The sequence below is a fragment of the Lissotriton helveticus genome, chromosome 4_2 (genome assembly GCF_964261635.1).
Source record: "Lissotriton helveticus chromosome 4_2, aLisHel1.1, whole genome shotgun sequence".
Lineage (NCBI taxonomy): Eukaryota > Metazoa > Chordata > Amphibia > Caudata > Salamandridae > Lissotriton > Lissotriton helveticus.
This window is the reverse complement of record NC_136064.1, coordinates 135,102,475-135,650,090: the sequence shown is the minus strand read 5'-3', so window position 1 is coordinate 135,650,090 and position 547,616 is coordinate 135,102,475. Positions and strand designations below refer to the sequence as shown.

Here is a 547,616-nt window from a genome sequence, read left to right as displayed (position 1 = left end):
AGTCATAAAGTAGGAAACAGGGACAGGTGTGTGCAAGATTAGGCATGGTTCGTGCGCGATGAAAGGTTTATGGCATGTTGTGCCTTGATACTATCTCGTTCGGCCACTGGGAGAGGAACTGACTGAACAGGTTTGGCCTTGGGCAGTGGAGTCAGCTTGCCCAGGTCGCAGAGAAGTCAGCAAAGGTGTACGTGTCCTTCAGAATCATGTTTGGCCTTAATCATTGGCCTATGTGAGGGCAACTCACAAAATGGCTGCCGTACATAAAATGGAACCCGAGGGTTCAGGACGAAAACTGCGATTTCAAGGTGAAATCGTCACTCGAATATGATGAAAATGCTTGTGCATTCTCGGTCTTCTGGTATCAAAATCGTCATGATGCGATGGTGTTTATAACATGGGTCCAGAGTTTCAAGTACTACAGACCCTCCTTTTGCCCTTACATAGGCAATAACCTATACTCATGCTAATCTGAGTCCAGGTCTATATTCGTAAAGTCATTGAGATGTTGCTGTAGCATCATCCTATTACTTAGCTCGTCCCTTGATACAGGCTTCCTTACACACGATGTAGCACAGAGGCCACATATAGCAGGAGCACACTGTACGCACAGACAGAACAGGAACAGGACGGCTAAGACCATCCCAATGACCATCAGAATTTTCCATCCCCAGCCGGATACCAGTTCCCAGAACCATCCCTTTAACGACCAATCTCCTTGGTCTACGTGAATAGATTCGGAAATCTTATGCAGTTTGGAGATGACTTGGTACACTGTTGGAGCGTTTTCTGGAATGAAAACACAGCAACTCGATTGGATCACCCTACATACCCCACCTCGGTCTGCAAGTATGACATCTAATGCGACCCTGTTCTGAAGGGTCATAAGACGATCTGACTGGAGCTCAGCAGTCAAGTTACTAAGGGCACCGGCAGTTTCAACCACGGTGGATTCAACCACCTTGTCAATTGCCTTATGTTCCTGCTGTTAACCATGGGTCCCCAGAACGGCAGAAAACCCCTCACGAAGTCTCCAAATTCTTGTTCTGCAGTGTCCTCTTCACTGAAGACACCTCTAACTATCCTTGTCTTATGGTAATCTGCCGCCGCTGTGTAGGTGGGAGGCAACAGGAACGAAATAAAGCATGTGCCCGAAAAGTCAGGGGGCTGTGGAAAAGTAAATTTTACCATGTTCTGTGTCCCTACGCGTCATCCATCATATGTTATCTGTGCATGATTAATATGCATATGTATTCCCCATGTTCGATTAATGACGCACTTACAGTTGTGTCCACCTCTAGTATGTCAGTTTCCAGTTCTCGTGAATACTACGAATATCAGGCCTATGTAAAGTTACGTTGCCACGTTTCTCAGTGTGCACGTTATTCCATTGTAAAGTCCCCGTTTCTAGGCCTCAAAAGGGCCCGGACACCAGATTCAGCTCCTGTCTCCTGAAGCCTCGCTGAGGAGCGATACAGCCCCCACCTGTATCCCTGACCCTTCACTTACTTCCTGACTCGCAGTGCCCGGCTCAGCCTGGCTCTGCCTCTGAGTCTGCCAAGAGTATGTTATGATTCCAGTTATCAGTTCAGTCCTCCTTCTCTGCATTCCTAAAGCTACTGAACTGCATCAATAGTTTCCGTCATTGTCTAGCCTCTACGTCTCCATGTTAGAGAAATACTGCATTTAATGCTCATTTAATATTCTTCATCACGCACTACATGTAGAATAATGCATGCTCCAGTCTTAGAGTCTGTTCGCCTTTACCCCGATAACTTTTGGATTCTATCAACATGTTCTCTAAACATCAGATACTAGATACTGCTTAGGTACATGTCGCCCTGACTCTCCAGACTTCAGTCTCTGCTCCTAGCACAGAGTTCGTAGCCCCCAGCTTCTCCTAGTAACACGTCATTGCCAGTTTGCGCGCACCATTAGGTCAGAGGTCCCGGCTCCTTAGGTAGCCCCCTCCATGTTTCCGCCCCATTCATGACATATTCTGTTACGTTTGCATCACATGTCTATGTATACGCCTCTGTTACACCTACTTTCACCCTTATCTTTCGCGACTGCTACACGTCACACCCTTTGCTCCACCCACTGCTCCGCCTATCGATGTATAGGCTCTATCATGGCAGATGAAATAGGTACCCTTAGCTGCTAAGAACGGAGGGGAAGTCTGAGACGCAAAAACATATGTCTCAGTGCAGATACTCTTCCCTAACTGAGCTCTGGGATTCTTGCCAATACCTTGCAGACATAAGTGACCCTGATGGGGTACAATCCAAATCGGGGAAGATCTCTTAGCTTGCTGTTTCTCACTCAGAGTAACTCCATATCCGGTCACGTTCCATCCTATATATACTAGTGTCTCATCTCTCGGGATAGTCTCATAGGAGATATCTTCCTTAATCATATCTACTATACCCTTAACTAGAGCACTATTCTTAGGATTGTCCTGTTCAGAACGTAGGAGGTAGACTTCATGCGCATAGATGAACATTGTTCTGTATGCCCACACAGAACCATTGTGGCTGAATGGCAGGACCAGATAAGGGATACCTCTATCCGTTGTGTGAGGCATAAGACCGCACACCCAACAGTTAGTCGTGTTCATTACTAGTTGGTGTTGGTGCAAAAGCTGAACGAAGGAGTTATTAATAAACTCTTATCTCCTAGCGGATTCATGTTCAGGAAGAGGTTGAAAAGAATGTGAGGAAAAAGTAGTAGGAGGAGGTATGGGCGATGAAGTGGGTGCAAATGTCACTCGAAAAGAGAATAAAACATATCCTATGAAAAACATTGTTACACTGAACAACATAAAAATACATAATATCAAAAAACGTTTCTTGGTCATCGTTCTGCAAATTGTAGTCTTAAAGTTCATTTGTTTGGCAGGTCTCTCCATCTCGAAAAACTCCATCCTCTCTAAAATGCTGCTCGCGATGGTAGGGTGTTCTATGCTAAGGGATGCTTCTGTCAGTCCAGGGCAACTCCCTTAGACCAACCATAACCGTCGACCTAACGTCTTCGGCTGCACCCCAAAGACTTGGGCAACCGCGACCCTACAGCTGAACCCGGATGGTGGTTCGAAAAACAAAATTAAAAAAGTTTCTCAGATGAGAGAGCTGCACTTTCAAAATTTAGCAAAGAAAAGGAAAGTTTTATTTGTCCATAGTTCTCGGCCTCAGATTATAGCGTTGCTTCCCAGATACTGTCTGGTCTAGAAACAGGAGTTCAGGCTCTGTAGTGTCAAATCGATTTGATGGTGGCACAGCTTCTTGCAAGAGATTGTCACTTTCTTTTTCAGAAATCGTTCCTTTCACACGTGCATCACTGAAAGGCAGAAATCGAGGCACAGTTTCAGTCTCTGAGTCAGCGAACGGTAGAGGCAAAGGTACCCTCTTGCAGTGTACGCCGTGGATCCAGTTCTTTTTGCCTTCCACTTGCACGGCGGATCTCGTTGACAGCAGGACTAGGTGGGGGCCGGTCCAGCGGGGCTGATCGTTTTTCGTCCGCTGGAAATTTTTCACCAGAATCCACGAACCAGGATTGATGGTGTGGCCTGGATCTTCAGATACCTGAGGCAGAGAATCGTGAACCTGTTGGTGTAAAACACGCAATTTAGCCGTCAATTCGTACAAATAGTCAAGCAGTACAGGGTATTCGATCTCACTGAATTTTCTCGGCCTTGGCACTCCCCATATGTTGGCCGGACGGCCGAACACGATTTCATAGGGACTAAGTCCCACTCGCGAATGCACAGTCATTCTTGTTGATAGGAGTGCCAAAGGCAGAGCGTCAGGCCATTTAAGCCCAGAACTCGCTTGAATCTTGGCCAATTTTAGTTTTAATGTGCCATTGTAGCACTCTACTAGTCCAGCTGATTGGGGGTGATTTGCAGCGTGGAATCTCTGTTGGATGCCTAGCCCTTCACATACTTTCTTCATCACTCAACCCACAAATTTACTCCCATTGTCACTCCAGACCATTCTCGGCATTCCAAATCTAGGGAAGAACTCTTTGATAAGGGCTTTAGCTGTGGACAAGGCAGTGTTGTCCTTTAAGGGATACGCTTCTACCCATCCTGAAAAGGCACAAACAACAACGAGTACGTATTTCAGATTGTTGCACCTTTCCATGTGGATGAAATCTAGCTGCAAAACCTCGAACGGATACGTAGGAGGCGCAAAATGACCAGCTGGAGTTGGGGTTCCCCTACCAGGATTGTATTTCAGACACACCATTCAATTTTTGACCACGTTCTATGCACACTTGGGAATTCCAGTGTTTTGCCATACTGGAGCCAACAACTTACAAATCCCTTTCACACTGATGTGAGCCATTCCATGAGCCATCGTAACAACTGCAGGCACATACGCATCGGGTAACAACCATCTCTGATGCTCTGACAATTCAACCCAACAACCATTCACATCCAATTTCCCCTTACTCTCTTTCCATGTACTCAACTCTTTCTCTGTAGCTTCAGCTTGAATAGACTTTACACTCTCTATCGTGTCTTCACACATTCCAACGTCACCAATCCATCTTGCAGGGCCTGCAACATACATTCGACTCATCACATCCCTCGCTGTTTCTTTTGCGACTTCGTCAGCAAATGCATTTCCACGACCAACATCATCAGTCACTTTCTTGTGTGCACTGCATTTCACAATCGTGACTTGCAACGGCAAAGTAGGTGACACGAGGAGCTCATTCACCAATTGACCATGCTGAATCTTAGTTCCATGCGAAGTCAGGAACCCACGTTCTTTCCACAATCGTCCAAAACTGTGAGCCACACCAAAGGCATACTGGCTGTCAGTATATATGGTCACTTTCATTCCTTTCGACAACACACACGCTCGTGTAAGTGCAATCAATTCTGCTGCTTGAGCTGAATTATGTGGGATACGTGCAGCTTCAACAATCGTATGCAAAGTCGTAACAGCATATGCCGCAGTCGTATCTCCATTCGGAAGCTTGAAGCATGAACCATCCACCCATAAGGTACCATCACACTTTGCAAGAGGAGTGTCACTAAGAACTATTCTCCCTTTCGTTTCTTCTTCTGTTCTGAGAAAACAATCATGCTGTTCAGAATTATCTAACTCTGTTTCAATCGGCAACAACGTAGCTGGGTTAAGCGTGTTGCATCTTTTTATATGCACATGACTCGCTAACAGTGTCAACTCATAACCTGACAACCGAGCACTAGTTAAATGCTGTGTCTTGGTTCTGTTTAACAACGTGTCCACTGCATGTGGAACCATCACAATCAATGTATTCATAACTAAGCCAGCAGACTGCCGAATAGAAACAGCTGCTGCCGCTGTCGCTCTCAAGCAACTCGGCAATGCTTTAGCTACCGGGTCTAAAGTCGATGAAAAATACGCACATGGACGCTGCCTGTTTCCGAACAACTGTGTCAACACAGATAATGCACATCCTTCTTTCTCATGGACATACAATGTAAAAGGCTTACTGTAGTCGGGGTACCCAACACAGGAGCCGAACATAATGCATTGCGCAATTCGGGAAAACTTTTCTGACACTCTTCAGACCATGGAAGGGGATTCGGTGTATATTTACAAATTAATGCCACCAAAGGTTTGGCCAACAAAGAAAAAATCGGTATCCATTGTCTGCAATACGATGTAATACCCAAGAAAGCACGCACTTCTCTCTGTGTCCTAGGCACACTCAATTTCGCAATTGCCTGAATTCTTTCTGGGGTCAGTTTCCTTCCCTCCTTCGATAAGAGATGACCTAAGTAGGTCACTTCTTGTCGACAATATTGCAACTTTGAAAGGGACACTTTGTGATGCAAATCAGACAAATGATGCAACAATGACAATGTTGCTTCTTTACATATTTCCTCAGTATCTGCAGCGACGAGCAGATCATCAACGTACTGAATAAGGGTAGCGCCATCAGGTAAAACAATTGTGTCAAGCTGTGCTTTTAAAGCTTGACTATATATCGATGGACTTTCACAGTAGCCCTGGGGAGCGCGCTTGAAGCGGAAACTTCGACCTCCTAAACTGAAGCCGAAAATATCCCTACTCTCCTCGGCAATCGGGATGCTGAAGAACGCATTCTTCAAGTCAATCACCGAGAACCAGGTCGCGGAAGCTGGAATCATAGTTAATAGGGCAGTGATATCAGGAACAACTGGAAATTGTGGCACAACGATTTTATTCACCTCTCTAAGATCAATCACGAACCTGTAAACAGGTGGCTGAGAAGGATCAGTATGTTTCAAAACAGGCAGAACAGGACTATTGCAAACGTTGCCTCTTGTCTCTTCAATTACATCTTTTTCAATCAAGTCATAAATGATTGCTAGCAACGCTTTTTCACCTTCACTAGAGATTTTGTATTGGGGAATACGTGGCATTTTAACATTGGCTTTCAATGTCAAAACAAATGGCGGTATTTCCAAAAGACCCACATCATTAGGACCAGTGGCCCAAAGAACATCAGGGAGAGACGACAATTCTGTCGGAAGTCTATCCTTCGACAAGTACATTGGGGAGACCACTTTCTTACCCAGTGTAAGTTGTACTCCTGAAGGAGACCAATACAAAGTCGCATACAATCGTTTCAATAGATCCAATCCCAACAAGTTTTCACCACAACCTGTGGTTAGAATAAGGGGTGCTTCGAATTCACAAGGTCCAACAGAAAGGGACATAGGACTAGAAATTGAGTTCCTAACCGGGGCGTCAGAAAAACCTACTGAAACATTCATTTCGCCAGACAAAGGTGCGCCAGGGAGTTTAGAGTGCATAATAGAAATCTTTGTAGCACCAGTATCCAACAGAAAAGGTTCTGACACACCTGATGTAATCACCTCAACGTAAGATCCACTCTGATCTACTGGAACTGAAACAACTCCCTCTCTTTGTCTATGGCTGTCCTAGCAATCATTACCTTCCATATTCTCATCTTCTGCATAGTAGTCATCAGCGTAGTACTGAGCTGTCCTACTAGACGCGTTATTCTGCTGATCAAACCTATTCATTGACTTTTGAGGCGGAAGGGAACGCACATTCTGGGGGAAATTTCCACGTCCTCTACCTCTAGGTGCTTGTGAAATATCTCGACCTCTTGCGCTAGAAACACCATTCATACGCTGTAATAAAGCAGGACAGCTACTTTTAAAATGGCCCTCTTCTTTACAATATGCACACTGATTAGGGCCTACAGGAAAACGTTGTTGAGGATATTCGGTCCTTTGTGTGTTTCTCTGAAACTGCTGAGGCTGCTGATAGTTACTCTGACCATCACAAGGCGGGTACGCCTGCTGTAAAAGAACCTTTGTTTTTAACTCTTTCATTTTCTTGTCTGCTCTATCTTTCTCATCTTTATCTCTATTTTCGTAATACTGTGAAGTAGCCAATATCTGTGCTGAAGAGGAAACGGCCCAAGAACTTTCTGAATCTTTCAATTTCTTACACAATTCGGGAAGCAAATTGTGTACAAACTTGTCAACAAACAACCGTTGACCACCTTCTGTACTCATATCTTGACCGCTGTGGTCGATAAACGTTTCTTCAAACCTGGTGAAGAAATCAGACACTGTTTCATCTTTCTTCTGCTTACACGCAGAAACTTTGTCCCAATTCACTCGCATCACAGGCATTAAAGTCTTCATGTAATTAATGATCCTACCAGGGAGATCTGCTACTAAAGGCTCGGGTTTAGCACCACCAACTTGTCGGTCATTTGCAGCACTAATATTAGCCCATGAGTCACCTAACTCCTGATCATGATCCGCATGACGAATCTTTCCCCATAAAGGCTGTGGAACAACATTTCCAAACAACATGTCTATATCCGCTAAATTCATAATGCAAGAGCCTGCAGTCTGTGACAATTCCTTGTAATATACTGCAGGATTTTTACGGGGATCAGGCAATGTCTGTTTAAGGGCCAAAACTTCAGTTCGCTTCCAAGGAACATGTACCCAGACACGTTGAAAATGTGCTGGTACAGCATCAATATTACAACCCGCATCAGCCTGCACTGCTTCCTTCCATACCGGAGGAACTTCTCTCATTGGATACTGTCTCACCTTCCTTTTAACAGAGGAATCAGACTCAAACAATGACCGAGAAACACCTTCACTCCTAAAGGACAACAATGTCGCAACTGCTTTCTTAACATCTGAACCCACAATTACGCCTTTCCCACACTCGAACCGTATATGACATAACTCAAGTGGATTGGGCTCCAAATCATTCTCCTCTAAATCCTCACTCAGAAAAGTACAAATGTTCTCAAAAACGTATCTCTGTTTTGGTGCTTCCCACTGATGGAAGACATCCATAACAGACTCTAGCTCATATCTCGTCGGTTCTGAAACCCATTTATGTGCCAAAAAATTCAATGTTTCCTTCTCCCTAGAATCAGGCAGTTGGCTACGTAACTGTTTACGCTCTGAGACAGGAGTTGCACTTGTTGCTCCAAAGAGAGGATATAGAAGGCTAGCAACAGTACTAGTCATTCTCTGGCGAACAGAGGGGGAGGTCTGTGGAAAAGTAAATTCTGCCATGTTCTGTGTCCCTACGCGTCCTCCATCATATGTTATGTGTGCATGATTAATATGCATATGTATTCCCCATGTTCGATTAAAGACGCAATTACAGTTGTGTCCATCTCTAGTATGCCAGTTTCCAGTCCTCGTGAATACTACGAATATCAGGCCTATGTAAAGCTACGTTGCCACGTTTCTCAGTGTGCACGTTATTTCATTATAAAGTCCCCGTTTCTAGGCCTCAAAAGGGCCTGGACACCAGATTCAGCTTCTGTCTCCTGAGCCCTCGCTGAGGAGCGATACAGCCCCCACCTGTGTTCCTGACCCTTCACTTACTTCCTGCCTCACAGTGCCCGGTTCAGCCTGGCTCTGCCTCTGAGTCTGCCAAGAGTATGTTATGATTCTAGTTATCAGTCCAGCCCTCCTTCTCTGCATTCCTAAGCTACTGAACCGCATCAATAGTTTCCGTCATTGTCTAGCCTCTACGTCTCCATGTAAGAGAAATACTGTATTTATGGTCATTTAATATTCTTCATCACGCACTACATGTAGAATAATGCATGCACCAGTCTTAGAGTCTGTTAGCCTTTACCCCGATAACTTTTGGATTCTATCAACATGTTCTCTAAAACATCAGATACTAGATACTGTTTAGGTACATGTCGCCCTGACTCTCCAGACTTCAGTCTCTGCTCCTAGCACAGAGTTCGTAGCCCCCAGCTTCTCCTAGTAACACGTCATTGCCAGTTTGCACGCACCATCAGGTTAGAGGTCCCGGCTCCTTAGGTAGCCCCCTCCATGTTTCCGCCCCATTTATGACATATTCTGTTACGTTTACATCACATGTCTATGTATACGCCTCTTGTTACACCTACTTTCACCCTTATCTTTCGCGACTGCTATTGACCACACCCACTGCTCCGCCTATCGTATGTATTGTAATACAACTGTTTTTAGTATATATGTTCGTGTATTGTTATTAAATGTTAGCGCGCTCATCCCAGATCCAGCCCCGGCAGCTGCCGGGCCCTGCCATCCTATTCCCGTGCAGGTTGTCCTGTTCCTGTCCTTTATGCTGTAATAAACCTGCAAACTCCTACTACCTCGAATCTTGACTCTTATTTATTGAGCTATCTGTTATTGCTATGCCTAGTCAAACCTAGATCCGGTATTATTTATTTATATACCACAGGTCGATGAAAGGACAGGCGGAAAAACAGAGTGAGGCAAGGCGGATGCGGAGGCAGTGTCAAGAGGAATGCCAGGAGTGGTAGTCGATATAGTGGTCAAAGTTGTAGGAAGTAAAGGCAGAGCAGATGTCAAAGCCGGTGGCCCTTGAGGAGGCTGCACCGGAAGAGTAGGAGCCAACTGAAGAGCAGCTGGTGGCTGTGGAAGAACTTGAGGCACAACAATCGGGGGTTGCACGACTAGAGGTTGCGGAGGTGCTGTAGCACTCTGCGCATAAGAGGTTGGCTAACTCAATAAATGCGACATTAGGGGATCTTTTTCAAGTTCTTTTGCTGCATCTTGCTGAAGAGGCGGCAAAACTGGGTAACATTTATCGATTACCATTTTACGCTGTCTGTGCAACTGCTCGCTCATCTGTTCTTCTTCGTTATCTTTAAACTGCATAGCAGCTTGCATTACCGAGATACCCTTTTCTCTTTTATTTTTCTTCTCTAATTTAATTTCCTTCTGTTTGGCTTCTTTTGGCCGGGCTTTCTTCGTAAAACGTTTCACCTCGAGATTATCTAAAACCTCCGTGTCAAAGCTACCATATTGGGGCCATTTTAAAACACCATCCTTTCTGGTGTATCGGATCCATACTTCATTATATGTGATAGGGCCTACTCCATGCTTTACGTAGAGCTCATAGGTTGGAGTTCCAATTGGAGGAACCGGACACGAGTCCTCCAATCGGGAATCCCTATTACAACCAAGACAAAACAAATTTCCAAGTCTGTTAAGACCAGGCATCTTTGCTCTCTAGTATAGCTTCAAACTTCAAAGGATTATCGAATACGATATTCTCGTGAATACACGAGTCCCTCGGCTTTGGTACTTGCAAGTTCCAAATCAAAGATCCCAAGGGGATACCCAAACTAAGGACTGGGAGACGCTCCACTTATACTTAACTGAGGTATCGATGATGTCACCAGAAGACTCGTCTATCGTTTCGCTCTATCAATCATCAAGGGTCCAAAACAGGGCGATAGTCAGGGCAGCAGTCCTTCGTAGCCGTCCGGAAGCGGTGAACCTCGCAGCAAAGACTTTCGGACCACGTCGACATGCAGGGGTCGATGAAGTGGCGGCCTTCCTCCAGAATTTTCACACGAAGCTCCTCATGAACCTCTGGTACCGCTGATATCGCCCAACGTTGGGCGCCAACTGAAGTACTGGGTTTTTCAGAACCGGTACTGAACCGGTAACCCAGCGGTGCCAGGGACAACACCCTAAGACTTCGGGTCCTTCCTGTTTCAGACAACAGAAACACAGAGTATTCTAGGTGAAGTCAAAGATCGAGTTTATTGGCTGCAACCAAGTAACAGGCGTCCTAGAAGTACAACACGGTGTATATTCTCAGGAGACTGCTCCAACTTACAAAGCCAGCCTTCTCTTTTTATAAAAATGTTTACGCCTTAGGCAAACATTCTTTGTTTTACAGTTGATCATTCACATATTTTCACTACAAAGAAAAAGCAGAGTCATGATGACAAGCCCATATTTCAATTTGTTCAGCCCACAATCAATTATCCGGCAAGGCCCAGTATTTTCATCAGATATCGACGGACCCCCAATAAAAACGGGCACCTCCTCCTTGTAAAGCAAGTCATAAAGTAGGAAACAGGTACAGGTGTGTGCAAGATTAGGCATGGTTCGTGCGCGATGAAAGGTTTATGGCATGTTGTACCTTGATACTATCTCGTTCAGCCACTGGGAGAGGAACTGACCGAACAGGTTTGGCCTTGGACAGTGGAGTCAGCTTGCCCAGGTCGCAGAGAAGTCAGCAAAGGTGTACGTGTCCTTCAGAATCATGTTTGGCCTTAATCATTGGCCTATGTGAGGGCAACTCACAAAATGGCTGCCGTACACAGTATGGAACCCGAGGGTTCAGGACGAAAACTGCGATTTCAAGGTGAAATCGTCACTCGAATATGACAAAAATGCTTGTGCATAGTGTACTAGCCATTCTCGGTCTTCTGATATCAAAATCGTCATGATAGGATGGTGTTTATAACATGGGTCCAGAATTTCAAGTACTACAAGAAATACAGAAAGAGGCAATAGAAGTACAGGAAGAGGCAAGAGAAGTACAGAAAGAGGAAGAAAGGTACAGAAAGAAGGAAAAGAGCACCATTGTATTATGTTACACTTAGAAGGGAGAAGGCGCTGGGTAGGACGAAAGAAAGGAAATGGAGAAAGTCCAAATCTGAACAAGATAAAAGGAGCTACCGAGAGGCCCATAGAACTTACCTGAACAGTTTTAATGTAGCTAGTAGAACCTATTTAGGATCTCGCATTATCGGGGCTAATTACTCCTCACGTGAGCTTTTTGCCATCTTGAAGGAATTCACTAATCCAAGGGCAAATAACCCATTCCTGCCAATCGATGCAGGAATTATGCAATAACCTAGCAACACACTTTACTAATAAAATTGACACAATTTATTATTCTTTTGGGCCTGACGAGAATGAGGGAGTCCCCCTCCAGGAAAACCCCTGTTCCCCGACTTTAGAATGCTTCCCTATCATCACCAGCGAACAAGTAGGCGCCCTTCTAGCTCAGGCGAAGTTGGAGTCTGTTTTAGACCCGGTGCCACCTGCGATCATGTCGGAATTATCCTCGGTCGTAACGGGCTCACTTGCAGAGATATGTAATATCTCAGTAGCGACCGCGACTTTCCCACGTAAATGGAAGAACGCACATCTTAAGCCTCTCCTTAAAAAGGCCTCAGCAGACCATATGGACCTCCAGAATTATAGGCCAATATCTCTCCTTCCATGCTGTTCTAAGATCTTGGAGACAATAATTAACCAACATCTTTCCAGTTATTTAGAACACAATAAAATACTAGACCCATCTCATTCTGTCTTCCGTGCCTTTTACAGCACCAAGGCCGCCCTTCTGTTAAACCTTTATGTTGCTCCCTTGGCCTCTATCATAAGAAATCATCGGTTTGAACCATCTCCTATGCTGATGATATGCAGTTGATAGTACACTATGAGAAAAATCGCGCAGACACCACGGCTAAGTTTATCACGCGTATGATGAAAATTGCCAGCTGGATGAGAAAGAAGTTTTTGCAACTTAACTCCTCTAAAATAGGAGATTTTATTGTTCGGCAACGCAGAAGAACTGTGGAGAGCAGATTAGTGGCCAACAGAATTAGGAGAAGCCCTTGCCCCCTGGCGCTGGGCCAAGAACTTAGGGGTCAAAATAGATAATAATCGTTCAATGAATATCAGGTAAAAACTCACACAGGTACCTTCTATGGGACCATACAGTTGCTCTGAAAGATCTTTCCCTGGATCCCATTGAACGCTCGAAAGACCTTTATCCAGTCGCTCCTCATGAGCTGCCTCGATTATGGCAATTCCTTTTTGGTGGGAATTAGGGAAGACCTGCTATCTAAGCTGCAGGTGGTGCAGAATACCACAGCCTGTCTGGCTCTTAACAAATCAACACAAACTCCCTCCTTCTCATGGGCCTTCTACACTGGCTTCCCGTAAGAAAGTGTGCCATCTTCAATTTACTCTGCATGGTCTATAAGTCTCTGCAAGGGCTGGGCCCGGCCTATTTGACAAACAAAATCGAACGCTACCAACCTGGGTGACAACTGAGATCCAGTAATCGCAGCCTGCTCTGTGGCAGAAGAATAAGGAAAGTTAAAATGGGGGGTTGTGCATTCTCTTATCTGGCCCCCAAACATTGGAATGAGCTCCCCAAACCTCTTTGTGTCTGCCCAAACTTTGCATAATTTAAAAAGTTGCTCAAGACCTGGCTCTTCTAAAGAGTGAACATTCCACTCCTCTTCCATCTGCCTCCTTCCTTGGGCGCCGAGAGATCCCCTTGGGGATGATTTGTGCGCCTTAAAAATGTGTTAATAATAAAATCAATTAATTATGTTCAATTTCCAGCACCTACCCCAATTTATTATAGACTGGAGTGGGAATAGTAAATTAATTATGTTTAGTGTCCAGCACCTACCCCAATTTATTATAGACTGGAGTGGAAATAGTAAATTAATTTGTTTTGTGTCCAGCACCTACCCTAATTTATTATAGACTGGAGTGGGAATAGTAAATTAATTATGTTTAGTGTCTTGCACCTACCCTAATTTATTGGAGACTGGAGTGGGAATAGTACATTAATTATGTTTAGTGTCCAACACCTACCCCAATTTCTTATCGACTGGGCGGGGAATAGTAAATTAATTATTTTTAGTGTCCAGCACCTACCCCAATTTATTATAGACTGGAGTGGGAATAGTAAATGAATGATGTTTAGTGTCCAGCATTTGCTCAAATTAATTTATATTGGAGTGGGAATAGTCAATAAAATGTTTTAGTGCACAACAACTGTATTTAATTATTATATCATGTATTTGCAATAGGTAATTCATTAGGTATAGTGTAGGATTATAAATAATATGAAAGTTTTAATATAATATCTTTATTAATATAGTAAAATGTATTAATATAAAAAATGTATAAGATAGTTTGAATTTTGAGTGTTTCTACTGGTTAATTTGTATTTTTTTTAATGTTTTGGTAGTTAGTTTCCAAATAAGGAAAACGCTAATTAGTAGGAAGTTGTGTATAATTTTGTATATATATTTAAATTGATTTTGTAATATATTATAATATAGAATTTAATTATAATAGTACAATTTAACATTATTAATGTTTAATGTAGTAATGTTGTTAATAATGTTTTCATATTTGTTTGTTGTTTTAATCGATTTTTTATTGTAATAAAACTGTTATTTGTAATACATTTTGTAATGTGTTTTTAGTAATTTATATTTATGTCATTTTAATTTTATATTTATTATAATTTTAATAGTCGATATATTTAAAACTACGATATTAGTGTTATCGATATTATTGTATACAATTTTTTTAAGTAGTGAATGTATTTTAATGAAGGTCGATATTTTTGAATTTCGATAAGAATGTTAGCGATATTTGTAATGTTGATATTTATGTACTTCGATATTGTATCTTCGATATTTTGGTACGTTTTTAAATAAGTATATGATGCTGATATTAATGTTATTGGTAATTTTTTATCAATATAATTGTAGCTTGATCTGTCGATTTTCTGTCATTGATTTGCAGAAAGAAGCACAGAAGATGGAGAAAGAAGCAAGAGAGGTGCAGAAAGTAGCAAGAGAGGTACAGAAATATGCAAGTGAACTGAAGAACAAGGAAAAAGAGGTGCATAAAGAGGCAAGAGAGGTGCACACAGAGGGAAGAAGGGTACAGAAAGAGGCAAGAAGGCTGTCGAACGAAGCAAGAGAGGTGCAGAAAGAGGCAAGAGGGATGCAGAAAAAAGCAAGCGAGGTGAAGAAAGAAGCAAGAGAGGTTTCAGAAAGAGGCAGGAGAGGTGCAGGAAGAAGCACAAGAGCTACAGAAAGAAGCAAGAGAGGCACAGAAAGAAGCAAGAGAGGTGCAGAAAGAAGCAAGAAATATATGGAAAGAATAGAGTGGGGTAGAGGAAGAAGCAATTAAGGTACAGCAAGAGGCTTGAGATGTGCAAAAATGAGCAATAGAAGTGCGTAAATATTGCAGGAAAAAGTAAGAGAAGTACAGAAAGTGGCAATAAAAGTTCAGTAAGAGGCAAGAGAAGTACAGAAAGAGGAAGAAAGGTACAGAAAGAAGGAATAGAGGTGCATAAAGAAGCAAGAGAAGTTATGAAACAGGCAAGAGAGGTGCAGAGAGATGCAAGAGAGGTACAGCAAGAGAAAATAGAATTGCAGAAAAAGGGAAAAGAGGTGCAGAAAGAGGCAAGGGAGGTGCACAAAGAGGAAGAAAGGTACAGGAAGAAGGAAGACAAGTGCAGAAAGAGGAAATAGTAGTGTGAAAAAGGAAAGAGAAGTGCAGAAAGAGGAAAGATGAGTGCACAAAGAGGAAAGAGAAGTACAGAAAGAAGAAGAAAGGTACAGAAAGAAGCAAGAGCGGTAGAGAAAGAAGCAAGAGAAGCAATGCAAGAGGCAAGAGAGGTATATAAAGAAGCACAAGAGGTATAGAAAGAAGTAAGTGAGGTGCAGAAAGATACAGGAGAACTACAGAAAGAAGAAGAAAGGTACAGAAATAAGCAAGAGAGGTGCAGGAAGAAGCAAGAGAAGTAAGTGATGAGATAGGCAAGAGAGTTTTAGAAAGAAGCAGCAGGGGTACAGCAAGAGGCAAGAATTGTACAGAAAGCGACAAGAGTGGTGCAGAATGAGTCAAGAGAGGAACAGAATAAAGCACAAGAGGTATAGAAAGAAGCAATAAGTGGTGCAGAAAGAGGCAAGAGAGGTTCAGAAAGAAGCAAGAGATGTGCAGAAAGAGGAAAGAGAAGTGATGAAAGAGGCAAGGAAGGTTGAAAAATAGGAAAGAGAGGTTGGGAAAGAAGCAAAAGAGGGCAGAAAGAAGCAAGAGGGGTGCAGAAAGAGGAAGAAAGGTACAGTAAGGGGAAGAGAGGTACAGAAAGAAGCAAGAGAGGTACAGAAAGAAGCAAGAGAGATGCAGAAAAGAGCAAGAGAGGTGCAAAAAAAGGCAAGAAAACTGCAGTAAAATGAAAAAGCGGACCAGAAAGAGGCAAGAGAGGTGCACGAAGAGAGAAGAAGGGGCAGAGAGAGGCAAAGGAGGTACAGAAAGAAGCAAGAGAGGTGCAAAAAGATCAAGAGAAGTGATAAAAGAGGCAAGAGAGATTGAGAAAGAAGAAAGAGAGTGGTACAAATAAGCAAGAGAGGTGCAGAAAGAATCAACAGAGGGGCAGAAAAAAGCAAGAGGGGTGCAGAAAGAGGAAGAAAGGTACAAAAAAGAAAGAGAGGTACAAAAAAGGAAGAGAGGTACAGAAAGAAGCAAGAGAGATGCATAAAGAAGCAAGAGAGGTACAGAAAGTAGCAATAGAAGTGCAGACAGAAGCAAGAATATATGACATTACAACACATACATTTACAATGCAGTTTTCACATCGCAACATCCACTACAACGCATTCCATTACATCGCATGACATTACATCGCATTTTAAAAACCTACCTTTACAACGCATTCCATTGCATCACATACTACCTTTACAACGCATATCATTACAACGCATACCATTACATTGCCTTTAAGGTGGTATTGGATAGTAAGGGGTAGAAATTACTATTCTAACTCCATGTAGTGCAATAGTAGGGTAAGTGTTGGATAGTGTAGGGGTACAAATTACTATTCTAACTCCAGGGGGTACAACAATAGGGTAAATGTTGGATAGTGTAAGGGTTAAAAATTACTATTCTAACTCCAATGGTATGCGTTGTAATGGTATGCGTTGTAATGCCTGCGTTGTAGTGACATGCGATGTAGTGTCATGCGCTGTCATGGTATGCATTGTAATGCCTGCGTTGTAGTATCATGCATTGTAAAGGATGTTGCGATGTAATGCCTACGTTGTAAGTGTAGTGCGATGTAATTGTTGCGTTGTAAAGGTTGTTTCCTAAGAAGCAAGAGAGGAACAGAAAGAGGCAAGAAAACTGCAGAAAAAGGAAAAAGGAAAAAGAGTTGCAGAAAGGGGCAAGAGAGGATCACAAAGAGAGAAGAAGGGTGAAAAAGATGCAAGAAGGGTGCATGTAGAGGCAAGAGAGGTGAAGAAAGAGGCAAGAGGGGTGCAGTTAAAAGAAAGAGAGGTGAACAAAGAAGCAATAGAAGTATAGAAAGAAACAAGAGAGGTTCACAATGAAGCAAGAGGGGTGCAGGAAGAGGAAGAAAGTTACAGGAAGAGAGGTGTAGAAAGAAGCAAGAGAGGTGCAGAAAGAAGCAAGGAATGTGCAGACAGAAGCAAGAGAGGTGTAGAAAGAAGCAACAGAAGTGCAGAAAGAAGCAAAAGAGGAGCAGAACGAAGCAAGAGAGGTACAGAAATAGGCAAAAGAACTGCAAAAAAAGAAAAAGAGGTACAGAAAGAGGCAAGAAAGGTGCACATAAAGGGAGAATGTTGCAGGAAGAAGGAAGAGAAGTGCAGAAAGAAGTAAAATAAATGCGTAGGAGGCAAGAGCAGTGCAAATCGAAGCAAGAGAAGGGCAGAAAGACAAAAGGAAATTACAGAAAGAGGAAGAAAGGTGCAAAAACGCAAGAGAGGTGCAGAAAGAAGCAAGAGAAGTGATGTAAGATGCAAGAGAGGATCAGCAAGAGGCAAGAGACATGTAGAAATAAGCAAGAGAGGTATGTAAAGAAGCACATGAGATGCAGAAAGAGGGAAGAGAAGTATAGAACGAGGAAGAAAGGTACAGAAAGAAGCAAGAGAGGTGCAGAATCAAGCAAGAAAGGTACGTAAAGTGGAAGTGAGGTACAGAAAGAAGCAAGAGAGGCACAGAAAGAGGCAGCAGAGGTGCAGAAAGAAGCAAGAAATATACATAAAGAATAGAGTGGGGTACAGGAAGAAGCAATTAAGGTACAGCAAGTCTTGAGGTTTACAGAAAGGAGCAAGAGAAGTAAATAAATAAGAAGCATGTTACAGGAAAAAGAAAGAGAAGTACAGAAAGTGGCAATAGAAGTACAGAAAGAAGAAGATAGTTACAGAAAGAAGCAAGAGAGATGCAGAAAGAAGCAAGAGAAGTGATGAAACAGGCAAGAGAGGTGCAGAAAGATGCAAGAGAGGTACAGAAAGAGGAAATAGAAATCCAGAAAAAGGAAAAAGAGGTGCAGCAAGAGGCAAGAAACGTGCACAAAGAGGAAGAATGGTGCAGGAAGAAGGAAGACAAGTGCAGAAAGAGGAAAAAGAAGTGTGAAGGAGGAAAGAGAAGTGAAGAAAGAAGAAAGAGAAGTACAGAAAGACGAAAGGGAAGTACAGGAAGAAGAAGAAAGGTACAGAAAGAAGCAAGAGAGGTACAGAAAGAAGCAAGAGAAGCAATGAAAGAGGCAAGAGAGGTACAGAAAGAAGCATGAGAGGTGTAGAAAGAAGCAAGTGAGGTGCAGAAAGAGGCAAGAGAAGTACAGAAAGAGGAAGATAGTTACTGAAAGAAGCAAGACAGATGCAGAAAGAAGCAGGAGAAGTGATGAAATAGGCAAGAGAGTTCCAGAAAGAAGCAGCAGGTGTACAGCAAGAGGCAAACATTGTGCAGAAAGAGGCAAGAGAGGAGCAGAATGAAGCACAAGGGGTACAGAAAGAAGCAATAGAGGTCCAGAAAGAAGCACGTGAGTTTCAGAAAGAAGCAAGAGATGTGCAGAAAGAAGAAAGAGAAGTGAGGAAAGAGGCAAGAGAGGCTGACAAATAGGAAAGATGGGTTGAAAAAGAAGCAAGAAAGGTACAGAAAGAAGCAAGAGAGGTACAGAAAGAAGCACGAGAGATGCAGAAAAGAGCAAGAGAGGTGCAGAAAAAGGCAAGAAAACTGCAGGAACATGAAAAAGAGGTACAGAAAGAGGCAAGAGAGGTGCACGAAGAGGGAAGAAGGGTGCAGAGAGAGGCAATGGAGGTGCAGGAGGAAGTAAGAGAGGTGCAGAAAGATCAAGAGAAGTGATAAAAGAGGCAAGAGAGATTGAGAAAGAAGCAAGAGAGGTGCAGAAAGAAACAAGAGCGATGCAAAAAGAAACAAGGGATGTGCAGACAGAAGGAAGAGAGGTGTAAGAAAAAGCAATTGAAGTGCAGAAAAAAGCAAGAGGGGTACAGAAAGTAGCCAAACTGATACGTAAAGAGGCAAGAGAGGTGCATAAAGAAGAACAAGAGGTACTGAAAGGAGCAAAAGAGGCACAGAAAGAGGTATGAAAGGTGCATAAAGAAGAAAGAGAACTGCATAAAGAGGAATAAAGGTTCAGAAACAAGAAGGGAGGTGCAGAAAGAAGCAAGAGAGGTACAGAAAGAAGAGAATGAGGTACAGAAAGAAGTAATTGAGGTGCAGCAATAGGCTTGAGGGGTGCAGGGAGGAGCAAGAGAAGTGCATAGTGAAGAAGAATATTGCAGTAAGAAGAAAGTGAAGTACAGAAAGAGTCAATAGAAGTACACTAAGTAGCAGGACACGTACAGAAAGAGGAAGAAAGGTACAGAAAGAAGGAATAGAGGTGCAGAAAGAAGCAAAATAAGCGATGAAACAAGCAAGAGAGGTTCATAAAGAAGCAAGAGAGGTGCAGAAAGAAGCACAAGAGATGCAGTAAGAAGCAGGAGAGGTGCAGAAGGTGGCCACAGAAGTGCATAAACATGCAAGAGATGTACAGAAAGAGGAAATAGAAATGCAGAAAAAACATAAAAAGAGGTGCAGAAAGAGGCAAGAGAGGTGTACAAAGAGGAATCATGATGGAGCCAACAGAAGTGTGAAAGAGGAAAGAGAAGTGCAGAAGGAGGAAAGAGAAGTAGAGACAGAGGAATACATGTATATAAAGAAGCAAGAGAGGTCTAGAAAGAAGCAAGAGAAGAGATGAAAGAGGTAAGCAAGGGTCAGACAGAGGCAAGATAGTTGCAGAAAGAAGCAAGAGAGGTGTAGAAAAAAGCAAGTGAGGTGCAGAAAGAGGCAAGAGAAATACAGAAAGAGGAAAAAAAGGTACAGAAAGAAGCAAAATAGGTGCAGAAAGAAGCTAGAGAAGTGAGGAAACAGGCAAGAGAGGTTCAGAAAGAAGCAAGAGAGGTACAGAAAGAGGCAAGAGTGTTGGTGAAAGAGGTAAGAGAGGTGCAGAAAGAAGCACAAGAGGTACTTGAAGAGGCAAAAGAGGTTCAGAAAGAAGCAAGAGAGGAGCAGAAAGAAGCAAGAAAAGTCATGAAAGAGGCAAGAGAGGTTGAGAAAGAGGCAATAGAGTTTGAGAAAGAAGCAAGAGAGAGGCAGAAAGTAGCAAGAGGGGTGCAGAAAGATGAAGAAAGGTACAATAAGGGGAAGAGATGTACAGAAATAAGCATGTGGGGTACAGAAAGAAGCAAGAGAGATGTGGAAAGAAACAAGAGAGGTGTAGAAAGAAGCAAGAGAACTACATAAAGAGGAATAAAGGTGCAGAAAGAGGCAAAGAGGTGCAGAAAGAAGCAAGAAAGGTACAGAAAGAAGAGAGTGAGGTACAGGAACAACCAATTGAGGTGTAGCAAGAGGCTTTAGGGGTGCAGAAAGGAGCAAGAGAAGTACATAAAAAAGAAGAATGTTGCAGGAAGAGGAAAGAGAAGTACAGAAATAGGCAATAGAAGTAATCTAAGAGGCAATAGAAGTATGGAAAGAAGAACAAAGGTACAGAAAGAAGGAATAGAGGTGCAGAAATAAGCAAGAGAAGTGATGAAACAGGCTAGAGATTTTCAGAAAGACACAAGAGAGGTGCAGAAAAAAGCACATGAGATGCAGAAAGAAGCAAGAGATGTGCAGAAAGTAGCAACAGAAGTGCATAAACATGCAAGAGAGGTACAGAAAGAGGATATAGAAGTGCAGAAAAAAGGAAAAAGAGGTGCAGAAAGAGGAAGAATGGTGCAGGAAGAGAAGTCCAGAAAGAGGCAATAGAAGTGCGGAAGAGGAAAGAAAAGTGCTGGAAGAGGAAAGAGAAATGTAGAAAGAGGAAAGAGAAGTAGAGACAGAGGAAGAAAGGTACATAAAGAAGCAAGAGAGGTGCGGAAAGAAGCAAGAGAAGAGATGAAAGTGGTAAGAGAGGGTCAGACAGCGGCAAGAGAGTTGCAGAAAGAAGCAAGTGAGGTGCAGAAAGGGGCAAGAGAAGTACAGAAAGAGGAAGAAAGGTACAGAAGGAAGCAAGATAGGTATAGAAAGAAGCAGGAGAAGTGATGAAACAGGCAAGAGAGGTTCAGAAAGAAGCAAGAGAGGTACAGAAAGAGGCAAGAGTGTTGCAGAAACAGGTAAGAGAGGAGCAGAAAGAAGCACAATAGGTACATAAAGAGGCAAGAGAGGTGCAGAAAGAAGCAAGAAAAGTCATGAAAGAAGCAATAGAGGTTGAGAAAGAGGCAAGAAAGGTTGAGAATGAAACAAGAGAGGGGCAGAAAGTAGCAGGAGGGGTGCAGAAAGATAAAGACAGATACAGAAAGAAGAAGAGAGGTACAGAAATAAGCAAGAGAGGTACAGAAAGATGCAAAAGTGATGCAGAAAGATGCAAAAGAGATGCAGAAAGAGGAAGAGAGGTGCAGAAAGAAGCAAGAGAGGTACAGAAAGAAGAGAGTGAGGTACATGAAGAAGCAATTGAGGTATAGCAAGAGGCTTGAGGGGTGCAGAAAGGAACAATAGAAGTACATAAAGAAAAAGTATGTTGCAGGAAGAGAAAAGAAAAGTACAGACATGGGCAAAAGAAGTAATCTAAGAGGCAAGAGAAGTACAGAAAGAGGAAGAAACCACAGTAAATGCAATATTTTAAAGATAGCACATGGGTGATTGAATGAGTACATGGGTAGTGCTTGAGCGACTGGATGTGTACTAAGGTAGTGCCTGGGTCATTGCATAAGTGCATGGGTTGTTCTAGAGACTCATACGAAGTAGACTAATCCCTAATCCCTATGCCAACATGTCTTAAACCTCACTTTTATCTTGCAGCTTCACCATTCACCGACTTCTTCGAATGTTGGGCCTAGCCACATATTAAACATCAACCCTTCCCATGTCACTGTTATAAGTCTCACCATGTTTCTGAAGGCTTCAAAGCGTTTGTCTATGCCTTTTCCTAGTGACATGATACATGAAAAAAGAAAACTAGAAATAGTAGAATAAATGTGTTTCAGACTATTTCTGTACAAGATGGTGTATGTATTCCTTTCTGCTCATAGTACAGTGCACATGGGTATTCAAGAGTCTATTTGAGGGGTTCTGTGACAGCTACATAGGTAAGACATGTCTCATTCTGCGACCGACTGATGGAGTGGAACTGAGAAGATTAGTGCACCTGTGTGAGAAGCTACCAGTTTTTCTATCTAGGATCTTCAGACAGTATGTGTCAGAATACATGTACAAGTAGACACATACTTGAGTCACGAGAGCGTGCAGACCTTTAAACTTGACAGAGTGCACTTCCCATTGCAAGCAAACACCTAGGTTTATAGGGCCTACTTCAAATGTACCTTTCCAGAGACTCATACAAAGTAGCCTAATCCCTCTGCACACATGTCTTAAACCTCACTTTCTCTGGCAGCTTTACTATTCACCGACTGGTCAGAATTTTGGGCATAGCCAAATATAAAACAGCAACCCTTCCCATGTCACTGTTATAAGTCTGACCATGTTTCCGAAGATGTTCCCACTCACACCACTGTAGAAGCTTTTATACACCTAGACTCTTACCCATACAGTCAATCATGCAGCTACTTACTCACCCAAACAGTTACATACCCAATCAATCAATCAATCAATCAAATGATTTGTAAAGCGCACTACTTACCCGCAAGGGTTTCAAGGCGCTGAGGGTGATTGCTGTTGCTACTGGTCAAACAGCCAGGTCTTGAGTCATCTCCTGAACGTTAGAAGGTCTTTGGTTTTTCATAGGTTGAGGGGGAGGGTGTTCCAGGTATTGGCGGCGCTGTGGGAGAAGGATCTTTCTCTGGCTGTGGTTCTACGGATGCATGGGACGGTGGCCAGGGAGAGGTCTGCAGAGCGGAGATTCCTGTAGGGTACGTAGAAGGAGAGTCGACTGTTGAGATAAGCTGGGATAGGTGCGGTCTTGTGGAGTGCCTTGTGTGCATGGATCAGGAGCTTGAAGGAGATTCTTTTGTCGAAGGGGAGCCAGTGCAGGTTCCTCAGGTGGGGGAGATGTGGTCGCGGCGCGGGACTTCGAGGAGCAGGCGTGCAGAGGCATTCTGCATTCTTTGCAGTTTGTTGATGAGCTTGGTCGAGTCTCTGGCGTTGAGGGAGTTTCCATAGTCGAGTCTGCTGCTGACTACGGCCTGGGTGACTGTTTTCCTTGTGTCTGTCGGGATCCATCTGTAGATCTTGCGGAGCATACAGAGGGTGTTGAAGCAGGTGGAGGAGACAGCGTTGACTTGTTTGGTCATGGTGAGTTTCTAGTCGAGGATGACTCCCAGGCTGTGTGCGTGGTTGGTAGGTGCGGGGGTGTCCCCAGCGATGTGGGCTACCAGGAGTCGTCCCATGCTGAGGGGTTGGGCATGAGGATGAGGATCTCTATCTTGTCTTTGTTCAGCTTAAGGCGGCTATCCTCCATCCAGTCGGCGTGAGGGGGTCCTTGGTGAGGAAGAGCATCAGTGTGTCATCAGCGTAGGAGATTATGTTGAGGTTGTGATGTTGGTCGATGCGTGCGAGAGGCACCATGTAGATGTTGAACAGCGTCGGGCTGAGGGAGGATCCTTGTGGGATGCCGCAGATGATCTCGGAGGCTTCAGATCAGAACGGGGGAGGCGGACTCTCTGGTTCCTGCCAGAGAGGAAGGAGGAGGTCCAGTCCAGGGCCTTGCCCCGGATCTCTGCGTCGTGGAGTTGTGTGGGTAGTGTGCGGTGGCAGAAGGTGTCGAAGGCAGCGGAGAGGTCCAGAAGGATGAGGGCCATCTCGCCGTTGTCCAGTAGGATCCTGATTTTGTCTGTGGCGGCGATGAGGGTGGTCTCAGTGCTGTGGTTACTGTGGAATCCTGACTGAGAGGGGTTCAGTATGCAGTCGTCTTCGAGGTAGCGGGTGAGCTGGATGTTGACTATCTTCTCAATGACCTTAGCTGGGAACGGAAGCAGGGAGATGGGCCGTAGGTTTTTGAGTTTGCTCGGGTCCACCTTGGGTTTCTTCAGTAGGGCCCACCCACGTACTTACTGATCAAAATAGGAACACATTCACTCAGCTATACAGTTACTGACAGAAACATGCACTCATCTATATAGCCATTCTCACATGTATTCACTCACTCATAGTCAGTCATATATCCCGTCACTCATGTATTATGCCTTCCACATACTGAGGTACTCACCCATACTGACAAATGCACTCAATCACTGTCACAGCCATTCAGACACTGACTCATACAACATTTCACTCTTATATGAGTACCCCATGCAGCCACTCACTCACTCACTGATCCATACAGGCAGTCACACACCTCCTCACCCACAGACACCCAGACAACCATAGTGTTAGACCTGACACCCTTGGCGTGGTTTTCCACCATCTTTTTGCCTCTGTCTCCTGTATTTTTGATGCTGTGCTGGATTTCGTTTTTGCTGGTTTAGATGCTTTGGACACTCTGCCACTGCTGATCAGTGCCAGAGTGTAAGTGCTCCCTATGTAAATTGTCATACTGATTGGGTATACCTGTTTGGCATATTTGTATCACCATGAAGTCCCTAGTAAAGTGCACGGTGTGTGCCAGGGCTGGTGATGACCGATGCTACTAGTGGGCCTGCAGCGCAGATTGCGCCACCCACATGAGTAGCCCTAAAATGGTGTCTCAGGCCTGCCAGCGCAGTGCCTGTGTGCAGTCAGTGGACTGCCATGTCCGCCAGGCCAGTGTCCCCACTGGCCAGGCCTAACCCTTCCCTGTCTGTGCACATCAGTCACGCCCTATGGAAGGCTCAAGGTACCCCCCTGGGCAGGGTGCAGTGTATGGGTAAGGTAGAGCATGTACTAGTGCAGGTCACATGCTCTGGTAGTGAGCGGCAGCAATTTTGTGTGCTCACTGCTGCAAGGTTATCTTGCTCCATAGACTAACATGGGGAGACTGGTCCCAATGGATACCAGCCTATCTTCCCATAGGAACAAGATGGGACATAAGTGATTGATATCCCTGAACTCAGAATTTGATAACACATATTTTAGTAAAGGTTGTTTTTAAATTCTGTGTTTGAGAATAGTACTTTTAGAAAGTGGTTGTTCTCTAGTCTAACCTTTCTGTGTGCATGGGCCTGCTTGTGGATTGACTGTCTGGTTTGAGGGTGACAGGGGCTGCAGAGCCCCCAGGAGGTTGTTTGAGTCAGCCCGTGGATGAAAGGATGCATCTGCTGCCAGGGAAGTGGGAGGAGATAGCACCTGGGAGTGAATAGGGCTGTGCCTGCCTAACCACAATGCTGGCTCCACCTCCCGCTGGGCGACTGTCACCTCTGTCCCTGATACTGAAAGAAAGAAGGAAGCCAGGAAAGCCCCAGTGCTCCAGCAACACCCAGAACTGGTTTAGACCAGGCTCAGGGCCCACTTGCACAAAGACTTCAAAGACTTTTAGGGGTATAAGAGAAGGACCCCTGACAACAGACAATTAGATTCTACAATCAAGAGGAACCTCTGCTGGAAGAAGGACTGCTGAAGAACTAAAGGAAGATTGCCTTGCTGTGTGCTCTAAGGGCTGACCTGTTCTGCTGTTCAACTAAAAGCTGAGAAGAAGAAGGGGACTTTGCTGTGTGCTGTGACCCTGCCTGCTTGAACTAAAAAGACTTTGCTGTGTGCTGTGTCTTCAACTTGAATCTCCAAGCTCCTGAGAATAGCTGGCCTCCTGTCTTGGAACCCAGGGTCAAAAGGTTCCACTGTAACTAAACTGTGTCAAGGAGATTGTGCTTTAACTTCTGTTGAGAGCATGAGTTGCAACTGTGGCCGTGGAGGAAGATCGCCGTGCTCATCGGCACATTTTTGCAGAGGAGCGGAGGTTGGTTGTGCTTCCCTCCGTAATCTACTCCCCAGCAAGAGTGGTGGCTTCCCGAGCGCTCTGCCCGCCTCTGGCACCGTAAAAATCACTGGCCGCCTGTTCACCACCGCTGCCCAGGCTTGGAATCCCCCAAAGCGACATCCTCAGCGACACAGAGCCGCGGCCGAGAAATCGAAGGGGCCGCGCACCGATTGGTTGCCAGCGAGAAGCTTTCCCGAGGCGCCGCACTGCCATTGGCAGGCCCCGGGAGGCTTGTCTACAAAGCCGCGACGTGATTGGGCCATCTGCGTGAAGCCGCGACGTCACGAGGGGGCTTGCCTGCAAGGCCGCGACGTGATTGGGCATCCCAAGTATCAGCTGCCGAGAGCCGTGTTTCAAGTGCCGAAGGCGGGGAAGATTGATTGGGGAACTTGGTGGGACCGCCAAGGCCCCCGTGGCCCCTATCGGCTCCCCGCCTCTTGCAGAAGCAGTATTGCTTTTGGGTATAGGAGCTGCTAATATACACCTCCCTCAGCTCAAAAGAAATTCTGCTTTGCTTCATTTAAGCGAGAACATTTTCAATGTTTCACTTCACTGAAGTGCAGCAGTGTTTGCTATGGCGTGGTGGGAGCACTGGGGAGGTGGCGGTCCACAGGGCTGTGGGGTGCCCACTTAGCCCCCCTGCATTTTATGAACAAAGCCCTGGGGAGGTGGGTGGCACCGGGGCTGCGTGGGCCCACTCAGGCCCTCGCATCTATTTACATCATTGGCAACAGGACCTGACCCACCTGGGGGCTTAAAGAAGCAAGACATGCTTCATTTTTTTTTTGAAAGATTCTGCCAGATTCACTCACCCAGCGCAAATCCCTGTGGGAACCCCTGAGCAGTCCTAAGGGGTCAGGGTGTTTCTACCTTGCCCCCTTTTCCTGTATTCTTATGTTGTATTACCTTTTTTCTTGTGACTCGGTTTAACTGAGTCACAAGACGGCTGCCAACACTTCCTGGTTGGAATGGCTGACAGAGAGTCAGATCTCATGCTCAAGATCGGGAGGGTTCATGGAGCCTCTGCGCCAATATATAGATATCTGTAAATATTTACATTTCTCAGGAACAACTGAACAGATTACACCTTTTTACAAGAAGAGTGCTTTCTGAACCAAAAACGATCTTTTTGCCAAAGTTAGTGTAATTCCGTTCAGCAGTTCGGGCTGTAGCCATGTCTAAAGTTTTGTATGGATATTGACATGGAGAAAACGCGTTTTGGTACCTCCCCTTTTTTCTCAGACCCCACTCGACAAATCACGACAAAAGCTGACCTGACCACCTGAAAAGAAGAGGATGATACGAGTAAGTAGTGGAGCTCTTCTTTATTGATCCCAATAGATCACAGTCTCGGCAGCAACTGCCGTCCAAGCCCCCATACAGTCCACACGTGGAATCCTGTACCACGCGCACGCTAACACTCGCGTGGTACCATGACATATCATAAGTAAACATCCTAACACATCTTCCTCCCTTCATTTCAAACATAGAAATACAACTTCCCCCTTCCAAAAGAAATAAAATGAAAGCACAAAAGAGAAAAGAAGAAGAAGAAGAAGAAGAAGAAAAAAAAAACAAGAAACCAATACCAGTATCTGACAATTTTCAAGATGTAACAAAATCACGATATTTGGCAGGAACAGATTTGATCCTTGAAGACCTACGCAGAGGAATAGAATTATTATTAGTAATACTCAAATTCGGATTCATAATGACAGCAGAAGAAACCTGGGAACCCAAACCAAATTTGCTTTTCACAAAATAAACTTTGGATTTGGGTACAATAGAAATGTAAGATTTGTTCCAAATTTTCCCATTATCAAGCCCCACAACATGGTCTTCTACCTCTTTAACCCGCACAGGAAGAGAAAATTTAGCATGTCCCTTGCGCACAAGCACAGGTTTCTTGATCCTCACCCAATCACCTTCACATACAGGAGATGTTCTGGTGCTATTATGAGCATATTTTGCATGAGCCGCACCCGGACATCTGCTACTCGTCCAATTTTACCCACATGAACTTCCTTCCTTAACATCCAATCCTTATTAAGCTTAGAACCAGCTACTCCTAAGTAAAGTGAAAGGTGATACACCCGTACTAGCATAAGGGGTAACTCTCATAGCCCACAACATGTCCGAAATCACCTGCTTCTAATGTAACCCATTTATAGAAGCCAATTGTAATTGATCCTTAATCACACAATTCAGGCGCTCAACTAAACCATTGCTACATGGATGATATAAAGAGGTAAGCACATGTTTAATACCGTGTGTCTTAAAGTAAACTTCCATCTCAGCGGAAACCAACTGAGTACCATTGTCAGATACTAATTCCTCTGGGAGCCCCTCTCTCAGAAAGACATCCGTAAAAAAGTTAATCACCGTGGCAGAATTAATACCCTCAACAAATTTAATCTCCGGCTATTTTGACATGTAGTTAATTAAAACCAACGCATACTTGGGAGAACTACCCAAATCAGAAAATGGACCAGCCACATCAAACGCTAACTTGCACCATGGTACCTCTTTAACAGAGATAGGATTCACAGCAGAAGGACAAGTAACTTGGGTCTTGTCGCTCAAAACACAAGCTCCACAATCACGCACACAGTGTTCAATAGCTCGATCGACACCAGGCCAGCAAAAATCTTCACGCACTCTACGTTTCATAGCGCGGATGCCCAAATGACCAACATGAGCTAGCTCCAGAACTGTTTTACAAAGCGACTTAGGCACAACCAATAAACCACCCCTGCGTAAAATACCATCCACCAAAGACAACTGATCACTAACTCTACTGAATGGTACCAACTCCACAGGTAAAAACTTGTCACAAGGTCAACCATTAGTTACAAAGACAATCACTTTACATAAGTCAACATCCTCAGAAATTACACATCTCCAATCAACTTCAGACAAAGAAGCGTCTGTCTCAGACACAGAACTAACAGCACACACCATCTCCAACTGGTCACATTCCAGCTCCAAATTATCGTGAGAAAGGGGTAACCTCGACAAACAATCAGCAACACTGTTCTTTACTCCCGGAACATACTCTAAATGATAATTGAACTCAGCCAGTCTGTATTGCCACTTCGCTATACGAGGTGTGGCTCTACCACCACCCTTGGTTGTGAATAGAACCACCAAAGGTTTGTGGTCAGTTGTGAGTATTATATAATTACCCCACAAAAAATTTCTAAAATATTGTACACCCCACCATAAGGCCAAAGCTTCTTTTTCAATAGTCAAATAGGTACTTTCAGCACCACGAAGAGTTCTGGAAGCAAAAGCTATTACTTCCTCTCTATTATCAGATCTCCTTTGCATTAAAACCGCACCCAGGCCAACATTACTGGCATCAGTAACAACGATGCACTGATCATTGAGATCAAATAATTTGAGAGGACGTGCCTGCACAATCACCTCTTTCAAAGAGTTGAAATCAATAGCACACTGCTCGGACCATTCATACCTTGCATTTTTCTTCAGCAAATTACGTAAACACACAGTTCTGTCAGAAAAATTGGGAACAAATTTTGCGTAATATTCAACTAGTCCTAAAAAAGAACGTAATTGGTCTTTGTTCTGCGGTTCAGGTGCATTGCGAATGGCATCCAATAGTTTCATTTTAGGTTCCACACCTTTAGCCGAAATATGGTGACCTAAATAATCAACGCCGTCCCTGAGAAAGCTGTACTTATCCTTCCTTAAAGTCAAACCATAAGACTTTACAATGTCCAAAACAGTATCCGAAAGAGAGGCATAATAGTGCCTTGCCTCACCCCTAGATAAAACCATACTAGGATGATTAGGGTCCAAAATGATCTTAAGCTCTCCTTGTTCATGCCAACCTAATAAATTAGCGCCATCCTCAACCACATATTATTTATGGATTTTATAAAGCGCACGGCTACCCCCAACGGGGGTGTCCCGGCGCTGAAATTATCTGCTAGAAGAGAAGAGCAATCTAGATAGAAGCGAACAGCCAAGTTTTCAGGCCTCTTCGAAACAGAGCTTCAGATGGGGCGAATCTCAGGTTGATTGGCAAGCTGTTCCAATGTTTAGCAGCTAAGACAGCGAATGCTCTGCCACCCGTTCTTGAGCGACGGAATCTAGGCACAAGCATGAGACGCAGATTGTTAGAACGAAGGTCTCTGACTGAGTGAGACAATCTCAATCTCTTTCTTAAGTATTCTGGGCCAGAGCCGTTCAGAGCTCGATAGGCCAGAACAAGCGTTTTGAATTTGATACGGTAGGCTATAGGAAGCCAATGGAGTTCTTTGCGGAACGCAGAGATAGAGTGTCTATATGGGATGTTACCAATCAGTCTTGCCGCAGCATTCTGTACCACCTGCAGGCGTTCAATTTGATATAGAGGGGCCCCAGCATACAGACTGTTGGCATAATCCAGATGGGCAGTGATTAATGCCTGAGTAACGGTTCTGCGAGCCTCCATTGGCAGAAAAGGAAAGATCTTTCTCATCATTTTTAATTTGCCAAAGCAGGTCGCAGTAACCTTATTGATTTGAGGGCTACAGGAGAGGGTGTCATCAAATGTGAACCCCAGATTGCGGGCAGAATGGACCGGGATTGGAGGGGGGTTAAGTACCGTAGGCCACCAAAGTGGGGGTGGAATGGTCATTTTTTGATTAAAAAACAGGACCTCAGTCTTGTCAGTGTTAAGCCGTAGATGATTCGAGGACATCCACGCACAGATTTCGCCCAGACAATGGCGGAAGCTGGAGAGGCTGGAGTCAGAGTGATCTCTAAATGAGAATATCAACTGTGTGTCATCCGCATACGAGATCACTCTGACTCCACATGACTCTACCACCCTGGCTAGCGGGGCCAGGTAAACATTGAAAAACAGAGGACTTAGCGCTGAGCCCTGTGGGACTCCGCGTTCTAGAGGTTTGCATCCAGATTTAAAAGGTCTGAGAAGAACCCTCTGTGAGCGTTCCAGAAGAAAAGAACAGACCCATGCTAAAGCAGTGCCGCTCAGTCCAATCTGCTCCAGTCGGCCTAGAAGAATTTGGTGGGACACTGTATCGAAAGCGGCGGATAGGTCGAGGAGAACCAACATGGCCTCCTCGCCCTTATCCACACATTCTCGTACAGTCTCCGAAACCTCTAGTAGTGCGGTCTCCGTACTGAAACCAGCACGAAAGCCGGACTGGGAATCATGTAGCAGAGAGTAGGTCTCTAAATACTCTGCCAGTTGTAGTTGGACTGCCTTCTCCAAAACTTTCGCGGGTTTCGGGAGAAGGGAAATGGGCCGGTAATTACTGAATTGCATAGGGTCAGCATCTGATTTCTTTAGGATGGGCACAAGAAGAGCCTCCTTCCACGCAGAGGGAAATTGGCCTAATCGAAGGGAGGCATTCCAGATGGTGGTGAGTGGCTCCAGCAGTAAGGTAGACAGTTCACTCATGATTTTTGGGGGGACCGGGTCTAACGGGGAACCCGATTTGCACTGTAAAAATAATTTAAGTGCAAGGTCCGGAGTAAGATCCTTAAAGGAGTCTAGGGTAGGAACGATATCCTGGGTGGTAGAGGCCAAGGGGAGGGGAATGACAGGTGGAGGAAAGGAGGCTGCAATTTTTTCAATTTTTTCTTGAAAAAAATCAGATAGTCCGCTGCAAAGAGACTGGTTGGCTAGGTTGTTGGGAGTCATAGCAGGGGGTTTTACAAAGTCTTTAACAATTTTAAACAGTGTCTTTGCTGAGTTGTCAGCGGCTTTTATTTGGGTGGCAAAGAACTCTGTCATGGCAGATTTTTTTAATTTGATGAATTTCTTAAGGGCCGTTCTGTAGATAGTTTTAGCCTCAGCATCATATGTCCGTCTCCAGCAGCGTTCTAATTTTTTACAGTGACTTTTCTCTTTACGTAGGGCGGCTGAGAACCAGGGAGCAGAGGGGCGGACTCTTGCGGATGATACCGGTAGGAGTGGGGCAATTTCGTCCACTGCAGCCGATAAGGTCGTATTAAATGTGTTGACGCAGTCATTGATATTTACCACTTGAGGCTCCAGAGGGCAGCTAAATAACGGCTCTAAGGCAGAACAGGTGATCTTATGCCATTTTCTCCTGTAATCTGTTCCCAATACCACCGGAGTCGGTGCCTGAGGGAGGGGAATGTCTACTCTAAGTAAAAAATGATCAGACCAAGTGAGGGGGAGGGAAGGATAAGTGATGGCCCCTGGAAGATTGGAGAAAATAAGATCCAGTGTGTGGCCAGCAACATGCGTTGGACCTTGGATTAGTTGCATCAGGCTCAAGCTATGAAGGGCGTCAAGAAAACGCCTTGCTTGAATGCAGGCGGGATCATCTACATGGAGGTTGAAATCTCCTAGAACAATAAAGTGCGGGTGCTTGAGGGATAGATCCGTGATAATGCCTATCAACTGAGATAATGCGGAAGGAGAAGCTTTAGGGGGATTGTAGACTAAGATGCCGGTTAGGTAAACTGCAGCTAGGTCAGCAATAGAAAAATACATAGCCTCAATCAGTCCAATGTTCGTAATTTTTTTAATAGTAATATTGAGGTGGGATTTGTACAGAATGGCGAGCCCACCTCCCGTTTTTCCCTCTCGGTTAATACCCAGAAAGCGATACTCCGGGGGGGTGGCTAGATGGATATCCGGGTTAGAGGTATCTTTCGTCCAAGATTCTGTAAGGAATAGAATGTCCCAACTGTGAGTGGTCAAAATCGACCAAATTTGGCGTGGCGAGGAAGGGATCTACAATTGATCAATGCTAGTTTTAAAATGCGAGCACCCGGGGCGAGAGAGGAAGGTAAGGTACGTTCACTCCAAGGGGGGAGAAATAGGTTACACTGAGGACAGTTAAAAGCCTGTCCATCCAAGTTATTAGGGGGGCAGCGGGCCGGTGGGGCACAGGAGCCCACTCCTATTTGTAATAGCTGTGCCCTAGACCAACTTACACGTGACTTGGTGGTTGCCTGAGCAGGGGAACTGGCCCTAGGCCCGAGCCAGGCGCGGACGGGCGCAGACGGGCTTGCCTTGTACATAAATCATACATAAAGTGCACTCTACCTTAAAATCAAGCTTTGCTTTGAATTTACCGAAAACCTCTACTCTTTTACCCCCATAAGCAAACATCTTGATAGATGATGGTGCTAAAGAAATTTCACCCAGAACCACAAAGTCTCCAACATTAATTAAAGTGAAAGGAAACCCTGAATCAGCAAGAAATTTAGTAGACCTATAATTAAGATTGATAGCACACATAGGAGATTTTCTCCTTTGGGATTCATCCAGAGATGCAATTTCCACTATACCTACGGCCTCCATGGAAGAAGATGATAACATCAACAACTCATACCAAATGTCATCATCATAACATTCCACATTATGTTCCTGTATATTTTTAACGGTATGTGCAGATCCTCTTTGTACAACAGAAACCTTGCACATACACGCCAGATGACCTCTTTTCCCACATTTGAAACAAGATTGATTAACAGCAAAACAAAATTTAAAATTCCCCAGATGTGACCTACTGCCAAACCGATAACATGACAAACTTTGAAGATCATTCTTTGGTTTAGAAACAGACGGTCGGGAAACACTCGTGTTCGTAAACTTGGAAGACTTTGAAGACTTGGGAGCGAGCACATTGATCTCAGTTACAGTAGAAGATGTAGAAGGAGTAGCAGGTGCACTCATCTCTTTTATGCAGAACTGTGAATGTTCAACGGATTTAGCCAGAGTCAAAGCAGTCTCTAAATAAGGATCATCAGACGACAAAAGCTTCTCACGCACTTTTTTGTCACATGTTCGTTCAATTAACTGATCACGAATGATCTCATCTTTGAACTCTCTGTAGTTGCAATTCACAGCTAAAATCCTCAAAGCTGCGACAAAATCATCAATTGACTCTCCTGAAATTTGTGCATGTTGCAAAAATGTATGACGTTCCAAAACAATGTTGCGTTTGGGATTAAACCTCTTATCAAGTATTCTTATCAATGAAGCGTATTCATCAATGAACAGCGAATCACCATCCTACCGTGAATTGTTGAGAATTCTTACTTCCTCCAGAGGCAGCGTTTCTAGGATGGATCTGCCTTCAACTCCGAGATTGTACACAAGAAGTGCTTTCTTTTTTTTTAAGTGAATATGTCTCCATCAATCCCATCAATGTAAGCCTCAAAAGTGGCTATCCATTGCTTCCAAATCATGGGAGGAGGACCAGGAGATTGCAAAAAGGGAGGTGGTGACGCTACTTTCTCCATTTGCGTGGGTGAGTTGCTGCCCCAAGCAAATAAAATGAAAAAAAATGACTTTATGTGAACACAACACTATAAAAATAGCTAAATAGCTTATGTGCCAACTTTCTATAAAGATGTTTACATGTTTTTTTTAAAAAGATTAAAATGTCTATGTTTCTTAATCTAGAACTTCCGTAAAACATGTTTTCAGCGCATCTAAATGGTAATGCTAAAAGCATCAGAGGGTAAATAGTTGTAGCCTTTATTCACTGAAAGTCAAATCCATAAAACAGCTCTTCAGCGTGTGAATGAAATCACAAACGCGCAAGGAAGAGGAAAGAATGAGAAAATGTTTAGCAGTGTTGAAATCAGGGTTCCATGGCAACACGCAGTGACGTGAAACAAACGCTGACAAAGCGCACGCACTGTGACAGGTACGCGCTGGAGCACGCGCTGGAGCTCCCGCTGAGAGCTCGCGGTGAGAGGTTGCCCAGGAAGCGATGATTAAAAAGAACAAGGTGAAAAGGCACAGTTAGATCAAAATAAATCTCCAGCAAAGGAACTCACTGCACAAAAACGCTGAAGCTACAGGGAAAGTCAAAAAACGCGTCCGTTGGCAAAATCGGAGAAATTTTCAGCCAAGACGTCACAGTTGCCTCGCCGTGAAGAGAAGATTACAGGGCGTCCAGCAACACTAGTGATAAGGGACCACTGGGAGTCTTCAATCCTCGTCGCCAATGAAAAGAAGAGGATGATACAAGTAAGTAGTGGAGCTCTTCTTTACTGATCCCAGTAGATCACAGTCTCGGCAGCAACTGCCGTCCAAGCCCCCATACATTCCACACATGGAATCCTGTACCACACGCACGCTAACACTCGCGTGGTACCATGACATATCTTAAGTAAACATCCTAACACCACCCCATCAGTTTTAAAAATGTTGTGAAGATTCGTCAAACAACGCCAGAGATATTGGCAAATCAAAAAGCGCTTTTCCTATGGAAACTTTGGTCCTAACTATAACTACCTACTGAGATATAATTTTACTTGGGAGTCTGAGGGGAATGTTGAATGGTGGGATATTTGTTCTGGCACAGTGATCCCAGGCAGAAATGTGTGGAAAATATGACTTTTTAGCTATATTGAAGGTTGCAGAGGATTCTGGATAGGAAAACATTGCGGGATCCATGCAAGCCACACCTCCCTGCAATATAAGTTTTACCAACATTAAGGAATCCTAATAAGGATTGCAATTTCTTAAAATGTATGGAGTCTGCAATTGTGCCAATGTGTCCAGAAAAAAGTGAGGGCATAAGTAGGTTCATATATCAAGAAAAGGACTCCTAGAAATTCTATATTAGATTACTTAAAGTTGAATTTGTAGCCAATTTCAGTCAATCCCAATATTATGCAATGTAATCAGGCAGATATCGTACAAAAGGGATGGAGAGATCCCTTAAGCTTGCCAGGATCACCTTCTTGACATCATAAAACCCCTTGTCAGAATAATCAACATGACATAGCTGTCCCATGTCAAGGAGATCCCATTGGATGTTGCGCTTCTCCCGGGTTGAAGACAGAGAGCATTAATCCTTAATGCCAACACAAGCATTAATGCCAAATGGCATAGGTTTATTTTAATGGAGATAAATCCTAAATTGTGTGACCTTGCCACTAAAGAGACTTTTATGAACCTCAAGGGCCTTCTTTTTGGGAACGGCATGATTAATTCTTTATGGAAAAATGTTGCTACTTTTACAGCCCTAGACAAAGCCTAAACTAATATGAATAAAGTCTTTAACCATGTTTTTTTTGGACGGGCAAGAAGGGTCCTTTCTGCCTGCTGAGCTTCCTACAGGCCATATTACAGACGAAAAAATCTCTGGTGGGGCTTTCAATCGGGAACATCACCATTCTACTATCCCCAGTGCGGACAAGGTTCTCAAACAAGAGGCTTCTGGGCCCATGGACAAATTACAAACAACTTTCTGAGTGAGTACTGAGGTTAATCCTTTTTCCTTTTCCTAAAGAAAAGTGGGGGGGGGGGTGCCTCTGCTTCTTTTTCCAGACCTTGCAGTCAATTACTCGGGATCCTCAAATTCTTGGAGCTGCCACATAGGCTTATTCCCAGGGAGAACTACATCTATCTTTAGACCAACAGAAGGTGGGTTAAGAAGAGGTGTCTTCCAGGTTAAACAAGCATTTACAATGTAATAGGTCTCACATTTGCAAGAGTTAAGCTATTGGCACTGTAAATGTCAAAGGGCCAGATGTAGGTAAAGCATCTGAGGAACCAACCTATCCTGTGCATCCATCCCACCCCACTACCAGGAAGTGGCCACACCCATGCAGGTGCAGACAATCAGAACATTCTGGAGAGCTGTGAGCAACTGAGCTACTGGCTGTACTGAGCTGAGCAGAACTGCAGGATGGCATCCCAGGAGTCACAGAGGGAAGGAGCAGACAGAAAAAGAAAGTTGAAGTTCAGCACAAGGTGAGCTTCAGGTGCTCGTGGAGGAGGTGGTCAAAAACTACACCCAGCTTTTTGGGAAACAGTCCCTGCAGATAGCAGAGGCTATGAAATGGAAGACCTGGCTGGAAATCCAGGCAAAGGTGAACGCCATAGGGGTGAGCCCACGCGAAATAGATGATTTAGAGAAACGCTGGTATGATCTCAGAATCATTATGAAAAAGAAGCTGCCAGCACAGAAGAAAGAGGCCAGTGCCACTGGGGGAGGAAGGAGCAGAGCATCTGCCCTCACAGACCTGGTGCAGCTGGTGGAGTCCACCCTGGAGCTTGAGAGTGTGTTTGGGATCAGGGATGCTGACAGCTCAGCCAGAGCTGCAACAAAACAAGGTAAGGAGCATGCCCAGCAATCCTCCCCCAATCCCCAATGTGGCTGTGTGACTCACACTCCAGTCCAGGTTTTGGGATACACCAGCAATGCATCATGGGAGAGGTAGTCATTGAAACACCCATCATATCAGTCATCACACAACACAACAAGGCATGCCACACACATAATCCAGAAGCAGTTGAGGACATTCAGATAGTGTGACAGGATTGTGATTTAATAGTGAAATACAGCTTTGCAGAACCACTGAGCTATTGTCCATATTTGTCCACAGGAGAGTCATCGTGCAGGACAGCACAGGATTAGGTGGGAAGGGCACCCCATAAGGGAAGGAGTCAGGATGCCCGCATGAGTCTAGGCCCCAGCACTGAACAACCAAATGCGCCAACACCACAGGCAGCTTCACCACCAGAGCAAGCTACAACAGCACAGCCAGCATCGCCACTGCTGAATGAATCTCCACAACAGGATTCCCAAGCACAGTCAGCCTCACCAGCCTCAGATTCATCAGTGTTGGTAAGGCCCAGGATGCATTCTGTACCCCCTCTCCATGTCATGGAGACGTCCACTTATGAAGAAAGGGAGCGTGACACCACAACTGTTCCACTGGAGTCAACCAATGCTGGGCTGGAGTCCACCTCCGAGGGTGTGCACACAGGTGCAAGACGCCGTAGGGTCCGGGAGAGCAGCACAAGTCGGCAGAGTGAGAGGGTCTTCTGCGGGCTGGAGGCCACCATGGTCAAAGTGCAGCACCTGCAGGGAAAGGCCATACTATCAGTGCAAAGACAGATGCCTATCAAGGTAACGAAATTGCTGAATAGCGCCTCGCGCCTCGCGCTATTTACATCGCGCCTACTTTTAAAACTACCTTTTTGTTATTTGTTTTTGCTGTTATCATTTCGTTTTCCCCTGTTTTTAACGCGGGACTCTCCTTCTCCCCTTACCTGCACTATAATTGGTGTCCACCGCTATTGTTGCGGGTCCGGGTTCTGGGGTGGGAAAAGCATCGGGCGCCATCTTGGAGTGGTGTCTGCTGAGAGGGGGGCGTCGCCTACGAGCGGACTAGCGCTACAGGTGATTCGAGGCACGCCTACATAAGGTGACCGGGCCAGGGTTCTCCCCTATCAAGGTAACAAAATTGCTGCATAGCGCCTCGCGCCTCGCGCTATTTACATCGCGCCTACTTTTAAAACTACCTTTTTGTTATTTGTTTTTGCTGTTATCATTTCGTTTTCCCCTGTTTTTAATGCGGGACTCTCCTTCTCCCCTTACCTGCACTATAATTGGTGTCCACCGCTATTGTTGCGGGTCCGGGTTCTGGGGTGAGAAAAGCATCGGGCGCCATCTTGGAGTGGTGTCTGCTGAGAGGGGGGTGTCGCCTACAAGCGGACTAGCGCTACAGGTGATTAGAGGCACGCCTACATATAGCTCCCTTGCAAGCGCAGCAGAATCGCACAGCGGGTGCGCCTTTGCAGCGCCGGAGTCACGCCAGAGTCCAGCCCGTCTGCGCCCGTCAGCGTCCCGGAGGCGACTAGGGCGACGGGCTGGGCAGGCTTTTTTTGGGCCTCTCTAGTCCTTTCTATCATTATGCTCCAGTATTCGGCGCTGGAGCAACGGTCCCTACAGAGGATGGGGGGTTCCTGTCGTAAGGTGTTTCCAGCTCGCTATAAGGGAAAAAATTGGTGTCCTGACTGTGGCTGGCTGCCTCAGAAAAGGTGCGCCCATGTGCCAGCTAGGGAGGCACATAGTGTCAAGCATCTGTGTATGCTCCTAAATACTAGGTCCCTCAGCCGGCATGCCCTGGAGATTTATGATCTCCTGGCAACAGAAAAGCCGCTGTGCTTGATGCTGACTGAGACGTGGTTAGGAGAACTTTCTAACCCCGATATTGCGGCAGCCACCCCCTCTGATTACAATATTTTTAGGCAAGATAGGCTGAAAGGGCGAGGGAGGGGTGTAGCTCTTTTGGTTAACAAACGAGCCACCTGTACCATTATCCCTATGGATGGCATCAAGGGATGTGAATCCCTCGCTTTCTCCATTGCGTTATCACCGCATCAATCCTTCAAAGGGCTTCTTGTCTATAGGCCCCCCGGGCCGACGGGCACCTTTTTCGAAGAGCTGCAGACGATAATTTCATCACTGGTGCTCCGATCTGAGCACTGCATATTGGCTGGAGATTTTAATATTCATATGGACGATGAAATGGGCGCAGATACGATCAAAATGATGGACGTGACGGCCCCTCTTGGCCTCGCTCCATATTTTTGGTGGCCAACGCATGAAAAGGGCCACATATTGGATCTGGTCTTTTCGACGATCTCTATTGAGATGTCAGAACCGCTACATGTTCTATGGTCGGACCACAGGCTACTCAAGTACTGTGTGTCGGAATTAAGCAAGCCATCTAGTGCGCCTGCTCGGCAGCCCTGCAAAGGATCGAGGGCTTTTTATCGGGTAACGCCGGAACTGCTGGCGCAGGCATGTCTGGCTCACCCCTGCCTTTTGACAGGGGACTTGCATAGGGACCTTGGGCTGTTGCAAGTATGGCTCACGGAGAGGCTGGATGATCTGGCTCCGGTGAAGCCCCCTCGCGACACTGTAAAACGGGTGTCTGCACCCTGGTTTACGGAAGCGCTGCTGGTATCACGAAGGCAGTGCAAGGTCGCTGAAAGAGCGTGGCGCCTGCAACACGATCCGGCGGCAAAACTTGCCTACAGAGCCTCTGTTAAAATTTACCATTGTGATATTCTCACTGAGAAAAGAGGCTATTTTTCCAGGAGAATTGAAACTGCTTCCAATTCTTGCAAGGTGGTATTTGCCATCGTAAGGGAATTTATGGCTCCCCGAGCCTCTGCGACCCAGACACCCCCTACGGAGGCGTGGATAAGCGCCCTTGCTAACTTTTTCACCTCCAAGATCAAGCTGATCCAGGACTCGTTCCCTCCGAAGGGACCGGAGGTATCTGGTTAGGATGCTTCTGCCATTCTTGCCAGCGTAGGGCCGGTTCTGGCTGATTTTCCATCACTTTCCGCAACTTTATCGCTGGAATTGATGGCCGGCCTGAAGTCAGGATCACCTCTCGACGTATGCCCGGCCAAATTTCTGGCTAAAATGGCTGTAGTCATCAATCCCATCGTGAATCCTATCTTGAATCACTCTCTTGGAGAAGGGGTGGTTCCTGAGGTCTGGAAGCAGGCGATGATCATCCCTTTACTTAAAAAGCCTGGACTGGACCCGGAGGTGCTGGCTAATTACAGGCCTTTATCGCTTTTGCCCGCCTTTGCCAAGATCCTTGAGAAGCACGTGCACAGGGTGCTCTCTGATTATCTGGAATCTCATGATCTGTTGCACCCCTCTCAATCTGGCTTCCGCGCTAATCTAAGCACCGAAACAGCTCTTCTGGAAGTCTCGGAGGCTGTTAAGGAGGTGCTGGACTCAGGTGGCAAAGCGATGCTCGTGATGCTAGATCTGTCGGCGGCTTTCGACACCGTCCCCCACGAGGGTCCCCTCGCCAGACTTTTTGAGATCGGTCTGAGGGGGATGGTGTTCGGCTGGTTTCAATCTTTTTTGGCCGGCCGGCGACAAACGGTCTGGGCCTCCACTAGCTCCGCCGTGATGCCGTCATTAGGGGTCGGAGTCCCTCAGGGCTCAGTGTTGAGCCCGACTCTCTTTAACATCTTTATGACCCCTCTGGCGGCTCTGGCGGAGTCCTTCGGGGCCCAGATCGTTTCCTATGCCGATGACACCCAGCTCCTCTTCACCTGCCAGAAGGGAGCGGATTTCGATGGAGAGAGTATCCAGGGTTGCCTTGGGGCTGTTTTTAATTGGTTCCATCTCAACAGCCTTAAGTGCAACTCGGATAAATCAGAGGTACTCTTTTTTGGCTGTAAAACAGATCCAGACTGGCAAAAATGGTGGCCTGCGAATATGTTCCCTCCTGCAGCCTCTTCCTGGATAGCCAAGAACCTTGGAATTAAGATAGATGATGGTCTAACTCTGCGTCCCCAGATTCTAGGGCTCGCTGGCACATGTTTCGGGCTTCTTCCGATGCTCCGTAAGTTCCTTCCTATACTATCGGAGGAGCATAGGAAAATAACGGTCCAGGCCATAATTGGTTCGAGAATGGATTACTCAAACATTCTCTATCTTGGCCTGCCAGAGTATCTGCTTCAAAGACTGCAGGTGGTCCAGAACTCGGCTGCACGGGCCATCTATGGATTATCTGGCCGTGCCAGGGTTTCTGGCCTACTGCAGTCACTTCATTGGCTCCCGATCCGGAAGCGGATAATTTTCAAGGCTTTGACCTTGGCTCACAAGGCTTTACATGCTTCTGGAGCCAAATATCTTCAGAGAAGGCTAGCCTTTTATCATCCTGCAAGGTCTCTGAGGTCCGGATCTCTGTGTCTTGCTGTGGTCCCTCGTATAAAAAGGGCACGCATTGGAGGACGGTCTTTTAGTCTGCTGGCTCTGCTGTTGTGGAACACCTTGCCAGTGGCACTGCGCAGTACCTCCAATTTGTTGGCGTTCAGGAAGGGCCTTAAAACTTGGCTCTTTACCCTGTAGGTAGCAGTTTTCTTTTAGTTAGATTTTTTTGTTTTTCCTTTCTGTTTTGTTTTTGCTTGTTATGTTGTGATTTAGAGTTACAATAAAGCGCCGGGACACTCTTTGAGTAGCCGTGCGCTATACAAGTTTCAAATAACATAACATAACATAACAGATGCGGCACTTGAATCATAACATGGGCAATATAGACCGGGGCATCAGCTCTATGGTGGAGAGCATGAGGGAAATGGCAGAGGGAATGCGGGACATCTCCCAGCCCATGATGGCACTCTGCAACAAACTTGATGAGGATCGGGCAAGAAGGCATAGGGAGAGGCAGTACATGCAGCAGCACACCAAGGCGGTGAACCGTCTAGCAACGGCCACTTCCCTGCTATGCAGGCGCTCTGTGTCAATGCAGGAGGGCCTCATGGACTGCTGCACTGATGTCACCTGGGGGATGAGGAAGGTGACATCTGCAATGGAACTGCTGCTGACCACCGAATCAGCAAACACTGTTGCTCTAGGTGTGGGGAGAGCGAAGAGAATACTAGCAGGAGCAGTAATAGTACACCTGTACCTGAACCCCGGAGGAGCAGCAGGCACCATTCTGCGGCCCCAGAATCACAAGCCATTGTGGAAAGCCAGCTGCAGACATCAAGTAGTGTAGTGCGTGGGCGCAGACATTAATGCTGCCCACACCTTCGTTAACATTATTTGGGTGAAGTAACCCGTGACTGACAATTGAGGTTGAAGCAAATTTGACTGGCATGGTGTGCCATTTGCAGAGTGACGTAGTGCGCAGTTATTAAACTACGTCATGCACATGCAACGCCTGGCTGTGTCTCCTTACTTACTTAAAAATAGTTGCGTGTGATCTCTGCCCGTCTCAGTCTCCCATCTGTTGCTGGCGCTGCTCCTGCTGCGTAGGGCTCTGGCTGTTCAAGGCCATCATCAATGTCCTCATGATGAGTTATTTCAACTTCTGTACCTCTTTTTGTGGCAAGGTTGTGCAGCATAGCACAGGTTGCAAAGATTTTACAGCAGATGATGGGTGTGTACTGCCGTGCACCTCCGCTTTTGTGGAGGCAGCGGAACCTGCTTTTCAAGAGTCCAAAAGTGCGCTCCACAACGTTGCGTGTTGATCGGTGTGCCACGTTGTAACGTCTCTCACTCCGGGTAGATGGATTCAGGTAGGGGGTGAGGACAAAGTACCTCACAGCATAAGCGCTATTGCCTAGGTGGAAAAGAGAGTGCCATTAGTTACATACTGAAAATACATTCAGCTGCAGTATCTATCAGGGTATGTCACAGTGATTTACCTAGCAGGTATCCTTCCCCAAATTCTCCAGCAGCAAGGCGTGTGTAGATCCCACTGTTCTGGAATATGTAGGAGTTGTGGGTGCTCCCAGGGAATTTGGCCACAATGTCAGTAATTATGTTGCCAGCGTTGCATATCACCTGCACATTTATTGAGTGGGTGAACTTTCTGTTCCTGTAGATGTATTCTGTGGCTGCAGATTGGAATGTGTGTCTCATCAATACAGCCATGACATGAGAGAACTGTGCCAGTTGATAGAAGTCAGTCTTGGTCTTTAACAGTTACGCATGTGTGTCAGGGAAGCTGATATAATGATGAATTTTCTGCATCATGGCCTCCAGGTACTTCCCGAAGAAACAGGATAGGCAGCTCTGGGACACCCCACCTACCGCAGCTATCACCCCCTGGTAACTCCCAGATGCAAGCAGGTGTAGGCTACAGAGCACCTGCACATGGGGTGGGATGGCATGCGCCCTTGGTGTTGGGTGCTCCAGGAGTGGGTGCAGGTCCACTTAATCTCCCCGTGCCTAAAATGAATGCGTGTCCTCATGTAACGTAACTGGTGCTATGTAAAGCGCTCTGATACCTGATTCAGTTCGGGTCTAGTTCGCGCTATATAAAACTCTGCAAAAAAAAAGGTCCCTAATCAAGTCCAGGATGGTGTGGGGGTATAGCCTGTACCTTTGCAAGATCTCTGCCTCAGTAAGTTGAAAGAACGTGACCCGCTGTCTGTAGACTTGCTCCTCCCGCCTTCATATCCTCTCTCTTGCTGCCTATAGCCGTAGCCGCCTTGCTATCACGTAGAATGCCGCCATTTTGGTCACACTGTTGCATTTTGGGGCCTTTTTTATAGCCTGTACCTGGTTACCACCTGCTTTCACTCCTTGGTAATTACCGACTCTTAATTACCGAATTTCATGAAATTCTGTATTTTAGGAGTTTCCTACATCTCGATTCACATTTTTTACCATTTCTAATTTTCCGATTCTGTAAATATGAATTCGGTATTTTCCGAATTGGTAAATACCGATTCGGGAAATTCCGATTCGGAATTTACCGATTCATATTTACCGAATCGTTCTTTTTTGGGCTCCTACATCTCAATTTCACAATACAGGTCGGTAACGGCCAAAAATACCAAATTTCAGACGTTACCGACCGGTATTGGGCTCCCTACATCTGGCCCAAAGACTTTGATTTATCTGTTTTGCTAATTAACACATACATAAATTGCATTGTCATCTATAATACCAATAGCTCAAACCCTTGTAAATCAGAGCCATTGTCCCAGCTGTCCGGAAAATGAAAGCAGACATGGGGCTGAATGTGGCAGGAAAGCATGTCATGCTTGCAGTAGGAGAAATTCATTAAAGAAAATGGTGCTTACAGACTAAATAAGAAATACCATGTGACAACAGAAGTGAAAGGACCAGTCCTCATGGGAGGTTACAAATGAAGATAAGGCGGTACTAAGGAGGGACTAACAAACCTATTAACAAATCAGAAGCCAGGAGGAAAATGATACAAGCCAATGACAAATATGGGTGAGGCTTTTATTTCATACTCCAATACAGCATGGATCACAGGTCAGCGCATACACTGCCCAGGCTTGACCTAAAAACAAATAGGAGTAGAGGGAAATGAAATGGGCAGTAGCATTGCCTGGCTTATGAAGTCAGGGGGCAACACCAGGCAGCGGCCGACACAATGGGTCCTTGCTATACTGTGAACTGGCCTATAAACCAACACAGCAAGTTTTGCGTTTTTGCATATAAATATCTCGGACATAAATAAACGTTATGCCTTTGCACCCCTTAACACAGCAGGGTTAGAAAAAGGTCCTCTGTGGGCATAGAAGGAGATTACTTGTAGGCACAGTGAGGTTGGTTCCATAGGGTCGGTGCAAGAGGGTTGCTTTAAAGTGTGGTATGTTTAGCATTAGCAAGGCAAAGCATGTGCGTACAGACACCTGTTGATGGCACAGTGGATATTCAAGTGCCATTCAGAAGTGATGGATGGGTACAGGGAGGTTAAATGCCCACGGGTAACAGGTGGGGTTTAGGAATGTCTGGGAAACAAATTTAGATGGGGCAAGTAATGGTCAGTACTTCATATGGCAAGGGGGTGCAGAAAGGCTTGTGGTCAGGGGTAGCCCTCATGAAGGAGGACGGTGTCTCAGGTTGCTATATGCTCAGTTTAGGAGTTGAAAGTTAGTCAAGGGTGCCCGCTAGACAACAGTAGGCCCTACGTGCAGAGCTGCTGACTTGGAAGTTGCTCAACAGCCTGTGATCCTAGGCAGATGATTTACTCTCTTCGGAGTACCGCAAACAGGGTATTTGGCCTGGGGTGATGCTCGGAGAACCAGGTAGAATACTTTGATGCGGAGTTGGGTTAGGATAAAGAAATTGGGTTGTAGGGCAGATAGAGCGAGCACGAGTGGGAGAAGCTATGGGGGAATGCTGGAAGCCTAGTTTAGGAGTGGTTTATTTAGTATTCAATCAATCAATCAATCAATCACATTTGTGAAGCGTGCTACTCACCCGCTAGGGTCCCAAGGCGCTGGGGGGGGGGGGGGTGCTGCTACTGCTTGAAGAGCCAGGTCTTGAGTTGGCTTCCTGAAGGAGAGATGGTCCTGGGTCAGCCGTAGGTGGGTGGGGAGGGAGTTCCATGTCTTGGCCGCCAGGTAGGAGAAAGATCTTCCTCCGGTGGTGGTTCTGCGAATATGTGGGACGGTGGCGAGGGCGAGGCTGGCAGAGCGGAGCCGGCGGGTGGGCGTGTAGAACGTGAGGCGGTTGTTGAGGTATTTGGGGCCCATGTCGTGAAGACCCTTGTGTGCGTGGCTGAGGAGCCTGAACGTGATCGTCTTGCTGACGGGGAGCCAGTGCAGGTCTTTCAGGTGGGTGGAGATGTGGCTGTGACGGGGGATGTCTAGGATGAATCGTGCCGAAGCATTCTGTATGCGTTGGAGTCTTTTTTGTAGTTTGGCTGTGGTTCCAGCGTAGAGAGCGTTCCCGTAGTCCTGTCGGCTGGTGACGAGGGCCTGGGTGACCGCCTTTCTGGTGTCGGTGGGGATCCACAGGAAGATCTTTCGGAGCATGCGCAGGGTGTTGATGACAAGATGGCGTTGACTTGCTTGGTCATCGTGAGGGCGGAGTCCAGGATGAATCCCAGGTTGCATGCGTGGTCTGTGGGAATGGGCGCGGTGCCCAGTGCAGGGGGCCACCAGGAGTTGTCCCAGGCGGAGGGGAATGGACTGAGGATGAGGACTTCTGTCTTGTCCGAGTTCAGCTTCAGACGGCTGACCTTCATCCATTCTGCGAATCTCTCATACCGTCCTGGAGGCTGGCTCTGGCTGTGGTGGGGTCGTGGTTGAGGGAGAGGATCAGCTGGGTGTCGCCAGCGTAGGAGATGATGTTTAGGTTGTGTTGGCGTGTGATGGCTGCGAGGGGGCTCATGTAGACGTTGAAGAGGGTGAGGCTGAGCGAGGAGCCGTGGGAAACGCCGCAGATGATCTTATATGCCGGGTCTGGTGGCTCAGTGGACTAATGCGTCTACTGTAGGGGCCTGTGTTCGACCTCATGGTCACAGGTTCAAATCCCGGCTGGTCCAATCAGCCTTTCATCCATTTGGGGTCAATAAAATGAGTACCATTGAGTTGGGTAACAACAAACATCTGTTATTTCAGCGCCAAGATGCCCGTAGTGGTGAACGTGCGCTTTACAAATACTCATGTTATGTTATGTTATGTTGGTGGCCGCTGTGCGGAAAGGAGGGAGGCGGACTCTCTGAGTCCTGCCGGAGAGGAAGGAGGTGATCAACTCCAGAGCTTTTCCTTGGATCCCGGCGTGGTGGAGGCGGGTTGTTAGGGTGCGATGGCAGACTGTGTCGAATGCGTCCGATAGGTCAAGGAGGATGAGGGCAGCTGTTTCCCCTTTGTCGAGCAGTGACCTGATGTCGTCGGTGGCTGCGATGAGGGCGGTCTATGTGCTGTGGTTGGCTCGGAAGCCGTACTGCGATGGGTCGAGGGAGCCGTTTGTCTCGAGGAAGGCGGTCAGCTGTTTCTTGACGGTCTTCTTGATGACCTTAGCGGGGAAAGGGAGGAGCCAGATGGGGCGGAAGTTCTTGAGGTCCGTGGGGTCCGCGGTGGGTTTCTTCAGGAGGGCACTGATCTCTGCATGCTTCCAGCTCTCTGGAAAGGTGGCAGATGCGAAGGAGTTGTTAATGATGTTCTGGAGTTGGGGGGCGATGATGGAGTCAGCTTTGTTGAAGATGTGGTGGGGACAGGGGTCGGCTGGGGAGCCAGAATGGATGGTGTTCATTACGTGGGTGGTGTCTTCCGTGCTGATAGGGTTCCAGGCGTAGACGATGGTGCTGGAGGGCATTGGTTCGGTGGTTGGGTGCGTGGTCTGGGTGCCAAAGCTGTTGTATATGTCGGCGATCTTGTGGTGGAAGAACTAGGCGAGTGAATCGCAGAGGTCTTGCGAGGGCGTGATGTCGTTGTTGCTGGCGCTGGGGTTGAAGAGCTCTTTGACGATGCAGAAGAGTTCCTTGATGTTGTGGGTGTTGTTGTCCAGTCGTTCTCTGAATGCTGTCCTTTTGGTGGTGCGGATCAGCTGGTGGTGTTTGCGGATGGCGTTCTTGAGGGCTATCATGTTTTCTGTTGATTGGTCGTGGCGCCAGGCTTTCTTGAGGGTGCGGCAGGATTTCTTGGAGTCCTTGAGGTTGTTGGTGAACCACGAGGCTTTCCTGCTGCTGGGTCTGCTGAGAGGGTTCTTCAGTGGTGCAAGGGCATCGGCACAGTTGGTGAGCCACTGTGTGAGGTTGCGGGCTGCTTTGTTGGAGTCCGTGGTGGGGGTGGGAGGGTTCTGGCTCAGTGAGGTGGTGAGCTGGTCGGTGGTGATCTGGCTCCAGCATCTGAGGGGAGCCTGTTGCGAGTGGTGGTGGGTCGTGGTTTTTCTGAAGTTGAAGTAGACGCAGCTGTGATCTGTCCAGTGTAGTTCAGTAGAGTGGCTGAAGGAGATGTGGTTGCTGGAGGAGAAGACTGGGTCAAGCGTGTGGCTGGCGTAGTGGGTGGGGGTGTGTACCAGTTTTTTGAGTCCGCGGTTGGCGAGGTTGTCCAGCAGGGTGGTAGTGTTGTTTTCCAGGTGGAAGTTGAGATCCCCTAGGAGGATGTAGTCTGAGGAGGTGAGGGCAAGCGGGCTGATGAAGTCTGCAATGGCTTTGCTGAATTGTGTGCGTGGTCCCGGGGGTGGGTCTGTAGATGAGGGTCCCTCTGAGGGTGGTCTTGGGGTCGGTGTGTATCTGGAAGTGAAGGCGCTCCGCGGTTGTGAGGATGTCGTTGGAGTTGGTCGTGATGCGGATAGTGTTTCTGTGGACGATGGCGATGCCTCCTCCGGTTTGGTTGGCGCGGTCCTTCCGGGTGATCTTGTAGCCATCCAGGATGGCTATGGCGATGTCGGGGGCTGAGGAGGCGTTCATCCAGGACTCCATGAGGAAGGCGAGGTCCGGCGCTGTTGTGTCGAGGAGGTCCCAGAGTTCCACGGCGTGCCTGTGAATGGAGCGAGTGTTGAGCAGGATGCACTTGAGGTGGTTGTTGCTGGTGCCTGGTCTGGCAGGTGCGGTGCAGGTCCGGAGGCAGGTGAATTTGCAGGCTCGGCAGGTGAAGGGTCCGTGGGTGCATTTCGGGTTGGCTCGGTGGCAGGCGGGGGTCCGGCCGGTGTTGAGTGCGTGGAGGGTGGCGGTGTCGTAGCTCCGTCGGATTGGTTGGCTGCGACGGGGCCAGAGGTCCTGGCGCTGGGCGGGGTCCAGGTGCGGACGGGTACAGACAGGCTTGCCTTAGGCGGCACGCCCGCTGCGCAGGTCCGCTGTGCGGCCATGCGATGGCCTCCATCAGTGGGAGGGGGAGGAGGGGTCAGCTGGGAGGCGGGAGGGCAGGACAGCCAAGGGGCACGGGAGGGCAGGGCCGCATGGGAGTCAGCAGCGGGAAAACGGGGGAACAGCGGAGCGAGGGTGAGAAGGGAACCAGGGTCGACAAGCACATGGGGGTACAGAAAAAAATGGGGAGCAGGCACAGGCACACGAGGGTACAGAAGCGGAGAGGTGGCAGCAGTCACGCAGGGAGGGTCTCCCAGGAGGGGACTCGGGCGGAGCAAGGCGGGTGGTCGGTGCAGGTCAGCCGGGGCAGCAGCAGGCGGCTGGCAGGAAGGAGGAGGTCACAGGCAAGGCTCAGGTGGCGCTGCAGCAGTGGGGAAGCGACCTACCCGGAGGGTCAAGGGTCGCTTGGGTGTAGGAGCGCAAGGTTGTTATGCACAACAGTCGTAGAAAATGGGGCGTATAAGGAATGATGCAAGGGGGCTCTGGGCTCAGAGCTTCTGACTTAGGAGCAGAGGAGTGAAGTGTGAATCTCGGCATGGCTCAACACCCTGTGATCCTGGGAAGAGTACCACAAATAAGGAATTTGTTCTAGGGTGACACAACAGGGGGGGCATAAAAAACACTTCAATGTAAGAGGCGGGTTAGAGGGAGACAATGCACATAAGTGGGAGCAGCGAGAGAGGAGGGGCATTGGTGCCCTCATTTCAGCAGCCCTTTTAAAAAATCTGTGCCACCTATGGTGTCCACTAAGATTGGATTAATTTGTGAGCAGACTCTCCTTTTATCTGAAGAGAATGCCTTCCCACAACCCTGAAAAAGGAACAAACGCTTATGCTGTCCCTCCTTTAACAATGATTCAGGGAGTTCTTCAGAAAGTAAGGCAGGAAGTAGGCCCTATCTTTTTGATAATTCCCTTTTGACCATCTCGGGCATGATTTCCAATGACTTTGGAACTTGCCTACAACATTCTCTTTCTTCTGCCAGCAGAGGAAGGTCTTTTAAGAGACGTGGATGAAAGGGAGCTCCTTCTGGTTTTGACAGGGACTTTGAACCTTCTTGCCTGGAAGGTATCCGGAGATCTATGTAAATGCCAGGACATTCGGGAAGAACTGAGGAGCTCCTTGAAGAGTCCTGGTCTCCAGGTACCCACAGTAGACACAACAAAATATGGAAGACATATGTGGGTGGCAGGACATTAGTTTTGGCCTCATCGTGAACCCCGCTTTTGCGCTACTGCCACCAATTTGATTGCCTGCATTTTAACTGTTTAAATTGAGTTCTGACCGTTTTATTTGTATTTAGTTTTTAACATTATCGCGCTGATGCACTGATCTGACTTCTTGCACCACAAATGATAATTTTAAAATTTGATTACCTGCACTGCTTTTCTTGGAAATCTTACATCCATTAAAATCCTCTCAGTAAACCTTGACCAGCTCGGCGCTCGGCACTCGCTGTACCCGGATGTTAGATGGGACCGTACTGCCCAGGGGTTAATGCTCTAGTTTTCCTCTACCCTCCACCACTATATGTAGCATGGTGGAGTGGCCGCAGAGCGGGTGTGCCGCTGGCACACCAATGGCACGCCGAAGGTGCGCCAAAGGCAAGCCCATCTTGTCAGCGCCCGTCAGTGCCCGTCAGCTCCCGTCAGCACCCAGAGCGCGACCAGCACCAGAACCCCTGGCCGAACTGGGACCCATATTTATGGTAGGCAAAAATTGCTCAAACTGCGAGGAAACACATTTGCATTTCACAACTTACTCCCTCAGTGTCTGGGTGGGACTGTGGCTCGCAGCTCAACCTGCTCCTTTCGCACTAATCCTGATTGTTCCCCGATCCCTACATTAACAAATACGCTAGGGAAAGTGCGGGACTCTAATGAGTCTGCAATTCAAAGAAACAGAGAGAATGGCTGCAGGGATAAGATCATGAACAGGACCATCAAGGACTCTAAGGCAACATCTATGACATTCGCCAAGTATCTTCTGCTAAATACCCTGTCACGGGGTCCAATCCTGCCCCGTAACGGACTCTACGTCTCGCTTGCAGGACTGGTCCGGGCCCTTTAAGGACGACCGGGATTCCTACGAGGAGAACTTCCCCCCGTGACGTGGACGCCGTCGAGCCAATCGGAGTGCGGCTCGGGATGAGAAAAGGCAGACCAGGAAGACCCCGAAGTGTGGATGGTGCGGAGCGCTTTGGAACCGAGGTCCTGTAGAGAAACCAACCACAGAGGAGAAAGGACGGACGCAGGAGCGAGCGGAGGCCGTGAAGAACCGAAGCAGGAAGACGACGGAGAAGCCAACGATTGACTTCCTGACCAAGGGGACGGACCAGAAGCAGGGACGCAGGAGAAGCCTGGAGGCAACCGTTCCCATGTATCGCCCAGCCACGCTCAGGAAGACGCATGGCTACCCCAGGTACGTGAACGCTTGCGTACCCTATTGACCTTTAAGCGAGCAGGGAAAGGGTAACAACGGGAGGAGGGAGGTTGGACAGGGCACAGGTCCGCTTGAGCACTTCACATTCACCCTTCCGGGTCGGCTCTTCTTGGTGTCGGTATCCGTTGCTTTCCTCACGCGTGTTGCCCTCACTCCCCTCCCTGACGCTGTATAGAATAATGCTGTGAACTAACAGCCACCTGTCTATCCTTTGTTTTGGGGCATGTGAGCGAGAGAGACCCAGGAAGAAGAACGCGCCAGTCTGTGGGAGAGACGCCCCGCCACTTCAAGCCGGTCCTCATGACGCCACAGCTCCAAGTTGTACTTTGACTATTCTGGGACATTGTTTTTGGTTTAATAAACTTCATCAAAGCTTCACTGCAGTCTGGGCTCCTTCCCTCCTTGTACACCCTTAAGGTGACATACCCGTTCCGTAGTTAAGCATAAACACGAGTTGGAAGATCTATTCCAACTCACTACACCAGACTTAGTCTTCGTGACTGAAACCTGGACTGATGCCACATCAGCACCAGATTGGAATGTCGCTCTACCATGGGCTATACTTTCCTCTCACAGGACAGGGAGATAGGCAAAGGGGGGGACATAGCGATTATTTACTGCAATCATTTAAATGTACGCGTGGAGGCGATCTCTGCTCTGCCTGCAGAAGCATTGCATTTTTGCATAAAGCTAAATAAACTCTCGTCTTTCCAGGGGGTACTAATTTACCGTCTGCCTGGTACAAGAGCGGTGTTTTCCCAAGTACTCTTGATGCTTCTGGAGTCATATACTAACCCCTACTTCCTCACAATTCTTGGGGATTTTAACTACCACCTAGAATCCAAAAATAACTCTGACACCTTCAGACAACTGGATAATCTAGAGGCCTTTAGCCTAAACCAACTTATAACTGAACAAACCCACCGGGCAGGACATATATTAGACAGGATGTTTACAAGTAATCCTGATATTATTCTGACTAACCTGTTAACCCTGCCATGGACAGACCACAAGGCTATTTATTTTAACATCAGAGTTACGCAGCCACATCTCTGTACACAGGCCAAATCATCTAAGGTACACATCAGGTGCTGGAACAAAGTCAAGGGTAGTGACTTTGAGGCAGCCCTTAACCATTTTCATGCTAAGTCAGAAACAGATAACAACGCAGCAGCCCTGCAGTTCAATGGCTGGTTACTGTCAGCAGCCGATCAGGTTGCCCCCAAAAAACTAGTGACAGTAAAGAGAGTCAAGACATGATCACCCTGGTATACCCAGAGCTGAAACGCCTAAAAATTTACTGCAGAAGAGCTAAGCACCTCTGGAGACAAGACTACAACACCTCAATGTTCAAGTTCAAGTTCAAAAATTTGTATAGCGAACTACTCATCCAGTGGGTCTCAAGGCGCTTATGGGAGGGGGTGCATTATTTATCGAATAGCCAGGTTTTAAATTCCTTTCTGAAGGAAATGTGGGGGCATATTATCAAGGGGTTTTATCTCCGCTTTTTTGGCTTTAAAAGCCAAGAAAGCGGAGATAAAATTATCTCCCTGTTACCAAGCTGTCGCTAACACCAGTTAGCGACAGCTAATAGGAGATAGCGACCATCATGGGCCCCACTTTGCATGTCAGTGATATTTATCACTAATGACATGCAAAGTGGGCGTGCCAAGATTTTAGCGACTGGAAACAGTCGCTAACATCGCTATCTCCTATTACCAACTTTTGGAGATATTCGCGCTAAGCGCGAATATCTCCAAAAGCTAACACCTGCCCTGAGCAGTTCTTAGCCATGTTATCCAATCGGAGGTGGATAACATGGCTAAGAGCATTTGCTCAATAATGCATGAATATCGCTGACTTTTCAGCGATATTCATGCATTGCGGCCGTTTTTTATCGCATTTGCGATAAACCTTGCTAATAGCAAGGTTTATCTGCGATAAAAATCGCCGATTTGCAGCGATAATTTTTGTCTCTTAACAAGTTAGAGACAAAAATTATCGCTAGTTGTTGGTAATATGCCCCGTGGTTCTGTGTGAGGCGGAGGTGAGTGGGGAGAGAGTTCCAGGTCTTGGCCGCCAGGTAGGAGAAGGATCTTCCTCCCATGGTGGATCTGTGGATGCGCGGGATTGCGGCAAGCGCTTGGTTGGAGGATCTTAGTTGGCGGGTGGGTGTGTAGAAGGACAGTCGTGTGTTGAGGCATTCTGGTCCTAGTTTGTAGAGGGACTTGTGAGCGTGGGTGAGGAGACGGAACGTTATTCTCTTGTTGACGGGAAGCCAGTGGAGGACTTTCAGGTGTCCGGTAATGTGAGCTTGGCGAGGGATGTCCAATATGAGCCTGGCAGATGCGTTTTGGATGCGTTGGAGTTTTTTCTGTAATTTGGCTGTGGTTCCGGCGTAGAGGGTGTTTCCATAGTCCAGTCGGCTAGTGACCAATGTGTGGGTGATCGTCTTTCTTGTTTCGGTGGGGATCCAACTGAAGATTTTTTTGAGCATGCGGAGTACGTTGAAGCAAGAGGATGAGACGGCGTTAACTTGTCTGGTCATCGAGAGGGAGGAGTCTAGGATGAAGCCCAGGTTGCGTGAGTGGTCTGTGGGTATGGGTGCTGTGCCCAGGGCCGATGGCCACCAAGAGTCGTCCCAGGCAGAGGGTGAAGATCCTAGGATGAGAACTTCCGTTTTGTCTGAGTTAAGTTTTAGGCAGCTGTTTTTCATCCATTCGGCTACTTCTTTCATGCCTTCATGAAGATTGGTTTTGGCGGTGTTAGGGTCTTTGGTGAGGGAAAGGATCAGCTGGGTGTCGTAAGCGTAGGAGATGATGTTAAGGTTGTGTTGTCGTGCGATGGAAGCGAGGGGGCTCATGTAAACGTTGAAGAGGGTGGGACTGAGTGATGATCCTTGTGGTACTCCGCAGATGACTTCGGTGGACTCAGATTTGAATGGGGGAGTCGGACTCTCTGGGTTCTCCCGGCGAGGAACGAGATGATCCAGTCTAAGGCTTTTCCTTGTATTCCAACGTTGCTGAGGCGTTGTATGAGGGTGCTATGACAGACTGTGTCGAAGGCGGCGGAGAGGTCGAGTAGGATGAGGGCAACTGTTTCTCCGTTGTCCAGTAGCGTTCGGATGTCATCTGTCGCTGCAATGAGGGCGGTTTCGGTGCTGTGTTGGCTCTAAAGCCGGACTGTGAGGGGTCGAGGGAGTTGTTGGATTCAAGGAAGGCAGCGAGCTGGCTATTGACGGCTTTCTCAATGACTTTGGCAGGGAATGGGAGGAGGGAAATGGGGCGGTAGTTCTTAAGTTCAGAGGGGTCAGCTGTGGGTTTCTTCAGGAGGACACTGAGTTCGGCGTGTTTCCAGCTTTCTGGGAAGGTAGCGGAGTTGAAGGAGCAGTTGATGACATCACGGAGATGGGGTGCGATGATGGAGTCTGCTTTGTTGAAGATGTGGTGAGGATAGGGGTCGGTTGGCGAACCTGAATGGATGGAGTTCATTAGTCGGATGGTGTCTTCAGTGGTGATTGGGTTCCAGGCACTAAGGTTGTTAGAGAGCGGTTCGGGTTTGGAAGTGGGTGGGGTGGGCTGTTCTTTCGAAATGTTCTTAAAGCTGTTATGTATGTCGGCGATTTTGTTGTAGAAGAAAGAGGATAACGAGTCGCAGAGGTCTTGGGAGGGAGTAATGTCGTTTGAGGCTGCGGTAGGGTTGGTAAATTCTTTGACGATGTTGAATAGTTCCTTGCTGTTGTGGGCGTTGTTGTCGAGTCGATCCTTGAATGCTGATTTCTTGGTGGATCGGATCAATTGGTGGTGTTTGCGGGTGGCTGCCTTGAAGGTGGTCAGGTTGTCAGTGGTTGGGTTTTTTCTCCATGTTTTTTCGAGAGTTCGGCATAATTTCTTGGAGTTCTTAAGGTCATCGTTGAACCAGGGGGCCTTTTTGCTACCTTGTTTGATCTGGTGTTTTTTTAGGGGTGCTAATTCGTCAGCGCTGTGAGTGATCCATTGTTTGAGTTTGGTGGCAGCTTCGTTTGGGTCCGATGAGAGGGCTGGAGGGTTTTGGTTGAGCAATGTGAGGAGTTGGTCAGTGGTGATTTTGTTCCAGAGTCTTCGAGGAACAGGTTGTGGGGGAATGTGAGTCGTGGTAGTATTGTAGCTGAAGTGAACACAGCTGTGGTCCGTCCAATGGAGAGCTGTGGTATGATTGAAGGAGATGTGCTTGCAGGAGGTGAAGATAGGGTCCAGCGTGTGTCCGGCTAAGTGAGTGGGGGTGTCAACAAGTTGTTTGAGTCCGAGATTGGCCAGGTTGTCCAGAAGGGTGGTGGTGTTGCAGTCGTTTTTATTTTCTAGGTGGAAGTTGAAGTCTCCCAGTAGAATGTAGTTCTCGGAGGGGAGGGCATGTGGGCTGATGAAGTCAGTGATGTCTTCGCTGAATTGTTTACGGGTTCCTGGTGGTCTGTAGATGAGGGTGCCTCAAAGTGTGGTCCTGGGGTCGGTGTGGATCTGGAAGTGGAGGTGTTCGGCGGTTGCAAGGTAGTCGTCGAAGCTGGTCGTGATTCTGATGGTATTCTTATGGACGATGGCGATGCCGCCTCCTGTTTGGTTGGTACGGTCTTTTCGGATGATCTTGTAAACGTCCGGGATGGCTATGGCGATGTCGGGTGCTGATGATGCGTTCATCCAGGTTTCTGTAAGGAAGGCGATGTCCGGTGACGCAGTGTCACGTAGGTCCCAGAGTTCTGTGGCGTGTTTGTGGATCGAGCGGGTGTTTAGCAGGATGCATTTCAGTTGGTTAGAGTCAGAGCTGTGTTTGGAGATCGTGGATTTGGTGTGGGTCTTGATGCAGGCGACCTTGCCGGAGTGGCAGGCGAAGGGACCGTGGGTACGTCTTGGAGCAGCTTCGTAGCAATGTGGTGTGCGTCCGGGGTTAAGGGCTAAGAGGGTGGCAGCGTCAAACGTTATGCGGGAGGAGTGCGGTTTGAGGGGGCCAGAGTGTCTGGCGCTGGGCGCGGTCCAGGCGCGGACGGGCGAAGACGGGCTTACCTTCGGCGCGCATGGGGCCCGACCGCGGCGCGTGAATGCTGTGCGCAAAAGCATCTGTCATGTGCGTTGATGGAGGGAGGGAAGGGGCGAGGGAGGGTCAGCTGGGAGGCGGGGCGATGAAATCCACATATAAATTAGCTATTCTACAATATAAGGAGGCAATTACTGCCGCAAAAAAAGGCTGGCAATTCCACAAAGAAACTGTTTAAATCTGTTAACATGCTAGCCAAACCGCAACAGGACAATGCCTTCAAGCCAGATCAAACTTTGTGCAATAAACTCATCGGGTACTTTCACAACAAGGTGCAAGGAATCTACAATGATTTCCTACCTGCCCCAGGACCTCAGGACATAAAAGCACCAATGGGACCCACCCACTGTAGACTAGCCCCCTTCCAGCCAATAACCAACGAGGAAGCGCAAAAACTCCTGCTTTCCATAAAAAACGGTTCACCTATCGACCCCTGCCCTCCCTTTATCATGCATCAGGTTGCTCACAAGATTTGCGACAATCTCATCCCCCTCCTAAACCAAGTCTACTATACAGAAACCTAGAAAACAGTATCGATCACACCCCTTCTGAAGAAATCCAATCTGGACCCCAATGAACCAAAAAACTACTGTCCCAGTGCTGGCCTACCAATTGCGGCCAAAGTCCTGGAAAAACAACTGAATATATTGCTGACCGACTATTCGGCTGTTAATAACTTGGTGGACACCTCCCAGCATGGCTTCCATTCATGCCATTCCACCAAATCTGCCTTAATTCTTGCTACCAAAGAGATTTGTAGGGTGGCAATAGAGCAGAGGCTGTTCTGGGATGGCCTGAAGTCAGACAGTTTCTATCTGCCATACGGTGTTCCACTGGGGTCCTCCCTTTCCCTGACAATGTTCAACCTCTATGTCACCCCAATGGCTAAACTTATCAGGAGCATGGTAATGGTTTTTTCCTAGTCTCTTACGCTGATGACTCACAACTAGTCATCTCTGTCATCAATCAGCCTGAGACCACAGCAGCCAGGTTCCATGTTTGTCTCACTGAGATTATGACCTGGATGAGCCATAGTTTCCTGAAAATAAATACAGAAAAGACAGAGGTGATTGAATTCAGTCCGGGCCAGCCCCTGTGGAACAGTCCTGGTGGCCAACTGAGGCCGCAGAATGCCCCAGCCCAGTGAACAAGGCCAGGAACTTAGGAATCATCTTTGACGATAAACTGAACTTTGGCACCCAGGTAAACAGCTGACTTCATCCTGCTTTCTCCTATTAAAAACTCTGAGTAAAATGTTCCCATACATCTCTCAAGAGCTGTAAAAGACGGTGATGGGAGCACTTTTTCTATCCAATCTGGACTATTGTAATGTCCTATTTCTGGGCACTGACAAATTCCAACTGAGAACACTGCAGTCTCTCCAAAATGCAGCAGCAAGACTACTCTTGGGCATACCCAGAGGACAGTCAACCTCTGCCGGAATTAAATCACTCCACTGGCTTCCGATCAAACAGCGTGTAGAATTCAAGTCCCTCAGCCTTGTGCACAAGACAATATATGGTGGTGGTGTTGAGGACATTCAAAAACTGTTCCCACCATACATCCCTCCACGCGCTCCTAGATCTGCAGCCTGGGCCTCATTAAGATCGCAAAGACCCGACGCGCTAGATGGGGGGCATGGCAATATCACAATGTGCGGCAAAGCTCTGGAACAAATTGCCACTATCTATGAAGCTTCAACACAACCTACAGCTCTTCAGGAAGAGCCTGAAAACCTTGCTGTGTGCATCTGCATAGGCCTCCATCAACCATACTGCACCATTCCTGTCCATACAGCCAGCACTAAGACGCCACGGCATTTGAGCACTATATAGGCATATAAACAAAAACATAAGACATTGGTATGTTGGTGCTTGGAGAGAGATTTGGATCTTGTGGAGGCACCTATGGTTGAAATGGCTTAGCTATAGAACGCTTAATTGCTATAGGCTTGCCGTCTAAGCTGGCGATACTTTGGTAAATGGAAGGAGTATTGGAAAAAATATCATGGCGCATACAATTCTTAAGAGGAGACCCGCTAGACCTAAATAAGAGACTCTTTAGGATGTGAATCTGCTACGGAACATATTTAATTTTTGGACAAGTAATATATTTCTGAGTAAGAAAATGCTTTCTATGAAGAAAGCTTCTTTACTTGTCTGGTTTCCTGTTGACATCTTTCGAATGTTAAAGATTTTTAGGTAAGCAACAGAGTTTATGATGCCTTTGGAGTGAAGTTTGAGATCATTAGAAAGACTAAAACAATGTCTGGTACCATTTTTTATCCCGACTCGTACAGGAGATTGTGTGTGACTGATTGTATGAAGGAGTATGATGCCAGAATGAGTGTACATCGCCCAGATTGTTTTAATCAACTTCTCATTTCTGTTATTAAATACTTTAAAGTGCGCACCTGTGCGACGATCGTAAGATGGGTTAAATGGACTATGCAGAATCACCCAAAAATGTATTTACAAAAAATATATAGTGCTTAGAGTTCACGGTGCTATACCTTCAATCCCTTTGTTTTTGGCCTTTCCCAGTTGCAGGCCTTTGGCCGGCCCAAACAAGTGAGGTATAATTTTCCTCGGGAGACTGAGGCAAACACTGAGTGGTAGGACATTTGTGCTGGTGCAGTGATTTCAGCCAGAAATGTACGGAAAATGCTATTTTTTGTGATAAATTTAAGGATTTCTGGGTATGAAAACATTGGGTTATCCACGCAAGCTTGACCCCCCTTGGACACCTCCGGCTGTCTAGTTCAGAAATTTCTGGGTTTGGTAGGTTTTCCTAGACGACCACTGAGCCTGGGACCAAAAACACAGGCGCCCCCTTGCAAAACCAGGTCATTTTGTGATAGATGATTCTGATGTCTCCATAATACATTGTGGGCCCCTCCCTGTCGCAGGTACTTGACCCACCCACACAAGTGAGGTAGAATGTTTTGGGGGAACTTTGGGGGATGCTGGTGGGGTGGAAGTTTGTGGCTCCCTGCAGATTCCAGAAGTTTCCATCACAGAAATGTGAGGACATTTTTTTGTATTTACAAAGTTGAGGTTTCCAATAGATTCCAATAGATTCTGGTTATCAGAACTTGGCGAGAGCCACACAAGTCATCTCATCATGGATTCCCCTTATGCGAGTTTTAAAAAGTTTATAGATTTGCTGGGTTTCCTTAGGTGCCGGCAGAGCTAGGGTCCATAATTCACAGATAGGCTCATTGAGAATAAAGGGTCAGTTTTCACTGGAAAAATACGATGTGTCCACGTTGCATTTTGGGCGTTTCCTGTCACAGGTGAGGTGCCATTTTTATCTGAGAATTTGGAGAATGCTAGGTGGCATGAATTTTGTGGCTCCCCACAGATTCCAGAGCTTGCCATCGCTGAAATGTGAGGAAAATGTATTTTATTTTTTACAAAGTTTGAGGTTTGCAAAGGATTCTGGGCAACAGAACCTGCTGGGAGCCACTAGCGTCACCCCATTATGGATTTCTGTGGGTATCTAGTTTTTTTAAAAATGTGTAGGTTTGCTAGGCTTCCCTAGATGCTGGCTACAATTCCTATATATACCCACAACCATAAGGGGCCAGATAGATATATGGATATAATTGCATATTGCTTTTAAAAAACTGTCATACTTAGAAGAAGTTGCAAGTGAAAATGTTAGCTCGAGTGGTAGTTTTTTCAACTCAATTTCAATATTTTTTATTTTCAACTGTGAGTTTCTATAAAAAAACCTCGAAGGACCTTCACAAATTACCCCTTTCTGAATTTAGAATTTTGTCTACTTTCCATAAATGTATAGTTTTCCAGGATCCATTATTGCTTTTGCGCCAATTTCTACTACTAACTGAAAGAAGGTTGAAAGCACAAACAAAAAACAAAAATAGGCTGTCCCAGTCAAATGACAAAACTGTGTAGAAAATGTTGTTTTTGTGACAAAAGTCTATCTGTCCCTGAAATCTGGGACAAGGGTGATTTCAGCACCACAGATCCTTTGAAGTTACCATTTGGAGGGAAAAAACAGATGCTTTCTTCTGCAGCATTTCGTTCCCATTTGAAAAAAAAAACAATTGGCTGTGTTGTGGCTAATTTCTGGGTCCTCTCCAAGGGAATATACAAACACTGGGTACATTTAGAATCCTCAAGATGTTAGAAAACAAATGGCGCAAATTTGGCATGGATACCGTGTGTGGACAAAAAGGTACTGGGGCCTAAGCGCAAACTACCCGAAATAGCAAAAAAAGGCTAAGTACGGGGGGAAAGGTCTAGTAGTGAAGTTTTTAATACATTTCAAGACCATTCTATGAGAGGTCATATGGCGAGTCAGTCCTTCTGGAGGGGTAGCAAATTATAGGACTTCCTTATGGCTGCTGATTGGTTAAACTCTGTTACCATTGCAAAACAGTATTGTAAACCGATTGAGCACATGTCAGATGTGGTTTTGCAAAGCTACCAACATGCATAAGGGTTCATGTGCTATTAGCTTTTGGGCATGTAATACAATTGACTTTAGCGGATGCACTAACATTCCTCTTTTATTTCAGATAATACCTTGGTGATCGACTCTACAAGGATTTCCACCACCTGGATGATTCTGCGAGCTGAGTGTTTTTCTCTCCATGGTCTGCAATGCAGCTTCTTTGTTATTTGACGAGTTTTTGCATTTTCCTGTTGTGCCTATACCATTCTGGTTCTTTGTGACGTATGATGAAGGAATTTGTACTGCATTTTAAAGAAGCAGATTGTACTGTGAGAAGCCCTATTATGGCCATCAGTATTCCGTCCTAGAACAGTTTTCTTTATGATGTAATACTGCAAAGTGGCTAGGTGGTGTTTGCCTTAAAGGAATAGTGCATATTGTTAGCCTTTGTCTCTTTTATGAAATTCAGATTTTCTGTGTAATAATTAGGAGAATCGCTATTCCGTACAATATAGATTTGTTGTGGGTGTCATTTACAATGTGTATTTCTAGTAGATTTCATTTACAATGTAGATTTCTTGTAGATTTCATTTACAATTTAGATTTCTTGAGGACGTCATTTACAATGTAGATGTCTTGTATATATTCTTTACAATGCAGATTTCTTGTAGATATTGTGTGAACACAGACAACGAGCACTGAAAGCAGGAAAGCAACACAATTGAGAACATGGCCTCTAGCGTGAGTCTGAAGGAAATGTACACAGAGTTATTTGATCCACAAAAGTTTCTCCAGCCTTATTTAGAACAAGACGGTGACTATGTGAAAGATTCCATTAATCAAATGTTTCCTGCTTACCTGAAGATCTTATCATCATGTGAGTACTATCGGTGTTACTCCTCACAACATAATGTGTGGTTCATTTGTTACATTTAGTCAGCTGTACTTCAACTCACCTACACTTAATAGACAAGATTTTGATCCATTTACAAGAACAGTAGTGATGAAAAGAATTATCATACACATGTGCATACTCCAGTGATTGGGAAAAGTGTTTTGATCTGAAAAGCTTTCACGAAGGATTTACCAACACATTTCTGTGCTGAATTTGTGTTGTACCCACAACAAAGGGACAGTTAAGGCTTCCCTGCCAGTATGATGATGTAAATAAAATAGCAAGGTAAGTGACGTGTTCTGGTCTGGACCTTTGGGTCACAAGTGGGGTCTGAGATTGGAATCCATATAAATTCATGTCCTTCCCCTTCTCTTTGCGTTTATTCCCCTGCACTCAAACACTGAAGGAGGGTGCATTTCCAGCATATGTAATTTACACACCTGCTGTCATGAAGCAGTCAACCCGCCCTCCTCTCTGCAGTGCAGACATCTAAGTACAGTTTATTAGAATGTTTCTCTATATGACACGGTATCAAAAAGACATTTTTAATCAACAAGTTTATTGAATATTTTATTTATGTTAAAACAACGTGTGCTGTGTGTCTAGAATTGCCTGGATCCTGTCTGGTGTTAGTTTCCTCCCTTCCTTTGATAAAAGGTGACCTAAATAGGTCACTTGTGATTTGCAGAACTGTAATTTCTTTCGGGAGACTTTGTGACCATTCTCAGCAAGAAAATGGAGTAGTTTGATGGTGGCTGTGACAGCTATGGGCGTGGTGTCTGCTGCTAGAAGGATATTGTCTACATATTGTATTAGCGCTAATCCATCTGGCAATTGTATGGCGTCCAAATGTCTTTTGAGCGCCTGGCTATAGATGCTCGGGCTCTCTGTGTACCCCTGGGGTTCTCTACAAAATCTATACGAGTGAGAATTTAGGGTAAATCTGAAAAGATAGCGGCTGTCCTTGTGAATAGGTATGGAGAAGAATGCGTTTTTGAGATCGATTACGGTAAAGGTGGTGGCAGTGGAGGGAATTAAGGTCGAAATGGTGGTGATGTCGGAAACTACTGGGGTACTGTGGTACTACGATTTTGTTTATTTCCCGTATGTCAATGATGAAGCGGTAGGCTTTTCCGTCTCCCTCTCCCTTTCTCTTTACAATCGGTAGTATGGGACTGTTACAGAGGTTGCTCACTACTTCCTCTACTACTCCTGCCTCTACCAAAGAGTGTATGTTCTCTGTCAGTGCCTTTTCACCCTCTGGCGATATTTTGTACTGCGGTACTTTTGGTAGGGTTGCGTCTTGTCATATTGTTATGTATACTGGGTCGATCATCATTCGTCCTACGTCTGAATCCGCCCTATCCCATAAGTGTGATGGCAAAGTGTCCAGTAGGGATGCGTCAGTCTCAGAGATGGGATACATGTGCTGGGAAGGGTTACTTCTATGGTGTTGGCGATTGTCATATAGGATGACACGCACTCCGTCTGGCGAGCATCTGATGGTCGCATGGAAGTGTTTCAACAGGTCGAGACCCATAATGGCGCCTGGGGTGTTGGAAGAGAGGAGAAATGTCGTTTTGACGATATTGTTGTCAAGGTTGAAAGGGATTGGTCTGGACAAAGGGTTGGTGGAGGGCCTACCATCAAATCCTATTGAGGTCACATGTGAGCCAGACAAGGGTGCCCTTGGAATCAGTCATTTGGATAGTGCACTACGTGTTGCTCCCGTGTCTACCAAAAATGGCGACTTTGTGCCCAGGACCTTTGTGGTGACATAAGGGTCTTGCTGATCAACATAGAGCTCGACTGGATTCCTCCCTTGCCCCTGGATGTCCTATGCAAAGTCATAAGTGTTGTCGTAATCTGTCTGTTGGTACTGATTCTGTCTGGGATGGTCAAATGCGTTCACTCTTCCTGGCCTTTCCTCGGTGCAAAATCCACCCATGCTTAATACACATTTCCTTAGGTGGAAGTACAGTCACGAGTGCAGCAAAACAGGTAACATTTAATCATAACCATCTGCAATATTACTCCCAAGTAAGTAATCAACCTTTCATTGGGGGTCGGCCATAAAGCCTTTCCTGTAACTCGCAGGCTCCTGTATCAGTACTGGCCCAGTTCAGGGCCTAACGGGCCTGCAGTCACTGTCCCCTCCCTCCCTTTAGGTGAGGGGAGGGTTGCTCCGAGTTGCACAGGGCCAACAGGGCCCAACTACAACTTTCCCCGGGGGAGGGGTGGACACGGGGCTCCCTTACTGCTCTCAAGGGGGGTCCCGCTCTTCCTCCGTGCCGTCTGCCCGCCTCCCCAGGGGGTTACCTCTCTCTTTGGCTTCTCGGGGAGCCCTTGCAGCAGTTTCTGGCGAGTGGGAAGGGCTCTGCTCTCCTCAGAGCCCTCCGGGAGTGCTGGGTTCGGTACCCGGGCCTGCGGTGATGTCTGCGGCCGGGAACCAATTGCAGCAGGCCTCAGCAAGGGTGTGCCCACAGCCGCCAATGGCAGTGCGGCCTGGGGGGGGGCACGGATTCCAAGCCCAATGGTTGTGGGGCGCTGGCAGGGGGGAATCTGGGATGCGCCCCGTCACTTGATGGCGGGTCCCGGCTTCAGGGACTAGCGTGGCCTGGTGACGAGATGCGGTGGCCCTCTCCTTGCTCTGAGGGCCGCCGAGGGGGTGAAGATGGCGGCGCCAAGGCTGAGACGGTGTCCTACGGCCACAGGTGCGCTTCGCGGCAGCGATCAGTGGTCTGGTGCCGCGACAGGACGGGTGAGGGCCGCTGCAGTGAGTTACTTGGCCAGCATTCCTCTCTCCCACAGCACTTCGAAGGGGGGCACACACGTGGGGACAAGCGGCGCTTCGTGCCCCTCAGTCTCTGGTGCCCAGCGCTTTGGAGAAAGACAGCACGTAGGGCACAGGGGGCAGTTCAGTGGCCCAGCAGTCTCGAACATTCTAGCGCTGGGGGGAAGATCACAGCGCTTTCAAGGGCACCGCAGTTCTGGGGATGACAGTGCTTCTCCAGGGGCCCAGCAGGAGAACGCTTGGGGGGCAATTTAGGCAGGTCAGTCAGGACAGGCCACACAACAGTGGCAGGATATCACAGGGGCACAGGTTAAGCCAAGGGGCGCAGAACTGACACAGCGCCAGTACCTGGTTGATCCCCAGTAGTCCTTGTTAGCCCAGGTAGGTGTTCTTCTCGGCGCTAGATGGTTCCTGCACCCTGGTGAGGCAGTTTCTTGGGGGGGTTGAGTTGGTGGCTGAAGGCAAGTGGGTTCCTGCAGGTCACTGCAGGTGGTCCCTGGGCTCCCCTCCCGCCGGGCCAGATCAGTGGGCTAGGTCAGAGTCCCTTACACAGCTTGGTGGGCAGCGCCTAAGCCCTACCACATAAGACTCCTGCGTATTACTCCAGAGGAGAACACGTCAACTCAGACACCGGGAAATCTCAGGGAGGTGTTCTATCTGCGTCTCCGTGGCTCGGCCTTTTATACAGATTTTAAGACACATTGCATCAGTTTATTGCATGGTTATACATCCTTGGAATCCCCGCCCTAGGCAAGTTCCCACACAAACCCAGCAGTAACTATTCCCCACCCAGATCTAACAGACAATCATTATCTCACAGCTGGACATTTCGACAGGATCTAAAACACATGGGATCAGCCAGATCTAAGGGTCCATGCTATTGATTAAATCAGGTCCGTTTGTTCAGCAAAACAAGTCTTGCTGTTTGTAGGTAATCAATCATGTCCGCAAGGGTCAGTTAGTGCCTGGGACCAGATTGAGTAGACAGGTGTGGTGAGGGGAAGATTATCAGAAAGACTTGTCTGTGCACGGAGATGAAAGGACAAACAAGTTTTGGGGCGGGAAGTAGCACCGGGGTTTTGTCATGATGACAAGGTTTTACAGCCCCCAGCACACTATTCAGGTTTGCTCAGAGCATTGGGGGGGTTGCTAGCGAGGACAGGGTGAAACAAGGGTGACCAGCAGAGTACGAAATGGCCTCGATGTCTAAAATGGCTGCAGCTTACGCGCACGCAGAGGCTCCCGCTAAGCAAGATGGCGCAGGCAATGTTCATGTTTGTCGTTTTACTTTTAACAACCCTAGATGCCGGCTGAGCTAGGGTCCAAATTCCACAACTAGGCACATTTCAAAAAAGGGGCATTTTTTACAGGAAAAATGTGGTGTGTTCATGTTGCAATTTGGGCTTTCCTGTAGCAGGCACTAGGCCCACCCACACAAGTGAGGTAGCATTTATATTGGAAGACTCGACCTCTCATCAGCCTTTGACACCGTCAAACATGAGAACTTACTCGAGTTGTTGAATATCAGACTGGGTCTATCAGGGACTGTACTCAATTGCTTTACCTCCTTTCTGCATAACTGGACTCAGAAATTCAAGATCAACAACACAATGTCCTCTCCTGTTCCTGAACACTAGGTGTCCCACACGGATCCTCCTTTTCCCCAACATTGTTCAATCTAGTCATGGAGCCACTCACCACACTGCTGCAAGCTTCTAATGTACAATTTCACATGTACGCAGACGACACCCAACTCTACCTCAAAAAACAATCCCCTGAAGACATCAAACTACTCAACACAACGCTCAGGAACACACAGACATGGCTGTCCGAGAATCATCTCAAACTTAACTCTCTAAAAACGGAATTCCTTCTAATAGCACCTCCCGCTAAAATGCCCATCACTCAGGCTTGGCTTAAACACCTAACTGCTCTCAACGTCCAATTTACCATCGTGGACTCAGCAAAATCTTTAGGCGTAAACCTTGACGCCAATCTCAATATGCAAAATCATATCAGCAAGGCAATTAAGGGAGCTAATTTCCAAATCAATAGTTTGAGGAAGCTTAAACCCTTCCTCCCAGCCAAGGACTTCCAAACCGCAGTACAAGCCCTAGTTATTCCTCGGATAGACTATGGAAGTGTCGCCCTCTGTGGTCTCCCCATATCAACAACTGCACCACTAAGAGCCTCAATGAACGCCTCAGCAAGACTTATCACTGGATCAAAAAAGCGCTTGTACATTTCTCCTGACTTAAAATCCCTGAACTGGCTGCCTTACGAAGCTAGAATCCATCTGAAAATCGCTTGCATGACACACAAGGCTATACAAGTAATCAAAAGGGACGGATCACTTGTCCTGCGTGAACCAGGGTATGCAGGAGATCGAACAACGGTGTCTCCAAATTAAACCCTAGCATTCAAAAATGATTAACGGGCCATTTTAAATCATTTTTGAATGCTAGTGCGTCCTGAGAACTTAATATTTTCAATAGAGCGCACACCACTAGAGCATTCCCCTAATGGGATCCACCCGAACCCAGACCTAATAAAATTCCGATAACTGGGTCTCCGGGGGATTTTTATTGTCCCACACTCCCTCCACATCACTGGGTCACTACTGTTTTTACCGAGGGTAAGATCCTCCTGGTGGAGGCTGCATACCGAAAACAAACCCGATGATTATGCACACACGTGTCTGAAGAGCGGAGAATCAAGATATACCGCTTACCACGCTACCCTACACGTGCATGAGGGTTTAATTTGGAGACACCGTTGTTCGATCTCCTGCATACCCTGGTTCACGCAGGACAAGTGATCCCTCCCTTTTGATTACTTGTAATTACCTAAGGAAACTGAGGGATCAGTACTTTCCTTCTCCCCCATCCATTTGATTAGCATACACAAGGCTATACACCACAACTCGCCCAGCTCCCTCACTCAGAAATTGACAATTTCAGGTGGTTCAAGAGCCACAAGAAGCACACAAAATCTTCTTCTGAAACCACAAATATTCCACAAGGAAAAAACTTATAAACGCTCCTTCTCAGGGATGGCACCCAGGATCTGGAATGCCCTCCCCCAGAAACCAGACTTATCTCCTCCACTGCATCTTAAAAAAAAGAAGTAAAATCGATCCTCATGGCTAAATTCACCTGAACATATGCTATGGAACTCTCGAGACTCTCCATCTTTCCTTTTACTACATGCCTGGACTGATCTACTATGTACCTTGTTACCTTACCTTACTTTGCTCTCCACTGATAATCTTCTGCTCCTCTTTGCACAAAACCTTTGTTAATCACTCTCTTGTTTTTCTGATCCCATATATGTGTAAAGCGCTCTGTTATCTGCAAGGATCTTGTTTGTGCTATATAAAACTTTCAAAATAAATAAATAAATAGATAAATGTTATTACTAATTTACTTTCTTTGAATTTCTGCCTTCCAAATGCAAGACAATTTGTAAAAAAGAAGGTATTTTGAAAAATGACCGCCAATTTACATGCTTGTATGGGTACCCACAATTTTTGGAGATGTGCAAATAACTACTATTCTAAAATCTTAATTTTGTTCCCATTTTGGAACTATATAGGTTTATTTGGAACCTAGTTTTCACTCTTTAAATTTTACCAGATCATTTGCGATTTACTCAGTACACAATGAGAAACCACTGCAAGATACAGGTCAGTTATTGGGTCTGGGTTCCTTGGGTTCTTGGTGAAACTACAATTCCTATATATACCCACAACCATAAGGGCCCAGTAGATATAACGGTATATTGCTTTAAAAAAACTGTCATACTTAGAAGAAGTTGCAGGGGAAAACGTTAGCTCGAGTGGTAGTTTTTTCAACTCAATTTCAAGATTTTTTTTTATCAACTGTTAGTTTCTATAAAAAGAACATGAAAGACCTACACATATGGCCCCTTTCTGAATTCAGCATTTTGTCTACTTTCCATAAATGTATAGCTTTCCAGGATCCATTATTGTTTTCACAGCAATTTCTACCACTAACTGAAAGAAGGTTGAAAGCACAAACAAATAACAAAAATAGGCTGTCCCAGTCAAATGACAAAACTGTGTAGGAAATGTTGGTTTTGTGACAAAAGTCTATCTGTCCCTGAAATCTGGGAAGAGGGTGATTTCAGCAACACAAATCCTTTGAAGATACCATTTGGAGGGAAACAACAGATGCTTTCTTCTGCAGCATTTCTTTCCCATTTAAAAATAAAACCAATTAGATGTGTTTTGGCTAATGTCTGGGTCCCCTCCGGGGAATCCACAAACGCTGGGTACCTTTAGAATCCTCAAGATGTTAGAAAAAAATGGCGCAAATTTGGCATCGATACCGTATGTGAACAAAAAGGTACCAGGGCCTAAGCGTACCCCAAATAGCAAAAAACAAAAGGCTCAGTACGGGGGGAAAGGCTTAGCAGCAAAGGGTTTAATACATTTCAAGACCACTCTATGAGAGGGCATATGGTGAGCCAGTCCTTCTGAAGGGGTGGCAAACTAGAGGACATCCTTATGGCTGCTGATTGGCTAAACTCTGTTACCATTGCAAAACATTATTGTAAACCGATTGAGCACATGTCAGATGTGGTTATGCGAAGCTACCAAAATGCAGAAGGGTAACTTCTGATCTTGTAATGAAAGAGCGGTTCTCCTAATTACTATTCCAAGAGAATCTGAATTTTAATAAAGACATGGAGGCTAACATTTTCTCAAACTCCCATCCCTGGAGTTGGATGAAATGTTTGGATAAGGACATTAAAACAAAAATAAGGTTAATAAAATGTTAAGTATTAATAATTTAACAATTAATATTATGTTCATTGAATATGTTCATGTGCTATTAGCTTTTGGGCATGTAATACAATTGACTTTATAGAATGCACTAACATTCCTCTTTTATTTCAGATAATACCTTGGTGATCGACTCTACATGGATTTCCACCACCTGGAAGATTCTGCGAGCTGAGTGTTTTTCTCTCCATGGTCTGCAATGCAGAATCTTCGTTATTTGAGGAGTTTTTGCATTTTCCTGTTGCCCCTATACCATTCTGGTTCTTTGTGACGTATGATGAAGGAATTTGGACTGCATTTTAAAGAAGCAGAGTGTACTGTGAGAAGCCCTATTTTGGACCAGCAGTATTCTGTCCTAAAACAGTTTTCTTCATGATGTAATACTGCAAAGTGGCTAGGTGGCGTTCACCTTAAAGGAATAATGCATATTGTTAGCCTCTGTGTCTTTAATGAAATCCAGATTCTCTTTGCGTAATAATTAGGAGAATCGCTATTCCGTACAATATAGATTTGTTGTGGGTGTCATTTACAATGTGTATTGCTAGTAGATATTATTTACGATGTAGATTTCCTGTAGACATCATTTACAATGCAGATTTCTTGTAGATCTCATTTACAACGCAGATTTGTTGTAGACATAATTTACAATGCAGATTTCTTGTAGATCTCATTTACAATGCAGATTTGTTGTAGGTCTCATTTTCAATGCAGATTTCTTGTAGATCTCATTTATAATGCAGATTTCTTGTAGACATAATTTACAATGCAGATTTCTTGTAGGTCTCATTTACAATGCAGATTTCTTTAAGATCTCATTTAAAATGTAGATTTCTTGTATATATTCTTTACAATGTAGACATTCTGTGAGCGCAGACAAGGAGCACTGAAAGCCGGATAGCAGCACATGGGAGAACATGGCCTCTAGCATGAGTCTTAAGGAAATGTATGAGAAGCTATTTGATCCACGAATGTTTCTCCAGACGTACTTTGTACAAGACTGTGACTATGTGGAAGATACTATTAATGAGCTGCTTCCAGGTTACTTGAGGATCTTATCATCAAGTGAGTACTATTGGTGTTACTCCTCACCACATAATGTGTGGTTCATTTTTTACATTTAGTCAGCTATGCTTCAACTCACCCATAGTTACCAGAAAAGATTTTGAGCCATTTACAAGAACAGTATTGATAAAAATAATTGTTATTGTTTGAATTGAGTAATATTGTTTTATATTTCAGATTACTTCATTCTGCTATCGAACATAGGAAATCTTCTTTCAGATCTTGTTTTTTTTCATGCTGAGGGCATTAAAGCCTTCTTTGAGACACATATGATTAGAATAATACACGTTTTAATGAATTCATTATGTGCTGCAACATGCAAGTATGTAATTATCATGCAATACCCCAAACTCAGTCATTGGGAAAAGTGTTTGATCAGAAAAGCTTTCAAGAAGGATTTACCAACATGTTTCTGTGCTGAATTTGTGTTGTACCCACAACAAAGGGACAGTTAAGGCTTCCCTGCCAGTATGATGATGTATCTAAAATAGCAAGGTAAGTGATGTGTTCTGGTCTGGACCTTTCGGTCACAAGTGGGGTCTGAGATTGGAATCCATATAAATTCATGTCCTTCCTGCTTCTCTTTGAATTTATTCACCTGCGCTCAAGCACTGAAAGAGGGTGCATCTCCAGAATATGTAGTTTACACACCTGCTGTCATGAAACAGTCAACCCATGCTCCTCTCTGCAGACATCGAAGTACAGTTTATTAGAATGCTTCTCTAGATGACAAGGTATCAAAAATACACTGTCAATCAACAGGTTTATTGAATGTTTTATTTCTGGCAAAACAATGTGTCCTGCGTATCAAAGCTGATGCAAATTACGACACGTGCAAGTTACATTTATGCATGAGTATAATTTACACCTGCCTCACCAATTCATAACTCTTCATCCCTTATGTCTGGGTGTACACGTTAGAGGTCACTCATGATGTCCACTAGTGAACATGTTTCCTATCCTGGCCTTAGCATGTGTACTTTGTACATCCATACCTGCATGCATGAGTATGGTCAGGAAAGTTCTGGAATTTTGCTTTTTGTTTGGATTAGATTTTTAATTTTGCAAACAGATTATTTTCTTTTCTGTCTCCTCTCCTGAACACTCTGTGATTTCCACATAGTTTGAAGCAGTTTGTTTCACTGATTGCAGCACTAAGCTCTTAATCATGCAGGAATATCTTTCACATGAAATTTACCCAACAGCCCTTGTGCACATTCCTGGGATCATTCATGTTTAAATTAAGTTCAGAACTACATCCACATAGACCACATAGGAGTGAGTAGTTTGCAATTACATATCAGGTGTTTGCACCTATTTGACTCTTTTTCAATTTGAAGTACTTCATGCTACTCTAGAGGCATAAGTCAGAAAACAGTCCTTCGTAACCCAGACCCTTTGTTCATGTGAGGCAGCGGTTGTCCGGAAATATTTTCTAAAACCATGTCACCTTTCCCTGAAGTACAAAATCATATATTTACTCGACAGTGGGGCCCATAACACCGCAAGTCACTCATAAACACTTACATCCTACTCCATGGATCGGTGAAATTCAAAGGAGAGCTGCTGGAGAGCTGCTGTATCATAGTGGAGTGTCTAAAACTAAAACCCGATATTTATACTATTTACACCTGCAGTTTGAAAGAGATTTACCATGGTTTTCATTAGCAAAACTTTTATTTAGACATGCCACCTTTAAGGTTGACCGATCTGCTAGTAAAAAATTAGGTGTAGGAAAACTCAAGACTAGCTTAATTCTCCATGTATCTAATTTTTATTAAAAGCAAATGTAGCATGTCTAAAATGTATTCACTTTATTTACTTCTTTATTCAAAAATCAAAATTTTAAAAAGGAAAGTAAAGATTTAATTTCACTAGCTCTATCTATCGAAAAGTGTAACTTTCTACATAAATTTGAGTTCTGATTGGACAGTTTTGGGGTGGATGAGCATCACCTCATCATTACATTATTCAGTCAGCTTCCGTCAGCTAGATTTTAAATGGGTCATTGTTTTGGGCCTCGTTACATAAACATAAAAGTCCCTAGCATCCATTGTCCTGACATACTCAGACAATGACCTTGAAAATGTGTTCTTGGTAAAGTCACTAATAGAACTATCCTGATGTATTTCTGGCCTATATACATGCTGCTTGTTAGACTTTGATTCCACATTTTGTTCACTTAAACTCACAATATGTTTTGATTTCACTAAGTTATCCTGGAAAGGAATGACACAAGCCAAAATTATCCATATCAATATTAGTAATCCAGTACAAATTAGACATGATCTACACTATTTTCTAAAAATAGAACATTTCGATTTATGATCATTAGTAGACATTTTTTTTTACACAGCAAATTTTCCTAACAGGTTTTCTTCGACCTTGTGTCACCTACAAACTTTTAGTTTTCTAACAAATTTTCTTCGACCTTGTGTCACCTACTTTACTTTCACCTACAATGCCTTCTCTTCTAGACAGGATTTCAGGTTTTACCTTTACCTTATCTTTTTAATCAATTACCACTTTTCTCTTTGTTCCAATTCTTTACTCACTTTTCTCATGTGTCTTTGGGCAGTTAAGATTTTCTTGACTACTGTTTACCTCTTCAATTGGAGGCAGGATTATATAAGTCCATTCAGGTGATTGGTACTTCTGGTTTGGTCTTCTCACTCTTTTTGGCCTTTGGACAACTTCTATTCTTTTTCCCAATTTCTCTCTCTGACTGGTTATTTCGTTAACTTGGTCTTCTGGCTTTCTTTCTTTGTTAACCAGTTTAAATCTCAGTCCATCATTTCCTTCAGGCCAATTTTCTCCTTTGCAAAATCTTTTTGTCTTAGGCTCCGTGGTGTTATGTTTCACTCTCCAAGCCCTTTTTCTTGGACTCTTTGTCAATGAAGTTTCATCTGCACTGTGGTCAGTTTCTTCGACAGCTTCATTTACAATAAACTTTACAATATCCTTCTCTTTTTCAGAGTCAGTTTTCTCTTTTGACAGTTCTTTCACTCTGTTAGGAACATCTCCATAACTGGTACTTGGAATCTCATCTTTATCGTGAGTTTCTTCCTCTTTTCCAGTGTCTGGATTTTCGTCCCTGCTTTCAGAGCTTTCAGACTGTTTTTCAGTATTTTCTTGATCACCAGTATTATCTTTGCTTTGCTCAGTGTCATTACTGGTGTTATTCTCTACAAATTCTCGATCCTCAGATTGATCTTCAGAATTCGGTACTTCAACAATTTCTCCTTCTCCTTCAGACACAGAGATAGCATCTGATACTTCCAGATATCGACGTTCCTGTTGATCTTCAGTATCTGGACCTTTCTCTGGTTCACCTTCAGAGTCAGAATCGGTTGTGCTTTCACCTTCCTCGTTCGGATTCTCAGGTACAGGCACACGGATAGTATGACTTGCATGTACTCATCTCTTCACTTCGGCACACTTAACTGCAGTGGTGCTAACTAATATGACCTGTCTCGGTCGCTGCCAACGAGGCACCAAACAGTTTCTTCTGCGGTGTACCTTTATTCTCACCCGGTCTCCTGGAACTAGGTCATGAGCTGGACTTTTCTCTTTCGTGTTTGATTCAGTTCCCACCTGACGGAACACAGAAGTCATCATGTCAGATAGGTTTTTGCAATAATCCAGTATGATGTCATCATTTATTGCCAACAACTTATTAGCTGGTACAAATGCCTGTCTCATCACCCTGCCCATCAGTATTCCATGTGGACTTAATCCAGTTTTTCTGTCAGGTATGCTTCTTAGGGTCATCAAAATGAGTGGCAAAGCATCTGGCCACTTTAGTCCTGTTGCCAAACACATTTTAGCAATCCTGTTTTTAATAGTTCCATTTACCTGCTCGACTACTCCTGAAGCCTCAGGTCCGTAAGCACAATGCAAATTTTTGATGAATATCCAGTGCTTCACGTATCATTTGCATGAGTTCATTCTGAAAATGGGGGCCACGATCAGTCTCGATCGTTACTGGGAACCCGAACCTAGGGATGATTTCCCGTAGAAGTAACTTTGCAACAGTTCCTCCTCGTGAGGAAGACCTCTACCAATCGGAAGAACAAACAGATGATCACCAAAACAGTACCTAAGTCTGTTACATGGCGGAAGCTTGATGAAATCCAACTGCGTTCGCGTAAATGGACCTCCCTCCCGTCCTATGGTTCCCAAACTTACAATTGTTCTCCTGTTTGGATTAAACTGTTGGCATACAAGGCATCTCTGGCATAAGCTCTCTGCAATCATCCTGAATTTAGGATTATACCACGTCTGTCTAAATAGGCGAAGCATGGCATCCATTCCAATATGAGCTTGACCATGGTACATTCGGGCCATAATTGAGATCATGCTATCAGGCATTACTGGTCTTTTATCTTTGTAAACCCAGATTTCATCTTCCTCTTTGTCTGCATCCTGCTTGTAACCAAACATTTTTCTCTTCCTCATCAGCCTCTTCCTGCATTTGTCTCACCTCCTGCCAAGTCTCAACTACAGTTGTTAGAATTAAAGGACTTGAAACATGCTCCTTTTCTCTGTCCCTGTTAATTGAAGCCAAATTTTTGGCACAGTAATTTGCAATTGAGTCTACATACCTGTTACCTCGGGTGATGTAGTCATCCCCCTTTTTATGTGCTGCACACTTCACAACAGCTATTTTGTCAGGTAGCTGAATCGCGTCTATCAACATTCTCACAACCTCTGCATTACGTCTGGGGGATCCTGCAGAAGTCAAATACCCTCTTTGGGACCACAATTGTCCGTAGTCATGGGCAACCCCAAAACCATACTGACTATCGGTCACTATGGTTACCTTGATTTCTTTTCCCAACTCACATGCTCGAATCAAAGCAATCCATTGTGCTATTTGAGCAGAACGAATTCCTTTCAGACAAGAAGCTTCCAATACATCTGCCACTGTGCAGACAGCATATGCTGCACTCAAAGCACCCTCATCTGTTCTCAGACATGAACCATCCACAAACATCGCATAGTCAGATTCAGGCAATGGCTCATCTCTGATGTCTGGTCTTAGTTTGGTACAGTATTCAAGAACATCTAGGCATTTGTGATCAACCTCATTTCTCACTTCGGTTTCCATAGCATAAGGCAATAATGTGGAAGGATTTACATTTACACATCAAGAGATTGTCACATTTTCTGCTTGGTCATCCTATTGTTAGTCAAATACTGTGTTTTCGTTCTAGTGAGGAGAATCTCCACAGAGTGAGGTACGTACACTCTCACAGGAAATCCCATCACTATTCCTTCACTTTGTTCCAAAGTGACACTTGTAGCTGCTACTGCTTTCAGACAACCTGGCAATGCCTTTGCAACAGGGTCAAGAACAGCTGAGAAATATGCAATAGGCTTTCTCAGTTTTCCATGCCTTTGAATCAGTACTGACAATGCACATCCTTCTCGTTCACTGCAGTACAGTTCAAACTCTTTTTCATAGTCAGGCATCCCTAATGCTGGTGCTTCACATAAACTTGTTTTTAACTGATCAAATGCTTCCATTTCAGTTTTGGTCAGTACTATAGGGTCTCTGATATCTGCTCTGGTTAATCTCTGCAATGGCTTTGCAATCAATGAGAATCCACTAATCCACTGTCTACAGTAACCTACCATTCACAGAAACATCCTCACTTATCTTTGAGTTTATGGTGGTTGCATTCCTTGTATCATTTTGATTCTTTCTGCAGTGACTTGTCTGATTCCTTTGGCAATCTTATGACCTAAGTATTGCACTTCTGGTCTACAAAATAGTAATTTGGATGGAGACACTTTATGTCCCTCTTCTGCCAAATGATTCAGCAATGCAATAGTATCTATTACACATGCATCTTTTGTCTTTGATGCCACTAGGAGATCATCAATATATCGAACCAATACAGACTCTCCAGGCATGCTCAAACTTTCTAATGATTTCTTTAGCAACTGATTAAAGAACAATGGATTTTCAGTATACCCTTGAGGGATTCGGCACCATGCCAAGATACGATCTCCGAATCTGAACGCAAAAATTGGCTGGCTTTCTGGGTGCAATGGAAATGTTAAGAACGCATTACACAAATCAATCACAGTGTAGCATTCTGCATCATGGTGAATTTGATATAAAATCACTGCTGAATTCGGTACAATCGGACAACATGGGACAACAATGTTATTAACCTTTCTCAAATCCTGTACAATTCTAAATGTTCCATTTGGCTTTTTCAATCCCATTATCGGTGAATTACAAGGACTACTCTCTATCTCTCTCAGTATGCCTTGTTCAATCATTTTGTTTATCACTGGGGTTATTCCTTCAATTATTTCTGCAGTCATTTTGTACTGGGGAATGTTCGGGTAAATTGCACCTTCTTTTACAGAGACTTTTACAGGGTTTACATCTTTCATCAACCCAATATCTGCTCCTGTGAAATCCCACACTTTCTCTTTCACTACTTCTTTTAATTCATTAGGTATCTTTTCTCGATCAAACACAGGGACCCACTTGTTATGTTCTGCCTCAATCATGAGCATGGTCAACACCACTTGTGATATACGACGATACCACGGCAGTATACGACGATACTACCTTTTGAAACAGACTATGCGATGTGTGACTTCATTGCCACACTTCCTCTGCCTGCAGACAGAGTAACCAGCTTCACGCAATACTCGGAAGCCTTTTCAGAACTATACATAACGTAATACGAACTCAACAGATGTTAGTCATAATTCTGTACATCACAACCCTAATATAACGCTTTATACCTAATCCTAGCTAATTCTATAGCAACCAATGCTCTGCTACCAAGCTAATTACTGATGCAGAGGTTGTCCGGAAATAATTTCTAAAACCATGTCACCTTTCCCTGAAGTACAAAATCATACATTTACTCGACAGTGGGACCCATAACACCGCGAATCACTCATAAACACTTACATCCTACTCTATGGATCGGTGAAAGGAGAGCTGCCGTATCATAGTGGAGTGTCTTAAACTAAAACCCGATATTTATACTATTTACACCTGCAGTTTAAAAGAGATTTACCATGGTTTTTTGATTAGCAAAACATTTATTAAGACACGCCACCTTTAAGGTTGACGGATCTGCTAGTAAAAAATTAGGCGCAGGAAAACTCAAGACCAGCTTAATTCTCCATTTATCTAATTTTTATTAAAAGAAAATTTAGCAAGTCTAAAATTAATTCACTTTATTTCTTTATTCAAAAATCGACATTTTAAAAAGGGAAGTAAAGATTTTATTTCAAGCAGTTAATTCCATTTATTTAGGAAAATTCAGAAATAGACATTTTATTCAGATTTCAAAAGTGCAAGTATTAGCAAAAGACAGATAGTTCCCAAAATTCATTCTTTCTCCCTATTTCCCTAACTAATAACCTCATCTAAAGTTCAAATCTCACTCAGAAGAAATAGAAAATTATTAAAAGTCTTACATCTCAGGAAAATCCGCATACGGACAGCATCTCGGGAGGAAATCGAAAAGGAGTTTTTTCCTCACTAAAATCAGCACTTTTTATACCGTTTTCACTAGCTCTATCTATCTTAAAGTGTAACTTTCAACATAAATTTGAGTTCTGTTGGGACAGTTTTGGGGTGGATGAGCATCACCTCATCATTACATAATTCAGTCCGCTTCCGTCAGCTAGATTTGAAATGGGTGATTGTTTTAGGCCTCGTCCGACCTAATCCTGTTCTCACTTGGCAACTTTGCCTAACTTTCTCACGTTCAGAACCATTGTGCTCATCTTTTGGCCATCACCTAGACTTCCAGGCCACGCCGTCCTTGAACCTCATTCACTCCAAGCACAAGCAGCTCACATTCGAACTCGGAGTCGGGCGTGGGCATGCCCAGTTCAATTTCTTTTCGCAGTTTAACAGGACAACCTTTTCTTGGTAGGCCTCACGGGTCAAAATGGGAACTATCATAGAAACAAACACAAACGGACGTTAATTTTTGAAATTTAGCCCTTATGTTTACCTCCCCCATTACTAAGGTTTTCCCTGTTAGCAGTTACCTAGCGAAATAAGCAACATTTATGAGTAATATACTCACCTATCCTTCGGTTTTTGCCACAAATACATAAATAAAAGCACATTTATGCTGCATTCCATTATTTTAAAAGCTGCTTATTAGTTTAGGACACAACATAATCACATAGTTAGTTAATTATGATTGCAACATAAGCAAAATTAATTCCCACGTGTATTCGTGTAGGTGCATCTCTTGTTCTAAGTTGATTAATTCCACACATCATTCCATTAGTTCATGTTATAGTTATGGAAGTGTGACTTTACAAGGGGTACACACAATTTAGTTTCTCCACCTTGCTCCATCACATGGACAGTATTCCCTTCATGAAAGAGAGACATGTTTACAAGATGTTATCAAATACAGACCTGCAGAAAGAACTGCTGCTTCTGGGGAGGCTCTAGATTTGATAATATTGGGACAGGAGTCTGGCACTGAACCCAATTTATGTATTAATTTTTTCATTATTTGAAGCCTTTAAGATTTACAAAGATGGACATGTCATACAAACCTCTAAGCCTTTTCTGTGAGCCCTTGAGCAGTCAGTGGTTACAAAGCTGTATAATGTGTGTGTCCTGGTACAGTCAGTGCTTTCTGGGCAGTTTCCTGGGTGGCACCTGTAAGAAAGTGGGTTTCTGTTGCAGTAACCTCCCTTGGTGTGCCCTGGGTCCCTGCCAATCAGGTTCACAGGGCCTGTGTTCTTTCCCCAAAAATAAACCCAATTGGCATCTTTGGCCACAGTTCAGTCCCTGGTAAATGTCCAGTATTTGTAAAGCACAAACAATTACCCGAAGGTGTCCTGGTGCTGGGGGCCGCCAGGAAGATTAAGCAAGCTATTACCTAGAGTTAAATGGTGCTGGACTGATCTGCCGCCGGTGATCGAACAGTGACCCCCGGGTTCTGGAGTCAGTCGCCCTGGCCGCTGCGCAACACCTCAGCCACAAAAATGGTAAATGGTACCACAGGTACCCAGGGCACTGTGACCAGAGAAGGCCTCTAAGGGATGCAGCACTTATTGTGCCACCCTTAGAGGCCCTGTACCTTTACACACACACTGCCTTTGAAGGCTGTGTGTTTTGGTACAGAGCAAAATGAAGACTCGACATGGCGCACATCTCTGTGTACCATGCCTACAATCCAGTGACCTGGCATAGATCAGTTACCTCTCTAGCTGGGTGCACTATACCAGTGCTGAGGGTACAGGTGCATGAGCCCTGTACCCCTAGAGTGTCTAAGTCCATTCTTAGACATTGTAAGGGCAGTGCTGGCATTAAGGATATATGGTGCTGGGAAATTGTCATTGTGAACTCAACAACACCATAATGGCTACACTGGAAACTGAGAAGTTTGGTATAAAACTTCTTAGCACATTAAACCCACACTGATGCCAGTGTGGGATTTAATGAAATGCACACAGAGGGCATCTCAGAGATGCCCCCTAAAAACTAACCCAACTCTAGTGTCCCGACTGAGTGTCTTCTTAGGCTGCTATAAACAAACATGTTTCAGGACCCCTGGGTCAAGAGCCTGCTGCTCGTGGGAGCCTGAAACAATGCAAATCATGGGACGAGTTGCCAAGTCTCTTCCCCCAGGATGGGGAGTGTTCATGAAGGGGACGCTTCAAAGGCAAGCCGCCTTTGTGAGTTTCCCCAGACCACTTGCTGTTTTCAGTAACTGGTCCTCGATGGTTGTACCCCACACTTTGAGTAGGGAAACCGGCGGGAAAAACAAGTGTGGAAGAGAGGTGTGCCGAACTGTGACAACTCCACCCCTCAGGTGGGGGAGGCGAGGTAAAGCACTACTCTGTGTCCCTACCATCTTGAGGATGGGGGAGCCCAACCAACAAGGGACAGGCTCCTGCCCCCCTCCCAGTGGAGGGTGGCACAATAGAGAGTGTACCCACCCCAGGGAAGTAACCCATTGGTCCCTGCCCTCTGTCTACCTGTAAAGCCCCTAATTGTAGTATTTAGGGGCACCCTGAACCTTGCTTCCCCAGATCCAGAAACAACAAGAAGAAAAGAAGAAGAAGGGCAGTGCAGCCAGCTAACAAGAGGAAGACACCGACTGATTTGGCCCCAGCCCTACAGGCCTATCTCCCCACAAACCTGCTCCTGCGAAATCCCGGTGTGTCCTGCAACCAGCAACCTCGAAAACCCTGGAGGACCTGCCTGCTTCACTTCCAAAGACTGCTACTCCTGTGAACAACGGATTTGTTCAACTGCAAACTCTGGCAGCAACCATAGACTGTGAATTCAACCCACTCTGCACCCGACGAACCCGGCTCAAGGTCGAGTGGAAAAACACCACGAGAATGTCACACCGTCGATCCTGACGTGAGACCCAGTGACCCCTGACCTGCCTCAAGCCTCCAGCCGACACCTGCAGTCTAAGTCCATAAGACCCCCCTAAACCGCAACCAGGAGCAGGTAAGAAAATCGACCCCAAAATGCACCCCTGCTCCCGATGCCCCATGGCCTTGTGTGCCCAAACCAACGGTGCCTAACCAACCCTTAACTTCCCAACTTACCTCTCAAAGTGGTGGTCGCACCCAGAAGTCCTTCGTCTCCCTGCCTGCAGTGCTTTTGCAAACCGGAGGTTCTCCATCAAAAACAACAGGGCGCCCAACGTCAAAACAGCACTCTACACCCAGCCGCCTCAGTGCAGCTGAGGGTGCACCTTTTGTGCTACTTTGTTTCCCCATTTGCCCTGACCTAAACCGTAGGAGCTTTGCTCCTACAACCCAGTGGCCTGTTTGTCAGCAGCCACCAACCGGAGGCCCCCTATTCCCCATTGGATGACATTGGGCCTCAACACTCTGCACCCGGCCGCCCTAGTGCCACTGAGGGTGTAACAAGAGTGCATCACTGTCCCTGGGGGACCCCTGAGTCTAACCCCAGAACCTTAACTCTCACAGTCTTACCTGTGAACTGATAACCTGTTTTTCCTCCATAGGATAACATTGACAATTTTCTTTGAAAGTTTTGAAATCTATAAATAATCTTTAAAAAACACACAAATAACCAACACATATTTACTCACCTGTTTGCAGGAAATGTCCCAGTGCTTAATCTAGGTTGCCAACTCTGAGTTATAAAAGTAATGTAAAATGTAACCTACCTGTAATTTACTGAAAAAGCATATTCATTTCAATGTACTGTATTTTCTGTATTGCAACCTACTGCATCCCCTGTAAATCAAACAAAGTACAATTTCTATTGCACTTTCAAACTATTTTACAATCAGCAACGTATTACTGTAAAGTATTTAATGCTTACCTGTGCCAGGCTTGCTCAAAAAACAAAACAACAGTATATTTTTTTATACAAAAACAATTGGTCTAGAGTTTAGTCCTTGACTGTGTGAATTCATTTGCTGACTGAGTGTGAACATCAAATGATTAACACTGTCCTCTGATTATGCCTTCCTGCTCGACCACTCTATGTTACTGAGGTGGAAGGGAGTTCTGAGGTTTGGTGGTGGCCACAGAGATAACTCTGCCTCCTAATCTGGGTATCTGCTGAGAGGGGTGAACAGAAGGGATTGACTCTCGGAGCCCTAGCACTTGAATCTGTCAGCCAGGTGTTTGACGAGATGATCCTATGAACTAGGATTGGACGAGGAAAACAGTTTATTGACATTGGTAAAAATCTTGTGGGATATAAAGACCACTTTCTTCACTCTTGGGAGTGAGAGCTGTGCTCTAACCTAGGATATTTTAAAAAGTACCTATACAAATAGTGCATTTAATTTTAAAATAGTTTGGTAACGTTGTGAAAAATTGATAGGTTTCAATACCAATTGATACTTGTGTTTTAGGACACTTTGCAATTTTGCATAAAACCCAGTTACCACACTTCTCAAGTTTCCCTCAAGCTTCAATTGTTCACACTCAGAACACTAAGCTTTCACAGTGGCCTTGCTATACAGAATCTGTTAAGTCCATAATGGAACTAAAGGGAAATCCACTGGCAGAATCCACCATTTCTGAATTCCAAACTAAGAAGTAAACTACCTTCCTCCTCACGGGTCATGGGCAGAGCTGTCAGGGACAGTCTGACTCTGTGAGCTGCATGAAGTTAACTTTGAATTATGGGAAACAGACCCTGCTGCAGAATTCAGGATGAAATGCGACTCTACAGTATCCTTAATTTGTACTAGATATTAATATGAAATTGTTCCCCAATGTCCGCCGGTGTCGCACAGAAGCAAAAGTTTTTCTTGAAGAACTCGTGGAGAAGCGTGGCTCAGTGGTTAGAGGCGGCAGACCCGGAAGCTGAGATCGGCCGTGGACCAGGGTTCGATTCCCCGCCTCGGCGGGTCTCGGGCTCAAAAATTCCACAGACTCGACAATTCTCGCTCCGGTGCCTACTCGACTCATTGGGTCACACTCTGCGACTCTGGGCAATAGCTTGCTTAATCTCCACTACGGCCCCTCGCGGCGGGATGCCTGGCTTTCACCTTGTGGATACCCTGCCGGGGTATCTCACAGGGGAATACCAGGACGGGTTCCCTAAGCAAGCGCCTTGATACCTTCGGGTGATACGTGCGCTATATAAGACGCAATACATACATACATACAACTAAGGCATACCATTTTTAAAGATGATGTGTGAGTTCTGCCTAGCAGGCCTCAGCATACAACAGGGGGCGCAAAATATACAATAGGCAAGGGAAACAATCAATACATCTGGTGTTTCCCATTGTTTGAGTTAACAGTTGTCATTGGTCTCCCTCAAATGCGTGGCATTATTTGGCAATTAATGCCCCCTAATATATCTTTCTATTATATAGAAAATTATCAAATGCCAAAATAGGGATAGTGCCCTGAAGGTGTAACAGCATGTATACCCCCTTTGTCTATGCCCGGGCACCATGGTACTACAGAAGTGGCCACAGACACTTGTGCGGTTCTTCCTGTCACACTGATAGCATTGGTGCAAATGTAGTGCCAGTACTATCTTTAGAGGGTATTCCCTTATTTGAATTGAGGCGTGGCTCAATGCAAATGAGGGAATCATTACGTCTCTGCGCCCCAACCCTATTATGGAAGTGTTAGTGTAGCAAACAAATATACCCTTAAGAGGAGCAGGGGAATATCTGTTCCCACTTTAATGTGCGAGTGTGTTGACACCACTCTGTATTTCACTGAATGTGTTGCCCTCAGAACAGCAGCCGCCTTATTTGTAAATGCACCTGCATAAAGGTGTGCAATAATGCAAACAGAAACCGTGCGCCATGTCTTTGAAACCGGTCGGATGTCATTTCACATTGTTGAAGATTCTACTGTCAGTTCATATTCCAATCTTTTACAACACCATCAAAGCGCACACTTTCCAATTCCATAATGTACCAATTGCCATACTTTGCCCCAGTTCTTTCTAGTTTGGCCAGCCAACCACTGCATAAGCCATTGTAATCGCTTGGCAGGCATAACAATACTCTGGGGCACCTACACTGCCTTCCTTCAGGGGAGCACATAATTTACTAAGAGACACTTGTTTCCTTCTGTTATACCATATTAAGGCAATTAAAAATGCCCTTAAGTCCTGAAAACATTTCTGAGGAATTAGAATGTGGAGAGCAGCAAAAAAATATAGCAATCTGGAAAGCAGCAGCATCTTTGGCATAGCTAATCCACCCACAGGGGAAAGCAGCAGCCCAGTTCAGAATGGTAAAGAGGACCTGGCGCTGGTCACTGCCTTTATGGAGTCGCCTGACCATGGGAGTGGAGTAACCGGGAGTGCCCTCCGTTGATCAGGGGGCAGTAAGTATCCCAATTCCCTTTCAAGACTGATCCAGCAAGAACATAAGATCAAGGGTGTGCACCTGTCTCGGATACCCAGTCCATTACCATAAAGAGCCTATGTAGGTTCAGGAAGGTGTTCTTGCCAGGTACAACCCCATTTTCGTCATGTTACACCACAGTTTGTACTGCGGCTACCAGTCAGTTGGCTAGTACATTCCCAAGTATCTTATAATGTGAATTCGGAAGATACAGGGGTCAATAGGTCCCTAGGAGTAAGGGGTCCTTGTCTGGCTTGAGCAAGACTACCAACACCGCTTCCTTGAGAGAAGAGGGCAATTCTCCTTTTGCATAAGCCTCTGTATAAATTTTGAGCAGGTGTGAGATCACGTGTGCTCTATAAGTGGAATAAAACTCCAGAGGCCAGCCGTCTGCTTCCGGGGTCCTACCCTGTCCCATCTGCTTTCTTACATCCGAAATCTCAGTTTCATTTAATGAGGAGTCCAATTCCACCAGTTGCATGGGTTGAATTCAGGGGAGAGTCACTTCATCTAGAAAGGACTTTACTGCAGCTAGGTCCTCCCCTTGTGGAGCTTTATACCCCATACCATCTCTAATAGCCATGATTGGAATCCTGGGTGAATCTGCATGAAGCAGGCATGCCAATAGCCAACCAGCCTTGTCACCTTCAGCATGTCTTCTAGCCAAGTGTGCCTTGTAATCTAGGGTTCCCAGCTTTTCTGGAGTGGTTGAATATGCTAGGTCAACTGCAGTTGTAAAAGGCAATTATCTGAGCAAGTGCGTCCAAGTTATTCGCCCACGCCACCCTGTGAAGGGCATCCAGCGAGCAAGAAATTATATCAATTCTAGTGTGTAAACCCCAAATAATATGAGAATTCCCCATTCTCCAGGTGCAGACTGTGCAAAGTATTCTTCACCTGAGTGTTAGTAGTCCATCTCTATAAATGTTATGAGAAAGATATCGATTGTGCTCCTGACATTCGGGGGCTGGAGAGGTATTTGTTTAGGTCTGAGGTACAGTTGAAGTTCAGTCAATGCTAATGCGTTACGCAGCAGCGTTAGGGCCAAGGATTGCAGAAAGGTAGCTTGATTGGCATTAGGTTCATAAGCGATATTAGTGAATGTGGGAGACCATACAGTAAGCCTTTTAGCATGACTTAACAGCCCACTGGGTCAATTCGAGTGTGCAAAACTTCTAGGGCCACCCCAGAAACCACCCAAATCAGTGTTCCTCTGGCATAACTGGAGTATGTGGTTCCTTTCAACATCCTTCTCCAACCTGCACATAGATACCAGTGTTGATGACGTTAGGGGTGTCTCCTGCCCTCCTGCACATGCAGCATGTCAAATCTTCTACTAGTATATAAGAAAGATCCACACTGTGAATAAAATAAAAATAATAACAAAAATGCACTACTCCCATTCCAAGGCCAGGATAACAATGGGCGGCCAACAATATTGACAACAGTCTTTACCAGAGGTACTTTATAAATGTTTGCCCACGTCTTCCACCACACAAGCCCTTTCCTTGGCTGCTTCCTCCTTAATGGGGCCCCATGGGAGATATATGTTACGTGGCTTGCATTGTCACTGTGTTTGTCATGAGGGAGGTCTGTTTTACCCCCAGATGAGAGTGCAAGACCCCTGCATTCTAGCCAGGAACTGGCCTCCTTTGTTGTTGCACAAAAAGAAGTGGTAGCTTCATGTAATATCTGAAGAGTAATAGGGAACTGCAAGGCATATTTGATGTTGTGATCAGAGAGGGATTTCTTTACTTTCATGAAAGAAGATATGCATCACTGAACTTCCAAGGATAAATGTGCACTTGAATGTACTCAATATTCCAGGGACACTTGGCTCTCATCACCTGTAGAATATTGTCCCTGTCTCTTCAAAAGACAGGCGACCAATGGGTTCGAAGGGGGACCCAGATGGGGAGATCTCTCAGGGACTCTGTGGGTCCTTTTGACGGAAAAAGCAGATTGCTTGCCATGAAGGATCGTGTTCATGAACCAGTCCTCAAGTTAAAGCTCCATAACTGGGCCTGCTGCCTGTTCCGGGCGACCTATGGTCCACACATTATTCCTTCTTGATCTACCCTCTCGGTCCTCAAAGCTACCACATAGATACTCTATCTCATCCTGCAAAGCTCGGAGAAGTTTATCAAAATCTATCACCATGGGTCGCAGGGCAGCCAATGAAAATTCTGTGTTCTCGACTCGTTATTTCAATTTCTTTCAGTCCTTATGCAGGAGGCCCCTGTCGATACATAAAGAGTCCAACTTAGGTTCAAGGGTAGATATAATGTCTAATACAGCAGTTAGTTAATTGAATCTGCTAAAGTGGTCCGATAACATGGATGCCAGTTTTGTGTCCATGGGTTTGTTAGCATTAGTGCATTTCTCAGTCCCATCGCTGCCGCCAGTTGCCATAAGGGCCTTATCTGGCTTAGTTTTTACCATGCTGGGAGTGGTATGGTGTCTGGTTTCGCCTCATCTCAGTCCGATTGGTGGCATCAGCAGTGGTAAGACTCTAGATTCTCCTTAGAATCAAGTTGCAGTGGACTGGGAGAAGGAAGAGGTGTAGCGCAGCGGCCAGGGCGACTGACGCTTGATGCTGGGGATCACGGTTTGACCCCCGCCTCCGGCGGCAGGGGTCTGCCCAGCACCATGTGACTCTGGGCAATAGTTTGCTTAATCTTCCCATTGCCCCCCAGCGCCGGGATGCCTACGGGTAGCTGTGCGCTTTACAAATACTGGATTTACATTTTAAGACCCACAAGTGTGATGCTTACAAATCCATGTCTCATCAGGAAGGGCCCCAGCTATTGCAATCTAGGTCCTAACTCGAGTTTCACCACCACAGTAAGATTGATGGCAGGGGTGTACTTATCCACAGATTTATGATGGTGATAACTGGGATCTGAAGCAGTGTCTATGTGGGCATTTTCATTAAGGCCAGTTACTGCAGGTATATTGGACAAGGTATAATGACTCCTGGATTCCAAGGGGTTGCTATATGGCAAGAAACTCCCAGTCAATAAAAGTAATTGGTGCAAGTCCTCCCAGAGGTCCTTTTTTCATCCGGTGTCTTGTTGTATGCCACACAAAGGTCAGTGTGCCACACCCCTCCCAAACTGAAGACTCACTAGTAGCCAGAAAGTCCCCTAGAGCATATGTGGAAGAACAGTTGGCATAATTGAGGACCCATATATCCAGGGCTTGCTGTGGTACAAGTATCAATACCAGGGGCCCGGGCATGCCAACACCCCTTCAGCTCCACTGCTCCACTGCCTGGGGCCAGCTGTCAGCATGTAGATGTCAGCAGGAGAACCACAGGGAGCCTCATCATGATCGCGGCCCAGTCAAAGCCAAAGCACTCACTTATGTGAAGTTTGACTCACTTCTATGTAGGGAGGGCTCAATCTGATAGGCGCAGAACTCTACACAATTGCTGGAGTGTTGAGGCAGAAGGTGCATCTCTCATAAAGTATATCATGCACCGTACTCTGTATCAGTCTGATCCCCTAGATCCCAACACAGGAATCATCAGCAAACAGGGCACCAACCTCCATCGTCCCGGCTTCAGTAGCTTCAAGCTCACTGTAAGGCACACTACAGAGCCCAGACACGAGGGCTCCCAACAATCAATCAATCAGACATTTATAAAGCGCACTAATCACCCTTGAGGGTCTCAAGGTGCGGGGGGTGCAGCTACTGCTCAAACAGCCAGGTTTTACGATGTCTCCTGAAGGTCAGCAGGTCCTGGGTCTGTTTCAGATGGGTGAAGAGGGTGTTCCATGTCTTAGCGGCGAGGTCGGAAAAAGATCTGCCGCCGGGGGTCATCCAGTGGATGCGTGGAATGGTGGCAAGAGCATGGTCAGCAGAGCGAAGCTGGCTGTTCGGGGTGTAGAAGATGAGTCGTTTGTTGAGGTATGCTGGACCAGCATTGTGGAGAGCTTTGTAAGTGTGGGTGAGGAGCTTGAAGGTGATTCCCTTGTTGACTGGGAGCCAGTGCAGATCTCTCAGGTGGGCTGTGATGTGGGTGTGGCGGGGTATGTTGAGGATTAGGCGTGGAGAGGCGTTCTGTATGCATTGTAGTATTTTCTGGAGTTTGGCCGCGGTTCCTGCGTAGAGGGTATTGCCGTAGTCTAGTCTGCTGCTGATGAGGGCCTGGGTGACTGTACTTCTGGTTCTAGTGGGGATCCATCTGCAGATCTTGCGAAGCATGTGGAAGGTGTTGAAGCAGGAGGAGGAGATGGTGTTGACTTGCTGGGTCATTGAGAGCAAGAAGTCCAGGATGAACCCCAGGTTACATGCATGGTTGGTGGGTGTCGGTGTGGCTCCCAGAGCAGCCAGCCACCAAGAGTCGTCCCAGGTGGAGGGGATGGGGCCAAGGATGAGGGCTTCCGTCTTGTCGGAGTTTAGCTTCAGTCAACTGTTCCTCATCCAGTCGGCGATGGCCTTCATTCCTTCAAGGAGGTGGTGGGCTCCTTGGTGAGTGAAAGGATCTGCTAGGTGTCGTCAGCATAGGAGACAGTTTTAATGTTGTGCAATCGGACGATGTTGGCAAGTGGTGCCATGTAGACATTGAAAAGGGTCGGGCTAAAGGATGATCCTTGGAGCACGCTCCAGGTGATCTTGGTGGTGTCAGATCGGTAGGGATGGAGGCAAACCCTCTGGGTTCTGTCGGTGAGGAAGGACATGATCCAGTCTAGGGCTTTGTCGCAGATCCCTGTGCTGTGGAGGCATGCACATAGGGTGTGGTGGCAGACGGTGTTGAAGGCGGCCGAAAGGTTCAGGAGGGTGGGACCACTGTTTGGCCATTGCCAGCACGGTCCTGATGTCGTCGATGGCAGCGATGAGGGCTGTTTTGGTACTGTGATTGCTGCAGAATCCGGATTGGGGTTGGGTCCAGGATGTTTTTCTCATTGAGGAAGTGAGTCAGTTGTCTGTTGACGATGTTCTTGATGACTTTTGCCAGGAACGAGAACAGGGAGATGGGCCAGAAATTCTTGAGGTCCTGTGGGTCTGCTCTGGGTTTTTTGAGTAGGACGTTGATCTCAGCGTGCTTCCAGGTTTCCAGGAAGGTGGCGGTCTTGAAGGAGCTGTTGATGATCTTGCGGAGCTGGGGTGTGATGATGCGTTTGCTTTGTTAAAGATGTGATGAGGGCAAGGGTCGGAGGGTGAGCCAGACAGGATGGTGTTCATGGTTTTCATGGTGTCACCGTTGTTGACATGGGTCCAGGAAACCAGGAGGTTGGTGAGGCTGGGGGATGGTGAGTCTGCGGTGTCTGTGGCTATTGGGAAGGTCTGGGTGTTGTAGCTGTCATGGATGTCTTCAATCTTGCGGTGAAAGAAGGTGGCTAAGGAGTTGCACAGGTCTTGCGATGGTGGGATGTTGTTGGAGCTGGAGCTGGGTTTGGAGAATTCCTTCACAATAGTGAGAAACTCTTTGCTGTTGTGTGCATTGTTGGTGATGCGTTCCTTGAAGGAGGTCCTTTTGGTGACTCGAATGAGTTGGTGGTGTTTGCGGAAGGTGTTCTTGAGGGCTGCGAGGTTATCCAATGTCTGTTCGTGGCGTCACTTTTTCTTGAGTCTTTAGCAAGTGCACTTGGATTCCTGGAAGTCGGTGGTGAACCAGCTCGCCTTTCTGTTGATGCACCTGTTGGAGGGTGTTTTGATCATGGCGAGGGTGTTGGCGCAGACGTCGATCCACTGTCTGAAGTTGCGGGCTGCTGTGTCGGAGTCAGTGGTGTCGGTTGGTGGGTCTCGGGCGAGGTGGGTGATAAGCTGGTCTTCGGTGAGCAATCGAGGCCTCTGGCCAAATACGGCCTGCTAGTGAGCAAACCCAAACCAAGAGTGTTTCCACCAATTCCCTCCAACACTTCATCCCCTAGAAGCAACTTGTTTCAGTAGGAAGTGCGCAACAGGTTAGCACATATAATTCTGGCTCAGCTGTCACTTCTTCTGCTGGGGTGAACTTTGACCTCACCACACTCCTGCTGAAAGTGCTTATCCAGCAAAATCTTCTTGCAGCCACTGTCCGTAGCGAGACCTAAAAAGACATGCTCATAGATTTGGTTTTGTTCATTAGGTCTTCAAACTCTAAATTGTTGTGACATGGAAGGGCATAGTTGCAACTGGTTATTGGGTTATCGAATATGCAAAAAGTGGATCCCAACTAGCTATGGAACTAGCTATGGAAAAGGTAACACTGCCTGCAGCTGGTCAGAGGGCAAGCTATTGTTAGAGGCAGGAGATACGTATGACCCTCATCCCCATGTGTTATATCCCTTAGGAGTTACACAAACAGAATGGGAACACTCAGGTTCAGGGTCTTTGAACCCTATGACAGCTGAAATATCATGGGTACCGGCATCCCGTGTCCACTCCTTGTACCAATCTGCTGCCACATCTGACTTGTGCATGCAGATGTCATCGGGCTCTTGACAACATTTGGGAGGATTTACTGATGTATGTGAGGCACTGCTATGTTACTATGGACCTTTAACCTGGAATTAGTGTTAGAGTGCAACTGCCTTGTGCTGATAACCCTATGCTGCACTTGTAAAGTTTAACATTTAAGAATTCATTTAATAACAAGCATTGGCACAGCCGATCATTTTGGCCTTTCAGATAGCTACAGTACTTCAAGTAATTGCTAGATGTCCTTTTTGAGTCAGAGGCAATAGTTTGAAGTAATTAACAAGGCAGCAGCCATTCAGAACTTTACTTAATGTCCCTCTCAAGTTAGAAGCAACTGATTAACAGTTCTATTGCAAAGCTGGAATAACTCAAGTTGTTACTGGATGTCAATCTCGAGTCAGAAGCAATCGCTTCAGGGCCCTTCCCAAAGTTGAGAGGGTGTGGCTTCATTAACAAATATTCATATCCACTTTTGATACTCTAATGAACTGTGATTGTTTTCTATAGGATTCGTAAATATTCTAATGCTGATATATCCTGATGAATCAAACTTTCCACTTTAAATAAATGTATTGTAGACTATGGTACCCTTGAAAAGAGAACTCATTTTGTATAGGTACTAATAATCACTGGTGAAGTCAATGTGCATTGTACAGTATTTTTAACAAATCATTTTTTGAGTGGCACCATCTTTGTGCGCCAGTAAAATGGCAACTGCCTTATGCAGTGGACTGTTAGTAAGAAGCAGGATGCAAATCAAAAGATAAAGATATTTGGTGAAAGGTCACCTGCGGAGGGTTGGCTACAGGCTAAAGGTTGTGCGCAGTGGGCTTTGGCCACCCAAGAGGGGATGTGTGCAGATCCGGGATGCAGGCCATGCCCTACAGCCATTGATAGCTTTGCCTTACATTGAAGTGTGAATCTCTTTCTGAGCAGGTGCTGTGAAAGGGGGCTCTCTGATTCAAGTTTCGATGGCCCCCCTCATCCATTACACCATCCCAGCCTGTGAGTATTTCACTGAGATCACCTTCGCCTGCTTGAATGACAAGTCCATGGAGGAGCTGCAGAAATGGCTGAAGAATGAACCTGATACACTGGATTGTAGTCATGTGATAAAGTTGCTTTGTGAACTCCAGGGCAGCAGGTAAGGATCCTACTGTGTGAGACCCAGGTTGGTTTTGATTCAGTCTAATTGGCTTGAAAGTAGCACAGTGTATGTAAGTCACCTTCTACCAATCAGTGGTACAGGGTAATCCTTGTGTTATGTACTGTTTTCTGTATGGTGAAAGTTCCTCGCACTCTAGGACTGGGCCACACCGCTTCTTTTTCCAACATGTCTGATGGACTTGGGATGATTCTTGTAACGAAACCTCATGGCTGACACTCTGGAAGAAATCACTCAAGTCAACTGGTGAAGAGAGTCATCCAAAGTAGTACTCCTTTCAACATGGGTGACTGCTATCCGGTGTGACACTGCTAATGTATGTTGGCATCTGATGTATGATATTCATGGGATACAGACCAAGTTATCTGCACCCCAAGTTGGAAAGGGCTGCTTACTGGCCCCTTCTACAGCTATGTTGTTTGTCATCACTGGAACCAATTACTTCCTATTGAATGTGCAGGAGTGTGCAAAACATTGTGTGGTGTATATGTTACAGCTAGCTGTGGGCCACAAGCATGTTTCTAGTCCTAAGATGTTTGGTTATGGTTGGTTCCTTTTAGACATTGTTAATCTCTTTAGTTAGCTGTCAGTCCTGTAAATACCTGTTTTTATATTTCACCTCACCGATCCCTACACAGCCAGTCTGAATCGCCTAAAAAAAAAGATATTTATAACAATGGGGATATCTATTTGCTCCACTTATTGTCTCCATGGAGTTTTGACAGATCATGAGCCATTCCTTCAACAAAAGACTGTGGCCAGGGCATAATCAGTGGTATCTTCTGGTCAAAAGAGATGTACCCACCTAAGACCTGTTGCCAAGCTCTAGTTGAGGAGATCTGAAGCAAGATTGACAGAGGAAAGAAACACACTGAGTGTGACAATGGTGGGATGTTTACCATCTCCATGGGATCCGAGATATTGACAATATGTTGTGATGGTTAGTGCAGTGTGCTGTGCAGCACCTGAAGAAAGGGCATTTGAACAGCATCCACATGCTGCACCTGTTCTCAGTGGTTGATTGTTTTCCTGCACCTGCCACTGTCTGTGAATATGCACTGTCACTGTGAGCCAGCCGCTGAAGTCCACCTGCAGTGGGTTACTTCTTCGCTGCACTGTGAGTCAGTTGCTGAATTTCACTCTCAGTGGGTCCCGTCATTGCTGGCACTAAAAGCCATCTGCTGATGTCCGCCTGCAGTGGGTTCCATCTTCACTGCCACTGTGAACCAGCTGTTGAAGTCCACCTGCAGTGAATTATGTCCTTAGCTTGCTTTGTTTTGAGGTGTGTAGTCAGTTGAGATCTAGGCTTTTACCTGACGATGCCCCTTGCCTTGGCGCTCCACATACCACCTCTGCTGGTGCACCTGTCACAGAGTGACCTCACTGTAGGCAGTACCTGCCAGTGTTACACACTCATTGCTTGTCTTGTATTTGGGGCTCTAGACCCAGGACACGCCATCATTATTTATTTTTATTATTGTAGTTCATCACAAGATTGCTTTATTATAATAATTCTATTATATTTATCTGAAGTTTGCTTTTCCAATTTTAATTCTATTTTTTTAATTTCCTCAGTAGGTGCTTCTTCTGCATAGTTTGCTAGTCTGATCTTACATTCGTTTTAGCTATTCCTCTTTCTATTTCTACGCCAAGACCGATTGATGGTGTAAAATATGTAAGATTATAGGGGGCTTTCTGCCACCTCTCTTTATCCTTCGGTCTATTGTGAAATTCCCTTCTCCTGCCAATGCTGTTATAAATACCTTTTGCAGTGTTTTGGTTTTCTGACAGCTGCTATTTGACAACATACCACATTGTGACTATTTGAATCTGTTATTAATTTTTCTGTACTAACCTCTTCCATGCTCATGACGGCTCCCGGCCTTCATGAGTCAGGGTGGGCGTGTGCTCTTCACAGCCGGGAGCCGTCATGATCACACTCGTGATCGGAATGTCAAGCACTGCGGTGGAATTTGCTCCACAGTGAAGACGTTAAGTTAACTTCTTTGTACTTGTTCGTTTGTTTGTTTCTTTTTTCCTTTCTTCATCTTTTCTTTCTTGCGTCCTTTTTACCTCCCTTCTCTCTTCCTCTCTTTCTTTTCTTTGTATGTTTGTTTCTTTGTTTCCTTCTGTTTTCTTTCTTCCATTCCTCCCTACCTCCCTCCTTTCCTTGTTTCTTTTCTCCCTTCTGTCTTTCTTCCTTTCTTCCTTTCTCTCTTCTTTCATTCTCTTTTCATCTTTTCTCTTTTGTTCCTTCTTTCTTTCTTTCTTTCTTTCTTTCTTTCTTTCTTTCTTTCTTTCTTTCATTCTATCTTTCTTTCTTTCATTCTATCTTTCTTTCTTTCTTTCTTTCTTTCTTTCTTTCTTTCTTTCTTTCTTTCTTTCTTTCTTTCTTTCTTCCTTCCTTCCTTCCTTCCTCCCTCCCTTCCTTCCTTTCTTTCTTTCTTTCTTTACTAGTTACCTATAGGGGTTTCAGCCAGGCTTCATCTATTAGTCTGTGGTTGGTGTCATTCACATTTTTCTTCCACTAACTCCAGTATGTATTGAGTGGTAGTGTATAACCCACTTCAGCCATTGGCTGACTTCACTAAGGGTTACGGTATGACGCCCTTTCACCAGGGACATATCCTCACACAAAATAGTTCCATTTAGTGCCAGGGAGAAATATGGTAATGTGTGTTTATTTTTAGACCCAAAAACGACAACAGATCAAAGTAAGAATTGCCAGAAGGCTAGCGGAGAACCCCAGACCAATTAGCTTTGACAATGCTTGTTTTTTGAGTTGGTCTTCAGTCAGAGAAGGCATGCACTTTTCAATAAAGTCACTCACCTCAGCACTTCATTTAATGCTATTGTCAGCGCTCAGCTGGCATGGCGGTAGCACAGTAAATACCATCCCTTCGATGACTATTCAGGTGCAGGCTAGGTGTCGGCCAACCAATGTGAGCAGTGCCGAGATGGTGCCAAGCACAGTTACAACCTAACAATGAACAGAGACAACCCTTGATAATGCACAATGATTCCATATACTGTCACCCTCTAACAAAGCAGTGAGGAAGTGTGCCCCTACACTCTGATAATGCACAGTGATGCATTCTGTTACTACTGCTGCTTCCGCTACGCATAGCCCGCATTTGACAGTTTGTGCAGAATCCATCTTCTGCTTTCAGAAATCAAGGTTACAACTTGGCATCTATAGAAGTGTGAGATATTTAAAGTGTACAGCAGACGCCTCTTGAAACATTCTTTAACTCCTTGGGGCACATTTACATGAAAATGGCGCAGTGCCACAAGTAGTTGTGCTACACTGAGCTGCGTCATTTTCAAACTACAGGGGTGCACCGTATTAGCAAGCATATGGCACATCCCTGTGCTCGCATCTCCTTTGGCACTAGACAAGCTGACTAGCGCCAATTCACCACAGAGCAAGGACACGTTCTGCACAAAAACAATCATTAAAGGCGTTTTGATCCTTCTGCAGATAAAACAAGCAAAAAAGGAGAAGTAATAGTGTTTCGCCTTGTTCCTCCACATTAACGCCTCCTACTGAAAGGCATTTGTTTTTGCCACTGCCTCAGATTTAAAGACCCTTGTAATTCTGGAGCAGGATCAAAACCCCATGGGTGTTGCTGGGAATGCCCACAGCAACACCCATTGCACTCTTTTTTGCATAAGGTAACTGCATTGCAGAGGGTCACATCTGCAAGGCGGTGTTAAGCCATGCAAAGTGGCTTAGCACAGCCGTGTAAATATGGCATAGCATAGAGCATACTGGAACATTGGAAAAAGTGATGCTACAGTGGCACTAGGGGCTTGTAAATATGCCCCCTTGTTAGTACTGAATAACAACCACGATCCTACAAAAACGATTTTTGTCAATAACTAAATACATGTTAATCATGTTATATGTTTGTTTTTAGTGAAACATGGCTTGAGAAGCAGAAGATGGTACAACGAAAAATCATAAACGTTTGCAAATATGACATCGACAGAAGTGACCCATTGTCTCCAACTGTCCTGCCCCAGGCTGACTGTCTGCTCCTGGTGCACTCTGTGGATTTCTTAGCCAAAGATAAGGAGACCTTCTACGATGGTTTGAAAAATCTGTCACCACTGTTGAAATCCGGAGGAAATCTAATAATAATTGCACCCCTCAAGTCAACGTTTCACATGGTGGGCGATGTGAAGTTCCCTCATTTCCCCATCGATGAGGAGTTTCTGAGGAACGCCCTCACGGGTGCTGGTTACGTCATAGTGGATCATCACATGTATAATCGGAAAACGCAATGTTTGTATGATCTCATGGATTACACTGGTGTTATCATTATTAAAGCATGCAAGGAAAGAGATATTTAGTCTTCAGGTAGAAGAAGGGGGAATCGTGGGGAATGCTGATGAAGAGATCACATGTTACCTGCATCAAATTTCTTCAGTTGCTTTTTTCAATTTTCTTTAAAAATGTTATAAAATACTGGCAATGGATAAGCATGTTCTATAAGCAGGACAGACAATGTTAAGTTACAATAAAGTATACAAACAGCACTCAGGTGTCTGGAGATACATCCACTCATTAACCCCTGATATGCTTCTATCTCGTGCTCCACGTTCTTTCCTAAGAACGTGGAGCGCATGGGTGTATGATTATCTGTATGGATGATTTAGTGGGTGTGTGAGTGGCAGTATAAGTGAGTGATTAAACATGTTTTAGTGAATTTATGAATGAGTGACTAATCTGTGTGAATGTGTGTATCAGTCTGTTAGTTGGTGTGTAAGTGGCTGCATGGGTTGGCAAGTAGGTATATGAATATCAATATGAGTTATTGATTAGTTGTCTGAGTACCTCTATGGGTGCCTGAGTGTCTGTGTGGGTTAGTGAGGGTGTATGTGACACCCAGCATGGATGTATGAGTGGGTGAATCCCTGGGTGTATGGATCCATGAGTGCATCTGTGAGGGACTGTATGGCGAGTGAGTGTGTTTATGGCTGTTTCAGAGAGGGAATGAATGTCTCAGTGGTATATATGTGAGTAACTGATTATGTGAAAGGCAGTATATGTGAGTATTGACGTATATAAGTATCTGCATGTGTGAGTGAGTTATTGTGAGTGTGGCTTTATAGGTGAGTGTGTGCTTTTGTCAGCGACTGTAAGGAGAGTAAGTATTTGTTAGTATATATGACTAGTGAGTGTGTGTGTTTCTGTATGTGTGAGTAAGTGTCTGTATGATTGAGTGTTTGGGTGATTGAGTAGTTGTGTGAATAGCTCTATGGGTGACTGACTAGATATGTATGTAGACCTATGAAGCAGTGAGTGGATATGTGCGTACTGGTATAGGTGTGTCAATGGTTTCAAGAATGGTATTATGAAAATTTAAATGGGTGTATGAAAGGTTATATTGGGATGTGAGTAGGTGCATCAGAGATTTTGTGGATGACGTCATCAGTGATGCCATTTGAGAAGTCATCAGTGATATCATGATTGATGTCACTGACCATGTCATGAGTGATATAATATGTGATGTCATCAGCAGTGCTTTGCTCAGCCATAAGTTACAGTTAGCTCAGCTAACTATAATGACTGAATTTCTCTGGTTTTGTACGAGTGAAATGTCAGCCTAACAATAACATTCCTGTAACGTGTTTTTCAGTGAATTTCTAAGGTTTTTTTAAATGCTGATTACTAAGTATAACGTCACTGAAACCTTTGGTTTTTTCAGTGAATTTGAATGGTTTTACAATGCTAATTGCTAACTATAAAATTCTCAAAGCCAGTTTTTTAGTGCACTTATATACTTTTAAGTTTTATGTAATTTATATACATATGCAGTAAATTGTTTTTTTATTATAAAAATGGGCTTGAAGATGCTATTAGTTCATGGGTAGTGGCTGAGTTATTGGATGAGTGCATGGAATGTGCCTGGGTGACTGGATAAGTATGTGGGTAGTACCTGAGAGAAAGCAAAAGTATATGCATAGCACTTGAGTGAATTGCTGAGTGAAAGGATTATACATGAGTGAATGGATGAGTGAATGGGTAGTACCTAAGTAAACGATTGAGTGCAAGAATAGTGACTGAGTGATTTGATGAGTGCTTAGATACTGTCGGAGTGATTGGATGAGTATATCAGTAATGCCTGGGTGATTAGATGAGTGCCAAGTCAGTGCCTGGCTCATTGGATGAGTGCATTGGTACTGTCTGGTTGATTGGATGACTGCATGGATAGGTAGTACCTAGGTGAATGTTAGAATCGGAGGTCTCTGGTTGGCACAGGTATGCACTTGTGACAAGCAGGGACCTTCTCCTCTAGTCAGGGTAAGGGACCTACTCCATAAGGATAACCCCTGCTCACTCTTTAGGTTGCATGGCGCAAGCAGACAAGGCTAATCCTCAGGGCGATAGTTAGGTAAGCATTTATGATCACATACAGTAAACCCACTGACCCACCACAGACGGACACCAGTCGTAAGGTTGGATTAAAAAATACGTAGACTTTATGTAAAAGATATACTTCATATGCAGGTTTATCACAAGACCATATAACATTTAGCGATTGAGGCCACCAGATTTAAATAGGCAATAGTTCTTAAGTGTTCTTGGTCAGCAAGGTACGCTGATGGTCGATGCGCGCTTCGCGCTGGAGAAGCGACCCGTGGATGAATGACGGACGACACGGAAAACACGTTGCGGACCCTGGATCAGATGTGAACTCGGGATCGAGTTCAAGTGTACCTTGCGTTGAGTGTCCGATGGGGTTTCAGGCGCGGCCACTGGTGAGGGCGGACCCGGGACGAGGCCGACGGTTCTCCGAAGGGTCTATCCGTCTTGAAGCCCCCTCGAGTTGCGAGGCGGGTGAGCGGGATGGTGTGGAGGGTTGCGGCGATCAGGGATCTGGTGCAGCTCACGGGGCGAGGTGCAGTTCAGGCCTGCAGGGCGTACTACTTCTTAGCACGCTAGGTCATACCTGTGGATCTGTGGAGACCGTTGCGTTCTCTGGCAGATGGGTACAGCACCGGGCCTCCGGTACCAACATATGGAAGGCCTTTCTTGAGGTGCGGCAAGAGCCTTGGTATGCAGGAGGGCAAGCGAGACAGTCGGGTACGTATCGACATACAGACCGTCCGAGGCTATCAGATGCGCTCCGTGCAGATTCCGGCGGGAGAAGATGAGAGCCACACAATGCGCTCCATAGTAGGTGAGGTGACAGGAGATTGGACGGCCCAGCACTGAAGCAGAGAGCGACTCAAGCTTGAGGGGGGCTCTCTGCGGCGGGTCGACCAGGCTCCGAGCTGTCACGACCTTAGGAGGGGCGAAGGCATCCGAGTCACAACTCCGGCGAGGGAAAAGAACTTAAGGCCCAACAGCTGACGGGCACAGGCAGAATTGAACCCACTGGTCCTGGGGTTCAGTTCATTGGGCAAGCTCGAGATCAAGCCCTTGGAGATAATTTCAGGCACAAGTCTTCAAAGTCCTCTCTGGTCTTTTCCTCTCTGTTCTCAGCAAGGCACCACTGAAGGCCAGTCCCTCAGGTCAGGGACAGGTTTCCTTCCTTCAGCTTCTCTTAGTCCTTCTAGTCAGGCAAAGATTCGTCGTGGTCAAAACAGGATCTGATTTGCTAGGAGCAGGGCTCCTACTTTTATATACAGTTTCTTTTGTCTTTGCAGGCCAGGGGGCCTGAGCCTGTTCAACCCGGTTTCGGAGCACTCTGTTGACAGGAAGCTGCCGTCTTCTTTCAGGGTGCAGGGCACGGACATCAGACGCTCCGCAGGAGGTGGAGCTAGCATTGTGGTGGTGGAGCACAACCCTATTCAGAGTCATGGACTACTCCGCCCACCCATCCTGGTGTAAGCACTCTATTCACCACCTGGTAGCCCAGACTGTCCCTGGGAATTTCCCAGCCCTGTCACTCACACAAACCCAGACAGCAGATACACATCCTGGCAGAGGCGGGCTGAAATAGTTAGGCGAGCAAATGCTAACTTTCTAAAAGTAGCATTTGCAAACACAGGATAATAAAATAAACCTTACTGAAGGAAGTATTTTATTATCCTGAGTTCAGGCATACTAAACTTGTTCCCTGAGCCTGCCGGGACTATAGCGTGTAATAATTCCGGCAGCTCATCCTCGCCTATGAGAACAGGTAGCCCTTCAATAGTGAAGAACAAAAAGGGCGGTAATTCACTATTAGGACATGCCACACACCAGGCTTGTCCTACCTTATGCTTACAATGCACCCTGCCCGTAGGCCTACCCTAGGGGTGACAGATATGAAGTTTAAGGGAAGGTTTAGGGACTGGCAAGTGGGTGTACTTGCGCAGTTAGCATGACAGTACCGGACTGCACGTAGGTTCTGCAATGGCAGACTCTAGACACATTTTAAAAGGCTGCTTCTGTGGGTGGCACAACCAGCGCTGCAGGCCCACTAGCAGTATTTGTATTTACAAGCCCTGGCACTCCTAAAGCACGTTACTGGGGACTGACAGTAAACCAAATAAGCCAATCATGGAAATCGATTATGGATATACTTTACATTGGGAGAGCATATGCACTTTGGCACTGGTCAGCAGTGGTAAAGTGCCCTGAGTCAATAAACCAACAAAAACAGGTCAGAGAAAATATTGGAGGAAGGCAAAAAGTTCAGGGATGACCCTGCCGAGAGGACCAGGTCCAACAGTTATTGAATGAGTGCAAGGCTGGTGCCTGAGTGAATGGATCTGTGCATGGGTAGTGCCTGAGTAAATGGATGAGTGCATGGGTAGTACCTGGGTGATTTTATTGGAAGAGAAGTTCAGAAATAGGAAGAAAGGTACAGAAGGAAGCAAGAGAAATGCAGAAAGAGGCAAGAGAAGTGCAAAAACAGGAGATAAGGTGCAGAAAGAAGCAAAGGGAAGTACAGAAAAAGCTAAAAAGGTGCTTAAAGAAGCAAGAGAAGTAATGAAAGAGGCAAGAGATGTATTGAAATAAGGCACGCGAGACGCAGAAAGAAGCTAGAGAGATGCAGAAAGACGCAAAAGACGTGCAGAAAAAGGAAAGACAGGTGCAGAAAGAGGCAAGAGAAGTGCAGGAAAGAGCAAAAGGGGTGCAGAAAGAGGCAAAATAGGTGTAGGAAGAAGCAAGAGAGGTGCAGATTGAAGCACAAAAGGTACAGAAAGAGTCACGCGACATGAAGAAGCAAAAGAAGTGCAGAAAGATGAAGAAAGATGCGAAAGAGGAAGAAAGGCACAGAAAGAGGAATAAAGGCATAGTAAGAAGAAAGAGAGATACTGAAATTAGCAAGAGAGGTACAGAAAGAAGGGAGTGAGGTACAGAAAGAAGCAAGGGAGGTTCAGAAAGAAGCAATTGAGATGAAGAAAGTGGCTTGAGGGGTGCAGGAAGAAGAAAGAGAAGTACAGAAAGAGGCAATATAAGTACAGTAAGAGGCAAGAGAAGTTTAGTAAGAGGCAAGAAAAATGCAGAAAGAGGCAAGAAAAGTCCAGAAACAGGGCAAACAGTACAAAAAGAAGCAATAGAGGTGCAGAAAGAAGCAAGAAGGGTACAGAAAGTGGAAGAAAGAGAGGTGCAAGTAGCAAGAGATGTGCAGAAAGAATCAAGATATGTGCATACAGAAGCAACAAAGGTACAGAAAGAAGGAACAAAATTGCACGAAGAAGCAAGAGAGGCACAGAAAGAGGCAAGAGAGGTGGAAAAAAGCACAGGTGGTATAGAAAGAAGCAAGAGAACTCCAGAAAGAAGAATAAAGGGGTAGAAAGAGGATCTAAGGAGCAGAAAGAACCAAGTTAAGTGCAGAAAGAAGCAAGAGGTGCAGAAACAAGAAAGAGAGGTACAGAAAGAAGAGAGTGAGGTGCAGTAAGAGGCAACAGAGGTACAGAAAGAGGCAAGAGAGTTGTAGTAAGAGGCAAGAGAAGTACAGAAAGAGAAAGAAGTACAGAAAGAGGACAAAAGGTACAGAAAGAAGCAAGCGAGGTTCAGAAAGATGCAAGAGAGGTACAGAAAGAGGCAAGCGAGGTGCAGAAAGAGGCAATAGGTTTGTAGAAAGAAGCAGAAGAGGTACAGAAGAAAGAAAAGAGGTGCAGAAAGAAGCAAGAAAGGTACAGAAAGAAGCAAGAGAAGTGATGAAAGAGGCAAGAGAGGTTGAGAAAGAAGCAAGAGAGGGGCAGAAATAAGCAAGAGAGGTGCATAAAGACCTAAGAGAGGTGCATAAATAAGCCAGATGGGTGCAGAAAGGGAAAGAAAGGTTCAAAAAGAGGAAGTGAGAAACAGAAAGAAGCAAGAGAGGTACAGAAATGAGCAAAAGAGATGCAGAAAGAAGCAATAGAGATGCAGAAAGTTGCAACAGAAGTACAGAAAGAATCAATAGAGGTACGGAAAGAGATATGAGAACTGCAGAAAATAAAAAAGAGGTACAGAAAGAGGTAAGAACGGTGGAAAAAGAGAGAATAAGGGTGCAGAAAGAGGCAAGAGTTGTGCATGAAGAGGCAAGAGAGGTGTAGAAAGCGGGATGAGGGGTGCAGAAAAAAGCAAGAGTGGTGAACAAAGAAGCAAGAGAGGTGCAGAGAGAAGCAAGAGAGGTACACAACAAAGCAAGAGGGATGCAGAAATAGGAATAATGGTACAGAAAGAGAGGTGCAGAAAGACGCAAGAGACGTGCAGAAAGAAGCAAGGGATGTGCAGACAGAAGCAAGAGCACTGCGTAAAGAAGAATAAAGGGGTAAAAAGAGGCTCAACGGCGCAGAAAGAAGCAAGTGAAGTGCAGAAAGAAGCAAGAGGTGTAGAAACAAACAAGAGAGCTACAGAAAGAAGAGAGTGAGGTGCAGAAATAGGCAACAGAGTTGCAGACAGAAGAGATTGAGGTGCAGGAAGAAGCAATTGAGGTACCGAAAGAGGCTTGAGGGGTGCAGAACGGAGCAAGAGAAGTACATAAAAGGGAAGAATGTTACAGGAAGAAGGAAGAGAGGTACAGAAAGAAGCAAGAGAGGTACAGAAAGAGACAATAGAGGTGAATAAAGAAGCAAGATAATTGCATAAAGAGGAATAAAGGTGCAGAAAGATACAGAAAGAGGAAGAAAGACTCAGGAAAAAGAAAAAAAGGTGAAGCAAGAAGCAAGAGAGGGGCAGAACGAAGCAAGAAAGGTACAGAAAGAAGCAAGAGAAGTGATGAAAGAGGCAAGAGAGGTTGAGAAAGAAGCAAGAGAGGGGCAGAAATAAGCAAGAGAGGTACATAAAGACCTAAGAGAGGTGCATAAATAAGCCAGATGGGTGCAGAAAGGGGAAGAAAGGTACAAAAAGAGGAAGTGAGAAACAGAAAGAAGCAAGAGAGGTACAGAAATGAGCAAAAGAGAAGCAGAAAGAAGCAATAGAGATGCAGAAAGTAGCAACAGAAGTACAGAAAGAATAAATAGAGGTACGGAAAGAGGTATGAGAACTGCAGAAAATAAGAACGAGGTACAGAAAGAGGTAAGAACGGTGGAAAAAGAGAGAATAAGGGTGCAGAAAGAGGCAAGAGGTGTGCATGAAGAGGCAAGAGAGGTGTAGAAAGCAGGAAGAGGGGTGCAGAAAAAAGCAAGAGTGGTGAACAAAGAAGCAATAGAGGTGCAGAGAGAAGCAAGAGAGGTACACAACAAAGCAAGAGGGATGCAGAAATAGGAATAATGGTACAGAAAGAGAGGTGCAGAAAGACGCAAGAGACGTGCAGAAAGAAGCAAGGGATGTGCAGACAGAAGTAAAGAAGAATAAAGGGGTAGAAAGAGGATCAACGGCGCAGAAAGAAGCAAGTGAAGTGCAGAAAGAAGCAAGAGGTGTAGAAACAAGCAAGAGAGCTATAGAAAGAAGAGAGTGAGGTGCAGAAAGAGGCAACAGAGTTGCAGACAGAAGAGATTGAGGTGCAGGAAGAAGCAATTGAGGTACCGGAAGAGGCTTGAGGGGTGCAGAACGGAGCAAGAGAAGTACATAAAAGGGAAGAATGTTACAGGAAGAAGGAAGAGAGGTACAGAAAGAAGCAAGAGAGGTACATAAAGAGACAATAGAGGTGAATAAAGAAGCAAGATAATTGCATAAAGAGGAATAAAGGTGCAGAAAGATACAGAAAGAGGAAGAAAGACTCAGGAAAAAGAAAAAAAGGTGAAGCAAGAAGCAAGAGAGGTGCAGAATGAAGCAAGAGAAGTGCAGAAAGAGGGAAGTGAGGTGCAGGAAGAAGCAACTGAGATGCAGAACTTGAGGGGTGCAGGAAGAGAAGTACAGAAAGAGGCAAGAGAAATGCAGAAAGAGGCAAGAAATGTACAGGAAGAGGACAAAAGGTACAAATAGAAGCAAAAGAGGTGCAGAAAGAAGCATGAGATGTGGTAAAAAAGGCATGTGAGGTTCGGAAAAAAGCAAGAGAGGTACATAAAGTAGCAAGAGAAGTACAGAAAGAGGAAGAAAGGTACAGAAAAAAGCAAGAGAGATTCAGAAAGAGGCAAGATAGGTGCAGGAAGAAGCCATTGAGGTAAAGAAAGAGGCAAGAAAGGTGCAGAAAGAGGCAAAATGTGTGTAGAAAGTAGCACAAGAGGTACAGAAGAAACAAAAGAGGTGCAGAAAGAAGCAAGAAAGGTACAGAAACAAGCAAGAGAAGTGATGAAAGAGGCAAGAGAGGTTGAGAAAGAAGCAAGAGAGGGGTAGAAATAAGCAAGAGAGGAGCAGAAAGACCAAAGAGAGGAGCATAAATAAGCCAGAGGGGTGCAGAAAGAGGAAGAAAGGTACAAAAAGAAGAAGGGAGGTACAGAAAGAAGCAAGAGAGGTACAGAAATTAGCAAGAGAGATGCAGAAAGAATGAATAGAGATACAGAAAGTAGTAACAGAAGTACAGAAACAAGCAAGAGATGTACAGAAAGAGGCAAGAGAACTGCAGGAAATGAAAAAGACGTGCAGAAAGAAGGAAGAGAGGTGGACAAAGGGAGAATAAGGGTGCAAAGGTGTGCATAAAGAGGAATAAAGGCACAGAAAGAGGAAGAAAGGTACAGAAAGAAGGAGAAAGACTAAGGAAAAAGAAAGAGGCAGGAGAGGTACAGAAAGCAGCAAGAGAGGTACAGAAAGAAGAGAGTGAGGTAGAGGAAGAAGCAATTGAGGTGCAGCAAGAGGCTTGAGGGATGCAGAAAGGAGCAAACGAAGTGCATCAAGAAGAATGTTGCAGGAAGTCGAAAGAGAACTACAGAAAGAGGCAATAGAAGCACAGTAAGAGGAAAGAGTAGTACAGAAATAGAAAGAAAGTTACAGAACAAAGGAATAGAGTTGAAAAAGTAGAAAGAGAAGTAAGGAAACAGGTAAGAGAGGTTCAGAAAGAAGCAAGAGAACTTCATAAAGAGGAATAAAGGCGTAGAAAGAGGAAGACAGTTGCAGAAACAGGAAGCACGACTCAGAAAGAAGAAAGAGAAGTGCGGAATGAAAGCAAGAGAGGTGTAGAAAGAAGTAAGAAATGTACAAAAAGAAGAGAGTGAGGAACAGGAAGAAGCAATTAAGGTGCAGCAAGAGGTGTGCAAAAAGGAGCAAGAGAAGTGCATAAAGATGCAAAAAAGGTACAGAAATGGGCAAGAGGGGTTAAGAAAGAAGCAAGAGAGGTTCAAAAAGAAGCAAGAGAAGTGATAAAAGAGGAAAGATAGGTTGAGAAAGAGTAGAGAGAGGTTGAGAAAGCATCAAATGAAGGGCAGAAAGAAGCAAGAGGGGTGCAGAGCAGAAAGATGATGAAAGGTACACAAAGGGGAAGAGAGGTACAGAAAGAAACAAGAGATGTACAGAAAAAGGCAAAGGGGCTGCAGAAAAATCTAAAAGGAGGTGCAGAAAGATGCAAGACAGGTGCACAAAGAGGGAAGAAAGGCACAGAAAGAGGCAAGAGGGGTGCAGAAAGAAGCACAAGAGGTGTAGAAGGAGGCACTAAAGGCACTGAAAGAAGCACAAGAGGTGCTGAAAGTGGTAAGAGAGGTGCACAAAGAAGCAAGAGTGATACAGAAAAAATCAAGAAAAGTGAAGAAAGAGGCAAGAGAGGTTGAGAAAGAAGCAGAAGAGGGGCAGAAAAAAGCACGAGAGGTGCAGTAGGAAGCAAAAGAAGTGATGATGCATGCAAGAGAGTCTCAGAAAGAAGCGAGAGAGGTACATAAAGAGGCAAAAGAGCTGCAGTAAGAGGCAAGAGAGAGGCAGAAAGAAACACATGAGGCAATGAAAGAAGCAAGAGTGGTGCAGGAAGAGTCAAGAGAGGTGCAAATAGAAGCAGGAGAGGTTCAGAAAGAAGTAACAGGTGTGCGGAAAAAATCAAGAGAGGTGTAGATAAAAGCAAGAAAAGTGCAGATAGAAGGAAGAGAGGTACAGAAAGATAGGTGCAGAAAGACACAAGAGCGGTGCAGAAAGAAGCAAGGGATGTGCAGACAGAAGGAAGAGAGGTGCAGGAAGAAGCAACAGAAGTGCAGGAAGAATCAACATAAGTGCAGAATGAAGCAAGAGAGGTACAAAAAGATCCAAGAGAGGTGCAAAAAGATGCACAAGACGTACAGAAAGAAGCAAGAGAGGCACAGAAAGAGGCAAGAGAAGCAAAGTAAGAGGCACAAGAGGTGCATAAAGATGGAAGAGAACTGCATAAAGAGGAAGAAAGGCACAGAAAGAGGAAGAAAGGTACAGAAAGAGGGAGAATGACTCAGAAAAAAGAAAGAGAAGTACTGAAAGAACCAAGAGAGGTACTGAAACCAGCAAGAGGGGTACAGAAAGAAGAGAGTGGGGTACAGGAAGAAGCATTTGAGGTGCAGCAAGAGGCTTGAGGGGTGCACAAAGGAGCAAAAGAAGTGCATCAAGAAGAAGAATGTTGCAGGAAGTCGAAAGAGAACTACAGAAAGAGGCAATAGTTGTACAGTAAAAGGAAAGCTTAGGACAGAAATAGAAAGAAATGTACAGAAAGAAGGAATAGAGTTGCAGAAATTAGAAAGAGAAGTAAGGAAACAGGCAAGAGAGGTTCAGAAAGAAGCAAGAGAAATGCATAAAGAGGAATAAAGGCACAAAAAGAGGAAGAAAGTTGCAGAAACAGGAAGAAAGACTAAGAAAGAAGAAAGAGAAGTGCAGAACGAAAGCAAGAGAGGTGCAGAAAGTAGCAAGAAATATACAGAAAGAAGAGAGTGAGGTACAGGAAGACACAATTAAGGTGCAGCAAGAGGCATGCAACAAGGAGCAAGAGAAGTGCATAAAGATGCAACCATAAAGATGCAACAAAGGTACAGAAATAGGCAAGATAGGTTCAGACAGAAGCAAGAGAGGTGCAGAAAGAAGCAATAGAAGTGATGAAAGAGGCAAGAGAGGTTGAGAAAGAGTAAAGAGAGGTTGAGAAAGCATCAAGTGAAGGGCAGAAAGAAGCAAGAGGGGCACAGAGCAGAAAGATCAAGAAAGGTACACAAAATGGAAGAGAGGTACAGAAAGAAGCAAGAGATGTACAGAAAGAAGCAAGAGCGATGCAGAAAGAAACAAGAGAGGTGCAGAAAAAGCAAAGGAACTGCAGAAAAATAAAAAAAGGTGCAGAAAGATGCAAGAGTTGTGGTAAAAAAGGCATGTGAGGTTCGGAAAAGAGCAAGAGAGGTACAGAAAGTAGCAAGAGAAGTGCAGAAAGAGGAAGAAAGGTATAGAAAGAAGCAGGATATATTCAGAAAGAGACAAGATAGGTGCAGGAAGAAGCCATTGGGGTACAGAAAGAGGCAAGAGAGGTGCAGAAAGAGGCAAGATGTGTGTAGAAAGAAGCACAAGAGGTACAGAAGAAACAAAAGAGGTGCAGAAAGAAGCAAAAGAGGTACAGAAATAAGCAAGAGAAGTGATGAAAGAGGCAAGTGAGGTTGAGAAAGAAGCAAGAGAGGGGTAGAAATAAGCAATAGAGGAGCAGAAAGACCAAAGAGAGGAGCATAAATAAGCCAGAGGGGTGCAGAAAGAGGAAGAAAGGTACAAAAAGAAGAAGGGAGGTACAAAAAGAAGCAAGAGAGGTACAGAAATTAGCCAGAGAGATGCAGAAAGAAACAAGAGAGGTACAGAAAGCAGCAAGAGAGGTGCAGAAAGAGGCAAGATGTGTGTAGAAAGAAGCACAAGAGGTACAGAAGAAACAAAAGAGGTACAGAAATTAGCAAGAGAGATGCAGAAAGGAGGAATAGAGATACAGAAAGTAACAACAGAAGTACAGAAACAAGCAAGAGATGTACAGAAAGAGGCAAGAGAACTGCAGGAAATGAAAAAGATGTGCAGAAAGAGGGAAGAGTGGTCGACAAAGGGAGAATAAGGGTGCAAAGGTGTGCATAAAGAGGAATAAAGGCACAGAAAGAGGAAGAAAGGTTCATAAAGAGAGAGTAAGACTAAGAAAAAAGAAAGAGAAGTACAGAAAGAAGCAGGAGAGGTACAAAAAGCAGCAAGTGAGGTACAGAAAGAAGCGAGTGAGGTAGAGGAAGACGCAATTGAGGTGCAGCAAGAGGCTTGAGGGGTGCACAAAGGAGCAAAAGAAGTGCATCAAGAAGAAGAATGTTGCAGGAAGTCGAAAGAGAACTACAGAAAGAGGCAATAGTTGTACAGTAAAAGGAAAGCTTAGGACAGAAATAGAAAAAAAGGTACAGAAAGAAGGAATAGAGTTGCAGAAAGTAGAAAGAGAAGTAAGGAAACAGGCACGAGAGCTTCAGAAAGAAGCAAGAGAAATTCATAAAGAGGAATAAAGGCACAAAAAGAGGAAGAAAGTTGCAGAAATAGGAAGAAAGACTAAGAAAGAAGAAAGAGAAGTGCAGAACGAAAGCAAGAGAGGTGCAGAAAGTAGCAAGAAATATACAGAAAGAAGAGAGTGAGGTACAGGAAGACACAATTAAGGTGCAGCAAGAGGCATGCAACAAGGAGCAAGAGAAGTGCATAAAGATGCAACCATAAAGATGCAACAAAGGTACAGAAATAGGCAAGATAGGTTCAGACAGAAGCAAGAGAGGTGCAGAAAGAAGCAATAGAAGAGATGAAAGAGGCAAGAGAGGTTGAGAAAGAGTAAAGAGAGGTTGAAAAAGCATCAAGTGAAGGGCAGAAAGAAGCAAGAGGGGCACAGAGCAGAAAGATCAAGAAAGGTACACAAAATGGAAGAGAGGTACAGAAAGAAGCAAGAGATGTACAGAAAGAAGCAAGAGCGATGCAGAAAGAAACAAGAGAGGTGCAGAAAAAGCAAAGGAACTGCAGAAAAATAAAAAAAGGTGCAGAAAGATGCAAGAGTTGTGGTAAAAAAGGCATGTGAGGTTCGGAAAAGAGCAAGAGAGGTACAGAAGTAGCAAGAGAAGTACAGAAAGAGGAAGAAAGGTATAGAAAGAAGCAGGATATATTCAGAAAGAGACAAGATAGGTGCAGGAAGAAGCCATTGGGGTACAGAAAGAGGCAAGAGAGGTGCAGAAAGAGGCAAGATGTGTGTAGAAAGAAGCACAAGAGGTACAGAAGAAACAAAAGAGGTACAGAAATTAGCAAGAGAGATGCAGAAAGGAGGAATAGAGATACAGAAAGTAACAACAGAAGTACAGAAACAAGCAAGAGATGTACAGAAAGAGGCAAGAGAACTGCAGGAAATGAAAAAGATGTGCAGAAAGAGGGAAGAGTGGTCGACAAAGGGAGAATAAGGGTGCAAAGGTGTGCATAAAGAGGAATAAAGGCACAGAAAGAGGAAGAAAGGTTCATAAAGAGAGAGTAAGACTAAGAAAAAAGAAAGAGAAGTACAGAAAGAAGCAGGAGAGGTACAAAAAGCAGCAAGTGAGGTACAGAAAGAAGCGAGTGAGGTAGAGGAAGACGCAATTGAGGTGCAGCAAGAGGCTTGAGGGGTGCACAAAGGAGCAAAAGAAGTGCATCAAGAAGAAGAATGTTGCAGGAAGTCGAAAGAGAACTACAGAAAGAGGCAATAGTTGTACAGTAAAAGGAAAGCTTAGGACAGAAATAGAAAAAAAGGTACAGAAAGAAGGAATAGAGTTGCAGAAAGTAGAAAGAGAAGTAAGGAAACAGGCACGAGAGCTTCAGAAAGAAGCAAGAGAAATTCATAAAGAGGAATAAAGGCACAAAAAGAGGAAGAAAGTTGCAGAAATAGGAAGAAAGACTAAGAAAGAAGAAAGAGAAGTGCAGAACGAAAGCAAGAGAGGTGCAGAAAGTAGCAAGAAATATACAGAAAGAAGAGAGTGAGGTACAGGAAGACACAATTAAGGTGCAGCAAGAGGCATGCAACAAGGAGCAAGAGAAGTGCATAAAGATGCAACCATAAAGATGCAACAAAGGTACAGAAATAGGCAAGATAGGTTCAGACAGAAGCAAGAGAGGTGCAGAAAGAAGCAATAGAAGAGATGAAAGAGGCAAGAGAGGTTGAGAAAGAGTAAAGAGAGGTTGAAAAAGCATCAAGTGAAGGGCAGAAAGAAGCAAGAGGGGCACAGAGCAGAAAGATCAAGAAAGGTACACAAAATGGAAGAGAGGTACAGAAAGAAGCAAGAGATGTACAGAAAGAAGCAAGAGCGATGCAGAAAGAAACAAGAGAGGTGCAGAAAAAGCAAAGGAACTGCAGAAAAATAAAAAAAGGTGCAGAAAGATGCAAGAGTTGTGGTAAAAAAGGCATGTGAGGTTCGGAAAAGAGCAAGAGAGGTACAGAAGTAGCAAGAGAAGTACAGAAAGAGGAAGAAAGGTATAGAAAGAAGCAGGATATATTCAGAAAGAGACAAGATAGGTGCAGGAAGAAGCCATTGGGGTACAGAAAGAGGCAAGAGAGGTGCAGAAAGAGGCAAGATGTGTGTAGAAAGAAGCACAAGAGGTACAGAAGAAACAAAAGAGGTGCAGAAAGAAGCACAAGAGGTACAGAAATAAGCAAGAGAAGTGATGAAAGAGGCAAGTGAGGTTGAGAAAGAAGCAAGAGAGGGGTAGAAATAAGCAATAGAGGAGCAGAAAGACCAAAGAGAGGAGCATAAATAAGCCAGAGGGGTGCAGAAAGAGGAAGAAAGGTACAAAAAGAAGAAGGGAGGTATAAAAAGAAGCAAGAGAGGTACAGAAATTAGCCAGAGAGATGCAGAAAGAAACAAGAGAGGTACAGAAAGCAGCAAGAGAGGTGCAGAAAGAGGCAAGATGTGTGTAGAAAGAAGCACAAGAGGTACAGAAGAAACAAAAGAGGTGCAGAAATTAGCAAGAGAGATGCAGAAAGGAGGAATAGAGATACAGAAAGTAACAACAGAAGTACAGAAACAAGCAAGAGATGTACAGAAAGAGGCAAGAGAACTGCAGGAAATGAAAAAGACGTGCAGAAAGAGGGAAGAGTGGTCTGTCATGTATTCCTATAGGTTCTGAATCGATCCCCCTATTCCTGACCCTATTCTGGTTAAACTAACTATCAAGTTAACTAACAGTCAGCCCATGAGGCAAGAACAGCCCCCATGATGCAGATACCGTTATCTGACGCAGTCACACTACGGCACAGGAACGTGTTATCTGATTAGGTCATAACGCTTGAGATCTAATTAGACAAGCGACATTCCTCCAGCCCCTGATAAGGCATACGACGTTCTCATAACAAATCAAACCTATGACAACCTGGAAAATCCGTGCGGCCATTGTTTTGATTTCACAGAGAACTTTAGTAAAGAATGTGCTAACGAGCAAGTCGTATGACATCTTTATTGACGTATCTATGTCCATCCTTACGTCAATCTCGGCACCTTTAAGGTATAAATATTGCCGATCTTGCCCTATGCAAACACACGCGTGGTGACGAGACGGAGCAGCCATACTTGCCGAAGCCCAGAAGCAGAGCAGACCCCGCTGGCAGCAGCCCCGCCTTCCTGATGCGCTGAGAGACGCGCTGCTATCTCTTGCCGAGAGACCCAGCACCGGCGCTTTCAGGCAGCCCTCGCAGGCGGCCTGGAATATCGAGAGCAGAGAAAGAGATACCATTCCTCATTCATCCTAACTTCCAGGTACAGAACTGAATAACCCCTCACAGAGAATTCTTTAGTTATTCACTTGGCAAAAACATACTTAACTTAAACTGTAACTTTCTATTCCCGCCCATGCATTAGACTTAGGTCAGGTACACGGGGTAGGCGTATTTAGAAACACCAGTTGAGTACGTTTAGTCAAATGTATATGTGTATGTAAATATATTTTAATCATTTTAAACATCATATGGCTCAGAAACCATATCAATGTTTTTACAGTATTATTTTATACTATTGCTTTTAATGTATGCACTTTACTTAACTATAAGTATCGCAATAATATCGATCCATTTCTCTTGTACGAGAAAAGAGACTGATCAATAAATAACACCTTTTTATTGAACACGCCCGTCTCTTCCTTTTCTCTACAATCTGATGAGACTAAGAATGCACGTACTGACTGAGTAAAATAATTGCCTTGTGCTCACACGACTCTCGAGATTGACTCTTGATTAGGGGAGAGCAAAGTTGTCATGTTCTATGGTTGTCAGAAACTAAATCCCTTCTTGTCTAATCAGGGAAGTTAATTCCTCCTTGAACATTCGAGAAAGTTTCTAGCGAACTCTGAGCTACGCTGGCAAACCCAAAACTTAAGTCTAGTATCGACAGTAGTAGACCTAGTTAACGTCTGGCCTAGGCCTTTACTGCTGTAGGTATTATTCCAATGCGCAGAGCCTATTGGGAAGATAGGAGCTACACTACAGGTCGACAAAGGGAGAATAAGGGTGCAAAGGTGTGCATAAAGAGGAATAAAGGCACAGAAAGAGGAAGAAAGGTTCATAAAGAGAGAGTAAGACTAAGAAAAAAGAAAGAGAAGTACAGAAAGAAGCAGGAGAGGTACAAAAAGCAGCAAGTGAGGTACAGAAAGAAGCGAGTGAGGTAGAGGAAGACGCAATTGAGGTGCAGCAAGAGGCTTGAGGGGTGCAGAAAGGAGCAAAGGAAGTGCATCAAGAAGAATGTTGCAGGAAGTCGAAAGAGAATACAAAAAGAGGCAATAGAAATACAGTAAGAGGAAAGAGTAGTACAGAAATAGAAAGAAAGGTACAGAACAAAGGAATAGAGTTGCAGAAAGTAGAAAGAGAAGTAAGGAAACAGACAAGAGAGGTGCAGAAAGAAGCAAGAGAACTGCATAAAGTGGAATAAAGGCGTAGAAAGAGGAAGACAGTTGCAGAAACAGGAAGCACGAATCAGAAAGAAGAAAGAGAAGTGCAGAACGAAAGCAAGAGAGGTGCAGAAAGAAGCAAGAAATATTCAGAAAGAAGAGAGTGAGGTACAGTAAGACACAATTAAGGTGCAGCAAGTGGTATGCAACAAGGAGCAGGAGAAGTGCATAAAGATGCAACCATAAAGATGCAACAAAGGTACAGAAATAGGCAAGAGAGGTTCAGACAGAAGCAAGAGTGGTGCAGAAAGAAGCAATAGAAGTGATGAAAGAGGCAAGAGAGGTTGCGAAAGAGTAAAGAGAGGTTGAGAAAGCAGCAAGTAAGGGGCAGAAAGAAGCAGGAGGGGTGCAGAGCAGAACGATGAAGGTACAAAAGGGGAAGAGAGGTACAGAATAATCAAGAGAAATGCAGAAAGAAACAAGAGAGGTGCAGAAAAAGGCAAAGGAACTGCAGAAAAATCAAAAAAGAGGTGCAGAAAGACACAAGAGAGGTGCACAAAGAGGGAAGAAGGGCACAGAAAGAGGCAAGAGGGGTGCATAAAGAAGCACAAGAGGTACAGAAAGAGGCACAAGACTCACCAAAAGAAGCAGAAGAGGTGCTGAAAGAGGCAAGAGAGGTGCAAAAAGAAGCAAGAGCGGTAGAGAAAATATCAACACAAGTGAAGAAAGAGGCAAAAGAGGTTGAAAAAGTAGCAGGAGAGGGGCAGAAAAATGCAAGAGAGGTGAACAAAGAAGCAAGAGAAGTACAGAATGAAGCATGAAAGGTGCTGAAAGAAGCAAGAGAGGTACAGAAATAGGCAAGGGAGGTACAGAAAGAAGCACAAGAGGTACAGAAATAAGCAGGAGAGGAACAGAAAAAGGCAAGAGAGGTGCATAAAGAAGCAAGAGAACGGCATAAAGAGGAATACAGGCAAAGATAGAGGAATAAAGTTGCAGAAACAGGAAGAAATACTCAGAAAGAAGAAAGAGAAGTGCAGAACGAAAACAAGAGAGGTGCAGAAAGTAGCAAGAAATGTACAGAAAGAAGAGAGTGAGGTACAGGAAGAAGCAATTAAGAAGCAGCAAGAGGTTTGAGGTGTGCAAACGGGAGCAAGAGAAGTGCATAAAGAAGAAGAATCTTGTAGGAAGAGGAAAGAGAAGTACAGAAAGAGGCAACAGAAGTACAGTAAGAGGCAAGAGAAGTACAGAAAGAGGAAGAGGTACAGAAAGAAGGAAAAGAGGTGCAGAAAGAAGCAAGATGGGTGAAGAAAGAAGCACGAGAAGTGCAGAAAGAAGCACAAGAGATGCAGAATGAAGCAAGTAATAGAAGTGCAGACAGAGGCGATAGAAGTGTGAAAGAGGAAAGAGAAGTGCAGAAGGAGGAAAGAGAAGTACAGAAAGAAGGAGAAAGGTACAGAAAGAAAAAAGACAGGTACAGAAGGAAGCAGGAGAAGCAATGAAAGAGGCAATAGAGGGTCAGACAGATGAAAGAGTGGTGCAGAAAGTAGCATGAGAGGTGTAGTAAGAAGCAAGTGAGGTGCAGAAACAGGCAAGAGAAGTAAAGAAAAAGGAAGAAAGATACAGAAAGAAGCAAGAGAGGTGCAGAAAGAAGCAAGAGAATGATGGAACAGGCAAGAGACGTTCAGAAAGAAGCAAGAGAGGTACTGAAAGAGGCAAGAGAGGTGCAGAAAGAAGCACAAGAGGTGCAGAAGGAAGCACAAGAGGTACAGAAAGAAGCAAGAGAGGTGCAGAAAGAGGCAAGAGAGGTTCAGAAAGAAGCAAGAAAGAAAGAAGCAAGAACAGTGATAAAAGAGGCAAGAGAGATTGAGAAAGAGGAAAGAGAGGTTGACAAAGCAGCAAGATAGGGGCAGAACGAAGCAAGTAGGGTGCAGAGCAGAAAGATGAAAAATGGTACGGAAAGGGGAAGAGGGGTACAGAAAGAAGCGAGAGAGGTACAGAAAAAAACAAGAGAAATGCAGAAAGATGCAAGAGAGGTGCAGAAAGAGGCACAGAAAGAAGCACGAGAGGTGCTAAAAGAGGCAAGAGAGGTGCCGAAAGAAGCAAGAGAGGTGTAGAAAATATCACGAAAAGTGATATAAGAGGCAATAGAGGTCGAGAAAGAAGCAAGAGAAGGGCAGAAAAAAGCAAAAGAGATATAGAAAGAATCAAGAGAGGTGTAGAAAGAAGGAAGATGGTTGCAGAAAGTAGCAACTGAACTGTAGAAAGATGCAAGAGAGGTGCAGAAATAGTAAATAGAACTGCAGAGAAAGGAAAAAGAGTACACGAAGAGGCAAGAGAGGTGCACAAAGAGGAAGAATGATGCAGGAAGAAGAAAGAGAAGTGCAGAAAGAGGCGATAGAAGTGGGAAAAAGAAGTGCAGAAAAAGGAAAGAGAAGTAGAGAAAGAGGAAAGAGAAGTACAGAAAGAAGAAGAAAGGTACAGAAGGAAGCAAGACAGGTACAGAAGGAAGCAAGAGAAGCAATGAAAAAGGCAAGAGAGGGTCAGACAGATGGAAGAGAGGTGCAGAAAGTAGGAAGAGAGGTATAGAAATAAGCTAGTGAGGTGCAGAAAGAGGCAAGGGAAGTACAGAAAGACATAGAAAGTTACAGAAAGAGACAAGAGAGTTTTATCAAGAAGCAAGAGTGAAACAGAAAGAAGCAAGAGTGGTGCATAAAGACGCATAAGAAGTGCAGAAAGGAGCACACTAGGTACAGAAAGCTGCAACAAAGGTGTAGAAATAGGCAAGAGAGGTTCAGAAAGAGGCAAGAGAGGTGCATAAAGAAGCAAGAGAAGTGATAAAAGATGCAAGAGAGGTTGAGAAACAGTAAAGAGAGGTTTAGAAAGCATCAAGAAAGGGGCAGAAAGAAGCAAGAGAGGTGTAGAGCAGAAAGATGAAGAAAGGTACAAAAAAGGGAAGAGAGGTACATAAAGAAGCAAGAAATATACAGAATGAAGCAAAAGAGATGCAGAAAGAAACAAGATCGGTACAGAAAGAGGCAAAGGAACTGCAGAAAAATCATAAAAGAGGTGCAGAAAGATGCAGGAGAGGTGCACAAAGAGGGAAGAAGGGCACAGAAAGAGGCAAGAGGGGTGCAGAAAGAAACACAAGAGTTACAAAAAGAAGCACAAGAGGTGTTGAAAGAGGCAAGAGAGGTGTAGAAATAAGCACGACAGGTGCAGACAATATCAAGAAAAGTGATGAAAGAGGCATTAGATGTTGAGAAAGAAGGAAGAGAGGGGCAGAAAAAAGCAAGAGAGGTTCAGAAGGAATCAAGAGAGGTGCAGAAAGAAGCGAGAGGGGTGCAGAAAGTAACAAAAGAACTCCAGAAAGATGCAGGTGGGGTACAGTAATAGGAAAGTGAACTGCAGAAGAAGGAAAAAGAGGTACAGAGAGAGGCAAGAGAGGTGCAGAAAGAGGCAAGAGGGGTGTGGAAAAAAGCAATAGAGGTGAAGATAAAAGCAAGAGAGGTACAGAAAGAAGGAAGAGAGGTATAGAAACATAGGTGCAGAAAGACACAAGAGTGGTGCAGAAAGAAGCAAGGCATGTGCAGACAGAAGGAAGAGAGGTACAGGAAGAAGCAACAGAAGTGCAGGAAGAAGCAAGAGAGGTACGGAAAGAGCCAAGAGAGGTGCATAAAGAAGCACAAGAGGTACAGAAAGAAGCAAGCTAGGCACAGAAAGAGCCAAGATAGGTGCATAAATATGCAAGATAAATGCATAAAGAGGAATAATGGCACAGAAAGAGGATGAAATGTGCAGAAAGAGGAAGAAAGACTCAGAAAAAAAGAAAGAGAAGTACAGAAAGTAGCAAGAGAGGTGCAGAAAGAAGCAAGAGAAGTAATGAAACAGGCAAGAGAGATTCAGAACCAAGAGAGGTACAGAAAGAGGCACGAGTGGTGTAGAAAGACGCATAAGAGGTACAGAAAGAAACACAAGAGGTACAGAAAGATGCAACAATGGTACATAAATAGGCAGGAGATGTTCAGAAAGCAGCAAGAGAGGTGCAGAAAGAAGCAAGAGAAGTGATAAAAGAGGCAAGAGAGGTTGAGAAAGAGTAAAGAGAGGTTGAGAAAGCATCAAGTGAGGGGCAGAAAGAAACAAGAGGGGTGCAGAGCAGACCGATGAAGAAAGGAACAAAAAGGGGAAGAGAGGTACAGAAAAAAGTAAGAGATGTACAGAAAGAACCAAGAGAGATACAGAAATAAACAAGAGAGGTACAGAAAGAGGTAAAGGAACTGCAGAAAAATAAAAAAAGAGGTGCAGAAAGACGCAAGAGAGGTGCACAAAGAGGGAAGAAGGGCACAGAAAGAGGCAAGAGGGGTGCAGAAAGAAGCAGAAGAGGTACAGAAAGAGGCACAAGACTCACCAAAAGAAGCAGAAGAGGTGTTGAGAGAGGCGAGAGAGGAGCAAAAAGAAGCAAGAGTGGTTCAGAAAATATCAAGAAAAGTGATGAAAGAGTCAAGAGAGGTTGAGAAAGAAGCATGAGAGGGGCAGAAAAAAACAAGAAAGGTGCAGAAAGAATCAAGAAAGGTACAGAAAGAAGCACAAGAGGTACATAAATAGGCAAGAGAACTGTAGAAAGAGGAAAAAGGTACAAAAAGAGGCAAAAGAGGTGCATAAATAGAGAAGAAGAGTGTAGAAAGTGGCAAGAGGAGTGCATGAAAAGGCAAGAGAGGTGAAGAAAGAGGCATGAGGGTTGTGGTAAAAAGCAAGAGAGGTGAACAAAGAAGCAAGAAAAGTACAGAAAAAAGGTATGAGAGGTTCTGAGAGAAGCAAGAGATGTACAGAAATAGGCAAGGGAACTGCAGAAAAAGGAAAGAGAGGTGCAGAAAGAGGCAAGAGAGTTGCACAAAGAGGGAAGAAGGGTGCAACAAAAGTGAGAGGTGAAGATAAAAGCAAGAGAGGTGCAGAAAGAAGGACGAGAAGTACAAAAAGATAGGTGCGGAAAGAAACAAGAGCAGTGCAGAAAGAAGTAAGGGATATGCAAACAGAAGGAGAGGAGGTGCAGGAAGAAGCAGCAGAAGTGCAGGAAGAAGTAAGAGAAGTGCAGAAAGAGGCAATAGAAGTGCCAAAGAGGAAATAGAAGTGCAGAAAGAGGAAAGAGAAGTACAGAAAGAGGAAAGAGAAGTACAGAAAGAAGAAGAAAGGTAAAGAAAGAAGCAAGACAGGTACAGTAAGAAGCAAGAGAAGTGATTAAAGAAGGAAGAGAGGGTCAGACAGGTGCAAGAGCGGTGCAGAAAGAAGGAAGAGAGGTGTAGAAAGAAGCAAGTGAGGTGCAGAAAATGGCAAGAGAAGTGAAGAAAGATACAGAAAGAAGCAGGAGAGGTGCAGCATGAAGCAAGAGAAGTGATGGAAAAGGCAAGAGAGGTTCAGAAAGAAGCAAGAGAGGTACTGAATGAGGCAAGAGTGGTGCAGAAAGAGGCAAGAGAGGCGCAGAAAGAAGCACACGAGGTGCAGAAGGATGCACAAGAGGTACAGAAAGAGGCAAGAGAGGTGCAGAAAGAGGCAAGAGAGGTTCAGAAAGAAACAAGATAGGTGCAGAAAGAAGCAAGAGCAGTGATAAATGAGGCAAGAGAGGTTGAGAAAGAGGAAAGAGAGGTTGACAAAGGAGTAAGAGAGGGGCATAAAGAAGCAAGAAGGGTGCAGAGCAGAAAGATGAAGAAAGGTACAGAAAGGGGACGAGAGGTACAGAAAGAAGGAAGAGCGGTACAGAAAGAAGCAAGAGAGATGCACAATGAGGGAAGAAGGGCACAGAAAGAGGCAAGAGGGGTGCAGCAAGAAGCACAAGAGGTGCAGAAAAAGGCCCATGTGGCACAGAATGAAGCACAAGAGGTGCTGAAAGAGGCAAGAGAGGTGCAGAAAGAAGTAAGAGTGGTGCAGGAAATATCAAGAAAAGTGGTGAAAGAGGCAAGAGAGGTGCAGAAAGAAGCAAGAGGGGCAGAACAAGGAAGAAAGGTACACAACAAGGAAGAGAGGTACAGAAAGAAGCAAGAGAGATGCAAAAAGAAGAAAGAGGGGTACAGAAATTAGCAACAAAAGAGCAGAAAGAAGCAAGACGGGAACAGAAAGAGGCAAGAGAACTGCAGAAAGAGGAAATAGAGGTGCAGAAAGATGCAAGAGAGGTTTATAAAGAGAGAAGAAGAGTGCAGAAAGAGGCAAGAGGGGTGCATGAAAAGGAAAGAGAGGTGAGGAAAGAGGCGTGGTAAAAAGCAGGATAGGTGTACAAAAAAGCAAGAGAAATACAGAAAGAGAGGTACACAATGAAGCAAGAGGGGTTCAGAAAGAGGAAGGCAGTTACAGAAAGAGAGGTGCAGAAAGAAGCAAGAGAGGTGCAAGGAATGTACAGAAAGAAGAGAGTGAGGTACAGGAAGAAGCAATTGAGGTGCAGCAAGGGGCTTGAGGCTTGAGAAGTGCATACAGAGGAAGAATTTTGGATGAAGAAGGAAGAGAAGTACAGAAAGAGACAATAGAAGTACAGTAGGCAAGATGCAGGAGAAGTACAGAAAGAGGAAGAAAGGTACATAAAGAAGGAAAAGAGGTGCACAAAGAAGCAAGAGAAGTGATGAAACAGGCAAGAAAGTTTCAGAAAGAAGCAATAGAGGTGCAGAAAGGGTGAGCAGTCAAAATATCAAAATATTAATATCGACATACTAAAATTTTAAATGTAGAATATCGATCGTACAAAATATCGATGTTTTGTATATCAATGTTAAAAATCACAAAAATGGTATGTGTAGTAAAATATCAAAGTACAAAATATTGAAAGTTAAAATATCATAGTGTGAAAATTTCAATAAAGTGTAGTACTGTGTGATTTGTATTATATTTTGGATTTTTTTGTATATAAGTGTTTTAAAATGTCCTTTTTAATGTATTAAAAAGTTTTTTTGTATATATTAAATCATGATTTTTGTTTATTTCATATATAATTTTAGGAGCGGGTTGTTGGGTTTATAGGGGATATGGGTAGGGAGTGTTTTAAAATAAATATTTTCATTTTAATATTATAAAAAATTTGAAACATTTAGAATTCACTGATGAACACAAAATTAAAATTTGAAATTTAAATTTGAAATGTTATTTTAGGAGCAGGATATTGGGTTTATAGGGGATAAGGGTGGGGAGTGTTTTAAAAATATACATTTTAAATTAAATATTATTTACAAATTAGAAACATTTAGAATTTATTGATACATAAAACAATTAATTTTGAAATTTCAATTTGAACATTAATTTTAGGGGTGGGATGTTGGGTTTATAGGGGATAAGGATGGATAGGTGGGTGAGGTAATTGATAATATTTAGTGATCAGTACATAGCTTAATTTATTTTATATAGGAGTGGGAAAAGTAAATTAATTATGTTTAGTGTCCAGCACCTACCCCAATTTATTATAGATTGAGTGGGAAAAGTAAATTAATTTTGTTTAATGTCCAGCATCCACCCCTTTTAATTTAGACTGGAGTGGGAATAGTAAATGAATTATGTTTATTGTCCAGCATGTACCTCAATTTATTGTAGACTCGAGTGGGAATAGTACATTAATTATGTTTAGTGTCCAGCAACTACCCTACTTAATTTAGACTGGAGCAAACTGACAAGTTCCTACTTGTAGGTGATTTTAATCATCACCTGGAGGCACATGCTCATGCGGACTCTGCCTGTTTGCTTACAGCTATGAAATCTCTTGAGCTCTCCTCAAGAGTAGACAGACCAACGCATTTGGCAGGCCATGTATTGAACACCATGTTTTTTAATATCTCAGAACTATCAGTTGACCCTCCACAAAGGGTCAGCTGGACAGAACATGCGATGGTGAGCTTTTCCTGAGCGCTCTCAAAACTTAGTGGAATTTTTCAACCACGTAAAGAGCTTCATAGAGGCTGGAAAAAGGTGACAGCCCTGGACTTTAGCAGGGTCTTTACCCCTCCTATTGTCAGGAACTGCAATAACAGTGACTTAGCCTTAGAAACATTTGAGGCCTCTGTCACAGAGGCTCTTGACTCTGTCTCACCGCTGAAGTTGGTTTAGATACAGACCACGGCAGCCCCGGCGCCATGGTATTCTGTTACACTTAGAAGGGAGAAGGCCCTGTGTAGGATAAAAATAAGGAAATGGAGGAAGTCCAAATATGAACAAAATGAAAGGAGCTACCGAGAGGCCCATAGAACTTACCTAAACAGTTTTAATGTAGCTAGGAGAACCCATTTAGGCTCTCGCATTATAGGGGCTAATTACTCCTGGCATGAGCTTTTTGCCATCTTGAAGGAATTTACTAATCCAAGGGCAAATAACACACTCCTGCCATTGATGCAGGAATTATGCAATAACCTAGTGACAGACTTTACTAATAAAACTGACAAATCCCTGTTCCCCGACTTTGGAATGCTTCCCTATCATCACCAGCGAACAAGTAGGCGCCCTTCTAGCTTAGGCAAAATCAGGGTCTGTTCTAGATCCAGTACCACCTGCGGTCAATTCAGAATTATCCTCGGTCGTAGCGGACTCACTTGCAGAGATATGTAATATCTCAGTAGTGATGGTGACTTTCCCATGTACATGGAAGAATGCACGTCTTAAGCCTCTCCTTAAAAATGCCTCAGTAGACCCTATGGACCTCCAGAACTATAGGCCAATATCGCTCCTTCTGTGCTGTTCTAAGATCTTGGGGACAATAGTTAACCAACTTCTTTCAGGTTATTTATAACACAATAAAATACTAGACCCATTTCAGTCTGGTTTCCATGCCTCCTAAAGCACCGAGGCTGCCCTTCTAGAGGTCACGGATACGCTCAGGATGTCATTGGAGAGACACTCCCCAGTCATATTGGTTCTGCTTGACTATCACACCCTCTCTCATCGTATCCTGTTGAACAGTCTTAGAGAGATTGGTGCCAGCATTTGACTGGGTTCAGAGTTACTTGTCAGACAGATCACAATGTGTTCAGCTGGACTCATTTGTGTCACCTACAACTGCAGTGGACAAGGGGGTCCCACAGGGCTCTTATTGAACCTCACGCTGTTCAACCTTTACGTTGTTCCCTTGGCCTCTATCATCAGAAATTATGGGTTTGAACCATCTCCTACGCTGATGATACGCAGTTGATAGTACACATTGAGAAAAGTCCTGCAGACTATTGGAGGTAACCCCGGGGGGGATGATGCAGACATGGCTAACACCCATTTCTGTAAGCGCATCAATGAAGCGCTAGATTGTACTGCTCCTCTGGTAAAAGCCAAACCTGGCGGCCGCGTTCACAAAACCCCTCCATGGTTCAATGATGAACTACGCGACACGAAAATCGCATTGAAGAAAGCCGAGAGACTATGGCGCAGGGCTCTCTCCAAAGATACTAGAGATGCCTACCTAACTGAGAGACGACTTTACCATGGCTTAATCAGGAAGTCTAAAGCTGCATATTACGCCACCAGAATTAGTGAAGCTGGTAACTCGAAGATAGAGCTATTTTTGCTCTATAAAACTCTTGCAAACGGAAAATCAGCCACCATCCCTGATGATTGTTCGCCCGAGTCCTGCGACAGGATCGCAGACTTTTTTGCGGAAAAGATATCAAAAATCTATTCCGCATTTCCGATTCAACCTACTACTGGGGCAGAATTTGTGGAAAGCCCAAGGGAATGGGGGGACAAACCTAGATTGGCCAACTTTGTCACCAAGCCCACAGAAGATCTCTTAAAAATCTGTAGATCTGTAAAATCGGGATGTCCACGGGACCCTACTACACCTAAACGCCTAGCAGACATCCTAGTGGTTCTGGAATCCTACATCAGGCATCTACTGGACGTGTCTTTCAACACAATGACCGTGCCTAAAGATTGGAAAAAGGCGGTGGTCCTACCCCTTAGGAAGAAACCCACTATCAGTTTTGATAAACTTGAAAATCTGCGGCCTATCTCCCTCCTACCCTATATGGCCAAAGTGGCCGAAAAAACGGTTAATGTGCAATTAATGGACTTTGTGGACAAAGCTGCCTTATTGCACGACACCCAATTTGGCTTCCGTCCTCGCCATTCAACGGAATCGGCGCTCCTGATGGCGGTGGAGACCCTACTATGGCCCTCATCCAATTGGACCTGAGTGCGGCATTCGACACTGTAGCTCATTCCACCTTGCTACAGTGTCTGAATAGCGGAGGAATAACTGGAGCCGCACTCCAATGGATCCAATCCTTCCTGACTGGAAGAAGCTTCCAAGTCCACCAAGGTGACCACTATTCCAGAGACATAGGATTGGGTCAGGGCGTTCCTCAAGGATCGTCCCTGAGCCCAACCCTCTTCAATCTTTATGTCTCCCCAGTGGCTCCGATTGCTGTTGGTCATGGATTGCAAATCGTATCCTACGCCGACGACACTCAGCTGGCTGTCTCCCTCTCGCGTGCACCCGGCCTTGCCATGGACAGTTTCAGGGCCTGCATGCAAGATCTTGCAACCTGGATGTCCACCAATTGCCTGAAATTAAATGGCAACAAGACCGAGGTGCTCGTGGTGGGGGGGAACCCATCTGTCTGGTCGTCGGCGTGGTGGCCCCCATGCCTAGGTGAGGCCCCAATACCCCGACATGAAGTAAGAAATCTTGGGGTCTGGCTCGATGCAGACCTGTCTTTCGGGCCCCAGATAGACAGGGTGACGGGCATCTGTTTTAGTGTATTAAAAAGGCTATGGAAGGTCCTAGCTCTCCTGCCCATGACCGCCCGCAGAACCCTGGTGCATGCCCTTGTCACAGCACGTATGGACTTTGGTAATCTGCTGTATGGGGAGCAACCTGTAAGGCAATCAATCGCCTGCAGGTGCTTCAGAATGCTGCAGCTCACCTTATACTAAAGCTTCCAATAAGATCGAGTTCCAAAGCTGCCCTTCAGACCCTCCACTGGCTGCCGGTAAGGAGCAGAGTTGACTTTAAATCCCTATGTACTTGTCACCGCATTCTTGCTAAGAGGGCGTCTGCACCTCTCCAGAACCTAGTCACCAGGTATGCTCCATCTTGCGCTTTGCGCTCCTCACATGGAGGCCTATTAAAGGTCCCTAGAGTGAGAAGGGCCCGAATGGGAGGAAGATCTTTTTGCTACCTGGTGGCGAAGAGCTGGAATTCTCTACCCCTCGATCTCCATCTGGACCCATCGGAAACTAAAAACACACCTCTTTTCAAGATAGTCGGGTCCATTCCTTACTTCTGTTTGAGTCTGTATTCTTTCAGTTAGCGCGGAGACACGCTTCTTAGCGTACCAGGCGCTTTATAAATTTCCCTTTATTATTATTATAGACACTAGGGCTAAGTTTATCACGCGTATGATGAACATTGCCTGCTGGATGAGGAAGAAGTTTTTGCAACTTAACTCCTCTAAAATGGAGATTTTGTTGTTCGGCAAGGCAGAAGAACTGTGGAGCGCAGATTGGTGGCCAACAGAATTAGCAGAAGCCCTTGACCCCAGGGGCTGGGTCAAGAACTTTATGGGTCAAAATAGATAATGAAAGTTCAATGAAGATCAGGTAAAAAACCTCACAGGTACCTGCTATGGGAAACATGTGGTTACTCAGAAAGATCGTTCCCTGGATCTCATTGAACGCTCGAAAGACCCTTATCCAATCGCTCCTTATGAGCTTCCTCGATTATGGCAATTCCTTTTTGGTGGGAATTAGGGAAGACCTGCTATCTAAGCTGCAGGTGGTGCAGAATACCACAGCCTGTCTGGCTCTTAACAAATCAACACAAACTCCCTCCCTCTCTTGGGCCTTCTACACTGGCTTCCCGTAAGAAAGTGTGCCATCTTCAATTTACTCTGCATGGTCTATAAGTCTCTGCACGGGCTGGGCCCGGCCTATACAAAATCGAACGCTACCAACCTGGGTGACAAGTGAGATCCAGTAATCGCAGCCTGCTCTGTGGAAGAAGATTAAGGAAAGTTAAAATGGGGGGTTGTGCATTCTCTTATCTGGCCCCCAAACATTGGAATGAGCTCCCCAAACCTCTTTGTGTCTGCCCAAACTTTGCATAATTTAAAAAGTTGCTCAAGACCTGGCTCTTCTAAAGAGTGAACATCCCACTCCTCTTCCATCTGCCTCCTTCCTTGGGCGCCGAGAGATCCCCTTGGGGATGATTTGTGCACCTTATAAATGAGTTAATAATAAAATCAATTAATTATGTTAAGTTTCCAGCACCTACCCCAATTTATTATAGACTGGAGTGGGAATAGTACATTAATTTTGTTTTGTGTCCAGCACCTACCCTAATGTATTATAGACTGGAGTGGGACTAGTAAATTAATTATGTTTAGTGGCCAGCACCTACCCAATCATTTATACTGGAGTGGAAATAGTAAAATAATTATGTTTAGTGTCCAGCACCTAGCCCAATTTATTATAGACTGGAGTGGGAATAGTACATTATTGTTGTTTTGTGTCCAGTACCTACCCTTATTTATTATAGACTGGATTGGGAATAGTAAATTAATTATGTTTAGTGTTCAACAGCTACCCAATTAATTTAGACTGGGAATAGTAAATTAATTATGTTTAGTGTCCAGCAGCTACTCTAATTAATTTAGACTAGAGTGGGAATAGTACATTATTTCTGTTTAGAGTCCTGCACCTACCCCAATTTATTATAGACTGGAGTGAGAATAGTAAATTAATTATGTTTAGTGTCCAGCACCAACCCTAATTAATTTAGACTGTAGTGGGAATAGTAAATTAATTAATTATTAAGTCCAGCATTTGCTCAAATTAATTTATATTGGAGTGGGAATTGTCAATAAAAATGTTTAGTGTACAACAACTCTATTTCATTATTATAATGGACTTGTAATAGGTAAATAATTAAGTATAGTGTAGGATAATGAATAATATGAACGTTTTAATATAATAGGTTTTAATATAGTAAAATGTATTAAAAGAAAAAATATATAAGATAGTTTTGGATTTTAAAAATGGTTAATAGTAGTTAATACATTGAAAATATTAATTTATTATAAAGTTTGTGAACAATAAATTGTATTTTCTCTATGTAAAATATAGAAAATATAATTAAAACAAAAATAAATTAGAAAAACACTTCACTTTTATTGTAGAAGTCATACCTTTTGATTATTTATTAATTTGAGTAGGGTAATGCAGGAAAATATTTTATTACATTATAATTCAATAGTAACATATTAGTACATATATTTCAGAAAATATGTTATGTACATTTACAATATCTTGAAATTTTTTAGTACATAATAATCAAAAAAGAATAATTTTGTGTTTCAAAATATATTTAATACAGTAATAGGTATTGGATATATTTATACAAAGAAAGGGCAAGCATTTTTATACAATATAAATGTTTAACATTTTTATAATTTTGGTACATACATATTACAATTTTTAATTAATATTAATGTGTTTTTTTAACGTTTATTTATAACATTTTCTCATACATATTTAATGGGCAATCAGCAAGGCAATGCAGTGTTACAGTATACAATCGCTCAATCAAGAGAGTAGGGTAGCGAATGAAGGGACTATCCCATCCATACAGAGTCATGCAATGGCGTGACATTTTCCCAGTGCGTTAATCAGCCATCGGCAATAACACCAGCATTTGTTCAACAGAGTAGTCATTAAATGTTATCACGAAACTCAGGGCCCAACACGGTGAAACATTATTCGACCCCCATATACTCAAGTGAACATGATAATCAATACCAACATTCAAGATGGTTACACTCCTTCCCCTCCCCTATGGCCCTCCGGGGTTCCAGCATCCAGTTGGCACCTACTTCCCTCACCGTCTATCTCGTGTTGTGATGTGTAGGATTGTAGTGGTCCCCAGATATCTGCTGGTCTGGATTTTATTGGTTGTGTTTCAACATATAAACTGTATTGGTTCTGACTGTGCAACATGTTTAGAGCCATTCCTTGAATTTCAGGGCTCTACCCCTCCCCCATCGACACGTCAATCTCCGTTTAGCCAATAGAAAAGCAGTATCAATAAATTTCCTGTGTGTTCTGGGTATGTGTGGTGTATGTCCCAATAAAAAGAGCAGTGGATCCCTGGTCAGTTTGATAGATAACATACTCTCCAAAGCACCGTGTATCTGTTCCCAATAGACCGCAACCTGTGGGCAAAGCCAGGCTAGGTGGAAGAAATCGGCCCCTGGTTGCCCACACCTCTCACATCGGTCAGAGTCTGCCAAGCGAAACCGATATTTCCGCGCAGGGGTATAGTAGATGCGATGTAGAAATTTATAGTGGATAATTTTAAATCTGCAACTAGACGTTATGCGACCTGTCAATTCGCCACAATACTCCCAGGTCTCATCAGGGATAGCCTTTCCTATGTCTTGTTCCCAGTAGCTGCGCGCCTTCCCACCAACCTCTAAGGTGTGTGCATGTATACTTCCATATAAACCAGAGACCAGGTGCGCGCCTTCGGTACTGTTAAGTAGTATGGCCAACGGAGGGACGACCTCAGGTTCATTAGGATATTCAGATAAAAGATGTTTCATCCCTTCTCGAAGCCGCACGTAATAAAACACTTCCAGGGGAGTGGGGTCAGTGTCACCAAAGAACTGCTCCCTAGTGCAGAATATTCCATTGTGAAATACGTCTCCCCACGTGGACTTCTGCAGTCGTCTGCACATGAGTTTGAAGCCAGTCTCCTGCAACACTGCCTACTGTGGGTGATACGTCATAGGCATTTGTGGTGCATACAGCAAAGGGAGTTGTAATCTGCGGATTATTCTATGCCACGCATCTATCATACAGGAAACTGTCGTAGGGTGCATGTCCAAGATGCCAGCCGGCCCATGAACAATGCCAGTTAGAGGTAGCGGGCGCGCTATCCAGTCCTCTGCCGCTAGTTGTGGCATATAGTTAGTGGGTCGCAGCCAGTGGTACAGAAAATGTGTCTAGGAGTAGTCTAGGCACGGAACCTGCAGGGTAACTACCACGAGGCAGTGGTCAGAATACGTGTGAGCTAAGTGTTTCGCACCTGACACGGTGCCCGCCAAGTTATATGTTAGTAGACAATAGTCCAACCGCGCCCAGGTCCCTGTATGAGAGGTGAAGTGTGTGCCCTCAAGCGTTTGGGGATGTAAGTGTCTCCAGCTGTCTACCAGCATACCTTCCGTCATTATGCCCTGTAGCACCTCTCTTGATTTAGGGTGATAGTGTGCTAGTCCATCCGCCCTGTCCAGTGTCGGGACCAATGCCACATTAAAATCCCCCCCAAATTACATGTGCAGATCCTATGTCTAGTATTTTACCCCACAAAAGTACAAAGAATTCAGGTGTATCTATATTGGGAGCATAACAATTCACTACCGTGACCGTGGACTCTCCCAGTCTACCCCAGACTATCACATATCTTCCTGCAGCATCAATCATCTTACCCTGTAGCAGGAATGGGACGTTACATTTAATCAGTATTGCAACTCCTCGGAGATACAACTGTTCTGGATTGGTACTATGCACCTCGCTATCGTCGGCCCACCACCAACTGTCCTTCCAAGGCTCCGTTATCGGTCCCCATGCAGTCGCAGCAAGCCTCCAGGAGGCGCTTCACTACCACAGCAGCAGCCCCAGTGGCCTAGAGCGTAGAGCTAGGCAGCCGCCTTATGTCCTCAGCGTACATCAACAGCCACAACAGGCTACTCGTGCACAGTGTTCTCAGGTCCTCATGCGACACACTCCGGCCAATGCAGGGCCGTTCAAAACTCGCCAGTAGCCCTCGCAGTAGTCTGCCTCACACGTCGTGTATCACAAGGGGCTTACGTTGTTTGTAGTCTGAATGCATGCATTGTTTTAGTCCGGGAGCCCCAGCGCCTATATCTTTACTGCCCAGCACTGTGAGGCTGGAACGGCGCAGCCATCAATTCGCCACTCTGGGGAAGTCTCACCACAGATGCATCTCGTGAAATCCCGGCGCCCAGCCGCACTCTTATTTTCCGTTGGTCATCAAAATTCCATTTCTTCCATGGGACTTGAACTCCTCACTGCTTCCGAAGCGGGGCTCGGGGGTTTAATATATGCCTTTGCACGGTGTGGCGCTGGGAGGTCCAGGCGCCCTCGGCCGCCTCCAGGCCCACGTTTCCCTGCAGCAGCCCTTCCGCTTCCCCATGGCCTACCGCACTCGTGGCGTGCCGCGGTCTTTCCAGCTCGTGGTTGCTGGTCAGCGTCACCTCCTGGGCTCCAGTCCTGCAGTCGGGCAACACTTCAGGGCCTCCGACAGCCGTCCCAGAGCGTCGAAACTCTCCGAAACTTTCACCGAGCGTTGTTCACAGTGTCAGCAACATTTGCGGCGTGAAGTAGCTTGTTTTCGTCCCAGTTTAGGAGGATAAATTAAGGATGTTTGGTCCGGGGAGTAGGAGCCTCACTAAATGGCAGCCATTCCACTCGTGCGCCCTCTAGTGCCCCCAATTAATATTATTATTAATTGTTTTTACAAATTTATTTTGATAGTGCATGAAAAACATTTTAAACTATTTTGATTTTGTTTTTGTTATATTGATTTTTTTCTGTAATTATAATAATACATATTATATTTATTATAATATTTCTTAATTATAATTTTACAAATTAGGTATATTATTTAACAATTTTTAATGAACCCCTTCAGTGCTAATGACAAGGGTAACTCGTCATGGAGTTTCCATTGATTTCAATGGAAATTACATGGAGATGTTGGGCATGACTTTGCATCCAAGTGGTTAAATCAAAAACAATTCTACAATTTTATTTAAATAGTTGTACAATTTTTCAATGTCAAATAACATTTAGCTGCATTAAATGAGTTACATTTTCTATGGTAATATTTTTATATTTGTTTTTGGGCCTTCTATTTTGTAACCGGTTAATGTCGTTTTGTGTCATTTTGGGTGATGAGAAGTTCGCGGTTGGGAGACACTTCACGTCGCTAAAGGTAAGGTTTATTATCTTTGTTTAAAATACGTTTTAAGTAAATTTTGAACCAATAGTGTTTAATGTACGAATTGTTAACGTTGTGGAGGCCTGTTTATAGAGTTAGACATATGGGGGCCCATTATAATAACGGGCGTATCGCCACCACCCGTATGGCAGTGGCGATCCGCCTGCTAAAACCACTGCCCGCTCCCAAATTCCCCCCACTAGATTACCATGGCGGGGGGGACCCCGGCGGACGTAAAGCCCGTCCACCGGTTTTCCATCAGGTCGCAGAGTCAACCGGGCGGAAAAGCAGCTAACATGGTGGCGGTGTCTGGGAGACAACGCCATCGATATTAACATGTGTGCGGGGATGTGCCTTTCCATGGTGGAAATGCTGCCATGGAAAGGCAGGCGTTTCTGCCATTGGGGGACTGTTGCAGGCCCCCCAGGGACTCTCGGGGGTGGGGGGTACACATGGGGGTACCTATGGTACCCCCAAGCAGCTCCATGCACAACATGGCAGGCACCACGTGGTGTCTGCCATGTTCTGCTTAGAAGTGCACAACATACCTTCCTGGCATTGTGGATGGCGGGTTTGAGTGCACCACCCACCACAATGTCAGGAATGCAGGCCAGCGCATTCTAATGGCCCCCACGGCACCCCGCCCTTATGGTGGGCGGTCCCATTTCATGACAGGATGGGGGGCGGACAAAATGTATGTGCTTTTGCTTTGATACTTTTGATTTTCAGAAGTTTTTCTTGTCGTGAAGGAGTCATTTTTTATTTTAAAGAAGTGTTTGTTAGTTTTATTGACTAATATATTTCTTACACTTCTTTAAATTTTTTGGCTTTCCTGGAGCGCTTTTTACTATTTTATACATTTTCGTTTTTTTTGTGGTTTTCCTATGGACCTTTGCTCCATGGAATATTTATTGTTGCTACAGTTGTATTTTTCAAATTTTTTTTTTTATTCGGATTGTGCCAGTAGAAACAAGATTTTACAGCATTTGGAATAAACTTGGTAAGTTTATTTATTATTATTTATTGTGGGGGGAAAATGTTTATTTTTATTATTGTTGAATTTTATTTTATTCAGAGTCTGGATTTCTGTCTGAGTCGTACACGGGTCCGGATGTCAAAGTACGATGTGAACAAGCGTGAAATCTCTGTCCGAAACATTTCCGGGTCCAAACCGCTCCGTATGACTCGATCACAAGCAAACAGCAGCGCGCAATGGAGACGTTTCACGACCGAGCTAATACGATGCTCAATTCGGACAGCCGGATTGAGTCGGAGCATCTTGCTCGCAATAGCTCCCGGAATTGAACTTTTGTACTCGTACTCACTGTAGGGGGCCCACCTGTCCGCGACGTACCCATTCAATCAATGGGAGCCCATATACGCATCGTACGACCGGCTCCAATTGACTTCTAAGGAGAGTCGGCCACTATACATTAATATTTTTTATATAAATATAAAATTAAACAATGTAACATGTATGTAACAAAAATGTAAAAATGTTAAACATTTATATTATATAAAAACTGTTTACACTTTCTTTATATAAATATATCCAGTACCTTTTACTGTATTTAATATATTTTGAAACACAAAATGATACTGTTTTGTTAAAAATTAATATGTAGTAAAAAATTTACAAAATATTGTAAATGTACATAACATTTTTTCTGAAATATATGCACTAATATGTTTCTATTGAATTATCTCTATATATAAAAACGAATGTATGTCTGTCTGTCTGTCTGCTTGTCCTTTATGCATTACTACACCAGTCATCCGATCACCATGAAACTTTGGGAAGTTGTTGAGTACACTCCCGCAAAGGTTTCTGGGATACATGTTTTTTAAATATCACTCCCCCAAGGGCCCTGATAATCTTTTGAATACTGATGTACGCACCAGAAGGAAAAACAACAAATCGTGTAACCACAAGCACTCAAATAAATAAATAGAATTAAAACACCATTCATCCGATCGCCATGAAACTTTGGCAAGTTGTTGAGTACACTCCCGCAAAGGTTTCTGGCATAAAAATGTTTTAAATATTGGCACCCCCGGGCCCTCATATTCTTCTGAATGCTGATGTACGCACAAGATGGAAAAACAACAAATCGTGTATCCACAAGCACTCAAATAAATAAATAGAATTAAAACAGCATTCATCTGATCACCAGGACAGTTTGTTAAGTTGTTGAGTACACTCCCGCGAAGGTTTCAGCATAATTTTTTTTTAAATATCGGCCCCCCAGGGCCCTCATAATCTTTCTACTACTGATGTACGCACCAGAAGGAAAAACAAAAAAAGTGTATCCACAAGCACTCGAATAAATAAATAGAATTAAAACAACACTTTGAAATGTTTTCCATAATAAATTGAATAAGTTTCAATAAAAAGTGACACAATGTAAATTGAATGTTATCATAACGAGTTTTCTTGAATTTCCTTTCTTCGGAGATCGCAGCAACGCGTGACGGGTAAGCTAGTAATGTTATAAAGTTTATATCTGCATTATCCTATTCAAATTAATAAACAATCAAAAAATATAACTTCTATAATACAAATGAAGTGGTTCTCTAATTCTTTTTGTTTTATTTATATTACCTATATTTTACATCTAGAAAATACAATTTATTGCTCACAAACATTATAATAAATACATATTTTCAATGTAATAACTACTAATAACCATTTTTAAAACCCCAAACTATCTTTTATATGTTTTCTATTAATACATGTTACTATATTAATAAACATATTATAGTAATACGTTAATATTATATATTATCCTACACTATACTGAATTAATAAACTATTACAACTCCAATATATAATAATTAAATACAGTTGTACACAAAACATTTTTTGTTGACTATTTCCAATCCAATATAAATTAATTTGAGCAAATGTTGGACACCAAACATAATTTTTTACTATTCCCACTCCAGTCTATAATACATTGAGGTAGGTGCTGGACACTAAACATAATTAATTTACTATTCCCACTTGTTGCAAAACCTTTGCATGTCAAAATGCACACAGTGCAACACTGATGAATAACATTGTTAGTCCGGGGTTATGTTCAGCCAGAGTAAGAGAGTTACTACAAACGTATGATGATGAGGCATTATCTTATGTTGATGACATCTATCTAACAGACGACAATTTGGACAGGCACTTGAACAGAGTGAATACCATTATACTTGGATTTGCTTCTGAAGGGTACAAATTCAACATTAAGAAATCAAGAATTGCCCACCTCAACGTCCTTTTTCTGCGATATGAGTTATCAAGTGAAGGCAAAAGCCTGCAGCCAACTTTTTAGAAAAGTGTGTGCTGCTCCAACCTCCAAAAACGCTGACAAACTAAGAAGTCAATTCTAGGTTTCCTGAATTTCAGAAGAACTTACATTCTATACTACGCAGAAAGGGTTAAACCTCTCTACGAATTAATTAGGGTAGGTGCTGGACACTAAACATAATTTATGTACTACTCCCACTCCAGTCTAAATTAATTAGGGTAGGTACTGTAAACTATCAATAATTAATTTACTATTCCCACTCCAGTCTAAATTAATTGGGTAGATGCTAGATACTAAAACAATTACTTTAATATTCTCACTCAAGTCTATAATGAATTGGGGTAGATGCTGGACACTAAAAATAATTAATTTACCATTCCCACTCGAGTCTTTAAAAAACTAGGGTAGTTGCTGGACACTAAACAAAATCAATGTACTATTCCCACCCCAGTCTTAATTAATTGGGTAGATGCTAGATACTAAAACAATTACTTTAATATTCTCACTCAAGTCTATAATGAATTGGGGTAGATGCTGGACACTAAAAATAATTAATTTACTATTCCCACTCGAGTCTTTAATAAACTAGGGTAGGTGCTGGACACTAAACATAATTAATTTACTATTCCCACTCCAATCAATTATAAATTAGGGTAGGTGCTGGACATGAAACATAATTAATTTACTATTCCCACTCCAGTCTATAATAAATTAAGGTAGGTGCTAGACATTAAAAATCATTAATTTATTATTCCCACTCCAGTCTATAATAAATTGGAGTAAGTGCTGGACCCTAAACATAATTAATTTACTATTCCCACTCCAGTCTAATTTAAGTAAGGTAGGTGCTGGAAACTATACATCATTATTGTATTATTCCTACTCCAGTGTAAATTAATTTGGGTAGGTGATTGACACTAAACATAATTACTTTAATATTCCCACTCCATCTATAATAAATTAGGGTAGGTGCTGAACACTAAACATAATTAATTTACTATTGCAACTCCAATCTATAATTAATTGGAGTAGGTGCTGGACACTAAACATAATTACTTTACTATTCCCACTCCAGTCTATAATAAATTGGGGTAGGTGCTGGACACTAAACATAATTAATTTACATTTCCAACTCCAGTATAAATTAATTTGAGTAGGTGCTGGACACTAAACATAATTAATTTACTATTCCCACTCCATCTATAATAAATTGGGGTAGGTGCTAGGCACTAAACATAATTCATTTACTATTCCCACTCCAATATAAAATAAATTAAGCTATGTACTGATCATTAAACATTATCAATTAACTCACCCGTTTTTGCTAAACACTACCCACCCTTATACCCTATAAACCAAACATCACACACCTAAAATAAAAAAATGTAAATTAAATTTCAAAAATAAATGTATTAATCAATAAATTCTAAATGTTTCTAATTTTTAAATAATATTTAATTTAAAAAATATATATATATTAAAACACTCCCCACCCTTATCCCCTACAAAGCAAATATCCAGCTCTTAAAATTAAATTCCAAATTTAAATTTAAAATTGTACTTTTTTTATGTATACATACATTCTAAATTGTTCTAGTTTTTAAATAATATTTAATATAAATATATATTTTTAAAACACTCCCCGCACTTATTCCCTATAAACCCAACATGACGCTCCTAAAATTAAATTTCAAATTTAAATGTACATTTTTTTATTCATTATTAAATTCTAAATGTTAAAAAATTTTTAATAATCTTTAAATGAAAATATATATTTTGAAAACACTCTCCACCCTTATCCCCTATAAACCCAACATCCCGCACGTAAAAATAATTTTCAAATATAAATTTCAAAATTAAATATTTTATTTTAAATAAATTCTACAGTTTTCATATTAGTAAATAATATTTAATTTAAAATATATATTTTTAAAGCACTCCCCATTCTTATCCCCTATAAACCCAATATCCCGCTCCTAAAATTATATATGACATTTAAAAAAATCATGATTTAATATATAAAAAAAACTTTTTCATACAATAAAAATAACATTTTAATACACTTATATACAAAAAATTCCAAAATATCATAAAAATCACACAATACTACACATTAGCGATATTTTCAAACTATGATATTTTAATATTCAATATATCGTAATTCGATATTTTACTACACATACCATTTTCGAGATTTTTAACATCAATATACAAAACATCAATATTTTGGACCATCGACATTCTACATTCGATATTTTATTATGTCAATATTAATATTTCGATATTTTGACTTCTCACCAAATTCTGCTCTTTCAGTCATTTTGATGTAGGTAAATCTATGATAAATATATATTATAGTTATTACATATGTTGTTCTATGCATTGAAGTTTAAACAAACAACCACTTTTTTACAATATAATTACAAAGTTGGTCTCTATGTATTTAAGTTTGATGATGTTTGATGATGGAAAGATAGATTCCTACATTAACATTGTAAAAAGAACTTTCTTTATTTGGTAAGCTAAATTTCCATCATCAATCAATACTCTTAAATTTAAATGTATGAGCCCACCCTACGTTTTTTAGATAATGAATCCTAAAGGCCCCAATTGTTCATTTTTCATCTTCCAAATAGCCATTCTTTATTTAATGTGGATCTGTAACGAAATGAAGGTAGCAGAATCATTACAATGAGATAACAAAGGTTCACTCTCTGACAAATGTTTTCATTTGTATAATGATAATCTCATAGGAAATGTGTTTTTTAGAAACTGTTTTACTTAAAAATATATTTAAAAAAGGAATGTGGAAAAATGTTTAAAAACTCCACTTTTCCTTCTTATTAAAGAGTGTATGGATATGAATGAAATAATTTGTGTTTTTAAATTTGTAAAATAGTGCACATATTGTATATATAATAATTGATTGTATATATATGTATTATTTGTAGCCCAGAAGAAGTCCGTGGAGGACGAAACGCGTTGGCTACAGTGCGTTATGAAGATTAAATAAAGATTGAACTTCAAAAATAACATCGTTGATTCTGCTACTGAATGCTTCACTACTTTGATTTGATAAATTATGGTTACCATGTCTATATTTTATATAGAAAAGAACTTTGTGTGCTGAATCAATATTGATACAAATTGATGATGTTTAGGTGCTCATTAGTAGGGCGGGCGGACTTTGTCCGCCTGCCATAGCCAAGGGAAATGGGACTGCCTGCAATGCATGTGACGGTCCTTCACATAACATTAGGATGCGCCCGCCAATCTGTCGAGAGCATCCTGCATTCTTGGCATTGCGGCGGGAGGTGCTCTCAGCACCGCCCACAGAAATGCCAAAAAGGCTTGTCGTGCCTTTCCTTGCACAACGTGGCAGGCACCATGCCGTGCTTGCTATGTTGAACATACAATTGCAGAGGGTCACCATAGGTACCCCTCCATGTGCACCCCTAACCCACACAAACACCCTGGGGGCCTGCAATGGGCCCCCAAAGACAAAACCTCATGCCTTTCCATGGAGTAGTTTCCGCCATGGAAAGGCATTCCACTGCCATGATGCTAATATGGATGGTGTTGATTGCAAGGCACCGTCACCATATTCCTGGTCTTTTCCGCCCTGTAGGCAATCGGGTGGATTGCCTACCGGCGGAAAAACAGCAGACGTTCATCGATTCCACCGGGGTCCCCCCGCCAACGTAATGTGGTGGGGGAAAAGTCATATGGGTTATGGATTTTGGTGGGCGGATTGTCACCGCCATACAGGCGGTGGTGATCTGCCCGCTATATTAATGACCCCATTACTCTTTAGTTCTGGAATGTTCTTTCTGTATTTTCTTTATCTGAAAAATAAAAGTACATTTATTTTAAATATTTGTTTCTATTCTTTTTATAAGGGGTGGGTAGGGGATTTGGGATTGGTTTTGAGTTTGCGTGGTTTTTTAATCTATTTGTTTAAGATAGTTTGGTAAATACTTACTTTGTTAGTTATATCTTTTTTGGTGTTTTCTGTAGTTTGTTAGTTTTCTTTAGAGTTTCCTGAAATGGAAATATAAAAATACATTGATTCTTTTTTAGCTTATGTCTATCATTGTTTAAAGATTTTTACTTTTAGTATTGAGTTTTAGTTAGTTTACTTACATTTGATAGAATTAATTATATGTTGATCTTCTTATGAATTCCTGCAGAGTTTCTCCTTCTTTAGTTTCCTTTTTTTTGGGTGTGGAATAGGAATGAAGTTTAACTGTTGATATAGTGTTTTGGATGTTATCTCGATTTTATTGGTTGGTTTGAATTTTGAGTGTTTCTATTGGTTAATTAGTATTTTTTTTTAAATGTTTTGATAGCTAGTTTCCAAATAAGGAAAACGTTAATTAGTAGCAAGTTGTGTATAATTTTGTATATATATTTAAATTGCTTTTGTAATATATTATATTATAGAATTTAATTATAATAGTACTATTTAACATTATTAATGTTTAATGTACTAATGTTGTTAATAATGTTTTCATATTTGTTTGTTGTTTTAATACATTTTTTATTGTAATAAAACAGTTATTTGTAATTATTAATTTTGCAATGTGTTTTTAGTAATTTATATTTATGTCGTTTCAATTTTATATTTGTTATACTTTTAAATAGTCAATATATTTAAAACTGCGATATTAGTGTTGTTGATATTATTGTGTACACATTTTTTACCTAGTGAATATATTTTAATGAAGATCGATATTTTTGAATTTCGATAAGAATGTTAGCGATATTTGTAATGTCGATATTTATGTACTTCAATATTGTATCTTCGATATTTTGGTAAGTTTTTAAATAAGTATATGATGTTGATATTAATGTTACTGATAATTTTGTATCAATATAATTGTAGCTCGATGATGTATCTGTCGATTTTTTGTCAGTGATTCACAGAAAGAAGCATAAAAGATGGAGAAAGAAGCAAGAGAGGTGCAGAAAGAATCAAGAGAGGTACAAAAAAAGGGAAGTGAACTGAAGAAAAAGGAAAAAGAGGCACATAAAGAGGCAAGAGAGGTGCACAAAGAGGGAAGAAGGGTACAGAAAGAGGCAAGAGTGGTGCAGAAAGAAGCAAGAGAGGTGCAGAAAGAGGCAAGAGGGATGCAGAAAAAGCAAGCGAGGTGAAAAGAAAAGCAAGAAAGGTGCAGAAAGAGAGATACAGAAAGAGGCAAGAGAGGTGCAGAAAGAAGCACAGGAGCTACAGAAAGAAGCAAGAGAGGCACAGAAAGAGGCAAGAGAGGTGCAGAAAGAAGCAAGAAATATACAGAAAGAATAGAGTGGGGTTCAGGAAGAAGCTATTAAGGTAAAGCAAGAGGCTTGAGATGTGCAGAAAGTAGCAATAGAAGTGCATAAATAAGAAAAATGTTGCAGGAAAAAGAAAGAAGTACAGAAAGTAGCAATAGAAGTAGTTCAGTAAGAGGCAAGAGAAGTACAGAAAGAGGAAGAACGGTACAGAAAGAAGGAATAGAGGTGCAGAAAGAAGCAAGAGAAGTGATGAAACAGGCAAGAGAGGTGCAGAGAGATGCAAGAGAGGTACAGAAAGACGAAATAGAATTGCAGAAAAAGGAAAAAGAGGTGCAGAAAGAGGCAAGAGAGGTGCACAAAGAGAAAAAATGGTGCATAGAAGAGCGAAAGAGGAAAGAGAAGTTCAGAAAGAGGAAAGAGAAGCGCAGTAGAAGCAAGAGCGGTAGAGACAGAAGCAAGAGAAGCAATGCAAGAGGCAAGAGAGGTATAGAAAGAAGCACAAGAGATGTAGAAAGAAGCAAGTGAGGTGCAGAAAGAGGCAAGAGAAGTACAGAAAGAGGAAGAAAGGTATAGAAAGAAGCAAGAGAGGTGCAGAAAGAAGCAAGATAAGTGATGAGGGATGGGCGGAATTTGCGTAATCGCGTTACACAAATCTCTGCGAAACTGTAAAAAATCTCCGCGAACACGCAGAAATTCTGCGAACATGTTCACAATGCTTTTTTACTGTTCGCAGTCACTGTTTGTGTGCTGGCGGGAAGTATCTTGTGAACACGCATTTGAGAATGCAAACAAGCCAAACATTTTGCGAAGTCGCGGAATGCAGAATTTTGGGCATTTTCGCGTTCTCCGTGGAACGCGAAATTACCCAAATTCCGCAAATTCAGCTATCGGAACTGAATTTACCTCCCAGGCCTAGAAATAGACAAGAGAGTTTCAGAAAGAAGCAACAGGGGTACAGAAAAAGGCAAGAGTGATGCAGAATGAGGCAAGAGAGGTGCAGAATGAAGCACAAGAGGTACAGAAAGAAGCAATACGGGTGCAGAAAGAGGCAAGAGAGGTTCAGAAAGAAGCAAGAGATGTACAGAAAGAAGAAAGAGAAGTGATGAAAGAGGCAAGAGAGGTTGAAAAATAGAAAAGAGAGGTTGAGAAAGAAGCAAGAGGGGTGCAGAAAGAGGAAGAAAGGTACAGAAAAGGGAGGAGAGGTACAGTAAGAAGCAAGAGAGGTATGGAAAGAAGCTAAAGAGATACAGAAAAGAGCAAGAGAGGTGCAGAAAAAGGAAAGAAAACTGCAGAAAATTGAAAAAGCGGAACAGAAAGAGGCAAGAGAAGTGCACGAAGAGAGAAGAAGGGTGCAGAGAGAGGCAAGGGGGGTACCGAAAGAAGCATGAGTGGTGCAGACAGATCAAGAGAAGTAATAAAAGAGGCAAAGAAATTGAGAAAGAAGCAAGAGAGGGGCAGAAATAAGCAAGAGAGGTACTGAAAGAATCAACAGAGGTGCAAAAAGTAGCAATAGGGGTGCAGAAAGAGGATGAAAGGTACAAAAAAGAAAGAGAGGTACAGAAAGAAGCAAGATAGATGCATAAAGAAGCAATAGAGGTACAGAAAGTAGCAACAAAAGTGAAGACAGAAGCAAAAATGTATGACGTTACAACAAATACATTTACAACGCATGCACTTACAACGCAGTTTTCACATCGCAACATCCACTACAATGCATTCCAAAACATCGAATGAAACTACATCGCATTTTTAAAAACTACCTTTATAACGCATTCCATTACATCGCATACTACCTGTACAACGCATACCATTACAATGCATACCATTACATTGCATTTTAGGTGAGTATTGGATAGTATAGGGGTAGGAATTACTATTCTAACTCCAGGGGGTGCAATAGTAGGGTAAGTGTTGGATAGTGTAAGGGTTAAAAATTACTATTCTAACTCCAATGGTATGCGTAAGGCAAAGGATTCCAATTTAAAAAGTATGTGGTCTCGTTTGGTCTGCACTCACTAGTAGTGTACACCAATCACTGTATATGAAACACAAATGCAAAGTCCAAATCCTCACCGCTGACCACCAATGTTAGATCTGGGGGTCTCTAGTTGGCAATGGTTATCACCTTTGTCCAAATAGGGACCCTTACATCTAAGTTAGGATAAGGGGATTACACTCTTTAATAACCTCTGCTCACCCACCTTGGTAGCTTGGCATGAGCAGACAGGCTTATCTCAGAGGCAGTGTGTTACGCATTTGTGAATATACACAGTAATACAGTGATAACACTACAGATGGACACAAAACAGGTTTTATAAAAATAAGTATTCTTTATATAGACTTAAACACAAGACCACAAGTGACAAAAATCCACAATACTACACATAAAATTACTTAAAAGATGATTAAAGTCTCTTAATTCAAGTTGTTGGTAAATGCAACAAAGTTCTCAACAAAGTACCTGGATGCATAACGCAAAGTAAAACAAAAGGCTCGCAAAAGTGGAGGTGCGTCGGTTCTGTGATCCGGGGGAACGGTTGCGTCCTTCCTCAATCCTTGCGCAGAGTAGGGGACTCGTCGTGAGCCTTACCAGAGTGAAGGTGATGCATTGATTCTCGGCTTGCGGGCCCGTTGCGGTGCGCAAGATGGTGCCCTGATGCGATGCGATGATCCAGTTGAGATGCGAGAATATGGCACCCTTGATGCAGCGATGCAATGATGCCCTGGCAGTCTTGCGGCGACTCTGTACTTTGAAGCTGCGACAGGCCCTGTGACACGCTTCTCCGGTGATGCGATGGTGACTCTCTCGATGTTGTCACGCTTCTCCGGTGATGCGACAGCAGGCAGCTTCAATGAACACACGCTTCCAGGGAGATGCGGCGAAGGCTCACTTTTCCGGCGTTGTGATTATTTCAGCTGCGCCGGCGACACGCTTCTTCTCGATGCATCGCGCTTTAAGCTTCCTGCGGCACGCAAGTGACAGGAGTCAGAATTCCAAGCAAGGAAATTCAGGAGGGAGCTGGAGGTGAAGTCTTTTGGCCCTGAGACTTCAGCAGGAGGCAAGCACAGTTCAAGCCCTTGGAGAATATTCTCTAGATGAAAGTCCTTGCAAAGTTCCTTCTCCTTTCTCTTGGCAATGAAGCAACCACTGCAGGCCAACCCAGCAAACAGCACACTGGCAGAGGGGCAGTACAACTCCTGCAGCTTCCTTGGTTCTTCTCCTTGGCAGAAAGGTTTCTTATTCCAGAAGTGATCTAATTTCTTGGGAGCATGGTCCCAATATGTATACCCCAAAATCCTTTGTTCTCTGAAGGTAGAGAGGCCTCAGCCTAGACCAAACCAGTTCCTGAGCACTTTGTTTACATGACTCTCTTCTTCCTTTCACTGTGCCGGGCAGAGACAACAGCTGTTCCACAGGAGGTGGAGCCAGCACAGGGGAGGGAAGATACAGCTCTGGAGCACTCTGTTGACATGATTCCTCCTCTCCTTTCACAGTGCAGGGCAGAGACATCATTGTAGAAGGAAGGCCTAGCCCTATTCAGGTACCAGGTGCACTCCTCCCTCCCATCTGGATGTAGATCTCCCTATTCACCACAGGGCTGTCCCAGCCTGTCTCCTGGATTTCCCCAGCCCTGTCATTCACAAACCCAGACACGGAATACACAACTCAGCAGAGGCAGCCTCAAATGGTTAGGCAAGCAAATACCTACTTTCTGGCCTATGAGAACAGGTAGCCTTCAATAGTGAAAAATGAAAAAGGCTGTAATTCACTATTAGAACATGCTACACACATCAGAGCATGTCCTACCTTGTACATACAATGCACCCTGCCCTTGGGCAAAAGGAAAGTTTAGGGACTGGCAAGTGGATGCACTTGGCCAAGTTGACATGGCAGTGCTAGACTGCACACAGGCCTTGCAATGGCAGGCTTGAGACACACTTTACAAGCTGCTTCAGTGGGTGGTACAACCAGTGCTGCAAGCCCACCAGCAGCATTTGATTTACATCCCTGGGCACACATGGTGCACTGTACTAGGGGCTGACAGGTAAATCAAATAACCCAATCATGGAATACCCGATCAGTACATTAATTTAACATAGGGAGCACTTGCACTGTGGCACTGATTAGCAGTGGCACAGTGCCCAAAGCATAAATCCAGCAAAAAATATAAAACACAGAGGAAGCAATCCGTCAAAATGGAAGGGAGACTCACGCCAATGATGCCAGGTCTAACAGCCATTGAAGAGAGTTTTGTGAACCCCAAGGGCCTCCTTTTTGGGGAAGGCATGATTAATTCTTTAGGGAACAATGTTGCTACTTTTACAGCCCTATACAAAGCCTAAACAAATATGAATAAAGTCTTTAACAATGTTTTTGTTGGACGGGCAGGAAGGAGGGTCCTTACTGCCTGCCAAGTTTCGTACAGGCCATATTACATGCACAGAGGCTCTGGTGGGGCTTTCAACCGGGAACTCACCATTCTTCTATCCCCAGTGTGGACAAGGTTCTCAGACAAGAGGCTTCTGGGCCCATGGACAAATTACAAACAACTTTCCGAGTGAGTCCTGAGGTTAATCATTTTTCCTTTTCCTAAAGAAAAGTTGGGGGTGGGGCCTCTGGTACTTTTTCCAGACCTTTGAGTCAATTACCCGGGATCCTCAAATTCTCGGAACTGCCACATAAGGTTTATTCCCAGGGAGAACTAAATCTATCTTTAGACCAGCAGAAGGTGTTTTAAGAAGAGGTGTCTTTCAGGTTAAACAGCAGGGCTGCATTTGCAAATATTATTATTTCTTTAACATTTTAGTCTTCTTTACTCCGTATTTCCTCTACTCTTTCGCTGTAAATCATTCAAATCCACATGCAAGGAAATGCTCTTGCCTGGGTTTTCTCATGTTTAAGTGGGCCATCCGAACATCTTCTTCAAAAACACGTACTGAAGCGAAATTCATCTGAAGCAGTTTATTATTGCCCAATGCATTTCGGACCTCTGGGGCCCTTCGTCAGGGGTAACTGAAATTAACAATAGGACATATTTTAAACAACTACTGTATATGTACACTCAATCTCATTACGTTATGCTAGTGGTACAAATTACACAGTTTCTTCACTAGCTGACATCTTAAACCTTCAGTAATGTTACCTACGATGTGTCAATCCAACTAATTTTTTTCTCTCCATTTTATGCAAAACACCCATTCACTCGGTCAAGATAACTTCATCATTCTCATCCTAAAGGCAAGCCCATCTGCCCCCGTCGTCGCCCGGAGCACGTCCAGAGCTAGAACCCCTGGCCAAACTGGGTCCCATATATACGGTTGGCAAAAACTGCTTGACCTGCGAGGAAACACATTTACATTTCACAACTTACTCCTTCAGAGCTTGGGTGGGGCCCTGACTCACTGCACTAACTGCTCATTTCACACTAATCCTGATTGTTCCCTGATCCCTTCGTCCACAAATATGCTAGGGAAAGAGTGGGATGCTAACGAGTCTGCAATTAAAAAAACTGAGAGAATGGCTGCAAGGATAAGATCACATACAGGACCATCAAGGACTCTAAGGCAACATCTATGGTGTTCGCAAAGTGTCTTCTGCTAAATGCCCATTCAGTAGTTAAGCATAAACAGGAGTTGAAAGATCTAATCCAACTCCCTATACCAGACTTAGTCTTTGTGACTGAAACCTGGACTGATACCACATCAGCGTCAGATTGGAATATCGCTCTACCAGTAGAGTATACTTTCCTCTCACAGGACAGGGAGATAAGCAAAGGGGGGGGGCATAGCGAATTTTTACCGCGATCATTTAAGTGCACGCGTGGAGGGGATATCTGCTCTGCCTGCAGAAGCATTGCATTTCTGAATAAAGCTATATAACCTCTCGTCATTCCAGGGGGTACTAATTTACTGTCCGCCTCGTACTAAAGCAGCTTTGTGGTATCGGGTAATTCGTCAGGTCTACATACTCTGCAAAAACTCTCAAACACCATAAAAATAGAAGTTGGCACGGAAACTGGAAAATGCAAAAGACAAGTTTATTAAGACCCCATGGGGTGGTGGTACATTCCTACAGCACCCTTCGGCAATGCAAGAAGTATCACCCCGAACATCGGTGCGTGACCTCTTTATACAAATTTAACAGCAATAAAAAGGTAGGCGGTATCCATTTAAACATTTCAGGTACATATAAGGGCATTTTTGGAACACAGCCAGCATGTGGGAGGAGTTTGATGCCACCGGTCAGTTTGGGGAACATTCCTAAGAAGTGACCACTCGTTAATCTAAATGTTCGAATACGCATGCGCGAGCGTGACCACTACTAAAAATAGCCTGTTGCTGGGCAAGGTAAATGGTCACTCTCATGGAGGAAGGACGAAAGAACACGCTGACCACGAGGCCTCATGTTCATAGAAGATGGAAGCCAAAGAATACAAAATGGCCCCCGCACATTTGGTCAAGTTAACAGGGAAAGTTTGTGTAGCTGAGCTAAATGCTAATTCAGTTGCTGCCAAATTACGACAGACGGCCCTTTTAGCATTTAGCTGAAGCTACCTCATAACGGAAGTAATCAGGATATTCATCATCGATGTCGATCATCATTATTTTCATCACTTCAACATTACTCAGATGTTCATTTTTAGCAATAACTCGTTTAGATGGGATACAGGCTGTAATACATACGGAGCATAAAGTAGGGCCACATTGGATACATAAACAAAAGAAGAAGAGTATCCCAATAATCACACATAAAATTGTTAACAGCTTCCAACCCCAAGTACTGAGCAAAGTCCAAAACCAACTAGAAAATGTCCATGTTCCATTTTCGGGGTGTATTTCAGCAGCAATCCTATGCAATTTGGAAATAGCATCATACACGTAAGGCGAATTATCGGGGACATAAACACAACAAATACTTCCGATAATGCGGCATGCACCCCCACGATCAGCCAATACTACGTCCAGAACCATTCGGTTCTGAAGCGTAACAATTCTCGTAATCTGGAGTTCCTCAGTAATGTTCCCTAAAGCAGAGGCAGTTTCATTAGCAACAGCTTCCACAACACGTGTTAGCTGTCTTATTTTCCTGCTATTTAAAGCAGCACCAACAAAGGAAAACAGGCCTAAATTGAAATCTGCATATTGCTGTAGTGAGGTGTCAGTTTGGTCAACATTGCCAAGTTCTAATGTTCTCTTAACCCTATTTAATATAAAATTGTGATACAATACAAAATCATTATGGTACATAGGCGGAGCAATAAACACAGGGGGTAGTACAAAAGATATATAGCAGGTTCCTAACCATTCAAGAGGAAGACAATGATATCCTTTATTACCACAGATAAAATAAGTATTTCGTGAGGCTACAAAAGTAATACCATTTGGTGTATCAAATGTGAGAGTAGTATTGCATTCACATCTCCCTACCGGAATTGTTCCTTTATTTCTAATGCAAAGATCAGCTTTTGTGTCAATAACCGTGATCACATGTAAACTAGACATATTTATAAGTCTTTGATTGGTGAAAATACGAGGTGTAGATACATTGTCCGGTCGATATTCTTCCCACTCAAATTTAGTTCCTTCTGCTTGTGGATACCCGTCTCTGTCGTTGTAACAGACTTTATTTAATCGAAAGAGTAGTCCACCTTTTGTTGGCCATCTTAGGGTAAAAAGAAGAGTGTACCAAGCATTACAAGAACCATTATGTGAGAACGGAAGAGGAATAAGCGGAGTTCCTCCTCTCTTCTGATGTCCAGGCAACATTCCACATACCCAACAATTGGAGGTGTTCGTCATATTGTGTGTATGATGTAGAATTTGAATAAAGCTATTATTCAAGTAAGTCTGTCGATGTCTCTCTTCATGATGGGGCAAAGTAAAATGGAAATGTTCAGATGGAATTGGAGTGGTAGGCAGTAAATATTCTCGTGCAGGAAACAGTCGTTCTATAGTCCAAGCTATTACTGCTATTACCATTATAGTTGTAGAAAAAAGAACTGCACCCAAAATTCTTCTGTTTTTCAGTGTCATAGGTGCCATAGTACAAAGAACAAAGTTCCAAAAACCAAACTAAAAAATAAAAATTTTAGTGCTGAGAACCGAGCCTGCCGCTGGTTTCTTCTCCGAGATTCAAGACAGGTGTCGCTACACTGGCCAGAACTGATCCCCCCCCCTTGATATTCCCGGCTTCCGTTTTCACAATTCTCAGAACGGTTACTAACCAGTCTCGAAAAGTATAGAACAAAATATTATTTTCTTGACCGTAGGTTATACTTCGTTCCACCAGAAACAGTGTGGCCCGGGAAGGCTCCCTCCGACTCGTGAGGCGTAACAGCGGGGCTCTTTTCTGCATCCAAGATGTCTCGATAATCAGACAGCACCGAAGGGTTCACCAGGTCCGGAGAAACACGACGGCAGTGAGTTGAATGTATCCACCGCTTCCTATTCGTGACACGCACAGACGTCTGCGTCGGCAGCAACACTTGTTCAGGGCCACGCCACCTCGGCTCCAAACTGCTTGCTCTCTCAAACGCACGGACCATCACGTGGTCTCCGGGACGAAGATCATGAGCCTCTCCAATAGAATTGTCGGGGAGCGCTTCTCGAACCTGTTGATGAATAGAAAGTAAATCATTTGTTAATCGTGCCAAATAATCGTTCATCATTATACAAGGCACATCATGTATCAAACGAGGCTTTGGAACTCCCCAAATATTCATAGGCCTTCCGAACAGCACTTCATAGGGTGTGAGGCCAGATCGGGAATGTGGCACTGATCTAATAGACAGTAATGCCAAGGGCAAAGCGTCCGGCCATTTCAAAGACGTGGATGCCACGATCTTTGCTAGCTTCAGCTTCAAAGTTGCATTATACCTTTCTACTAGACCTGCTGACTGCGGGTGGAATACAGCATGAAATTTTTGCTTAATCCCCAATGCTTTCAGGACATACTCCACTACTTTCCCAACGAAATGAGGACCATTATCATTCCACAAAAATGTACAAACACCATAACGTGGGAAGTACTCTTTGAGTAACACCTTAGCTGTTGTCCATGCTGTATTATCCTTCGTGGGGTAGGCCTCAATCCATTTACTGAAGGCACACACCACCACTAGGACATATTTGAGGTTATTACAGCGCTCAAGCTGGATGTAATCCATTTTCAGTACTTCAAATGGTGCAGTAGGTGGAACGAACCCTCCTCTAGGAGTATAGTTCCCTTTGGCAGGATTGTAATGTAGGCATATCAGACAGGTCTGTACTACTCTCTTGGCCGTGTTGGAAATCTCAGGATGCTCCCAAACTCGAGTAAGCAATTTAGTGATTGCAAGAGCTCCACCATGTGCCAACCCATGTGTCATTTGAACCATTGCTTGCAAGTAAGCAGCTGGCAATTTCCATCTCTCCATATCTTTGCTTCTCCAACAACCCTCATCATCCAGCACTCCCTCTGTTGCCCAGGTTGCGAGTTCTGCTTCAGATGCTGATTTCTGTATGTCTAAAATTTCTTCTCTAGCATCATGCCATCGCTCAGCTTGTGATCTCACCACATACATAGGAGAGACATTTTGTAACATGGCAGTCTCTCTCGCTATGCAGTCTGCAAAAGCATTTCCTTGCCCTATTTTCTCTGTCACCTTCTTGTGTGCACTACATTTAATTATCGCTACCTTCTTTGGACATAATAGTGCATTCAGGAGATCACGTACCAACTCTCCGTGCGTGATGTGTGCTCCCTGTGAGGTCAGAAACCCTTGTTCCTTCCAGAGTAGGCCAAAATCGTGCACTACTCCAAAAGCATAACGGCTATCAGTATAGATATTCACACATAAACCAGCACTTAACTCACATGCTTTCGTTAAGGCTATCAATTCAGCTGCTTGGGCCGATTTTTGCAGTATTCGTGCTGTTTCTACCACTGTTTCAAGTGTCGTGATCGCATAGGCTGCGGAAGTCGTGCCATCTGGCAGTTTCACACACGATCCATCAACCCACAGTTCCCCATCTACATCTGCAAGTGGCGTATCCTGTAAATCGATACAACCCTTTGTTTGTTTTTCAGTCAGAAAAACACAATCATGTTGTTCTTCCTTCTGGGTCTCGGTAACAGGATATGGCAATAAAGTAGCAGGGTTCAGTGTGGCGCACCTCTTCAGTGTGATATGTGGCGCCAACAGTGTTAACTCGTATCCTGTTAAACGGGCACTGGTTAGATACTGCGTTTTCGTTTGGTTCAATAAAGCATCTACCGCATGGGGAACTAATACCAACAATTTGTGTGACAAAACTATTCCCTCACTCTGTCGTATAGCTACTGCTGTTGCTGCAACTGCTCGAAAACATCCAGGCAATCCTCGAGCCACAGGGTCGAGTACTGCTGAGAAGTACGCACAAGGTCTCTTGAGGAAAATTGAATTTTGCCTTGTCATGTGTCCCTACGTCTTCCCCATTATATGTTATATGTGCATGATCGATATGCATATGTTCCCCCTTGACCGAATAAAGACGCAATTATAGTTGTGTCCAATGTTAGTATGCCAGTTATCCAGTCCTCGTGAAAGCAACGAGTATTAGGCCTATGTTGCCAACGTTTTACATTGTGCACGTTAATTCATTGAGTTGTCCCCGTTTCTAGGCCTCATAGGGCCCGGACACCAGATTCAAGCTCAAGTCTCCTGAAACCACTCCGAGGAGCGATACAGCCCCTCCCGCATCCCTGACCTTTCACTTACTTCCTGCCAAGCAGCGCGGTGCCCGGCCTGGCCTGCCTGCCTGCCTGTCTGCCAAGAATATGTTATGCCTCTAGTTATCAGTTCAGCTCCCCGGCTTCACATTCCTAAGCTAACGAACCGCATAAACATCTTCAGCTATAGTCTAGTCTTCCTGTCTCCATGCAAGAGAATTACTGAATTAGTATTCATAGAAGATTCATAGCACACGCAATACATGTAGAATATATGCATGCACCAGCCTTAGTGTCAAGTAGCCTTTGCCCTGATAACTTTTAGATTCAAGCAACATGTACTCCAAACACAAGATACCAGATATGCTATAGGTACATGTCGTCCTGACATCCCAGACTTTAGTCTCCTCTTCTAGTGCAGAAGTCAGAGCCCCCAGCTCTCCCTAGTTACACGTCATGGCCCGTTTGCGCGCACCAGTAGGTTAAAGGTTCCAGCTGCCCAGGTAGCCCCCTCCATGTATCCACCCATTCATGACACTTCTGTGACGTTTTCATCACATGTCTCCGTGCACGCCCTGTGCACGCCTTCTTTGTACGCCCATATGTTCTTATCTTTTGTTTGTCACTTGTTACGCCTACTGTATGCAATGCAATTATACTGTTTTACTATATATACTGTATGATGTTAATGAGACGTTGCAGCTGCCATTTCATGCCATTCCATTTCTTCCCCCTTGTGTCTGTCCCTTCCTGAGCCTTTGCAGGTGATGGAACCCGATGGTCCATTGGCTCGAGCCATCTGATTAAAGCCCATTCTGACTCAGATATCACGGATCCTGCCTCTTATTTATTGAGCTATCTGTTTTCAGTTAATGCATAGAAAAATAGTACCGGTAATTAATTATTTATTTACCACATAAATGGCGCCCGAATAGGGACGAGCCCCTTCCCCACGCGCCGGCGATGTAACGCAGGCCCCCTGACCCTTCTACAGCCGTGACGGACCTCTACTGCGCACCTGCAGATATTTCTGCTCAAGTCTCCCTCAGGCCCACGGAGGAGACGGAGACTGCGGTCCGGCATCCAGACGAGGCGGTGAGGAAGGCGGGTCGTTCCGACCAGAGCCCAAGCCGAGAGAGCAAGGTCCGAGGTATCCGGAGGCCCACCTGTAACCGAAGCCCGAAGCCCGAGGCGCATGCGTAGTGCGTAGCAGTAACCAGACGTCGTAGCAGTCTAGTCCAGTCCGAGGCCTTCCGTTTTGCTTCCCGGTGAGTACCGTTGCTGGGGGTATCTAGACGGGTGTTCATTAATTTGTGCCCGGTCCGACGGGTTTGGGTACACAGATCCGGTCCGACGTGTTCACCTAGGTGGATACGGTATGACGTGTCTCTTTAGGAGACCGGTATGTTCTGTAGTGTTTTAGCAGTGCATCCAGTAATTCTAGTAAGTCCGTTCTCGAGAAATTCAAGTATTATGTTTTCAATATATCAGGTAGTATTCTGTTCGAACTGTTATTAATGTGTTCTTGATGTCGTGGTATGAATGAGTGTTTTGCTAGTCATTACTGTGTTCATTGTGTATTGTGTTCAAGTTCAAGTACGGTTCAAATATGCCGCTGTTTTCGAAACTACGTCAGATAAAAACCAGAAAAGGGTTACTCGAAGAATCAGTTCCTGTCCCTCCCAGGGACAGTCCTGGACATTTCCTGTACCATAAGCATGGCTTAGATGCCATACTGTATCTAGATTTATGGGTTGACTACACCAAACATCTTGAAGAGAAATATAGATGGCCTGTATCAGGAACATGGGATGCCGAGTGCATCATGAGAGTAGAAGAAACATTATGGAAAAAGAAAGCCAGACAGTCCCAGAAAGATGCCATAGAGTTATGGCGTAAAGAATCCCATAAAAGAACCGAGAAAGAATTCAGAAAAGCAGAATTAAGTAGAGAATCCTCAGAAAAAGCCCAAGAAAGGGAATTAATCGAAGAAGGTGAACGAGTTAGAGCAGAACAGTCAGACAGACAGAGAAATGCCCTTATTAAAGGTATGTATCCTCTCCTCGCCGAGGGTTTGCCGAAGGCGACCCCGGAAATATCTTGTAATTTACCGCCACCCTTGGTCCCGACTAAGCTGCGTCATAAACCGACTGCAGCCGAAATTTTTCTTTCTTCCTATTTAGACGACACTGTTCCCGAATATTCTAATACAGATCCCACCCCGCCAGTCCAAGTTCAAGTCCAGCCCCCTGTTAATAATGTAATTCCTGTGCCTCCAGTTGTTGGTCCCGGGAATCCTGTCCATGCGCCAGTTCCCCAGGATCAACCCACATTACGTACCCCTACTGTGCCAGTCACGTTACCAGCAGCCGCACATTCAGTATTAGTTGACGATTCCAGTCCAGGAGGAGCAGGGGAAGGTACTCCTATCACCCCGCCTCAAACAAGGCGACGGACGCTGAGAGATGTAGCGTTACAGCGTACGCCAAAACTGGCTACGTATGACGCCCTCAGAAAGTATCTTACAGAGTGCGGACCTGATTGTAGATATGATCCAGTACCAGGCGAAGATAGCATGTTAATATATTCTATACGTTTACGTCGAGTTGCAAGCTTCTTGGTTACCATATCAAATATGGAACAACATCTAGACAGAATATATCACTTTATTCAAACAGGGGAGAATCCAGAAAGTATTCACGAAGCTATGGCACACAGGAAAGTCGAGATTCAAGGCATGATTCTGCAATTTCTGATAAATTGTTTAATAAGAGAACAAGATTATCCTGATAAAAACAAGGAAGATATGAAAGTCCTGACAAGATGGAGTGACAATATAACAGAAGGAAAACACAGAACACAAAATTGTATAGAAACCATGTACAAAAAGATTCGAAAGGAAATTATAAGTATGCACCAAAAGGAGGAAGAAAAGAGAGTAGCCGAGAAAGAGAATGACTCTTCAGACGAAGAGGTAGACAGCGAGAATCCCACCAGAATAGCGTATGTAGGCAGAACTAGACTTTCTGATAGACATACACGCCTAGATTACAAGAAAGTTTTTCCTCCTCCCGTACCAGAACAGTGTTCTCTTGAACAAGTATTCCAGGCTACCGATAAAATTCTGAAATTACGAATAGGTTACAGTGAGCTTAGTACCATGCATGAACAAGAACTAGCCCGATGAGCAGTCCGATGGACTAGTGATTCTACCACGTTTTCAGACGAAGTAGTGGCCCAAATGTTTCTGAAACTGCCCCCAGCCGAGCAGCGACTGGTGGGTATGTACATGATCCAGCACCTCATCACACTGTATGAGGATCAGCATTCTGATCCAGGTCCCTTATATAATGTATTGAACGAATTACTCCTAAACAGATGGAAAGGTCTAGGTACCGATTTAATTAGCGTCATTTTAGAACAGCGCCACAAATACAGAACATTCCTGACTCCGCATTTTGTTCCTGTTTCACCCCCGTTCTACATAGACAGACAGAATCCGTTGCGAGAAGTGCATCCTGTTAAGGGAGTGGGGGGTAATCTCGAACGAGTATTTGTTTATACCCCTATCACGAAAATAGAACTACTAGAGATGAAAAAGTTAATACCCTGTCACGATAAGGATCCAGCAGGGTTCCACCGTGAATTAAAAGACATGCTCCGTATGGGAGAATACACGTATCCTGATATCATCAAAATGTTAAAGGTCCTGTTGCCTGCGGGTATATATGAAAAACTGAAAGAAAAAGAATGGGAGGTGGGAGAGAAAAAGATAGACTGGACCGCGTTAGAGAACGAAGATAATGCACGGGTCCCAGGTACTGGTCTTGGAGATAGAGCCAAAGAGTTGCCCGAACTGTTAATACAAGTCTTGCCAAGATTGCTAGCCACGAAAAAGGAAGATTGGGATGCCATCTCAGCCTGTAAACAGTAACAAGACGAAGACACTAGTGATTTTTATTCCAGATTTGAGAAATGTTTCATTATTAATAGCGGTCTGAAAACAAGCAGTGAGTCGTATCCACATCTTTTCGTTACCAAACTAGTTGAGAATTCTTTACCGCAAGTTAAAAATCGAGTATTGAAAGTCGAGAGTACTTGGCAAGCTAATACCCCGTCCCAAATGCTACAGATGTTACAGTATCACCAGAACAGAATTAGGGAAGAGCAAGAACACGAAAGGAGACGTATGAAAGACACGAAAATGAAAGTACTAGTTGCACAGTCTGTTCAACCAGATAGTCAGAAGAGGGGTCCGAATCAGACTAGTCATTCTACAGCTCCTGGTAAAGGGACATGCAATTACTGTAAACAGCCAGGTCATTATATAAACGAATGTGCAGTTCTGAAACACAACATAGCTACAGGTAAGACGAAAGAGAGACCACGTCCTCCTAGACAAGAACATGTTCCGCAGAATTCCCAGCCACCGCAGAACGCACAACAGACAGTTACAGTACCGCAGCCTATAGCTGCCACACAACACGTTACACAACAGATGTACCAGTACGCACAGTCAGATTATCCAGAATATCAGCAGTATTCATGAAACAGCCTAGAGAGGGAGGTTGGCTTGCCTCTCATCGAGATTCCTGTAGATCAAGAAGGTCCCTATGTACACAGTCAGGTATTAGGGAAAGACAGAAAGTTTCTGATTGATACAGGGGCAAATAGGACTACCATCAGTCATGACGAGGTTCCAGGGGCTCCACTCTCAGGCTCAAGAAACGTTTCCCTGGGATTTTCAGGAAAGCCTATTGTTAATGAAATATCGAAACCAGTTTCCCTAGAAGTTGGTCCATTGTCCCGAACTACAGACTTGTTACTTACGAAATCATGTCCTGAAAATTTACTTGGTATTAAAACATTGAAAGAATTAGGAGCGGTTATATGCTGTTCCCCAGAAGGAGTGAGATTGTTTTTACGTGATTTTAAAGGTCATTATGTGTTACGAGATTTTGATCCAAGATTACTGAATGTACCACAGCATTTATGGGTGCAAGGTCCAACTGATGTAGGTTGTATGCACATTACACCATATCGTGTCACTCTGAAACAAGGTGTTGTATTACCACGAATCCGACAGTACAAATTGCCACCTGAGGCTGTAGCAGCCTTATCGAAAATTATTGACGAGCTCATTGCTCAAGGAGTGGTTGTAGAAACTGACTCCAATGTATGTAATTCTCCTATCATTCCGATTCTTAAACGTACTGATCCAAATGCACCCCCAGTTTATCGATTAGTGATTGACCTTCGAGAACTTAATAAATGTATCATACCCCAGTACCCTGTGGTTCCAGATATCTCTTCCCTATTGACTGCCATTGATTCTGAAGCTACGTTCTTTACTGTTATTGATCTCAAGAACGCATTCTTTAGTGTCCCCATTCATCCAGACAGCCAGTTTCTTTTCGGATTCTGTTTAAATGGAAGAAGCTATAAATTCACACGAGCTCCTCAAGGTTTCACAGAAAGTCCTAGTATTTACAGTCAAGCACTTAAGAGACAACTAGACAGTATTCACATGCCAACTGACACTGCCCTGCTCCAGTATGTCGATGATCTATTGATCACAGCCCGTACAGAACGTGACTGCGAACGTGCGTCACTGACAGTCCTGTATTTTCTGGCCGAGATGGGGCACAAGGTGTCCCCTTCGAAACTGCAATTCTGTGTCCAGCAAGTGGTATACCTTGGACACTTACTGTCCAAGAGGGGTAGACAGTTGACACCTGACCGTATCCAGTTAATAGCACATCTTCCACAGCCCAAGACACAGAAGGAGGTACGAGCTTTTATCGGCCTCACTTCTTATTGCAGACAATGGATTCCTCAGTATGCATATCTAGCCAAACCACTGATACAGTTAACGACACAGGAGGCAGCCACATCGACTGTCCTCCCTTGGACCCAGGAACATACACTTGTTTTTAATGAGTTAAAGAAAGCTTTATGTAATGCACCTGTATTAGCGACACCGAACTACAGTAAGCCTTTTACACTTTTTGTTACTGAACGTGAGGGTACAGCATTGTTTGTTCTCACACAAGATCAAGCAGGACAACACAAGCCTTGTGCTTATTTTTCTAGCACATTAGATCCAGTAGCCCAGGCTCTGCCTGCGTGCCTCAAGTCAGTTGCAGCCACAGCTTTAGCTATCAGACAAAGTGATTCCATAGTGTTAGGACACTCCCTGACAGTACAAGTTCCACACTCCGTGGAAGTTCTTTTAAACCGAACACAGACTCAGCACTTGACAATTGCACGTTTAACAGGATATGAACTGACACTGTTTCAGCCACACATAGAAATCAGACGCTGCAACATTTTAAATCCTGCTACACTGTTACCCTCGATTACATCGAATCCTGCCACACATGACTGCGTGGAAGTTATTAACACCACGACGAAGCCAAGTCAAGACTTGACAGACATTGCATTACCTGATCCCGACCTGACACTTTATGTGGATGGTTCATGTATGAGAACAAGTACAGGAGAACTAGTAGCCGCGTATGCAGTGACCACTGAAATCGAAGTTATAGAAACACATCGTATTGACACCCTGTCTGCTCAAGCAGCAGAGCTCATTGCTCTGACCCAAGCCTGCATACGAGCTAAGAACCTGAAAGTAAACATATATACAGATTCACTTTATGCATTCGGAGTCGTACACGACTTTGGAGTACTCTGGCAAGAAAGAGGTTTCATGACCTCTCATGGAGCCAAGATTCAGCATGGCCCCCTCATTCAAGCTCTGTTAGAAGCAATACATTTACCGAAAACCATTGCCATTATGAAGTGCAAAGCACATACGAAAGCTATTGACACCATTTCTCAAGGTAACGATCTAGCAGATCGAACAGCCAAGCTTACAGCTCAGACTCCAGACATTCCAGTTAACACGACAAAGACAGATATTCTAGATCAGACTACTTGTATGACAGTTAAGGACCCTACACGAGATGTACTAGACATACAGACACATGCTACCCCAGACGAAATCAAGAAATGGTCTGAACAAGGAGGGGTCCAGACAGATCAAGGATGGTTGACGAAGGGAAAAGCCACATGGTTTCTCCCCGACTCTATGGTTCAAGTCATTATTAACACCGCACATAGTCCAGCACATTTAGGAGAAAAAGCCATGTTATACAGCATCCAGAATATTTGGTTTAACAAGCATTTATGAGCAGCAGCCAAACAGAAAGTACGTACCTGCATGATATGTTGTCAATTCAATCCAGGTAAAGGTGTTCCGGTGGAACAAGGTGGATTCCATCCTCCTGACCACCCTTTTGAAGTCCTCCAAATAGATTATATTCAGATGGATCGATGCCGAGGTTTCAAGTATGTCCTCGTAGTAGTATGCGCTTTGTCCAGATGGACAGAAGCATATCCAGTCCCAGATTACACTGCCGCGACCACTGCCAGGCAGCTGGTTCGTGAGTATTTCCCGCGCTATGGTTTGCCCAGGGTCGTGTATTCAGACAACGGCCAGCCATTCTCATCCGAACTCATGAAACAAGTATCTCTTCTGTTAGGGTACCAGTGGAAGTTCCATTGCGTACGACATCCTGAGGCAGCTGGCCTCGTTGAGAGACATAATCAGACTCTGAAAATCCGCATTGCAAAGGTTTGCGCAGAAAAAGGCGTAGATTGGATGGTAGCACTGCCAGTCGCCCTTTTTTACATGAGAATGGTCGCTCACTCCCGTTCAGGTCTGTCACCTTTTGAGGTTGTTTTCGGTCGTCCCCCGAACATGTGGGGTACACCTATGCCACGTAAAATTACCGATGTAGACAGTAATATGCTGACAGATTACCTAGCTTCCTTGATGTCTGCACTACTCTCTTGTCGTTCACAGGTTGCGGCTGCCTTTCCAGACAACACTCAAGTGAAACCGCACAAGGTCATACCAGGCGACCTCATACTCGTAAGGAACTTTGATCGTTCAAGTCCGCTGGAGCCCCGCTGGAAAGAGCCGAAACTAGTTCTGATGACCACAAGGACCGCCGTAAAAGTGGAGGGCCGCAAGGGATGGCTCCACTCCAGCCACATCAAGCGTTTTCATGGACTTCGTCCAAAGACTTTTTTCAAGGACTGCCCAGATACTGACTCTAAACTCCCCCTGTTAGAGAAAACTCCGCAGCAGGAGAATAAACTTAAGCTCAGGTCTAGCAAGTCAGACAGTTTAATTGTTTAAGTCCCTCTCGGGTGAAGCGGTTAGACAGGTTCCTGACATGTATGAGATAGACCCCCATAGTGAGAGAGTTAGACGAAACTCCAAGAAAATACGTTACTGTAAAAATCTGCGCAGCAGATGTATCGCTACTTTATTGTTTATGTTATTTCTGAGTCTTACGGTTACATGCATAAGTTATGTTTTACATGTATATTTTCCTCCTATTGATTCACATGTACATCTTTCTTCTAATGATACAGTAGAGCACACTTTTAGTGAACTACCTCCACACGAGTTATCCTACAGACTTGCCATGCGCAACAATACTTTTATCCGAATGTTACACTATTCACAACAGACTAGCAATGCCACTAATTGTTGGGTGTGTGGTCGACTCCCCCCTTTCCAGACACCGAAGGTAGTTCTGCCACTCTTTTCCTATCCGTTTTCACACAATGGTTTGTGTGGAGCATGGTTTACGATAACATCATCCTCAGACGATAAGTCCCTTCTGAATAGAACATGTTTCCCAGACAAGGAAGGTCTTTCCCATAGAACAGGGTTAGATCTAGAAAATGAAGTATATGATCTAGGTAATTATTCCTCGAATTTCATGGTTTTGAATGTTCAGTCCGAGACTACTCCAGATTTGCCTGCTATTACAGTCCTACCAGTGAAAGGCGAATTATGTGTCAGAAAGAATGGTTCAGTAAATCTAGGACATAGTGATTGTACTACTGTGATCGAGTATAGTGACAGTGGGAAGTCTACTTTCAAAGCCTCACGTCATTCGTATTTTGTATGTGGTCAGACCGCATATGTACGTCTGCCCCTAGATTGGGATGGAACATGTTACATTGCCTTCCTACTGCCACCACTTTTCCTAGCCCCATCCGATTATCACAGAAACACACATCTAGTACACGTTAGACATAGAAGGGAGATCGAGTCCCCAATTGTCGATCAAACTGAAACTGCATTAGAACAGTATACAGACTTCAATAAAGGTTTCTTTTTCTTCATAGGTCCTGTCCAGAATAGTAAGCTAATACGTAGGCTAACCAGAACCCTTGAAGCAGTAGTGAATGAGACTACTTCCGCTCTAGGTAACTTAACCGAAGAACAATCTGCTATGAGATTTGTTGTCCTTCAAAACCGCCTTGTTCTTGACGTCATACTGGCCGATAGGGGCGGAGCTTGTAGAGTCATCGGATCTAGTTGTTGCATTTTCATTCCTAATAACGCACCGTCTGTTTATTCAGCTATAACCAGACTTCATAAAATAGCCCATCAGTTACACCAGAATCCAGGCACCTGGACATGGTCCGGTTGGCTCTGGAGTATAATATCTGCATGGGGATGGAAAGTATTGTCATTCCTAGGAATAGTAGTCATGATCATATTCAGTTGTTGTCTATGTTTACAATGTGGCCCTGCGATTTGCGGCTTGTGCGCTACCTCTTGTATTCCAAGTCCTAAGTCCCGTTCCAAGAAGATTCGAGACGAGCAAATGATGCTCTATGAACAGATAGATGGTATCATGAATATTGATGTTTCCTGAAGGAAACGTAGAGAACAAGGAGGGAATGAGGAAAATTGAATTTTGCCTTGTCATGTGTCCCTACGTGTTCCCCATTATATGTTATATGTGCATGATCGATATGCATATGTTCCCCCTTGACCGAATAAAGATGCAATTATAGTTGTGTCCAACGTTAGTATGCCAGTTATCCAGTCCTCGTGAAAGCAACGAGTATTAGGCCTATGTTGCCAACGTTTTACATTGTGCACGTTAATTCATTGAGTTGTCCCCGTTTCTAGGCCTCATAGGGCCTGGACACCAGATTCAAGCTCAAGTCTCCTGAAACCACTCCGAGGAGCGATACAGCCCCTCCCGCATCCCTGACCTTTCACTTACTTCCTGCCAAGCAGCGCGGTGCCCGGCCTGGCCTGCCTGCCTGTCTGCCAAGAATATGTTATGCCTCTAGTTATCAGTTCGGCTCCCCGGCTTCACATTCCTAAGCTAACGAACCGCATAAACATCTTCAGCTATAGTCTAGTCTTCCTGTCTCCATGCAAGAGAATTACTGAATTAGTATTCATAGAAGATTCATAGCACACGCAATACATGTAGAATATATGCATGCACCAGCCTTAGTGTCAAGTAGCCTTTGCCCTGATAACTTTTAGATTCAAGCAACATGTACTCCAAACACAAGATACCAGATATGCTATAGGTACATGTCGTCCTGACATCCCAGACTTTAGTCTCCTCTTCTAGTGCAGAAGTCAGAGCCCCCAGCTCTCCCTAGTTACACGTCATGGCCCGTTTGCGCGCACCAGTAGGTTAAAGGTTCCAGCTGCCCAGGTAGCCCCCTCCATGTATCCACCCATTCATGACACTTCTGTGACGTTTTCATCACATGTCTCCGTGCACGCCCTGTGCACGCCTTCTTTGTACGCCCATATGTTCTTATCTTTCGTTTGTCACTTGTTACGCCTACTGTATGCAATGCAATTATACTGTTTTACTATATATACTGTATGATGTTAATGAGACGTTGCAGCTGCCATTTCATGCCATTCCATTTCTTCCCCCTTGGTCCATTGGCTCGAGCCATCTGATTAAAGCCCATTCTGACTCAGATATCACGGATCCTGCCTCTTATTTATTGAGCTATCTGTTTTCAGTTAATGCATAGAAAAATAGTACCGGTAATTAATTATTTATTTACCACACTCTGTTTGTCTCCGTGTGTCTGCACTAAGACTGACAATGCGCACCCATCCTTCTCGTGTACATATAGTGTAAAGATCTTTGTATATCTTTGTGTATCTGATGTACCTAACACTGGTGCAGAACAAAGAGCTTGCCTCAATTTTTCAAAGGCATTCTGACATTAATCTGTCCATTCAAGGGGAACCGGTGTGGTTTTAGACAACAACGCTAACAAGGGTTTTACAATGTGCGAAAATCCTAGTATCCATTGCCTACAAAAGGACGACAAACCTATGAAGGCACGAACATCCTTCTGAGTGCAAGGGACTGGCGTGTCTAAAATTGCTTGAATTCGATCTGATGTCAATGCACGCCCCTCCTTAGACAAAAGATGACTGAGGTAGGTCACCTTTGGTCTACAATATTGCAACTTCTTTCGTGAAACCTTGTGATGATTTCGAGCAAGAAAAGAAAGTAAGGAGAGATTACTCTCCTCACATTGCTCCTGTGTATCTGCTGCAAGTAAAATATCGTCAACATACTGAATAAGAACCACCCCAGATCGTAAGTTAAAAGAATCAAGCTGTCTCTTTAAAGCTTGCCTGTAAATACTAGGACTCTCTGTGTAGCCTTGAGGAACTCGATAAAATCTATAGGATTTATTATTTAACATGAAGCCGAATAAATATCGACTATCCGGATGAATGGGAATCGAAAAGAAAGCTTTTTTCAATTCAATTACTGTAAAGGTAGTGGCTGTGGGTGGAATCAAGGTGAGTAAGGTAGTAATGTCAGAAACTACCGGATACTGGGGTACAACTATCTTATTGATTTCCCTTAAAGCAATAATGAAACGATAGATCTTAGTATCTGTGTCTTTCTTTAGGATCGGAAGAATTGGACTGTTACAAACATTATAGGGAACTTCCTCCACCACCCGTGCCACTTTCAAATCATTCACAATGTGTGTCAAAGCTATTTCGCCCTCTCTAGAGATCTTATACTGTGGGACACGAGGCAAAGATGCTCCCTCCTTTACAGTGATACGCACAGGGGGAATAATCATTTGCCCCACATCAGTATCAGAAGTGGCCCATAAAGTACTTGGAAGAGACGTTAACGCATCGGCCTCCAGGTAATTCTCATTCAAAATAACCCGCACCCCTTCAGGGGCGCAACGTATTGTTGCACGAAAATGTTTAAGCATGTCAAGTCCCACAACGTTATCTGGTGTATTTGGGAATAACAAAAACGGGCATGGGGCAGTGCATTTGTCGATGTGAAATATGAGGGGTTGGGACAATTGGCTAAGAGAAGGTGTTCCATCGAACCCTATTGAAGTAATCGTTTCGCCAGACAGGGGAGCCCTTGGAACCAAGTGTTTGGACAGAGCGCTACGAGTAGCTCCTGTATCAAACAGAAACTGATCAGTAGAACCCAAAACATGTGCTAATATATATGGACCCCTTTGATCGACTGGTACTTCAACCGATTCCACACCCCATCCTACGCAATCCTACGCATAACGATTATCCTGTGACTCACTATTCTCTCCTTCATCTATCTGATACTGATTCCGTCGATCAAAAGTATTGTGATCAGCCGGACCACGACCTCTCGCTTCTGACCTACCGCGATCATTCGCTCCACCTCTCGGTCCCGCATAACTATTCTGTGACCTTCCACTCCCTCGTCCACGCTGAGCACGCTATTCACGAAGCACCGGACAATCCGAAACCCAATGTCCAAACTGTTTACAGTATGCACATTGATCCTCGGATATATCAGAACGGGGGGGAGACATAACATACGATCCTCGTTTACCCCTATCATTCCCTCTCGACTGCATAGCATAAACCTGAGCCAACATCACCTTCGTCTTCAAGTCCTTCGCTTTCTTATCACTACTTTCTTTAGCCTCCAATTCCTGTTGTTCGTAATACTGAGCCATAGTTAATAAAGAAGCAGGGGTGCAGTGGTCCATGAACTTTCACTCGTTTTTAAACGTTTTGCAATCTCCGGTAAGAGATTAGCCACATACTTATCAACGAACAAATGTCTGCCTGTATCTTCTGTTAATGATTGCCCGCTGTAATCATGGAATGCTTCCTCAAAACGTGTAAAGAAATCAGAGACCGATTCATCCGGCATTTGTTTGCAAGAAGCCAGCATCGTCCAGTCAATTTTTTTAGGAGGAACAAGCGTCTTTAATTTATTCAAAATAGCCACTGGAAGATCTAAAATCAATTGACATGGCTTACATGCAGGTTCCCTATCCAAATCAGCTCGAGCTATTTCTTTCCACTCTGCACCTAAAATCGCTCGATCATCAAACTTACGAATCGCCCTCCACATATCAGGAGGCAATATTAACCCAAAGAAAAGATCAATATCAACTAATGTCATGACGCACGAAGAAATAGCACCTTCCACGCCTTCATAGAATGCTGCTGGATTTTTACGGGGATCAGGCAAAGCATTTTTAAGCGCCATAACATCCGTTCTATTCCATGGCGTATAGACCCAATTATACACAAAATAGCCCTTTGCATCTTTAGACCTCTTATCGTCATCTGTGCCTTGCCCTTTAGGAGGGACATACAAAGGCGCAGCTTCTTGCATAGGCATAACATTAACTGCAGCGCTCTTATCTGTTCCAAAGATAGGGCATTCTTTGGATACTTCCGTTGACCCAGTTGTAGACGAGCTTGATGCCTTTTTCGCCGCTCGCAGCCGTGTCGCCTCATCCCGTAGCTGAACCAAACGCTGGTAAAACTCTTCCGCATCTGCAAGAACAAAAAGACCTTTACGGAAATTCTCACGACCAACTGATATAACTTTAGGTTCCAGCTCAGGAGAATGCTTCCTGAATCAGTCAACAACTTCGTCTGCAAAATGTTCTAAAAAATACAATCGCTCCTTTTCAGACCACCTACTCATAAGATCATCAATCTCTGAAACAGTAATAGAATTTGAGTTAAGTTTACAAGCAACCGAACGCAATTCCGTCATTCGCTCGGTAGTTAACCTAGTACGCTGTTTATCCTGATTATCCTCGTCCGATTCCTCATCCGGAGCCGTAGGCGGAACATACGGAGGCGGGCAACGATCTAACAATGAAAAATCATCTGACTCATTAGTAAGGACAGGATAAAGAGGACGTCGAATAGGAAACTGACCATTAACCTGTAAATTACGTTCTCGAATCTCCTTCTCTTTCTGTTCCTGCGATTCCTTTTCCTGCAACTGTAAAGCTTTATCACGAGCAGCCTTTCGTTGCTCCTTGTGCGCCAAGGCTTGTTCACGCTTCATTCATTCACGCACCGCTTTCTCCCACATACGCACACAATCAAACATATCCTGTCTAGACCTGCGCTGAAACAAGCATTGTTCCACGTATTGAACTTTTCGTAAGTCAAACGACCCATGTAGTGGCCATTGTAATTCACGATCAGTTTTGGCATATTTATGCCATAATGTACTATACATAATGGGAGGAAGGCCAAATTGTATGTACATTTCGTGATTAGGAGTTCCCTCTGGGGAGCCGGCTGAGATTCATTTAATCGATAATTGGTACCATTTCCAAAACAGCACATTCCTCGAAGTGTGCTTAGAACAGGCATGTCAAAATATCACGAAAACGCGATATTACATAAAATGGCATTTAAATGTGCTTCACACACGGTGTGCCGTTCAAACAAATTCAAAGTCAGAGAAATATCTCTACATGCCTATCTATGTGAGGTGCACTCCACATATAACTCAAATCATAGGTCCAAACGTTAGCTAACTCAAACAAATTCAAAGAGCCACAGTAAGCATCAATAGACTGCCTTACCAATCACAGGCTTACCAAATATTTCCAAACGTCCAGGTTCCAACTGCCAAGTTCCGTAATCGAATCAGCCAAACGGGCACTGTACGACAACCCAACCGATCAGGATCTCAGTCGAGGACCGGCGCCACCTGGAAGGTCGAGTCAGAAGGAAAGGAAGAAACACCGTGGATGCCAAGACTCGGGTCACTCAGTGGCAGCGTACGCGTCCATGGCGAGTTTCCAATCCTTCGTCGCGACCTCTCCTTCGGGCATCCGCGTCGCCGATGAGTCCCTTCGTGGTCGCCAATTGTGGTATCGGGTAATTCGTCAGGTCTACATACTCTGCAAAAACTCTCAAACACCATAAAAATAGAAGTTGGCACGGAAACTGGAAAATGCAAAAGACAAGTTTATTAAGACCCCAAGTTCAAGTTAAGTTAAGGTATTTATAAAGCGCACTACTCACCCAGAGGGTCTCAAGGCGCTAGAGGGAGGGGTTCATTGTTTATCGAATAGCCAAGTTTTCAATTCTTTTCTGAAGGAGATGTGATTCTGAGTAAGGCGGAGGTGGGTGGGGAGTGAGTTCCAGGTCTTGGCAGCCAGGAAGGAGAAGGATCTGCCGCCCATGGTGGTTTTTCGGATGCGCGGGACTGCGGCGAGGGCTTGAATGGATGATCTTAGTTGGCGGGTGGGATAGTAGAAGGACAGTCGGGAGTTGAGGCATTCTGGTCCTAGATTATAAAGGGCCTTGTGTGCGTGGGTAAGAAGGCGGAAAGTAATTCTTTTGTTGACGGGAAGCCAGTGGAGGTTTTTTAAGTGACCGGTGATGTGCTCTTGGCGCGGGATGTCTAATATGAGTCTCGCTGATGCGTTTTGGATGCGCTGGAGATTTTTCTGCAATTTTGTTGTAATTCCGGCGTAGAGAGTGTTGCCATAGTCCAGTCGACTCGTGACCAGTGCATGGGTGACATTCTTTCTTGTTTCGAGGGGGATCCAGCGGAAGATCTTTTTGAGAATGCGAAGGACGTTGAAGCAGGAGGACGATACGGCGTTGACTTGTCTGGACATTGAGAGAGAGGAGTCTAGAATGAAGCCAAGGTTACGTGCATGGTCAGTGGGTGTCACCCCATGGGGTGGTGGTACATTCCTACAGCACCCTTCGCAATGCAAGAAGTATCACCCCGAACATCGGTGCGTGACCTCTTTATACAAATTTAACAGCAATAAAAAGGTAGGCGGTATACATTTAAACAGTTTCAGGTACATATAAGGGCGTTTTTGGAACACAGCCAGCATGTGGGAGGAGTTTGATGCCACTGGTCAGTTTGGGGAACATTCCTAAGAAGTGACCACTCGTTAATCTAAATGTTCGAATACGCATGCGCGAGCGTGACCAGTACTAAAAATAGCCTGTTGCTGGGCAAGGTAAATGGTCACTCTCATGGAGGAAGGACGAAAGAACACGCTGACCACGAGGCCGCATGTTCATAGAAGATGGAAGCCAAAGAATACAAAATGGCCCTCGCACATTTGGTCAAGTTAACGGGGAAAGTTTGTGTAGCTGAGCTAAATGCTAATTCAGTTGCTGCCAAATTACAACAGCTTTTCCCCAAGCCCTCTTGATGCTTCTGACCCCCACTTCCTCACAATTCTTGGGGATTTTAACTATCACTTAGAATCCAAAAATAACTCTGACACCATCAGACTACTGGATAAGCTAGAGGCCTTTAGCCTAAACCAACTTATAACTGTACCCACCCACCAGGCAGGACATATATTAGACAGGATTTTTACAAGTAATCCTGATATTATTCTGACTAACCTGTTAGCCCTGCCATGGACAGACCACAAGGCTATTTATTTTAACATCAGAGTTACCCAGCCACATCTCTGTGCACAGGACAAATCATCTAAGGTACACAACAGGCGCTGGAACAAAGTCATGGGTAGTGACTTTGAGTCAGCCCTTGACCATTTTCCTGCTACGCCAGAAACAGATAAAAAAAGCTGCAGCCCTGCAGTTCAATGGCTGGTTACTGTCAGCAGATGATCAGGTTGCACCCAAAAAACTAGTGACAGTAAAGAGAGTCAAGACATCATCGCCCTGGTGTACCCCAGAGCTCAAATGCCTAAAAATCAACTGCGGATGAGCTGAGCGCCTCTGGAGACTACAACACCTCAATGAAATCCACATAAAATGTAGCTATTCTACAAAATAAGGAGGCAATCACTGCCGCAAAAAAACTTTTTTTTACAGCCAGAATAAAGGAAGCTGGCAATTCCGCAAAGGAACTGTTTAAATCTGTTAACATACTAGCCAAACCGCAACAGGACAATGCCTTCAAGCCCGATCAAACTTTGTGCAATAAACTTGCCGGGTACTTTCAAGACAAGGTGCAAGGAATCTACAATGACTTCCTACCTGCCCCAGGACCTCAGGACATAAAAGCACCAATGGGACCTACCCACTGTAGACTATCCTGCTTCCAGCCAATAACCAACAATGAAGCACAAAAACTCCTGCTTACCATAAAAAACGGTTTACCTATCGACCCCTGCCCTCCCTTTATCATGCATCAGGTTGCTCACAAGATGTGCGACAATCTCACCCCCTCCTCTACCAAGTCCTGGAATCTGGCTACTACCCAGAAACCTGGAAGAAAGTATCGATCACACCCCTTCTGAAGAAATCCAATCTGTACCCCAATGAACCAAAAAACTACCGTCCCATTGCTGGCCTACCAATTGCAGCCAAAGTCCTGGAAAAACATCTGAATATAGTGCTGACTGACTATTTGGATGTTAATAACTTGCTGGACACCTCCCAGCATGCCTTCCGTTCATTCCATTTCACCGAATCTGCCTTAATCCTTGCTTCCGAAGAGATTCTTAGTGTGGTGGACAAGGGGGGAGGGCAGTCCTCGTGGTCCAGGACCTATCAGCCGCGTTTGGCACCGTGAACCATACACTTCTGGTGGAGTGGCTGAGGGACATATGGGTAGAGGGGATCACCTTGGCCCTCCTGTCCTCCTTCTTGGAGGCAAAATAGCAGAGGATGTTCTGGGATGGCCTTAAGTCAGACAGTTTCTATCTTCCATGCAGTGTTCTACAGGGGTCCGCCCTTTTCTCCGACAATGTTCAACCTCTATGTTACCGGACTGGCTAAACTTATCAGGAGGCATGATTTCATCCTAGTCTCTTACGCTGATGACTCACAACTAGCCATCTTTGTCACCAATCAGTCTGAGACCACAGCAGCCAGGTTCCATGTCTGTCTCACTGAGATTATGATCTGGATGAACCATAGTTTCCTGAAAATAAATAAAGACCACACAGAGGTGATAGAATTCAGTCCAGACCAGCCCCTGTGGAACAGGTTCTGGTGGTCAACTGAGGCCAGAGAATGCCCAAACCTGGTGAACAAGGCCAGGAACTTAGGGATCATCTTTGATGATAAACTGACTTTGGCAACCAGGTAAACAGCCTCACTTCATCCTGCTTTCTCCTATTAAAAACTCTGAGAACATTTTTTCCATACATCTCTCAAGAGCTGCAAAAGACTGTGATGGCAGCACTTTTTCTATCCAAGCTGGACTATTGTAATGCCCTATTTTTAGGCATCGACAAATTCCAACTGAGAACATTTCAGTCCTTACAAAACGCCACAGCAAGACTATCCTTGGGCATACCCAGAGGACAGTCAATCTCTGCCGGAAATAAATCACTCAACTGGCTTCCGATCAAACAGCGTGTAGAATTCAAGTCCCTCAGCCTTGTACACAAGGCAATATATGGTGGTGGTGTTGAGGACATTCAAAAATTATTCCCACCATACATCCCTCCACGTGCTCTTAGATCTGCCAGCCTCATTAAGATCGCAAAGACCCGACGTGGAAGATGGGGGGCAGGGCAATATCACAATGTGTGGCAAAGCTCTGGAACAAATTGCCACTATCTACGAAGCTTCAACCCTACCTACATCTTTTCAGGAAGAGCCTGAAAACCTTGCTGTTTACATCTGCATAGGCCTCCGTCAACCATAGTGCACCATTCATGTCCACACACCCCGCGCCAAGATGCCACGGCATTCGAGCGCTATATAAATATAAACATAAGACATGGGCATGTTGGTGCTTTCTAGAGAGATTTGGATCTTGTTGAGGCACCTATGGTTGAAGTGACTTAGCTATAGAACGCTTAATTGCTATAGGTCTGCAGTCTCAGGTGGCCATGCTTTGGTAAATGGAAGGAGTGTTGGAAAACATTTCATGGTAGTGTAGACTTCTTAAGATTATCAGATGAAGGAGACCCCCTAATCCTAAATAAGAGACATTTTAGGATGTGAATCTGGGTTGGAACGTATTTACTTCTTGGACTAGTAATATATTTCTGAGTAAGAAAATGCTTTAGATGAAGATAGCTTCTTGCTTGTCTGATTTCTTGTTGACGTGTTTCGAATGTTAAAGATTTTGAGATAAGCAACAGAGTTTATGATGCCTTTGGAGTGAAGTTTGAGATCATTAGAAAGACTAAAACAATGTCTGATACCATTTTTTATCCTGACTTGTACAGGAGATTGTATGTGATTGATTCTATGAAGTATGATGCCAGAATGAGTGTACATCACCCAGATGGTTTTAATCAACTTCTCTTTTCTGTTATAAAACACTTTAGAGTGGGCACCTGTGCGATGATCATAAGGTGGGTTAAATAGACTATGCAGAATCATCTAAAAATGTATTTAAAAAAAATATAGTGCTTAGCGTTTGCGGTGCTATGCCTTCAATCCCTTTGTTTTTGGCCTTTCCCAGTTGCAGGTCTTTGGCCGGCCCAAACCAGAGAGGTATAATTGTCCTCCGGAGACTGAGGGGAGTGATAGGACATTTGTGCTGGTGCAGTGATTTCAGCCAGAAATGTGCGGAAAATTCAATTTTTTGTGCTAAATTTGAGGTTTACTGGGGATTCTGGGTAGGAAAACATTGGGTTATCCACGCAAACCATAACCCCCTGAACTCCTCCGGGTGTCTAGTTCAGAAATGTCTAGGTTTGGTAGGTTTTCCTAGAGGACCACTGAGCCCGGGACCAAAAACACAGGTGCCCACTAGCAAAACCAGGTCATTTTGTGATAGATGATTCTGATGTCTCCATAATACATTGTGGGCCCGTCCCTGCTGCAGGTACTTGACCCACCCACACAAGTGAGGTAGAATGTTTTGGGGGAATTTTGGGGAATGCTGGTGGGGTGGTGGCTCCCTGCAGATTCCAGAAGTTTTCATCATAGAAATGTGAGGATTTTTTTTTTTTACAAAGTTGAGGTTTCCAATAGATTCCAATAGATTCTGGGTAACAGAACTTGGCGGGAGATACACAAGTCATCTCATCATGGATTCCCCTTGGTCGAGTTTTAAAAAGTTTATAGATTTGCTGGGGTGCCGGCAGAGCTAGTGTCCATAATCCACAGCTAGGCTCATCGAGAATAAAGGGTCAGTTTTCACTGGAAAAATATGATGTGTCCACGTTGCATTTTGGGCGTTTCCTATCACAGGTTGAAGGCCTATCCACACAAGTTAGGTGACATTTTTATCTGAGACTTTGGGGAATGCTAGGTGGCATGAATTGTGTGGCTCCCCGCAGAGTCCAGAACTTGCCATCACAGAAATGTGAGGAAAATGTATTTTATTTTTACAAAGTTTCAGATTTGCAAAGGATTCTGGGCAACAGAACCTGATGGGAGCCACTAGAGTCACCCCATTATGGATTTCTGTGAGTATCTAGTTTTTAAAAAAATGTGTAGGTTTGCTAGGCTTCCCTAAATGCTGGCTGAGCTAGGGTCCAAATTTCATAAAAAGACACATTTCAAAAAAAGGGGCGTTTTTTACAGGAAAAATGTGTCCATGTTGCAATTTGGGCCATTTCCTGTAGCAGGCACTAGGCCTACCCACACAAGTGAGGTAGCATTTATATTGGAAGACTTAGGGGAACAAAGACTAGCAGAACAAGTGTTATTACTAAATGACTTTCTTTGAATTTCTGCCTTCCAAATGCAAGACAATTTGTAAAAAATAAGTTATTTTGAAACATGACCTCCAATTTACATGCTTGTATGGGTACCCACAACTTTTGGAAACGTGCAAATAACAACTATTCTAAAATCGTTATTTTGTTCCCATTTTGGAACTATATAGCTTTCCTTGGAACCTATATTTCACTCTTTAAATTTTAGTAGATCATTTGCTATTTACTCAGTACACAATGAAAAACCACTGCAAGATACAGCTCAGTTATTGGGTCTGGGTTCCTCGGGTTCTTGGTGAAACTACAATTACTATATATACCCACAGTTTTTTCAACTCAAATTCAATATTTATTTTTTACAACTGTTAGTTTTTATAAAAAAACCTTGAAGGACCTACACAAATTACCCCTTTCTGAATTCAGCATTGTGTCTACTTTCCATAAATGTATAGCTTTCCAGGATCCATTATTGCTTTTGCACCAATTTCTACCACTAACTGAAAGAAGGTTGAAAGTACAAACAAATAACAAAAATAGGCTGTCCCAGTCAAATGACAAAACTGTGTAGAAAATGTTGGTTTTGTGACAAAAGTCTATCTGTCCCTGAAATCTGGGACGAGGGTGATTTCAGCACCACAAATCCTTTGAAGTTACCATTTGGAGGGAAAAAATAGATGCTTTCTTCTGCAGCATTTCGTTCCCATTTGAAAAAAAAATAATTGGCTGTGTTTTGGCTAATTTCTGGGACCCCTCCAGGGGAATCCACAAACCCTGGGTACATTTAGAATCCTCAAGATGTTAGAAAACAAATGGCGCAAATTTGGCATGGATACCGTATGTGGACAAAAAGGTACTGGGGCCTAAGCGCAAACTACCCGAAATAGCAAAAAAAGGATTAGTACGGGGGGAAAGGTCTAGTAGTGAAGTTTTTAATACATTTCAAGACCACTCTATGAGAGGTCATTAGGCGAGTCAGTCCTTCTGGAAGGGTAGCAAACTAGAGGACATCCCTATGGCTGCTGATTGGCTAAACTCTGTTACCATTGCAAAACAGTATTGTACACCAATTGAGCACATGTCAGATTTGGTTTTGCGAAGCTACCAACATGCATAAGGGTAACATCTGATCTTGTAATGAAAGAGCGGTTCTCCTAATTATTATTCCAAGAGAATCTTAATTTTAATATAGATATGGAGGCTAACATTTTCTCAAACTCCCAAACCTGGAGTTAGATGAAATGTTTGGATAAGGACATAACAACTAAAAGAAGGTAAACAAAATGTAAAGTATTAATAATTTAACAATTTATATTATGTTCATTGAATATGTTCATGTGCTATTAGCTTTTGGGCATGTAATACAATTGACTTTAGCGGATGCACTAACATTCCTCTTTTATTTCAGATAATACCTTGGTGATCGACTCTACAAGGATTTCCACCACCTGGAAGATTCTGCGAGGTGAGTGTTTTTCTCTCCATGGTCTGCAATGCAGCTTCTTTGTTATTTGAGGAGTTTTTGCATTTTCCTGTTGCCCCTATACCATTCTGGTTCTTTGTGACGTATGATGAAGGAATTTGGACTGCATTTTAAAGAAGCAGAGTGTACTGTGAGAAGCCCTATTTTGGACCTGCAGTATTCCATCCTAGAACAGTTTTCTTTATGATGTAATACTGCAAAGTGGCTAGGTGGTGTTTGCCTTAAAGGAATATTGCATATTGTTAGCCTCTGTAACTTTTATGAAATTCAGATTCTCTTTGCGTAATAATTAGGAGAATCGCTATTCCGTACAATATAGATTTGTTGTGGGTGTCATTTACAATGTGTATTGCTAGTAGATATAATTCACAATGTAGTTTTCTTGTACTTACTCTTTACAATTTAGATTTCTTGTAGACATCATTTACAATTTAGATTTCTTGTAGACATCATTTACAATTTAGATTTCTTGTAGACATCATTTACAATTTAGATTTCTTGTAGACATCATTTACAATTTAGATTTCTTGAGGACGTCATTTACAATGTAGATTTCGTGTATATATTCTTTACAATGCAGATTTCTTGTAGACATTGTGTGGGCGCAGACAACGAGCACTGAAAGCAGGAAAGCAACACAATTGAGAACATGGCCTCTAGCGTGAGTCTGAAGGAAATGTACACAGAGTTATTTGACCCACGAAAGTTTCTCCAAACCTATTTAGAACAAGACGCTGACTATGTGGAAGATTCTATTAATCAAATGTTTCCTGCTTACCTGAAGATCTTATCATCATGTGAGTACTATCAGTGTTACTCCTCACCACATAATGTGTGGTTCATTTGTTACATTAAGTCAGCTATGCTTCAACTCACCCATAGTTAATGGACAACATTTTGATCCATGTACAAGAACAGTAGTGATGAAAAGAATTATTATTGTTTGAATTGAGTAATTCTGTTTGATATTTCAGATTATTTCATTCTGCTATCAAACTTAAGAAACCTTGTTTCAGATCTTGGCTTTGTTCAAGCTTAGGGCATTGAAGCGTTCTTTGAGACACATATGATTAGAATAATACTCTTTTTAATCAATTCATTATGTGCTGTAATATGCAAGTAATATGCAAGTAAGTATGTAATTTTCATACACATGCCCATACTTCATTCATTTTGGAAAAGTGTTTTCATCCGAAAAGCTTTCACGAAGGATTTACCAACACATTTCTGTGCTGAATTTGTGTTGTACCCACAACAAAGGGACAGTTAAGGCTTCCCTCCCAGAATGATGATGTAACTAAAATAGCAAGGTAAGTGATGTGTTCTGGTCTGGACCTTTGGCTCACAAGTGGGGTCTGAGATTGGAGTCCATGTAAATTCATGTCCTTCCCCTTCTCTTTGCATTTATTCACCTGCGCTCAAGCACTGAAGGAGGGTGCATCTCCAGCATATGTAGTTTACACACCTGCTGTCATGAAACAGCCAACCCATGCTCCTCTCTGCAGACATCGAAGTACAGTTTATTAGAATGCTTCTCTAGATGACAAGGTATCAAAAATACACTGTCAATCAACAGGTTTATTGAATGTTTAATTTCTGTCAAAACAATGTGTCCTGTGTATCAAAGCTGATGCAAATTACAGCACATGCAAGAAACGTTTATGCATGAGTATAATTTACACCTGCCTCACCATTCATAACTCTTCATACCTTATGTATGGGTGTACACGTTAGAGGTCACTCATGATGTCCACTAGTAAACATGTTTCCTATCCTGACCTTAGCATGTGTACTTTGTAAATCCATACCTGCATGCATTAGTATGGTCAGGAAAGTTCTAGAATTTGGCTTTTTGTTTGGATTAGATTTTTCAGTTTGCAAACAGATTATTTTCTTTTCTGTCTCTTCTCCTGAACACTCTGTGATTTTCACATAGTTTGATGCTGTTTGTCTCACTGATTGCAGCACTAAGCTCTTAATCATGCAGGAATATCTTTCACATGAGGTTTACCCAACAGCCCTTTTGCACACTTCTGGGATCATTCATGTCTAAATTAAGTGCAGAACTACATCCACATAGACCACATAGGAGTGAGTAGTTTGCAATGACATATATTGCAAGTGTTAGCACCTGTTTGACTCTTTTTCAATTTGAAGTACTTCATGCTACTTCAGAGGCATAAGACAGAAAACAATCATTTGTAACCCATTACCCTTGTGGATGGACAGTATTCCCTTGACGTAAAGAGAGACATGTTTACAAGGGGCTATCAATTACAGACCTGCAGAAAGAACTGCTGCTCTAGGGAGCCTCTAGATTTAGTAATATTGGGACAGGAGTCTGGCACTGAACCCAATTTATTTATTCATTTTTTCATTTTTTCAAGCATTTACGATTTTCAAAGAGGGACATGTCATGCACACTTTGAAGCCTTTTCTGTGAGTCCTGGAGCAGTCTGTGGTTACATGGCAGTATAATGTGTGTGTCCTGGTACAGACAGTGCTTGCAGGGCAGTTTCTATGTCTGTATCCCGGAGCAGTCAGTTTCTTGTGAGGGCAGGCAGTCGTTACAGGGCAGTATCCTGTGTGCCCCAGGGACAATCAGTGGTTATTGGGCAGTTTCCTGTAGGTTCCTAGGGCACATGGTGGTTAAAGGGAAGTAACATGTGTGCATCTTGGGACAGGCAGTGGTTACTCATCTGTTTCATGTGTGGGTTCTGGAGCAGACAGTGGCTACAATGTTGTAACCTGTCCATATCCTGGGGCAGTCAGTATTTACAGTGCAGTATCCAGTATGGGCCCTGGGGCAGGCCGTGGTTACTGAGCAGTACCTTGTGGACTCCTTCGGCAGTCAGTGTGTGCAGGGCACTATCATATGTGGGTCCTGGGACAGTCAGAGGCAGTGGTGTCCCAGGACCATTACACTGGTGCACTGCACTTGAATAGCCTGGCCACTCCCTTTAGGCGCTTGTCCCTCCAGGTGTCCGGGGAAGGGGCCCAAAGTCATACTCCTGAGGGTTAAGAGCTTTAGAAGCTTAGAGTACAGTAGGACAAGATATTTCTCAACAAACCTACTGTCTGTTTAAAAAAAACTTAATATTTTAAGTGACAAGACAAGAATAAGAGGGCATTCTCCAAACTTGTCAGCACTAATCAATCCAAAGATGCGTGGTATTTAGGCTAGGGATTTCGGCGCATCTTGGTGGAATCGCACAAAATATGGTATTTGAGAAGTATGTTAACGGTGCTCAAAGGTGTGAAGAATCACTAAACTCCACAATCACAAAGCCTGAGCTTTATAAAAAATATACTCCACTCCCAAGCACACGTTACGTGTTATAAATGGTATTCCCAATTAAATAAAGAAACATTGATTTTTAAAAAAACAAAGTGTAAACAGTTTCTTTTTGTTCTTTCTTTTCAAGCTTTTATTCTCTTTTTTTCCTACCCACAGCCGACACGTGTTTCGTCGCTAAAGTGCGTGATCCCACGACTTCATCAAGGCTGTATCTTTCAAAGTGTTGAGATTTGAAATGTGGTGATATTTCCAACCCACATTGGGGCTCCAAATTGTGTTGCGTTTCTCCAGAGATAAGTCAAGATCCAATTATCCTTTTCTATCCGAGTAGGATTCTTGAAATGCGGAGTACAGCACCCGAATAAGTACTGTCAGCTACCGAGTGCGATAGGAAGCTGACAGGACTAAATAATCATTCATGAGAGATGCTCAGACAGATGGACATGGGGGTGGACAGACACACAAACTAAAGAGTCATGTCTTCAGTTTTATTTTTTAAATTCACTAGATGTGATACCTTACGTAACTGAAGTCAGAGGGAGTTTTCCAAAAATGCAGTAGTTTGGACTCCTTATGTTTCTGAAGTGGAAGGGAGTGCTGAAGTTTGGCGGTGGCCACAGGGATCACTCTGCCTCCTAATCTGGGCATCTGCTGAGGAGGGGTGAACAGAAGGGATTGACTCTCTGAGCCCCAGCACTTGAATCTGTCAGCCAGAAAAGATGGGGTGTTTGACAAGATGATCCTATGAACTAGGAGGAGTGGACGAGGAAAATAGTTTATTGACATTGATAAAAATCTTGTAGGATATGAAGACCTTTTTCTACGGTGCGAGGAGTGAGAGCTGCGCTCTAACCTAGGATGTTTTGGAAAATACCAAATAGTGAAATTTATTTTAAAATAATTTGGTTACTTGGTGAAAAATTGATAGGTTTCAAGAACAATTTACACTGGTGTTTTAGGATACTTTGCCGTTTCTCATAAACCCAGTTACCGCACTTCTCACGTTTCCAAGAGGCACAATTGTTCACACTCAGCACACCAAGCTTTCAGAGTGGCCTTGCTATACAGACTCTGTTAAGTCCACAATGGAACTAAACGGAAATCCTCTGGCAGAATCAATCATTTCAGAGTTCCAGACTAAACAGTAAACTGCCTTCCTCCTCACGGGTCATGGGCAGAGCTGTCAGGGACAGTCTGACCCTGTGAGCTGCATGAAGTTGACTTTGAATTATGGAAAACAGACCCTGCTCCAGAATTTAGGAATAAATCCACTTCTCCTGTATCCTTAAAGTGAACTAGATATTAATATGAAATTATTCCCCAATGTCTGCCTGAAGTCGCACAGTAGCAAATGTTGCACTAGGAGAACCAAGGCACTCCATTTTTGAAGAGGACATGTGAGTTCTGCCTCAGCATACAACGCAAAATATACAATAGGCTTGGGGAAACAATCAATACATCTGCTGTTTCCCATTGTTTCAGTTAACAGTTGTCATTCACCTCCCTCAAGTGCATGGCAGTATTTGCCAATGGCCCCTAGTATATTTTGCTATTATATAAACAGTTATCAAAGGCTGTATAACCATGGTACTACAGAAGTGGCCTCAGACACTTGTGCAGTTCCTCCTGTCACACTGATAGCTCTGGTGCGCATGTAGTGCCAGTCCTATCTTGAGAGGGCATTCCCTCATTTGCATTAAGGCGTGGTTCAATGCAAATGAGGGAATCAGTACGTCTCTGCGCCCCTAACCCTATTACGGAAGCGAGAGTGTAGCAAACAAATATACCCTAAGGAGGAGCACTGACAGGGCTCCGCATAGAGGTGGGGCACTATCAGTGTGCCCCCTTTCCAGAGGGCAGCACTCTGAAGGGGGAAAAGGATCCGGTATCCCACATACACCCCCCTGTTGGTGAGTGCACTCACTGACTGCTCCCGCCTGCAGGGGAATATCTGTTCCCAATTTAATGTGCAGGTGTGTTGACGCCACTCGTATTTCACTGAATGTGCTGCCCTCAGAACAGCAGCGCCTTACTTGTAATTACATTCAAAGCACCTGCTAAAAGATGTACAGAAATGCAAACAGAAACAGTGCTCCAAGTCTTTGATAACAGTCAGATGTCATTTCACATTGTTGTATAATTCTGCTGTCAGTTCACAATATAATGTTTTACAACACCATCAAAACGCGCTTTTTGCCAATTCCATTATGTCCCAGTTGTCATACTTTGCCCCAGTTCTTTATAATTTGACCAGCCAACCACTGCATGGGCCATTGTAATTGCTTGGCGGCATAACAATACTTCTGTCAGGGGAGCATATCATTTATTAGGAGACACTTATTTTCTTCTGTTACACCATAGTAAGGCAGTTAAAAATGCCCTTAAGTCCTGAAAACATCTCTGAGTAATTAGAGTGTGGAGAGCAGCAGAAAAATATAGCAATCTGGGAAGCAACAGGATCTTTGAAATAGCTAATCCACCCACAGGGGAAAGCAGCAGCCCAGTTCACAATGGTAACAAGGACTTGGCGCTGGTCACTGCCTTTCTTGAGTCACATGACCATGGAAGTGGAGTAACCAGGAGTGCCCTTCATTGATCAGGAGGCAGTAACGTCATTAAGAATATTTTAAATTCATCCCAATTCACTTTCAAGACTGATCCAGCAGGAACATAAGATCAAGGGTGTGCACCTGCCTCGCAAGCCCAGTCTATTAACATAAAGAGCCTATGTAGGTTCAGGAAGGTGTTCTTGCCAGGTACAACCCCATTTGGTCATGTTTGTACTGCCAATATGAGTCAGTTGGCTAGTACATTCCCAAGTATCTTATAATATGAATTCAGAAGATACAGGGGTCAATAGGTCCCTACGAGTAAAGGGTTCCTGTCTGGCTTGGGCAAGACTACCAACACCACTTCTTTGAGAGAAGAGGGTAACTCTCCTTTTGCATAAGCCTCTGTATAAGTTTTGAGCAGGTGTCGGATCAGTTGGGCTCTATAAGTGGAATAAAACTCCAGAGTCTGCTTCCTGGGTCCTACCCTGTCCCATCTGCTTTCTTGCATCAGAAATCTCAGTTTCAGTTAATGAGGATTCCAATTCCACCAGTTGTGTGGGTTGAATGCAGGGGAGAGTCACTTCATCTAGAAAGGACTGTACTACAGGTAGATCCTCCCCTTGTAGAGCTTTATACAAGGAGGCCTAATACGAGTAAAAAGTGGTGTTGATGTCATCTGGGGCATTGATAATATGTCCTGTACCATCTCTAATAGCCATGATTGGATTCCTGGGTGAATCGGAACAAAGCAGCCATGCCAGTAGCCTACCAGCCTTGTTGCCCTCGGCATTTCTTCCAGCCAAGTGTGCTCTGTAATCTAGGGCTCCCCGCTTTTCTAGAGTGGTTTTATATGCTAGTCTGGCCTGAGCTAGTGGAGCCCTCGTTTTCCTGAAAATAAGAGGTTAAAATATCTGAGAGAGTAGACCACAGTGGCGTGTCACAGAGTACCTCCAAAGGTAGACACCATGTTGGCATTTTGGGCTTGCTTCTCCCTAGGTCAACTGCAGTTATAAAAGGCAATTATGTGAGCAAGTACGTCCAATGTATTCACCCACGCCACCCTGCGAAGGGCATCCTGTGAGAAAGAAAGTATATCAATCCTAGTGTGTAAATCATGTAGCCGCAAGTGTTATGAGAATTCCCCAGTCTCCAATTGCAGACTGTGCCAAGCATTCTTGACCTGAGTATTAGTAGTCCATCTCTATAACTGTTGTGAGAGAGATATCGATTGTGCTCCTGACATTCGGGGCCAGGAGAGGTTGTTGTTTAGGTCTGGGGTACAGTTAAAGTTCCCTCCCAAATAAGTGAATGCTGCTGCGTTACACATCAGCGTTAGGGCCAAAGATTGCAGAAAGGGAGCTTGATTAGCATTAGGTGCATAAAGCGATATTAGTGAATGTGGGAGACTATACAGTAAGTCTTTCAGCATTACTTAACAGCCCTCTGGGTCAAATTGAATATGCTAAACTTCTAGGGTCAACCCAGAGCCACCCACATCAATGCTCCCTTGGTATAACTGGAGTATGTGGTTTCTATCAACATCCCCCTCCAACCTGCATATAGATACCAGAGTTGATGACATAGGTGTGTCACCTGAAGGACTGCCCTCCTGCACATGCAGCACATCTAATCTTCCACTAATATATAAGAAACATTCACACTGTGAATACAATAGAAATAACAGCAAAAATGCTCAAATCCCATTCCAATGCCAGTACAACTACGGGTGGCCAACAGTTGGCACTATAATGCAATACTAACAACCTCAGGTTTCAGGTTCCAGGTTCAGGTTTTAAAGTCTTTATTTCGATATCAAAATCATAAAAGACAATATTTAAAACACATTTCATTGTAATTACATTATTCCTTTAAAAAACACTAACGCCATTGTTTTAAAAGGTTATTAAACATACAGAAATACAAGACAAACCTGACCATAGCATATTAAAATTTATAGAACAGACGAAAAATACAGGAGACATACCTCGGACTATATACAATTTTACAAAATTAGTTAGGGTTGATGTAATTGATCCTTTACATAAGAATTAGGAGGCCCTGTTAGTTTGTCTGCTTCTTGCCCTAATAAACCAAGCCCACCCTAGGAACTTGGCAACACTCACCACAAACTTCTCTGAGGTATTTGTTTTTAAAACCTGAATAGCCTCAGAGGACCTTCTACAAGGGAGATGCTGGAACAGAGGTTTTAGCCATTTTGTACGGGGCACAGAATAGAGCGAGCAAGCAAACAGGAAATGACCCTCAGTTTCTTTGTAGCTTGTACAGCAACTACAAAATTCAGTTGTTCCATTAGCCCATTTTTTAGTAAAAGAGTTCAATGGCAATGATCCTACCCGAAACTGATGATAAAGCTTCTTGTCCAGCTGTTTGGTGATAATATCCCAATAGATCTCACGGGAGGGATCCAGCTTATGAGTCAAGAACCTCCCCGTGAGACCCGCGGAGCTGGAGGCAGTAATTAATGATGAACGGGCCGAGGCCCAGTACAGTGCCTTGAAATCCTGTTTGGATGGGAAAGCATTAGTGCTCGGGGAAATCCACAGATGTTCTAAACCCATTTCACTCAAGATGGTTCTTACACTTTTTAGCCAGGGGATCCTCCCCGATCCCCCAATTGACCTGATTTCGGCCAGTTCCCTAGCAAAAAGGGTAAGGTCAGGGGATGTCCATATGCGCCTCCAAAAGGCCACCAATCTAAATCTAGCCATCTCATTGATAGGGTTACATCCCATATCCAAACATAAGGGTATAGAAGGTGAAGATTGGGGTAACCCAATCAAGCCCCTTAGGAACATACACTGGGTTCTGAATAGGCTGGAGAGATCAGTATAACCCCAGAGGTCAGCACCATATAAAATTGCGGTGTTGATCTTAGTGTCATTTGTGCTTGTTTTTATCTTTCTTAGTCTTTGCCCGTGTTAAGCGTTTTTGACTGTAATTTGTGCTTGTTTTCTTAGTTTCTGGCCGTCCTCCGTCCTGTTTCCCGCCTCCCTCGCCGCCCCCCGCTTCCCGCCACCACCGCCGACCCCGCCCCTTTTTTCCTTCTGTTCCCTCCCCGCTCCCGCCTCCCAGCTGCCCCGCCCACCCGCGCACTTGGCCTTAAATGGCGACCGTGCGACACAGGTGAGTGTGACCCACTTGTGGGACACCCCCGCGCCGCACGGCCACCAGCTGCTGCGTGTGCCCCTTTGCTGTGCCCTCTGCCTCGCTGCCTGCCTCGCTGCCGGCTGACCCTGCTGTCGTTTGCTCTGTTCTGTTTTGCCATTCATTTGTGCTTGTTTTTATTGTTCTTAGTTTCTGCCCGTGTAAAGCGCTTTTTGAGTGTCATTTGTGCTTGTTTTTATCTTTCTTAGTCTTTGCCCGTGTTAAGCGTTTTTGACTGTAATTTGTGCTTGTTTTCTTAGTTTCTGGCCGTCCTCCGTCCTGTTTCCCGCCTCCCTCGCCGCCCCCTGCTTCCCGCCACCACCGCCGACCCCGCCCCTTTTTTCTTTCTGTTCCCTCCCCGCTCCCGCCTCCCAGCTGCCCCGCCCACCCGCGCACTTCGCCTTAAATGGCGACCGTGCGAACGTGCAGCGTTGACGCGCAGCGGGCGCGCCGATTGTGCGCCGAAGGCGCGCCAAAGGTAAGCCCGTCTGCGCCCGTCCGCGACCGGATCGCGACCAGCGCCAGGACCCCTGGCCCCCACCGACGGAAGCCGACCCGACGAACCTACACCGCCGCCGATCTCATCGCACTCAACACCGGCCGCATCCCAGGATGTCATCGAGCCGCCCCGAAGCACACCCACGGACCCTTCAGCTGCCACGCCTGCAAGTTCACCTGCATCCGGACCTTCCCTGCACCCACCAAGCCGAACACCAGCAGCAACCACCTCAAGTGCATCCTGCTCAACACCCGCTCCGTCCACAGACACGCCGTAGAACTCTGGAACCTCCTCGACACCACCGCCCCTGACGTTGCCTTCCTCACCGAGACCTGGATGAACGCCTCCTCAGCCCCCGACATCGCCATCGCCATCCCAGAGGGCTACAAGATCATCCGGAGGGAGCGCACCGCCAACCAGACGGGAGGAGGCATCGCCATCATCCACAGAGACACCATCCGCATCACAACCAACACCGATGACACCCTAACCACCGCTGAACACCTGCACTTCCAGATCCACACCAACCCGAACACCACCCTCAGAGGCACCCTGATCTACCGACCCCCGGGGCCACGCACACGATTCAGCGAGGACATCGCCAACTTCGTCAGCCCGCATGCCCTCCCCTCCGCCCACTACATCCTCCTGGGGGACCTCAACTTCCACCTGGAGAACAACAGCGACCGCAACACCATCAGCCTGCTCGACAACCTCGCCAACCTCGGACTCAAGCAGCTGGTGTCCACCCCCACCCACCTCGCCGGACACACACTCGACGCCGTCTTCTCATCCAGCAAAGACGTCACCTTCAGCCACGCAACAGTACTCCACTGGACGGACCACAGCTGCGTCCACTTCACCTTCAGAAGAACGACGATCCACCACCACCAGCAACAGGTTGCCCGAAGAAGCTGGAACAAGATCACAGCCGACCAGCTCACCGCTTCCCTGAGCCAGCACCCTCCCGCCAGCTCAGCGAACCCCAGCCAGGCCGCTGACAACCTCACGAAGTGGATCAACAACTGCGCGGACGAACTCGCCCCTCTGCGAACCCCACCCAGCAGACCCTGCAGCAGAAAAACACCATGGTTCACCGATGAACTCAAGAGCTCCAAGAAGAACTGTCGAGCCCTCGAGAAAGTCTGGAGAAGGGAACCAACTACGGACAACATGACCACCCTCAAGCTCGCCACCCGGAAACACCACCAACTGAACCGCGCCACCAAGAAAAATACATACAAGGACCGACTGGACAACAACGCACACAACTGCAAGGAACTCTTCAACATCGTGAAAGAGCTCTCCAACCCCAACGCCGGAAACAATGACATCACCCCGTCGCAAGACCTCTGCAACTCCCTCGCGTCCTACTTCCACAACAAGATCACGGACATACACAACAGCTTCAGCAACCAACCAACGCAAGCCACAACCGCAACAACGCCACCCACCACCACCCTCCGCACCTGGGCTCCGATCAGCACCGAAGACACCATCCGCACAATGAACTCCATCCATTCCGGATCTCCGACTGACCCCTGCCCTCACCACGTCTTCAACAAGGCCGACGCTGTCATCGCACCCCACCTGCGGGACATCATCAACACCTCCTTCGACACCGCCACCTTCCCTGAGAGCTGGAAGCACGCCGAACTCAGCGCTCTTCTCAAGAAACCCACAGCAGACCCCACCGACCTCAAGAACTACCGTCCCATCTCGCTCCTCCCGTTCCCGGCCAAAGTCTTCGAGAAGACCGTCAACAAACAGCTGGCCGCCTTCCTCGAGACGAATGGATCCCTCGACCCCTCACAGTCGGGCTTCCGAGCGAACCACAGCACCGAGACCGCCCTCATCGCTGCCACCGACGACATTCGAACTCTGATGGACAACGGAGAAACAGCGGCCCTCATCCTCCTGGACCTCTCCGCGGCTTTCGACACTGTCTGCCACCGCACCCTAGTACAGCGCCTCGGCAACATCGGAATCCAGGACAAGGCACTGGAATGGATCACCTCCTTCCTCGACGGAAGAACACAGAGAGTCCGCCTACCACCGTACAAGTCAGAGGCCACCAAAGTCATCTGCGGCGTCCCTCAAGGATCCTCACTGAGCCCCACCCTCTTCAACGTCTACATGAGCCCCCTCGCGGCCATCGCACGCCAACACAACCTCAACATAATCTCCTACGCCGACGACACCCAGCTGATCCTCTCCCTGACCAACGACCCCGCCACCGCCAGAGCCAACCTGCACGAAGGGATGAGAGATGTAGCCGAATGGATGACGACCAGCTGCCTGAAACTGAACTCGGACAAGACGGAGGTCCTTATCCTGGGCTCCTCGCCCTCCGCCTGGGACGACTCCTGGTGGCCCCCCGCCCTGGGCACCGCACCCAAACCGACGGACCACGCACGCAACCTGGGCTTCATCCTGGACTCCTCCCTCTCCATGACCAGACAAGTAAACGCCGTCTCCTCGTCCTGCTTCAACATCCTGCGCATGCTACGTAAGATCTTCTGGTGGATCCCCACCGAGACGAGGCAGACGGTCACCCAGGCCCTCGTCACCAGCCGACTGGACTACGGCAACGCCCTCTACGCCGGAACCACCGCCAAGCTCCAGAAGAGACTCCAGCGGATCCAGAACGCCTCGGCCAGACTCATCCTCGACATCCCCCGACGCAGCCACATCTCCGGACACCTGAGAGATCTGCACTGGCTCCCGATCAACAAGAGAATCACCTTCCGTCTCCTCACCCACGCGCACAAAGCCCTACACGACCAAGGCCCGAGCTACCTCAACAACCGGATCAACTTCTACACTCCCAAGCGCCTCCTCAGATCAACCAACCACGCCCTCGCCGCCGTCCCCCGCATCCGAAGAGCGAGAACAGGAGGAAGGTCCTTCTCCTACCTGGCCGCCAAGACCTGGAACTCACTCCCGACCGACCTGCGCCTGACCCAAGACCACCTCTCCTTCAGGAAGAAGCTCAAGACCTGGCTGTTCGAGCAGTAACGGCACCCCCCTCCCACCCAGCGCCTTGAGACCCTACGGGTGAGTAGTGCGCTCTATAAATGACCTGATTGATTGATTGAGTGTCATAGATTTTTAACGCTGGGGAGACCCGTTTGGTGATTGATCTCCTTTGCTCACTCAGAAGACAACCAGTGAGTCGAGCAAACTTAAGCTGTTGAGCGTCAACCTGATCTTTCCAACCCAGGCGGCGGTCCAGGGTGACCCCCAGATACGTCATGGTTTCGACTTGTTCCAGATTAACTCCACTCAGACTTACGGAGCTCCGGACAAAATGCCTCCTGCTGAGGACCATAAACTTAGTTTTACCAACGTTTACCTTAAGGTCATTAATGACACAGAACTCCTCAAAGCGGTCCAGCGCCCGCTGGAGTCCGCTACGTGTTTTCGGGAGGAGCAGAGTGTCATCAGCAAAGATAAGCATTGGAAACTTCAACCCTGCCAACGAAGGGGCGTCTGTTGGGGTGTCTGCAAAGAACTTGACCACTTGATCAATGAACAGCAGGAAGAGTGTTGGGGCCAGGACGCAGCCCTGGCGGACACCACGGGTCACGGGAAAAGGTTTAGATACTTGTCCCTGGCCTCCCCATTTCACCCTAGCATAATTGTCCTCATGCATTTTAACTATCAGTTCAAGAAGTTCCCTTGGTAGGCCCAAGTCCCTCAGGACGCACCACAGTTTAACCCTCGGCACAAGATCGAAAGCAGACTTCAGATCAATAAAAGCGGCGAAGATGGTACCACCGCCGAGCAGAACCACCTTCCAGTATATCAGACAAAATCTGAACACCTGATCAATGGTGCTTGTTCCAGATCTGAAGCCTGCTTGCATGGGAGAGAGGATGTCCTCTAGTTCAATCCAACCTTGCACCCTGCTTAGAACCACGCGTGCAATAATTTTTTGGAAGGAGTCGATAAGGCTAATCGGGCGATAATTGCCCGGATTAGACCTATCGCCTTTTTTGTGGATAGGGAGTATCTCCGCGCCCTTCCACGACCTAGGGATTCTTGCCCCATTAGCTATGGCATTGGCGATCTTTGTTATGAAGGGCACCCAAAGAGTGGGGTTGGCTTTGAACAGGTCTACAGGGATTAAGTCCATACCGGGTGCTTTTCCCCGCTGGGACAAACCAAGTGCTAACTCTACCTCGGTTTCTGTGAATATAAGTCTCTCTCCGCGAATGGGTGGCAATAGTACCTCATTCAAATTAAAAGGAGATTCGGATGTTTCCGCACAGAATTGGGCCGAATAGTGTCTCACCCAGGCTTCTGGGGAGACATGGTTCATGGGGGTACGCGAGTCGGAATCCCTACCCCATTTCACTAAATTCCAGAACTTAAGCTGGTTATTTGAGGTAGAGGCATCCAGGAGATCAGACCAATACATATCCTCCCACTCACGTTTGGCTTCCCACTGGGCTTTCCTGTATTGCACCCTTGCTGCCTTAACCGCACAAATATTACGGGACTTAACCTCTTTAACAAGATGTTTATGGGCCTCCCTGCACTTTTTGTTATACCATTTCTGGCGAGTGGCATTCTGTTTAACAATACCCCTCTGACCTGGTAGGGAAAGAAGGAATTTGAGCTCGTGAAAACAGCGCTCATAGAGGTCGATAACAGTATTTGCAGATCCGCCCCCCTGCAAGTCCTCGCGCATAATGTCGCCTAATGAGTTAGAAACCACAATCTCAACACACTCCTGAAGGGTCTCATCCCCCGCTAGCCTAGACCATTTTAACCTTCTGCGGTCATTGGTCAAGAAAACGTCCCCTGTCCGGGTTGTCTCGGGTTCTTTTAATCTCTGCATCCCTGGAAACATTAATTTAAGTGAAAGGGGGTTATGGTCGCTTTCTGGACGAGGTACAACTTCCATATCCACCAGCTGCGGCCAAAATTCCAATTTCAGCAGGAAATAATCAATCCTGCTTTTCCTCAAACCATTATCAAAGGTGTAGTTAGCACCCAGATCGGATTTTGACCGACCATTTATAGCCCTGAACCCCCAGGTAAGGCACAGAGCCATCCAATTCAACGCGGCCTCAGTAGCTTTAACAGATTTGTTTGCCAATAGATCTGGGATATTCCAGGCTGCGTCTTCTGCAGAGCCCCAGCTGTCACCGGCTACATATAGCAGCTCAAAGGTGCAGTTAAAATCTCCTGCCAGGAGGACAAAATCTTCTCTAGCCTGTCCTGCGAGAAGGTGGTCCAATATGTCCAACACAGCAGGGCAACGGCCCCCTGGAAGCCCACGTGCGTATACATTAATAATATTCATGTCCCGGTGGCCCTCTTTGCTCAATTTAATTACCAGGAGGTCCGGATTATTTACAGATATTTCAGATGGATGATATCCAGATGACTGTTTCACCCAGATCAACAGACCCCCAGAAGCACGCCCTTTGGCACCCTTTATGGCTGGTTTGAAAAAATTTACAAAACCTACTCTATGTACTGGATCAGGTGCCCAGGTTTCCTGCAGCAGAATGATATCAAAACTGTCCACAAAGTCCAACCAATCTTCTGATTTCAGGCTGCCCCTAACCCCTGCAACATTCCAAGACAGTATATTAAGTGTATCCAATGGGAGGACTATTGAAGAAATCAATCGTACTGGCACAACGGGGGACAGTACTATACCTCCCCTTGGCCCAGCTGTGTTGCATGAGACCACCCCTGGAGGACTCACCAAAGCTCTAGTTGGTATCACCTCCGATGAACCTGCCTCTTCGGCTCTGAACTCAATAGAGCTGAGTACAGGTTTCAGAACGTGTAGTGGGCCCTCCAAGGGTGTATCAGCAACAGCGTGAGTTGTATGTAAATTAATAATGGGAAGCTTGGTTACATGTCTTGAAACATGGCCTGTTAGTTCAGAAGGGACAACATTTTCTACACAAACTTCTAATGAGGTAGGGGCAGAGAACACAGGCAAACGGGTTGATTCGGGATAATTAGCTGGCGCATTGTCCCTCCGAAGTCAATCGACCTCGTCGAGGCAACCAAATCTATTTGAGGTGGGAACCCCTTCCCACCAACCATTTTGACCTTGCCAACCTTCCCTTTGTCCACCCCATGTAGTATTGTGGACTGTAGACCAATTCCCTCCTGGGTTTATATGTGGTCGTGGGGGGTAAAAGAAGGTGAGTGGCTTAACAGTAATACCAGAGTTATCGCCCCGTACTTTCCAAGAACATAGATGATGGGCTGTCTTTGGATCTGCAAAGGAAATAACAATGCAGTCACCCGGGATAGACTTGAATGACGGGCCTACCCAGGGAACCCTATGAACCATTAAGATGTTTACTTCTAAGATTGTTCGGTAGTTGTCTATTTACGTTAAGCCAATGAATAGCCTTGTTCTTTAACGAACAATGATCCTCTTGAGACCAAGGCTCCAAAGCAGGCACGCCTGCCAACACAACTACATAAGACCTGGCATCAGGGGGTAAATCAATATAGCCTCCTCGAAAATTAAATCTATTACCATCTCTAAATCCATTGGAGTAGGTGCGTGGGTTTACGCTCTTATTTGTATGCTGGGCACCAGCCTGGTGGCTCATTTTAATGGGTGCTTTGTTTTGTAGGGGGCCGGGGGTTGGGGCGATAGAGTGGGGGTTAGTGACCGATGGGTTGCGGACCTTTGTGTGGGGTTTTGGTATGGGTTTAGGGTTGGGCGGGGGTAAGGCCGATGTAAGTTCCGCTGGGGCCTGTGGGATACTCTCAACACCCAATAGGGTAGTTGCCTCCATCTGCTTTAAGCCAAGACTAGCTAGAGTTACAATGGTCTTGTCCATTTCTAATAGATTATTCTCAATTCGTGAGAGTCGGAGTTCCAGGGGGGAAAGAAGCCTTTTCAAAGTATCCCATACAATTTTAAGGAACTCTTCATCACCCCCCTGTAGCTTACCAGACTCGCCTAGCACTTCCTCAGGGGCTCCTTCTACTAAGATCGGGAGTGATTCCCCCATTGTTGTGTCTGGGTCTGTGCTATCTATACTGGTACCAGTGACCGCACCAGTAGGGCAAGCTTTAGCCAGCGGGGCACTAGTACCTGCTCTATTTAAGGCCAAGAGGCGGCGATTATTAAAGAAATGTGCCCTCGCAATTTTGGCCTTTTTACGAGCATAAACTGATCTGGCAAGACGTTTTCTTATAAGTGCAGCATCCTTTTTGTTAACACTAGCTTGCTGCTTTGACGTATCTAATTGTTTGGAAATTCCTAGGTTTAAACATTGGGTTTTTAACATCAAAGTCTGCGGGGGCTTAGGAGATGTCGGCAATGGAATTGGTTGGGGGTCAGGTGGAGGGATTGATGGTGGGGGATGAATAGCTGCCTGTACTATCAAGGGCCGTGGGCCAGACAAGCGTTCAGGGGTTTTGGCCGAGGCAATATTGCCTAAGGATGATTTTTTGGTAAATGCCATGTCCTGGGATAGTCTTCGCGCTGCCTCGAGCTCGAGTGACACTCTATGCTGCATTTTAGTGATTTCGTTGTCAATGGCTATATTGGTCTTGACGATGAAATCATCGAGTGTCCCGTTTGGTTTTAGCCCACCCATTGCAGTTTTGCAACGGGTACCCCGTGAACACATGTTAGAATATATATAAGATAAAAGTGATTAACACCAGTACATGTGCTCACAGTTTGGTCCAGAGGGGTGGCCCAGTCCAGTCTCTCAAGTCCTCGAACGGCCTCAAACGGCCCGCTCTTTGCCCGGTCTTCGCCCCGAGCTGCGTCCCGCGCTGCGGGAGTGTGAGCCCTGGATATAGGTGGCGTCAGAGCGGTGGGCGTGCCAGCAGGGAGAGCGGACCGGAAGATGTCAGGAGGTCACGCAGGGACTCCTGGTCAGTGGAGTCCCCGCTACGCTCGCAGCCCCGCTGGTACTCACAGCCCTGACCGCAGGTACTCCCGCTGCCTCCTCTGCCGCGGTCTGGTGTCAAGCGCCTCTCACTTGCAGGCGATGCGGCACCCGCGAAGCGGGTGCGGCGAGGTGCAGGTCCAGGAACAAAGAGAACAAGAGACAAGTGCTTCAAAGTGCTTCCGTGCTTTCACTGCGTGCACAATCCCGACAAGAGCTGTGGAGAAGGGTTTTTGAGGATCCGCAGGTGAGCGGTGGGCGTGCCAGCAGGGAGAGCGGACCGGAAGATGTCAGGAGGTCACGCAGGGACTCCTGGTCAGTGGAGTCCCCGCTACGCTCGCAGCCCCGCTGGTACTCACAGCCCTGACCGCAGGTACTCCCGCTGCCTCCTCTGCCGCGGTCTGGTGTCAAGCGCCTCTCACTTGCAGGCGCTGCGGCACCCGCGAAGCGGGTGCGGCGAGGTGCAGGTCCAGGAACAAAGAGAACAAGAGGCAAGTGCTTCAAAGTGCTTCCGTGCTTTCACTGCGTGCAAAATCCCGACAAGAGCTGTGGAGAAGGGTTTTTGAGGATCCGCAGGTGAGTGGTGGGCGTGCCAGCAGGGAGAGCGGACCGGAAGATGTCAGGAGGTCACGCAGGGACTCCTGGTCAGTGGAGTCCCCGCTACGCTCACAGCCCCGCTGGTACTCACAGCCCTGACCGCAGGTACTCCCGCTGCCTCCTCTGCCGCGGTCTGGTGTCAAGCGCCTCTCACTTGCAGGCGCTGCGGCACCCACGAAGCGGGTGCGGCGAGGTGCAGGTCCAGGAACAAAGAGAACAAGAGGCAAGTGCTTCAAAGTGCTTCCGTGCTTTCACTGCGTGCACAATCACGACAAGAGCTGTGGAGAAGGGTTTTTGAGGATTCCCAGGTGAGCGGTGGGTGTGCCAGCAGGGAGAGCGGACCGGAAGATGTCAGGAGGTCACGCAGGGACTCCTGGTCAGTGGAGTCCCCGCTACGCTCGCAGCCCCGCGGGTACTCACAGGCCTGACCGCAGGTACTCCCGCTGCCTCCTCTGCCGCGGTCTGGTGTCAAGCGCCTCTCACTTGCAGGCGCTGCGGCACCCGCGAAGCGGGTGCAGCGAGGTGCAGGTCCAGGAACAAAGAGAACAAGAGGCAAGTGCTTCAAAGTGCTTCCGTGCTTTCACTGCATGCAAAATCCCGACAAGAGCTGTGGAGAAGGGTTTTTGAGGATCTGCAGGTGAGCGGTGGGCGTGCCAGCAGGGAGAGCGGACCGGAAGATGTCAGGAGGTCAAGCAGGGACTCCTGGTCAGTGGAGTCCCCGCTACGCTCGCAGCCCCGCTGGTACTCACAGCCCTGACCGCAGGTACTCCCGCTGCCTCCTCTGCCGCGGTCTGGTGTCAAGCGCCTCTCACTTGCAGGCACTGCGGCACCCGCGAAGCGGGTGCGGTGAGGTGCAGGTCCAGGAACAAAGAGAACAAGAGGCAAGTGCTTCAAAGTGCTTCCGTGCTTTCACTGCGTGCACAATCCCTACCTAACAACCTAAATAACAGTCTTTACCAGAGGTACTTTATAAATGTTTCTCCATGTCCTCCACCACACAAGCCGTTTCCTTGGCTGCCTCCTCTTTAATGGGGACCCATGGTAGATATATGTTACGTGGTTTGCATTGTCACTTTGTTTGCCATGAAGTAGGGAGGTCTGTTTCATCCTCAGATGAGAATGCAAGACCCTTGCATTCTTGCCAGGAACAGGCATCCTCTGGTGTTGCACAAAAAGAAGTGGTACCTTCATGTAATATCGGAAGAGTAAGAGGGAATTGCAAAGGATATTTGATGCTGTGATCACAGAGGCATTTCCTTACTTTCATGAAAGAAGATCTGCATCGCTCAGCTTCCAAGGTAAAGCCAAGATAAATGTGCACTTGAATGTACTCGATATGCCAGGGACTCTTGGCTCTCACCACCTGTAGAATATGGTCTCCATCCCTTCAAAAGGCAGGCGGCCAACAGGTTCGAAGGGGCACCCAGACGGGGAGGTCTCTCAGGGACTCTGTGGGTCCTTTTGAAAGAAAGAAAGTGGATTGCTTGCCATGAAGGATCGTCTTCATGAACCTAGACCTCAAGATAAAGCTCCATATTTGGGCCCTCTGCCTGTTCGGGGAGACCCATGATCCATACATTATTACTTCTTGATCTATCCCTTTGGTCCTCAAATCTACCACATAGATACTCTATCTCATCCTGCAAGTCTCTGAGACGTTTATCAGAATCTGTCACCATGGGTCTTCTGCCCTAGAGGACAGAGGTCATCCAGTCTGGGTTTTTGGCTCCCGGCATCGTGGAGGCGTGTTCATAGTGTTTGGTGGCAGACTGTTTCGAAGGCGGCTGATAGGTATAGAAGGATGAGGGCAGCTGCTTCTCAGTTGTCTAGCAGGGTCCTGATGTCATCTGTGGCGGCGATGAGGGCAGTTTTGGTGCTATGGTTGCTGCAGAACCCGGCCTGGGAGGGGTCCAGGATGCAGTTCTCCTCATGGTAGTGGGTCAGTTGTTTGTTGACGGTCTTCTTGATGACCTTTGCCGGGAACGGGAGCAGGGAGATGGGCTGGAAGTTCTTGAGATCCTTGGGGTCTGCCTTGGGTTTCTTGAGTAAGGCGTTAATCTCGGCGTGCTTCCAGCTCCCTGGGAAGGTTGCTGTCTCGAAGTGGATGTTGATGACTTTCCAGAGATGGGGTGCGATGGCTGTGCTGGCTTTGTTGAAGATGTGGTGTGGGCATGGGTCTGACGGAGATCTGGAGTGTATGGTGTTCATGATCTTGATGGTGTTGTCGTCGGTGATGTTGGTCCAGGCGAGCAGGAGGCCTGTGCGGATGGTGGTCATGGGGGCGGGAGTCTCAGTGGTTGACGGGACGGTCATGGCATTGGATCTGTCATGAATGTCAGCTATCTTGCGATGGAAGAAGGTGGCCAGCGAGTCGTCACACCATGAGGGTGAGCACATTTAAAAAATAGCCACTTTATTATTCTTGAGACCATTTCTCTCAAACCTCACTAGTGGGTGAGGAAACTACTCAAACCTCCAAGAAGCTGCTCTTGACTGAAAGCTTCCCTTTCTCTTATGACTGCAGCGGTTACTCTAGCTCTTCTGACTGTAGGCATCCCGCCATCCTTTTCTGATTAAAGACCCTACTTTAGGGTGTTGTGAACCATTTTTAGAATCAAGCGTAATTTACCGATTCATGCCGTTTTATAGCTATAATTCATATTGCCCTTATATAGGCATATAAATCATACCCATATTTAGACATAACCCATCCAGTCCAAATACAGGCATGGCTACTTCCACTAGTTCCAAAAAGCCAATTTCTTGAAAAAACTCGGCTTCAGCAGTCAGGGACATCCCCTTACTTGAATATTGATTTGTCCTAGAAATCATGGCGTTTTCAAAGAACTACCATTCCCTTGGGGTTCTTTGCTGACGTTTTTATGTCCGACTTTACATCAAACAAGGCACCTTCAAGGTATAAATATGCCTACACTTGCCCTAGCAAACACACGGTGGTTCAGAGCAGCTCGACTATCTACTTGCCCAACGCAGCTTGCTACAGCAAGTTCCAAAGGAAGTCGACCCTCCAGCTGACGCACTGACAGAGAAGCTGTCCTTTCCCTCGCTGAGAATCCAGCTCCAGTGTTTCCAAGCTCCCCTATTTATGTATGTATTTATCTATGGTCTAGGAACTATACAATGGTTTTACTGTATTATTTTATAATACTCTTCTTACTGTACGCATTATACTTCGTAACCAGTATTACGATTGTAGCACTTTACTTTACTTGCATGAGAAAGAAGACTGTTCAATAAACCCTTTTATTGAAAACGCCCGTTTCTCTATTTCTCTGCACCTCTGATGAAACGAAGCATGCACGATTGACTGAGTAAAATATCTATCTATTGTTTCCACGACTCTGAAGATCAGTTTTATTCTTGGGGAAGCAAAGTTGTCATGTTTATGCGGTTGTCAGAAACTAATCCCTTCTTGTGAATTCGAGAAAGTTTCTAGTGACCTCTGAGCTAGCTGGCACTCACAATTAAGTCTAATATATTCGATTGAGACCTAGTCGACCTAAGTCCTACGTCAAATCTATAGGATATATTATTCCAATGCGCAGAGCCTAGTGGGAATATAGGAACTACACTACATTGTGGTAGCAAGCCTCAGCCAGTCCTACTAGTGCAAGGGATTCGCCCTTCTCTGCTTAGAATCATTAGACCAATAATAGGAAGTTGGCACAGAAACTGGAATAGAAAAGGCAGAGTTTATTAAACCTCATGAGGTGGAACTACATTCACACAACACCCTTCGGTAGAGTATGGGGTAGCACACTGACTGGAAGGAGCTTGGTCCTTTTATAACCACACAGGGGCTGAAATGAAGGCGGTACAAGGCGTGTTGGTTTCAAATTCATATAAGGTCATACAGAGAGTGTGCGCTAGCCAACAAGTGGGAAGGGCTGACAGTTAGCTAATTCTGGTGGACACATCTTGACAGTTACAAGTTGGAGACAGCTGCATGCTCAACTGAGCATGTGTAAAGCAGAAGAGGATAAATATATCTTGTCTCTAGGCAGATTTCAAGAGCAGTTAACAGGAAGGTAGGACAGAGCACATGGCAAACAAAATGGCCAGCAGAAATACAAAATGGAATCGTAAAACGGACAAGATAGTCTCTAAATACAAGATGTCTTCTGCTAATGCTTAACCTAATCATTGCTAAATTATCACAACATGGCGCCCAACGTTTGGTGAGGCACCAATTTAACGCTAGATACTAGAGTAACTCAGTCGTGTTTTTCACAGAGACCATTTTTTTCTGTAAAATACTTCAATAGACTTCTAGAGTGGGTAAAAGCATAAAATATCCGCCATAACTGAGTAGGACAAAAATCCTATGTATTAGTTTTTGGTTTGATTCAACGTTGACGAATACAGTGTTCCAAAATATTGTGCACCTTATCTTTGTTTCCTTGAAACTTGCTCTGCAAACTTTCGGTCAATAAAATGAGTGACCCCAAGAACTGTGCAGCTGCAGCTGTAGCCCGACCGGGTTTAGACGTTGCAGGTTTCCAACTAAATGACCCAGATGCTATAATCATCCCGGAAAACCTAAGGAAAACCATCACTATACAGCATATAACAAATGGCCTATCATCAAGAGGTGGTAGGGTAATTTTTGTCAAAGAGGCACACGAATATCGGCAGACAGAGGTATTCTATTCATGGATAGTCTTCCCTGAAGCAAATGCTGTATCGCATGTGTTTCACTTCTACAAAGTAGAGTATAATCCAATGGAATACGTTCCTTTTGAGGAAATTGAAATTCCACTAATTTACCAAGAGCATCAGCTCTGGTTTAAAGGCGCCTATACACCACATCCTGACATTGAAGAAATGTCAGGTGCGGAATTATTAGTTCAACTAAAACATCTAATAAAAATAGATGGACAATTGGTTCAATATGTCATGCAGACTTTAACAGTCCAACCTCCTAAAAAGGATTCCACAACAAACGCCTCACCAGGGGAACACAAATAAAATCATACCACAATTAGTCATTGGTAAATTGCCCGCAAAAAGGGAACAAATTTCATTCTGGATAGCTCAAAAAATTACTCAAATTGAGGCAGTATTTCCTGACAGTACAACTCATGAGAAACACAGAACTTTAACAATCTGTTTACCAATGGGGATCACACCACACCTGGAGGACTGAGACACTTGGAGTACAGTCTTTGCTGCAATCTGCACAAAAAACATGGAGATTTACTAGGCTGGGGCAGCACTAAAAACTAAGGCCAGGTAATACCTGGGCTTAGAATGGAGATAGGTGGAGAACATTTTAAATTCCCCTTGTTTTTTGTTCTTTCTATGTGTGCTGCATTCTACAGCACATATAAAAAGAGCAAATCACCATTATTGCTTGTTTACATGCAGAGAGGTGTCCCTTTGGGCAACTAAACAATCGCCCCTGCAGTGCAGGCACTGTTCTAAAATGGTGCAAGAGGGCCTGGCAGCTTGTTTAGCTGTGCTTTAGAAATGTCGAAGCTCTGCGTTATCAAATTTATTTTAACACTGTGCTCTAGCATTTTTTTGTAAATATGCCTTGAGTGTCTCTGAGTAGGGATAGTGTGAGTGGGGATAGTGTGTATGTGATAGGAATGATTGCCACTCAGTGGGCACAGAGTGAGTGGGGATAGTGTGTGTGTATATGAAAAGATTAAGTAGCACTATGTGGGGATAGTGTGAGAGAGGATAACGTAAGTGGGAATAGTGGGGCTGTTATAAGATTTAGTAGCTCTGCATGAGGATATTATGAGAGTGAATAGTGTGCCTACAATGAGGCTGAGTAGCTCTGCATGAGCATAGTGTGAGTAGGAATAGTGTGCATGTGATAAGACTGCACATCTCTGAGTGGGAATAGTAGATCGTTTGTGTGTTATAAAATTAAGTACCTCTGAGTGGGGATAGTATGTGTGTGATAGGAATGAGCAACTCTGAATAGGAATAGTGTAATTGTGTGCGTGTAATAGGAATAACCGTCTCTAAGTAGGGATAGTTTGAGTGTGATTGGAATGAGCAGCTTTGCATGGGAAAATTACCAGGCCTAAACCTTCATTTTTAATACATGAAAGTCGCTCCTAGGGTAGGCTCTAAACAGACTGTGAGCCCGGGAGTGTTATATTTTAAAAGTTGGGCATGCACTTTTAGGTTTTACATGTTATTGTAGAGAAAAAACACACATTTGTTTTAACACTACCCTTCCCATAGTACAACCTTGGGTTACTTTCTTACATTTATTAATTAATAACTTTCAATTGGGAGCAGGTAGGAATGTTAAGCTTGGTGTGTAAAGAATTATTATTTAAAACCCTCTTTAATGGTAAAGCCAGAATTTGAGTCCCAATTCTGTAAATGCCACTTTTAGAAAGTTGGGCCCAGAATATCTGGAATCCCGGGCAAGGAATTACAAAAACCTCATTAAGGGTAGAACTCAAGAAGCTTCATCAACTTCAAAGCGTGCACCAGCTATAAGTCACACAGACAGAAGGGGGACACTCAGGTTGAGGGTCTGTGATGCTGCCACATCTGACCTTGTGCATGCGGATATCAGGGGGCTCTCAACAATATTTGTGATAATTAACATACGTGTGTAAGGCACTGCTATGTTACTATGGACCTTTAACCTGGAATTACGGTTAAGTGCAACTGCCTTGTGCTAATAACCCTATGCTGCACTTGTAAAATTTAAAGTTTATGAATACATTTAACAACCCACTTTGGCACAGCCAATCGTTCTGGCCTTTCAGATATGTACAGTACTTCAAGTAATTGCTAGATGTCCTTTTTGAGTCAGAGGCAATAGTTTGAAGTCTTTAACAAGCAGCAGCTATTCAGAACTTTACTGGATGTCCATCCCGAGTCAGAAGCAACTGATTAACAAGTCTGTCACGACGCTTGAATAACTCAAGTTGTTACTGGATATCAATCTTGCGTCAGAAGCAATCATTTCAAGGGTCCCTCACAAAGTTTAGGGTGTGTGACTCCATCAAAAAAATGTCATGTCCACTTGTGCTACTCTAATGAACGGTGCTCGTATTCTATAGGATTCATGCATATGGCATTGCTGATGAATAAAACTGAAATAAATGTATTGTATACTGTGGAACAATTGTAAAGAGAACCCATTATGTAAAGGTACATTGCACAGTGTTTTTAACAAATTGTTTTTTGAGTGTCGCTATCTTTGTGTGCCAGTAAAATGCCAACTGCCTTATGCTATGGACTGTTAGTAAGAAGCAGGATGCAAATCAATAGATGGAGATATTTGGTGAAAGGTCCTTTTATTCATAAATATTTATGAATCTATCACAGTGCATGGCGATGGGTTGCTCGCCTGCAGAGGGTTGGCTGCAGGCTAAAGGTTGTGCGCAGTGGGGTTTGGACAACCAAGAGGGGATGTGTGCAGATCCTGGATGAACACTAAACCCTACATCCATTGATAGCTTTGCAGTACATTCAAGTGTGGATCTTTCTCTGAGCAGGTGCGGTGGAAGGGGGCTCTCTGATTCAAGCTTCGATTGGCCCCCTCATCCATTACACCATCCCAGCCTGTGAGTATTTCACTGAGATCACCTTCGCCTGCTTGAATGACAAGTCCATGGAGGAGCTACAGAAATGGCTGAAGAATGAACCTGATGCAGTGGATTGTAGTAATGCGATAAAGTATTTTTGTGAACTCCAGGGCAGCAGGTAACGATCCTACACTGTGCGAACCACGTTGGTGTTGATGGTGTTAAATAGTCAGTGTAATAGACTTGAAAGTACCACAGTGTATGTAAGTCACCGTCTACCGGTCAGAGGTACTCAGTAATCCTTGTGTCATGTACTGCTTTCTGTATGGCATATGTTCATCGTACACTAGGACTGGGCCACACCGTTTCATTTTTCAACATGTCTGATGGACCTGGGATGATTCTTGCACCGAAACCTCATGGCTGACACTCTGGATGTTTTTGTGAAATATGTTGCTCCACAAGAAAGCACTCGAGTCAACTGGTGAGGAGGGTCATCCAAAGTAGTACTCCTTTCGACATGGGTGACTGCTATTTGGTGTGATACGGCTAATGTATGTTGACATCTGATCGATGATGTTCATGGGATACAGACCAAGTTATCTGCACCCCAAGTTGGAAAGGGCTGCTTACTGGTCCCTTATACAGCTATGTAGTCTGTCATCACTGGAACCCATTGCTTCCTCTTGAGTGTGGAATGTATGTGCAAAACATGGTGTTGTGTACATTATACAACTGGCTGTGAGCTATCGGTTTGTAAGTAGTTCTAAGATGTTTGGTTTCCTTTAGACAATAATAATCTCTTTAGTTAGCTGTCCCTCCTGTAAGGACCTGTTTTTCTATTTTACCTCACCGATCCCTACACAGCCAGTTGAATCCGAGTTGTGGTGTGTCTAGATTGCCTAAAATAAGAAAGATAATTAGATCAATAGGGATATCTTTTTGCTTCACTTTTTGCCTCAAACAAGTTTGGAGAGATCAGACTGTGCATTAATTGAGCCATTACCCCAACAAAGACTGTGGACAGGGCATATTCAGTGCTATCATCTGGTCAAAAGAGATGTACGCACCCAAGGCCTGTGGCCAGCTCTAGCAGAGGAGATCTGAATCCCAGAATCAGCCCCTGGTTTGCCGAAAAGATTTGCAGAGAAAAGTACACACTGAGTGTGACAATGGTGGGATGTTTACCATCTCCATGGGATCCGAGATATTGACAATATGTTGTGATGGTTAGTGCAGTGTGCAGTGCAGCACCTGAAGAAAGGGCATTTGAACAGCATTAACATGCTGCACCTTTTCTAAGTGGATGATTGTTTTCCTGCACCTGCCACTGTCTGTGAATATGCACTGTCACTGTGAGCCAGAAGCTGACGTCCACCTACAGTGGGTTCCATCATCGCCAGAACTGCATCCAAACTGTAGAATTCCACCCGCAGTGGGTTCCATCTTTTCTGGCACTGTGGGCCAGCAACTAAAGTCCACCTCCAGTGGGTACTATCTTTACTTGCACTGCATGCCAGCTGTTGAAGTTCAACTGTAGTGAGCCCTGTCTAACCTGGCACTGCGATCCAGCTGCTGAAGTCCACCTGCAGTGGGTTCCGTCCTTGGCTTGCTTGGCTTTGAGGTGTGCAGTCAGTTGAGGTCCATGCTTTTACCTGATGATGCTCCTTGCCTTGGTGTTCCACATGTATTTGTTATTTATTCAAGAGTTTTATATAGCGCTGGCTAGACCCAGAGCACTTTACATGAGGTTCCACAAAAATTACAATTACAAGATTACATCAGTTCCAATTTACATCAGTTGCTAGACAAACAATTGCAAGAGACATAGAAGACGAGATAATTGAAGTGTAGAGGGGAAGGGGGGAAGGGTAAAGGGATAGGAGGGAGATACGGCAGAGAGACGAAAGGAAAGTCTGTCCAAAGTCCCGCTGGGTAGGTGACGGTCGAGGGGAAGTCCCAAAACCCATCTCCTCTATAACTATCAGGTAGCTCCACTGGGCATTGGCCAAATAGCTTGGTTTCAATGGGAAAAGCAATTAAAGGAATATGGAGGGCAAAATAAATGGAGCGTATAGGGGAGGGGGCATGGAAGGAGAGAAAGGGGGTATAGGGGAAGAGACAACGGGAGAGACGAAATGAGGTCTGTCTAACGGCCGACTGGGTAGATGACGACCAAGGAGGGAGTCCATGGTCCATCTCCTCTATAGCTAAACCAGGTAGCTCCATCAGGCATTCGACAAAATAGTTTAGTCTCAATACATTGGGAGAGGAGAGAAGGAGAGACAAAAATAAAGGGAGGATGCGGGAAGAGACGACAGGAGAGACGAAAGGAAGTTTGGCTGAAGACCGACTGGGTAGGTGACCTCCGAGGAGGGAATCCCCAACCTGTTTTCCCTATAGCTAAACTAGGTAGCTCCATCGGGCATCAGACAAAGTAGCTAGATCTCAAATGACGAGGGAAAAATTCACAGACATATAGGGTGGGGACTAAGGGCCAGGACAGGTGAAGGCAGAGGTCAGCAACAGGAAAGTGGAGAGGAGTAGAGCGAGGCGATAAACAGGGTGGAGATTAGGGCCAGGACAGGTGAAGGCAGAAAGGTAGTTCGGCAGGATGTTCCCATGCATCTAGTGGGCTATAGATTGCGGTCCTGGTGTTGCGTCACAAGGTCAAGGACCCTGGTGCCCACCGAATCCACATCTTGCTGCAGGGACGGCACAGCTCCGACCAGGCTGAACGTAGATGATCCATTGAGGATTTGATGTCGCGACTGCTGTTACTGCGTGGTTCGGCTTTGTAGTCCTTGAGAATGTTCAGGCGATCCGCTTTTTGAGGTTTATTGTTGCTGCGCCTGTGTCTCATCGAAGTGTAGATCGTTTCTCAGAATTCGGTAAGAAGTCCAAGACCTTGTTTAAAGACTAGCCCGTCGCCTACTTAGGTGGCATATGGATCAGCCCCCAGAGCGTTTGGGGCTGTTAAGGTAGATTAGAACTAAATTCAAGGCTGCAGACCGTTGCGGCACATGAATATGGAAGGCCTCGCATCAGGGTCAGACGGCTGGTGCTCGATATTGAACGTTGTCAACACCTGCGTACCCAAAGGCAAAGTTACTGTGGCGGTCTCTCCAGAGGGCAGAGGTGGAATATGCAGTGCATGCAAGGAGAGGACAATATGTGATCCCCAGATGTTGATGCTCACCGAAGGGCCTTGGGAGTACAGGATCACATTGTCAGTAAAGCCTCGGAAGTAGGGGAGGTGTGTTATGACTCCAGCACCCGAGTAGCTGAAAGATCCCGCACCCCAGAGGTTCAGAAGACACCCTCACCCTAGCCATCCATGCGGTGTTCCCCTCGGGCAGCCATCTTAAGGTCAGGCGCGCGAGGCTAACGAGGCACAGTTCAATATTAAAGCCTCGCAGCAGCCAAAATCAACCCCGCATCGCCGCTCACCTTGATTCCACCTCTGCTCTGCTTATTCGGGGGCCCGCAGCAAGCCATCCGAGGGGGCGTCTGCAAGAGCTCTCTCCGCATCGGAGCTTACGCCGCCATTTTCGCCTCTGATGCACCTGTTCACAGAGTGACCTCATGTAGGCAGTACCTGCCAGTGTTACCCACCCGTTGCTTGTCTTGTATTTGGGGCTCTGGACCCAGGACACGCCATCATTATTTATTTTTATTTTTGTAGATTATCACAAGAATATTTTGCTATATTAGTATTTTTTAGCTTTATCAGAGGTTTGCTTCTCCTATTTTAATTCTATTGGTTTTAATTTCCTCATTAGGTATGTCTACTGCATAGTTTGCTAATCTGATTTTACATTAATTTAAGCTAGTCCTCTTACTAATTCTCTTTTAGGTCTAGTGTATGCCAAGACCTTTTGATGGTACTAAAATATGTATAATTCACTTTGAGATAGTGAGCTTTCTGCCACATCTCTTTATCCTTCGGTCTGTTGAGTCATTCATATTCTGATTCTGCACACTCAGCTTACTGCTTGGAGCATTGGGTCAACAACTGGATAACTTCACTTTGAGTGACTGCATTTTGCTTTCTTACAGTGAGCACATAATGATGTAGTTCCCTTTAGTGCCAGTGTTTTTGTTTACTTTATGATTACTTTAGTGATGTCTTCTACTGCACATTCTATCTTTGTCAGATCCAATCTCCTAACAATGCTGTTGTAAATTCCTTTTGGAGAGTTTTGCTTTTCTGACTACTGCTTTTTGACAACAAACCAGATTGTGACCATTCGAAACTGTTCTGTATTTAGATATCATCTTTTTACTTCTTTCTTTTGTCTTTCTTTTATTTATCCTACCTTTCTTTTTTCTTCTATTCTTTCTTTCTTTCTTTCTTTCTTTCTTTCTTTCTTCTTTCCATCCTTTTTTCTTTCTTTGATTGTTTCCTCCGTTCCTTCCCACCTCTTTCTTTCTTTCATTCTCTTCCTTTTTTCTGTTCCCTTTTTCTTTCTTTGGTTCTTTGTTTATTTGTTTCTCTCCATTTCCTTCTTTCTTCCTTTCATTCTTTTTTCTTTCTTTCTTTCTTTCCATCTTTTCTCCTCCATCTTTCTTTCTTTTTCTTTTTTTCGTACTTTATTTCTTCCTCTTTCTTTCTTCTTTCCTTCCTTTTCTTTTACATTCTTGCTTTCTTTTGAAATTTTGATCTTTCTTTCTTTCTTTCTTTCTTTCTTACTTTCTTTCTTTCTTTCTTTCTTTTTTCTCTTTCCTCCTTTCTTTCTTCTATTCCTTTTTTCTGTCTTTGTTTTTTTCCCTTTCATTTTTTCTTTCTTTCTTTCTTTCTTTCTTTCTTTCTTTCTTTCTTTCTTTCTTTCTTTCTTTCTTTCTTTCTTTCTTTCTTTCTTTCTTTCTTTCTTTCTTTCTTTCTTCCTCAAAGGCAAAAGGTTTGCATCCAATGCCAGACTGATTGACATTTTAGGCCACTAGTTATTAATAGAGGTTTAAACCAGGCTTCATCCATTAGCCTATGGTCGGTGTCCGTTTTGATGAATTCACTTGCCTCAGCTCTACATTTAATGCTGCTGCTGTCAGCGCTCAGCTGGCATGCCAGTAGCACACTAAATGCAATCCCTTCTATTACCATTCAGGTGCAGGCTAGGTGTTGGCCAACAAATGTGAGCAGTGCCAAGATGATGCCAAGTGCAGTTACAACCTAACAATGAACAGTGACATCCCTTGATAATACACAGTGATTCAGTTTACTGTTAACCTCTAATAATGCAATAAAAAAGTGTGCCCTTACACTCTTATAATGAACAGTGATGCATTCTGTTGCTACTGCTGCTACAGCTACGCATAGCCCACATGTGACAGTTTCTGAATCTTTCTTCAAGACATCGATCCTGCTTTTAGAAATCAAGGTTACAACTTGGCGTCTCGTTCATAAATAGGAGATTAGTCCAGAGAAGTGTGTGATATATAAAGTGTACAGCAGATACCTCTTGAAACATTCAGTAATTTCTTGTTGCATATTTACATGAAAATGGCGGAGTGCCACAAGTAATTGTGCTGCACTGAGCTGCGTCATTTTCAAAATGCAGTGGTGCACCATATTAGCAAGCTGACACGCTGCAGACATGCGCAGCGCCAGCCACTCTGCTGATTTTGGAAAAGACCCCCCTGCTGCTCCAACAGGTACTCAAGAACTCTTCTACGGGCAATAGGTGAGCAGGGTGGTGTTGGGGGGAACCTCAACCAGTGGCTATGGCAGGGACTGTAACTAACATCATTAGAAGGGACGCCTTAAGGTGTGGTCTGCTCAACGTTAGGTCCCTCTGTTAACATTATCTGGAGACACAGCTGTTGCTAGAGTCTCATGACTTAGATGCCCTGGTGGTGACTAAGACTTGGACTCACCCCAGCTCTGATTTGGAGCTGGGTCTGGCGTGTCCTTAGGGCTATTAAGCCTTTCACAAGCCATGTTATAGCGGTAGAGGTGGCGGGGTTGGGATTTTATTTAAGGAGGTGTGGTACTTTTCCCCTGTGGATATTGACGTTGTTAGAAATGGGGATTTCTGGTTGGCTAAGGCTTGCGCCAAAGCCAGGCAGAAACCACCACTCTAGTCAGGGCAAGGAAGTCACCCGCCAAGATAACCTCTGCTCACCCCCTTGGTAGCTTAGTACGAGCAGTCAGGCTTATCCCGGAGGCAATATGTAAAGCATTTGCGCACACACCCACCAGCAACAACATCCCAGGCCCCCCACAAAAGGAACTCCACACAAGGTTATATATAAAAATAGCCTTTGTATTATACCAAACACATTAGATAATAAACACACAATTTACACTGTGCCACTGGCACGGGCGGATTTTACAGAGGATTATATACATGGGACTGGGTCACATGGACCACTGTCAGGAATAGCACTTGGTAGAAATTAGCACTTAGAACATAGGATATTTGTAGCATAAAATAGCACTTGTAGAACACAACCAGCAACTATTGATAAAAAGGTAAGTACACCCTAAGCAATCCTAAACACCTTAGGCATATATCACGCAGGGAACCATGAACTCACTAGCATAACCTATACTAGGAAACACAACCTCCTAAGCATAAAAATACATTTAGAGGTATCAAGACATACTACACACAGTACATTTCCTAACATCCAAAAAGTAGTACATAAATCATCTTAAGGACCAGGTTGCGCACTGCACCAAACCTAAACATAGTAGCTGCCCAAAACTTGCTGGGCAGCTGAGGACAAGAACAGGGCCTAAAGGCTGCAGCTGGCACTAAGTGCTGAGCAGCTTTGGAAGGCCAAAGTAGGGGCGAAGGAGTGCGACTCACTCCTGAGTCCAGAGATATGTCCCTAGAAAGAAAACCTAAACTTAGCAGCTGCCCACTACTTGCTGGGCAGCTGGGAACTCACAACTGTGACAGGGGCCCTCACTGGCCCTTAGGAGCAAAACTGCACCAACTGCTGGAGCCCTCTGGCTCTGGAAATACATAATGTGCCATGTGGAGACCTCTAGGCTCTGAACATCATTAGCCCCGCGGTGGAGCCCTCTAGGCTCTAGATAAAACATGCCCAAACGCTGGAGCCATCTGGCTCTTAAAAGTGTGAATCACAACTATAGGGAAGAACAAGGGCCTTTAAAAGGATATGTAGCCCCCGCGGGAGCCATCTGGTTCGAAACTCATGGGGGCGGGGGAGCCACATAGGCTCCATAAACAACATGCCCCAAACGTAGGAGCGGCCCGCTGCAAGATGCGGCCGCTCTTGACTGCTACGGGGCCCTCTAAAGCCCATCTTGCCACGTTGGGGCGGCCCACTGTGCAACCGGGGCCGCCCTGACTCGGTGCCCCATACGGGACTACATCTTTTGCCTTCCCCCCTGGCCCTACTCACTGGCTCTGTCGGGGGGAGTCTCTCTCTCCAGAAGCGGCGGGGGAGGGCACCAGCAGTGTGCCTCTTGCCCCCTCCGCAGCAATAGGTGGCGGGGCTCTCTCCTCCATATGAGAGCCCCGCCTGCACTAGGCGCATGGCTTCGCCCGGTCCCCATCTCAGGACCGGGACTTGGGAGGTGGAGCCCTCAAGGCTCCGGGCTCCTCTTCTTCTGGGGCTCCCTCCTGTACATGGGAGCCCCGCAACACTTGGGCTCCTTTCTGTCGGCGGCCCCGGGGCTCTCCCCACTTCACTGGAGCCTCGGGCCGCGGGAGGACGTCCCTTCTTATCGCAGGGGCTCGAGGAGGCGGGGTGGGCTCCCGACCTCCTCTCTCTCTAAAAACAACTTCCGGGCACACTCGAGACTTCCGTCCGGCGGCCCCGCCCACAGTCAGGCGGGCCGCGTACGGCGATCTCCGGAAAAAGGAGGGGTAGCCTCCCTCTTGGCGAAAGTTATAAAATGGGGTGGGCACCCGTAATTAGAAAGATAACTGTGGGCATAATGCAGGGTGAGCTCCTGCAAATAAAAAGATCAAAATAAGAGGCAAGAAAACGCCGTCGCGGCTCACAGGCTGTCGATCAGGGCCCAAGCCTCCCCCAGTCTCTTCACGGTCACGAACAGGGGAGAGCAGACAGCTGGTGCCAATTAACCCTACGCTTCCTGCAGACACCAGTGGGGGAAATTAAAAGAAAGGCAGCACAGCGCTTCCATGCTGCTAAAGGTTTGCAAAAGTCCTGTGGGCAAGGGAGATACAGCCCAAGGATCCCAGAAGTATTTCCAGGCATAGAGGGAAAGGCAGAAGGATCCCAAAGAAATCCTCCAACATCCAGGGCATACAGGGGCTGGGCAGGGCATAGGGAGGCAAGCCTTCCCCTGGGCCCCAGCAGCAGCACGCCCCTGGTAGATTCAACTCAGGAAACAAGAACATTTAACATGAGGTCACAGCCTCTTTTTATACACCAAATCCCTTTGTCTCTAGGGTGCAGGGTTAAGGGAAAACCAGACGCAGCTGGTTTTGGAGCACTCGGTTGTGCTCAGCCCCCTTCCCATTCAGAGGACAGGCTAGGGTCATCAGTCCCACCACAGGGGGCAGAGCCAGCATTGTGTTGGGAAAGCCCTGCCCTATTCAGGTCCCAGGTGCACTCCTCCCCCCATCTGGCTGTCAATCTCTCTATTCACCACCGGGACAGACCCATCCTGACTCCTGGAGCCAGGCACACCAGCCAGCTCCAACCAATCACAAGGCAGACAGTCAAATCACATTAACTGCACACACATGCCAACTTCTAGAAGTGGCACTTCCACACTAGACACAGTAAATCCGCACACATCATTGCGCAGCATTTACTCTCACGAGTGTGCACATACCAAACTTGACCCTGCACTCCCCACACATCAGGAACTACCTTGGACACACATATCCCCCATGAATTCCTATGGGAGGGCAGGCCAATCCCACACACGCACTCAGAGAGCACACGCACTTTACACTGCGCCACAGTGCTAAATTGCGCAAAGACCAGAAATCACAATACTTATCTCAGAGTACAATGCAAAAAGTTCAGGGGTGAACCTGCCAGCAGGGCCAAGTCCAACAGACGTGGTCCAAGGGGTCGAGCTTTTAGGCTTCGCTCTAAAAGACCATGGGCACCAGGTGCTGACGGGTATTATTTGCTTCAGGCCTCCTGGGGTGGCCAGCCTTCATCAACAGAAAAACCTGATCCATGTGTTTAGTAATATGGCTCTATCACATGCCAGACTCCTCATATTAGTGGATTTTAACTTATGGGTTAACAGGAGTATGGGCCCAGGGTACAATAATCTCCTACAATTGTGTATGGAACTGTCTCTTTCATAATTGGTGGTAGAACCTACACATACGGGGGGCATATTTTGAACCTGATTTTTTCTAGGGAAGTGGTGAATGTTATACCAGTTGGCTGGTTCGATAACCTTCTGATTAAATTTTGATACTTTTAACATCAACCAGAATGACCCTGCTACGAAGGAAACAAGATTCTTTCTTAGCAGGGACTGGAAAGGTCTCCTGAGAAAAGCCAGTGCTTCCCCAGTATTCCACCTTGAAGGTTCTTTTGACCCTGGGAAACAGGTGGAGGATAACTATCCCACCTTCTGCTCATACATTACTGACCAATTTCAATCAATCAATCAATCAGGGAATTTGTAAAGCGCACTGCTTACCCGCTAGGGTCTCAAGGCGCTGGGGGTGAGCTGCAGCTAGTGGTCAAAGAGCCAGGTCTTGAGCAGTCTTCTGAATGCCGGGAGGTCTGTGGTCTGTTGTAGGAGGAGGGGGAGGGCGTTCCAGGACTTGGCGGCACAGTGGGAGAAGGATATGCCCCCGGAAGTGGTTCTGTGCATGCGCAGTACGGCGGCCAGGGATAGGTCGGCGGAGCGGAGTTTCCTGTTGGGTATGTAGAAGGAGAGTCTGTCATTGAGGTAGGCTGGGCCGGTGTTGTAGAGTGCCTTGTGTGCGTGGATCATGAGTTTGAATGTGATTCTTTTGTCGACGTGGATCCAGTGCAGGTCTCTCAGGTGCGGGGTGATGTGGTCTCGGCGCGGGACGTTGAGGATCAGGCGTGCGGAGGCGTTCTGGATTCTTTGGAGTCTGTTGATGAGTTTGTTTGGGGCTCCCGCCTTAGATGGCGTTTCAGTAGTCGAGTCGGCTGCTGACGAGGGCGTGGGTGACGGTTTTCCATGTGTCCATCGGGATCCATCTGTAGATCTTGCGGAGCATGCGGATAGTGTGGAAGCAGGAGGAGGAGACTGCGTTGACTTGGTTGGTCATGCTGAGCTTGGAGTCGAGGATGATCCCTATGTTGCGTACATGGTTGGTTGGTGCTGGGGGGGTTCCCAGTGATGCTGGCCACCAGGAGTCGTCCCACGCTGAGGGATTGGGCCCGAAGATGAGGACCTCCGTCTTGTCCGTGTTCAGTTTGAGTAGGCTTGCCTCCATCCGTTCGGCGACGGCCTTCATGCCTTGGTGAAGGTTGGATTTGGCGGTGAGGGGGTCTTTGGTGAGGGAGAGGATCAGCTGGGTGTCATCGGCGTAGGAGATTATGTTGAGGTCGTGTAGTCTGGCGATGCGAGCGAAGGGGGCCATGTAGACGTTGAACAGAGTCGGGCTGAGTGAGGATCCCTGGGGGACGCCGCAGATGGGAGTGGTGGATCCGGAGTGGAACGGGGGGAGGCGGACTTTCTGGGTTCTGTCGGTGAGAAAGGAGGTGGTCCATTCCAGAGCCTTGTCTCGGATCCCTGCATCGTAGAGGTGTGTGCACAGTGTGTGGTGGCAGACGCTGTCGAAGGCGGCAGAGAGGTACAGGATGATGAGGGCTGCTGTCTCGCCGCTGTCGAGTAGGATTCTGATGTCATCAGTGGCGGCGATGAAGGCGGTATCGGGCTGTAGTTGCTGCAGAAGCCTGAATGGGAGGGGTCCAGGATGCTGTTGTCTTCTAGGTAGAGGGTGAGCTGGGTGTTGACAATCTTTTCCATGACTTACCAAACTGCTACAACCTTTTCCCTCCTGAGGCGGAAGCCGGGAGGTCTCCCTTCTATTCCTTGCACGTTTTAGCTGTGTATTTTAACTTGCTTGTTTATTCATTTCAACCTGTGCAATTTAGGCGTGTGCTTCGCGCTTGATTTAAGAAGCGTTTTGCTGCCTGTAAAAGACTTCCCAGCGCTCCTAGGCGCCTCGTTTGCTCCCCTCACCTTGCCTGGGTATTCAGACCGCCCTCGGCCGAGTATTGACGCCGAGGGCTGGGATCTGATTTTGGCCGCCATCTTGGGGGTAGGACTCGCCGCCCTCGCGCTCTAGTAGCGCTATAAAATGCTCACCTCTTCCTCCACGTATGCGGACGCGTACTGCGGATGCACCTGACCTGCGCCTGAGTCGCGCCAGAGTCTGCCGTCTGCGCCCGTCAGCATCCCGGAGGCGTACGGCGTGGCAGGCTCTTCTAGTCCCGACTCTCCCCCTACACATATCATCATGTTATCTTATACATCCCAGGAGCTCCACTCTATCAACAAAGCGGCGGAGTCCTGTCACTCAGTCTTTCCCGGACGTTATAGGGGTAAGCATAAATGCCCAGGGTGTAACTGGCAGCTTACTAGCGCACGTCCGCCTACATCTCATATGAAGGAGTGTAATACTAAACACCTCTGCCTACTCCTCAACACTAGGTCTATGCACAGACACGCTCAGGAGATCTTTGATCTCCTGACTATTGACAAACCTGCCTGTCTGATGCTTACTGAGACATGGCTCAATGAGTCCTCTCATCCTGACATTGCTGCAGCTATACCCCCTGAGTACAACATTCTTAGACAAGACAGAGATAAGGGTAGAGGGGGAGGAGTGGCCCTCGTTGTGAAAAAAACTATCGCGTGTTCGGCCATTCACACGGAATCTATCACGGGCACCGAATCCCTTGCCTTCTCCTTATCCCTGTCTCCTCAACAATCTGTTAAGGGGCTCCTAGTATATAGACCTCCGGGGCCTGTGGGGTCCTTTTTTGAGGAACTCCAACAAGTCATGTCTATTTTAGTGCTGAGAACGGAGAGGTGCGTGCTTGCCGGGGACTTTAACTTCCATATGGAAGATAGTCATGATCCGGATACTATTAGGATGCTAGATATCACATCCTCCTTGGGCCTGTTCCCCTATCTTTCTGGCCCGACCCACGACAAGGGTCATACCTTAGACCAGGTCTTTTCTACCTTTCCGGTTGAGGTGACTGCAGTGCTGCCGGTTCTATGGTCCGACCATCGACTAGCTCATTTCCAAATACTTGGCACTGAGAAATCATCAGTCACCGCTCTGAGACAACAGGGTTCTGCCTTTAGAGCATACCATCGGTTGACTCCTGACCTGCTTGCCCAGGCTCTTGTGAACCATCCCGTGTCTTATACTGGTGATCTGGATAAGGATCTTGAAACCCTGCAGACCTGGCTTTTAGCCAGACTGAATGAGCTTGCTCCTGCACAGCCCCCACGTACCGCCATCAAACGGGTCTCGGCACCATGGTTTACTGCGGAACTGGCTCATTCCCGTAGGCTATGTAAAGCTGCCGAACGGACATGGAGAGCTCAGTACGAGACCGAGGCAAAACTGACCTATAGATCCATGATTAAAACCTACCATAGATTAGTCCTCCAGGAAAAGAAAGGATACTTCGCTAAAAGAATCGAGGAAGCAGCCAATTCCTGTAAGGAGATTTTCGCGGTTGTCAGAGAATTCACTACCCAACGATCTAACTTAGCACAGGAAGCCCCTGCTGACACCTGGGCTGACACCATAGCCAATTTCTTCACCACCAAAATCAGGCAGATACAGGACTCCTTTCCCCCGAGGCCAACAACTGTCATCCCGCCCTCATTGGAAGAGTCAGTTTATTTGCCTACTCCCGGCCCTGTGCTAGCGGTTTTCCCACCTCTTACGGAATCTTCTTCACTAGCACTTATGATGAGTTTGAAATCTGGATCACCACGTGACCCTTGCCCTGCCAAATTTCTAGCCAGAATGGCAGAAGTTGTTAACCCTCTGGCTAACCCCATTTTAAACCTTTCTTTAAGTCAGGGGGCCCTTCCACACCTGTGGAAACAGGCCATGGTCATCCCTCTTCTTAAAAAGCCTAGCCTTGCCCCAGACACCCCTGCCAACTATAGGCCTATCTCGCTCCTCCTGGCTCTCACGAAAATCTTGGAGAAACATGTTCATGGCGTACTCTCCAATTTTTTGGAATCCAACAAGCTTCTGCACGCGTCTCAATCAGGTTTTCGACCTAACCTAAGTACAGAAACCGCACCCCTGGAGGTTTCAGAGATTGTTAAGGAGGCGTTGGATGCCGGAGGCAGGGTGATGTTGGTTATGTTAGATCTGTCGGCGGCTTTCGACACCGTCCCCCATGAGGATCTCATCATAAAACTACATGCCATCGGTCTGAGGGGGTCGGTGCTCAGTTGGTTGTGTTCCTTTCTGACCAACCGCCGACAAACGGTCTGGGCCTCCCCTGGATCTGCCGAAATGTCGCCTTTGGGAGTCGGAGTTCCTCAGGGCTCAGTATTGAGCCCAACTCTTTTTAACATCTTCATGACCCCTTTGGCGGCTTTGGTGGAATCCTTTGGGGCCCAGATCGTTTCCTATGCTGACGACACCCAGCTTCTCTTCACCTGCCGGAAGGGCGAAGATTTCGAGGGCGATAGTATCCGTGAGTGCCTTGGGGCTGTTTTTAACTGGTTCCAACTGAACAGCCTCAAGTGCAACTCGGATAAATCCGAGATAATTTTCTTCGGATGCCCCTCGGAACCGGACTGGCAGGGGTGGTGGCCGGCTGACATGTTCCCTCCAGTTAACTCCTCCGAGTCAGCCAAGAACTTGGGAATTAAAATAGACAATGGGCTTACTCTCAAATCCCAGGTGCTGACCCTTACTGGAACATGTTTCGGTATCCTCAGGACGTTGCGGAAGTTTTTTCCGCTGCTCTCGGAGGACCATAGGAGAATAATTGTTCAGGCCCTCATCGGGTCCAGACTCGACTACGCTAATATCCTGTATCTGGGCCTGCCGGAATACCTCTTACAGCGCATGCAGGTGGCCCAGAATGCTGCCGCACGTGCCATCTTCGGCTTGCATCGACGAGTGAGGGCGTCAAACCTACTGCGAACTTTACATTGGCTCCCCATCCGGAAGCGGTTAATGTTCAAGGCTATGACATTGGCTCATAAAGCCTTGCATGGCACGGGGGCCCAATACTTACAAAAGAGGATGGCTTTCTACTTGCCGGCACGATCTTTAAGATCAGAGTCATTGGCATTAGCAGTAGTCCCCCGCATAAAGAAAGCCCGTATCGGAGGGCGATCCTTTAGGCTGTTGGCCCCTCAGCTGTGGAACTCCCTACCTCTGTCCTTGCGTTCCATGTCCAACTTATCTGCTTTTAGGAAGAGCTTAAAGACCTGGCTCTTTACTGGCTAGAGTCTCACATTTCCCTGTTCTGACCCTGCTGTTCTGTTCTTTTATTGTTATGTGGTGTATGTTTCTTTTCACTTTCTTGGTCTGGAGCATAAAGCGCCGGGACACTCCTTTGGAGTAGCCGCGCGCTATAGAAGACCTATATTAACATAACATAACATAACATAACTTTCGCAGGGAACGGAAGCAGTGAGATGGGCCGGAAGTTCTTGAGGTCGCCTCGGGTTAGCCTTGGGTTTCTTCAGGATGGCGTTGATCTCAGCTTGTTTCCAGCTCTTCGGGAAGGTAGCGCTCTCGAAGGAGAGGTTGATAATGTTACGTAGGTGGGGTGCGATGATGCTGACGGCTTTGTTGGTGATGTGGTCGGGGAGCGGGTCAGACGGGGAGCCTGAATGGATGATGCTCATGGTCCTGGTTATGTCTTCGGTGCTCACGCTGGTACAAATGGTCAGGGGGTCGTGGTCGGTGGGGCTCGGGGTGTTCGTGGCGGGGTCCATGGGGTGCGTCCGGGGGGTGAAGCTGTTGTGGATGTCAGTGATCTTGGGGTGGAAGAAGGCAGCGAGGGTGTCGCACGGGGTTTGTGATGGTGGAATGTCGTTGGTGCAGCAGCTGGGACAGGAGAGCTCTTTCACGATGTTGAATATCTCTTTGCTGTTGTGTGCATTTTTGTCGAGGTGGTCTTTGAATGAGGCTTTTTTGTTGGTCCTGATGAGGTGGTGATGGTTGCGGATGGCGTCTTTGTGGGCTTTGTGGTTGGCGGGTGTTCTGTCATTGAGCCAGATGCTCTCCAGTTTCCAGCATGTGCGCTCTGAGGCTAGGAGCTCCGGGGTGAATCTTACGGCATAGGCCTGGTAAACTACGCCGATGATACTTCCATGTCTGCATGCATAATGTGGTTCACTGGCTGAGAAACAATTCTCTGCAATTTAATGCAGATAAAACAGAGATCATCTGCATTAAGGGTGGGAGAGTGCCCTACCCCCTCCCAGTCGACTTCTGGCCTATTCTTGCTGATCCCCCATTGGTACCATAAAAGTCGAGTCGCAATCTGGGAATCTGTCTTAATGAGAAGCTGACCTTGGACACTCAAGTTAATATGACCGTGGGGAGTTTCTTCTCCCTTATCTGGTCCCTTAGGAAAGTCTCCCCCCTGCTCCCTGCACATACACACTCTTTTGTAGTAAGGAGTGTGGTTATGACCAGGCTGGACTATTGCAACTCTGCTGGAGTCTCCTGAGTGTTTAATTGGGAGACTACAGAGAATGCAGAATACGGCAGCCAAGTTGTCTTTGATGCACCCTCACCAATTACCCTCCTCTCAGGCCCTCGTGGAGCTGCATTGGCTCCCTATTTTGCAGAGGAGTCCCTTCAAATCCCTCTGTGTCGTGTTCAAGGCACTGCACGGTCTGGGGCCTATACCATTGCAGAACAAATTTAGCGGGTATGTCCCCACTCGTTGCCTTCGGTCTTTCTCAGCTAATTGAGTCAAAGTACCTTTGGTCAGAAGAGCTACATTGGGGGGCACAAGCTTTCAGTGTTGCTGACTCTGGAATAAGCTGCCCACGGAGCTGCGGCAGATGAAAGATCTTTTGCCGTTTTGAAAGAAAATAAAAACCTGGCTCTATCCCAGAGTTTAATGCCCACTTGTCTCTGTTATAGGTTTCTTTTCCATCTCTTAAGTGCCAGGATACTCAAAGGGTTGCAGTGCGGTTTATAAGTACACATTACATTACATATGGCACATCCCTGTGCTCGCCTCTCTTTTGGCACTGGTTTTGGTGCTGCCTCGGATTTACAGATCCTTGACATTAAAACCCCATGGGTGTTGCTGGGAATGCCCACAGCAAAACCCATTGCATGCTATTTTGCATAAGGAAACTGCATGGCAGAGGGCCATATCTGCAAAGCTGTGTTAAGCCATACAAAGTGGCTTAGCACAGCCTTGTAAATATGGCCAAGCATGGAGCACCACCGGAGCTTTGGAACAAATGACTCTTCAGTGGTACTAGGGACTTGTAAATATGCCGCCTTGTTAGTACTGAATAACAACCACGATCCTACAAAAAAGATGTTTGTCAATAACTAAATACATGTTAATCATGTTATATGTTTGTGTTTAGTGAAACATGGATCGAGAAGCAGAAGATGGTACAGCAAAAAATCAAACACGTATGCAAATGTGATTTCGACAGAAGGGACCCATTGTTTCCAACTGTCCTGCCCCAGTCTGACTGTCTTCTTCTGGTGCACTCTTTGGAGCTCCTCACCAAAGACAAGAAGACCTTCTGCGATTGTTTGAAAAATCTGTCATCACTTCTGAAATGCGGAGGACACCTAATAATGATTACAAGTCTTGAGGCAACGTTTTACATGGTTGGCAAAGTGAAGTTTCCTTATCTCTTCATGGATGAGGGGTTTCTGAGGAACGCCTTCACGGATGCTGGTTACGTCACAGAGGAGCATCACATTAGTAATCGGAAAGTGCAATGTTTGTATGATGTCATTGATTACAGTGCTATTTGCATTGTAAAAGCACGCAAAGAAAGAGATATTTAGTTGTCAGGTACATAAAGGAGGCATCAGGGGCACTGGTAACAGAGAGGTGAACTGTTTCCTGCATCAACATTCCTCTGTTGCCTTTTTACAATTTTCTTTAAAGCAGTTATAAAATACTGGCAAAGGCTAAAAATGTTTTATAAGCAGGACACATAATGTTAAGTTACAATAAATTATATAAACAGCACTCAGATGTCGCGACTTAAATCCACTCATTAACCCCTGATATGCTTCTATCTCGTGCTCCACGTTCTATCCTAAAACACTCTTCACAAGTTGTGTGATCTTTGCAAGTATCAAAGAAAAGATCTGACTTCTTGCTCGATCACCAGAGAGCTGTGAGCACAGGTTACCCGCTTTACAGAGAATGATGTCTTCCTTCTTATTAAAACTGATAGGGTGAACATTACATAGTTGGAGATGTGCATCTGCAGTCAGAGGTGTGGGCCTGCTTTGCGACAGCTGGTGATCTTTGGCAGAGGTTGGGCATAAATATCTACCACAAACTTTACTGTGTGAATAAAGTTCCTCCATTAGTTTTTGCAACATGGCTCTCTCTTGAGTATTTTCTGACAACATTGGGCCAAATAGTACAAGTTAAAGCACAATTGTCATTTAAATTTTGTACAATGTCATAGGTTGTTAAGGTGGACCCGTGAAAGAGCCCAGCACTTCCATGCGTGATGCTGCCAGAAATTTATAGGGTTCTCCCACTGCAGAAATGCTAGACATAATGGTTTCAAATATGCCTTTTGTCCATAAAATTTGCCTCATAAAAGATGTAGGACGTTAAAAATATACAGCTTCTCATGGCTTATCATTTTTTTAGTATCTTTAATAACTTCTACATTTTACTTTCATAATTTGTTTGAAGTATGGCAATAGCAAAAACTTTTTGACTTTATAAAAATTATGTTCATAATATACTTACTGAAAGGGGCATTTAGCCATCTTTCTTCATCCACTGGTCTGTTGTTGTGTCATTCATTTGTTTCTACCCACTACAACATACAACATCAGCCCACTTCAGCGACTGCTTAACTTCACTTTGAATTAATAAATTTTGGTGTTTCACAATGAGCACATCCACACACAAGGTAGTTCCCTTCAGTGTGTTTGCTGTTACTTTATTATAATCACCTTGGTGCTGCCTTTGTTTGAAGAGCCTCTTGTGATAGCAGGATGAATGAAGGGAGGCAAGAAGGTGGCTAGCAGACTGTACCACCAGAATTATGTGGGGTGTTACTGTGCAGGACTGTAAAGAGACATCTATAGCCATGCCCTTCCCATCTGATAAGAGGCACCTTTATTTGTTAAGTTTTAAAATAATAATATGAATTTTGACCTCCCACATGGGCACTCGAGGTCTTTCAACAACACAGTTGTGCGGCCAGACCGGAAAACGTAACCAGGTGGGCCAAGCTTAATCCCAACTGCTCAAAGGGATATTTCCGCTCGTTGATCACTTGCCCGTTGTATCAGATGGCCATTACCCCTTTTCAAAATGGCTGTCGCTGGTGCCTCTGGGTTGTCTTACATTTTTGGGCTGGTTACCATCAAGTTTCCAAATATGTTTAATAGCGCAAACCTGGCCACAGACAACTTTACAATGGAACCATTCAACGTTATACATCTTTTCAGGTACAAGGAGGGGGTGTGGTGTTTTGAGATGAGCTGTAGTCTAGGCGCAAGAGCTGTCTACTTGTGAATGAGAAAAGCAGGTTTGAGACTCGCCTTTATCTCACCCATCATGTCGGTCTAAGGAAATAGCTTCATCATGTGGAATCCGCTTTTATAATTTGATACAAATATCTACCTTTAGGCCTATACCTGTTGTCACAAAAAAATTGGATATCTGTTTCTCCGATTGCTGAAATTAAGCTGCTCTCGTAACGCCCGCTTGGTCATGAACCACATTCAGTACATGAAGGTAGCTTACCCACAAGCGCTTGGGCACACCATATTTGAAAGTGGTGCATTCTACGTGCCCTTCACTAGAACACATGTTGCAAATCACATCTGTAGAAGTCACAATTGCTGGAACATTACATTACATTAGCTTGGGCAGTTCTAAAATGTCAAGAGCAGAGAATATGTGGGTGGCAACACTCAAATCTATTCAGACCATGCAGGGATCATGCAGTGTTTGCCTCTTATGATTGGTCTAGTGTTCTCTACTTGTATACGATGCTGAGGCTACTGATGGGCAGTAGCTGCCCCTTTTGCTTAGCTTCTTATGAAATGTCATAATTCTGTACTTTTACTGAGCATATATTGCCCAAATAATTAAATGTTTCCTTTGCGCATTGCACCAATAAAAGGCTTTGAAAGACACTTCTTTCCATGATATTCAGTCACTTTGCTGTCTGTCTCTGTGCTGCATGTACTATTGATTTGTATCTTGTCATGTAATACATTTTCTCTTTTATCAAATGTGCCGACAGACTGATATTTATTTATTAGGATTCTACAATCACTCTTGAATCAAAATGCGGTGAAATAAATGGAACCCAGTGCCAGCCCAGAGTCTGTGGAATCGTACGGAAGTAAAAAACAGTAGTTCCAACAATTGCAATAAAATGGCTGCTGTGTATATCTAGCAGTACTTGGTTTCTACACTCAAGATGGGATAAAGTCAGGCAGAGGCATGATGCATGAATGCCATGGACCAATCGGGTAAAGGAATAATAGAGAGATGTATAAGTTTACGCTCCACAGGATCCAGCTGCAGCAGAAAAAGGTCCACCTCCTGATATCACCAACAAACCTTTAGGTATACAGGGTGTTCGAGGGATCAGGTGAGGGAAAGGAAGAGGGAAGGGACAGCAGGGGAATAGAACCTGCAAAAACAAAGGACACAGATGTAAACAGGGTTTAAATAACATCTATCACATATAGTCTTGCTAAAGAAATATATATATATATATCTGGTCTACATTTATCCTAGGGAGTCCTCACAACATCATTAGATAAAGAGTAGACCTGCAACAGAAAACTAATAATTATTAAGACATGCCGTTCCACGTATGCTATCCAATACATATGAGAGGCCACACTCCTCGTACATACGCCAGGTTCTAACACAACAGCAGGAAAATGTAGGTTGAAATCAAATAAAGAAATGTTTCCCAAATATTTTATCATCCAATATAGTAGTGAGAGGAAGCTCACACACGGTAATATGCGGTTTCTCCACCGATATATTCCAATATGTGAATCTAAATGAAAAACAATAACAAAAGCACACAAAGTTCCCCCAAGTACGCCAATAAGCGGGTGCCTATGCAGCCTCTTTAGTATCCAAATTCAAAGACAAGACGCGAATATGCATACACAGAAGTACGCGGTTACCTCACCGCTGTACTCCCCTATGCTTCCTCTGAGATCCACTTTCAATCCAGGTAAATACCCAACACCATACACGGTAATATGCAGCAGCCGCTCGCAGTATTCCGCTATGGCTGCATAAACAGCCGTCTATGCAAATATGCGAACAGCCTCCCAGTACAGCCGTAACAATATACTCAGACTACTCACGATCAGGTCAAATACCCATTGAAGTCCAGAAACATGCGTTCAAAATGGGAAGCCGGTAACCATGGCTTCTGCCATCAGCCGTCTCTACCTCAACCGAAGAAGACCCGGAGCCAGTACAGAAGTACGCGCGTTCGCCTGCATGCGTATGGCGTCTTTACCCCCTCCCATTAGAGCATCATGGGAGTTGTAGTTTTCAGGGACTCGTGAATGTAGGCGCCGCTACACCCGATCCATGACAGTAGGTCCCCCTCTCCTAGCGCCTCCTAGGGCCAGGCTTCATTCGAAACGGCCTGTGGAAAGTGCGGACAGCCTTCGGAGCATGCGCATTATGGCAGGGTTATCAGGAGTCATCCTCCGCCACATATCCTTTCTAAGACACCAGGTACCACGGCACACCCCTTTTCTTCCAGGAATCCGTAACACACTTGACCTCATTCTCCAATCCCTCATCACACATCACAGGCGGAGAAGCACGCCTACGCGCTCCCAAAGCAGGTTTCAGGAGTTTGCAGTAAAACACAGGGTGTATGCGTAACAAACCAGGTAGTTTTAATTTGTACATATCAGGAAGGATTTGTCTGACAATGGCATAGGGTCAGATGAAGGATGGAATATACTCCACAGCTTGAATCAAATGTTCTTTTTGGACAACCATACCTTGTCCCCCACCTAATACTGAGGTCCATCACTCCGAAGCCGGCCCTCCCGTTTCTTATAGGTCAGTTTAGCCTGTACCAGATAGGCCTTAACCTCACTGCCTGTAATTTCCTCACCTGAGACAATACAGAGGGCTGATTTACCATATCCTCAGGAAAGATGACAGGCAAAATTTGAGCGTCATAACCAAAGTTAGCACAGAAAGGAGAAACCCCGATAGAACAGTGCAACACATTGTTGTAGGCCAGTTCTGCCATCCATAACAGCTCAGGCCAAGGGTATTGTGCTTCCTTCACATAACACCTGAGGTACTTCTTCAGGGTTTGGTTCAGCCTTTCTGTCTGTCTGACGGTCTGCGGGTGAAATCTTGTGGATAATGCAGAGTCTATGTGCAAAGCCTTGCACTATATCTTCCTAAACCTAGCAATGAATTGGGTTCCCCGATCAGACACAATTACTTCAGGTATTCCATGTAATCTGATGATGTTACTCAGCAGTAACTGTGCTGTTTGACTGGCCGTTGGAAGGTTTACACAAGGAACAAAATGCCCCATCTTCGTGAGTCCATCCACAACGATCAATATAGCGAATTCCCTTTCTCCAATGGAAACCCTGTGACAAAGTCAAGGCTGATACTTTGCCATGGACTATCTTGTGTGGGCATGGTTATGAGCTTCCCCTTCCTCCGGATATTCTCTGTCTTTGCTCTGTCACAGCCATCACACATTGCCACCCACGACGTGACATCCCTGCTTAAAGAGCTCCACCAAAAATGGCGTTGTGTCAGCTGTATGGTCTTTCAAGTTCCTGGATGACCTGTCAGAGGGGACACATGACACCACATGAAAGCCTTCTTTTGGAGTTCAATAATGGGAAGGTACAATCTATTCTTTAAGAAAGGATATCCGTGTTTCACTGTGCGCTCCGTCTCCTTCTGAGCACATGCTTCCCATACTGCATTGGATACATGATTTAATACTTTTTCCAGAAAGTTTTCCACCCAGATAGCACAAAGCACCTTGGACGGTTCAATGATGGATTCTAGATCCTTGTGTTGTACGAGTTTATCCATTGTTTCCTGTCGAGACAAAGAATCAGCTTTGCGGTTCTCCACCCCAGGTCTAAATGTAACAACAAAGTTCCGCAAAACCAACATCCATGTCATCTGTCGCTGAGACAAATGACTTGCAGATTTCAAGTATTGCAGATTCCTATGGTCTGAGTATACTGTGATAGGTCGACTAGCCCCCACAGATACTGCCATTCTTGAAAGGTCTTTTTTATCACCAGTAGCTGCTTTTTGGCTATTGTGTAATTTCTTTCGGCGTGGTTCAATTTCCTGGACAAATAGGCCACAGGGTGTAGCTGTCCTGTATTCTGATTTTGTGACAGCATAGCTTATAGCCTCATCTGAGGCATCCGACTCTACTACGAAAGGATGCTCTGGCCTCGGATGTGCAAGTACAGGGGCCGTGGTAAAGGCTCTCTTCAGAAAAGTGAATGCTTCTTCAGCTTCGCTTGACCAGTGAAATGACACTCCCTTCCTGAGGAGCTGTGACATGGGAACTGCGATTTGACAGAAATGAAGGATGAACCTTTGGTAATAGGTCGCAAAACCCAGGAAGCATTGCACATTACGTACATTCTTTGGAGTTGGCCATTCTTGCACTGCCTTAATCTTTCTCTCTGCCATGTGCAAATCTTCAGGGCCTAACATAACTCCCCAAAACTCCACTTGTTCCACACCAAACTCGCATTTGTTCAACTCACAAAACTATCTATGTGCATGCAACTGGGACAACTCTCTACAAACGTGACTTGTATTTTTTTCAACCGTATTGGAATAGATGAGGATGTTGTCAATATAAACGACAACGAACAGGTCTACAAATTCCAGAAAATACTGAAATGCCGCCGGGGTGTTGCAAAGGTCGAACGGCATGACAGTATATTCAAATAATCCATAACGAGTCTTGAAAGCTGACTTCCACTCATCGCCTTTCCTGACATGCACCAAATGGTACGTGCCTCTCAAATCCAACCTAGTGTAGATCTTAGCCTCCCTCACTTGATCAAGCAACACAGAAATGAGGGGTAAAGGATATCTATTCCTCAAAGTGTTTTTATTCAATTGACGATAATCCACACAAGCTCTCAAATCACCATTGGCTTTAGATATAAAAAATAGTGGAGAGGCAGCAGGTGACCTTGAAGGTTTGATAAAGCCTATCTCCAGATAATGATCCAGGTATTCTCAAAAGTGTTTGGTCTCTGGCACAGACAACGCGTACACCCTACACGCCGGAATCGTAGCTCCCTCCACCAAGTCTATTCTGCAATCATACGCTCTGTGAGGGGGCAGTTGTTCAGCCTGAGTTTAGCAAACCACATCCTTAAAGTGGGAATATTCTAAGGGTAACATGGTTTCCTTCTCTTCAGTGGTGGCAACTACGGATGGATGTATCAAAGCCGCCGCCTGTTGTATGGCGTTTTAGGATCAGAGTGAATTTTCCAGATTCATGCCCATATATAGGTACAATTCACATTGCCCTAATATAGGCATAGAAATCATTCCCTTATTAAGACATAGCCCATGCAGTCCAAATGCAGGCATGGCTACTTCGACCCTTACCAAAACATCACAATGATTTCTTGAAAAATCGGCTTAAGCAGTCAGGGACCTCCCCTTGCTTGAAAATTGATTTGTCCAAGAACTCATGTACTTTACAGAGAACTACTATTCCCTTGGGGTTCTTTACTGATGTTATTATGCTCGACTTTACGTCAAACTAGGCACCTTCAAGGTATAAATATGCCTTCACTTGCTCTGGCAAGACACGGTGGTTGGGAGCAGTTCGACTATCTACTTGACCGATGCAGCTTGCAACAGCAAGTGCCGCAGGAATGCCGACCCTCCAGCTGACGCACTGATCGAGAAGCTGTCCTTTCTCTCACTGAGAATCCAGCTACAGTGTTTCCAGCTCCCGTCACAGGGTGTTGGGAAATTGAGTCCAGAGACAGAAATACTAGACCTCCTTCATTCTAAACTAAGGTATGGTGTTGCAGGGATTCTGCTCAGACATAGAGACTCAGGACCTCAGTGAATTAGGGTGCGCCAAAAACTCACCTCAGTACCCAAAATCCCCTACCAGACTAGCATCAGTGTCTCATTAGCTCTTCATCCTAAAGTTACCAATGAATGGACAACCCAGAACATGCCACTTGGGATACCTCAGGTAAGGTGGGAAACATGAGCGTTCTTTCGTTATACTCTCAAACCAGTCCAGTCAGGAAGTAAAGGGAGACAAAAGCAAGTTTAAAATATTTATTTTAACGCCGTGGCAGAAACCGGTCCCCGGAAGCTTGTTTCCTTCCCAGTGTAAGAATTGGCTTTTGTAGTCTGGTCTGCCCTGTTCCCATGATGCACTGGGCCAGGGACAGACTAATTTGCATACAGCCAGGTTCTGAAACTGGGATGGTGCAATGAGCTAAAAAACGGTGTTGGATCTAGCCCTGATCTCTTGACTGGGTGAGAGTACTCTGCTTAATTCAGAGACTCTGTCCATCACCACCCCTTGTTGTAAATAATTTTGTCCACCCTAAGCGTGGAAGGGTATACTCAGATGTGAGTCCCTTGCTCATTGCACCATCAGGATTCAAGCAAGCCGGGCCGAAGACGCCTGAAATGGCAGAAACCGGTCCCCGGAAGCTTGTTTCCTTCCCAGTGTAAGAATTGGCTTTTGTAGTCTGGTCTGCCCTGTTCCCATGATGCACTGGGCCAGGGACAGACTAATTTGCATACAGCCAGGTTCTGAAACTGGGATGGTGCAATGAGCTAAAAAACGGTGTTGGATCTAGCACTGATCTCTTGACTGGGTGAGAGTACTCTGCTTAATTCAGAGACTCTGTCCATCACCACCCCTTGTTGTAAATAATTTTGTCCACCCTAAGCGTGGAAGGGTATACTCAGATGTGAGTCCCTTGCTCATTGCACCATCAGGATTCAAGCAAGCCGGGCCGAAGACGCCTGAAATGGCAGAAACCGGTCCCCGGAAGCTTGTTTCCTTCCCAGTGTAAGAATTGGCTTTTGTAGTCTGGTCTGCCCTGTTCCCATGATGCACTGGGCCAGGGACAGACTAATTTGCATACAGCCAGGTTCTGAAACTGGGATGGTGCAATGAGCTAAAAAACGGTGTTGGATCTAGCCCTGATCTCTTGACTGGGTGAGAGTACTCTGCTTAATTCAGAGACTCTGTCCATCACCACCCCTTGTTGTAAATAATTTTGTCCACCCTAAGCGTGGAAGGGTATACTCAGATGTGAGTCCCTTGCTTATTGCACCATCAGGATTCAAGCAAGCCGGGCCGAAGACGCCTGAAATGGCAGAAACCGGTCCCCGGAAGCTTGTTTCCTTCCCAGTGTAAGAATTGGCTTTTGTAGTCTGGTCTGCCCTGTTCCCATGATGCACTGGGCCAGGGACAGACTAATTTGCATACAGCCAGGTTCTGAAACTGGGATGGTGCAATGAGCTAAAAAACGGTGTTGGATCTAGCACTGATCTCTTGACTGGGTGAGAGTACTCTGCTTAATTCAGAGACTCTGTCCATCACCACCCCTTGTTGTAAATAATTTTGTCCACCCTAAGCGTGGAAGGGTATACTCAGATGTGAGTCCCTTGCTCATTGCACCATCAGGATTCAAGCAAGCCGGGCCGAAGACGCCTGAAATGGCAGAAACCGGTCCCCGGAAGCTTGTTTCCTTCCCAGTGTAAGAATTGGCTTTTGTAGTCTGGTCTGCCCTGTTCCCATGATGCACTGGGCCAGGGACAGACTAATTTGCATACAGCCAGGTTCTGAAACTGGGATGGTGCAATGAGCTAAAAAACGGTGTTGGATCTAGCCCTGATCTCTTGACTGGGTGAGAGTACTCTGCTTAATTCAGAGACTCTGTCCATCACCACCCCTTGTTGTAAATAATTTTGTCCACCCTAAGCGTGGAAGGGTATACTCAGATGTGAGTCCCTTGCTCATTGCACCATCAGGATTCAAGCAAGCCGGGCCGAAGACGCCTGAAATGGCAGAAACCGGTCCCCGGAAGCTTGTTTCCTTCCCAGTGTAAGAATTGGCTTTTGTAGTCTGGTCTGCCCTGTTCCCATGATGCACTGGGCCAGGGACAGACTAATTTGCATACAGCCAGGTTCTGAAACTGGGATGGTGCAATGAGCTAAAAAACGGTGTTGGATCTAGCCCTGATCTCTTGACTGGGTGAGAGTACTCTGCTTAATTCAGAGACTCTGTCCATCACCACCCCTTGTTGTAAATAATTTTGTCCACCCTAAGCGTGGAAGGGTATACTCAGATGTGAGTCCCTTGCTCATTGCACCATCAGGATTCACGCAAGCCGGGCCGAAGACGCCTGAAATGGCAGAAACCGGTCCCCGGAAGCTTGTTTCCTTCCCAGTATAAGAATTGGCTTTTGTAGTCTGGTCTGCCCTGTTCCCATGATGCACTGGGCCAGGGACAGACTAATTGCATACAGCCAGGTTCTGAAACTGGGATGGTGCAATGAGCTAAAAAACGGTGTTGGATCTAGCCCTGATCTCTTGACTGGGTGAGAGTACACTGCTTAATTCAGAGACTCTGTCCATCACCACCCCTTGTTGTAAATAATTTTGTCCACCCTAAGCGTGGAAGGGTATACTCAGATGTGAGTCCCTTGCTCATTGCACCATCAGGATTCAAGCAAGCCGGGCCGAAGACGCCTGAAATGGCAGAAACCGGTCCCCGGAAGCTTGTTTCCTTCCCAGTGTAAGAATTGGCTTTTGTAGTCTGGTCTGCCCTGTTCCCATGATGCACTGGGCCAGGGACAGACTAATTTGCATACAGCCAGGTTCTGAAACTGGGATGGTGCAATGAGCTAAAAAACGGTGTTGGATCTAGCCCTGATCTCTTGACTGGGTGAGAGTACTCTGCTTAATTCAGAGACTCTGTCCATCACCACCCCTTGTTGTAAATAATTTTGTCCACCCTAAGCGTGGAAGGGTATACTCAGATGTGAGTCCCTTGCTCATTGCACCATCAGGATTCAAGCAAGCCGGGCCGAAGACGCCTGAAATGGCAGAAACCGGTCCCCGGAAGCTTGTTTCCTTCCCAGTGTAAGAATTGGCTTTTGTAGTCTGGTCTGCCCTGTTCCCATGATGCACTGGGCCAGGGACAGACTAATTTGCATACAGCCAGGTTCTGAAACTGGGATGGTGCAATGAGCTAAAAAACGGTGTTGGATCTAGCCCTGATCTCTTGACTGGGTGAGAGTACTCTGCTTAATTCAGAGACTCTGTCCATCACCACCCCTTGTTGTAAATAATTTTGTCCACCCTAAGCGTGGAAGGGTATACTCAGATGTGAGTCCCTTGCTCATTGCACCATCAGGATTCAAGCAAGCCGGGCCGAAGATGCCTGAAATGGCAGAAACCGGTCCCCGGAAGCTTGTTTCCTTCCCAGTGTAAGAATTGGCTTTTTTAGTCTGGTCTGCCCTGTTCCCATGATGCACTGGGCCAGGGACAGACTAATTTGCATACAGCCAGGTTCTGAAACTGGGATGGTGCAATGAGCTAAAAAACGGTGTTGGATCTAGCCCTGATCTCTTGACTGGGTGAGAGTACTCTGCTTAATTCAGAGACTCTGTCCATCACCACCCCTTGTTGTAAATAATTTTGTCCACCCTAAGCGTGGAAGGGTATACTCAGATGTGAGTCCCTTGCTCATTGCACCATCAGGATTCAAGCAAGCCGGGCCGAAGACGCCTGAAATGGCAGAAACCGGTCCCCGGAAGCTTGTTTCCTTCCCGGTGTAAGAATTGGCTTTTGTAGTCTGGTCTGCCCTGTTCCCATGATGCACTGGGCCAGGGACAGACAAATTTGCATACAGCCAGGTTCTGAAACTGGGATGGTGCAATGAGCTAAAAAACGGTGTTGGATCTAGCCCTGATCTCTTGACTGGGTGAGAGTACTCTGCTTAATTCAGAGACTCTGTCCATCACCACCCCTTGTTGTAAATAATTTTGTCCACCCTAAGCGTGGAAGGGTATACTCAGATGTGAGTCCCTTGCTCATTGCACCATCAGGATTCAAGCAAGCCGGGCCGAAGACGCCTGAAATGGCAAAAACCGGTCCGCGGAAGCTTGTTTCCTTCCCAGTGTAAGAATTGGCTTTTGTAGTCTGGTCTGCCCTGTTCCCATGATGCACTGGGCCAGGGACAGACTAATTTGCATACAGCCAGGTTCTGAAACTGGGATGGTGCAATGAGCTAAAAAACGGTGTTGGATCTAGCCCTGATCTCTTGACTGGGTGAGAGTACTCTGCTTAATTCAGAGACTCTGTCCATCACCACCCCTTGTTGTAAATAATTTTGTCCACCCTAAGCGTGGAAGGGTATACTCAGATGTGAGTCCCTTGCTCATTGCACCATCAGGATTCAAGCAAGCCGGGCCGAAGACGCCTGAAATGGCAGAAACCGGTCCCCGGAAGCTTGTTTCCTTCCCAGTGTAAGAATTGGCTTTTGTAGTCTGTGTCTGCCCTGTTCCCATGATGCACTGGGCCAGGGACAGACTAATTTGCATACAGCCAGGTTCTGAAACTGGGATGGTGCAATGAGCTAAAAAACGGTGTTGGATCTAGCCCTGATCTCTTGACTGGGTGAGAGTACTCTGCTTAATTCAGAGACTCTGTCCATCACCACCCCTTGTTGTAAATAATTTTGTGCACCCTAAGCGTGGAAGGGTATACTCAGATGTGAGTCCCTTGCTCATTGCACCATCAGGATTCAAGCAAGCCGGGCCGAAGACGCCTGAAATGGCAGAAACCGGTCCCCGGAAGCTTGTTTCCTTCCCAGTGTAAGAATTGGCTTTTGTAGTCTGGTCTGCCCTGTTCCCATGATGCACTGGGCCAGGGACAGACTAATTTGCATACAGCCAGGTTCTGAAACTGGGATGGTGCAATGAGCTAAAAAACGGTGTTGGATCTAGCCCTGATCTCTTGACTGGGTGAGAGTACTCTGCTTAATTCAGAGACTCTGTCCATCACCACCCCTTGTTGTAAATAATTTTGTCCACCCTAAGCGTGGAAGGGTATACTCAGATGTGAGTCCCTTGCTCATTGCACCATCAGGATTCAAGCAAGCCGGGCCGAAGACGCCTGAAATGGCAGAAACCGGTCCCCGGAAGCTTGTTTCCTTCCCAGTGTAAGAATTGGCTTTTGTAGTCTGCCCTGTTCCCATGATGCACTGGGCCAGGGACAGACTAATTTGCATACAGCCAGGTTCTGAAACTGGGATGGTGCAATGAGCTAAAAAACGGTGTTGGATCTAGCCCTGATCTCTTGACTGGGTGAGAGTACTCTGCTTAATTCAGAGACTCTGTCCATCACCACCCCTTGTTGTAAATAATTTTGTCCACCCTAAACGTGGAAGGGTATACTCAGATGTGAGTCCCTTGCTCATTGCACCATCAGGATTCAAGCAAGCCGGGCCGAAGACGCCTGAAATGGCAGAAACCGGTCCCCGGAAGCTTGTTTCCTTCCCAGTGTAAGAATTGGCTTTTGTAGTCTGGTCTGCCCTGTTCCCATGATGCACTGGGCCAGGGACAGACTAATTTGCATACAGCCAGGTTCTGAAACTAGGATGGTGCAATGAGCTAAAAAACGGTGTTGGATCTAGCCCTGATCTCTTGACTGGGTGAGAGTACTCTGCTTAATTCAGAGACTCTGTCCATCACCACCCCTTGTTGTAAATAATTTTGTCCACCCTAAGCGTGGAAGGGTATACTCAGATGTGAGTCCCTTGCTCATTGCACCATCAGGATTCAAGCAAGCCGGGCCGAAGACGCCTGAAATGGCAGAAACCGGTCCCCGGAAGCTTGTTTCCTTCCCAGTGTAAGAATTGGCTTTTGTAGTCTGGTCTGCCCTGTTCCCATGATGCACTGGGCCAGGGACAGACTAATTTGCATACAGCCAGGTTCTGAAACTGGGATGGTGCAATGAGCTAAAAAACGGTGTTGGATCTAGCCCTGATCTCTTGACTGGGTGAGAGTACTCTGCTTAATTCAGAGACTCTGTCCATCACCACCCCTTGTTGTAAATAATTTTGTCCACCCTAAGCGTGGAAGGGTATACTCAGATGTGAGTCCCTTGCTCATTGCACCATCAGGATTCAAGCAAGCCGGGCCGAAGACGCCTGAAATGGCAGAAACCGGTCCCCGGAAGCTTGTTTCCTTCCCAGTGTAAGAATTGGCTTTTGTAGTCTGGTCTGCCCTGTTCCCATGATGCACTGGGCCAGGGACAGACTAATTTGCATACAGCCAGGTTCTGAAACTGGGATGGTGCAATGAGCTAAAAAACGGTGTTGGATCTAGCCCTGATCTCTTGACTGGGTGAGAGTACTCTGCTTAATTCAGAGACTCTGTCCATCACCACCCCTTGTTGTAAATAATTTTGTCCACCCTAAGCGTGGAAGGGTATACTCAGATGTGAGTCCCTTGCTCATTGCACCATCAGGATTCAAGCAAGCCGGGCCGAAGACGCCTGAAATGGCAGAAACCGGTCCCCGGAAGCTTGTTTCCTTCCCAGTGTAAGAATTGGCTTTTGTAGTCTGGTCTGCCCTGTTCCCATGATGCACTGGGCCAGGGACAGACTAATTTGCATACAGCCAGGTTCTGAAACTGGGATGGTGCAATGAGCTAAAAAACGGTGTTGGATCTAGCCCTGATCTCTTGACTGGGTGAGAGTACTCTGCTTAATTCAGAGACTCTGTCCATCACCACCCCTTGTTGTAAATAATTTTGTCCACCCTAAGCGTGGAAGGGTATACTCAGATGTGAGTCCCTTGCTCATTGCACCATCAGGATTCAAGCAAGCCGGGCCGAAGACGCCTGAAATGGCAGAAACCGGTCCCCGGAAGCTTGTTTCCTTCCCAGTGTAAGAATTGGCTTTTGTAGTCTGGTCTGCCCTGTTCCCATGATGCACTGGGCCAGGGACAGACTAATTTGCATACAGCCAGGTTCTGAAACTGGGATGGTGCAATGAGCTAAAAAACGGTGTTGGATCTAGCCCTGATCTCTTGACTGGGTGAGAGTACTCTGCTTAATTCAGAGACTCTGTCCATCACCACCCCTTGTTGTAAATAATTTTGTCCACCCTAAACGTGGAAGGGTATACTCAGATGTGAGTCCCTTGCTCATTGCACCATCAGGATTCAAGCAAGCCGGGCCGAAGACGCCTGAAATGGCAGAAACCGGTCCCCGGAAGCTTGTTTCCTTCCCAGTGTAAGAATTGGCTTTTGTAGTCTGGTCTGCCCTGTTCCCATGATGCACTGGGCCAGGGACAGACTAATTTGCATACAGCCAGGTTCTGAAACTGGGATGGTGCAATGAGCTAAAAAACGGTGTTGGATCTAGCCCTGATCTCTTGACTGGGTGAGAGTACTCTGCTTAATTCAGAGACTCTGTCCATCACCACCCCTTGTTGTAAATAATTTTGTCCACCCTAAGCGTGGAAGGGTATACTCAGATGTGAGTCCCTTGCTCATTGCACCATCAGGATTCAAGCAAGCCGGGCCGAAGACGCCTGAAATGGCAGAAACCGGTCCCCGGAAGCTTGTTTCCTTCCCAGTGTAAGAATTGGCTTTTGTAGTCTGGTCTGCCCTGTTCCCATGATGCACTGGGCCAGGGACAGACTAATTTGCATACAGCCAGGTTCTGAAACTGGGATGGTGCAATGAGCTAAAAAACGGTGTTGGATCTAGCCCTGATCTCTAGACTGGGTGAGAGTACTCTGCTTAATTCAGAGACTCTGTCCATCACCACCCCTTGTTGTAAATAATTTTGTCCACCCTAAGCGTGGAAGGGTATACTCAGATGTGAGTCCCTTGCTCATTGCACCATCAGGATTCAAGCAAGCCGGGCCGAAGACGCCTGAAATGGCAGAAACCGGTCCCCGGAAGCTTGTTTCCTTCCCAGTGTAAGAATTGGCTTTTGTAGTCTGGTCTGCCCTGTTCCCATGATGCACTGGGCCAGGGACAGATTAATTTGCATACAGCCAGGTTCTGAAACTGGGATGGTGCAATGAGCTAAAAAACGGTGTTGGATCTAGCCCTGATCTCTTGACTGGGTGAGAGTACTCTGCTTAATTCAGAGACTCTGTCCATCACCACCCCTTGTTGTAAATAATTTTGTCCACCCTAAGCGTGGAAGGGTATACTCAGATGTGAGTCCCTTGCTCATTGCACCATCAGGATTCAAGCAAGCCGGGCCGAAGACGCCTGAAATGGCAGAAACCGGTCCCCGGAAGCTTGTTTCCTTCCCAGTGTAAGAATTGGCTTTTGTAGTCTGGTCTGCTCTGTTCCCATGATGCACTGGGCCAGGGACAGACTAATTTGCATACAGCCAGGTTCTGAAACTGGGATGGTGCAATGAGCTAAAAAACGGTGTTGGATCTAGCCCTGATCTCTTGACTGGGTGAGAGTACTCTGCTTAATTCAGAGACTCTGTCCATCACCACCCCTTGTTGTAAATAATTTTGTCCACCCTAAGCGTGGAAGGGTATACTCAGATGTGAGTCCCTTGCTCATTGCACCATCAGGATTCAAGCAAGCCGGGCCGAAGACGCCTGAAATGGCAGAAACCGGTCCCCGGAAGCTTGTTTCCTTCCCAGTGTAAGAATTGGCTTTTGTAGTCTGGTCTGCCCTGTTCCTATGATGCACTGGGCCAGGGACAGACTAATTTGCATACAGCCAGGTTCTGAAACTGGGATGGTGCAATGAGCTAAAAAACGGTGTTGGATCTAGCCCTGATCTCTTGACTGGGTGAGAGTACTCTGCTTAATTCAGAGACTCTGTCCATCACCACCCCTTGTTGTAAATAATTTTGTCCACCCTAAGCGTGGAAGGGTATACTCAGATGTGAGTCCCTTGCTCATTGCACCATCAGGATTCAAGCAAGCCGGGCCGAAGACGCCTGAAATGGCAGAAACCGGTCCCCGGAAGCTTGTTTCCTTCCCAGTGTAAGAATTGGCTTTTGTAGTCTGGTCTGCCCTGTTCCCATGATGCACTGGGCCAGGGACAGACTAATTTGCATACAGCCAGGTTCTGAAACTGGGATGGTGCAATGAGCTAAAAAACGGTGTTGGATCTAGCCCTGATCTCTTGACTGGGTGAGAGTACTCTGCTTAATTCAGAGACTCTGTCCATCACCACCCCTTGTTGTAAATAATTTTGTCCACCCTAAGCGTGGAAGGGTATACTCAGATGTGAGTCCCTTGCTCATTGCACCATCAGGATTCAAGCAAGCCGGGCCGAAGACGCCTGAAATGGCAGAAACCGGTCCCCGGAAGCTTGTTTCCTTCCCAGTGTAAGAATTGGCTTTTGTAGTCTGGTCTGCCCTGTTCCCATGATGCACTGGGCCAGGGACAGACTAATTTGCATACAGCCAGGTTCTGAAACTGGGATGGTGCAATGAGCTAAAAAACGGTGTTGGATCTAGCCCTGATCTCTTGACTGGGTGAGAGTACTCTGCTTAATTCAAAGACTCTGTCCATCACCACCCCTTGTTGTAAATAATTTTGTCCACCCCAAGCGTGGAAGGGTATACTCAGATGTGAGTCCCTTGCTCATTGCACCATCAGGATTCAAGCAAGCCGGGCCGAAGACGCCTGAAATGGCAGAAACCGGTCCCCGGAAGCTTGTTTCCTTCCCAGTGTAAGAATTGGCTTTTGTAGTCTGGTCTGCCCTGTTCCCATGATGCAACTTAAGACCTGGCTCTTTAGTCAATAAATCATTAACTTTCCAGGGTAAACACTCAGACACTTAGTGCCGAGACGCCCTTGGGCCATTGTATGCGCTCTACAAATATCATAAATAAATAAATAAATAAATAAATGCACTGGGCCAGGGACAGACTAATTTGCATACAGCCAGGTTCTGAAACTGGGATGGTGCAATGAGCTAAAAAACGGTGTTGGATCTAGCCCTGATCTCTTGACTGGGTGAGAGTACTCTGCTTAATTCAGAGACTCTGTCCATCACCACCCCTTGTTGTAAATAATTTTGTCCACCCTAAGCGTGGAAGGGTATACTCAGATGTGAGTCCCTTGCTCATTGCACCATTAGGATTCAAGCAAGCCGGGCCGAAGACGCCTGAAATGGCAGAAACCGGTCCCCGGAAGCTTGTTTCCTTCCCAGTGTAAGAATTGGCTTTTGTAGTCTGGTCTGCCCTGTTCCCATGATGCACTGGGCCAGGGACAGACTAATTTGCATACAGCCAGGTTCTGAAACTGGGATGGTGCAATGAGCTAAAAAACGGTGTTGGATCTAGCCCTGATCTCTTGACTGGGTGAGAGTACTCTGCTTATTTCAGAGACTCTGTCCATCACCACCCCTTGTTGTAAATAATTTTGTCCACCCTAAGCGTGGAAGGGTATACTCAGATGTGAGTCCCTTGCTCATTGCACCATCAGGATTCAAGCAAGCCGGGCCGAAGACGCCTGAAATGGCAGAAACCGGTCCCCGGAAGCTTGTTTCCTTCCCAGTGTAAGAATTGGCTTTTGTAGTCTGGTCTGCCCTGTTCCCATGATGCACTGGGCCAGGGACAGACTAATTTGCATATAGCCAGGTTCTGAAACTGGGATGGTGCAATGAGCTAAAAAACGGTGTTGGATCTAGCCCTGATCTCTTGACTGGGTGAGAGTACTCTGCTTAATTCAGAGACTCTGTCCATCACCACCCCTTGTTGTAAATAATTTTGTCCACCCTAAGCGTGGAAGGGTATACTCAGATGTGAGTCCCTTGCTCATTGCACCATCAGGATTCAAGCAAGCCGGGCCGAAGACGCCTGAAATGGCAGAAACCGGTCCCCGGAAGCTTGTTTCCTTCCCAGTGTAAGAATTGGCTTTTGTAGTCTGGTCTGCCCTGTTCCCATGATGCACTGGGCCAGGGACAGACTAATTTGCATACAGCCAGGTTCTGAAACTGGGATGGTGCAATGAGCTAAAAAACGGTGTTGGATCTAGCCCTGATCTCTTGACTGGGTGAGAGTACTCTGCTTAATTCAGAGACTCTGTCCATCACCACCCCTTGTTGTAAATAATTTTGTCCACCCTAAGCGTGGAAGGGTATACTCAGATGTGAGTCCCTTGCTCATTGCACCATCAGGATTCAAGCAAGCCGGGCCGAAGACGCCTGAAATGGCAGAAACCGGTCCCCGGAAGCTTGTTTCCTTCCCAGTGTAAGAATTGGCTTTTGTAGTCTGGTCTGCCCTGTTCCCATGATGCACTGGGCCAGGGACAGACTAATTTGCATACAGCCAGGTTCTGAAACTGGGATGGTGCAATGAGCTAAAAAACGGTGTTGGATCTAGCCCTGATCTCTTGACTGGGTGAGAGTACTCTGCTTAATTCAAAGACTCTGTCCATCACCACCCCTTGTTGTAAATAATTTTGTCCACCCCAAGCGTGGAAGGGTATACTCAGATGTGAGTCCCTTGCTCATTGCACCATCAGGATTCAAGCAAGCCGGGCCGAAGACGCCTGAAATGGCAGAAACCGGTCCCCGGAAGCTTGTTTCCTTCCCAGTGTAAGAATTGGCTTTTGTAGTCTGGTCTGCCCTGTTCCCATGATGCAACTTAAGACCTGGCTCTTTAGTCAATAAATCATTAACTTTCCAGGGTAAACACTCAGACACTTAGCGCCGAGACGCCCTTGGGCCATTGTATGCGCTCTACAAATATCATAAATAAATAAATAAATAAATAAATGCACTGGGCCAGGGACAGACTAATTTGCATACAGCCAGGTTCTGAAACTGGGATGGTGCAATGAGCTAAAAAACGGTGTTGGATCTAGCCCTGATCTCTTGACTGGGTGAGAGTACTCTGCTTAATTCAGAGACTCTGTCCATCACCACCCCTTGTTGTAAATAATTTTGTCCACCCTAAGCGTGGAAGGGTATACTCAGATGTGAGTCCCTTGCTCATTGCACCATTAGGATTCAAGCAAGCCGGGCCAAAGACGCCTGAAATGGCAGAAACCGGTCCCCGGAAGCTTGTTTCCTTCCCAGTGTAAGAATTGGCTTTTGTAGTCTGGTCTGCCCTGTTCCCATGATGCACTGGGCCAGGGACAGACTAATTTGCATACAGCCAGGTTCTGAAACTGGGATGGTGCAATGAGCTAAAAAACGGTGTTGGATCTAGCCCTGATCTCTTGACTGGGTGAGAGTACTCTGCTTATTTCAGAGACTCTGTCCATCACCACCCCTTGTTGTAAATAATTTTGTCCACCCTAAGCGTGGAAGGGTATACTCAGATGTGAGTCCCTTGCTCATTGCACCATCAGGATTCAAGCAAGCCGGGCCGAAGACGCCTGAAATGGCAGAAACCGGTCCCCGGAAGCTTGTTTCCTTCCCAGTGTAAGAATTGGCTTTTGTAGTCTGGTCTGCCCTGTTCCCATGATGCACTGGGCCAGGGACAGACTAATTTGCATACAGCCAGGTTCTGAAACTGGGATGGTGCAATGAGCTAAAAAACGGTGTTGGATCTAGCCCTGATCTCTTGACTGGGTGAGAGTACTCTGCTTAATTCAGAGACTCTGTCCATCACCACCCCTTGTTGTAAATAATTTTGTCCACCCTAAGCGTGGAAGGGTATACTCAGATGTGAGTCCCTTGCTCATTGCACCATCAGGATTCAAGCAAGCCGGGCCGAAGACGCCTGAAATGGCAGAAACCGGTCCCCGGAAGCTTGTTTCCTTCCCAGTGTAAGAATTGGCTTTTGTAGTCTGGTCTGCCCTGTTCCCATGATGCACTGGGCCAGGGACAGACTAATTTGCATACAGCCAGGTTCTGAAACTGGGATGGTGCAATGAGCTAAAAAACGGTGTTGGATCTAGCCCTGATCTCTTGACTGGGTGAGAGTACTCTGCTTAATTCAGAGACTCTGTCCATCACCACCCCTTGTTGTAAATAATTTTGTCCACCCTAAGCGTGGAAGGGTATACTCAGATGTGAGTCCCTTGCTCATTGCACCATCAGGATTCAAGCAAGCCGGGCCGAAGACGCCTGAAATGGCAGAAACCGGTCCCCGGAAGCTTGTTTCCTTCCCAGTGTAAGAATTGGCTTTTGTAGTCTGGTCTGCCCTGTTCCCATGATGCACTGGGCCAGGGACAGACTAATTTGCATACAGCCAGGTTCTGAAACTGGGATGGTGCAATGAGCTAAAAAACGGTGTTGGATCTAGCCCTGATCTCTTGACTGGGTGAGAGTACTCTGCTTAATTCAGAGACTCTGTCCATCACCACCCCTTGTTGTAAATAATTTTGTCCACCCTAAGCGTGGAAGGGTATACTCAGATGTGAGTCCCTTGCTCATTGCACCATCAGGATTCAAGCAAGCCGGGCCGAAGACGCCTGAAATGGCAGAAACCGGTCCCCGGAAGCTTGTTTCCTTCCCAGTGTAAGAATTGGCTTTTGTAGTCTGGTCTGCCCTGTTCCCATGATGCACTGGGCCAGGGACAGACTAATTTGCATACAGCCAGGTTCTGAAACTGGGATGGTGCAATGAGCTAAAAAACGGTGTTGGATCTAGCCCTGATCTCTTGACTGGGTGAGAGTACTCTGCTTAATTCAGAGACTCTGTCCATCACCACCCCTTGTTGTAAATAATTTTGTCCACCCTAAGCGTGGAAGGGTATACTCAGATGTGAGTCCCTTGCTTATTGCACCATCAGGATTCAAGCAAGCCGGGCCGAAGACGCCTGAAATGGCAGAAACCGGTCCCCGGAAGCTTGTTTCCTTCCCAGTGTAAGAATTGGCTTTTGTAGTCTGGTCTGCCCTGTTCCCATGATGCACTGGGCCAGGGACAGACTAATTTGCATACAGCCAGGTTCTGAAACTGGGATGGTGCAATGAGCTAAAAAACGGTGTTGGATCTAGCCCTGATCTCTTGACTGGGTGAGAGTACTCTGCTTAATTCAGAGACTCTGTCCATCACCACCCCTTGTTGTGATCTCAGGTGCAGCATCTTAGCTAATAGAATCAGACATATGATAAGAAATAAGATTGTCAGCATAGTTACTATTCCATAAAATACAAAGGGAGAAAGCATGTTATAATGCAAAATGGAAACAGGTTTGATATATACCTATATTTCATCCTCACTTGCTAGTAGGTTATTTTATAACTAAAGAAGGTCTCTTAGGCTTGCATAGGCAACCCCATACATCAAAGATTAGCAGGAGTGAATTACATTGAGTTCTGCACAAGCTCTCAGCATACGAATGTTCTACAAGTGTGCTCAATCATGCCTACACAGTGTATTATTAAAGGCGCCAGTATCTGAGCTGTCCACAGCTGCATATATGTTTTGTCCAGAACGTGACCTGATCAGTTCAAACAACAGTAACAGTGTTGATATAACCTTGAAGGCCTCGGCACTCACTGTTCAGACTAAGCTTACATAGCAAGTCTAGCAATGTAGAAAAACAGGTTATTCTCATGTGAAGCAAAACACTCGAAACAATATCTAACGTGGGTGCCGTGTGCAAAAGAAAGCAAAAGGTAAAATGGTGTTTAAACTTCTAATAAGCTAATGCTAACTTAACATAGTATGAAGGCAATACTGACATTTATATATTTAAACATTACTCGCTAAAACGTATTCACTAAGATATTCTTTATAAGTCAGTTATACAATCATTTTCACAAAAAAAAACATCCATTTAGACACCTATTTACCCATTTATTCTACCATCGACCTTTAGATGTACATATATAAAAAATATAAATTTTTCAGAAAGACACACATTCGCTGGATGATATCATCAGTGATGTCAATTGAGATGTCATCAGCGATGTCATGAGTGATGTCACTGACCATGTCATGAGTGATGTAATATGTGACGTCATCAGCAGTATATTGCAAGGCGAGCGAGTTATAGTTAGCTGAACTAACTATAACCGGGGAATTTCAATGGTTTTGTATGAGTGAAATGTCCAGCTAACTATAACATGTGTTAAACCTATGTTTTTTTCAGTGAATTTGCAAGGTTTTTAAAATGCTAATTCCTAACTATAACGTGGCTGAAACCTATGGTTATTTCAGTGAATTTCAAAGGTTTTGTAAATGATAGTTTTTAAATGTATTAATTTTTATATTTATTTCTTTTTATACTAATTTCCTAAATTTTTTATAATAATTATTTGTAGTTATTTTATTTTTTAAGTTACATAACATATTTTTAATGTACCCATAATAAAAAACGAAATTATAAAATAATTTTTGTATTATTATTTTTTTAAATATAATAAAATAAAATTCTATAAATTTCCTTTTTGCATTTTTTGGGACAATCGTACGGTACGCGTACGGTGATCGCACCGTCCTTTGTACGGCTAATCATTCTCTGCGCATACGTTACAAATATGTCTCGATGTTCCACGCCGCATCGGCGCTTCAGCATCACGTCATGCACGTTTGTACGGCGCCCCATGCGTGCACTGCACGAAAGTTTCCAATTCTTTAAAAATATATATTTATGTATTTAATGTAAATTTTAACGGAAGACATTATCTGGGATAATTATGCAAATAGAATTTATTGAGTTTTAATAAGCGTATATTACTTTTAAAAGCAATTACGCAAATCGCGGCAAATGACGTTCGCACGTGAAGCGTACCCTACAAGCACCCCATGTGACTTCAAAACAAGACATTTGATTAGTTCCTAACAATTCCTATTCCATCTGTTGAAAGACCCCACCCATTTCAATCATTCTTCTTTGACTTTCTCAGGAGAACCATCTCTTCTCTGGAGCTCTTGTCATTTCACAAAACAACTTTAATATGGCTGAACTCTGGAATCCTCTTCAGAACATTCATCAGAGGAGGAATTTGTAGCAGAGGAGCCACAGGAAAAAAGAAAGGAGGCAGTAATCTGGAAGTTTTTCACCTTTCCAGAAGGACTGAAAAAGGTGAATGCACCAAAGGTCACCTTCAAAATCTGTGACACTACACTCTCCAGTGGTGATCCAACGAAGAAATATTAATTTGGAACAGCAAGCATGGTGCGTCATGTTAAAAACCTCCACCCTCGCAATTATGCGAGAGCTTGCTCTGATAGGCTGCGGAACAATCCTCCACCTGCAGTTCCTAGCACTTCAAGAGCACCACCCACAGACGCAAGCGGTCCACATCCGGATATTCGACCAGATTTTGCCTACTTAGTCATCCATTGCAAATTTTGCAATGAGGTTTTCTGCTGTGGGGAGCAGTCAATTGACTTAAGTATCCGACGCAAACAGGAGCACCGTTGCTCACAACGCTAATTTTCTGTAGAACACTTTTTTGTTTGTAATTTCTTTTTTCCATTAAAAAAATAAAATAAAAAAAAAACAGTTCTTTTCAGAACTACCTTCACTGGTCAAAAAAAGACCTATATTTCTATGATAGTGTGTAGAAATTTTTGGGAATGAATGTGTAGTGCATAAATGAATGAATGAATACATTAGTAGTGTATGGTGAATGTGAAAGTGCAGAACTATAAGGAAGTGCTACAGCATAAATCTATTAGGTGTTTACTTATAGTATACTGTAGTACTTCCAAAGCACTTGAATGCAACATATGTGCATAAATATGTTACAAGTCTATGTTTCCTTTTCCACTGCTGGTGAAACTGTCTGGGTGAACTTTTTAAGTGTTAGGGGCAGATGTACAACCCCCTTGTGCCTCTTTTACACCGCCGTTGTGTCACTTTTGTGATGCAGCGGCGGTGAAAAAGATGCTCCATGGTGTGTGATATTTACAATGTGACACATCTGAGAGGTGCATCACATTCTAAATCTCTGTACAAAAGGAGGCATTCCTGCGCAGGGGGGTTGTTCTGGCGCAAGAACACCTCCTAAAAGTGGCTGAATGAAATCTACAAGTTTCCACTTTGTTACTTTTGGGCTCATGCCACGTCAAAACCCTGCACCTGCTTGAGGCAGGTGTAAAGATTGACACAGCATCCTGAGCATAGGGCCCCCAGAGCATTGCTGGAGATGCTTTGCACTTGCAACACAATTCAAACAATGAGCCGCCTCTACAGCATATCTGTGCCGTTTTTGCACCATGGTGCACCATGTTGTAAATTCGGCGCATTCATGGTGGTGGTGTCATGGTGCTCAATAACTGGCATATCCCTGGAGATGTGCCAGTTATTATATATCTGCCCCTTAGTGTTTTAATGCAGTCAATGGATTACTACACACTGATGATGACTCACTACAATACTGAAACAGCAGTGACAGAGTGTTTGGTGGAAGTGTAAGAATACAGACTGTGGAATCGAAGGTATAAAAGACAAGTTTGGAGGTGGATAGAAGACTGCATGCATAGTCTATAGGGCTTTGAAGCCGTCTATGTCCTAAGGCCTACTTTGCTGCATGAGTACTTAGGTACTGAGTAATGATTTCAGTTCTTCAAGCAGAGTATCTGACTTAATTTAAAAGAACTTCAGTTTTAGCAGAGTGCATAGAGAAGCACATACTGCTGAATGGCTCACTACAATACTGAAACAGCAGTGTTGGGAGTGTTTGCTGGAAGTGTAAGACTACAGACTGTTGAATTGAAGGTATAAAAGATAAATGTGCAGGTGCATAGAACACTGCATGCATAGTCTATAGTGGTTTGATGCACTCCATGCCATAAGGCCTACTTTGCTGCATGAGCACTTGGGTACTGACTGGATTATTACAGTTCTGCAAGGAGAGTGCCTGACTGAATTTAGAAGAGCTTCAGTTTTAGCACAATGTATAGATAAGCACATACTGCTCAAAGGCCCACTACAATACTGAAACAGCAATGTAAGAGTGTTTGGTGGAAGTGTAAGGATACTGACTGGGTAATTGAAAGTATAAAATACAAATGTGCAGGTGCATAGAAGAGTGCACACATAGTCTATAGCGGTTAGAAAGAGTCCATGCTGTAAGGCCTACTTTGCTGCATGAGTACTTGGTTACTGACTAAATGATTACAGTTCTGCAAGGAGAGTACCTGACTGAATTTATAAGAGCTTCAGTTTTAGCACAGTGCATACGTAAGCACATGCTGTTCAATGGCTCACTACAATATTGAATCAGCAATGACAGAGTATTTGCTGCAAGTGTAAGGATACAGCTTTGGGGAATTGAAGGTATAAAAGACAAATTTGCAGATCCATAGAAGACTGCATGAATAGTCTATAAGGGTTTGAAGCAGTCCTTGGTCTAAGGCCTACTTTACTCTATAAGTACTTGTATACTGACTGGAAGATTACAGTTCTGCAAGGAGAGTGCCAGAGTGAATTTATAAGAGCTTCAGTTTTAGCACAGTGAATACATAAGGACATACTGCTGAACGGCTCAGTACAATACTGAATCAGCAGTGACAGAATGTTTCCTGGAAGTTTAAGAATACAGATTGGGCAATTGAAGGTATAAAACACATGTTTTCAGGTGCATAGAAGAGTGCATGCATACTCTATAGGGGATTGAAGCAGTCCATGGCCTAAGGCCTATTTTAATGCATGAGTACTTAGGTACTGAGTGGATGATTACAGTTCTGCTAGGAGAGTGTCTGACTGAATTTATAACTGCTTCAGTTTTAGCACAGTGCATAGATAAGCACATACTGCTTAATGGCTCACTACAATATTGAAACAGCAATGTAAGAGTGTTTGGTGGAAGTGTAAGGACACAAACAGGGGAATTGAAGGTATAAAACACAAGTTTGCTGGTGCATACAACACTGCATGCATAGTCCATAAGAGTTTGAAGCAGTCCATGGCTTAAGGCCTACGTTGCTCCATGAGTACTTGGGTACTGACTGGATGATTACAGTTCTGCAATAAGACTGCCTGACTGAATTTATAAGACCTTCAGTTTTAGCACAATGCATAGATAAGCACATAATGCTGAATGGCTCACTACAATACTGAAACAGCAGTGACAGAGTGTTTGGTGAAAGTGTAAGGATACAGACTGGGTTTTTGAAGGTATAAAAGAGAATTTTGCAGGTGGATAGAAGATTCATGCATAGTCTACAGGGGTTCGAAGCAGTCCATGGCCTAAGGCCTACTTTGCTCCATGACTAGGTGGGTACTAAGTGGATGAATACAGTTCTGCAAGAAGAGTGCCTGACTGAATTTAAAACAGCTTCAGTTTTAGCACAGTGTATACATAAGCACATACTCCTGAATGGCTCAGTACAATACTGAATCAGCAGTGTTTGGTGGAAGTGTAAGGATAGAGACTGGGGAATTGAAGGTATAAAAGACAGGTTTGCAGGTGCATAGAAGACTTCATGCATAGTGTATAGGGGTTTGAAGAAGTCCATGCTGAAAGGCCTACTTTGCTGCATGACTACTTAGGTACTGAGTGGATGATTACAGTTCTACAAGGAGAGTGCCTGTGTGAATTTATAACAGCTTCAGTTTTACTACAGTGCATAGGTAAGCACATACTGCTGAATGGCTTACTACAATACTGAAACAGCAATGACAGAGTGTTTAGTGGAAGTGTATGGATACAGACTGGGGAATTGAATGTATAAAAGACAAGTGTGCATAGTCCATAGGGATTTCAAGCAGTCCATGCCCTGAGACCTACTTTGCATACTTTAAATCAATAGAATATTGTAAAGAGTGTGTAAATGAATCTATAAGTGCTTGACTTTTAGTACAGTGAATGCATTAGTACATAGTGCTCAATACTTTATTATTATTAAACAATACATTTATTTTTCTGACATCTCATATTGCGACGGAACTTCTAAAAGAAATTCATCAGCTATTTCTTCAATATCATATTGCTGGTTAGTAAGTTCAAAATGTATGTCTTCTGAAAATTCAACATTGTCCAGTGCTTCTACAAAATCAGCATCAAAGCTTTCATCTTCGAAATCACAGCTGATATCTGCAGTAGCGATGTTTAGTATTTCAGTCTCGCTGCCTGTTAGAGGTATGTTTAAGTCTTCAATTAAACTGTTTGTGATTTCCAATGTGTCTTTGTTATTATTCTGCTCTCTTTCCATAACTAATTTCTTATGCTACACAAAAACATAAACATTTCACTTTATCAGTTTTATTACTTTATAAGGTTATATCAATATAATTACTTATAAATATATCCTGTTCTTAATTTTTCATAAAATTTGAAAACACTCATTCCTTATAACTATAGAAAAAAGACTCAGACTGTTATAATAAAATGCAGTACTAAAAAATGTAGAATATGTCTATTCACCTTACCCATTCCAAACTAGTAAATGTGTTTTAGTAAAATGCAAGGGATACTGTTGGTTGTCCAGAATAACACTGTGTAGCTGTGTGCATTTAGGTACCATTATCACACTAGACTTTCAATACTTCATGTGTTTTCACACACATCAATCCTTAAAAACCAATCCAGCACTCACCTTTTAACATAATTAGAAATTATCCGTGACCAATGCTTTTCAAGGAATTCAATTCAATTTTTATAATGTGTGTTGTGTACAAATTAACAACACTGGTCTCTAGTACCTTCACAAGTTTCTACATGCATGCATTAATTACCACTTTATGCATGCACATTTCAGGGTACACACAGATGAAAAGAAGGATTTCTGCCTAAATATATTAAAAAATAATCCCATTTATTTTGAATATGTATCAACTTGTTAGACATAAGTTGCACGCAGAATGGAAAAAGGATAGTGGGGTAGTGGTGGTGGATTGTGAAAGTGTAAGTCAAGGATTAAAAAGGAACAAATAGATACTTTGAGAATTACTGGTAAATCTAGACCAGACAATGTTGACCTGTCCAATATTAGACTTTCATTTACAGATACTCTGTAAATCACAGTATGCACTCAATGCATTTTGAGGGTATAACAGATGGATAATAGGTACAGGTATGATTGAGAGGAGCATTGACGTTTCGACTCGGCTGATGCAAGGAAGGGGAATTTGTAGCCTCAGCTGCGAGTCTTCATCAGGACTGTATTGGCAACCTATAAATAGAGTGCATAATTAGATAGGGCACTGTGTGTGTGTGAATATGTAGAGAAGGGGATTGTATCTCTACTGACCTCAACCTGGTGCCAGTCCTGGCTACACAGTTGAAACTTCCATCAGTGAATCAACTGGCCCAAGATCGCCAGGGGTTAATGTGCTGTTCAGGTATGCAGTAATTTAGGCAACCTGACTCCTCATCATCTGTTAATGTAGACTGAAAGAGGCCCACTTCCTATATAGGAAATATAGAAAGACGGTAATTAAAACCGTTTTCGACCGAGGTGGAACGTATTATATGGTCCAACATCGCCTTAAGTGCCAGATATATACCGATATGTATAGAGGAAGCCAACCCGGTAAGATGAGGAAATAGATAATGCGGGCCATGGAGAGGGTAATTTACACACGTCCTGCTTCCCAGACTATGGCGGCAAAAGGGGGGCCCACCCAAGTGTAAAGAAAACTGGCATACCCAATGAGCCTGGAGGAAGAAGACGGCAATCTTAAAATAAGCTTGTGCTACAAACAACTGGCATCCAATATGAGCCTGGAGGGGCGAGACAGCAATCTAAAATCATGCTTATGCTGCTCGTCTAAAAAGCCAGGACGGCTGTCTAAGTGATTACCTTAGTTGTGGGATGCGGCTTTATTCCAAACTGTTCGGCATGATGGCTGGCCGAGAATGAGAGAACGTCCTGCCAGTAATTTAAATCCTCCCAGGAAGCGTGCGGAGCGTGCACGTTGCCTTGGAAAATCGATTTACGATGCTCCGAATGTCATCCGGGTCTCAGCCAGGTGCTAGAGGCCCGGGAAGGCGAAGTGTGTTATCGGTGTTCTGCATATAAGGTAGGCCAGTGTGTTCATGCTCGCATGAATATGAGGTGAATTGCAAAACTATGTTGTAATTAGTGAGAATCTTCCTAGCTCCAATACATAATTCATTTACAGTTTCTACACAGTAATATTCAGTTGACAGTGCGATAAAAGTAAAATTAAAGTCCTATTGACAATCGAGTCTGTGAGCACAATATGATTACAGTAGGTAAATTTAAATACAGTACATACAGTGGGTGAGTTGCTTGACCCTGTTGAAAAAGTAACATCATTTGACAGTGTACAACCCGGTTACTACAGACGGCCAAGTGCCTAGAGAAAAGTATATATACAGTGGTGAGAACCAATTATATACATATGTACAGGTACACAGTGAGCCCTACGGTTAACAAACATTGCTGGGCTGCCAGTACCACAGTTAATATGCAGTCTCTAAGCAGAGACTGCAATGTCATAAAGCAAGTACGCCAAGGGAATTTGATACAACGGCCAGTGAGTCATTCCCAGTGGCTGAGTGAGCTAAGTGTTTAGGAAATGCGTAGACTGACTGCCAAAGAAACAAGAAACTGTTTTCTGTGGACATACAAATCTTTTACAACCACAAACGACTAAATTGTTGTACTTCTTGAATTTGATCATATTTGATTTTCAAAAATTCAACACCATCTCTATTCAGGTAAATAACGAAATCAGCAACTTAACCCATTGCTCCATTTACTAAACCTTTTTCCACATCCAAATTACGTCGTAAAATTACCCGACAGTTTACACATGCATACAGATTCTTTTCTAAACCAGCAGTTTTAGATATCGATTTCTCTAAAGAATCCAATTTACTCTTCAACATTTCTGTCAAAATAATAGTGATTCCTTCATGCTCTATTTTATCAATAGCTTCCAATTTTATAATTTCTTCATTTTCCAACTTTAAAATTTCTTCAATGAATATAGAACATTCACGCAATGTTGGCATTAAGCAGATTACAGATTTGTTTTCTGAAATTCTCATAATTTCTCAGGAGCGATATTTTTATTTCGAAACAAATTGGAAACTGGGAGAGGGGTTGGCCTAACGGCTAGGGCGCTCGACCTCGGACCTGGGGATCTGGGTTCGAGTCTCGGTAACAACGCCAAAACCTCCTGTGATTCTGGGCAAATCACTTAATCTCCCCGTGCCTAAAATGAATGTGTGTCTGTCCTCATGTAACGTAACTGGTGCAATGTAAATCGCTCTGATACCTGATTCGGTTTGGGTCTAGTTCGCGCTATATAAAACTCTACAATAATAATAATAATAATAATAATAAACTAATCGTCTCTGTAAAGCTTCTTTACCATGTTCAGTCATTTTTCCAATTCTTATATCTTGTAGAAGAGTTCCATAATCAGCATCATTTGCTTGTCGCATATTTGTAATAAGTTTCTTATATTCAAAATATGACCAAATGTAAACATTTCCAATGCTCCCCAAAGACTTTCTGGTATCTTCATGCACCTTACTCCTTTTACAGGAGTAAGTTGTAGTAGATCTCCAAAAACAATGACGTGTTTTCCTCCAAATAACATGTTATACTCTGTTTTAAGAATTTGCTGCATTCTTAAATGGACAAAAGCAAGGAATACGTTTGATGCCATGCTTACCTCATCAATAATTAGAAGTTTCATTTTCTTCAAGACTCTTGAAACTTCACAACAAGCTTCTCCAGATAGCTTGTGGTATTCCAATTTGTTTTCATGCTCTACTGGTAGCATTAGTAAACAATGTAAAGTAATTCCTTTAATATTGTGTGCTGCCAACCCAGTTGGAGCAGTGACAACACAAGACAAATGTGACTCCGTTTTTTTCTGTAGATAAGTTGTAATTACTTTAATAAAAAACGCTTTCCTGTTCCAGCTTGTCCACTCACGTACATTTGGATAGGTTGAAATGACGACCATGAGCACTCTTTCTTTTCATGAAGTAATCCATGGTCAATCTGTTCTCTCACTTGGTCATATATTTGTTTTTGCTCAACATTTAGTTGCTCTTCTAAGTTTCCTAAGTGTGTTACATCTTCTTGAGCTTGATACATTGATGTTTCCACCTCATTCATGGCAGGTCCTGCTTCATTTTGAACAATTGGTTCTCCTAGTGGATCCTGACTCAACGGAGCAGACATTTGACTGTCTTGAGAACTGTCTCTAGCAATCTCAGCTGCAATTGTAGCTTCTTGCTCAATTTCGTCGTTCAACATTTTCACACAAATGGCAAAAACAGGACATTCTATAGTATCTTTAGTTGCGTTGAACGAATCTTCGTAGCTCTGAAAATCTCCAAGTAATGATAATTCTGAACGCCACAGCTTGAAGAGTTGCAAAAGAGCTAAATAGTAAAATTCCCTTTTGTCAGGAGTTTCACAACTCAGTTTACGGTGATTAATCATATGTCCTTTTCTTTGTTTCACCAAACATCCTTCAAAACCAATCACAGAATATATACCATTATTGATGTTTTCTGTAATATTCTGTTTAAAAATATAGTTTTGCAGCACTTCATAGAGACAAATGTTCTCAAGATGATGACTTCTACTTGGATAATATGTATCCAACATATTTGTTTTCACAATATGTGTTCTTTCTGGCTCTTTTTCAGCTAAATATTCAATTTGTTGTACAGATTTAAGTACTCGATTTCGTGTTGCACCAAAACCTAGACTCACCCAAATGATTCTTCTAGATTTGGAGTATAGACTTGCAGATGATAAGCGATATGAGCATTCATACGCTCCAATTTCTCGATGACATAACATCTTCAAACTGTAACTGTATAATTTCTTACTTAGAGTCTTCTCATGAGAAATCTCTTCCCACATTTCTTTCAATTCCGTATTTTCTGATTTTGTAATATAGGACGTTACAAATTGAGCAACAGCAATGGAATTGTCCGCAACAGACTGAAAATTCATGTTAGCATTCCACATGGACAAAATAACTGGGTTGTAGTAATTTATGTAGTTTGACTCTTCATTTCTTCTTAAGTTGTAGGTATTTTTTTGAGACTTTCTTGTGATGGTATGTCGCAAAGATGACATAAAACTGTTCACTCTTACTGTGGATATTACAGGACGTGGAAATGCAAAACTACATTTGGTGCAGAACTTGTCCTTAGATTTGTACTTTCGTCGACAGTATTTTACACATCGGTGGCTTTTTGGAATCGTAAGACCTGTACTCTCTAGTTGTTTTCTTCTGTGCTTTTGGGTTCATCACATGTTGCATATTGTTCAATAAAACTCAAAACAGTATCATACGCATCTGTTCTAAATTTGTTCCAAATTTGGGAGCGTCCTTAATCCATAACATCATATGTATATGAGGAGCACCTCTTGCTTGATACTCGTTTCTCCAAAAGAAATCGGCAACTTCTCCAAGAGGAGGATTTTTTTTAATTGCAGATAAAAGACATCATAGCCTCAAATCTATGATTGAAATACCTGCATACATTAACAGGATCCAAAGAGCACAATTCTCCAGATGTCTTATATTCAATATTTTTCATATTGGAATTTGCCTCTCGAAGAAATTGAAGTAAATCATCCCACACATATTCAGCACAGCTTAGAGTGAGGAACCATGTAGCAGTACCTAAGTTCCTTAGCATTCATTTAAATTCTCCATGACGACGGTACCTGTACTCATTAGTCCCATGTTCACATGCCTTGAGATTAATCAGCTGAGATTCCAAAACATTATCTTTCTGCTGTACTTTATCCATAAGTTCCTTTGCAGAAACATTTTGCAGATGTGCACCTGTTTTCAATATATGGTTGACTGCATAAGAAAGTCCAGACAAGTCACTCTCAAACAAAAATGAAACAAATACAGAATACATTGTCGAAATCTTGGATCTTCTGCATACAATCTTGATGTCCGGTATTCAGATGCAGGAATCTGCAAAGGTCGTTCATCATATCGTCCTCCTTTTCCTGTTGGAAGCAACTGAGGAAAACAATTAGCTTCCAAGCTTTCTTCCCATACACTAATGGGACTTCCCTTTGCTTCTTTCATTTCGAATAACTCAATAGTATTCCCCATCACTTCTTTGGAATGAAGTGGATGCACACTGTAATGTTCATAGATTTCTTCAGTTCTGGACACATCTACTTTTTCAATTTGTCCAGTTGACGAGTCTCTATCTTCTTCTACAGTTATTTCTTCTTTTCCCACATGCACATTTTTATAGTACTGATTATTTCTTACTCTTAGTAGGAACGCCATTAACAAGAATAACTAGAGGCTCATCTACGACATTTTCTACACCAATTGTTTCAATATGTTTTTTGAAATCTAGAGACAAATATGCAACTCTTCCCTTTAATCCTCTATATAAATCTGAAGGAGGCAATTTCCCTGTCTTAGGCTCCATACGAACAATAGCCTGAAATGGATGCACACATTGAATAAAAATAGACTCATAGGTATTTATCCATCAGTTCAGAAGGAATATTTACAAACTCAAGATTATTATGGACAGCTCTAGCAGGCCTTTTGTTCTTTTCTAATTTGTTATAACAATATTTACAAATACATTGATCAGAACCCAAATCAAAACAAATCTCTACCAACAAATAAGTTGCAAATTCTTTCCACTCATTATTATTTTCTTTTTCACTTTTTAAATACAGATCAACAGTCCTGGTCTTATTTTCATAATGAGTTTGTGGACAACAAATACAAGCATAATGTGGCGTTTCACCTGAAATCACCTTAAACTTCGTAATTTCTTGCTCAGACTTTTCTGTACTACAATGTTGTACATTCTTTTCCACATTTCCTACTATTAATGTATCAGTTTCTGCACTTTCTTCCTCAGGACCAAAGTAACTAACCTCAATTTCTTCATAAACGTTCATTACATCTCATACAGATCCAAGCAAAAGAGCACTGTTCAACTTTTTAACATCAGTGCTGGACTTTTTGCATAATACAATGTTCTGTCTAATTTCCTCATTTGAGTATGATGTACAGCTAACATCCTGAAATGGCGGAAAACACTTCAACATACTCTTTTAGAAAGACAAGCTAGAGCATGACCTTGTAAACCAGTATTTTCTCTCACTCTGTAAGGGTCTAAACCTTGCAACATCTTAACCTTTTGTTTAACACTTTTCTTAGTATAATCACATAAGAAATTGCGTAAAAAATCAATAGATTCCTGCCGTACACTACAAATACTATTGCAATTCCAAGTGTACACTGGAGCTTTAGGACATCTCCCCAAAACGTCATCAGCTAACACCTCTTCTACATTTCTGGGAACAATTTTCTCTTCCTCAATAGGACTACCATTTCTAACCTCATAAGCTCGACCACTGGTGTCAACTGCATGCTACAAATCATTACTCTGAAAATAACTCTCTTCATTAAAAATGGCTCAGAACTTGAACTATTTTTCCATTCACCCAAAACAACATCAGAAAAATCAATTCTATTAATCAGTCTTCTCCACTTACTTTTCGCCTTCATCAAATTAATTGGCTTATCTAGTGCTCGAATTCTATTGTTTATTAAAATAAATAATTTGTTTTTTAATTGAAAAGCCTTCTCAACAATATTTTCAATATGTTTCTTCTTATAAAATGCTGATTTTCCATTACATTTCTTCATTCCCTTTATCATATTTAAAACAACTCTATTTTAAAACATTCTATTTGTAATTTCCGAAAATTAATTCTTCCTCCTTTTACTATACAGTGTTTGTTTACAGCATGAAGTTCCATATTTTTTTCCTCTTGTTTTTCTTTTTTGTTGCAGATAATGTGTTTTTACTTTCCACATTGTCCACACTATTCCTAGTGTTTGATAACTTCTTCAAAAAATCCTTCGTTGTCTTACCAGGAGTTTTTTTCTTTTTATTCACACATTGTTGTTCAAGTAAATCTTGTAGATGATTTTTTTTTTAAAATAATCTTTTTTATATTGTTTTCTCTTTTGATTTTTTGATGGCATGAAGAATTTTTTTTAGTGTTGATAAAAAGAATATGTTTAAAATATATGTATATAATATTATAAAAATCCATACTAATATAATAAAGAGAGAGCCCAAACCTTTGAGGCGGGTAATTTCAGGAACCACAGCACCAATCACAACACCCAATACAGCGTTGGAAAGGGCAGTTGCAGCAGAAGGACATAGGCTATGCAGACGCCCACCATATACATTTAAAAGGTAAAAGAACCGTGCCAGCAAAGTAGTCCCTTGTGGGCGTGTCTGCGTTGTGCTGTGGGCGTGTGCTGGTGGCGTGACAAACGCTGGGGGCGTGTGGTACGTTCCGCTCTGCGTGCCATGTCTCATATCGTGTGCTAATCCCACCCTGCTCCCTTTAAATACCCCTGTACCCTAAAAATACCCTTGTACCCCAAAACCCAAACCTAGCCCTGAACCCTAAAAATAACCCTGTACCCCAAAACCCAAACCTACCTCTGAACCCTAAAATACCCCTGTACCCCAAAACCCAAACCTAGCCCTGAACCTGACTCATATTTTTTTACCACCCATTTGAAAACTGCACAGGTCTCTCTCATTGATGGCCAGCACCGACATACACTGTTAGACACACCTCCCACCACAAGTTCTAGAATTGCAAACTTTAGAGCTGGGGAGCTACGTTTGAATCTCGGCATCAGCTCAACATCCTGTGATTCCAGGCAAATCGCTTTGTCTCCCCGTGCCTACCACAAATTAATGTGTTCTTCTGTGATGTAAATTGTGCTCATGCCATGTTGTCGAGTTCACGCTATATAATATTGCAAGGAAAAATAAAGTAGGGAAACTCGAGTTCACACACTACTAAACGCGCACTCTTAAGTGCATCAGCAGTGCACTGTGAATCGGAGTGTTTCACAGGCCTGTCACAGAGAATGTCAATGTCAAAAGTTTTTATATAGCGCCATTCTCACCGTAAGGTCTCAAGGCGCTTGCAGCATAAGAACCGGGGGGGGAGAAGAACACTGAGAGAGCGTCAAGCCAGAGGAAAGCAGGTCACAAGCTAGGGAAAGAGCTAAGTTTTCAAGGGTTTGCGGAATTGCTGATACTCCTCAGTGGAAAGAAGGTGGGGAGGCAGCTTATTCCAGAGGGCAGGTGCAAGGAATGAAAAGGAGCGTTGCCCGTACCTAGAAGTTCGCACCCGAGGTTGCACTAGAAGAGACTTAAGGCTAGATCTTAAGACCCGCTTGGGAGCGTACCAGTTTAGTTTTTTTATGAAAATACCTAGGCCCCTTTTTATTCAGTGCATTATGGGTCAAGCATAAGATCTTAAATTGACTTCTTTGCCGTATGGGCAGCCAATGTAGTTTTTTCAGGCATGGAGCTGACGCTGTTATGGGTGGAAGGTCCAGCGCCAATCTTGCCGCCGTGTTCGGCAGAGTTTGTAATTTTGATAGCTGTTCCTCATTCAAGCCGTGGTACATGGCATTGCCATAATCAAGATGGCTGATGATCAGGCCCTGAACCAACGGCTTTCTGGCTTCAAGCGGAAGCCATCTAAAGATCTTTCTTAATCCACGCATTATACCATAGCAGGTGCCCGTCACCTTGGCTATGTGATTTTTCAAGGAAAGAGCACTGTCTATGATAATTCCCAGATTCCGGACTACAGGCTTAGGGGTCGGACAGGCCCCCAGCTAGGATGGCCACCATTCTGTCGTCCAGTATCTGTCAGCTTTACCGAACAAAATGATTTCGGTCTTGCCCGCATTAAGTTGGAGTTTGTTCAATCGCATCCAGCTACTGATCTCAACCATGCACTTCTTAAAGCGCAGGCAGGTGTCAGAAATGCTATTTAAACGAAATCCTAAAAAACAATATAATACTGGCTGGCAGCAATTCATACCTGGACAACGTTGGGACGGGCTGCTAGTAAATCTATAAAATATAACATTCTATTACTAAACGAATATAATCACTAAGTAAAAAAACAAGTACGTAATTAATAGCAAAAATGTAGACATACTGCAAAAGAGTTTGAAAAACTACATCTGCAAGAAGAGTATCTGAATGAATTTATCAAACGTTGAATTTTGGAGCAGTGAATGCATTACTACATGGTACTAAATACCTCACAAGAGCAGTATAAGGGAAGACACAAACTATTTTCTGCAACATCATGGATACTAACTGGGGAATTGAAGTTGTGAAAGACATGTGTACATTTAAAATTCAGTTAGGCACTCTCCTTGTAAAACTGTAATCATTCAGTCGTTACCCAAATACTCAAGCAGCAAAATAGGCCTTAGGGTTGGACTGCTTCAAACCCCTACTCAGTATGCGTGCAGTCTTGTATCTACCTCCACACTTGTTTTTCACACCTTTAATTTCCCAGTTTCTATCCTTACACTTTCACCAACCACTCTATCACTGCTATTCCATTGTAGTAGTAACCCATTCAACATATTGTACTAATTCATTCACTGTCCTAAAACTAAAGGACTTACACATGCCCTAAGACCTACTTTGCCGCATGAGTACTTGGGTACTGACTGAATAATTACAGTTCTGTAAGGAGAGTGCCAGACTGAAGTTATAAGTGCTTGAGTGTTAGTGCAGTTAAAGGATTATCACAGACTGCTAAAAGCGTCACTACAGTAGTGCAAGAACAGTCACAGAGTCTTTCGTAGAAGTATAAGGATACAGAATGGAAAATTGAAGATGTACAACACACGTGTGCAGGTAGATAGAAGAATGCATATATACTGGATAGGGGGGTCTAAAGCAGTTCATATGCTAAGGCCTACTTTGCTGCATCAGTACTTGGGTACTGACTAAATGTAAATGTAAATGTATTGCGACTTATTTAGCGCACGTATCACCCGAAGGCATCAAGGCGCTTGCTTAGGGAACCCTTCCTGGTATTCCCCTGTGAGATACCCCGGCAGGGTATCCACAAGGTGAAAGCCAGGCATCCCGCCGCGAGGGGCCGTAGTGGAGATTAAGCAAGCTATTGCCCAGAGTCGCAGAGTGTGACCCCGTGAGTCGAGTAGGCACCGGAGCGAGAATTGTCGAGTCCGTGGAATTTTTGAGCCCGAGACCCGCCGAGGTGGAGAATCGAACCCTGGTCCATGGCCGATCTCAGCTTCCGGTTCTGCCGCCTCTAACCACTGAGCCACGCTTCTCCACTAAATGATTACAGTTCTGTAAGGATATTGTCTGACTGAATGTATAAGTGCTTCAATGTTAGTGCAGTGAATGGATTACCACACACTGCTAAATGGGTCACTACAGTACTGCAGGAACAGTCACAGAGTATGTGGTAGAAGTATAAGGATACAGAGGGGAGAATTGAAGATGTGAAACACAAGTGTGCAGGTGGATTCGCAAACTTGGACTCAATGTATCTTACCGCTGAGATGTAATTATACTCAATATTTGTAATGAATATGCATAGATGTAAAATGCTCTGATATCCTCAGGTTTTGCCAGTACTATATAACACTCCTAAATAAATACAGTTATGATGAAGGACCCTTGTTTGGTGGAGTTTTACCTCTTTGTAGTATTGTCATCTTCTCTATTGGAGGATTCATGTTATCACATAATTTTGGATAAAGATGCACCAGGAACTATAACATTGACAAAACGTACACAAGATCACTGTTGACATTTTCTCATGTTCCATTACACAGCTGTAGTGTAGAATGTATACTGTACATTTACCCAAAGAGGGAGCACTTAGTTTTTAACCAGTAATAAGAACTCCACTGGGGTAGAAACTTTGTGCAAAACTGTGGACTCTTGTTAGATAAAAGGGCAGGTGTGGTTCCTTTGTGATGGAGTCACTCACACAGCTACTGACACATCCACACTTATACTGGACAACCAATTCACACACTCAGGCACTCACACACCCACTGATAGACCCACTCAGATACTGATACAAACCCAAACAGTGAAGCACACACCCATTCACAGACCCACACAGGTACCCACTCAGATACCCACTCAGGCACTCAGGCATCTATTCACAGAGCCACTCAGGTACTCACACACCCACTTACCCCCATGTAGACACTCATGCAGCCACTCTTAGACCAATACAGACAAACACACTCAATCACATACTCATTGAGATATTTGTGCACTATCTCAGACACCAACTGAGACACTTATGCACTCACTCGCATACTCACTCTCAAACATTACAGGTTACAGTTAAGAAATACTAATTAAACAGTTACAGGGATGTTATAGTTAGACTCAGATGTCACTTGTACAACACCATTACAAATTCTGCAGTTATACTTACCTTAGCTGACTATAATTTATGCCCCAGCAATGCACTTCTTGTAATCACACATATTACAGAACTCATGACATAGTAAAATAACATCATCCAGTGAGTGTAAGTGTTTTGTAAATGTTTCTGAGACTTGAAGTTATATATTTAGCTACTGCATAAGTTAAAATTATATATTTGTGTGTGTATTTATTTAATAAAAAACAAAGGCTAAGTTATAGTTTGGAAAACGTTATGTATTATTTCTATACAAACCCAACATAAACTGTACAAATATTATACATTCTAATGTTATAGTTATAACTTAAATTTAGAATGTACCCCACCTTCATATTACTACAATTTTGCAGCTCTGTACACAGTCTTCTCGCCTTACTAGCCACACTACATTAACTATAACTCATGTATTCTCCATGCACTGGTTATAACTTTGGATATTACATTAATTATCCTATGTGAAATCATAGCAAATTATAACAACACTTATGACATCTCAAATTACATCATTTGTCACAATGGATTTTTCATTAGGTTTAAATGTTTTTATTTTTTAATAAACTTGTTTCAAATCATATTGTTGATGGTCCTTCAGTTGAGTGTTGTGCTAAGTGGAGTGTTGTAGAGTGAAGTGGCTTAGTGTGCAGTGGAGTAAAGTATTATACAGTGGATTGGTATGGTGTGCTGTATAGTAGAGTGGAGTATGGTAGAGTGAAGTGGTATGTTGTATACTATATTGGAGGGGTGTGCTGTACAGTACAGTTGTGTCTTATACAGTGGAGTGTCATTGACTGCAGTGTCATGGAGGTGTGTGTTGTAGAGTGGAGTGTGGTCAAGCAGAGTATCGCACAGTGGGATAGAGCGGAATTCAGTGAAGTACAGTGTTTTATAGTTCACTATTATTGAGTGGAGTGTCACAAAGTAGTGTGGCAGAGAGCCTCGTACACTGTAGTGTCATATAGTGGAATGTGGTAGAGTGATGGACTGTCTGTCATATAGTGGATTGGCGTGCCATAGAGAGGAGTGGAGTGGTGTGCCGTTTTGTATCAAACAGTGTAGTAGAGTAGCAAAGAATGGATGGATATGGAGTGAAATGTAAGACAGTAGCGTAGAACTTAGTAGAGTCTTGCAGAGTGGAGTTGCACAGAGCAGAGTAGGGTGTTGTACAGTGGAGCACCATAGAGTAGATTGTTATACAGTGGCATAGAGTGAGTCATGCAGGGTTGTAGACTGGAGTAGAGTTGAGCGGAGTGGTGTAACAAAGTGTGGAGTAAAATATAATAGAGTGGATTAGCATGTCCTAGAATAGAGTAGTGTGGAGTAGAGTGGAGTAGAGTGGTGTAGTGTAGAATCAATTATACTGTCATAGACTGGAGTGGCTTTTCATACAGTTGTGTGGAGTGCTGTGTCTTTTGGAAAGTCTCCTAGAGTGGATTACAGAGTTGTACTGTGGAGTATACTTGGATAGACTGTAGTATAGTGTTGTAGAGTGGCATACAGTGTAGTAATGTTTTGTAGAGTGGAGTTATATACAATTGGGAAGAGTCTCATTGAGTGGAGCTGCGAAGAGTGTTGTGTTAAATTGTGTTGCACAGTATCGTACAGTGGGATAGCATAAATTAGAGTTGAATGGAGTTGCATAGAGTTGAGTAAGGTATAATTGAGGGGAGGTTTAAGTTGGCATATAGTGGAATAGAGTTGCTTGACATATCATATAGTCAACTAAAATCTCATAGAGTCGAGTGGCGTGTAGTACAGTGGAGTGGACTTTCATGTTGTAGAGTGCTGGAAAGTGTTTTAGAGTGGAATACAGAGGGGTGCCACAGAGTGGATTAGAGTGGAGTGACATACAGTCTCATACATTTGAGTGAAATTGAATAGTATAGAGTGTAGTGGTACAGAGCACTGGAATACAGTTGAGTGGAGTACTGAGTCATGGAGTACAGTGCTGAAAAGTGGGGTGGAGTGGTATAGAGGGAGTTGTATAGATTGTTAAAGAGTGGAGTACAGTGTTGTACAGTGGCATAGAGTAAACTAGAGTGGCACACACTCTGGTAGACTGGATACACTGTTGGATAGTAGAGTGCTGAAGAGTGAAGTAGTGTGTGGTAGAGTGGAGGGGTTTAGAATGCTGTTGAGTGGAGTAGAGTATTGTAGAGTGTAGTAGAGGGGAATAGTGTACAGTGGAGTTGGGTAGACTTGAGTGGAGTGTCATAGAGTGTATCAAAGTGGAATAGAATAGAGCGTGGTGGAGTAGGATGTACTGGAGTAGAGTGTCATAGAGTGGAATGTCATACAGTACAGGGTTGTAGAGTGTGGTAGAGTTGAGTGGCTTCAAGAATTTTCAAGTGGAATAGAGTGTAGTGTGGTACAGTGGTGTAGTGGAGTACAGTGGAGTAATGTGGAATAATATGTCATAGCATACAGTGGAATAATGTGGAGTGGCAAAGATTGAATATAGTATTGTACAGTAACATAGACTGGAGGACAGTGTTTCACAGTGGAGTAACATAGAGTGGAGTAAACTTTGATAGAGTGGAAGGGTGTAGATGACAAAGAGTGGAGTAGAGGGTTGTAGAGCGGAGTAGACTCAAGTGGAATAGACTGGAGGGGAGTAGAGTCTAAGAAGGTTAAGCACAGGTTAATTTAATGACATTTTAGTGACCGTCTGTTGTTCACCCTGACAAGAATTGTTGCTGCGTCTTGAGAAGGCCTCTTACACACTCATCCAACCTCCCAATTTCCCAAAATATAAATAAATAACTGAATAGCCACATACACTTTCACAGAAACTTACCTGTGATGTGATGCTGCTTATAAAGTAATAAATATAATATTGAAAGAGCATCACTTTCTTAGCCCCAGCACTTCTTCTCCAAGCTGGTTGAGCAAGGTCTGCTCCTAGCTGATTATGTTGCCCAGTGGTGATTTACTTGCTACTGAGTTCAGGAGACCATGTTGTGGTAGTGCATGCAGCGCCGTACTCTCCCCCACCTTAGCCATCATTCTGACAGGCTGCAGGAATGGCTGGGCCTGTCGCCCTTGGCCAGCATGAGTGGAAGGTGGCACAGTGCATTAAAACTAGTGCTGTAACCTCTGATTCACTAAAAATGTGGCAAGGCTTCACTCCCTCGTCTGCCATCAACCACTGAGGCATAGCTCTAATAGTAATTGATTCCATTGTACAGCTGCATGGTATAAGAAAGTGCGACCTCCTGCTCTGACTTTATACATTCATCTGGTTTTGGCTAAAGCAAGATTACAGGATCTCAATTTTCATGAAAGAGAATAGAATTCAACTTTGTCTTTCAGAATGTAGGGACAGTCTTATGTAATACTCTATGTGTATGGCACAGTAACTTACTCTTAGCTCGTTGGTGCCTTGGCAACCAGTGTAACATCTAAATACATTCTGATGCCAAGCTAAACTTGTCCTTGTTACAGACAAACTTGGCTGGTGCATTTTGAGTGATCTGCAGTCTTGAAAACAAGTAATCTGCCATGCTAACATACAAGGCATTCCCGTAGTCCAATCTACTTACCCACACCCATTCTAATATGGCCACCACACTGCCAGAGAAAAAAGACCAAACAGATAGAATCTGAAGCAGCAAAAAGTTGTATTTGATATGCTCTTTATGATTTTGTATTGTCATCAACATCATATCATCAGACAAAAGCAATTTTCATATGAAATACACAATATTTGCAGGGGGAGCAGTGCCGCATCATATGAAATTATCACATAAAGTATGGTTTGGACTAGCAGGGAATGGTTGAACATCTCATCTCACTTAGTTAATCTAGTTGTGTTGTGATTAGCATGTTGGGGCTTCACAGAGTTGGATCTAGTTGCAACCCTGATGTGAGTTTGAGCAGTGTACATGTCCAGCTTCTGCAGACATGTGTGTCACTGGCACAGCTGGGAAACAGTTGTTCAGCTTCTGCAGACATGTGTGTCTCTGGCACTGTTGGGAATCATCTGTCCAGCTTCTGGAGACCTGCATGTCTCTGACACTGCTGGGAACAGTTGACCCAGCTAATGTAGACATGTGTGTCTCTGGCACCGCTGGGAACAGCAGACCCAACGTCTGCAGTCCTGTGTGTCTCTGTTGAGGTTCATAAATAGCTGACCCATCTTCTGCTGACCTGTGTGCCTCCGGTACTGCTAGGAACAGCAGACCCAGCTTCTACAGACATGTGTATATCTGGCACCGCTGGGAACAGCTGACCCAGCTTCTGCTGACGTGTGTGTCTCCGGTACTGTTAGGAACAGCTGACCCAGCTTCTACAGACATGTGGGTCACTGACACTGCTGAGAACAGCTGACCCAGCTTCTACAGACCTGTGTATCTCTCGTGCTGCTGGGAAATGACTGAGCCAGATTCTGCTGACCTATGTGTCTCTGTTGCTGCAGGGAAACAGTTAACCCAGCTTCTTCAGACATGTGTCTCAATGGAGATGCTGAAAAACATCGGAACCAGATTCTACAGACCTGTGTGTCTTTATTGCTGCTGAAAAACAGCTAGACCAGTTTCTACAGACCTGCGTGTCTCTAGTGCTGCTGAAAACAGCTGAACCAGCTTCTACAGACCGGCGTGTCTCTGGTGCTGCAGGGAAACAGCTGGCCCAGCTTATGGAGCCCTGTGTGTCTCTGGCTCAGGAGGGAAATTGCTGACACAGCTTTTGCAGATCTTTTTGTCTCTAGCGCTGCTGGAAAACAGCTGGCCCAGCTTCTGCAAAACAGCTGACTTAGCTTCTGCTGACCTGCATGTCTCTGGCACAGCTGGGAAATAGCTGACCCAGCTTCTGCAGACCTGTGTGTCTCTGGAGCTGCTATGAAACAGCTGGCTCAGCTTCTGCATACTTGTGTGTCTCTGACACTGCTGGGGAAAGAGTTAACCCAGATTCTACAGACATGTGTGTCTCTGGCACTTCTGGGAAACAGCTGCCCATTTTCTGCAGACCTGTGTGTTTCTGGCACTGCTGGGAAACATCTGTCACAGCTTTTGCAGACTTGTGTTACTCTGGTGCTGCGGAGAAACAGCTGACCCATCTTCTGATGGCCTGTGTGTCTCTGTTGCTGCTGGGAAACAGCTGTCCAGCTTCTGAAGACCTGTGTGTCTCTGGCGATGCTGGGAAACATCTGTCCCAGCTTCTACAGACCTGTGTTTCTCTGGTGCTGCTGGGAAACAGCTGACCCAGTTTTGCTGACCTGTGTGTCCTTGGCCCTGCTGGGATAAAGATGACCCAGGTTCTGCAGACATGTGTGTCTCTGGCGCTGCTGGAAAATAACTGGCCCAGCTTCTGCAGACCTGTGTATTTCTGGTGCTGCTGGGAAACTGCTGGCCTAACTTCTGCAGATTTGTGTGTCCCTTGCTTACCTTTTTTGTCTATTGTGGAATTATTGACAATGGTCATTTCAGGGAAGTAAACATCTGTCTCCCCTGCTGCCCTGGCTGTTGTCTTATACTGCCCAGTGTATAGACTTGACAGCATCCCATGTCTAAAGGCAGGTGATGGATAAATGCGATGAGTAAATCCTGTACATTGTAAGGTGTGGTTGAGCTGGAAAGAAGTATCATTCTAATTTTGGGATTGAGAACCCCCCTTTAGTGTCTCCCATCTAAGCCTAAGGTTTTTGCTTCCATGAACAAACTTAATCAGTAGTGTGCATATCCTAGTCAACAGATGTTTGCTGGGGAAGAGTCTGGGAACAGTTACAAACAGGGACAGAATCTTGGGTAAAGCTAACATTCTCATAAGGAAGGGTCTGCCCTCCATAGCATTGGTCAGGAGGTCCATCCCTCTGTTTGCGTTGCCCATGTGTCAGTCACAGGCAATAGCTGTCTCTCTTTTTATGAAAAGACCTGGTTTTCATGGAGCCCTTTGAACATCAGACCAGGAATCCCATTGTGGGTTTAATAGGGTTTTAGTGAGTTGGAAGGTCTCCTGGATAATATGTCTGCGATTTACGTCCAGGTTTTTACAATATCGTCTGCATGTACTAATAACAGGGACTGTGAGGCCTTTCTCGATACGCATTTCCCTGAGCAAGGCCTGCCAATGTTCCCATGGCAATGGAAAAGAGGAAAAGTGACATAAGACACTACTGCCCTGTACCACTGCCAACTGCAACAGGACCAGGTATGTAGTGATTAACTGGAGGTGGTCCTCGGGATAGGAAACCCAACTGGTCTGGGACTCATAAGAGATCAAGACGCATGTAGAAATCTTACAATTCTTGGGATCCTGCAATACATGTATAAATACCAATGTTTCATTTCCTTATTACAGACAAATATATGCACACCGAGTCACTTGTGATAAATAAGTGAAGTAGCTGACCCACTGTAAAACCCTATTACAGTTGAGCTCTGACTGCACAATGCCTTCTGCTGGAGCCAGGTGCAGAGGGGAAAGGAAATACATGGAGCTCTAACTTCTGTTTTATAGCTCTACCTGGTTTGTGATAAACAGAAAGGAAATATTTGTAACAACATGTTTATTTTTTACAGTTTAGGAAATTACAAGAAACCTAGAATCTTTCTACAAATCCTGAGCAACAGCGCATTTTAAGATCTGATTTGTATTATATTGATTCTTATATCTTTCTGTAACAAATGCCTAACTGCTTTTTGATGTATTGAATTTTGTACCAGGGAATTTACCTATGATTTACACATGCACTATAAGGAATAAAATATCCCCTAACATGCGGGCCTAGGAAATTGTAGGTCACTTAAAATTCCTTGAACCTATAAAGTCACTCAGTCTTTCGCTATATTCCTAAATATTTTCAGGGAATAAATTAGTGTCTTGCAATAGCCTTATCATCTATGGTGGGGGTTGTTTATCCCATATATTATCTACATTTAATAGGAAATTTTCTAATAGAATTAACATACTTCAGTATCTTTTCCCAACTTTAGGATGGCTCCTATTAAGGCTTTTCCAGGACAGGGCAGTACCCCATCTACAGATTCTTACTATATATCTAATTGGGGTGGTGTAGGGATATCTTGTTATGCTTATACTGGTAGTGAATCTATCTATGGCATTTTTAATTTAGGTTTCTGGGATTGGTTCTGTAGTGTATTCATGTTCACCCCATGATCCCAAGCCAGTGTGACTACCTATTCAATTTGTGCAGTGGGCCATTGCAACTTGGGGGTGTAAATTCTTTAGAATATTCAACAAAGTTTTGTAATATTTTCCCATTGCTAGGACATCAAAATTGCAATAATTGTACTAAAGTGTGTGGCAGGACAGAATCCTGTTAGTTTTCCTTCCCTCCCCATTACTACATCCCAATGCATTCTTTCCTAACTATATAAATTCTCTTCTGCCTATTATTAAATTGCAGGTTTATCTCATTAAGCTGTTTGAGTAAGTCATGTTATGTTTTGTTTTCTAAATCTGTTCCAGGGCTGAAAGTGATTATTCCAATGTATCTATTTGTGTAAGAATGGACTGAGGACCCTGGTCTGTTTATCTATTGAGCTGTCCATAATATGGTTCTGGAAGGTTTTCCAGGCTATTGAGAAACAAGGTACTGACCTAGGGGCCCGATGTAGGTAGGACTTATTTACCGAATCTTAATTACCGAATTTTACTGATTCTGTAATTAAGAATCGGTAAATAAGAAGGGGGGACATGTAGGAGCATCCAGATGTTTCTTTTACCGAATCGGTAAAAATCTGTATTTACCGATTCGGTAAATACCGACCGGTAATGCCCATTCATTCCTATGGGCTTTGAAGCCCATAGGAATGAATGGGCATTACTGATTTGGTATTTACCGAATTGGTAAATACCGAATTACACAAGGGTGCAGGGGGTGTCACTTTGACACCCTCTGGCACCCCCAAAAGAGGCTTGGGTGCCATGTGGCAGGCATACCTGCCCTAAGGACAGGTCTGCCTGTCATATGGCATAGGTGTGCATGCACACATGTGCATGCACACCGGAATCGGTATTTTAACATCAAATTGAATTTGATGTTCAAATACCGATTCTGTAAGGCTTGTGGGACTCAGAAGAGTCCCACCTACATCTCATAATTACAGATTCGGTAGAAATACCGATCGGTAAATTTACCGAATCAGTTACACATGCCCCAGCATCCCATTTCTGTAATACCGGTCGGTAACGGCCGAAAATACCGATTTTCGGCCGTTACCGACCGACCTACATCGGGCCCCTAGTGTTTACATTATAAAATGTGTCCAAGGCAGTAGTTATTTCATCCTGAACACTGGATCACTCAAGCCTCAAGAGGGAGACCAAATCATGCAGTGTTATATTTTGAGGTCAGGAACACTGGGGATTGGTCTGAAAGTGATCAGGGTAAGTACTTGGGCACCTTTACCCATGCCGAGGCGTCTCTGGATGGCAGATATTAGTCCATAAGGGACTGTGTGTTTGCATTGAGGAGCAGAAAGAGTGGGTCCTGCCTTTACATTTCAGTTATGCACTTGGGTGTCGATTCTACTGGGGTTTGAAATATCCATGGTGTGATCCACACTAAGGTTAAAATCCCTCCCAGCCTCTTATAATGCTGTTATTGCTACATCGCCTGCAGTGTTCATGATGCCTTCCAAAACTCTAGGAGTCAGTATTTGAGGTATATATGTTCATTTATGTAATGGGGCAATCTTGTAGTGATCTGAAACTGATTAAACATCTCAGTTGATCAGCATGTATGTGGCCTCCCCTAAAGCATGAGTGCAGGGGGTGTAGGAAGCAAAGCAGAAAAGTTTCCTCCATCTTTCATCAAATTTGTGAGTCTTCCTGAAGTTAAGAGGTCTCCCATAGGAGTGCAATCTGAATGTTAGGCCATGGCTGAGCATTTCTTTTTGCAGTTAGTCAGAAGCAGCTAAGAGCAGACCTTTGCATCACTGGTCCCTCTGACTAATAATTCCTTAAAGTATCAGAAAAGTAATTGCATAATTTATAGTTTGGTGGCTCAATACTCTGTCAAAATGTGACCAATGTCCCATCTGTCATATGATCATGTCATGGGCCATAATGCATTTAGAATACAGCAGATGGGGCATTGTGATGGAAGATCTTGTCCACCAAACTCTAAATAAACCCCTAAATTTCTCTTTGTTTGAGTGCTTTTAAAATGATAACACCCTCATAATCTGTTACATCATACAATGCATTTGTTTGCCGATGGTACACGTGATGCTCCACTATGACGTAGCCAGCATCCACAAGCGTTTTCTTTAGGTAACCCTCATCTATGCAAAGGTGGGGAAACTTGACATCACCAAGCAGGAAAAACGTTTCATTGAGGTTCACATTCATTATCAGATGTCCTCCTGTTTTTAAGAGCGATGAGACATTTTTCAGAGCATCGCAGAAGGACTTCTTGTCTGTGACAAACAACTCCAAACAGTGTGCCAGGAGCAGGCAGTCAGCCTGGGGTTGGATGATGGGACACAATGGGTTACCACTGCTGACATCACACTTTAGACACTTTTTGATTTTTCTTCGTAACATACTTAGCTTCTCCATCCAGTTTTCACTAAAAAGTAAGAAACATCACATGATTACAAATGATGTAGCAGCAACTTCATTATAATACAGTTTCAACCACTGTGGATGGTATTCAGTGCATAGAAAAAGTTACAAAGATTCAAGGTGGTCATTCTAATAGAGTCTGCTGTATTCTTTGAAATATTCACAGTATTCTGGATCACATTCTAGTTCATGAAGTAGAGGTCAATACAAGTATGCAAGATTCTGTGCACACAACTGGCTTCTTAACAAACATCCCATCTAGTGTGTTTGTACGTTGGGGAGTTTGAGAAACATCATATTTATAACAAACTTGCACTCTTTTATGAGATTATTTGCGAATGGCATTGCTTTGTCGATTATGTTTTCTTTAAATGGAGTGGCCCCTTAGAATTACTAGAGGAATTCCTCAGTTGGCTGAACCTAGGGGATGACAACCTCAGATTTACCACCCATTACAGTAAGGACAGTGTTAACTATTTGGATATTACCATTAGATCTGAGGGTGCAAAACTGGACCGTTCTGGTTAGCAGGGGGTTAGAGATTTGGCTGACCCTAGAACAGGGAGGGCATAGGTGCTTAAAATGATGGAGAGTCTATTAATTTGCTTAATTTTTTACCAGACGACACTCACGATGCCTGGACTCTTTTTGAGATTTTATGATAAAGGTTTCTTGCTTCGAGAGGGCCCCGGTGCAAAAATGGATACCTTGCTAGTACCATGCTTGTCATGGAATATGCGGGCGAATGATATGGGTGGCATGACTGGGGTTCTTATGTGCATGGCAGTGTGATATAATACTCACCTATAAGACTATCCCATATTAGAGTCTGTCATAGCTGGATATTCTTGTTCCGCAATGATGGCAAGGATAGCAAGCTATTAACACAGCTTTTTCTTTATATAGGTATTTTGATCAAGAATTCCACATGCAGTGTTAAAGTTCTTGAGGAGCACATACAAAACTAGGAATTTATCGCTTTGTGTGCCATACCTCCAGTGGCTATTCATTGTTGAACTTAACAAAGGTAGAGTGTTTATTTTTACATTTAGTGATGCGTTATGCCTAGAGATGTGAAAGATTTAAATAATGGGTTGACCCTCCCCTGTACTATCACTCATATCTGCAGGGCACCAGTGAAGTTTGGTCCGTTCTGACTAACACTTCTTCTTCATTTATCTATATCAACTAAAGAAGAATCAATAAAGGTAGAGTTGTGATTTTGTTTAATCTAATAAAGGGGACATTAGAACTATGAGGAAAAGCCTTTTCACTTCACTGTATCCCCATTCTCTGTTATTATCATTGTTAGGAGGACATACATGCCCCTATTTTTCGCTATACTGTGTGGCCCATGAGAGAAAAATAGCCACATTAGGGGAGGAGACAGATCCCCCATTCATATTGACAAACTATTTATTGGGTGGGTAAAATATTTGAGTTACCTATATAAGAGTGTGTTAGATCATGGATGCTGAATGAGTCGATTTGTTGGATATTGATATGTGAATCACCATGGATGAAACCAAAAATGTAATATGAATGTTTTGTATTTATGAATTAATTTGTTTGTATTGTTTGATTTTCAACATTGGTTAAATAAAAAACGACATGCAATGCATTATATGTCTACTGATAAGCATGAAATTCTAAATGCCATTCCTTTATGTAATGTCTTTTTAGATTGTGTTTGGAGACACTGAATTGTATATATAAGCCTGAAGAAGGTGGTAGATCACACTATACCAGCGAAACGCGTCGCTTTGTGTTGATTAAACACGCAAATACTACCGGGTTCGATTAAGAAAAAAACGCAATAAAGTGATGCACCAGGGTTATCAACTTTAGTGTATATGTACTTGGTGTGCTCACTTGATTTATCAAGTTTTTATTTTCTCTAATGTTTACCAGGTCGTTTTCAAGATATGTTCTGAATCAATATGACTATTTGAGTATATTATCAATGCATATGTTTTATTAAAATCGCTTTTTAAAAATCTTTTTATATTGTGAATCTTATAAGGATCCTAAATACAATATATTATATTTCTGTATACTTGTATGCTTAAAAGGAGCCCCAAGGGTTCTTAATAAACATGCAAATGTCAATGCTGATACTTCTGAAATAGTTGTAGAAATGTGTGCACATACACATATTGAGGTTCCGTGAATTCTGAACCCGTTTTATAAATGTCATCGTATCATGACGATTTTGGTATCAGCAGACGGAAAATGGCGAGTATAATATGTACGAGTATTTTCGTCATGTTCGAGTGACGAGATCACCATGAAATCAGGGATTCCGTTCTGAACCCTTGGGTTCCATTTTGTGCACGGCAGCCATTTTGTGGTTGCCCTCACATAGGCCGATGACTAAGGCCGAACGAGTCCTTAGGACACGTACACCTTTAGCTGACTTCTGTGTGACCTGGGCAAGCTGACTTCGTTGCCCGAAGCCAAACCTGTTAAGCCAGTTCCTTTCCCAGCAGCTGGTCGAGGTTGAGGATCAAGGCACAGGACATCATAAACCCTTTATTGCACACAACTATGTCTAATCTGACTCACACCTGTCTCTGCTCCTTTCTTTATGGCCTGTTTTACGATGAGGAGGTGCCCGTTTTTATTAGGGGTCCGTCCGACTTATCTGATGAAGAGTGTTGGGCCTTTCCGGGTAATTGATGGTGGGCTGGACAATGAAATGCGGGTTTGTCATGCAATGCTTTTGTCGTGTACACATGGGATTGGTCAACTGTAAATAAGGAATGTTTGCCTGAAGCACAATATTTGGTATAAAAGGAATGACTTGTTTGTAAGATTGAGCAGTCTCCTACGAATATACAGCCATTGTATTTCGTGGACCTCTGTTACTGGTTGCAGCCACTAAATTTGATCTTTGACGTCACCAAGAAGTTGCCGCGTTTCTGTAATTCTGAGACAGGTGAATCCGGAGACTTCGGGTGTGTCCCCTGGCACCGCTGGGTTCTAAATAACCCGGTTCTTCATTTGGCGCCCAACGTGGGGCGACTTCAGCGGTACCGGTCCAAGCCTGATGATCGTGAGGAGCTTCGTGTGAAAATTCTGGAGGAAGGCCAGCCACTTCATCGACCCCTGTATGTCGTCGTGGTCCGAAAGTCTTTGCTGCGAGGTTCCCCGCTTTCCGACGGCTACGAAGGACTGCTGCCCTGACTGTCGCCCTGTCTTGGAGCCTTAGACGATTTGTAGAACGAGACGATAGACGGGTCTTCTGGTGACGTCATCGATACCTCAGTTAAGTATGAGTGGAGCGTCTCCCAGTCCTTAGTTTTGGGTATCCCCTTGGGATCTTTGATTTGGAACTTGCAAGTACCAAAGCCGAGGGACTCGTGTATTCACGAGACTATCGTATTCGATAATCCTTTAAAGTTTGAAGCTAGACTAGTGAGCGAAGATGCCTGGTCTTAGCAGACTTGGAAATTTGTTTTGTTTTGGTTGTAATAGGGATTCCCGATTGGAGGACTCGTGTCCGGTTCCTCCGATTGGAACTCCAACCTATGAGCTCTATGTGAAGCACGGCGTGGGCCCTATCACGTATAATGAAGTATGGATTAGGTACACTAGGAAAGATGGTGTCCTAAAATGGCCCCAATATGGTAGTTTTGACAAGGAAGTTCTAGATAATTTAGAAGTTGAACTCTTTAAGAAGAAAGCCCGGCCGGCGATGTTTGACTCTTTCCGCCTATGGCGAAAGGAAGCCAAACAGAAGGAAATTAAATTAGCGAAGACAAATAAAAGAGAGAGGGGTATCTCGATAATGCAAGCTGCTATGCAGTTTAAAGATAACGAAGAAGAACAGGCGAGTGAGCAGTTGCACAGGCAACGTAAAATGGCGATTGATAAATGCTACCCGGCTTTGCCGCTTCTTCAGCAAGATGCAGCGAAGGAGCTTGAGAAAGATCCTTTAATGTCGCATTTGTTGAGTTCGCCACCCCCTTATGCGCAGAGTGCTACAGCACCTCTGCAACCTTTAGTTGTGCAACCACCAGTTGTGCAGCCTCCTGTTATTCCACAGCTGCCAGCTCCTCTTCAGTTGGCCCCTACTCCTCTGGTCCAGCCTTCTCAAGGGCCACTGACTTTGCTACCTGCTCCACCTTTAATTCCTGTGCCTTTTTCACCTGTTCTTGCTACCTCCTCTACTACTGCTCCTACGTTGACCTTTTCTCAGTCCGCTTTATCTCCTGACCTGTCGACCTCTCCTTCTGTTCGACAGAGAATGACTGATACTGTTACTAGTCTTTTGTCTCCTTTCTTTGGTTCTTTGGCTCATTGAATACGACCCCTGTTTCAGAGCGTAAACAGTTGCGTAGCCAACTGCCTGATTCTTGAGAGAGAGAAATATTGGATCGTTTGGCGCGTAAATGGGTTACTCGTCTTTTAAGATACAATGTAGAGTCTGTTATGGATGTCTTCCGTCAATGGGAAGCAACGAAGCAGAGATATGTTTTCGATAAGGTGTGTACTTTCCTTCGTGAAGAATGGGAAGATGATGACGTGGGACAGACTCCGTCTGAGTTGCTCCATATACAGTCTGAGTTTGCGAAAGGTACGATTGTGGGTTCCGATGTTGAGAAAGCAGTTGCGACATTGTTGTCATTTAGGATCGAGTCTCCTTCTCAGCCGCTGTTTGAGCCTGACCCTTCTGTTAGGAGAAAGGTGAGGCAGTATACAATGAGAGAAGTTCCTCCTGTATGGAAAGATGACGTTGCGGCTGATGTCGCTAATCAAATTGATGCTCTACCAGCACATTTTCAGCGTGTTTGGGTACATGTTCCGTGGAAACGAGCAGAAGTTTTGGCTGTTAAACAGACTTTACCTGACCCCCGTAAAAATCCTGCAGGGTATTACAAGGAATTATCACAGACCGCAGACTCATGTGTTATGAATCTAGCTGATATAGACATGTTGTTTGGAAATGTGGGGATTGATTCATCATACGGATCATGCGCAAGAGTTAGGTGATTCATGGGTTAATATTGCTGCTGCAGATGGCCGACAAGTTGGTGGTGCTAAACCTGAGCCTTTGGTAGCAGAACTCCCTGGTAAGATTGTTACTTACATGAAGACTTTAATGCCTGCGATGCGTGTAAATTGGGATAAATTGTCTGCGTGTAAGCAGAAGAAAGAGGAAACCGTGTCTGATTTCTTCACTAGGTTTGAAGAGACGTTTATCGACCATAGTGGTCAAGACATGAGAACGGAAGGTGGTCAACGGTTGTTCGTTGACAAGTTTGTACACAATTTACTTCCTGAATTATGTAAGAAATTGAAGGATTAAGAGAGTTCTTGGGCCGTTTCCTCTTCAGCACAGATATTGGCTACTGCACAGTACTACGAAAATAGGGATAAGGACAAGAAGGATAGAGCATACAAGAAAACTAAAGAGTTGAAGACGAAGGTGCTTTTACAGCAAGCGTATCCACCCCGTAATAATCAGCGTGATTATCAGCAGCCTCAGCAGTTTCAGAGAAACTCGCAAAGGTTCGAGTCTCCTCAACCGCGTTTTCTGGTAGGCCCCAATCAGTGTTCATATTGTAAGGAAGAGGGTCATTTCAAGTATAGTTGCCCTATTTTGTTACAGCGTATGATTGGTGTTTCGGGTGCAAGAGGTCGAGGTGTTCAGCAAGCTCCTAGAGGTAGGGGACGTGGAGGTTTTCCCTAGAATGAGCGTTCCTTTCCTCCACAGAATTCGATGAATAGTTTTGATCAGCAGAATGGTGCATCTGGTAGGACGACTCAGTACTATGGTGACGACTACTATGTTGAAGGTGAGAATGTGGATGGTAATGATTGCTAGGACAGCCATGGACAAAGAGAGGGAGTTGTTTCAGTTCCAGTAGATCAGAATGGACCTTATGTTGAAGTGATTACATCAGGTGTGTCAGAGCCTTTTCTGTTGGATACTGGTGCTACGAAGAGTTCGATTATGCACTCTAAACTCCCTGGTGCACCTTTGTCTGGCTTAACGAATGTTTCAGTAGGTTTTTCTGGCGTCCCAGTTAGAAACCAGATTTCTAATCCTTTGTCTCTTTCTGTTGGACCTCGTGAATTCGAAGCACCCCTTATTCTGACGACAGGTTGTGGTGAGAACTTGTTGGGATTGGATCTGTTAAAAAGATTGTATGCAACATTGTATTGTTCTCCTTCTGGAGTACAACTTACACTGGGTAAGAAAGTGGTTTCTCCGATGTATTTGTCGAAGGATAAACTTCCGGCGGAATTGTCCTCTTTTCCTGATATTCTTTGGGCGACTGGTCCTAACGATGTGGGTTTCCTGGAGATTCCGCCATATGTTGTGACGTTGAAAGCGAATGTTAAAATGCCACGCATTACCCAATATAGGATCTCCAGTGATGGTGAAAGAGCGTTACTAGCTTTCATTCATGATTTGATTGAGAAAGATGTGATTGAAGAAACAAGAGGAAATGTGTGCAATAGCCCTGTTTTGCCTGTTCTGAAACGTACTGATTCTTCTCAGCCACATGTTTACAGGTTTGTGATTGATCTTAGAGAGGTGAATAAGATAGTTGTGCCACAATTTCCTGTTGTTCCTGATATCACTGCCTTACTGACGATGATTCCAGCTTCAGCCACCTGGTTCTCGGTGATTGATTTGAAGAATGCTTTCTTCAGCATCCCGATTGCCGAGGAGAGTAGGGATATTTTCGGCTTCTCTTTAGGAGGTCGAAGCTTCCGGTTTAAGCGCGCTCCTCAAGGCTATTGTGAGAGTCCGTCAATCTATAGTCAGGCTTTGAAAACACAACTTGATGCGATTGACCTACCTGATGGTGCTGCTCTTTTTCAGTACGTCGACGATTTGTTAGTTGCTGCCGATACCGAGGAAATTTGTAAGAAAGCTACTTTATCATTGTTGCGTCATTTGTCTGATTTCCATCACAAAGTGTTTCTTTCGAAGTTGCAGTATTGTCGACAAGAAGTGACCTACTTAGGTCATCTCTTATCGAAGGAGGGAAGAAGATTGACCCCAGAACGAATTCAGGCAATTGCGAAAATGAGTGTGCCAATTACACAGAGAGAAGTGCGTGCTTTCTTGGGTATTACGTCATATTGCAGACAATGGATAGCAACATTTTCTCTGCTGGCCAAACCGCTGGTGGCATTGACCTGTAAAGACACACCGAATCCCCTCCCGTGGTCCGAAGATTGTCAGAAAAGTTTTTCTGAATTGCGTAATGCATTGTGTTCGGCTCCTGTGTTGGGTACCCCCGACTACAGTAAGCCCTTTACATTGTATGTCCACGAGAGAGAGGGATGTGCGTTGTCAATGTTGACACAATCTTTTGGGGACAAGCAACGTTCATGTGCGTATTTCTCGTTGACTTTGGATCCGGTAGCTAGAGCGTTGCCGAGTTGTTTGAGAGCCACGGCGGCAGCAGCTGTTTCTATTTGACAGTCTGCTGGTTTGGTGATGAATAATATGCTGGTCGTGATGGTTCCACATGCAGTGGATACATTGTTGAACAGGACCAAGACACAGCACTTAACTAGTGCTTGATTGTCAGGTTATGAGCTGGCACTTTTAGAGAGTCATGTGCACATAAAGAGGTGCAATACGTTGAATCCAGCCACGTTGTTGCCGATTTCAGTAGAGGGAGATGTTGTTGAACATTATGATTGCTTTCTCAGGACAGAGGAAGAAACAAAAGGGAGAATAGATCTTAGGGACACTCCTCTTGCGAAGTGTGATGGTACCTTATGGGTAGATGGTTCATGCTTTAAGCTTCCGAATGGTGATACGACTGCGGCATATGCTGTTATGACTTTGCATACGATTGTTGAAGCTGCACGTATCCCACATAATTCAGCCCAAGCAGCAGAGTTGATTGCACTCACGAGAGCGTGTGTGTTGTCGAAAGGAAAGAAAGTGACCATATATACCGACAGCCAGTATGCGTTTGATGTGGCTCACAGTTTTGGACGTTTGTGGAAGGAACGTGGGTTCCTTACGCCACACGGGACAAAGATACAGCATGGTCAATTGGTGAATGAGCTCCTGGAGTCACTTACCTTGCCGTTGCAAGTGCGATTGTGAAATGCAGTGAACACAAGAAGGTTACCGATGATGTTGGTCGTGGTAATGCGTTTGCAGATGAAGTTGCGAAAGACGTGGCAAGGGATGTGATGAGTCGAATGTATGTTACGGGTCCGGCGAGATGGGTTCCGGATGGAGGAATGTGTGAGGATACGATAGAAAGTGTGAAGTCGATTCAAGCTGAAGCTACACAGAAAGAGTTGAGTGTGTGGAGAGAGAGCACGGGTAAATTGGATGCGAATGGTTGTTGAGTTGAATTGTCAGAGCATCAGCGATGGTTGTTACCCAATGCGTACGTGCTTGCAGTGGTTACGATGGCGCATGGAATGGCTCATATCAGTGTGAAAGGGATTTGTAAGCTGTTGGCTCCAGTATGGCAAATGCTGGAATTCCTAAGTGTGCAGAAAATGTGGTCAAGAATTGTATGGTTTGTCTGAAGTACAATCCTGGTAAGGGAACTCCAACTCCAGCTGGTCATTTTGCTCCTCCGACGTATCCGTTCGAGGTTTTGCAGCTAGATTTTATTCACCTGGAGAGATGCAACAACCTGAAATACGTACTTGTGGTTGTTTGTGCCTTTTCGAGATGGGTAGAAGCATATCCCCTGAAAGATAATACTGCTTTGTCCACAGCTAAAGCCCTTGTCAAAGAGATTTTCCCTAGGTATGGTTTGCCGAGAATGGTCTGGAGTGATAATGGTAGTGAATTTGTGGGTCAAGTGATGAAGAGAGTATGTGAAGGGCTAGGAATCCGCCAAAAGTTCCATGCTGCAAATCACCCCCAATCAGCTGGACTAGTAGAGTGCTATAATGGCACTCTTAAACTGAAACTGGCCAAGATACAAGCGAGCTCTGGTCTTAAATGGCCTGATGCTTTGCCATTAGCACTTTTGTCAACAAGGATGACTGTACATTCCCGAGTAGGACTTAGTCCTTATGAGATTGTGTTTGGTCGCCCGGCCAACGTATGGGGAGTGCCGAGGCCGACAAAATTCAGCGTGATTGAACACCCTGTATTGCTTGATTACTTGTATGATTTGACGGCTAAATTGCGTGTCTTACACCAACAGGTTCATGATACACTGCCTCAGGCTTCTGAAGATCCAGGACATGTCATCGATCCTGGCTCGTGGGTGCTAATCAAGAACTTCCAGCGAACGAAGAACGATCAGCCCCGCTGGATTGGTCCCTACTTGGTGCTGTTATCAATGCGATCTGCAGTACGAGTGCAAGGAAAAAAGAACTGGATCCACGGCGTACTCTGTAAGAGGGTCCTTTTGCCTCTGCCATACGACCGGTGCGTCCAGGAGGGTATTGCTGATTCTGAAACTGAGACTGTGCCTCGTTTTCTGCCTTTTTGCGATGCACGTTTAATGGGGACAAGTTCTGAGCGTGAAAGCAACGATCTTCTGCAAGGAGCTGTGCCACCGTCAGTTCGATTGGACACTACCGAGCCTGAACTCTTGTTCTGTGACCAGACATTGCCCGGGAAGGGCCGTTATAATTTACGACCAAGAATCATGGGACAAATAAAATGAAAATCTTTTTCCTTTGCTATTTTTGAACATACAGCTCTCCCATCTGAGAAACTGTTTTGACCGATTTTTGTTTTTCGAACCGCCATCCGGGTTCAGCTGTAGGGTCGCGGCATCAAGTCTTTGGAGTGCAAGCCGGAGACACAAGGTCGACGGTTCTGGTTGGTCCTTGGGCGTTCCCTGGACTGACAGACGCATTCCTTAGCACGGACCACCCTACCTCCGCGAGCAGCACGGTTAGAGGATGGAGTTTTTCGAGATGGAGAGACCTGTTGAAGAAATGAATTTTAGGGCCAAAATATGTACAATTATGAGCAGAAAATGTTTTTTAATATTGTGTCTTTTCATGTTGCTTAGCTTAATGATGCTTTTGATGGGATATATATTATTCTCTTTTCAAGTGACGTTTACACCCACTGCACAGCCAATACCTCCTTCTACTGTTTCCTCACATTCTTTTCATCCTCTGCCTGAACATGAGTCCATTAGGAGATTGGAATTCGCTAATAACTCCTTCGTTCAGCTTCTGCACCAACACCAATTAGTAGTGAACGCGACTAACTGTTCGGTGTGTGGTCTTATGCCTCATACTAATGATAAAGGTATACCTTACCTGGTCCTGCCATTTAGCTACAACGGTTCTGTGTGGGCATACAGAACGATGTTCATATATGCTCGTGAAGTCCACCCCCTACGTTCTGTGAACGACAACCCAAAGAATAGTGCTCTAGTTAAGGGTATAGTCGATATGATTAGAGGAGCTAGTTCTTATGAGACTATCCCGAGAGATGAGACACTAGCGTATATTGGATGGAACGTAACCGGATATGGAGTTAGTCTGAGTGAGAACCAGCGAGCGAAAAGATCCTCTCCGATCTGGATCGTACCCCATCAGGGTCATTACTGTCTGCAAGGTAATGGCAAGAATCCGAGAGCTCAGTTAGGGAAGAGTATCTGCACTGAGACGTGCCCATCGTTTCTAGCAGCTAAGGGTACCTATTTTGTCTGTTACGATAGAGCATACACATGGTTGCTCCCTGATTTCTCGGGCACATGTTTTGTCTCATTCCTGTTGCCTCCCACCTACACAGCTGCGGCAGATTATCACAAGACAAGAATTGTTAGAGGTGTTTTCAGTAAGGAAGACACTGCAGGACAAGAATTAGGAGATTTTTTGAAGGGTTTTCTGCCATTTTGGGGACCTATGGTTAACAGCAGGAACATACGGCAGTTGACGAGAGTGGCTGAGTCCACCGTAGTTGAAACTGCCGGTGCCCTTAGTAACTTGACTTCTGAGCTCCAGTCGGTCCGTCTTATGACTCTCCAGAACAGAGTTGCGTTAGACATCATACTGGCAGATCGAGGTAGGGTATGTAAAGTGATCCAATCAAGTTGCTGTGTTTTCATTCCAGACAACCCTCCGACAGTGGACCAGGCCATTTCCAAATTGCATAAGATCTCCGAATCTATACACGTGGATAAAGGAGATTGGTCGTTGATGAGATGGTTTTGGGAACTGTTATCCGCCTGGGGATGGAAGATTCTGATGGTCATTGGGATGATCTTAGCCATCCTTTTCCTGTTCTGTCTTTGTGTACAGTGTGCTCCTGCTATATGTGGCCTCTGTGCTACATCGTGTGTAAAGAAACCTGTACCAAGAGACGTGCTAAGTAATAGGATGATGCTTCAGCAACATCTTGATGACCTGATGAGTATAGACCTAGATTCAGACTGACATGGGTTTAGGTTATTGCCTATGTAAGGGCAAAAGGAGGGTCTGAGGTTCCATGAATTCTGAACCCGTTTTATAAATGTCATCGTATCATGACGATTTTGGTATCAGCAGACCGAAAATGGCGAGTATAATATGTACGAGTATTTTCGTCATGTTCGAGTGGCGAGATCACCATGAAATCAGGGATTCCGTTCTGAACAATCGGGGTTCCATTTTGTGCACGGCAGCCATTTTGTGGTTGCCCTCACATAGGCCGATGACTAAGGCCGAACGAGTCCTTGGGACACGTACACCTTTAGCTGACTTCTGTGTGACCTGGGCAAGCTGACTCCGTTGCCCGAAGCCAAACCTGTTAGGCCAGTTCCTTTCCCAGCAGCTGGTCGAGATTGAGGATCAAGGCACAGGACATCATAAACCCTTTATTGCACACAACTATGTCTAATCTGACTCACACCTGTGTCTGTTCCTTTCTTTATGGCCTGTTTACGATGAGGAGGTGCCCGTTTTTATTAGGGGTCCGTCCGACTTATCTGATGAAGAGTGTTGGGCCTTTCCGGGTAATTGATGGTGGGCTGGACAATGAAATGCGGGTTTGTCATACAATGCTTTTGTAGTGTACACAAGGGATTGGTCAACTGTAATTAAGGAATGTTTGCCTGAAGCACAATATTTGGTATAAAAGGAATGACTCGCTTTGTAAGATTGAGCAGTCTCCTACGAATATACAGCCATTGTACTTCGTGGACCTCTGTTACTGGTTGCAGCCAATAAATTTGATCTTTGACGTCACCAAGAAGTTGCAGCGTTTCTGTAATTCTGAGACAGGTGAATCCGGAGACTTCGGGTGTGTTCCCTGGCACCGCTGGGTTCTAAATAACCCGGTTCTTCATTATATGTATATTAGCCTACATATATTTATGTGTGTATATATATTTTTACAGCAAACACTGTCTCCATGAAGAAACACGCCGCACACTACTCCGTTTATCAAGTATTTTGGTTTATTTTCTGTGGGTTTCCCACCACCTACGCGTTTCGGACATAGATCTGTCCCTGGTCACGGTACAAACATTAGTCCTTCATTGCTTTTTAGATTTTATACCTGTGGTCACCACCTGACAATTAAGGTACATTGTGGGCCCAGTAGTTTTGAGGAATAAAGTGACTCCAAGCTGTGCGCTGCACCATGCCGGTTCCAAGCATTTCAACGACATGATTTGATACTCGATTCTAAATAAATGTGGTATTCACCAATGCGCACACATAGGTCTTGTGGACATTATAAATGTGGTGCAATTAACTCACATTATTGGCGCATATATGTACCACCAAATATATACAATTATAGGACTGAGTGTCCAAAGCAAATTGTCATGGCTGAGTGCCTATGAGCTACATCATGTCGGTTCCTGCTTGGATCAACAACATTCACAGAGCACAGAAAGTTAAAATATAAATTATGCTTATCAAATATCACAAACGTTAAATTCATGTTGTTCATTCATCATTGTGTCAAACATTTCACTGCTGATGTCTGTTTTTGCTCAACAGTAAACAGGGTTTCTTGAATTTACATTATTATTAAAGTTTTGGAATTATAAGTGTACATAAAGTTCCTCATCGGCGTTCAAACCCCAAGGGTTCCTGGTTTTGAATCTTATTATCAATTTTGATTCCAACCTCCTCAAAGCAGTGATTCGATCACCCCCTCTTTCATTTTCACCAATCACTGCTATTCCTGAATATTCCATGTCCTTCCAGGTTCTTCCAGGATGTGAGTTCAGGTTCCATTTTGTGCACAGCAGCCATTTTGTGGTTGCCCTCACATAGGCCGATGACTAAGGCCGAACGAGTCCTTGGGACACGTACACCTTTAGCTGACTTCTGTGTGACCTGGGCAAGCTGACTCCGTTGCCCGAAGCCAAACCTGTTAGGCCAGTTCCTTTCCCAGCAGCTGGTCGAGATTGAGGATCAAGGCACAGGACATCATAAACCCTTTATTGCACACAACTATGTCTAATCTGACTCACACCTGTGTCTGTTCCTTTCTTTATGGCCTGTTTACGATGAGGAGGTGCCCGTTTTTATTAGGGGTCCGTCCGACTTATCTGATGAAGAGTGTTGGGCCTTTCCGGGTAATTGATGGTGGGCTGGACAATGAAATGCGGGTTTGTCATACAATGCTTTTGTAGTGTACACAAGGGATTGGTCAACTGTAATTAAGGAATGTTTGCCTGAAGCACAATATTTGGTATAAAAGGAATGACTCGCTTTGTAAGATTGAGCAGTCTCCTACGAATATACAGCCATTGTACTTCGTGGACCTCTGTTACTGGTTGCAGCCAATAAATTTGATCTTTGACGTCACCAAGAAGTTGCAGCGTTTCTGTAATTCTGAGACAGGTGAATCCGGAGACTTCTAGTGTGTTCCCTGGCACCGCTGGGTTCTAAATAACCCGGTTCTTCATTATATGTATATTAGCCTACATATATTTATGTGTGTATATATATATATATGTATATATATATTCACTGAAAAAACCATAGGTTTCACACATGTTATAGTTAGAAATTAGCATTTAAAAACCTTAGAAATTCACTGAAAGCTAGCTGGACATTTCTCTCATACAAAACCATTGTATCGCCCTTTACTGATAATATTGCACTGACAGGCATATTATTAAGGACCGGTGTTAAAACTATCGATGTTTTATGGGCAGGAAACTGCCGATAAAATGGTGAAAATGGGCTTAATAATAGGTTCTTGTAAATAACTATAGGAGTCCACGGTTCTGGTGTTAACCTGGGCTGGTATGGGAATTCTCAAAGGCATATTGTCAAGCTCATTATCTTCGCTTTATCGGCATTTTCCTGCCAATAAAAGCGGTGATAATCTATCGCCTTTTGTTGATAATATGGCCCAAAATTCGTTTTATTAATGTAATTGTTTACTTACCTGCAATCATCCAGATTCTGTTGTTTATCACCCCTCACCCTACTCCTCCCTCGCCCCCCCTGCCTGCCCCATCGCAACTCCCTCCACGGGCCGCGGCTGAAAGATGCGGTTGCAATCTAGTCATTTACCACAGAGTTGTGGGGAATCCTTGGTGAGGCGCGCACTCATTAGCGAGTGCACACTTCACCGAAAATGTTCTGGAGTTCAGACCTGTTTTGAATTGCTCCTTAGACATTTGTGAAGAGAAAGTGGAAATATTTCTGTGAGAGTTAAAGAACGTTGTTTGTAAGTAAACTTACCTGACATTATAGAAGATATTGAATGTACTCAGTTGATGTATTTTCTGTAACTTCAAACAAGAAACGATAAAATTTGTGTTAAGCAAGGTGTTAAGGGAAAAGAACAGATTGAGTAAGGAATAGTAGAAAGACTTTTGAATTAAGAAGGAACATTAATGAAAAACATAAGATATTGAAGGATTGACAGAATAGACAACAAGCAACTGCATAAAGAAAAGTTAGAAGAACACAAGGAAATTAATAATATAAAAATTAGACAATAAACTGAGAGGACTAGAATAATGAATGTTACGTAATTATAGTTGTATAATTTTGCAAAGGACTAAAACTCTACTAATGGAATGGTATTAGATAATAGTATTTATATATTATTTTTTGTACGCCAAAATAGGTGAAAACAGTAGTTTTGTATCATATATTACGAAAAGTGATAAAATTAACTGTTTATATTTTTATACAAGGAGCAAGAACATAAAGGAAAAAGGATGATGTCATCAGTGATGTCATCAGTGATGTCACTGACCATGTCATGAATGATGTAATATGTGACATCATCAGCAGTGGATTGCGGGTGCGCGATATATAGTTAGTGCAACTAACTATATATGGAATTTCAATGGTTTTGTGTGAGTAAAATAAGGTTTTGTAAATGCTAATTCCTAACTATATATGGTCTATAACCTATGGTTTTTTCAGTGAATTTTCAAGGTTTTGTAAATGCTAATTCCTAACTATATATGGTCTATAACCTATGGTTTTTTCAGTGAATTTCATTGGTTTTTTAACAGCTAATATCTGTAGCTGTAAAATGTATTCTTCTTTAAATCCAAAAATATATTTAATATGTTTATGAATAATTTTTTTTTTAAATATTTTTTTTTCTTCGTTCCCGCTTCGCGAATCGGGAAGCTTCCCGTTAGCTGACCTTGATGCCGCGAAATAGACCGCGAGCCGGTAAACGTTTCTTTACCGCAACTGCCGCGTTAGAAAACAACATCGTGACGCCTCCCGTCCGCATGACGTTTCACGTTGTCGCGTGATACGTCATATGACGTGCTACGTTAGCGAACTGGTACGCGAAGCGAGTCGCAAAGCGCAGGTTTCTGGAAGCAAACCGGGAGGCCCTGCAAAGCGCTTAACGTAAACACAGCAGGTCATGTGACTTGGTAATAACACTTTTCATTGGTTCATTTCACTTTTGGTTTCCTAATGATGTAAGACTAGGTCATATAATCTAAAATGAACACTTTTCATTGGTTGAGAACTCTTGTTTTTCCCAAATGATGAAAATCCCTCCTTCTTTCCTCACTCTGACTTTCATCATTGTGAGAGAAAGACCCTTTGTTACCAGTGAGCAATGGCTTCTTTAGTAGCTTCAGCTGGTGCTTCCCCACCACCTCCACCACATCCAAGGAAGAGTGGACCACCTGCTCAAGTTATAATTCAACAAGAAGAGGAAGAAGAGGAACAGGACGACGAGCACGAAGAGAGGCAGTTTTTGCCTGAGGAGCCCAGGACGTCTCACCGGAAAGAAAACTTCATTTGGCAATTTTTTAAAATTCCCAAAGGTCAGAAAAAAGTAAATGCAAGATACGTAACTTGCCTTATATGTCAAGATAGACTGTCCAGAGGGACCGAGAAAAAATACAGTTTCGGAAACTACACAATGCATCGCCATATGACTAGGTGGCATCCTAACAACTACAGTGCTGCACAGTTTCGGAACGACCTAGATAATCTCCCTATTATGGCCAGAAGATCTGTTGTACCGGAAGTAACGGGACCAGAGGGCAGGGAGATGGTGCCAAATATACAAATGAAATTTGGTGAAGTAAAACACGTCTGCGTACATTGCGATGGATTCATTTGCTACGGAGAAAGAAGCATCACTCTGATCAACAGAGCTATTGACTATCATATGCAAGTTTGTACGAAACGCCCAAAATAATAAATACTTTTTTTTTGTTTTGTTGCTCCTGTTGAGCCCTTTACAATGAATCGTTTTCATTGCCCCCTCCAAGAAAAACCCCCAAAAATATAAAACTTCAGAAAAATTCAAAAAAAGTAAAAAAATGTTCAGAAAAATAATACAAAAAATATAAAACAACAAAAACAATAAAAAAAAAAGTTCTTTTCAGAACTACCTCCCCGTTATTAAAAAATTGGTACAATATTTGGAACTGTGCCAACCTCTATTTCTCGTAGTTCACTTCCCAGTTCGCTCGCCGGTACGCGAACCGGAAGTGAACCAAAAAATGTTTTTTAAAAAAAAGAACAGTAAGTATAAGGGAAGGAAACAGACACTTATGTTAAAAGAAAGACAGCTATAAGGGAGTAAACTAGAGATACTATTACCCGTAATCCACTGCTGATGATGTCACATATTACATCATTCATGACATGCTCAGTGACATCATCAGCAGAGGATTGCGGGTTTTTTGGCAACGTGCCTTATCCACGGTTTAATAACGCTGCCTTTTGCTTTATATAAGTTTTCAAATTGTATGAAATATATACCAATAGGTCGTTATGAACCTTTAGGTAGTGCTTTTCTTCATGAGGTCTGGTCGCTTCCATACACATACAGATGTTTCAAAGATGATCAAGAAGTTTATCTGAATGGAGAGGAATGCACTGAGACGCCACATCATTCACTAATGTGTAGGCACATACAGTTACACGGTTCATGCAACAAACACCGACCAAATATGGCTTGCGTGTTGCAAGGCACGCCAGTTCCTGCTATCATCCCCACGTTCAAGTTGTTGGAAAATGGTAGTTATTTGATGCTCAATAATGAAGATTGTTCTGGGTTAATTAAAAGTATTCCTTTTATCGTAACAGTAAGTGAACGGGTTATTTGCTGCAGAAATGTTCTATTTCCTCCCACACATGAACATAGGGAGTTTTCAATCTCGCCACAAATACCAACCTTGGGAGCAGATTTCAACGGCATGGCAAGAATAAGAGCTCTTTTGTCTCAGAGAGAGGTGGCCTTGAGTTCGGCCCGTGAAACTTTCGTGCTTCACATAGCGAACACCCGTACAGAGGTGCAGACCCTTTTCAATACAGATTTGCCTTTCCATTTCAGCAAGATGGTTCAGACTATCTTTAACGCGTCCTCCACAAAGGCCCTGGCGCACTTTTTTAAAGTTGTTACCAGTGGTCTCGTGACTTCATTTGAGAAAATCTTTGGAGTCATCCCTGCTTTCTTTCATTCTATTTTTTCCACTCTGCTTCGTGGATTCCCATTTTTACTTGCATTACCAGCGGACGCTCTTGTGCTTTTTTACATTTTTAAATATGGATGTCCCTCCTGTGCAAGCTCCCGCCCTGCAGCTGCTGACACTGTTCCGCAATCGCATGCTAGAATATTATGGCACAATGCCGTTGGCGATATTAAGCACGGCATATGGATTATCTTTTCGATTCTCCTACTTCACCTGTGTCCAGCCTGTATTTCACTGCCTGACCTGTGATTTCGATTGGGCCATTGATTTGTGTCTCTGCGGACCGGTTTCTCCTGACGTCGACTTTAATCAGCTGATGACTCCTATCATTACTCACGAGTTGGTTTGTCCTGGCGAAAGGATTATGGCTGTGGCATTGATGCATGGACTAATTGGTCCCTGGAATTTACTGGCGGCAACACAGTCTTTCTTGGAACAGAGCTTTCTTGAAAACCCACCGAGCTGTCCTATGATGGTGATAGAGGATCCGGTGCTGGGAGAGCACGTATGTTCTTTTCCGCTTTTAAATTGGATGGCTGAACTCTTTTCGGATGAAGACGGTGACTTCCTATTGGAGGCTGTTGCAGCTTATTTTGCATACACAGTTATGTCATAGACCTTTTTCATGTTTGATATGCTGAGTACTAGCATTTCATTGACAATTCATTGACTTATTTGTCAAGTTTTTATTATTTAGCTTGCCTATTGGCTTAAGACTCGATAAAGTACTTGGCTGTTTTATTTTTCTTTAGCATTAAATTTTCCTAGTTTTTAATGCTTTACCTTGCGGACCGTCCACATATAAACTTGCAATCTGCTCTCATGAGATGGCACTTCTATTATCTTATTCAGTTCGTTTCCGGATCATGGGGAGGTGTCATCTAGGTCCTGGATATCTTTACACCGTGTTAAGTTAGCATGGGCTCATTACCGGTTTAAACGCCATTTTTCCTTTTTTGCAACTTCTGCACACGACACTTAGTTGTTGCTTTAGCTTTCAACCTAGTAGTTCATCGTGGTTTACATGAGAATAATATGTTCTTGCTCTACTATCTGCTTTGCTTGTTAAACTATATCTGTACAGCGAGTGCTGAAGTTTCAAGAACAACACGATACAGAATTGTTATGAGGTCTGATCTCCACGACTTCATACTCATAACATAAGTGCAACTTCTGCCAATTCTGGGCATGAGGCGGGTTTTATATTGCTTTGCCGAACACACATACACAACAGTTGATGCGGTTCACATGAAGAGAGAGCTGGTGTATGCTGATGTGATTCCTTCAAATCTAAGACACTAAAGTATGGGCACGCCCTAAACCAACACAAAGAGACCTTCTTAGCAAATAATATAATATGTGTATTAGGGAGGGTGAGATATAAGCAGCCGCGGGCCGTGGAGGGAGTTACGGTGGGGCAGGGAGGCGGGGAGGGGGAGGGCTCAGGGTAACTCCCTCCACGGCCCGCGGCTGCTTATAAGTGTTGCTAACTCTTATTCATTTACAGCATGTTAACATACTGTCACCATTCGCTTTTTATGTACTAGTAACTATGCTGGTAATTTTGCTACTGATAATATGTGTACTTGTATTATCTAAGATACTACGCCTGAGAAGACGGCATTAGTAAATAAACATTTCAAATACACATGTGTTCTTCTTAACTCCATGTTCTGGTTTCTAAGAAATATATAACGACCGACTGTTCATGAGTTCCACGTATCCTGAGGTACTATAAGTTCATATTCTGGATTGTCTAAACATTGAGAGTTTGTTATATCCAATGTGACACTGTACCTAGCTTGCTAAGGGGTGTTGATTACTAAGGTGAGTTTTGGGACACCCTAATTCGCCGAGGTTCCAATCCTCTGTCCACAGTTCTGTGTGAGAACAGAAACCCTGCGGCAGGGGCACCCCTGAGCCTTGCTGGAGCTTCATCACACTTGCGATACAACTCCAGCAATGCGCCACCTTTACGGCACAGATACGTCACGCATCTGTGCTGTTTTTGCCCCATGATGCGCCGCATTGTAAATGCAGCACACCATAGGTGACGGAACAGCGGCACAGAATGACTAACACATCCCTGGTGATGAGCCAGTCATCATAAATCTATCCCTATGCTTCTTATCTTGTTAGAGATGAACCGCCATATGTATCATCAACGTTTTTTGCATTTCCTAAATAGCGAACTTTAAGGAATAAATAGCGATTCTTTACCATTCCTAGTTTGCGATGACATATTTGCTAATTACAAATTACCCATTCATTTCCATGCAGCAGGAGGCCCATAGGAATGAAGGTGCAATTTGCGATTAGCAATTACCTCATCGCAAATTACGAATTTTTCCGAGGGTGCAGGGGTGTCTCAAGAACACCCTGCTGCACCCCCGAAAAAGAAATTTGGGGCATATGGCGCACATAAATTTTGAAAACATTCCTTTACCTCAAAAACGATTTTCTTTTTTTTTTATATATTCATACTTTGAGTTTCAAAACAGTCTCAGAAACACACCAATTTGTCTTCAGCAGAGCAAAAGGTATGCACTCCAGAGTCTGCAGCTATCAAAAGCACAGAAATGCTGTAATTCCTCACACATATCTCTCATGTCACACCAATCAAAACTCTTCCCTCACTTTTTTTCAAAGCAAAACCCTGCCCCCTCTCTGCTTTTTCTGCATAGCAACCACCTCTTGCAAGACCTCTGGTGTTTCCAAGTTCACACAACAATGTTGCAATTGAACTCTGAACTCTCAGTGCACCTGCATATCCAGAGCATTCTTTCATTTAATGATTTTTTCTTCGCCACTCAAAATACATCTTTCAACGAACTCATCCATGCACACTAACTTTCTGTTTTCAGCAATCAAAATCCACCAATCACTCTTACTGCTTCATTAACACAGAAACTCCTCAGTTTTTTTCATTTTACACTCTCATTTTTTCAACTGCCATTTCATTGCCACACTTCATCTGACTGCAGGAGAACCTTCTCTCGCCATGTTTTCTGTCTGGATTGTTGGACATAGTTATATCTATTGGGCTCAAAGGTACGCTGAAAACAGGAATTTACCTAACCTCAATTTACAAGATGTGAAAATTAAGTGGTTTGGCCACAGAGGATTAAAATGTCACCAATTGATACCATTGGTGAAAACCTTTATGCATTTGCCAAAACCTGACCTGTTAATTGTGCACTGTGGAGGTAATGATTTGGGCACTTTGACTGGGGTAGGTCTGGAAATGCTTTTAAAGGACACCTTTGAGCAATTGATGGCACTTTTTCCTCAGACTGCCTTGGTATATTCAAATATATGCCAAAGACAAAAATGGAGGTGGTCGAACCAATTTTGTCCACAAATTGAGAAATCGAGGAAGCATGTAAACAAATCTGTTTCAGCTTACATGAGAGACCATGGAATGGGCTCCCTGTACAACAATAACTTGCGTTACTACATGCAAGATATCTACAGAGGAGATGGAGTTCACTTCTCAGATGAGGGCAACAGAATTTTCACTCTGAATTTAAGACTGTGCATTGGTACCTACTTATAAGTACCTAAATGTACCATAAACCCAAAAGCTCTTCTCAGAGCTACCCTACATCTGATCACTCACAATTATTATTTTACTCTAACTTTTTTCACTAATTTTCAAGAAAGTACGCTCCCCAGAACGCTTCCCGGTTCGCGAACCGGGCGCACTCCACGCAAAAAAACTAAAAAAACGGTATATTTTTTTTTTGCCCTGTGAGACCCTTTCAAAGCCTCCACATCAAACCTAGGGGGTCAGGGACGATCTACTATGCCCCCTTATGGTCATTTGCCCCTTCGCTTTGGCCTCCTCTTGTCTCTCGATCCTACCGAGAGACAAGATGGCGGCCGCTACGGACTGTTTGGAATGTTTACAGACGCCGAAGAACCAATCAGCTTCGCAAACCTCCGTAACGCGAAAAGTACACGAAGCGGAGCACTGTTACAGATATATATCTTTTTTTGAACGTTAATTTCTCAAAATCCACTGGAGCACATATATTGAGACCTAGCAAAGGCACATCGGGCTACCAGTCCCTAATATTTTACCAAGTTTCGTGCAAATCCATTCAGCCGTTCGATTATTATTATTATTTATTTTTTTTGCCCCGCGGGGCCCTTTTAAAACCTCCACATCAAACCTAGGGGGTCAGCGAGGATCTACTATGCCCCCTTATGGTCATTTGCCCCTTCGCTTTGGCCTCCTCTTCTCTCTCGATCCTACCGAGAGACAAGATGGCAGCCACTACGGACTGTTTGGAATGTTTACAGACGCCGGAGAACCAATCAGCTTCGCTTCACAAAGCTCTGTTGCGCGAAAAGTACGCGTACTGGAGCGCTGCCCGGTCCGCTGTTACAGATATATATCTTTTTTTAAACGTTAATTTCTCAAAATCCACTGTAGCACATATATTGAGACCTACAAAAGGCACATCGGGCTACCAGTCCCTACAATTTTGCCAAGTTTCGTGCAAATCCATTCAGCCGTTCGGGCTAAAAGTGAGGCCAACCGCCCTATGGAAAACTCAATGTTAAAAACACGTTTTGGGACCCCCCTTTTTTCTCGGCCCCCCCTTGACGAAGAAATTAACGTTTAAAAAAAGATATATATCTGTAACAGCGGACCGGTTAGCGCTCTGGTTCGCGGACTTTTCGCGCAACGGAGCTTTGTGAAGCGAAGCTGATTGGTTCTCCGGCGTCTGTCAACATTCCAAACAGTCCGTAGCGGCCGCCATCTTGTCTCTCGGTAGGATCGAGAGACAAGAGGAGGTCAAAACAAAGGGGGAAATAACTATAAGGGGGCATAGTAGATCCTCGCTGACCCCCTAGGTTTGATGTGGAGGTTTTAAAAGGGCCCCGCGGGGCAAAAAAAAAAAAAATAATAATAATTGAACGGCTGAATGGATTTGCACGAAACTTGGCAAAATATTAGGGACTGGTAGCCCGATGTGCCTTTGCTAGGTCTCAATATATGTGCTCCAGTGGATTTTGAGAAATTAACGTTCAAAAAAAGATATATATCTGTAACAGCGCTCCGCTTCGCGTAACGGAGGTTTGCGAAGCTGATTGGTCATTCTGTCACTGGGCTATAGTTGGGCTACATCTGGCTGATATTTGGGCTACATTTGTTTTTTTGTGTGTCTGGCGGCCATCTTTGGGCTACATTGGGCTACATTGGGCTTCATTGGGCTACATTCGGCTAATTAGCAAATAGCTCATCGCAAACTAGGAATGGTAAAGAATCGCTATTTATTCCTTAAAGTTCGCTATTTAGGAAATGCAAATAACTTTTATGATACATATGGCGGTTCATCTCTAACAAGATAAGAAGCATAGGGATAGATTTATGATGACTGGCGCATCACCAGGGATGTGTTAGTCATTCTGTGCCGCTGTTCCGTCACCTATGGTGTGCTGCATTTACAATGCGGCGCATCATGGGGCAAAAACAGCACAGATGCGTGATGTATCTGTGCCGTAAAGGTGGCGCATTGCTGGAGTTGTATCGCAAGTGTGATGAAGCTCCAGCAAGGGTCGGGGGTGCCCCTGTCGCAGGGTTTCTGTTCTCACACAGAACTGTGGACAGAGGATTGGAACCTCGGCGAATTAGGGTGTCCCAAAACTCACGTTAGTAATCAAAAACTATTTAGCAAGCTAGGTACAGTGTCACATTGGATATAACAAACTCTCAATGTTTAGACAATCCAGAATATGAACTTATAGTACCTCAGGATACGTGGAACTCATGAACAGTCGGTCGTTATATATTTCTTAGAAACCAGAACATGGAGTTAAGAAGAACACATGTGTATTTGAAATGTTTATTTACTAATGCCGTCTTCTCAGGCGTAGTACCTTAGATAATAAAAGTACACATATTATCAGTAGCAAAATTACCAGCATAGTTACTAGTACATAAAAAGTGAATGGTGATAGTATGTTAACATGCTGTAAATGAATAAGAGTTAGCAACACTTATAAGCAGCCGCGGGCCGTGGAGGGAGTTACGGTGAGGCAGGGAGGCGGGGAGGGGGAGAAGCAGGGTGGAGAATACAAGTACACATATTATCAGTAGCAAAATTACCAGCATAGTTACTAGTACATAAAAAGCGAATGGTGACAGTATGTTAACATGCTGTAAATGAATAAGAGTTAGCAACACTTATAAGCAGCCGCGGGCCGTGGAGGGAGTTACGGTGGGGCAGGGAGGCGGGGAGGGGGAGGGGCAAGGTAGAGAGGGCTCCACCCTGCTTCTCCCCCTCCCCGCCTCCCTGCCCCATCGTAACTCCCTCCACGGCCCGCGGCTGCTTATATCTCACCCTCCCTAATACACATATTATATTATTTGCTAAGAAGGTCTCTTTGTGTTGGTTTAGGGCGTGTCCATACTTTAGTGTCTTAGATTTGAAGGAATCACATCAGCATACACCAGCTCTCTCTTCATGTGAACCGCATCAACTGTTGTGTATGTGTGTTCGGCAAAGCAATATAAAACCCGCCTCATGCCCAGAATTGGCAGAAGTTGCACTTATGTTATGAGTATGAAGTCGTGGAGATCAGACCTCATAACAATTCTGTATCGTGTTGTTCTTGAAACTTTAGCACTCGCTGTACAGATATAGTTTAACAAGTAAAGCAGATAGTAGACCAATAACATATTATTCTCATGTAAACCACGATGAACTACTAGGTGGAAAGCTAAAGCAACAACTAAGTGTCGTGTGCAGAAGTTGCAAAAAAGGAAAAATGGCGTTTAAACCGGTAATGAGCCCATGCTAACTTAACACGGTGTAAAGATATCCAGGACCTAGATGACACCTCCTCATGATCCGGAAACGAACTGAATAAGATAATAGAAGTGCCATCTCATGAGAGCAGATTGCAAGTTTATATGTGGACGGTCCGCAAGGTAAAGCATTAAAAACTAGGAAAATTCAATGCTAAAGAAAAATAAAACAGCCAAGTACTTTATCGAGTCTTAAGCCAATAGGCAAGGTAAATAATAAAAACTTGACAAATAAGTCAATGAATTGTCAATGAAATGCTAGTACTCAGCATATCAAACATGAAAAAGGTCTATGACATAACTGTGTATGCAAAATAAGCTGCAACAGCCTCCAATAGGAAGTCACCGTCTTCATCCGAAAACAGTTCAGCCATCCAATTTAAAAGCGGAAAAGAACATACGTGCTCTCCCAGCACCGGATCCTCTATCACCATCAGAGGACAGCTCGGTGGGTTTTCAAGAAAGCTGTGTTCCAAGAAAGACTGTGCTGCCGCCAGTAAATTCCAGGGACCAAGTAGTCCATGCATCAATGCCACAGCCATAATCCTTTCGCCAGGACAAATCAACTCGTGAGTAATGATAGGAGTCATCAGCTGATTAAAGTCGACGTCAGGAGAAACCGGTCCGCAGAGACACAAATCAATGGCCCAATCGAAATCACAGGTCAGGCAGTGAAATACAGGCTGGACACAGGTGAAGTAGGAGAACCGAAAAGATAATCCATATGCCGTGCTTAATATCGCCAACGGCATTGTGCCATAATATTCTAGCATGCGATTGCGGAACAGTGTCAGCAGCTGCAGGGTCGGAGGTTGCATAGGAGGGACATCCATATTTAAAAATGTAAAAAAGCACAAGAGCGTCCGCTGGTAATGCAAGTAAAAATGCAATCCACGAACCAGAGTGGAGAAAATGGAATGAAAGGGAGCAGGGATGACTCCAAAGATTTTCTCAAATGAAGTCACGAGACCACTGGTAACAACTTTAAAAAAGTGTGCCAGGGATTTTGTGGAGGATGCGTTAAAGATAGTCGGAAACATGTTGCTGAAATTGAAAGGCAAACCTGTGTACGGGTGTTCGCTATGTGAAGTACGAAAGTTTCACGGGCCGAACTCAAGGCCACCTCTCTCTGAGACAAAAGAGCTCTTATTCTTGTCATGCCGTTGAAACGTGTCCCAAGGTTGGTATTTGTGGCCAGATTGAAAACTCCCTATGTTCATGTGTGGGAGGAAATAGAACATTTCTGCAGCAAATAACCCGTTCACTTACTGTTACGATAAAAGGAATACTTTTTAATTAACTCAGAACAATCTTCATTATTGAGCATCAAATAACTACCATTTTCCAACAACTTGAACGTGGGGATGATAGCAGGAACTGGCGTGCCTTGCAACACGCAAGCCATATTTGGTCGGTGTTTGTTGCATGAATCGTGTAACTGTATGTGCCTACACATTAGTGAATGATCTGGCGTCTCAGTGCATTCCTCTCCATTCAGATAAACTTCTTGATCATCTTTGAAACATCTGTATGTGTATGGAAGCGACCAGACCTCATGATCAAAAGCACTACCTAAAGGTTCATAAAGACCTATTGGTATATATTTCATACAATTTGAAAACTTATATAAAGCAAAAGGCAGCGTTATTAAACCGTGGATAAGGCATGTTGCCAAAAAACCCGCAATCCTCTGCTGATGATGTCACTGAGCATGTCATGAATGATGTAATATGTGACATCATCAGTAGTGGATTATGGGTAATAGTATCTCTAGTTTACTCCCCTATAGCTGTCTTTCTTTTAACATAAGTGTGTGTTTCCTTCCCTTATACTTACTGTTTTTGGTTCGCTTCCAGTTCGCGTACCAGCGAGCGAACTAGGAAGCGAACTAAGAGAAATAGAGGTTGGCACAGTTCCAAATATTGTACCAATTTTTTAATAACGGGGAGGTAGTTCTGAAAAGAACTTTTTTTTTTATTTTTCTGAACATTTTTTTACTGTTTTTGAATTTTTCGGAACAGTTTTATATTTTTTTGGGTTTTTCTTGGAGGGGGCAATGAAAACGATTCATTGTAAAGGGCTCAACAGGAGCAACAAAACAAAAAAAAGAAGTATTTATTATTTTGGGCGTTTCGGACAAACTTGCATATGATAGTCAATAGCTCTGTTGATCAGAGTGATGCTTCTTTCTCCGTAGGAAATGAATCCATCGCAAAATACGCAGGTGTGTTTTACTTCACCAAATCTCATTTGTATATTTGGCACCATCTCCCTGCCCTCTGGTCCCGTTACTTCCGGTACAACAGATCTTCTGGCCATAATAGGGAGATTATCTAGGTCGTTCCGAAACTGTGCAGCACTGTAGTTGTTAGGATGCCACCTAGTCATATGGCGATGCATTGTGTAGTTTCCGAAACTGTATTTTTTGTCGGTCCCTCTGGACAGTCTATCTTGACATATAAGGCAAGTTACGTATCTTGCATTTACTTTTTTCTGACCTTTGGGAATTTTAAAAAATTGCCAAATGAAGTTTTCTTTCCGGTGAGACGTCTTGGGCTGCTCAGGCAAAAACTGCCTCTCTTCGTGCTCGTCCTCCTGTTCCTCTTCTTCTTCTTCTTGTTGAATTACAACTTGAGCAGGTGGTCCACTCTTCCTTGGATGTGGTGGAGGTGGTGGGGAAGCACCAGCTGAAGCTACTAAAGAAGCCATTGCTCAGTGATCACAAAGGGTCTTTCTCTCACAATGATGAAAGTCAGAGTGAGGAAAGAAGGAGGGATTTTCATCATTTGGGAAAAACAAGAGTTCTCAACCAATCAAAAGTGTTCATTTTAGATTATATGACCTAGTCTTACATCATTAGGAAACCAAAAGTGAAATGAACCAATGAAAAGTGTTATTACCAAGTCACATGACTTGCTGTGTTTACGTTAAGCGCTTTGCAGGGCCTCCCGGTTTGCTTCCAGAAACCTGCGCTTTGGCACTCGCTTCGCGTACCAGTTTGCTAACGTAGCACGTCATATGACGTATCAAGCGACAACGTGGAACGTCATGCGGACGGGAGGCGTCACGATGTTGTTTTCTAACGCGGCACTTGCGGTAAAGAAACGTTTACCGGCTCGCGGTCTATTTCGCGGCATCAAGGTCAGCTAACGGGAAGCTTCCCGATTCGCGAAGCGGGAACGAAGAAAAAAAAATATTTTAAAAAAAAATTATTCATAAACATATAAAATATATTTTTGGATTTAAAGAAGAATACATTTTACAGCTACAGATATTAGCTGTTAAAAAACCAATGAAATTCACAGAAAAAACCATAGGTTATAGACCATATATAGTTAGGAATTAGCATTTACAAAACCTTGAAAATTCACTGAAAAAACCATAGGTTATAGACCATATATAGTTAGGAAATAGCATTTAGAAAACCTTATTTTACTCACACAAAACCATTGAAATTCCATATATAGTTAGTTGCACTAACTATATATCGCGCACCTGCAATCCACTGCTGATGATGTCACATATTACATCATTCATGACATGGTCAGTGACATCACTGATGACATCACTGATGACATCTCAAATGACATCACTGATGACATCACTGATGACAACATCCAGTGACTGTATGCTTCTGTAAAGTTAAAATATGTCTTACATATTGAAGAATGAGTGGATGTATAAGTGTCTGGATGAAGGATTTAGTAGGTGCATGACTGACTGTATAAGTGAGTGATTAAATGTGTCTCACTGAGTGCATGGGTTAGTGACTAAACTGTTTTAAATTGTGCATCATTGTGTCTGTTGTTTTGTAATCTGATGCATGTGTTGATCATTAGCTATATGACTAACTATATGGGTTATTGATTAGTTGCCCAAGTATTTGTATGGGAGACTGAGTGTGTGTGTGGGTGTCTGGGAGGTGTATGACTCTGTGCATAGATGTGTGAGCAGTTGATTCACTAGATGTATGGGTTCAAAAGTGCATGTGGAAACATCTGTATGGGCGGTTGACTGTGTGCATGAGTGTATTGGTGAGTGAATGGATATCTCAGTGCTACATGTCAAAGTAAGTACATATGTAAAACACAGTACATGTGATAGTTGACATATATAAATAACTGTGCATAAGAGCCAGTGAATGTGTGAGTGGCTGTATGGATTATTGTGAACTTGTATCAGGGATTGTATAACAGAGTAAATATGTGTTATTATATGTTCCAATAAGTAAGGTGTGTATAACTATATAGTTGAGGAAATCGAGGTGTGATTGATTCTTTGCAAGACTGACTAGGTGTGTGAGTAACTCCATGGATGAGTGACAGTCTGTGAGTGTCTGTTTACACTGAGTGTATCTAAGGTTATATTAGAGTCTGAAGAGGTTCATTGTATCATCACATGAATGATGTCATCAGTGATGTGATCAGTAATGTCAAATGAGATGTCATCAGTGATGTCATCAGTGATGTCATTTGAGATGTCATCAGTGATGTCATCAGTGATGTCACTGACCATGTCATGAATGATGTAATATGTGACATCATCAGCAGTGGATTGCAGGTGCGCGATATATAGTTAGTGCAACTAACTATATATGGAATTTCAATGGTTTTGTGTGAGTAAAATAAGGTTTTCTAAATGCTATTTCCTAACTATATATGGTCTATAACCTATGGTTTTTTCAGTGAATTTTCAAGGTTTTGTAAATGCTAATTCCTAACTATATATGGTCTATAACCTATGGTTTTTTCTGTGAATATATATATATATATATATATTACCTACTGGCGGTCGCCAGTAGGTATATATAGTTAGGATTTTTTCCCTATGGGATTTTTGAAAATTCTATGTCTAATAACTTTGGCGTTTGTGGACGGAATTGGCTGAAATTTTCTGGAAAATGGAACATTTTGTTTCTGAGCAGCCACTGGAAATTTGGGGGGAGTTGGTCCAGGGGGGGCCGAGAAAAAAGGGGGGTCCCAAAACGTGTTTTTAACATTGAGTTTTCCATAGGGCGGTTAGCCTCACTTTTAGCCCGAACGGCTGAATGGATTTGCACGAAACTTGGCAAAATTGTAGGGACTGGTAGCCCGATGTGCCTTTTGTAGGTCTCAATATATGTGCTGCAGTGGATTTTGAGAAAATAACGTTCAAAAAAAGATATATATCTGTAAGCGCGGACCAGGCAGCGCCCCGGTACGCGTACTTGACGCGTAACGGAACTTCGCGTAGCGAAGTTGATTGGCTCTCCGGTGTCTGTCAACATTCTAAACAGTCCGGAGCGGCCGCCATCTTGTCTCTCGGTAGGATCGAGAGACAAGAGGAGGTCAAAAGCGAAGGGGCAAATGACCTTAAGGGGGCATAGTAGATACTCCCTGACCCCCTAGGTTTGATGTGGAGGCTTTAAAGGGGCCCCGCGGGGCAAAAAAAATAAAAAAAAATTTTGTTTTTTTTCGTGGTTAGCGCCCGGTACGCGAACCGGGAAGCGTACTGGGGAGCGTATCACAATAAAAAATGAATGATAGACTTTTCAAATGCTGTATGTTAATTGATTGTTGGTTTTGTTGATTATTTTTTTTTTTTTTTAAACTTTTTTTATTGTGTTTCATAATTTATTAAACTTTCTAACATTTCATTGTCAGAAATTTCATAATCATGGAATATAGATTGTAGTCTCTGAGGTTGTAAAATGTCCTCATTTGCAAGGAGGTTATCTACTGCTTGCACACATTGCAGTAGTTCTTGGTCCCATGTTTCATCCATAAATTCAATCTCATTTGGATCAATGATTTCTGCGTTGGACTCTGGAAGGACAATTTCAAATGAAATGTTTTGTTCACTTTCCATTTTTCCTGAAATTTGCATAAAAAAATATATATATTAGTAGAGGTAGGGCACTGTTGGGATTAATTTTAGATAGGCAGTTTTTATCAGAGAATTTATCTTTGGGCAGTGTATAGTATCAGAGTGGAAGTAGGAATATAAAAAAGTGTATCTAAATTTATAAGTACTACAGAGGGATAGTATATAACTAACAGAAAAAGTTTGCCATATTAACTTAAAGTGCACAATATACTTCAGTTTTAAAAATAACAACTTTACCTTTAAAAAGAAGTTGAAGTTATTAATGAAAATCCAAATGAAATGTACACCAGGAAGTAGTAGTCAAAATGGCTGTGTTTCCTTCTCTTCCTTTATATATATTCGGGTACATAACCAATCAAATGTCAGGTAAAAAAAGTAGAAAATGAAAGTAACATTTTAATTGGTTGTCAATTCCAACACTTCAGATGTGTTTTGTGAAGTAATTTACCTCACGGTATTTAGAGAGGACTACAGGCTAAATGGCTAAATGGAATTCCAATCAAATTTGTGAAAATGGTAGGGATTGGTATGTAGTATGAGCTATTCTATATTTGGTGAAATTGTCTCCAGTGGCTTTTCTGTGAACTACTTTCCCACCTTTTTTGATGGTGCGCTTCCCAGGAAGCGACCCGGTACGCGAACCGGTGAGCGCCCTGGTACGCGAACCTTAAGCGTAACGGGAGTCCACCATTTTGTGTTTCGGTCGAATTATGATACAAGATGGAGGGCAAATAATGTTCAGAATGGGTAGAAGGGGGCACGGTAGACTTATCTTGACCCCCTAGGTTTTGTGAGGGTGGCTGAGGAGGCCCATATGTGCGAAAAAAAACACATTTTTTTAAAAAATTTCGCGAGGTTAGCTCCCGGTACGCGTACCGGGTAGCGCACCAGGGAGTGTACTTTGTTGAAAATTAGTGAAAAAAGTTAGAGTAAAATAATAATTGTGAGTAATTAGATGTAGGGTAGCTCTGAGAAGAGCTTTTGGGTTTATAGTACATTTTGGTACTTATAAGTAGGTACCAATGCACATTTTTAAATTCAGAGTGAAAACTCTGTTGCCCTCATCTCCATCTCCTCTGTAGATATCTTGCATGTAATAACGCAAGTTATTGTTGTACAGGGAGCCCATTCCATGGTCTCTCATGTAAGCTGAAACAGATTTGTTTACATGCTTCCTCGACTTCTCAATTTGTGGACAAAATTGGTTTGACCACCTCCATTTCTGTCTTTGGCATATATTTGAATATACCAAGGCAGTCTGAGGAAAAAGTGCCATCAATTGCTCAAAGGTGTCCTTTAAAAGCATTTCCAGACCTACACCAGTCAAAGTGCCCAAGTCATTACCTCCACAGTGCACAATTAACAGGTCAGGTTTTGGCAAATGCATAAAGGTTTTCACCAATGGTATCAATTGGTGACATTTTAATCCTCTGTGGCCAAACCACTTAATTTCCACATCTTGTAAATTGAGGTTAGGTAAATTCCTGCTTTCAACGTACCTTTGAGCCCAGTGAATATAACTATGACCAACAATCCAGACAGAAAACATGGTGAGAGAAGGTTCTCCTGCAGTCAGATGAAGTGTGGCAATGAAATGGCAGTTGAAAAAATGTGAGTTTGAAATGAAAAAAACTGTGGAGTTTCTGTGTTCATGAAGTAGTAACAGTGATTGGTGGATTTTAATTGATGAAAACAGAAAGTTAGGGTGTACAGATGTGTTGTTTGAAAGATGTATTTTGAGTGGTCAATAAAAAATCATTAAATGAAAGAAAGCACTGGATATGCAGGTGCACTGAGAGTTCAGAGTTCAATTGCAACATTGTTGTGTGAATTTGCAAACACCAGAGTTTCTCCAAGAGGTGGTTGCTATGGAAAATAGGCAGAAAGGGCAGAGGGGGAAGGGTTTTCATTTGAAAAAAAGTGAGGGAAGAGTTTTGATTGGGTGACATGAGAAATATGTGTGAAGAATTACACCATTTCTGTGCTTTTGATAGCTGCAGACTCTGGAGTGCATACCTTTTGCTCTGCTGAAGACAAATTGGTGTGTTTCTTAGACTGTTTTCAAACTCAAAGTATTTGCTAAGGTGAGAAAATATTTCTTTACTTTAGATAGAGAATAGTGTGCTTTAAGGAGAAAATTATGATTTATGTGGCGCAATTTGCTAGTAAATATGCTCTCACATGTGCATGGAAATTTTTGATTTTGAATGTTTTTGTTATATAGCCATGTTAAAAGTGACGCAACCATGCTGGAAAGCCAATCAAAAAATGCTTTCATGTGTTTTAATGACATTTTAAGTCATTTTCTGATGTGCAGTGTTTAGAAATTATGATTTGAAAATCGTTTTTGTGGAAAAGGAATTGTTTTTAAATTCATGACAAGGATATAATGGTGTATGGTTATTTATAAGGCAATTGACTGTCCTTGATGTTATTTTTCTCATTTTAGTGTAAGACCTTTCTCTGTGGCGCAAATTGCTTGTAAATATGCTCTTACATGTGCATGAAAATTTTAATTATCAATGTTTGTGTTACATAGCCATGATAAAAGTGAACCAACCATGCAGGAAAGCCAATAAAAAAACGCTTTCATGTGTTTCAATGACATTTTAAGTCATTTTCTCATGTGCAGTTTTTTGAAATTATGATCTGAAAATCGTTTTTGGGAAAAAGGAATTGTTTTTAAATTCATGAGAAGGACATAATGGTGTATGGTTCTTTATAAGGCAATTGACTGTCCCTGATGTTATTTTTCCCATTTTAATGTCAGACCTTTCTTTGTGGCGCAAATTGCTTGTAAATATGCTCCCACCTGTACATTGAAAATTTTGATTTTGAATGTTTATGTTACATAGCCATGTTAAAAGTGACCCTACCATGCAGGAAAGCCAATCAAAATACGCTTTTATGTGTCTTAAGGACAATTTAAGTAATTTTCCCATGTGTAGTGTTTTGAAGTTATGATTTGAAAATCGTTTTTGAGGTAAAGGAATGTTGTTAAAATTTATGTTCGCCATATGCCCCCAAATTTCTTTTTCAGGGTTGCAGCAGGGTGTTCTTGAGACACCCCTGCACTTTTGGAATAAATTCCTAATTTGTGATGAGCAAATTGTTAATCGCAAATTGCACCTTCATTTATATGAGCCTCCTAGCCCATGGAAATGAATGGGTAATTTGCAATTAGCAATTTTCTCATCGCAAATTTGGAATGGTAAAGAATCGCTATTTATTCCTTAAAATTCGCTTTTTTGGAAATGCAAAATAGTTATATGATACATATGGCGGTTGATGTCTAACAAGATAAGAAGCTTATGGATACATTTATGATGACTGGTGCAATGAAGTAGAAATCACTTACTTCATTGGTAGGCCTTTACAATAAATTATCTCCTCTGTATTCTTCATCAAGCATAACTTTAATCTGCAATCCTGAGTAGGCCTCACCTTAAACAAACCTCTGGATAGGCCACATCTTATTGTCATCCTGATTTAATCATTTATAATTCTAGGGACAGATTTATGATAGGTGTATACCTCTTTTGTGCCACTTAGAAAACATTGTCCATGGGGAAATGACTTAAAATGTCATTAAGACACATGAATGTTTTTTTTAAAACGTTTGCAATTTTTTTGGGTCACTTTCAACATGGCTATGTGTCTGAAACAGTCAAAATCTAAATTTGCAATGCACTGGTGGGAGCATATTTACAAGGAATGTGCTTCATGGGGAAAGGTCTTATAATGTAATATGGGAAAAATGACATTAGAGATACTGAAATGCCTTATAGAGAAGCATACACCATTATGTCCTTGTCATAAATTTGCAAACCATTACTTTTCCCCAAAAACGATTTTCAAATTATATTTAGAAAACAGTGCACATGTGGAAATTACTTAAAATGTCAATAATTCAAAATTTGTGATTCCTTAAATGCAATGTATCAAAAAAAATATGTAAAAAATGATATTAAGGATTTGGAAACTACCACCAACTTGTAGTTTGTGGTAATTTGCGAATTCTTTTCAAAAAGCATTTTTTAAAAAAAAAAAAAAAAGGTCCCATATGACGCCCATACATGCCATTAGGGCATGTAGGTGTGCCATGTGCTCCCAAATTTCTTTTTCAGGGGTGCAGCAGGGTGTTCTTGAGATACCCCTGCACGCTTGAAAAAAATCCTATTTTGTGATGAGCTAATTGCTAATCACAACTTGCAACATTAATTCCTATGAGCCTCCTAGCCTATGGAAATGAATGGGTAATTTGCAATTAGCAATTTGCTCATTGCAAATTAGGAATAGTAAAGAATCGCTATTTATTCCTTAAAATTTGCTATTTATAATATGTAAAATATTTTGATGATACATATGGCAGTTCATCTGTAACAAGATAAGAAGCTTAGGGATAGATTTATGATGAGTGGCGCATCCCCAGGGATGTGACAGTCATCCTGCGCCACTGTTCCGCCACCCATGGTGTGCTGCATTTACAATGCGGCGCAGCATGGGGCAAAAAAGGCACAGATGCGTGACGCATCTGTGCTGTAAAGGTGGCGCATTGCTGGAGTTGTATCGTAAGTGCGATGCAGCTCCAGCAAGGATCAGGGGTGCCCCATCTATACAATGCTGCGTCAAGACCTATGCCAGCTTCAAGCAGGCGCAGGGTTTTGAAGCAGCTTTCTCCTATCTGATTGTAAATGCGGCACACCATGGGTGGTAAAGCAGTGGTGCACATTAACTGGTGCATGCCTGGGGATGTGCCATTTAATATAAATCTGCACTTTAACATTTGAGTATGTGCAGGGGACACAGAGTCGTTGAGGCTTATCCAAGGTTAAGAACAGATGAGTCCTGTTCAGTGAAAAATTAGACATAGGCTTCACCTGCTCAGCATCGCTGGACATGGCTAAATAATAGCTGCAAAATGTTACTCTTGTTAAATAATTTTACTATTATAATCTGTGAGATTTGTCTCTTACTCTGCAACATCTCATTGTTGTTGTCTTTCTTTAAAGATAAAGACAACCTCAACATGAGCGACAATCTGCAATCAGTTGATTTTGACCTCATCATTGAACTTGTAATTGAAACATCAGTGGATGTTGATCCATTGGATGATTTAAATCCTGAGGATGAAGAAGAGCGTGATGAGGATGCAGATTTGTCCGAATTATATGATATAGGATGGGAAGCTGACCTGCTTGAGCCTTTGGAATTATAAACATTTATTTTTAAAATTTATAATCAATAAAAAGTAAAAAGGTAAACCGTTTAATTTAAAAATAAAGACACCTTCAAAAACAGGTTATGTGTAGTGTCTTCAATAAAATATTAAAATATGCTCATAAAATTAGATCAGATTCACATATAAAATAGCATAGGTAACATAAATATAAATCTCATTTCTTTTCTGCTATTTCTGTATTGTAAATTTGCAAGGACTAAAAAATCTTCTATTTAAAATGTCAAGTAGTGTGTTATGTTTTTGATCACTATTACTGATTTACTGTTTGATAATAATGTTTAATAACATTTTTATTATATTTTTCCTCAGATTCAACTATGCCTACAAAAATAAGAGAGATGAAGGCTGCAAAACGTCAAAGACAGCAGGAGAAAAAAAAAATGCAGCAGTCCTCTAACAAAAAGATTTCTCAAGCGATGAAGAAAGCACCGGGTAAGAGCTCTAAATATTTCATAAGAAATATTTCCAATAAAAAAAATATTAGTACAGAAAATGTTTCAATCCATAACAACACAAGTAAATCAAATGGAAAGAAAAGGACAAATGAAAATGTTACTGCTAGAGCAAGAGATAAATCTGTGCATGATAGTAGAAGGAAACAACAGTTTACGGAGATTCGTAAACGAATGTTCCGTAACAGGATAATTGGCAATTTGTTAAAAAATATTAAGAAAGGTCAACAGAAATTAGTTTTTTATAGGAGAAAAAAAAAAGTTGAGAAAGTTATTGATCAGGCTTTTGAAATTAAACGTAAGTTATTTATTTTGATAATCAATAGAATTAGGAAGCTAAACAAGGCAATTTTTGATTTCAAAAGAAATAGTAGATGGAAGAGAATAGTTAATCGTAGTAATTTTTGTGAAGTTTTTTCTGGAGAATGGATACATAGTTCAAGCTGTGAGGCATTTTTTAATGAAGAGAGTTATTTCCAGGATAATGATTTGGTGCATGCAGTTGACATCAGTGGTCGTGCTTATGAAGTGAAAGATGGTTGTCCAGTTGAAAAAGAAAAACTTGTGACAACAGAGGCAGAAGAGTTGTTAGGTAATGAGGTTTTAGGAAGACGTGCTAAGGGTCCTGTGTACACCTGGAAGTGTAGTAGTATTTGCAGTGTGCGACAGGATTCCATCAATTTGCTTTGTGATTTTGTACGGTCATTTAACAAGAAAAGTTTGAAGCAGAAAATGAGGTTGTTGCAAGAATTAGATCCTTGCAGAGTGAGAGAAGTGACAGGTTTGCATGGTCATTCACTGGCTTGTCTTTCCAGGAGAGTATGCCAGAGTGTTTTTCATCATTTCAGGATGCTAGCAGTGCATCATAACAAAGTGAGGAAGTTAGTTAGACTGTTGTATTATGCTAAGAGTCCAGCAATTATGCTGAAACAATTATGCGCTGCTCTTTTGCATGGTTCTGAAATAGATGTGAGGAATATATGTGAAGAAATTGAGTTTTGTTACTTTGGAAGTAAAGAGGAGAATAGCCATGTTAAAAGTGACCCTACCATGCAGGAAAGCCAATCAAAATACGCTTTTATGTGTCTTAAGGACAATTTAAGTAATTTTCCCATGTGTAGTGTTTTGAAGTTATGATTTGAAAATCGTTTTTGAGGTAAAGGAATGTTGTTAAAATTTATGTTCGCCATATGCCCCCAAATTTCTTTTTCAGGGTTGCAGCAGGGTGTTCTTGAGACACCCCTGCACTTTTGGAATAAATTCCTAATTTGTGATGAGCAAATTGTTAATCGCAAATTGCACCTTCATTTATATGAGCCTCCTAGCCCATGGAAATGAATGGGTAATTTGCAATTAGCAATTTTCTCATCGCAAATTTGGAATGGTAAAGAATCGCTATTTATTCCTTAAAATTCGCTTTTTTGGAAATGCAAAATAGTTATATGATACATATGGCGGTTGATGTCTAACAAGATAAGAAGCTTATGGATACATTTATGATGACTGGTGCAATGAAGTAGAAATCACTTACTTCATTGGTAGGCCTTTACAATAAATTATCTCCTCTGTATTCTTCATCAAGCATAACTTTAATCTGCAATCCTGAGTAGGCCTCACCTTAAACAAACCTCTGGATAGGCCACATCTTATTGTCATCCTGATTTAATCATTTATAATTCTAGGGACAGATTTATGATAGGTGTATACCTCTTTTGTGCCACTTAGAAAACATTGTCCATGGGGAAATGACTTAAAATGTCATTAAGACACATGAATGTTTTTTTTTAAAACGTTTGCAATTTTTTTGGGTAACTTTCAACATGGCTATGTGTCTGAAACAGTCAAAATCTAAATTTGCAATGCACTGGTGGGAGCATATTTACAAGGAATGTGCTTCATGGGGAAAGGTCTTATAATGTAATATGGGAAAAATGACATTAGAGATACTGAAATGCCTTATAGAGAAGCATACACCATTATGTCCTTGTCATAAATTTGCAAACCATTACTTTTCCCCAAAAACGATTTTCAAATTATATTTAGAAAACAGTGCACATGTGGAAATTACTTAAAATGTCAATAATTCAAAATTTGTGATTCCTTAAATGCAATGTATCAAAAAAAAATATGTAAAAAATGATATTAAGGATTTGGAAACTACCACCAACTTGTAGTTTGTGGTAATTTGCGAATTCTTTTCAAAAAGCATTTTTTTTTAAAAAAAAAAAAGGTCCCATATGACGCCCATACATGCCATTAGGGCATGTAGGTGTGCCATGTGCTCCCAAATTTCTTTTTCAGGGGTGCAGCAGGGTGTTCTTGAGATACCCCTGCACGCTTGAAAAAAATCCTATTTTGTGATGAGCTAATTGCTAATCACAACTTGCAACATTAATTCCTATGAGCCTCCTAGCCTATGGAAATGAATGGGTAATTTGCAATTAGCAATTTGCTCATTGCAAATTAGGAATAGTAAAGAATCGCTATTTATTCCTTAAAATTTGCTATTTATAATATGTAAAATATTTTGATGATACATATGGCAGTTCATCTGTAACAAGATAAGAAGCTTAGGGATAGATTTATGATGAGTGGCGCATCCCCAGGGATGTGACAGTCATCCTGCGCCACTGTTCCGCCACCCATGGTGTGCTGCATTTACAATGCGGCGCAGCATGGGGCAAAAAAGGCACAGATGCGTGACGCATCTGTGCTGTAAAGGTGGCGCATTGCTGGAGTTGTATCGTAAGTGCGATGCAGCTCCAGCAAGGATCAGGGGTGCCCCATCTATACAATGCTGCGTCAAGACCTATGCCAGCTTCAAGCAGGCGCAGGGTTTTGAAGCAGCTTTCTCCTATCTGATTGTAAATGCGGCACACCATGGGTGGTAAAGCAGTGGTGCACATTAACTGGTGCATGCCTGGGGATGTGCCATTTAATATAAATCTGCACTTTAACATTTGAGTATGTGCAGGGGACACAGAGTCGTTGAGGCTTATCCAAGGTTAAGAACAGATGAGTCCTGTTCAGTGAAAAATTAGACATAGGCTTCACCTGCTCAGCATCGCTGGACATGGCTAAATAATAGCTGCAAAATGTTACTCTTGTTAAATAATTTTACTATTATAATCTGTGAGATTTGTCTCTTACTCTGCAACATCTCATTGTTGTTGTCTTTCTTTAAAGATAAAGACAACCTCAACATGAGCGACAATCTGCAATCAGTTGATTTTGACCTCATCATTGAACTTGTAATTGAAACATCAGTGGATGTTGATCCATTGGATGATTTAAATCCTGAGGATGAAGAAGAGCGTGATAAGGATGCAGATTTGTCCGAATTATATGATATAGGATGGGAAGCTGACCTGCTTGAGCCTTTGGAATTATAAACATTTATTTTTAAAATTTATAATCAATAAAAAGTAAAAAGGTAAACCGTTTAATTTAAAAATAAAGACACCTTCAAAAACAGGTTATGTGTAGTGTCTTCAATAAAATATTAAAATATGCTCATAAAATTAGATCAGATTCACATATAAAATAGCATAGGTAACATAAATATAAATCTCATTTCTTTTCTGCTATTTCTGTATTGTAAATTTGCAAGGACTAAAAAATCTTCTATTTAAAACGTCAAGTAGTGTGTTATGTTTTTGATCACTATTACTGATTTACTGTTTGATAATAATGTTTAATAACATTTTTATTATATTTTTCCTCAGATTCAACTATGCCTACAAAAATAAGAGAGATGAAGGCTGCAAAACGTCAAAGACAGCAGGAGAAAAAAAAAATGCAGCAGTCCTCTAACAAAAAGATTTCTCAAGCGATGAAGAAAGCACCGGGTAAGAGCTCTAAATATTTCATAAGAAATATTTCTAATAAAAAAAATATTAGTACAGAAAATGTTTCAATCCATAACAACACAAGTAAATCAAATGGAAAGAAAAGGACAAATGAAAATGTTACTGCTAGAGCAAGAGATAAATCTGTGCATGATAGTAGAAGGAAACAACAGTTTACGGAGATTCGTAAACGAATGTTCCGTAACAGGATAATTGGCAATTTGTTAAAAAATATTAAGAAAGGTCAACAGAAATTAGTTTTTTATAGGAGAAAAAAAAAAGTTGAGAAAGTTATTGATCAGGCTTTTGAAATTAAACGTAAGTTATTTATTTTGATAATCAATAGAATTAGGAAGCTAAACAAGGCAATTTTTGATTTCAAAAGAAATAGTAGATGGAAGAGAATAGTTAATCGTAGTAATTTTTGTGAAGTTTTTTCTGGAGAATGGATACATAGTTCAAGCTGTGAGGCATTTTTTAATGAAGAGAGTTATTTCCAGGATAATGATTTGGTGCATGCAGTTGACATCAGTGGTCGTGCTTATGAAGTGAAAGATGGTTGTCCAGTTGAAAAAGAAAAACTTGTGACAACAGAGGCAGAAGAGTTGTTAGGTAATGAGGTTTTAGGAAGACGTGCTAAGGGTCCTGTGTACACCTGGAAGTGTAGTAGTATTTGCAGTGTGCGACAGGATTCCATCAATTTGCTTTGTGATTTTGTACGGTCATTTAACAAGAAAAGTTTGAAGCAGAAAATGAGGTTGTTGCAAGAATTAGATCCTTGCAGAGTGAGAGAAGTGACAGGTTTGCATGGTCATTCACTGGCTTGTCTTTCCAGGAGAGTATGCCAGAGTGTTTTTCATCATTTCAGGATGCTAGCAGTGCATCATAACAAAGTGAGGAAGTTAGTTAGACTGTTGTATTATGCTAAGAGTCCAGCAATTATGCTGAAACAATTATGCGCTGCTCTTTTGCATGGTTCTGAAATAGATGTGAGGAATATATGTGAAGAAATTGAGTTTTGTTACTTTGGAAGTAAAGAGGAGAATGTTGAAATTGAGCAAGAAATAGAGGGTCATTTGGAAGATACTGTACATGTTTCCAGTACAGATAATTTCCAGAGGGAAATTGCGACGTTTGACATGAAATCAAGTGAGAGGCCTAATTTCACTTGTGTGTGTTGTCGACGCACTTATTATAAGAATCAGACTAAGTTAGTGGATTTATATGCAAAAAGTGAAAGGGAAAATAATAGTGAATGGAAGGATTTTGCAACATACTTGATGGTAGAAAATTGTTTTGATTTGGGATTGGATCAACGTGTGTGTACTTATTGTTGTAACAAATTAAAACAAAACCAGATGCCTGCTAGAGCAGTTCATAATAATCTGGAATTGGTTGAGATTCCTTCTGAATTGAAGGATTTAAATACTTATGAATCTATTTTGATTCAAAGTATCCATCCCTTTCAGGCTATTGTAAGAATGGAGCCAAAGACAGGGAAATTGCCTCCATCAGATTTACAGAGAGGATTAAAGGTGTGGAAAAGTAAATTTTGCCATGTTCTGTGTCCCTACGCCTCATCCATCATATGTTATGTGTGCATGACCAATATGCATATGTTATTCCCCATGTCCGATTAATGACGCAATTACAGTTGTGTCCACCTCTGGTATGTCATTTTCCAGTCCTCGTGAATACTACGAATATCAGGCCTATGTAAAGTAATGTTGCCACGTTTCTCAGTGTGCACGTTATTCCATTATAAAGTCCCCGTTTCCAGGCCTCAAAAGGGCCCGGACCACAGATTCAGCTTCTGTCTCCTGAAAGCCTCGCAGAGGAGCGATACAGCCCCCACCTGTATCCTCGACCTTTCACTTACTTCCTGCCTCGCAGTGCCCGGTGCAGCTTGGCTCTGCCTCTGAGTCTGCCAAAAGTATGTTATAGTTCCAGCTATCAGTTCAGTCCTCCTTCTGCATTCCTAAGCTACTGAACTGCATCAATAGTTTCCGTCATTGTCTAGTCTTCTCGTCTCCACGTTAGAGAAATACTGTATTTAATAGTCATTTAGTATTCTTCATCACGCACTACATGTAGAATAATGCATGGTCCAGTCTTAGAATCAAGTTAGCTTCTCCCCTCATGACTCCTAGTTTATATCAACATGTTCCCTAAACATTAGATACCAGATAGGGTTTAGGTACATGTCGCTCCGACCCTCCAGACTCTAGTCTCTGCTCCTAACACAGAGTTCATAGCCCCCAGCTTCTCCTAGTAACACGTCATTGCTAGTTTTCGCGCACCATTAGGTTAGAGGTCCCGGCTCCTTAGGTAGCCCCCTCCTATGTTTCCGCCCATTCATGACATATTCTGTTACGTTTGCATCACATGTCTATGTATACTCCCAGTTACACCTCTTTTTACTGTTATCTTTCGCGACTGCTACGCGTCATGCCTTTCTGCTCCACCCACTGTTACGCCTACTGCAATGTAATGCTATGTGTTCGCGCTATGTATATATGCCTGTGTTTTGTTATTGAATGTTAGCGCGCTCATCCCAGACCTAGCCCCAGCAGCTGCTGGGCCTCTTTTCCCCTGCTGGGCCCCAGTTGTCCTGCTGGGCCCTGTCATTCTGTTCCTATGCAGGTTGTCCTGATCCTGTCCTTATGCTGTAATAAACCTGCAGAAACTCCTACTACCTCGAATCTTGACTCTTATTTATTGAGCTATCTGTTATGCTATAAGTCTAGTCAAAAATAGGGTATTATTTATTTATTTACCACATAATGGCGCCCGAATAGGGACTTGCCCTTTCCCCACGCGTCGGTGAAGCCACGCCGAGCCCCTGACCCTCTGCAGTCGTGACGGAACTCTTCTGCGCAGTGGCAGATATTTCTGCTCAAGTATCCCTCAGGCCCACGGAGGAGACGGAGGAGGCGGTCCAGCATCCGAACGAGACGGTGGAGGAACGCGGCGAGTCCCGACCAGAGCCCAAGCCGAGAGTCCAAGGTCCGAGGTATCCGGAGGCCCACCTGTAACTGAAGTCCGAAGTCCGAAGTTCGTCGTCCGTCGTCCAGTCCAGTCCGAGGCCTTCCGTTCCGTGCTGCCCGGTGAGTACCATTGCTGGGGTAGTATCTAGACAGGACCAATTTAAATTGACTCCTGGTCCGTGGGTTGGTGGTGCCCAGACTCACAAACGAAGTGTTCACCTAGGTGGATACGGGTCCTGATGCGTCCCTTTATGGGACCGGTATGTTCCGTACTGTTACAGCAGTGCATCCAGTAACTCTAGTCTGTTCCGTTCTCGAGAAAATCTGTTCTATTTCTGTTCTCAGTATTCCAGGTAATATTCTGTTCGAACTGTTATTTATAATGTTCTTCATGTAATTTACTGTTGTGGTATGAGTGCGATGTGATTTCGTGTTTTTATTGTGTATTGTATTTTGTCCAGATTACAGTTCAGTCATGCCTATATTTTCCAAGTTACGTCAGTTAAAAACTAGAAAGGGTCTGTTAAAGGAAGCGGTTCCTGTCCCACCTAGGGACAGTCCAGGTCATTTTATGTATCAGAAACATGGCATAAGCGCCATAATGTATCTAGATTTATGGGTAGAGTATACCAAACAGTTAGAAGAAAAGTATAGATGGCCCGTATCGGGTACATGGGATGCCGAATGTATCATGCGAGTAGAAGAAGCATTATGGAAAAAGAAAGCCAGACAGTCACAGAAAGATGCCATCGAGTTATGGCGTAAGGAAGCTCATAGAAGAACGGAAAAGGAAGTCAGAAAGTCAGAATTAAGTAGAGAATCCCAAGAACGAGCCCAAGAAAAAGAATTAATCGAGATAGGTGAACAAGTCAAAGCCGAACAGTCAGACAGACAGAGGCATGCCCTTATTAAGGGTATGTATCCTCTCCTTGCCGAAGGTTTGCCAAAAGCGACCCCAGAGGCATCCAGTAATTTCCCGCCACCATTAGTTCCGACCAAGCTACGTCACAAACCGACCGCAGCTGATATTTTTATTTCGTCCTATCTGGACGACACAGTCCCCGAATATGCAAATCCTGTCCGCGCTCCGCCAGTCCCTGTAAATCAGGCACTTCCCGCTCCTCCAGACACCGGAGTACCTGTTACGGTACCCCCGGTCCAGCCTACAGTTCCATTTCCCACTCTGCCAGGACGTAGAGCCTCAGTAGACGACTCCAGTTTAGGGGCCGCAGGAGGAGCTACTCCTCAAACCCCGCCGCCACACAAGCGTTTATCGGCACTCGAATTACATGCTCAAGCATCACAGCGTACTCCTAAAAGTAATAAGTCTGTTACAGAAATCAGGCAAGCCCTTAACGAATGTGTTTATGATCCAGTTCCAGGCGAATATACTATGGTTTTATATTCCTTACGTGTAAGGAGAGTGACCGAGTATCTAGTCACCTTACCGAATATGAAAGAAGATCTAGACAGAATATATCGTTTCATCCGTACAGGGGATGATCCAGAAAGTATTGGCGAGATTATGTCTCAAAGGAAAGCCGAGATTCAGCTCATGATATTAAAGTTCCTGATCAATTGTCTAATAAGAGAACAAGATTACCCGTCTAAAGATCCCGCCGAAATGAGAATCCTGACAAGGTGGAGTGATAATATAGCCGAGGGTAAGCACAAGACCGTCAGTGCCATGGAGAGTATGTACAAGAAAATTCGTAAAGAAATAATAAGGTTACACGACCAGCGTAAAGCAGCACAAGTAAGCGAGAAAGAAAGTATCTCTGATCCTGAAGAGGAAGAGAACGAGAATCCCGCCAGAATAGCGTATGTAGGAAAATCCAGATTTCCAGATCGCCATTTACGTCTAGAACCCAAGTCTATTTTTCATCTAGCACCAGAACAAGGTTCTCTAGAACAAGTATTTCAAGCTACCGATCACATTCTGAAATCACGAGTCGGTTACAGTGAATTAAGTACTATGCATGAACAAGAACTAGCCCGATCAGCAGTCCGATGGATTACTGATTCTACCACTTTTCCAGACGAAATAGTGGCACAAATGTTTCTGAAATTGCCCCCAGCCGAGCAACGACTGGTGGGTATGTATATGATCCAGCACCTCATTACTCTGTATGAGGGTCAACACTCTGATCCAGGTCCGTTACACGATATCCTGAACGAGTTACTCCAGTATAGATGGAGAGGTCTAGGTACCGATTTAATTAGTGTCATTCTAGAACAGCGCCACAAATATAGAACGTTCCTGAACCCGCATTTTGTTCATGTCTCACCCCCAGAAAGTAAATCGTTTTACATAGACAGACAGAATCCGTTACGAGAAGTCCACCCAGTCCAAGGGGCGGGTGGCGTAATGCAACGAGTGTTTGTATACACTCCGATTTCAAAGATGGAACTTCTTGAAATGAAGAAATTAATTCCCTGTCATGACAAAGATCCAGCGGGGTTCCATAGAGAATTAAAAGACATGCTCCGTAAGGGAGAATACACTTACCCAGATATTATTAAAATGTTAAAGGTCCTGTTACCCGCAGGGGTGTATGAAAAGTTAAAGGAAAAAGAATGGGAGGTGGGAGAGAAAAAGATCGATTGGGCAGCTCTAGAAGCTGAAGACAAGGCACGAGTACCAGGTACCGGTCTCGGAGATAAATGTAAAGAATTACCAGAATTATTGATTCAAGTTTTACCCAGATTATTGACAACGAGAAAAGAAGACTGGGATGCAATCTCAGCCTGTAAACAGAAACAAGATGAAGATATTAGTGATTTTTATTCTAGATTTGAGAAATGTTTTAGTATTAACAGTGGTCTCAAGACAAGTAGTGAGTCATACCCTCATCTTTTCGTTACCAAATTAGTCGAGAATTCAAGTTCACAAATTAAAAATCGAGTTTTGAAAGTCGAAAGCACCTGGCAAGCAAATACTCCGTCCCAGATGCTCCAGATGCTCCAGTATCACCAGAATAGAATTAGAGAAGAGCAAGAACACGAGAGAAAACGTATGAAAGACACGAAAATGAAAGTGCTAGTTGCACAATCTGTTCCTCAAGACAGTCAGAAGAGGGGTCCGAATCAAGCCAGTCATCCTGCAGCTCCCGTTAAAGGGAACTGCAATTATTGTAAACAGCCAGGTCATTTTATAAACGAGTGTGCAGTTCTGAAACATAACATAGCTACTGGTAAGACTAAAGAAAGACCACGTCCGCCTAGACAAGAACAAGTTTCACAGATTCCTCAGCCACCGAATGCACAACAGACAGTTACAGTACCGCAGCCTATTGCTGCAACACAGCATGTTACGTCACAGATGTACCAGTATGCACAGTCCGAGTATCCAGAGTACCAGTCATATTCATGAAACAGCCTAGAGAGGGAGGTAGGCTTGCCTCTCATCGAGATACCTGTAGATCAAGAAGGCCCTTATGTTCACAGTCAAGTATTAGGGAAAGACAGAAAGTTTTTGATCGATACAGGGGCAAGTAGGACCACAATTAGTCATGCCGAAGTTCCAGGGGCTCCGCTCTCAGGCTCAAGAAATGTTTCCCTTGGATTTTCAGGAAAACCAATAGTTAATGAAATATCTAAGCCAGTTACTCTAGATGTAGGTCCATTGTCCCGTACTACTGATCTGTTACTTACTAAGTCATGTCCAGAAAATCTATTAGGCATTAAGACACTGAAAGAGTTAGGTGCAGTTATTTGCTGTTCCCCAGAGGGAATACGTCTGTTCCTACGTGACTTTAAGGGTCACTATGTATTACGAGATTTTGATTCAAGATTGTCTAATGTTCCGCAGCATTTATGGGCGCAAGGTCCAACTGATGTAGGTTACATGCAAATCACACCCCATCGTGTGACTCTCAAGCCAGGTGTAGTGTTACCCCGAATCAGACAGTACAGATTGCCACCCGAGGCTGTAGCAGCCTTATCCAAAATTATTGACGAGCTCATGGCTCAAGGAGTAGTTGTAGAAACTGACTCCAATGTATGTAATTCTCCGATCATTCCAGTCATGAAACGTACTGATCCGAATGCACCCCCAGTATATCGATTAGTGATTGATTTACGAGAGCTTAATAAATGTATTATTCCTCAGTACCCAGTTGTCCCAGATATTTCTTCCCTGTTAACAGCCATTGATTCCGAAGCCATGTTTTTCACTGTCATAGACCTTAAGAATGCATTTTTCAGTGTTCCAATTCATCCAGACAGCCAGTTTCTTTTCGGATTCTGTTTAAATGGAAGGAGCTATATGTTTACACGCGCTCCTCAAGGTTTCACAGAAAGCCCTAGTATTTACAGTCAAGCACTTAAGAGACAACTAGACAACATTCACATGCCAACTGACACTGCCCTGCTCCAGTATGTCGATGATCTACTGATCACAGCCCGTTCTGAACGTGCTTGCGAGCGAGCATCCCTTACAGTCTTGTATTTCCTTGCCGAGATGGGGCACAAGGTGTCACCCTCGAAGCTCCAATTCTGTGTCCAGCAAGTGGTATACTTAGGACACTTGCTGTCCAAGAGGGGTAGGCAGTTGACACCCGACCGTATCCAGTTAATAGCGAGTCTTCCCCAGCCCAGAACCCAGAAGGAGGTACGTGCTTTTATCGGCCTTACTTCTTATTGTAGACAATGGATTCCCCAGTATGCATTTCTAGCCAAGCCACTGATACAGTTAACGACACAGGAGGCAGCCGTATCGACTGTCCTCCATTGGACATCTGACCATACACTTAGTTTCAACGAGTTAAAGAAAGCCTTATGTCAAGCTCCAGTTCTAGCTACACCGAACTACAGTAAGCCTTTTACACTTTTTGTTACTGAACGCGAAGGTACAGCATTATCTGTTCTCACACAAGATCAAGCAGGACAATACAAGCCCTGTGCTTATTTTTCGAGCACATTAGATCCAGTCGCCCAGGCATTGCCTGCGTGCCTCAAGTCAGTTGCAGCCACAGCACTAGCTATCAGACAAAGTGATTCCATAGTTTTAGGACATTCCCTGACAGTACAAGTTCCACACTCCGTAGAAGTTCTTTTAAACCGAACACAAACTCAGCACTTGACAATTGCACGTTTAACAGGTTATGAATTGACACTGTTCCAGCCACACATAGAAATCAGACGCTGCAACGTTCTGAATCCTGCTACACTGTTACCAGCAGTTCATGAAAATCCAGACCCACATGATTGTGTGGAAGTAGTTAACATTACGACAAAGCCAAGCCAAGACCTGACAGATATTCCGTTATCAGATCCTGACCTGACACTTTATGTGGATGGTTCATGTATGAGAACTAGTACAGGAGAACTAGTCGCCGCGTATGCAGTGACTACTGACACTGAAGTTATTGAAACACACCGTATTGACACCCTGTCCGCTCAAGCAGCAGAGCTAGTTGCTCTGACACAAGCCTGTATACACGCCAAGAACCAGAAAGTTAATGTTTACACAGATTCACGTTACGCATTCGGAGTTGTACACGACTTCGGAGTGCTCTGGCAGGAGAGAGGTTTCATGACTTCTCATGGAACCAAGATTCAGCATGGTCTCCTTATTCAAGCCCTGTTAGATGCCATACATTTACCGACATCTATTGCTATCATGAAATGCAAAGCACATACGAAAGTTACAGACATTATTTCCCAAGGTAATGATCTAGCAGACCGTACAGCCAAGCTTACAGCACAGACTCCAGACATTCCAGTTAATCTGACACATACTCCAGATCCGATTATATGCATGACAGTTAAGGACCCTACACAAGATGTCATAGATATCCAGTTACATGCTACTCCCGCTGAAATCAAGAAATGGTCTGAACAAGGAGGGGTCCAGACAGATCAAGGATGGTTAACGAAGGGTAGAGCCACATGGTTTCTCCCCGATTCTATGGTTCAAGTCATTATCAATACCGCACATAGTCCAGCACATTTAGGAGAAAAAGCTATGTTAGACAGTATCCAGAACATTTGGTTCAATAAGCATTTACGAGCTGCAGCCAAGCAGAAAGTCCGTACCTGTATGATATGTTGTCAGTTTAATCCAGGTAAAAGTGTCCCGGTGGAACAAGGTGGTTTCCAGCCCCCTGACCACCCTTTTGAGGTCCTCCAGATGGATTATATTCAAATGGAGCGATGTCGAGGTTTCAAGTATGTCCTTGTAGTTGTATGCGCTTTGTCCAGGTGGACAGAAGCATATCCAGTCCCAGATTACACAGCCGCGACCACTGCCAAGCAGTTGGTTCGTGAGTTTTTCCCTAGATACGGACTCCCTAGAGTCGTATATTCTGATAACGGTCAGCCATTCTCCTCAGAGTTAATGAAGCACGTTTCCCTTTTGTTAGGGTACCAGTGGAAGTTTCATTGTGTACGCCATCCTGAAGCAGCCGGTCTCGTAGAGAGACATAATCAGACTCTGAAAATCCGTATTGCAAAAGTCTGTAAAGACAAAGGTGTGGACTGGTTAATAGCTCTGCCAGTCGCTTTATTTTATATGCGCATGGTCGCACATTCCAGATCAGGTCTGTCCCCGTATGAGGTCGTATTCGGCCGCCCCCCTAACATGTGGGGTACTCCTAGACCCCGAAGTATTACCGATGTTTCATGTAATATGCTGACAGATTACCTAGCTTCCTTGATGTCTGCCCTCAACTCATGTCGTTCACAGGTTGCCGCCGCATTTCCAGACAATACCGAGGTGGCACCGCACGAGATCGTTCCAGGCTCCCTTGTGATGGTCCGGAATTTCGACAGATCAAGTCCGCTGGAACCACGTTGGAAGGAGCCACGTCAGGTCCTCTTGACCACCCGAACTGCCGTCAAGTTGGAAGGCAGGAAGGGGTGGGTCCACCTTTCTCATGTAAAACTTTTCAATGGATTGAAACCAGCCTCTAAAAACATTTCCAAGGATTTCCAGGATTCGAAAGATTGCCAAAACATTGTTTTAAAGGACTGTCCCGCACAAGACATTATTACAACCCCTCCCTTGTTAGAGAAAACTCCGCAACAGGAGTATAAGCTCAAATTAAGGTCTAGTAAAATAAGTCAGTCAGTTTGATTGTATAAGTCCTCCCCTAGGTGAAACGGTTAGATTGTTTCTGACATGTATAAAATAGACCCCCATAGTGAGAGAGTCAGTCGAAGTTCACTTCAATGTATCGTTTTTCTGAGTTTCATATTATTCATCAGCATTTTGATTTCCTGCACCAGCTATGCGTTCTATCTGTATTTACCAGTTCCTCATGTAAATATGTCTACTAATGCTACAGTAGAGCACACGTTTAGTGACCTGCCTCCTCACGAATATTCTTACCGCCTCGCTATGCGCAACAACACATTCATCCGTATGTTACATTACTCACACCAGACCAGCAATGCCACAAATTGTTGGGTATGTGGTCGACTCCCCCCTTTCCAGACACCGAAGGGAGTTCTGCCACTTTTTCCTTATCCATTCTCACACAATGGTTCGTGTGGAGCATGGTCCACGTTAACGTCATCCTCAACAGATATGTCTTTTCTTAACAGCACATGTTTTCCAGACAAGCAAGGTCTCCCCCACAGAACAGGTTTAGATCTAGAAAATGAAGTATATAATTTAGGTAATTATTCGTCGAATTTCATGGTCCTGAATGTTCAGTCTGATACTACTCCAGACTTACCTGCTATTTCAGTACTACCAGTCAAAGGCGAATTATGTGTCCGTAGTTATGGTTCTGTACACATAGGTCATAGTGAATGTACTACTGTTATCAAGTATAGTGACAGTGGGAAATCTATTTTCAAAGCTTCACGTCATTCTTATTTTATTTGTGGTCAAACTGCATATGTCCGTCTGCCCCTCGATTGGGAGGGAACCTGTTACATTGCTTTCCTACTGCCACCTGTTTTTCTAGCCCCATCTGATTATCACAGAAACACACATCTAGTACACATTAGACATAGAAGGGAGTCCCCAATTGTCGATTATACTGAAACTACTCTAGAACAGTATACAGATTTCAATAAAGGTTTCTTCTTCTTTGTAGGACCTGTCCAGAATAGTAAACTGATCCGTAGGTTAACAAGAACCCTTGAAGCTGTAGTAAATGAGACTGCCTCTGCTCTAGGCAACCTAACCGAAGAACAATCTGCTATGAGATTTGTCGTTTTGCAAAATCGTCTCGTCCTTGACGTCATACTGGCCGATAGGGGCGGGGCCTGTAGAGTCATCGGATCTAGTTGCTGCATTTTCATTCCAAATAACGCGCCGTCTGTTTATTCAGCTATAACCAGACTCCATAAAATTGCCCATCTGTTACATCAAGATCCAGGCACCTGGACATGGTCCGGTTGGTTCTGGAATGTAATTTCCGCATGGGGATGGAAAGTCCTGTCCTTCCTAGGTATTGCAGTAGCGATCATATTTAGCTGCTGCCTCTGTATACAATGTGGCCCTGCGATTTGCAGCATGTGTGCTACCTCTTGTATTCCTAGTCCCAAGCCCCGTTCTAAATCCCGTTCCCAGACAATTCGAGACGAGCAAATGGTACTGTATGAAATGATAGATGGTATCATGAAAATTGATGTTTCCTGATGGAAACGTAGTGACAAGGAGGGAATGTGGAAAAGTAAATTTTGCCATGTTCTGTGTCCCTACGCCTCATCCATCATATGTTATGTGTGCATGACCAATATGCATATGTTATTCCCCATGTCCGATTAATGACGCAATTACAGTTGTGTCCACCTCTGGTATGTCATTTTCCAGTCCTCGTGAATACTACGAATATCAGGCCTATGTAAAGTAATGTTGCCACGTTTCTCAGTGTGCACGTTATTCCATTATAAAGTCCCCGTTTCCAGGCCTCAAAAGGGCCCGGACCACAGATTCAGCTTCTGTCTCCTGAAAGCCTCGCAGAGGAGCGATACAGCCCCCACCTGTATCCTCGACCTTTCACTTACTTCCTGCCTCGCAGTGCCCGGTGCAGCTTGGCTCTGCCTCTGAGTCTGCCAAAAGTATGTTATAGTTCCAGCTATCAGTTCAGTCCTCCTTCTGCATTCCTAAGCTACTGAACTGCATCAATAGTTTCCGTCATTGTCTAGTCTTCTCGTCTCCACGTTAGAGAAATACTGTATTTAATAGTCATTTAGTATTCTTCATCACGCACTACATGTAGAATAATGCATGGTCCAGTCTTAGAATCAAGTTAGCTTCTCCCCTCATGACTCCTAGTTTATATCAACATGTTCCCTAAACATTAGATACCAGATAGGGTTTAGGTACATGTCGCTCCGACCCTCCAGACTCTAGTCTCTGCTCCTAACACAGAGTTCATAGCCCCCAGCTTCTCCTAGTAACACGTCATTGCTAGTTTTCGCGCACCATTAGGTTAGAGGTCCCGGCTCCTTAGGTAGCCCCCTCCTATGTTTCCGCCCATTCATGACATATTCTGTTACGTTTGCATCACATGTCTATGTATACTCCCAGTTACACCTCTTTTTACTGTTATCTTTCGCGACTGCTACGCGTCATGCCTTTCTGCTCCACCCACTGTTACGCCTACTGCAATGTAATGCTATGTGTTCGCGCTATGTATATATGCCTGTGTTTTGTTATTGAATGTTAGCGCGCTCATCCCAGACCTAGCCCCAGCAGCTGCTGGGCCTCTTTTCCCCTGCTGGGCCCCAGTTGTCCTGCTGGGCCCTGTCATTCTGTTCCTATGCAGGTTGTCCTGATCCTGTCCTTATGCTGTAATAAACCTGCAGAAACTCCTACTACCTCGAATCTTGACTCTTATTTATTGAGCTATCTGTTATGCTATAAGTCTAGTCAAAAATAGGGTATTATTTATTTATTTACCACAAAGGGAAGAGTTGTTTATTTGCCTCTAGATTTGAAGAAAAACATTAACACAATTGGAGTAGAAAAAGTGGAAGAGGAACCTCTGGTTATCTTAGTTAATGGGGTTCCGACAAAGAATAAGAAAATATGGCAAGATTTAGTAGATGTTAGGAAAGTTAAAAAGGCAACATTGTATTTGAAAAAAAATAATAAATACTATAAGAATGTATATGTTGCAGAAGAGGAAGTAAGTGAGGAAGAGGATAGCGATTTGTGTGCTGGTCAAATTGAGAAAGTAGAACCCTCTACTAGTGAGGAAATATATGAACATTATAGTGTTCATCCTTTGCATTCAAAGGAAGTCATGGGGAATGCTATTGAGTTGTTTCAAATGAAACAAGCCAAAGGGAGTCCCATTAGTGTTTGGGAGGAAAGTTTGGAAGCTCGGTGTTTCCCACAGCTTTTTCCAACAGGTCAGGGAGGAAGATATGATGAGCGACCTCATCAAATTCCTGCTTCTGAATACCGGACTTTGCGATTGTATGCAGGAGATGCTAGGTTTAGACAATGCATTCCTTATTTGTTTCATCTCCTGTTTGAAAGCGATCTGTCTGGACTGTCATATGCAGTGAACCACATCTTGAAAAGTGGTATACACATGCAAAACATCTCGGCAAGTGATTTTATGGATAAAGTGAATGTCCAAGATAGTATTTTGGATTCTCACCTGATTAATCTCATGGCGTGTCAGCGTGGTACTAATGAGTACTGGTACCGTCGTCATGGTGATTTAAAATGTATGCTGAGGAACTTAGGTACTCCCACATGGTTCCTCACTCTGAGCTGTGCCGAGTATGGCTGGGAAGACTTACTTGAATTTCTACGAGAGGCAAATGCTAACGTAGAAAACATCGAATTCAAGACACCCGGAGAACTGTGCTCTTTGGATCCAGTCAATGTATGTAGGTACTTCAATCATAGATTTGAAGCTATGATGTCTTTCATCATGAATAAGAAGAATCCACCTCTTGGAGAGGTGTTGGATTTCTTCTGGAGAAAGGAGTACCAAGCAAGAGGTGCTCCTCATATACATATGTTGCTGTGGATCAAGGATGCACCTAAATTTGGAACGGATCCAGAAGACTCAGTGATGAGTTTCATCCAACAGTATTCTACGTGTGCTGTTCCAAACGCAAAGGAGAAGAAAAGCCTAAGAGAAAAAGTTCTGCGTTTCCAAAGCCATCGATGTGGAAAGTACTGCCGTCGTAAATTCCGAAAGAAAGACAAGTTCTACACCAAATGTCGTTTCGGCTTTCCACGACCGGTGATTTCTAAAGGAAGAGTAAACAGTTTGATGTCTTCGCTGCGACATAATGTGATGAAGAAATCACCTAAAAACACTTACAATTTGAAGAGGAACGAAGAGTCCAAGTACATCAACGACTACAACCCGGTGATTTTGTCCATGTGGAATGCTAACATGGATATACAGTTTGTGGCTGATAACTGTATGGCTGTGGCTCGGTATGTGACGTCTTACATCACCAAAAAAGAGAAGACAGAATTGAAGGATATGTGGGAGGACATTTCCCATGAAAAGAGCCTCAGCAAGAAGTTGTACAGTTTCAGTCTGAAGATGTTGTCGCATCGAGAAATCGGAGCGTACGAATGTTCTGACCGGTTGTCTTCAGCAAGTCTCTATGCCAAGTCCAGGAGTATCGTTTGGGCGAGTCTTGGTCTTGCTGCAACGCGTAATCGAGTTCTCAAACCTGTGCGGGAAATTGAGTATTTGGCGGAAAAGGAGCCAAACAGTACCGACATTTTGAAGACAAACATGTTGGATACATATTATCCAAATCGAAGCAGTCACCTAGAGAATGTTTGTCTGTATGAGGTTCTGCAAAATTACATGTTCAAGAGGAACATCAAAGAAGATACTGAGAAAGGAGTGTATGCTGTAATTGGAAGTGAGGGATGTCTGGTCAAGCAAAGAAAATGCCACTTGATAAACCATCGAAAATTGAGTGGCGAATCTCCTGAAAAAAAGGAGTTTTTCTATTTAGCACTTTTGCAACTTTTCAAGCCTTGGCGTGCAGAAGAGGAACTGCTTGGAGATTTCCTCTGTTATGAAGACTCTTTCAATGCCGCCAAGGAGACCATAGAATGTCCTGCTTTTCCCAAATATGTAGAAATGTTGAATGCGGAAATTGAGCAGGAAGCAACGATTGCAGCCGAGATTGCCAGAGACAGTTCTCAGGACAGTCAGAGTTCTGCTTCATTGAGTCAGGATCCACTAGGAGGACCTCTTATTGAAAATGAAGCTGCCACTGCTATGAATGAGGTGGAAAGAGCCATGGCACATGCTCAAGAGGATGCGGTTAACTTAGAAGAGTTGGAAAGGCAACTCAACGTTGAGCAGAGGAAAATATATGACGAAGTTACCATGCAAATTGATCATGGATTAAGTCATGATAAGAAAGAGTGCTCATGTACGTCGTTGAAGCCTGTCCGACTGTACGTGAGTGGAGAAGCGGGAACTGGAAAAAGTTTCCTCATTAAAGCAATTTCATGCTATTTGCAGGAAAGGACAGAGTCATCGCTGTCTTGTGTTGTCACTGCTCCAACTGGACTGGCAGCACATAATATTAAAGGGATTACTTTACATCGTTTACTGATGCTGCCAGTGGAGCATGACAACAAATTAGAATATCACAAGCTATCTGGAGATGCTTGTTTTGAAGTTTCAAGAATCTTGAGGAAAATGAAACTTCTTATCATTGACGAAGTAAGCATGGTTTCCAATGTCATGCTTGCCTTTGTGCATTTGAGGATGCAAGAAGTTCTCAAAACAGAGTATGATGTGTTATTTGGTGGCAAACACATCATTGTTTTCGGAGATCTTCTGCAGCTGACACCAGTGAAAGGGCAACCTGTGTTCAAAATGCTCACGCATGAAGATACCAGGAAGTGCCTAGGCAGCATTGGCAACGTCAATATATGGTTAAACTTCAATTATGCTGAACTGCATGAAAATATGCGTCAGGCAAAGGATGAAGTTTACAAGACTATTCTACAAGATGTTAGAATTGGAAAAGTGACCGAGCATGGGAAAGAAGCTTTACATGCACGATTACTGTCAAATTTATATCCAGAACAAGATGTTGTGCCTGAGAATATTTTTCAGAAAATTACTGATAAGAAATCTGGAATATGTTTGATGCCAACTCTTGCAGAATGTGCCAAATTTAACAACAAAATGTTGCATTTAGAAAAGCAAGAGATTGTGAAAGTGGAAGCTATTGATAGAGTAGAGCATATGGGATCAACAATTATTTTGTCTGAGAATCTGAAATCAAAATTGGATTCATTAGAGAAGACTATATCTAAAACTGCAGGTTTTGAAAAGACTCTGAATGTGTGCTTGAACTGCCGTATAATTTTAAGAAGGAATTTACATGTTGAAAGAGGTCTGGTAAATGGATCAATGGGTAATGTTGTTGATTTTGTGAAATACAGAAATAGAGATGGAATTGAATTTTTAAAAATTAAATTTGATGGCATTGAGGAAGTACAGCTAATTGCTCGTTGTTCTGCTAGATTTTTGCTTGTAAAAGACTTATATGTTCGCCGTAAGCAGTTCCCTGTTTGCTTGGCATATGCGGTGACAATTCATAAATCGCAAGGTTTAAGTGTAGACACTGCATTGGTGAATATTGGCAGTTCTGTGTTCAAGGAGGGTATGGCATATGTGGCATTGTCACGAGTTAGAACTTTATCGGGATTGTACTTGATTGAGTGTGATGTCAGAAACATTTGTGCAGATCTAGATTGTGTTAAGGAATACAATAGGTTAAGAAGAGAGTATGCGCCACATTTGCCTCAGTTTCCTTTGTTTGAGAAACGTCTGGTAGGCCGGAAACGAAGAAATGAGAACAATACTGGGGAGGTTGTAGCAAAAAGACAAAAAGTGAATGAACCTAAAATTACAAGCAGAAACAAAGAGGATTCTGTTGAAGATGTTGTTGGTTTTCAGTTTGAAAACAGTTCTGGTGTCAACTGCTATGCTAATGTAGTAATTAATGTTTTGTTTTCTCTAAAAAATGTAAAAGAAGAGATTGTGGTCAATTCTGATCAAAGATTTTGCAGTTTGTTGAATTCTGTGTTAGAGAAATGTAGCACAGATAGAACAAAAATAGAAAGTGTGTCTGAAATTCGAAATCTGTTAGACAGATGTTCAGGGCAAACACAATTCTCTCAAAATATTCAGCAAGATTGTCAGGAGTTTTTAATGTATATGCTTGATGTATTACATGCTGAAGGTGTAGATGTAGATCAGCTGTTTGGGCTTTCTTATCAATGGCAGCATGACTGCGAGAACTGTATGGTATCAAGTACTACTAGTGTAGACTCAGAAAGATTTATATATTTAACTTTGCCAGACAGTAAATCAGTCTCCTTTAATAAGCTAGTAAAAGCTGCTAATCACAGCATGGAGTGTAGCCAATGTAAATCTGAAATGATGTCCACATTATTTATACGAACATATGGCCAGTACGTCATTTTAATGTTCCAACGATGTAGGCCTGATGGAACAAAATTGACAACTTTAATAAAAAAATTTGTAGCTTCGCAGTTGTCAATATCAGGAAGGACTTTTGTAACTACAGCAATTATATATCATGACGGCCCTTCAATATCATCAGGACATTACACAGCTTATTTAAAGTCTAGAAATGGCTGGTCATTCTGCAATGATTCTGTTTTAATTTTCAAAAAAAAATTGCCGTATGACCTTAAAAACTCTTACCTGGTGTTTTTAAAACCAAAATTTTAGGAAAATAATCTCGGGATATGATCTGTGGAATTTCAAGAAGTTCTAATGGCTCCTACACAATTTGGCCTTGAGGATAAGTGTAGTTCAGAGACATAACTTCTAATCAAAGGATTGGACATCATGGAGATGTATGTGCACTTTAAATGAGTTCAGAAAAACTGTTTCTTTTCATAAGCTAATTGAAGCAGCCAATCAAAACATGGAGTAGAGGGAATGTAAGTCTGCAATGCTGTCTACTGTTTTACATTGCTTTGTGATTAAAAGTGATGTAGAGAATTAAATAATTGTAGTACTCATAGAGGTAGTGTAAGTCTGCTTCATATTAAGCAGTATCAGTGTCATAGGAAATGTAGAACATGACTGACCAAGAAGGGGAAGATATTACTATTCCAGGATTGTGAAAATGATCTTCAACATTTTAATTCTGAAAGTTGCGGAAATGCCAAATGATGGGATTGGCTTACAAGAAATCCAAGAGTTATAAATATCTCTGACTAGATTTGGCCTTGTGGAAAATAGTGGTAGAGAGCAAGAAGTCATTTATTGCATGTAACGTGTTTTTAAAAACGATGGAGGTTTTCTTTCAGAAAGTGGCGGGCTGAAAGTAATAACAGCACAAAAGAGTGTAAGCTGTTCATAGGACATCCTTGGACGTCATGGAAAGTAAGTTAACTTTAAGGAGTTCTGAATTTTATTTTCTGATGTTGTATGGGTTTTTTAAACACAATCATTTTGATTGTGTTTTTTTTTCCCCGCTGTTACATGATGAATACCTTCAAGTCACTGTTTTTAGTGAATTTTGATACATTCTGAGAACAGCAAAAATAAACCATTTAACATGTATAATTAATTCTGTACTGTTTGCATTTATGATGTATATGTAGAACTGTGTAGGAGGCATGGAGAAGGTGAGTTTTCTGTAAGTGTTAAATTTATTGTATGCAGTGCTGCACTTCTACGTATTCTTTCATATGCTGGACTTCATCTGCACAATGAGATACCTAAGCAAAGGAAACACAAGTGATGTGATTGTGAAATGAGCAAAATAAATTGCACATATTTCAATTACATCACCTGAGTTTCCTATCATTACGAATCACATTGTGCAGATCAAGTTTAGGTCTGTCCAGGGACACATAGGAGGTTTCTACTTTGTTGAAGAGTGCAGTGGACATGACTCACTTCATTAGTAGACTTTCACAGATATTATCTCCTCTGTACACTTCAACAAGTGTAAATCTCATCTTGAACTCTGAGTAGGCCTCACCTCAAACAAATCTCTGGATAGGAGACATGTTATTGGCATACTGAAGCGACACTTTTCTGAAACAAGAGCAATGCAAAAGATGCACCATGTTTTAAGATAGGCCTCACTTCATCTGCATCAAGATACTGTTAGTTTAAAATGTATATCTTTAGCATTGTGTAGAGGACCTGGAGAAGCAGAAGCTTCTGTCAGTGTCAAAGTTGTTGAAAAACTATTTGTCCTTCAATATTTTCCCTTGTCTTTTGTAATTTTTAAATACATATTTTAATTTTTTTCAAATGTTGGTTCTCTCTTTCACAGATTGAAAGTATAGAAATAAAATGTGATTAATTTAACGGCAATTACAAGGTAAATAGTTGTACTCTTTTCGTTACATTTCTATCACATTCACCTACTATTAGATCCACTGCTTCACTTCTTTAATCCTCAGTTTCCTGCCTTTGCTACTTTCCTCATTCCTTTCTCTATTACCTATTTACTCAACTCCTTCCACTCTTTTTCTCAGTCCCTCTGTTCTCATAGTTCCTCAGTCTTGTTCACTCACTCCATCTCTATTACTCTTAGTGTCTGTGAATTACTTTCCCAACTTTTTTTTTTTTGGGACCGCTTCCTGGGAAGTTGCCCGGTTCGCAAACCAGCAGCGTTATGGCAGTCCACCATTTTGTGTTTCGTTCGAATCAAGATACAAGATGGAGGGCAAATAATGTTCAGAATAGGTAGAAGGGGGCACGGTAGATGTATCTTGACCCCCTTGGTTTTCTGAGGGTGGCTGAGGAGGACCATAGTTCTTCACTCTTGTTCACTCTCTCTGTTTCTATTAATGTCACTGTTTATGACTGATCAAAAAAATGTTTTTTAAAAAAGAACAGTAACTATAAGGGAAGGAAATAGACAGTTATGTTAAAAGAAAGACAGCTATAGGGAGTAAACTAACGATACTGTTACCTACAATCCACTGCTGTTGATGTTACTGACCATGTCATGAATGATGTAATATGTGACATCATCAACAGTGGATTGTAGGTAACAGTATCCTTAGTTTACTCCCTAGAGCTGTCTTTCTTTTAACATAACTGTGTATTTCCTTCCCTTATAGTTACTGTTCTTTTTTAAAAAATATTTTTTTGGTTAGCTTCCGGTACGCGTACCGGGTAGCGCTCCGGGAGCGAACTAAGAGAAATACAGGTTGGCAGAGTTCCAAATATTCTACCAATTTTTTTATAATGGGGAGTTAGTTCTGAAAATAACTTTTTTTTTAATGTTTTTGTTGTTTTATATTTTTTTTAGTATTTTTTGAACATTTTTTTACTTTTTTTGTATTTTCTGAACGTTTTTAAAATTTTTTGGGTTTTTTTGGGGGGGGGGGGAAACAAAAACGATCCATTATAAAGGGCTCAACAGGAGCAAAAAAAAAAAAAGAATTTATTTTTTGGTGCGTCTTGTGCAAACATTAATATGATTTTGAATTGCTCGCAAAATCAAAGTGATGCTACTTTCTCTGTAGCAGATGAAAGCGCCACATTCCACGCACACTTGTTTTACGTGCCCAAACAACATTTGGATGTTTGCAATCACCTCCCTCGCCTCTGGTCCCGACACCTCTGGAACCACCGATCTTCTTGCCATTTGGAGGGGATTTTGTTGTTGGTCACGTAGCTGGGCAGCACTATAATTATTTGGGTGCCACCTACTCATATGCCGATGCATAGTATGATTGCCATAACTATATTTTTTATCAGTGCCCCTTGACAATCTGTCACCGCATATGCGGCAAAACACGTAACGAGCATTCACTTTCTTTTGCCCCTCAGGAATTCTGTAGAATTGCCAGATATAATTCTCCTGTCGATTGTACCTCCTGGGCTCCTCTGGCAAAAACTCATGCTCTTCCTCCTCTTCCTCCTCTTCCTGTTCTTCCTCTTCTTGCAGAATTACTTCTGCAGGTGGTCCTCTCTTTCTTGGATTTGGTGGAGGTGGTGGGCTAGCACCAGCTGAAGCTACTAATGAAGCCATCACAAAGTCTCAATAAAGGGTCTTTCTCTCACCAAGATGAAAGTCAGAGTGATGAAAGAAGGAGGGGTTTTCATCATTTGGGAAAAACAAAAGTTCTAAACCAATGAAAAGTGTCCATTTTAGATCACATGACCTTGTATTACATCATTAGGAAACCAAAAGTGAAATGAACCAATGAAAAGTGTTATTATCGAGTCACATGACCTGCTATGTTTACATTACGCGGTCGGCGCCGCGCCGCGGATCGCTTCCGGTTCGCGTACCGCTGCGCTTCCGGGTACGCGAACGTAGCACGTAATATGACGTATTACGCGAGAACGCGAAACGTCATGCTGACGCGAAGCGTCGCGATGTTGTTTTGTAACGCGAGAGGTGCGCTAAAGGAACGTTTACCAGTTCGCGTACCGGGTCGCGCCTCCAGATTGAGCTAACGGGAAGCTAACCGGTACGCGTACTGGGAGCGAAACAAAAAAAATACAAAAAAAATTGTGTAAAAAATATTTTTCTTTTTAAAGAATAATACATTGTAAAGGTTTTGATATTAGCTATTAAAAAACCAATGAAATTCACTGAAAAAACCATAGGTTATAGACCATATATAGTTAGGAATTAGCATTTACAAAACCTTAAAAATTCACTGAAAAAACCATAGGTTATAGACCATATATAGTTAGGGATTAGCATTTAAAAAACCTTATTTTACTCACACAAAACCATTGAAATTCCATATATAGTTAGTTGTACTAACTATATATCACGCACCCGCAATCCACTGCTGATGATGTCACATATTACATCATTCATGACATGGTCAGTGACATCACTGATGACATCACTGATGACATCTCAAATGACATCACTGATGACATCACTGATGACATCTCAAATGACATCACTGATGACATCACTGATGACATCTCAAATGACATTACTGATGACATCACTGTTGTGATAATACGATGAACCTCTTCAGACTCTAATATAACCTTAGATACACTCAGTGTAAACACAGACTCACAGATTGTCACTCATCCATGAAGTTACACACACACCTAGACAGTCATGCAAACAATCAATCACACCTCCATTTCCTTAACTATACAGTTAAACACACCTTACTTACTTATTCAAACAAATACTAAAACATATTTACTCACTTATACGATCCTGGATACAAGTTCACAATGATCCATACAGCCACTCACACATTCACTGGCTCTTATGCACAGTTATTTATATATGTCAACTCTCACATGTACTGTATTTTACATATGTACTTAATTTGACATGTAGCACTGAGATATCTATTCACTCACCAATACAGTCATGCACACAGTCAACCGCCCATACAGCTGTTTCCAACATGCACTTTTGAACCCATACATCTATGCACAGAGTCATACACTTCCCAGCCACTCACACACACACTCAGTCTCCCATACAAATGCTTGGGCAACCAATCAATAACCTATATAGTTACTCATATAGCTACTGATCAACACATGCAGCAGTTTACAGAACAACAGACATAATGATGCACAAATTAAGACAGTTTAGTCACTAACCCATGCACTCAGTGAGACACATTTAATCACTCACTCATACAGTCAGTCACGCACCTACTAAATCCTTCATCCAGACACTTCTACATCTACTCATTCTTCAATATGTAAAACATATTTAAACTTTACAGAAACACACAGTCACTGGATGATGTCATCAGTGATGTCATCAGTGATGTCATTTGAGATGTCATCAGTGATGTCATCAGTGATGTCACTGACCATGTCATGAATGATGTAATATGTGACATCATCAGCAGTGGATTGCGGGTGCGTGATATATAGTTAGTACAACTAACTATATATGGAATTTCAATGGTTTTGTGTGAGTAAAATAAGGTTTTTTAAATGCTAATCCCTAACTATATATGGTCTATAACCTATGGTTTTTTCAGTGAATTTTTAAGGTTTTGTAAATGCTAATTCCTAACTATATATGGTCTATAACCTATGGTTTTTTCAGTGAATATATATATATATATATATTCACTGAAAAAACCATAGGTTTCACACCAGTTATAGTTAGGAATTAGCATTAAAAGTGATGTCACTGACCATGTCATGAGTGATGTAATATGTGACGTCATCAGCAGTGCATTGCACGCGCAAGTTATAGTGAGTCCAACTAACTATAACGTGGGAATTTCAATGGTTTTATCCGAGTAAAACTTCCTGGTAACTATAACTGGTGTGAAACCTATGGTTTTTTCAGTGAATTTAATAGTTTTTTTGATGCTAATTCCTAACTATAACTGGTGTGAAACCTATGGTTTTTTCAGTGAATTTCAATGGTTTTTTAATAGCATCTCTTTATAGGTATAAAAAGTGAAAAAATTTAAAACGACTTTTATATTGTATAAATATGTTAATTTTTTTTATTTTTTATTTTTGACTCTGGGGCGCTCCCGGGGAGCGTCCCGGGGAACGCACGGGTAAGCGCAATATTATGACGCGTCCCAGGGCGTGTACAGAGGAGCGTCCCGGGAGCGCTATTCCCGCGAACGAAAACAACATCGTGACGTATCGCGTAGACGCGTGATGCGTCATATGACGCACAACGTAATCGCAACCGAAAGCACGCGATCGCATACGATCGCGGAACGTCCGGACGCGCTTACGCTACGCACCCGCGGGCGCGACTACGGGCACGCGCCACGGCGCGTAGCGTAAGCGCGTCAGGTCATGTGACCTGAAAATAACACTTTCTATTGGTGCAGAACAGTTTTGGTTTCCAAATGAGTATAGCCTGGGTCTTGTGACCAGCCTGGGTCTTGTGACCTGTAAATAACACTTCTGATTGGTTCAGGACACTTTTTATTTCCAAATGATAATAAACCCCACCTTTCTTCCTTATTCTGACTTTGTCCTTTGACTGAGGAAGACCTGTTTCATCTACAGAGACAATACTTCTGTTCTTTGAAATGGCTACTATAGCAGCAACAGCTGAAGCATCTGCACCACCACCACCACCACCACCACCAAGAGGACTACCACAACAATACATTGGTGGTGAAGTAAAGGAAGAGGAGGAAGAGGAAGAGGAGGAGGGGAGAGGATGGCTGCCTGAACAAAATACCCCATACAACCGAAAAGAACATATTGTATGGGAGTTTTTTTCTCTTCCAGAGGGCAAGAAAAAAGTTAATGCGGCCAAGGTAACTTGTCGAATCTGTGGTGCAGAACTCTCAAGGGGCAATCCAGACAAGAAATATTCATTTGGTAATAATACCATGATTCGACATATGACCCGGAAGCATCCTAATAACTATTCTCGTGCAGAGATCAGGGAACTGGCCAGTCACCTCCCCCAGTGTTCAAGGACCAGCTCCAAAAGAAAGCAACCCACTCAATCGGGACCGGAAACAACGGAGACGATGCCTTGCATTCAGCCACGATTTGCTGATTTCAGAATCACATGCAATGAATGTGGCAAGCTCATCGCCTATGGTGAAAAGAGCGTAAAGCTCATTGTCCTTGCTGGTGACAATCACATTTGCCCCAAAAAGAAGTAATTTTTTCCGTTGTTTGATTTTTGCTCCAGTTGAGCCATTTTCAATTCCCTTTCTCTTTGTTTCTTCCCATAAAAAAATACAAAAAAAATATAAAACTGTTTTGAAAAGCCAAAAAAAGTACAAAATGTTCAAAAAACATTAAAAAAATATAAAACAACAAAAAGAATAAAAAAACAGTTCTTTTCAGAACTACCTTTCATTTATAAAATTAAACCTATATTTTTAAAGAATCTCTGTCAATTTTTTGTCCTTAAGGTACGCGTACCGGAGCGCGCCCCCCCCACAAAAAAAAATTTAAAAAATTTAATGAAGCAGTTAGGTTGGGCCGGACTGGCTACCGGGCAGTTGTGTGTGCTGCCGAGCAGGGGGGTCATTTGGTTGATGGGGACCTGTGTGTGTAAAACAAAATTTGTTTTGCTTTTTTTATTACAAAGCGCACGCAGGTCCCCATCAACGAAATGAGCTCACACCACAGAGAAATCCTCCCCCTTGCTCGGCAGCACACACAACTGCCCGGTAGCCAGTCCGGCCCTGCAGTTAGGATAAGGAAAGGACACAAAGACAGTAAAATTAAGAGAAAAAAACAGGGCCGGACTGGCTACCGGGCAGTTGTGTGTGCTGCCGAGCAGGGGGGAGGATTTCTCCGTGGTGTGAGCTTATTTCGTTGATGGGGACCTGCGTGCACTTTGTAATAAAAAAAGCAAAACAAATTTTGTTTTGCACACACAGGTCCCCATCAACGAAATGACCCCTCTGCTCGGCACAGGGCCGGACTGGCTACCGGGCAGTTGTTTGTGCTGCCGAGCAGGGGGGTCATTTCGTTGATGGGGACCTGTGTATTTATTACAAAGCGCACGCAGGTCCCCATCAATGAAGTGAGCTCACACCACGAAATCCTCCCCCTGGCTCGGCAGCACACACAACTGCCCGGTAGCCAGTCCGGCCCTGGAAAAAGAACTGCAGGATGAACACAGAGGGATTGTTTATTACATAGTAAAAATAGAGAAGGTGTAATTGGATGAAAGTGAGAAAAGTGAAATGACTAAAGGAGCGAAAGAAAAGAACAGAGAGGAAGAACACTAAAGTAGAGATAGTGGGAGAATGTGACTGGCTGTTATAAAAAAAGAAAGGACAGTAAAAAATGGAGAATGAAGGGTAGTGGTGGAACCAGAATAAATGAAGAACGGTGAGAGATGGTGAGAAAAGACCACGTAGTATAAGTTAAGAGGGGTGAAAGTGTGGGAAAAATTGAATTAGGATAAGACATGGGAAGTTACAAAGAGAGAGGAGAAAGAGAGTAAAGGAAACAGTAAATGAATGGTCTAGAGTAAAACAGCAAAGAAAGATAAGTAATGCAGTGTGTGTGACTTATAGGGAGTCAGTGGGAGTAGGTTGGGCTGTGGATGTGTAAGATGTGTCTGTGGGTGTGCCTGTGTGGGGTGTTTTGGTGTGGGTGGAGGTGAGGGTGTGTGAAATATGTATGAAGAGTGTATGAGTGTGGGGTGTAAATGTGTTCGATGTATGTGTGTGTATGAAATGTGTGTATGTGTTTGAGGAGTGTGTGTGGAAGTTTTTTTGTGTGTATGAGGTGTGTGTGTGATGTGTGTGGGGTGCATGTTAGAGGTGTGTGTATGTGTTGGGAGGGGATAAGGTGTGTGTGTAGGAGTAAGGTAAATAATTAAGAAATAGAGAATGAGTGAAGAAGCAAAAGAAGGGAACAGAGGGTAAATGAAGTAAAAAATAGGGATTGAAAGAAGTTGAATATGAGAGGGGAAATAGGGAAAGGGGAGTAAACATAGAGAATAAGAATAAGTGAGGGATGCAGAGTAAAGACACAGGAGTGAGGTTGTTTGAGAAAATGTTAGTGACCTTAAAACAAAGGGTGATGACAAACTACATTTTTTTTTGTCATACTTACCTATTATAAATGTAACTTTCAATAATTTTTTTAACTACACTTTGTATCTGTGAAAGAGAGAAGAAATAAAAGTTATAATTAGTAAAATATGTATTTTAAATTAAAGGATACAAATGAAGAGGTTAAAAATCATAACACTCTATTCAGAAATAAAATTAGAGTGAAGAACACAGAAAGGGAAATAAAGAAAGGTAAAAGGACAAAAAGAGAGAAAAGAAATAGAAGGAGAGCTAATTACAAACAGTAAGGCATATAGATTCACTGACAAAGAGAGAGAGAAGAACAGAGAAAAGAACTAAAGGTAAGAAAGATACTAAAACAATGTGAGTTACCAAAACTAAATCAGAAAACAAAATTGAGTAAAAAGATAATGACTGAAACAGAAAACAATCTAATTAAGTATGCATTTAGAAGAATGAGGAGTAGAAGATAACTGAGAGTAAGTGAAGAACAGTTATAGAGAGAAAGGATGAAAGGAGAGAGGATAACATACAACGATTGAGGGAAATGGACTGAGAAACTATTGGGTCAATTAGGATGGCGGACGGAAATGGCCACTGTCCGCCATGGTGGGGGAAATTTTACTCCCGGCCGCGCCGCGGAGATTCCGCGTTTGGGATTAGGATAATCATGTCACGAAACTCCGACCGCGGCGGACGGATCATAACCAACACCGTCCGCGGTGGACGGAACACATCCAACTCCGTCCGGGGCGGACGGAGTCCAATGAACAACCACTGCCGCGGACGGAAATGACCGCGGAAAATAACACATGTACCGCCATACCTGTGAATACTCCGTGGCCACAATTAGGATTAATCCGCCCGGACCACGGAACTCACAGCCATCCACGTCCGCGGCGGAAAGAATGCTACGATAACCACAGCATCACTGCGGAAGGCCAACACGCACAACATCCCTAGCGGCAAACAAATGTCAGGAAGCCTACCGCTAGTCCAAAGCAAACATACCAACATTGACAACGCCCCCCCCCCAACATCAAGCACAAGCCGCCATTACACGTCCCAATTATCCAATAATGCACACTAGTCAACACGCCCACCTACCACCTGACTGCCAACAACCATTGAGACACGACTATAAAATGACACACACACGCTACCACAATCCTTTGCATCACAGCATTGCTGCTAGCAAGAGGCCAAAATCGAGATACTGCAAACTCACATAGAAGACACACAACCACCACCCTACCACACCCACCACACAAACACCCACCACACAAATCCTACACATCACACACCACACACCTGCACCCCCCAACTCACTCAACTCACACACTGAGCACCACACACCATGGCACCCAAAAAAAAAAACAAATTCACGGAGACAGAGTTGAGGGTAATGGTAGATGAAATAATCCGTGTTGAGCCCCACATCTTCGGGGCCCAAGTCCAGCAGACGTCCGTGGCGCAAAAGAACCACATGTGGGACAGGATCGTCACTCGGGTGAATGCCTCGGGGACTGTGCCGAGGATGAAGCATGACATCCAGAGGCGGTGGCATGACCTGAAGACCAGGGTCAAGGGCATCCGAGCTAAAAACTTTGCCCGAGCCAATCATACTGGCGGTGGCACACCCCCGGAGCCCATACCCTACACCGATTGGGAGGAGAAGGTGCTGGTGATACTACACCCAGAGAGCCTAGACGGACTTGACGAAGGAGAAGAGACTGGTGAGTACAAACCAAGCACCACGATCAGCACGACATGGTCAGGCTCACACAACTGAGAAGAAACATCTCCTATGCCCCAACCCATGCACATTGGACACCAACTCACTAACATGTCCATGGCTCCCAACAGGCCCCCATGCTCACGGGGAGGGTGGTGGTGGTGGTGGTGGTGGAGGGCGGGGTGTGTGAGAGGCCCAAACTACAACTCCCAACAGGCCCCCATGCTCACGGGGAGGGTGGTGGTGGTGGTGGAGGGTGGGGTGTGTGAGAGGCCCAAACTACAACTCCCAACAGGCCCCCATGCTCACGGGGAGGGTGCTGGTGGTGGTGGTGGTGGAGGGCGGGGTGTGTGAGAGGCCCAAACTACAACTCTCAACAGGCCCCCATGCACACGGGGAGGGTGCTGGTGGTGGTGGTGGTGGAGGGCGGGGTGTGTGAGAGGCCCAAACTACAACTCCCAACAGGCCCCCATGCTCACGGGGAGGGTGGTGGTGGTGGTGGAGGGTGGGGTGTGTGAGAGGCCCAAACTACAACTCCCAACAGGCCCCCATGCTCACGGGGAGGGTGCAGGTGGTGGTGGTGGTGGAGGGTGGGGTGTGTGAGAGGCCCAAACTACAACTCCCAACAGGCCCCCATGCTCATGGGGAGGGTGCTGGTGGTGGTGGTGGTGGAGGGCGGGGTGTGTGAGAGGCCCAAACTACAACTCCCAACAGGCCCCCATGCACACGGGGAGGGTGCTGGTGGTGGTGGTGGTGGAGGGCGGGGTGTGTGAGAGGCCCAAACTACAACTCCCAACAGGCCCCCATGCTCACGGGGAGGGTGGTGGTGGTGGTGGTGGTGGAGGGCGGGGTGTGTGAGAGGCCCAAACTACAACTCCCAACAGGCCCCCATGCACACGGGGAGGGTGCTGGTGGTGGTGGTGGTGGAGGGCGGGGTGTGTGAGAGGCCCAAACTATTACTCCCAACAGGCCCCCATGCACACGGGGAGGGTGCTGGTGGTGGTGGTGTCGGTGGAGGGTGGGGTGTGTGCGACAGGAAACAGAAATGTCTAAAAATCTACATAACCATGTAATGTCCACATCACTGACCAGCTCTATCTTTTCCCTCAGGTGATCGTCAACTGATTGGGGAAACCAGTACCCGGCCGCCAGCCTCGCCTCCCACACCTACAGGACTCTCTGGTGACGAGGACACAGGCAGCTCCGGTGCGGAGGATGGAGCGGGACCAAGCACGCAGCCAGGGCCATCCGGCTCACAGGGACTCCCGGGACCGACCAACGTCGCAAGTGTCACTCCAGCGACACCTGTCTCTGTGATCTGCACAGTCCCCACCACCACCAGTACCACCAGTACCACCAGTACCACCAGTACCACCAGTACCACCAGCACCACCAGCACCACGACTCCTGCCGGTGCCACCCAGCATGACCCAGCGCACAACGCTGGTCCATCGGCCCCACACACAAGCAGGGTGAGTGGGCCACAGACACAGGCAATGGGACATCAGCCAATCAGGCGAGCCACACACCGCCGTGCAGAGGAAGGACAGCTACCCCAGCCAGTGGCACAGTCCCTACAAGCCCTTGCCAGGTGCCAGGAGTCATACGACCGGTCCCAGGCAAACGCAGATCGTGCACACCAGGACTCGGTGGACAACAACAACATCCAGCGCGAAATCTGTGGCATCCTTGGCCAGATGTTGCAGATCATGGGCCAGCAGGCAACGATGTGGAGGGAATGGGTTGCCCGGAACAACCCCCCCCCTCCACCAAGTGTTGTAGCGCCACCGCCACCGTCACCTCCGCCTCCACCGCCACCTCCGCCTCCACTGCCACCGTCACCTCCGCCTCCACCGCCGCCACCACCACCTGTGCCCCTGGCGACGGATGTGGCCCTTCAACAACCTGCCCTCCCAGCTGACTCTGTACCACCTCAGAGACGGAGGGGCCGGCCGAGGCAGGAAGTGGCTGAGAGCAGTGTTGGAGCGCCATCCACACGCTCCAAGAGGGGACGACCATGACAATGTCACCGCCTGTGCCAGACATTCACCCAGCTAAGTATCCTGTCCCACAGACAATCATTCCCACTGGTCTGCTGGACTACCCTGACACCCCCCAATGTGGTGTCAGCACGGACATTTCATCTGCCATTACCTTCAACTCCAACTCCCTCCACCCCACTTACTTGTAAATATTCACCAGCACAGAAGCACAACCTGTAAATAAATAGCACTTACTCACACAATGATGTTTTGCCTCCATGTTTATTCACATGATTGCCTTCAGAAACAGACGTAAACAGGTTCAGGGATGACAGTCGTACATGATCATGGCGCTGCGGGAGTGACCTAGAGAAAATCAGAGACAGCAAACACACGTCAGGAAACAGATTCACACACATCACAACACAATGCACAGCAACATTACACAAACGACAACCATCACAAAAGCATGGGATGAGAGCACACACATCATGGAGACTTGTATGTCCAAAGAAATGAAGACACACATTAGCAACCATCACAAACAAGAACACCCAGCTGATTAACCCCACATCCACACAACACCAGCAAACATACATGAGGCATTGTCAACCGCCACTAGAGGTAGTAACTCACATTCAAGGGAAGTAGCGATCTATGAGCTGGCGCCTCTGGTCCACACCTTCCTCCTCACCACTATCCTCATCAGTCGACATGGGTGGGATGGGAGGCCGAGGAACTCCTTCGTCTTCAGGGTCCAACAGCAGTTCAATGTCATTGCGTACTGCCAGGTTGTGGAGCATGCAGCAGGCAATCACGATCCTGCATACTTTTCCTGGTGAGTAAGGCAGGGCCCCTCCGGTCTTATCGAGGCACCGAAACGGAGACTTTAGCAGTCCAAAGGTACGTTCGATGACTCTCCGTGTCCTTCCATGTGCATCATTGTACCGCATTTCACCCGCTGTTCTCGGATTACGTAGGGGACTGAGGAGCCAGGGCCGTTTGGGTAAGCCGAGTCGCCTATGTAGGGGGATGACAGAGACAAACATCACAACAAGATATGGTGGGTACCCCATGCAACACAGAGATCACAAGAGTCCCCACTGCACACTCACCAACAAGCCATGCTTGAACGGGTCGCAGATTAGCCATGAGTCGTGGGACATTGCTGCTCCGCATGATGTGGGCGTCATGTGCAGATCCAGGAAATCTTGCACACACATGTGAGATGATGTTGTTTGCCAGGCACACCACCTGCACGTTCAGCGAATGGAAGTGTTTGCGATTCCTGAACACTTGTTCCCGTGCCCGTGGTGGAATGATTGCGATGTGTGTGCCATCAATTGAGCCCACAACGTGAGGTATGTGGCCCAGGGCATAGAAATCAGCTTTGACAGCTGCCAACTCTTCCGGACGTGGGAAATGTATGTAGTCATCCTTGTACAGCATCATAGCTGTTAAGACATCCCGAAGAACCGTGCTGAACATGGCCTGTGACATCCCCCCGGCATGTCCAACTGTGTACTGAAATGTGCCAGTAGCAAAGAAATGGAGTACCGCCATGACCTTTGCAGTGGGTGTAATCGACCCAGGATACGTCCTACGTGGCTGCAGATGAGGAGACAATTGAGCCACAAGCTCCAGCAACCGACGTCGATCCAGCCGGAATTTCCGAATCACCTCCTCGTCAACCATATCCTCCAGCACAGTGTATGGCCGATGTACATTTGGAGCCCTCCTGTGTGGGAGAGAGATGTAACTTAGGTCAACTTGCAAACGACGCATACGTGTACAACTCCATCACATGTGAACCTTACTGACAATACTTCAGTCTGCACCCTAATGTTTAGTAGCCACATCACAGACACACATGCAACTGCATGCACACAAACGATAATTATACACACGCCATGTCATCAAGCACACATGCCAACACCAAGAATGATGTACATACGGTAATTACATGCATGGTGACACAACGTACAAAACTCATACACGGAATGCATGTGTACCACCACCACTGTAGTCACCTCGCCAGAACAAGACACAGACAACAGATGCATAATTTGGGCACACAGCCGTGATGTACTGTGTAGTTGTGAAGATGTAAGAACGTATGTAGGGTCACACCCGACGTCAACACGTACAAATGCACATCTGTTGCCCATTGTGTGCCGACCGATGGGCATTGCATGGACACACATGCTACATTGTATGACATATGACCTTTCCCTATCACGCTCACATCCCTCATGACGCAACTGCACACAACACATCACGGTGCAGCGTCTGACAAGATAACATAATTGGCGCCGCCATGGCGGTGCTCAACTTCCGCTACTTCCCAAAGGCCATACGCGGCCAGCGTCCCTCTTCCCATTGGCTGCATGTGCGGGGACCGTCACGGGCACACATTGGCAACCGCACGTGCAAGCCTCAGGCACGGATGCTTCAGTTGCAACAATGTTCCATCACTGGCGCCACCATGGCGGTGCACGTACTCAGCGGGGGAGGTGCAGGCCTATACACCCTGTAGATGTAAGCAATGGACATGCCAGGTCATGACCCCCCTTACAGTCACCTTGCATCATCCACCGTACACCGGCCGTAGCGGCCGGGCCTAGGACGGCCGTGGCCGGCCATGTACACAACCGCCGTGCCCGGCCATGAACACAACCGCCGTGCCCGGCCATGAACACAACCACCGTGCCCGGCCATGAACACAACCGCCGTGCCCGGCCGTGAACACAACCGCCATGCCCGGCCATGAACACGACCGCCGTGCCCGGCCATGAACACAACCGCCGTGCCCGGCCATGAACACAACCGCCGTGCCCGGCCATGAACACAACCGCCGTGCCCGGCCATGAACACAACCGCCGTGCCCGGCCATGAACACAACCGCATGGCCGGGCACGGCGGTTGTGTTCATGGCCGGCCACGGCGGTTGTGTTCATGGCCGGCCACGGCCGTCCTAGGCCCGGCCGCTCCGGCCGGTGTACGGTGGACGATGCAAGGTGACTGTAAGGGGGGTCCATTGCGTACATCTACAGGGTGTATAGGCCTGCACCTCCCCCGCTGAGTACGTGCACCGCCATGGTGGCGCCAGTGATGGAACATTGTTGCAACTGAAGCATCCGTGTCTGAGGCTTGCACGTGCGGTTGCCGATGTGTGCCCGTGACGGTCCCCGCACATGCAGCCAATGGGAAGAGGGACGCTGGCCGCATATGGTCAATCGCAAGTAGCGGAAGCTGGGCACCGCAACAACAGGGCCAGTAATTGGCCCATCTCACGATCACGCTTCCAGGGCTGACCAATTGCTGGCGACGTATGCCACTGACACGTGCTGAGGGCCCTATATATGTGTGTTGGCCAAAATGACACTTCCTACCCTGGGGACCAGTGCTGCCTGTTCACCTCGACCTGCTGCTGCTGCTGAGCTGACCACCGACTGCTGCCTGTGACCATCACCTCGACCTGCTGCTGCTGCTGCTGAGCTGACCACCGACTGCTGCACTAGTGCCATACTCCGTGATCTTGCCATGTCGGGAGGCAAAGAGATCCGGTCTCGACCCTTCACCGCCGCGGAGCTTGATGTCCTCGTGGACGGTGTACTCCGCAACTATGGACGCCTCTACGGCGCACCAGGACGGGTGGTAAGTGCAGTGTGGGACATGTTGGTGTGCGTGAGGGGGCCAAATGATGTGGCCTATTCCTATCTTAGCTGTGTAGTGTGGGCTAGACATATGTTCCTGATTGTGCATGGCTGCTGACAGTTACGTCTTGCCCCTATGTGTGTGACAGGCCACCTGTCCACTGACTAAAACCCTTTTGTCTCCCATCATGGTAGGTCAAGCTGCACCTTCGCAAGGACCTGTGGAGGAGCATAGCACGGGAAGTACGGGCATTGGGGGTGTGCAACAGACGACATACACACTGCCACAAACGCTGGGACGACATTTCCAGGCTAAGCAAGAATGTAGCGGAAGTAACACTGGGCCTGATTCCAAGGACGCCCCGTCTGGCCCGACGCTCCATGACCCCTCTCATGCACCGTATCATTGCAGTGACGCATCCTGAACTGGCCGAACGTCTGAGTGCCGATCAACAGCAAACTAGCGGTGAGCAAACTGTCTGTGTAGGAAACCTGTGAGTGCTATGCATGTATTGGTGCACAGACACACTATTGAGTTCCGTGTTGCGTATGTATGTCTGTGATGCCATTTTGGTCCCATTGGGTGGTTCTCATTTGACATCCAGGTCCGCCATGTTGACACGCCACTTGCTTAGTAGTTGAGTGTTGAGGCACATCCCCTAGTGGTCCATGGCCCCATGGCAGGAAATGTGAGGATGACTGGTAGAGGTGGGCCATGTGCAGGATGAGGGCTACAAAATCTTTGTCAGCTATGTAATTTGGCAATCCTGTTCCTTCTGTACGTCAGTCTGCCCATGACTCACACATCTTTTATGTGCATTTCAGGTATGACAGAGGACACTCAGCCACAGACGGCGGAGAGTAGTCGAGGAAATGAGTCCGGCTCAGACTTCGCACACACGCAGACTGACACAGAGGAGGCCAGCGCCGGAGAGGGGGACAGGACCGTCCCTGAGGACTCGCATGTGGAGACACCATCGTCCTCCTGGTCGGACACTCTTGGTGAGCCTGCACTGTTGTCACAGACTGGGAGTGGGCACTCTTCACCTTCTGTCGGAAGACAGCACACAGGGCCCACACTTCCACAAACTGCACCATGTAATGTTCGTGGCCGGAGGAGTAGGGGGAGCAGAGTGGCGTTCGGTGCAGGCACCGCTGCCCCTGCCACGGTGAGCCAAAATGCACTGTGTGCTGAGGCCGTTGATCTGCTGCGACAGCTGTGTGTGGGGCAGACCAATATGACAAATGCTTTCCAGGACCATGATAGGAAGTTGGGCCAGGTGGTGGCTTTCATGGAAGGGATGCATGGCGATCTTGCAGGTCTACACAGGACAGTGCAGTCATTGGCAAGCAGTGTGTCGTCTGCAATAGTACAGTCGCATGAACAGGGTGCTACCTCTGTTTCCCCATCTACACCACTGGATGTCTCAGGGGGTAGTGATTATTCTGAGCAGGACTCAAATACAGGTTATTGCACTTGAAGCAGCATCAGACAGCACGTCAGGGCACGCAGGGCACAGACCCCATCCCCTAGATCAGCTAAATCTGTTCACGTAGACGACGTCAGATACACTGGAGTACACACACAGGATCCACAAGTGTTGTTGGGGGACATGCCTTCAGGAGCTACACAGGCATTCAACACAAAAGGTACTCCCAAGGCAAGGGATACTCACATGTCCATGGACTGTACCTTGGACAAGGCCAGTCAGAAGACAAAGGCACCTACTAAGAGCAGGGAGACTCCCAAGGGCAGGCCCACAGCAGAGGAAAGGGACACTCCCAAGGACAGTGACAAGACAAAGGCACCTACTAAGAGCAGGGAGACTCCCAAGGGCAGGCCCACAGCAGAGGAAAGGGACACTCCCAAGGACAGTGACAAGACAAAGGCACCTACTAAGAGCAGGGAGACTCCCAAGGGCAGGCCCACAGCAGAGGAAAGGGACACTCCCAAGGACAGTGACAAGACAAAGGCAGCTACTAAGAGCAGGGAGACTCCCAAGGGCAGGCCCACAGCAGAGGAAAGGGACACTCCCAAGGACAGTGACAAGACAAAGGCACCTCCTAAGAGCAGGGAGACTCCCAAGGGCAGGCCCACAGCAGAGGAAAGGGACACTCCCAAGGACAGTGACAAGACAAAGGCACCTCCTAGGAGCAGGGAGACTCCCAAGGGCAGGCCCACAGCAGAGGAAAGGGACACTCCCAAGGACAGTGACAAGACAAAGGCACCTCCTAGGAGCAGGGAGACTCCCAAGGGCAGGCCCACAGCAGAGGAAAGGGACACTCCCAAGGACAGTGACAAGACAAAGGCACCCCCTAGGAGCAGGGAGACTCCCAAGGGCAGGCCCACAGCAGAGGAAAGGGACACTCCCAAGGACAGTGACAAGACAAAGGCACCTCCTAGGAGCAGGGAGACTCCCAAGGGCAGGCCCACAGCAGAGGAAAGGGACACTCCCAAGGACAGTGACAAGACAAAGGCACCTCCTAGGAGCAGGGAGACTCCCAAGGGCAGGCCCACAGCAGAGGAAAGGGACACTCCCAAGGACAGTGACAAGACAAAGGCACCTCCTAGGAGCAGGGAGACTCCCAAGGGCAGGCCCACAGCAGAGGAAAGGGACACTCCCAAGGACAGTGACAAGACAAAGGCACCTCCTAGGAGCAGGGAGACTCCCAATGGCAGGCCCACAGCAGAGGAAAGGGACACTCCCAAGGACAGTGACAAGACAAAGGCACCTCCTAGGAGCAGGGAGACTCCCAAGGGCAGGCCCACAGCAGAGGAAAGGGACACTCCCAAGGACAGTGACAAGACAAAGGCACCTCCTAGGAGCAGGGAGACTCCCAAGGGCAGGCCCACAGCAGAGCAAGGTCCATCTCCCAAGGGCAGGGACACACACAGAGAGCAGGTGTCTACTGGAGACAGGTGCACCACAGACGACAAGTCTGCTGGCAGGAACAGGGCGGCGACCAGGGCACAGGCTACATCCAGAGACAACACTCCACCTAAGGATAAGGCACATCCTACGGACAAGGCATCTAGCATGGACAATGGCGCAATCAAGGACAGGCATACTTCACCCCTGGCTGCACTGAGGCTGATGTTTTCTACTTAACGCCAAACAGATGTCTCCGCGGCGGAGTCCCCCCATACCTCCACTCCCATCCAGGTCAGTCAGAAGCAGAGGAGGGTGTCCCCTGTTGTTGCATCCCCCATTACACATGATTCCGAGTCCAGGCGGCAGGCACAGAGCAAACGACAAGCAGGCTCCAGCACGTCCCCAGAAACCAGATCCCCGGCTGCAGATGCTCCACCTATGGTGGGTGGTGATTCTTTGGAGTCCCCACCACTTGCCAGTCCTGTCCTGTCCAGGGTGCACTCACACATCCCTAAGAAACGCAGACACACACCATTGACACCTGCCAACCCCAATTTGGCTCTAGGTCAGCTATCCCCAGCTCCCAGGCCCACCCTGCCTCCAGGCCCATACAGCCCTGTGGCTCATCATTTCAGTTGTCCCAGTGGCGCTGGTGCAGTTGATTCTCATGTATCAGATGGTGGCACAGTGTCAGTTGTGCCCTCTCCTGTTGCAGGTCCTGGCAGTGTATCTGGGTCTATGGCTCACGTGTCAGTTAGAAGATCTGTGGCTGTGTTGCACACTCCTGTTTCTGGTGCTGGCAGTCTGTCTGGGTCAGTGGCTCACGTGTCAGTGACTACATCTGTGGCTGTGTCTCACACTCCTGTTGCTGGTGCTGCCAGTGTGTCTGGGTCCGTGGCCCATGTGTGTGTCACTCGGGCTGTGGCTGTGTCTCACACTCCTGTTGCTGGTGCTGCCAGTGTGTCTGGGTCCGTGGCCCATGTGTGTGTCACTCGGGCTGTGGCTGTGTCTCACACTCCTGTTGCTGGTGCTGCCAGTGTGTCTGGGTCCGTGGCCCATGTGTGTGTCACTCGGGCTGTGGCTGTGTCTCACACTCCTGTTGCTGGTGCTGCCAGTGTGTCTGGTTCCGTGGCCCATGTGTGTGTCACTCGGGCTGTGGCTGTGTCTCACACTCCTGTTGCTGGTGCTGCCAGTGTGTCCGAGGCAGGTAGTTCACGCAGTCCCCCTGATTCTGTGATGTGAGGTGCTGAACACTTCACTCAAATGTTATTTCACATGGTGTGTCCATTGAGAACTGCGTGGCACTCTTGTGGTTCCTGTGACGGGTTGGTAGGGACACGTACTTGTGCAGCCTATGATGTACCTGCTCTGTACTCTACAATGCCCTGTTGATGCTCTGATACTGCATACTGCCCTCTCGTTACCTGCCTATGATGTACCTGCTCTGTACTGCGCATTGCCATGTTGATGCTCTGATACTGCATTCTGCCCTCTCGTTACCTGCCTATGATGTACCTGCTCTGTACTGCGCATTGCCCTGTTGATGCTCTGATACTGCATTCTGCACTCTCACGTGCTGCCTCTGATGGAGCTGTTCTGTGCAATGGACTGTTGATGCACTTGGCCCCTCTCACGTGCTGCCTCTGATGGAGCTGTTCTGTGCAATGGACTGTTGATGCACTTTGCCCCTCTCATATGTTGCCTCTGATGTACCTGCTCTGTTGGCCACACTGCCCTGTTGCTGTTCTGATACTGCATTCTGCCCTCTCATGTGCTGCCAGTGATGTGACTGTTCTGTGCAATGGACTGTTGATGCACTTGGCCCCTCTCACGTGCTGCCTCTGATGGAGCTGTTCTGTGCAATGGACTGTTGATGCACTTGGCCCCTCTCACGTGCTGCCTCTGATGGAGCTGTTCTGTGCAATGGACTGTTGATGCACTTGGCCCCTCTCACGTGCTGCCTCTGATGGAGCTGTTCTGTGCAATGGACTGTTGATGCACTTAGCCCCTCTCACGTGCTGCCTCTGATGTACCTGCTCTGTACTCTACAATGCCCTGTTGATGCTCTGATACTGCATTCTGCCCTCTCGTTACCTGCCTATGATGTACCTGCTCTGTACTGCGCATTGCCCTGTTGATGCTCTGATACTGCATTCTGCCCTCTCGTTACCTGCCTATGATGTACCTGCTCTGTACTCTACAATGCCCTGTTGATGCTCTGATACTGCATACTGCCCTCTCGTTACCTGCCTCTGATGTACCTGCTCTGTACTCTACAATGCCCTGTTGATGCTCTGATACTGCATTCTGCCCTCTCGTTACCTGCCTATGATGTACCTGCTCTGTACTCTACAATGCCCTGTTGGTGCTCTGATACTGCATTCTGCCCTCTCGTTACCTGCCTATGATGTCGCTGCTCTGGTGCCCACTTTGCCCATGCTCACGCATACACTGTGATTATTCCCCTATTTTGTACAATAAAGGTAGTCTATCAAGTCTCGTGGTCTGTCGTTGTCATTCCTGCTTGCGTACTACAAATGTGTATTCGTATATGCTTCTCATCAGTGGTTTCGGTAACATGACACTCCCCCTCCCTACGTCACGTCCCTTGCTGGTATTCCCCTCCAGACAGCCAATGGTTTGTGCCTTACCTGCGTCGTTGTCCATAGTGGGCCATGACTAGGACGTGGTGGATCGCAAAGAGCATCGGGAAAGTGTGTAGCGCTGGGTCCATGGTGGTGGTCAGCTTGCGGTGGGTATCTCTGCTATGTCACCTATGTTCGCTGTGTGGATTCCGCCGTGTTCAGTCAGGTTGTTTTTCCGCTGCGGTTTTATGTGGAGTTTCCGCCATCTTGATTTGGGGGACGGTCTTAGACGTCAGTACGTACGGCAGGGCCTCCGGGAGTGTTCCGTCCGCCACGTGGTCGTGTGTAGTTCGGCGGCGGTGCGTCCTTTTCCGTCGCGGACGGAAACTTGACACGTTTTCCTACGGAGTATCCGCGGCTGGCGGACACGGAAAGGGCTTTTTCCGCCTACTCCAGGGCCGCGGTGGCTCTTCCGTCCGCCATCCTAATGAGCCCCTTAGTACGTAGACACACTAAGACAAAAACTGAGTGAGGTGGAGTACAATGAGTGAGAAAAAGAAATGAGTAAGGGAGCAAAAAGAAGGAAAGAGAGGAGAAGACGACTAAAACAGTGGTACAGAGAGAAAATAATTTTGTGATGAAAGTAAAGAGAAGGACATTGAAAGAAAGGAAATGAGGGATAGTAATGGAACCAGAGTAAAAGAAATGAGATGAAGAACGATGAGAAAGGAGCAGTGAAGTTGTTGTAAAAGAAGTGATAGAAGGTAGATAAACAAAAGTGAACATAACACAAGTAGAGTGAGGCACTGAGGACATAGAAGTAGTGAACGAAAAATAGAGAGAAGAGGTCAAAATTAAGGAGCAAACAAAGATAAGCGAGGGAGAGTGGGTGATTTATAGTCATAGAGTGCAATAATACTGCTGAGTGAGTAAACAGGAATTACTAAAAGAGAAAAGGAGGAAAATACGAAAAAAGGGAAATAAAGCACAGAGACTGAAAGCTGAAAAGTTATGCAAGAAAGAGAGGAGATGCACACAGTTGAAATAAGAATGACAGGTTAGCAAAGAAGTGGAGCAAAGGAACGGACAGGGCCGGACTGGCTACCGGGCAGTTGTGTGTGCTGCCGAGCAGAGGGATCATTTCATTGATGGGGACCTGTGTGTGCAAAACGAAATTCGTTTTGCTTTTTTTATTACAAAGCGCACACAGGTCCCTAACAACGAAATTAGCTCACACCATGGAGAAATCCTCCCCCTGCTCGGCAGCACACACAACTGCCCGGTAGCCAGTCCCGCCCTGGCAACGGGGGTTACAGAGAGTGAAAGAAAGACATTATAAGCGAGTAAAAAGAGCTGAAACAGGATGGAAAAAGGAAAGTAAGTGTCAGAGAATGGGAATACAATTTAATTTACACAATCCAAAGTATAAAATAACTTCTACAACATGTTACATAGTTTATTTTTGCTGTTCTCAGAATATATTGAATTTCACTTAAAACAGTGAGTTCAAATTACTCATCATATGACAGTGGGAAAAAAACCACAATGTAAAAGATTGTGTTTTAAAAAAAAAATTAAATACTGACAAATGACAAATGTACGCTAATCTTAGATTGACTTACTTTTCCTTGAGGCCAAATACTGTATCATGGAGGTCCTTTTCTCATTGCAAAGTACTTGGCTGTTCACTTAAAAATCCATTTCATCGACTTTCTATAAAAAAAGCTCCAAGCACATCTGAAATATTTCGAATATTTTCATATACTCCTTTTTTTCAGTCATGACTCTTTACTCATTCCTGCACCTTTCCATTTGGCCAAATAGTGACAGATGTATGAGTATATCTTCAAAATAATTCGAAGGCACTCTGAAATGACCTTTTTCCCGACGTTCTGAAAGAAAGGCTCTACAACATTTTCACAATATTTAAGTATTTGTAAAACCATCTCTGACTCACTCATGTTCATCATTTTGTATAAAACTAATATCAATTACTATGACATCCACTTACAGTACCTATATGACAGGTCAATTTTTTTATATTGCCTAGATCACTTTTACTCACAATATATTTTTAAACAGCAAAATAACCTTTATTAACTGCTCCCGTCTTCATAGGCCAATTACTTTTACCTAAATTTTGGCTGTAAAAACACTAGGTATGAATTTATAAAGCCAAAAGGCAAACATTGTTTGAAAGTCAAATGAGTGTTGTTACATTGGGTCCAACCTTTAGAAGTTTTTAAATAGCATGTGTAATGCCCTGATGTTGTAGAAGGACCATCATGAAAAATAATAGCTACAGTTGCAAAGGTTCTTCCTGAAATTGATAACTGAGATGCCACGAAATTTTTAATAGAAGTTGTCAATTTAGTTCCGTCAGGTCTACATCGTTGGAACATTAAAATGACATAGTCACCATAATTTTGTAGAAATAATGTGGACAGCATTGTAGACTTACATTGGGTACACACCATATTGTGATCCGCTGCTTTAACTAGATTATTAAAAGGCACTGATTTGTAGTCTGGTAAAGTCAAATATATAAATCTTTCAGAGTCTATTCTAGTAGTACTTGATGAAGCACAGTTATCACAGTCATGTTGCCATTGATAAGAAAGGTTACAAAGATTTTTTATATCTACTCCTTCATCTTCCAATACATCAAACATATACATTAAAAAATCCTGACAATCCTGCTGAATTATCTGTGAAAATTGATTTTGACCTGAACATATGTCTACAAGATTTCTAATTTCTGAAACACTTTCTATTTTTGCTCTATCACTACTACATTTCTCTAACACAGAATTCAGTAAACAGCACAATGTTTGTTCCTGATTTTCGATAATCTGTTTTTGTAAATTTTGAAGAAAAAACACAACATTAACTACTACATTAGCATAGCAGTTGACACCAGAACTGTTTTCAAACTGAAATCCAACAACGTCTTCCACAGAATCATTTTTCTTTCTCTTTACAATTACACTTTTATCTACTTTTTGCCTTTTTGCTGATACCTCACTGCAATTAATCTCATTTCTTCTTTTTCGGCCTACCACACGTTTTTCAATCAGAGGATATTGAGGCAAATTTGGAGCATACTCTCTTCTTATCCTATTGTATTCTTTAACACAATCTAGATCAGCACAAATCTTTGTTTCATCACACTCAATCAAGTACAATCCTGCTAAAGTTCTGACTCGTGATAATGCCACATATGCCATACCCTCTTTAAACACAGAACTTCCAATGTTCACCAAAGCACTATCTACACTTAAACATTGAGATTTATGAATTGTCACTGCATATGACAAACAAATAGGAAACTGTTTTCGACGAACATATAAGTCTTTCACGAGCAAAAATCTAGCTGAACAACGACAAATGTGTTCTATTTCATCAATGCCATCAAATTTAATTTTTAAAACTTCAATTTCATCTCTATTCTTGTAATTCACAAAACCAACAACATGACCCATTTCTCCATTTACCAGACCTCTTTCAACATTTAAATTCCTTCTCAAAATGATAAGACAATTCAAACACACATTCAGAGTCTTTTCAAAACCAGCAGTTTTAGATATAGTCTTCTCTAATGAATCCAATTTTGACTTCAAATTTTCAGACAAAACAATTGTTGCTCCCATATGCTCTATTTTATCTGTAGCTTCCAGTTTCACTATCTCTTCATTTTCTAAATTTAACATTTTGTTGTTGAACATGGAACATTCTTTCAGAGTTGGCATCAAACATATGGCAGATTTCTTCTCGTTAATTTTCTTAAAAATATTCTCTGGAAGAATGTTTTCATCTGGGTACAAATTTGAAATTAACCATCCATGTAAAGCTTCTTTCCCTTGCTGACTTATTTTTCCAACTCTTACATCTTGTAAAATATTTTTATAATCTTCATCCTTTGCCTGCCGCATATTTTGAAGCAGTTCTGCATATTTGAAGTTTAACCATATATTAACGTTTCCAATGCTTCCTAGGCACCTCCTGGTATCTTCATGCGTGAGCTTTTTGAACACAGGTTGTCCTTTCACTGGAGTCAACTGCAAAAGATCTCCAAAAACAATAATATGTTTTCCTCCAAATAAAACATCATAGTCTGTTCTAAGAATTTCTTGTATTCTCAAATGCACAAAAGCAAGCATTATATTTGACACCATGCTTACTTCATCAATGATAAGAAGTTTCATTTTCTTCAGGACTCTCGAAACTTCAGAACACGCATCTCCAGATAGCTTGTGATATTGCAATTTGTTATCATGCTCCACTGGCAGCATCAGTAAATGATGCAAAGTAATCCCTTTAATATTATGTGCTGCCAGCCCAGTTGGAGCGGTAACAACACAAGACAGCGGTGATTCAGTCCTTTTCTGCAGATAACATGCAATTGCTTTAATCAGAAATCTTTTTCCTGTTCCCGCTTCTCCACTCACGTACAGTCGGACAGGCTTAAATAATGTACATGAGCACTCTTTCTTCTCATGACTCAATCCATGTTCAACCTGTTCTGGGACTTCGTCATATATCTGTTTCTGCTCGAGGTTTAATTGTTTCACCAAATCTTCTAAATTAATTACATCCTCTTGTGCTTGCTCCATAGCTCTTTCCACCTCATCCATGGCAGTGGCAGCTTCATTTTGGATAATTGGTCCGCCTAGTGGATCCTGACTCAATGAAGCAGAACTCTGACTGCCTTGAGAACTGTCTTTCGCAATCTCTGCAGCAATTGTTGATTCTTTCTCTATTTCTTCATTCAACATTTGCAGATAATTTGGAAAAACAGGACATTCTATGGTATCCTTCGTTGCATTAAAGGAGTCTTCATAACAGAGAAAATCTCCAAGAAGTTCCTCTTCTTCACGCCATGGTTTAAACAGTTGCAAAAGAGCCAAATAATAAAATTCTCTTTTATCTGGATTATCGCAACTCAATTTGCGATGATTAATCAAATGACCTTTTTTTCTGTTTCACTAGACATCCTTCACATCCAATGACAGCATATATTCCATTATTGATATCTTCTCTGATGTTCCTCTTATAAATGTATCTTTGCAGAACTTCATAGAGACAAGCGTTCTCAAGGTGAGGACTTCTATTTGGATAGTATGTATCCAACATGTTTGTCTTCAAAATATCTGTACTTTCTGGTTCGTTCTCCGCCAAATACTCTATCTCTTGTACAGATTTCAAAACTCGATTTCGTGTTGCAGCAAGACCTAGACTCACCCAAATGATGGTTCTAGATTTGGCATAGAGACTTGCTGACGACAATCGATCAGAACATTCATACGCTCCAATTTCTCGATGCGACAACATCTTCAGACTGTAACTGTATAATTTCTTGCTTAGGCTCTTTTCATGTGAAATATCCTCCCACATTTCCTTCAGTTCTGTCTTTTCTTTTTTTGTGATGTAAGACGTCACATATCGAGCCACAGCAATAGAGTTGTCAGCAACGAATTGAATATCCATGTTAGCATTCCACATGGACAAAATCACTGGGTTGTAGTCGTTGATGTACTTGGACTCTTCGTCTCTTTTTAAATTGTATGTATTTTTTGGTGATTTCCTCGTCACAGTATGTCGCAGAGAAGACATCAAATTATTTACTCTTCCTTTAGAAATCACTGGTCGTGGAAAGCCAAAACGACATTTTGTGTAGAACTTGTCCTTGTTTCTGAATTTTCAACGACAGTACTTTCCACAACGATGGGATTGAAAGCGTAAAACTTGTTGCCTTAAACTGTTTTCTTCCGTAGTTTTCGGAACAGCACAGGTTGAATACTCTTCAATGAAACTCATCACTGTCTCATCCGAATCTGTTCCAAATTTGGGTGCATATTTAATCCATAACAACATATGTATGTGAGGAGCCCCTCTCGCTTGATACTCTTTTCTCCAAAAGAAATCCAAAACCTCTCCAAGGGGAGGATTTTTTTGTTGGTAATAAAAGACATCATAGCTTCAAATCTATGATTGAAATATCTGCATACATTCACTGGATCCAAAGAACACAGTTCTCCAGGTGTTTTGAATTCTATATTTTGTATATTTACATTTGCCTCTCAAAGAAATTGAAGTAAGTCGTCCCATGCATACTCGGCACAGCTATGTAAATGTAAATGTAATTGAGCTTATATAGCGCACAGCTACCCGCAGTGGGTTTCCCGGCGCTTGCTTAGGGAACCCTTCCTGGTATTCCCCTATGAGATAGCAGGGTATCCACAAGGTGAAAGTCAGGCATCCCGCCGTGAGGGGCCGTTGTGGAGATTAAGCAAGCTATTGCCCAGAGTCGCAGAGTGTGAACCCGTGAGTCGAGGAGGCACCGGGGCGAGAATTATCGAGTCTGTGGAATTTTTAGCCCAAGACCCACCGAGGCGGGGAATTGAACCCTGGTCCAGGACCGATCTCAGCTTCCGGGTCTGCTGCCTCTAACCCCTGAGCCACACTTCTCCAGCTAAGAGTGAGGAACCATGTAGGAGTTCCTAAGTTTCTTAGCATACATTTTAATTCCCCATGACGACGGTACCAATACTCGTTTGTACCACGCTGACATTATGAGATTGATTAGATGAGATTCTAAAATATTATCTTGCAGATTCACTTTCTCAATAAAGTCCCTCGCCGAAACATTTTGCAGATGTGCTCCACTTTTCAGTATATGATTTACTGCATAAGAAAGACCAGACAAGTCACTTTCATACAGTAGATGAAACAAATAGGGAATGCATTAACGAAATCTTGGATCTTCAGCATATAATCTTACAGTTCGATATTCCGATGCTGGAATTTGAAGTGGTCGATCGTCATATCGTCCACCTCGACCTGTTGGAAATAGCTGTGGAAAACAACGAGCTTCCAAACTTTTTTCCCATACACTAATGGGACTTCCTTTTGCTGCTCTCATTTGAAACAATTCAATTGCATTCCCCATTACTTCCTTGGAATGCAAAGGATGAACAGTATAATGTTCATATATTTCTTCACTTCTACACACATCAACTTTTTCAATTTGGCCGCCTGAACAATCACTGTCTTCATCTGCAGCTGTTTGCTCTGCTGCAACACATACATCTTTGTAATACTCATTGTTTTTGACTAAATACAACGTTGCCTTATTGACTTTCCTAACATCCACTAAATCTTGCCAGATTTTTTTACTCTTTGTCGGAACCCCATTAACTAAAATAACCAGAGGTTCCTCTTCTACTTTTTCTTTACCAATTGTATCAATATTTTTTTTTTGAAATCTAGAGGCAAATAAACAACTCTTCCCTTTAATCCTCTCTGCAAATCTGTAGGAGGCAATTTCCCTATCTTAGGCTCCATGCGAACAATTGCCTGAAAAGGATGGACACATTGAATCAAAATAGACTCATATGTATTTAAATCCATCAATTCACGGGAAATGTCTACCAACTCCAGATTATTATGAACAGCTCTAGCAGGCATTCTGTTTTGATTTAATTTATCATAACAATATTCACAAATACGCTGATCAGAACTCAAATCAAAACAATTCTCCACCCACAAATAAGTTGCTAAATATTTCCACTCATAATCATCCATCTTTTCACTTTTTGCATATAAATCAACTAACCTAGTCTGAATCTTATAATGAGTCCGTCGACAAAACACACAAGTAAAATTCGGCCTTTCACTTGATTTCACCTTAAACCTGATAATTTCCTGCTCAAACTTTTCTATATTTGAAATCTGTACATTCTCTTCCACATTACCTTGAATTGCTGTGTCAATTTCTACACTGTCCTCTTTGTCACCAAAATAACAAATCTCAATTTCTTCACAAATCTTCTTCACATCTAATTCAGTTCCATGCAAAAGAGCACTGTTTAATTGTTTAAGCTTAAGTGCTGGACTTTTTGCATAATACAACATTCTCACTAATTTCCTCATTTTGGTATGATGCACTGCTAACATCCTAAAATGATGAAAAACACTCTGACATACTTTTCTGAAAGACAAGCCAGTGAATGGCCTGGCAAACCTGTGTTTTCTTTCACTCTGCAAGGATCTAAGTCTTGCAACAACTTCACTTTCTGCTTTAGACATTTCTTACTATATGTACGTAAGAAATTACAAAACAAATCAATTGATTCCTGTCGCACACTACAAATACGACTACACTTCCAAGTGTACACTGGACCCTTAGTACGTCTCCCTAAAACTTCATCAGTTAACACATCTTCTGGTTCTCTAGGCACAAGTTTCTCTTTTTCAATCGGACAACCGTCTTTCACTTCATACGCTCGACCACTGGTGTCAACTGCATGCACTAAATCATTATCCTGGAAGTAACTCTCCTCATTAAAAAATGGCTCACAACTTGAACTGTGCATCCATTCTACCGAAAAAACTTTACAAAAATTAGTCCGATTAATTACTCTTTTCCATCAATTGTTTGATTTGAAAACATCAATTGTCTTGTTAAGTGTCCTAATTCTATTGATTATTAAAATAAATAATTTTTTCTTAACTTCAAAAGCCTGATCAACAATCTTCTCTACACTTTTCTTTTTCTTATAAAAAGCAGCTCTCTGTTTACCGTTCCTAATGTTTTTTAACAAATTTAAAACCACCCTATTGCGAAACATTCGTTTACGAATGTCTCTAAACTGATTCTGCCTTCTATTCCTATACATATTTTTCTCTCCTGCTCCAGTTGTAGAATTCTTTGAGGTTCTCTCCTTCCTTTTTAAATTCACTCTCTCATTCTCTTTTTCTACATGCTGTCCATCATTTTTTTGTGATGTACCTATGTTACGTATAAAAGACTTAGTTCTCTTACCAGGAGCTTTGTTCCTGTTTTTTGAAGTATTTGTTGTGGAAGAGTGCTGTAATTCCGTTGCTCTTTTTGATTTTTGACGGTTGTGTTGTTTTCTTTGCCTTTCCCTTGAAGGCATTTTGACTTACTCCTCAAATCTTGATTTCAATCTGTGTTAAAGAAAAAAATAACACATTATAGATCAGTATTACCAAACAACAAAGCAATGTCAAAAAGCAAACGGTCTATTCAGGGTTACAAATCAAGTCAACATTCTCCAGGGGTGCAGAAGAGGTGAGGCCTGTATTGAAGAGTGTAGTGGAAGACAGCTCCGTCCAGAGGTACAAAGTAGATGAGACCTGTGTCCAGGGCTGGACTGGCTACCGGGCAGTTGTGTGTGCTGCCGAGCAGGGGGAGGATTTGTCCGTGGTGTGAGCTCATTTCGTAGATGGGGACCTGCGTGTGCGCTTTGTAATAAAAATAGCAAAACGAATTTCGTTTTGCACACACAGGTCCCCATCAACGAAATGACCCCCCTGCTCGGCAGCACACACACCTGCCCGGTAGCCAGTCCGGCCCTGCCCCCTGCTCGGCAGCACACACAACTGCCCGGTAGCCAGTCCGGCCCTGGCGTAAACGTGGCGCATCCCTACGACTCATTTACAACGTGACGCATCTAGGCAGATGCGTCACGTTGTAAAGCCCTGCGCCATGAGGAGGCGTTCCTGCGCAGGGGGGGCGTTCCGGCGCAGGAATGCCTCCTAAAAGTGGCTGAGTGAAATCTATAAGATTTCACTCAGTCACTTTCAGGACTATGCTGCGTTAAAACCCTGCGCCTGCTTGAAGCAGGCGTAGGTCTTGACGCAGCATTGTAAAGATGGGGCATCCCCGAGCCTTGCTGGAGCTGCGTCGCGCTTGCGAGGCAACTCCAGCAATGCGCCACCTTTACGGCACAGATGCGTCACGCATCTGTGCCGTTTTTGCCCCATGGACCATGGTGCGCCGCATTGTTAATGCGGCGCACCATGTGTGGCGGAGCAGCGGCACAAGATAACTGGCGCATCGCTGGGGATGAGCCAGTCATCATAAATCTGCCCCAAGAGTGCAGTAACTAAACTAGCCTTGTACCGCCATATTTAAAAAGTGAACCATGTAAGTAGATGTGTCACTTTTTAAACCTCTGCGCCACATTATACCTTTATCAGGTGTAAAGCACACAGAAGGGTCATTTCTCCGCAGAAAGCCTCGTAATAGTGACGCAGTAAAAGCAATGAGATTTCACTGTGTCACTATTAGAACAGTGTTACGTCAAAATATTGCGCCTCCCTCAGAGCACACATAAGACTGAGGCAAATACTTTCACATGAAGCTTTCGCCATATGAAAGGATGCATTGCTGGAGTTCAAGCATTCCATTTCAGTATTGAAAACTCACAATTTTACCAAATACATTTCCTATCTTTTGCAAACATTCCTACCAAACATTTCCCATAAAAATGAAACAAGCCAACAGCAAAGAAACTCAGTCTGCTTTCCAATCTGAGGTAAAACGGATAACATGTTTGTAAAAGATTCAAATATTTTTATGTAATTAAGCACAGTCTATTTTTCCCTTTTTAAAAATGTTAAAGCCATGGATTTGCACTAAAATCGTTTTTCAATTACCATTTTAGGAACAGAACACAGGTCCTATGTACAACCATTCATTTTCACTACTGAAACCCATTCAGGGCCGGACTGGCTACCGGGCAGTTGTGTGTGCTGCCGAGCACGGGGAGGATTTCTCTGTGGTGTGAGCTCACTTCGTTGATGGGGACCTGCGTGCGCTTTGTAATAAAAAAAGAAAACGAATTACGTTTTGCACACACAGGTCCCCATCAACGAAATGACCCCCTGCTCGGCAGCACACACAACTGCCCGGTAGCCAGTCCGGCCCTGAACCCATTGAGTTGCACTAAAATCGTTTTTCAATTACCATGTTAGGAACAGAACACAGGTCCTATGTACAACGATTCATTTTTACTACTGAAACCCATTGTTTTGCACTAAAATCGTTTTTCAATTACCATTTTAGGAACAGAACACAGGTTCTATGTACAACCATTCAACTACACTACTGAAACATCACTATTACACAAAATACAAATCCTCTATTTTACAAATATAGAAACCATGCATTTTCAAAAAACATCAAAGAAACCAACAGCCAAGAAAATCAATGTGCTTCTTAATCTGAACTCTCTATCTAAATGAATCATAACTCACCTTTACAAATGCTTTAAGAGATTCAGAACAGTGTCAGATACACACACCAATATTTCTTTAGCAGAGCAAAAGGTATGGTCTCCAGGCACTGCAAACCGTAAAGGCACAGAAAACCACTAATTCTACACACATATTGCTCATGGTAACCAATCAAAACTCTTCCCTCTGTATTTCCAAACCAACACCCTTCCACCCCTCAGCCCTTTCTACCTGTTACCATAGCAACTCCCTCCTCACTGAGCTCTCAGGGTTAAAAGTTTATTCTACAAGGTTGCAAATCACCTCAGCAAGGATGTTTAACCTGCGAATACACCAGCTTATCTGATGCAAGCTTTCCTTAAATGACTTTTTTTTAACCATTCAAATTACTTCTTACACAGAACACAACCATGCACCCTAACTTTCACTTTTCAACTATCTCAATCTACCAATCATTGCTTGTGATTCAACAGCACTGAAAGTCTACATTTTTTTTTCCAAACTCCTATTGTTCCAACTGCCATTTCTTTCCCTCACCTCATCTGACTGCACCAGAATCTCCTCTCACCATGTATTCTGTCTGGATTATTGGACATAGCTATATCCACTGGGCTCAAAGGTATGCAGCTACCAGAAATTTTCACAACCTTTATTTATCAAATGTGAACATCAAATGGATTGGCCAGAGAGGATTAAAATGTCACCAATTGATTCCATTGGTGAAAACCTTTTTGCATTTGCCACACCCTGACCTCTTAATTGTGCACTGTGGAGGAAATGACTTGGGCACTTTGACTGGGGTAGGTCTGGAAATGCTTTTAAAGGACACCTTTGAGCAATTGATGGCACTTTTTCCTCAAACTGCTTTGGTATATTCCAATATATGCCAAAGACAGAAATGGAAGTGGTCCAACCAATTTTGTCCACAATTTGAGAAAGCACGGAAACATGTGAATAAATCTGTTTCTGCTTACATGAGAGACTATGGAATGGGTTCAATATACAACAACAACTTGCGTTACAACATGCAAGATATCTACAGAGGTGATGGTGTGCACTTCTCAGATGAAGGGAATAGAATATTCCTCCTGAATTTAAGACTGTGCATTGGTACCTACTTGTAGGTACCTAAATCAGCCACAGAACCCAAAAGCTCTTTTCAGAGCTACCCTACCTCTGATCACTCCAAATGATTATCTTTTTGTAACTTTTTTCACTATTTTTCACCAAAGTACGCTCCCCGGTACGCTTCCCAGTGCGCGTACCGGGCGCTCCCCCCGCGAAAATTTGGCCTATATGGGCCTCCTAAGACCCCCTCAGAAAACCTATTGGGTCAGGGAGTGCTTACCGTGCCCCCTTATACCCATTCCCAATGTTGTTTGTCCGCCATTTTCTGACTCAAATCTACTGAAACACAAAATGGAGGACTCCCGTTGCGCTTACCGGCTCTAATCACTTTAAATTATTATTTTCCTGTTTCACTGTGTTTTCCCCATAGTACGCTCCCCGGTACGCTCCCCGGTGCGCATACCGGGCGCTCCCCCCGCGTAAATCGAACAAAAAATTATTTTTTTTGCCCCGCGGGCCCCTTTTATGGCACCCACATCAAACCTAGGGGGTCAGGGGAGTCTACCCTGCCCCATTTTGGTCATTTCCCCCTTTGTTTTTTGCCACCTCTTGTGTCTCGATCCTACTGAGACACAAGAGGGCGGCCGCTGCGGACTGTTTCAAATGTTTACAGACATCCGAGAGCCAATCAGCTTTCCGTGCGCAAGTCGCGTGGCGCGCCCGGAGCGCGTACCGGGGCGCGGCTATTGATATATAACATTTTTTTAACCTAAATTACTCAAAATCCTCTGGAGCACATATTTTGAGACATAGCAAAGGCACATCGGGCTACCAGTCCCTACAATTTTGCCAAGTTTGGTGAAAATCCATTCAGCCGTTCGAGCTAAAAGTAAAACAGACCGCCCTATGGAAATTAACATGGGGAAAACACATTTTGGGACCCCCCTTTTATCTCGGCCCCCGCTTGACGAATCCCCCCCAAACTTTCAGGCAAAGTTGCTGAAAAATTCAGGCTGATTCCTCAACCGGCACCAAAGTTATTCCAAATAGAATGTTGCGATTTCCCTATGGAAATCAATCCTAACTATAACTACCTACTGGCGACCACCAGTAGGTAATATATATATATATATCACTGAAAAAACCATAGGTTATAGACCATATATAGTTAGGAATTAGCATTTACCAAACCTTGAAAATTCACTGAAAAAACCATAGGTTATAGACCATATATAGTTAGGAATTAGCATTTATAAAACCTTATTTTACTCACACAAAACCATTGAAATTCGCATATATAGTTAGTTGCACTAACTATATATTTCGCGCACCCGTAATATATATATATATTTTTTTTTTTTGTTTCGCTACCGGTACGCGCACCGGGTAGCTTCCCGTTAGCTCATTTTTATGCCGCGACCCGGTCCGCGTACCGGGAAACGTACCGTTTGCACAACTGCCGCGTTCGAGAACAACATCGTGACGCGTCGCGTAAGCGCGACGTATCGCGTTGCCGCGTAATGCGTCTTATGTCGCGCCGCGTTCGCGCACTCGGAAGTGCTCCGGTGCGCGAACGAGGCGCGAAGCGCAGCTTACCGGAAGCGCTCCGGGCGCGGAGCGGGACGCGTAACGTAAGCGTAACAGGTCATGTGACCTGGAAATAACACTTTTCATTGGTTTAGAACTTTTTTTTTCCCAAATGATGAAAACCCCTCCTTCTTTCCTCACTCTGACTTTCATCTTTGTGAGAGGAAGACCTTAGTTATGGCATCTGTAGTAGCAGCAGCTGGTGGACCCCCACCACCACCACAACCACCTAGGAAGGAAGGACCACCTCCACAGTTCCTTCCCAACCCAGAGGAGGAAGAGGAAGAAGAAGAGGAAGAAGACGTAGAGCCGAGGCAGTTCTTACGTGAAGAGCCCCGGAAATCCCACCACAAAGACAGTTTTATTTGGCAATTTTATTCATACCCTCAAGGCCAAAAAAAGGTCAATGCCCGACATGTGACATGCCTCATTTGTAAATCTGTTTTGTCTAGAGGTACAGACAAAAAGTATAGTTATGGTAACTATACTATGCACCGCCATATGCAGAGGTGGCATCCACTCAATTACAGCGTTGCGGAGATGCGTCACCTCCAAGATAACCCACCAACTCCTGTGGCCAGAACATCGGCACAGGTAACTCTGTCGGGACCAGAGGCAAGGGAGACGGTCCCAAATATAACAGAATTTTGTGCACAGGAAGATAGTGTGCCTTTATTGTGGTGACCTAATTTCATGTGCGAATATGAGTATTATTTTGATTAATAGAGCATTTGAGAACCACAAGTGCTCAAAACGCCCCAAGAAATAATTTTTTTTTGTTCCTGTTGAGCCCTTTCTAATGCCTGTTTTTCGTTGTCCCCCCCCCAAAAAAACAAAAAAAACCATAAAATTGTTCAAAAAAGACAAAAAAAAATGTTCAGAAAAATAAAAAAAAATATAAAACAACAAAAACATTAAAAAAAAGGTCTTTTCAGAACTACCTCCCATTTTAAAAAAATTACTAACATTTTTAGCACTCTTGACTTCATTTTTCTCATGGGTGCGCTTCCCGGTACGCGCACCGGGGAGCGCCCCGTTAGCGCAACACAAAAAAAAAGAAAAAAAAAACAGGAGAAGGAGAGCATAAGAGAAAGAGAAAGAGAGAGTAATGTTAAGAGACAGACAGCAAGAGAGAGCAACACAGATGTACTGTGTAATACATAGTAAAACAGTGTAAAAGATATAACAAAGTGTAAGAGAGAAAATGAAAAAAATATAAGGCTGTGAAACAAAGAAAGAGAGAAGAAGAATACTAAAGCAGAGGCACATGAAGAATGTGAGTGGCTGTAAAGAGTAAAAGGAAAGAGAAAAAATGATGTACAAATAAAAGGTAATAACGGAACCAGATTTAAATAACACTGGTAAGGGAGAGAGAGAAAAAAGTAGTGTGCATAACTAAAGAGGGATGAAATAAGATGGATAACATCAAATAAAGTTAAAACATGTGGATTGACAGAGAGAAAAAACTAAAAGAAGAAAAGAAGAAGTAACAGAAAGGGAATAATTGAAGCAGCAAAGAAATGTAAATAACGTAGTGTGCTTGAACTTCAGGGAGAAAGCATAATGAACAAGTAGTGAAAGAGTGAAGAGACAGGGACAATTACAGTAAGAGAGACGGACTGAGTGAACGGGAATGAAGAACTGTGAGAATAGAGGTACTGAGAAAAGGAGTGGAAGGAGTGCAGTAAGTAAATCACCCACACAACACAACAGCTACCCTACCTCAAAGCACTCTAAAATATTATTTTACTGTTTCTCTTTGTTTTCCCCTTGTTACGCTCCCCGGTGCGCTACCCATAGTAAAAGTAAAGAGGGGTGATAGAGGGAGAAATATTGAATTAGGATAACACATGGTGAGTGACAAAGAGAGAAGACAAAGAGAGTAAAGGAAACAGTACCTGAATGGGCTTGAGTACAACAGCAACAAAAGATAAGTAATGCAGTGTGTGTGACTTACAGGGAGTTAGTGGGTGTAGGTCAAAGTGTGGGTGTGTAAGGTGTGTGTGGGTGTGGTTGTGTGGAGTGTTTTGGTGTGGGTAGAGATGAGGGTGTGTGAAATATGTGTGAGAAGTGTATGAGTGTGGGGTATATATGTGTTCGATGTATGTGTGTGTATGGAATGTGTGTGTGTTTTTGAGGAGTGTGTGTGGGAGTTTTTTTTTGTGTGTATGAGGTGTATGTGTGGTGTGTGTGTGGGGTGTATGTTACAGGTGTGTGTATGTGTTGGGAGGGGGATGAGGTATATGTGTAGGAGTAAGGTAAATAATTAAGAAAAAGAGAATGAGTGAAGAAGCAAAGGAAGGGAACAGAGGGTAATTGAAGTAAAGAATAGGGATCAAAAGAAGTTGAATATGAGACGGTAAATAGGGAAAGGGGAGTAAACATGGAGAATAAGAATAAGTGAGAGAAGCAGAGTAAAAACACAGGAGTGAGGTAGATTGAGAAAATGTTAGTGACCTTAAAGCAAAGGGTGATAACAAACTACATTTTTTTAGTCATACTTACCATATAATAAATGTAACTTTATTTTTTTACTACAGTTGGTATCTGTGAAAGAGAGAAGAAAAAATAAGTTATAATTAGTAAAATATGTATTTTAAATTAAAAGATACAAATGAAGAGCTAAAAACATCATAACACTCTATTTAGAAATAAAGTTAGAGTGAAGAACACAGAAAGGGAAATAAACTAAGGAAGAAGGACAAAAAGAGGGAAAAGAAATAGAAGGAGAGCAAATTACAAAGAGTAAGGCATATAGATTCATTAAGAAAAAAAGAGAGAAGAAAAGAGAAATGAACTGAAGGTAAGAAAGATACTAAAACAATGTGAGTTAGCAAAACTAAATCAGGAAACAGAAGTAAGTAAAAAGGTAAGGACTGAGACAGAAAACAGTCTAATTAAGGATGCATTTAGAAGAATGAGGAATAGAAGACAACTGAGAGTAAAAAAAAAATTGTCAAAATCAAATCTAGCATTGCTGCCCAAGCCCCGCCTGTCCCTTCCCTGTCCACTGAACCCATTAATTATCTTAACCCTCATACTTTAACCTTGATCCCCCCATCTCGATAACAAATTTTTTCTCACTCCTGCTTAAAATCTCCTCCGACTCCCCTCGCGATTGCTGCCCCCCCTCGGCCTTAAGAGCAGCTTTCACCTCCTGCCCTGAACCTCCCCTGGCCCTTATAAACAACTCCCTGGCCACAGAGGAAGTTCCTTGTTCCTTTAAACAGGCCAAGGTGGTTGCCATTCTGAAAAAACCCTTGGCAGACCCCTCTATCTTGAGCAACTATCGCCCCATATCCCTTCTCCCCTTCCTCAGTAAAGTCTTGGAATCGCACGTAACTCAAACACTCAGCACCTTTATTGAGGACTCAGGTGTCCTAGATTCCAAGCAGGCAGGGTTCAGACCTGCGCACTCCACGGAGGCAGTTATTCTCTCCGTGATGGATGAACTGCGCAGAGGGGCTGATGTTAACACTCGACAAGCCCTAGTCCTTTTGGACTTATCGGCCGCTTTTGACATGGTATCCTGGTCGGCCGTGTCAGAGAGGCTGGTATCCACGGGACCGCCCTGGACTGGGTTCAGTCTTTTCTGACGGAACGTCAACAAGCCGTCAGGCTGTCCCAGTTTTCTGCCACCCAGGTAGGGCTGACCTGTGGTGTTCCTCAGGGCTCCTCATTGTCCCCTCTCCTTTTTAATTTGTATTTAGCCCCTTTACTCCGTGCCCTTCGTGGGATGAGCGTTCAATTACGCGGACGACATTCAGTTGATTTTTACCATCGACTCCTCTGATGACTCTATTTCCACCTTCCAAAATACACTCTGTTTCATCAGCAACTGGATGAGCTCAAACCACCTGAAGCTTAACCCCGACAAGACTGAACTGATTCTTGTCGGGGGAGCTTCCAATCCTTGGCAGCCTTCCATCTGGCCTGCTAGCCTTGGAAGCCCTCCCTCTCCAGTTAACTCTGCGAAAAGTCTGGGTGTCGTCATTAGTAATGATCTCTCCATGACTCCCAGATCAGCGCAGTGGTGTCCGCCAGCCATTTCCAACTAAGGAAAATGCGAAAGATCTCCCGCCTACTTACCATCGAAGCACTCACTTTAGCGCTACTTGCGTTAGTGATCAGCAGACTTGATTACGCTAACGCATTGTATGTAGGCATTCCTGATTACCAACTGAAAAGACTTCAGCTGATCCAAAATCAAGCCGCCCGCTTGATTTACCACCAGCCGAGAGATCAGCACGTTCGCCCACTTCTAAAGAGTCTCCACTGGCTCCCGGTATCCGCCCGCTGTAAATTCAAGCTAGGCTGTATCATTTCAAAGTCCCTCTCCGGCCAAGGTCCCTCTTTCATTTCTTCCCTCCTTCATCCGTATGCCCCGTCCCGCAATCTACGCTCATCTCAAATGGGCCTTGCTATCTATTCCTAGATTCAAGAGGAAGAAACACGGGGGCCTTAGGTTCTCTTTTCTGGCCCCATCCCTTTGGAACTCCTTCCCACTTTCTCTCAGGCTTGCACCCTCATATCCTGGTTTCAGATCACTTCTTAAAACTTTCCTTTTCACTGCCTCATACCTTTAGACTCCGTCTCACATTCTTTTCACCGCTCCCCCAGCACAGCGCCAAGAAACCTAATGGTGTTAGCCGCGCTCTAGAAATTCATTTAACATAACATAACATAACATAACATAACAGTAAGTGAAGAACAGTCATAGAGTGAAAGGATGAAGGGAGACAGAATAATATACAACAATTGAAGGAAATGGACTGAGGAAGTTATAAGGTAGACACACTAAGAGAAAAACTGAGTGAGGTGGAGTACAATGAGTGAGAAAAGAAAAAAGTAAGTGAGCAAAAAAAATGAAAGAGAGGAGAAGACGACTAAAACAGTGGTACTGAGAGAAAATAATTTGGTGATGAAAGTAAAGAGAAGGACATTGAAAGAAAGGAAATGATGGATAGTAATGGAACCAGAGTAAAAGAAATGGGATGAAGAACGATGAGAGAGGAGCAGTGAAGTTGTTGTAAAAGAAGTGATAGAAGGTAGATAAAAACAAGTGAAAATAACACAAGTAAAGTGAGGCACTGAGCATAGAGAAGTAGTGAACGAAAAATAGAGAGAAGAGGTCAAAAGTAAGGAGCAAACAAAGATAAGCGAGGGAGAGTGGATGCCAGAGAATGGGAATACAATTTAATTTACACAATCCAAAGTATAGAATAACTTCTAGAACATGTTACATAGTTTATTTTTGCTGTTCTCAGAATATATTGAATTTCACTTAAAGCAGTGAGTTCAAATTACTCATCATATGACAGCGGGAAAAAAAAACACAATCTAAAAGATTGTGTTTTAAAAAAAAACCTTATATACTGACAAATGACAAATGTACGCTAATCTTTGATTGACTTACTTTTCCTTGAGGCCAAATAGTATATCATGGAGGTCCTTTTCTCGTTGCATAGTATTTTGCTGTTCACTTAGAAATCCATTTCATCGACTTTCTACAAGAAAAGCTCCAAGAACATCTGAAATATTTTCAACATTTTAATATACTCCTTTCTTTCAGTCATGACTCTTTACTCATTCTTGCACCTTTCCATTTGGCCAAATAGTGTCAGATGTATGAGTATATATGAGTACTCCTCCCGTCTTCATAGGCCAATTACCTTTACCTAAATTTTGGCTGTAAAAACACTAGATATGAATTTATAAAACCAAAAGGCAAACGTTGTTTGAAAGTCAAATGAGTGTCGTTACATTGGGTCCAACCTTTAGAAGTTTTTAAATAGCATGTGTAATGCCCTGATGTTGTAGAAGGACCGTCATGAAAAATAAACGCTACAGTTGCAAAGGTTCTTCCTGATATCGATAACTGAGAAGCCACGAAATTTTTAATAGAAGTTGACAATTTAGTTCCATCAGGTCTACATCGTTGGAACATTAAAATAACATAGTGACCATAATTTTGTAGAAATAATGTGGACAGCATTGCAGACTTACATTGGGTACACACCATATTGTGATCCGCTGTTTTAACTAGATTATTGAAAGACACTGATTTGCAGTCTGGTAAAGTTAAATATATAAATCTTTCAGAGTCTATTCTAGTAGTACTTGATGAAGCACAGTTATCACAGTCATGTTGCCATTGATAAGAAAGGCCAAATAGATTTTTTATATCTACTCCTTCATCTTGTAATACATCAAACATATATATTAAAAATTCCTGACAATCCTGCTGAATATTCTGTGAAAATTGATTTTGACCTGAACATATATCTAGAAGATTTCTAATTTCTGAAACACTTTCTATTTTTGCTCTATCACTACTACATTTGTCTAACACAGAATTCAATAAACAGCACAATGTTTGTTCCTGATTTTCAACAATCTGTCTTTGTAAATTTTGAAGAAAAAAAACAACATTAACTACTACATTAGCATAGCAGTTGACACCAGAACTGTTTTTAAACTGAAATCCAACAACATCTTCAACAGAATCCTTTTTGTTTCTCTTTACAATTACACTTTTATCTACGTTATGCCTTTTTGCTGATACCTCACTGCAATTACTCTAATTTCTTCTTTTTCGGCCTACCACACGTTTTTCAATCAGAGGATATTGAGGCAAATGTGGAGCATACTCTCTTCTTAACCTATTGTATTCTTTTACACAATCTAGATCTGCACAAATCTTTGTTTCATCACACTCAATCAAGTACAATCCTGATAAAGGTCTGACTCGTGATAATGCCACATATGCCATACCCTCTTTAAACACAGAACTTCCAATGTTCACCAAAGCGCTATCTACACTTAAACCTTGAGACTTATGAATTGTCACCGCATATGCCAAACAAATAGGAAACTGTTTTCGGCGAACATATAAGTCTTTCACGAGCAAAAATCTAGCTGAACAACGACAAATTTGTTCTATTTCATCAATGTCATCAAATTTAATTTTTAAAATTTCAATTCCATCTCTATTTTTGTAATTCACAAAACCAACAACATAACCCATTGATCCATTTACCAGACCTCTTTCAACATTTAAATTCCTTCTTAAAATGACACGACAATTCAAACACACATTCAGAGTCTTTTCAAAACCAGCAGTTTTAGATATAGTCTTCTCTAATGAATCCAATTTTGATTTCAAATTTTCAGACAAAATAATTGTTGCTCCCATATGCTCTATTTTATCAATAGCTTCCAGTTTCATTATCTCTTCATTTTCTAACTGTAACATTTTGTTGTTGAATATGGAACATTCTTTCAGAGTTGACAACAAACATATGCCAGATTTCTTCTCCTTAATTTTCTTAAAAATGTTCTCTGGAAGAATGTTTTCATTTGGGTACAAATTTGAAATTAATTGTGCATGTAAAGCCTCTTTCCCTTGTTGACTTACTTTTCCGATCCTTACATCTTGTAGAATATTTTTATAATCTTCATCCTTTGCCTGCCGCATATTTTGAAGCAGTTCTGCATATTTAAAGTTTAACCATATATTAACGTTTCCAATGCTCCCTAAGCACTTCCTGGTATCTTCATGAGTGAGTATTTTGAACACAGGTTGTCCTTTCACTGGAGTCAACTGCAGAAGATCTCCAAAAACAATAATATGTTTTCCTCCAAATAAGATATCATAGTCTGTTCTAAGAATTTCTTGCATTCTCAAATGCACAAAAGCAAGCATTATATTTGACACCATGCTTACTTCATCAATGATAAGAAGTTTCATTTTCTTCAGGACTCTCGAAACTTCGGAACACGTATCTCCAGATAGCTTGTGATACTCCAATTTGTTATCATGCTCCACTGGCAGCATCAGTAAACGATGTAAAGTAATCCCTTTAATGTTATGTGCTGCCAGCCCATTTGGAGCGGTAACAACACAAGACAGTGGTGATTCAGTCCTTTTCTGCAGATAAGTTGCAATTGCTTTAATCAGAAAACTTTTTCCAGTTCCCGCTTCTCCACTCACGTCCAGTTGGACAGGCTTAAATGATGTACATGAGCACTCTTTTTTCTCATGACTGAATCCATGTTCAATCTGTTCTGTGACTTCGTCATATATCTGTTTCTGCTCAAGGTTTAGTTGTTTCACCAAATCTTCTAAGTTAACTTCATCATCTTGAGCTTGTTCCATAGCTCTTTCCACCTCATCCATGGCAGTAGCAGCTTCATTTTGGATAATTGGTCCTCCTAGTGGATCCTGACTCAATGAAGCAGAACTCTGACTGCCTTGAGAACTGTCTCTCGCAATCTCTGCAGCAATTGTGGCTTCTTGCTCTATTTCTTCATTCAACATTTGCAGATAATTTAGAAAAACAGGACATTCTATAGTATCCTTCGTTGCAATAAAGGAGTCTTCATAACAGAGAAAATCTCCAAGAAGTTCCTCTTCTTCACGCCATGGTTTAAACAGTTGCAAAAGAGCCAAATAATAAAATTCTCTTTTATCTGGATTATCACAACTCAATTTGCGATGATTAATCAAATGACCATTTTTCTGTTTCACTAGACATCCTTCACATCCTATGACTCCATATATTCCATTATTGATATCTTCTCTGATGTTCCTCTTATAAATATATCTTTGCAGAACTTCATAGAGACAAGCGTTCTCAAGGTGATGACTTCTATTTGGATAGTATGTATACAACATGTTTGTCTTCAAAATATCTGTACTTTCTGGTTCTTTCTCCGCCAAATACTCTATCTCTTGTACAGATTTCAAAACTCGATTTCGTGTTGCAGCAAGACCTAGACTCACCCAAATGATGGTTCTAGATTTTGCATAGAGACTTGCTGACGACAATCAATCAGCACATTCATACGCTCCAATTTCTCGATGCGACAACATCTTTAGACTGTAACTGTATAATTTCTTGCTTAGACTCTTTTCATGTGAAATGTCCTCCCACATTTCCTTTAGTTCTGTCTTTTCTTTGTTTGTGATGTAAGACATCACATATCGAGCCACAGCAATAGAGTTGTCAGCAACGAATTGAATATCCATGTTAGCATTCCACATGGACAAAATCACTGGGTTCTAGTCGTTGATGTACTTGGACTCTTCGTCTCTTTTTAAATTGTATGTATTTTTTGGTGATTTCCTCGTCACAGTATGTCGCAGAGAAGACATCAAATTATTTACTCTTCCTTTAGAAATCACTGGTCGTGGAAAGCCGAAACGACATTTTGTGTAGAACTTGTCCTTGTTTCTGAATTTTCGACGACAGTACTTTCCACAACGATGGGATTGAAAGCGTAAAACTTGTTGCCTTAAACTGTTTTCTTCCGTAGTTTTCGGAACAGCACATGTTGAATACTCTTCAATGAAACTCATCTCTGTCTCATTCGAATCTGTTCCAAATTTGGGTGCATCTTTAATCCATAACAACATATGTATGTGAGGAGCACCGCTCGCTTGATACTCCTTTCTCCAAAAGAAATCCAAAACCTCTCCAAGGGGAGGATTTTTTTTGTTGGTAATAAAAGACATCATAGCTTCAAATCTATGATTGAAATATCTGCATACATTCACTGCATCCAAAGAACACAGTTCTCCAGGTGTTTTGAATTCTATATTTTGTATATTTGCATTTGCCTCTCGTAGAAATTGAAGTAAGTTGTCCCATGCATACTCGGCACAACTAAGTGTGAGGAACCATGTAGGAGTTCCTAAGTTTCTTAGCATACATTTCAATTCCCCATGACGATGGTACCAATACTCATTTGTACCACGCTGACATGCCATGAGATGGATTAGATGAGATTCCAAAATATTATCTTGCAGATTCACTTTCTCCATAAAGTCTCTCGCCGAAACATTTTGCAGATGTGCTCCACTATTCAGTATATGATTTACTGCATAAGAAAGAGCAGACAAGTCACTTTCATACAGTAGATGAAACAAATAGGGAGTGCATTGACGAAATCTTGTATCTTCAGCATATAATCTTACAGTTCGATATTCAGATGCTGGAATTTGAAGTGGTCGATCGTCATATCGTCCACCTCGACCTGTTGGAAATAGCTGTGGAAAACAACGAGCTTCCAAACTTTTTTCCCATACACTAATGGGACTTCCTTTTGCTGCTTTCATTTGAACAATTCAATTGCATTCCCCATTACTTCCTTGGAATGCAAAGGATGAACAGTATAATGTTCATATATCTCTTCACTTCTAGACACATCAACTTTTTCAATTTGGCCGCCTGAACAATCACTGTCTTCATCTGCAGCTTTTTCCTCTGCTGAAACACATACATCTTTGTAGTACTCATTGTTTTTGACTAAATACAACGTTGCCTTTTTGACTTTCCTAACATCCACTAAATCTTGCCAGATTTTTTTACTCTTTGTTGGAAACCCATTAACTAGAATAACTAAAGGTTCCTCTTCTACTTTTTCTATACCAATTGTATCAATATTTTTTTTTTTAATCTAGGGGCAAATAAACAACTCTTCCCTTTAATCCTCTCTGCAAATCTGTAGGAGGCAATTTCCCTATCTTAGGCTCCATGCGAACAATTGCCTGAAAAGGATGGACACATTGAATCAAAATAGACTCATATGTATTTAAATCCATCAATTCACGGGAAATGTCTACCAACTCCAGATTATTATGAACAGCTCTAGCAGGCATTCTGTTTTGATTTAATTTATCATAACAATATTCACAAATACGCTGATCAGAACTCAAATCAAAACAATTCTCCACCCACAAATAAGTTGCTAAATATTTCCACTCATAATCATCCATCTTTTCACTTTTTGCATATAAATCAACTAACCTAGTCTGAATCTTATAATGAGTCCGTCGACAACACACACAAGTAAAATTCGGCCTTTCACTTGATTTCACTTTAAACCTGGTAATTTCCTGCTCAAAATTTTCTGTATTTGAAATCTGTACATGGTCTTCCACATTACCTTGAATTGCTGTCTCAATTTCTACACTGTCCTATTTTTCACCAAAATACCAAATCTCAATTTCTTCACAAATCTTCTTCACATCTAATTCAGTTCCATGCAAAAGAGCACTATTTAATTGTTTAAGCTTAAGTGCTGGACTTTTTGCATAACACAACATTTTCACTAATTTCCTCATTTTGGTATGATGCACTGCTAATATCCTAAAATGATGAAAAACACTCTGACAGACTTTTCTAGAAAGACAAGCCAGTGAATGGCCTGCCAAACCTGTCATTTCTCTCACTCTGCAAGGATCTAAGTCTTGCAACAACTTCACTTTCTGCTTTAGACTTTTCTTACTATATGTACGTAAGAAATTACAAAACAAATCAATTGATTCCTGTCGCACACTACAAATACGACTACACTTCCAAGTGTACACTGGACCCTTATTACGTCTCCTTAAAACTCCATCAGATAACACCTCTTCTGGTTCTCTAGGCACAAGTTTCTCTTTTTCAATCAGACAACCATCTTTCACTTCATACGCTCGACCACTGGTGTCAACTGCATGCACTAAATCATTCTCCTGAAAAAACTTTACAAAAATGAGTCCGATTAATTACTCTTTTCCATCTACTGTTTGATTTGAAAACATCAATTGTCTTGTTAAGTGTCCTAATTCTATTGATTATTAAAATAAATAACTTTTTCTTAACATCAAAACCCTGATCAACAATCTTCTCTACACTTTTCTCTTTCTTATAAAAAGCAGCTCTCTGTTTTCCTTTTCTAATGTTTTTTTAACAAATTTAAAACCACCCTATTGCGAAACATTCGTTTACGAATGTCTCTAAACTGATTCTGCCTTCTATTCCTATACATATTATTCTCTCCTGCTCCAGTTTTAGGATTCTTTGAAGTTCTCTCCTTCCTTTTCAATTTTACTCTCTCATTTTCATTTTCTACATGCTGTCCATCATTTCTTTTAAAAGTACATATGTTTCATAAGAAAGACTTAGTTCTCTTACCAGGAGCTTGGTTCCTGTTTTTTGAAGTATTTGTTGTGGAAGAGTGCTGTAATTCCGTTGCTGTTTTTGATTTTTCCCGGTTACGTTGTTTAATTGTCCTTTCACTCGTGGGCATCTTTCCTTATTCTTGAAATAACGATTTCAATCTGTGTTAAAGAAAAAAATAGCACATTATAGACCACTATTACCAAACAACAAAGCAATGACAAAAAGCAAACAATCTATTCAAAATTACAGATCAGGTGAGGATTCTCCAGTGGTGCACAAAAGGTGAGGCCTGTATTGAAGAGTATAGTGGAAGACAGCTCTGTCCACAAGTACAAAGAAGATGAGACCTGTGTATAAGTCCACTGCACTCTTTACACACGCTTCACCACCTATGCTTCCCGAGAAAGGCCTCTCTCCCACTACAGTCTTGATCATAAACCTCACCTCCTCTATCCCTCTGGACATGTCTCACCTCATCTGCACAATCTACTTCCTAATCTCAGGTAACGCAGATGACATAATTGATCCTCATTTATATATCCATGCGTCAGTTTTGCGCTACTGAAGCGTCACTTTTTGTGACGCATTGGGGTCATAAAACATATGCCTTGTTGCACCATATGTAAAAAGTGACGCATATAGGTAAATGCGTCATTTTTTAAACCTTTTGCACCACATTATACCTCTGTCAAGTGTAAAGTACAGAGAGGGGTCATTTCTCCACAAAAAGCCTCGTAATAAAGACACAGTTAAATCTATGCGATTTCACTGCGTCACTTTTACAACACTGTTACATCAAAATCTTGCACCTGCCTCACAACAGGGATAAGACTGAGGCAAACGCTTTCACATGGACCTTCACAATTTTACAAAATACAATTCCTCTATGCAAACAAATTCAATATACTTCCTACACCGAGTTAACACAGGTAACATCATTGTAAAGAATCACATTCACACCTGTGTCTAAGAGTGCAGACAGGAATAGGCTTCATGAAGCCTAATCCACTGCCCTCTTAGACACAAGCCTCACCACCTACGCTCCCCAGGAAAGCCCAAACATGTACCTTATTGTACCACATTTAAAAAGTGACGCATGTGGTTAGATGCGTCACTTTTTAAACCTCTGCGCCACAATATACTCAAAGATGTAAAAAACATTAATTTCCCCAAAATCGTTTTTGACATCACATTTAGGAAAAACAGCACAGATCCTATGTACAACCATCTGCCTCACAGCAGGGATAAGACTAAGGCAAAAGCTTTCACATGAAGCTTCACAATTTTACAAATTACAATACCTCTATGCAAACAAACTCAATATGCTTTCTACACTGAGTTAACACAGGTAACATCATTGTAAAGAGTCAAATTCACACCTGTGTCTAACAGTGCAGTCAGGGATAGGCTTCATGAAGCCTAGTCCACTGCACTCTTAGACACAAGCCTCACCACCTACGCTCCCCAGGAAAGCCCAAACATGTACCTTTTTGCACCATATTTAAAAAGTGACACATGTAATTAGATGCGTCACTTTTTAAACCTCTGCGCCACAATATACTCAAATATGTAAAAAAACATTCATTTCCCCAAAATCGTTTTTGACATCACATTTAGGAAACACAGCACAGATCCTATGTACAACCATCTGCCTCACAGCAGGGATAAGACTAAGGCAAAAGCTTTCACATGAAGCTTCACAATTTTACAAATTACAATTCCTCTATGCAAACAAACTCAATATGCTTCCTACACTGATTTAAAACACAGGTAACATCATTGTAAAGAGTCAAATTGACACCTGTGTCTAACAGTGCAGTCAGGGATAGGCTTCATGAATCCTAGTCCACTGCACTCTTAGACACAATCCTCACCACCTACGCTCCCCAGGAAAGCCCAAACATGTACCTTTTTGCACCATATTTAAAAAGAGACACATGTAATTAGATGTGCCACTTTTTAAACCTCTGCGCCACAATATACTCAAATATGTAAAAAACAATAATTTCCCCAAAATCGTTTTTGACATCACATTTAGGATAAACAGCACAGATGCTATGTACAACCATCTGCCTCACAGCAGGGATAAGACTAAGGCAAAAGCTTTCACATGAAGCTTCACAATTTTACAAATTACAATTCCTCTATGCAAACACACTCAATATGCTTCCTACACTGAGTTAACACAGGTAACATCATTGTAAAGAGTCAAATTCACACCTGTGTCTAACAGTGCAGTCAGGGATAGGCTTCATGAAGCCTAGTCCACTGCACTCTTAGACACAAGCCTCACCACCTACGCTCCCCAGGAAAGCCCAAACATGTACCTTTTTGCACCATATTTAAAAAGTGACACATGTAATTAGATGCGTCACTTTTTAAACCTCTGCGCCACAATATACTCAAATATGTAAAAAACATTCATTTCCCCAAAATCGTTTTTGACATCACATTTAGGAAACACAGCACAGATCCTATGTACAACCATCTGCCTCACAGCAGGGATAAGACTAAGGCAAAAGCTTTCACATGAAGCTTCACAATTTTACAAATTACAATTCCTCTATGCAAACAAACTCAATATGCTTCCTACACTGATTTAAAACACAGGTAACATCATTGTAAAGAGTCAAATTGACACCTGTGTCTAACAGTGCAGTCAGGGATAGGCTTCATGAATCCTAGTCCACTGCACTCTTAGACACAATCCTCACCACCTACGCTCCCCAGGAAAGCCCAAACATGTACCTTTTTGCACCATATTTAAAAAGAGACACATGTAATTAGATGTGCCACTTTTTAAACCTCTGCGCCACAATATACTCAAATATGTAAAAAACAATAATTTCCCCAAAATCGTTTTTGACATCACATTTAGGATAAACAGCACAGATCCTATGTACAACCATCTGCCTCACAGCAGGGATAAGACTAAGGCAAAAGCTTTCACATGAAGCTTCACAATTTTACAAATTACAATTCCTCTATGCAAACACACTCAATATGCTTCCTACACTGAGTTAACACAGGTAACATCATTGTAAAGAGTCAAATTCACACCTGTGTCTAACAGTGCAGTCAGGGATAGGCTTCATGAAGCCTAGTCCACTGCACTCTTAGACACAAGCCTCACCACCTACGCTCCCCAGGAAAGCCCAAACATGTACCTTTTTGCACCATATTTAAAAAGAGACACATGTAATTAGATGCGTCACTTTTTAAACCTCTGCGCCACAATATACTCAAATATGTAAAAAACATTCATTTCCCCAAAATCGTTTTTGACATCACATTTAGGAAACACAGCACAGATCCTATGTACAACCATCTGCCTCACAGCAGGGATAAGGCTAAGGCAAAAGCTTTCACATGAAGCTTCACAATTTTACAAATTACAATTCCTCTATGCAAACAAACTCAATATGCTTCCTACACTGATTTAAAACACAGGTAACATCATTGTAAAGAGTCAAATTGACACCTGTGTCTAACAGTGCAGTCAGGGATAGGCTTCATGAAGCCTAGTCCACTGCACTCTTAGACACAAGCCTCACCACCTACGCTCCCCAGGAAAGCCCAAACATGTACCTTTTTGCACCATATTTAAAAAGAGACACATGTAATTAGATGCGTCACTTTTTAAACCTCTGCGCCACATTATACTCAAAAACTGTAAAAACCAGGGATAAAACTGAGGCAAAAGCTTTCACATGGAGCTTCGCAATTTTACAAAATACAATTGCTCTATGCAAACAAACTCAATATGCTTCCTACACGGAGTTAACACAGGTAACATCATTGTAAAGAGTCAAATGTATTTCTTTAAACATGCACACATTCTTTATTCCTTTTTAAAAATGTAAAAGCCATTCATTTTTCCCAAAATCGTTTTTGACATCACATTTAAAAAACATAACACAGGTCCTATGTAGAAGCATTCCATGTCACTACTAAAACTTCACAATTTTACAAAATACAATTACTCTATGCAGTAAAAACTTTTTATCAAGCATTATCAAAAAGCATGACACAAAGCAACATTAAAAAACCACAATTTGCTTCCAAATCTTCTCCATAGAGTATACTTATTAAATGAATCATAACTCACCTTTACAAATGCTTTAGGAGATTCAGAACAGTGTCAGATACACACACCAATATTTCTTTAGCAGAGCAAAAGGTATGTTCTCCTGTTACTGCAAACCATAAAGGCACAGAACACCTCTAATTCTACACACATATTGCTCATGGTAACCAATCAAAACTCTTCCCTCTGTATTTTCAAACCAACACCCTTCCCCCCCTCAGCCCTTTCTACCTGTTACCATAGCAACTCCCTCCCCACTGACCTGCCAGGGTTAAAAGTTTATTCTACAATGTTGCAAATCACCTCTGCAAGGATGTTTGACCTGCAAATACACCAGCTTATCTGATGTAAGGTTTCTTTAAATTACTTTTTTTAACCATTCAAATTACTTCTTACACAGAACACAACCATGCACCCTAACTTTCAGTTTTCACCTATCTCATTCTACCAATCAAGAGCACTGAAACTCCACAGGTTTTTTTTTTTGCAAACTCCTATTGTTCCAACTGCCATTTCTTTTCCACACTTCATCTAACTGCACCAGAATCTCCTCTGACCATGTATTATGTCTGGATTATTGGACATAGCTACATCCACTGGGCTCAAAGGTATGCAGCTACCAGAAATTTTCACAACCTTGATTTACCAAATGTGAACATCAAATGGATTGGCCAGAGAGGATTGAGATGTCATCAATTGATACCATTGGTGAAAACCTTTTTGCATCTGCCACACCCTCACCTCATAATTCTGCACTGTGGTGGAAATGACTTAGGCACTTTGACTGGGGTAGGTCTGGAAATGCTTTTAAAGGACACCTTTGATCATTTGATGGCACTTTTTCCACAAACTGCCTTGGTATATTCCAATATATGCCAAAGACAGAAATGGAAGTGGTCCAATCAATTTTGTCCACAATTTGAGAAAGCACGGAAACATGTGAATAAATCTGTTTCTGCTTGCATGAGAGACTATGGAATGGGTTCAATATACAATAATAACTTACGTTACAACATGGAAGATATCTACAGGGGAGATGGTGTGCACTTTTCAGATGAGGGGAATAGAATATTCCTCCTGAATTTAAGACTGTGCATTGGTACCTACTTGTAGGTACCTAAATCAGCCACAGCACCCAAAAGCCCTTTTCAGGGCTACCCTATCTCTGATCACTCCAAATGATTATCTTTTTCTAACTTTTTTCACTATTTTTCACCATAGGACGCTCCCCGGTACGCTCCCCGGTGCGCGTACCGGGCGCACCCCGCGAAAAATTATATATATTCTTTGTTTCTTTTTGACTATTTGGGCCCCCTAAGACCCCCTCACAAAACATAGAGGGTCAAGGAGTGCCTACGATGCCCCCTTTTACCCATTTCCAATGTTGTTTGTCCTCCATTTTCTGTCTCAAATCTACCAAAACACAAAATGGAGGACTCCCCTAGCGCTTACCCGTACGCGTACCGGAGCGCATACGGGCAGCGCTCCCCTAAAAAATGTTGAAAGTTAATTTACCTAAAAATCACTGGAGACACTTTCACCAAATATAGAATAGCTCATACTACATACCAGTCCCTACCATTTTCCCAAATAAAGTGGAATTCCATTGAGCCATTTGGCCTGTAGCCCTTTCTAAATATCCTGAGGTAAATTACATAACAAAAACACATCTGAAGTGTTAGAATTGACAACCAATTAAAATGTTACTTTCATTTTCTATTTTTTTTTCCTGACATTTGATTGGTTATGTACATGAATATAAATGAAAAATGAGAGGGAAACACGGCCATTTTGACTACAACTACCTGAAGTACATCTTCAAAGGATTTTCGCATTTTGTCTTCTTCACCTCTCTGTAAAGTAAGTTGATAATTTGTAAGGGGCACTTTAAGTTATTTTTTAAAAACATTTTCTGATAGTTATTTACTGTCCCTCTGCTATAGTTATAGATAGAGATAGGCTCCTCTGTTATATTTATAGATTGACTTAGGCTTCTCTGCTATAACTATGAATTTACTTACGCTTCTTCACAGGCACTTTTTAATATTTCTACTTCCTGCCTGTTACCATACATTGCCCAAAGTTAACTTCACTATTAAAAAATCAAAACTACCTGTCTGAACTTAAACCCAACAGTGCCATATTTCTACTGATTTTTTTAATGCAAATTTCAGCACAAAAATTGAAGGAGAACAGAACGTTTCCTTTGAAATTGTCCTAGAGATGAACAATGAGGAAATCATTGAACCCATTGACTTGGAATTCATGGATGAATCACGGGACCATGAACTTCTACAATGTGTAGAATCTGTGGATTTGTTAATTCAATATGAGGACGTTTCTGACAGTCAAATGTTGGAAGTTATGTTCACTCAACAAGAGAACATTTCGGACAGTCAAATGTTAGACGTTCTATTAAATTTTGAAAAAGAATCAGAAAAATAAATGTATATTTAATAATCAAAAATTGTTCGAGACATTATTCATTATTATATGTAATTCATAAACTAGTACCAAATTGATTATAATATAAAGTCAGACTTATAGTATACTGTGCAACGTATTTGTGTTACATAGTAATTTTGCTAATAGTTACTTCCTTTCTCCCACTATATTATCTCCAATGTGTATTTGACAGCTCTTTTTCATCTCCTGCCTCCATGTTGTTTCTGCTTCCCTGACAGACTATGGTATAGATTCCATATACCACAATAACTTCTGTAACAACATGCAAATTATCTACAGAGGAGACGGTGTACATTGACTTTAAGACTCAGCATTGGTACCTACATGTTGGTACTTAAAACACCCAAACAACACAACAACTCTATTCAGAGATACCCTACCTCTAAGCACTTTAAATTATTATTTTAGTGTTTCACTGAGTTTTCCCCATGTGTAGGCGTGGGGGAGGTGTGTGTGGGGGATGTGCGGGGGGAGTCTGTGAGGTGTTTATGTGTGTGTGTGTCTGGGGGGGATGAGGTGTATATGTGTGTGGGGTATGTGGATGTGGGTGGGGATATGGGTATGTAAGGTGTGTGTGTGTGTGTGAGTGTGTGGGGTGTTTGGGTGTAGGTGGGAGTGTGGGTGTGTGAGGTGTGTGTGGGGTGTGTTTGGGTGTGGGAGGTATGTGTGTAGGATGTGTATGTATGTGTGGGATGTGTGGATGTGTCTGTGAGTTGTCTGTGTGTGTGTGGGGGGTGAGATGTGTGTGTGGGATGTGTGGGGTGTGTCTGTGAGATATCTGTGTTTGTGTGCATGTGTGTGTGTGTGTGGTGGAAGGGGGGTGAGGTGTGTGTTTGAGTGTGGGTGTGTGGGATGTGGGTGTGGGTGTGGATGTGTAAGGTGTTGATGTGGGGGTGTGGGGTGTTTGAGTGTGGGTGGAGGTGTGCGTGTGTGAAGTGTGTGTGGGGAGTGTGTGGGTGTGTGGGTGTGGGGTTGTGTGCATATGGGTGTGTGTGAGACACACTTGTAGGTACCTAAAACAGCCACAGAACCCAAAAGCTCTTTTCAGAGCTACCCTACCTGTAATCACTCAAAATGAATATTTTACACTATTATTTTCATTATTTTTCATCTAAGTACGCTCCCTGGTACGCTCCCCGGTGCGCGTACAGGGCGCTCCCCCGCGAAAATCGAAAAAAGAAAAAACATTTTTTTTGTCCCACGGGACCCTTTTATGGCCCCCACATCAAACCTAGGGGGTCAGGGAGGAGTGTACCCAGCCCCCTTTTGCTCATTTCCCCCTTTGATTTTTGCCACATCTTGTATCTCAATCCTACCGAGACACAAGATGGCGGCCGCTGCTGACTGTTTCGAATGTTTACAGACACCCGAGAACCAATCAGCTTGCCGTGCGCAAGTCGCGTGGCGCGCCCGGAGCGCTCCACGGTACGCGTTCCGGGGCGCGCTTACAGATATATACATTTTTTTTAAACCTAAATTACTCAAAATCCTCTGGAGCACATATCTTGAGACATAGCAAAGGCACATCGGACTACCACTCCCTACAATTTTGCCAAGTGTGGTGAAAATCCATTCAGCCGTTCGAGCTAAAAGTGCGACAGACCGCCCTATGGAAATTAACATGGGGAAAACACTTTTTGGGACCCCCCTTTTATCTCAGCCCCCGCTTGACGAATCCCCCCCAAACTTTCAGGGAAGGAGCGGAGCGCCACGAGGCAAAGTTGCTGAATAATTCTGCCTGATTGCTCAACCGACGCCAAAGTTATTCCAAATAGAATGTTGCGATTTCCCTATGGAAATCAATCCTAACTATATATACCTACTGGCGACCGCCAGTAGGTAATATATATATATATTCACTGAAAAAACCATAGGTTATAGACCATATATAGTTAGGAATTAGCATTTAAAAAACCTTATTTTACTCACACAAAACCATTGAAATTCCATATATAGTTAGTTGTACTAACTATATATCGCGCACCCGCAATCCACTGCTGATCATGTCACATATTACATCATTCATGACATGGTCAGTGACATCACTGATGACATCACTGATGACATCTCAAATGACATAACTGATGACATCACTGATGACATCTCAAATCTTGAAATGATCTGCAGTTGAATCTGTGGTAAAATATAATAAAAAATGTTATTAACCATTATTACCAAACAGTAAATCAATAACAGTGATCAAAAACTTAACACACTACTTGACATTTTAAATAGAAGATTTTTTAGTCCTTGGCAAATTTACAATACAGAAATAGCAGAAAAGAAATGACATTTATATTTATGTTACCTGTGCTATTTTATATGTGAATCTGATCTAATTTTATGAGCATATTTTAATATTTTATTGAAGACACTACACATAACCTGTTTTTGAAGGTGTCTTTATTTTTAAATTAAACGGTTTACATTTTTACTTTTTATTAATTATACATTTTAAAAATAAATGTTTATATTTCCATAGGCTCAAGCAGGTCAGCTTCCCACCCTATGTCATATAATTCGGACAAATCTGCATCCTCATCACGCTCTTCTTCATCCTCAGGATTTAAATCATCCAATGGATCAACATCCACTGATGTTTCAATTACAAGTTCAATGATGAGGTCAAAATCAACTGATTGCAGATTGTCGCTCATGTTGATGTTGTCTTTATCTTTAAAGAAAGATAACAACAATGAGATGTTGCAGAGTAAGAGACAAATCTCAGAGATTATAATAGTAAAATTGTTTAACAAGAGTAATATTTTGCAGCTATTATTTAGCCATGTCCAGCAATGCTGATCAGGTGAAGACTATGTCTAATTTTTCAGTGAACAGGACTCATCTCTTCTTAACCTTGGATAAGCCTCACCGACTCTGTGTGTCCTGCACATACTTAAATGTAAAGGGGCAGATTTATGTTAAATGGCACATCCCCAGGCATGCACCAGTTAACGTGCACCGCTGCTCTGCCACCCATGGTGTGCCGTATTTACAATCAGATAGGAGAAAGCTGCGTCAAAACCCTGCACCTGCTTTAAGCAGGCATAGGTCTTGACGCAACATTGTGGAGATGGGGCACCCCTGAGCCTTGCTTGAGATGCATCGCACTTGCGATACAACTCCAGCAATCACTACCTTTACAGCACAGATACATCACGCATCTGTGCCATTTTTGCCCCATGATGCCCCGCATTGTAAATGCAGCACACCATGGGTGGCGGAACAGCGGCGCAGGATGACTGACACATCCCTGGTGATGCACCAGTCATCATAAATCTATCCCTAAGCTTCTTATCTTGTTACAGATGAACCGCCATATGTACCATCAAACTATTTTGCATTTCCTAAATAGCGAATTTTAAGGAATAAATAGCAATTCTTTACCATTCCTAATTTGCAATGAGCAAATTGCTAATTGCAAGTTACCCATTCATTTCCATGGGCTAGGAGCCTCATAGGAATGAAGGTTTAATTTGCGATTAGCAATTTGCTCATCACAAATTAGGAATTTTTCCAAGGGTGCAGGGGTGTCTCAAGAACACCCTGCTGCACCCCTGAAAAAGAAATTTGGGGGCATATGGCACACATACATGCCCTAAGGGCATGTGTTGGCGTCATATGGGACCTTTTGTTTTTTTGAAAAAAAGCTTTTTGAAAAGAATTCACAAATTACCACCAATTTACCACAATAGTTTCCAAATCCTTAATGTCATTTTTTACATATTTTTTGTTTGATACATTGCATTTAAGTAATCGCAAAATTTGCAAATCCTTCAGTGCAATCGCAAAATAAGGAATAGCAAATTTTGCTACTCCTTATTTTGCATCAAACTTGTTTGATACATACCATTTGTCTAATTAACATTCGCAAAGGCCGAAATTCGCAGAATTTTGATCTTTGCGAATGCTAATTAGCTTGATACATATGGCCCCAAGTGAGGCCTGTCTTGCAACATGGTGCATCTTTTGCATCACTGCTGCATCGGTTTCATGTGGTACGTTTTTTTTACACCATGACATATCTGCCTAAATGCATCAATTTGTAATTTTGTCGCCTCATAGCAAATCTTTTGCACCGCCGCTGCATCATAAAAGTGACGCACAGTGGCGCAAAAGAGGCATACACCTATCATAAATCTGTCCCTAGCATTTTAAATGATTAATCCAGGATGACGATAAGGTGTGGCCTATCCAGAGGTTTGTTTAAGGTGAGGCCTACTCAGGATTGCAGATTAAAGTTACGCTTGATGAAGAATACAGAAGAGATAATACATGTAAAGGCCTACCAATGAAGTAAGTGATTTGCACTTTATTTTGCCAGTCATCATAAATGTATCCCTAAGCTTCTTATCTTGTTACAGATGAACCACCATATGTACCATCAAACTATTTTGCATTTCCTAAATAGCGAATTTTAAGGAATAAATAGCAATTCTTTACCATTCCTAATTTGCAATGAGCAAATTGCTAATTGCAAATTACCCATTCATTTCCATGGGCTAGGAGGCTCATAGGAATGAAGGTTGCAATTTGCGATTAGCAATTACCTCATCACAAAATAGGAATTTTTTCAAGGGTGCAGGGGTATCTCAAGAACACCCTGCTGCACCCCTGAAAAAGAAATTTGGGGGCATATGGCACACATACATGCCCTAAGGACATGTATTGGCGTCATATGGCACCTTTTGTTTTTTGGAAAAAAATGCTTTTTGAAAAGAATTCGCAAATTACCACAAACTAGAAGTTGGTGGTAGTTTCCAAATCCTTAATGTCATTTTTTACATATTTTTTGTTTGATACATTGCATTTAAGGAATCGCAAAATTTGCAAATCCTTCAGTGCAATCGCAAAATAAGGAATAGCAAATTTTGAATTAAGGACATTTTAAGTCATTTCCACATGTGCAGTGTTTTCAAATTATGATTTGAAAATCGTTTTTGGGGAAAAGTAATGGTTTGCAAATTTATGACGCGGGGCCCTTTTAAAGCCTCCACATTAAACCTAGGGGGTCAGGGAGGATCTACTATGCCCCCTTATGGTTATTTCCCCCTTTGTTTTGGCCTCCTCTTGTCTCTCAATCCTACCGAGAGACAAGATGGCGGCCGCTCCGGACTGTTTAGAATGTTGACAGACACCGGAGAGCCAATCAGCTTCGCTACGCGAAGTTCCGGTACGCTTAAGGTCCGCGGACCGGAGCGCTGCCTGGAGCGCGCTTACAGATATATATCTTTTTTTAAACGTTAATTTCTCAAAATCCACTGGAGCACATATATTGAGACCTACAAAAGGCACATCGGGCTACCAGTCCCTACAATTTTGCCAAGTTTCATGCAAATCCATTCAGCCGTTCGGGCTAAAAGTGAGGCCAACCGCCCTATGGAAAATTGCATGGGGAAAACACGTTTTGGGACCCCCCTTTTTTCTCGGCCCCCCCTTGACAAAACCTCCCCAAATTTCCAGGGGCTGCTCAGGAACAAAATGTTCCATTTTCCAGAAAATTTCAGCCAATTCCGTCAACAAACGCCAAAGTTATTAGACATAGAATTTTCAAAAATCCCATAGGGAAAAAATCCTTACTATATATACCTACTGGCGACCGCCAGTAGGTAATATATACGTATATATATATATATATATATTACCTACTGGCGGTCGCCAGTAGGTATATATATAGTTAGGATTTTTTCTCTATGGGATTTTTGAAAATTCTATGTCTAATAACTTTGGCGTTTGTGGACGGAATTGGCTGAAAGTTTCAGGAAAATGGAACATTTTGTTTCTGAGCAGCCCCCGAAAATTTTGGGGGGTTTCGTCAAGGGGGGGCCGAGAAAAAAGGGGGGTCCCAAAACGCGTTTTCCCATGTTAATTTCCATAGGGCGGTTGGCCTCACTTTTAGCCCGAACGGCTGAATGGATTTGCATGAAACTTGGCAAAATTGTAGGGACTGTTAGCCCGATGTGCCTTTGCTAGGTCTCAATATATGTGCTCCAGTGGATTTTGATAAATTAACGTTCAAAAAAATATATATATCTGTAACAGCGCTCCGGGTAGCGCTCCGGTTCGCGTACTTGACGCGTAACGGAACTTCGCGAAGCGAAGCTGATTGGCTCTCCGGTGTCTGTCAACATTCTAAACAGTCCGGAGCGGCCGCCATCTTGTCTCTCGGTAGGATCAAGAGACAAGAGGAGGCCAAAACAAAGGGGGAAATGACCATAAGGGGGCATAGTAGATCCTCCCTGACCCCCTAGGTTTGATGTGGAGGCTTTAAAAGGGCCCCGCAGGGCAAAAAAAAAAACAAAAAAAAAAACGTTTTTTTTGCGTGGGGAGCACCCGGTACGCTTTTGTGCAATGGGCGGTGGTAATCTAAATGATGAGGGGGGGGCAGCGTTCAAAGCACATCAGCGTGCATAAACACGAAAATGTTTTTATCTACCACGTACTTGACTTATCTCTCTGAGATGCATTCCCTTGTGTTTCGGCAATGGTAGTCTGTTCATTACATAGATCGCCCGAGGGCGGTAGTACAGACTGCGCGTAGGAAAGGGTCAAAACCCAGGGGTTTAGGAGTATGTAACAAGCGAGCCATTTAATTGAAAAAACTAAACGTGACAAACGGTTGCAGGATCAGTGAAGGTTGATTTTATAATTGAAAGTATAACAGGATCAGTTACAATAAAATCGTCCATACGCACACCATGGGCGAGTATCATGGGTAACATTACTTCGAAGCTTTATTAATACAATAATCAATAATGAAAAATCGACATCAATAGGGTTGTCCGTATGCCCAGTCAGTACCCTTCCCCGCCCCCCATGTGCACAAAGACCGTATACATCCCCCATAACATCAAGGCTAAGTACCTAGAACGTCGTAAGGAGTTGCAAGTCGCTCCCATACTGGCGCTATTTTGGTCGAGGCCAGGCAGGTCCAGAGTATAGTTCAATGTCTCCAATAAGTAGCGGCAGGACCAGAATCCCTTTCGGCAGTGCCGCAAGAGCGGGCGCAACTCAGCTGGCCGAGTGAAGCGCTGGGGTGCAGCTGAGGAACCTCCACCTGGGGAGGTGGGGGAGGCTTGTTCGCGCCAGAATGAAATGCTTTGCATTTGTAGACTTCAGTTTGGTGAAGACCCAGCAGAATGTTATAAGTGAATGTCATGGCACGAAGTTCAGTGGGCGGTCTGTCATTGTGAAAGCCTCAATTAAGTTGAATGGCTGCAAGAGCCCCGATTACACCAGCAGCCCTGTTAATATGCCGATCTTGGAAAAAGTTCCTCTGTTGGATTGTAATGGCTGCAGTGATGGTCTTGGGAAACTGCTTCGGAAAACTCTAAAGGCCACGAAAGCTTGCTATGCTGTTTCTTTGGAAATGCGGTGCTGGGTGATGGAAGTTATTGAAGAGTTGGCAGTGGTGTTTTTTGTAGATTTTGGACGCTCTGCCACAGTCCTGGCTTTACGAGCACTAGAAAACAAGTTAATTCGAACTTTCAATAGTACAGTAATCAATAATACATCAGAACTTAATATCAATAGGGATGTCCAAATGTTCAATCAGTACCCGTCCCCGCCCGCCATGTGCTCCAAAACTGCATACATATCTCGTGATATCAAGGCTGAGCAACCAGTACACATCAAGGAGTTGCGAGTCTCATTTATACCGGCGCCATTTTGGGCGAGGCCGGGCAGGTCCAGAATATAGTCAAAATGTCTCCACCAACCAGCGGTCGGACCTGAACCCCTTTCAGCAGTCCAAAAAGTTCCGTAAAATGACAACAGAAGGGACAGGCAACAAGAACCATCAGTCAAAGAAGGGAGGGCAAGTTCTTCCCTACCGGGTCACTGTGGGGTGATCCAGCGCTCTCACCAAAATTATTCATAAATGACTCTATCTACTACCACCAAACTTACACTTCAACACTAGGCCCATATCAACAATAGAGCGACTGGATCATGAGGCGATAAGATCTATATATGTTGTTTTAAACTACCCACAATAAACAAGACCAGCTTGTCATTTAGTAAGTTTATTTGAACATATCTAGAAAAACTTAGGTTTTAGAATTTTATTATCAAGCATTAGAAAAAGTCATAAAGAAAGGTTTATTAAGAATTAATAAAGAGAGCAAAAATACAAGAAATAATATTCATTAGCAGAAATAAGTAAAATAAAGCATTTCCAAACCCTAACTATCTCTCTGTCTCTACCCTCATCACCTAGAAATAAAGCATATAATAAAGACTCCTTTCCTTACGATTGTAGTCCATCAGCATATCACGTCCCTCAGGAATCTCGAGCGCAAGCCAAATGTCTGCTGTTTGGTCTGATTCTTATACCCTAAAATAAGCTGAGCTAACTATTTTTCACATTCCAGCAGATGAATACTAGCTCTCCATTGGCTGAGCCACCTCGTGCCACAGTAATTTGTGACATCTCCTTCTCACATGTCCGGGCAAATCCACTAGTTCATTGTTCATGCAAAAGTCTTGGCAGCATTTCCTCAGGCTGCTACAATTTGTAGCGAAAAGGAGTTCAAGCAATGCAAATCTATCACGTCTCTTCCTTCCAACATTGAGCCTGTCCGTTCTGAGCTCCATGGCACGTTAGCAAATTTCTCCACAGAGTCATCTTTTAGCAGTTCTTTCCAAAACCTTTCAAAATAAAAGCTCATAGGTTTTTTTCATCCTTTTCAGAATTATTTTCTCTTGTGGCTTTTCATCAACAGGCCTCTTTTCAAAAAGCGTCGTTTTTCTGTGCCACCTTTGCTTGCGTCACTTTTTGTTTTTTAAAGTGCACTATTTTTCTGCAGCCATCTCTAAGCTTCATTAGTATAACTATTATATAAACAAACATAAAAGAGAAATTTCTAACACCCCCCTTTTTCAATTGTTTTAATTTTTTTTATTTTTTATATATATATATATTCACTGAAAAAACCATAGGTTATAGACCATATATAGTTAGGAATTAGCATTTAAAAAACCTTATTTTACTCACACAAAACCATTGAAATTCCATATATAGTTAGTTGCACTAACTATATATCGCGCACCCGCAATCCACTGCTGATGATGTCACATATTACATCATTCATGACATGGTCAGTGACATCACTGATGACATCACTGATGACATCTCAAATGACATCACTGATGACATCACTGATGACATCATCCAGTGATTATGTGTTTCTGTAAAGTTTAAATATGTTTTACATATTGAAGAATGAGTGGATGTATAAGTGTCTGAATGAAGGTTTTAGTAGGTGCGTGATTGACTGTATGAGTGACTGATTAAATGCGTCCTACTGAATGCACGGGTTAGTGACTAAACTGTCTGAAAGTGTGCATCAGTATGTCTGTTGTTGTGCAAGCTGCTGCATGTGTTAATCAGTAGCTATATGAGTGGCTATATGGGTTATTGATTGGTTGCACAAGTATTTGTATGGGAGACTGAGTGTGTGTATGGCTGGCTGGGAGGTGTGTGACTCTGTGCAGATCAATGTGTACTTGTATCAGTGATTGTATAAGAGAGTAAGTATGTGTTAGTATATGTTTCAAAAATGTAAGGTGTTCTGTGTTTAACTGTATAGATGAGAAAATGGAAGTGTGATTGATTCTTTTCAGGACTGACTAGGTGTGTGAGTAACTCCATGGATGAGTGGCAGAGTGTGAGTGTCTGTATAGGTGTATGAGTGCATATGATAGTGTTTTAAAGATGAGTGATTGTATGTATGAATGATTGTATGGGTGAATGAGTGAATGTGTGTGTAGACATAGGAATCAGTGAGTGCGTATGTAGTAACTAGTATTGGTGTGTCAATGGTTTCAAAAATTATACTCTGTATTTAACACTGGGTGTAACGGAGGTTATATTAGAGTGTGAGGAGATGCATTGTATTATCACATGAATGATATCATCAGTGATGTGATCATTGATGTCAAATGAGATGTCATCAGTGATGTCATCAGTGATGTCATTTGAGATGTCATCAGTGATGTCATCAGTGATGTCACTGACCATGTCATGAATGATGTAATATGTGACATCATCAGCAGTGGATTGCGGGTGCGCGATATATAGTTAGTGCAACTAACTATATATGGAATTTCAATGGTTTTGTGTGAGTAAAATAAGGTTTTTTAAATGCTAATTCCTAACTATATATGGTCTATAACCTATGGTTTTTTCAGTGAATTTTCAAGGTTTTGTAAATGCTAATTCCTAACTATATATGGTCTATAACCTATGGTTTTTTCAGTGAATTTTCAAGGTTTTGTAAATGCTAATTCCTAACTATATATGGTCTATAACCTATGGTTTTTTCTGTGAATTTCATTGGTTTTTTAACAGCTAATATCTGTAGCTGTAAAATGTATTCTTCTTTAAATCCAAAAATATATTTTATATGTTTATGAATAATTTTTTTTTTAAAATATTTTTTTTTCTTCGTTCCCGCTTCGCGAATCGGGAAGCTTCCCGTTAGCTGACCTTGATGCCGCGAAATAGACCGCGAGCCGGTAAACGTTTCTTTACCGCAACTGCCGCGTTAGAAAACAACATCGTGACGCCTCCCGTCCGCATGACGTTTCGCGTTGTCGCGTGATACGTCATATGACGTGCTACGTTAGCGAACTCGTACGCTTACCGAGTCGCAAAGCACAGGTTTCTGGAAGCAAACCGGGAGGCCCTGCAAAGCGCGTAACGTAAACACAGCAGGTCATGTGACTTGGTAATAACACTTTTCATTGGTTCATTTCACTTTCGGTTTCCTAATGATGTAAGACTAGGTCATATGATCTAAAATGAACACTTTTCATTGGTTGAGAACTATTTTTTTTTCCCAAATGGTGAAAATCCCTCCTTCTTTCCTCACTCTGACTTTCATCATTGTGAGAGAAAGACCCTTTGTTACCAGTGAGCAATGGCTTCTTTACTAGCTTCAGCTGGTGCTTCCCCACCACCTCCACCACATCCAAGGAAGAGTGGACCACCTGCTAAAGTTATAATTCAGCAAGAAGAGGAAGAAGAGGAACAGGACGACCTAGATAATCTCCCTATTATGGCCAGAAGATCTGTTGTACCGGAAGTAACGGGACCAGAGGGCAGGGAGATGGTGCCAAATATACAAACGAGATTTCGTGAAGTAAAACAAGTCTGCGTACATTGCAGTGGAATCATTTGCTACGCAGAAAGTAGCATCACTCTGATCAACAGAGCTATTAACAATCATGCTCATGTTTGTCCGAAACTCCCCAAACAATAAATTCTTTTTTTTGTTTTCATCCTCCTGTTGAGCCCTTTACAATGAATCGTTTTCGTTGCCCCCTCCGAAAAAAAAACAAAAAAAATATAAAACTGTTCAGAAAAATTCAAAAAAAGTAAAAAAATGTTCAGAAAAATAATAAAAAAATATAAAACAACAAAAACAATTTAAAAAAAAGTTCTTTTCAGAACTACCTCCCCGTTATAAAAAAATTGGTTCAATATTTGCAACTGTGCCAACCTCTATTTCTCTTAGTTCGCTTCCCAGTTCGCTCCCCGGTACGCGAACCGGAAGCGAACCAAAAAAATTTTTTTATAAAAAAGAACAGTAAGTATAAGGGAAGGAAACAGACAGTTATGTTAAAAGAAAGACAGCTATAGGGGAGTAAACTAGAGATACTATTACCCGTAATCCACTGCTGATGATGTCACATATTACATCATTCATGACATGCTCAGTGACATCATCAGCAGAGGATTGCGGGTAACAGTATCCCTAGTTTATTCCCTATAGCTGTGTTTCTTTTAACATAACTGTCTGTTTCCTTCCCTTATACTTACTGTTCTTTTAAAAAAAAATTTTTTAGATCTGTCAGAAACAGTGAAAGTAATGAAATATAAAAGACTACGTAGAATATGAGCACTGTATGCAACAACTTTGACACTGACAGAAGCCTCACCTTCTCCATGCCTCCTACACAGTTCTACATGTACATCATAAATGCAAACAGAACAGAATTAATTATACATGTTAAATGGTTTATTTTTGCTGTTCTCAGAATGTATCAAATTTCACTAAAACAGTGACTTGAAGGTATTCATCATATAACAGCGGGGAAAAAAAAACACAATCAAAATGATTGTGTTTAAAAAACCCATACATTACAAATCAGAATTCAGAACTCCTTAAAGTTAACTTACTTTCCATGACAGCCAAGGATGTCCTATGAACAGCTTACACTCTGTTGTGCTGTTATTACTTTCAACCCGCCACTTTCTGAAAGAAAACCTCCATCGTTTTCAAAAACATGTTACATACAATAAATGACTTCTCGCTCTCTACCACACGATTCCACAAGGCCAAATCGTGTCAGAGCCATGTATAACTCTTGGATTTCTTGTAAGCCAATCCCGTCTTTTCGCATTTCCGCAACTTTCAGAATTAAAATGTTGAAGATCATTTACACAATCCTGGACTAGTAATATCTTCCCCTTCTTGCTCAATCATGTTCTACATTTCCTATCACACTGATACTGCTTACTATGAAGCAGACTTACACTACCTTTATGACTAGTACAATTATTTAATTCTCTACATCACTTTTAATCACAAAGCAATGTAAAACAGTAGACAGCATTGCAGACTTACATTCCCTCTACTCCATGTTTTGATTCGCTGCTTCAATTAGCTTATAAAAAGAAATAGTTTTTCTGAACTCATTCAAAGTGCACGTATTTCTCAATAACGTCCAGTGTTATGGTAAAAAGTTATGTCTCTGTACTACACTTATCCTCAAGGCCAAATAGTGTAGGAGCCATGAGAACTTCTTGAAATTCCTCAGAGCACATCCCGAGATTCTTTCCCTAAAATTTTGGTTTTAAAAACACCAGGTAAGAGTTTTTAAGGTCATATGGCAATTTTTTTTTGAAAATTAAAACAGAATCATTGCAGAATGACCAGCCATTTCTACACTTTAAATAAGCTGTATAATGTCCTGATGTTATTGAAGGACCATCATGATATATAATTGCTACAGTTACAAAAGTCCTTCCTGATATTGACAACTGTGAAGCCACAAAATTTTTAATTAAAGTTGTCAATTTTGTTCCATCAGGCCTACATCGTTGGAACATTAAAATGACATACTGGCCATATGTTCGTATAAATAAAGTGGACATCATTTCAGATTTACATTGGCTACACTCCATGTTGTGATCAGCTGCTTTTACTAGCTTATTAAAAGAGACTGATTTACTGTCTGGCAAAGTTAAATATATAAATCTTTCTGAGTCTACACTAGTAGTAGCTGATACCCTACAGTTCTCGCAGTCATGCTGCCATTGATAAGAAAGCCCAAACAGGTGATCTACATCTACACCTTCATCATGCAATACATCAAGCATATACATTAAAAACTCCTGACAATCTTGCTGACTATTTTGAGAGAATTGTGTTTGGCCTGAACATCTGTCTAACAGATTTCGAATTTCAGACACACTTTCTATGTTTGTTCTATCAGTGCTACATTTCTCTAACACAGAATTTAACAAACTGCAAAATCTTTGATCCGAATTGACCACAATCTGTTCTTTTAAAGTTTCTAGAGAAAAGACAACATTAACCACTACATTAGCATAGCAGTTGACACCAGAACTGTTTTCAAATTGAAAACCAACAACATCTTCAACAGAATCCTTTTTGTTTCTGCTTATAATTTCAGGTTCATCAACTTTTCGTCTTTTTGCTACAACCTCCCCAGTATTGGTCACATTTCTTCGTTTCCGGCCTACCACACGTTTCTCAAACAAAGGATACTGAGGCAAATGTGACGCATACTCTCTTCTCAACCTATTGTATTCCTTAACACAATCTAGATCCGCACAAATGTTTGTGACATCACACTCAATCAAGTACAATCCCGATAAAGTTCTAACTCGTGACAATGCCACATATGCCATACCCTCCTTGAACACAGAACTGCCAATATTCACCAATGCACAGTCTACACTTAAACCTTGCGATTTATGGATTGTCACCGCATATGCCAAGCAAACAGGAAACTGCTTACGACGAACATATAAGTCTTTTACAAGCAAAAATCTAGCAGAACAACGAGCAATTAGCTGTACTTCCTCAATGCCATCAAATTTAATTTTTAAAAATTCAATTCCATCTCTATTTCTGTATTTCACAAAATCAACAACATTACCCATTGATCCATTTACCAGACCTCTTTCAACATGTAAATTCCTTCTTAAAATTATACGGCAGTTCAAGCACACATTCAGAGTCTTTTCAAAACCCGCAGTTTTAGATATACTCTTCTCTAATGAATCCAATTTTGTTTTCAGATTCTCAGACAAAATAACTGTTGATCCCATATGCTCTACTCTGTCAATAGCTTCCAATTTCACAATCTCTTGCTTTTCTAAATGCAACATTTTGTTGTTGAATTTGGCACATTCTGCAAGAGTTGGCATCAAACATATTCCAGATTTTTTCTCATTAACTTTCTGAAAAATATTCTCAGGCACAACATCTTCGTCTGGATATAAATTTGTCAGTAATCGTGCATGTAAAGCTTCTTTCCCATGCTCGGTCACTTTTCCAATTCTAACATCTTGTAGAATAGTCTTGTAAACTTCATCCTTTGCCTGACGCATATTTTCATGCAGTTCAGCATAATTGAAGTTTAACCATATATTGACGTTGCCAATACTCCCTAAGCACTTCCTGGTATCTTCATGCGTGAGCATTTTGAACACAGGTTGCCCTTTCACTGGTGTCAGCTGCAGAAGATCTCCAAAAACAATGATGTGTTTGCCACCAAATAACACATCATACTCTGTTTTGAGAACTTCTTGCATTCTCAAATGCACAAAGGCAAGCATGACATTGGAAACCATGCTTACTTCGTCAATGATAAGAAGTTTCATTTTCCTCAAGACTCTTGAAACTTCAAAACAAGCATCTCCAGATAGCTTGTGATATTCTAATTTGTTGTCATGCTCCACTGGCAGCATCAGTAAACGATGTAAAGTAATCCCTTTAATGTTATGTGCTGCCAGTCCAGTTGGAGCGGTGACAACACAAGACAGCGATGACTCTGTCCTTTCCTGCAAATAACATGAAATTGCTTTAATAAGGAAACTTTTTCCAGTTCCCGCTTCTCCACTCACGTACAGTCGGACAGGCTTCAACGACGTACATGAGCACTCTTTCTTATCATGACTTAATCCATGATCAATTTGCATGGTAAGTTCGTCATATATTTTCCTCTGCTCAACGTTGAGTTGTCTTTCCAACTCTTCTAAGTTAACCGCATCCTCCTGAGCATGTGCCATGGCTCTTTCCACTTCATTCATAGCAGTGGCAGCTTCATTTTCGATAAGAGGTCCTCCTAGTGGATCCTGACTCAATGAAGCAGAACTCTGACTGTCCTGAGAACTGTCTCTGGCAATCTCGGCTGCAATCGTTGCTTCCTGCTCAATTTCCACATTCAACATTTCTACATATTTGGGAAAAGCAGGACATTCTATGGTCTCCTTGGCAGCATTGAAAGAGTCTTCGTAACAGAGGAAATCTCCAAGCAGTTCCTCTTCTGCACGCCAAGGCTTAAAAAGTTGCAAAAGTGCTAAATAGAAAAACTCCTTTTTTTCAGGAGATTCGCCACTCAATTTTCGATGGTTTATCAAGTGGCATTTTCTTTGCTTGACCAGACATCCCTCACTTCCTATTACAGCATACACTCCTTTCTCAGTATCTTCTTTGATGTTCCTCTTGAATATGTAATTTTGCAGAACCTCATACAGACAAACATTCTCGAGGTGACTGCTTCGATTTGTATAATATGTATCCAACATGTTGCTCTTCAAAATGTCGGTACTGTTTGGCTCCTTTTCCGCCAAATACTCAATTTCCCGCACAGGTTTCAGAACTCGATTACGCGTTGCAGCAAGACCAACACTCGCCCAAACGATACTCCTGGACTTGGCATAGAGACTTGCTGAAGACAACCGGTCAGAACATTCGTAAGCTCCGATTTCTCGATGCGACAACATCTTCAGACTGAAACTGTACAACTTCTTGCTGAGGCTCTTTTCATGGGAAATGTCCTCCCACATATCCTTCAATTCTGTCTTCTCTTTTTTGGTGATGTAAGATGTCACATACCTAGCCACAGCCATACAGTTATCAGCCACAAACTGTATATCCATGTTAGCATTCCACATGGACAAAATCACCGGGTTGTAGTCGTTGATGTACTTAGACTCTTCGTTCCTCTTCAAATTGTATGTGTTTTTAGGTGATTTCTTCATCACATTATGTCGCAGCGAAGACATCAAACTGTTCACTCTTCCTTTAGAAATCACCGATCGTGGAAAGCCGAAACGACATTTGGTGTAGAACTTGTCTTTGTTCCAGAATTTACGACGACAGTACTTTCCACATCGATGGCTTTGGAAACGTAGAACTTTTTCTCTTAGGCTTTTTTTCTCCTTTGCGTTTGGAACAGCACACGTAGAATACTGTTCTATGAAACTCATCACTGAGTCGTCTGCATCCGTTCCAAATTTAGGTGCATCCTTGATCCACAGCAACATATGTATATGAGGAGCACCTCTTGCTTGGTACTCCTTTCTCCAGAAGAAATCCAACACCTCTCCAAGAGGTGGATTCTTCTTATTCATGATGAAAGACATCATAGCTTCAAATCTATGATTGAAGTACCTGCATACATTCACTGGATCCAAAGAGCACAGTTCTCCGGGTGTCTTGAATTCGATATTTTCAATGTTTCCATTTGCCTCTCGTAGAAATTCAAGTAAGTCTTCCCAGCCATACTCGGCACAGCTCAGAGTGAGGAACCATGTGGGAGTACCTAAGTTCCTCAGCATACATTTTAAATCACCATGACGACGGTACCAGTACTCATTAGTACCACGCTGACACGCCATGAGATTAATCAGGTGAGAATCCAAAATACTGTCTTGGACATTGACTTTATCCATAAAGTCACTTGCCGAGATGTTTTGCATGTGTATACCACTTTTCAAGATGTGGTTCACTGCATATGACAGTCCAGACAGATCGCTTTCAAACAGGAGATGAAACAAATAGGGAATGCATTGTCGAAACCTAGCATCTCCTGCATACAATCGCAAAGTCCGGTATTCAGAAGCAGGAATTTGATGAGGTCGCTCATCATATCTTCCTCCCTGACCTGTTGGAAAAAGCTGTGGGAAACACCGAGCTTCCAAACTTTCCTCCCAAACACTAATGGGACTCCCTTTGGCTTGTTTCATTTGAAACAACTCAATAGCATTCCCCATGACTTCCTTGGAATGCAAAGGATGAACACTATAATGTTCATATATTTCTTCACTAGTACAGGGTTCTACTTTCTCAATTTGACCAGCACACAAATCGCTATCCTCTTCCTCACTTACTTCCTCTTCTGCAACATATACATTTTTATAGTATTTATTATATTTTTTCAAATACAATGTTGCCCTTTTGACTTTCCTAACATCTACTAAATCTTGCCATATTTTCTTATTCTTTGTCGGAACCCCATTAACTAAGATAACCAGAGGTTCCTCTTCCACTTTTTCTACTCCAATTGTGTTAATGTTTTTCTTCAAATCTAGAGGCAAATAAACAACTCTTCCCTTTAATCCTCTCTGTAAATCTGATGGAGGCAATTTCCCTGTCTTTGGCTCCATTCTTACAATAGCCTGAAAGGGATGGATACTTTGAATCAAAATAGATTCATAAGTATTTAAATCCTTCAATTCAGAAGGAATTTCAACCAATTCCAGATTATTATGAACTGCTCTAGCAGGCATCTGGTTTTCATTTAATTTGTTACAACAATAAGTACACACACGTTGATCCAATCCCAAATCAAAACAATTTTCTACCATCAAGTATGTTGTAAAATCCTTCCATTCACTATTATTTTCCCTTTCACTTTTTCCATATAAATCCACTAACTTAGTCTGATTCTTATAATAAGTGCGTCGACAACACACACAAGTGAAATTTGGCCTCTCACTTGATTTCACCTCAAACGTCGCAATTTCCCTCTGGAAATTATCTGTACTGGAAACCTGTACACTATCTTCCACATTACTCTCTTCTTCTTGGTCAATTTCAACATTCTCCTCTTTACTTCCAAAGTAACAAAACTCAATTTCTTCACATATATTCTTCACATCTATTTCAGAACCATGCAAAAGAGCAGCGCATAATTGTTTAAGCATAATTGCTGGACTCTTAGCATAATACAACATTCTAACTAATTTCCTCACTTTATTATGATGCACTGCTAGCATCCTGAAATGATGAAAAACACTCTGGCATACTCTCCTGGAAAGACAAGCCAGTGAATGACCATGCAAACCTATCACTTCTCTCACTCTGCAAGGATCTAATTCTTGCAACAACTTCATTTTCTGCTTCAAACTTTTCTTACTAAATGACCGTATAAAATCACAAAGCAAATTGATGGAATCCTGTCGTACACTGCAAATACTACTACACTTCCAGGTGTACACAGGACCCTTAGGACGTCTCCCTAAAACCTCATTACCTAACACCTCTTCTATCTCTGTTCTCACAAGTTTTTCTTTTTCAACTGGACAACCATCTTTCACTTCATAAGCTCGACCACTGGTGTCAACTGCATGCACCAAATCATTATCAGAGCTTGAACTATGCATCCATTCTCCAGAAAAAACTTCACAAAAATTACTACGATTAACTATTCTCTTCCATCTACTATTTCTTTTGAAATCATAAATTACCTTGTTTAGCTTCCTAATTCTATTGATTGTCAAAATAAATAACTTACGTTTAATTTCAAATGTCTGATCAATAACTTTCTCAACTATTTTTTTTCTCTTATAAAAAACCACTTTCTGCTGACCTTTCTTAATATTTTTTAACAAATTCCCAATTATCCTGTTGCGGAACATTCGTTTACGAATATCCCTAAACTGTTGTTTCCTTCTACTTTCATGCATAGAGTTATCTCTTACCCTAGCAGTAACATTTCTCATTGGCCTTTCCTTACCATTTGAATTCTGTCTCCTTTTCTGGAGTGAAACATTTTCTGTAGTAATATTTTTTTTACTACACATATTTCTTATGACTGTTTTTCGACTCTTACCCGGTGCTTTCTTGGTGACTTGACAAATCTTTTTGTTAGAGGACTGCTGCAATATTCCATGCTCCTGCTGTCTTTGACGTTTTCCAGCCTTTCTTACTCTTTCTTTGCTAGGCATCCTAAAATCTTGAAATAATCTGCAGTTGAATCTGTGGTAAAATATAATAAAAAATGTTATTAACCACTATTACCCAACAGTAAATTAATAACAGTCATCAAAAACTTAACACACTACTTAAGTATATAATATACTGAAGCCTATCTCCAATTTTTCACTGAACAGGACTCATCTCTTCTTAACCTTGGATAAACCTCACCTACTCTGTGTCCCCTGCACATAATTAAATGTAAAGGGGCAGATTTATATTAACTAGCACATCCCCAGGGATGCACCAGTTAACGTGCACCGCTGCTCTGCCACCCACGGTGTGCCGCATTTACAATCAGATAGGACAAAGCTACATCAAAACCCTGCGCCTGCTTGAAGCAGGCATAGATCTTGACGCAGGTAGGCTGAAAGCTAAAGCAACAACTAAGTGTCGTGTGCAGAAGTTACAAAAAAGGAAAAATGGCGTTTAAACCAGTAATGAGACCATGCTAACGTAATACAGAGTAAAAATATCCAGGATCTACATCAGTTTGGGGTTCACGAACCTGGCAGGTACAAGGCACTGAGGCTTTCCACCGTGCATGTCTCATCCCAAAACATATGTTGTTTGTGAATGAAACAATTTCCCAGACCAAATGCTTTGGATTGGCTACTTCTAAAAAATTAAACACCCCTACTATCCCGGAGTTAGAGGAATACGATGGTTGGAGTAATTTTACTCGTTGTCTATTAAAGATTTACAGGCCCTACTCCGTAATTCTTCCTTTAACATTTCCAGTATAAATCCAAAAGGTTGACTGCTTTGGCAACGTGCCTTATCCACGGTTTAATAACGCTGCCTTTTGCTTTATATAAGTTTTCAAATTGTATGAAATATATACCAATAGGTCGTTATTAACCTTTAGGTAGTGGTTTTCTTCATCAAGTCTGGTCGCTTCCATACACATACAGATTTTCAAAGATGATCAAGAACTTTATCTGAATGGAGAGGAATGCACTGAGACGCCAGATCATTCACTAATGTGTAGGCACAGACAGTTACACGGTTCATGCAACAAACACCGACCAAATATGGCTTGCGTGTTGCAAGGCACGCCAGTTCCTGCTATCATCCCCACGTTCAAGTTCTTCGAAAATGGTAGTTATTTGATGCTCAATAATGAAGATTGTTCTGGGTTAATTAAAAGTATTCATTTTATCGTAACAGTAAATGAACGGGTTATTTGCTGCAGAAATGTTCTATTTCCTCCCACACATGAACATAGGGAGTTTTCAATCTGGCCACAAATACCAACCTTGGGAGCACATTTCAACAGCATGGCAAGAATAAGAGCTCTTTTGTCTCAGAGAGAGGTGGCCTTGAGTTCGGCCCGTGAAACTTTCGTGCTTCACATAGCGAACACCCGTACAGAGGTGCAGACCCTTTTAAATACAGATTCGACTTTGCATTTCAGCAAGATTACCCATTCATTTCCATGCAGCAGGAGGCCCATAGGAATGAAGGTGCAATTTGCGATTAGCAATTACCTCATCGCAAATTACGAATTTTTCCGACGGTGCAGGGGTATCTCAAGAACACCCTGCTGCACCCCTGAAAAAAAAATTTGGGGTCATATGGCGCACATAAATTTTGAAAACATTCTTTTACCTCAAAAACGATTTTCAACTCATAATTTGAAAACACTGCACATGGGGAAATGACTTAAAATGTCCTTAAGACACATAAAAGCATTTTTTGATTGCCTTTGCAGCATGTTTCAGTCACCTTTAACATGCCTATGTAACGGAAACATTCAAAATCCAAATTTGCCATGCACAGGTGGGAGCATATTTACAAGCAATTTGCTCCACAGACAAACTTCTTACATTGAAATGGGAAAAATAACATCAGAGACTCTCAATTACCTTATAAAGAAGCAGACACCATTATGTCCTTCTCATCAATATTAAAACCATTGCTTTTTCTCAAAAACGATTTACAAGTCATAATTTGAAAACACTCCACAGCTCCTATGCACATAAAAGCCCTGTCAGTACTAATACTTCACATTTTCTCCAATTACAATTTCTCAAAGAAACAAAATCTATTTGTGAAACACTTGAGACAAAGCAACATTTGAAAAACACAACTTTCTTCATAATTTTCTCCTTAAAGCACACTATTTTCTATCTAAATTAAAGAAATTTTTTCTCACCTTAGCAAATACTTTGAGTTTCAAAACAGTCTCAGAAACACACCAATTTGTCTTCAGCAGAGCAAAAGGTATGCACTCCAGAGTCTGCAGCTATCAAAAGCACAGAAATGCTGTAATTCCTCACACAGATCTCTCATGTCACCCAATCAAAACTCTTCCCTCACTTTTTTCAAAGCAAAACCCTTCCCCCCTCTGCCCCCTCTCTGCTTTTTCTGCATAGCAACCACCTCTTGCAAGACCTCTCACACAACAATGTTGCAATTGAACTCTGAACTCTCAGTGCACCTGCATATCCAAAGCATTCTTTCATTTAATGATTTTTTCTTCGCCACTCAAAATACATCTTTCAACGAACTCATCCATGCACCCTAACTTTCTGTTTTCAGCAATCAAAATCCACCAATCACTCTTACTGCTTCATTAACACAGAAACTCCTCAGTTTTTTTCATTTTACACTCTCATTTTTTCAACTGCCATTTCATTGCCACACTTCATCTGACTGCAGGAGAACCTTCTCTCGCCATGTTTTCTGTCTGGATTGTTGGACATAGCTACATCTATTGGGCTCAAAGGTACGCTGAAAACAGGAATTTACCTAACCTCAATTTACAAGATGTGGAAATTAAGTGGTTTGGCCACAGAGGATTAAAATGTCACCAATTGATACCATTGGTGAAAACCTTTATGCATTTGCCAAAACCTGACCTGTTAATTGTGCACTGTGGAGGTAATGATTTGGGCACTTTGACTGGGGTAGGTCTGGAAATGCTTTTAAAGGACACCTTTGAGCAATTGATGGCACTTTTTCCTCAGACTGCCTTGGTATATTCAAATATATGCCAAAGACAGAAATGGAGGTGGTCGAACCAATTTTGTCCACAAATTGAGAAATCGAGGAAGCATGTAAACAAATCTGTTTCAGCTTACATGAGAGACCATGGAATGGGCTCCCTGTACAACAATAACTTGCGTTACTACATGCAAGATATCTACAGAGGAGATGGAGTTCACTTCTCAGATGAGGGCAACAGAGTTTTCACTCTGAATTTAAGAATGTGCATTGGTACCTACTTATAAGTACCTAAATGTACCATAAACCCAAAAGCTCTTCTCAGAGCTACCCTACATCTGATCACTCACAATTATTATTGTACTCTAACTTTTTTCACTAATTTTCAAGAAAGTACGCTCCCCAGAACGCTTCCCGGTTCGCGAACCGAGCGCACTCCACGCAAAAAAACTAAAAAAACGGTATATATTTTTTTGCCCTGCGAGAACCTTTCAAAGCCTCCACATCAAACCTAGGGGGTCAGGGACGATCTACTATGCCCCCTTATGGTCATTTGCCCCTTCGCTTTGGCCTCCTCTTGTCTCTCGATCCTACCGAGAGACAAGATGGCGGCCGCTACGGACTGTTTGGAATGTTTACAGACGCCGAAAAACCAATCAGCTTCGCAAACCTCCGTAACGCGAAAAGTACGCGAAGCGGAGCGCTGTTACAGATATATATCTTTTTTTGAACGTTAATTTCTCAAAATCCACTGGAGCACATATATTGAGACCTAGCAAAGGCACATCGGGCTACCAGTCCCTACAATTTTGCCAAGTTTCGTGCAAATCCATTCAGCCGTTCGGGCTAAAAGTGAGGCCAACCGCCCTATGGAAATTAACATGGGAAAAACGCGTTTTGGGACCCCCCTTTTTTCTCGGCCCCCCCTTGACGAACCCCCCCCAAATTTTCAAAGGCTGCTCAGAAACAAAATGTGCCATTTTCCTGAAAATTTCAGCCAATTCCGTCCACAAACGGCAAAGTTATTAGACATAGAATTTTCAAAAAACCCATAGAGAAAAAATCCTAACTATATATACCTACTGGCGACCGCCAGTAGGTAATATATATATATATATATATATATATATATATATATATATACCCTTAAACCTTCTAACACTTTTTCTTCGACCTTCCATCACAAATTATTCTCCAGCTAACACAATTTCTTCGACCTTGTGTCACTTAACACATTTTCTTCAGCCTAATGCCAAAAACAGGAAACCTAAAATTTTAACAGGTGAGTACATCAATCATTGTCATTATTCTCTTCAATCTTTTCCTGACTGCTACTATTTACCTCCACTATAGGTATCACTTCTAATTTCTTTCCTGCCTCACTTTTCTTATCATGATCTCTTTGACTTGATATTTCATCAATCTTTTCTTTTGATCTGTGTACCAATTTGAATTTTATGCTTTCATTTTCGTCTGGCCAGTTATCACCCTTTCTTGGTAATTTCTTCTTTGACTTGATCACATTATTTTCTGTTCTCCAAGCTCTTTTTCTCAATTTTCTTACTTGAGAATCTTCATCACCTTCATCAGTTTCAGTGTCGGAAATTTCAACTTCAGACTCAGGTACTTCTTTACTCGGCAGCTTCACTCCGTTAGGAACGTCATCTTTGCAACTGGTACTTGGCAATTCATCTTTTTCTTTTTCTTCAAATACCTTCAACTTCCCAGTTTCAGAATTCCTGTTCCTGCTTTCAGAGCTACTTTTCTGCTTTTCAATACTTTTCTGGTCTTGAATCACAATCTGATCACATTCTTCTTCTGCTTCTTTTTCTAGCAGATCTTCATCATTTGTTGAATCTACAGTCACAACTTTCAAGTCTTCTTCATTCAATGCTTGTTTTCCAATCAAACTCTCCAGATGTCGACCAACCTGTCGATCTTCAAGATCTGGATTTCTTTCAGACCCTTTTTCAGAATCTGAATCAGCAGTGATGACACTTTCTTCATCATAATTTTCAGGTGTAGGTACACGAAAAGTATGGCCAGTGTCAATCCACCTCTTCAGTCTTTTGCACTTCATTGCATTTGTTGTGACAAGACTAACTCGCTTCTCTTTCTGCCACCTTGGCACTAGACAATTTCATTTTATACGAACCTTTTTCCTGACCTTTTCACCTGGTAACAGATCATGTGCTTGCTCTTTTTCTCTTCTTTGCACTTCAGTTCCATCTTCATTAGACACAGAAATCACTGCATCTGATAAATTCCTGCAGTACTCCAAATTAATACTATCATTAATAGTCATCATTCTTTTCACTGGTATGAATGCCTGTCTCATGACCTTGCCCATCATATTATCACGTGGTCTCAAATCTGTCTTTTTATCTGGTGTGACATCTGTCCATTTTATACCTGTAGCTAGGCACATTTTTGCATCTCTGTTTATAGTACCATTCTCTTGCTCCGCAACACCTAAAATTTCTGGTCTATGTGTACATTGGAGCTCTTGTTCAATTCTTCTACCATCTGGTAACTTTGTAACAGTAATTTCATCATTATGTAGCGTAAGAAATGCTTCAACCCATCTTGAAATCAAACAGAAAATCATAAAAACGTAGCACAGTTTGTTATGCAGTGCCATCTCAATGAAATCCATTTGTAATCTGGTGAATGAATCACTCTCCTGTCCTTCTGTTCCCATTCCCACAACTGTTTTCTTAACTTTGTTCACTTGCTGGCAACACAGCTTGACCATTAAATCTTTTCCAATATGTTCCAAACTATGGTACATTTTAGCCATGTCATCAATCATGCTGTTTGGTAAAACTATTCTGTCATCTCTGTGTGTCCAAATCTCATCCTCATCTCGCTGTCTACATTCTGCTCTCAACCATGTGTTTTTCTCCTCATGAGTTGCTTCATCTTGTAAATCTTTGACTCCCTGCCATGTTTCAACTACAGATGTTAGTATTAGTGAACTCAAAGCATGTTCATCATTCTTTTTGTATGCTGAACATTTCACGTCAGCAATCCTTTCCACCAACTGAATGTCATCAATCAATCCTTTAATTAAATTTGCATTTCTGATAAGTGAACTTGCAGAAGTCAAATAACCTCTTTGGGACCAGAGCTGTTCATAATCATGCTCAACTCCATAACCGTATTCGTTGTCAGCAGCATCAGCAACTGTACAGACAGAATATGCTGTTCTCATAAAGCCTACCTCTGTTTTTAGACAAGAGCCATCAGTGAAGTAGACATAACCTGACTCTGGCAGAGGAACATTTTTAATGTCCTGTCTGGGCTCTTTGTGAAATTATATTACATCCTGACATTCATGATCATTTATCAAGTTTGTTTTAATCTGTTGATCAATTTCATCTATTGACTCATCAGGCTGTGTCAAATCAATCAGATCAATATCAGACTTCTCTCTAGCTAGAACTGGAGTCATCACTGTTTCTTGCTCAGGTGTAATCCTTACTAGTTCAATTTCAAGTACAATATAATAAACTTTTTCAGTAAAATTTTTGATTTCTGAATTTAATGGGACTGATAAATCTGTAGAACTAATTTCATCTTTTCCAAACACAGGTACTGTCATTGCTTCCATATTATTCATGGACTGTTTTAAATCTTTTGATGAATTCACATGATTGTTATTGTTATTGTTATTGTTAACTTAGTCTTTTATAGCGCCAACTCACCACCAGGTCTCTAGGCGCTTAATCAGGAATATTAATTCCAGAAGTACTAGGCATTTCATCATGCTTTTCAGTTCCGTCACATTGATAATATGTCAGGTCTGGGACTTCATTAATTTGAACTGGGACTCTCGGCGTTACATTAATCTGTTCTGGCAATCTACTTAAATTATTGTCCTGATCTGTATTTACAACATCTATTTTACATTTATCACTATCTTCTACTCTAATACCTTTATTATTTAATTTCGCTAATTTGGGAATCATTAATTTGCTCTCGCATTTTGCAACAACATTTTTCATTTTCTTGTACCAAGAAATCCTTTTCTCTTTCTTTTGATAATTGTTATCCATGTTAAAAATGGTTAAATGTAATTATAATAGGTAAATGTGTTCACTTAATTGGCCTTATAGCGTTTGCTGATCAATTAATTAATTAATTTAATAATATCAGGTGTAGAAAAATCTTATAATTTGGTCAATTTAATATTCCTCCTAATTTACCTGCATCACTAATTTTAATAAACCTGGAAAGAAAAACATTAATTTGCAAAAACAGCAATATAAAATATTTAATTTGCAACAACAAAACACCTAAATGTGATTAGCTATTTTTAAAATGTATTTATTTGCACTTACACACCTTTCTGCATCAACAGCTGTGGAAAAAGAAAACCTGATCTGATTGCTTTTAATTTAAATAAAATATTTGGCTGTAAAAACCTTTAGACTCCTTTATCAATAATTTTAGCTCAAATCTACTTTCTCTTTTTCCTAAATTTTCTCTTTTAATTTGGGCAGTAAAAATGTAAAACTAACTAAAAACATCAATGAAAATAATCCAATTAATAAATTAAAATTTGGGTATTTTTTTAAATAATTTTATTGCGTGCGCAATCACCTTAAACATAAGCAACCTCTCTTATACACTCTATCTAATTTAATAATAGATAGCTCCTAATCTACTCTAAATAAATTATTAATACTGCAGTCAGCAAAATACTCAATAATATATATATATATATTTTTTTTTCATAAAGAAAGGTTTATTCAGAATTATTAAAGAGAGCAAAAATACAAGAAATATTATTCATTAGCAGAAATAAGTAAAATTAGGCATTTCCAAACCCTAACTATCTCTCTGTCTCTACCCTCATCACCTAGAAATAAAGCATATAATAAAGACTCCTTTCCTTACGATTGTAGTCCATCAGCATATCACGTCCCTCAGGAATCTCGAGCGCAAGCCAAATGTCTGCTGTTTGGTCTGATTCTTATACCCTAAAATAAGCTGAGCTAACTATTTTTCACATTCCAGCAGATGAATACTAGCTCTCCATTGGCTGAGCCACCTCGTGCCACAGTAATTTGTGACATCTCCTTCTCACATGTCCGGGCAAATCCACTAGTTCATTGTTCATGCAAAAGTCTTGGCAGCATTTCCTCAGGCTGCTACAATTTGTAGCGAAAAGGAGTTCAAGCAATGCAAATCTATCACGTCTCTTCCTTCCAACATTGAGCCTGTCCGTTCTGAGCTCCATGGCACGTTAGCAAATTTCTCCACAGAGTCATCTTTTTGCAGTTCTTTTCCAAAACCTTTCAAAATAAAAGCTCATAGGTTTTTTTCATCCTTTTCAGAATTATTTTCTCTTGTGGCTTTTCATCAACAGGCCTCTTTTCAAAAAGCGTCATTTTTCTGCGCCACCTTTGCTTGCGTCACTTTTTTTTTTAAAAGTGCACTATTTTTCTGCAGCCATCTCTAAGCTTCATTAGTATAACTATTATATAAACAAACATAAAAGAGAAATTAATGAAAGAAATACAGTTTGTTCTGTTGTCACCCTCCATTGCTAATGATTAGCCTATTAGTCTAAGTTACCTAGCTATAATGCACAAATAAAGCAGCATTTTATATCTACCATTCTTCTTATTATCCAGCAAGGTTCTTTATGCACCTATAGAGAATAGAGTGACACCACATAGACAGGGAAGCAAAATAAACACATGCCATTTATTTTAAACAGCTGCAATTAGTTGTGACATGACAATAGACACAATTAATTTATTAATTTTCACAAACAAGGAAATAGAACATAATGCACGTTTATGAGCACACATGTTAGTAGCCCTTTATGTAGTTTTTCATGTATGTAACTTAAAACTAGGTTAAATTAATACACACATAGCACAAATTGTTAGCATGATTATTTTATTGTGGAAGTGTGACTTCACGAGTTGAAATAAAATTTATTTCTAAATCTCGCTCCATCAGGGGCTCCACCGGAACTGATCGAATTGGTAGTCTACAGTGTTTCTGGATGTTTCAGACTGAAGCTGGCGTCAGCATGAGAGCACCACCATCCCGTGGCTACGTCGTGGCTATTCCACGAGCAATCATGGCAGTCGCTCCCCACCGGAAGCCTGCGGGAGTCGGGGGCCCCGGTGACTCTTGTAGAATCTTCAAGGCCGAGGGGATGCTTTCGGGAATGGGGCCCATGCCCTAGCAGTCAAGCGTCCGAGTTCCAGGGTTGCCCAGAGCCATCCTTGCAGGCCAGGCCCAAGTCTGTGGAGCCGTCCGCCATTTCGTGAGCTCCGTGGCAGCCGACTGTCACTGTACCGCAAGAGTGGGTGCAATTCAGCCGGATGGCGGGTGAGACGCTGTAGCCGCAAGAGCAGGCAAAACTCAACCGGCCGAGTGAGGCACTGTGCCGCAAGAGCGGGCGCAACTCAGCTGGCCGAGCGAGGCACTGTGCCGCAAGAGCGGGCGCAACTCAGCTGGCCGAGCGAGGCACTGTGCCGCAAGAGCGGGCGCAACTCAGCTGGCCGAGCGAGGCACTGTGCCGCAAGAGTGGGCGCAACTCAGCTGGCCGAGCGAGGCACTGTGCCGCAAGAGCGGGGCGCAACTCAGCTGGCCGAGCGAGGCACTGTGCCGCAACAGCGGGCGCAACTCAGCTGGCCGAGTGAAGCGCTGGGGTGCAGCTGAGGAACCTCCACCTGGGGAGGTGGGGGAGGCTCGTTCGCGCCGCCTCTCCCTCCCAGTGCACCCCACGCCGTCTCCTGGCGCAGGTATATGTGATGGTCGGACCAGGCAATAAGAGGGGGGGGTCATCAGTAAGGCATTCACCCCCCCCCCACCCGTGGCCCACTGGATGCCACCTCAGGGTGGACGAATGGGAAGGCCAGTACAACAACATCGTGGCCGTGGTGCTTCCGGGCCATCCACCCAACGACCTTTTCGCCCGATGGCTTCCAGCAAGGCCCCGCCCTACAAGTGCCGGGGGCCTCGTCTTCCGGATGGGCGTAGCCGCGGACCTGCTGCACTTCGGGACGACCCTGGGTTTGAGCTGGCCGAATCAGGCAACAAGAAGGTGGTGGTGGTGGTAGGGATGCACCAGCTGAAGCTACAACACTTGCCATTGCTCAGTGATGAAAAAAGGTCTTCCTCTCACAAAGATGAAAGTCCGAGTGAGGAAACAAGGAGGGGTTTTCATCATTTGGGAAAAAAAATAGTTCTAAACCAATGCAAAGTGTTATTTTTGGGTCACATGACCTAGCCTTACATCATTAGGAACCCAAAAGTGAAATGAACCAATGAAAAGTTTTATTAACAAGTCACATGACCTGTTATGCTTACGTAACGCGCTCCGCGCCGCGCCCCGGATCGCTTCCGGGAAGCTGTGCTTCGCGCACCGGAGCACTTCCGGGTGCGCTAACGCGGCGCGTCATATGATGCATTACGCGACAACGCGATACGTCGCAGTTACGCGACGCGTCACGATGTTGTTTTCTAAAGCAGCAGTTGCGCAAACAGAACGTTTATCGGTTCGCGGAACGAGTCGCGGCACCAAATTGAGCTAACGGGAAGCTACCCGGTTCGCGGATCGGGAGCGAAACAAAAAAAAATACATAAAAAAATTGTATTAAAAACATATAAAATATATTTTACGATTAAAAGAAGAATACATTTTAAAGCTTTTGATATTTGCTATTAAAAAAACATTGAAATTCACTGAAAAAACCATAGGTTATAGACCATATATAGTTAGGAATTAGCATTTACAAAACCTTGAAAATTCACTGAAAAAACCATAGGTTATAGACCATACATAGTTAGGAATTAGCATTTACAAAACCTTATTTTACTCACACAAAACCATTGAAATTCCGTATATAGTTAGATGCACTAACTATATATCGCGCACCCGCAATCCACTGCTGATGATGTCACATATTACATCATTCATGACATGGTCAGTGACATCACTGATGACATCACTGATGACATCTCAAATGACATCACTGATGACATCACTGATGACATCTCATTTGACATCAATGACCACATCACTGATGATATCATTCATGTGACAATACAATGCATCTCCTCACACTTTAATATAACCTCTGTTACACCCAGTGTTAAATACAGAGTATAATTTTTGAAACCATTGACACACCAATACTAGTTACTACAAATGCACTCACTGATTCCTACGTCTACACACACATTCACTCATTCACCCATACAATCATTCATACATACAATCACTTATCTTTACAACACTATCATATGCACTCATACACCTATACAGACACTCACACTCTGCCACTCATCCATGGAGTTACTCACACACCTAGTCAGTCCTGTAAAGAATCAATCACACTTCCATTTTCTATTTTTTCCATTTTCCATTTAAACATAGAGTACCTTACATTTTCAAACATATACTAACACATACTTACTCTCTTATACAATCATTGATACAAGTACACATTGATCTGCACAGAGTCACACATCTCCCAGCCAGCCACACACACACTCAGTCTCCCATACAAATACTTGGACAATCAATCAATAACCCATATAGTTACTCATATAGCTACTGATCAACACATGCAGCAGTTTACAGAACAACAGACATAATGATGGACAAATTAAAACAGTTTAGTCACTAACCCATGCACTCAGTGAGACACATTTAATCACTCACTCATACAGTCAGTCACGCACCTACTAAATCCTTCATCCAGACACTTATACATCTACTCATTCTTCAATATGTAAAACATATTTAAACTTTACAGAAACACACAGTCAATGGATGATGTCATCAGTGATGTCATCAGTGATGTCATTTGAGATGTCATCAGTGATGTCATCTGTGATGTCACTGACCATGTCATGAATGATGTAATATGTGACATCATCAGCAGTGGATTGCGGGTGCGCGATATATAGTTAGTGCAACTAACTATATATGGAATTTCAATGGTTTTGTGTGAGTAAAATAAGGTTTTGTAAATGCTAATTCCTAACTATATATGGTCTATAACCTATGGTTTTTTCAGTGAATATATATATATATATATTTATATATATATTACCTACTGGCGGTCGCCAGTAGGTATATATAGTTAGGATTTTTTCCCTATGGGATTTTTGAAAATTCTATGTCTAATAACTTTGGCGTTTGTGGACGGAATTGGCTGAAATTTTCAGGAAAATGGAACATTTTGTTTCTGAGCAGCCCCTGGAAATTTGGGGGGGGTTCGTCAAGGGGGGGCCGAGAATTTTTTTTTCCATAGGGCGGTTGGCCTCACTTTTAGCCCGAACGGCTGAATGGATTTCCATGAAACTTGGCAAAATTGTAGGGACTGGTAGCCCGATGTGCCTTTGCTAGGTCTCAATATATGTGCTTCAGTGGATTTTGAGAAATTGACGTTCAAAAAAAGATATATATCTGTAACAGCGGACCGGGCAGCGCTCCGGTTCGCGGACTTTACGCGTAACGGAACTTCGCGTAGCAAAGCTGATTGGCTCTCCGGTGTCTGTCAACATTCTAAACAGTCCGGAGCGGCCGCCATCTTGTCTCTCGGTAGGATTGAGAGACAAGAGGAGGCCAAAACAAAGGGGGAAATGACCATAAGGGGGCATAGTAGATCCTCCCTGACCCCCTAGGTTTAATGTGGAGGCTTTAAAAGGGCCCCGCGGGGCAAAAAAAGAAAAATAAATGTTTTTGTTTTTTTGCGTGGGTAGCGCCCGGTTCGCGAACCGGGAAGCGTTCTGGGCAGCGTACTATAAGGAAAAAAGAATGATAGACTTTTCAAATACTGTATGTTAATTGATTGTTGGTTTTGTTGATTATTTTTTAATTTTTTTATTTTTTAAGCAATTATTTATTATTGTAATTGTGTTTCAAAATGTAATAACATTTCTAACATTTCACTAGTTTATTAATTACATATAAAAATGATTAAAGACTCAATTTTTTTTATTATTACATATAATTTTATTTTTCGGATTGTTTTTCAAAATTTAATAGAATGTCTAACATTTGACTGTCAGATATGTCCTCTTGTTGAGTGAACATAACTTCCCACATTTGACCGTCATCATAATGAAGTAAATGATCCACAGATTCTACACATTGAACTAATTCATGGTCCCGTGATTCATCCATGAAATCTGAGTCATCATTATCCTCAATATCTTTTTCTGTGTTGTTCTCCAGAACAATTTCGAAGGAAATATTCTGCTCACCTTCCATTTTATTGCTGTAATTTGCATAAAAAATAATTATATCAGTAGAGATAGGGCACTGTTGGGTTTAAGTTCAGACAGGTACTTGTGAGTTTATAACAGAGAAGTAATCTATGGGCACTGTATGGCTTCAGGCGTGAAGTAGTACTATTAAAAAGTGCCTGTGAAGAAGCCTAAGTAAATTCATAATTATACCACAGAAACCTAAATCAATCCATAATTATAATAAAGAAGCCTTTCTCAATGTCTAACTCTTACAGAGGGATAGTATATAACTATCTGAAAATGTTTTCAAATTTATAAAATAATATCTCACCTTCTAAAAACAGGTTTAAGTTGTGAGTGAAAATGATCTTGCAATGTAGTTCAGGAAGTAGTAGTCAAAATGGCTGTGTTTCTCTCTCTTCCTTTATATATATTCAGGTACATAACCAATCAAATGTCAGGTAAAAAAAGTAGAAAATGAAAGTAACATTTTAATTGGTTGTCAATTCCAACACTTCAGATGTGTTTTGTGAAGTAATTTACCTCAGGGTATTTAGAGAGGTGTACAGGCTAAATGGTTAAATGGAATTACAATCAAATTTGTGAAAATGGTAGGGATTGGTATGTAGTATGAGCTAATCTATATTTGGTGAAAGTGTCTCCAGTCGCTTTTCTGTAAACTACTTTCCCACCTTTTTTGATGGTGCGCTTCCCAGGGAGCGACCCGGTACGCGAACTGGCGAGCGCCCCGGTACGCGAACCTTAAGCGTTACGGGAGTCCACCATTTTGTGTTTTAGTCGAATTAAGATACAAGATGGAGGGCAAATAATGTTCAGAATGGGTAGAAGGGGGCACAGTAGACTTATCTTGACCCCCTAGGTTTTCTGAGGGTGGCTGAGGAGGCCCATATGTGCGAAAAAAAAACATTTTTTTAAAAATTTAGCGAGGTTAGCTCCCGGTTCGCGTACCGGGTAGCGTCCCAGGGAGCGTACTTTGTTGAAAATTAGTGAAAAAAGTTAGAGTAAAATAATAATTGTGAGTGATCAGATGTAGGGTAGCTCTGAGAAGAGCTTTTGGGTTTATGGTACATTTAGGTACTTATAAGTAGGTACCAATGCACAGTCTTAAATTCAGAGTGAAAATTCTGTTGCCCTCATCTGAGAAGTGAACTCCATCTCCTCTGTAGATATCTTGCATGTAGTAACGCAAGTTATTGTTGTACAGGGAGCCCATTCCATGGTCTCTCATGTAAGCTGAAACAGATTTGTTTACATGCTTCCTCGATTTCTCAATTTGTGGACAAAATTGGTTCGACCACCCCCATTTCTGTCTTTGGCATATATTTGAATATACCAAGGCAGTCTGAGGAAAAAGTGCCATCAATTGCTCAAAGGTGTCCTTTAAAAGCATTTCCAGACTTACCCCAGTCAAAGTGCCCAAATCATTACCTCCACAGTGCACAATTAACAGGTCAGGTTTTGGCAAATGCATAAAGGTTTTCACCAATGGTATCAATTGGTGACATTTTAATCCTCTGTGGCCAAACCACTTAATTTCCACATCTTGTAAATTGAGGTTAGGTAAATTCCTGTTCTCAGCATACCTCTGAGCCCAAGAGATGTAACTATGTCCAACAATCCAGACAGAAAACATGGTGAGAGAAGGTTCTCCTGCAGTCAGATGAAGTGTGGCAATGAAATGGCAGTTGAAAAAATAAGAGTTTAAAATGAAAAAAACTGTGGAGTTTCTGTGTTAATGAAGCAGTAACAGTGATTGGTGGATTTTGATTGCTGAAAACAGAAAGTTAGGGTGCATGGATGAGTTCTTTGAAAGATGTATTTTGAGTGGTCAAGAAAAAATCATTAAATGAAAGAATGCACTGGATATGCAGGTGCACTGAGAGTTCAGAGTTCAATTGCAACATTGTTGTGTGAACTTGCAAACACCAGAGGCCTTCAAGGAGGTGGTTGCTATGCAAAAAAGGCAGAAAGGGCAGAGGGGGGAAGGGTTTTGATTTGAAAAAAAGTGAGGGAAGAGTTTTGATTGGGTGACATGAGAGATATGTGTGAAGAATTACAGCATTTCTGTGCTTTTGATAGCTGCAGACTCTGGAGTGCATACCTTTTGCTCTGCTGAAGACAAATTGGTGTGTTTCTGAGACTGTTTTGAAACTCAAAGTATTTGCTAAGGTGAGAAAAGATTTCTTTAATTTAGATAGAGAATAGTGTGCTTTAAGGAGAAAATTATGAAGAAAGTTGTGTTTTTCAAATGTTGCTTTGTCTCAAGTGTTTTACAAATAGATTTTGTTTCTTTGAGAAATTGTAATTGGAGAAAATGTGAAGTATTAGTACTGACAGGGTTTTTTTGTGCATAGGAGCTGTGGAGTGTTTTCAAATTATGACTTGAAAATCGTTTTTGAGGAAAAGGAATGGTTATAATATTTATGACAAGGACATAATGGTGTATGCTTCTTTATAAGGCAATTGAGTGTCTCTGATGTTATTTTTCCCATTTTAATGTAAGACCTTTCCCTGTGGAGCAAATTGCTTGTAAATATGCTCCCACCTGTGCATGGCAAATTTAGATTTTGAATGTTTGCGTTACATAGCCATGTTAAAAGTGACACAAACATGCTGCAAAGGCAATCAAAAAACGCTTTTATGTGTCTTAAGGACATTTTAAGTCATTTCCCCATGTGCAGTGTTTTCAAATTATGATTTGAAAATCGTTTTTGGGGAAAAGGAATGGTTTTAATATTTATGACAAGGACATAATGGTGTATGCTTCTTTATAAGGCAATTGAGTGTCTCTGATGTTATTTTTCCCATTTTAATGTAAGACCTTTCCCTGTGGAGCAAATTCCTTGTAAATATGCTCCCACCTGTGCATGGCAAATTTAGATTTTGAATGTTTGTGTTACATAGCCATGTTAAAAGTGACCCAACCATGCTGGAAAGGCAATCAAAAAACGCTTTCATGTGTCTTAAGGACATTTTAAGTCATTTCCCCATGTGCAGTGTTTTCAAATTATGATTTGAAAATCGTTTTTGGGGAAAAGGAATGGTTTTTAAATTTATGACAAGGACATAATGGTGTATGCTTCTTTATAAGGCATTTCAGTGTCTCTGATGTCATTTTTCCCATATTACATTAAAAGACCTTTCCCCGTGGAGCACATTCCTTGTAAATATGGTCCCACCTGTGCATGGTAAATTTAGATTTTGACTGTTTGAGTTACATAGCCATGTTAAAAGTGACCCAAAAAAGTTGCAAAGGCTTTAAAAAAACACTTTCATGTGTCTTAAGGACATTTTAAGTCATTTCCCCGTGGGCAGTGTTTTCAAATTATGACTTGAAAATCGTTTTTGAGGTAAAGGAATGTTGTTAAAATTTATGTGCGCCATATGCCCCCAAATTTCTTTTTCAGGGGTGCAGCAGGGTGTTCTTGAGACACCCCTGCACCTTTGGAAAAATTCCTAATTTGCGATGAGCTAATTGCTAATCGCAAATTGCACCTTCATTCCTATGGGCCTCCTGGCCCATGGAAATGAATGAGTAATTTGCAATTAGCAATTTGCTCATCGCAAATTAGGAATGGTAAAGAATAGCTATTTATTCCTTAAAATTCGCTATTTAGGAAATGCAAAATATTTTGATGATACATATGGCAGTTTATCTCTAACAAGATAAGAAGCTTAGGGATAGATTTATGATGACTGGCGCATCACCAGTGATGTGCCAGTCATCCTGTGCCGCTGTTCCGCCACCCATGGTGTGCTGCATTTACAATGCGGCGCAGCATGGGGCAAAAATGGCACAGATGCGTGACGCATCTGTGCCGTTAAGGTGGCGCATTGCTGGAGTTGTATCGCAAGTGCGATGCAGCTCCAGCAACGCTCAGGGGTGCCCCATCTCCACAATGTTGCGTCAAGACCTATGCCTGCTTCAAGCAGGCGCAGGGTTTTGACGCAGCTTTCTCCTATCTGATTGTAAATGCGGCACACCATGGGTGGCAGAGCAGCGGTGCACGTTAACTGGTGCATGCCTGGGGATGAGCCAGTTAACATAAATCTGCCCCTTTACATTTAAGTATGTGCAGGGGACACAGAGTCGGTGAGGCTTATCCAAGGTTAAGAAGAGATGAGTCCTGTTCAGTGAAAAATTAGACATAGGCTTCACCTGCTCAGCATCGCTGGACATGGCTAAATAATAGCTGCAAAATGTTACTCTTGTTAAACAATTTTACTATTATAATCTCTGAGATTTGTCTCTTACTCTGCAACATCTCATTGTTGTTATCTTTCTTTAAAGATAAAGACAACATCAACATGAGCGACAATCAGCAATCAGTTGATTTCGAATTCATCATTGAACTCGTAATTGAAACATCAGTGGATGTTGATCCCTTGGATGATTTAAATCCTGAGGATGAAGAAGAACGTGATGAGGATGCAGATTTGTCAGAATTATATGACATAGGATGGGAAGCTGACGTGCTTGAGCCTATGGAACTATAAACATTTATTTTAAACATTTATAATAAATAAAAAGTAAAAATGTAAACCGTTTAATTTAAAAATAAAGACACCTTCAAAAACAGGTTATGTGTAGTGTATTCAATAAAATATTAAAATATGCTCATAAAATTAGATCAGATTCACATATAAAATAGCACAGGTAAAATGAATATAAATTCCATTTCTTTTCTGCTATTTCTGTATTCTAAATTTGCCAAGGACTAAAAAATCTTCTATGTAAAAATGTCAAGTAGTGTTTTAAGTTTTTGATTACTGTTATTGATTTACTGTTGGGTAATAGTGGTTAATAACATTTTTTAATATATTTTACCACAGATTCAACTGCAGATCATTTCAAGATTTCACCATGCCAACCAAAGAAAGACTGAGAAAGGCTGCAAAACGTCAAAGACAGCAGGTCAATGAAAAAAAGCAGCAGTCCTCTAACAAAAAGATTTGTCAAGTCACCAAGAAAGCACCGGGTAAGAGTACAAAAACATTCATAAGAAATATCTGTAGTAAAAAAAATATTACTACAGAAAATGTTTCAGTCCAGAAAAAGAGAAGCAATTCAAACGGAAAGGAAAGGCCAATGAAAAATGTTACTGCTAGAGTAAGAGATAACTCTGTGCATGATAGTAGAAGGAAACAACAGTTTAGGGACATTCGTAAACGAATGTTCCGCAACAGGATAATTGGCAATTTGTTAAAAAATATTAAGAAAGGTCAACAGAAAGTGTTTTTTTATAAGAGAAAAAAAAAAGTTGAGAAAGTTATTGATCAGGCATTTGAAATTAAACGTAAGTTATTTATTTTGATAATCAATAGAATTAGGAAGCTAAACAAGGCAATTTATGATTTCAAAAGAAATAGTAGATGGAAGAGAATAGCTAATCGTAGTAATTTTTGTGAAGTTTTTTCTGGAGAATGGATGCATAGTTCAAGCTGTGAGGCATTTTTTAATGAGGAGAGTTATTTCCAGGATAATGATTTGGTGCATGCAGTTGACACCAGTGGTCGAGCTTATGAAGTGAAAGATGGTTGTCCAGTTGAAAAAGAAAAACTTGTGACAACAGAGGCAGAAGAGGTGTTAGGTAATGAGGTTTTAGGAAGACATCCTAAGGGTCCTGTGTACACCTGGAAGTGTAGTAGTATTTGCAGTGTGCGACAGGATTCCATCAATTTGCTTTGTGATTTTGTACGGTCATTTAATAAGAAAAGTTTGAAGCAGAAAATGAAGTTGTTGCAAGAATTAGATCCTTGCAGAGTGAGAGAAGTGACAGGTTTGCATGGTCATTCACTGGCTTGTCTTTCCAGGAGAGTATGCCAGAGTGTTTTTCATCATTTCAGGATGCTAGCAGTGCATCATAATAAAGTGAGGAAATTAGTTAGAATGTTGTATTATGCTAAGAGTCCAGCAATTATGCTTAAACAATTATGCGCTGCTCTTTTGCATGGTTCTGAAATAGATGTGAAGAATATATGTGAAGAAATTGAGTTTTGTTACTTTGGAAGTAAAGAGGAGAATGTTGAAATTGACCAAGAAGAAGCGGGTAATGTGGAAGATTGTGTACAGGTTTCCAGTACAGATAATTTCCAGAGGGAAATTGCGACGTTTCAGGTCAAATCAAGTGAGAGGCCAAATTTCACTTGTGTGTGTTGTCGACGCACTTATTATAAGAATCAGACTAAGTTAGTGGATTTATATGCAAAAAGTGAAAGGGAAAATAATAGTGAATGGAAGGATTTCGCAACATACTTGATGGTAGAAAATTGTTTTGATTTGGGATTGGATCAACGTGTGTGTACTTATTGTTGTAATAAATTAAATCAAAACCAGATGCCTGCTAGAGCAGTTCATAATAATCTGGAATTGGTTGAGATTCCTTCTGAATTGAAGGATTTAAATACTTATGAATCTATTTTGATTCAAAGTATCCATCCCTTTCAGGCTATTGTAAGAATGGAGCCAAAGACAGGGAAATTGCCTCCATCAGATTTACAGAGAGGATTAAAGGGAAGAGTTGTTTATTTGCCTCTAGATTTGAAGAAAAACATTAACACAATTGGAGTAGAAAAAGTGGAAGAGGAACCTCTGGTTATCTTAGTTAATGGGGTTCCGACAAAGAATAAGAAAATATGGCAAGATTTAGTGGATGTTAGGAAAGTTAAAAAGGCAACATTGTATTTGAAAAAAATAAATAAATACTATAAGAATGTATATGTTGCAGAAGAGGAAGTAAGTGAGGAAGAGGATAGTGATTTGTGTGCTGGTCAAATTGAGAAAGTAGAACCCTCTACTAGTGAAGAAATATATGAACATTATAGTGTTCATCCTTTGCATTCCAAGGAAGTCATGGGGAATGCTATTGAGTTGTTTCAAATGAAACAAGCCAAAGGGAGTCCCATTAGTGTTTGGGAGGAAAGTTTGGAAGCTCGGTGTTTCCCACAGCTTTTTCCAACAGGTGAGGGAGGAAGATATGATGAGCGACCTCATCAAATTCCTGCTTCTGAATACCGGACTTTGCGATTGTATGCAGGAGATGCTAGGTTTCGACAATGCATTCCTTATTTGTTTCATCTCCTGTTCGAAAGCGATCTGTCTGGACTGTCATATGCAGTGAACCACATCTTGAAAAGTGGTATACACATGCAAAACATCTCGGCAAGTGACTTTATGGATAAAGTCAATGTCCAAGACAGTATTTTGGATTCTCACCTGATTAATATCATGGCGTGTCAGCGTGGTACTAATGAGTACTGGTACCGTCGTCATGGTGATTTAAAATGTATGCTGAGGAACTTAGGAACTCCCACATGGTTCCTCACTCTGAGCTGTGCCGAGTATGGCTGGGAAGACTTACTTGAATTTCTACGAGAGGCAAATGCTAACGTAGAAAACATCGAATTCAAGACACCCGGAGAACTGTGCTCTTTGGATCCAGTCAATGTATGTAGGTACTTCAATCATAGATTTGAAGCTATGATGTCTTTCATCATGAATAAGAAGAATCCACCTCTTGGAGAGGTGTTGGATTTCTTCTGGAGAAAGGAGTACCAAGCAAGAGGTGCTCCTCATATACATATGTTGCTGTGGATCAAGGATGCACCTAAATTTGGAACGGATCCAGGAGACTCAGTGATGAGTTTCATCCAAAAGTATTCTACGTGTGCTGTTCCAAACGCAAAGGAGAAGAAAAGCCTAAGAGAAAAAGTTCTACGTTTCCAAAGCCATCGATGTGGAAAGTACTGTCGTCGTAAATTCCGAAACAAGGACAAGTTCTACACCAAATGTCGTTTCGGCTTTCCACTGATGTCATTTGAGATGTCATCAGTGATGTCATCAGTGATGTCACTGACCATGTCATGAATGATGTAATATGTGACATGATCAGCAGTGGATTGCGGGTGCGCGATATATAGTTAGTACAACTAACTATATATGGAATTTCAATGGTTTTGTGTGAGTAAAATAAGGTTTTTTAAATGCTAATTCCTAACTATATATGGTCTATAACCTATGGTTTTTTCATTGAATTTTCAAGGTTTTGTAAATGCAAATTCCTAACTATATATGGTCTATAACCTATGGTTTTTTCAGTGAATATATATATTCACTGAAAAAACCATAGGTTTCACATCAGTTATAGTTAGGAATTAGCATTTAAAAAACCTATAAAATTCACTGAAAAAACCATAGGTTTGACACCAGTTATAGTTAGCTGGAAATTTTACTCGCATAAAACCAATGAAATTCCCACGTTAGAGTTAGTTGGACTCACTATAACTTGCGCGTGTAATGCACTGCTGATGACGTCACATATTACATCACTCATGACATGGTCAGTGACATCACTCATAGGTTTTTTAATAGCAAATCTCTATAGGTATGAAATGTAATATTTTTTATAATGAATTTTATATTTAATATTTATGTAATACTATTTTTTTATGTTTTTTTTTTTTTTGCCCCGAAACGCGCCCGGGGCGCATATCGATGCGCTCACCGGTGAGCGCAGTGTTACGCGCGCCCCGGGACGCGTACCGGTGAGCGTCCCATTAGCGCTATTGCCGCAAACGAAAACAACATCGTGATGTATCGCGTAGCCACGTGATGCGTCATATGACTCAAGGCGTTAGCGCACCCGGAAGCACCCGAGCGCATACGATCGCGCAACGTAAGCGCCGCCGGGCGCGCCCTGGGGCGCGACTACGGGCACGCACCGGGGCGCGTAGCGTAAGCGCGTCGGGTCATGTGATCTGAAAATAACACTTTTCATTGGTTCAGATCAGTTTTGGTTTCCAAATGATGAAAGCCCGGATCATGTGACTTGAAAATAACACTTTTCATTGGTTCAGAACAGTTTTGTTTTCCAAATGATCAACGCCCCCACCTTTTTTCCTTATTCTCACTTTGTTATTTGAGTGAGGAAGACCTGCTTTTTCCTTACAGAGATGGCTACAGTCATATCAGCAGCTGGAGCATCTGCCCCACCACCACCACCACCACCATCAAAAAGACCACCAGAAGATCACATTGGTGGTCAAGAAGAAGAGGAGGAGGATGATGAAGAGGAGGAACAGACAAGGCAGTTCCTGCCTGAATATAATCCCCCATACAAACCTTCTATCACACTCACTCCCTATAACTCAGCTACAATCCAACACTCACCTTCTTTCAAACCTTCTCCTTTACTTTCCTTCCTGTCTCTTCCCTTCTCTCGCTCCTTCACACTTTTCTCTTCCCATACTCTCTTTACTCCACTTCACTAACGCCTTCTCTTACTCCCTCTGTCCTGTTAGTTCTACACTTTCCTTCCCTCATTCTCTCTTTGTTAGCCTCATTCTCTCTGCCCCGTTAGTCTCTCACTACTCTTCTATCACGCTCACTCCCTATAACACAGCCATACTCCCACACTCATCTTCTTTCAAACCTTCACCTTTATTTCCCTTCCTGTTTCTTTCCTTCTTTTGCTCCTTCACTCTTTTCCCTTCCCTTACTCTGCTTAATCCACTTCACTAACTTCTTCTCTTAGTCCGTCTGTCCTCTTAGTTCTACACTCTCCTTCCCTCATTCTCTCTCTGTTAACCTTATTGTCTCCATCACCTTAGTCTGTCACTCCTCTTCTGTCACGCTCACTCCCTACAACTAAGCCACACTCCCACACTCACCTTCTTTCAGACTTTCTCCTTTACTTTCCTTCCTCTCTCTTCACTTACTTCATTCCTTTACTCTTTTCCCTTCACTTACTCTCCTTACTCCACTACACTAACTCCTTCCCTCTGTCCTCTTACTTCTATACTCCCCTTCTCTCATTCTCTCTCTGTTAGCCTCATTGTCTCCGTCCCCTTAGTCTCTCACACCTCTTCTGTCACGCTCACTCCCTATAACTCAGCTACACTCCCACAATCACCTTCTTTTAAACTTTCTCCTTTACTTTCTTTTCTGTCTCTTCCCTTCTTTCGCTCCTTCACTCTTTTCCCCCGGGGCGCGTAGCGTAAGCGCGTTGGGTCATGTGATCTGAAAATAACACTTTTCATTGGTGCAGATAAGTTTTGGTTTTCAAATGATGAAAGCCTGGGTCATGTGACTTGAAAATAACACTTTTCATTGGTCCAGAACAGTTTTGTTTTCCAAATGATGAAAGCCCCCACCTTTGTTCCTTATTCTGACTTTGTCCTTTGACTGAGGAAGACCTTTTTGGAGTTCTAGCTCTACTCTTTACTAGTATAAAATGGCTACATTAGCAGCGGCAGCTGGAACATCTGCCCCACCACCACCACCACCCCCATCTAAAATACCACCAGAAGATTACATTGGTGGTCAAGATGAAGAGGAGGAGAATGATGAAGAGGAGGAACAGAGAAGGCAATTCCTGCCTGAAAATAAACAGCCCTACCAACCAAAATAGCACTTCATATGGGAGTTTTACAAAATCCCAAGGGGTTTCAAAAAAGTCAACGCTGCGAAGGTGACTTGTCTGATCTGTGGTGCTGTGCTGTCCAGGGGGAACCCTAACAAAAAATATTCATTTGGGAATCATACTATGATTCGGCACATGATGCGTTTGCACCCTAACAACTATTCTGCAGCAGAGGTAAGGGACCTCTGCAGTAACCTACCCCAATCAACATCCAGACCCTCAACATCCAAAGAACCCACTCCATCGGGTCCAGAGGCAAGGGAGACGGTCCCAAATATACAAACAAAGTTTGGGGGATACAAAATTGTTTGTATATATTGTAACAAATCAATTAGTTATGGTCAGCAGAGCATTACACTAATCAATGTTGCTATAGATAACCACAAATGCCCGAGGAAACCTTAATTTTTCCTGATTTTTTTTGTGCTCCAGTTGCCATTTTCAATTCCCTGTTTTTTGTTTCTCCCCAAAGAAAATACAAAAAAAATATAAAACTGTCCAGAAAAGCCAAAATAAGTAAAACATGTTCAAAAAAACAATAAAAAAAAATATAAAACATCAAAAAGAATAAAAAAAACAGTTCTTTTTAGAACTACCTCTAATTTATAAAAAAAACATTTTAAAAAAATCTCTGTCATTCTTTTTTCTCAACGGTACGCGTAACGGTACGCTCCCCGGTATGCGTACCGGGGCGCGCACCAAAAAAATAAGAATGAAGGAGCGAGCATGAGGGAAAGGGACAGAGAGAGTTATGTTAAGAGAAAGAGAGCTGGAGGGAACAACACAAACGGACTGTGTATTAGATAGTAAAACAGTGAGGGAGGATTAGAAAAGAGAAGTGACTAAGTAATGAGCGGTAAAAGAGGGTGGATAAAAGTGAATAAGGGTAAGACATGGGGAGTGACAGACAGAAAGGAGAGAGACAGTAAAGGAAGGAGTGACTGAAAGGGAGTGAGTGAAGCAGCAAACAAAGGTAAGTGAGGGAGTGTGAGTGAGTTGTAGGGAGTGAGCATGACGAAAGAGTATTGACAGATTGAGGGGAGAGAGACAGCGACGATAAGAGAGACAAAGTGAGGGAACGGAAGTGAGGAACTGTGAGGACAGACGGACTGAGAGAAGGAGTGACAGGAGTGAAGTAAATGATTAAGGGAAAGGGAATGAGTGAGGGAGCAAAGGAAGGAAACAGAGGGTAAGGGAAGTAAAGCAGGGGGACTGAAAGAAGTTGAATGTGCGAGGGGAGTTAGGGAAAGAGGAGTAAACATGGAGGATAAGAATAAGTGAAGGAAGCAGAGTAAGGAAACAGGAGTTAGGTAGGGTGAGAGAATAATAGTGAGGGTAAAGGAAAGGGTGATGACAAACTACATTTTTTTAGTCACACTTACCTTATAAGTAATGTAACTTTAATTATATTTTTTTACTACACTTTGTATCTGTGAAAGAGAGAAGAAAAAATAAGTTATAATTAGTAAAATATATATTTTAAAATAAAAGATACAAATGAAGAGGTTAAAAATCATAACCGTGTATTAAGAAATAAAGTACGAGTGTAAGACACAGAAAGGGAAATAAAGTGATGTTAAAGGACAAAAAGAGGGTTAAAGAAATAGAAGGAGAGCAAATTACTAAGAGTAAGGCATATAGATTCACTGACAGAGAGGAAGAGAAGAAGAGAGAAAAGAACTGAAGGTAAGAAAGATACTAAAAGAATGTGAGTTAGCAAAACTAAATCAGGAAACAGAAGTAAGTAAAAAGACAATGACTGAGAGGGAAAGGAGTCGAATTTAGGATGCATTCAGAAGAATGAGGAATGGAAGATAACTGAGAGTAAGGGAAGCAGAGTCATAGAGTGAAGGGATGAAGGGAGAGAGGATAATATAGAAGGATTGAGGGAAAAGGAGTGAGGAAGTTAGTAGACAAAGAAACTAAGGCAAGGACTGAGTGAAGTGGAGTACAATGAGTGAGGAAAGGAAAATGAGTAAGGGAGCAAAAGAAGGAAAGATAGGGGAAGAGGACTAAAGCAGTGGTGCTGAGAGAAAGTGATTCGGTGATGAAAGAAAAGAGAAGAACATTGAAAGATAGGAAATGAGGGGTAGTAATGGAACCGGACTAAAAGAAATGGGGTGAAGAACAATGAGAGAGGAGCAGTGAAGTTGTTGTAAGAGAATTGATAGAAGGTAGATAAACACAAGTGAACATAACACAAGGAGAGTGAGGGACTGAGGACATAGAGGTAGTGAACGGAAAATAGAGAGAAGAGGTCAAAAGAAAGGAGCAAACAAAGATAAGCGAGGGAGAGTGGGTGAGTTATAGTGATAGAGTGCGACAATACTGCTGAGTGAGTAAAGAGGAATTACTAAAAGAGCAAAGGAGGAAAAGACGGAAAAGGAAAGTAAAGCAGAGAGACTGAAAGCTGAAAAGTGGTGCAAGGGAGAGAGGGGATGCAGACAGTTGAAATGGGAATGAAGGGTTGTGAAAGAATTGGAGTAAAGGAACAGGGGTGAAACAGAGTGAGAAAAAGACAATGTAAGTGAGTAAAAAGAGCTGAAAGAGGATGCAAAGTGAGTGTGAGACAATGGGAATACAATTTAAATTACACAATACAAACAATAGAATAACTTGTACAACATGTTACATAGTTTATTTTTGCTGTTCTCAGAATATATTGAATTTCACTTAAAACAGTGAGTTCAAACTACTCATCACATGACAGCGGGAAAAAAACACAATCAAAAAGATTGTGTTTTAAAAAAAAACATATAAACTTAAAAATCACAAATGTACACTAATCTTTCATTCACTTACTTTTCCTTTAGGCCAAATAGTACATCATGAAGGTCCTTTTCGTTGGAAAGTACTCTGCTGTTCTCTAAAAATTCCATTTCATCGACTTTCTAGAAGAAAAGCTCGAAGAACATCTGAAATATGTTTCAATGTTTTCATATACTCCTTTTTTCAGTCAAGACTCTTTGCTCATTCCTTCACTTTTCCTTAAGGCCAAGTAGTGTCAGATGTATCAGTATATTTTCAAATTACTTTAAAAAAATTCTAAAATTACCGTTTTCCCGACATTCTGAAAGAAAGTCTCAAACAACATTTTCACAATATTTAAATATTCATAATTCCAGCTCTGGCTCTCTCATGTTGAACATTTCCTATAATACTGATATCACTTAATATGCGATCCACTTACCGTACCTTTATGAGAACTATAATTTTTATATTATCTTCATCACTTTTACTCACAATATAATTTTAAACAGCAAACTAACTTTTATTACCTGCTCCCGTCTTCATAGGGCAATTACCTTTACTTAAATGTTGGTTCTAAAAACACTAGGTATGCATTTTTTAAGTCAAAAGGCAAAAATAGTTTGAAAGTCAAATGAGTGTCATTACAGTGGGTCCAACCTTTACGACATTTTAAATAGCATGTGTAATGCCCTGATGTTGTTGAAGGACCGTCATGATAAATAATAGCTACTGTTGCAAAAGTTCTTCCTGAAATTGATAACTGAGCAGCCACAACATTTTTAATAGAAGTTGACAATTTACTTCCATCAGGTCTACATCGTTGGAACATTAAAATGACATATTTACCATAAGTAATGTGGACAGCATTGCAGACTTACAATGGGTACACAACATATTGTGATCAGCTGCTTTAACTAGATTATTAAAAGACACTGATTTGCAGTCTGGTAAAGTCAAATATATAAATCTTTCAGTGTCTATTCTAGTACTACTTGATAAACTACAGTTGCCGCAGTCATGCTGCCATTGATAAGAAAGACTGAAATTTTTTTTTATATCTACACCTTCATCTTCCAATACATCAAACATATACATTAAAAATTCCTGACAATCCTGCTGAATATTCTGTGAAAATTGATTTTGACCAGAACATATGTCTAGAAGATTTCGAATTTCTGAAACACTTTATATTTTTGCTCTATCACTGCTACATTTCTCAAACACAGAATTCAATAAACAGCAGAATGTTTCATCCAGATTTTCAACAATCTGTTCTTGTACATTTTGAAGAAAAAAAACAACATTAAGCACTACATTAGCATAGCAGTTGACACCAGAACTGTTTTCAAACTGAAATCCAACAACATCTTCAACAAAATCCTTACAATTACAGTTTCATCTACTTTTTGTCTTTTTGCTACTACCTCAGTGCAATTATTCTCATTTCTTCTTTTTCGGCCTACCACACGTTTTTCAAACAGAGGATATTGAGGCAAATGTGGAGCATACTCTCTTCTTAACCTATTGTATTCTTTAACACAATCTAGATCAGCACAAATCTTTGTTTCATCACACTCAATCAAGTACAATCCTGATAAAGTTCTGACTCGTGATAATGCCACATATGCCATACCCTCTTTAAATACAGAACTTCCAATGTTCACCAAAGGACTATCTACACTTAAACCTTGAGATTTATGAATTGTCACCGCATATGCCAAACAAACAGGAAACTGTTTTCGGCGAACATATAAGTCTTTCACAAGCAAAAATCTAGCTGAACAACGACAAATCTGTTCTATTTCGTCAATGCCATCAAATTTAATTTTTAAAATTTCAATTCCATCTCTATTTTTCTAATTCACAAAATCAACAACATGACCCATTGCTCCATTTACCAGACCTCTTTCAACATTTAAATTCCTTCTCAAAATGATACGACAATTTAAACACACATTCAGACTATTTTTAAAACCAGCAGTTTTAGATATACTCTTCTCTAATGAATCCAATTTTGATTTCAAATTTTCAGACAAAATAATTGTTGCTCCCATATGCTCTATTTTATCTATAGCTTCCAGTTTCACAATCTCTTCATTTTCTAACTTTAACATTTTGTTGTTGAAGATGGAACATTCTTTCAGAGTTGGCATCAAACATATCCCAGATTTGTTCTCGTTAATTTTCTTAAAAGTATTCTCTGGAAGAATGTTTTCATTTGGATACAAATTTGAAATTAACCGTGCATGTAAAGCTTCTTTCCCATGCTCACTTACTTTTCCGATTCTTACATCTTGTAGAATATTTTTATAATCTTCATCCTTTGCCTGTCGCATATTTTGAAGTAGTTCTGCATATTTGAAATGTAACCATATATTAACGTTTCCAATGCTTCCTAGGCACTTCCTGGTATCTTCATGCGTGACCATTTTAAACACTGGTTGTCCTTTCACTGGAGTCAACTGCAGTAGATCTCCAAAAACAATAATGTGTTTTCCTCCGAATAAGACATCATAGTCTGTTCTAAGAATTTCTTGCATTCTCAAATGCACAAAAGCAAGCATTAGATTTGAGACCATGCTTACCTCATCAATGATAAGAAGTTCCATTTTCTTCAGGACTCTTGAAACTTCAGAACAAGCATCTCCAGATAGCTTGTGGTATTGTAATTTGTTATCATGCTCAACTGGTAGCATCAGTAAACAATGTAAAGTAATCCCTTTAATGTTATGTGCTGCAAGCCCAGTTGGAGCAGTAACAACACAAGACAACGCTGATTCAGTCCTTTTCTGCAGATAAGTTGCAATTGCTTTAATAAGAAAACTTTTTCCAGTTCCCGCTTCTCCACTCACATACAGTTGGACAGGCTTAAATGATGTACATGAGCACTCTTTTTTCTCATGACTGAATCCATGTTCAACCTGTTCTGTGACTTCGTCATATATCTGTTTCTGCTCAATGTTTAGTTGTTTCACCAAATCTTCTAAGTTAATTACATCCTCTTCAGCTTGTTCCATCGCTCTTTACACCTCATCCATGGCAGTGGCAGCCTCATTTTGAATAATTGGTCCTCCTAGTGGATCCTGACTCAATGAAGTAGAACTCTGACTGTCTTGAAAACTGTCTCTTGCAATCTCTGCAGCAATTGTTGATTCTTGCTCTATTTCTTCGTTCAACATTTGCAGATAATTTGGAAAAAAAGGACATTCTATGGTATCCTTGGTTGCATTAAAAGAGTCTTCGTAACAGAGAAAATCTCCAAGTAGTTCCTCTTCTGTACGCAATGGTTTAAAGAGTTGCAAAAGAGCCAAATAGTAAAATTCCCTTTTGTCTGAATTTTTGCAACTCAATTTTTCGATGATTAATCAAATGACCTTTTCTCTGTTTCACTAGACATCCTTCACATCCAATGACAGCATATATTACATTATTGATATCTTCTCTGATGTTCTTCTTATAAATATATCTTTGCAGAACTTCATAGAGACAAGCGTTCTCAAGGTAAGGACTTCTATTTGGATAGTATGTATCCAACATGTTTGTCTTCAAAATATCTGTACTTTCTGGTTCTTTCTCTGCCAAATACTCTATTTCTTGTACAGATTTCAAAACTCGGTTTCGTGTTGCATTAAGACCTAGACTCACCCAAATGATGGTTCTAGATTTGGCATATAGACTTGCTGATGACAATCGATCAGAACATTCATATGCTCCAATTTCTCGATGTGACAACATCTTCAGACTTTAACTGTATAATTTCTTGCTTAGACTCTTTTCATATGAAATATCCTCCCACATTTCCTTCAGTTCTGTCTTTTTTTTTTTGTGATGTAAGACGTCACATATCGAGCCACAGCAATAGAGTTGTCAGCAACAAATTGAATATCCATGTTAGCATTCCACATGGACAAAATCACTGGGTTGTAGTCGTTGATGTACTTGGATTCTTCGTTTCTTTTTCAATTGTATGTATTTTTGGGTGATTTCCTCGTCACAGTATGTCGTAGAGAAGACATCAAATTATTTACTCTTCCTTTAGAAATCACTGGTCGTGGAAAGCCGAAACGACATTTTGTGTAGAACTTTTCCTTGTTTTTGAATTTTCGACGACAATACTTCCCACAACGATGGGATTTAAAGCGTAAAACTTGCCTTAAACTGTTTTCTTCGGTAGTTTTCGGAACAGCACATGTTGAATACTCTTCAATGAAGCTCATCACTGTCTCATCCGAATCTGTTTCAAATTTAGGTGCATCTTTAATCCACAACAACATATGTATGTGAGGAGCACCTCTCGCTTGATACTCCTTTCTCCAAAAGAAATCCAAAACCTCTCCAAGGGGAGGATTTTTTTTGTTGGTAATAAAAGACATCATAGCTTCAAATCTATGATTGAAATATCTGCATACATTCACTGGATCCAAAGAACACAGTTCTCCAGCCGTTTGAATTCTATATTTTGTATATTTGCATTTGCCTCTCGTAGAAATTGAAGTTAGTCGTCACATGCATACTCGGCACAGCTAAGAGTGAGGAACCATGTAGGAGTTCCTAAGTTTCTTAGCATACATTTCAATTCCCCATGACGACGGTACCAATACTCGTTTGTACCACGCTGACATGCCATGAGATTGATTAGATGAGATTCCAAAATATTATCTTGCAGATTGACTTTCTCCATAAAGTCCCTCGCCGAAACATTTTGCAGATGTGCTCCACTTTTCAGTATATGGTTTACTGCATAAGAAAGCCCAGACAAGTCACTTTCATAAAGTAGATGAAACAAATATGGAATGCATTGACGAAACCTTGGATCTTCAGCATATAATCTTAAAGTTCGATATTCAGATGCAGGAATTTGAAGTGCTCAATCGTCATATTGTCCTCCTCGACCTGTTGGAAATAAATGTGGAAAACAACGAGCTTCCAAACTTTCTTCCCATACACTAATGGGACTTCCTTTTGCTGATTTAATTTGAAACAAGTCAATTGCATTCCCCATCACTTCTTTGGAATGCAAAGGATGAACAGTATAATGTTGATATATTTCTTCACTTCTAGATACATTAACTTTTTCAATTTGGCCAGCTGAACAATCACTGTCTTCATCTGCAGCTGTTTCCTCTGCTCCAACAAATACATGTTTGTAGTACTCATTGTTTTTGACCAAATACAACGTTGCCTTTTTGACTTTCCTAACATCCACTAAATCTTGCCAGATTTTCTTACTCTTTGTCGGAACCGCATTAACTAGAATAACCAGAGGTTCCTCTTCCACTTTCTCTACACCAATTGTATCAACATTTTTCTTGAAATCTAGAGGCAAATAAACAACTCTTCCCTTTAATGCTCTCTGTAAATCTGAAGGAGGCAATTTCCCTATCTTAGGCTCCATGCGAACAATTGCCTGAAAAGGATGGACACATTGAATCAAAATAGACTCATATGTATTTAAATCCATCAATTCAGGAGGAATGTCTACCAACTCAAGATTATTATGAACAGCTCTAGCAGGCATTCTGTTTTGATTTAATTTATCATAACAATATTTACAAATACGCTGATCAGAACTCAAATCAAAAGAATTCTCCACCCACAAATAAGTTGCAAAATCCTTCCACTCATAATTATTTATCTTTTCACTTTTTACGTTTAAATCAACTAATCTAGTTTGATGCTTATAATGAGTTCGTCGACAACACACACAAGTAAAATTCGGCCTTTCACTTGATTTCACCTTAAACCTGGTAATTTCCTGGTCAAACTTTTCTGTACTTTAAATCTGTACATTGTCTTCTACATTACCTTGAATTTCTGTGTCAATTTCTACACTGTCCTCTTTTTCACTGAAATAACAAATCTCAATTTCTTCACAAATCTTCTTCACATCTAATTCAGTTCCATGCGAAAGAGCACCGTTTAATTGTGTAAGCTTAAGTGCTGGACTTTTTGCATAATACAACCTTCTCACTAATTTCCTCATTTTGTTATGATGCACTGCTAACATCCTAAAATTATGAAAAACACTCTGACAGACTTTTCAAGAAAGACAAGCCAGTGAATGCCCTTGCAAACCTGTGTTTTCTCTCACTCTGCAAGGATCTAAGTCTTCCAACATCTTCATTTACTGTTTTAGACTTTTCTTACTATATGTACGTAAGAAATTACAAAACAAATCGATTGATTCCTGTCGCACACTACAAATACTACTACACTTCCAAGTGTACACTGGACCCTTTGTACGTCTCCCTAAAACTTCATCAGTTAACACCTCTTCTGGTTCTCTAGGCAAAAGTTTCTCTTTTTCAATCGGACAACCGTCTTTCACCTCATATGCTCGACCACTGGTGTCAACTGCATGCACCAAATCATTCTCCTGGAAGTAACTCTCCTCATTAAAAAATGGCTCACAACTTGAACTGTGCATCCATTCTCCAGAAAAAACTTTACAAAAATTAGTCCGATTAATTACTCTTTTCCATCTACTGTTTGATTTGAAAACATCAATTGTCTTGTTAAGTGTCCTAATTCTATTGATTATTAAAATAAATATTTTTTTCTTAACTTCAAAAGCCTGATCAACAATCTTCTCTACACTTTTCTTTTTCTTATAAAAAGCAGATCTCTGTTTACCTTTTTTAATATTTTTTATCAAATTTAAAACCACCCTATTGCGAAACATTAGTTTACGAATGTCCCTAAATTGGTTTTGCCTTCTATTCCTATACATATTATTCTCTCCTGCTCCAGTAGTAATATTTTTTGGGGGCCTCTCCTTCCTTTTCAAATTTGCTCTCTCCTTCTCTTTTTCTACATTCTGTCCAACATTTTTTTTTGATCTACATATGTTCCGTAAGAAAGACTTAGTTTTCTTACCAGGAGCTTTTTTCCTGTTTTTTGAAGTATTTGTTGTAGAGGAGTACTGTAATTCCGTTGCTGTTTTTGATTTTTTCCGCTTGGCATCTTTTCTTCTCCTCTGCCTTGAGGGCATAATTCCTTACTATTGAAATCTTGATTTCAATCTGTGGTAAAGATTAAAAAAACACATTATAGACCACTATTACCAAACAACAAAGCAATGACAATAAGCAAACGGTCTATTCAGGGTTACAGATGAGGTGAGGATTGTCCAGGGGTGCAGAGGAGGTGAGGTATGTATTGAAAAGTGTAGTGGAAGAGAGGTCTGTCTAGGGGTACAAAGGAAGTGAGGCCTGTGTCTAAGAGTGCAGTGGGGGATAGGCTTCATGAAGTCTAGTCCACTGCACTTTTAGACACAGGCTTTACCACCTATGCTCCCCAGGAAAGGCCTCTCTCCCACTACAGTCTTGAACACAGGCCTCACCTCCTCTGTACCTCTGGACATGCCTCACCTCATCTGCACAATCTACTTCCTAATCTGAGGTAACACAGGTGACATCATTGTGAAAGGTTGAAATATATTTATTTAATCATGCAGACATTATTTATTCCTTCTCAAAAATCTAAAAGCCATTGATTTTCCCCAAAATCGTTTTTTAAATAACATTTTAGACACAGAGCGCAGGTCCTATGTACAAGCATTCAGTGCCCATGAGTACAGTGCAGAGGACTGACCTCCTCTGACCCTTGGACAAGCCTTACCTCATCTGTGTCCTCTCGACAGGCCTCAATGTATTGGGTATAATTGATGGTAACTGGGTGCAGATGAGGTGACGTGTGTCCAGGGGTGTAAATAAGCTGAGGCCTGTCTAGGGGTGCAGATGAGTTGAGGTCTATTGAGGGTTGTAGATGAGGTGAGGATTGTCCAGGGGTGTAGAGGAGGTGAGGCCTGTATTGTAGAGTGTAGTGGAAGAGAGGTCTGTCCAGGTGTACAAAGGAGGTGAGGCCTATGTCTAAGACTGCAGTTTGGGATAGGCTTCATGAAGTCTAGTCCACTACACTCTTAGGCACAGGCCTCACCACCTATGTTCCCCAGGAAAGGCCTCTCTCCCACTACAGTCTTGAACACAGGCCTCACCTCCTCTGTACCTCTGGACATGCCTCACCTCATCTGCACAATCTACTTCCTAATCTGAGGTAACACAGGTGACATCATTGTGAAAGGTTCAAATATATTTCTTTAATCATGCAGACCCTATTTATTCCTTCTCAAAAATGTAAAAGCCATTCATTTTTCCCCAAAATCGTTTTTCACATCACATTTAAGAAACACAGCACAGGTCCTATGTACAAGCAATCAATTTCACTACTGAAACCTCACTATTTCACAAAATACAAATCCTCTATCTTGCAAATGTTGATACCAAGCATTATCAAAAAACATGACACAAACCAACAGCAAAGAAGCTCAATGTGCTTCCTAGTATGAGGTAACACAGGTGACATCATTGTAAAAGGTTCAAATGTATTTCTTTAATCATGCAGACACTATTTATTCCTTCTCAAAAATGTAAAAGCCATTCATTTTCCCCAGAATCGTTTTTCACATCACATTTAAGAAACACAGCACAGGTCCTATGTACAAGCATTCAATTTCACTACTGAAAATTCACTATTTCACAAAATACAAATCCTCTCTCTTGCAAATGTTGATACCAAGCATTATCAAAAAACATGACACAAACCAACAGCAAAGAAGCTCAATGTGCTTCCTAGTATGAGGTAACACAGGTGACATCATTGTAAAAGGTTCAAATGTATTTCTTTAATCATGCAGACACTATTTATTCCTTCTCAAAAATGTAAAAGCCATTCATTTTCCCCAAAATCGTTTTTCACATCACATTTAAGAAACACAGCACAGGTCCTATGTAAAAGCATTCCATGTCACTACTGAAACTTCACAATTTTACAGAATACAATTCCTCTATGCAGTAAAAACTTTTTATCAAGCATTATCAAAAAACATGACACAAAGCAACATTAAAAAAACACAATTTGCTTCCAAATCTTCTCCATAGAGTATACAAGTCTCTATCTATATTAAATGAATCATTACTCACCTTTACAAATGCTTTAGGAGATTGAGACCAGTGTCAGACACACACACCAATATTTCTTTAGCAGAGCAAAAGGTATGTACTCCAGGCACTGCAACCATGAATGGCACAGAGAACCTCTAATTCTACACACATATACCTCATGGTAACCAATCAAAACTCTTCCCTCTCTATTTTCAAACCAACACCCTTCCCCCCCCCTCAGCCCTTTCTACCTGTTACCATAGCAACTCCCTCCTCACTGAGCTCTCAGGTTTAAAAGTTTATTCTACAATGTTGCAATTGAACTTAGCAAGGATGTTTGCCCTCTTAATACACCAGCTTATCCAATGCAATGTTTCTTTAAATGACTTTGAACCATGAACCCTAACTTTCAGTTTTCAACTATCTGAATCTACCAATCATTGCTTGTGATTCAAGAGCACTGAAACTCCACAGTTTTTTTTGCAAACTCCTACTGTTCCAACTGCCATTTCATTCCCACACTTCATCTGACTGCACCAGAATCTCCTCTTACCATGTATTCTGTCTGGATTATTGGACATAGCTATATCCACTGGGCTCAAAGGTATGCAGCTACCATAAATTTTCACAACCTTGATTTACCAAATGTGAACATCAAATGGATTGGCCAGAGAGGATTGAGATGTCATCAATTGATACCATTGGTGAAAACTTTTTTGCATCTGCCACACCCTCACCTCATAATTCTGCACTGTGGTGGAAATGACTTAGGCACTTTGACTGGGGTAGGTCTGGAAATGCTTTTAAAGGACACCTTTGAGCAATTGATGGCACTTTTTCCTCAAACTGCCTTGGTATTTTCCAATATATGCCAAAGACAGAAATGGAAGTGGTCAAACCAATTTTGTCCACAATTTGAGAAAGCACGGAAACATTTGAATAAATCTGTTTCTGCTTACATGAGAGACTATGGAATGGGTTCAATATACAACAATAACTTGCGTTACAACATGCAAGATATCTACAGAGGAGATGGTGTGCACTTCTCAGATGAGGGGAATAAAATATTCCTCCTGAATATAAGACTCTGCATTGGAACCTACTTGTAGGTACCTAAATCAGCCGCAGAACCCAAAAGCTCTTTTCAGGGCTACCCTACCTCTGATCACTCAAATGATTATTTTTCTCTAACTTTTTTCACCAAAGTACGCTCCCCGGTACGCGTACCGGGCGCTTCCCCCGCGAAAATTAAAAAAACATATGTTTTTTTTGGGCCTATGTGGGCCTCCTAAGCCCCCCTCAGAAAACCTAGGGGGTCAGGGAGTGTCTATGGGCCCCCTTTTACCCATTCCCAACGTTGTTTGTCTTCCATCTTGTGTCTCAAATCTACCGAAACACAAGATGGAGGATTCCCGTAGCGCTGCCGGTACGCGTACAGGGGCGCGCACCGGTAAGCGTCCTAAAAATTTTTGGGAAGTCAATATACTTAAAAACCACTGGAGAGACTTTCACCATATATAGAATAGGCCCTACTACATAGCAGTCCCTACCATTTTCCCAAATTTGGTGGAATTCCATTGACCCATTTGGGCTGTAGCCCTGTCTAAATATCCTGAGGTAAATTACATGACTAAAACACATATGAAATTGTTAGAATTGGCAACCAATGAAAATGTTACTTTCATTTTGTATTTTTATGTGCTGACATTTCATTGGTTATGGACATGAATATATATGAAAAAAACACGGCCATTTTGAGTACTACTACCTGAGGTACATTTATAAAGGATTTCCTCTAAAAACATCAACTCCTTTCCGAAAGGTAATTTGTTAATTTGTAAGGGGAACTATGTTCTGCACTTTAAGTTAAATTGGAAAAACGTTTTACTGTCCCTCGGTTATAGTTATAGATTCAGATAGACTTCTCTGTTGTAGTTATGGATTGAGTTAGGCTTCTCTAGTATAATTATGAATTTACTTAGGCTTCTTCACAGGCACTTTTTAATATTTCTACTTCATGCCTGATAACATACACTGCCCAATGATAACTTCACTGGTAAAAACTCAGAAGTACCTGTCTGAACTTAAACTCAACAGTGCCCTAACTCTACTAATATAGTTATTTTTTATGCAATTTACAGCCCAAAAATGGAAGGTAAACAGGAGACCAATACAATTTCTTTTGAAATTATGCATAACAACATTCTTAACGAAGACTTTGATTTCATGGATGAGTCTGGGGATCAAGAACTAATAAACTGTCTTGAAGCAATGGAATCATGCAATGAAATTGTGGAGGAGATTCCAGATAATCTGATGTTAGAAGTTTTAATAGAGTATGAAAAATCTCAACAATAAATTTGTATTTAATAATTAAAAATCGTTTCAGACATTATTCATTTTTATATGTAATTCTTATGTAATTCTTGAAGTCGTACCAAAAAGATTATATTATAAAGTGAGACTTATACTATACTGTGCAATCTTTTGGAGTTACATAGTAAGTTTGCTCACAGTTACTTCCTTTCTCCCACTATATTATCTCCAAAGTGTATTTGACATCTGTTTTTCATCTCCTGCCTCCTTTCTCTCACTGTCTGTCTCTAATCCACGATATCACCGCCAATTTTGTGTAGATTTAGAAGAGATTAAATGTAATACTGGAAAACATCATAAGGGAGCAGGATAGACTACCTATGATCCCCTAGACCTTCTCAGGGTGTGCTTAAAGGATCTGTTTCTACTTTCCTGACAGACTATGGTATGGATTCCATAAACCACAATAACTTCTGTAACAACATGCAAATTATCTACAAGGGATACGGTCTACATTGAATTTAAAACTCTGCATTGGTACCTACATGTTTGTACTTAAATCACCCACAGAACACAACAATTATATTCACAGCTACCCTACCTCTAAGCACTTTCAATTATTATTTTACTGTTTCACTGGGTTTTCCCCTTGGTACGCACCCTGGTACGCTCCCCGGTGTGCGTACCGGGCGCTCCCCCCGCGAAAATTGATTTTTTTTTTTTGCCCCGCAGGGACCTTTTATGGCCACCACATCAAACCTAGGGGGCCAGGAGGGGTCTACCCTGCCCCCTTATGGTAATTTCCCCCTTTGTTTTTGCCACCTCTTGTGTCTCGATCCTACCGAGACACAAGATGGCGGCCGCTCCGGACTGTTTGGAATGTTGACAGACAGCCGAGAGCCAATCAGCTTTCCGCGCGCGAACTCGCGTTACGCGCCTGGTGCGCTCCCCGGTGCGCGTACCGGTGCGCGCTTATAGATATATATATTTTTTTAACTTAAATTACTCAAAATCCTCTGGAGCACATATCTTGAGACATAGCAAAGGCACATCGGGCTACCCGTCCCTACAATTTTGCCAAGTTTGGTGGAAATCCATTCAGCCGTTCGAGCTAAAAGTGAGTCCAACCACCCTATGGAAATTAACATGGGGAAAACACGTTTTGGGACCCCCCTTTTATCTCGGGCCCCCGCTTGACGAATCCCCCAAACTTTCAGTAAAGGAGCGGAGCGCCGCGAGGCAAATTTGAGGAAAATTACAGGCAGATCCCTCAATCTGCGCCAAAGTTATTCCCAATAGAATGTTGCAAAACAATCCTAACTATAACTACCTACTGGCGACCGCCAGTAGGTAATATATATATATATATATATATATATATATTCACGCTCCAGGTTTTCCACCTTGTGAGTAGCACGCGAGCAGCAGCTTTATTTATGTGTAGGTGAGGACGGGGATCCGCTCGTAGACGCCGCTCCGTAATGGATCTGCCCGACGCGTTTTGAAGCTCCATCTGCTTCTCTTCAGGGGCTTTAACGGAAGCGGTGTGCGCACCCGCTACACTTCTCCAATTTCATATAACTCACCCGCCAATGGGAGGCTCCAATGAGACTTCTGGGAAGTGTAGTGCGGAAAGCACACAATCAAGTCCTGTATGGACTCCACGAGTGGGCCCGTCCTCGATCCCATGTACGGCTGCTACTTCACTGCCGTGACCCCCACGTTAACGGGGTGGTGCATACTCTGCGGCTGGACTGCCGCATATAGATTCACGCTCCAGGTTGTCCACCTTGTGAGTAGCACGCGAGCAGCAGCTTTATTTATGTGTAGGTGAGGACGGGGATCCGCTCGTAGACGCCGCTCCGTAATGGATCTGTCCGACGCGTTTCGAAGCTCCATCTGCTTCTCTTCAGGGGCTTTAACGGAAGCGGTGTGCGCACCCGCTACACTTCTCCAATTTCATATAACTCACCCGCCAATGGGAGGCTCCAATGAGACTTCTGGGAAGTGTAGTGCGGAAAGCACACAATCAAGTCCTGTATGGACTCCACGAGTGGGCCCGTCCTCGATCCCATGTACGGCTGCTACTTCACTGCCGTGACCCCCACGTTAACGGGGTGGTGCATACTCTGCGGCTGGACTGCCGCATATAGATTCACGCTCCAGGTTGTCCACCTTGTGAGTAGCACGCGAGCAGCAGCTTTATTTATGTGTAGGTGAGGACGGGGATCCGCTCGTAGACGCCGCTCCGTAATGGATCTGCCCAACGCGTTTCGAAGCTCCATCTGCTTCTCTTCAGGGGCTTTAACGGAAGCGGTGTGCGCACCCGCTACACTTCCCCAATTTCATATAACTCACCCGCCAATGGGAGGCTCCAATGAGACTTCTGGGAAGTGTAGTGCGGAAAGCACACAATCAAGTCCTGTATGGACTCCACGAGTGGGCCCGTCCTCGATCCCATGTACGGCTGCTACTTCACTGCCGTGACCCCCACGTTAACGGGGTGGTGCATACTCTGCGGCTGGACTGCCGCATATAGATTCACGCTCCAGGTTGTCCACCTTGTGAGTAGCACGTGAGCAGCAGCTTTATTTATGTGTAGGTGAGGACGGGGATCCGCTCGTAGACGCCGCTCCGTAATGGATCTGCCCGACGCGTTTCGAAGCTCCATCTGCTTCTCTTCAGGGGCTTTAACGGAAGCGGTGTGCGCACCCGCTACACTTCTCCAATTTCATATAACTCACCCGCCAATGGGAGGCTCCAATGAGACTTCTGGGAAGTGTAGTGCGGAAAGCACACAATCAAGTCCTGTATGGACTCCACGAGTGGGCCCGTCCTCGATCCCATGTACGGCTGCTACTTCACTGCCGTGACCCCCACGTTTTTTAAAATTCCCAAAGGTCAGAAAAAAGTAAATGCAAGATACGTAACTTGCCTTATATGTCAAGATAGACTGTCCAGAGGAACCGAGAAAAAATACAGTTTCGGAAACTACACAATGCATCGCCATATGACTAGGTGGCATCCTAACAACTACAGTGCTGCACAGTTTCGGAACGACCTAGATAATCTCCCTATTATGGCCAGAAGATCTGTTGTACCGGAAGTAACGGGACCAGAGGGCAGGGAGATGGTGCCAAATATACAAATGAGATTTGGTGAAGTAAAACACACCTGCGTATTTTGCGATGGATTCATTTGCTACGGAGAAAGAAGCATCACTCTGATCAACAGAGCTATTGACTATCATATGCAAGTTTGTACGAAACGCCCAAAATAATAAATACTTTTTTTTTGTTTTGTTGCTCCTGTTGAGCCCTTTACAATGAATCGTTTTCATTGCCCCCTCCAAGAAAAACCCCAAAAAATATAAAACTGTTCAGAAAAATTCAAAAAAAGTAAAAAAATGTTCCGAAAAATAATAAAAAAAATTTAAAACAACAAAAACAATTAAAAAAAAAGTTCTTTTCAGAACTACCTCCCCGTTATTAAAAAATTGGTACAATATTTGGAAGTGTGCCAACCTCTATTTCTCTTAGTTCGCTTCCCAGTTCGCTCGCCGGTACGCGAACCGGAAGCGAACCAAAAACAGTAAGTATAAGGGAAGGAAACAGACACTTATGTTAAAAGAAAGACAGCTATAGGGGAGTAAACTAGAGATACTATTACCCGTAATCCACTGCTGATGATGTCACATATTACATCATTCATGACATGCTCAGTGACATCATCAGCAGAGGATTGCGGGTTTTTTGGCAACGTGCCTTATCCACGGTTTAATAACGCTGCCTTTTGCTTTATATAAGTTTTCAAATTGTATGAAATATATACCAATAGGTCGTTATGAACCTTTAGGTAGTGCTTTTCTTCATGAGGTCTGGTCGCTTCCATACACATACAGATGTTTCAAAGATGATCAAGAAGTTTATCTGAATGAAGAGGAATGCACTGAGACGCCAGATCATTCACTAATGTGTAGGCACATACAGTTACACGGTTCATGCAACAAACACCGACCAAATATGGCTTGCGTGTTGCAAGGCACGCCAGTTCCTGCTATCATCCCCACGTTCAAGTTGTTGGAAAATGGTAGTTATTTGATGCTCAATAATGAAGATTGATCTGGGTTAATTAAAAGTATTCCTTTTATCGTAACAGTAAGTGAACGGGTTATTTGCTGCAGAAATGTTCTATTTCCTCCCACACATGAACATAGGGAGTTTTCAATCTCGCCACAAATACCAACCTTGGGAGCAGATTTCAACGGCATGGCAAGAATAAGAGCTCTTTTGTCTCAGAGAGAGGTGGCCTTGAGTTCGGCCCGTGAAACTTTCGTGCTTCACATAGCGAACACCCGTACAGAGGTGCAGACCCTTTTCAATTCAGATTTGCCTTTCCATTTCAGCAAGATGGTTCGGACTATCTCTAACGCATCCTCCACAAAGGCCCTGGCGCACTTTTTTAAAGTGGTCTCGTGACTTCATTTGAGAAAATCTTTCGAGTCATCCCTACTTTCTTTCATTGTATTTTTTCCACTCTGCTTCGTGGATTGCCATTTTTACTTGCATTACCAGCGGACGCTCTTGTGCTTTTTTACATTTTTAAATATGGATGTCCCTCCTATGCAACCTCCCGCCCTGCAGCTGCTGACACTGTTCCGCAATCGCATGCTAGAATATTATGGCACAATGCCGTTGGCGATATTAAGCACGGCATAAGGATTATCTTTTTGATTCTCCTACTTCACCTGTGTCCAGCCTGTATTTCACTGCCTGACCTGTGATTTCGATTGGGCCATTGATTTGTGTCTCTGCGGACCGGTTTCTCCTGACGTCGACTTTAATCAGCTGATGACTCCTATCATTACTCACGAGTTGGTTTGTCCTGGCGAAAGGATTATGGCTGTGGCATTGATGCATGGACTAATTGGTCCCTGGAATTTACTGGCGGCAACACAGTCTTTCTTGGAACAGAGCTTTCTTGAAAACCCACCGAGCTGTCCTCTGATGGTGATAGAGGATCCGGTGCTGGGAGAGCACGTATGTTCTTTTCCGCTTTTAAATTGGATGGCTGAACTGTTTTCGGATGAAGACGGTGACTTCCTATTGGAGGCTGTTGCAGCTTATTTTGCATACACAGTTATGTCATAGACCTTTTTCATGTTTGATATGCTGAGTACTAGCATTTCATTGACAATTCATTGACTTATTTGTCAAGTTTTTATTATTTACCTTGCCTATTGGCTTAAGACTCGATAAAGTACTTGGCTGTTTTATTTTTCTTTAGCATTAAATTTTCCTAGTTTTTAATGCTTTACCTTGCGGACCGTCCACATATAAACTTGCAATCTGCTCTCATGCGATGGCACTTCTATTATCTTATTCAGTTCGTTTCCGGATCATGGGGAGGTGTCATCTACGTCCTGGATATCTTTACACCGTGTTAAGTTAGCATGGGCTCATTACCAGTTTAAACGCCATTTTTCCTTTTTTGCAACTTCTGCACACGACACTTAGTTGTTGCTTTAGCTTTCAACCTAGTAGTTCATCGTGGTTTACATGAGAATAATATGTTATTGCTCTACTATCTGCTTTGCTTGTTAAACTATATCTGTACAGCGAGTGCTAAAGTTTCAAGAACAACACGATACAGAATTGTTATGAGGTCTGATCTCCACGACTTCATACTCATAACATAAGTGCAACTTCTGCCAATTCTGGGCATGAGGCGGGTTTTATATTGCTTTGCCGAACACACATACACAACACTTGATGTGGTTCACATGAAGAGAGAGCTGGTGTATGCTGATGTGATTCCTTCAAATCTAAGACACTAAAGTATGGGCACGCCCTAAACCAACACAAAGAGACCTTCTTAGCAAATAATATAATATGTGTATTAGGGAGGGTGAGATATAAGCAGCCGTGGGCCGTGGAGGGAGTTACGGTGAGGCAGGGAGGCGGGGAGGGGGAGAAGCAGGGTGGAGCCCTCTCCACCCTGCCCCTCCCCCTCCCCGCCTCCCTGCCCCACCGTAACTCCCTCCACGGCCCGCGGCTGCTTATAAGTGTTGCTAACTCTTATTCATTTACAGCATGTTAACATACTGTCACCATTCGCTTTTTATGTACTAGTAACTATGCTGGTAATTTTGCTACTGATAATATGTGTACTTGTATTATCTAAGATACTACGCCTGAGAAGACGGCATTAGTAAATAAACATTTCAAATACACATGTGTTCTTCTTAACTCCATGTTCTGGTTTCTAAGAAATATATAACGACCGACTGTTCATGAGTTCCACGTATCCTGAGGTACTATAAGTTCATATTCTGGATTGTCTAAACATTGAGAGTTTGTTATATCCAATGTGACACTGTACCTAGCTTGCTAAGGGGTTTTTGATTACTAAGGTGAGTTTTGGGACACCCTAATTCGCCGAGGTTCCAATCCTCTGTCCACAGTTCTGTGTGAGAACAGAAACCCTGCGACAGGGGCACCCCCGACCCTTGCTGGAGCTTCATCACACTTGCGATACAACTCCAGCAATGCGCCACCTTTACGGCACAGATACATCACGCATCTGTGCTGTTTTTGCCCCATGATGCGCCGCATTGTAAATGCAGCACACCATAGGTGACGGAACAGCGGCACAGAATGACTAACACATCCCTGGTGATGCGCCAGTCATCATAAATCTATCCCTATGCTTCTTATCTTGTTAGAGATGAACCGCCATATGTATCATCAAAGTTTTTTGCATTTCCTAAATAGCGAACTTTAAGGAATAAATAGCGATTCTTTACCATTCCTAGTTTGCGATGAGCTATTTGCTAATTACAAATTAGCCATTCATTTCCTTCATTTCCATAGGACGGTTGGACTCACTTTTAGCTCGAACGGCTGAATGGATTTGCACGAAACTTGGCAAAATTGTAGGGACTGGTAGCCCGATGTGCCTTTGCTATGTCTCAAGATATATGCTCCAGTGGTTTTTACGAAAATTAACTTTGAAAAATATATATTGGGCTACATTGGCCTATATATATGTTGGAACCCAAATGTAGCCCAATGTAGCCCAATGAAGCCCAATGAAGCCCAATGTAGCCCAATGTAGCCCAAAGATGGCCGCCAGAGACGAAAAAAAACAAATGTAGCCCAAATATCAGCCAGATGTAGCCCAACTATAGCCCAGTGACAGAATGACCAATCAGCGTCGCAAACCTCCGTTACGCGAAGCGGAGCGCTGTTACAGATATATATCTTTTTTTGAACGTTAATTTCTCAAAATCCACTGGAGCACATATATTGAGACCTAGCAAAGGCACATCGGGCTACCAGTCCCTAATATTTTACCAAGTTTCGTGCAAATCCATTCAGCCGTTCGATTATTATTATTTTTTATTTTTTTTGCCCCGCGGGGCCCTTTTAAAACCTCCACATCAAACCTAGGGGGTCAGCGAGGATCTACTATTCCCCCTTATGGTCATTTGCCCCTTCGCTTTCGCCTCCTCTTGTCTCTCGATCCTACCGAGAGACAAGATGGCGGCCGCTACGGACTGTTTGGAATGTTGACAGACGCCGGAGAACCACTCAGCTTCGCTTCACAAAGCTCCGTTGCGCGAAAAGTACGCGTCCTGGAGCGCTGCCCGGTCCGCTGTTACAGATATATATCTTTTTTTAAACGTTAATTTCTCAAAATCCACTGTAGCACATATATTGAGACCTACAAAAGGCACATCGGGCTACCAGTCCCTACAATTTTGCCAAGTTTCATGCAAATCCATTCAGCCGTTCGGGCTAAAAGTGAGGCCAACCGCCCTATGGAAAACTCAATGTTAAAAACACGTTTTGGGACCCCCCTTTTTTCTCGGCCCCCCCTTGACGAACCCCCCCCAAATGTTCAAGGGCTGCTCAGAAACAAAATGTGCCATTTTCCTGAAAATTTCAGCCAATTCCGTCCACAAACGCCAAAGTTATTAGACATAGAATTTTCAAAAATCCCACAGAGAAAAAATCCTAACTATATATACCTACTGGCGACCGCCAGTAGGTAATATATATACATATATATGTGTGTGTGTAACCGAGTCACAAGAAAACAGTTAAAAAATGATTTAAAAAAAGAAAAGGGGCAGGATAGAAACACCCTGACCCCTAGGCCTGTTCAGGGGGTCCAAGAAGGACCCCCAGGGCCAAACAAAGCGTTCTTTTTTTTATACTTTCAACCAAATTCACGCTGGGTGCGCGAATCTAGCCAAAAATATATAAAAACCAAATCACAGGCTCCTGCGCTTTGTTTAAATAGTCCCCTGGATGGACCAGGTGTGGGGACGACCTCTACCACCACCACCACTATATCTGGCGCTGATTACAAGCGTCCAGATGATAGCGATTTCCTCCTGAGGCAAAAAGCCGGGAGTAGGACTGTTTGTTTTGTTGTGCTTTTTTAACTATTTGAGAGTCACTAACTTGTTACTGCTGTTTTTAAAACGCCCACTCCCCACTTGACTAGGGCGCAATTACGCCCTCAATTCACTGCGCAGCGGAGTCTATCGCTGCCACGGGACCTGGAAACCGCCGCCATCAGCGACGCCCACTTAGGCCACGCCCCTCGCTCGAGAGGCCAAGCCCCCTACCACCACTTTCTGTCCCTTATAAAATGTGCAATCCCCGTACGCGCAGCGGACGAGCGCAGCGGGCGCGCCGATTGCGCGCCGAAGGTGCGCCTAAGGCGAGCCCGTCTGCGCCCGTCCGCGCCAGGACGGGCCACGGGCCACGGGACACAACACTCTCATATACCTCAGACCAGCTGCGCTCGGTAAATGCCAATTGGCCACTGAACCAAGCCACTAGGTTGTACATCCATAAACTGGGAATTGCAGTACCGGGCACCACCACACAACCCCCATCCTCCCCCACTACCACCACTACTGCCCTTCTCCTTAACACGAGATTTGCCGTTTGGCATCAGCTTGAAATTTACGATCTTCTGGATTCAAAATCACCAGATCTTCTGTTTCTTACAGAAACCTGGTATAAACCAGACTCCTTGCCTAACGTCCTTGCCGCCCTCCCACCTGAATATTCTATACTCCGTGCTGATCGACCTGGAAACAGAGCGGGAGGTGGCGTAGCTCTGATCGCTCGTAAGGAGTTCCATTTCCAGATTCTGGCCTCGCCCACGCTACCTGCCACAGACTGTCTTGTAACACGCTCCACCTATCTCAAGACCCCTCTTACATGCATACTAACGTATCGGCCTCCTCAGTCGTCTCCTGACTTCCTCCTCAACTTTCAGAACCTTCTGGCCACTCTGATAAATAATAACGCCTCTGTCTTGGTTTTGGGCGATTTTAATTACTGGCCCACCGATCCTGCCGAAGATTCTATGTCCAAAGATTTCACTCAATCACTTCTTAGCTTCAACTTCACCCAGCATGTTCAAAGTCCCACCCACACCGGCGGCCATATCTTGGACCAGATTTGGACACTTAACATACCTACTTCCCCTCCCACTGTTTCGCCTTGTCCTTGGTCGTACCATTCTTTACTTGCCTTTTCCATGGACCTGAACCTAAAAACACCCCCTCCCACTCCCAAAAACATTTGGGCTAGGAATTGGAACAAAGTAGATATCACCTCCCTCTGCAATTTGTTATCAGCCACCTGCCCCGATATCACTGGGTCAGACCCTCATTCCCAGATAGCCACACTCGATCGTTGGCTTACCACTACCTGTGACCCCGCAGCCCCCTTGAAGCGAATAACTACCAACCATTCTCATAAGGCCAACAAATGGTTCAGTCCTGACCTTAAAGCCAAAAAATTAGAGGTTAGACAGGCCGAACGAGCCTGGCGCCGTGCCTATTCACCCATCTGTCGGCAACATTTTGCTACTGTACTAAATGAATATAAAATCTCTATACTCACAGCTAAGACCGAGTATTTCTCCGGACGCATTCTAGCGGCAGAATGCCAATCACGTGAGATTTTCTCTACTGTACATGAGCTAGCTTCGTCAGACAGAGCCTCACCCAGAATCCTCCCTTCCCAGACCTTATGCGAATCACTTAATGATTTCTTTATTGATAAGATAACTCTTATCAAAGCCAATATTCCCCTCCCTTCCCCTACCTTTATCTCCCCCCAACCACCCGAAAATCATTGTTTCCTTACCTCCATTCCTCTACTGGTTAGAGAATCGTTGCTCCCCCTACTTAACCGAGTTAAGTCGGGTTCCCCGGCCGACATTGCCCCGGCACGTATCCTCAGCCAGTTTTTCATGGCATGCCCTTCACCTATCTTGGCCTTCCTGAACAGTTGCTTCATGTCCGGCCACGTCCCGGCTTCTCTTAAGACCGCTATAATTTTCCCAATATTAAAAAAACCCGGAGCGGATCCCTCTTCCCCCGCAAATTATCGCCCCATATCCCTCCTTCATTATTTGGGTAAAATAGCAGAGTCCCATGCCACCCAGGTGCTTAGCTCCTTTATTGAAAGAAGCAGCTACCTTGCACCCTGCCAGGCGGGCTTTTGCCCCCGGCATTCCACCGAGAAGGTGGTTATTTCAGTTATGGACCAACTTAGGGAGGGCCTAGACACCAACATCCCCCAAGCCCTGGTCCTTTTGGACCTCTCCGCCGCCTTTGACACGGTAGATCATTCCATTCTTCTGTCCCGTGTCAAGGCGGCGGGCATAGGGGGCCAGGCCCTTGCCTGGATAGGCTCTTTCTTGAAGGGACGCACTCAGGCGGTTCACTTGGCCGAATTCTCAGCTCCACCAAGTAAGGTGAACTGTGGGTTCCCCCAGGGCTCTTCCCTTTCCCCTCTTTTGTTTAATCTTTATATCTTCCCTCTTATTTTTGCACTCCAACAAATGGAGGTCACAGTTTATAATTACGCTGATGACCTCCAGCTTATTTTTAATTTTTCCTCTTCTTCACCCGCTGCCTCCAACTTCCAGTCGGTCCTTCTGTTTATCCGAGGTTGGATGAATGCAAACCACCTCAAACTCAACCCGGATAAGACAGAACTGATTCTGACTGGTGGCAGCGGTAACCCTGGGACACCATCTTTTTGGCCTGTCTCCTTTGGCCCCCCTCCCACCCCCTCTCACTCTGTTAAAACCCTTGGGATTATGCTTAATAACCAGTTGACACTTCACACCCATATTAGTTCTGTTGTTTCCTCTTCCTTTTTTACTTTACGTATTATTAGGAAAGTATCCCGGTTTTTTTCTCCCTCTGCACTGAAAATGATTGTTATGGCCATGATTCTATCCAAAATTGATTATGGCAACATCATTTACAATGGGGCCCCGGCCTATGCACTTCAACGCCTCCAGTTGGTGCAGAACCAGGCAGCTCGCCTGGTACATGGCCTCTCAAAATTCCACCACTCTTCCCCCCTTCTCATTGCCCTTCACTGGCTCCCAATAAAGCAAAGAGCCCTTTTTAAACTTGGCTGCCTCACTTTTCAAGCTCGGGCTGGCACTGCCCCCACTTTCATTAATGCGGCCGTAACCAACTACATTCCCGCCAGAGATTTGCGCTCTTCCGCTAAATCTCTGTTAGTCATCCCTCGGTTCAAGAAAAGCCGCTCTGGCGGCCAGAAATTCTCGGTGCTGGCCCCTACCTTTTGGAACTCTCTTCCCTCTTCTCTTAGATCTCTGTCTTCTTACACCGAATTCCGAAAAAACCTTAAGACTTGGATCTTTCAGCAAGCGTTCAGTTCATAAACCTCCTTCCTTCCCTCAGATTGAAATCCTATAGCGCCAAGAAACTGCTAGTGAACGTGCGCTTTATAAACAACTCAAAATTCAAATTCAAATTCATTGTGGTGTGGGGGCCCACAGGGGTCCCTGCAGCCTTGGGGACTGCCATCTCCCAGGGGCTTAGTTTATTATGCACAGGGGCATGCGTCCCCCCGCAGCCTTGGAGACCGCCACCTTCAAGGGGCATTGGTAATTATGTTGGGACCTTGCCGGCCCCTTAAGCCTCGGGGACCGCCACCTCCCTGGGGCTTCAATTAAAAGAAAACTAAGTATGGGGGGCTCCTGCCTCCCCATACTGCCCGGGGTGACCACCACCTCCCCAGAGCACCCTGAAATTCAGGGCAGGGGGCCTTACGGTCCCCCCAAGCCTGGGGACTGCCACCTCCCTAGGGCTTCAATACTTTAAATTTTGCCCCTCCCCACACTACCCCGGGGACCACCACCTCCCTGGGGCACACTTTATTTAAATGCAGGGATCTGCAGGGGCAAATAAGCCCTCCTGTTACCTCCTGTAAGTCCTAAGCAGCAGAATTCCTGAGAGCTGGTTGGAGGCCCAGCTCCCTTCCTCTACCACTCTGCAAACGTAAATACCAGTTAAAGAAGCATTTGTAATTTAATAGGTCTCACATTTGCAAAAGTTAGAGTTATTTGCGTTGCAAATGTAAACGTTTTTTACTAATGTTTTTGGGTGTAGAGTGGATTTAAGTTGTATGTAGTGGAATTATGTGGTATGTTGTGCAGTGAAATTATGTGGATAGGAATTATGTAGAGTAGGTTTATGTGTCTGTGTTGTGGAGTGGTAACCTCAGGTTTAGTCTGCCACATTTACATAGAAGCACAACTACAAACTCTGTTAGACAAACAAAAGAAGGAATCCCTGAGGAGCACTTCTGGACCTAGTCAGAGGTAAGAGCAGGGCCAAAGGAATTATGCGACTGTTCGGCTGCACCAATTTTCTCATAATTAAAAATGTTCCGCATTTGCCAAATATTCCATTATCTATTCCCTAATCTGCAGATTTGAACAAAAAAAGCCTTGTTTCTAGCTAAAACGGCTTAAATGCAGCTTCACTTGTTACAGCGTGGTGGATGGCCGTTTACAAAGCTGGAATGGTCATGTGTTACTAATAGCAAAATGTGGGTGTTAAACTGGTACTAATGGTGCACAAACCTCTCCTCTTTCTGTGCCTGTCTTTCTGCATTTCTCTTGCTTCTTTCTGCACCTTTCTTCCTCTTCGTGCATCTGGCTTCTTTCAGCACTTCACTTGCCTCTTTTTGCACTTCTCTTGCCCCTTTATGCACCTCACTTGCTTCTTTCATCACCTCTGTTTCTTTTTTCTACAGATCTCTTACCTCTTTTTACACCTCTCTTGCCTCTTTCTGCACCTCTCTTGCCTCTTCCCGCAACTCACTTGTCTCTTTCTGCACTTTTCTTGCTTCTTTCTACACCTCTCTTCTGCTCCTCTCTTGCCTCTTTGTGCAGTTTTCTGCCCTATTTCTGCACTTCCTTTGTCTCTTTCTGTACCTCTCTTGCCTCTTTCTCCAACTCACTTGCCTCTTTCTGCACTTCTCTTGCTTCTTTCCACACCTCTGTTGCTTCTTTCAGCAATTCTCTTGCTTGTTTCTGTACTTCTCTTGTGTCTTTCTGCACCTCTGTTGCCTCTTTCTGTACCTCACTTGCTTCTCTCTGCACCCCTCTTGCATCTTTCTTCACCCCTCTTTTTTCTGTCTGCATCTCCCTTGTCTCTTAGTGCACCCTGTTCCCTCTTTCTGCACCTTTCCTGTCTCTTGCTGTACCTCTCTTGCCTCTTTCTGTACCTCTTATGCTTTTTCCTACACTTATCTTGCTCTTTCTGTACCCTTCACACCTCTTTCAGAACCTCTGTTGCTTCATTCTGCACTTCTCTTCATTATTTCTGTACCCCTCCTGCCTCTTTCTGTACCTCTCTGGCCTCTTTGTGGACCTCTCCTACCTTTTTCTGTACCCCTCTTCCCCCCTTTTTGTACCACTGTTGGTTTTTTCTACACTTATCTTCCTTCTTTCTGCACCCCTCCTGCTTCTTTCTGTACCTCTCCTACCTCTTTGTGCACCCCTTCTAATTCGATCTGTAACCATTATGCCTCTTTTTGCACATCTGTTGCTTCTTTCTTCACTGCTCTTGCTTCTTTCTGCACCTCACTTGCCTCTTTCTGCACTTCTCTTGCTTCTTTCTACACCTCTGTTGCTTCTTTCAGCAATTATCTTGCCTCTTTCTGCACTTCTCTTGCTTGTTTCTGCATCTCTCTTGTGTCTTTCTGCACCTCTGTTGCCTCTTTCTGCACCCCTCTCCCCTCTTTCTGCAACTCTCTTGCCTCGTTCTGCACCCATGTTCCCTCTTTATGTACCCCTGATCCCTCTTTCTGTACCTTTCATGCCTATTTCTGTACCTTTCTTGCCTCTTTCTATAACTGTGTTGCTTCTTTCTGCACTTCTCTGGTTTCTTTCTGTACCCTTTGTGCCTCTTTCTAAAACTCTGTTGCTTCTTTGTGCACTTTTCTTCCTTCTTTCTGCACCTCTGTTGCTTCTTCCTGCACGTCTCTAGACTCTTTCCGCACCTCTGACTTAGTGGTAGTTATAATCCCCTGCCCTATTATGTAGTAGGGCTGTACAGGGGAGGTCATGTCAATCACAGGGGTACAACAACTCATAGTGTAGCCTAGTGTATGCAGGTGTTTTCACTGCATTCTAAGTGTCATTCAGGACAGCACTTACCCCGGGCCTGGTTAGTCAGAGTCAGTTACCATCAGTACCAATCAGCAAAAATGTGGGGGCACATGATGAATTAGCAACAAGGTCTCTTTCTGCACCTCTGTTGGTTCTTTCTGCATATCTCTTGCTTATTTCTACACCTTTCTTCCTCTTTCTTCACATGTCCTACCTCTGTAGGCATAGTTAGATATTAGCATTTAAAAAACCTTAAGAATTCACTGAAAAAAATATAGGTTCCAGAGATGTTATAGTTAGGAATTAGCATTTAAATAACTAAAAAATTCACTGAAAAAAACATAGGTTTCAGGGACGTTATAGTTAGAAATAAGCATTTAAAAAACATTTGAAATTCACTGAAAAAAACATATTTTTCAGGGATGTTATAGTTAGAAATTAGCATTTAAAAAACCTCATGTATATATATATATTACCTAATTTCAGTCGCCAGTTGGTAGTTATAGTTAGGACCTTGTTTCAATTAAAAAAAATGGTATCTCCATGTTAATTTCCATAGGAATTTTGGAACAGGCTACAGCCCATTCTGCTGAATGGAATTACATCAAATTTGGGGAAAAAGTAGCTCTTGCTTCAGAAAGCATCCTTTTTTAAATGGTTTAAATCTATTCAGTACTTCCTGAGATCGATATCTGAGGGCCGAGAAGGATCTGTGAACCCTCCCGAGCTCGAGCTTCATTTTGATTAGCTGTGAACATGCCAAACCAGGAAGTGATGGCAGCCCTCTTGTGACCCGCTTGAACCGATTCACAAGAAAAAGGTAAGAAAAGATTAAAAAAAGAAGAGGGGGCAGGGGAGAAACACCCTCACCACCTAGGACTGGTCAGGGGGTCTGGCAAGAAAAAGCATTTAAAGAAAAATATTTTGGGTCAAATTGACACTGTGTGCGCAAATCTGGCTGAAATATTTTTACAAAAATGAAGTGCAGGCTGCCGTACTTCGATTTCTATAAGGCCCGGGGTGGGCCAGGTCCCAGGGGCAATGTCCAATTATGAAAACAAACTCAAGACCTGTCTACTCTCGGCTTATCCCTGCAGCTACCACCTCCTCTCAGGTCTGAGGTGTACTGCGCAGAGATGGGTGAACACAGGCAGGGAAAAGATACAGGCACGAGGAGCCAAACACAAACATATCCGATGAACATCTTCATGAAACCACTGAACAGCTGCAGCTATCACACTCATCCCCAACCAACTTCAAACATATGACATGCCCTGCATTGGCGTGCAATAAAACAACGTCCTGTCTAACATATCCTAAGAAACACAAACCAAATGCCAGCCCTTTGAAGATATTCCCGCAGCAAATAAGCTTGTTTTTAGAAAGAAACAGCTTTGCCATAACCAGCATGCCAAACACAAACACCTTTCCTGCAGAAAAGAAGGAGCATTATTTCACTGAACTGCACTACTAAAAATTACTCCGCACTGGAATAAGAAGCACACACCATTGCTAAGCAGTCACAGCACACACAACCAGACTGTACACTGCTCAGAGGGCAGATACCTCACCACCGGTCTGTACCTGCTCAGAGGCCAGTCACTCTTGCCTCTATGTGCACCTCTGTTCCTTCTTTCTGCACCACTCTTACAAATTTCTGCACCCCTTTTAGCTCTTTCTGCACCTCTCTTGCCTCTGTCTGCACCCCTGTTCAATCTTTCTGCACCTCTTTTTATGTTTCTGCAACACAAGTGAACTCATACACATATACACATGCATTCACAAGCTCATGTATACACACAAACATGCATGCACATAAGCATATACGTGCACACCCACCAACGGACAAAATATATGATGTACTGAACAAATTAGATTACTTTGGGAACATTTCATACTACATATAACCATTAACAAGCTTGGGGGTTTGATTGATTATGACATCTAAACTATATACACCGCAAATTCGATTTGCTCAGCTCCCAGACGCCTGCAGCTGAATCTATTGGACTCTCATAGGTACGGCTGAACTAGGATTAAATCTCAGTCTGGGCATAAAGAAGAGGGTCACATTTATGACTCCTGACATGTTTCAGTGTTTGTCTATTGCTGGCAATGGCTTGTCAAGGAGGGCAAGAGGTTGTCCAAATGGGGTGCCCAGTATGATCAAATGCGGGGAGCAGCACTCAGCCTTGGGTGCCCCAACCCTACAATAAAATCGCCAATTTTAGAGGAGGTGCAAGTAACACTCAGGTAAAACCGCTAACAACCTCCATTGCGTCGCACTGTGAACATTTAAAACACACTGATTGATAGTAGTACACTATATAATGCCAGTGTTATTCACACAATATTTCATTGACAATTTGATTTACAAACATATCAAATATTTTATAAAAATCGGTGTTTATGCTTCTGTTTGTTGTGTTTATAACAGCATTTTTCTTTTCTTTCTTTGCTTACATATGTTGTGGTAATATCGTTTCTCTTGCCTCTTTCTGCACCTTTGTTTCTTCTTTCTGCACTTCTCTTGCCTCTTTCTGCATCCCTCTTGCCTCTTTGTGCACCTCTGTGCCTTCTTTCTGCACCACTCCTGCAAATTTCTGCACCCCTCTTGCCTCTTTCTGTACCACTCTTCCCTCTTTCTACACCTCTCTTGCATCTGTCTGTACCCCTGTTCAATCTTTCTGCACCTCTTTTTATGTTTCTGCAACACTCTTGCCTCTTTCTTCCACTCTGTTGCCTCTATCTGTACCTCGCTTGCTTCATTGTTCAACCCTCTTGCCTCTTTCTGCACCATTCTGTCCTCATTCTGCCCTCTCTTGCCTCTTTCTGCACCCCTGATCCGTCTTTCGTCACCTTTCTTCCTATTTCTGCAGTTCTCTTGCTTCTTCATGCACCTCTCTTGCCTCTTTCTGCACCTCTGTTGCTTCTTTCTGTAATTCTCATCCCTCTGTCTGCACCTCTCTTACATCTTTCTGCATCTTTGTTGCTTAATTGTGCACTTCTCTTGCTTTTTTATGCACTTCTCTAGCTTCCTTCTGTACCCCTCTTGCCTCTTTCTGCACCCTTCTTCCCTCTTTCTGCAACTCTCGTGCCTCTTTCTACACCTCTCTTCCTTCTTTCTGCACCCCTCTTGCCTCCTTCTGCACCTCTCTTGCAAATGTATGTACCCCTCTTTCCTCTTTCTGCATCCCTCTTCCTTCTTTCGGCACCTCTATTACCTCTGTCGGCACCCCTGTTCGTTCTTTCTGCACCTCTCTTACCTCCTTCTGCACCTTCTCTTGCCTATTTCTCCAATCGTGTTGATGAATTCTGTACTTCTCTTACTTCTTTCTGCAACTCTATTGCTTTTTTCTGCACCCCTGTTGTCTCTTTCTGCACGCGTCTTCACTTTTTATGCACCTCTCTTGTCTCTTTAAATATGCTACTTCAATTTGACTTTCAATCCTGCTCCTCCTTTGGCTTCTTAGATCCTATGTGTCTCCTGTTGGAGATGCTTAGGTTCTGCCTATCAGTGCCTTCCATATTAGTCTAGGGCTGATGTCCTGACCAAGGGGACGGTGTCACGTGGCCCATGGGGAATTTGTCGTCTTTCCTAAATTAGCAGGAGCATGCTGCAGACTGTACACTGCTTTGCACATGTTACTACATAATTTTAGTTTTCAAATGCTTCTTTTCATTCTTTCACATGAGAATCCACTGCTGGGTTTACACTTTGTGGGTTCCTGGGATTTAGTCTGAACATTGTGAACAAGGTTGAATAACAATGCCCTTTGTTATTCTGTTCCGGTTAGGCCCTAGCAGCTGGACAAAATATACAGATGCAGGTGTTGTTTGGGAATACATACTTTGGTCTTATTGGAAGACACGGATAGGTAGCCCACACTTGGGGAGGGACCTCTCCAGGGAGAAGAGCATGACAGCACCTATGATGTAGAACTACCATATGCAGATAACACCCAGTGATCTTCTAATATAAAATCCTCCTGCACCTGTGTAAGGGGACGGATGTTAGGCTATTCTAACTATCGCTATGACAGCTCCTTTTATGATCTACAGACTACTTCCCATGCTGACCATATTTGTTTTATGTTTTTGTCTGCTTATTGTGGCATGTACACCACACATTAGAGCACATTAGTTAAAATAAATGTTTTAAACTTGTACTTGTCTCAGTCAGAACCTATTGTAAACAAGTACAAGAGAGTGAGTGAAAGGGTGTGTCTTGTAACCGTGATTCCTGAGAGAGTTGAGAGTGTTGTGTTCTTGGGTGTCTAACCACTTGTTCCTCTGTGAGTGAGAAGGAGGGCAAGTGAGACACTATAGCTAGTCAGTCCTGTGCTCATGGGCACTAAGGTGGCAGGATGACTCAGTCTGTACATACTTAGATCCTATAATCCTTCGTATAGTTCTGTGTTTGCACAGAATCTTTGCAACAGGAACAGGCTGCAGGCACCAAATAGTAAGGGCGTGAAAAGTGGCATTTTCAAATTAAACTTAAAATCCAATGTTAACATTAAAGAGGATTTTAAATCACTATTTCTCAGACACTAAACATGAACTATTTAATGTTTACAACCAAATGATAAACATCATAAATCAACCATTGTTATAATATGGAGGAGGTAGGCAGGCCTTGCAGCAGTGACTACCAGGAAAAGTAAACATTAAAAATACACAGCCAGCTTTTTAGATACTCTGCACCCTGCCCTATGGGTTATTTAGGGCCTACTCTAGGGGTGTCTTATATGTATCCAAAAGTAAGGTTTAGGTTTAAAAGATTTTTTTTCCCAGGTCAAAATGGCAGTTTAACCTTGACACACAGGCTGGAGTAGCAGGCCTGGGACATATTTAAAAGGTTACTTAGGTGGATCACGCAATCAGTGCACCCTCATTAGTAGCATTCATCATTCAGGCCCTGGGTACATTTAGCACCACTTTAATAGGGATTTACAAGTAAATTAAATATGCCAATTGGGTGTAGGCCACTTTCATCATGTATAAAGGAGATAGCACAGGCAAGCTAGTACTGGTTAGCATTGGTAAAGTGCTCAGACTCCTAAAAAAAAAATTAAAAAAAAACGGGTTCATAAAACAGGATGGTAAAGGCAAAAAGCTGACCCAACGGAAAGGACCATGTCCAGCAATGAGCCTTCTTGGTGGTTCATGTATAATGTGAACACAAACTAGGCGCAGATACACCCTTTCTAACCCTTCTTTTGACTTCAAATGCCTTAGTGCAAGATCAGTTAGTGATAAAATACACAGCAGCAGCTATGTTCATATGTGCAGTGTCCACATCCAAAATAGGGATACAAGAATGTTCCATAGTGCAGTAACGGTGTAATTATTAATGATAAACTTCAACTGGACAAATATAAGTTTAGATGTGATCAATTTGAATATTCAATTTGAATATTCAAATCATACTATTTCCAAAGATATGAAAGTCAAACTCTGTTATGTAAGGGAAATTCCAGAATCTCTTCACCAAGTATCCAAGGAACTGAAAGTCATGTATTACTGACTATAGCAGAGGACGTAAGGTAGATATCAGATTGAAAATCTCACATTCATTTAGGTAGCTGTTAAAAGAAGCATTCTGCCTGCTTAAGGTACCGATTGTGCATGCACTCTTTATGAAAAATTTGGTGATGGTTATTTTATGTATAGTGGTGATTAATGCTGGTAAAAATGGCTAATCGCTGTTCTGCTGCAAAGTGTTGGTCGTAGTACATGGGATAGAGTCATGTGCTTATGGAACAGCTTGTGTGAGTCCAAAAAAATGAAATAGTCATTGAAACAAAGTATCTTGCATGTATCTGGGCACCTGAGCATTTCCAAATGTGTCCCGTGGGACTAGACCCAGTCTCTTGCTGACCACAAGCCCTGGTGAACATGCTTTGAAGGGTGGTGGAAGTGTCCTGACTGCTGGATTAACAAGAGGAGTTCTTAAACACCATTCTAATATGAAATTGAGTATGCTCCAGGGAACAATAATCAGCACACTGACTACGTGTTTGCTTTTGTCTGTTTACAAAGAACAGGATAAAAATGCATGTGTGGCAGCTTTAATATTTGTATTGTAGATTTAACTAAAGGTTTTGTTATTGACACAACCTCTGGTTGGCTGAAAAAACTGAAGCTATAAGGTAGATTCCAAAGGGATTTGATATGTGAGAATAATATTCATCTGTTGGGAGAAAAAATAGTTTCATTTCTTGGAGTGAGGAGTATTGTTAGAAAAGATCACATTGGAAGCTGAGGTATATTGTGTGCTAAAAGGAAAGTTTATAAAAATTGTTGGTGATGGGGATAATATGAAATGGTTATTGAACACGTGAGGCAGTGCTGATTTTCAAATAAAAATGACAAGCCTGTCTTGGCTTTTGTGACCAATCCCTTGCCTTGGGAGCTTCTAGGAGAACAATGCAGGAAGCTAAGGATAGACAAAGGACACATTCATGTTGCTATAAAGGGAAATGCATTTGCTGTAGCACTGATAGACTATTACTCTAAGTGGAGAGAGTTAAACACTGTTAAAAGGTTAACATTTGATTCAGTGATTTCTTTTTTGCAGGATATCTTCAGTTTGGAATCATCAACAGAGTGTTGAGGGTCAGAAAATGGGGCCCCATTTATAAATGCTACATTTTCTGCACATCTAGATAGGTGTGGTAATGGGCAGTCAGAGCACTTTAGAGTGATCAAGGATGCCTATCACGTGGTGTTTAATGGAGGTAACTGGAGTGAAACTTTACAGGTTACATTGCTTTCTAACAGGGCCTCTCCCAACTTGTTGCTTTGGATCTTGTTCCCCAATGGTTGAAAGAAAATTAGGATATTCAATGATATTTGAAGTTTTGGGAAATGGAATCTCTGAATACATAAGGCAGAGGGTTAGAGAGGGAAAGTCCCCCTACAGATTCTGAGTATGTGGACTGGACTATTAGAGTTGATGTTGACACCCTATGGACGCTAAACAGAGTACTGGTGTTTAAAGGAATGGAAAGCCACACACAAGGAGGGATGAGGTGACAGATGACGTTTTTTAGGATGTACATGCCTTCAGCCATGCCCTTTCCACCTGTATGAGTGCAGGGGTTTATCTAGGCAAACATGTGAGTGTAATGTCTAAAGAATTAATCCAGATCACAATTGTAGTTATGAACCTCTGACATCCATTCCTAATGAAGAGCATCCTGGTATATTTGATGGAACAAGGGTAAGACATAGTTTTAGTGGAGGAGCATTTTCACACAAACATTGTCCTTGTTAAGTTTTCATGAGTGAAGATGCTAGAAGGGGTAGGAATGGGTAAGAATGTTCTAGCTTTGGAGGCAGATGGTTACAACACTTGTGTGTAATATAGAATCTGGTGTTTCACAGCTGGAGGAGATAGACCGATCTCGAGGCCCTTCATTTATTAATTTAACTTGTAAATAGGCATTACATTCTGAACCTTTTTTGTCTTGTGCAGAAAGTCCTTAATGTTTATCAACATTCACAACATTCTTTGCTTACACTCTATCACGGGCATGTGTGCTCTTTTTGATAGCTCTTTGACTCCTTCAAAAGGATGTAAAACATAGACTTTTTTGTGAGTCTAAAAAGCATATAAATGTAGGACAGTGCAACCCTTACCTCTTGCCCTCAAGTTCACAAATGAACTTTGCAACGTGGCTCCAGTCCAAAGCATCAGGCTCATTTTTCAGCCATTTCTCTAACTCTTGGATGGACTTGTCATTCGGGCAAGAAAATATGATCTCAGAGAAATGTTCAGATGCTGGTAGAGCATAATAGATAAAGGGGCCAAAACACATTGCAATCAGGGTGTCTCCTTTAACGTCACCTGCATAGAGAAACATTTACAGATGAGTAAAATGAAAAGATTTCATATGATGCAATACCTTTCTTTTCAGCAAATTATAGTAAACATCTAACGCACTCATTCTTACTATTTCTGCCATATTGTATGCCTCTAATCCATCTGTCAAGGAAGGGGTACCCCAATTGCATACACATGTTCATAGCTCTCATTATAACATTTCCTATGGAACATGTGGAAGTCCCCAGCCCAAAGCACAAATAGGCCGTCTGAGGAGATTTATAGACCCCTTTAATGTAAACAAAAATCACAAAAAGGACATTGGGTCTAAATGATGTCAAGGAGTGCGGGTTTGTCCCTTTTAAAGGATGATTTCCCTCACCCACCCGAAGGTGCCATCCTTCATCATAGGGTAACCTCCTCACATTGTGAACCTAGTCACAAGGCAGGCTACAACACCCACTCTGAAAGGGATGAGCTAAAGGATGTTCTTAGTGTTCGAAAGAGGTATCCTAAAACCTGTAGATGAGCAGGTGTGATGAAGAGTGAAAAAAGGGAAAGTTGATGTGAGATAAAACTAACTCCAAGGTGCATCAATATCTTTATTAGAATTTCCTTAGGTCAAGATTAAAAGCACACTACAACAGGCATGAAGTCTATATGCCTACATGTCTAAAGTTCTCATCATCAGCATTCATGTGTTGCATGTAGCAATCCATAGGCCTCACTCTGGATGTAAGTAATCACACATGGCCAGAGCTCTCGTCATTACTATTAGAAAGTTACACCAGTAGGCAGGCAAACTTCATCTAATGAGGGTGTGAGAGACTGACATTTCTAGAATTGTCATCATGCTGTAGTGCCTAATCATAAACTGAAGTGGTGGGGCTGGTAGACCAGACTTCTCCAAAGCTCTCATTCCATTTATATATCACATGCTGTACTCCCCAAGATTCCTCTTCAAGGCGAGTGGGGCTAGAGAGACCTGACATGATCAAAGTGATCTCTGACACAAAATCATTGTACACAATATCATTTTCCACAATTTTGTGACCCTATACTTATAATGATAAGTATAAAAATATCACAAAAAATATGGTTGCCTATAATATCATCTGAAATTATAGATTTTTAAAAATATTTATAGACTTTAAAGTAGTAAATGTTGGGGGCGTGGCTTGACCCCTGCAGAAGGTGGCGGCACCGAAGTGAAACTCTTCAGAGCAGCGCGGGCGGACTTCATTTTATCGCTGCTTTCTTCCTCCACGGTAGGGGGCTACTGAATGCAGATGCCGTCTTGCTGCGGGAGATAACTTTGGTGGCTGCTTTTAAGACCCTGCAATATAGTGTTTAGTGACTGCGGCCACTATTATGAGAGAGAAATCACTATGCAGCATCGGAGCCTCGTGAAAGAAAACATAGAGGTCACTCCTTTCTTCTTGTTCTCCTCATCTTGGGGGATTTGCTCCCAATATTATTTGGTTAATGGGGAGGACCTTTGCGAATACATAAACAGCTTAGTGGCTCATCCCACACTGAAGGCTTTACTGATTTCAGGTTGATGTCGAATGTGACTGCCATTTTAGATACACTAACTTTTCATGAAAGTGCAGCCATATGAAAGGAATAGCGGTGACTTTTCTCATGTTCTGGCATTTTATACTGTGAGGCTTTTTCTATCATTACATTCTGCTAGTATATTGGCTGCTTCTATGAGCTAAGGAGCTGTATTCTGAACCCTCATCTCTTAATCTCTCCTATGGGAAGATTGAAAAAATGTGGATCTCCTGCAACACTCTCTGCACAGTCCTTCATTAAAAACTCAAAGGTTTTCATGGGATTTTCCAAAATGGAGGAATCTTTGATATCTCTGTATAAGGGTTCTTCTTCCTCAAGTCCTATTCCTCCAGCTGCAGGGAAAATGACTACAAAATGGCTGAAGAAAGATCCACCTTCTCCGCCAAAGTCATCCTCTCACGTCTCCTTAGACCTGGTGCTGGAAGCGATTTGCACTCCACGTCCCTTCATGAAAGATACAAACACCAAATTGCAATCTTACAGACAACTGGACTCAGATGGAAGCACGGCTTACAGCACTTGAACAGAATATATCCTCAGTTGGGCTTACTGATGCTAAAGTTAACTTCCTTCAATCTCAGGTCTACTCCCTTCAAAAATAAGTAAAAGAACTGGAAACTCGGAATAGAAGAAGTAATCGCTGCAATTATGGACTGCCTGAAGGCTCGGAGGGTTCTGAGCCCCTCTCCTTTTTCAAATCCTTCCTTCCTAAGCTGCTGCATCTGCAGGAAGGAGAGTTGCTTAATATTCAGCTTGCTCACAGGTTGGGTCATTAGCCATCCAGTGTGCCTACTTCATGGAGACATCCTTTATTTTTTGAATACACAGATTTACTTTGCTCAAGATTATGCCACAGCAGATGCAAGGAATTTTTCAACATGAGACGTGACCTACGTTCTTTAGGACCACAATATGGTTGGGGACTGCAACGTACAAAGATCCAGTCATGTTGCAGAGTTTCATCAATTCTTGTAAATTAGAATCCTTTGACTATTCTGGAGCTTCAACATTTCAGACCATATAATGTTATTGAATTTTTGCAGTAGCTTATCTTCTTTTTCTCATGTTTTAGAACTTTAATCTGTGGTTGAATACCCTATGATGTCTTAATTCTAACAACATCCTTTCTCTCTTCTCATTTTAGCTTGCTTCTCTCTCTATATATATATATATATATATTAAGGCTGGTTTGTATCATTAAATTCTTCATATTAGCATTTTACGGCTTTACAAATTGTTTCATGGAATGTCAGAGACTTAAATTACCCCATTAAGAGACAGAGTGTTCTATCATATTTATCTACATTTGATATCAACATAGCTTTAATACAAGAATCACACCTTATGGAGTCTGAGTCAATAAAACTAAAGGAAAAATGGGTAGGTGAGGTTTTCTTTTCACTTGGTGATGGTAAAAGAAATGGAGCTATAAAGCACTAAACGCTAAGCTCGGATCTAAGGAATCTGACGATGAAGGCAGATGGTTGTTTACTAAATTATTGATTGGGAAAATTCCAGTTTTTTTTTTTAATATATATCCCCCTACTAATGGCGATGCTCGTTTTTGGTCCCATTTATCCCAGTTGCTTGTAATTTAGCCTGCGGACAAGTTTATTTTTGCAGGCGACTGTAATCAGGTAGTCGATCCCTTTCTTGATTACAAATCCAGGGTCTCCTTTATTCCTAAAAAAGCACATAAATGCTTCGTACAAACTATAAAACAATGAAACCTAACAGATGCATAGCAGCTTTGTAACCCTTCCTTACGAGAATATACTTATTTTTCCCCACCTCATCAGACCTAATCCAGAATAGACCGCATTTTCATATCACATAATGTCTCCCAATCTCTATGTGCAGCTGCTATAAGTCGCATTCTTATACCTCATCATGGCCCTGTTTTGATTCAGCTGGATATCGTATCTCAACCTATACTCCCCAAAGGATGAAGTTTCAATAACTCTTTGTTTTTAGACCATACTTTTACCTCTTCTTGTCTTTCCTGAATACTTAAATTTCAATCAAACAGACAATATTCCCTTCCACACCATTTGGGACGCTTTCAAAGCCGCTGCTCTTGACTACATCATCAGATACGTTTCCAACAAGTAAAAACAGTCCTTTGTTTCCAATGCCAAACTCCTAGCTAAAATAAAGAGATTGGAACATTCCTTTTGTGCATCTAAATCGAAGGAATGTTTGTCAGAACTGGGCAATGTTAAAATCCAATTTAATAAGAAATCCACAGATAATGCTTCATTATACTTACTGAAAACCAGTGGGACATGTTATCATTTTCAAAATAAGTCAGTTAAATTGTTAGCTAATTGCCTCAATATTAGACATAATAAACTTCAAATTGAACCATTTATTGATGCACATCAAGAACCAACATATAAAGATGTATTGTAGAACTATTAGAAAAAATTGTACAATGTTATAGATCATTATACACACCGGAAAATACACCTTCAGATATTGATATACTGCACTGTCTTTCTACTATTCAAAAATCTCCCGATGTGTCAACAAATTTAGACTTTTGATTAGACACAGACGGAATTCAATAATGCTTTGAAGGTTCTTCAAAAAGATAAAGCCCCAGGTCCAGATAGATTAACAGTCTAATTGTATTCATATTTTGCCCAATTACTTCTCCCACAAGGACACACCCATATAACTTCCTTCCTCCAATGTTGACTATAAGATATTTTCCAAAGTTTTTGCTCTCCGACTTGAATCATTTCTTCCCAACTACTTGGTTAGGAGCAGTCGGGCTTTGTCAAAGGATGTCACACTACTGATAACACATGTTTATTACTTTTATATTTTGTCAAAAACCTCATATTACACAGAATCTTTTAAAGCAATTGACTTAGATGCTGAAAAGGCATTCAATCGAGTTTATTGGTCTTTTATTTTCCACACACTTGCTTGGTTTAGATTTGGGCCAAACATCATATCCCTATATTCTCTACTCTACATTGATTCTAAAACTGCTATTTTTGCAATTGTCTTACCTCTCCCTATTTCACTTTACATAGAGGTATGCGTCAAGCCTGCCCCCTGTCCCCTTTTCTTTTTAATCTGGCACAGAACCATTTTTATCCAGAATACGACAGAATCAATCTATTAATGGTTTCACATTTAACACTCGTCAGATTAAACTAGCGGATTACGCCGAAGATGTCCTATTGTTCCTTTCTCGGCCTCAATCTACTCTCCCAACATTTTTACAGGAAATTGACTCCTATAAGATGGTATCCGGTTATAAATTGAACAATGAAAAATGTGAAATATTGCCTCTAACCAGATATTCTTTTAAAGAGGAATGTACAATCTCCAATTTCATGTGGTGTCCCCTTCATATTAAATATCTTGGCTTATTGTTTATCCCATCGTTTAACATTTCTTTACATTTTGACAAATCTGTTGATACATTGATTACATTCACAATGAAATGGCACCCACTTCATTTGTCTTGGTGGGGTCACCTTGATACCATTAAAATAATGTTAGTTCCTATCATACTTTGCACTATATCTAACATCCCAGTACCTATACCTCTTAAAATCCTTCCATTAGATTAATTCTATTCTTTTTTTATTTCAATGTAATAACAAAAAATGTCATATGTCATTGCCAAAATGGCTACGCCCAAAATCGGAAGGTGGAGTAAACTTCCCTGATTTTCCTAGATTTCATAGGGTGTTCTTACAAAGACAATTATCTAAATGGGTCTCTGACCTCTCGTTGGGTCACCCATTATAAGTTGACCTTAAAAATTCCTTTATTTCACATTTTTCTTTCCAAGAATACTTATCTTTTACTTACCAACCAGAAAATGTATTTACACTGGTTCTTAAACACTCCTGTAAATTGTTGGATTCTGTTCTTTACTCTACCCCAAAAGATCTTAATAGCTGTCTTGCTTCCACTATTTGGCATAGTAAATATATATACACAAAAAATAAACCCATATATTGAAAATCATGAAGAAATAAGGGATTACTCTGGGTACTTCACTGTTTTGAACAGGACCCATTTCTTACAATCTTATAAGCATGCCTTTTTTCCAACTCCCCTTCTCTTTTCAAAATAAATGTTTGGTTCTTCAAAATGCACTACTCGATGCATATTTTAATTTCCAATCTTCTTCCCCTTCCTCTTCCCGGATTGATTCTTGTTGGTATAACCTCCTTCATATGAATCCCAAAGCATCTAGTATTTATTCTCATCTGACATATTCTTCAACTGATACAGATAAAACAAAGGTAGAACTTTCCTGGGAAATTGACCTAGACACAAAATGGTCCATCTCCCTTTGAAATAAAATCTGGACAAACTTAGGAAATCCTCCAGTGCAGCAAACTCCCCGCAGACTCTCTCTCTTTTCTTCATTTATAACTCTTACTGTGGCCTATGAAATTAAATTCCTGACACTAGTTGGTCATGTTTCCTCGAACATGCTGACTTAAAACATCTACTTTTTTACATGCCCATTTTTACTCAAGTTTTAGAAAAAAATTGGACTTGGATCAACAATATTTTTCACTCTGCAATCTCTTATTCATTTACTGATATTTATTGGGGAAGTTTATCTACTGATTGGGACATGGGTCAATCTCAGATACAAATTGTGGATTTACTTTTAGCAGGTGCATTCAGCAGATCACAAAGAAATGGAAAGATTTGTCTAAATTATCTTTTCTAGCATGGTGGTACACTGTTGTAGAGGTGGGCCTGAGCCAGGCCTACCAGTGCTAGGGGTTCGCCCTTCTCTGCACATAAGTCCTCAGACCAATAGATAGAAGTTGGCCTGGAAACTGGAATACAAAACAAGTACTTTATTAAACCTCATGAGGTGGAACTACATTCACACAACACCTTTCGGTAGTGTATGAAGTAGCACACGGAGTGTGAGGACCATGGGTCTTTTATACCCACACAGGTGCTCAAAAGAAGGCGGTACAAGCACACATAGGAGAGTTCACATACATAAATGGTCATACAGAAATGCAGAGTTAACAGTAAGGAGGACCCTGCAGTTTCCTGACCCCGGTAAAAATAACCTGACAGTTATAGACTAGAACATGTGAATGAACAGTTACAGTTTCTTCTGCGCATGTGCAGAGTAGCAAAGCCTAAATATAGCCAGTCCATAAGCAGAGCACAAGGGCAAATGACAGTGAAGAAGGACAGAGCACATGGTGAGCACATGGCAGACAAGATGGCTTCAGGTAAATGCTAACATCGATCGCTTCCAATTTTCAACACTGTCTGTCACAACCATAAATTAGATACCTTATTTGTATATCCTCTCTCTCTTGCTGTGAAATATTTATGATCTCCTGTTACATGTTTTTTAGATAATAGTGCAAAACACTCCTTTGCTCTTGTACCCTTACAACAAGACGTTTTTCAACCACCTTGATTTCCCTTTTATTGATGCTAATGATTTTATTTTGTTACTTCTTTATCATTCAAACAATTGCATATGAATTTTTGCTTGGATGAACCAGCTTTCTTTACTTTCTAACATATATTATTACTTTCTGCTTGACAGAATACTGACACGTAATGCTATTCCTTAAGTACTCTTTCATGTTTTATTGCACTAAGCATTGATGTTTGATTATTTCTTCAATAAACTTACTTTTGATCAGCAAACTTAAAGTGGTACATGTTAAATATTTTAATGTAGAATTTTATTATGATACAATAAATGACCAGTTTCATTATCTATATATATATCTATATTCACTGAAAAAACCATAGGTTTCACACAAGTTATAGGTAGGAATTACCATTTAAAAAACCTTGTAAAATCATTGAACAAACAATAAGTTTCACACATGTTATAGTTAGCTGACAAATCACTCATACAAAACCTTTGAAATTCCCCTGTTAAAGTTAGTTCAGCTAACTATAACTCGCGCGCCCGCAATCCACTGCTGATGACATCACTGATGACATCATCCAGTGAATGTGTGTCTTTCTGAAAAATAAATATTTGTTATATATTTATATCTAAAGGTCGATGGAAGAATAAATGGGTAAATAGGTGTCTAAAGGTTTTTTTTTTTGTAAAATTGATTGTATAACTGACTTATTAAGTATATCTTAGTGAATACATGTATTGGCGAGTAATGTTTAAATATGTAAATATCTGTATCAGTGTCTCACTTTGTGTATAAGTGACTGCATGGGTTAGTGAGTAGCTACATGAGTGTCTATATGGGTTATTAGTTGTTTTTTTGAGTATCAGAATGAGTGTCTGTATGGTTTGGTGGGGGGTATTACTTAGCGCACAGATGCATGAATGACTGACTCACTATTTGTATGTGTTTTGAAGACAGCATGTGTGCAGGACTGTATGGGTGGATGAGTGTGTGTATGGGTGTGTTAGTGAGTGAATGACTGCCTCAATAGTGTCTTTATGAGTAAGTACATATGTTTTAAACTAGCATATGTGAGTATTGATGTATATAAGTAAGGCTATATGACAGCGACAGATTGGAAGAGTTCCTGTATAAATAAGTATGTGTTTCTATAACTTATTGTTTAAGAGAGTAAATATGTGTACGTTTCTGTAAAAGTAAGTGCAGTGGTGTGTGTATAGCTGTATATGCAAATAAATAGTTTATTTGCATGTGTGAGTATGTAATTCTATGGATGAGTGTTGGTGTGTAACAAGATGTATAGGTGTATGAGTATATATGATGAGTGAGTACATGTATGAATGACTCTATAGAACTGTTGGTGAATGAGTGTATGTGTATGTAGATGGTGGGATTACTGAATAGGTTGTTGTAACTGGTATTGGTATCTCAATTTTTTAGAAAATTTTAGTTTCTATTTTTGAATGTGTGTATCAAAGGTTATATTACGCTGAGAGGAGGTCTGTCACTCTTTTACAAGGATGGTGTTGTCAGTGATGTCATTGTCATTTGAGATGTCATGAGTGATGTCACTGACCATGTCATGAGTGATGTAATATGTGACATCATCAGCAGTTGATTGCGGGCGCGCAAGTTATAGTTAGCTGAACTAACTATAGCGGGGGAATTTCAAAGGTTTTGAATGAGTGAAATATCCAGCTAACTATAACATGTGTGAAACCAATGTGTGTTTTTTATGAATGTGCAAGGTTTTTTAAATGCTAATTCCTAACTATAACATGTGTGAAACCTATGTTTTTTTTAGTGAATTTCAAAGGTTTTTAAATGATGATTTTCAAATGTATTAATTATTATATTTCTTTCTTTTTATACTAATTTCTTAAATTTTTATTATAAATATTTGTATTTGTTTTATTTTATAAATTATATTTTATATTTTAATGTAAAATAATAAAACTATATATATTTTTTTATTAATGTCATTTTTTTTCAATATATTAAAATTAAATTCTATATAATTTATTTATTTTGTTTTTTTGAGGGTAATCGCACCATACGTGTACCGTAATCGCACCATACGTTGTACTGTAAATCGTCCTCTGCGCGTAACAGCGCATACGTTACGCATACGCTTTCACGTTGCGTGTCGCATCTACGCTTCCGCGTGATGTCATGTACGGCGCCCCGTACGTGCACCCCGCTAAAGTTTCTAATTGTTCAAATACATATATTTATGTATTTAATGTATATATTGAGGGAAGACATTATGTAGGATAATAATGAAATGAGTTTTTTAACTTTTAATAAGCGTATATTACTTTTAAGAGCAATCGTACTCGCATCGCAAGAGCACCGTAAGCGCACCGTAAGAGTACGCTAAGCCATGTGACTTTAAAAGAAGAGATTTGATTGGTTCATAATACTTCCTATTCCAACTGTTGAAAGACCCCTCCCATTTTAATCATTCTTTCTTGACTTTCTCAGGAGAAGGATATCATTCATTTCATTTCATGAAGCTTTATTCGGTTCAAATAGATGACCATAAAAGCACATACAACAACATGATAAAAAATAAGTAATAAATACAATTGATAGATAATTCATAATCATCACATCAATAAGGCGTAATTGCTTATGTTAAATAAAAGGCATATCTAATCGTTTAACCAAAGAACAATTATATTTCTAAAAAGTCATGCTTTTCCTAGCATTGATGCACCGAATTAAAAACGTTGCAGTATAAAAACAGATGTCAGCTGATTCCAAATTAAAAATTAGATTCATAGCATGTGCAACTGTTTGTACTCCGTACTTAATAAACAATGGTTTCAAGAAAACAATACGGAAGTAAGTATACAGTTTACAAAACAACAGGAAATGTACAGTGCTTTGAGTGGATACATTATCGCACATACACGGCCCAGTTGGATGGTTCTTGATGTTAGGATGGGCCATCAAACAGTGAGCCATTCCGAATCGGAGCCTGGTTAATACAAATGTGTGGGAATTCCTAGTCACCATGGGTAAATACAGAGGAAAACCCATAACAGTGGTATATTTGTTATAAAAAATGACAGTGGACAAGGAACTGGCTGCGATTGCCCGCTTTCTCCCCATAAATGTCAGGAAGATATTTTTCATTTCAGATTTAGAGATCATAGAAGCGGCACCGGGATCATCTAGAAGATTAAGGTTAAAAATGGCCGAAAAACAGCCAACGACATATTTTAGCCAGGGAATGTTTTGATAATTATCCAGGCGTAAGCAATCTTCAACAATAGATCTATTAAATTGTTTGTCATCCTCTAGCCAAAAGGACCGCCAAGTCATCAATGGCCTAAGGCCTTATAGATCAGTTAGGTGGTTGACTGCAAGCTCTCGATGGATTAACTCAGTCAAGGCTGACTTGGGCAGACAGAGAAGCCTTTTTAAAAATAAATTTTCCTCCAGTTGTAAATCAGAGGCGCTACTGTGACCCCAAACACCTGCCCCATGCAGAGCTATTGTAGCACATCTGGCCTGGTAGATTTTTAGCATATCCCTAGAGCGACGATCCCCTATCTTAGCAGCAAATCTGTAAATTCCGTGAGCATTTTTTGCCATTTTATTTTGAATATTAGTAAATTCATTTTTCCATTTCCTGTCGTTAGAAAAAGTAATACCTAAGTAACAACATTTTTCAACCTGTTGCACCTTCTCTCTATCTATAAAAAATGTCTTTAAAACTCTAGCTTTTGCTCCACAGGTCATTGTGTACGTCTTCCCTTTATTGATTACCAGCTTTCTATCTTTAATGAAGAGAGAAAAACAGTCCATTAATCGCTGTAATCCTACCGGGGTTCTTGATAATAAAACAGCATCATCGGCGTATAAAATCACCGGCACAGGTACACCATTGATCTGAGGGGCATCAGCATTGACTCTTTTTAAAATGAAATCAATTTCATTAATAAATAAAATAAATAAAAGGGGAGCCAGAACACAGCCATGTCTAATTCCTCTTCTAACACTACATTTTTGGGTGCATTCTCCTTTAGTACCAAAGCGTACACTGGTTTTCAGCTTCTCGTATAACCTGGCCAGAAAATAGATTATACCTTCAGGTGCACCTAGCTTCAACAGCGCAGGCCACAATAGTGCATGGTCCACCATATCGAATGCACTACTCAGGTCTGCGAAGCAGAGATACATTGAGCCTGGTTTGGCTTCGGTATACTTCCCGATCAATAGGTCAAAATTGACACACTGATCGAGCGTACCGCGACCCTTTCTGAATCCAAACTGACTATCAGCTAGTATTCCATTCTGCTCCACCCAATCCTCCAATCTAACAAGCATGACTCTACTCATCACCTTGACAGAAGAGTCAAGGAGAGATTGGTGATAATTCGTTGAGTCAGACCTGGTACCCTTTTTATAAATTGGTACTATAATTGATTCACCCCAGGTTGCAGGCGGCTCAGTACACACAGCTGCATTAAAAACAGTAGTGAGAAGAGGTCCCCATACTTCAGGTGCTGCCTTATAGACATCTATAGGGACTCCATCAGGGCCCTAGGCTTTCCCTCCTTTACTGTTACGTATTCCGCATTCAACCTCCTGGACTGAAATATCAAGCGGCAAGACTGCCCACTTATTCTGATTGTTCACTAAAGGTCTATTGGTATCAAAAATATAAGAGAAATGGGCAATCCACCCCTCACTCGATACGTTAGATGTTAACTCTGGAGTTTTGTCTTCTTTTAAGAAGGGGGAGTTAACAGTGGCCCAAAATAGGGTACAGTTTGAAAGTTCAGCCGCTTGGTTCAAAGATTCCCAAGCCCGTTGCTGTAATTCACGTTTCCTCAATTTGAGCTCACGCTTATACTCCATTCTCAAATTAATTATTAAATTGTTGTCCCTAGGCTTGTCTCATAATGCCTGCTTGAGTTTAGTTAATGCGGCAGTACATTGATGGTTGAACCAGCCCGGTCCACTCTTACATCGTCTGTTATTACGTCCAGTAAATTTGGCATCAATCGCTTTGTTGATTGCATTAAAAAATTGTAGTACTCTTTCTAGGTCAAATCTATTTTCCAAAATAAAAATAATACTCGGCAGGCTCTCCTTAATTATAGAAGTAGATAGTTCATCGCCCTTTCCCCCTACCCATCTTAACCTAACCCCATTATTCCTATGAGGTTCTACATCAGTAATTGTATTACCTACAGCAACCAAACTCCCTGCCCAAAAACTGGTATTCATGATGATTTGATTATGGTCACTTAGTGTAGTAACTTCTATATGCGGGGGGGCACAATAAGGGATTATATTTGATGACACAATCACGTGGTCAATGACAGAAGTGGCATGCCAGTTTTTGAAAGTAGGAATTGCCAGCCCGTTATCGTCTTTACAGCACTCCAATATTTCCAAACCATGGCAGCCCATACGTTTATGCAGTTCTTCGCCATAACCACAGTGTCCAAAATGCAGAATATCAAACCCCGCATTATTGGTAACCCCACATACCTTCTGTGCTGACATTTCGCACAGTCCAATATTAAAATCCCCCACCCAGATAAAATTAAATACAACATTGGCTTCCTGGCACAGATTATCGATAGTTGTGGCCAAATCTATCACTAATTTAGTCCTAGTGCCATCAAAAACATTGTTGTAATAATTGATCAACAAAATATTACACTCTTTACCCTCTGCTACACATAGAATCTGTACAAGATTATTTACAGATATATACTTTTTAACCAGGATAGGGCGTGAAATAGTTACAAGTGTAAGGAGACCCCCTTTGAGTCTACCAGGTCCCCCTCCCATTGCTAGCAAGTTGTAGGAGACGAATCCATCATAATTAACTTCAGTCGTACTCCACGTCTCCTGGAAGCATAGACTATCATGGGCATTAATGAAATCTATCCAACCCGGGTCTTTCTCCTTAGACTTCAACCCCGCCACATTCCACCAAATAATTTTTATACCTTTTGTCCTAATGCAATCAGAGTTGTACACCATGCTAGCATTTCTTACCCCACAATCTGATCGAATCACTTTATTTAAGTCCCCACGTACAGTTACAACCCTGTCATCCTGCTCCCGATCGATATCTGAACTAGCAATAGGCTCTGCCGCCATACAGACTAAAGATTCCCGGACCACTCTATTGTCCTCACAGCCCACCATAGGAGAGTTAATAGGCACCTGGGACCGAGATTTCCCCGTCTGCTCGGGTCAATCGTTGGCATCCATACAGTTTAGAGCCTGAAATCGATTTTGCATCACAAGATCAAAGTGTGGCCTTTGAACAGTCGACCAGGATTTACCTCTTCTACCATCGTGGGGGGGGATGCCTAGTGGACTATAGAAAAACCCAAGTGAGCGAGCACACACATTGCCGTCAGTTATAGGTAGAGATGCTGCCTTCAGAAGTGCGGTTGCTGCGTGTTGAGGATGCTTAAAATTAATTATAATACAGTCACCCCTAATACTTTTCCTGGAGCTCCCAATCCAGTGCACCCTTCTAGTCATCAGGACTTGGTCAGCAAAAGCAGTTGGGAAGCCACAGTATCTGTGCAGCCAAGAAACCATTTTGGTTTTAAGAGTTTCATGTGTTTCTTGGTATTTGCCCTGCTCAGCTGGTGGAACATTAGTTAAAACCAACACGTATGGGGCACATTCAGGGGGAAGATTAGTAGTGCGCCTATGTCTTACCTCAGTCCAGTGTTCGTTATCGTCGGCTTTAGTTACAGCCTGACTGTTATTACTGACTAGAGGCGCAGGAGTTGGAGGATTGCCCCTACCGTTATCACTGGGGCCTACGTCTCTCTGAAGGACAACATTTTCACTACTGCTTGGTCCAATGTCGTTTGGCTACCCGCTGTTTCTACCAAGTTCTTAAGTAATCCCCCTAGTCTATTGACTTCAGCAGTTAACTGCTCGATTTTAATCATGAGGGGTTTAACAATGCCCTTGATCTTAGAGTCAATAGTATTCACTGGGCTATTAATTAATTCGGCATTTGGACTAACAGCATCGCCGTTAGCCGTAATGCTATCATCTTTATTCATACTATTAGAAGGGGTTACAGCTCTTTTCCTGGTTGTCCGTGGCACTCCCCGTTTAGTCTGAGTATTTCTGCATGCCCTCACCACTCTAGGGACTGGAGTAGGTGGGTGCTGAGGTGCAGTATTAATAGAATCGCCCAAGTCAACCAGATTAGGAATGTCCTGCTCAGAGGTATCATCAGCAGAGAGCTCAAGATCGTTGGTACAATTACTATCACCCGATACTTAGGAAACCAGCCCTGTTTCTAAGTTAGTTTGTATGGGAGGGCTAACTATGCCCAAGGACTGCCGCCTCTCATTATTAATTTTACTGACAACCTTCACCAGATAGTTGTCTGTGGTGTGCGGCGCCTGGGTAACTTTTACTTTAGACATTACACAATATTAAAAAGAACCAATTGAAAGCTTCTTAGATTTCACACAGAAATGAAAAAGAAAACAAATGTTCCACACCACCAATTGGTATGGTCTCAATTTAAAATATAATAATCAGTTCACACAGCTTACGGGAATCAGGGTCACTGGCCCAGCCCAGTCTCCTTCTGTCTCTGACTGTCGCAGACTGTCCCGCCCTTGTCCCGGGATTCTCCCAGGCGGCTCCCGCGCGCAACTCACGGGGCGAGAGGCGTTCGCTGTACTTATGGCGCCTCCGAGCGCGTGCTGGAGCGTAACCTTCTCCCTGAGCCTGCTGGGAGCTGTAGTCCGCTGGCCGGGACTACAGCGTGCGGTGGGCGTTGGGCGGTGAGTGGCAAGCGGCAAGCGGCTTCAAAGACCTGGAGCCGTTTCCCTCATGGCGGCGTCAGGTTTCGCGATGTGTCCCCCAAGAGCGCTCGGCGCTCGCTGTACTTATGGCGCCTCCGGGCGCGTGCTGGAGCGTCACCTCCTCCCTGAGCCTGCTGGGAGCTGTAGTCCGCAGGCCGGGACTACAGCGTGTGGTGGGCGTTGGGCGGTGAGTGGCAAGCGGCAAGCGGCTTCAAAGACCTGGAGCCGTTTCCCTCACGGCGGCGTCAGGCTTCGCGATGTGATATCTTCTGTGGAGCTAGTGAGAAAGAACCTGCATGCAACATGGCTCAATTCCTAGAATCTTCTTCAGAGCATTCCTCAGAGGAAGGATTTGTTTGTGAGGAGCCTCAACCTAAAAGAAAAGTGGCCATAATTTGGAAATTTTTCAGCTACCCTGAAGAACAAAAAAAGTCAACTCCCCTAAGGTCACATGTAAAATATGTGACAGTCCTTTGTCCAGGGATGACCCTAACAAAAAATATTCTTTTGGGACTGCGAGCATGGTGCGCCATGCTAAGAACTTACATCCCAACAATTGGGCAAGACAAGTAACCCGAAGATTGGAGGAGGAGCAGGGCTCTGCTGTGCCAAGCATATCAAGTGCACCACCACACTCATCACCACTACCGAGCACTTTGATTCCTAGCATCCAACCGGAATTTGGAGATCTTACTATTCATTGTAAGATTTGCAATGAACTAATAGCCTATGGAGAACAATCCATCGAGCTGATTCTTCGGAAGAAGAGGAGCCACAACTGCTCTCGTTAATTATTATTTTTTTCTTACTTTTTTGTTCCTGGTGCACCGTTTTTTTGGTTTAAAAAGTTAAATTTTTCTGGTTAAAAAAAAATCTTGTTAAAAAAAACTACAAAAAAAATATAAAACAACAAAGACAACAAAAACAGTTCTTTTCAGAACTACCTCCACTGGTAAAAAAAAAAGAACTATAGTTCTATGTTAGTGTGCAAAAGTTTGTCAGAATTAATGTGTAGTTCATAAATGAATGAATGAATACATTAGTAGCGTATGGTGAATGTGAAAGTGCAGAACTATAAGGATGTGCTACAGCATAAATCTATAAGGTGTTTACCTATAGTATACTATAGTACCTCCGAAGCACTTGAATGTAACATATGCATATAAATATGTTACAAGTCTATGCTTCAATTTGCACTACTGGTGAAACTGCCTGGAGGAATTTGTATGTATTAGGGGCGTTTTACAACCCCCTTGTGCCTCTTTTACACAACGGTGGTGCAAAAGATGTGCCATGGTGTATGGAATTTACAATGTGACTCAATTGGAAGGTGCATCACATTGTAAAGCCCTGCGCCAGAAGGAGGCTTTCCTGCGCAGATGGGGGGTGTTCTGGCACAGGAACGCCTCCTAAAAGTGACTAAGTGAAATCTATAACATTTCATTCTGTCACTTTTGGGCTTATACTGCATCAAAACCGTGCTTGAAGCAGGTGTAAGGATTGACACAGCATTATGAGCATAGGGACCCAAGAGCATTGCTGGAGCTGCATTGTGCTTCCAATGCAAGTCAAGCAATGCGCCATCTTCACAGCACAGGTACATCACATATCTCTGCCACTTTTGCCTCATAGTGCACCACATTGTAAATACGGTGCATCCATAGTGGTGACGTTACACTGCACAATAACTGGCATATCTCTGGGGATCTACCACTTATTGTACATCTACTGATTAGTGTTTTAATGTATTGGATGCCTTACTACACAATGATCAATGAGTCACTATAAAAGTATACCAAGAGTGACAGAGTGTTTGGTGGAAGTGGAAGGATAGAAACTGCGAAATTCAACATCAAAATGGCAAATTTGCAGGTCCATAGAATAGTGTATGCACAGTCTGTAGAGGTTTGAAGCACTCTATGCCCTAAGGCCCACTGTGCACCATGAGTACTTGGCTACTGACATAGGCCTCATTTATGTGATTTTGCCGTAGAAAAGTGCAGCCTGCCTTTCTGCTGTGCTTCCCTATGTCAAAAGAATAAGGCAGGAATGCGCCATATCTATAAGATAGGGCGCATTCCTATCCTTTTCCCTTGCGCCGGCGCACAATGGTCTGCCTGCACCAACACAGGTACCTTTGCACACTGGTGCAAGGGTGCCTGTGTCGCAAGTATGATTATTTTTGTACAGGTAGGGAAACCTTGCTGTACAAAAATAATCACAAGAGACTTTTCCCTTTTCTACATGTGCTGCAGAATGCAGCACACATAGAAAAAGAAAAAACGAAGAGTAATAAAACAATTTTTCCCTGCTGCACCTTCCTTACGCCTCCCCTGGGCAGGTGTAAGTTTTTGGCAGTGCCTCAGATTTACGATTTCTCGTAAATGTGGGGCAGTGTCAAAAGGCCACGGCTGTTGCAGGGAACACCCCCAGCAACACCCATTGCACACCCCTTTAACGCAGAACACTGCGTTAAAGGGGCTGATATTTATCAGGCAACAGTACACTCAAAAAAGTGCCTTAGTGCTGCCTGATAAATATCACGCTGACAGATGTGCCACGGAACATCACAAAAAGCAACGTTCCAGTGGCGCAAGAAGTCTCATAAATGAGGCCATGAATGATTACAATTCTGCAAGGAGAGTGCCTAGGTGAATGTATAGCAGCTTTACTTTTAGAACAGTGTATAGATAAGCACATAGTGCTGTTTGGTTCACTATAATACTGAAACACTAGTGTGAGACTGTTTGGTGAAGGTCTAAGGATGCAGACTGGGGAATTGAAGGTATAAAAGGCAAATCAGCCAGTGTATAGAACAGTGGATGCGTAGTCTATTTAGGGATTTGAGGCTGTCCATGCCCTAAGGCCTACTTTGGTGCATGACTACTTGGAAACCGACTGAATGCTTACACTTCTACAAGGAAATTGTCTAGCTGAATATATATCACCTTCACTTTTAGAACAGTGCATACATAAGAACATACTGCTGTGTGACTCATTACAATACTAAAATAGCAGTAGCAGAATGTTTGCAGGAAGTGTCAGGATACAGACTGGGCAATTCAAACTTTAAAAGTCAAGTTTACAGATGTTTAGAAAACTGCATTTATTATATATAGGTGTTTGAAGCAGTCCATACCCTTAGGCCTACTTTGCTGCATGACTACTTGGAAAGTGGCAGAATGATTACACTTCTCGAAGGAGACGGTAGAGCTGATTGTATAACTGCTTCACTTTTTATACAGTGTATAGACAAGCATATATTGCTATATGGCTCAGTACAATGCTGAAACAGTAGTAGCAGAATGCAGCACACATAGAAAAAGGAGAAACCAATAGAAATAAAACAATTTTTCCTAGTTGTGCCTCACTTACGCCTCCCCTCAGAGGCATAAGCTTTTGCCACTGCCTCAGATTTACAATTTCTCGTAAATCTGGGGCAGTGTCAAAAAGCTACAGGTGTTGCTGGCAACGCTCCCAGCAACACCCATTGCATGCCCCTTTAATGCAGCACACTATGTTAAAGTGGCTGATATTTATCATGCAGCAGTATGCCAAAAAAATTGAGTTATTTGTGTCTGATAAATATCTCATAGACAGCTGTGCCACAGAACATCAAAAAAAGTGACGTTCCGATGGCACAAATGCCCTCATGAAACAGTAGAATGAGAGTGATTGCTGAAAGTCTAATGATACAGACCGGGGAATTCAATGTATAAAGAACTAGTTTGTAGGTACATAGAAGACTGCATGCATAGTCTATACAGGTTTAAAGCAGTCCATGGCCTAGGGCAGAGCTTTCCAAACTGTATGTCCCGACACAGTACTGTGTCGCCTACAAATGGTGGGTGTGTCGCAGGCACTTAGTACATAACGGCTGCTAATTAAGAGGCAGTGTATGCAGCAGTCTATGTATACTAACTGGAGAATTATTAACAGGGAGGTATGATGAGAGAGGGAGGATTAAAAGGTCACACAAGGGAGTCTAAAAGGAAGGGGGACTATTAGGAGACAGAGTAGACAATGAGCACAGAAAGAGACTAAGATTACAGAAGGGACTATGAGAACAAACAACACTATAAGGAACGACAAGTGAAAATAAAGAAAGAGGGAAAATATCACAAGAGAGGAGACAGTATAAGCAGAGAGAGGTAGACTGGGAAGAGAGACTGCGAAGATTATGGAAAAAGGTGCAACTATAATTCCTTAATTTACACAGATGCTCAGTGTGATTCTAGACAAATTATTTAACACCATTCTTTTTACCAAAACACATTTACCACACTAAAACGTTTAACTGACTGCACACATTCTACATTTTTTAGGACTGCACTTTATTGCACAAAGCTGACTCACTGAGCACATTAACTTACCAAATGATTTTATCACAATAGTTATCCAAATGCAGTCAAGCTCAAAATACAATTCTACAAACTTTTCAAGATTAAACACATTACTTTTACTAAAAATAAAATGCACCACATACATTCCCTTACAAGTTATCAACTCACATCTCAAACTGATTGGTAGATTAAGAAGAATGCCACTCACACAGCAGATAGCCTTATACAGAATCTCTCTGCTTCAGTGCTTGCAACAGAACCAAGAAATGGCACATTTTCCCTCTCAATTTACAAATATATACACATTACTAACAAATCAAATTCCTTCACACAATAATTCAAAACCAAAGACACATGTCTATTGGTTCAACATTTTAAACCTTTCCAACTGACATAACTTTCTACCCTACCCCCACATATAATGCAAAAGTCAACTGTCAACAGAGGTCAACAGTTCAGCACTCTATAACACACTGCTCCTCAACAAGTTTAGACTATGCATTGGTATTTGCATTTATTGGTACTTATAAATACCAATAAAGAGAAAAGGTCTAATTAGAACCAACCAACACATAAACACATAAACTTGATAGATATCTCTAAAATATTTTTCTTTAAATTCTTTTTTTCATGATAGAGTACGCTTACGGAACAACTTACAGAATTCGCACCGTACGTCGCACGTACGAGCATGGTACGCGTACAGTAAATCTACCATTAAATATTATAATCCCGGGGACCCCATCTCCCGGGGCTAAAATATAATGTTGGGGACCGTGGGGGGAGCCCCAATGCCCCCACGGTCCCAGCCCGCTACCCGCGTCCTTCGGGAGCCGGCATTGCTTTTCGTCAGAGAGAGCAGCTATCATGCTGCTCCATCTGACGAAAAGCAATCTGCTTTCCTATTTGAAAGAGAAAGCAGGTTTCCAGCTCTCTCTTTCAAATAGGAAACCAGTTTGCTATGGTAGGGTGGGAGACGCTGCAGGAGCCGACCCTGGGGAGGTGGCGGTCCCCAGGGCCACCACAAGGCTCCAACACGGAAAAGCCCCGGGGGTGGTGGTCCCCGGGGCTGGGGGGCCGTCATGAACCCCCCTACATTCAAAATTAGAGCCCCGGGGACGTGGTGGTCCCCAGGGCTAGGGGGGGGGGGTTGAGCCCCCCACACACCATTTAAAAAAAAATTGAAAACGAAGCCCCGGGGGGTTGCGGTCCCCAGGACTGCGGAGGGGAAAAGAACCCCCCCGCAAACATATACTTTAAGCCCCAGGGGATGGGGTCCCCGTGGATTATAAAAAAATTGTAATAGAGGTTTTTTTTACGATAGATTTACCTACGTGTACCATGCTCGTATGTACGACGTATGGTGCTAATTCTGTAAGTCTTCCCATAAGCGTACAAAACCAAGAAAAAAAAATTGACATTTGGGATCATTGTAAAACTTCCTAAGCAACCCAAGGGAGTCAGGAAGTCCTATAGCAAACAGCAAACATTTCCTGTCAATCTACACATTCAATCCACACACATATACAAATAAATACCAATTAACATTTATGTGTGCCCCCCCTAGCATAATTACTGTGCCCCGGTGGTGGCCGTCCCCGGGGCAGTGTGCGGGGGATTGGGCCCCCCAACACTTTTTCCATAATGCCTCTGGGATTTGGTCCCCCGGGGGGCTAATTAAAAAAAAAGCAGACCAGATTTTTTTTTTGTTCAAGGCGTACCCCATGAATTAAAAAAAATATATCTTTTTTTTTGGGGCCTTGGAGGTCCTTGTGGGACCCCCTGAGCAGGCCTAGGGGGTCACGGTGTTTCTACCCTGCCACCATTGCGTGTTTTCCACCTTTGTTTAACTGCTTTCTTGTGCCTCAGTTCTACCGAGGCACAAGATGGCTGCCAACACTTCCTGGTTTGGAGTGTTGAGAGACAGTTGACAGCCAATGAGCATGCAGCTCGTGCTCGTAATGGTGCGCTTTACCGTACACTCACCGTACGCGTACGGTAAGCGCCTATAGATATATCTATGATTTTACTCATGATTTTCTCAGGAACTACAAATGGATTTACACCATTTAACAAAAAGCATGATCTGCGAACAGACCTCTACCTCTTTGCCAATTTTGGCGTAGTTCCAATCAGCCGTTGGGCTGTAGCCCTGGCAAAAGGTCCTATGGAAAATTGCATGGGGAAAACACGTTTTGGGACCCCCCTTTTTCTCAGCCCCCGCTTGACGAATCACCCCCAAACTTTCAGGGAAGGGGCGGAGTGGAGCAGGCCATTTTCTTGGAGAATTTTGCGACAATTCGTCTACCAGCGCCAAAGAGTTTCCAAATAGTATGTTGTGGATTTCCTATGGAAACTAGGTCCTAACTATAACTACCTACTGGCGACTGCCAGTAGGTAATATATCTATATATATCTATATTCACTGAAAAAACCATAGCTTTCAGACATGTTATAGTTAGGAATTAGCATTCAAAAAACCTTAGAAATTCACTGAAAAAGCCATAGGTGTCAGGGGTGTTATAGTTAGCTAGACATTTCACTCGTACAAAACCATCGAAATTCCCCCGTTATATTTAGTTGTACTAACTATGACTCGTGCGCCCGCAATCAACTGCTGATGATGTCACATATTACATCATTCATGACATGGTCAGTGACAGCACTGATGACATCACTGATGTCTCGAAACATATCTCAGGTCATATCAGCAGGTTTCGAAGATAGTAACTGGCTGTCTGGCCATTATTAGACTCTTGAGGAAAATTCTTCCACTGTTACCGCCTCTTGCCCGGGTAGAAGTTGTGCGTTGCACCGTGCTCAGTCGGTTAGACTACTGTAATTCTCTGTTGTTGGAGTCTCCAAGTTATCTTGGAGGTGGAGAAGTGTGGCTCACTGGTTAGAGGAGGCAGACCTGGAAGCAGAGGTCAGCCCGGTACCAGGGTTCAATTCCCGGCTCGGCGGGGTCTTGAGTCCTAAAATGTCCATGAACTCGACAATTCTCGCTCCGGTGCCTACTCGATTCATGGGTTCACACTCTGCAACTCTGGGCAATAGCTTGCTTAATCTCCACAACGGCCCCTCGCGGCGGGATGCCTGGCTTTCACCTTGCGGATACCCTGCCGGGGTTATCTCACAGGGGAATACCAGGACGGGTTCCCTAAGCAAGCGCTTAGAAACCGCTTGGTGATTTGCGCTATATAAATTCCTGTACATTTACATTCCTGTACATTTACATTTACATCTTATCGATATACTTCAGTGAATTCAGTCTGCAGCGGCAAAATTAGCCCTGGGGTGGCCAACAAGATCCTCCTCTTCAAGTTCTCTGGATCAGCTGCACTGGCTCCCGGTGAGACAGAGTGTTCAATTAAAGTCTCTTTGTTTGGCCTTGAAAGCTCTCCATGGGTTGGGCCCTGTTAGTTTACAAAGGAAGTTCATGTGGCATGCGCCGGCCCGTAACCTACGATCCTCCTCGGCTAGGTTGGTGACAATACCTAGGTTCAAGAAATCCAAAGCAGGAGGTAGATCGTTTGGCGTGGCCATGGCGAAACTGTGGAATGCACTTCCGACTGATCTTAGACATACCTGGTGGAGGAGTGTGGCTCAATGGTTAGAGCGGCAGACCATGATGCATAGTTAAGGCGAGGGACCAGGGTTGGATTCCCGCCTCGGCGGGGTATCGGGCTCAATTTCCTCGGACCTGATAATTCTCGCCTCAGTGCCTATTCTAATCATGGGCTACATGCTGCAACTCTGGGCAATAGCTTGCTTAGCCTCCACACCGGCCCCAACAGCTCTAAGGATACCTGGCTTCACCCTGGTGGTGTCCAGGAGTGGACACTTCACATGGAAAGCAAGGAGGGGTTCCACATCGGTATGAGTATCAGCGCCAGGAAGCCGAATAGGCGACACCGCAAGGTGACCGTCTAGTGACAGTGCGCTCTATAAATACCATGACATTTACATTTTACACTTACATTTATACCTCCGACCTCCTCTTGTTCAGGAGGAGTTTAAAAACATGGCTTTTCCCGAATCCTTAGCTCGCCATCAGTTCGGCCCACCTCCGATATGAGTATGTCAGCGCCAGGATGCCTTTTTTAGGTGATAGTGCGCTTTAGAAGTGAAATAAATGAATCTCAAACCTATGTTTTCTTTAGTGAATTTCAAAGGTTTTTTAAATGATAATTTTAAATATATTTATAGTTGTTTTTTTAAATATTTTTTAACTACATTTTTTTTATATCTATATTTTTAGATGTTATTTTTTTAAATTAAATTTCACATTTTTTTTATCACTTTTTTAATAAAAATATATTATTTTTATTATTTTATATTGTTTATGATATACTTAAAATATTTTATTATTATTTTTTCCTTTTTCTTGGAGTCGCGCACCCAAAGCGCACCCTACTCGTTTACTGCGCGAAACGTGTCGGGCATTTTAGGGTCGCTGTCTAGGATCCGCGTAGGTTGTGCGTTGGGTACGACTTTTCCAATGCAGTTCCTATGTGACTTGTGCGCGACTCCTGGCGCATATGCGAGATGTACGTATAACGCGATGTGGTGGACGCGCGGTAGCACATGACGTGAAATGCATATCGGAGCCGGTGGGTGCGCGACTCCCGCGATTTTTTTAATGTTGAAAAACATATTTATATATATTTGATATAAATATTAAGACAAGAGATCATCTGAGGTTATTATAAAAATATTATTCTTTAACTTTCTTAAAAAGTACATCACTTTTTAATGCGCGAAGTCGCGCTGGGTGCAAGCACGGTGTAAGCAGGGTGCGTGCTGAGTGCACGCATCCTACATGCACCCCATGTGACCTAAAATAAAGATACTCCTGCGGAACTGCAAGTATGCGGAAGCACTTGCAAACAAAGCATCCGGTCAACTTTGCCTGGGAGGAGTTAAGAAGATTAAGAGAGACTCCTCCTGATTCATCAGCAGTCCCGAGTACCAGTGGAGCAACACCAGGAAGCTCTTCATCACAGCCCGACATCCTTCCCCAATTAGGGAAAGTCCGCATGACATGTATTTTCTCAACCCCTGCTTGACGAATCACCCCGAAACTTTCAGAAAAGGAGTGGAACTGAGCTGGCCAAAAGGTTGGAAAATGTCGCAAAGATTCATGAATCGGCGCTAAAGTTATTGACAATATAATGTTGTGGATTTCCTATGGATAATAGGTCATAACAATAACTACCTACTGGCGACCGCCAGTAGGTAATATATCTATATCTATATTCACTGAAAAAACCATAGGTTATAGACCATATATAGTTAGGAATTAGCATTTAAAAAACCTTATTTTACTCACACAAAACCATTGAAATTCCATATATAGTTAGTTGCACTAACTATATATCGCGCACCCGCAATCCACTGCTGATGATGTCACATATTACATCATTCATGACATGGTCAGTGACATCACTGATGACATCACTGATGACATCTCAAATGACATCACTGATGACATCACTGATGACATCTCAAATGACATCACTGATGACAACATCCAGTGATTATGTGTTTCTGTAAAGTTTAAATATGTTTTACATATTGAAGAATGAGTGGATGTATAAGTGTCTGAATGAAGGTTTTAGTAGGTGCGTGATTGACTGTATGAGTGAGTGATTAAATGCGTCTTACTAAATGCACGGGTTAGTGACTAAACTGTCTGAAAGTGTGCATCAGCATGTCTGTTGTTGTGCAAGCTGCTGCATGTGTTGATCAGTAGCTATATAAGTAGCTATATGGGTTATTGATTGGTTGCACAAGTATTTGTATGGGAGACTGAGTGTGTGTATGGCTGGCTGGGAGGTGTGTGACTCTGTGCAGATCAATGTGTACTTGTATCAGTGATTCTATAAGAGAGTAAGTATGTGTTAGTATATGTTTTAAAATGTAAGGTACTCTATGTTTAACTGTATAGATTAGAAAATGGAACTGTGATTGATTCTTTACAGGACTGACTAGGTGTGTGAGTAACTCCATGGATGAGTGGCAGAGTGTGAGTGTCTGTATAGGTGTATGAGTGCATATGATAGTGTTGTAAAGATGAGTGATTGTATGTATGAATGATTGTATGGGTGAATGAGTGAATGTGTGTGTAGACGTAGGAATCAGTGAGTGCGTATGTAGTAACTAGTATTGGTGTGTCAATGGTTTCAAAAATTATACTCTGTATTTAACACTGGGTGTAACAGAGGTTATATTAAAGTGTGAGGAGATGCATTGTATTGTCACATTAATGATATCATCATTGATGTGACCATTGATGTCAAATGAGATATCATCAGTGATGTCATTTGAGATGTCATCAGTGATGTCATCAGTGATGTCACTGACCATGTCATGAATGATGTAATATGTGACATCATCAGCAGTGGATTGCGGGTGCGCGATATATAGTTAGTGCAACTAACTATATATGGAATTTCAATGGTTTTGTGTGAGTAAAATAAGGTTTTTTAAATGCTAATTCCTAACTATATATGGTCTATAACCTATGGTTTTTTCAGTGAATTTTCAAGGTTTTGTAAATGCTAATTCCTAACTATATATGGTCTATAACCTATGGTTTTTTCAGTGAATTTCAATGGTTTTTTAATAGCAAATATCATAAGCTGTCGAATGTCAAGTACGTGGTAAGTAAAAACATTTTCGTGTTTATGCACACTGATCTGCTTTGAATGCTACCCCCCACCCCTCATTTCTATTAGGAGTACTCTCTCTTTGCAGACAGTGAAGGGTAGTTAACGCAGCCCTTTGCCCCCTTTGTAATCCGTCGTGCCTGCTTCTCTCTCCATTTGATTGATTGTTCTCTTTGGTTCATTCTCTATTTACAAACAAGCACAGAGTCAAAATACTCTGTTTAGTCTTTGCAGATAGCGAAAAACCGTGTAAAAAAACAAAAGGAATCGAGCAAAATCAGTAGGCCACTAATGGGATCTCTTTTTGACCTCGCTAAAATAGAAACATTAGGAACAACCTGTTGAAAATAGCAATGCGTATGTACATAAGCGGCGTTCATTTGTGTTCACAGTACCCCTTGTTGATTGTTTGAATCGAGCATTGAATTGTTCGAAGTTGGTTCTCTTAAGGATCTTCTCTGCCTGCAAACGAGGAAGAATAGGAATATTCTCTCTCCCTTTGCAGATAGTGAAGGGTAGGTAACGCAAGCCTTTAACACGTCGTACCTATTTCATTCCTCATTGATTGATTGATTGATGCACCTGTTTCACCCGGACCATTTACTAGACATACGTCATCTGGCCCGACCAGAGAGCACCCCTAGTGAAAAAGACATATGCAATAATAACGAAGTGATCACTGTATCCTGTTAACAGAAACTTTAGCATGAAACAACCTGGAAAGAAAAGAATAGGAAATCGAAAATCAGTAGGCCACTGATGAACATGAACTTTTATTAAACAACGAACAAAGAAACGATAACATAACGTAATGATAAAACCTATTAATGTCCTAGAAACAAGAAAACGTTAGAAATATGCCAGTGGTGAGAGACCAGAAAAACAGTAAGAGAAACCAAATCACCCCTCGCTGTCCCACCGCCTGCCACGCCCAAAAAATCGATAGACTAGGGAAAATGCAAGTCAGTAGAACATCCGCCCCCACTCTGGAAACTTCCAAGGTGGGGCAGGGTTCCGGCTACGCCCAGCCGGGAGCAGCCCATATAAAGCAGGTCCTGCTGCCACGCCTCGGCCAGGAGATCCTAACGTAGGGTGTAGCCGGAGGAGAGGCCGAGACCAGCGGGACCCGGCCAGGGGATTGCCTTTACAACGCTGAACAGTTGCAGGGGGGGGGGAATGTCTCCTCGACCCTCCCCTCTCTCTCCCAGTCCGGCCGCGGTGGCCCTTGAGAGTTGCAGGTAGTCCCGCCACATGCTCTTCCGGTCCGGCCACCAACGGTCGGGGGGCCGAGGCCGACGGGATCCGGCTGCAGCCAATAAACCAAGAAACCCGTTAATGGGGCCAGAGCCAGGGGCGTCTGGCCGACATCTACCGGAAGCCCGGCCCGAAGACGGACGGGACACTTCTTCTTTCTTGAAAAATGGCTGCGACAACACTGGGGGGGGGATGTCTTGCACATGCCTCCGACCCCCCCCCCCCTCGTCCTCATCGCCTGGTCCGGCCATAACAAATCTCAAGCGAGACGCCGTGGGATGCACTGGCAGGGAGAGACGGTGCGAACAGGCCTCTCCCGCCTCCCCAGGTGGAGGCTTCCCAGCTGCACCCTCAGCGCTCCAGGCGCCCGGAAAAGGGTTCTTCCACTGTGGCTATGCTGCAACGTCTCGCCCGGCAGGGTGGAGCCCGTCCGCTCATTTGACCCCGCGATCGCCAGTAGCTACCGAACTCTCAAAATGGCGGTCGACCTGGCAAGAGCGGGCCCAGCATAAAGAAATGGCCCGGTCACTGGTTGACTCCACCACCGTAGTCCTCCACGACCTTGAAGATTCTAGAGGAGCCGCGGGAGTCTCCGACCCCCGATGGGGAATGACTGCCATGATCACCCGTGGAGTGACGAAACTGTATCCGCGGGACGTCGGCGCCAGCCTCACTTTGAATTACTAGAATCCTGCAGACCTCACTTCCGGTGAAAGCACAGTGTGACCCGGTAGGAAAAATTGTTGCACCCCCTCCCCTTTTTGACTGATAGTTCAAACCACCGATCCTTTCCTTTGCCCTTTTAACGGAACTTTGGACTGCCTCCCCCTCTTTTACATTTTCTAGAGAAAACAAAACATTAACCACTACAATAGCATAGCAGTTGACACCAGAACTGTTTTCAAATTGAAAACCAACAACATCTTCAACAGAATCCTTTTTGTTTCTGCTGTGACCCTGCTACAGCACAGCCATTGTCCCCAGCAGTAATTCTGCAATGCCGCTAAGAATAGCTGTGGTGCCTACTGGACTCACTCACCCCCGCGGCGCCCCACGCCGTTATTTGCTGGGCGGCAACTTGCTAGACATCACTTTCGTGCCATCTAGATTTCAGCGCGTTCTGCTGCCTTGGAACTATTCGCACAACAGACCGCTACTGACAAGAATATTTCATTATTGGTGCTGTCAATTTCAATAAATCTATTGGATAATTCAAAAGAAATTGCCACGGTCTCTTCGTTGTTTAAATGTTTTTACTGTTTTTGTTTTCTTGTATATATTTATATGTTATTAAAGTTTTATATTCCTACTACTTTGTTGGAGTGCTATATATTTTTAATGTGACACATAATTGTAAAAACTTTGATGTACAAAGAGTCATTCCTGGAATCTTCCGCTTCAGGCTCTGTCCCCTCCCCAATCACAATACAGGATAGTTTTCAGATAGTAGGAACACGTGTGGTGTGACGGATCTCATCGGGTGTGGGCCTTGATCTACTATAACTCCTTTGAAGAGGGGTGATTCTTTACAGCTGGGGCCATAAACTACATCTGCAGGGCTAGCTGATAGCCTGGACAATCGGACACAGAGGAAGAGGAGTGTCAGAGGGTGCGGTAGTGAATAGGGCGAAAGGGAGGTGTCGGGCGGGCACAGTGTGATTCTCAGGGAAGAGCAGCGCAGATGGGGGGAGGTTTATTGCCCATGCATAAGACAGAGAGCGGGGGTGACCAGTGCCTGGGGAAGATGCTTGCGAGGGTGAGGAGCCATGCTACGAATCGACAGCGTGCAGAGAGTGGGTCTGGTCAAGACATCTAAAATGGCTGCCGTGCACGACAAAAGTGTGGCATTTCAAAAAAGGCAAGATGGCGCAGACAATGTTTTTCAACACTTCCTCATTTCCTTCGAATCGAACGTTAACAGACGTTGGGGCATATTACCAAAGTTAAGCGATATTTATCGCTAACGATGCTTACCAACGAATTTTTTACCGCTAAGCATCATCAGAAATTACCGAAGATAAACCTTGCTATTATCAAGGTTTATCACAAATGCGATAATAAACGGCCGCAATGCATGAATATCGCTAAAAACTCAGCGATATTCATACATTACCGAGCTAATGCTCTTAGCCATGTTATCCACCTCCCATTGGATAACATGGCTAAGAACTGCTCAGGGCAGGTGTTACTTTTTGGAGATATTCGCGCTTAGCGCGAATATCTCCAAAAGTTGGTAATAGGAGATAGATATCTTGCATGTTGTAATGCAAGTTATTGTGGTATATGGAACTCATACCATAATCTCTCAGGAAAGCAGAAACTGATCCTTTTGGGACCGCCTAAAAAGGCCTAGGGGGTGAGGAGTACTCTACTTTGCCCCCTTTTCACGTTCCGAACTATTTTATTTTACTCTCTTCTGTAATTACACAAAATACCAGCGATAAGATGCATCGGAGACACACACTGAGAGAAAGGAGGCCGGAGATGAAGAAGACATGTCAAATACACATTGGAGATAATATAGTGGCAGAAGGGAAGTAAATATGAGTAAACTTACCATGTAACATAAAAATGTTGCACTCTATACTATAAGTCTCATTTTATACTACAATCACTTCGCTACAACCTCATAAATTAAAAATAAAAATAAATAATGTCTCAAACAATTTTTGATTTCTAAATATAAATTTATTCTTCAGAATTTTCTAAATTTGAAACAACTAGTAACATGTCCTCATCAGTAATTTCCTCTTCAATCATCTCATCTGGAATCTCCTCATTAAAAGTCTGCAATGATGATTCTTGTAACTCTATGGTCTCCAAACACTCGATAAATTCGCCATCAAGAGATTGATCAAAAAAATCATTCAAGTCATCTCCTCCTTCTGACAATATTTCATTATTGGTGCTGTCCATTTCAATCAATGTAGTGGAATCATTCAAGTCATCTCCTCGTGACAATATTTCATTATTGGTGCTCTCAATTTCAATCAATGTAGTGGAATCATTCAAGTCATCTCCTCCTTGTGACAATATTTCATTATTGGTGCTGTCCATTTCAATCAATCTAATGGAATCATACAAGCCATCTCCTCCTTGTGACAATATTTCATTATTGGTGCTCTCAATTTCAATCAATGTAGTGGAATCATTCAAGTCATCTCCTTGTGACAATATTTCATTCTTGGTGCTGTCCATTTCAATCAATCTAATGGAATCATACAAGTCATGTCCTCCTTGTGACAATATTTCATTATTGGTGCTCTCAATTTCAATCAATGTAGTGGACAATTCAAAAGAAATTGCCACGGTCTCTTCATTGTGAGCCATTTTATTTTGAAATTGCTTGCTGTAAATTGCAGAAAAAAATAATCACTTTCATTTATCGTTTTTAGTAATACATAATATAAAACTAACTTTATCAAGTATTTAGTATAACAGAAGGACTGCAAATAAATAACAGAAAACATTTTTCAAATTATCTTCAAGTGTACAACATAGTTCCCCTTACAAATTAACAACTCACCTTTTCAAAAGTAGGAAAAGTGTTAGTACTGTGTAAATCAAACACCAGAAATTCACCACCAAAAATTCCTCACAAATGTACCTCAGACAGTAGTATCACAAAATGGCTGTGGTTTCCTCTCATTTGACATATATACATAACCAATTAACTTTCATCACACACAAATACAAAACCAAAGTAACATTTTAATTGGTTCTAAATTTCAACACTTTCAAATGTGTTTTCCCCATGCAATTTTCCATAGGACATTTACATACGTCTACAGCCTGAATGGCTGAACGGAATTACACCAAACTTGACAAAATGGTACATCAAACCTAAGAGGTCAGGAAGGATCTACTATGCCCCCTTATGGTCATTTCCCCCTTCGCTTTGGCCTCCTCTTGTCTCTCAATCCTACCGAGAGACAAGATGGCGGCCGCTACGGACTGTTTGGAATGTTCACAGACGCCGGAGAACCAATCAGCTTCGCGAAGCTCCGTAACGCGAAAAGTACGCAAAGCGGAGCGCTGTTACAGATATATATCTTTTTTTGAACGTTAATTTCTCAAAATCCACTGGAGCACATATATTGAGACCTAGCAAAGGCACATCGGGCTACCAGTCCCTAATATTTTGCAAAGTTTCGTGCAAATCCATTCAGCCGTTCGATTATTATTATTTTATTTTTTTTTTGCCCCGCGGAGCCCTTTTAAAACCTCCACATCAAACGTAGGGGGTCAGCGAGGATCTACTATTCCCCCTTATGGTCATTTGCCCCTTCGCTTTGGCCTCCTCTTGTCTCTCGATCCTACCGAGAGACAAGATGGCGGCCGCTACGGACTGTTTGGAATGTTGACAGACGCCGGAGAACCAATCAGCTTCGCTTCACAAAGCTCCGTTGCGCGAAAAGTACGCGTCCTGGAGCGCTGCCCGGTCCGCTGTTACAGATATATATCTTTTTTTAAACGTTAATTTCTCAAAATCCACTGTAGCACATATATTGAGACCTACAAAAGGCACATCGGGCTACCAGTCCCTACAATTTTGCCAAGTTTCGTGCAAATCCATTCAGCCGTTCGGGCTAAAAGTGAGGCCAACCGCCCTATGGAAAACTCAATGTTAAAAACACGTTTTGGGACCCCCCTTTTTTCTCAGCCCCCCCTTGACGAACCCCCCCCAAATTTTCAAGGGCTGCTCAGAAACAAAATGTTCCATTTTCCTGAAAGTTTCAGCCAATTCCGTCCACAAACGCCAAAGTTATTAGACATAGAATTTTCAAAAAACCCATAGAGAAAAAATCCTAACTATATATACCTACTGGCGACCGCCAGTAGGTAATATATCTATATCTATATCTATCTGTCTATCTATATATCTATCTATCTATCTATCTATCTATCTATCTATCTATCTATCTATCTATCTATCTATCTATCTATCTATCTATCTATCTATATATTCACTGAAAAAAACATATTTTTCAGAGACGTTATAGTTAAGAATTAGCATTTAAAAAACCTTTGAAATTCACTGAAAAAAAAATAGGTTTCATGAGTGTTATTTTTAGCTGGACATTTCACTCGTACAAAACCATAGAAATTCCTCTGTTATAGTTTGGTATAGTTAGGAGAAGTGTGACTCAATGGTTTGAGCAGCAGACCCTGATGCAGAAGTCTATCCCGGGACCAGGGTTCAATTACCGCCTCGGCAAGTCTTGGGCCCAATTTCCTCGGACAGGATATTTCTCGCCTCGGGGCCTATTCTAATCATGGGTCCGACTCTGCAACTCTGGGCAATAGCTTGCTTAATCTCCACAATGGCCCCAACAACGCTAGGATGCCTGGCTTTACCTTGGGGGTTCCCCGGAGTGGACACTTCACAGGGAAAAGCCAGGAAGGGTTCCACAGCGGTATTCGTACAAGCGCCGAGATACCTTCATGGGTGATTCGTGCGCTATACAAGTACTACTACATTTACAAGTACTACTACATTTAGTTGTGCTAACTATAACTCGCGCGCCCGCAATGCACTGTTGATGATGTCACATATTACATCATTCATGACATGGTCAGTGACATTACTGATGACATCTTAAATTACATCACTGTGAGTTGGACAACAAGAACATCCTTTATGACCAAATATTTCTCTAGTTACCTCCTGTAAGTCCCACACAGCAAGATTGTAGAGTCTACACCCCCTTTCTCTACCACTCTGGAAACACATCTCCCAGCAAACTATTAGTTGGGGGATGAAGTCCCTCTGGCTCCAGAGGATCCTTGGGGGCTTACACATCCTACTGTTATCACTGGTAAGCCCCACACAGTGGGATTGCCGAGAAGTTTTTGGTGGTGATGCCCCCTTTCTCTAACACTCTTCAAATGTACCCCCTGGCACACTAATAGTTGGAGCATTAAGTCTCCTTGGCCAAGATGGCTGCCAACACTTCTTGGTTAAAGTGTTAGCAACCAATCAGAGCAGTGCGTTTCTCTGCACAAGCTCATATTTGTTCGTGAAGGCTTTGTGGCCGGGCAGTGTATCATGCACTTCAAGAGCGGTGCCCTTGCCTTTGGTGCAAGTAGTGGCATCTCAATGGCATCACTGACAGTGTGAGAGACAGCTTTTCTTGCTTCTTTCAAGTTGCTTTCAGCTCCAAACAGCAGGAACAACCTCAAGAGTCAAAAAACTGGAATATTTTACCTCCTTACAGGTCAGGACTCTCAGCAATAGAGTTCAGTGGAGCTGAGGTGAAGTCTTTGTGTTCCTGAGACTTCAGAATAGGAGGCCAGCACACACAGGCCCTTGACAATTCTTCTTCAAGTAGGTTTCTCAGCAAAGTTCCAGTATTTGTCCTTTCCTTGGCAGAAGCAGCAACTGTAGGCCAACCCCAAACAGCACACAGCAAAAGGGGGAGTACTCTTCCTCACAGCTCTCTAGCTTTTCTTCTTGGTAAAGGTTCCTCTTGAGTCCAGAAGAGATCTAAAGCTCTGGGGTTTAAGGTCCACTACTTATACCCAATTTTGTATTTGTTCTTCTCTTTGCAAGGGTGTCTGGGCCCAGTCCAAACCAGTTCTGTACTCACTGAAGCAGTATGACCACAGGGTTGGAGGCAGCATGGTGCAAGGGATACGGTCCCTGTTCAGGTGTAAGTAAAACTATTCCCACTACTCAAAATGAGCCAAGGTCCATTCACTCAGCTCTGAGTGCTGCGGGAAGGGCCAGGCACACCTCAACCCCCCAGTTGCTGTCTACAGTGAATGCACATCCCCAGCCCCTCTCACTCCAAAACCAGACAGACAATCCACAAACAGCCAGAGGCATACAGAATGGGTAAACAAGAAAATGCCTATTTTCTAAAAGTGACATTTTCAAACACACAATTTAAAATCTATCTGTAATAAAAGATGTGTTAATACATTCGGAGTTCAGAGTGCCTAGACTGTGTTTCTCTAACTTGTCCAATTGGGAAGCTACACTTGTAAGATGTTACAAAGTATCTCTCATGCCATCCTATGGGGAAGATAGCCTTTCAATAGTGAAATATTAAATTAGCAGTATTTCACTATCAGGGTATGTCACATACACTGGTACATGTCCTACCTTTCACATACACTGTTCCCTGCCCTTGGGGATATCTTAGGTCTACATGAGGAGAATGATAAATGTATGTTAAGGGAAGGTTAGGGCCTGGCAAGTACTATTGTATACATATGCATATATAAGTTGTGTCAATAAAATGGTGGAACTATTCATTTTGTTCATTGTTCTGACATTCAGTATAACTTATGTAGGCTTCCGTCTATTAATCATAGCAGCCCACTTTCTTTATTCAAGAATCACTACGGTAAAATAAACATTGAAAATGCCATTGCCCAAGGACAAATCTTTTTGAAAAGGGGAAGGATAATCTGGGCACCTCCCTTCCTGGGCCAATGTTTTTCCTGGGGTTCCCATCCCTGGGGGGCCCAGTGTAATTTCCAGGGGGGCACACAGCCTCCTCTTAGGGCCAATTTTGGCTCTTGATCCCCAACCTCCAGGGTATGGCAAAATGATTAGAGGAAGAGCAACATGACACCTGCCCCGGGCAAATGTCAGCCGTGAGGATCCTGTCCCCAGGGACCTGGTGTCATTGTTAGGCGGGATGGTGAACAAAGCATCCTCTCCGAGCCACTTTCGGCACAGGGATCCCTACCCCCCGGCGAAGTATACAGTTTCGTGGAAGGTGGCACTCAATCCCCATCATAGGGTGATTACTTTCCCAAGTACCCCACCCCATGGAGCTCTAGTGACATTTTGTAGTGGGGGGGGCAATACAGCCCCCTTCCCAGACAGATTTCAGCACAAGGGATTCCATCCACAGAGACGGCTGACATTTTGCATGGGAATGGCAGCATGCCAGGGCCAGGGTGAGAGCAGTGAAAAATGCTGCTCCCGCCCAGGAGGGAGGCATGAAAATCAGCCAGCTCCTGCCAGTACCACTATGGGTGCTTACTGAAGAACTGGCTGGGTCAGCAGGGGCCTTGGTACTGCCCCTGTGGAGCCTAATGGTGAGGTTCCTATTTATTCATTTTTAGATAGCGCAGACTTTACCCAAAGGTGTCAGAGCGCTTCACAATAGGAACAGTAATGATACATGAGGAGAAAATTGCAAGTGAAGAAATTACAAAAGCAAACGTTAAGTTACATGAGGCAAAAGTGACAAATGTGAGCAAACAAAATACAAGAGGTAGCAAACGGTACATTACAGGAGGAAAAAGTAAATTTTTCCTTGACTCACCTCTATCCTGCCGCCGTTTCTCGCCAGAGGTGAAGCCTAGTCCCAACTTCACGTTTCTCTCCCTAAACTGTCGCTCCTTACCCAAGCACAAAAGGAACATTTACGATCTGTTAATTGACGAACAACCTGATGCGCTGTTTCTCACAGAGACATGGCTCCACGAAAGTTCTGGCCCGGACATCGCCGAAACTCTACCAACTAATTATGCGATTGTCAGGTCAGATAGACTTAACAAAATTGGGGGAGGCACAGCAATAATTATGAAAAATACGCTACAATGCAATTGTGACCCACTTATCTTCCCTAACTGCGAGGCTGCCCTTTTCAAACTCTTTCTTCACCCCAACTTCACTTTCTCCGGCCTGTTAGTCTATCGGCCACCAGGTCCTTCGAACTCGTGGGCATTAGCATTTCCTAATCTTATAGCTTCTCTACTTGTGAACTCACGAAACTTTTTAATTTTAGGTGACTTAAACCTACACCTAGAGGACCCACAAAATTCTACCAGCAATAATCTGATAGCTGATTTAGCGGCTATGAATATTATGCTCTTTAATTCAGGACCTACTCACAGGGCCGGCCATCTTCTTGACCCATTTGTTTCCAACCTCCCAGATATCTATTGCACTCCAGCACTTATTCTGCACTGGTCGGATCATTTTTTATCAAAATTTAGTTTCACCCACCCCACTGTTCCTTTCACCCCCAGCCGTCCCCTGAATGTTTGCAAGAGAGACTGGCAAAAATTTGACATTAATACTCTAGCCCTAGATTTGTATCCCCCCTCAGCATGCTCTAATGCTGGTTCCACTCAGGGTGACATAGAAATGTCATCAGGAAAGGTGGATGTTTGGCTCATGGATGCTATTAACTCCTGTCTCCCCTTGTCACAGAAAAAACGGAAGGTCCACAGAAATCCAGCCCCCTGGTTCGATGAACCACTAAAATCTGCAAATTCCAAATGTAAGCGCCTAGAAAGGAGCTGGAGGAAAAACTACTCCCCAGAATCCAGGGACGCCTACAAGAAAGAACTAAAACAATATCATAAATTATGTAATATGGCTAGAGCTAGCTATGTGGCTAAAACCATCTCTGAGGCTACGATCCAATCCAAAACTCTTTTTGAATTGGTTAAAGAACTAGCGGGTTCTAAAACTACAGTTAAACCACCCCCCCTGAATAACAACCTGTGCGAAGGACTTGCCTTATTCTTCACACAAAAAATCGATACTATTTACCAGGACATAGCCAACCTTCACTTTAATACACCCCAGAACTTTCAGATATCCACCCCGAGCACCAATGTCTGCCCTGTTACGCCACACCTGTCGCGCACCCATGAACACCTGAAGTTGTGGCCACTTTTAAATGTGGATGACCTGGGGAAGATCCTGGGCAAATTGAAATCTGGCTCACCCAAAGACCCACTTCCCATCCCAATATTAAAACAACTAGATGGCTCTTACTTATCCATGATTTGCAAAACCCTTAACCTCTTCCTGCAAGAGTCAACTGTTCCGGCTAGTTGGAAACACGCCATGGTGACACCGCTTTTAAAAAAGCCTACAGCAGACCCTAGCGTTTTTTCCAACTTCCGACCTATCTCGCTGCTGCCTGCCTTCTGTAAAATTCTTGAGAGGCACATTCATTCCCATCTCGTTCAGTTCACTGAAACAAATCATATCCTCCATCCCTCGAAATCTGGTTTTCGTCCAGGTTTCTCAACCGAAACAACACTATTGGGAGTCACGGAGAACCTGCGGCTTCACCTTGATAGAGGAAAAACGTTTGCGCTTATACTGCTCGACCTCAGCGCAGCATTCAACACCATCTCTCACTCCATTCTCATACAGACCCTAACTTCAATGGGCATTTGTGGCTCTGCACTGAATTGGCTTTCCTCTTTCTTATCTCGACGCACGTTTCAAATTTTCTCCCACACAGCAACTTCCAAAGTTCATTCATCTCCCTATGGCGTTCCACAGGGCTCCGTGCTCAGCCCCCTCCTCTTCAACTTATATGTTAAACCACTGTCCCTTATCGCAGAACAAGCCGGTCTCACCCTATAAACATATGCTGACGACTCCCAGATTACTTTTTCCCTTTCAAACCCGGGCCCTGACTCCACATCCCTCTTGCAGTCAGGCTTAGGGAAAATTGCCACCTGGATGAATAACAATCTACTTAAACTGAATGGTGGCAAGACCGAAGTCTTGATTCTGGGTCAAAAACAAGATCTATTGAATGCTAAGCATTGGCCCACTGAGATGGGTCCCCTTCCTATCCCATCAGACCATGTATGAAATCCGGGTTTCATCATTGATTATGCTTTGAGCATGCACCATCAGGCTAGCAAGGTCTCGGCCACCTGCTTCACAATCTTGCAGTGGCTGAGGAAAATCATCTGGATGCTGCCAAATGACACCCAACACACGGTGGCCAAGCCCTTATAACTTCTCAACTGGACAACGGAAATGTCCTCTATCGTGGGGCGAACAAGGCAGTGAAAAGATGACTGCAGCTGGTTCAAAATGCCGCCGCAAGGCTGCTATGTAAAATTCCTAAAACAGCTCATATCTGGGGACATCTTTAAGACTTACATTGGCTCAGGGTAGAGAGTCGCATTAAATTCAAAACCCTGAGCTATATGTTCAAAACCAAAGTAGGATCAGCTCCACTGTATCTACAATCCCTTGTCTGCCCCTACATTCCCTCTCGCCACCTCCGGTCCTTATCTAAGGGCAACTTCACTGTCCCTAGAATTAAACTTTCTAGAATGGGTGGTAGATCCTATGCGTACATTGGACCAACTCATTGGAACTCTCTTACCCTGAATATTCGCTGAGAAACCAGCTATATCCGGTTTCACAGAGCCGTCAAGACCTGGCTTTTCAATCAATAACACTGTCCCTGTCTGCAACGTTAGGCCAATCAGTACCTTACCTGTTCAGCGCCGGGAAACCCTTTTTGGGTAACTGTCACGCTTAATAAGCTTCATTAATAAATAATAAAAATAAATAAACCGGTAGCAAACAGTGTGTTACAAGAGAAAAGTGACGTGTGCATGTTACAAAAGAGTACCAAACACAGGTAGAAGGATAATGCTGCAATACTTGGCAGACACTCAAACTACAAGAACACACTGGGAAGGCACTTGCATAGTCATGGAGAATAGAATTTTCTATAATGGAAGGTCTTCCTTTCAGATAATAGAGAGGCCGTGAATTAAATTTGGAAGTGTCTTTGAAGGAGGAGAGCTTTTAGGTCAGTTTTGAAGGCCTGAGAGGAGGTGGTGGTCCGGGGCTGAGGTGGAAGTGAATTCCAGTTTCTCACAGCGTTGCCTGAAAAGGATTGGCCCATCGATCTTTCCTTCTTGAAAGTGGGAGGTTCAAGCAGTAAATTTTCCGCATTACATGATGGTCTGGAGCCTCCAGAGAGTTGTAGTTTATTTGCCAGGTAGCGAGGAGAGGAGGAATGCAAGGCCCCGAGGGTGATACAGGCAGTCCTGTAGATAGATCCTGCCTCGATGGGAAGCAAGCGGAGGGTGGACAACATGGGTGTGATGTGGTCGCCTCTCCCGGCCCCAAAAATGAAACGAGCTGCTGAATAGAGAACAGATTCAAGGGGGGACAGGTGGGAGCTTGGGATGCCAGTAAGAAGAGAAGTACAGTAGTCCAGTCCGGAGAGGACCAGCGACTGGACCAGGGCTCCAAGGTCTTGCTCCCCAAAGAAGGCACAGTTGGCATCGAGCAGACTTTGCAAAGGAATTGTTGTGGGATATTAGATTGAGTTTTTCGTCGAGTATGACACCAAGGGATTTTGGGCTGTCGACAATGATGGGTTTATTGTTAAGTAGATTCATCTGATCCATCCATTATTGAACCAGGGGAGGAGAAAGTGAAGAGGAGAGGAGGAGGAAATGGCCTCAGTTGAAGATTGTGGACAAGATTAGTTCAACTCAAATAATTGAATTTTTGGACAAAGTTATTTGTTGTGAAATAATCTCTGATAATGATCCTCAATTTGTTAGCAAGGAGTTTGATTATTTTCTTCAAAGATGTGGTGTTTTGCATAAAAGAGTGTCCAATTATAATGCACAAGCTAATGGTCAGGTAGAACGCTTCAATAGGGTGGTCAAAGAATCTATTCAGCTTATTGTTAAAAGCGGGCTAGAATGGAAAAAGGCTTTACGTGCCACTCTGTTGTCATATCGCACTTCTCTGAATTCTGTCACTAGTTTATCTCCGTTTGAAATGTTACGAGGTAGGAAACCTGGTTTCATGCTTTTGCCCTGGTGGTTGAAGGTTAAAACTTCCGATGATTCCACTTTTGATGTGTCCAAAGTCAGGGAGCGTGTCCAGACATATCAAAAGAAAATAAAGAACAATTTCTAGCAGCATCAATACTCTGGTTCCAAAACTAATGTAGGTGATTTTGTTAGTGTCAAGTTTGGTGGTCTTTCTGGCAAAAAATGGGCCAAGTGGTTTGACCCTTTTAAAGTACTGGAAATTTTCAGCAAAGCAGTAAGAGCTGATAGGGGAAAAATTTGGCATTTTAGACAAATATCTTTGTGTAGATTTACAAACTTACAGTCGGTCTCTCAACCCATTGTTTCTAAATCTACTGATGAGAATAATTATGGTTCTATTTTTTTGGACAGATCTGCGAATTCTATGCCCAGTTTGAATGTTTCAGAGTCATGTTCTGAATGCATTGACAATTTACAGAGTATGGTTCCTACTATGTCTCAGGATAATTCTGCTGAACCTTGTGATAATATTCCTGAATCTGAGAGTCATGTGATTGAATTAAGGAAAAGCTCTCACATTAAGCATACTCCTGTCAAAATGAAAGATTTATCCAATTTTAATTGCTAATTATTTATGTTTCTCTCTGTATTGTAGTATATAGATATATTTTTTTGTTGAGAATTGAGATTCTAATTACAGCACTCCTAACGGTCACAGATATTTTAGTCTGGGCTTGAGTATTAAGCCCTCAGCAAGACAAGCCTAGCTGTCATAGAGAGTAGAAAAAAGAACAGAACAGATATTCCAATAGGTGAGGGTGATCCAAATACTCAAAGGTGAATTTAAATAGAGTCCACTTTGAGTTTCTTCAATATTTTCTTTATTGATATTCAAATTTCATAAAATAGATTCTCCCAGCATGTACATCGCCAACACGTGTTTCGTCCCCCACAGAGACTTCATCAAGGGATAAATATAGTAGAGAGATATCTTGTTTGTTTGCCAAATTAGTGGAAGCAAGCTGCAGTCTACATGAGGCGGGGCACCATTAAAATTGGATATAGGCCATCGACCTGCATACAAAGCATCAAGATAATTCAAAATATAACACGGACCGCAGCATCAATCAAAATACGAGGATGTGGCTTAACTAGTGAAAAACGGGCTCCTAGGTATGGATCCTATGTAACATAAAGGTCCGGATTTGTACATAAACGACCAACCGCTACTTATAAAGTGTTCATTTTCGCAACCATGATAAGTTGCTATCTGCAAAGTAATGATCGCGCTTCCTGGACGATCAATAGCCCGAAACAGTTGGTTTTTTTTGTTTCTAAAGGTGGAAGGTGTGTGGTGTTCCAACTTAGAATACTGGTGGAATGTTTCTGTACTCTAGGCTGTGGGTATTCTACGAGCGTTAGTGGGGAGAGTGAACGTTATTTCCAGCTGTGGTTGTTATACGTCTGTTTCACAGCAGTGTAAGCAGGGCACTGAGCCCATGCTGTTTAAGTACTGACTCCATCGGCAAGGAAGCGTGCAAGTGTTCCGTTCAAGCAAACAGCAGCTGAATGCTGATCATGGTTAATTGGACGCAACGGGGGAGGACCCGAGTGAGTAAGGTGAAGAGCGACAGCTGATTGGAAGAATGTAGCTTGCCGCAGCTTTGCTTCAAATTGTCTCAAACACGAATGATTACTGGCTGAAAGGTGGTAAGACCAGAAAGCAACAAATGTTGTAAATGCGACGTCAATGTATGAGTGGAGTGGTGAGGCTCACTGGTTAGAGGCGGCAGACCCGGAAGCAGAGGACGGCCCGGGACCAGGGTTCAATTCCCGACGTGGCAGGGTCATGGACCAGGGTCAGCGGACTCAATATTTCTCGCCTCGGTGCCTACTCTAACCAGGGAACACACTCGGCAACTCTGGGCAATAGCTTGCCTTATCTCCACAACGGCCCCCCACATACGCTGGGGATGCCTAGTTTCACCTTGGAGATACCCAGTAGGGACCATCTCACAGGGAAAGCCAGGACGGGTTCCCCAGCGGTCTACAGCGCGGAGATACCCCATGTGGGTGATTCATGCGCTTTACAAGACATCATTACATTACATTACATTACAACGCGAGAAAGAGAGAACCTTTTTTGAGGTATGTGTGCAGTGAAAGCAAACTGACAGCTTTGACAATTCCCAATGTGGAAAAAAACACGAAGCTTATCAACAAAAGGAAAAATCCCTCCTTTTGCTTATCCCTAGAAACAGATGATTGAAAAGAGTCATCAACATAAGTTTATATAGTAAAGAACATGACTATACACGGATACATCATCCGTTAAAACACCAAGCTTACTGCAGAGGCATGAAAATTCCTTCATACGTAAACACATATTACAGGTGTAAACTTTCCAAGAATTAAATGTAAGGCATACAAGCAGTCAAAAGGCATGGTTCGGTACTTTACTGGAATGACATAACATGGGATACAATGGAAAGACATTGTTCAGAATGGAAATTTGCAAGATCTAGCAGCAACAATACATTTATAAGAATGCCGTAATAAATAAAGAACATGTACAGTATAAGGGAGACAGACATATGTATCCATTTCATAAGTGCAAGGAATATTCTCCAGGAGCATAGTCCTGCATCCAGTTATAATTTTACGTTTGACTGTTTGTAGGGGTCCCAAATTGTCTGATGGCGATTAGAAATCTTCACAAGTTACTGACAATGGGTTAGGTATTCAAGCAACATTAACCTGCGTGTGCAGAGAGTTAAGTCAGTGATACAGCTGGGACAAGCTGTGAAAATACATGTTTATTCCCTCACAGGGCATGATAACTGGGCACAGATGGCGTCCAGCTCATTTAACCCAATTTGGATGGTGTCTAGGGTATGCATCCATTTGCAATCACATATGTTAAGGACCAGCTGTATGTCCCCACCCCTGATACCAAGTGTGACCTTCTCAAGGACAACCCATCTGATGCTTTGTGGTGGATGATTGGCCGCCTGGAAGAGTTCCTCCAGTGGTGCCCCTACTACGCCACACCTCACTCTGCTACAATGTTGGAGAACTCATGTTTTCACTGTTTGGCTTGTCTGCCCGATGTACATCAAATCACACGGACATAGAATGGCATACATGACATCAGCTGTACTGCAGTTGGTTTGGGTATTGAGATCAATTTCATAGTAGCTGTGGTTGACAAGTTTCCAGTACTGGTTAACAATTTGTCAGAACACATTGCTGCGGATGCAGAAGTTTGTGGCACATATCAATCTATTCCTCAGATCCTCGTTGCGTAGTTTAGTAACCAGTAAAGTTTTCCAGGTTTGTTTTCGGGCACGCCTCCCCAGTCTTTGTGGATATCATATATCTATGAGGTGAGCTGTGAGGTTTTCTGATTCCATCAAGTAATCCTCCCATGGATATCATTTCCCATCAGATAGGAACACAGTTCCCGCATCATGTTTGGGCCTCCCGGCAGTTGGCAACATTGCACACAAGCCCATTGACCATAGTTGATCCCCAATGGCCCCCTGAGTCTCACCTTGCCATTTATGCTGTTGTAGCACCCCGTGCCAGAAAACCTGAGTCGATTGTGCTATCCGAGAGCCTTTTCAAGTAGTGCTTAGGTTCAGGAATGGAATTTGAATTCACCTTTGCACAATTTCTACATAACACGCTCTGTATATTGTTTCCTTATAACAACATTATTCCTAGATTTGTATTTTGCCAGGTGAGACACACCAGCATTTGTTGGTGGAAATATGTTGGACATGGGCAATGTATGTTACACGTCATTAGCACATCAGGCACTCTTTACATTTTGCATCATGGTGTGTGGGACAGCATACAGTGATAGTACAGACTTGGCCGTCCCAAGTCCTTTCAGGTCAAATTAGTTTCTTCTTGCTCTACTCACAATTCAGTAACTGTGCATCATGTACTTAATATGGGACTAGTCTCTGTCTGTTGTGCCATTATCTGTCCCTCCTGCTGACATTTGGCAGGCAATGCCCTCTAGACTGCTCAGGTCTGTCCTTCACTCTCTCCTCCTAGGGTTTGAGGTCCAGTTGTGGGGAGGTGCCAGAACTGGTATGCCAGCAGAACCCTCACCATCCACTTTAGGTCAGTGACTTGTCTATTTATATTACTGCCCTAACTTTATCTGTGATTGATTCCCAGACCATGGTATATGAGCTTCGGCTCTTCCTCCACAACCACTCCTGCAAGAACCTCCAGCTCTCTCTCTGAAAAGTAAATTTTCCTTGCAGGGGCTGCAGCATGAGGTCTGACACATCACGAGGGTCAGATGTGCTGCCAGCTGCTGGGACAGGGTGGCAAGGATGTGTGCTTGCTTGCTAAAAAGATGACCTACTTGGTTAAAATCTTATAAAAAGTATTTGTATCTGGATTTATTATGCTTTGTAAAGTTACTCAAGGTGAGTTTCTTGATTGACCATACATTACCATTGAATTAAGGAGGAGCATGGATAGTACATACCTGATGAGAGGAGTTTATTGTAGCCGGAAAACATCTCATTAATACTATCTTGATAAAATTCAGAATCTGATGCGAAAGCGAGGTCTGTCATCTTTCTTGCATCAAAGAACTGGTCATAGAGGTCTCGGATACTGCTGGTAGCGGCCATTCTCTCCTCTGCTCTGCTCTCCTGTGTTCCATCCTCGCAACTTGCAATCATAATATATGGAGAGCAGTCTGATCCGTAAACAATCTTCAAACACTGAACTCTGTAATCAGAAGCATAAATCTCATTTTATCACCCGCTTAATCTGAATTTCAAATTGAGGCTGACTGCAGCCTGTGTCCACATTCCCTTTCACAACTGCTAGTCTCAGCCCTGCAGCACACCCAGGACTCAGAGCAGGCACACTCTCATACAGGGAGAGCCCTTTTAGGGTCTCTGGATCCTGCATTCATGTTGAGGTCCATAGTAATCAGACCCCCTAGGGCTCCCAGAGAAGGCAGGGTGGAGACAGCTGTGCTCCGTTGCCCTTCGGGGGTGCCTTCCTTAGTTCAGAGCCTCTCTGCTCAGCTTCTTCAACCTGTGAATAAGGTATGCCCCGGTTACTTACCGGTAATCTTCATTACTCCGAGTCCATGTCTTCCTCGCCACAGTACAGTTTCCCTTCCCTCCCGGCCCTGGTGGTGGCTTCATGTCTGCGGCTTGGTTTTTCAGGTCAATTGGAGATATCTGTATCCCTTTATGGGATTGACTGGAGCCACTGGGGGCCATCTTGGAGGAGGGAGAGGGAGACTAGAGCGTTTTTTTCATTTTATACTTGGAGTTCTGTGTGGAGCCGGAGGCTCATGGGTAATTACTGTGGCGAGGAAGACAGGATGATGAGGTAATGTTCTTCTTGCTTCTGTTTAAAAGGGTTAGTGTCCAACCAGGTGTGCTGGTAAAAAGTAGGGTTATGGGAGATTTTCATTATGCGAGTGAGGTCCGGTGAAGTTTATAATTATTGGCCTATGTGTGGGTTTATTTATTTATTTATTTATTATAGTGTTTTGTATAGCGCGAAACAAGACCCGTGGGTGTCAGAGCGCTTAACATCGAGGTCGGTTACAAATTGGCAGTACAATAACAATTATAAAAAACAAACAGATATGAGGTAGAAGAAATTATGGCTATGAGGGGGTGCATAAATATATATATTCCAAACGCATGTGCAATTAGCAATAAAAGGTAGGTAAGGCTTAGCTTATATCCCTATCTATATCGACCAATAAGAAGAGGTAGAGGTTATATAGTTTTCGGCTATAAAAACAGTTATAAGTTCACATAGTATGGTGATAGCAATGAGGACAAAGTTGAGGCTTGTGGGTGGAGTCAGTCACTTATCAATGATATTGTTCCTGAAGATGGCCGCCCTTCGGCTGATATGGATATTCGTCCTAGAGATTTGTTTTTGTTGTTTTGATATTGTTTTGTTACGTCAATGCATTTACATAGCTCTCACAGAAATCTCTCTATCGTTCCCATGTGTGCTGGCTGGTGCATTCATGTGTGAGTTGAAATGTTAAAACCTAACAGATGTGATTTTTTTTAGTCTCACACATGCTTCAAATTGATGTCACACATCCAAATTCTACGTAATATGCATACATTCAAAAGCTCCTTGTAAAGAGCAGAGAGAATAAGGGTGTTTTTCTGTGGCTTCATTCCATCTGAGTTCATTTAAAAAAGATTTGAGAGGGACAGTGGGTCATGGATGAATCCTGTATAATTCAAATGATAAATAAGTGATTCTTAGAAAGAGTTGATGTCCACTAATCGTGGGTATTTATTATCCTCTTGTTAAATACTTTATAGCTTTTAAGAAATAGAGTAGCACTGATTTCTTACAGCAGTACTCAGACTGCTGAGTCTCAGCCCTGCTTATAATTCTGCAAGTGAATAAAATGCCTGTCGTAATTCTAGATTTCTGAGCCCCACAGACCAACAATGAACTGATTCTTCCACCTCCACACTAGTGTTGTCGGATTTTGATATTAAAAAAGAATGTACAAGGGAAATCTTTAGAAACATTTGAAATGGTCTCATAATAATCACCATGGGAAGTTGAGGTTGAAGGAGTAAATGTGACTGTTTCATTGCACTTTACTGCAAACACAACAGTGATGGACAGAATGTGGATCAATGTCACACATTCACCCCAGTCAAAAGATCTGGGCCCAAATCCATCGTTTTTCCACTCCACACCACCCTGGGTTAGACAATGGCGATATGCAAATCAGCGCTGACCCTGTGCCCCATGGGAACAGTCCAGTCCGAACTACAAAAGCCATGTCCTTCCCAGAACGGAAACAAGCATCCGAGGACCGGCCCGGTTTCGAGGTAACACCTCTCATCAGCCCGGCTAGCTTGATTTCAGTGGTGTGGAGTGCCTGGGACTCACGTCTGAGCATCCCCAGTACACTTAGAGCGGTTACTGTTTCATTGCACTTCCAGGATCAGAAAGGTTGAACCACATTAATGAGAAGAAAGTCCTCTCCATGGCTTGCAAATGTTATGGCCCAGGCCCAGCAATACACTTTCACTTACCGCAGACTGGTCTTCTGACCAATCTAGGCCATTCTGGACCCGACCTTCGTACCTCTACGCCCTGTCTTGCTCCTGCAGCTTTCTCTCTCCACTCTCTTTCCTCTGGACTTTCAGTCCTCCACTCTATCTTCTCAATATTTTTCTCACTCTCTTGCTGCACTCTGGCTGCACATCCTCCTCTTTCTATTCTATTGTGTGCTATTTTCAGTCGTTGTGCTCTCTCAGAGCTCTCTTTGCCATTTTACTCAACACTCCCATACTGTTAGGTTCTTTCTTCCCTCTAGTGTTCTTTGCACCATTAGTTTCCAACTTTTCAACCACTATCCATCTTGCAACTTGGTGCCTTTTGTTTCTGACTTTTTAGTTATTTCCATCCAGCTACTTTCCATATCCTCTTGCCCAGAGACCCTTCCTCCACCCATGCTTGTTTCCTGCCTCCCACTTCCCTTGCTCCTTGCCTGCTCTCCCATGCTGTTTAACTATTCCTGTGTCTTCTTCCGTCCCTCCGAAGCCACACCCATCATCCACCACCACCTACACTCCCACCTCCCAGGACCTACTTAATGGTGGCTGCAGTACAACTATGCAGCAGTTGAGCATGTCCAGTGAGTGTGCTGCAGGCACCCATAGCTTCAAATCCAGGTCCAGCCAACACCCAAAGCTAGACCGCCAATGCCGTCTGCGCGCTCGATCCGAGTCACCACTCACCACCATGCCTGCTGCTTGTGCCATGCTTCTCACCACAATAGGATCTTTCAGTGATAAAGTTATTCGATTCAAAGAAAAGAATCATAAAAGTATACAGTTTACAAAGTCACAAATAGTATTTCTTTTCCAAATGTACAAAACACACAGTTCCAGCAGAATATATCAAAAACAAAATAGGATACAGCTAACCATATTCATATATTTGTCCTTAAAATTTACATTAAAAACAATATAAAATCACAGTTGTACCAGATTTCATTTTGTAATCTCAATCACATCCCTAAACGGCTGATGTGGAGATATGGGATGCACTGTGCATTATCAAAAGCGACATTCTCACAAGCTAATAACCAAATTTAAAGTGCACTGTGCATTATCGGGAAACGGCTTCGTTACATTGTATGGCAGCTGAAGAACCTCTCACACTAACCATATTAAATTTTGCCGAACCCTAGGAAAATTTAATACATTGTCGCTAGGAGTTTTCAAAGCCAGAATTTCTTATAAAATCGAGAACAAATTATCCCTTACAAAGCTTATAAATAAGTATAAAGTACACTATATATTTTCAAGAGTTGATCACCACATTATTTAAACGGGTTGGCCTCTCACGCCTTCCCACTCAAATATGTGGGACAACTGGCGTGACTTTATTGCATTATAGCAAAAAAAATTAATCCAAATCATCATTTCTAATTATTTTCAATGATTTTCAGTAATAGAATCAAAATATCAGTAGCGATTCCTAATTAAAATTGCTGATCTAATGAAGCTGAGCATAGAACTACATATAACAGCAGTTGATAATGATCTTAAATGCTCAAAGCCTTCCCTAAAGTTACAGGGTCTAATGTCCCTTAGGAGGGGTTTAATAAAGCGATCACGCGGGGCTTTATAAAGTGTACAAAAAAGCACAAAGTGCAATGTGCATTGTTGAGCTTCATTATCGCATGGGCAAGGGGGTAGTCTCTCACACCAACCTCCTTGCTTTGGGAAAGCCACTATAAAGTGCAGTGCATTTAGCCGTAATCTAGTTAAGTAAAAACGCCTTTGCGTATGTAAAGTAAAAGATAAATAAAATTGTTGCTGGGGTATAGCTGTTTGGTATGAAGAATGATTTTCATGTTTGGACCAACCTAATGTAGTACGATATGCTTTCTTAACCACCATTTTTGTATCTTGTTTAATCAGATGTGGGTTATCATAGAAATCACCAAGACCAATTTTTCCAAAAGTTTCCTTTACATAACACAACCAGGGAATTTTAGAGGCGTTTTCCAAATGTATGCAGTCTTTCAAAAATTCTTTTGAGAACAACAGGTCTTCTGAGGACCATATATTCCCCCACAAAAGAAGTGGGGAGACGTGAATATTGTCACTCACGAAGTCTAGGCCTACCTCAGAGTGGCAAAAAATATTTGGAGAACTAATTGGCACTGATAATAGTCATTTTAAGAACTTGTTCTCCATAGTTTGTAACTGTGAACATTTATGGTATCCCCATACACCTGCACCGTAAGTTGCCACAGGCAAGCATTTTGATTTATACAGAGTCTTTAACTCAGCAATTGGCTTTTGACCTAGTTTGTTTGCAAAACGAAAGAGAGCCTCTATTGATCGGGTTATTTTTTGTACCCGTGATATTATAAGAGGGTCCCAATTTAAGGATTTATTAAAAACATTTCCCAAGTAACTAAAGTTTGGGCTTTATCGATAACCATGTTATCCACAACGAATTTACGTGTTTTGGTCTTATTTGAGCCGCAAACCATTGTAAACGATTTAGTAAAGTTTACCTTTAGGTCTAACCCCAGCATAAATTCATTAAAAGCATCCAAGCATATTTGCATGCTATTTGCAGTCAGGGTCATGTGGTTTCAAAGTTCTGAACAATTAATTCTGGCTCACAATTATCTGTTAAACAGATAGCTACTTGCAGACGGTTGGCCTTTAAGATAGTTTCCTCCAGTTTTTTTGTATTCACCTTATCCCATTTTAGCCTAAGACCCTGGTTCTGGCTAAATGTTATGGGTTGTTCAGATAGTTCTTCCTTACCAGCCACAGTGCTCAGTATTAGGACAAGCGGATTGTGATCACTAGCAGGGTTTGCTTCTACTTTGAAGTCTTCAATAAGGTGAACGTGCCTACTAGAGACCAGAACAAAATCAATTGTACTCGTTTGACCCCCATTCCCCTGAAATGTTGGAATTGGCGTTGATTCAATACTAGTTGCCTGTTCCAACATACACAGTTCATTTATAACAATAATATTATTCAGAGCATCCCCCTGTACAGTACGCCTAAAATGTGCAATTGGTTAATCATTGGTATCAAGTAGACCACAGGACTTGGTCCCACTTTGATCACATGTGGTGCAATTAAAATCCCCCAACCACATAATGCACAAGGGAAAAAAATGTTCAGTCACCTTTGCTACTTCAGCTTGTAAACCATCAATAACAAGTGCGGTGTGTGTATCAAAAATGTTATAGTACCAATTAATCAGGAAAAGAGGGACATTAAGTAGATTAGTGATCAGGATTAATTGAGACCATGCGGAAACCATTAATGTATCAATTTTCACTGACTTATATTTGACCGAGATTGAAGTCATTAGACCACCTTTTGCCCTTCCTGCCAATGAAGGTACAGCATGAGCAATGGATGAAAAATATCCATCCAAACAAAGATCAGTTTTGCTCCAAGTCTCCTGAAGGCAAATGATGTCAAAGGAGTTAATATAACCCATCCACACCTCATCCCGTAGTCTTCGTGCAATGCCTGCCACATTCCATGATACTAAACGTAGAGTACATCTATCCAGTTGTTTTTTTCCTCTATCTCGATATTTACTTGAATCTGACCACCCAACCAGTTGGTCAACTTGTGTAGGTACCTTGTTTTCTTCACTCTCCATAACCAGAGCCAGAGTTAAGTCTTTGTTACAAGACGGCTGAAAGTCATCATAATCATAATCAGCAACAAATGAATCCGCACTAGATTTCCCAATACCTATGGAAGAAGTGATCTTATCTTCAGTGGCACTTTCCATAAGGTTCCCTGTTTGTAGTCAATCGACCTCTGCTAAGGTACTCAAGGGGTCAAAGCGATTTACATGAAACCAGGGTGGACATTGTGATTGCAGGTTTATTTTATTATAACGCCCTGTTCCCGCTATTTTCGGTTGCCATGGGAGGGGACGGTAGAAGAAACCCAACGGTAGGATCATAACTTTTGATTTATCTATAGTTTGGTAGAACAGCCTATCATTTATAGCTCTCACCAGACCTGGGGACCTAAACGTTAGAAGTATACAGTCCCCCTCAAGGATTTTCTCCGTTTGCCCAACTCATCTGACTCTTCGAGCCATTTTTAATTCAGAGAACAGGATATTACTGTTGATTCCTGTTTTGGCATTAACAAGATACAATAATTTATTTCTCAATGCTGTCCAGTCTTCCCCTTCCCCTGGGTTCAATGGTCAAACATTTGTTAAAACAGCGATATAGGGGTGTAGTTTGGGGTGGCAGGTTTAAAATTGAGTCTGGGCTACTATCAGGTAAGTGTTTTGGTGGATGTTTTGATGGACAATCCACCACACTTGTCTTATATCGGCCACCTTCATTGTGAGGGACACCTGCCCCTAAAGGATTTTTCATACTCCTCAAATTTGATGCCTGGTTACCAACCTCAGTAGAGGTCTCTACAATTGTGGTGGGACTCATAGTGCCATTGGAGGTTTCAGGCTGGAGTAGCCACTTCCCTACTTCTATTTTTACCCTGTTGGATCGATAAGCCGGTTCTAGGTCCAGCTTGTGGTGTGCAGCCATTTAAGTATTTGTTCTCAAAACTAGATAACCGTTTTTCAATATGTGCCAATTTACTGAAAAATGGGTTGTACATGGGCGTTCATCACTACTTCAAGCTGACTCCAGAAATTTTCCCCCATACCTTGGTGCAAAATCGGTACTGTTTGTATTGGTATTGTATCCGGTAATACTAGGTCATGACTAGTCAGTTACAAGTTCAGGTGGTATATCAATGGTCTCTTGCGAACTTTCTTTCCCTGAGATTTAGTTAACAATTGTTTACGTGATTTTTTTAGTTATCTGTGCCCTTCGTTTTTTATTTAATGGGGGGGGACTTCCTCCATCTATTTGTTAAGATCTTTGTGCCCTTGTTAATACAGTTAGCTTTTCTCCTAGAGTTGGCGAATCCAAGGTCTGTTCAATACTAGGAGAATCGTGCTGAAATAAGGGACCCTCATTAGATTCTAGTCCTCCCTTCACCTGACCCTCAACTAGGTTTATACTAATAGTATCATAACGACTCTGAAACAGTTGTGAGTCAAGAGAGAGCCTACGTTCCGTTTGCTTAATTTAATTAATAATTGCAGATTCCGCTCTTACTAAGATCGCGGCCAGGGTACCCACCACACTTTTACTTTTAACTTCTTTTGGTTTTGTCATGGCTAATATTACTTCTTATTACTTCTTAGGACATGCAATACTTTCAAAAAATAAAATATGTTACAAAAGCAGTTATAACACTATACGTGAGAGTAACAACAGAACACTACGACAACTACTGGGTGACGCAATATACTGTTTGATGCCAATGTCTTACTTCGTTAGTCCAGACAATCAAGAATTCATCCCGTGGCCCAGCCCGGCCTCCTCTGGCCTCCGGGCGCGGAAATGACGGTTGCGCAAGGGAGCCTGGGGAGTGTAGTCCCCCTCCACACAGCGGCCGCGGAAACGGAGTGCTGCGGCGGCGGGAGGGAGACTGGAATACCCAGCAGTGATGACAGGGAGCAGGTAGGTTCAAATCAGTGCCCCCACATGTGTAACAGCAGTGAGGACGTTTTCTGTGTGTGATAGAAGGCTTCAGAAAACCTCGCCTCGCCTTGCCCCCTGGGTCTGCAGTCCCAGAGCCTCCGAAGCCCTCCGCGTGGCACTGCAGCCGCCTCTATATGAAGCCTGTGTGCAGCCTCTGTGTGGCGGCCTCGCAGGGATGCGCTGTAATTCGTGGCTTCAGCATGCCAATAAGCATTTCGAGTGGCCCCAAACCGCAGTAAGTATCACTGTAATTAAAGGTATGGGTGACAGATTGTGTTATGTGGCAAATTATATCCTGACTGAGTTTGGCAGCATATGACACCCCAAATAATATTCATTTATATCTGAACAAACCAACATGTGCTGAACAGGTCGTAATGTACCTGCAATTTTCTTCCAGTTCGAATTGATGATACCAATGCTTCAGATTAAGGCTGGAAAAGACCCTGGCACCATTTAGCTGTGTAATCATATATGTAACGTGTGGACCAGGATGTCATTCTCACTCAGTTGCCCCGTTGGCCAAGTGCTTATTACCACGTATGCGCATGGCACCTCCACTGTCCTTCTTTGCCACTACTACTATTACTGAGACTCATGCCATCAGACCAACATAGTGTTCTATGATATCATATTTCAATAGTGCTTCCAGTTCATTTTCAACAGCTGCCTGCAAGTGTAAAGCAATTCAACAATGTTGTTGGGTGAAAGGACAAAATTCTTAATTTATTGAAGCTGCACCTTCACGGTGTTAAACTTTCAGATTCCATAAAACAAGGACAGGAATTGGCTTACTATGTCTGCATGTACATGTACATGTACGTTGTAATTGATAGAAATCAGGCACATTTCAGCAGCAGTGGTGAAGCTGAGTAGGCATGCACTCAACAAAGTACCCCAAAGAACATGTATCATCACTTGTACCTTCTCCTTTATGTGCCGTATGTTTGCTACAATCAATCGTTGACTGTGAAGGCCTTTGTCCTTCAGAGCATAAGACTGGGCATTGGAGGCAGTACCTGATATTTTTAAGCCAGCATAATGTTTATCGGTCACCACTGCCATTGATAAAAGGTATGAAAAGTTCACTTTGACTGTTATCTTAGGGCACCGCCAACAGACGTTTGGCTGTACCACATGGGGACTTCTCTTGGATTTGGGCATATCTGCATGAGACCAAACCTACATCTGCAAGTCATTTACTAGTAGACACCATCATCATATAGCCATTTTCTTAACTGTCTCTTGACAAAGACATTGAAGAGTCTGTGGGCGACGACTTGGAAGATGATTGTCTTTCTTCAGTTTCTACCCGCCTCACTTGATGCCATGGTTTGGCTTTGTGGGCATAGCTAGAGCACTTCTGAAACTTTCTGGCATGCATTTTCACTTCTCAGTGTGACTTAGTTTCGCCCTGCAAACTAGCTATGAAATGCTTTTCTTTTCCGCAGCCCTTGCATACTTGTCCAATGGTGGGGCATTTACCTTTGTGCGGAAAGGAAAATCAGTATTGGAAGCAGAATTTCTTTTTCTTCGTAAAGATAACTTTACAGTCCTCACCCATGTGTCTCTGCTTACTTTTCATATTCAATGCAGATTCATTTTAGGCTAATCCAGCTTACATATCTGCTGCCTGTCAATCTGCTCATTCTTCTGCGTTCCCAGTCATGAGCACTCTCTCTAGACTGAGTGTCTCATGCAGCAAACGACTTATGAATGAGTCAGACGAGCACCCATCGAGTACTTTGAGATGTAATTTTTTGTAAGACGCCCCACTGACCCGAAAAGTTAATTCAGTTTAAAAAACAGGCATACCTGAAGTAGGTATGGTTAGTGGAAGGAATAGAAATAGGAGTTTGTTTTAGAATCCAACTTAGCGATTAACATATTTCGATATACCAGAACACATGTTCCTTAGTATTAATTATTAGTAAGAGACAAAAACATTCACACTTCAGGAAACTACACATGGACAGTCTACCTGCTACCTGCTGCCTGCTTCCTGAATTGTGAGACACCCAGAGTTTCAGCTGGAAAGGCTCTTTGGAAAAAACACCCAGCCTGATCAAACCTGGGCTGGTCACACTGGTGATTCTCTTGCCTGCATCAGAAATCTGCTGTCCTAATAATCATACCCTGATCCAATGGTCCTCATAGTTATGTTCATGCTGTCACAAAATTGAATAACCCTGAGATGATGTTTAGAATCCAAGGGTTAAAAAGTTACTACATTTTTAAGGTTAGCCATTCTGTCTATGACAATGGAAATACACTAAAGTTACTCCTTGCTTGAAAAAACCCTTGCTTGACTCAGCCATCCACAAAACTATAGAGCAATCTCTCTCCTACCGTTCCAAATCAAGGTAGTGGATAAAAATGTGTACACTCCTTTGATGGCCTTCTTAGAGAAGAACCAATTGTTAGACTCCTCGCAGAATGGATTTAGACAATACTACATTACGCAATTGGCTCTGCTTATGGTAACAGAGGCTTTGTGTCTAACTGCGGATGATGGTGGTTCAACTGCATTTATTCTTCCATACAGGGTCTTATGAGGGCTTAATATGGTGACTTTATGAGATCAGGTGTAAGGCAAGGATTGGGCTTGGTTCTCCTCTTTCTTAAGAGATCATGCTTTTGAAGGAATATCTCGTCTTTCTCATCTTTGGAAAGAACGTAATTTTAGTGAATCATATAAGGATCTCCCTAAGCCACACCCTCTTTAACATCTACATTAGGCCACTGACAGATATTTTGATTACTTTTGGGTGCCCTTTGTATCCTACACAGATGATGCTCAGGTGATCGAAGCTCTGTCAGTGGGGTCTATGCAAGGTGTGGTCAAATCCCAGAATTGTATGACCACTGTTGCTAATTGGATGCTTTCTAATTGCCTGAAGTTGAATGCCAATAATTCAGAAATTCTCCTGCAGGGAAACCACTCTCAGGTCTGTAGTGACCACTGGTGGCCGAGGATATTAGGGCCTCCTCCCAAGATGAAATATGCTGTAACAAATGTGGGTGTCTGGCTTGATGATGCACTGTTGTTTGAGTTACAACTCAAGGCACGTGTTTTGGTACTCTGAGAAGCTTTAAATCAATTATTGACATTTCCATCCCTAGGTTTGGCAAATGATTATACAGTCTCCAATCATCCTGTGACCTGACTATGGTATCATTCTTTATCTGGGCACCAATTGATTTGTAAAAAACAGGCTGCAAGGCTACTTTTGCATGTCTCTACATTTTTCCCTGTTTCTAAGTTGCTTTGTAAACTTTATTTGCTTTGGATAGAGAAACATACTCAGTGTAAAGCCTTGTGCGTAGCTCATCAGATTATGATCAAACAGGGGGCACCTGGCTTGGCATTCCTGGTGCTGTACATACCTATGAGGGCCCTCTGCTCGGCCGACCTGAATGTGTCTCTTACACCTTGTACTAAAAGAGTCAGCATAGGAGGTTGTTCTTTGAAAGAGATGGCTCTGGTTTTATGGAATGACCTGCCTTTACATCTATGGAATATTTAGAATCAGCTTTTATTTTAGAAAGCAGCTGAAGACCTGGCTGGTTGCATAGATCGTTTCTGTGTTGGCTCTCTGTTGTATCAAATTGGCAGTAGGTTAATGCTGGGATGCCCCATTTCTAGGCCAGTTATGTGCTTCATAAGTCTTTAGAACATAACATTTCTCATTTTGACTTTTACTTTGCAGACTTTAAACTTGATGAAGATTATATGAAATGTCACCACGACAATGAGCGTGACTAAGGAGGGTGGTCTCGCTGACATGTTCCCCATTACCAGGCTGTGCACAGCAGATGATAAGGGTGAATCACTTGACATTAAATTGCCTCTGCCAGCAGATCCGCTCTCTGAGCTGCTTGTGATCTGGATATCAGCTCCTGTGTTGCATGCGGCAGAGGCATATTTTAAAAATATTTTAGCAAACAGTTGGCACCATGAAGAGCATCACATGAAGCTCAGCATAAAATATTCTGATTGAACAAACATAAGAAATTCATTTTTTGTATAATGCCTCAGAAGACTTCTCTTAGATAAGATGAAGGGAGCCACTGGCTGTGTTCCAATAATGTTTGCCAGGCTGGTTCTACAAAACAAGCCCATCGTAGTGCCCTTGCCCGAGCGTGGCGTATGTGGTGAACAAGTAGATGTTCTACCCGGTGTTCTACCCGGTGAAAACAGGTTCTGGCCCCAGATATGCAACCTCATTGTCTAATATACATCAGTACCACACTAATGTAATAAATGGCAAATATCTGCTCCTACTTCCTATTTATGACTGCAGAGAAACCAGAAGCCACAGACAAGCTTCATACTTTACTGATATAGAATGTGGCAGTAAGGTTAATCCACTTTGGGATTTTTGTTCACATAGAACTACTGATTTTAGGCCAACCCTGAGAGCAAATATAATCATCTCAATCTCCTCTCTCCCGCGCAAAGGTAAACAACATATAAACCGGATATAAGAGCACAGAAGGAGTACTGGAAAACTCCCAAGGAGTGTGAACCAGTTTGTTATTTTGTTTTCTCACCCTTGGTCAGGTCAAGGAACCAACAATGAGTTTATTAAACAAGACCATGAAAAAGGGATCACAGTGCAAAAATGCTGTGAAAAACATCCTATTCTGATGAAAAAGGGCAAGTGAAAGGAAACAAAACATCAGCAATATGTATTGAGAACAGAGCTCATATCAGAGACAGGGACCTTGAAGAAAAGAAGATCTGGCTCTGGTGATTCTCATACTCACCCTCTTTCCCCGGGAGATGAGTGACTTTCTGGAATCTTCTCAGATCCTCGGTTATTCAGCCAGTGCCATCAAGATTTGAACTACTCCTCTAATGGCTGACATCAACCTACACCTCTGGGCTGTTGGTTTCAATTTGCACAGGCTATCTCTAATGAGAAGTATCAAAGGGCACACAAGCCCAAAAGAATACAAGATGGAACACAGTAGACATCCAGGCACTTTCCTATTTCATTCGAGGTGAAGGATTACCACATTTCTACTGCCGCACCATGTGCACATTGCGACTGAACTGCCCACCGCTGTTAGGACTGTCCATCTACAACCAAGCAACAGGATCATGGTCCAGCCTGCTGGCAGGATTGCATTGATGATGGATGAGAGTGATCAGCCAACTGATTATTTTTGGTGATTTGACCTAAGTCAAAAAACAGCAGGAATGTGTCAGATTCCACTCACTCACCTGACATGGCAGCCATCACTCCATTCCTCTCTTGAAATATCTCTTGCTTGACCCAGCCCAGCCAGAGTGCTATAGATCAATCTCTCGCCCACCATTCCTAATGAAATTAGTGGAGAGAAACATGAGCAATCTTTTGACTGCCTTCTTAGAGAAGAACCAATTGTTAGACTCCTCACAAAATGGTTTTTCCTACAGTACAGAATCTGCACTCTGTACAGTAACTGATGCTTTGCATATAACTGCGGATAATGGTGGCTCAACTGCATTTATTCTTTTTAGATTTAAATGCGGCTTTAGATAAGTGTCGCATGAGGTGCTGCTAGGGTGACTTCATGAGATCAGGGTGCAAGGCAAGGCTTGGGCTTGGTTTGCCTCTTTCTTGAAAGATTCTTCTTTTCAAGTGATATCCCCCTTTCTCATCTTTGCAAAAAAGTTTAGAGCATGGCATCACTCAGGGATCGGCACTCAGCCCCACCCTGTTTAACATCTACGTTAGGCTGGTGAAATCTTTTGGGATGTCTTTGGTATCCTACGCAGAGGATGCTCAGCTTATCTAATCTATGTTAGCAGGGTCTATGGAGGGTGTTTAGGGGTGGACGGAATTTGCGTAGTTGTGCTATGCAAAGCTCCGCAAAATGGTAATAAAAACTCAGTGAGCACGCAAAAGATCAGCGAACATGCGGAATTGCTTGTTCCGCCCGTTTGCAATGCTTTGTTCCTGTTTGAGAAACCCTGTTTACGTGTTCGGGGAGAAATATCTAACAAACACGCATTTTTAAAGCTCGAACAAGCAAACAATTTTGCAAAGCCGTGGATTGCAGAATTTTTGGCAATTCCGCGTTATCCTTGGAACGCGAAATTACCAGAATTCTGCGAGCAGATCGGAATTTACCACCCAGGCCTAGTTTTCTACTTCCAGAATTGTATGACTGCCATTTCTAATTGAATAAGCTCTAACTGTCTGAAGTTGAATGCTGATAAAATGGTTAATATCCTACTGGCGAAATGCTCTCAGGGGCCTGGAGGCCAAGGGTGATGGGACTTCCTCCAAAGCTGAAATCTACTCGCAGAGATGTGTGTGGGTCAGGCTTGATGGCACTCTCAGAAGCCTTAAATCGAATATTGAAACTTTCCATCCCAATGTTGGACAAATGAGTATACAGTCTCAAATCATTTTGTGACTTGACAATTGTAACATTCTTAAACTGGGCACCACCAGGTTTGTAAGAAATAGGATGCATATTGTTCAGAGTAAAGCTGTAAGACTGCTTTTCTATGTGCCTAAATATTGCCCTGTCCCTAAGCTGCTTTGTAAACGTATATGAACAAGCAGGAGGCACCTAGCTTGGCATTACTGGTGCAGCAGTGCATGCTTTCTAGGGCCCTACTCTCTGCCAACCTGAATTTGGCTCTTATACCTCATACAAAAGACTCAGGATGGGAGGTCGCTCTCTACAAGTGATTGCTCCATCTCCATCAAAGTGAGCAAGGGACTCACGTCTGAGCATACCCTGCCACACTTATGGTGGCCAAAAGCGGTACAAAAGGGGGTGGCGATGGACGGGGCATCTGAATCAATCAAACACTCACACCCAGTCAAAAGATCTGGGTTTAATCCATCACCGTTCTTTAGCCCACTCTGCCACCCCAGTTCAGACATGGCTATATGCAAATCAGTCTGACCCTGTGCCTCATGGGAACAGTCCAGCCCGAACTGCCAAGCCATGTCTTCCCTGGACCGGAAACAAGCTTCCGAGGACCGGTTTCTGGCATTCCAGCAGGCTTCAGCCCGGCTTGCTTGAATCCAGTGGCAAAGTGAGCAAGGGACTCACGTCTGAGCATACCCTGCCACACTTATGGCGGCCAAAAGCGGTACAAAAGAGGGTGGCGATGGACGGGGAATCTGAACCAATCAATTCAATTCAAAAATATCTTTATTTCGGTAAAATTTTTACCATAAAAGACGTTTGTATAAAATTAATAAAATCAACTTTTAGAAAATACCAAATTGCACTGGGATAACCGGTATGCAGAAAAGTCAGTTGCCAGCCCTAAGACATTTCCTTCTAATGGACCAGAGAGCACCCAGGTACTTAGCCACCGCAAACACAATGTAGTCGGTCAAATCAGTTTTTAGGACTCTAAAAGCGGCCATACACTTTGCAAAGCCCAGATTCCTACATAAAGGAACAATCCAATACTTGCGGATCTCTCGGTAGACGGGGCAGAAAAAGAGGATGTGAAGTTCAGTTTCATCCGTGGTTCTACATGCTGGGCAGGTACTGCTTGCGTCGTCACCCCATTTAGTTGTAAATGTTCTGATAGGGAGGGACCCATGTCTCCACTGTAGGTATAATTTCCTAAGTAGAGAAGGGTAGACTTTATCCAGATTTGGTTCAAAGTTATAGTTGGCCTTAAAGGACATGAAGGAGTCTGTCAAAGTCCCAAGTTTACATTGGTTGAAAAGCAGGGATAATTTGCTATCACGGTATGTCTTAGCTAGCTCTTTTTTGGAGATGAGTTGACACGTAGGCAGGGGATCAGACCACATTTTGGAAAGTCCCAACCCCTCCAGTTCCAATTTGATGAAATTGAGCCATTTGATTTTTCCAGCACCCGGGATAGCAAGGACCTCCTGGAGTCCTTGTCTGTAACTGGCCAATTCTGGAGTTGTCCATAGTCTGCGCCAGAAGGCCAGCAGGCGGAGGGCCAAGTCTTCATCTAACGGGCATAAGCCTAGATCCATCCTGAGGGGAACAAGAGGAGTACTAGGTGGTAGTCCAACAAGTTTTCGGATGAATTTGTTTTCCACTTTCAGGAGGGCTGATGTTCCAACATGGCCCCAGAGTTCAGACCCGTAGATGGCAGCCCCCTTAGCCTGGGATTTGTAAATCTGCATTGGAGGACCGATGGGCCTGATTGTGGATTTATTATTTGCCAAAAGCTTCATGATGCCCCCCGAATGTTGGGTCAGTTTGAGTAAGACCTTCTCCAGGTGCGTATTCCAGGTTAATTTGTCATTTAGCACAATGCCCAGATATTCGAAGGTTTTCACTCTCTCAAGCCTGTTGTGTGCAATGCTGGGGCTGAAATGGAATTTCTGTGGTGGGTTGAGGACCATGAATTTTGTTTTAATGGCGTTAATTTCCAATCCATGGGCCTCACAGAAATCCACAAAGCCATCTAGGATGCGCTGGATACCCGTTGCCGACTTTGATAACAACAGAGTGTCGTCGGCAAACATGATGGCTGGCACCCTTTCGGCGGCTAGTTTTGGGGCATCAGAATTGGGTACCCCCTCTAAGTGGGAGATAACCCAGTTGACATAGAGGCAAAACAGGGTCGGTGCGAGCACACAACCCTGTCTTACCCCACTGCCAACGGGGAACCTCTCGGACAATGCACCCATCCTGCCACATCTCACCTGGGCGAAATTACTGCTGTGGAGGCGGATTAGCATTTTCAGCAAACCTTCAGGAACCCCCAGTTTGGCAAGGACCTCCCACAGCTTGTTCCGAGGGACCAGGTCGAACGCTGCCCTCAGGTCCACGAATACAGTATAGAGGCTGCCACCCTCCAACTGCACCGTTTTCCAATAGATGAGGACAAGCCGAAAGACCTGGTCAATGGTAGAGACCTTCTCCCTGAAACCTGCCTGAAAGGGGCTCAGGATGTTAAAGTCCCTGATCCACTCGTGTAGGTGATTTAACAGCAGTTTTGCGAAAAGTTTTTGGGACACATCAATCAGGCTAATGGGCCTGTAATTGGCCGGGAGCAGAGGAGACCCCTTCTTCAAAATTGGGACTATCTCAGCCCCCGGCCAAGTCTGGGGGATTGGCATACCTTTCAAAATAGAGTTAAATAACACCCTAAGATAAGGAGCCCATATCTTTGGTTCGTGTTTGTAAAGGTCGCCTGGGAGCCTATCCAGGCCCGGCGCCTTACCAGCAGCCAGGGACGCAATTGCCATGGTGATTTCCTCCTCGCTAAATCCATCCATGTCAGTTGCACTGTTGTTGGAGGAGTATGACACCTCGACGGATTCGCTAGTCACGTGATCGCTACTATGCGATTTGTATAGATTTTTAAAATGTTCCTCCCAGACAGAGGGTGCTATATTGGCCTCTACTGCTACAAGTGGTTCAACTGAGCCGTGCCTGACAATCTGCCAGAAAGTCCGTGAATCACGACTTGCAAGGGCAGCTGTCATTTTAGACCAATTCACCTCATCCCAATCTATTTTGGCAGCACGAAGGACTGATTTATAGGCTAATCGTTTCTCCCTGATTACACTTGAATTATCTCGCGCTTTAAGTGATTTCAACAGTGCAGCTTTTGCTGCCCCACAGGAAGCGCTGAACCAAGTGGCTCTTTTCTGCTTGGACTTATAAGGCTTGGCCACTAGGTTCAGCACCTCTGCGAGGTTAGTGCATAACTCGGAGTGAATAACACCGAGTTCGCTCATATGTGCCGGCTTGTATGAGGGGGGATTGGATACCCCACGATTACCTGTTGAATCGAATTCAGTTTCACTAGCTGAGAGATGCATGCAGCGCTCAACCTTTTCCAGGGCGGGGACGACTAAAGCATAAAGTCTCCCGATGTTACTTTGGTTTTCCAGCAATTTGGCCCATTTAATTCTGCGCCTATTGCTAGATAGTACAAGGTCTACCTGTGATGTAGAACTATCATCAACCTTATCTATTTGTCGGCCCTGTAGCTCAAATTTCAGTCAAAAACTCATACCCAGTCAAAAGATCTGGGTTTAATCCATCACCATTCTTTAGCCCACTCTGCCACCCCAGTTCAGACATGGCTATATGCAAATCAGTGTGACTCTGTGCCTCATGGGAACAGTCCAGCCGAACTGCCAAGCCATGTCTTCCCTGGACTGGTAACAAGCTTCCGAGGAGCGGTTTCTGGCATTCAAGCCGTCTTCAGCCCGGCTTGCTTCAATCCAGTGGCAAAGTGAGCAAGGGACTCACGTCTGAGCATACCCTGCCACACTAATAGCGGCCAAAAGCGGTACAAAAGGGGGTGGCGATGGACGGAGCATCTGAATCAATCAAACACTCACACTCAGTCAAAAGATTTGGGTTTAATTCATTACCGTTCTTCAGCCCACTCTGCCACCCCAGTTCAGACATGGCTATATGCAAATCAGTCTGACCCTGTGCCTCATGGGAACAGTCCAGCCCGAAGTGCCAAGCCATGTCTTCCCTGGACCGGCAACAAGCTAGGCAGAACCCACCATTCTAGTCAGAGTAAGCTAGATACACAACTGAGAAACCCTGAGCTCATCCTCTGGTAGCCCAGAGGCTTATCTAAAGAGGCAATGTATAAAGTGTTTGTTCAACATTCAGTACCACAATGAATACACCACAAAAAAACTCCAAACATTTTTTATCAAAATAGATATTTGTATTAGTACCAAAATAATGAAAATAAGAAATGTACTTTTCAAAATATGCATGTTTCAGGTACAAGAGTATAAAACAATGCTCGGGGCTCTCCCCGTACTTCACTGTTCATACTCGGTCACGCTGGACCGAAGAGAACAGTCAAGTGCTAAAAAGGGAAGTGCCCTACATGGGGGATACCAACCGATATCAAAATTGCAATGACTCCAAAAGCTCAAATGTGTTGAAAGGGGGGGGGTCAGTGATCCGCTCGGGAAATGCTCCGGTACAGGTAAAACGCCCACACGGGAGAGCCAGTTGGTAAGCACACTATCTTTTGTATCATTGAGGAAAACTGAGAACCCGCAGTGCACAGGTCAATCCAGGCATCTGGCTGAGGGAGATTATTAGCGGGCCTCCGGAGCAGGGCCCATGTCATCAGCTTATTGAGCTTCCCAGCGGGGCAAATAGGGCAAGAACCATGAAGCTCAAGAGTGTAGAAAGCGTTGATGAGCCTTTCACTGGATGACTTGCCCCACATTAAGGGCGATTCGTCACAGTAAGCCTTGCTGGAGGTGCTGAAGCTGCTGAGAGCAAGGTGGTGATTGGAAAAGCGGTGGCAGGTACAGTGAACACCATGTTGCTCAAGCATGCAGAAACGGTTGATGAGTCTTGCACTTCAGGATACACCCTTAGCTACCAGGGTGACGTGCTGTGGTGAGCCACACCGGAGTTGCTGCAGCTGCTGAGAGCACAGTGTTGATCACCAAAGATTTAGTTGGTTGTTTAAAGGTGGGAGCACATTGTCCATTGCAAGGGGGAAGAGGCGCTGGTCACTGTAGAACCAACGTTGATTATGAATGCAGATCTGAGTGGACTACTCGATCGTTAAAATCAGTTACTTGCAAATGCTAATTAGAGTGGACTGCTCAACCATTGTCGAGCCACTTCTGCAGTCAGGGGAGTTTGAAGCATTTTCTGGCCCTGAAACGTAGCAAACAGGGGGCAAGCCAACAAGTCCTTGGAGACAACATAGGGGCATTTTTTTGTGATTCTTACAGTCCTCGGTCCACCAGACTACTATTAGCACGCCTGTGGTGGATCCGGCCACTGGCGGTCCGATCGCCCGATTACGACTCAGGCAATCAGATAGCACTAGGACTGCCAGCTCCTCCCATAAACCACCGTTCCCTGGCGTTAGGGTGGCGGTCAGAGGGCACAATCTGCTTGATGGGACCGCCATGATCCCTCAATTATATTACGTGTTTCCTCTCTGCCAGGCTTTTCACAATGGTTCCCCCTCTATGAAAAGCCTGATGGAGAGGAAACAAAAGAGAAGGACTAAACACAATAACAGATGAGACCCTACTCTAGGCTCTGTCTCTGTCCTAAGGAGACCGCAAAGAGGATTATAGGGGAAGAGTAGATAGGAAAATCAACAGATTTTTAAATACTGTCCTCACACACTATTTAGTGGCATGCTTCATCATAGGGCCGCTTACGATGCCCAGGTGCAGACCAACACACTGGACGGAGCGCTGATTTTTTCAAAGGACTTTATAGCATACAAATTCATCAGGAGAGTTTCTTATGATCTCAATCAAATCCATAGTTCTAAGAATATTATGTTTTGTACAGATAGGTTTTAAAAATCATGAACGCACCTCAACCAGACTACTATTTGGACAGACAAATAAAACATGTGCCAAGTCTTTGATTCCTCCTTTACATAAGTCACATTTGCCTGTTTTATTAAAGTTGCCACCCCAATTTTTTGTTACATCTTTTAACAGGAGTATCCTCAGGCTTAACATAAGAATGCACCTCCTAACCTCATGGTCCATTCTGAAATTCAAATATTTTGGGCACTCTTTATACTCCACACTAGCTAATGTCAACTTGTAGTGCGATAACTGATGACAGTAAAGTTTATCCATTTCGAAGCTCAACCGCAGGGTAGATTTTTTCAAAAAGAACTTTAGAAGTTCTGTGGACCTGCTCTGTAAAAGGCTTTCTATGCATTGAAAGTGTTCTAGAGCAAACTCAAAATGTTCCTCCAAAGTATATACTACTGAGTCCGCCTTAAAAGTGTCTTGATGTAAAATTGCTCTTAATGTACCGTTGGGTACATATTGTATATTATATGCCCATCTAACAAGATTTGCCAAGATTTGCCATAGCTCTCGCGTATGCACTCCCCACCTCTATTTCCAGTCAAAGTGCCTGAACCGGAGTGGCTTGGCTTGTAGTCATAAGCAGGCGCAAGAGCTTTCCCTCCCTGAGATTTAAAAAGCCACAACAGCTTATTGGAATATACTCTAAGCCGTATGTTAGAATCGGGGTAATCTTTGGTCAATAAACTTCGAGGAGAGCTGAATAATGTGCATCCCAGTGGAGTAGTAAAACCTTTTTATAGCACTTGCGTGGGATACTATTTTTTGTTCAATCCGCTGAAAGTGCAAGGCAGAACCAGTGGACTGAGAGAAAACTCTCCCCAAATAGATGTAAGTAGATGCTATTTCTACTATTCTTCCTCCTAGTTTCCAGGTAAAAGGTATAGCTTTTTTCCTTCCCCTAAATGGTATTACGTTTGTTTCTGAAATATTTATTTTTAAAAAGTGACTTTCAGTATAATTAAAAAGAGCCTCCATGTTACGCTGCAGTCCAATTTTGGGTTAGAGTGAACAAAACCATGGGGGCGTGGCTGAGATGGTGGCAAGAGCAGTAGCAAAGCTTTGAGCTCCGCTCTACACCTGCCTCAATTATCCTGTTTTCCACCTACCAGGCCGTATATTGTTTGGTGTTCTTGACGCGGTCGGTGGCCGGCACCGGGATCCTGTGAACTCCAGACCCCCATGGGGTCCTCTGTGCCTCCAACATCAGTGGAAGCTCCTGCGGTCCAAGGCATTTCCACTTTGCTGGGGTCCTGGGACTGACAAACCGGCTGCTCGGTGTGCACGCCTGATCCCCGCTGCGCTTGGGCACTCGAGACACTGTGCCTGAACGCCTCCTCTGAGCTACCCTTGACAATGGACCGTGGTGAGTGTCGTACCCGGACCCGCCATTTTGAATCGGGCGGCCTGTGACGGCCAGGCCCGCCGTGACGACGTCTGACACACAGGTCGCCCAGTAGATGAATGACGATTGCGCCCTGGCAGTGCTGAGTGAGCCCCCCTTTGGCTCCCCTACGCATGGCGAGCGTGGACTGTGCCATGTTCGGATCGCCTGCCCTGAGCATGTTTGCCTGAGTGCAGCGGGCATGCTTTGAGGGGGATACCTGCCTGGTGTTGACTCCTGGGCTGCCAGCCGGCTGGCTGAGGACTGTTCCTGGGGTGGCTGGGCTGTGCCGGTGATCCTGTGTCTCCACCATGAACTCCTGGTAACATGTGCGCTCATCGGGGCGTGCCCTGGGGCTAGGCCTGTGAGCATTCCACGGTGCTCAGTGGAGCATTTATTGCTGGGTTGTGCCTTGTGGCCGCCACCTGGAGTGCCCCTTTATGGACTGCAAATTGATGAGATAGGAGACACGGAGCAAACTGTTGCTGGCTCTTGCGCGTGCCACTTGAGGGGGCTGGTGGGGCCCTGATGCTCGGGGGACATCGCTGCTGTCGCAATGAGTGGGACTGCTTGAACGACGTGCTATCGGGGGGTATTGGACATTGGAGATGGACACTGGAGATGCCTCGGAGGTGCAGTACATACACCTTGATTTACACCCCTGCCTGCAGTTATTCCGATCACTCGGGGACATCCGTACACTTGCGCCCGGCCTGCGATCTCCAGCAGGTGGCAGAATGGGAAAACGAAGGGCGGACAGGCTACAGGTGCAGCCACCTGAGCCGACGTCTGTGGACCTCGGGGATGGGGACCCCTTGCAACCCCCCGCCCAAGTCAGCCACAGGGATCAATCCCACCGCTTTGATGACCTGCTTGAAGCAATACTGGACATAAAAACTACCCTGGGGGCGTAGATTGACTCCCTCTGCATTGACATGGGATTTCTGTGTGAGAACCACAAGAAACTCAAGGGTCGAGTCAACGAAACTGAATCAATCCTGGCATCCATGAGACCCACAGTGACAACAACAACCTCTCAACTGCAAGCCCTCCAGCAGAAGGTAAATTATCTCACGGCACATGTGGAGGATCAAGAAGGGCGCTCGCGCTGCAAAATGTGCGCCTAGTGGGCCTCCTCGAACGGGCGGAGGGGCCCAGCATGGAGCGTTTCTAGGAGGACTGGTTCTCACGTGAAGTCCTGCAGGGCAAGGTGTCGAACTTCTTTTCCTTATAACATGCACATAGGGTCCTGGGTGGTCCTCCGCGCCCGGGTGTGTTTTCTCGACCAGTGGTGGCCAGATTCTATAATTATCGTGACCGAGACCACGTGCTGCAGGTAACCAGGACTAGGGTCTCCTGGCAAGTCAACAACGCTACGGTCCATATTTACCCAGACTATACTCTGGCTGCTCCTCCTACCTGGAGGATAAAAAATGCCTGAGAGAACGTGAAGTCCAATATTTTCTATGATACCCAGCACACCTATATATCCGACACAAAGAGGGCACGATCTTCTACAACACTCCCAAGGAGGCATGGGCCTAGATCGACCAACAGGGTATGGCACACAACCCCCCCACACCACAGGCAGACTCTGCACGACCATGAACCCAGGTTGCGGCTTGCAGGTGCTGGGGCGGGAGCCAACCACACCACCCTATGAAGGCACAGGTTGCACGGGAGCGGGCATGGGCCGTCCAATCGGTGGAACAATTGGGCTCTCCTGGCTCATCCCACCAATGAGAATTGGACTCTGAGGCCCAGATGGACCGCACACTGCGAGTCACGGACACACATATAGAGGCATTGACGGGGCAGCCCAGCCATCACCCCGCAGATGGCAGACGCACTAGGTTGAAGACATAGCAGAAGGGTTAGTTCTTTGAAGTGGGGGTGGACACCCTGCACGTACCCGCTGCGGACCGGACTGGCTTATTAGAGGCAGAGTAAATGCTGAATGCTGCTCACAAACTTTGCAGTACTCCCCCAAACGAGCGATTAGTAGCTGATACAGCAACTCATTTGATTCCTATTTTTTTACTATATTTTTTGAAGTGTGTGTTCTTGATTTTGCAGTTTATTGAGAATGGCCCATTGCCCATTTGCAACCAGGCCCGATAGTATGGGACTGTGAGTGTGTTGACAGGAATGTGGACTGTCACATACTGAAAGGGTCCTCACAAAGACCTTATACACATCTACGTAGATGGCTCTCGGGGATTACTCCTTGCTGACCTGGAATGTGAGGGGGTTTGCGGGATGCGCCTAGAGACCCAAAGTGTACCATTACCTACACAGTCACAAGATCACAGTAGCATTACTCCAGGAGACACATCTCATGACACTAGTGTTGCTCCGCAAGCTCTGGTTGGGTATGGTCCTGGGCACGACCTACTCAGGTTACGCCAGGGGGGGGCACTTATTTGGGTGTCTCCTGGGACTCCTCTTCAAATTACGCACTCCAGGCTGGACCCGCCATTATGCTACCATGGAGGCCATGTTGAATGGTTCCCCCCTGGCGCTAGTCTCCCTGTATGCCCCAAACTCAGGTCAGTCCATCTTCTTGCGACTGCTCATACCTTCTGTGCTTATGGACCCAATTGTCCCCAAATACTGGGGGGGTGATTTCAATGGGGTAAGTGATCTCGTCTTTGATCGCTCCCGTCCCCCTCTTATAGGCGCACAATCCGTTACACTGGCACACCACATGCAGGACTGGGCGCTTCACATGCAGGTACATGACGTGTGGCACAGATTACATCCACTGACGCCGGATACACTCATTACTTAGCACTCCATGATCTACATACACAGAGCGACATGGTGTTTTGCTCGGATAATGCTTTACATAATATAGTACATGCTGAGTATTTAGTATGTGCACTTTCAGACCATTCACACTTACAACTTAACATGACCTGGGGTGCTCAACATCCCGCAATCTCAACCTGGCTCTTGCCTTGGCAGCACTTGCGTATTCCTCTTACTGGGCCATGGTATTGGAGTACAGCACCTCCTACTTTGAGGAGAATGAGGGGAATGCCTCATCGGTGGGGATGGAGTGGGACGCTTTTAAGTCTGTTCTGCGTGGCCATGCCATCAAGACCACATATGGGGCTCGTAAGGCTCTGACTGCGACGCTTGCCACACATGAGTCTGTAATACGGAGTTTTGAGCAGCATGTTCCGACTGATCCCCTGCTTGCCCCCCCTCGCCCTGGCTCGGTTGGCATATAAGAACGCAATGGATGACCTGTGTGCCTTGGATTACAGAACGTATTTGGCGCATCGGCACAGAAAGGGAGACAAGGCCAGGAAGCTCCTGTGTGGCTCCTCCGATCCGACACTTCCCAGCCTCCCATTACTACCATATACACGAGTGCAGGGGCCCTAGTGAACACACACGCAGCTATCAATCTCTCCTTTTATGAATACTATTGTTAGACCTGGCATCATTGGCATGAGTCTCTCCTCCATTTTTTCTGTTTGCCTCCTCTGTTTACGATGTTTTTGCTGGTATATGCTTTGGGCACTGTGCCACTGCTGATCAGTGTCACAGTGCAAGTGCTCCCTATGTGAAATTGCTGTATTGATTTACTTCCATGTTTGGCTTATTTGGTTTACTATCAGTCCCTAGTCGAGTGCACCAGGAGTGCCAGGGCTTGTAAATACAAATGCTGCTAGTGGGCTTGCAGCACATGTTGTGCCACCCACAAGAGCGGCCTAGTAAAAGTATGTCTGAAGGTCTACCATTGCTAGACCACGTGCAGTCTGACTGTCACGAGGACTGCGCAAGTACACCTACTTGCCAGTCCCTAAACCTTCCCTTAACTTCATGTTAGTCACCCCTATAGTAGGCCCACGGGCAGGGTGCATTGTAAGCATAAGGTAGGACAAGCCTGACAAGGTTGGCATGTCCTAATAGTGAATTACAGCCATAGTCGTCTTTCACTATTGTAAGGTAACCTGCTCTCCATCAGTTAGAATGGGCTGCCAGGATTATTAATGCTATAATCCTAGCGGGCTCGGGGAGCATGGTGCAATGTCGAGTTTGGTATCCCTGAACTCAGGGTTTAATAACGCATCCGTTTGTGTGGATGGTTTTTGGACTCTGTGTTTGAAAATAGCACTTTTAGAAAGTAGCTATTTTCTTGTCTAACTGTCTACCGGTCTCTGCTGGTTCTGGTGTGTGTGTGACAGGAGCTGGGTGGCTCCAGAGAGTCTGAATGAGTCAGTGTGGGATGAGTGGGGCATTTGCATTGAGAGTAGGGGAGAGTAGCTCTTGATAGCCTGCCCTGCCTGATACAATGTTGGCTCCGCCCCCCCTGCCAGGCGACTGATGACTCTGTACTTGCCTGGGACTTTCCTGGCCCGCCTCCTGCCGGGCAGCTGATGGCCCTGCCCCTGCCAGTGACAATGCTGGCTCCGCTCCTGCTGAGCGGCTGAGGACTCTGCCCTGCCCAGTGAATAGGCCAGGTGCTTCGGCCTGGCAACACCCACAACAAACCCGAGATGGGGGGAAATTCCCCTGCATGGACAAAGGGATCAAAGCCAAAAAGGGGTATAAGAGAAGGACCCCTGAACCAAGAATTCAGATCACTTCTGACAAGGAAACCTGAACCAAGGACAAGAAGCCTGCTGATCTAAGGACTGCCTACCCCTTCTGCCAGAGTGCTGTTTGTTGGGGGAATCCTGCATTGCTTCTTTATTTTTGCCAAGGAACCAGGAGAGAGGAACTTTGTGTGTACTCTCACTCTTTGCTGAGAAAATCTCCAAGGGCTGGAAGAGTGCCAGTCTCCTGTTGAAGTCACAGGGCTAAAGGACTTCATCTGCTTAAAGTGCTATTTGCTGGGATTTGTGAATCCAGCACCTCTGAAAGAATCCAGCAATCTCGACGCCGACGGACGCCGCCGAATCCAGCTCGACATCATGAGTAACGGCTCCAGTGTCCCGCTTCCTCGCCGCCGGCCGCCGGGCCCGATCGACGCCAGCAGCAACGCCAGTGAGTAGTGAGTTCGGCTCCAGCTCCAAGTGACCCCGTGTCTGCACCGCCGCTGATCGCATCGACTTCGAGCCCTCTCGACGCCGTGAGCGCTGCTCACTCTTGCAACATCGACATCGACGACGCCGTATCCTGCTTCATCCCGTGAGCGCTGCTCTCGCCTGACTTCGGTCGACGCCGCTGCAGATCGCCCCGACTCCGAGGCCCGATCGACGCCGAAGACGCGACGCCGGACATCTCGACGCCGCTGATCATCGAGTGCTTCACTTTTCCAAGGTACTGTGTTGTTGGGGTCTGTGCGACTCCGGGCTCGACGTAGCGCTCCTCGCGGTCGACGCCGAACCTTTGGATTAACTTTGCCTCGACGTCGTGTGACTCCCGTGTGGGTTACATTGTTGCCAAGAACTGTGTTTTAGAGAAGAAGAGTTGCTTTTGATACTAAAGACTTTGTGCTAAGAAGAAACCGTGCTTGAACTATTATTTTTCCTTCCAAGAGTATTTATTGAGACTGTGGTATATTTTTGTCGTTATTTGGTCTTGTGCTAAACCTTATATAAAAATACTTATTTTTATAATACTACTGTGTCGTGTCCATTTGTAGTGTATTCACTTTATTACTGTATGTGGTCATAAATGCTTAACGCACTGCCTCTGAGATAAGCCTGTCTGCTTTGCCAAGCTACCAAGGGGGTGAGCAGGGGTTATCTAAGTGTGTGATCTCCTTGCCCTGACTAGAAAAGGTGTGTCCCTATTTGTCAGAAGTGTATACCTCTGCCAACTAGAGACAGCCGCTTCTAACATTGGTGGCAGCGGTGGGATTTTGAACTTTGCATTTATGACCCATGTGCAGTGATTAGTGTGCGCTACATAGTGAAAGCAGACCATAGCGCAGCCACAATCTGTTTTGGTTGGATATTCTATTTTTGTTCTCCGCTTTTCCTGAAGCTTGATTTTTTGAACACTGCCAGTTTTGACCATGAGTAATGCTGGAAGCACTACACCTGTTGTTGAGGAGGAGTTTGATAGGAGTAAGATAAACGACTATCCAGTAAGGAAGCTGAAATCCTTTTGCAAGCAGTTGAAAGTTCCTACCACAGGCATTTCCAAGAGAGCAGATTATCTCAAAGCATTGGAAGCCTGGTTAGAGGCCAGAGACCCCTCTGCCCCGGTGGTGGTACCGACAGAGGAAGGGGAGGAGGAAGTGCCCGTGACTGGGCCTGTATCCCCTCCTGGCAGCAGTGTTTCCTCCAAAGGTCTTTCCCCTGAAGAAAGAGAAGAAAGGGCGAAGGAGCGAGCCTACAACGTGGAAATGGCAAAACTTAAGATAAATGGGCAGTTGGAGATAGAGAATGCAAGAGGCAGGAGAGAAGCTGATTTGGAGATCAAAAGATTAGAGTTTGAAAGAGAGAAGTTAGCTTTTGAGCGTGATACCAAGTTGAGGGAGTTGGAGCTCCAAGCTAAAAAGTTAGAATTGAATCCCTCTGGTGGCAGCGTCCCATCTGTGCCTGCAGAAAGTAGGTTTTATTTTCCCAAAGATGTGATCAAAGATTTTCAGAAGAATGAGGATATTGGTCAATGGTTTAAAGCATATGAGTTAGCATTGTTGGCCCACCGGGTCCCTGAGAAGGATTGGGGAGCGGGGTTGTGGGGTCGCTTTGTGAATGAGGGAAGAGATACCCTGTTAGACATGCCTGTTGAGAATAGGACGTCTTATGCTCATATGAAAGATGCTTTAATGTTAAGGTATGGCCTAACCCCAGAAAAGTACAGACAGGCCTTTAGAGAATGTAAGAAGTTGCCTGGTACCACGTGGGTGGAGTATGTGTCATATTTTTGCAGAGCCATGGATGGTTGGGTAAAGGGCAGCAAAGTGGAAAGTTATGATGCTCTTTATGATTTGTTTGCTTGGGAGCACTTGTCTAATAACTGTTTTCCAGAGCTGCGCCAGCACCTTATTGATAGCAAGATATCTAACCCTAGAAAACTTGCTGAAGAGGCGGACCGCTGGGTCAGTACCAGGGTCCACAAGGGTCCAGTGGGAGACTCAGCCAAAGGTGGGCAGGGTCCCCAGCAGAAGAGTGGGGGGGACAAGGGTAAACAGAAGGAGTCCCAGAAAGGGCCCCAAAGTAATCCCCAAGGGAACCAAGGGAAAGGTTCCCAGCCTCCCCCTGTGAAGAAATCAGAGGCCCCGCCAGGTAAACCTGGTCATAGGGGCCCCCTGACCTGCTTCGTTTGTAAGCAGGTAGGACACCGTTTTTATGACCCTCAGTGTCCCTTGAAGAAGTCTGGTGCACTACCCAGTGCACCACCCCGTCAGTTGGCTAGTGTAGCTCTGGGAGGGGAGGAGATGGTTGCCCATGGTGGGGAGGGTCCCGCGGAGATGTCCCTGGTCTCTCTAGGAGGCATGGAATTGGTCCCCCCACCCCCTCTGCCTAGTAACACTAAGAAATATAGGCAGTGGGTGACCATTAATGGCCATAGAGTGGAAGCTCTCAGAGACACCGGAGCGAGTGTGACAGCTGTCAAGTGTCACTTGGTGTCCAGAGAGCAGGTTGTTCCCCACGCATTCTACCCTGTGATAGCTGCTGACAACTCCCAGAAAGAGTGTGAGGTAGCTCAAGTTTCCTTTGAATGGGGGGGAGTTTCAGGTACTCTTCAGGTTGCTGTGAGGCCCGCCATGCCTGTTGATTGTCTCCTGGGCAACGATTTAGAAGACTCCCCTTGGGCTAAGGTGGAGAGGGAGACACATTTGAAAATGTTGGGTGTGCCAGAGTGGGTGTGTGCAACCACTCGATCCATGACAGCAAGTAAGGGTGTTGATGGGGTTCTGGAGCCTGAAAGTATGGCCCAGGACCCAGCTGTGAAGAGAAGAGGCAGGGGGCGCGGGAAACCGTCCCCCGTAGTTCCCGTGGTCCAGGAGGAGGCAGACCTCGAGGGGGATGCCCTGGAACCCACAGGTGAACAAGTTGCCGAACTGGGAGACCTGCCCGAGCTGACCCATTGGCAGCAGGATGGTGGTCCCTCCAGGGAGGAATTCTGTGCAGAACAGAAAGTGTGCCCTTCTCTTGTGGGTATGAGGCAGCAGGCCTCAGCCCAAACCTCAGGTGATCAGTCAGGGTCACATTTTGTGTACTGGGAGAACGACCTCCTGTATAGCGAGCCTAAGGCTGCTGAGCCTGGGTCAGCCCGTGTGCTGGTGGTACCCCAGCGCTTCAGAGCCTTCCTACTGGGTTTGGCTCATGACGTTCCTTTAGCTGGACATCTGGGGCAGGACAAGACCTATGACAGGCTTGTCACCCATTTCTATTGGCCTCAGATGCGAAGGGATGTAGACATCCAGTGCAAGACCTGTCAGACTTGCCAGGCAAGTGGGAAGAGCGGGCGGAAGCAGAAGGCTCCCCTCCAACCTTTTCCCGTGGTCAGTACCCCCTTTGACCGGGTGGGGATTGACATTGTTGGGCCACTGGACCCCAAGACAGCCCTGGGCAACAGGTTCATCCTGGTCTTGGTGGACCATGCCACACGGTACCCGGAAGCCATCCCTCTCAGAACAGTGACTGCCCCCGTGGTGGGACGGGCACTGATGGGTGTTTTCTCCCGAATGGGGTTCCCCAGAGAGGTGGTGTCAGACCGGGGCACCAACTTCATTTCCAACTATATGAAGTCTCTGTGGAAGGAGTGTGGGGTAACTTATAAGTTCACCACTCCTTACCACCCTCAAGGTAATGGGTTGGTTGAAAGATTCAACCGTACCCTTAAAGGCATGATTATGGGTCTTGAAGAACCAATGAGGCGTAAATGGGACGTCCTCTTGCCATGCCTGTTGTTTGCTTACCGTGAGGTGCCACAGAAGTCTCTAGGGTTCAGCCCCTTTGAGCTTTTGTATGGTCACCCGGTAAGAGGACCTTTGAGTCTGGTCAAAGAAGGCTGGGAGCAATCTCCCAGGAAACCTCCCCAGGATGTATACAGTTACATGCTGGCCTTTAGGAACCAGACTAGGCGCTTCAGGGATCTTGCTCAGGCAAATCTGGAGGCCAGCCAGGAGGAGATGAAGCGGTGGTACGACCAGAGGGCCACTCTGGTAGAGCTTCAGCCTGGACAGAAAGTTTGGGTCATGTCCCCTGTGGAACCTTGTGCGCTCAAGGACAGGTGGACTGGACCATTCGAGGTTGTGGAGAAGAAGAGCGATGTCACCTACCTGGTGGATTTAAAGTCTCCCAGGAACCCCTTGCGGGTCCTGCATGTCAACCGTTTGAAGCCCCACTTAGAAAGGTCCGAAGTGGGCATGCTCCTAGCTACAGATGCTGGAATGGAGGAGGAGAGTGAGCCTCTTCCTGACCTCCTGTATGCAAAAGAGCAAGATGGGTCAGTGGATGGTGTTGTCCTCTCTGACACACTGACCCCTGAACAGCAGCAGGATTGTCGCCATTTGTTGGGGCAATTCCCTGATCTGTTCTCCTTGATTCCTGGTGTTACTCAGTGGTGTGTCCATGATGTAGACACCGGGGACAGCACTCCTGTCAAGCACAAGGCTTACAGAGTGACTGACAAGGTCAGAGCATACATCAAGGAGGAGGTCTCCAAGATGTTTGCCCTAGGGGTGGTTGAGTCCTCTAGCAGTCCTTGGGCCAGCCCCGTGGTCTTGGTTCCAAAGGCTGCAGCGCCTGGTGCTTCACCGGAACTTCGGTTCTGTGTGGATTACCGAGGACTCAATTCAGTCACCAAGACTGACGCGCACCCCATCCCCAGAGCTGATGAGCTCATCGATCGGTTAGGGGCTGCCCAGTACCTTAGTACGTTTGATCTAACGTCTGGGTACTGGCAGATCGCCTTGACCGATGGGGCAAAAGAGAGGTCAGCATTCTCCACACCAGATGGGCACTACCAGTTCCGGGTTATGCCCTTTGGGATGAAGAATGCCCCTGCCACCTTCCAGAGGTTGGTCAACCAGGTCTTGGCTGGACTGGAGGATTTCAGTGCCGCCTACCTGGACGACATCGCAGTGTTCAGCGCCAGCTGGGAGGAACACTTGTGCCACCTCCAGGAAGTGTTGTTGGCCCTGCGCAGAGCAGGCCTCACAATCAAAGCCAGTAAGTGCCAGATTGGGCAGGGTTCAGTGGTGTACTTGGGGCACCAAGTAGGGAGCGGCAAGGTGGCCCCCCTACAACCCAAGATTGATACCATCCTGGCATGGGCACCGCCCAAAACCCAGACTCAGGTGAGAGCCTTCCTGGGTCTCACGGGTTACTACAGGAGGTTTGTCAAGGATTATGGTAACATTGTGCACCCCTTGACTTCGCTGACTTCCAGGAAGCAGCCACGACTTGTGAACTGGACTGACGCCTGTCAGACGGCCTTTGACACCCTGAAAACTGCAATGTGCACAGCACCCATACTCCAGGCACCCGACTTTTCTAAAGAATTTGTTGTTCAGACGGACGCTTCAGAGCATGGCGTGGGGGCTGTTCTAGCTCAGGTGAATGAAGAGGGCCGAGACTTACCTGTAGCCTTCATCAGCAGGAGGTTACTTCCCAGGGAACAGAGGTGGAGTGCGATAGAAAGAGAAGCATTTGCTGTGGTCTGGGCACTGAAAAAGCTGAGACCCTACCTGTTTGGGACTCACTTCCGGGTGCAGACAGACCACAGGCCCCTCAGATGGTTGATGCAGATGAGGGGTGAGAATCCAAAGCTGTTGAGGTGGTCCATTTCCCTACAGGGGATGGACTTCACGGTGGAACACCGCCCTGGCACAGATCACGCCAATGCTGATGGTCTGTCCAGATTTTTCCGCCTTAGTGATGAGGACTCCCTAGGGTAAGGGTAGTTCTCCCCACATTTCAGCTGGAGGGGACACGTGTTAGACCTGGCATCATTGGCATGAGTCTCTCCTCCATTTTTTCTGTTTGCCTCCTCTGTTTACGATGTTTTTGCTGGTATATGCTTTGGGCACTGTGCCACTGCTGATCAGTGTCACAGTGCAAGTGCTCCCTATGTGAAATTGCTGTATTGATTTACTTCCATGTTTGGCTTATTTGGTTTACTATCAGTCCCTAGTCGAGTGCACCAGGAGTGCCAGGGCTTGTAAATACAAATGCTGCTAGTGGGCTTGCAGCACATGTTGTGCCACCCACAAGAGGGGCCTAGTAAAAGTATGTCTGAAGGTCTACCATTGCTAGACCACGTGCAGTCTGACTGTCACGAGGACTGCGCAAGTACACCTACTTGCCAGTCCCTAAACCTTCCCTTAACTTCATGTTAGTCACCCCTATAGTAGGCCCACGGGCAGGGTGCATTGTAAGCATAAGGTAGGACAAGCCTGACAAGGTTGGCATGTCCTAATAGTGAATTACAGCCATAGTCGTCTTTCACTATTGTAAGGTAACCTGCTCTCCATCAGTTAGAATGGGCTGCCAGGATTATTAATGCTATAATCCTAGCGGGCTCGGGGAGCATGGTGCAATGTCGAGTTTGGTATCCCTGAACTCAGGGTTTAATAACGCATCCGTTTGTGTGGATGGTTTTTGGACTCTGTGTTTGAAAATAGCACTTTTAGAAAGTAGCTATTTTCTTGTCTAACTGTCTACCGGTCTCTGCTGGTTCTGGTGTGTGTGTGACAGGAGCTGGGTGGCTCCAGAGAGTCTGAATGAGTCAGTGTGGGATGAGTGGGGCATTTGCATTGAGAGTAGGGGAGAGTAGCTCTTGATAGCCTGCCCTGCCTGATACAATGTTGGCTCCGCCCCCCCTGCCAGGCGACTGATGACTCTGTACTTGCCTGGGACTTTCCTGGCCCGCCTCCTGCCGGGCAGCTGATGGCCCTGCCCCTGCCAGTGACAATGCTGGCTCCGCTCCTGCTGAGCGGCTGAGGACTCTGCCCTGCCCAGTGAATAGGCCAGGTGCTTCGGCCTGGCAACACCCACAACAAACCCGAGATGGGGGGAAATTCCCCTGCATGGACAAAGGGATCAAAGCCAAAAAGGGGTATAAGAGAAGGACCCCTGAACCAAGAATTCAGATCACTTCTGACAAGGAAACCTGAACCAAGGACAAGAAGCCTGCTGATCTAAGGACTGCCTACCCCTTCTGCCAGAGTGCTGTTTGTTGGGGGAATCCTGCATTGCTTCTTTATTTTTGCCAAGGAACCAGGAGAGAGGAACTTTGTGTGTACTCTCACTCTTTGCTGAGAAAATCTCCAAGGGCTGGAAGAGTGCCAGTCTCCTGTTGAAGTCACAGGGCTAAAGGACTTCATCTGCTTAAAGTGCTATTTGCTGGGATTTGTGAATCCAGCACCTCTGAAAGAATCCAGCAATCTCGACGCCGACGGACGCCGCCGAATCCAGCTCGACATCGTGAGTAACGGCTCCAGTGTCCCGCTTCCTCGACGCCGGCCGCCGGGCCCGATCGACGCCAGCAGCAACGCCAGTGAGTAGTGAGTTCGGCTCCAGCTCCAAGTGACCCCGTGTCTGCACCGCCGCTGATCGCATCGACTTCGAGCCCTCTCGACGCCGTGAGCGCTGCTCACTCTTGCAACATCGACATCGACGACGCCGTATCCTGCTTCATCCCGTGAGCGCTGCTCTCGCCTGACTTCGGTCGACGCCGCTGCAGATCGCCCCGACTCCGAGGCCCGATCGACGCCGAAGACGCGACGCCGGACATCTCGACGCCGCTGATCATCGAGTGCTTCACTTTTCCAAGGTACTGTGTTGTTGGGGTCTGTGCGACTCCGGGCTCGACGTAGCGCTCCTCGCGGTCGACGCCGAACCTTTGGATTAACTTTGCCTCGACGTCGTGTGACTCCCGTGTGGGTTACATTGTTGCCAAGAACTGTGTTTTAGAGAAGAAGAGTTGCTTTTGATACTAAAGACTTTGTGCTAAGAAGAAACCGTGCTTGAACTATTATTTTTCCTTCCAAGAGTATTTATTGAGACTGTGGTATATTTTTGTCGTTATTTGGTCTTGTGCTAAACCTTATATAAAAATACTTATTTTTATAATACTACTGTGTCGTGTCCATTTGTAGTGTATTCACTTTATTACTGTATGTGGTCATAAATGCTTAACGCACTGCCTCTGAGATAAGCCTGTCTGCTTTGCCAAGCTACCAAGGGGGTGAGCAGGGGTTATCTAAGTGTGTGATCTCCTTGCCCTGACTAGAAAAGGTGTGTCCCTATTTGTCAGAAGTGTATACCTCTGCCAACTAGAGACAGCCGCTTCTAACAACTATACTACGTTGTTTGCAATGCCCGCCTGCATGACCCTGTTCATATTCAGGAATTCTTGGAGGGAGCAGGCCCGGACTGGCCGTTGTGGGCACCGGGCAATCCCCCGGTTGGCCGCAAGGGTGGGGGCCGGTTTTGGGCCCTGGGGGCCGTTTTTGTTGCAGAGCCGGTTTTGCAGCATAGCTGCAAAATCGGCCCTGTAACAAAATCGGCTGAAAAGCAGCCCTGGCAAAGGGGGGAGGGGGGGGGGCGCCAAGCACTTTGCCAGGGCCGGTTTTGGTTCCCAGTCTGGCCCTGGGAGGGAGTACAGCTCACACAGATTACTCCAGCCCACCCGGCTGAGATCGCGGATGCCATCCGGCAGCTGGCAGCAGGAAAGATGCCGGGAACAGATGGGTGGCCAGCAGAATTTTATCGTACCTTCTGTGCGCAGTTGACACCTCGGCTGCCCAAGGTGTATGCTGAGGCCTTTGAGACGGGTGAGCTTCTGCCCACTATGAGAGTGGTGACACTGGTTATTTTTCCTAAACCCGGCCGGGATCCCCTTCTGATGGACTCTCTTCATCCCCTGTCGACGCTAAATGTCAATTAGAAAATCCTGGGGAAATTACTGGGTAACTATTTACTTGATATTGTCCCTCTACCTGTTCATGAGGACCAGAATGGTTTCATCCCAGGCCGCAGTACGGGGCTGAATTTACGGCAGTTATTCACACTCCTGGAGTGGGCGCGGGGTGAGGGGAGCAGCCTTCGATTGCCTCACTTGATATAGAAAAGGCGTTCAACACCTTCACAAGGGCTTACCTCAAGGCGACCCTGACAGGGTTTGGCATGTGTCCCCATTTCCTGCAACGGATACAACTATTGTACCTTGGGCCTCAGGCTAAGGTGAAGACGGGTCGCACTTACTCCCTGCTTTTATCAATAGCAAGGGGAACATGACAGGGCTGCCCCCTCTCACTGATTCTTTATGCTCCGGCCATGGAGCCGTTAGCATGTAAGTTGCGGTTGTGGGTGAGGGACTGGGGTATTAGGGCCGATCAGCGATGGCAAATTGTCTCATTATACGGTGATGATGCGCTGAATTATCTCCGCAGCGAGGCTGGGACTTTACAGTCCGCCATGGCTCTTTTAAATGATCACACAGGCGTGTCTGGACTCCAGGTTAACTGGGAGAAATTGGTGGTGTTCCCAATGACACCAATGACACCAGCGCCGCTTACTCTGCTGAAGTGGGCATTCAACACCTTTAAATACCTGGGGGTACAGGTCTACCATTTGGGATCAGATACAGTTGATGGGAATCTGGGCCGAGCTATTATGAGAGCTCGCACGACACTCCGATTTTGGACGGGCCTTCCTTTGTCTCCAATGGGCAAGGTAGCAATATCCAAGATGTTAATCCTTCCCCGTCTCTTATATTTTTTCTGCGTTCTCCCGTATCACCTACCCCAGAAACTCTTCAGAGGCCTGGAATCCCTGCTGTTATCACTGATATGGGGCCCTTTTCGGGCTCGTGTGGACCTACATAAATTGAAATTGCCCCTGTCTGATGGCGGCTGGGTGCACCAAATTATGATTGGTACTATGCAACGGCACAACTACAGTGGCCAATGCAGTGGCTCGCCAAAAGCAACCTCACTGAATTGATTACTGGTGCCCTAACCTGGGACGCTATGCCGACCCAGAGGCGACAATGTAACTTATTAATGACTGCAGCCAGGAGGCACTGGGCTAGATACATGATGCTCAGGGACCGACCGCCGCCTTATGCTCCTAGTTTGCCTTTGGAATTGCTAGCTGGCAAGTACTGAGTTGGGGGCTTGGAGGGAGAGTAGGCTGGACACCTGGGAGGATATGTTTGCCAACTCACGGTTGCTGACGTTTGAGGGCCTAGTGGAAATGTATGGGGTACCACAGGGCTCCTTCTTACTACACGCCCTACTGACGCTCCTGTCCTTGCAGTCCTGGGATGCTGGCGGAGTGGAACCTGTTACTTCTCACTTACTGCACACCCTGATTACACATGGCCATGGGCGGCATGCCATAACAGCGATATACACCTTCATTAGACTAGATGATCCTCCTGCATTGCTTACACTGCAAGCGTATTGGGATGGCAAACTGTCTATTACCCTGTCAGATAAAAAATGGCTGCAATGTCTCTCCCACCCCAAAATTATTTTGACTGACACCAGGATGAAATATACTCAATTTAAATACCTCTACCCTACATATCTCACCCCTCCCAGACTGGCACGCTGTACTCTACTGCCATGGATGCCTGCCCCAGATGCAGACATCAGGGAGCCACTTTTACTCACATGGTTTGGACTTGCACCACCATCCCTGCATTCTGGCAGGAGGTGGCTGCTGTGCATGAAGTGGTGACAGATGCTCGGGTGGAGGTGGAACTCTACTTTTTGTTCAGAGTTACGAGCCATAACTCGGCTCGCAAGAGTGTGAATACATTTCTGGACCTCGCTAAGGGTCCAGCTAAATGGAGGATAGCCATGACCTGGAAGGCATAGGCGGGCCCCGGGATCGCAGTGTTGATGTTGGAGCTGTGGAGGGCCCTGGCCTCGGAAAGTATAAAACAGTGCAAGGCTGAGGTGCGGGCACCACGCTCCCCACGCAAAACTCCTGGGAAATGGCAGGACTTTTTAACAGTGTTTGAGGGCAGAACTTTGCCCCCTCCTCCATGTCCGTCTACTTCCATGTATACCCCAAGGTACATGACTTACCAGCACATGCATCCCATCACATCCCGGTGCTTACATCTACACCACCTTCCATCATACCAGACCAGCAATTGTGGTTGTTATATATGGGAGGTCGGCTCTTGTTCTCTTATCCTATGTAAATTGTTTTTTATTTTCTCTCTTTCTTTTTTCTTGATTGTTGAGCTATATGTGTTCGTATTTATGCTGTCTCTCTCAGAGATAGTTGGTGTACAACGGGACTGGATTTGTGGAGCAATGCCCTGATTCTCCTTTTGTACATATTTGTAGTAACTTGCTTAAGGTTGGTTGTGCAGTGCTGCAGAGTGAAGTGAAGCAGTGAGCCGCCCTGCCCAGTGGTCATGGAACTGCTAAGTGATTGTGGGTTCCCTTCTGCCCCTACCTAAGTCATTTGATTTTCATGCTAATTTGTGCTGTCAACAGTATATCCCGATTACTATGCAAATGCCCTGGATGCTGTTTTGTTAAAATCAATGAAAATCATTTATTTAAAAAAAAGAGTGAATACAACCACATCATCGGCATACATTAAAAAGTTAATTTCTTGTAATGATAATTGTGGTGGAAAATTATTTATCTCTTGGAAACAGTCTGGTAAATCACAAAGGAATAGTGAGAAAAGGAGAGGAGCAAGTAAACATCCTTGTTTAAGACCGTTTTGCTTGGATATCTCCTGGGTTAAGCCCTTATCTCCTCCCATTTGTACCTTACACCAAGTGGTTGTATGGAGGGCAACTATTATTCTTGGCAAACTTAAAGGCTCACCTCACTTCAGTAATTTCCTCCTCAGGGAAAGCCTATCTACTTTGTCAAAAGCTGTAGAAAAATCTACAAATAAGCTATAGTCTACCTGAGCTCTGTTAATCACATATTTATCAGTAATAGTTTGAAGAATGGCAATATTATCAATTACAAATTTTGTTTTGACAAAAACATACTTGTACCATAGGTATTAACCTCCTAAAGTTGGCCCAATCATTCAGGTTTTCCAAAATGCTGGCCGCATATATTTTTCCGGTGGCATCAAGGAGGGCTATTTGGTGATAATTGCTTGGAGAGAAGTGGGAACCTTTTTTCAGAAGGGTAACTACTAAACTGCCCTTCCATGAGTAGGTAATTTTTCCAGTCTGATAGCAGGGCATAAATAGGGGGGCCAAGAGTTTGCTCCAGCCTTTGATATTTTCTTTTATGACCTTCACTGAAATCCTGTCTGGTCCCATTGCTGCTGTGTCTCTTGATTTCCTAATGTACCCAGCAATTGGCTGATCAGCAGGTGGCTTTATCTGCAGGTCGATCTCACTGTTGACTCCATTGCATAGGGATATCCCAATGTCAGTAGAAGGTATATTTTCCTCATATAGTTTGGATAATTAAGTGGCCCATTCTTTTTGGGGAACAGGTGTAGCTCTTGGTGGTACATTAGGAGCTGGTCTCAAGCTGCGCACAGGCCACTTGTTTCTTAAGTTTTGCTGAAATTGGCGGCAGCTACATGGATATAAAGGCAGCAGTGGGGTCTCTGATGAATGTATTTTTTTACTGCCATGCTTCAAATTGCATTTTTGGAAGGAATGTCAATATTTTCCTCTGTGCATTGTTTGTGTTTATGACGGGACAGCTGATGTTTGTGGACAAAGATGCCCTCGGGCAATAGTTGTGCTTTATAAATTGAGTTTACATTACATACATTACATTACATAAAGATCAGCATGACAGTACTTAGTATATCAGTGCACAGGCCTCTTTTATGAGCTGAGCCCTGAAATGCTTGCCATTAATTATTCAGCAAATATCACCTACAATAAGATAAAGCCTCTTCAAAATACAATTATGCACCTTTCTCCAACACGATGAAGCTTTGGCATTAATATGTCACATTATATAAGTGCACAACACTGATTAAAAGTATGTTTTTAAAGGGGCGTGGCTTGAACGGCAGTGGAGATGGCCGCCTAACCGAGAGCTCTGCGGGACAGGAGAACGACTCCACTGTAATCCTAGTGATTTCCCGCTGCTTGGTCGCGATATTCTCTAGTGACCGACTCCCAAAGATGTGCGACCCTTCTTGAGTGACAGTGGGAGCGGATGGGAGTGTCTGCATAGACTGAATCAAAAATTACCTCCGAGCCAGTGAAGCCTGTACGGACGAGCTAAGATGGCACGGCACTTCTCTCACGGAGGTGCCTGACTCCGAGGATGCCGACCTTGAAGTTTTCCCACGAGCTGCCTTAACGGGACTCGGAAAACACAAGCGGAGAACCCGGACTGCCCTCAGATGCCCATATGCGGTGAGCGCACAATCAATACCATCTGCCACACGCCTGGAATCGTTCCACTCCACCTGACCTTAAAATGGCGGATGTCGGGACATACTGAGCAGCGTGGCCCGGCCACGGAGGGCCAAAATCGGAGGGAGTGCCTGGTGCGGTTGCTGACCGGCCCTTTATATGTCTCCCAGCCCTGCCCAACACCCTGGCAAGCCAGATACTACAAGCCCTCACATGCTCCCCATCAGGGCAACAGACTGCAGCGCATTACATCGCCCCAGTGCACCACAGCACTGGACCACAGCACACCACAGCACTCCTGCACACAACATTAGGCGTGCTCCTCTACAATGCACGTACCTGAGGTCCTCCGACCTGGCCAGCATCGAAATTGGAGCCTAGGGGAACCATCCCGACGTATACCAGCCTGCCTTCTACCAGCGACAAAGGTCAGAGATCCCTAACCGCCTCCTCTATGGCTTAGTACTCCTCTATCCAACTGCCAGTCATTCTTCTGATGCTAGCCCTTTCTACCAATGCTCCAAGTGCCTGCACATCGCGTACGCCCTAATAAGGGTCCCTAAAACAGCAGCCCCGGTCTTCCCAACCATAGCCACGATCTCACTTCTGTCACACCTTGACAGACAGACTTTCACACAATCGTGCTAACCACTGCAAGTTGGGGCCTACGCCCGTCTGAGTCTGCTCCAGTCTAGTAGTTCAAGGAACTCTTTACACAGAACTGAGCACCCACTACAATCGTCGCTGCAGGTCGGTCATCAGGCGCTATCTCTTCTCCTCACTCTATTATTGGCGTGACTGATCCACTATGGGGGATAGAGAAGGCAGAGGCAATAATAAGAAGGTGCGTGCGGAACCGACGATCTCAGACTCTCCCATCAAAGCCAGAACAGACATGGCAGCCACCATGGAGATGATACTTAAGAAGTTGGCAGAGGTCCACGATCTGGCCAAGTCCACCAAAAGCAACACGGACTCCATGCAACTCGAACTCACGGTGATTAGAGCTGACATGAGCGTGATGAATAAAAACCTAGAGGAAGCTGAACAACGCCTGAGCGATGTGGAGGACCTAGCCCTACAAACTTCAAAAGCGGTACAACGTCTGGATTCTACCACCGACTCCCTCAGAAGACACAATGCCGAATTGGAGGACCGCAATATACGGGGGAACATCCACATCTTTGGTATTCCAGAGAACGCTGAAAAGGACGCACATTCTTGTGTAGGCATGGATCCCCATGGTGACTACAATTGAGTTACCACATGGTTTCAAGCTAGACAGAGCACATAGGATCCCCACCTTCATTGATAAAAAGAGGAAAGGGCCACGTCCAATGATCTGCAAGCCGCTCAGATCCAGCATGTTGAGGCGATCCTTCCGTTCGCAAGAAAGAACCACCACATTACATGGGAAGGATGTTGCATAATCTTCACGCAAGATTTATCCAAGGACACAGTCGAACTCCGAAAAGGTTTCCTCCAACTACGCGACAAGCTCAAAGAACATTCCCTTATCCTTTGCAGGCCCCTCCAGGTTTAAAGTCATAGAGAATGGTCATTCCCATTTCTACACGGACCCCAGAGACTTAGCGCATCACTTGGAGGACTGCCCATCGCAAAGTATGGACCAATCGAGCGGAACGTCCAACAAAAGGAAGACGACCATTCATGAATCCCAGGACTCTTTTCCACCTTGATCCCTGTTGTTCGGCCCTACACTTAGTTAATTTGAACTGACCACATGCATCACGCTCGCTCCTAGATGATCCTTTCCGGAGAAGATGTATATGTTTGCTGATGTATGCCTATGCCTCCTGAACTGGACTTCCTGTACGGTGAGTGACGCACTGGGTGACTACTAAGTCTTCCCGGTTGACGTATCTGGTTCCTTGTAATAGGTTTGACTTCAGTAACACATGTCTTTCTTACTGCTTTATTCTTACCCCATTTAGGGGGGCTCCTGGCCGGATGCGCTGTTCTGCTAACCTTATTGATGCCATCTGTACCCAGTTTCGTTCATTAGGCCTGCATATGGTACCAGTGACGATATTTTGATATAAAGGGGATTCACCTTTGAGCAGACGTGCAGCGAGTGCAGCTCCCTTTGCCTCTCATCTCCCTGTTTTGCTGAACCCACGCCTCGCGGCCCCCGCTCCGCGGGCGCCGCTCGCAGGCCAGGTACTTTGGCAGTCTTCTGTTGCTGGACCCCCCCGAGTGCATAGGAGCACCAACGCGGCTTTGTTGAGCCGGCATTTGCACCTGAAGGCGTGAGGCGGGACTGCGAGGACCAGCGTGCAGCGCGGCGCTGATCGGCCGCAGCTGGTCCTCTTCCCGCCCCTCCACCGGTCAAAATCATCGCGGCGAGTGAGCCGCCTGGGATTCACCTTTGAGCAGACGTGCAGCGAGTGCAGCTCCCTTTGCATCTCATCTCCCTGTTTTGCTGAACCCACGCCTCGCGGCCCCCGCTCCGCGGGCGCCGCTCGCAGGCCAGGTACTTTGGCAGTCTTCTGTTGCTGGACCCCCCCGAGTGCATAGGAGCACCAACGCGGCTTTGTTGAGCCGGCATTTGCACCTGAAGGCGTGAGGCGGGACTGCGAGGACCAGCGTGCAGCGCGGCGCTGATCGGCCGCAGCTGGTCCTCTTCCCGCCCCTCCACCGGTCAAAATCATCGCGGCGAGTGAGCCGCCTGGGATTCACCTTTGAGCAGACGTGCAGCGAGTGCAGCTCCCTTTGCCTCTCATCTCCCTGTTTTGCTGAACCCACGCCTCGCGGCCCCCGCTCCGCGGGTGCCGCTCGCAGGCCAGGTACTTTGGCAGTCTTCTGTTGCTGGACCCCCCCGAGTGCATAGGAGCACCAACGCGGCTTTGTTGAGCCGGCATTTGCACCTGAAGGCGTGAGGCGGGACTGCGAGGACCAGCGTGCAGCACGGCGCTGATCGGCCGCAGCTGGTCCTCTTCCCGCCCCTCCACCGGTCAAAATCATCGCGGCGAGTGAGCCGCCTGGGTTTCACCTTTGAGCAGACGTGCAGCGAGTGCAGCTCCCTTTGCCTCTCATCTCCCTGTTTTGCTGAACCCACGCCTCGCGGCCCCCGCTCCGCGGGCGCCGCTCGCAGGCCAGGTACTTTGGCAGTCTTCTGTTGCTGGACCCCCCCGAGTGCATAGGAGCACCAACGCGGCTTTGTTGAGCCGGCATTTGCACCTGAAGGCGTGAGGCGGGACTGCGAGGACCAGCGTGCAGCGCGGCGCTGATCGGCCGCAGCTGGTCCTCTTCCCGCCCCTCCACCTGTCCCTCCCATATATTCTGCAGCAGCAACGCGCACGCGGGACGCGCGCGGGGCAAAGGCCGGGGCGAAGACCGGGCAAAGAGCGGGCCGTTTAAGGCCGTTCAAGGACGGCAGAGGTCGGCCCTGAACCCCTGTCTTTTTGTCTCTTTGCTCTTAAATCCTATAACTGCCTAAGGTAGGCGGAACTGAGTCCTGTATTTTGCTTATTGTAATACCTGTGGCCGCCTTCCAGTTATATCTCCATTTTCTCTGCGCTATAGATGTCGGCCATGCGCAACAGAACCAGGAGTCGTACCAAAAAAGCTACGGTGGTAGCACAGGTGACTGGGCCTATAGATCTTTTTATTTCACGGGTGAATGAGACTATTGACCAAAGCATTGTATTATTGGAAAAAAGAGTCTCCATGGACCTTGCGAATGCTAAGCGCTCATCCCTGGGTTCTCTTGCAAATGCTAAGTCACCCGCTTTGCAGTTACCGAACAATTGTTCTTTACCTTTATCTATGCCTACTATTAGTGCTACGACTGTACCGAATGCTGTTGATTTATCGGTTGCCCTATCGGACTCAGACCCGTCTTTTGTCGATCTGGAGGCCACACCAGATCTAGAAGCCTGTCAGTCACCTGGCAAAGCGGTACTGAATCCGAGCGGGCTTAATGATGTGGTAATAGCTCCTGTACCTATAGATTCAGGAGGAAGGGTCACCTATCTCCCAAAAGTCACTTCCAAGAGCAAACATAAACCAAAAGTTGGAGTTAGGAACCATAATCTGATTTCACCCACCCCGCAATTGGCATCAGGTATTCCATGCTGGGTGCAAAACATGGTAACAGATTTAAAATTGGACCTTGAAGCCACAATAGCAGCACAAATTAAGCCTTTAATTTCCAAACTTGATAGGCTTACGTCCCTAATTCATTTGAAATGGCCACATAAAACGAATGGGCAAGGGCCCGATCAGCCACAAGGGATCACAAAAGCAGTCCCTAAATGCTCATCCTGTGTCCAGCCCCCTAAAGAGGTATTGAATAATGCTCAAGTAACTATCGCCCCCGGAAACCCTGTTTTATCTCATTTGTCGCAAACAGGGACTAATTCTGTCCAATCTACAGTTTTATCCACTCCAAAGGCGGGGGGCCCTACTCTGACCCACCAACATTCTGTTGTTTGTAATAAAACTACTACTCCTCAAGTAATAGATGTTGTAGGAAAATTGACTACCCCTTCAATATGTCCTCCCACAAATAAGACCGATGGTCCCAAGTCAAAGCAGGCACGTTTTAAGTCTATCAATCTGCCACCAGAAGTTTCACCTTTTGTGGTCGTGTTGACAGCAGTTCCCCCGCTGAAGGAGGGAGTAAAAGAAAGTTTTGTTGAGCTAAGAAATAAATGTGCTCAATGGCTCCATCTACATAAACCTCTACCCAGCAATATGAACGGGGAAATTCTTACTGTGCGTAGAGGGGACTGGGTGGGTAGAAGCAAGAAAACAATTGTAGGGGATGTAATCACAGTTAACTTTAGGGATATAGGGGCAGCTAGTTATATTTGTAATGCACCTACTAGTGGTCCTGTGACCCAAATCAATCCACTCCCTTTGTCTTATTTTTTTCCGATGTCAACAAGACCGAATCCTCCTTGTTCCATTTTTCAAAGCAATGGAGGATCTGTGTACCCCTCGCAACATACTACCAAACCCTGGCAGCAGCCATTACAGCCCTCTTCTTTTTTCCCACATTACGCTAATTTTCAGCAGCAGCCACCGCATGCTTTATCTTTTCTCCCGCACCAAGTTAATCCCCAATGGCAACAACCTCCCCATTTTTTACCACCTTTATTTCAGCCTGCCCATCAGTGGCAGCAACCTTTTCAGCCCTTACAACCAGTTAAATCCCAGCGGCAACAAATATGGCAGGATCTGCCCCTTTCTCAAGAGCCCCAGTATTCACAATTTGCCCATCCGAACAGGTATGCCGCGTTAGACGCGGTAGATTGACTCAGTTTTACTGATGTTTTGGACTTAAACACTACTATGCCCAATTTAGATATGGAGAGTGTTCCTCCAGTCACCCCTTTACCCGTGTCTCCTGAAGTGCCAATGGTGTCATCGTTAATACCCCTTTTTTATACAGGAAACAGGGACAGCCTTGATGCATGCACTCCTACTGTTATTCCCAGATTAAGCCCGGATATCAATCCCCGGGAAGGTGGTCCTACCCCAATATGTGTAATTCAGCCAGAGTCGACTATTGTTAGCGATTCTGGTAAACTAGTAGGACTTTCCCTCGTTTCTTGGAATATTGCTGGCCTTGCCAGCAAATTAGGTACACCCTTCTGGACTAGATTTATGGGGGAGGGACTGGACCTGATCCTGTTGCAGGAAACATGGTGTCCGGACCCCATTTATATCGAAGGGTACGCATCTTACTGCCTTAAAGCCACCAAATCTAGCTCGGGTAGGGCTAAGGGGGGCCTCTTGATGCTTTTATCCACTAAGTTGTGTGATTGTACAGTTAAAAGCAGCACGACAGTTGGGACCCATAGTCAAGTCTTAAGGGTGGAGTGCAGGAATGGCATTGATTTAGTTGTAGTAAATTTCTACAACAATATTTTTGATGCTAGTAGAGGAGATATTTTACCGCCCCTGGAAAGGGAAATTATCAAGGCCTTGGGTAAATCCAAAAGAAAGGCTGAGGTTGTTTGGGCAGGGGATTTTAACTTGCAGCCTTGCCATTTGTCTAATGGGAATATTTGCGGTTTTGGAGCAGCTATGAGTAGCCAATGGGGGGGTTTGGGAGTGAGGGAGGATTCTCCTCATTTCCAACATTGCAGTTATGGTTCTATACTAAATAACATGCTAGCTACACTAGATATGACCCTGTTAAACTGTAACATAAACAACCAGGCAACAATGTGTCCTACTTTTACAGGCAGAGATGCAGGTTCATTTATAGATCATATTCTTTTGTCTAGCAGCGGAGACTTTACTGATTTGTATATAAATGAAGAAAGTCTCAGTGACCATAACAGCATTCGTGTTACCCTCTTAGGGCATGGTACTTCGACAGTTTCAGGCGAAAAATGCACAACAGACCTAGTACCTACAAGACCGAAGGGTCTTAGGATTAAATGGACTGGATTTAATTCTAAGGTTAAACAGAAGGAGGTTCTGACTAGTTGCGAGTATCAAATTGGTTTTTGTCTAGATACTGACTGCGACCCTGGCTGTTTGGTAGCTCATTTTGTTTCCATGAACAGTATTATTGATGGTATTTTTACGAAGGCCCCGTCATCTAATAGTGTTCCGAAGCAGGGGTGGTTTGATAAGACCTGTATAGTCGCCCTCCGAGAACTAAAAAAAGCTTTAGGTACCAAACCACGTGATAAGACGGAGGTACAACATTTTAGGGCTAGATATAAAATCGCAATTAATAATAGGAAAAAGGTTTTACAGACTGAGGCGTGGGACAAGCTGAAGGAAGCAGCCGAGACTAAAAACTGCAAACTTTATTGGGAAACAATTAACAGCCCTTTTCTCAATAAAGAAGTTGTTCCAGAACTCACATCTCATGTGGCGTGCAATGATTGGGTTAGTCATTTTTCAAAATTTTTTAATCCAGAAGGGTTAACCCTTGAGTCATTGCCACCCGAGTCTACCTCCTGGCTTCCCCTCCCGCTGGGAATAACATTAGAAGAAAGCCATGAAGCAATTTCTAATAGCAAAGGAGGCAAGGCCCCTGGCCCTGATGGGGTCCCGCTGGATCTATATAAAGACGAACCAGCTTTGTGGGCCCCCATTTTGGTAAGGATATTTAATTGTGCGGCAGAAACTAATTTCCCGCTTACTTGGGGTCAATCGGTTATTATCCCTTTACATAAGAAAGGCAACAAATCAGAGGCTTCTAACTATCGGCCAATTTCATTATTGGATTCCTCTGTAAAGGTAATGAGTAGGATTTTGCTCAAGAGGCTGGAAGACTGGGCAACTGATTTTAATATTTTAACTAGAGTCCAGTATGGCTTCCGGAAAGGCATGGGCACATTGGATCAATGTGTCAATCTGGATCTTTTAATCAACAAATTTACTGTGGCTAAAAATGGCAACCTCTTTTTATGTTTCGCTGATTTGAGCAGCGCTTTTGATTTGGTTAACCACGCTATTCTTTGGGAGGTTCTGCTCGATGCAGGGGCTCCGAGGGAAATTGTTCATTTCTTAGCCAGACTTTATGAAAAACTCTCCTGTAAAGTCCGCTATGGCACCCTTGGCGAATGTACCCCGTTTTTTAAAGTGTCCCGGGGCATACGCCAGGGATGTGTTTTGGCCCCGCTTTTATTTTCCCTTTTTATCAACGATGTCGACCGTTTCTTGGTTGACATCCCAGCAGACGCCCCCCTGATTGGTGGTAAACCAGTCCCGCTGTTACTTTACGCGGATGACGCTGTTCTTTTATCCCGAACACAGATTGGCCTACAGCGCCTAATTGATAATTTTATGCAGTTTATTCAAGCTAGGCAGCTCCGTGTGAATAAAACCAAGACATATGTTATGTGATGCGGACGGGCAGCTAAGCAGTCCAAACATACCTTCTTCCTCGATAAGGAAAAGTTGACTCATGTTAAGTCCTTTTGTTATTTAGGAATCACTTACAACAATAGCGGGTCTTGGACCTCGGAATTTGATTCTATTAGATTAAAAATGCTGCGGTCCACTAGCAGTATTTTTCGCTTTGCCTCCAAACTTGGCTCGCGAAGCATTTTAGATATGATGAACATATACAATGTTTGCTGTGTCTCTTCTGCATTGTATGGGGCAGGTGTATGGGGCCACAGCGAGGGTATTTCCCTGCAGAAGGAGCAGAATAAGTTCCTAAGGAGGTTGTTGTGTGTTCCCCCTTCTGCTTCCATACAACTGATTCATGAAGAGGTTGGGGTCGAGTTTATATCTGACTTAGCAGCAGTCCGGCCACTCTTATTGTGGCGTTCTATTTGGGCTAAGCCAGAGACTCGATTTACTCAGGATATTATTCTTGATTGTATAGGCTTGGACCACTCTTTACGCATTCAGTGGTTGAGATACATCCACCATTGGTATCTCCTCCTTTTTAACATCGATGTGTTCCGTGAGCCGGAAGAAGTTGTCTCCATCTCAAAAAAGGAAATTAAGACAACGTTTCTAAACTTCCGAAAGGCAGAGCGAGATAAAGTTTATAGCAATTCAATTACTGTGAAATTTTATAAAAATCTGAACTTGATTTCGGGGTTCCAACCCTATCTTATGTATGTGACCCGTCCCTCCCATCAGTATGTCTTAACGCGTGTCAGATTGGGTATTGCTCACCATCTGGTTGCATTCCCAAACACAAGAGCCAGTCCAGAGATACTCTGTCCGTGCGACAGTATTTCCCGCCAGAGTAGTTGCCATTTTTTACTCTTCTGTAAATTTTTTTCATTTTTTTAGACTAAAATACCTTAAACCGATTTTTATTAAGTATAATATTCATACTACAGAAACTGCACTGACACTTTTATCTTCATTAGAGAATGAGGAAATTTGCTTTTTTCTGGCTACTTTTATTCTGAAGTGTACAGCTGCCAGGAAAAGTATCGTACTATAATATTTTTATATACTTACCTGTCTGTACCTATGTTATACAGCTGCCAGGAATTGTATTATGTTGCCATTATTCCCTACATTCCTGTCTGTATATATATATGCATTTAAGTTTTCTATCAATTGTTGTCATTAAGGTATTATTTTATTGGTTGATGTCCACAGTATAAAATGATTATTTAAATTGTTATGTACAGTTGCCAGGAAAGGCCTATTGAGTAAATCCTACTGTTTTCTTGTCTGTTCATATATGAATGTCTTGCATTTCTAACAGTATGCTGATTTAAAATGGCAAGAGTATTTTTCAATTGTTGCGCCCCAGCCTTTGCACATCTCTCTACTCCCTTTTTATTTAGTGTTAGTATGGTGATTTTAAATCTTTTTAACTATGTATCTTTCTGCTTGTATGATTTGATGTACAAATCGAATAAAAGCTTTTGAAATTGAATTGAAATTGATATTGTTGACCTCGTTATAGAGTTGAGTTATACTGCATTGTTCAGACATGATTTATAGCTGTTTGGATAATTCTATAACTGACCCAATTGGGTTATCGCTATGTTGTTGCCATGATGTTTAATATTCCTGTTCCGCCTAGCAACGGTATTGCCGTCGTACTCCCTACGTACGTATGGTGGGGGAGGAGAGGGAGAGGGGTGGGGTGGGATGTTGGGGGGTTAGGTAGAGGAGGGGGGGAGGGGGTAGAGAGGGGGGAGAAAAGGGGAGATTTTATGCATCATTGTTGTCCTTGTTTATATTTGTTTCGCCTTACAGTCATTTCAGGTTGCAGCAGCTTTCGCACATATCATGATACACGAGTCATACACTGTCAGGAGACCTGGGTTAGACCCATCTTTTAGACCCTCCCTGCAGATCCGAATAAGCAATACACTACATTCCATTGCTCTGATGTTCCAACAGGGGACAATATCTGACACCGATGGCCGGTACTAAGTCC

The 547,616-nt window shown here is 43.5% G+C and overlaps 3 protein-coding genes across 3 annotated transcripts; 2 read left to right on the top strand and 1 right to left on the bottom strand.

Moving 5' to 3' along the window:
* Positions 1 to 70,407: 70,407 nt before the first annotated feature.
* Positions 70,408 to 96,537, top strand: LOC144752127 (nicotinamide N-methyltransferase-like). Its single transcript, XM_078640072.1, has 3 exons — positions 70,408 to 70,591; positions 91,774 to 91,981; positions 95,923 to 96,537. The coding sequence occupies exons 1-3, from the start codon at positions 70,444 to 70,446 to the stop codon at positions 96,356 to 96,358; spliced, it is 792 nt and encodes a 263-aa protein (XP_078496198.1). The 5' UTR covers positions 70,408 to 70,443; the 3' UTR covers positions 96,359 to 96,537.
* Positions 96,538 to 172,122: 75,585 nt separating this feature from the next.
* Positions 172,123 to 216,308, top strand: LOC144752126 (nicotinamide N-methyltransferase-like). Its single transcript, XM_078640071.1, has 3 exons — positions 172,123 to 172,305; positions 197,011 to 197,218; positions 213,557 to 216,308. The coding sequence occupies exons 1-3, from the start codon at positions 172,158 to 172,160 to the stop codon at positions 213,990 to 213,992; spliced, it is 792 nt and encodes a 263-aa protein (XP_078496197.1). The 5' UTR covers positions 172,123 to 172,157; the 3' UTR covers positions 213,993 to 216,308.
* Positions 216,309 to 256,951: 40,643 nt separating this feature from the next.
* On the bottom strand, positions 256,952 to 505,643 carry LOC144752253 (indolethylamine N-methyltransferase-like). The gene is made up of 4 exons (XM_078640259.1): positions 505,617 to 505,643; positions 497,717 to 497,964; positions 453,418 to 453,625; positions 256,952 to 262,868 (listed from the first exon to the last, which is right to left on the bottom strand). Exons 2-4 carry the CDS (start codon positions 497,913 to 497,915, stop codon positions 262,433 to 262,435), a joined length of 843 nt encoding a protein of 280 aa, XP_078496385.1. The 5' UTR covers positions 497,916 to 497,964; positions 505,617 to 505,643; the 3' UTR covers positions 256,952 to 262,432.
* Positions 505,644 to 547,616: the final 41,973 nt, after the last annotated feature.

Coding starts and splice junctions, on each gene's coding strand:
- LOC144752127 (XM_078640072.1), top strand. CDS start 70,444: ATGGCCTCTAGCATGAGTCTTAAGGAAATGTATGAGAAGCTATTTGAT. Junction 70,592..91,773: donor CTTGAGGATCTTATCATCAA/GTGAGTACTATT, acceptor CTTTCTGAGCAG/GTGCTGTGAAAGGGGGCTCT. Junction 91,982..95,922: donor TGTGAACTCCAGGGCAGCAG/GTAAGGATCCTA, acceptor GTTTGTTTTTAG/TGAAACATGGCTTGAGAAGC.
- LOC144752126 (XM_078640071.1), top strand. CDS start 172,158: ATGGCCTCTAGCGTGAGTCTGAAGGAAATGTACACAGAGTTATTTGAC. Junction 172,306..197,010: donor CCTGAAGATCTTATCATCAT/GTGAGTACTATC, acceptor TTCTCTGAGCAG/GTGCGGTGGAAGGGGGCTCT. Junction 197,219..213,556: donor TGTGAACTCCAGGGCAGCAG/GTAACGATCCTA, acceptor GTTTGTGTTTAG/TGAAACATGGATCGAGAAGC.
- LOC144752253 (XM_078640259.1), bottom strand. CDS start 497,915: ATGATTGCAAGTTGCGAGGATGGAACACAGGAGAGCAGAGCAGAGGAG. Junction 453,626..497,716: donor CAATAAACTCCTCTCATCAG/GTATGTACTATC, acceptor TTCTCTATGCAG/GTGACGTTAAAGGAGACACC. Junction 262,869..453,417: donor TGTGAACTTGAGGGCAAGAG/GTAAGGGTTGCA, acceptor CTTACTTTTTAG/TGAAAACTGGATGGAGAAGC.